Raw genomic sequence first — 576,716 nt, 5'->3', positions numbered from 1 at the left:
TGCATACAGTTGTCTATGTATTGACATAAACATGAATAGCACACACACAAAAAGGCTTTAAAAATATTTTCCAAGTATTGCCTCACATTTGAATAAATATTAAGCCACCTTACCTTCTATTGTCTCCAAAACTGTACAAACTGGAGGTGCCCTCTGTAACCTCTTATGAATTTAAAATAATAAATGAACATAAAACATTTCGAACTGTGTGTACATTTCTGATCAATATCATATATTGTATTTTAAAAGGCAATCATCTTAAATCTTACAAAGTATCAATCTGATAGTTCGATTCCTACATAACACCTATTAAATTCTCTTCTTGCATTAGTCAGTACTCTCTAGAAAAAAAAAAAAAAACCAAAATGAATAAAATGATTATTGTAAAGGGATTTATTAGATTATTTTACAATATAATCAGAGGGTTTCCTTACAGTTCACTGAGTCAAGTTTGCAACCAAGATCTATCACTAGATTTATTTATACCCAAACACATTAGAAGATGATTTATAGAAAGAAATTTAAAACTCAGTTCAGGACTGGCTTCACATATTTATTCAGCTAGCCTATCTGAAAGTCAGAGCCAATACTTTAAAATGATACACATTCTAGTTCCTGTTGGACCCATTCACACATTTTTTTTCACTGTATCTGGACAGACCTAGGTCAACAGTTATAGACAGGTAGATGACCTGAAGGTTTGTACTTGGGGGAGAGGCAAGGCAACTGGATCGATGGATTGCTGAGAATTTGGTAGTAAGACCATATTTTAAAACCTTTTTACTTAGTACTAAAAGTGTCTGTTTTAAAACCATATAATTATTAAATACTAATGGCATGAAAATGTTTAATTAAATACTCAAAACCCACAACAAGTTGCATTACCTGACACGAGTATTATCTACATAGCTTACAGCATTCCCATGAACAATGTTCACTGTGTTGCATTTAAAGACTTAGAAACATGTGCAAAATAACAAAATCTTTTGTTAACAATACTTTTGATGGTTTTATTAACTTCAAAAGCTCCCAAGGTGAAGAGGAGGAGGAAGGGACTTTTGAGGTTACTTGCAGAAGCAGGAGCCACTAGAAGTGATACCTCCAATGGAAGAGGAGCCTAAGTGGTATAATTACAAGATGCTTTTCCTTAGGATGACTCTGAAACTTGACCCTTAGCTTATAAAACATGGTCAACCTACCAAAGGGCAGCATTTAAGGTCAAAAGACTTGACCTTGAATTTCACAGATAGGATTTACCTTCACCACTGCCTTCTAATTTTCCTCTCATGTTATACTCTTGTGTCGACACCCTCAGGAAACACGGTTGTGAAATTTTCATCACAGACTTTGAAAAAGTTAAACTATTCACAGAAGACACAATATTCTTGAAGTGCTATTGTGTCAAGGGCTCATCTTTTTTTTTCCTTCTTCCTTCCTTTCTTCTTTTTTTCCTTTCTCTTTCCTCCTTTCTTTCTCATTTTTCTTTTCTATTCTTCTTATTTAATCCCCACTTCTTACCCTTCATGAAGAATGTCTGCATTCTACATTTAAGGAATAATTGACAAGGAAATTGAACATTAGCGTCACTAATTAATTTTCCAGACAAAAACAGTGAATGGAAAACAAAGATAGGATTAAAAGCCAAGATCCTTCCTTTTTCATCTCACTAGCATTCTAGAGAGCAGTAAAACTATAAACAAACTAGTTTAAGCAGCTTTTTGACATAAAATGTAAAACTATATCTGAGACCATGTCACAGACCAATATGATGAATCTAGTCCAATGAAAACATATAAAGAAAAATATTTTCTATTCCCTTGGTAAAGAACAGATTCATTCAGAACATAGTGCAGGAATGCTATTCTAAATCTGAGAAGATTAAAAAGTAGTTAGTTTTATGGCCAGAATGTTACAAACTGAATCTCATTTCTGTTTAGATCACGGTGCCTTTCTCAGACTCAGTTTCCTGCAGGCATGTCCCATATGCACAGCCAACATGGAGATCACAGGAAAATTTGGCAACAATATTGTAGTAAATTGTAAACTCAAAAGCCACTGTCTTTGAATGGTAGTCATTCTGGGCTTATTTAAATAATAACAAAATAGACAATCTCATATTAGAAATTCCTACTTGGAAATCATTTTCAAAATACTATTCAATTGAATTCACAAATGTAACAAATGGTTTTGAAATGAAAATTGATCTAAGATAGGAAGAAAGCTCTGTAATCTAGCACCAAACCCAGTTATTTTAATTCAACTTTGTAATCTCAGTTTGTTTCCCCATGACCTGGATGCTTTGTTTCGAGCTAACAGTTTTAAACAATAAATTCAAGTAGTCTATGAAGCTGAGTATCCAGATTCTGCTTCTGTCTTTTCTGATATTAGGTAATAACAGCAGTGCAGATTGCTGAGACTTTCCTCAGCTGAGACCCTGTATCATGCATTGAAACTATAGCCTTTCTTTGCTCCATGAGAAGCATAGTGACTGATTCCTTGTGATATAACCTGTCCTGGAGCCATATGCCCCAGCTGGAAGACTACAGAACAAATGGCTCTTGCAAAGGCAACTTAGAGGTTAAAATTTTGTACTAGTTTTCTTTTTCTTCTTTCTTTTCTTTCTTTCTTTTCTTTTTTTTTTTTTTTTTTGGAGAACCATTCTATTTTTATTACAAAAGTATGAGTTGTTTAGAACTACGCTCACATTTTAATGTGATGTGATTCTAGACCATTCCTACGTATGTACCATCATGTGACTGCTTTTACAGATGAAAATAAAACCAAAATTAAATTATTAGTATCATCTAAAGAAAGCTCAAAGTGTTTGCCCTTGTAGTGCTGACAGATTTATGAAGGCCATGCTGAGCTATTATTTTTCTATTATATTCTGAAAGACTATAGGAGAGAAATATTTCCTAGATGAGCAATGCAAGAACCTGGGTTTGAGGAATGGGCAGTGAGCCTTCTCTCCAAGCACTGAGCCACGGCTCTTTTCTTCCAGGAAGGGCCACTATGGGAAGATCTCCTTGGGGATTACGCTGATATAAGTTTATTTCTATAATTTTGACGTTATTAAAGTAGGATATTATTCGAAGAAGAAAAGCTGTGCTTTGTGAACATGGATAAAACGAGTGTGACCTTGGCCCTTCTCTCCACTGACATGAAGGCAGCACACAAACCTCTCCATGCTGAATGTCTCTCAAAGTCTGCAAATGCTAGGGAAAGGCTGACTGCCCTTTATAAGTTCCACGCCCTCCTCCCATTGCTCGTGGTGTGTGTGTGTGTGTGTGTGTGTGTGTGTGTGTGTGTGTGTGTGCGCGCGCGTACACATATCTGTCCATCCATCCGTCTTTCCATCTGTCTGTCTGTCTCTGGGTGTGCACGTGCACATGTGCATATGCACACATGGATATGCATGTGCATGTGGAGACCAGAATTCTGCATCTAATCTCTTCCTTAGTCACTACTTTTCTTTTTTGAGACAAGGTCTCTTACTGAAGCTAGTATAAATGGCTAAGCTGGCTAGCCAGTTAAGCTCCAAGGATCCAGTTGTTTCTGTCTCCTCAGAGCTGGGGTAACATATGCATGCCACTACACAGTACTTTTCTACATAGGTGCTGGGGATCCAATCTCAGGTACTCATAGCTTCCACAGCAAGCACTTTATGGACTGAGTTGTCTCCAAGACCCTGATTATCTGTTTCCTATATACTTTTCTTACTCACTATCTTTCTCAAAAGCCAGAAATCTCTTGATCTTGCCTCAGTTCATCACTGAAAAGTGAGAGGCATCATTAGTAGGTTAATATGAATGGCTATTCAAGCAATTTGTTTAATCGTGAAAACAAAACTTCATGATGTTTTTATTTAAATAAACAAAATTGTATTGAACAAGATACACATTGAAAATCGCAGAGCCCAGGTAAGAAAAGTCTCCTACAAAACTCATCTGAATAGAACCATGTTTTCAAAATTCCCAGGTCTTAATAGAGCCCTGTCTGCAAATCTTTTCCAGCTAAGACTTAAAGATTTTGTTTCAGATACTTTTCGAAATGAGCTTCATTCATAGCAGTTTTTTTTTTCCCTGTGAGTGAGTTAAACATTATTTATTTTTATTCTGCTTTGGCCTTCAGCTTCAGCAGAACACTGAAGATAATATATACAGGTTTCCTGCAGTGAAAAGCCTGCTCATTATTAAGTCTTCTGTTTGTGGTTCCTGGCCTTCTAGGGGTCCTACAGTGCTTCCTTCACGCTGGCCAAGGCTGGCCATCTATTCACTCCGCTTCGAATCTGAAATAGTCATAGTTTCTTCAAGACAGTCTGCCTATTTAGGTCCAGGCCTTTCTACCCCCATCTCCAGAAAACTAATCACCATGGATTCCCTTTTCTCTTTTGCTGTACTTTATTATGTGTTTCAAGGTTGAAAAAAAAAAAAAAAAAAGGATCAATGCTTTTCTTTTAAAATATGACAGAGTGATTCCTTCCTTGTAGAATAGATATCAGAGATTTTCCCAGGGCTGTTTGTGATTCTACATGAGGGTAGTTTTACCATGCCCATCTGGGCCTGATTGACTTCTTTACCCTTCATCAGAGTAATTTACTTGCCATCTTTACAGACATCTCTGCTGACATTTTAAGGCAGCCTGTTTGTTTTCTTTAAATATGATACACAAAACCAATCTCCCCTGTACTTGTATTCACCCAGAGGCTGAGACCATAATTTAAAACCTAAAAATAGAGGATTAAAAAAAAAAAAAGATCATTGGAAGATATAGAGCCTTAGTTCTGGCTTGGCCCATGAGGAGTAATGTTATCACCACCAGAGGACCTGGGTTGTACGAGCTAGAAGTCTGTATTAAATTGTCAATCAGCTGAATACTGGGACTCCTAAGTAGCCAATTCTTATCAAGTTTCTTTTTATTTCCTTATAATTATATTCCATCCATCGTTGATTCTATTTCTCTGTGTTCTCACTATTTTCTTTCTATTACATCTATTTTTCCTTACTGGTCCTTTGAGGAAATATGCATTACAAAAAATGCTTTTGAAAGTAACAAGTTCAATTTCATTTGCTTAGCAATGAGATATGAGGAAGGCACTAAAAGCCAGCTGTGGTGGGGCATGCCTGCACTCTCCTGTACCAGGAGCCAGAAGGCAGAGAATTACAAGATCAGTATCACACTGAACAACTTAGGAATACTTGTCTCAAATTTAAAAGGGCTGGAGATATAACTCAGTGGTGGAGAGTTTGCTTAGTATGCATAAGGCCTGAAGTTCAAACCCCAGTATCAAAAATAAAAGTATCTACAATATGCAAAGAAATGTGCTTAGGATGGCAGGTATAGAATATCAAGATAAAATTATTGTCCTTAAGATGTTATATTAAGAAAAATAGGAAAGCACTCACGTCAAAGAATACTATGAGACAGATTCTGGTGTTTCCTAAAGTAATCAACTTATTGACAGTGGTTTCATGGCCTCCTTCCTTATCAAACATATCCCTCACCCCAAATTCATAATGATGTGAAGAATGTAATTCAGATACCTGCTTTATTTAAAATCCTTCCAGTTTCCATTTGTTGTCAAAGGCAGCTGCAAACTGCAGTCAGCACTTTTTGTGATTTGACCTGAGTTTCTCTCACCAGTCTTGCAGGTGTCACCTCACCCTCCCTTTATTTGTGGCCACCACAGAAACATTGTCCTGTTGGCTGCTTCCTCCTTAGTGCCCAGGTGCGCATACTGTAGGAGAATGATAGACATTTTCTCTGCAGAACAATGTTGGCTTGGAAATGCTGGATTCAAAGTTCTGACCCAATATTCAGACAAACATGCCAATACGAATGTGGCTACAGCTTGAGATAGAAACTGTGGTGCACATGCTCTGGAGATGACTTAATGTCATTGCTTATTGAACAACCACAAAGAGCAAGGTTTGGATCCCCAGTACCCATGAGAAAGCAAGGCAGGCATGCTTACCACCTATAAACCCAGCATTCTACTAGAAAAACAAGCGATTCCAGGGCCACGCAGGCTTTTTAGATTCATCAGGATAAGGGAGTTCCTGGTTCAATGGCTACCTCAACAAACCAAGTGAGAAATCAAACACAACAACCTGTAGTCTACACACACACATATACACCTATACACATATGCACATTCACACACATGCAAGCATGTATATACACACAATAAGATACATATTAATATATATTTATGTGTAAATTAATAATATATTATATATTTATACATGGTAATATTAATATATTATATATTAATATTACTACAACATATTATATCATATATTTATATTAATTATATATTTAATAACATATAATATTATATGATATAATATATTATATATTAATTATATATCTTATTGTATATGCCATATTAATGTATAGTATATTAATTTAATATATGTTAAAATAAGTAGGTTTGTGATATAAATACTGGAGATGTCTGCAAATTCATGATCATGAGAATTGCCAAGAAAAAAAAACATATCAATTTAAAAAATGTTGGCACAAGAAGAAACAAGCATATTTAAGAAGACTGCATTATTAGACTTCAAAAGTACTGCAATTTTAGAATGAAGTTTGAGGATGATGAGATTTGCAGTGTTTTATACATGTTTTTGACGGAAAACATTTTTCTTGTTAGTCATCATTGTTGTAAACACTCAAGAAAGGAAAATGAGGAGTTTTTTTTAAGTGATTAGAGATAAAAAAGAAAATGTGTATAAAAACCATCTTGAAAGGATCAATTTTAAAATTATGTTGCTTTCTAATAGACAAGTAATTGTGGAAATGCAAAGAAGTTTGATTAGTGTCACTGTTTCTCAAGAAATGTAAATTGTTCAAGAAATGGAGTCAAATGTTAGAAATGAAAAGAAGGTAGGAGCCAGAGCTGGGGTACCGAATGAGATGGTGCATGGCGGGGAGCAGTCACTCTGCATGCAGGAACTCATCCAGAGCTGCCCTAAGGCTTCGTGAGGGGAAATCCCCTCTTCCAGGTACAGGAAGCAACAGCTAAGCTAGCTGTTGCTGCTGTTTCAACTCAGGGCATTTAGTGCAAGCAAACAGGGCTCCAAACAACCTGTGTGATGCTTGTGCCTCCTAGACTCATATAATTGACGGGCCATGACCCTCAGATTGAGCTTATTTATTTATTTTTGACAGCGTAATTCATTAGAGCAAGCACATTGACTACTCTACGTTCTTCAATCCCTTGCTGCAGAACAACTAAGAGAGATGGCCAATAGCATAACCTGAGCTCTGGCCACAGTCACCATCCACTCTGTCACGGCTTCCGGACGGTTTTAGGTGTGAGTTCTCTATTTCCCTTCACCCTTTTTCTTTTGAAAGCAAGCTCTCCATGAGTTTCATTTTTGGCTTATTTTCTGCCTCCATTTCTCTCCCTTCTCCCAGACCAACAAATGCCTTGTAGCAGACAGACTCATTCATCTCCACAGCCTTATCTGGGGGAGCATATGTTTCCTTTCTTTGAGGTCAGATTAACTATTCCTATATGCAACACAAAGAAAAAATATGCATTGGCAGCAGATTCTCCTGGGGCAAACCATCCTTTCTGTCCACTATGTTAAGCCAATTTAACATGCTTAAACATGCCTTTTGTCATTCACAACAAAAGCAAAAGGCAGCTGGACTCTGCTTAATAAATCATTTTCTGAGGTAGAAAAACTGCTCAGGAAATATGATGCCAAATATTTAGGCTAAAGTCTGAAGAGTTTTAGTCACAAGTTCATTCAATCTCCCCATGACTAAAACTAGTTTAACAAAGACATTTCAAAGAGCAGAAATTTCTAAATTCTAAAACAACCTCACTGTGTAGTTGAGGTGCACTTTATTTCTACAGAAGGGTTATTAAATAAATTATTTTTCTAGAGAGAAGGATGTGTAATGGTACAAATATATTTAAAAAGGATATGAACTCTAATATATGTTAGCCTCTCTCTGTCTCTCCATCCCTGTTTTTCCCTGTATCTCTCTCTGTTTCTCTGTATGTGTGTGTGTGTGGGGGGGGGGGGGCTTGATTAGGCCTTAACATAACAATTTTGACCTATTTGTGCTTCCAATTTTATTAATTCAAATTAAATGTAATAATTTCCTATGAGTAGTTACCAAACTGTACTTTGTAAAGAATTTAACATAAAAGACAGATTACCTCAGTACAAAAAAACGTGTAAAAAAAATCAACTTGGACCAACTCCAGAATGATAGCCAAACCCCTAAAAAAACCACATTGTAAAACAAAGAGGCTCTGTATCTGCTTGAAAAACATGTGTGCATACTCACACCTGCATACATAGGCACAGAAATTTGACAAACTTTCCAAATGCCAACTTCTAGTAAGATCGACTATAACTATCGCTGCCAAATATTTGAGCATGCCTAACTGTTCATATCTTCACATTAAATTTTGTTCTATTATAGAAGAATGCTGTGCTGTACACCCATTCATGCTAGGTCAAATGATATGCTTAGAAATCCATCTTCAGGTGGTGTGGGATGAATTTCCTGGCTTGTCTTTTATCTCCTCCGCCCACCCAGCTGCTATATGGCATTTAAAGCTTGGTCATGCTTCCACATTCTGAGTGAAGGGGACTCAAAGCTTTTGGACACACAGGTGCCACAGTATGCAGACTCCCCTATTGCTATGCTTTCTGATGGATGTAGGAGAGCCACAAATAATGCAGATAACACAGTCCTTTCCAATTTCTGAAAATGATATTGTTTCTTGGTCAGGTGGGTAACATTGCAAAATACCATCATCCATATGGACACTGAGAGGAAAACTGGGTTGAATGGTTTTCAGGCTTTTAGCAAGCTGTGCTTTGACAAGAACTGTCTACAGCTAGTAGAGATAAGTAATGCTTCCGTAGCTAGTAGATGCCTTACTGGGTTCTCTCCAACAGCCTTATGTATTTAAATGAGCATGTAGCCTTAAAATATTGAGGGCCTTAATTTAGCTAAATGCAGTTATAATAAGCAGAACACTTACAGGCCAGTTACTGGGCAAAGCGATAAACATTCATTACATCTTTTACATGAGAACAATGAGCTGATAGAGAACATTATTTAATACATCCTTTCTGATTGTGTTTTTATAAGCTTACTGTGAGAAAAATAGTGTAATTGTGGGGCAACCTGGGTATGAGTGAATTTTATACCATGCTGCTAACAATAGTTCTACCATCTTTGGAAGTGAATATTTATTAAACTCTAATTCTACAACAAGAAATATTCTGTCTGTTATTTCAGTGGCGGATCGGTGGTTTATCCTGTGGGGGGCAAAATGGTACCCACCAGGCAGCTCACCAAGTCTCTGCTTTTGTAAATTAATTTTTTACCATTGCTATGTGTCCCACCTGCTGTTTACAATAAAGGCAGATGTGTGACCTCCCCCCCCCAAATAAATATTCTGTCTTACTTCATTAATTTCATCAACACTTACAATAAAACCAAGGCATATTAAAGTACCAAGGCATATAAAAGTACCTTTGTCCCTACATTTCAGTCTCTTTTGGTGTGGCATGGTAGCCTGCAGGCTAAGGAAAGAGAAAACGTGGACACTGTCTTAGCCACAAAACCCTCAAAAAACCCTTGACCTACAATCTGTCCTGCCTGCAAGATGTACTGGGGCGATAGTGACACAGAACTTGTTGGGAGTGGCCAACTAATGTCTGCTTTAACTTGAGGCTCATGCTCCATGCCCAACACATGAACACGATGATGGCCATGAACACGAAACTGGATAGCTTAAGGGTAGAATCAAACATGACTAGATAGACGTGAAAGGAAGAAAGGAAGTAAAAAAAGAAAGAAAAAAGAGAGAAAGAGGAAAGAAAGAAAGAAAGAAAGAAAGAAAGAAAGAAAGAAAGAAAGGAGGGAAAAAGAGAGAGACAGAGAGACAGAGAGACAGAGAGAGAGAGTTCCCAATGATGTTCTGCTCATACATCTGTGCCTGGTACAGTCATCAGAGAAGCTTCCTCCCACATTACATGGGAGAAGATACAGAGACCCAAAGCCAGAGAGTATGCAGAAAGTAAAAGTAAATCTGGGGGAGATGGGAGGTGGGGGCAATGTATGTGGGGGAGCTGGGAAACTGATCAAAACCTATTGTGTAAGACGAGAGTGTGGGTAATTATAATAAGCAGAGATTGTAGTGTAATAAGATGTAAAGATAGGATGTGATTGCAACATTCTGGGTGTAATTGGACACTTCAGTGTATTGGCTATTAAAATATCATGGAAAACTTATGAGTAAAAGTTTTCCTGATAAAATAATGCTAGTAAGTGGTGTTCTGCGTTCTAAATGGTTCTCGACAAATATGCTGAGTATATACATCACTTTATCCATTCTTCTACCTGCTTGTGATTTTATTCTGCTAAAGAATGACTCTGCTGGGGCCTGGCAGGATAATTCACTGGTTAAGAGAACTTAGTGCTCTTACAGAGTTCAGTTTCTGGCACCCACATCATGTGGCTCACACCCACCTAAAAATCCAGGGCTTAAGTATTGGATATTATCTTCTGGGCTCTGTAGAGACCACCAAACATGCTGGGCATATGTACTCATGCGACAACACATAACAAACTAAAACCAATACGTATTTTATTTAAAAAAAAAAAAAAAAAAGAACCAATGTATCCACATGGGTAAGATGCAATTTTACCAAGTTCCTTCACATCATAGAATTTAGAATCAGATTTCCTTGCTTCATAGTTAGCAGGAGAGATGAATAATACTAATTAAAACATAACTTGTCTTAAAATGTCTTGATAATTCAAATGTAGATTTACATACAAAATTTTATTCTTAGTACTTTCATGCAAAATTTCAAATTAAAGTAATTAAGACAGTCTCAACTCCCCTTTTTATTTTTCCAAATAATTGAAGTATAATTAAAATATCACCCTCCTTCTTTTTTGTCTCTCTAAACCTTTCAATGCCCCACCTTCCTCTATTACAAACTCATGATCACTATTTCATAGTTGTTGATAGATATTAAAATTATCAATAAAATGATGCATATCTTTAAAATATAAAAAGATATATATATCTTTAGAATTATATACATACCCACATATATATCCTAAAAATGTAAACACAACCTGCTTATGTTATTATATTTATATGTTGTTATGTTTATATGTATACAATACATATAAAGGCATTTATATGTATGTGATTTCAGGCCAGACCATTTTGTATTGACTAACCAATTTCAAATATTTATTAATCAGCATAAGATTTCAAAATGTGCTTTAATTTAAAAACACCTACTTCAGTTTCTCACAGCTCCTGATGATGCTCAGGAAAGAAACTCATTCATTAGCATAAATATCTCAGAGAAAATAACCTAAAATCAATTTTATATGATACTTTAAACATTGAATTCTATTGCACTCTATACATACAAAGATGCTTTAATGTATTTAATGTAAAATGATAGGTTGTTAATTTGTACGATTAATCACTTTGTAGTAACAAAAAAAGAAAGATATAGCCACAAAGAGCAAAAGAGTAAAAGTTTACAAAATTTTATTGTTTATTCTAAACATCTTTAAAACATATTCAGGCAGATGAATGGAACTAGAGAAGGTCATTCTGAGTGAGGTAACCCAGACCTAGAAAGACAAACATGCTATGTAGTCATTTTAAGTGAATATTAGTCATAAAGTACAGGATTACTATGCTACAAACCATAGACCAAAAGAAGCTAAATAACAAGGAGGGCCCAAGTTTGGGGGGCACTTGAATCTCACTGAGAAGGCATATGGGGAGGATGGTGGGGGAAGACTGAGTGGGGAGTGGTGAGGATGAGAGCAGGAGGGTGATATGGGGAGAAAACAGAGGGAGTGAATACTGGGAGAGACAACTGGATTGGGGAGAGCAGGTATCTCTGGGACAATCTAGAAACCTAGGACAATACAAACTTGAATAACTATTAGGGTGACCATAGCTAAGACTCCTAGCAATGGGGGATATGGAGCCTGAACCGATTTCCAATGAAGGGTTTGGGATACCAACCCAGTCACCATATCTTAGACCATGATTTGTCCTGCCTACAAGATGTGCAAGGGTAAAGATAAAACAGAATTTGAGGGAATGGCCAACCAACATCTAGCCCAGCTTGAAACCTATGCTATGAGAGGAAACCCACCCCTCCCCGCATACTATTAATGACATTCTCCTCTCCTTGCAGACAGGTGCCTAGCATAACTGTCAACAGAAAGGTTTTATGCAGAAACTGATGAAAACTGAGACAGAGATCCAAAGCCAAACATTAAGTGGAACTCAGGAAAAAACTACCAAAGGGGGAGAGGAAGTATTGAAGGAGCCAGAGGGTCAAGGACACAGAAAAACAAAAACAAAAACAAAAACAAAAACACAACAACAACAAAAAACTTACAGAATCAACTAACCTGAGCCCATAGGGGTTCACAGAGCCTGAACCAATATGCATGGGATGAGGACCTAGGCCCCTTACACATTTGTATATAAGGATGGACCTACACCCACTACACAAATGTTATGATAAAAATAATTAAGAATTATAATGTAGAAAAAAGAAGACAAAGTAAAAACAAACAAACCAGAATAGGACAAAACAAACTAGCAGAAGACAAAAAGTCAAAGAAAAAGTTTAAGTAAGAGATAGATAGATAGATAGACAGACAGACAGACATATTCACACAGAGAGAAGTCTCATAAAAACACATAACCATGCATCATAATGCATATCAAAAGGACATATGATAGGGTTAAAAATCATGCCCTGAGAAAGTGAATCAACTATGAATGAATCCCTTTCTTTCTTATGATTTCAAACTCTTCCTGAGATTCAACAACACATGTGTGTCCAGGGTAAGGCGACACGCTTGTTATGCCACTGTCTGAAAATCATGCCCTTTATATTTTCATGTCATCTTGCCTCCTTCCATTTATATTTCTGCTCATGTGACACAATATTCCTGTTGAGGCACTACCCACTAGTAAGACCCAAAAAAGAGAGATAAGGTTAAATGGGCCGTAAAGTGGTGCCATAATCCAATAAAATTAGTGTCTTCATAAGAAAGGACATTAAAATATTTACTATTCAAGAGTGTGTTCAAGAGAACTTGGCCAACCTCTAGAAAAATAAGAAAGCTAATTGCTCATCCTTATGCTTCCTGATTTATTGAATCCCAGAACAATCAAATAACAATCAAAAATGTTCCCTGTCACACTGAATTAAAGAATAAATATCATTTTGACTTTTGCTGCTATATAAAGTAAGAAAATGTTTCACTTTAAACTTAATACAAACTTTCTTATAAGCCCTGTAGTATTAAATCCTGCCTAACACCAGGACTGCTTTCTTTATTATAACTAAACCATGGTGAGCATGTTCTAGTGTGTAGACTATTATCCTAGAGATTGGCAACTATTCTTTCCTACCCCTTTTTTATCATTGTTCAAATCTTGAATTACTCTTATATTACCAACACTTTACAACTTAGTAGTAAGCTGTATCTTTTGGTGGGGGAGAGGGAGGGTTTTACTGAGAATAAATCTTTTTGTCCTCACATAATAATTCATGTTTACAGCTTTCCCTCCCTCTTCTCCTCCCAGTTCCTCCTCACCTCCATTTCCACTGGATCCACCATCTTTCTCTCTCATTTGAAAACAAACAGGCAGTGAGGCCATAGCGGCTCACTCAGGAGGCAGAGGCAGGCAGATCTCTGAGTTTGAAGCCATCTCTATCTACTGAATGAAATCAAGGACAGCCAGAGCTACACAGAGAAATCATGTCTTGAAAAGAAAAGAGAAGGGAAGGGAAGGGAAGGGAAGGGAAGGGAAGGGAAGGGAAGGGAAGGGAAGGGAAGGGAAGGGAAGGGAAGGGAAGGGAAGGGAAGGGAAGGAAGGGAAGGGATACTACTCAGCTATTAAAAACAATGACTTCATGAAATTTGCGGGCAAATAGATGGAACTAGAAAATATCATCCTGAGTGAGGTAACCCAGTCATAGAAAAACACACATGATATGTACTCATTGCAAGTGGATATTAGGCAAAAAGCTCAGAATACCCACAATACAACTCACAGACCATATGAAGCTCAAGAAGGAAGACCAAAGAGTGGATGCTTTTGTCCTACATAGGAAGGGGAAAAATAATCATGAGAGGTAGAGGGAGGGAGGGACCTGGGAGGGAGAAAGGAGAGGGGAAAGGGGGGACAAGATCTAGTGTGGGAGGATAGAGGGTCCATAGCAGTGGGGTATAGGGAACTGGTGGTAGCCACTGGAAAGTCCCAGATGCCAGGGAAGCAAGAGATTCCCAAGGACCCAATAGGGATGACATTAGGAGACTATCCTTAAGAGTAGTTGGTTTCAATGGTGAGAATTTACCTTGGAGAAAAACTAATTTTCTTTTGCAGTTGGTTATCAGTTGTAGATTGTTTCTGGGTTAGAGATGGGGGCTTGTGTCTATTCCTATTTTCAAATGTAGAATGCCATTTCATGCATACCCATCCAGGCCCCTGTGCATGCTACCTCAGTCTCTTTGAGTTCATATGTACGTCTTGTTGATTTACAGGGCTTTGTTTCCTTGGTGTCTTCTATCCTGTCTGGCTGAAACCTGAGTGTTCCAAGGACTCTCACTCTGTATAATATCTGCCTGTAGGTCTTTGTATTTGTTCCATCTGCTGCAAAAGGAACCTTCTCTGATGGTGGCTGACAAGGCCACCATCTATACTCATGATCTATGAGAATAGCAGAATATAGTGGGAATCAGTTTACTGATGTTTTTCCCTTAACAGTACTATTTGTTTTTTTCCTTAGATCGCTGGGCTCTATAGTCTCAGGTTCTTGACCATACAAGCAGTGTTGAGTATGGGTTCAGTCTTGTTGAGTGGGCCTTAAGTCAAATCATATTTTGGTTGGTCACTCCCATAAGCTTTGTGCCACCATTGCACTAGCAAATATATACATATATGTGTGTGTATATATATATATATATATATATATATATATACATATATGTGTGTGTATATATATATATATACATATATGTGTGTGTTATTATATATATATATGTATGTATACATATATGTGAATATATATATAATGATAATTATGGTTTGATTTGTACGTAGATATTACTTAAATTTAGTTATCCATTTATTGTGATTCAAAGGTTTGTTGGGTATAGTAGTCTGGCTTGTAATCAGTGGTCTAGTAGAGACTATTGCATATCTGTCCAGGCCATTCTAATTTGTAAAGTCTCTGTCTAGAAGTCAGGTATAAAGCTAATTTGTACGCATATTTTGGGGGGAATACTTTATTGGGTTTTATTATCTACCACTTTTCCAACTCTCATTCCACCCTTCCAAACCCATAACACTAGGTAGGATTGAGGTGCAATATCTTCAATAGGCAACCCAGCAACCCAGCAACCCAGCAACCCAGCAACCCAGCAACCCAGCAACCCAGCAACCCAGCAACCCAGCAACCCAGCAACCCAGCAACCCAGCAACCCAGCAACCCAGCAACCCAGCAACCCAGCAACCCAGCAACCCAGCAACCCAGCAACCCAGCAACCCTGCAATCCATAAATAGTAGAAGCAGCAGCAAGGACAAGCAGGAGAGGAGGATGTAACACAGGCAGCAGCAGTCACTACTGGTCCTCTCTGGGCTCTCGAATTTATACCCTCTCAAGAGTCCCCAGAATTCCAAACATAAACTACCTGCAGCTGGCAAAAAAAAAAAAAAAAATATTATGCCCTTCCTAAAGCATAAGACAATCATAGTTAGTGGCTGTGTATAATCTGAAGCAGCCCCATGTCTCACAACTGGGACTAAAACAAAATCATATCTACGTAACATAACTGGGTTTTTAAGGAAACCAAAATTCTCACTATACTGATATGTCTGCCTTTATTTGTTACTTGGTCTTTTTTCCTTTGCAGCTTTTAATATTCTTTCTCTGCTCTGTACACTTAGTGTTTTGATTACTATGTGCTGAGGGGCTTTGTTTTATGATACAACCTATTTGGTGTTTTGTAGGTTTCTTACCTTAATAAGCATCTCCATTTTAGCTTAGAAATTGTTTCTTCTATCATTTTGTTAAATTTTTTTTGCCTTTAACCTAGGTTTCTTCTTATTCTATACCTATTATTCTTAGCATTGGTCTTTTCATAGTGTTCCAGACTTCCTGGATGTTTTCCAGATGTGTCAGGAGATTTTTAGATTTAACATTTTGTTGGGCAATTTCATGATGTCATCAATGACTGAGATTCTCTTTTCCATCCATGTCTTATATTCTTTTGGTGGGTCTTGCCTCTATGAATTCCATTCACATTCATAAATGTTTCATTTTCAGATTTTCATTAATTTAGATTTTTATTAATTCTATTTCTATTCATGTCTTGAACTGCTTTTATTCATTTCCTTCTTTTGTGTGTTTTCATAGATTTCTTTAAGAAATCTATTTATTTCCTCTTTAAGGAGCTCTGTCATATTCATTAAGGCTGTTTTAAGGTCTTTTTCTTCTTCTTCAGCAACGTTGCAGTACTCAGTACCTGTGCTGTTATGGCTGCTGGGCACTAGTAGAGACATATTGTCCTGGAGGTTATTGTGTTTTTATGCTGGTGTGTAGGTATCTGGGTTTTGGAAGACTTCTAGGTGATGACAACTGGTCTTGTCTTTTTGGGAGGTCAGTGGTCTGTGCTTTAGTTTTTGCTTTGTCTCTGGTTCTTAAAAGAAGACAGTGGTTGTGTGTTGCCTGGCAGGAAAATCTTCTGGAATCCTGATAGGTGTAGCCACTCATAGTTTAATGTAAATTGTGTTTCTGGGAATTGAAATCTGACACTTAGGAATGAGAATACATTGGGAGAGGACTATGGGGTCCACAGGAGGAATAAACAGGTGTTTAAGCCAGAGATGATTCGTCCTCTGGGAATTAACAAAAATGATGAGAGGCCACAGCACAAAGTCACTACAGAGCTGGGGATGAGACTGGGGGATTATATTTGGAGAAGCAGAGGGAGACACGAAGATCTGAAATTATCCTACCTGTTTCTCTGGTTTTGAGGGTTCCTAGGAAGGGCCTGAGTAGGACAAAGCAAAGATTGGGGAAAGGAAGATGAAGAGGGGAAGATCTGTGGGTGCAGTCTGCTGCACAGCTGGTGATGAGACTAGGAGATTGGACTTGGAGACAGGGAAGCCAAGGTGAAGATCTGCAGCTCACCCACCTGCCTTCCTGGAAGGAGTCTCCTGTGGATTCTCAGGGAGTGCCTGACTGAGTTTGGGACTACAATTGAGCAAAGAATGAGGAGGTGTTTAGGAGCAGAACTCTAGGATCCAGTGGAGATGGAGCCACAGTTGGGGTGGATGGCTGCAGGAGATATTCTGGGATGAGACTGATGGATTGGATTTGCAGGAGCAAAAGGAGGGAGATGAAGATAGGCAGTCAGATCTGCTCCCCTCCAGGCACAGTCTACAAGTTCCCAGGGAACACTTTCTAGAGTTGGGCCATCTTACAATCCCATCCAAAGGCTATTTACACACTTTCAAAAAATAAAGCTATAGTTCACAAATAACACATCAACTTGCTTAGGTTTCATCTGAAAAGTCTTAAAGGTGCCAGGCTTTTAGAGGAACAGTGAAGGATCTTGCTTGAAAACAGTTGGCATGGAAATATGCCCCCTCTCCCAGAGTTTTCTGTATGAGGGTCTATCAGTGTCAAATCTATTTGCCTCCAGTGTTTCCCACAATTGATGGAATTGAAGTCAAGGAACTTTTAACATCTCACCTCATTATGGCTCTCTCACTGTGTGGCTGATGGGTATACCTGGTCACAACTGACCAAAGGCCATTCAGATTTGTTTTGTCTTATTGCTCTTGCAGACAAAAGCTGCCTTTCTATTCAAACACCTATAAATGAAATGAAACACAGGTCCATTAAAAAAATAATAAAGAAGCCAATACAAGAATTTAAATCTAACACAAATAGAAGACAGGTAAAGTATATAAACTATAATCTGAGAAAATATTCAAATACCCCAGTGGGCATAGTGTCAAACTATGAAGTGGCGAAAAATATAAGCTAACCATATCATGTAAAGACCTAACAACAGCACATGATGAATAGGTGCTGAGGAAATACGAAGAGTCTCTAGTGACTGTACAATCTAAGTGTCATCAAGCCATAGCCTGAGAAGTACATGATGATTGTATGGTATCAAAGACAATGGCAGTCTGAATTTCTTTTTGCATCTCTAGGACTTTCAAGCTTATTCATCAGACAGACAACTTCTTGCAAAAGACTCCACAGATATGGATTAATGGCCATAGTTAAAAAGGTCATTTTCTCATAGGAGGAATAGTTACCTATAGTGAAGATCTCTCCAAATGTTCAGAAAAGTCAAACAACCCCATGTATTCATATCAGTGTTTGAGTGCTGTGTTCAGAGAACTTCAAAATTAGCATTCTACCTCAAACCCTGGCAGTATGCAATAATAATTTGATGCATTAATCACAAATGTTTATAATATAGGTACTTTATTGAAAGTGGATTTTGAAAATAGAACATAGATTACCTTAACAGAAAATGAAAAATTATTTTCAGCAAAATTATCCAGAAAGTAACAAATTCCAAATAACAAGACTTTAACATTGATTTTTCTGTGTAGTGGGGAGCAGGGGTACTAATATCATAAATTAACCAGCTTAACTTGCCATGGTCAATTAGCTTTGCATCCCAAAGGCTATTATATGAGGAAGTAGGTTTTCTCCTGAAGACTGGGGCAGTTCCACTGTAGAAACAGACAGCAAGTCTACTGGGTTTAGTTGAATAATCCAGATAATGTCATATTAAGTGACATTTTTCAGCAGGAAGTCAATTTCATTGGATGCTGGTGCTCTTTCACCAACTACCAGGCTATTTGTGGCCCCCTACCAGACCTGTTACCACTGACAGGCAACCAGAACTGTACACATCTTAGAACAGTCAAAGAGTGTAGCCTGTTTATCCCCAACTCCCAAGCTACCAGGTGAATCCCGGCCCTCTAACTACTTAAACAGGGGAGTGAAATTTAATTTCACTATTTGGAAGAACTATTGGCTTAGTGAACAGCAAGTATGATCTCAGTAGTATCAGCCATACATGATTATGACTTTTGAACAGGCTGAAAAAACAGTGGTATAATATTATCATTTGATCAGCAAATGCTATTCCATATATATATATATATATATTACCTTATCAGTATTGAATGAAAATAGATCTGATTCCTTAATTTAAGCTCAGGGTAAATATATGAACAGAGGCTTAGCATAAATTTACACCAGAAATTATTTCCCCTTCCACATCCCTGAAACTCTGACTTGTTTGAGTTTAGCCCACAGAGTCATTTTCCTACCAGAACATGAATCTCACTGGTATTTAATCCTTCGAATTGAATCACAGCTTCAGCCAATTCCAATAGGCACCATGTAACTGGAATGACCATGGCAGATACAACGCTGCTGTCTGCCAGCGCTCTGTTTCATCTTTCCTGGGCAGCTTTATTACTGTGCATATGTTTATGAACATGAATTTCCATGTCTAAAGATTCCAGTACAAAGGGAAATGATTTCTGCCTCTGAAAGAAAACTAAACCTTTAGAATGCAGTGATGCCTTTGGATGCAAAATCTGTAGCTGGGCAATTGGCATGCTAAAGAAAGAGTTCTTACCTTTGGTCAGATTGGAATCAGTTTCAAATAGACTTGTCTGAAAGAAACATGCAGACTGGTTTTCATTGGCACATTTAAACCTTGTCTTAATGCCTGCCTACTTTGTTATTCCCTGAATCAACAGGAATACTGGTATTGTTGAGGAATGGTGATAACCTTTCAGTCTGATGTCCATGTTTAAACATCAACATATTTAGACAGAAAAGACTAAGCAAACTCCGATGGCATCTTAATCTTTGGACTTAGCATAAATTCCATGTCATATTCACATGACACCATAAAGAACAACCTACACATTATGTTCACCTTTGAATTTTTTATAAAGTTGTCTGATAAGGTTAGAGCAGGTAGCAGGAATTGAGAACCAAATTCCCAAAGGATCTGAATTTCAACTACATTTGCTCATGTGCCCATCCCTGGTTTGCCAACATTCCATCAGCTCAGTCTGCCTTCCTATACAAGTCACAGTTAGCCATGCCCTGAGAGACAGTTACTGTTTTCACTTCTGTTTAGTACCAGGCTTCCTCCTCCTCTCTATCTTCTAAGGCTCAAGCAAATTTGATTCATTTACTTATTTGATCAAAGGAATTTTTAAGGTCATTTTCTGAAAAAGAATTTTAAGGTGCATCTGTGTTTGTCTGTGTATGTGTGAATGTATGCCACATAAATGCAGTGTCCTGTGGAGATCAGAAGAGGGCACCAGACTCCCTGCAGCTTGAACTGCAAATAGTTTTGAGCCAAGGGACATGAGTGCTGGGACTTAAAGTTGGGTCTTCCAGAAAATCCTCTTAACTTCTGAGCCATTGCCACCACCCATTATGGGCATTTCTTTTAAGCAGACAAATGCAGAGATTACATTGAGTTATCTACTTTTTATGGTTGTGCTCCAGTCTCATGACCACCATCTGAAGAGGGTAGCATAATGAATAGCCATGCCATTCCAAGCTCATCTGTAGTCACAGTCTTAGTAGGTTATTACAGTTGAGAGAATATAGACCAGAATTTAAGTAACTCCTTCATACTAGAGGCAAGTCTAAGTCATTTGAACCCAAGTCTAAATGACTTTAGAACTATTTTCTGTAATAATGATAATGGTAAAATGGTAAAACCACCTGCATATCTTATTGTCAATTTTGAGTGGCTGGTAGAGGCTTTCTGGAAGTCTGTCTTTTAAAGGAAATGTATGTCAAGTTAAGGGGCAAGAAAGAACAGACTACAGATGTTAATGAACAGAAGGAATCAGTTTTGTCAGGGCTGCTGTGGAACTGTCACAGGATCATTTGGTCTCTTAGGCTGGTCCTCTGATCTGAATGTATGAAAACAAAGTTTTGTAACCTTCCATGCTACCACTCAGAGTTGAACTGATGCAGGGGGCTGTAGCGCACAGCCTCGACGATAAGGAGAACGCCACACTCAGGATTCTTCTGACAGCATTTATTGAACAGCTCTCATGATGGTGAAAAGGGGAAGGACGCCGAGCTCAGAAAGCCCGCTGCTTAAATAGAGCTTTGGGAGACGTGCAGATCCCTCATTGGCTCAAATCTTTCATCCAATTGTCATACTCGGTTTTCGGGCCATGCGCAGGCGCATTCTCAAGTAAAGCTTCCGTGAAGAACCAGGAAGCAGAAGCCTGCGCTGTGTGTGTGTGTGTGTGTGTGTGTGTGTGTGTATCAATGCAAGCTCCGTCTATGTATCAGAGCAGTTCAGGGTTTTTCACACTAGATTTTGGCATAGTTCATCTTTCTAATTCCTGCAAAATCTCTTCCGCTTAATGAGATTGACTCCTGAAATATCAGTCATCTTCATTCACAACAGGCCTGAAGAGTCACACCTGCCCAACAGGACACTGTTGCACCCTGGCAGATTCCAATAATAATCTCCCCTGCACCACTTTGCACAGCCTCTAAGTTGGCCTATCAAAATAAAGTACTATATTGTATCATTATTGGTAAGCCATCTAATTGTGCAAGGAGTGCTACCATGGTTCCTAAAGCCTTGTTCTTAACAAGGAACTGGAATGGTTCTTGAGAATTGTACCACTCAAAACTAGTCTCATCCCCCCCTCTTGAAAGACCAGAGATTTTGATTGTGGGAATTTGAACAATTACTCTTAAGAATGCAGGTATCTTTCCAAGGCAGCATCCTCAGAGTATAGAAGAGCCAGATAAGATGTTGCCATCACCAAGTTTTAGAATTATACTGGGAAAGAATGCAGCCTACTCAACATCATGCCAAGGTGGGACAGTAAAATTTGTTCAGGCCATGAAGGGAGGCTTAGTGGTCCATCAACAGGCACCAGTGACTCTAAGCAATGACATAAAAAAACTGCTCCTCTATGGGAAATGAACTCTTGATAGCCTGAATTTTAAACACTTGCAACAGTTAGGGCCATTGCTATTGCTTTTTCTATGACAAATATTTTTTTGCATTAAAGTGACTTCAGGCAAAATCTACTTATGGAGCTTGCACCACTGATACACTGTGTGTGTGTGTGTGTGTGTGTGTGTGTGTGTGTGTGTGTGTGTATCAATGCAAGCTCCGTCTATGTATCAGAGCAGTTCAGGGTTTTTCACACTAGATTTTGGCATAGTTCATCTTTCTAATTCCTGCAAAATCTCTTCCGCTTAATGAGATTGAAACTAAACACATTCTTGAATGTAATTTGTTAGAATAGAAATGAACAAACAGAGAACAGCGATTATGAAGTCACAGAAATAGAACATGGGCTCGCTCATTTTTGTGGATTCATATGAGCAATTAAAGTTTTTATTTGTGCATAAAATAACAAGAAGCTATACAAGGGGAGAGATGCAGTACATCGCACTTTGGCTTGGATAATGAGGGGATGATGATTTCTCCTCTCTGACAGGCCACAAAAATACTACGAGCCTGATTCCCAGAATCTGTGGATACTTCCTAACAGAGAACAATGCACTTTATAGGTGTGATTAAATTAATGGCCTTGAGTCATCTAGAGGGCACCATGTCCTCAAAAGTATCATTAGAATTGAGAGAGGCTCAGGAGAGGGTAAAGAGGAATGACTGGACAGAGGATGTGGTCATTAGGCGTCTGGGTTTGGAGGAGTCAAGGACAGCTTCAAGAAGCAGGCAAATGGAAGAACAGGTGTTTTCCTGCCGAGGCTGTTGAAAGCGCTCAGCTCTGAGAAGCTTGGCATTAGCCCCTTAAGACTTGGTTTTTATACTTCTGCTTTCTAGAACTGTATGACAATATGTTTGTGAAGTTGGTAAGCAAGCAGAGGTCTGTCACAACAGCGGTGGGAAGCTGAGAGAGTGGCAAACTAATGTGATCGGATGACTAAAACTAAAAGCAACTTTCTTCTAGCACGTACACGGGCTGGATGCCAACCCCCATGCATATGTAGCAGATGTGCAGCTCAGTCTCCACGTAGGCCTCCCAGAAACCGGACACTGGTCTGTCCCTAAAGCTGTTGCCTGTCTGTGGAATCTGGTCCCCAACAGGGCAGGCCTGTTTGGACACAGTGGCAGAAGATGTGGGGTGGGGGAAGGGAGGAATCCCTTGAGGGTCCCACCTTCTCAGAGGAGAAGGAGAGGGGGTACAGAGAGAAGAACTCTGTGAGGGGAGTACTTGGGGGGGAGGCGGCTATAGGAATGTCAAAAAATAAAAATAATGAAGTCATTGATTAGTAAAAAGGAAAATCAATAAAATTATTGTTACTAAAATGTTTGTCACTAGGATGGCATGTTAAAAGACTAAACCATATGCTTCATTAACAGAACCAGCACTAAGTTTCAAGAACTCTTTTGGCAACAGGAAGTTGCCCTCCAGACCCTGCCCATTCCCCCTCCTCCCTCTTTCTACTCTCTCTTTATTGTCACTCCCATTATAATGCTAATTGACTGAGCTCTTTTAATTGTGCCAATATATAAACATGTTCTAATACTGTAAGAGAAAAGGTGGGAAGATAAATTACTTTACTGACACAGTCACTCTCCAGGGATGAAACCGGGCCTTATTTACCCCCAGAACTGAAGCAATCATGCCATCAAATGAAGGAAGCAACAAAGTGTGATTAACAAATTAATATAAAAGAGAACTTCAGCGTTTCGGTATTCTTGAGATTGTAATTTTATCAGTTATCTCTTCTTTTTCATTCCTCCAAACGCTTCCAAATGCCCTTTCCTGTTTTCTTTTAAATGTACGGTATTTTTTTTGTAATTAATTGGTTATATAGCTTTTACATACCTCATTTGGCTCCTTGTAAAAATTTTGAATTTTTTTATATTTTAATCGTTGTGTGGAATGTTTTGTATGCATGCATACATGTGCACCACATGTACTTCTGGTGCCTTCAGGAATTAGAAGACGGCATTGGACCACATGGAACTATAGTTACAGATGTGTGTGAGTCACCACGTGGTAATCAAACCTGGGCAGACGCCACCGGACAGGTCCACAGGAGCACCACGTGCATTAAACCACCACGCCATCTGCTCAGCATCTTCCCAGGATCCTTTCAATCCTTCATTTCAAAGCAGAATGTTCAACAATATTTTCCTAGCCGCCCTCTTCCCAAAATGATGTTATTCCCTAGGTCCTCACAGCCTGTTTGCTCTATCGCATACTTTGTGTCAGACACTGACACGAAGCAAAACTAGTTCTGTGTACCTTTTGTTTCCCTGATAAACTGTAAGTTCTTGACAGTCAGAAGTGTGTAATGCACTTGAAGTTTGAATAATTTGAATTTGTTACATAATAATTACTCTTCAACTTAAAAAAGGAATTGCCAAGTTTTCCACCTTAATTCTATAAAATAACATGTTTGCAGGTATGAAAATATTTCCCCATGCTTTTACACCTCTTCAGATAAATCACACCTTTTCTCGTTAACTTGGTTTAGGCTGTGCCACAATACAAAAAAAGAAAAAAAAAATTCCAGGAAGCTGTTACTCTGAGGCGTCAGCTTTAATATATCTTATGGTGGGACCCTTAAGATAAATGAGTTATTTTCCCTTAATATCAATTTTAAACAATTAAAATGGGTCCCTGACACAAACTCATTTCACTGCACTCCAGAACATTTTCTTACTGCTGTTAGGTCTGAATCTTCCTTACTTCTGAGCACATTAATACCTACCTTGTATTCTATAGATAGTATCTTTTATCTGGTAATCTGGTAATTTATAGACAAGCATGAGGCCCAAACCGTGGAGATCTTAATAAAAGGCTTAATATGAAACTCTTTACAATGTAAAAGTGTATCCCCATATTCTTTCCTAGGACCTAGAATAATATAAATATCAAACATACCACACGGCTCCAGCTGCATATGAAGCAGAGGATTGCATTTGGGAGGGGAGGCCCTTGGTCCTGTAGAGGCTCGATGCCCCACTGTACAGGAATGGAGGGAGTGGGTGGGTAGGTGAGGAGGCACCCTCATAGAGGCAGGGGGAGGGGGAGCAGATAGGAAGTTTGTGGAGGGGGATAAAATTTGAAATGTAAATAAATAAAATAACCAAAAAGAAATACCTTTGCTCTTTAAAATCCAGTTTTAGACAATAAGTTTGTATGATACAGTTTATACATTTCTACCATGGCTTTTGAAACTCTTTGAATACATTTTCTAAATGTTTTGCAATACATTTAGTATTGTCACATATAGAATATGTATAGAGAGAACTCATTTGAATCTTCTGACAAAAGTGCCTGTAGAGTTCAATTGGGGAAAAAAGTCTGAATTATCAAAGCAAAGAAAATTCAGCAGGAAACAACAGCCCACCTACTTTGTATGCAAGCCACACTGTGTTGGTACCAAATTCTGTTAAGATGGTATTAAAGAACTTATTTCCCTCAAGCAGTCTCTTAGATATGTAAAACCTGATATTTCATCTTGTTTGAAAATCTTATGTGAATGTAAATCAAGATGAGGTAGCAGAATGTTATTGAACACAACAGTCATCTATTTGACCTACAATGTCTCAGACAAAACTTCTTATCAAACAACATGTTTTGCAAGAAAATTAAATGGGAATCACCTTCTTTATCTGATAATTCTTGACCTGTGGATTATGTTTTGGTTTAACATTTGAAACAGAATCTCTAGGTTTTATTGTTTGGTTTAATACATATTATTTTACTATAATCGTGTTTTTATTGCTGTTTTGTTTGGTATCTAACATGTCCCCAACAGAGAGCGTGTTTCCAATTCTGCTATCCAGGTTCTGGAAATATTTAGATGTGGAGTCTTTCAGAACCAGAATCTGAAGCTGGAGAGATGACTCGGCAATTATAGGCACTTGTTGCTTTTCCACAGGACCTTAGATAGGTTCATAGCACAGACAGTGACTTGCTCAGGACCACCTGTAGCTGCAATCCCGAGCTCTCTTTTGCCCTCCACTCATACATCCATATGTACACATTATACGTACACACACACACACACACACACACAGAAAGAGAGAGAAAGAGAGAGAGAGAGAGTAAAAAGTAAAGTAAGTAAAATAAGATTTTCCAAAAAGGGAAGTGAGATTTGGCAGGCAGATGTATGTCACTGGGATTGAGCTTTTGAAGAAGACACTCAGTCCTGGTTTCTCTTTGTCCTGTCTGCCTCCATGTGAAAAAGCCTCTCCTATATGCTCCTACTGTCATGAATTCCATGACACATTTTCTACTCTAATGTGTGAACCAAAATAAACCCTTTCTTAGTTGCTTCTGTCAGATATGTAGTAACTAATGCAGCTTGAGATATGTTTTGACATCTTAGTTAGGGTTTTACTGCTGTGAACGGAAACCATGACCAAAGCAACTCTTATAAGGATGATATTTAATTGGGGCTGCTTACACGTTCAGAGAGTTTCAGTCTATTATCATTAAAGTAGGAATATGGCAGTGTCCAGGCCTATGTGGGTCTGGAGGAGCTGAGAGTTCCACATCTTGTTCCTAAGGCAGCTAAAAAAAAAAAAAAAAAAAAAAAAAAAACTGGTTTCCAGGCAGCTAAAATGCAGGTATTAGCCCACACCCACAGTGATACACCTGCTCCAACCAGGCCACACCTCCTAACAGTGCCACTCCCTGGGCCAAGCAAATACAAACCATCATAATGTTTCATTTCACATTATCTGTTTCTCTTGGACGTATTCTATATTTTCTCTCTTTTTTCTTTATTTTAGAAGTATTTCTTTATTGACACATTAAATTGTGTGTTTGTTTAGGTTCTGCTTCCATTTCATCTTTTCTTTACATTTTTAGACACATTTTATTGACAATTTGAATGACATATTTTATTTTTATTATTGTGACTTTTAATGCTCATATATGCTTATTATCTTCATCATTTTTACCTATTTTATATTGAGAACAAAGATCTTTGCAGGTTCAAATCACTGGGTTTCTGCCCTCCCTTCATGCATGGGTCTTCATATTTTTAAGCTTCTTTTCCTTGAACTCTTGTGCTTTGATATTGATATTACTCAGGATATCTTCTGTTCATTTTATAATTTCCCAAAATGTCTCTTTTTCTATTTTTTTAAGTTTTGTGAGAATTTCTCACTTAATCACTAATGTCACTATTTTATTTCTCTTGTCCATTTTCTCATTGAGTTAAGTGACAATTTTATTGAGACAGAGTACGTACATTTACCTTTTTAGTGTTCAATGGCTTATTCACAGTTGTTTGTCCACCTACACAATTGAGAGCATTTCAACTACTTAATTTAGTTTTACCAAATTAAAAACCCTCATACACATTTCTCCCTTCTAATTTCTGCCCAACTCCTTCAGTGCCAGACAATTGTTCTATCTCATCTGCCTGTTTAGATTTCATAGTATGGCACAACATGGACATATATTCATTTTGTGACCTTTTGTTCTTTGTTTTGTTCAGTTGACATCAAATCGTAAAGGTTTCTACATACTATGAATTAGAACTTAATTAATTTAATTGAATTCATGAATAATATTTCTTGTTTAGGCATTCTATATTTATCAATTTGTGAGTTTAACAATACTTGGCTGTATTTGCATACATATAAATATGGATATAAGTTTATCATAGGCAGTGCTATTATCAAATCAGTGTTGGGGGGTTGTCTGCTGATGTGTGCTTCTTTCTTGGCTATGTATCTAGGATGGAACTGTTGAGCTAAATAGAGTTTCTATGTTTCATATATTGAAATATTCTATAAGACTATTCTCTAAAAAATAAAATCTCCACCATTGTTTTATTCCAGACAGTTAAACGTAAAGAGTCTAATTTCTCTACACCCCAGCAATGCTTGTTATCATTTAAAAGGAACTTCAGTCACCATGGTTTCTCCTTGTGGATTAAATTTTCATTTCTCTAATGTCTAAAAAGTATATTAGCCATTTCTATGGTTTCTATTCAGAACTTTTATTCCTTTTTGAGTTACATTTCATTATCTAATTTTAAGAGTTCTTCATGCAGTTCTTACATACAATAAGATAAAAAGAAAACATGTTTAGTTACTATATATTAAATCAGAAATACATAAAATTATGTTAATGCATTATCATTCTTGTATCATATATACATATATATAGTACCATTATTGTAAAAAATGCAGTTTTTATTATACTATATGCTATATATACATATTTTATTACACACACACACACACACACACATTATAGTATGATTCTGTATGTCTCTAACTACAACCAACTACATTGATCGTTGGTCACTGGGGGGAAGGAACCATGGCTTCAAGGCCTCACCTGCTGGTGATTTACGATATGATTTGTGGGAAGAACCTAAGGGGGGCAAAGTCTTTGCTATTTTAACTTTCTTGGCCACCTCTGACCCAGGTCTTCTCCTCATGCCACCTTCTGAGTTCACCTTAACCCATATCAAATTCTACACTCTGAGCAGTATGGGGTTCTTTTTTGTCAGAACCTACTGTTATTCAGTTTAAAATCAATATCACCACAGCTTTTGTCTGAATTGATATTTTCCTGGAATACTTCATTTGATCTTTGACATTGTACTCTGCCCTGGATTGTTTCTCTCAGAAAAAAAAAAAACCCTCTTAGACAAAAAGCCAGGGGAGGAAAACTCTCAGCACTTATTTCCTGAGATGTTAACTTCCCGCAGTGTCCACTGGATCTCAACACTGTGTGCTCCCTGAATGTTGCCCTCTGGCTCAGTCTGCTGTGGTACCTCAGATTCTTGTGTGTGTTCACAAGGTGCAGATCAGTGCAGCTCACTTCCCTGCCCCTGTAACTGCGGCGTTCTCACCCTATGTGTGTGTCTAGCTCTCCTCTGATATCAGCTCCCAGGCTGCCTGGTGGAGGTGGTGTCCTAAGTATCATCCCTCAGTGTGGGCTCCTTACAGAATGTCTCAGGCCCTCAAATCATCACTGATATTCTCTTCTTTCTGATTTCCTTTTGTGAGCAGCCAGGCTGCTCAGGAATGAAAGACATTTTTATCTCGTGTCAGTTATTATTGAAAAAATTCACGATACTTAAAGGATTCCTATTCTGCATCACTAGGTATCTTTGATACATTCCCTAAAAGCTTAATCACATGTAAGTGATATGTAAAAATAACCTTTAAATTGTTGTTTGCAAAGATGCCACCAGGTATTGATGGCATACCCACAACTTAAAATACTTTTATCACTGTCATAAGAAAGACTTGGAGGGTGGGACAGATTTGAGAGATACGTAGTGAGAAAAAAAAATCCTTTTATCATAGATAGAAATTCTATTAGGATTTCTATTAGGATAATAATAATAATCCTATTAGGATATTAGGAACAAAGCAAACACGGCAAATAATAATAATGACACATGAGATGTTTTAGACAAAATGTTTCTCCCGAGTCTTTCAATGAGAAGTGTTGCCTATTTTGTTTATATAGTCTAGTGCTGGATTTAGACCAGGGTGGGCAGCAGGCATCATTAAAAAAGCAGTTTTTGCTTTTAATTATTTTTTTCTCCTCTGGTCCCCTTTGGAGTATTAAAACCTATAAATTATTTTGAGAAATAATAATTTTTCAATAACATAAATGAGCTTACTTTCCATTTTATTTATTCCTTCCTTTCTTATTCTTTTCCCCTCAGGATTTTTTTTCTTTATTTCTGGCAGAAATACAGAATCTAGTTATGTAGCCCAGACTGCCCAAAAATTCTCTACGTAGGCCATGATAGCCTCAACTCTCAAATTTACAATTCTGCAAAATGATGGATGCTCTACCATGCCTTTCCTAAGCTTATTCTTTTTCCATATTTTATTTATTTCTAATCATAAATGCCTCCAAAAATGAGCATATCTCAAAACTTCTTTTTCTTTCAATGGCATGTAAGGTGCCCCTCAAAGAATTCCAGCGCAACCAATATTGAGATTAAAGATAAATTGTAAGGCTTTACTTGTCCCATGTCCAAGAAGAGGCACAAATATCACTTAGAATTTCACTTTGCATTTTACTAACAGTAGTTAATAGACAAGTGTCAAGTTTGTAATTATATATTGATAAAACTAACATAGAAAACATAGCATTAAATTTTTCCATTGATTGAATGTGTAATTGGCTCTTTGTATAGCTCCTCTACAAGTTGGAATTGTATTTGTTTGTTTTTCATTTTACATCTTGAACACAGTGCCCCTCCTACTTCTTTTCCCAGTCTTACCCTTATAAGTCTCTGCAACTGCCCCTTCCTCTTCTCCTCAGAGAAGGGGAGAACCCCCTTGGGTACCACCACACCCTGGAACATCCTCTCCCTCTGAGTCCCAACCAGGCAGTCCAGGTGCCAAGGACCAGCCTGAGCTTGGAGAAGGGTTCTAAGAGAATGGGTATCTGGGAGCTGGGCAAACAAAAAACTGGAAGTCAAATTGTGGGTCCAAGATGGCGGCCTATGCTTTGCTGGAGACAGCTTTCCAGACTGCTTTCTCTCTGGTATACTTTCTCTGAAGATCTCCAGACAGCTCTCTCTCTCTCTCTCTCTCTCTCTCTCTCTCTCTCTCTCTCTCTCTCTCTCTCTCTCTCTCTGTGTGTGTGTGTGTGTGTGTGTGTGTGTGTGTGTGTGTGTGTGTGTGTGTTCTGCTCGAGACAGTTTTCCAAGCTGTTCTTTCTTGCTATTCTAAAAATTTTATCTGGATAGCTCATCTCCTGCAGATCATAAGCCCCTTCTTTTATTATACATATCAATCCAATCATTTATTTAAGGTGTCCTTTTATTATCTTATGAATCTGGGTCCAGTGGCCCCAGCCCCTTAATTCTTAAGAGTCGGAAATTACAAGTTTTCTTTTAACCTTGCAAGATCTGCCAGCCTCTGTCAAGCACAGAAGCTAAGCTGGCTGGGTGGGACCCTGTCCTGAAGTTACCATTTCTACCACACCTGGGCCTAACCTTGCTGAGTCTCAAGTTGACCTTGAATGTGGAAAGCTTCTGCTGTGCCCTAAAGATGGTGCCTACTGCCTTAGCCCTCTTGGGGTAAACAAGTCCTTATTTGGTGAGGAGGCTGGGCTTGCCAGTAGCCTGATCTCTGTGGGTGTCAGCCTATGGTGGTGCAGAACGTAGTATGGCCTGATGGGCAGTCCACTGGAGGCTACTTAAGCTGCACTCGAGGGAGACACGGGGGGCACACCCTTGATGCTGTAACTGAAAGTCATTCCTGAGTAAAACTGTCGCTGGAAGGAACTGGTGTGCAGACTTTCTTCCCTGCTGGTCAGGGTGGTCGGCGGGGTACACTTGAACTCAGGAATCTGCCTGCTTTTACATCTGCCTGCCTTTGTATCTTTCTGACAAACTGGCTCATTAATGCAGCAGCTCTGTTCCTTTAAATTAGCGATGCTCCTTATACAATTCATATTGCATCCTTATATTTTTGCATAGTTGAAAAAGTATGTATTTTCCAACTTATGCTTTTAAAGTTCTTTTCAGCAGCATAAAAGGCTGTCCTGAAGGTCCCAGTGTTTCTCATTTTGCTGAGACATTAGTCAAACCTTTGTCTCCTGGACTCATGCTGTCTCAGATTATCATGGAGTCATTAACAGGAAGAACATCTCTCAGAGGAACATGATAATATGTACATATTATATAGAAAAGCCGTATGCCTATGCCAGCCATTGACACTAGGGAGGTCCACAGCTGTTGACCCTGTCCCAGGGATGGGAAACATGTTGTGTCACTCTGTACCTACCAAAGCCATCTCAGACTTGGCACCAGGTAGGGGGTAGGAGATCTCATGGCAGAGAACAGAAACCTAGACAGTTCTCTCTCCACTTATCAGGGAACCCATGTGGAGACCAAGCTATACATTTGTTATAAATTTGTAGGGGTCCTGGGTTCAGCTCCTGCATGCTGTCTGTCCATCCACTTCCAATGACTGTTTTGTTTCCCCTTCTGCGTGAGACTATGCATCTTTCCTTGGGACCTCCTTATTACCCAGGTTTATTGGATCTGTGGATTGTAGCATGGTCATCCTGTACTTTATGGCTAATGTCCACTTATAAGTGAATCATTGCTATACATGTCTTTCTGGCTCTGGGTTACTTTACTCATTTAAGAAGATATTCTCAAGTTCCATCCATTTGCCTGCAAAAATTCATGTTTTTTTTTTCTTTCTTTCTTTTTTCTTTTTCTTTTTTTTTTCTTTCTTTTTTTTTTTGTAGCTTAATAATATTCTATTGTGTAGAAGTAGCACATTTTCTTTATCCTTCAGGTGAGTACATCTAGGTTTTTTTTTTCCAGTTTCTGGTTATTATGAATAATCTGCTATGAACACAGTTAAGCAGGTGACCCTGTGGTATAGTAAGGCATCCTTTGGGTATACACCCAGGAGTGGTACAGCTGGGTCATATTTTGGGTATACACTCAGGAGTGGTACAGCTGGGTCATCTTTTGGGTATACACCCAGGAGTGGTAGAGCTGGGTCATCCTTTGGGTATACACCCAGGAGTGGTACTTGAGGTAGTAGATCTATTCCCAGTTTTTGATAAATCACCAAATCAATTTCCAAAGTGGTTTTACAAGTTACCACGCCTATCAGCAACTGGGGAGTAATCCCCTTGCTCCACATCCTCACCAGCATGTGCTGTTTTGAGTTTTTGATCTTAGCCGTTCTGATGGCAGTAAGATGGAATCTCAGGGTCATTTTGATTTGCATTTCCCTGAGGACCAAGGACATTGAACATTTTTTTTTTTAATGTTTCTCACTCATTTGAGATTCCTCTCTTGAGAATTCTCTGTTTAGCTCTATACCCCTTTTTTAATTGAGTTATTTGGTTTTGTTATTTGGAGTCTAACTTCTTGAGTTCTTTATGTATTTTAGCAATTAAACCTTTGCAGATGTAGGGTTAGTGAAGATCTTTTTCTAGTCTGTAGGCTGCTGTTTTTTCCTATTGAAGGTGTCCTTTGCCTTATAGAAGTTTGTCAGTTTTATGAGGTCCCATTTGTCAGTTGTTGATCTTAGAGCCTGAGCCACTAGTTTAGGAAGTTGTCTCCTATACTAATGTGTTATTCCCCACTTTCTCTTCTATTAGATTTAATGCATCCAGTTTTATGTCGAGGTCTTTAATCCATTTGGATTTTGGTTTTGTGCAGGATAATAAATATGGATCTTATACACTATGAAGAAACTTAGAATAGAGCATAGAATGATTCCAACAGCAATAAGTAGTGTGGGTAGACAGAGAAGCAGGTAGCATTAGGTCAACTGGAGTAAGAAAGAATTCTCTAAAATGAGACAATGTAGATAAAACTTGAAATATAAGAAAGAAGAATCATGGTGAGAACATCTGAGAGCAAGCATTCCAGGAAGCAGAAGTGAGAACAAAAGAGCAGAAAACCAAGGAAAGCAAAGTTTTAGACACATGGACATTGATTTAGACAAATGGAGATGGAGTAATGACCTCATAGGCCTATGCTATGGCATGACCATACGTGTATGTACATTTTCTCCATGGCAATCTCTATGTTCCTGAGGCAGTAGCTCATGTACTTATTCCAGTTTCATGAGGACCTGATATAGTCATTCTTTTAACTACAGACATTTGTGGTAGACAACTGAATCTTTTAATATAAATTAATCATGACACTCAAAACCAGAAAATGGCTTTCTTTTTGACAACTTATTTTTCTGAGAAAATCCTTTAAAATTGGTATTACATTATTACATTTTTCTGCAGTAACATCTTTCACTATTGGAAGCTACCTGTGTATTTCAAAACTGAAAAACATGAAAATAAAATTGAACTAAAAAATGCACTTGAAAAAAAAAACCATTCATGAGAATCTGTTATTTATACTACTGTCCTCTTAATCTTTATTAGGTTTTGGGAAGCAGTGTTGTGCAAAAGGAAGTGATTGATTAGACTTTCACCATGTTCCTCCATCTGTGCTCATGCATGAATTGATTTTCTAGTTTTCTGCAGTCAGAAGTTGTGTGCAGTTTGAAAATGGCATGAAGGCTGACAACACAGACGCTGGGGACTAGCCATGGAGTGGATCAGTTAAAAGGTAGAATGTACCACACAAATGTGCCAGAGGCATGTATTGCAATTGTCAAGCCCTTGAAACTATATAGATGAAGAAGAAAGTCCTTTGATACATCTACTGATCAATCACACAAACATAAACACACGTACACACACACACACAGAGAGAGAGACAGAGAGAGACAGAGAGAGACAGAGAGAGACAGAGAGACACAGACAGAGAGGTTTGTTAATTTCTAGACACAAAAAGGTATTTAACACTAAGCATTTCTATATTTAAAATCTTAATGCCCTTAAAAAAATAAACACCATGAAAACCAGACTGTAGCTCAAATAGGGAGGCAGACAAAAGTGCTAATATTTCTTGTGGTACTTTAGCTCTGATTTATATTATCAAATAAAATGTCACCTTCATTGAAGTCACTTTCTCTTATCTTTTATCTAAATAAATGATTTCTAAGACACTAAACTGTTCACTAGGCAGAAACAGGTTAGGATAAAAATAGCAAATAATCATATATATAGCATATAATTTTACCATTTACTTTGTGTGTAACCATATATTTTTGGCTACTATATTGGGTTCTTTTATCTACCACCCTTCTCCACTCCAATCCTTTCCAGCCCCCAACACTAGATAGAGGAGAGAAAAGGATTAGAGGGCAAAGGGGACATAGATCTCTTTAGACTACCTCCTGCTGATTAGGGGCATTGAGGCAAGTCCAACCTTCATCTTCAGGATAACCAACCAGCAATCCAGCAATCCAACAAACAACAGAAATCCAGCAAACAGTAAAAACAAACACAACAGCAGGAACCTGCAGCAGCAGGGACCAGTAGCAGAGGGGACAGAAGCAGGGGAACAGGAGCTGCCACACCCTCTCAGGGCTCTGGCATTTATATGCTCTCTCAAGAGTCTCTAAAATTCCAAAAGTAAGAGATCTTCTGCTGGCAGAATCGTGCCCCTGTTGGAACATGGGGCAAATCCTAGTTAGCTGCTGTGGACAATCTGAAGCACCTCCATATCCCACACCTGGGACTAAAACAAAAACATATTCACATAACATAACTCTGTTTTTAAAGAAACCAAAATTGTCCCTACATTTTCCCAAGTATACTTAGCAATGGGTTAAATATGCGGAACCTAGCTTGTGAATAGGGAGGCATAATTAACCTGGCAATACTATGTGTTTATCAAAGAACCACTGTGATCCTGAAGTATACCCACTGTGTGTGAGCTCAACAGTATCCACTGTGATCCCTGATTGTACTGCCTGTGTGCGCTCACCAAGGTAATTAAGTTCCTTGTCCCAGGCTTTAAGGGTAACATGAGCATGTCAGAAAAAATACATTCATATGGAGATTTGAAGAAAGACAGCATTGGTAATATTTAAAACACATTAGACAATACATGAGAAATACAGTATAGATCTAGATTACTTATTTAATTTTATAATTTCATTCTGTAAATTACTTATTATCTACTAAGTACTAGGTATTTTAGGTATGCTCCTTAATGACTTTTTATATTAACAACGCAGCACTCACTTATGAGGATATTAGAGATGCCCTCTATTGGAAATTTAAGCTACTTTGAATTATAAAGTTAAACATATACAAGAACAATTGTTTATTATGTACTGTCTTAAAAAGGAAATAAGGTCACTCTTACGCTCGCCTCTCGAGTCCCCTTTGCCCGCGAAAAAGGACACGAGAGACAGTATTCGGGTAGTTACCACAGAACGAGGCTTTACTCTGTAACAGCAAACGTGGAAAACGCGGAAGGAAGCAGAAGGGCTGAAGACAGGAAGAGGCCTAGCTTAAATACACCCTAGAGTGACGTATTCACTTCTGATTGGCTGTTCGCTCACCACCCAATATTACGCCTCGGGATTGGCCAGTGACTTTGGCGGGTTTTCTGCCTTTGCAGCTGTGCAGTTACTTGTTTACTGCTGGGAAGACACGAGGCCAGCGCCATCTTGGAATGGCAAACGTATAACCACTGACCATGGCTTCCTAGGTCGCAAGACCTAGGCCAGAATTGATAGTAAAGAGACAAAAGTATAAATTTGTATTTCACTGTTGTTATCAAATATCTAACCAACTCTACAGATACAATCCAGTTTTACTCATTCAGTATGCATTTATTGGAAACAGGCTACAATTTGTATTAGGCAGCTTGAAGTTCTACAGTGAAATTCCTGAGACAAAAACTAATAAGAGAAAAGATTTATACAGCTATTTGGTAGCAACTGTTCACCCTTGGATATAGGAAGAAGTAGAGAATGTAACTAGAACAAGAAGTGAAGAATACAGGCTGGAATAGGAAGTGGGGAATACAGGCTGGAACAGGAAGTGGGGAATACAGGCTGGAACAGGAAGTGGAGAATGCAGGCTGAAACAGAAAGTGGGGAATATAGGCTGGAACAGAAAGTGGGGAATATAGGTTCGAACAGAAAGTGGGGAATATAGGCTGGAACAGAAAGTGGGGAATATAGGCTGGAACAGAAAGTGGAGAATGTAGGCTGAAACAGGAAGTGGAGAATGTAGGCTGGAACAGGAAGTGGGGAATATAGGCTGGAACAGGAAGTAGAGAATGCAGCTGGAATAGGAAGTAGAGAATGCAGGCTCCAACAGGAAGCAGGAAATTCAGGCTGGAATGGAAACTGAGAATCCAGACAGGAACTGCCCATAAGTAAAACCTTAAAAGAATTGCTGCTAGGACTCACCCTGTCAGCCAGGTCCTGACTCTGAAGAAGGCTCCACAGCCTTTAACATCATGGCAAAAAAAAGAGAAATTATTCAAAGTGTGAGTCTCCGGGGATTTCCAGATTTAAATCATAGCATTGATTATTACTATGTAGGTTTACAGAAATATTTTATGAGAAGTTTTAGACAAATTTCCTACCACACATTCATGTTCTTTAAAACAAAGCTATCAAGGCAATGAATGATATCTGCCTGAGATCATTCGTTTTCTTGTCAAAAGTGTCCGTGTCAGTGAAGTAGAAGGGACCAGAAAGGGCAGGGAGGAAGGGACCAGGGAGTGTGGGAGGAAGAATTCAACCAAAAGTAAGTAAGCCCTTTACTTTAGATTTTAATTAACAAACAATTTTTAAATAAAAAATCAAGTGTCTATATGAAAAAATGCAGGGGTATGCAAAACAAAAGAAGAAAAGAAGAAATATCAAGGTATGGACAGAAGGCACCATTAATGTGGCAACTTGTGAAGTCAGTTGTTACCCACCCAGTTAAGTTTGATATTTTAAAGCTTATGAGATAATACAATGCTTACTGACTTATATAAGTGAAATTCTGAATTAATGAAATGAATTGGTAGGAAAAAATACTATTGAGAATTTTATATTACTACTAAACCCCTATCATTCCCAAACCATAAAATTTGATGCATATAGAATTTGATTCTAAAATAAGACATGAATAATTTTTACTTAAATAATTCATGTCATTACATAACCCCCCAAAAAACTTTTCCAAAATCAAAATGCTACTTGACTACTGTGAGGAGTTTGGCTCTTCTCAAAGAATTCTGCAGTGTTCCAGACACTGGCTATCCCAAGGCTTTCTTTGCAGGCAGACCTCATCATGGCCTCATGGGGACTTGGCTTTCCTATACCTTGCTCAGTCCATGCACTGCAGTTTAGTGCCAGAACTCTTCAGAAACACTTGCATTTTTATCCAGGCTCCTCCAGTCAGATGCCCTTTCTCTGAAACCATTATCCAACTTGCCTTGTCATGTCTACCTTTGGGGAAAGCAGCAGGAATTCAGGATCTGTGTTCTTACTTTTAAATTATTTATAATCGATAAGAAATATCCATACACTTATAGTTACTGAAATCCATCAATTATTGGCATGGTGAAAAATTTATCTGTGCGTTCTTCCTGTTCTTGCTCTCACAGTAAGTGAACAGTGCGTGGAATATTACTTTGGATTCGGCTCACTTTCAGAATAGCAAAAAACATCACTCTGTTACCTGAATGCATAACAGCCATGGACCTCAGACATGACTTTGCAACCAAATTTACTAAACATTATCTATGGAAAGAGGCTGTTTTATTCCAGAGGCCAGCATCTGGGGATCTTGAAAAGTGTCTCCCAGCTTTTTAACTACAGCAATTTTCCATCTTCAACGTCTGTCTGTTTTCCCAATCTTTTCTTCTTGTTGGTTTGACCCTTTTTCATATATCACCCATTCTTTGACTAATTGTTTCTCCACAGGGGGCTTGGCCTTGAACTCATCACCCAGGTTTGGCCATGGTGATGGCTGCATGAAGGAAGGAAGGAAGGAAGGAAGGAAGGAAGGAAGGAAGGAAGGAAGGAAGGAAGGAAGGAAGGAAGGAAGGGAGAAAGAAAGGAAGGAAGGACTCCCTTCATAATTTGCTTGATCTGGACTTTAGGTTGGGTAGTTGGAAATATTTGTGTATTCAGATCTCGCATCTGCACTTGATCATCATTTCTTTGGAATTAATATGTGCTTGTAAGTTACTAAAACATGTGCTTATTACAAGTTTAATAAGTCATGAAGCTGGCAAATTGCCTCACGGAGAGAAGACATTATTCTTTATTCCTATCAAAAAGCCAGTATTTACAGCCTTGCCAGTATTTAGTGTTTTCTCTTTTGGAATTATTATTATCTTATTTTTTAAACATGTATTCATGTTTATCTCATCATGGTTTTGTTTCCCCAATGAAAAATTAATTGCCTTTGAAGGTATTTCCTGTCATTTGTCCTTTGTGTGATAAAATGTCTACTCTTGACTTTGACTGAGGGTCTAAGTGCAATGTTCATTCCTTTAGGTCCTCTCCTCCTGCCTCCCCCTTCCTTCTCCTCTTCTTCCTCCTCCTCCTCCTCCTCCTCCTCTTCCTCCACTTTCTCCTCTTTCTTTACCTCCCCCTCCTTTACCCCCACCTTCCTTACCCCCCTCCTCTTCTTTTCCTCTTTCTCTTTTGGTCCATTGGCAATATATAATTTGTAAATATTCCCTGTCTTCTACTGGATTGTATTTTAATGCCAAATCTAGAAACTGTTTTAAACAGCCATACATTTTCATTGTTTAATATTCTGAATTTCGGTCTGGGATCTTGCATAATTTAGGAGACTGGCAGGTGATGTGGAGGTGTTTGTGCTGTTCTTTTGATGAGTCAATGGGTAACTAACTGCCCCCATTGCCATATTTTGAAATGTCATTTCTTCTCCAATGAATTCTGCTTACACTACAGTGAAGTATTGTTGTAGGGATGACATTAATGAGAGCGGAAGAGAGGAGGGGTCACCAATGGGCTGAAGCCAGGATGGCTCCTGAAAGTTTTCTATTCCAGGTCCAGTTCATATTTACCTTTTATACTCTAAAACAAGGTGGGTAACCAAGCAACATTTTACAGAGGCTTCCTGGGCCCTCATCAGGTTGTTAGGGGCAACCACTCATTGTTTCAGCTAGCTCTCCAGGTCATTGTGTTCCAGGTAGCAAGTGAAGCCATGCTTGGCAAACAGGCAGTGCAGGCAGTGCTTTGAGTGACTCACTAATAAACGAATAAGTCAGTGACTAAGGGTTTTCTACCTTCTACTTCAGTGTTGATTATTTCCAAAGAAAACACACTACTCCCCACTACTAATCAGAGCACTGTGATACAAGATGTCAGAATTTTCCCCAAAACCAAGAAATTTTCTACCAGATATGAGTCTAGTGCTGTCCATTTTAATTCTATTGTGGTAAGTGTGAAGTAAGATCTACAGGGTTGGTATTCAGTCCCACAGAACTAATCCTCCAGTTCAGATACCAATCTCAGCTTCAGGTTGAGGCCCAGACACCTAAAATAACTGGCCATAAAACAGGGTACCACGTTTCCATAGTTGTATTCAGTTAATTTTCTAAACTGGATCACAAAACTCAGGGAAATGTTTTATTAATATTTACCAATTTATTATTAAAGATTACACCAAGGATACAAATGAACAGCCAGATTGAAGACATATAAAAGGGAGGAGGGGCAGAACTTTCCACTTTCTTTGAACAGGACCCTTCAGGTCACTCCATGTGCTTATCAAGCTGAGATTGTCCCGATTGTCTTCTTGGGGTTTCAAGGAAGTACCAATGTATGGTTACTGTTGATGACATATTTGCCATGGTGATCAACCTTAATTTCTGCCCTTCACTCATCACAGAGGTCCCAAGTTCCAGTGCTCTGTTCATATGGTTCTCATCCTGGAGCCACCTAGATGCACTTGCTGACACACGCACACGCACATGCACACGCACACGCACACGCACGCACGCGCACACACACACACACACACACACACACACACCACTGCATTAGATTATAAAGTATTCTTGCAATTCAAAACACCCCAACATATTTACAGTCATTATGCCAAAACCCATGGGAAAAGATCCAATAAATATGTATTATGTTGTTATATGATAATATAGACAAATTTTGCAGGACTATTTCTCTGTCTTTTATAACATTATGTTATTCTATTTACTTTGTCTCTATTAAATTTTAAAACGATCTTGTGATTATCTATAAATAGAGGCTTGCTGGACATTTTTGTTTATTGTCTTACTTTTGTTTCATGAAATTATATGTATGTGAGTGTGGATGCTTGAGGAAGCTTTTTCCTTCTAACATCATCTCATTCTGTAGCCAAGGCTGGCCTAGAACACAATATGTAGAGCAGGCTGGCCTTGAATTCATAAAGATCCATCTGCTTTTACACACAGCATGCTGAGATTAAAAGTGTGTGCCACCATACCTGGCTTTTCTGAGATTTTCAGTGTTTAAGTCCTGCACACAATTTGTTATCAATGATCACAGATGATGTTATGTTAATTTCAGTGCCTAATTAGAGGACATGGAGACATAGAGGTGACAAGTGACCTCTACATTCTTATGACCTTACTGATTATAAGTGATAATAATTCACTATACTTCCAGGTGTTGTAGGTTCCTTTGCATTTTTTCTCTTGATAATCATGTCATCTGACATACATTTCTTCCTTTCAGTCCTCATTGTTTTATTTTCTTATGCTAGCTAACATTTCCTATGATGTACTAACCAGAAACTTTTTTGAGAAACAGTTCCACTTCCAGTGCTCAGTGTGAGACTGAGACTCTCTGCAGGGAGCTTTGTTTGGGGGTTTTTTCTCTTCTACATTTTCATGATTATTTGAAGAAATATTTCTTCTGAAGTTTTTATCAGGACTGGGTATTGAACTTTGTCTATCAGCCCATGGAAAACTGGCAAAACCATAATGATTTTTCTACCCAATACTGGTAATTGACAGTTAGGATTGATTATTGATTTTATTTTTTCATATTGGACAATTATTGAGTTTCTGGAGTAACACTTGTCTTAGTCATAAAGTCTAATTCTTTTTATGCATTGATTGATATTTTGTGAAAATATTTTATATGAAAATTATGCATCTACTTGTGTGATAAATATATGCCTATATCTTTTCCCCTTTCTTCTTTTCTTTAAAAAATTACTGTCATTACCTAAATGAGCAATTGCCCCTTCCTTTCTAGTTTTCTGCAATATATCCATCAAATTCATTTTAAATTTTCTTTAAACTTAGGCAGAGCTCCCCAGTGAAATCATCTTTACATAGAACGTTTCCTTTGGGAGATTTAAAATATTGAATTATAGTTTCTTATTGGCTGTATGGCTATATTGCCTTAACTGTAGCAAAAATTTTTAATATGTTACAGATTAACTTTGATTTAGTGTCTTGAATTGAGTCAGATATTGTGGGAAGCCATGGCAAGGCCTTACTCTTGGCAAACACTCACCCTTGGCTCTTCTATCTACTATTCTTCTTTCTGTTTACTTTTGATGATTTACTTGCTGTATTTTCAGTTCTCAGAGCTTCAAACAGGGCCTCATAGCAATCCACCCTGGTAACCCTTCCTCCTGATCTTTAGATTTAGCCAAAATCCTGCTAGATAGATGTTTTTAGAACCCCTGGTAACAGCAAGGCTTTGTGAGAACAACAGGTATAACTTAGTTAGACCCCAGAGCTGCAGCTAGCTACCTCTACCTGCAAAGCCCCCTTTCCTTTCTTGCCCCTCCCCATATCCTGTTTTTAGAGTATATAACCAGAATGAACAATAAAATCTTTGCCAGCTTGATCCGACTTCTTGACTTGCTGTGCCTGTTTATTTTTTTCTGCATATCTCAGTCCTCTCCACAGAGTCTGGGGGTCCCACTTGATTGTTCAGATGGACTGGACAAGATATTATTTAAGTTTGTTGCTTAGTTCTCAAACATTGGGAGGTTTCCTTTAACTGCTCTCTAACTGACTTCTAATTTGATCCCATAGTGATTAGAGACATACACTTATAGTATGGTCTTTATTATATTAAGTTTGTTAATGCTTATTCTATCAGCCAGATACTCTGGTTGGCCAACATCTTCCATTCTAAGTCTGAAATATGAGTAAAAAGAAAGCCACCAAAGGCACCTATACAGGGCAGCTAATCAATCCTGAGATCACTGGTCCATTTGCCTTTTGTTAATCCAATTTCCCTTCGAGATAATAGAAGATATCAATATATACACTATTATTGTGAATTATTAGTATATCCTTTATATTATCCTGATTTGATGATCACTGAATTTGATTTGTGGAATAATCAAAATAGTACCTGTAATATTTGTATTCTGTGCAAAAATATATTTTAGAAATACTAACAAAGCTATCCCATTCTTAGCACCTCCCTGAATCCTTTATCAACTTCATCATCTCCTCTGATTTGACATAAAACATCCAGTACCACTTTACACATTTTCAACAGTGACAACTAACTAACTAATTGGTGGTGGTCCTCATCATGGTGATAGTTGATGGAAACCAGATTCAACACACATGTTTGAGTGTACTCATGGGGGTTTATAAATGTCATACAAACTAATAAAAAACTAATTGAAAAGCTTTTCATGTATCATATTACAAGAAAATATAGCTGAAAACAATAAAAGAGGCTAAGAACTTCTAAAAGTACAATAACTAGAAAAATATAAGGGAAAACATAAAATTTTATACACTTTATAGAAGCAAAATATACATTTGCTTCTATAAAGGGAGTATACTTTGTTGAAAAGAATGTTTACCTATATATAAACATAAAATAAGCAACTATTCAGAGGAGAATACCATGCTTAGGTCAACATTAAGTGACTAGACTTTATGAAACATAATTTTTAAAGGTATACTATATATTATATATTTAAATACACATACACATAGAAGTCTTTCTAGAATGGCATCAGCACTGAGCTTTTATCTCATCAATAATTAATACAGTGCAGTGATGTTTATCTGTAATCCTAGCACAGAGGCAAAAGAGATAGGAGGATGGACTTTGGAGTCATCCTCAGCTACATAGTAAGTTTCAGACTAGCCAAGACTGTAAGAGACAAACAATAATGTTAGTCAATATTGGTTATAATTCTCTACAGAAATAACTTTAAAGTACCAATAAAATATATAATTATCTATAATACAGCAATATAATTGTATATAATATTATATGTGTATGAAATTTATTGGATTGGCTTACTCAGTATTATCCAGATAGTTCAAAATTGACTGATGTCCCTCTGGCAAAGTCAAGAATTTGAGAGTGGCCTGGTCCAGTAGACTGGATGTCTCAGCAGTTTCTATCTGACACCAAAGGCTTGGTGGATTCCTGTTGAGCTGCTTGTCTTCAGCACACGTCAGAAGCCTGAGGTAGCTGGTTTAAGTATCAGTGAAGAACACAATAGCCACAGTAGCTAGATGGACTTAGTGGTAAGAGTGGTAAGATTTTATAGCAAGAATAAAATCTTGAAGTTTCCTTCTTCTGTGCTCTTTCATCTTCTTTCAGGCACCAGAAGGTGCTGCCCACAGTAGGGTGGGTCATTTGTCTTCAAATAATCTGACCAAGAATGTCCTTCACAGCAAAGCTCAGTAGCCTGGATTTTAGTTATGTCTAGATCCAGTTAGCTTGACAACAAAGAATAGCCATGACAATAATAATAATAATAATAATAATAATAATAATAATAATAATAATAATATAAGCATGCTTTCTTCAAAGATAGCCTACTACTTATTGTATCACTACACACTATACACATTGAAGTTGAAATTCAGCACATTTGATAAAGAAAGCTTTCATATCAGTGATGCAGTTAATTATTCTTTGAGACATAATGTCATTCTCAATGCTGAGAACCTCTCCTAACAAAAGCTCAGGGATACTGATATCTCTAAGCCTCATTTTCTTCATTTGCACAAAGTAAAATAATACTAATTTAGATGGAAAATTTACACGAAATATAAACACTTAACATATTTCTTAGCACATGGTAGCTGATAAATAACAAATGTTTAAGGTATTTCTTACAGTTTTCTATTTATTCTAAAAAATATATTTTATTAGTCTGACAATGGGGGAATACAAATTTGGGTTCTACTGCCATCTGACTTATAGGTTTGACACCTGTATCTTGTAACATCATTTTTAATGATAAAAGTTACACTCAAAACAACTTACTGAGTAATTAGGACCATGTACAAATTGTTTTATCCATAATTATCCAATATTTAAGATACTACAGGCTATAGGCTAATCAAAAACTATCTTTAGAAAGATGTAAAAGTCTACCTAGCATGCCCTTGTTTTATATGAGATTACTAGTGACTGAACCATGGGATTTGAAATAATCAGATTAAAATGTAATAAAGTAAATTGCTATGGAGTATTAGAGAGACTGTGACATCACAGTTTCTAAACATTCCCTACAAGTCAAAAATGCTTTATTTCTTCTCATGGGCCATGAGGGAACATTTCCACTCTTGTGGCAGCTGGGTTTCTTTCAAGCCAGTACATTTCGGACAGGATTGAGAGTTCTGTCTTTTAATGCTTCACAGCCCCAATTAGGCACAAAATTAGCCACTGTCACAGGATGGATGGTTCCTTTCACAGAAGACTTCTTATGAGGGTATTTGAATTGCAAATGTCAAAACCTCTCAAGAAAGTGCAGCCAAAATAATAAATAAGCAGACAAGTTTTCCTAAGAGCAGCAGTAATTCATTATCAAGCAATTAGCCTCATAACAAGCCCACATTTCCAGTTTAGAATATTTCATTCTGTTTTGGAAATATGACTATGGTAAAGGTTGAAGATACAGGCTAGGACTTTGATGTTAACCATTTATAAACAATTTGACTTTAACCTTAGGTGGGGGAGCCTTCTGACTACATTCTCCTCTGAAGAAAGCTGAGCATTTCTCAAGCACTATTCTATCAGATTGTCTTTAAAGTTCAGCCCTCAGCCACTAAAAAGAAATGGGATATGGAGCGTCAGGTAACTGATTTTCTCACTATCCCTTTCTTAGATTCTAATGAAGCTTTATTATGAATGGACAGACATAATGCAGAGCCCCAAGTCCTTCAAGCTGCCTCTCCTTTCGTCTTTCTATAAAATCTCATGATGTCCTGGATTAAGCTGATGATTATCCAAGGGACCAAAGGAAGACAGTCAAGAGATCAGACTCAGACTAGGAAAGGTGGATTATTTGAAACCAAGGTCTTTGCTACAAAGATTCTTTTGCCAATGCTCTTTTTAAAAATTTTTTTTCTTTTTTGAAAATGAAATGTGAAGTAGAAAATGAAAGACCTATGAAAGGCTATTTGAGAATACTGGCCCTGGAGACAGAGGGTGACTGCTCTGTGTGGATGTGACCATACCTGCCTTGAGCCTGAAACAACTGCCTGAAATCAGTCACTGGGCTGTTCTGCTCCACTTCCCTCCGAGATCACTTCCTATATTTCCAGCTCTTTTTTTCTTCCAATTCTAGAGCTTTTGATATCTCAAGAGGACTCACAAGTGCAGCATTTTGTGAACTCCTGGTAGGTTGTCAGAGGCACCCGCCTTTGAGCCCCTTCTTTTATCGAAGTACTGACTTGCCTTTGTCACTTTGCCCATTCTGCTCTACAGAATCCCATGTGAGATACTTTGCTAAAAGTTGGAATAAACTCTGTTGTTCTGCCACACTTAGCATCCTATGATATCCTACCGATCTCATGGATCTCTGGATGTTCTGAAAGAGCATGAGTCACAGGACTGTGTTTTGCTTAACTTACTAATATTTGTGAGAGTCAAGAGATAATCCTTGTCTGTGTATGTATGCGTGTACTCATGTTCAAGTGTACATAGGTATGTTTGTGTATACAGTTGAGTGTGCACATGTGTGTGGAGCCAGAGGTTAACCTCAGGTGACATTCTTCTTTCAGACAAGGTCTTGTTTAGACTAGATCGTGACAAGTTGGCCTTTCTGTGAAAGAACAATCTTCAGGGATGCACCTGTCTCTGCATCCCCAGGGCTAGACATACAAGCACACACTCCATTCATGGCATTTCACGTGGATTCTGGGGTGTGGTTTCAGGTCCTTAAACTTGGATAGCAAGCTTTACTGACCTAGCTGTGCCCCTAGCCTGAAAGGTTGATTTTAACAATCTCAAGTTGGTTTCACATTCTACTTAACCTAAACTTGATACACCATTACTTATAAAACTCTCATTATTCCACTAAATGTACTGTTTGGAAACTGCAAATTTAAAACGATGAAGCCACCTGGATTTATCAGTCTTTTATGTTCTAGATTATTCCTAGCATGTTCAAATGATGCAACTTAGTACTTGATTAAGACTTATTTCTTTCAAAGTATAACCATTCTGCAGCCTCTCCCATGCTTAATAGATCTTTGTTTCCATGCTATCATTATCCACATCTCCATACCCTCAAGGCTTAAGTCTCTAATATACTATTAAATACTGTCTTTGCAGCTTCACCATGGGGAAAAAAAAAAACTACTGAATGTCTTTTCTGTACTTCACTTTCAGAATCATCTGTCACCTTCCAATTGCTAAACCCACCTCTGCTGACCTCACTGAAGCTCTACAAGTTAAGCCTTGCAGCCCCAAGATTCACTCTCTTGTTGCTCTCCCCCTATCCTAATGGCAATTCTGCTTAATTCCCCTATCGTAGCATGTTCTTTCTTTTTTTAAGGCATAAAGTCTAGCGTTTCCTAAGATCAACCCTGGGAGCCCAGCTATGCTGATTTTTTTTCTTGGGACCTGGATGTTCTCTAATAGCAACTGATCAAGTTCTCACTCACATTCCAGAAGCAGGATTTTGAGCAGACTTTACAGACAGACTATATCTTTGGAAATGCCCTGACTTACCACCCTACCACCACCTTCTATGCCCACACTGAAATATATTCCACTTTTATTAGTCATAGACCTTATTAATGGTATCAGTATGCACCCATAATCAGGTCAGATTATAAAGTCTGGTTATGTTTAAAGGCAAGAAATAGTTAGGTATTGACCCTGGCTAAGATGAACTTTTCTCTGATATGTTAATAAAATGCTAATACGTACAAAGGAGGCTGGAAAGATTGCTCAGTGATTAAAAGCTTGTATGTACCACTCTTGATGAGGTCCTGAATCAGGATCCCAACATTTATATCAAGAATTTATATCAACGTTTATATCCTGCCTGCCTCTAATACCAGATATAGGGGTTCAGACAACCAATGCTACTCTCTTTGGGCACATGTAATCACAAACACTCACAGGCACACATTCATACATATGATTTTAAAATAAAATAATTCACTATAAAAGAAGCACACAGAAGACTACTAATGAATATAGTGCACACTCTTCTCACTTTTTAAAGAGCAGAAATCATCAAATGTTAGTGTTTTTATTTCTCCACAGAAAAGGAGATATTTTCCGGAGCATATAATAGCTAACTCTGTCTTGTAAGCTTTTCACTTATTGCCACATCAGAAATCAGGACCCATCACCTGTGGTTATTCTCTTACCCTGACCCCTACACCGTGGCATTATTAATGGTTCAGCATTTCAGCTATGGTCCTTGATCTATGCCTCTGTGAGCATTTACCTCTCCTAAGTACTATTTGCAGGCTGTTCTAGTCATAGTTCACCATAACATGATTATTCACAGAAAAAATGTGGAATTTTCACTGCTTGTTTCCTCTGACATCTATAATAAATACTAGACATGCCTGAGCACTGTCACTTCTACACTTTATATATCACTTACCTCTTGGTCTCTGGCTCCACCAACGTCTCTCCCTATGAAAGTCTCCAACCCCATGTCTAACGTATCCCAATATCATAAACTAAATAACAAAATATAAATAAAATATAAATAAAATGCTGCTTTACTCCTCAAAAATCCTTCAATGGCCTTTTGCTACCTTCAGGATAAATTCCACCTGTCATGAGACCCGCCAAGTCCAGTGGAGCTCTGAGGTTTTATTTATTTCTGCTTTCCTTTTTTCTCTGTCTCCAAGGAGTCCTAATTAGTCAAGCACATCTCAGATCTCCAAGCCTTTATACTTTCCAAACTGTGTAGAATAATTTTCACTTTCAAACATTTCTTTTCCACAATGTCTGCTAGTCTACCAAAACTCTTCTTAGGTTTCCACAGACAATGTATCTCAAACCTCATAAATTCCATTTTCAAGCACATGCAGACATCAATAACTCCTTACAACTTTCCTTTTAGCCATATTCAAGTAATCACAATCTTAAATATTTTTAACTGAAATATAATTACACCATTTCCCCTTTCCTCTATGCAGCCCCTCCCATGCACTGGCCCTTGTTACTGCTTGAAATCATCACCTCCATAATTGTTCAAACAGCTTGATGCAACCACAAAGGTCCTTTAAGTCTTATGTCAAATCAGACCAAATGAGTATGTGTCTGGAAAAGATGCATTCCAAGGTCCTCAAAATGCTTTAAAATGTGGAGAATACCAAATTGAATCTATTATTTCTTCTTAAACATACAGATCTATTATAAAATGTACTACAATAGTAATAACAATAAATAAGCAACTTCATCTTGAGTGAAATCAGAGTCAAAACAACAAATATAGTTTAAATTCTTTTATATGTGGATATTATCTGTTAAGCCTTTAATTGGCATGATATTATCTATATAACCTCAAAAGTTAGGCATAGAGCAAGGAACTAGAGAGGAAAGAAAGGAACTCTGAAAGTAGGGGAAATAGAATATATAGTTATGGAGAGGTGTGGCAGGAAAGGCTGGAACAGATTTACATGAAGGAGAGGGAAGAGAAAGGTAAGGGAGATAACATGGGTTAGGACAGCTAATGGTTAGTACCATTGGTGGAGTCATATAGACACCTATTATATAAATGAAGCTTCTTAAAATAGATGATAGATGATAGATAGATAGATAGATAGATAGATAGATAGATAGATAGATAGATGATAGATAGATAGATAGATGAAATCTAAATGGAATCAGGAATAATCAAATTACAGGGGAGACAAAACCCTAACTAGAGCTCCCTGGACCCGAAGATAAATCTACAGTGTTTTACATGGGTTATATTCAATTGAATTGTGGGCTGAAGGAGCCCCATGGAAACTCAGGCTATTGTCACTACTATTGGTAGCTCTCTACAGATTGATTGTAAGGCCTATTATTAAGACGACACCTACATATCACACTGAACACAGAGAAGTTGAGCTGTTTTTGAACTAGAGCCTTCATTCCTACTGACCTGTGCTCATAGAAGGTACTCTGCATGCTACCAAAGAAGTAATTTAAACGCCAACCCAGCTACAAACCTTTCAATCTACAATGGTGACCTGTCTTCAGGATACCTTGGTTCAATAATGGAACAAAAGTTGATGGAGTAACCAACCCACTATCTGATTAGATTTAAGATCTACTCCATGAGATGGACCCCATGCCCAATACTTTCCAAATGATCAAGAATCTGAGACTATAAAGGACAGGGACCTAGGAGAAAACCAAATACTACTGTTCTGCTAAAGGAATGTAACAATAACATCCAATTATTGTCCTAATGGCATCTGCTACACCTTTATCAGTGTCTCACTCACAGAAGCCTTCTCCTGCAGGAGAGTGGAACTAATACAGAGACCCACAACTGGATGAGCTGCAGAGAGTGAGAGATATTTGGAACATTCCGTCCTAAATGGGATGCCTTTATTAAACCTCTCCTATCAGGGATCTCTGCAAAAGAGAAGACAGAAAGATTGTAAGAGCCAGCATGAGTGGCAGAAACCAAGAAAACAGTGTCTTTCAGACACAACAGGACTGACATACAGGGACTATGGCGGCATGCACACTTGGCCTGCAAAGGTCTAAGCTAGATAAGGTGACAGCACTGAGAGAGGACGTAGACAAAATCTCCATTTCTAACCCAGTAGCTCTGTCCAGTTGACAACTACTCAACTACTCATCAATTTTTAACTAGGTATACAACTGAACTAGAAACTGAACTATTAACTGAGAACACACACTTGCATTTGTTTAGTGATGTTTATGAGGATAAAATGGGGAAGGCTAAAGAGGACGAGAGAAAAAGAGATGAAAGGAAGTTAAAACTAAAAATGTATACTCTAGCTTTTTGTTAATATGTATTTTCACTTTGTGTGTTTGAGCATTTGTCTACATGTATGTTTGTTCACCACACATGTGCCTGGTGGACACAGAGGCCAGAAAAGGATGCCAGATCATTGGGAACTAGAGGTACAGACAGTTGTGAGCACCATGTGGGTACTGAAAATGAAACCAAGATTCTCGGCCAGAGCAACAAGTATTCCTAAGGCCTGAGCCATCCCCAGCCCTGACACACTAATTTTATAAGAAGTAGTAGAAAATCTTGGAAGACAATGGACTTCGAGTTAGGACATTACTTGTGGCAAAAGGGTAAGGAAGATAAGAGTGTATTTGACAAAGTTTGTTTCTGAAGATTTTTCTTAGCCTTTCTTCTCCCAGAAATAAGTTGGGTAGTTTTCACAGATAACTGTACTTTCTGCTTTCAGTTAGGGATAAGGCCCTTCCCGTTATTACTTGGAGTAATTTTAAAACAATTAGTATATCAGAATGTTGTTAAGGTGGTGTGATCTGATCTCCAGCTAGACAGGCTGATGAATAGATGATAGATAGATAGACAGACAGACAGACAGACAGACAGACAGACAATAGATGGATAATAGACATGGTTTACACACTGGTTAAAATGCATACTATTTTAAGAGAGGATCCTTTTACCAATGTTCTCTTCCTCCTAATCCTACTCTAATTTTTTCATAACACTATTAAATTTTAAGTATATATCTTTTTCTTCATGTTCAATTACAACAGTATGGGATCTCCATGAGAGGAGGTCTTGAATATTTTCTTTTTTTCTATGTCTCTAAAATAGGTTTTATGAATAAATGCAAAGTGAATATACTGTTTTCTCCTTTACATAAAAATGCATAAAATAGGATCACATTTTTATTATATGACAGAGGGTTGGCTACCAGTTTGGAGACATTTGGAAACAAAGGTCAGCCAACCTATGAGACACACACACACAAGCTCAGCTGTTTGTTCACCAAGGAGCTTTTCCTTCATGTGGGTGCCTTGCTTAGAGACCGTTAATTCCACTGGGCATTTCCCCACCCACAAGCAAACCTTAAATATCATAATTGTTTTTATTTTATTATTTAAGGATACTTAAATGTAACCCATAGTAATAAAGCCATGGTTATTTAATTGTGCTAGGAAGGTGCTAGAAAGATGGCTTAGTTGGTAAAGTACTTCCCGTGCAAGGATTGAAGACCCAAGTTCAGATTGTCAGCACTAATAAAATGACAATGTGGCATAACACATCTGTAACCTTGTTACTGAGAAGTCGAGACAGGAGGATTCCAGAACTCGCAGGCCAGCCATCATAAACCCATGTTCTGTGAGAGACCATGTCTTATAAAGCAAGATGGAAAGAGATTAAGAATGATACCCAACACTGAACTCTGACTTCCACATGCACATGACTACATATGCGTCCTTATCCATGTGTACACCCCCACACACATTAACACATGCACACATATTAGTACATGTGCACATGCACACGTATTAACACATACATACACATTAATGTACACACATTATGTATACACACATACCACATATGCACAAACTTAAAAATTAGTGCAAAAAATGTTTACTAAACACATTGGTTTCCTTTTTTTCCTAAGTAAGTACCATGTGTGGCTCTGGACCACATTAATTTATCTTATCACAGGTCTGTGTGCTAGAATCTCAAGCCAAAATGCTGACAAGCCCACACTCTCCCAAAGTCCTCTTCACCTTCTTTTCTTGTCTCTGGTAACCACTGGACTCCCATTTCCTCCTGCTTTTAAATAGCATTGTCCCCGTGTCTGTCTATCTCTTATAAGAATAGTAGTTACATAGGATTATGGGCCGATCTTCCTCTGATGTGATGTAACTTCAACTTCACTTTAAATAACTTTTTAATTTCCAAAATCAGATCATAGTCTGAGAAACTGGAACTTGGATCTTAATTTATGGGGAAATTTCAAACCACACATTCCGACAATACACCTATGTAAGTTTTCAATCCTGAACATTATTTCTTTATTCAGTTTATTTATTCAGCCATTTTCTCTGGCATAATGTCATGTTCTGAATAGTAAAAATGAGCTAAATCTGTTTCTTGCCTATAAGGAGATATGTTAAACACAGTATGTCTACTCCGAGTAATATTCAAGGTATATGCAGACTGGGAACACAGACTCAGGTGTGATTCATTCAGCCTGCGAGATGAGGCAAAACAATATAAGACAATCTTTATGCAGTATTGTGGAAGTACGAAAGGTAGGCGAGTGGAAAGGTTAGAGAAGACATCCTAAACACAGGGCCATCCAACATACATGTATTGACTACCTGCTGTGTGATAAACATGAGGGTTAGAAGCTGGCATGCTGATGTAATCTGTGTTTGTGTCTGGGGATACAGACATTAAATGCTCCTGTGTTGATGGAATTCATCAAGGGGACCAGAAGGGTAAACTAGGTGTCATAATGAGATGTAATAGTTGTTCAGATGGTGCTGTAAAACAGGTAAAGAAAATAAATATTGAAACTTGAATATTGTGTTAAGTGGCATGAATTATTATAAAGACAGTCATGAGAGATGACTGAACATTTTTTTTCTTAAAAATAAGCTCCTGGGGAGAATGTAGTACAGGTTGAAGAGTTTCCCAGGATGCATTGTCTACCACACATCGCCATTTCCAGCCCAAGTTTTCATACAACCATACAATGTGGCCTTTGCTGGATGTTACTCACAAGCATTTTTATCAGCATCCATAAAGTAGATGGTCATGTCTAAAACAGGTAATATGCAAATAGAGGGCCAAGTCCATAGCACCTGTAAATATCAAGCTATGGAAAAATGGAAAGAGTACATATGAACTCAAAGACACTTTATTAATGTGAATTGAATGCAAAGTATTTCTATGCACTTGACATTTTTAAATCCCTCTTTTGAACTACTCGGTATATGTATACACACATTCACACACACTCACACACACACACTCACACAGGGTGGGGGGCATTGGGTACCAACTAAACCATTGACAGAAACTTTTGTTAAAACTGTTACATATGAGCACAAAACATTATAGAAGGACAAACTTCTCTTCTGCACCCTTAAGTTTCTTAAGTGGTGGTATGTACATTAAACTGAAGAAAAAAACCTGGTTTTTGTAAAAGAGGATGGATTTTAAAGTGTTATGTATATAAGAAAGTTGACTAAGGTCAGAGGCTAAGGCCAGTCTATCCTTTCACTGAGTGAAGGGAAGTAGGCAAGGGCACATAAAGAAAGATGAATGGCTTCATACAAGGTGACAGGCAAGAAAAGAGAGTGGATTTACAGGAAATCAAGTCACAATTTTGAGAGATAAATAAGCCCCTCGGACAGGAGAGGTGTGGGCAGGAGAGAGGAGGGGAGGGCAAAGGAGAGGAGAGGAGAGGAGAGGAGAGGAGAGGGGAGGGGAGGGGAGGGGAGGGGAGGGGAGGGGAGGGGAGGGGAGGGGAGGGGAGGGGAGAGGAGAGGAGAGGAGAGGAGAGGAGAGGAGAGGAGAGGAGAGGAGAGGAGAGGAGAGGAGAGGAGAGGAGAGGAGAGGAGAGAGGAGGGTGTTTCTGTGATCATCTGTGTATTTGTGTCTCTCCTCAGTCAAAGAGGGATCATGATAATTCTGTCATGAATCCTTCTGGGTGGGGGTAGTGCTTTTCTACAAAGAAAGATTTCAACAACTCAGTTTCTATCAGCTCAAAGTTTTTATATCCCAGCAGCCTGTTCGAGATGAGTTCAGCCCAGAGAACAGAAAAAAGGGGGCCTAGGGATAAAGATAAAAGCAGAGGCCCTCCATGCTTAGCATGTGACATTTCAGGGAACCATCTAACATGGTGCTCTCAGTTTGTCATCAGGTGGTCTTCATGGTTCTACAGACTTCTAAGTCCTGGCAGGTGAAAGGCTAGCAATGCCTACTTCTGCCTCAAGAAAAATATCCCAAGTTCTGTTTATCTCCATTATTTTCTGAGGAGACTTGTGGTTTAGAAAAAAAAAATCTGCAGTCATGATGACAGTATGGCTCAGTGATACCACACATGGTAATCAGGTTTAACCCACAGAACCACAAGAAGTAAGAAAAGAGAGAGGGAAGCATGGATGGAGGGAGGGAGGGAGGCAGGGAGTGCAGAAAGACTTCTACAGATGGCAAAAGTTAAGGAAATTTTATTGGGACTTTAAAATCCTGGCAAGAGAACACAGTCCTATAACTCATGGGAGGAGATAGTCCTGCCTGTGAATAGGGAGCCCTTGAAGTCCATGCTCAATGACTAACTAACCTCTGGGCATGAAGGACAAAGGAAGATAAGTGCAGGGATGGAGGGCAGTTGTGGCCTATAGGCCAGAAAGACAGGGCAACTGCACAGTTGATCATGGTGTACCCTTCTGCACCAGCCAATGGCGATTTTGACCCCAGAACCATCTGACATGCTTTCCAAGTTATATATACTAAACATATGTGGTGCAAGTTGTAATCTGCAGTGCTTTTCTATACAACTATTAAAAACTCATTTCTCTTTTATGGACCAGTGCACTCCAAGGTTCTTCACAAATGCTGCAGCCTTAGCCCCTGTTCTTTTCCACTTGTTACTTGCTTTTATATCCAGATGAGAGGTTTTAAAGGCATTCTCATTTGCTGCAAATAAAAACTGAAGTGCAAGGGGAATCCTTAGAGCAAGCTGCCTCTCCCACACTCTGTTACTTCCTCCACTGTCTGGGATTAAACGGGGCATGAACTTAACAAAAGGCTGCCTTAGAAACCAAGGGTGAGATCCCACCTTCGTAGAAGAATCTATTAAACAAAGCCAAAGCCCATGAGATTTGAAGAAAAGGAAAAACAAAGAGACATATGACCCTACTTGTGCAGGACAGAATAAAAGCATCAACAGCGACTATCAAGGGGTTCCAAACAATGATAGTGGAACAAAAATTCTGAACAACAGAGTGATTTGCATTAAAGTGTTATTGTGTACTCTGTAATTAATTAATAAATTAATAATTATTGACCAATTTGTACTCATAACATACTCTTGGCATCCAAAACACAAAATTCATCTGCATGCATATGGGTATGTATATATAGATATGCATGTCTTTTTAAGTAGAAGGGATATTGTGCATATACATCCACATTAAAGTCACATTAAGGTGACTTTAAAAGTATACACTGAAAATGTATATGTTTAATTTTATTAATTTGTGTGTGTGCATGTGTGCCTTTGGTATGTATGTGAAAGTGGGCATGAGTTGGTTCTCTCCTTCAGTAGATCCAGGAGATCAAATTCAGGCCATCAGATTTGATGGCAAATGCTCTTATGCAGAGAGCCACCTCTCCAGTCCATGTGATACTTTTCATTTGCTTATATTTTTGTGTCTTCATGGCTGAAGCAGGCTCTCAAGTATCCCAGATTGTCCTCAAATCCATTCCATAGCAGAATATTTCCTTAATCATCCTTTCCCTACTTCCCAAGTGTAAGAATTCACCATCATATCCAGTTTTGTATAATGCTGTCATTGAACCTGGGGATTCATGCATGATAGATAAAAATTCTATCAACTGAGCTATAGCCTTACTCCTACAATTCTTTCTTTCTTTCTTTCTTTCTTTCTTTCTTTCTTTCTTTCTTTCTTTCCTTCCTTCTTTTTTTCTTTCTTTTGATAATAAATATAGTATCTCAGGCAACAAAACAAAGCAGACCTGTTACAAGAATCACATGGCCAAGAGCTTAAAAACCCTTCAATGAAAAAATATAATCTTTATTTTGAGCAACTTGAGTGACCTCCCAGCCTACAGCTGCTTGGACATGTCTGTGACTGCATTTTTCAGTGTATACAGCACGTTTCTGCCTACTACCAGTAAGTCAGGGCAGCAGTGACTAAAGCTAACATTGAAATTTGCAGTGCGTGGGCATGATACCCTGTTGTCACAAGTTCTCACGGCTGCTGTTCTTGTTTGAGTCCTTTACAGAAAACAAGGTTTGGCATGAGAGCACATATATCATAAACCACTAGATTTGTGATCTGTGTTAAAAATTAAAGTGAGGTTTGTTTTCATTCATTTTGTATTTCATTCGAAATCAAACCTTTGGTTGTTATTGTGAATCTACTTCATTCTTCCTCAGTACTCTAATTTACATTTATCCAATCAAAAAATCACAGCATGAGTGGTTTTATAAAAAATGATATTTCATCCAACACCGTCCTGGCCCACATTGGTACATGGGTGCTTTTTGAATACATGTGACGGGAAAGAAGTGAGCATGCTGAAACCCTCAATAAAATTGCTCTTCCCCTTTTGTATGACCTTCTCTTTCTCCCCCTGCCTGGCCTATCCCACACTGGGGGTGATCTGTAAATTAGCAGGCCAGTGCACCAAGCTCTACCGTTAGTGGACAGCTTCGGCTGCTACAATATCTGTTAGAGGGGCTGGCTGGAATCAGTGCTGATAGGATGGATCAAAATTCAGTCCATTGTCTTGCTTTGGGTCTCTATTGAAAGTGAGGTATTTTATTCAGCAATTTTCCATCTCATGGTGACACATGGGATTCATGATGGGTGATGGACAGGTGGATGATTAAGTTGTTTACGAGATAAGAAGTACTTAGCAGAAGAGTTATGGTGCAAAGCAGCCAATAATGTCATCTACAAGACGAATGGGCAGCGCGGACAGACCTATAAGCACAGCAGGGAGCACTCTTGGCTCTCTTTCCTGTCATGGGGTATATTCCCTCTGCATTGGCAGCAGGCAGGGCAATGACTGTCACAGAATTTGTTTGGAATCTCAAAGGTAAGATCACCTTGCACACATGTCAAAAGTTGGTTAGGCTCTACTGCCAGCTCGGTGGAGTCCTTATGACAGTGACTATCTAGTGAAGCACCTGTCGCCAGACTGCATAGGAAGAAAACAAGACAGATATGAAAAAGTCCCAGGATATGGAGACATAGACTTCTTTATGTATTAACTTCAACAAAATTACTTCTTTTAAATGACAGAGCCTCCATTTTCTCTCAAGGCTTTCCATAGGAAACCAGCTGACTGGCTGTGTTCACTTGATTTCCTAACTTCAAAGTTGTTTCTGGCTTGGAGCTTGGCTACCAGAACTTAGCCATAACCAGGCAAGTGAGATGCCTGATTTGATGCAATAGTAATGTTTCCTATGAAATAAATCAGACTTAGAGATAGCTGTTTGGATTTGGAGGTGAACAGCAAAGCGTTCCAGCCAGCAACTTAAGCTTACTATGGAAGCAGCTAAGTGAGATGTCCCAAACGTGAAACCCAAACTACCCCAAAGCCTCTACCCCTAAGAATCTGGGAAGACACAAGCAGAGAGAAGGTGAAACCTGCAAGTTCCCTGTTATTTGTTCTTTGTTCAAATAGGCTTAAGTCAACTTCCATCCAGTACATATTTAACAGAGGTAAAATGAGACAGATTTTCTCCTTGTATTGCCTTAAAGTTGAGTTAATTTGTAGTCCCTCACACCTGCTAGTGTGAACGTCATTTGGTAGTGATGCATCCCCGCTTTGTTTCACTGCTTAATTTGTTATTTTGTATCTGTGTTGTGATTTTTCCAAAACTCCTCTAGAGGCCCAGGAAACAATTTGCAACTTAGATAATCAAAAAGAAAAGCAGTACCTTGTACACAGAACCGATAGTAGAGCCTCTGTGTCAGCCAAATTTGCTGCTGTCAGGATATCATGGTGCTCTTTGGCTGTTTTAGCCCAGGGCATGGACCATTTCACAGGGAGTAAACATTCATAGCAGTCTATTCAAGTACAGCTTCATTTCTACTGAAAAATGAGTAATAGAGCCAGCCCCTGGCTGGCAAGTGCTTCTCAAGTGATTCTATCAGTTCAGTTGGTAGCATTGCTGGGTACCTTCTGCTGTAGAGAAACCAAATAAGTAAGGACAGCTCTCACCTACAACTCAAGAGTACTGCGAAGCACTGCTGAGGGTCGGGGCTGGGGGAAGTTCTGGGGGATGCTAACAGGAGCTTCTCTCTTTCAGAAGACAGAATAGCCTTTCCTCATTTCCTCTTCTCCATAAAGAACTGACTGGTTTGACTAATGAGACAAGGAGGGTCTTGCATCCTTTGCAGCCTCTTTTCCAGAAGGTTAGCTGGGTCCAGGCTTTAATCCCCCTATCTTTATAAGCAGGACTCGATGGATGTGAGGCTCTAATGTTCCTAATTGTAACTTATCAGTGTGAATAGCCTACTTTTCCTATAATCCTGAACACAGTGTCCTAAAATGGCGACTGAGGCCATTAAGGTGGCAGTTCCCACAATTAAATCCTTAAGCTGTGGTAGTATTGCACGTCCAGAGCAATAAAGCATCACCATCTAAGTGAGCACTGTTTCCCCAGCTCTAAATCTGAAAAGAGGAAGAAAGAAGTTATAGCGGTTCTCACTCACGGCTCTCCCATCTTAATCTCAGGGGCACTGTTTGCACAGGAGACAAAGGGAGAGCCTGGTGCCCAAGGCCCCCAAGAGAATGGCCAAAGTGAAAGAAAATAGGAAACTGGAAATGGCAATTGTCATTAACTAAAAATAAAAAAGATGGGAGTCAGGAAAAAAAAAAAAAAAACACTCAGAAAGGAACTCTCAGGAGGGGCTTTGGGAGCATGCAAACTATAGATCAAAAGACAAAAGTCATTTTTCTCTGTGAGGTCTCAGACTAGTAAGGCCCAGGAAATTTAGGTCACCTGAATATATGTGACAGTTATGTGCACCTTATTTGTTTAAGCCACTTTTTATTTACATCATTTAATCATAAGAATCTAACTGTGAATAGACTGAATAACAAGAAGTTTACTACCCCACGCGCCGCGAACTGGCATACAAAGCCAAGAATTAATTCCCCCATGTTACATAGCTGGCAAGGAGTAAAGAGGGATTAGAAAGATATATAAGCAGGATTGAAATAATATATGTGTTCTTTGATTCCTGGACGAAGTCAGTAATATATCACTTGGAATTCCTCAGGCCTACAAACTCTCTTTCACAGAAATAGTCAGGAATGTTTCTTAAACTGGAATATGAAGTTATTTATATATAACTGGGCTCAAAAACTGGAGAAATGCTTTAGGGCTTAGTGATAGTGACGTTCAGAGAGAGAGTGGATCTGCCAACAGACATACAATCTTTGATGTGGATCTTTCCTTAGGAATCTTCAGAAGAGCTTCCATCCCTGTCATGGAGTTCACCTTGAAATATCTTGATGGGAAACCCTCACACAGAGGCCCTAAGTAAGCCCAAGTCTGACTCCTAACAGAAACTGTTAAAAAATACATATGGTTTAAGCCTCTAATTTTGTTATAATATATTTTTAGGAATAGCTCACTAAGCAATTATTAATGCATCTATTTTCCCAATAAAACAATTAGAATCCCCTTCTGGGTCAAAGGTGCAAGCATGCTCAACAATTGCCTTTCCCCCTTAACTTCCTGCCTTACATGCAGCTTAAGTGGTTAGAGTGGATCTCATAAGAAGCACTTACTTTTTGGTCTGGGGTGGCAGGCGCAGTCTTACTGTGTTCTCTCTAATCCCCAGGCAGATTTAATACTCAGTTGTCTACTGCCAGGAACTGCAAGGCCCAAATCATTTATTATGGTGTGTTTAAGAATATTTCTATATTAACAAGTTCTTTTGACATAAGCATTAATGGAGAGCATAATTCAGTCTCAAGGTACCTTCAGGAACATTTATCCCGAATTGCTCTGCCAAGGCCTGCAATCGGGTGATGAACATTTTCCTCTGACAATGCATGTAGCCCAGGACTGTTATGACAGACAAAGGAAGAGAGGGGAGCCAGGAGAAAGAGATATCAACCTCTTCAATTGTCCCTAGGCAGTTTTTCCATCTACAATGCCCTTTTTATTAATGCATATTTTATTTATCCCCTTCTTTCTTCTGCAAGTGTTAAAGAGGAGTAAGAAATTGGTTTAATCATTTTCTGAAAAATCAGCTAAATTCTAATGTTGTTTGATTACGTCCGGTTGCAAAAAAATGTCAAGTGCATTTCCATTTAGAGTGCTTGCTTAAACAGCCGTGCAAGTGGGTGACACCCCAAAACGAGCCCACACCACGGAGCAAGTTCTGCATTCTTTTCAACACACACTTGCATTAATCCACTCCCTTATTCTCGAAAGTAATGCATTTTTCCAGCACATCATCCCTTAAATGAGGGCGATCCATCATCACGGGAGATTCACCAGGGAGGCCCATTAATAAAACCAGACAGCTCCAATGGTGCTTCCTTTGGGAAGGCTTGTTCCTTGGGAAAGCAATGTTTGGTTATTTGTGCCAAAAATCCAACCCAGATGTTTCCACAAGTTCTACCTCCCCTGGTGGAACATTTCCCTGGACTGTAATGCATGGCAGGTCTCATTCCAGGCTTCATTAAGAGGCTGTTCGTCTTAAAATGATCCACTCAGCATAACCGAATGGGACTGTTCTTCCCTCTCCTAAATGCTGAGGGATTAAAAATTATTATATTAACTGTAGGAGACATCCTCTTCTCTGATCAGCCCAGCGCTATAATGTGATTAAAACCCACGCATACATTACACATATTCAAATGCCTATTTGATTAGTAACAGTACGGTTCAAATGTGGAGAGTAGTAAAATTTCAAACTTTTATCAATTGTTCTTCAAATTCTAAAAATACCCACATGTGGGGCTGGAGACAATGGTTAAGACCATTCGCTACTCTCCAGGAGGCCAAAAATTCAATTGCTAGCACTGATATCACATGGATCGTGACTGCCTGTAGCTCCTGCTCCAAGGGATCCAATAACTTCTTCTGGACTGTGGGGACTTGTACTCACACATGTACATCGCACAGACATGCACAGATATAAACACAGACACACACACATACACACACCTTGTATACATAATTAAAAATAAAAATAAATATTAAAAATATAACTGAAATTGTTACATTGACCAAGTCTGCATTATTGAGATCTATAAAAGAAACGAATATTCCGTTTTCATTATTTACTGAAAATTAGCCAAGTGGTGTTTCATTGAATGGAATTATATGATATATTTTTTCTCATAGACACCCATGTCTTTAAGTTTATTTAAGTTATTTAAGTTCACCAATGTAGACAGCACTATTTTTTGTACATACTTTAATCAATAAATCTAAGTATTGTGTTTTGGAAGCCGGCTTCCACATCATAAGTTCTCCAACAGAACATTTTGAAATCAATGAAAAGATATATTTATCTGTTTCATGCTTGTTTAAACTATAAAATGATTAAAATGATCCTATCTTATACAGTTGAACAAAATAATATTGGAAATAAAATATCAATTATAAATTTGCAAAAATTAAAGTTTGTGTTTGTCTGTGCATTTGTGATTCTGTGTGTGTGCATATGTGTGTTTGTGTGTATGTTTGAGTGTGTGTGTATAGTTGTGTGAATGTATGTGTGTGTAAGAGAGAGAGAAAGAGAGGGAGAGAAAGAGAGAGAGATAGGAAGGTATAAAGAAAGTAACTAGGACAGATCACTTCTTTTTTTTCTTGTGATTCTTGGCAAACAGTTTCAAGGTAATTCAGACAAGGAAAATCTATTGTGAAAATATGTATGAATAGATTATAGCAGTCTACTTATATGGGTGACCTATATGGCCATTATTTGAAGCAGAACACATGAGATTCTGAGTAGAAACTGTACTGGGTATTTAATTTCATCGTGTTCTGAGACATGGGAAGAGTTTTTCAAGGGTCTTAGTGTAAACCCAGATTTCAGATCATGAAGTCATGTGTGTCTATCTCACAAAAAAAAAAAAAAAAACCTGTCATGAAGGAGCTGCTGAATCCAGTCAGTTAATCATATCATCACAAAGAACTGTATTGAAAAAGTAAATTGAGTCCATGAGGGCTGAGTGTGGAAAAAGAACATGATATGAAACAAAGGAGGGGACTGGGAATAGACTAATTTATATGATTAATATTTTTCTCAAAATTTCATGAAGTTGGCTATGAATTTTATAGTGTCCCAGAGCACTAGCATTCAAATTAACTCTAGCTTTGATGGCTCCATCGCCAAAAGCCACGACTAGAGTTAAAAATGTAGAAAACTGCAGTAGAGGACATAGCATCGAAACAACTAGAAAAGTAACCAAGCTAAACCATCATAGCTACACAACAAATAAATGAATTCAGAGAACTGAGTATTTACAAAAAGGAAAGAAATAGGGGTTCACAAAACTTTTCATACTTGGGCAGCTGTTTCACTCCGTTGGAACAATGAGAAGAGTAGAAAGTAACCGATAAATTTGTTAAACTGCACTGTGGCACAAAGGGAAGGGCAGAGAGAAGCTCCTCTGAGAAACACTGGCCCTTCATCCTGAAGCCAAGTCTCAGGCTTTCCGGCCTGAATTCTCCTGATTTCTCCGAAGAGCAGGAGTAGCTAGTGGGGAGAGCTCAGCAGTGACCTAGAAAGCTGGTGAGTTCGAACAAAGGAAAAGGAGATTATCAACCTCTTGCCAGTGCTCATCTCAAGCCTTGCTAAAGAAGGGCATCTTCAGCAGGTTCTTCAAAGCATCTGAAGTGATTACTGAAAGGTGTTTAACTAAAGCTGCCTGGAAACCCAGATGGAGGTCAAATAGAGAATAATCTGATGTAGTCCTCCTCACTAAAGGATAAAAACTAAAGGGCAATTCTGTTCTGAATAATAACACTTTGGTTTCTTTCTTCTTTACCAATGCATCTCATTAAAAATGATAATAATGACTAGAGAAAGGAACAAGTAATGGACCTTCAGTAAAAGAGAAGAAAAAAATTGCATAAATATCTCTGCAGATGCAATTATCAGGCAGGAGCTTAAAATGAACCAGGAAAAACATGATTAAAGGAAAAGGCAGGCAACATCTATGAACACAGATTTTTTTAGCAGAGGGGCAAGCACTGAATAAACAAAAAGGATGAAAAATCAAAAAGTATACAACACAGAATCAGAATTCTCCTACAAAATTGACATCAGTTACAATAAAAAAAAAAAAAAAAAAAAGAGTGAACTTAAAGATCACTGTCAGAAGAGACTATCCATGGAGCAAAACAAGATGAAAGGGGCCAGAACATCTGAAATCTGTGGGTCATCATCAAAGAGTGAAATGCCTGGTTCCCTGAGATCGCGGCACAGACACTTAGAATCTGCTGCTGCTGAAAACCACTGCCCCTCGCTGGCACCTACATGGTAGCCAAATGCAACCACTCTACCTTTCTTTTGAGTGCTTATTCTACTTTGAGTCTGCTACTTTGCAAACAGGCCTGTTGATTACTCAGTAGATGCTTACTAAACACTGGTGATAGCTTGCCCATCTCTTTTTTTTTTTTTTTTTTTTTTTTCTCAAAGCTGAAGGATAAAGGTAAGAGTGCCAGAGGTGTCTGTCTGTCAGGCCTTTACAAGTCCTGCTCCAGACCTCCGAAGCTCTCTAGTGTGTTATACCTGCAGTCACCTTAGTCTCCAGGAACAGTAAATAATGAATGGCAGATGGCCCAATATCTTTTCTCTCTTTATATGCTTTCCAGTCTCTCCTCTATTTAATTAGAATGTTGGGATAGACGGCCAAGCCTAGCCTACTGATATATTTTGGAGCAAGTGATTTTTGCCCTAAAATTGCACTTAGAATATCAGAGGTTAGAAAATATATTCTTGGGGAATAGAGAAGATAGAGAGATGGCTCTACAGTTCCAAGCATTGGCTACTCTTGCAGAGGATCCAAGTTTGACTCAGAGCATCCACCTGGGATCCCACAACCACCTATAACTCCAGTTTCGGGTTATCCAATGTTCACTTCTGGCCTTTGTGGGTATCATGTATGCATGGGGAAACATAGATGTATATGCAGGCAAGACACCCATACATGTTGTTTTTTTTTAAAAAAAAGAAAAAGTGCCTTAGAAATAAAACATATACTGTACCAGAAGAATTATGGCTTCAATTTTCTCCAAAGAAATAAATCATAACAACCCATAAGCTGAGAAAGATATCAGTAAGCCACATAGCATAAGTGCAAGGAAAATGATCTAAGTCATTTCAGCATACTGAGCAAGTAAAAAGTAAATACAAAGACAAGAAAGTCATTGAAGCAACCAGAGAAAATGAGTGCATGCACAGTTATGGCTGTCGCTGGCTTCTCACCCAACACAGGAAGGGTCAAGGACACATAATGCCTTCTTTAAAGTGCTGAAGGAAAGACATGGAATAACTTTGCAGTGGAATTCTCCATCAAGTGAAAATATTCCCCAAAGACAAATGATAGAGATTTTCAGAGTAACAGAAGCTGAGAAAATTTCTCCCTAGGCTACCTGCACTGCCCGCCACACTGACATAGCCTCTAGAAAATGGTCATGTTTACACCGACTCAGAGTAAACAACCAGATGGTATAAAATTATAAGTAAATATTATATAGGTTCTTTATTTACATGGACATGTAAATTTAACTTTAAATATTTTAAAAAGAACAATGACTTATTAAAGCAATGCCTCTAGTATATGTAGAAATAAAATATGTGACATTAAGATCACATCCTATGTTGTGCTTTCCTACATTGTTAATAAAATAGGTAACTATTTATAGGCATATTGTTATCAATTAGTGATAGCCATTGTGACATATGAAGTTATGGCTAGAAAGCTGATGCAGGCGGTAAAATGGCAAACTGAGATATGAGGTGTTTACTAGACAACACTAGTGGGGTGTGTTGCAAACACATTTCAGATTAGCAGAATAAAGTATTAATGTGACAAACTCCCACAGTATTGATGAGTGTCTACAGTTAAGAAAGACTAATTGCAAAAACCACAGTGACTTCTTCAACATGTTTTATAAAAGAAATATACACAAATTTTTTTCTTTGACCCCTTGAAGAATACTTCATGGACTGACCACTTGGTATTGGCTGGTCAGGTGGTGTGCTATTCCCTGGGGAAGACTATTCTTAACTCTTCGTATTCCTTGACTGTCTGTACTTCTTTGTCTAGAGCTGAGGCCTCAGGTGCTTTCCCCTTCTTGTTAGAAGGTTTACTGGTGTGGTCCTTGTTCAGGTCCTGTTTAGTCAGCCATGACGGTGAAACTACATGGGAGAAGTTTCTCTGACATTTCCAGGAGACAACGTTTCACAGCAAACTTCCTGTTCCTCTGGCTTTTAGAGCCCGCCTCTTCAACTGTGATGTTCAAACCTTAGATGTAGCTGTGTTCTTGTATCCTGTGGAACTATTCACAACTTTGTATTTTGATGAGTTGTGGTTTTTTATAAATGTTATCCTACAAGTATACAAGTAATATTATATGAACTGAGTAGGTTGGTTTTTTGTACTCAGGAAAGTATACACATGGGCACACACACATGCACACACACTTATACACACACATGCACACACACATACACAGAAAGAGAGACAGAGAGTGAAAGAGAGAAAGAGAGAGATATTAAAATAAAATGCCATGAATTTGTGAGGGAATAGGGCAGGGGTTATGTGGGAGGAAGGGAAAGGGAGAAATGGTGTAATTACATTACAATCTCAACAAATAATTTTTAAAGATTACTTTATGAAAACTACAACATTACATATATTTTTTAAAAAGTTTTAGATTCTCATATCTGCATGAATAAAATAATATCTGATCGCAAGTGTTTTTATTATATTATCAGTAAGCAATGAGTATGTTTCATGTGTAATTTACTTTTGCATAATTTACTTTTCTACTTTATTTGGAAAATGTTTGCTCTATAAACTTCATACAATCAAAATAATTTTATTGTTTTATTTATAAAAAGCAATGCATTTTTCTAAACATGTTTCTAAAAAGATTGCTATACATGCCCTATATTAAAAACTGGAAGTTGAAGAATGACGTGAAATGAAAATAAAGTTCTTTAGTCACCCTAGAGACCAGTATATTTGACATTAGTATTATATTTAAATATCAATCTGTGTTTATTTGGATCATAATCAAATTGTGTATATTTTTTCATATTTGTAAATTGTTTACACACACACATATGTATGTATGTATGTACATGCACTTGTGACTATACTGACCTATAACCTAATTTATTCACATTATCAGCTCTACAGGGTAGCCATATTTCAGGAAGCACAGTAGGTAATAATATCTGTTATTTATAACATGTGTATGCTGGGCATTTTTCTCAGTAGTTCACAAAGACTTGATGATTTTTTTCTTTACAATAATGATTATCTTACTTCAGTCATGAGACAATGAAGACTAAAGGGTTCAGCTGGATTGTCACAGCTCATATCACATGGAGCCACAGAGGCTCTTACTCTTCTGAACCCACCTTGTAGCCTGCTCTGGGTATATATGCCTTAGTTTATCAAATTAATCTATTTATAGTCATTTGAACTTATTTTCTTTTTAATCAATGCTACAATCTGCATTCTTGGTTCCCTGGCACTTGGGAGCCTTATAGACCTAAGGAACAGTGCCTCTCTCAGGGAAAGGAAATGCAAAGCATAGTAAACAATTTACTTAAAAACACATCTTTTATGTTGAATCAAACAATGAGACATCTCTAGCCCCAAATGTATCCATATCCAAATTTCATAGTATGTACACTACGGTAATAGTCCCTCTACCTTCTAGGCCAAAACCATGGCAAATAAAGACTACAGCACTATAATTAGTCAGATTAGCTGAGTCTAGACCCCTCCCTTCTGCTGTCTGTCTTTCCACTAAAACTCTTAGCGGGGAGGAAGAGCCCTGATGGTGACTTCTGGCATCCCTGACTTCTACCTCCTTCATCCTACTATGCTTAATGTGGTCCTTCCTGAAGTTCATGGTTGCTTTCCTGTCTCAAGGAAATTTAACTAATGCATTCCTTTTCAATGGTATAAGTTTTCTGTGTGATTATTCTGTGACTCTCAATGATTAAAATACTACAGTTCCACATGAAACTGTAATGTACAGTTCCACATAAAGAAATTATCCTTGAAGACCGGAATACTTAAAAACCAAACCTGCAATCATCATTCCTCTCGTAACTAGTATTACATGCAACTTTTCATGTCAGATCTTTCTTTCTTTCTTTTTCTTTCCTAAGAGGATTTGAACCTCTTTTGCCTTTTACAGAGAGCACCAATAAATATTTGTGGTTGAATTGAGGTACTGAGATTTCAAGCTGATCAGGGCTCTCAAAAGGAGACCTCATGTTCCCTGTAAGTCTTCTATGGTTAAAACCAAGTTTCTGGGGTACATCCTCTGTGGGAACAACGCCTGCTTGGAAAGTGGGAAAAATGGATAACTAAGTCCCAAAGTGTGTTATGCTTGCCTGCTCTGCACTGTAGAGATCTTCATCAGCCAGCTGTCTCTCACAGGAGGCTTCCTGTAATGCTGGACCAAACAGGATTGCTCATAGGCTGAGCAACTTTCCTCCAGATCTTTGCAGATGACAGAAGAGGAAAGCTGGTTACAGACATTTGATAGAAACGCTCAACAAATTCAGAAAGCTTGTTGATAAATATAATTTGCCATCCAACAATAGGAAACCTTAATTATTACTAGAAATTGCATTTAAGAAGTCACATGCAGGGTAAGTAGTTCTTGGGACCCATGTGGCCAGGGATTTTCTCTTCCTGTGCAATAATTTATACACAGAACTTCTAATATGGCAACAAGGCAGATCTCCTTACTTGCTCAAAACTTAGATCAGACATTGGTTTTTCAGTATTATACAAAAAAAATTTTAATGATCCCGAGCTAGTTAGTTTTTGTCAACTTAACACAATAGAGTCACCTGGGAAGAGGCCATCTCAATTAAGTCGTAACTTCCATCAGATTGGCTTGGGGACATGTCCAAGCCACTATGGGCAGTATAAACACTAGGCAAATGGTTCTGAGTTGTATATACAAAAAATAAAGCAAGCTGATGAAGCCATTCATAAGAATCCAGTGAGCAATGTTCCCCCAACGACCTCTGCTTCCAGTCCTGGGTCTAGATTCTTGCTGTGAGTTCCTTCTCTGACTTCCCTCAGTGAAGAGCTGTTACTTGGAGGTAGATACTGAAATATACCTTTTCCTTCACGGTGTTCTATGTAGCAACATAAAGCAATAAGGAGAGATTATAATGATTTCTAGATCTAAAATGATGCCTAAAAAATTTCTATACAATGCCACTCTTTCTTGGTAATAGTTCCTAGAATATCAAATAATATATTGTTTTGTCAAACAGAAGAGAGGAACAAAGAGACCAGTGGGATGTCTCAGTGGAGAAGGGCTCTAATCAGACAGCTGGATCTGATCCCTAGGATCCCATAATAGTGAAGGAGCAAACAAATTCCTGCAAGTTGTTCCCTGGCATCCATAGTTATCCATAGCATATGTGTCCTTACACATACATGCATGTACACATACATACACATGAAAATATACGTAAAACTCAATTTTAAAAAAATAAATTCTATCTGTAAAGATGCTAGATAAACTTCAGTCTTAATGGAAGGAAAATTGTAGAGGGAGATTTTAGTTGCTTAACACATGGTTTGTAATGCAGAATATTTCTAAACATAGATCCTGGCTAAACAAGGTCCTTAAGCTGGTATTCATTCATCGAGCCATGTTAACTTCAACAGTGGTGTATTTAGCATCACGTTACAAATCCTAAAAGAGCTAAACCAACAAAAATCCACCGCATGTTAATCCTAGAAATTTCTGTGGATTAACTGAGTTCTTCCCCAGAGTTGAATGAGACCAAAATGCAACGCAAAATATAACAAGGTAGAATTAATTATTGCCTTAGCTTTAAAGTTTCCTTTCAAACCAAAAAGAAAAAGTGCTGAAAGCAACCACATGGGAGTGAGGAAACCAAGAGCAAGGGGCCACAGGCGACCTGAGACACAGCAGAGTCTACATTTACTGGTTGATTGGTTTTGTTTTGTTTGTTTAAACTTTTTTATTAAGCTATTTTATTTATTTACATTCCAAAAGTTACTCCCCTTCTGGGTCACCACTCTCAGAGTTATTCACCCCCTACCTCATCTGCTCCCCCACCTCTAAGAAGGTGCTCCCCCACCCACCCATCTACTTTCCACTTTATCCCCACCAGCATCCCTCATCCCTGGGGTATCAGGTTTTCACAGGAATAAGCTCATCTTCTCCCACTGAGGCCATTAAAGGTGGTCCTCTGCTACACTTGTGCCTGGGGCCAGGAACCAGCCCCAGGTTCCTGTTCTTTTCCTTGGCTTTTAGCTTAGTCTCTAGAAGCTCTGAGGAGGATACAGGTTAATTGACACTATTGTTCTTCCTATGGGTTGCAATCTCCTTCAGCTCATTCTGTTTTTCCTCTAACTCTTCCTATATTGGTCCCCAACCTCAATCCAATGGGTAGATGTAAGTATTCACATTTGTCTCAGTCAGTTGCTGGTAGAGCCTCTCAGAGGACAGCCATGCCAGCTCCTGTCTGCATACACAATGTGGCCTCAGTAATAGTGCCAGAGCTAAACAAAGAATTCTTAATAGAGGAATCTCAAATTCCTGAGAAGCATTTAAAGAAATGTTCAACATCCTTAATCATCAGAAAAGTCCAAATCAAAATGACCCAGAAATTCTACTTTATACCAATCAGAATTGCTAAGATCAAAACCTCAAGCTACAATACATGCTGGCAAGGATGTGGAGAAAGAGGAACACTCCTTCAATGCTGGTAGGATTGCAAACTGGTACAACCACTCTGGAAATCAATCTGGTGGTTTCTCATAAAATCGGAAATAGTTCCACTTGAAGACCCAGCTATACTACTCCTGAGAATATACCCAAAAGATGCTCTACCACACCAAGAGGACCACTTGTGCTCCACTATGTTTAACCAGAACCTGGAAACAACCCAGATGTCCCTCAGCTGAAGAATGCCTACAGAAAATGTAGTTAATTCACTGAATGGAATACTATTCATCAATTAAAAACAAGGACACAATGAATTTTGCAGGCAAATGGATGGAACTAGAACATATCATCCTGAGTTAGGTATCTAGACCCAAAAGGACATGCATGGTATATACTCACTGATAAGCCAAAATTGTTATTAGCCAAAAACTTCAGAATACCCATGATACAACTCTCAGACCTTAGGAAGCTTAACAAGAAGGAAGGCCCAAGTGTGGATACCTGAAACCCACTTAGAAATGGCACAAAAAATATCATGGGAGGCAGAGGGAGGGAGGGAACTAGGTGGGAGAGGGAAGGAAAGAGGGGGAACAGGAGGGGCAGGATCAGGTATGGGGAGAGACAGCAGGGATGCCCAGAGGGCCAGGAGAATGAACCTAAATATGCAGCAGTGAGGGTTAGGGGGCAGGGTGAACCTCTAGAAAGTCCCAGAGACCTGGGATGTGAGAGGCTCCCAGAACTCAATGGGAATGACATTAGCCAAAATGGCCAACAATGGGGAGATGGAACCTAAAGAAACCACCTCCAGTAGATAGCCAGAGCCCCCAGTTGAGGCAGGTGACCACCCACCCATTTTCAAAACTTTTAACCTAGACTTGTTCCCATCTAAAGGAAATGCATGGACAAAAAATGGAGAAGGGACAGAAAGAAAGGCCACCCAGTGACTGCCCCAACTTGGGATCCATCCCACATATGAACACCAAATCCTGACACCATGTTTGCTTTTACATCACAGGAGTCTATGCAAATTAACATATCAATACATGTTAGACTGCCAGGTGGCAAAAGTTTAAAAACTGCTATTTAAAATGAACATTACATGAACAGTGTTAATTTGATGGTTTAATCAAAGGCTTAAAAAGATACTATCTAATGTTTCTAAAATTTTTGAGAAATAAACATACCATATGATATAAGTAATCATCTGCTCAAAAAAATGAATATGCATTTAGCAGAAATAACACTTCAAATTTTGAATGATAAACTTTTTCCAGGCTGGCTGAATGCAACAGATTTCCTTACCTGTTGGTTTGAAGCATACTGGCAAGGAGTCAGATAGCTGATAATGTACAGTTTAGTTTAGCTATTATGATCTGCACATTAAATGAAGCCAATACACCAAGTTGCAGTTATTCTTGGCAACCTAGGCTGGCCATAACGTAACATCATGAGTGATGTGACTATGAGTACATGCTGTCACTCCTAGCTTAACTCAAGGAAAGAATGGTTTTTATCAGGACATAAGACAAACACATGGAGAGGTTTTATTCTAAAGCTGCCTTATCTCTTTAAACTTTCTCCAAAGAGAAACACAGCTGCTTCCAGTCCCACTGAAACATCATGACCTAAGACATTAAATGACTTACCCAGAAGTAGCAACTAAAGACAAAACATTACACTTACAGTTCAGTGTAATCTGGAACTTTCATGTATTTGGAGACATTCTTCACTGATCAGATTGTTATTAACCCTCTAAGATTTTCACAAAATCTTCTGTATTGCACACTGTAAAAAAGAGTATTTAGACAGCAACTATCTCACCCTTTAATTTTGATCTTAACTGTCCTGCAAAGGCCTGTGTATTAAAGGCTTGGTCATTAGCTTCCTTCTGGTATTACTGGAATGTGGTAAGATCTTAAAAGGTAGGGCCTACTTTGAGGCATGCCCTTGAAACCTTGAAAAGGACAGTGGGATGTAAGTCTCAGTCTCTCTCTCTCTCTCTCTCTCTCTCTCTCTCTCTCTCTCTCTCTCTCTCTCTCTCTCTCTCTCTCTCTGCTGTCATGCTGCTCTGAGGTGAGCATTTCCTTTTTGATGTGTTCCCACCATCATGTGCTTTGCTTTACCAACTAAAATCATCAGAGCTACGCAAGCAATGACAAGACCTTTAAAAAAGTCTTTCTAAAACTATTTGTCTTTGTTTTTTGTCCAAGTGCTACAAACTTGACATACCTTTCTTTGAGTTTCATACTGCAAGTGTCTTCAATACATTTAAAATTTTTATGTCTTTCCCTGTTAATTTATTTTCAGCTTAACATACAATTATTAAATATTCAATAGGAAAATTCGAAATCCTCTACCCTGTGTGCATGCAGGCAAATTAAATCTTATTGAGCTACCCATCCCATATTTTTTAAATTAAATATACATTTAAATTAAATTTCATACAGTGTGTTTTGATTATATTTACTACCCAAATCGCCCAGATCTACTCTTTTTTCTATGTATACAACTTTGTATCCTTGTCTTTTTAACCATCAAGTCCAATGTGTCTTACCCACGTATCCTTGGATGTGTGGACTTTCACAAAGCATGGCCCACTGTCTATGAAATATACTCTTAGAGAAAAAGGACACTCCCTTTTCTAGCACCTGTCAATTAATAATGGTGCCTCACTTGAGGTAGGACCTTTAAGGTATCTATCTTCTATGCTCTGAGATTTGGTGTGACTTGAGCTTTCATAAATCTTATTCATTCTGTAATAGTCTTTGTGAGTTCCCAAGTGTATGTGCCCTTTTGTGTTCTATAAAAGTCTAATATGGAACAAAATTCTTATAATATATCCATATATACACATACACAAAAACAGTTACAATGGAGTTACTGTCGGAGCCACTGTGCCTGCTTCCGTGAAAGCCTGTCTGAGTCAAGTCAAGCCAGGCTCTGCTGACAGATTTCCTGGCCTGCTGGTGCATGGAACCATAAGAGGGGATGCACTTGAAGTTCAAGGCAAAGGGCTGAATGATCAGTTAATCTTGAAGGAAGGAACAGAGAGGAATAGGGAGGCCTCCAAATAGGTACAGATATTGAATGTACCTTAGCCATTGTCTCTGCTGGCTAGTAATTTTTTTCCCACAATACTGTAAAGTATATAAAGCCTAAGAAAATTAAACTTGAGGCTGCCACAGTCCTGACTTGACAGCCCTCCCAATTTCTAACCTTTTTCTCTGAGTCTTTTCTGTTCTCCCTTAGAGGACTACTCTATTTTGTACCAGTTGGACTGGTACAAGTTACCCTGTAACATGAAAACAATGGCCCTGCTAGATACCACATGTTAAGAGATACAGAAACCCAGTGCTAGGAATGGGTAACTTTATGGGGGAGGGTCATTGGTAGGTCTCACCTACCTCCCAAACATTATAGACTATTGCCAGTGCTATTGGCCACTATGCTGGTTGGTTTTTGTCAACCTGACATAAACTTAGCTTAATTCAGAAAATATCTACATAAGATTGGCCTATAATTTAGTCTGTGGGGCACAGTCTTGATTAATTACTGATGTGAGCAAGTCTAGCCCACTGTAGGCAGTGCCCTCCTTAGGCAGGTGGTCCTGGATTGTATAAGAAAACAGGCTGAGGGATCCATGGAAAACAAGCCAGCCAGGAAGTAGCATCACTCTCTTCTGTTTCTGCCTCAGTGTTCTGCCTTGAGATGTTGCTTTGATTTCCTTCATAGTAGTCTACAGCTGTAAGGTGAAATAATCCCTTTCCTGCTCAAGTTGCTTTTGTTCATTGTCTTTATAACAATGGAGACATATCTAGGACAGAACTTGATACCAGGTTCATGAGGATATGTCATCAGAGAATTGACCTGTGGGTTTGGGGAAGGTTGGTGTGTGTTGGTAAACTTTGGGCTAAGAAAATCATTGAGTGCACAGAGCTTAATTTTACTTTTGTGAAAACAAACTAGTAATGATGAAAGCTGTTCAAACAATGGAGGCCGAGGTTGTGAACATTCAGAAGGAAGTTTCAGAGTTCTTCAAGACTCTATCAGTTTGTTAATGTGATAAAGTAATTGACGTTATGTCGTCTGGTCAACTGGGATGATGATTAGTACCAACACCATTGAGGTGAACTCTTTTGAAAGTCTTTCCTTAGGATCAGCACACATATGCAGTGGTCCAAAGGATGTCAGGGCTACATTTTATGCTCATAGTTGAAATTATTAACTTATAAGAGTTCCTCACACGGTACTAGTTTGGCAATATGATGGGTAGGTACATGGAGAGAACCCAGACTGTCATCTGGAGAATCCAGAGGAGGCCATTGGTGATGGTACAGTCTCTGTTGCAGTAGTGACCCCAGGATAGGAGTCCCAGAAATTGGGCTTGGCATGATTTGTCAGAGTCCCTGAAGAGAGGCCAGGAAGACACTGGTGAAGACGTGCCTTGTGGAGACACCATCCTATTGGAGATGCTAATACAGTGGGATGACCCCAAAGCACAGCAGGAGCTACAAATTGGACCCATCCTGACCCTAGGGTGTGTAAGTAGCATTTAGGTAACAGAGCTGAAGAAGTGAACCCATCCATTGCTTATGGAGCCTAGAGGATCTTGAACTTGTCTTGGGAATCACACACTAGGCTTCTGACATTGTTGAAGTTTGGTCTTTTATTGGATTATGAATTGTGCCTTGGATTGTCCCTCTTGGAGTAAGAAAGTATTTAAGTTAGAAAGAAAATATTTAAAGTATTTATTTAAGTAAGAAAGTATTTTACTTGTTTTACAGTTGACAGACGTTGGACTTTCAAAGAGATGTTGAATATTTTAAGCAAAATGAATTTTAAAAGACTTTTTAAAAGACTATAAACTTTTTACATTCTATTTTGTTTTATTTACTGATGCTAAATTAAATCAGAAATTTGGAATAATCAGAAAGGGAAGTTTGTGGTTAAAGAAGTAATGTGTTTGTGTATCAAGTTGACAAATGAGGTAATAGTGCTGATCGGCTTTTGTCTACTTGACACAAAACTAGACATGATTGGGAAGAAAGACTCTTAATTAATAAAATACATCTGTAAGACTGGCCTGCAGGCAAGTCCACGGGGTATTGTCTTGATTAATGATTCACGTAGAAATGCTCAGCACAGGTCTTGTGGGCACTACCTCTCCTTGGCTGGTTCTAGGTTGGATAAAAAGCTGGCTAAGCAAGCCAAGGAAAGCAAGCTGACAAGCAGTGTTCTTCCATGGTCCCTGCTTCAGTTTCTGACTCCAGATACATGCCTCAAGTCCATACCCTGACTTCCTTTCACGACGATCTACAACCTAAAGTTGAAATAAACCCTTTCTTCTTGATATTTCTTCCAGTCATGGTTTTATCACAACAATAGAAGCCTAACTAGAAAAGTTACCCTTCAAAACTTGATGGTAGTTATAAACCTGGTGCTGATCTGGAAACATCATTTCTGCTGTCTTTCTTTATTGTGCTAAAAACTGCCATACAGGCTATTAGAGGAGAAAGTAACTATCAGTCTTATGCTGTCATGAATCCTGCAAGCTACGTTCACCACTGTAGTCATGGCACAAGTTTCATAGACATAACCAACCACTTTCTGATTTATTTGAAGTACTACTGCACAAGATAAACTCCATACCTGGCACTGTTACTGAGAAAAGAACCCATGACTAGACGAGTCATAGATCTTTGGGGCAAAACTCACTACTATTGTTCTGCTTAATGGACATAGAAGTTAAATGACTCCTAATGACTTATTGGTATATTCAAAGAGTAATGCACCTCCCATTCCTTCTCAGAGAAGCTTCTGTTTCCAGAGGATGGTAATTAACACAAAGACCCACAGCTGTCCAAGGTGCATCAAATAAGAGACTGAAGAAGAGAGATCAGAATGTGTAAGAACCAGAAGCAGTGGATGAATATAAGCTACTTATTTCTGAATAATCTCTCCCCCAACTCCTCAATAATATATATTTGGCACATGACCTTCAATGTACTAACCAAATTCTCTACCAAATGGATTATCAAACTACCTTTTGTATAAATTTTTAAGTTCTATTATCCCAACACTAGGTTAGAGTATTGAAAGATGGAGAATTTTTTTTTAATCAATCTAACATCCTTTCTTTTATGTCAGTGTTTGTATATTAAAAATTGTTCTTGGTGGTGCTGGTGGGTAAAGCTACCCAGAGATCTGCCTACCATGTAGCCCACCACTGAAAGAGCCACCAGGATGTGCAAGTCTGTGGTGGAGAGATGGGAGAGCAAAGGAAGTGGAACAGTTTGAACACCAAGAAGACAGGGAATTCTGGAGATGTGAGAATGATGAGGGACAGCCTGAAATAAGTAGGTTGTGTGGCCACTTGAGGCCACAGTGAAGTCCCAGCCTGTGTTGCTACTGAGGGCCATGTCTGAGTCCATGGTTATTCAGCAACAGGGGGTTGTTTAGATGTTCATGTTACCACCAAAGACTATGTGGACATCCTTGTCTTGGCTGTTGCCTGGGAGCATATTGATGTTTAAGGATATTGATGCTCAAAGCTGGCCCTGCTCCTCACTGGCTGTAGCACTTGGGAAAGTGGGCCCTACACCTTGCCTAGGCTGCACAGTAGAGCTGACCCTGGAAGTGGTGGTAGGGTGATCAGATGATCTGGCCCAAGGACAAGAGCAAGGGTAGGAGAGCTGGCCCTGATCCTTGTCTTCCAAGTGGGTGAGCTGGATCCTAGGGTATAAGAAAGGGAGAGCTAGACCTGTCCCTTGTTATCTGTGAAATTTAGGTGAGCTACCTGGGGCAATGCTGAAGAAATGGTTGTGGTGTTGTGAATGCAAGAAGGCTGATGATCTGACCAACTCAGCTACCAACCAGGCCCAGATCTAGGATTTTGAGCTGGTCTACCCCAACACCTACCCCACTTATGAATATTAGAGACCATGAATGGAATCAGTCTTATATGTATTCAAAGATGCATGATCATCATAATACAAGGCAACAACGGAATATCCAAGAGGATCTCCAGTGAGGATCAAGTATTGACTGTATAGCAAAAGCCAGAGGCCTGAAACCAGACCAATGACTTATTTCAAGGAACATTTGCGAGCAAAGATGTGTAGACAAAAGGACATACTGTGTGACACACTGATGCCTTACAGATTCTGCAGCAAGATGTTTTGGTTGTTGCTTACTAATTTTGTTTTGTTTTTCAGTTTTTATTGGTTGGGAGGTGGCAGGAGCAGAGAGCAGATATGAAGGGCCAGAGAGATGAATGCAACTGGGGTGCATGATGGGAAGTTCACAAAGACTCAATAAAAAGTTTAATTTTTTTCTGTACATTTCTCATGTTTTGGGAGCTTTGGATAAGTACAATAGGGTGGAAAGACTACAAATTTTGTGTTCATTTTTCTCTTCTGTAATTTGCTTCCTCATTTTTTTTTTACTCAAAAACCAAAGAAATCATTGTTAGTTCATCACTGTATTTGTTGATCTAGAAAATGATGGTGAAATATATACTGCCAGGCACACAAGCAGGGGTAAAATTTAAAGATTACTAGGTATCAATTGATGTCTAAAATGAGTGTTAATAATGTCTGGAGACCATGATAAGCAAAGATGGAACTTCCAGTTCTATCATTTTTCTCCATGGTCATTTCAAGATAATGTACAAGTAGTGACTCAATGGAGAAAAATGAGAATCCAACAATCTGAAGAGATTTAAAGGTGTGCTTTGTTTAGTTTTTCTGTTTTATCTCTTATTTTCCACCAGTAAACATGAATGTTTAGATTTTATGTGAATATTTTCTTCTAAAAATAGGGCAATGCATTTGTAACAGTCATGCACAGAAAAGAAAGCAAGACTCTGGGAAAGGTAAGATACAGTGTGGCAGGATTCACATAAGAAATCATATATGTATCAGGATATTTTTCTAAGTGGTATTATGTATAATGTCAACAGCATTAGAAAATGCCTTCTATTTAATACTAAATGACTGTGCTATACTTTGTAAATTCAGAGATACTGTGATTTTCCTACATGAACTGCTTGTCTTTTTTATATATAAATTCATAGTATTTAAAAGAAATGAACAGATATGAATGATATATACACATTAGTACAGCAGACACCACACACACTCAGGACACAGGACTTATAGGAATCAAGCTAAAACTGATCTGGAGGCCTTCTCCTTAATGACTGACTTTGGTGGCATCTGAGGATGCTATGCAAGCTGCCAAGCAAGAGGAGAAGATGGTAGTTCTACCCGGTTCCAAAGCCTATGAAGCACAACCATAGCTGGACCTGCAGGATATCCACAGAAGTCGAACAGTGGACCTGCAGGATCTCCACAGAGGTGGAACAGTGGATTTGCAGGATCTCCACAGAGGTGGAACAGTGGACCTGCAGGATCTCCACAGAGGTAGAACAGTGGATTTGCAGGATCTCCACAGAGGTGGAACAGTGGACCTGCAGGATCTCCACAGAGGTAGAACAGTGGATTTGCAGGATATCCACAGAGGTGGAACAGTGAATTTGCAGGATGTCCACAGAGGTGGAACAGTGGACCTGCAGGATCTCCACAGAGGTGGAGCAATGGGACTTTTGTTTGGGAGTCACCAATAGAGGATTTCTATGCCTGGTACTGTGTACTAAAAATATACCCATAACTAGAAAGGTCAGACCCTAAAGGAGAACCCACTACTGCCATTTTCCTTATTAAAAAACAGTTAACTTTATTCTAAATACTTAATGCTTACATCCACAGGGAAGTGTAGCTCTCAAGTCTCTTCAAAAAAAGCTTCCTTTTTCAACAGAGGAAGACAATTACAGAGACCCACAACTAGTCAAACTGTAGAGAAGAATTGACCATAAAATGTTCAACCCCAAAGAATACATCTTCAATGCACTTATGGTTTAAGGAAAGTCACAAAATTGAGGGAAAATGGATTGTAGGAACCAGAGGACAAGGAGTTCAGCTGCCAGATAATGTTCTTGAACATGTAGGACATGACAGGACAACTGCATCAACAAAATATCAGCAATACAATTTCTGCAGCAAGACCTACACGATGACAACACCAGGATCCTTCCGAATGCAGGAGAAGCTCCACAATATCTCACCCCTAGATGAAGAGCTACATGCAATTAAGGACTGCTGAGAGAGAGAGAGAGAGAGAGAGAGAGAGAGAGAGAGAGAGAGAGAGAGAGAATCCATTTCCTCCAGAGCTGAGTTCCCACATAGTTTGGTAATTTTCAAACTCAGCCATGGGCATATACATACACACACACACACACACACACACACACACACACACACACACACATGAAGAAGGGGGCAGGAGGGATGCAAAAACAATGCTCATGTATGAAGTTTTCAAAAAATTCTTTTGAATACCTATCCATTGGGTTGAGATGTAGTTCAGTGTCACAAGAAATAAGTAAAGAACAACAAAATGAATGAACAAACAGTAATTCTCGAAGTTTCAATTCAACCTTATTGAGTCAATTCTCCTATATTTGCAAATGGTTATTGAATATCTACTGCCTTTCAAATTTTGATGTTGGAATAATCAACCACCATGGCTATTACCAATTAAAAAATTTTTCCACTGCCATATATGATTCAGCAGGTCTCTGAAATAATTAGCATATACATTATGTAATTCTTAAAGGAATGGTGTAGAATTTTATACAAAATCTCTTTCTCTGTATACATAACTATCCATTTTTCTGTAACAACTTATTTGTTAGAAAATTGTGCATTAAAAACAAATATGAAAAAAATGCATGGGCGATAGAACATCCAAATGTGAATTGAGTTTGCAAATGATTTTGAGATTGAAAAAAATTTCAGACAAACAAAAATCTGCCATGGAAAGTTGTTTTTAAGTAATGATAAATAAAAGAGGGGGAAGCTACAGAAGACAGTCATGATGCTATAGAAAGCCAGGATGCTACAGACAGTCATGATGCTACAGACAGCCACCCATGATTCTAGGAGGGCTCCAGGAAGGGTGGCTCTTTTTAATTGTTGTGTGTGTGTGTGTGTGTGTGTGTGTGTGTGTGTGTGTGTGTGTGTATGTGTGTGTTTGACTTATTGGAAAACCTATAGTAAATTCTTCATCTGTGATTTGACTAGTTTATTCATATGATCCACACATGGGAGATTATTTTTTATTCAAGATAGTTTGTTTATTTAATAATATTTATTGAATTCTAAGAAAAAATCCTTTAAATATCTCCCTGTATTGCTAAATCCTATTTGTTTACCATTTATCTGATGACTTCCTTGCTTTATTATGATCATCATTATTATTATTACTAAAATCGAGCATTGTTGAATGCCACAGATAATACCCAAGTCTCTGCACATGGTAAGCAAGGTTTGACCATTGAGCTACAGCTTTATCCACAGTCATCTGCTATTCGTTCTCTTCCCTTGGGTGTTGAACACCCATATCAAACTCCTTTCTTTCAAAACTAAACACCCATGACTTCTTCCCAAAGCTCGTTACCCAAGTTTCCTTAATTCCATTTCTTCAGAGGCTTAGGCCCAAATCTAGGGAGTCATTGTCATTTTCTCTTTTTTGTTTCTTTTATTCATGTAGCTAATCTCTTAGCCAATCCTTTCTGCTCTTCCATCAAAATGTGTCCCAGTGTCTAAGCAGCTCTCTCTGCTTTCTCCATTATCGCTCATCTCTCACATGAATCACAGTTTTCTGTTTCTGTCACTAGGCTCTAGGTGTTCTGTTTTCAAGAGATACAAGAGTAATCTTGTTAGAAATCTAACTCAAATGGTTCTAAACTGTTCCTTTCTGGTTTCCCATTCCATGCAGAGCAAGAGCTACAGTCTTCAAGACTCTTCTGTCACTTCTGTGCCTTCATGTCCTGTTACTTTTCAGCTGGCGCACTGTTAGTCCTTAAATAGCACACTCAAACTTCTGACTTCCAAGGCATTTATACTTTGCCTGGAATTCTTGTTCATAACCATCACTCACTGTTGCCTGAATTACTCTGAAATTGACCTCTTCTCAGTGGGACCTTCCTTGGTTCTTCTGACTAAAATCTTTCCCTCCCTCCCTCCCTCCCTCCCTCTCCCTGTCTTTTCCTCTGTCTCTCTGTCTCTTTCTGTGTCTTTGTCTTACTGTGTCTCTGTCTCACTGTATCCTCTCTCTCTCTCTCTCTCTCTCTCTCTCTCTCTCTCTCTCTCTCTCTCTCTTCCTCTTGCAACGTTTATGTAATTGAGTTACCATTCATCCCCACCCTACCACCACAGGCATCATGAGGGCAGCATCTCTGTTTCACTGCATTGCAAGTGCCAAACAGAGATGGTGCAGAGGAAGCTGACACACAATAAATATTTAGTAAATTAATACATGTACAACCCATGGAAAAATAATGGACTAGATGAAAATCTTAGCAGAATAAAATACAAGAAAGGAGGAATAAAATACAGAAAATACAAGAAGGGAGGAAAATAGCAGGGAGAGAGGGAAGTAAAAATGGAGAGTGGTTAGGAGGGAAGGAGAAAGAGAGGGAGGAAGGAAGAAAGGGAGGAAGGGAGGGAAAATGGGAGATTGTTCAAGTACATTTCTGGTTCATAGGCATTAATTTTTCCTATTAAATGGCTTGGTAAGTAGGAATAACCAATCTCTATGAACCTATTTTATTTTTCCTTTCCTTATTTGCCAGTCTTATTGCCAAAATCTCTCCAGATACCAAGCCCTTTTGGTAGTCTCTGACAAGCCTGCCACACACAAACAGCTCTGATCACAGTCTTCTTCCAGCTGATGCATGAATTAAGAATGAGGCTTTCCAGCAATAACTGACTATAAAGGTGCACATTTTGCATCCCAAATTTACATAATGATGATAGTTCTAGGAGAAAACCTAAATAAAACCAGTCCTTGGAGTCTCTTACATTGAAAGGAATTTTTACTGGGCTGAAAATAATTTTGGAGAAGATATTGTACCATCAGGATTGAGGTTATAAAATGGGAGTAAATAATTAGAAAATGAGATTGAAAAGTTCTACTTGGTTTTATATTTCATAAGATCACCAGCTAGTCCTTTTCACTACATTTTATGAAAGTCATCTGCTACACAGTGAGCTCAAGCAAACACAAATGACCTTCTATTTCCATCTCTGAGGCCCATATCACAATGATTCAGAACTGCTCCATTCAGAATATAATTCACACACAATTATGCTCCATATTTGTAAGAAATCCAGTACATAAATCTCTAAATGGAACAGTTTAACCAACTTTAAAAGAATGAGCCATTGAATGGACTCATAATGATATAATGTAGAAGCATAAAAATTGAAAGAACATAGCCACCTTGTAAATTCTCTCCATTTCATATTTATGCTCTCTCTTCTATTTATTGTATCATATATCAAATTATTCTGCTTCCTTGGAAAGCCATTTTTATAAGAATAGCACTGGAGACACAAGTCATCTAACTTTAAAGGAGAAATTTAAAGATTCCTGACCTCCTCCTGTATGCTGCAGAGAGTCCTGTATCGATGATTCTTGTGTGGGTTTGAAATGCAAAGAAGTCCTATGGACATAAGTCAAGTGGCAATATTTACATGTTCACTAAGCTGAAATTTTCTTGGGTGAACAATGACTCTGGATAAATGTGCACATTTGGAAAGCAACATAATCATAGACTTTCAACAGGCAGCTAAGAAGAGTCTGGAATAATGTGGTAGACTCCCCCACAACAAAAGTAAGAGGCTTTATATATTGAACAATTCTTCATCTTAAGTGTCCAAAGTTAGGGTGGTTAATATACATGCTGGCCTTAAAAATAATGTTGAAAACTGTTGATAAGATTGGATCATTTAAATTGTTACTAAATTGTGCCCTTCAATTTCTTTTCTATGATCAGTAAATGGGCTCACTACATTTGATAACATGGCATCTAGTGCTATTTCATAAGAAGATGTAGGTAGTACTTGGTATTACCTTGATTAAAATACATTTATCTCACAGGATTTAAAAAGTCTTCTATCCATTAAAAATAAACACTTAGAGTATGCTTTGACGAGCTATTATCAAATATTCATATTTGTCATCTTGTATATTTATGGCTTTTCTAAATTTCATCTATGAATATTCCTTTATTAGAAAAATAAAACATCATTAACTTATTACTCAGAGGAGAGCCATGATACCCATTTTTATTTATCTATAACAGCAATTCAGATGTGTAAAATATTTTTAATTTATAAGGCACTTGCATTTGCAAAATAACCATATGCCAGAAAATTCTTAAAGCCTAAGCACATCCTTGCAAGGCATAAATTTTACTGAGAGGTAAATACAGAACAGAGATTTACTAAAGCTAATGTAATGTGGTAAGGAGTAGAATTTAAAGCTGCACATATTTTTCTTACAAAAATTAATTTCAAGCTTAGCTGTCTGCTCACAGCATGGCATGTCTGGACCTATAGAACCTGGAGAGATATGAGAGTCGGAGATTGGTGGCACACTGAATGCACAGCTAGACAATTTATTTTAAACCTTCTGACTGGTATGTGGTAGGAAAGTAAGTCTAAGATACACTTGTGCAAAGGAGAAAACTGAGGATAGAAATCCAATCATCATCGTAACTAGTGAATTGTGAAATACAGAACTCAATTACAGGTCTTTGATCTATTAGATTAAATTGCTTTCCTAAAATTTACATGTTTTTTTTTTTAATAATCACAAAGGAGAAAGAAGCATAAAGAAAAAAAGTATCTAAAACATAGACAAGTGTGGAATTAGTAATTAGAGGTGATTCCTAAGGTTTACATACAATTTTTTATGATTAGTAAAATTTATTTCAGTAAATTTCATCAGTACAGGAATTATAATATTGCTCATTTACAATAAAAATAAAACATAAATCTTTTATGTAAACATTTATCTATCATAATCTTTCAAACTGCCTACTTCCATACATTTCTAATTTTCTGTACATCTACCATGAATAGAGTATACAAATAAAAATTTAAAAGGAAATATTTCTTGATTACAATAATGACTTTAGTGAAAATACTCACTGGAAGCCAGTCATGACAGGAAGAAGTTACAACTAAGTCAGGTCTTGGACAATCATACGGAAATAGAGTATTGACTCTTGAAAGTTGTGCTCTTCCACACAAACACCATACAAACAAGTGTGTGCGTGTGTGCATGAGCACAAATACACACACACACACACACACACACACACACCAATAAACAATAGTGTAAGAGGTGTAGAGATTGGTCAGCAGTTAAGACAATCTTGCTAAGAAACCATGTCCAGCTCATAATCATTAGTAACTACAGTTCCAGGGAATCAGATATCTTCCTCTGACCTCTGTAGACAACAGCCATGCACGAAATGAATCTGATACAAGATTTCGCACTAGTTATGTGTCACCTGTATATTTTGACTTATGCATATAAAAAGGACAACGGTAATGACCTAATTACTAGTCTTTTCTGTGAAAATTAAATGGGAGAATACATATATTTTGTAAGGGGGCAATAAAATTGGAAAAGTAAAGATTCATTTTTTATAGTTTTTGTTTACATTCAAGAGTTAAAAATAGAATAGCAGACAAAAGCATGTATGCTATCCCTGGTCTCTGTATTGTAACGGTGCCAAACAGATGTGATCTGTGCTACATCAAGAAAGTGTCTTTGAACTTGTGATCCTTCTGCCTCTTCCTCCTTCAGCAAATCCTATCAGTGTGCACCACCACCCAGAAACCCGGGAAAGGTGATAACATTTGAAATGTAAATTTAAAAATATCCAATAAAAAAAAAAAAGAAAACAACAAAAAAAGTAAAGGGTCCTCCAAACGTAGTAGTAGTATTATTTGACTAGCAACATCAATACCCTAGGTTCAATCCCCAGAAAAAAAAAGTTTCTTGATTATTCTAGAGTATTAGTTATTGGTTAATTAGTATAAGGTTTAAAATTTAAATTTTATAACTTTCTATTTTAAGAAATACAAAAATAACAAAATTAAAGTTTATGCTAAAACATTTCCTTATCTAAACTTGATTTGTTTGGGTTTTTTAGTAATTTATTTGACAGATATATGATATAACTTGAACATTTAAACACATTTACTTTTGTGCTTCCTTGATTTACACTTTCAGTGATGCTTGGAATATGAAATTGTGTTAAATCCTTAAATATGTAAGTCAATGGTCAGCGAATGGTACGATTTTTTTAACTACTATGGTTTTCATACGTCTCATGGACCCATTTACTTTGTATACTTTGTTCAAGTACAAAGCTAATTGTAAGGCACATGTTTGTATACACCCTGAATGTGTTTTTATCAAATAAATGGTGACATACACAATTTTTGCCTAATCAATAGTGTTTTGGTCATATTTTAGCATCTCATACATGTCGCCCTAGGTTGCAGCTGTTTGCAAAAAAAAAAAAAAAAAAAAAAAAAAAAAAAAAAAAAAATCACATCAGGTCGCTCCAAGCCAGCATTTGCTACATTTGCCTTTAAATGTTCTTTGAAAGAAACTTCCTTATCTATTCATTTTTCAAAGAATTGAGAAGCTACATCAAGTCATGTGATCTTTCTGTAGATCCCCAACAGTGGCTAGCTAGAATTTCACTGTATATATCTTAACTGCTAATGTTCATCCCTTGCCAAAATTCTCTCTGCAAAAGTGAGTAGAAAATGACTTGTCTATACTATTCAAAAAAGTTGCTCCTATGACTGCTACCCTTGTGTAAGCTGGACTGACTTTTTCTCATTAGACAATAAAAGATGTAAAAAGTGCTGTGTTGAGAATACTCACCCTCATGGCAAGTTGCTGCTTACAGCTCAGGGTGATAGCCAGATCATGTCAAAGCCTTCACTGCATACAGACACAAGAAACTATGTTCTGCAGTGGCCTGTGAATGAGTTTCCTCCCACGTGAGCCTTCCAACGAAAATGGTACCCAAACCTCCCTGGCTCTCATCCAGTGAGAATGCATCTGGGGAGCCATTCAAGCTGTTAGGACTCCTGATCTATGTAGACTGTGAGGTCATAATGGTGTGTTATTTTAACTACTAGTGTTGAGGCGATTTGGGAGGAAGTAATATAAAACCCTGGATGGGAAAATAATGCTGGTCAGAATATTCCAGAAGGAGAGGCATGAAGACCACACTTCTGTTTCCTCGAGAGAACTACTGGTGTTTCCTCAGCTGTCATAGCTACGGGTTTTGAAACAAATCCAGAAGGGAATGGAATTCAGAGACAGTCCTGCCAAGTGGACAGGACTTTTCTTCTTTCTCAAGTTCAAGTATTTTTATTCAGAAAATGAAAATCATCTCCTGAGTCATTATTATTCAGCATCAAGAATGAAATGTTTGAATAGAGATTTTGCTTACTCGTGGGGGGAAAAATAACAATATTCTTTTGTTTTTCTTGTGTGCCTTGATTTTCTTGGGTGCCCTTTATAAAAAGTCAAGGCATATCCAGGGAAAAAGGACTGCTTTTCAGAGCCATGGGAACCATGTTGCCTAGATACATAAACTATTAAATGTCAGAGAGAATCATCTGGAAAAGTGTTAGTAAATTACTATCACAAACTTTTGGCTGATATAAAGCTGTGAAGAATGTTCAGGATAAAATTAGCCAGATATAGTGACAAGCAGGGCATAGTTGCTTGACGTCTCATGTCCAGTTTCTCTTATAGTCCTAGCAGAGCACAATCCTAGCATCTTACAACATAATTACATTAGCTTATACTTGTATGGGTAAAGACTAAGTTTGTGTTTGCCCATACTAAGTATATGTATGGGTAATCCCTAGGAGTTGTTTTGCCCTCAGTTTACAAGGTTAAGACCAATGAATGTATCCTGGGACTGCTTTTACTGGTATACTAGGGGAAAATTCATCCCTTGGCTCAGTTAGAATCCCATTTATTAACAGAGCCCAGTGCCGTGGGGTTGGCTCTAGTATCTTCTTTCTCTGTAGCTGTTAGATGTAATTTTCAGCTTCTAGTTGCTGACAGCATTCTTTGGCTCATTGCCTCTTTCTCCAACTCCAAAGCCAGAAACCATGCCTTGAAGCATTCTCATATTTCAAATTTACCTTCTTCATCTCTCTCCAACTTTTCTCATCCACTGAATCTCTCTGACTCAAGACAGAGAAATTCCGCAGCTTGTCTGGGGCGATGTGACTGGACCACACATCATCAAGACAATCTCCCATTTCAAAGATGGGGGACTTCTTCACATAAGCAAAATCCTTTTGTCAGCTAATTATACTCTAGTCACAGGTTTAGGGATAAGGGAGAGGGTACCATAGGAAGTCATTGCTCCATCTATCATATGATTCTTAAATTAAGATATAAATAGCAACATAAATTATAAACAGCTATAGGAAACTAGAAAGATCTTCAAACTCTGGGAAACATCGTCCTAAAAGAGTATTGTTGTTTATATTTGATAATCTTGATTAAGAATTCATCAAACTGGCCTAAAGTAAGGAATGTAACCTTTCTGTCTATTTTTTTTCTACTTAGTACAAAACAATTGACCATTGATAAAGAATTGGCTCATTGGTTAATTCCAGAGAAAGTCAGACTAATTTCTAATTATGCAATAGTAAGTAATACATTCAAATTTAAATATTTTTTATGGAGAAAAGGAAATATAAATCCTTCCGTTTCTTTTCATGCATCTTGCAACCATGTAAGTAAAACTGGGTAGCTATAATTTTAAAAGGCTCTGATCTTTCTGGTCATTTCAAGTTTGCTCTCAGTATTTGTGACCACAGTGTCTCCACCATGATGAAATCTACACCTCAGGCACTATAAGACAAAAGAAATCTTCAATCTGCTACTTGCTATGACCCTGATGTTTTATCACAGCAACAAGAAAGTAACTAAAACAACAGGACTTCATTTTTCTTTATGAGACAATAACATTCTGTATTTCTTTTTCAATGTCATCTTTTGATACATAAAAATTTAATTTACAAATTAATATATAGATCCTTCCTTCCAGTCTGCACCAGTGTCCCGAGCAGTCCTAGTGTGCCAGCTCTGCACCCAATCCCCCAAAACCCAGAGGAGGATGAACTCCCAGGAGCTCTAACACACCCAGGAGCTTACTGATAAGGACGTAACACCCCCACCCACAAACATGAAGTAATTGGGATCTAAAGTGACCCAGGAACTCCCTCATGGCCAGAGGCTCTGGAACCTTCTGGTCTGTGCCTGTGCCCCAAGCAGTCCTAGGGCTGGCTTAGGCTCTGCACCCAATCCCCCCAAACCCAGAGGAGGCTGAACTCCCAGAAGCTCTAAAACTTACAGGAATATAGGATAATAGCATCTCAGGATTTCAGGGAGCTTGGGCATACCAGGATTTCAGGATCCCAGAAGCAGCCTAACTCCCAGGAGCTCTTATACCCAGGATCTCAGGATCACAGGATCACAGAGACAGCTGGACTCAGAGTGGTTCTGACACAACTAAGATAACAAGACAGACAGGCTCCACTGAGAGCACAAGAACATAAGCAACAGAAACAAAGGTTACTTGGCATCATCAGAACCTAGTTTTTCCACCATAGAAAGTGCTGAATACCTCCATGACACCAGAAAAGCAAGATTTTCATTTGAAGTCACTTCTCGTGCTGATGGTAGAGGACATTAAGAAGTACATAAATAACTCCATTAAAGAAATACAGGAAAACACAGGTAAACAGGTAGAAGCCCTAAAGAAGAAACACAAACATCCCTTAAAGAATTACAAGAAATCTAAAAACAGGTGAAGGAGTTGAACAAAACCATCCAGGACATAAAAATGGAAGTTGAAACAATAAGGAAATGACAAAGGAAGACTACACTGGAGATAGAAAACCTAGGAAAGAGATCAGGAGTCATAGATGCAAGCCTCAATCACCAACAGAATCCAAGAGATAGAAGAGAAAATCTCAGGTGCAGAAGATAACATAGAAAACATTGACACAACTGTCAAAGAAAATGCAAAATGCAAAAAGCTCTTAACAAAACATTCAGGAAATCCAGAAAGTGAGAAGACCAAACTAAGGATAATAGGTATAAAAGAGAGTGAAGATTCCCAATTTAAAGGGCCAGTAAATATCTTCAACAAAATTATAGAAGAAAACTTCCCTAACCTAAAGAAACAGATGCCTATGAGCATACAAGAAGCCTACAGAACTCCAAAAAGACTAGATCAGAAAAAATTCCTCCCATAATATAATAATCAAAACACCAAATGCACAAAACAAAACAAAACAAAAAATTATTAAAAGCAGTAAGGGAAAAGGGTCAAGTAACTTATAAAATCAGACCTATCAAAATTACACTAGACTTCTCACTAGAGACTAAAGTCAGAAGATCCTAAACAGATGTCATATAGGTCCTAACAAAACACAAATGCCAGCTCAGTCTACTCTACCCAGCAAAACTCTCAATTACCATAGATCGAGAAACCAAGATATTCCATGACAAAACCAACTTTACACAGTATCCTTCCACAAATCCAGCCCTACAAAAGATAATAGAGGGAAAAGTCCAATACAAGGAAGGAAAGTTTACCCTTGAAAAAGCAAGAAACTAATTTACTTCCAACAAATAAAAAAGAAAATAGCCAAATAAACATAACATCACCACTAACAACAAAAATAACAGGAAGAAACAATCACTTTTTCTTCCTATCTCTTAACATCAATGGACTCAATTTCCCAATAAAAAGACATAGACTATCAAACTAGATACATAAATAGAACCCAACATTTTGGTGAATACAGAAAATATACCTCAGTGACAAAGACAGACACTACCTCAGAATAAAAGGTTGGAAAAAAAATTTCCAAGAAACAAGCTAGAGTAGCCATTCTAATATAGAATAAAATTGACTTTCAACCAAAAGTTATCAAGAAAGATAAGAAAAAACACTTCATACTCTAGAAGAAAAAAATCAACCAAGATGTAATCACAAATCTGAACATCTATGTTCCAAATGCAAGGGCACCCACATTCATAAGAGAAACTTTACTAAAGCTCAAAGCACACATTTCACCTCACACAATGAGAGTGGAGACACCCCACTCTCACCAATGAACAGATCATGAAAACAGAAAGTAAACAGAGGCACAGTGAAACTAACAGAAGTTATGAACCAAGTAGATTTAGCAGATATCTACAGAACATTTTATCTCAAAAGAATATGCATATTGTCAGCACTTAATGGTACCTTCTCCAAAACTGACCATATAATTGGTCACAAAACAGGCCTCAACAGATGCAAAAAAAAAATTGAAATAATCCCATGCATCCTGTCAGAATACCATGGACTAAGGCTAGTCTTTAATAACAATAAAATCAGTGAAAAACCCACATGCACATGGAAACTGAAAAATGCTCTACTCAGTGATGACTTGCTCAAGAAAGAAATAAAGAAAGAAATTAAAGACATTTTAGAATTTAATGAAAATGAAAGCACATCATACCAAAACATGTGGGACATAATGCAAGCAGTGCTAAGAGGAAAACTCATAGCTCTAAGTGCCTACAAAAAGAAACTGGAGAAAGCATACACTAGCAGCTTGACAGCACACATGAAAGCTCTAGAACAAAAAGAAGCAAATACACCCAAGAAGAGCAGGCTGCAAGAAATAATCAAACTCAGGGCTGAAATTAACAAAGTAGAAACAAAAAGAAGTATACAAAGAATCCACAAAACCAGGAGATGGTTCTTTGAAAAAAATCAAGATAGATAAAGCCTTAGCCAGACTAACCAGAGGGCATAGAGAGAGTTTTCAAATTAATAAATCAGAACTGAAAAGAGAGACATACAACAGAAACTGGGGAAATTTAAAAACTTATCAGATATTACTACAAAAGCCTATAATCAATAAAACTGGAAAATCTGGATGAAATGGACAATTTCCTAGACAGATACCAGTTACCAATGTTACATCAGGAGCAAATAAACCATCTAAATAGTCCTATAACCCCTAAAAAATTAGCAGCAGTTATTAAAAGTCTCCCACCAAACAAGCCCAGGACCAGATGGTTTTAGTGCAGAATTCTATCAGACCTTTCAAGAAGACCTAATACCAATTCTCTTCAAACTCTTCCACAAAATAAAAACAGTAGGAACACTATCCAATTTGTTCTATGAAGCCACAATTATGCTCATACCTAAACCACACAAAGACCCAACAAAGAAAGAGAACTTCAGACCAGTCTCCCTTATGAATATCAATGCAAAAATGCTCAATAAAATTCTCACAAACTGAATCCAAGAACACATCAAAACAACCGTCCATCATGATCAAGTAGTCTTTATCCCAGAAATGCAGGGATGATTTAATATATGGAAATCTATCAACACAATTCACTGTATAAAAAAATTCAAAGGAATTATGATCGTCTCACTAGAAGCTGAGAAAGCATTTGACAAAATTCAACACCCCTTCATGATAAAAGTTTTGGAAAGGAATTCAAGGCTAATACCTAAACATAGTGAAAGCAGTATACAGCAAACCAGTAGCCAACATCAAACTAAATGGAGAGAAACTTGAAGCAGTCCCACTAAAACCAGGGACTAGACAAGGCTGCCCATTCTCTCCCTACCTATTCAATATAGTACTGGAAATCCTAGTCAGAGCAGTTAGAAAAAAAAAGGAGATCTAAGAGATACAAACTGGAAAGGAAGAAGTTAAAATATTACTAATTGCAGATGATATGATAGTATATTTAAGTGACCCAAAAACATCTACCAGAGAACGCCTAAACCTGATAAACAACTTCAGCAAAGTGGATGGATATAAAATTAACTCAAACAAATCAGTAGTCTTTGTATACTCAAAGGGTAAACAGGCTGAGAAAAAAATAGGGAAATGAAGCCCTTCACAATAGTTACAAATAATATAAAATATCTTGGGATGACTGTAACCAAGCAAGTGAAAATCTGTACAACAAAAACTTCAAGTCTCTAAAAAAAAAATCAAAGATGATCTCAGAAGATGGAAAGATCTCCCATGCTCTTGGATTGGCAGGATTAGTATAGTAAAAATGGCTATCTTGCCAAAAGCAATCTACAGATTCAATTTAATCTCCATCAAAATTCCAACTCAATTCTTCATAGACTTAGAAAGAGCAATTCTCAAATTCATTTGGAAATATTAAAAAAAAAAAAAACAGGACAGTGAAAACTATTCTCAACAATAAAAGAACTTCTGTGGGAATCACCATCCCTGACCTCAAGTTGTATTATAGAGCAATAGTGATAAAAAACTGCATGGTATTGGTACAGAGACGGGCAGGGAGATCAAGGGAGTAGAATTGAATTCCCAGAAATGAACTAACACACCCATGGTCACTTGATCTTTAAAAATGAGCTGAAACCATCCAGTGAAAAACAGACAGCCTTTTCAACAAATGGTGCTGGTTGAACTGGAGATCTGCATGTAGAAGAATGCACATGGATCCATTCCTATCTCCCTGTATAAAACTCAAGTACAAGAGGATCAAGGACCTCCAAATAAAACCAGATACACTGAAACTAATAGAAGGGAAAGTCGAGAAAGGTCTCAAACACATGAGCACAAGAGAAAAGTTCCTGAACAGAACAGCAATGGCTTATGCTCTAAGATCAAGAATTGACAAATTGGACCTCATAAAGCTGCATAACTTCTGTAAGGCAAAGGACACTGTCAATAGGACAAAATGGCAACCAACAGATTGGGAAAAGATCTTTACCAATTCTACATCTGATAGAGGGCTAATATCCAAAATATACAAAGAACTAAAAAAATTAGACTCCAGACAATCAAATAACCCTATTAAAAATGGATACAGAGCTCCAAAAAGAATTTTCAACTGAGGAATACTGAATGGGTAAGAAATACCTAAAGAAATGTTCAACATTTTTTGTCATTAGGAAAATGCAAATGAAATGCAAATGAAAACAACCCTGAGATTCTACCTCACACTAGTTAGAATGGCTAAGATCAAAAACACAGCTGACAGCAGATACTGGCAAGGATGTGAACAAGGAGAAACACTCCTCCATTGTTGGTGGGATTGTAGGCTGGTACAACCATTATGGAGAGCAGTCTGGGTGTTCCTCAGAAAATTGGACATAGTATTACCTGAGGATCTAGCTATACCACTCCCAAAAGATGCTCCAGCATATAATAAGGACACATGCTCCACTTTGTTCATAGCAGCCTTATTTATAATAGACAGAAGCTGGAATGTACCACATGTCCTTCAACAGAGGAATGGATATAGAAAATGTGATGCATTTACACAATGGAGTACTTCTCAGCTCTTAAAACCAATGAATTCATAAAATTCTTAGGTAAATGGATGAAACTAGAAAATAACATCCTGAGTGAGGTAACCCAATCACAAAAGAACACACATGGTATGCACTCATTGATAAGTGGATATTAGCCCCAAAGCTCACAATACCCAAGATATAACACACAGACCGCCACATAAAACCCAAGAAGAAGAAAGATCAAAGTGTAGGTGCTTTGGTTCTTCTTAGAAAGAGTAACAAAATACTCACAGGAGCAAATACAAGACAATGTGTGAAGCAGAGACTGGAGGAGGGATGGTCTAGAGACTGAACCCACTTGGGAATCCATCCCATGTACAGTCACCAAAGGCAGAAGCTGTTGTGGATATCAGAAAGTACATGCTGACAGGAGCCTGATATAACTATCTCCTGAGAGGTTCTGCCATGGCTTGACATATACAGAGACAGATGCTCACAGCTAACCATTGAAGTTATAAAGGGGTCCCCAATCAAGCAGTTAGAGAGAAGACTGAAGGTGTTGAAAGGGCTTGTGGCCCCATTGGGAGAGCAACAATACCAACCAGCCAGAGTTCCCTGGGTCTAAACAGCAAGCCTAGGAACACGCATAGAGGGACCCATGGCTCCAGTTATATATGTACTGAAGGAGGGTCTTGTTGCGCATCAGTGAGAGAAGAGGACCTTGGTTCAATGAAGGCTGGATGTTCTAATGTGGTGTAATTTGAGGGTGGGGATGTGGGAGTAGGTGGATGGATAATGACACACCTTCATAGAAGTAGGAGGAAGAGGGATGGAATAAGGTGTTTGGGGGGGGTGGTGTGGGGAAAGGGGTAACATCTGAAATGTAGATAAATAAATTATCCAATAATAATTAAAAAGCAGATAATGGAACTGGCTATTGCAGTCAAGCATTTGAGACTTTTGGTCAGAAATTTAATATTACCCATATTACTGGAAATTTTTATAATTTTCAAGGACAAGGGATTGTGGAAGGGGCACATGGAGCTTTGAAACAATATCTTCATAAAATAAAAAAGGATGAGGTATATCCTTGGACACCACAAATTTATTTAAATCATGTTCTTTTTATTTTATTTTATTTTATTTTATTTTATTTTATTTTATTTTATTTTATTTTGTTTTATTTTAAATTGGATGCCATAAAATGTATTGCTGAATGTTTATGGTATTCTACAATTAGGCATACTTATCCATAGGTGAAAGGGAAGAATCCACTTACTGGCATATGGCATGATCCTGATCAGGTATTTAATATTGGAAAGAGGGCATGTTTGTGTTTTTTTTTTTTCCTGCAGGATTCTGAAGGAGCATAGTGGCCACCAGAGTGATGGGTGAGACATGCTGATGCTTGTACTAAGAATGATGCTGACCTGTGAGCTTGCTGAGTGCCTTGACAATGGTGACTGGAAAGCTGAATTGGACATAAGTTCCCAACCCACAATTGCTTACCTATACCCCTGGTGGGACAAACTGCCTTGCCTCAAGTTTTTAGACCTTTTGGAACAGAGAATCATAAAGAGAAGTTATAATGACTCTTATATTTTTCTTAAATGTGACTAGTTATTCAGACTCAATCATTGTCTGGTCTAGAAATCAATCCAATATTGAAAATAACAGTCTTCATTTGGAAGACTGTTTCTGGACATTTTCAGAATCATATTTGAAAATTACCTGCAGTTCTTTATGATGTTACATTAGCAAGAGATAAAGTTGGGACAGGATCTGGATTTCAAACAAGTGTTAGTACATGTGTTAAAGCTCTTTTAATAGTCAATTTAAAATTAATTTTGTTTCTTCTACAGTATTTAATGTAAGTTGCATTGGTTGTACACTTTCTAATTTTGTTAGTGTATTGAAACCTGGCATGTCTGTTATGGAGGTCTATCAACCAGCTTTTGCTTTATTGCCCTGAGTATCACAGAACCTTGGTATTCTGAAAAAAGCTTGAAGGTACTGGAAGAAGTGCGTCAGGCTTTAAGCAGAAGCAAGAGGGTAGCGGGGCTGATTATTGATGGTATAACAGCTTTAATTATGTTAATGGCTAGCACCATTGTTTCTGCAATTCCTTTGACACAAGAAGACAGCTACTTTTGTTAATCATTTAGCAAAAAATGTTACTAATGTGTTGAATACATGAAAGGATTTAGATAGGCATTTGGAACAACAGATCAATGCACTTTATCCTATTCAAATTATTAGAAGAAGGTTCAGAGTCTAAGAGTAATGAGCCATCTCGAGTGTCATGCTAAATACCATTGGATTTGTGTTAGTTCCAAAATTTACAGGGGCAGTCATTATAATTAGGAAAAAGTTTAAAGTCACTTGCAGTGTATTTGGCATAATTCTAACACCTCTCTGGATGTTTTAACTTTGCATAGTGAGCTTATGAATTTAAAAAGTGCTGCTTTGCTGTGTTACAGGATGAAAGAAGAGAAACACAGCCCTAGACTCCGGGACCTTCTATTCCAGCTTCATGCTTGATTGAACTGCAACTACATCGAAGCTGTTTCTTTTAAGGACTTGCTTTCAGAACTTTTCCAGAACAGCTAGATTGCCTGTCCAGCCTTTCTGTCACAGTCATGGTGTCAGCTAAGCAATGAACTTTCTCAGCACATAGTGACTTCAAGGCAAATGATGCCAGCTAGCTCTCCTTTGACTAAGCCAATTTTCCTATTTCCCTTTGGGCCCCCAGATGGGAATTCTTTGCCCCAATTCAACTGGAAGCAGACAAAAGGAGATCATCGTCCCAGTTCCTTTGTTGGGGTGGATGGTTCTGGTTACTTTAGAAATTATACATGTGTTGTCATTTAAAGAATACTTTACAAATGTAGCTTCAGACAGGGAGGGAACAAGAGAACTTAATCTCAGGGATTTCTACCTTTCCTGTCCTCTTCTCTATCCTTCCTTCTTAGGTAAAAGGAAGGGAGGAATGAAAGGGGAAGACATAGTAATATCAGAAATAGACAAATAGGGTTAGGTTAGCAAATTTACTCTTAAGTGAAACATTACATAGGTATATCTTACATTGGTAAAAATCTTTATGATTGTTACAAGGTTGAAGTTATAATCTCTTATATTGGTATAGAATTTATTTTGTACAAATTTAGGGTTTTTACCGGTCTGAGTTCCTTATTGATATAAAACTGGTATTAATATTTTTACTCTCATATAGGCATTGTGCCTGTATAACTCATTTAGAAATACAAGGCTTAGACCCAGTCCTTTTTAAACATTTTTTTAAAACTGATTTGAGATGGTTGGCTTGTGAGTCAGGGGCCTATAGCAATTGCATGGCTCAGAGCTTACCATTAGGGTGTTTTCTAGATTTTAATTAGAAATAGTGGAAAGGAATTAACAGACAACAGTTCAGAATGCTTTACATAGATAGTTGGCTTTCAAAAACATCAGAAGTCCACAGAATTAATGTTATAAGCATTCCTGTATAAACATTCATTTTATTGGAGACCTGTCTGCTCCTGATAGCTTTCTGTCTTGGATTCTAAGAAGAAATTGAGCATCTTTGGAGTTACTCTAGTTGTGGTGAGACAGCCACTAGGCAAGAATTGCCTCTTTTTATCTACAGATGAAATAATGTGCAGAAAAAAGACACACTTGCAGAATAGTCGACTGATTATATCTTCCAAGACAGAGTAATCAGCCCTTAGTAATTCTACATCACTAAGGTCTGTCAGATGATTCTGGGCCAGAAGGCTGAAGATTTGATGCTCCAACGTTCTGTTGTATAGAAACTGTCCAGGTGTTCAGTGGTCTCTATAAATTGGCTAAGTTTTAGAAGCTATACTTAGTGCTTCCCATAATTTCAGTTAACCCAGTCATTCTGGATTTCTGACGGGGTTGAAAACCTATAGTCTCATAGCCAATCCTGGCTATTTACTTTGAGAGAAAAGATCTGAGCGGATGGTTTTTAGCTGACATTCATTCTGAAGACAGGACATAAGCCAGGTTCAGAACTAAGTCTTTTAGTTGAGTGAGATGGCAGAGGTTCCATTTAGTTAACAAAAATGATGGACTAGGTATTAGGCCTATCTTGTACTTTAACAATTACAACATGGTAATATAGTTTGTATTCAATTTATATCTGAGAGAAAAGAGTCTTTTAATTGGACAGAAAGGGGGAAGTGTTGTGGATATCCCCAGCCTTTTGTTTTCATGGTATTTCCACTCCTGGGAGGGGCTGCAGAGGAGGAGTGAATCTTATGAACCTTCTGTCCAATTGAATTTGTAAAATAAAGGCTAGAGCCAGTGATTGGGCAGTAGAAAGGGAGGTGGAGAAAAGGGCTTAGGGGAGGAGTCAGAAGAGGAAGTTGCTGAGAGAGAGGCTCCATAGGTGAGGGAGAGCCGGAGGACCCAGAAGAGCCTTTGGAGCCATTGGTGGAAGGACAAGAAGGAGGAGAAAAACGTGGCTTAGAAAACTATACGTTTTAAGGGATCTCATAGCTGGGGAATAGAGTAGTGTAATGGTAAATCTGCCCAATCTAGGCTTGCAGTTTATAATCATAAATATTGAGTTGTGTTTTTCTTGACAGGACTTGTTTGGGTTGGAGATTTACCACAACACTGCTGAGTGTTGATGCAGCAGATACTGCTGATAAAATTACCAGTGGCCTGAGGTCAGTATTTATATTTTGGTCAAGCTTTAAGAATGACATATATACCTTGATCATGCTAGCCCTTTTTGTCCTGGGAATATGTTTATTCCTGCCCATCACGTTAAAGCTTGTCTTTAACAACATCAACATGTTAGCAGCCAAAGTACATGGCTTGAAACTGAAAATGGACCCCCAGACAGAGTTATTAAACTAACAGGCTGGCAAGCCAAGGACGGGTAAGATTCTGCACAGAGCCTTACCAAGCTAAGACAGAAATGCATTGCTTTTGATAATGCATATTCCATGACAGGTAAGGAAGGCATTCTTGTCAGAATGACCTAAGACAGTCTCAGTCTTGTTTATGAAATAAAAAAGGGGGAAAGGAGGAGAGATTTTTGGGGCCGCTTGGCAAGAATCTGACATTGGCTAAGGACAAGAAAGTAGTCTTCAGGCAGGAATTTGACATTAGGCTAGAACAGAGAAGTAATTTCAGGCAAGAATCTAAATCTTAGGCTATAACAAAAAAGTAGGCTTCAGACATGAAAATGACTTTGGGCTAGGACGGAGAAGTAGGCCCAGATATTTTGGTCATCCTTAGAAACAGTGATCACAGGAGTGTTCACAGAACTTTGTTTATTGCCTTGCTTGTTATTTGACTATTTGTGTTTATTGTCTTGCTTGTTCTCTGATTATTTGCATCTATTATATTGCCATTTCCTCAACCTAGAACTGATCTTAATACTTGCATCTAATTGAAATGGAATAGAGACAAAAAGGAGGAAGGGGGGATAGGATACGGAGGTTTCTAGAGAGGGTTAATGGGGAAAGGGGATGACATCTGAAATGTATATAAATAAAAATATCCCATAAAAAAGAAAACTATACACACACACACACACACACACACACACACACGTGTATCCTCTGTTGCTTAAAATTTGGTGCCATATTTAAAAACTATTATAAAATCTAGAATCTACATTTTGCTCTCTCAAAAAAATTTCTTAAATTTAAATATTTGTTATTGCATGGTTAAAATTTTGTCTGATTTCCTCCTTATATATGATTGTATTAGCTCCTTATTACTATGATGAAATATATGAGACAAGTAAAATAGGTTAATTTTGTTGACAATTGTAAAACTTTCAGATTAAAGGTTGTGTTATTTTGGGCCTGTGGTGAGGAAGGAAAACCATGGAGGGAATGTATATGGAGTAACTTACAAACATTGTGAACTAGCAACAAAGAAATGTGAAAAAGACAAAGGTAACAGGATTTCTTCCAGAGGATGACCCTAATGTTTTAAGTAGCTATGTCCAAGTCCTATCTCCAGGAGGTTCTACCAATGCTGCTAGTAATAAGGGCTAAAAAATTGTGAGAGCATGGAATACAGCAGGATGCTCACCCAGCCAAAGGATCACCTGAAAATTCCTGAAATGTAATGAATACTAGATAATTCATTTGTGATCCATTATTGACCCCTCAACTATATTGGATATTTTATACTTACAAGTCTAATATATACTATAAAATGCCAATAAATAACTATGCCAATAAAATTACTTATAACAGGAGAGGCTCATCACATAAAATCACCCCATGTGATTAGAGGTCAAGATTTTGACCAAGTGGGTCTTACTTCTGGAAGCTAAGAGATAAGTAGGGATTAAACTCAACTCTACAGTGGCCAATATTTCAGTCAGTCATGGCCTGCAAAAGAAGCCTCAAAAAATGTCTCTGGATACTGAAGCTTGAGTAAACTGCTCTGTCAATCCCAAGTCTCTAATTTCTACAACTTTAGATTATGACATTTCAACTTATAGTCATATGAATGTATAATCACACAAGCCTTCTGTGTTCCTTCTTCAATACAGCATTTAGTAAATTGTGTATAATATTTAGTACCAATGCCTTGTGTTAGATCAGTTTTGCTCAGGTCTAGACTAATGTAACTATCGTGAGCACAGGGGCCACTTGGGCAGCCTATGGTATTTGAACGTTGGCTAAGTCTAGTTTTTTTGCCTCAGAACATTCTCACAGTGTGTGTGGGGGGGGTGGGCATTGGGGCTTATATAAATATAACCTAATCAGAAATGAAAGGACCTCACATTGATATGAAATGTGACGATCTCTCTGGGTACAATAAAATCATTGTACCTAGATGTGGGGCGGTGGGTTGTGAGAAGCAACTGGGTGCTTGGTGGAGCATGAGCTTGGAACCCTGGAACTTTATTAGATGGCAGGAGTTCAGCTCTGCTCCCAGGCCCTGGTTCTTTTCATTTAGCTTCAGCCCTCCAACAACCCCTCCCACAGAGAGGTCTATGGCCAACAGTCATGAGGAACAGGCCTCAGGCCCTAGAAAGATTTACATACTAATGAGGTACCTGAAGGTCAGAAGGTGGAGCCAATTAAACATTTTCTCCAGCCCCTCCCCTCTCTCTCCCTCCCTATTTAACTCAGGTCTGCCCTGGGTTTTAGGGGGTGCATCCAGATCCATCCACCATTCACCATAACATTAAAACCAGTAAAAACCCATGGACTTTCTCATGTCATTGGGACCTGGTACCACGCTGTGAGGAACTGTGGAGCCACAGCAGCCATGCCTAGCTACCCACAGCCTGGGGTGAGGAACCCTGTTTCTCCTGCAGCCAACTACCCACACCTGGACCTTTCCTAAACTTGCCCCTATGTTTCTTCTCTTCACTGGTTCTAATTTGTATCCCATTTCTATGATAAAACTATATAGATTTGGAATATGTTTTGTGGTTTCTATAAAGTAGAGACTATGAATTCAGAATGCATAAGGCAACTTGTCAGAACCTTAAATCTGTAGTAAATCTTGAAGGCTGGGATAGCCTGTTGGAAGATTGTGCCCATAATTCATGTTTTGCCACATCCTGGTACCTACTCAAAGACTGGATGGCAAAGAAAATAGGAAGCTACTTATGAGTCAGAATTGCCTTATTGTTCCCCCCCACACACACACACACACCAATCTAAAGCAAATGAATTTCAACCATTACAGAGATATAGTTGAAAACCATGTATCTCCAGAGAAATCTGTTAAAATAGCTAGGAAATAAAAATAATGTAAATGTCCCTCAACAGATGAATAGAAAATGATAGTGAAGAACTTAGATCCTAGTGGGATCCTACTCAGCTATAATAAAATTTCCTATTCAGGAAAATGGAAGAAGCTAAAAAACATTAAACTGAGTCTGGAAACTTATAGCCAGAAGGACAAATGCTACATGTTGTGTTATTTGTGTTTCTGGCTCATATTCTTTAGATGTGAGTGTATAACCTAGACTAAATGAAAATGAGGAAAGTAAAACGGGATTATGTTAGGTTGCATGGAGAGAGATAGGATGGTCAGGAGGAGGACAGTGGAGTGGAGTTATGAAGGGAAAATGGGGAAATGAGAGGAAACAACTAACATAAGTGTTTCTGAAAGGTGTGGAAAGGCATTATGTTGTATTCATTTATTTTACATATAATATGTAATTATATATAAGTGTATATACACATACATGGTTTAAATGAAGTTATTTCACTTGGGGTGATAAAGTTTTCCCAAAACCCATAGATGGTATAACAAAAATCCAAGTATAAACATGAAAAAAAATTTCTTTCCAATTATTGGTCAGGGAGTTCCAGAACTCTCAAAACCATATAGACTACCACCATTGCCCTGGCTATCTCCTAGATTTTTTTTATTGTATATTTCATGTATTTACATTTCAAATGTTATCTTCTTTCCCAGTTTCCCCTCCAGAACTCCCTATCCCATTCCCCTTCTCTCTCCTTCTATGATGTGTCTCCTAAAATTTCAAGGGAAGCTTCTATTGCTGAAAATATTGTACACTTCAGACATAGAACTTAGAGGACTCTAGATAGATCTGATTGGGAAACCTACCTCTCATATGAAAACCTCAGCAGTGATCATTATGTAAAAATGTTTTCAAAGAGTCAATAGTTGAATTTATTATATCGTGGAGATAACCAACAGCTAGCTAGCTGTCTTGATAGAATAAATATCTACTCAAAACGAGGGCATTTTCTCTTGGTACTGTAAACCTGTTCAACTACCTGTGGCTACAACGGTGATGAAGCTCAGAGGAGAGCCTAGCATTCACATGTTCTGAGACTCAATATAATCCTTAGCTGTATTCCAAACACTATCCTTTGCACACAGATAAGTACAGCTTGCACCCTGCATAAAATAAGTTTCATTTTGCAACAGATATAGACCATTACAGAGAGCCACAACTGATCAAACTGTGGAGAACCAATTGGCCATGAAATGATGCAGTTGATATATCTATAACACTACCCCTACATCTATGACTCAGGGAGCATCCTGAAAGAGAGGGCTTAAATATTGTTAAGAGGCAGAATACAAGGACAACTATTGTAAGACTGTATCTTCTATATATGAGATGGAAGCTGCACTCATAAAATCACAATATGTTTACCTAAAAAATAGGCCCAAACAATGACCTAAGATGACATGGTAACCTGAAAATGGAAAATCTCATATCTACATGAAAACTTGCCCCTTATCTGAAGATCTGAAAGTAATTAAAGATTGCTGAGAAGAGAATTATTTTTCCCCAGGGATGAGCACCCTAATTGGGTGTTCAATACCAAGTATTCAACCCTAAACCCTCTAAATAATGTGTGTTATACATATTATAAATATGAAATAATGTTCATTTAAAAGAGGGGCATGAATTTGAGAGGGAACAGGAAAAACAGGATCGTGGGAGGAGAGGAATGGAAAATGTGAAGTCAGTATTGATACATAAAATCCACAACAAAGAATTCTAAATGCAGCTGTGATAGAAAACACATGAGTATCTCATTAATCTCCTGCATCTAAAGCCATTTATTCTTAGAGAAGATGGAACACGAGTATGGACAGTGTGAAAAATAAGCATTTCTAGGAAAAATACTGACTTCTGACAGTTTTCAAAATAGGCTTTTCAAATCCCAGAAGGGATCATATACTCCAGAAGCAGGAGAGAGTAAAGGGAAGGGGAAAAAAGGCTAGACAAGCATGACATAGTGTCATCACAGCTGACACAAAAGGGGAGGTGGAGTGGGGCATAACCTAGGAATGTCTTTCTACAATGTGGCAGCTAACAATGCCACTTGCCATAGGATAAAAAACTAAAACTTGGTGTTCAGTTCTGTGTTAGGAGAGTTGAAGGTAACTTACAGTCACATCATTAGGCCAAAACCTGAGGTCAAGACTGACAGGGCAGCAAGGGAGAAAGACAAAGGTCGAGCTTGGCTGGGAAGAGGACTGCCTGAATGCAAAGCATGGGATGAGTGACTTCCCAAGTATGAGCTGAAGAGAAGGCCAACCAAAGAGCTGAAGGACAAAGTCAAGGCCATAAAGGCCAATAAGCAGAAGAGAGTTGTACTGAAATGAAGAGCTTACCTAAAGGATTGAGTCTCATAAATAAACTGTGCTGAGGAAGAAAAAGCCAGATTAATCTGTGTTGGAAGAATCTTCAAGGGCTCTGCAGAGTTGGTAAGGCTTGCACACATATAGACCATTACAGAGAGCCACAACTGATCAAACTGTGGAGAACCAATTGGCCATGAAATGATGCAATTGATATATCTATAACACTACCCCTACATCTATGATGAAGGTCGATGATGCTAGACAAAAAGGATGAATGGGGTCTAGGCACATAACATTGTGAAGATGAGAGGTGATCATCTATTTTCACAGGTGTTTTATAAGGTGAGGAGCCAGAGGTCTCAATGGAAAGTGAGAAGTGATATTACTCCTAGAATGTCTCTGTAATTCTACTCTTCAGCTATTAAAATTAAGGACATCATGAATTTTGCAGGCAAATAGATGGAACTAGAAAATATTATCTGAAGTCAGGTAACTCAGACCCAAGATGACATACATGGCATGTATTCACTAATTAGAAGATATTATCCAAAAAGTGGAGAATACCTAGAATACAACCCGCAGACCCTAAGAAGTTTAACAACCAGAAAGGTCCAAGTGAGCTTGTTTACATTCCACTTAGAAGGGGGAAGGGAATAATCAGGGGAGGCAAAGGGAGGGAGGGACTTGTGTTGGAGAGGGGATGGGGACGGGAGGGAAACAGGATTAGGTACAGGGATCAGAAGAGAAGCCCAGAGGGCCAAGAGAATGAATGGAGATAAACAACATTGAGGGTTGGGTGGTAAGGGAAGTGGAAGTACCCTCTAGAAAGTACCAAAGACATTAGAGGTGGGAGTCTCTAAGGACTCAATGGGGGTGACCTTATCCAAAATGCCCAAAGAGTTCACCTCCAGTAGACAGATGGGGCCACAAGCAGAGGAAGAGGCTCAAATTTTCTGACCTAGAACTGTTTCTGTCTAAAAGAACTGCAGGGACAAAAATAGAAGAAAATGTGGTTGTAGTACTATATAGAACATATATCTTGTGCTACCATGGAACATCCATGAAGACAGTCACATGACAGTCACAAAGTCACAACTATATAATGCTCTCTCCCATCCAGTGGTGAAAGTCAGTGTGTGGTGATGAACAGATTATAGATACATAGATGATTAATTAGAGATAGATAGATAGATAGATAGATAGATAGATAGATAGATAGATAGATAGATAGAATGTTGGTTGATAGGTGATAGATGATAGAGAGATAAATATATAATTGATAAGTGATAGATAATAAATATATGATACATAGATAGATGATAATACATGTATATGTAATAAATAGGTGATAGACAGATAGATGAGAGTTAGGTGATAGGTAGAGAGATGGATGATTTACCAGCCAGAAATGCATGGCTTACAGATAAATTGTATTGTATATTGATTGGTAATAGATAAATAATAGACAACTGATAGATATGTAGATGATATATAGCTAGGTATACAAACAACAAATAGATAATTGATTGAAATACATATGTATTATAGAAGATAGATGATAAATGATAGACAACTGATAGATATATAGATGACATATAGATAGATATATAGACATAGATGACATATACAAATAACAAACACATGATTGATTGAAATACATATATATTATAGAAGATAGATAATAAACATACAATAGAAAATAATTAATAGGCAGATTAGATAGATGTGTAATAGAAGATAAACAGAGATAATAGATAATTTTCTGTGTAATTTTGTTTGGCTAGGCAGTGGTACCTAATCTGTTGAATGTCAGTCAAGGTGATGTTGTGAAGATATTCTTGAACATGATTAACCTACAAATCTATCAGTTAAATCAGTAGAATAGCTTCTACAAGTTGTTTTAAATCCTTTTGTACTTATATAATAAAACATCAGATTTGATGGCTTACAAACAACAGAAATTGTTTCTCATACTTCTGGAGGTTGGGAAATCTAATTATCAAGGCATTAGCATACTCCATCAACAAACAACATCTTTTGGTAATCTTCATGGAAAGGTTAGATAGTTTTGGGGAGTCTCTTGGATAAGAATAATAGTGAGACATAGCGGCCATGACGTAATGACCTCTCACAGATCCCTTTAATGCTGTTTTATTATTAGGATTCAAAGTATAAATCTTAGGGGTCTGTGTATTTAGTCATTGTAGAAATAAAAGACTGTGTTCCCTCAGGAATTGAGGCAACCTGACTCCTTTCAAATTCTGTCCTCAAGTTTTTGACATGATCTCTTCTAGAATTTTAAGACTGTTACTGTGTTTTGTAAATTTCAGGCTTGTCATCCCACATAACTGTGAGAGTCAAGCTTTTAAAATGCATCTTGGAGAAAAGAAAGTGGGAGTGGCTACTAGCACCCACGGGGCAACAGAGCCACTTAGAGGAGCCTGGGAGACCAACAGATGCTTCAAGAGGAGATGTCCTAAAGGAGGATGAGCCTGCAGAGAGCACAGTATCTCTGGAACAGTTTCAAAATGGCAGGTCTTACGGAAAGATAAATGGTTTTATGAAATTGAGAAAATGATGACAGAGGAAGCCATGATTCTGAGCTGCTCCCTGAAACCATGTGAAAGTTCATGATCTGTGCTGCTGTTACAGGAAAGGAGGCTTCTTTTTCAGCAATATCGATGACTTCGGACTCAAAACTGAGAAAAAGAGACATTGAAGGGTTTCATGACAACCTTTCTTAAAGATGCTGACGTGGCTCTTCACAATTGAGGGTTTCCGTTAGGGGGAGGAGCAGTTAGGGGGAATGTATTCAATTATCTTTAAGAAGTTGGTTACTGGTAGTTTGACCATGCTCTAATGACTATTTGAGCAAGACAAATTGGGCTTGGCATGTGTTTGTTTGTTTGTTTGTTTGTTTGTTTGTTTGTTTTTGCTGGTGGGAGGGTCACAAGGGTGGAGGAATGGGAACTGAGCATAATTGGGGTTCACTGTATAAAATTCTCAAATAAATAATAAAAATATTATGTTGGGGAAAAGTCCTCTCAGTAAATGGGTGGGTGGGTGAATGGATGGATGGATGGATGGATAGATGGATGGACAGACAGATGGATGGATGGAGATAGAGAGATGGAAGAATGAAGGAACGGAGGAATGCAGCATGAAGACGAGTTATGCAATATAGCCAGATTGTCATGAGGTCCAAAGAATCTGGATATTTTAACGAATCAATTACCCCCACTTGCACCCTCAATATTTGCCTAGAATGAGTTAACCTTAGACAACTAGGGAGAAATTTTTTAAAAGGATGTTAAAATGAAATATTATTCCTAAGGAAGCTAATAAGACAAGTTGTGAGTTGCAAAGGTTTAGAATTCTAATAATTCTTTACCATATGGTGTTTCCTATTTTTCTTAATTGACAAGGATTACAAGGTTTATTCTCCACATACACATTTGGATAATGAAGAGAAGAAAATGGTATTTCAGAATTTGATGGATGAGTACCTGCATTTAGAAAGGCATTCTCTGCCTAGGGGCCTAATTAGATTGTAATTTCTAAAGATTCTTTGGGCTTCCTGATGAAGGCCCCACCCACCCACCATGTTTTCAAGCTTGCTTTCTTACACACCTTTGCTCTGAAATGCTGTTGCTCGCAGACCATCAGCTATCTTAACAGAGAACTAATATTTCTCTCTTATATGTGGTATTGTAGAAATCTTACTTTAGGAACTTCTTAGCTGCAAAGTGAAAGTAAATGATTACATTCCTGTTGTCTGTGATTAATGGTTACAGATGCCAAATGTGACCAAGCCTCTCATTTGGTTCACTAAGGGTTGAATTCTGAGATCTCTCCAAGAAAGATTAAGCAATTGCTTATTAGGCTGGTAGTTTTCTTGGTTGGGAATTGAGTTTTAAAAGTTCTGTGAATAATTGTGGAAATAATTTGGTAATCGTGGTGAGTGGGCCAAGCTGAGCTCTGGTTTGACAGGACAATATCTCAAGTCTCATGCGTGTCCTTCAGTGTCAGAGAATTGCTTGCGAGCAGTTGGCTTCAAAGGGCTTAGTTATTAATCTTTTGATGACAGGTCATAATTTGATTAGCTACTCTTACCTAAACATACTTATACCTCAAATCAAACTTTCCTTCCCTCCTCTGTCATTGTATGTTATTTATGTGTCCATCCCAATATCATTTTTTTAATCTCCTAAGCCCTTGCCCTTATGAATTTTTTTCCCTCTCCTTTTGGTCAAAGAACTCATAGAAGGCACAGCAATGCGTTAGCATTCTACATTTTTTACAAGAATATATCAAATGCAGAATCCTCTACCAAATATATAGAATTTCCCAGAGGCCTCAATTATATATTGCTTTTCTACTAAGCAAAATGATCTGCTGAAGCAACATTTGCCTGGTATTACTATAGGAACAGAAGCCAAGTAAGGAAATTCTTCTGTAGGTGATGGATACTGAGGGAAATCATGTAAAGTGGGCTCCAGATAGCACCCAGTCTGCTCTGTCTCTAATTGTAATCTATCTTGCTTTAAACAAAGAGAAAATCAGGAGAACTTACTTCTGGACACTTAACAGCTATGGAAACGCTCTCCAGTGGCCAGGTGAATTACACTCTGTAGAAGCAAATAGAATATACAGAAAAACTCCTGGCTGAACAACAAAGCTTCCTTTAGATGTGTCCATAAAAGACTAACAGAAGCTGGGAATACGAGCACATAGTCTCAGCTAAGCAGATGTTTATATGTGAGATTTGCTCTAGGGAAAAAGCATCTGTACACAGATAGGAACTTTTCTCACCTCAACGCCCTTGGGAAATCCTTAAGTTTACACGTAAAGTCTTCCTTACAATATGTCCTCATAGACTTAGGCAATCAGCTTGGTCTGAATCACTGTTAGTTTGTGATTCAGTTACATCCATTTCCCAGTTCCCTTTCCTTGCTACACTTTAAAGTTTCTTTTTATGATTCTTTCAAAACCACAAATGCAAGAAGAACTATGCAGTTCACACTTGTCTGTAATTTCAGAAGGATGAAGACTCCCACTTCCTAAAGGTCTTTGCTGAGTGTAGTTTGCTGCTTTTTGCTTTGGCATTTTCATATTGCTGCGTAACAACTACTCACCCTAAAGAGCCTGGAGGAAGACAACAATCATCATGTATCTTACTAGGCTGCAGGGCTCTGGGTTTGATGCTGCCAGCAGGTTTTTCTTGCATAGGTCCTGTGACACATTTAGAATCTTGGTGGTGGGGGTTGAGGGGAAGAGGGACTTCCACGAGTAGATGGAAGATTGTTGCAGGCTGTCAGAAGGCTGTGAGGTAACTCCTCCATCTGTACTCTTCTTTCTGCTACACTTGGAAGCTGTGTTCTAGACAAAAAGACTCAGGGGGCAGATAATAGAATGGACAGAAAACCCTGCACGCTGTAACAGAGCCACTTCAACATCAGCCTGCTAGGAAGGTCTATACAGAAGCCACAGAAGTAGCTAGTTCTTCCCCAAAGAGAAGAATTTGAAATTCTTTTGGAGGCATGTTTTAAAAGCACTACAGTGCAGTGATCACCTCTCAGGCCTTATCTGTTCTGCCCCTTCCTCCTCATTTCTAGGCATACTTACCTCTGCATTATCCCTGGAACACTCCAGGCATGTCTGGCTTCAGCCTTTGCACTATTGTTCCTTACAAGCCCCAGGTGAAATGCCTGTCCCCTCCAGCACACTCTATCAAGTTCTGCACATACCAGCTAAATCTAAAAAGCCCCCAAAGCTAAGCTATTTTGTATACCCCATTATTCATTTCTTAAGGAAACTTAATCTCCCTCTTCCTTTGGTTTGCTTAATGGATCAAGTCATTACTGAATGTAGAGTGAGTTGAAGGGCAATTTGTCATTGATATTTACAATAACGGCTTAAGTGTATGAAAATGTATTAGAATCATAAAAAGTTATTTTGTATGATATAATTATTAAAGAAGAGAGCATGCATTTAATTTTTAAAAATTAACAATAGATATTCATATAGGAAAATAATACTGTTTAGCTCAGGGCCAAGCAGATTATAATTTTAAAAGTCTCTAGTCTTGTATTTCTTATCATCGCAATTCCATTGAGGAAAGCATGTGACACTGCCTCACAATAGATAGAAATTGCTTCTTGCATTAACCTATCTATGCTTGAGTATTATGTTCAGAATGTGTGCAGGAAAGTGATGTGATATTTTCTCAGATATACATTTTATTTTTACTATCTTAGGAACTGACGATAAAAAAAAAAAAAACCTATTATAATGGATGAACATTTTCAGGCTTTTAACAAGGTAATTGAAAAATGCACGCTTTTCGTGAAGGAGTATAAAACGCTGGAGGGGATCATACATTGTTACAAAAATGCCCTCTGATGAATGAGGGAGGGAAAAAAGGGCATAATTATCTTATGTCATGTCTCATGTCCAATTAGCCACTAAGTGCTACATGTTCATCTCGAGTCTGTCCATTCTTCTACGCCCCAGAATTGTACCTTGAATTACACCATCGTTATTTTGTAGACCACTAAGGTAACAATTTCCTAAATGGTTTCTGAGTCTCCTGTCGTGCCCCTTTAAGTCCACTTTTGACACTGTCACTTGAGTAGTATTTCTTAGAATGAAAGTGAAGCCTACAGTGTCACACTTCCCTACTTAACACTCTTCACTGGCTCTCTAATGCCTCAAGAGAAATAAAAGTCTGAACTCCCTGTGTGACATCCAAAACCTACGAGAGAAACCCCTACTCCTTCCTCCCGGTTTCAGCCCTTCCCCCTGCAATGACCATTTAAATATCAGTCTCTGTAGAGCTGGCCTCTTCTAAGCTCTGTCCTTGCAGTTCTTTCTGACGACACACTTTTTTCTTCTACTGTGGAAGAGTACAAGTCTGGATAGTGCTTGTTCCAAGCGACATGTAAGTAATAGAGTTCCATACAACACATCAGTAGAACAAGTTAGGAAGAACTGATATATTCAAGCAGTCTCGCACAATACCCAGACAGAAGAATATCTGCTGACTTTATGCTGGAGACCTACTCCGTTGCTCAGAGTGGAAATCAGTGAATATACTGACCATTGGATTGGTTTGGGATTACTGCCAGTAAAGAAGCCCAGGTGCGCCTAAGGAAGAAGATTCCTTCCTGGGAAACTTCTGACTTGTGTTTGATTTGGTACTTGGGACTTGAAGTTTTCATTACATTACATTATTTTGTGAATGAAAACACATAAAAGAGTACAACATTGAATTATTACCCAGAAATATTTATTTTTCTTTTACTATAAGGCTGCTAGTATGAATTAATTTAGAGTGTTTTTGATTTTGGTTTGTACTTTCTTGTACTTTCAATTAGATGCAGTGACCACCAACTTCAAGTTACTTGGTAAAGTAGTGAACTCTCCTTTAGAACTGGAGGCTAGAAATGCATGGTGCTGTTTTAAACAGCATTATGATTTGTGTATGAGCTTTCAAATATGTAACATACATCTTAAATTCTTACTGAAGAACACATGTTCACTACTTAAACATATTTTCAGTGTTTCCAAAAATATTTCAAAAAATTCAGTAACATATATTGGTGTCAATATTATTTAAATAATATGACCAAATGGCAGAAATATTATTAAAAGTAAAGGAATGTAGTGTGTCCACAGCAAAAATTACGCTTTCTTCACATGTGATATGTTCCATCCCATAACTGATTTCAAGCAATGAAAATTTCTTTAGATTACAAAGGAAAGTATGCTCAGGTGAGTATTTAGTTCTAGCACGAATATATGAGATATATATATATATATATATATATATATATATATATATATATCTCATATATTCATCTGGGATCATATTAAAATATATTCCTGATTTAGTACTTTTGAAATTATTTTGAAAGAAGGCATTTGCATTTTCACTCAGTTGTAAAGTTAGGACTACTCTTGGATCACAGTTTGTGGTTTAGTCTCTTAGTACTGACATCAGAACTGCTTCCTTCTATTATGGTGTCTAGCTTTCAAATACCATACTGATCCAAAATTCCTAGTATTTGTACATAGACTGGAGCTGGTCTAGAAGACAAAAGAGTAGATCCAAAATTCGGTTGCCAATAGTTCTGTGACTTCAGCCTTACTAATTACTCTTTTCTCTGTGCCTAAGATCACACAGCTAGATGCCAACTACCTGATAAAGACTAATCCACAACAGGAACCAGGATAGGAATGTCACTACAGAACCCACACAATGTGCACAGAGAGTCAGAGCTGCAGACACTCAACTATGTTGCTTCTACTCAGATATCACTAGAAAACAAATATTTACTGTTTAAATTTGGGGAATAGTTTCTTACACACAGGGAACTCATTCAAGTTGCTTCACTTTTGTGTTTTAAAATAGTATTATTAGACACATGGGTAAGATGGCTCCATGACAACTACAGCAAAGAAAAGTTGGGAAGGCTAAGTGTTGGCAGCCTTTGGCAGGTCAGTGGGAGAATCTTGTCCAAGAGGCTTCAAAGGGAGTGAGGCCATCAGCTCCTTGGTTTTGGACTTCTAAGACATAGACTTGTGCAAGAATAATTTTGTGTATGTCTGTTAAGTTGACCATGATGGAATGTATTATGGCAGCTCTGGGATGTGATATAGGATCATCAAGACTGACTTATGCAATATAAAAATATATACACACTAGACACCTATTGAAAAGCCATAATAAGAAAGAGTTTCCACCATGGGACTATGGTATACACATTTGAACTTCACAGCTAATAATAATAAAAAAACAGGCTAGCAACCATTGAACTTGATGACTTTGAAGCACTAATTCTAATCTTAATGGCTTTAATCCATGGTGAAACTTTTAAAGTGTATTAATTTATTGTCCCATCATGACTATTTATGTGGTCTTTTAAATGTCATTTGTATCAGTTTATGTGACTACATGCATGAGCCCAATTAACTGTGTTCACATTGATATTCCTTGTGTTGTTATTTACATTAAATTATTTTGAAGTTGATACCAGATTTAAAAACAAACATTTATATATTAGGGGATTTATAATTTTCCTTAAAAAGAACAACATATGGTTTTTCTCTGGAAAACTCCTTCATGAAGAATAGTTACTTTATTTTGTTCTATTTTTTTTTAAAAAAATTGTGATAAAGTAGAAAATTATCAGGATCTGCTTCTCTAGCTTTTGAAAAAATTATTGAAAAATATTGAACAGATGCTGGATATGAATAGATTTTATAAACATCTATTTTACATATGTTTTATAAACATTTTATAGACATATAAAAGGAACTTCTGTGGATCCCACACATCACTTGTAGAAATTAACTTTGATGAAAGAGTTGTTTTGTATCTTATCAGATCAGTGCAGCAAAATGAACTTCTTTGTCCTAATGCTAAAACAACAAAGGTATGATGTTATAATTTTTACCCGGCATGGAGGAAGGTAAGCATCCCTTCTCTTTAAACAACTAGAGACTCAGCAGTCTTCAATTACTTTCAAAATAATGCTATTCTGTTTTGTACCAACACTACCCCAAACACAGAGAGCAAATGTATTCTACTGGAAATAAAGATTCTTAAATGTACTTGTATGGCCTCAGAAAGAAGCAACTGATACCAATACATCAGGACCACAGAGATCTCCATCCATGTGGCTTTGAAGAAAGGCTTACCTTACCACTGCATCAGCAAAGTTACCAAAGATGAAGATCAGACCAATTGGCAAGCTCCATTTCAAGGAAATTAAGTTTATGACTGATATCAACATCACACTCAGAGGAATTCTGAGTAGCCACAGAAAGGCTAATTGTGTTTTTGCACACTAGGTGTTTACTATAGGGAAATTCTGGGTTTAATATGACTCCTGAATATTAACTAGGCAGAGGTATATAGCAGAAGATATATGAGCTTCAATTAAGGTCACCAAAGAGTACCAAGGGATTGAAACACTGGGGGAAGAAGACAAATCAGAACTTACTCCTTAACCAGAAATAACATTTCTTAATTGACAAATCTTCATTAGCAGCAGATGGTAGGTGAGCAAGAATTTGAGAGAATAGCCACCTTTTTGACATTACCTCTAATTAAGAAGGTTTTTCTCAGCTACCAGGGCAAGTTTTGAGACCTTCCTATTTTTCCCAGGTCAATAATAATTCAGAGAGGATAATGAAGTCTGTTCCCCTCTGTCTGTCATTTACCCTAGCTGTTTCCATCTGCTCTAAGGTGAAAAGACGGACTGTGGAATGATTTGAGTCTGGACTGAACACTCAGAAGCCCACAGTGACTCATGAGTGTGACTTCATATTGGATAACTGTTAGGGGAGATCACTCCTAGATGCCACTCATACAGACCTGGAAGAAGAAAGACTGTCTCAAATAGGTTCATTATGCACAGCCCAGACGGCATAACAACAGGAGACAAGCAGATGCTTCTTTGCATCCCATGGAAAGCAGCACAATTGAGAGGTAAGCCAACCCAGACCTGTGCAGCCAGTGAAAACTTCTCAACAGCCATTAACAAACCACTTACTCACATCAGAAGATAACTCTGATAAAGATTTTATTGTATATAAGCATCTGATAAATTCCATTGCAGAATGTTCCCAATGCAACTTGATTGGCTTAAGCTTATCTTTGTATAGATATTTGTAAATTAGTTACAGTAGCAATTTTCAATAGTTGTCCTCAGAATGGCAGTTTCAGCATAATCTTGGAAGTTACTACAAATGTGCCTCTCAATGAGGAAACCCAAGGGATTAGCATCAGCAACCTGTTTTAACAGTCCTCCAGGATGGGAAGCATGCTGCCTTGGCCCCTCATATTGTTTTTGGTTTGGTGATGTGACCAGGGTGTTGCAATTCTCTCTTTGGACGTGTGATGTGAAAGCTAGCCTGCCTTAGCTTGAGCCAGTGCAGGAGCCATGACACCAAACTGGTCACCAAAACTGGCACATAAACAGCTTAATTGAACCAGCAAAGATAGCTCCAAACCACAGGTCTGAAGCTAGGCCTATGCATGTGGAGATGGTGGCAGGAGTTGGAAAGATTGTGCAAGGGTAGCAGTTACTTACCTGTCAAAGTAGCCCTTGAGCAAAGCAGGTTCAGAGGCCAAGGGTCTGGGATGCAGGGTAATGAGACAGAAGAAAGTTTAGCAGGCAAAAAAATTTAAGCAACTGAAATCTAAAAGTTATGATGATGGAATTGAGTTGATAGATAATGCCACACACCATACTAGATTCATATCTAGCTATTAAATTGGCATTATTGTTACTCTAATTTACAGCCCACGAGTCAGAGATGCTGGTAGAAAGTCACGTGGTTATTCTTTTAACCACTAAAAATATGTAGGAACCAAAGGAAAATATAAAAACTTCCCAATTTTGTGTAGAAATACTAAAGGAAGTTTTAAAAAGGCAACTACAAACCCCAAATGAAAGAAGCACACACACACATAGCTATATATGGTATATATAATAGGTGATTTATAATTGATGTATGATATATGATATTATATGTTATATGCTATATATTATATATTGGAAAATATATACTGATGTATTGTGTTGGCCCAGGGAATGGCACTATTAGGAGGTGTGGCCTTGTTGGAGTAGGTATGTCACTGTGTGCTTTGGCTTAAGATCCTCACCCTCGCTGCCTGGAAGACAGTACTCTGCTAGCAGCCTTCAGATGAAGATGCAGAACTCTTGGCTCTGCCTGACCATGTCTGTCTGGATGCTATCATGCTCCCACCTTTGAATATAATGGACTGAACCTCTGAACCTATAATCAGCCCTAAATATATGCTGTCCTTTATAAGACTTGCCTTGGTCACGGTGTATGTTCACAACAGTAAAACCCTAACTAAGATACACACACACACACACACACACACACACATACACACACACACACACACACACACACACAAATGGTCGACACATTGATTATTAAGAGATGATTTCTATGATGAAAATAAAAACCCCTGTATTGTGTTAGAAAAAAAAAATCTATGCTCCATTTTAAAATATGATTTAAAGCTACGCAAATAACTAGTTCCCCAAATTTCACCAAGGAGGCAGAAATTTTGACATATACGTTTGATCATCTCCAATCTTTAAATTGTAACAGGCAGCTCTTGTATCCTTCCTCATGCTATGAAGAGATGACAGGATAAATATATGTAGTTCAGCTTCCCTGGAGACCGTATCTGACACATTGTATATTCACATTTTTACAGAATAAAACACAGACAAACAATAAAACATATGACACTTGTTTTTAGGAATTTTATAAAAAGAACTATTGTATATATTATCATTTAGTGACCCTGTAAAGACCCATGTCAAACACTATGCTAGAGTGAAATTTTCCATAAGGTAATTCACCTCCAGACACTATTTTCACAGGAGGTAAATGAATCTTCCAGGAAACATCACTGTTGTGTTGAATAGGTCTGAAAATACTCAGTTACACTTACTTGTATTTTGTCTCTGTGTAAGTCTTTTTGGAAATGTTAGTGTGTTTTGTAAATGCTCAAAGAAATTGTAGCAGGATAAAAGTTCTTAAATTCATAGGACATTTTTGAATGATCATTGTGAGGTAGTGAGATTATAGTTAATTTGTGATTTTTGTAACAATATCTGAAGCAAGATACCTCTGTGAAGAAAAAGAACGGTTTATGTAGCTTACAGTTCTAAGAGAAAAAGAACGGTTTATGTAGCTTACAGTTCTAAGATTCAAGAGAAGCACACTAGTATCTATTTACTTCGGGAGACAGTCTCTTTGGCTACATTACCTAACAGACAGTTATTGCAGGGCCTTGTGTGTAGGCATGACAGGAAGCTGGCAAGTCTGTCTTGGGCCATGATCAGACTTTTAAACACCTATCTCATGAGTTCAAACAAAGGCCCAAGAGAAGTGCATTAATTCACTCTAAAGCCACAACCCCAGTAGTCCAATGGCTTCACACTAGTTTCTTCCTCTTAAACGTTTTCATCATACTTCAACACCATGATGCTTGTAAGCCCAGCCTATAACATGTATATAGCCTTTAAGGATATAAAACTCCCAAACCATAGAACCAGAGTTCTATGGAATAAGTGTTAAGACATATTTATATAACTAAACATTAAGATACCCCGACGTATAATTTTCTACAATTCTGCCTTATATACTAAGATGCAGAATCAACTTGTAGTTCTGGTTGTACACAGAGTTAGCACAGCATTGAAGAAAACAATTAACAACCAAGCCTGAGTGCTGTCCCTTGTTAGCTACTTATCGCCACTTGTGAGATACTCAACTTTCTGTGTCTTGGTTGGGCCTCTGTTATGAAAAATGTCATTTTCCACTAAGAATAGCCTCTTAAAGTGGTCCTAAAGATGAACATTTATAAAATGTTTACAACACTATCTGGAATAAAATAAACAGCACACGGTGTATGTTAACAAATATTTTAACCAAGTTTGGGGGCCCATATGGTTGCTTTTACTTTTACTTTTGACCTCTGCTTGTCAGGTTATATGTCTCTTTTATTAATTTCATGTATCTAAGTCATGAGTGGCTAGCATGTCTTTGGAGGATTATATAAATGATATCTTAAGGCCACACTATAAAATGAAGAAGACGGGATAAAAGTACTTGGAAAATAAATTTCTTCTGTCAGTTATTGAGAATAACTGGCAAAAGTCAGTGCTCTGTCAGTTAAAACATTAATATAGTCAATGGAATCTTCCCCAGGAAAACTTTCTTATAAAGACTCAGTTGGTAAAATATTCTATTTCTCTTAATAGGATTTTTGATGCATTAATTATTTTTTCCTCTATATGAGTAGCTTACAGTATTCTACTGGAGTTTAAACACTGGGTAGGCTAATAATGTGTGTTCTTATCCTGGCAAGGTAAGAGGCAGAAAAGTTACAGAAGAAGCTGGACTCACTCCTGTGTTTTCCATAGTCAGCTCTGCTTCTATTCCCATGACCAGCATATGGACTCTTGCTAGCATGGACCTCCATCTGGTGATGGAGGCATCATAGGAGGAAATGGAAAGAGAGGTGTTGGCTATGTGACAGGACTAGAGTTGTAAGATGATAATTGTGTCAAGATGGAGACCAGGTTTGGAACCTTCCAGTGCTAATGAAGATTTACTCACTAGAGACATTTGATCAGATCTTCTGGGTGGATGCTGAGGTTTCATTAGTTAAAGACATAAAGTAGTCTGCCTGATTAAAGAGGGGAGGAACAGTGGGGAGCACCCATAAATTACTGTGGCTCAATTAGGTGCAGACAGTTTAGTGAGTGTTTATTACTAGTACAAAGGAAGATTTTCCAATTAGATTAAAAGGTTTAGTAACAACAGTTACACTCATAGTGATTTAAGCAGAACTCTAAAATAATGCATAGTCAGAAACTTTATTGATTAAAATTGAACTGGTAAGTTATTTGTAGAGTTCATTGTTTATCTGTAGAACCCCTGATGTGAAGTAAAATTTCCCTCCCTCATGAGATCAATGGGAGCACTGAGCTAATTTCTTCCAGCTCTGAAAACTGATAAGAACATAAAGGGCAACTCGTCCAATGACGAAAATACCAACATGATTTATTCAGGTTAATCATCAAGAGAGTGGCATTACATAAATCACTGGAGATGCATGGTGTGCCACAGAAGGCCCTTCAGGCTGCTTCACTGTCACAGTGGGACCACAGTAAGATGCCTAGGACTCAATCAGAAAAGGCTTTAGCTAGCTCAGCTGCAAGCAGCTACTCTAAACACTGGAAATAGTATGAAATCAAAGGGAGGCTGCACAGATAACTTCTCTGGTGGTAACTCCTAGAATTTACAAGGTTAGTTGGGTGGGATGGACCCTGGGGCACATTCTTGGATCTCTTATATCTTAATGTCTTGAAGTCACCAAATGACACCAATAAGCTCAAAATAAGCTGGAAATTGCCTGACCTGATCGAATGCATTAGGATTCACATTTCATTGGCCACAGATTAAATATGAAAGGAAGAAAAGAAGGTCACAGATATCCTGGTGTTTTTGACATACAAGGTGCTGATATATTTGTCACAAATTAACAATATGATTACATGTACACTAATCACATTGTGGTTACATACACAGTAATCACCTTGAGAGAGTTGAGTTGCTTTTTTTTTTTCAATTTCTATGGTAAAACAACAGTAAGGATGCCTGAAAAATAAAAGACATAATCAATAGTACAATTACATAAATCTAATATATTACATAATACTATCTACCTAAAATTATCTATCATACACTCAAGTTGATGTATAATTATTCATACATAGTTTATTGAAAATTTCTATCTTGGATAAAAATGTTCCTTCCAAGAGTCAAAGGTGATGTAACAAAAATCCTACCAGGCATGAAGAACTCTGTTTTGAGTTGTATATCAGGATTGGCCAAGTAACTTCCAAAACTTCACAGGCCATGGATATTATCCTTGGTTCATGCCACAAGTGAAGGTAAGTCCTTATTGCTGAAGACATCATGCACCTTCAGACACAGGGCTAAGAGGTCCTGAAACTGATACTGAACTCAAAATGTTCTCCCCGAGAACTAGCTTTCATAGTAAAGACCCACAAAAGCTTCCAAAGGAAGGAAGCAAAAAATATTCCCACACAGGATGCCTATGAAGCAAAACAGTCTGGCTCTAAGAGTGCAGTAGTAGAGCCCATACTTTGGCAGTAACCACCAGGTCTTTAATTAGAATTAAGGCCCACAAAAAAATTGGGAAATCATGCTTGTTATTGATGCTCAGGCCTAGTGAAATCATGGATCTTGGAGGTGAACCCCAAACTGACCCTTACTAAACAGCACAATCAATAACTGTACTGTAAACATCTGTCTTTATACCCACAGAGAAGTATAATTCTCACCCCTCAAGGAAACGTCTTTTCAAAACAGATAAAGACCATTAAAGAAAAGCACTACCAGTCAGAATGGAGAGTTGTGGAGTTTAGTTTCAAATGATGCATCTGCTGTATAAACCCTGGCACCTATGGATCACTGCAGAAGAGGAGGCAGAAAGATATTAAGAATCAGAGGGAAAAGGGAAGTGTGATAGTGACTCCTAGAAATGTTAAAAGCTACATTCACAAACTCTTACCAACATGACTTCCTAACCATGAGCTGAACAAGGACCACAGCAATAGGCGTGCAAACATAGATAAGGGAAACCATAAGGACTCAACTACACAAAGAACTAGAGGGAGCTAAGTAAAGCTGAGAGTGGAAAAAATGTCTTCCCCAGAAAAGACCACGACAACTGGTTATCTAATACCAAATGGTCGGCCCTGTAAACACACTTATAAGTAACATTACACAAATTGGGCAGGTTGTATTTATGTACTTAGAAATAGTGTATATGTGTCTACATATACATATACAAACATAATTTATATGTGAAAACAACTTAAAAGGTCATGATTGTGACAATGAGCAAGTAGAATATATGAGAAGGTTAGGAAGGAGGAGAGTGAAAGAGAAAACAATATAATTATGTTATAATCTAAAAATAGAAGATATAACATTTTAAATAAAATATAGCCAAAAGATATGCACTCTTTCAAGGCCCATACTGAAGAATAACATTTATCTCCCTCATAGGATTACCAGTTATGGTTCTATTCTCTTTTATATATTTTTCTTAGTTTTGCTTTCCAAACAAATTTTGAAATAGGAATCAGCAGTTTGAAATATCCAAAAGACAGAATTATGATAACTGGCACTCTATCTGCTTTGAAAGTTAATGCCAGCTTTTATTTCCAGAGAAACTGCATAATGAATCATTTTCATATTGGCATTAGTAAGTTAAGGTCCTAGTACTGGTCTACTACTTACCCATGTACACACACACACACACACACACACACACACATACACACCACTCAGGTATTTGAAATAAGACTTCTGGTTTGAACGATGACATGGACTACTTGTCTTAGGCCTTATATATATTAATATTGGTCTAATATTGATCACTCTTATGTCTTAGTTTTCTATTCTGGATAAATGTAGATAATATATTTTTAGTGTGTTTAAATGTTAAAATGAATAATTAGGCCAGTATGCATATAAGATGTTCCCCACAATAACTGTCACACAAGAGATGCTCAAAAATGTAAAGTTTTTCTTGCATTACACTTTTGTGGTTTGTTTTGTTTGGGTTTCTCTAACTACAATGAAGAACCATCCATCACTGATGCAATGTAATCAGTGCCTTATACCGAGTGTTTCGACATTAAGCTTTGGCTGTTTTTGGGGGGGGTTCTGTGGGCTGACCTCAGGTCTTCACTCTTCATGACAAGCACTTTACAAACTGAACTCTCTCTTTCTCCAAATGTGCACACATGTATTCTCTGAAGGTCTGAGAAGACAGCTCAGTTGGAAGAGTACTCACCTAGTACACGTGAGGTATACTCCTCTCTTCCATTCCCAGCAGTGGACAGCTCGGGTTTGCTGGCACTTACCCAAGAAGGCAGAGACAGAGAATAGGAAGTTAAAGGTTATACTCAGCTACACGGTAAGGTTGAGGTCACCCTGAGGTATGTGGGACCCTGTCTCAAAAAATTTATATGTATGGTCTTGGCCACCAATGCTAGGAGGCATTCCTTGGAAAACCTCCAGCCAGGCCAGCCAGAGATTCAGGTAGGTAATCTTTCCTCTCCCTCCTCTCTAACTCCAACCCCAGTATTATCCCTTTTTTTTTTTTTTTTTGAAGCAGACCACCTGCTGTGGTCTCTTTTTCTTCTCTGCCTCTATTACCAGGTAGCACAACCAGCTTTCCTTCCTCCTGTGGATCATCTCAGTGCCACTCCACTATCCCATCTCCATTCTTTAGTGTCACCTCCCAATACTTATAAGCACAGCACCCTAGTGGCCATGTATGGCAGCATCTATTTTTCCATTAATTCATTTACATATTCTATTCACTTTACACCCCAATCACAGCCCCCTCTCTCCTCCCAGTCTCCCCTCCACACACCCATTCTCTCTGTACCCCCTCCCCTTCTCCTCTGAAAGAGGTATCAACCCAACCTGGTACATCAAGTCACTGCAAGGTTAGGAACATCATCTTCCACTGAGGCCAAACAAGGCAGCCCAGTTAGGGGAACAGGACCCACAGGCAGGCAACAGAATCAGGAACAGCCCCCCACTCCAGTTGTTCAGAGACCCACATGAAGATGAAGCTGTCCATCTGCTACATATTGAGGGGTCTAGGTCTAGCCCATATATGTTCTTTGGTTGGTGGTTCAATCTCTGGGAGCCCCAAATGGTCTAGGTTCCATTGGTCTCTTGTGGAATCCCTATCTCCTAACTAGGTTCCATTGATCTCTTGTGGAGAAGACTCCATTGGTCTTCATGTGGAATCCCTATCTCCTCCAAGTATCTCAGTCTTTCCCCCAACCCTTCCACAAGACTCCTGGGGTTCCATCTAATGTTTAGCTTAGGGTCTTTGCATCTGTTTCAGCCACCTGCTGGGTGGAGCCTTTCAGAGGACAGTTATGCTAGGCTCCTGTATCCAAATATAACAGGAGGTATCATAAATAGTGTCAGGGATTGGTTTTTACCCATGGGATGGATCTAAAGTCTGGCTAGTCATTGGTTGCTCATTCCCTCAGTCCAAACATGGGGTAGTGCGGGTCTCAATACTATTCTACTCTGAGTTTTTGACCACATGGGGATAAGAATGTGTACTTTTAGTCAGCTCTGGAGTGAAGTAAATGATGCTAACACTGAAATACTCATGAACAGGGATGTGTAAGGAGTGATAAGTTTTCTAAAATTTTATAACTTTAATATATTTTATTCACGTAGTACAACGAGCAGCCATGAGTCTCTGTATTACTACCATTTACTGAAAAGAGGCTTCTTTGTTCACCCCAAACCCATGGTCACATAGGTAGCCTTGGCCAAAGATCAGTAGTTAAAGCAAGTGACATAAATGTAGGAGTGGCAGAACTTAGAGCACAGTGTGTAAAAAAGGAGCATCTGCAAACAAGTGAGCAAGATTGGTTTCAATGCTCAAAATGCTTAAAGGAGCTTGAACAAATAGCCACATAAATTTGTAGTGGTATAGTGAGTTATTCCTTACTGATTAAATACACCTAGATCTAAGAAAATGGTTTTGTGGGCTGAATTCTTTCTTCACAACTCCCTAATGTTCTAGCCTCTAGACCTCAGAATGTCTACTAATATTAGCAAAAGGTTATTGTACAATTTGAGGATTTAGCAGGACGCTATATTGGAGTATGGTGGTCTCCTAATCCATCAAAGGGGTAGCTTTATGGACAGGGAATAAAGATGCAGATGCGGATACAGGAGCACACTTTGAGCTGTAGACGGAAGTCAGAGGGTGCAGCGGGAGTCTGGAGGTGCCACAGGCGGTCTGTTAACCACCAGAAGGAAGCCAGGAGAGTAGCAATAGCCAAGGCTATGCCTTACAACCCTCAGGGTAAACTGAACTCAGTTTTTGTCTGCAAAACTGCAAGGCTAAATGCTTCTGTTTTTTAGAACAGCTCTAGCAAGGTAGTTCAAATTAATGGTCAGCTTAGAATATAGGTTTTAAAACAAATAATGTAAAGCATCATACATAAAAATAGTTTGCATACAATGATAGTTCATAATATTGTCATTGAAGGAGTCACTGTATCAACTCAATGTACTTTCTCCGGCTGTTTTTACTTCTTCATTCAGCGTTTCTCCCTGACTCTACCTTTTCTGCCCTAACCTTGGATTCCAGGGAGATAGGGCAGGCTAATAAACATCCTACAACAGGAGAAAGATAACCCTTAAAGTCCATAGAACCCCGTGGGATGCATCACACCCCAAAATTAGAATATTTGTGTATGATGGTGAGGCTGCACCATGGAGCAGGAACAACAGTCATTTCAGGGGAATCAGATTACACCCCACATGCCCAACAGGCAATGAACACTTTTTGAGAGGCCCTGCAGCATCAGAAACAACCCGCTGCTCCTCAGGACCACACTTGCCTAGACTACCTAACTGTGCATCCATCTTGGGCCCAGCAACAATCCTTCCTCTATTTAAATCTGAAGCTCAAATCAGTACCCTGATGATAGAGTAGAGGTGACTGTAGCCTTTTATCTGTCCCTCCTCTCAGTGGCTACATTGATTAAATCTTCTTTAGTTGTCTTTCACTAATGCTCATCTCTTTAATTGACGTAACTGGGACAGGTGGCTGAGCCTCCTCTGTTGGGACTCCCTAAGCCAGGTCTCCTGCCTTAAAACTCCCGGAACATAATGAGCTGTGAAGGACAAATGCAATATTGTTCCAGATTCTAAGCTTTGAAGCCAAATTCAGTGAGAACTTTATAGAAAGCACACAGAATTTAGTTTACATTTTAAAGCAATGAGACTTAGAGATTAGTTCCTTTAGTAATTATGTAGGATAGAAAGATGGCGTTGCAGTTTTAATAGATTGAATTTTCTATGAGTTTTTAAGATATCCATGTATATTTTCAGTTATTTTAAAAATTCTGACAGGCACAGTGGGAAGGGAAATGCTATGTTCTTTCTCTCATGCCCTCTAGCACACTAGCTAAAAATGGTGCCCCAGTGGTCAGAGAGAGTTAATTCATATCCCAGATGCCTTGCTTTCTCCCTAGGAATAGATTGCTTATTGGCCTGACAAGGTCATTCTTCATTTTAACCATTACCATAACATTTTATATTGTCAAGCACTATGTGGTTTTGCAGTCCTTAAAATCCCCCAGTGAAGTAAAGGAGATGACAAACACAATTATGTCTGATTTACAGACCAGGGAACTGGGACTCAAACAAGAGACAAAGCCATCATTGGTAAGGGCCATCCCAGAAGGCAAGGCTAAGGTCTCTGTTTATCATGTGAAGTACAGGAGGAAGCCTGAGGGATACCAGCTATGCATACAGATTCTTACGGTTTGGGGGGAACTTTAGCTCCCCACCCAAGCTGATTCTTGGCAGCAGCCATCTGTCAATGACTGAAGGTACACGGAAAGCAAGGCAAGAATTTATATCCCATAAGTTAAATTTTAGCTACTCAAGATTAGAGTTGCATGAAGAAATAAAATGGAATATATGATAACTTGGAATTGGCTCTCAGAAATGATAGAACTCAGGGCATTCTTTACTATTTACATGTCCTTGACGGAAAATAGTTAAAATAGTCAAAACAAAGGTTGCTTAGGAAAAAGAATACTGAAAGGATTGAATTATCTATTATTTGGTATAATTTCATCTAAATAGTATATGAACTTGAAAATACCACAGTTTCTAATTTGTTACGAATGTGAAGTTCAGCCTGTGATTTAGCATTCCAACAAGGGCATTTTACCTTCTTGGGCAGCATATAAAATAAGCATTTGTTTAGATACTGATTGTCAAACATTGCTAGACTCTTTGTCACATTTGAAGGGAGTACATTCTGACTCCAGCCCACAGCCTAAGGTCCCATCTCTTAGAAAGTGATAAAAATGTAAAATCAAGTGTCTGAGAAAAACCCTTCAGAATAAGTCTACACTTGATTTCAACTGGAGCTTGAGCAGTGGGCTAAAGGTCAGGTGCGTGGCTAAATTTCAGACTCTAAGTTTGAATGTTGAACATTTCAAGTCTATTTTAAGCCAAACCCAAACTTGCAGACAGCCAAAGGAGATGTGATTTTATGTAATTTAGTGTTTACTTGAAATGTTCTAACTCATTTTTGCCCCGCCAATCAGAGACCTAGGGTTGCCCCGATGTTCCATTGATTCTAAAATCAATGACTGTACTCTGGTGTTTAAGAGTATGATTGCTCTTTCAAAGCAAGCTGCACAGGAGAGGTGGTCCTTTTGAATTTGATCCATTTTTACCACAATGAAGCAGAAGAGCTGAGAATCAATATGATGAGCTAATTATATGAAGTTGCTGGGGTTCTGCTGTTGTAAAGATGCACGGACTGAATTTACAGTTTGGTGGTCCTACAAGAGTGGGGATAAATGCTAGAATCCTATGGGATATGATATATACCAGGCTTTTTCCAAACAAACACACTTTAATACAAAGGAACACAGGTTAGAATTTTATTCTCTCATCCAATTTGTCTCCTTCAATACATTACAGAATTCCTGGGTTTAGTGAAATCACATAGAGTGTGAAAAGTAAAGTAACTTTCTGACAGAAGATACAATTGATACTATTCATTCTGCCACAGAATAACCAGATATGAGTCCCCGGACACCAATACTCTTCAACTTTAAGACAGAATCTTGCCTATCATAAATAGAAGTTGTTGTCTGATGGAGAAATTAAACTTCAAGGGAGTCCAAATGATTTCTTTATTGGTAGGAGATGTTTTCATTGAATATTTTTATTAAGATAAAATTTCTCTTTTTAAAAATATAAAGCGAAGTGGAATTTAGTATATTTTTAGGAAGTTTTCAGAGAAGGGGAGAGGGTAGTAGGAACAGGGGTTTATGAGGGTGAAACTGAGAGAAGAGGAGGGTGGGGGCTGCAAATGAGTTGGAAATGAAATTAATTGATCAATTAGAAATAAGAGTAGGGGGCTTCCATGTGTCTTTTTCAGAAGTATTTTAGCATTGTTAATAGCTTCCCTAATCTCTTCTCTAACTTCTTCTAACTCCTGTTCACTGATACAAACTTGCTTGTTCCATTATTCGTTTACACACTGTATTCCAGTTCATTATAACCCCCCTCTCAAATCTCTCTCTATGGGCCCTTAGTGATTTCTGGACTTCAGTGGTTATTCTAAATCAAACACACATAGCTTAAGAGTCAATGCTAATAGCCACACATGTGAGAAAATATAATAGTACTTGTCTTTCTGGGTTTGAATTATTCCACGCAGAATGGTTGTTTCCAGCTCCATCCACTGGCCTAGGAATTTTAGTTATCTTAGTATGTAAATAATATTCTACTTTTAAGCATACCACATTTTGATTGTACATTCAGAAGATGATGGACATCTAGGCATATTTCAAGTTCCTGAATATTGTAAATAGAACAGCTCTGAACACAGATGAGTAGATATGGAGTCCTTCAGATATATATACTCAAGAGTAATACAGCTAGATCATGTGTGGTTTTAGCTTTTTGAGAAACATCCACACTGGTTTGATAGTGGCTGCAAGAGTTTGCACTCCCAGAAGCACTAAGTAAGTGTTCCCCTATCTCCACATTCCACGCCATCAGTTATTGACAACAGTATGTTTGTTTAACCTTAGATGTTTGATTGGGATGGGATAAAGTCATAAAGTCATTTTAATTTGAATTTCCGTGATGACTAAGGATATTGACCATGTTTAAAATGGCTCTCAAACACTATACTTCATTGTCGGGCCATGGAAGGGTATCTTGGTTCTTCGGTGGGCATGGGCCTGGAACCCCAAGACTCCAAGAGAGAAATGGCAGGTGTTCGGCCACGCCCCCAAAACCCAGGGGCCTGACCTCCATTTAACCTTCCCTGTTCAGTCAAGTAGGACACAGGTAGAGGGTGTGACTAACAGGCTTCAGCCTTGAGAGATTTACATATAATGAGTTATCTAAAGGGGGGTAGCTTAATTAAGTTATTCCCTCCCCTCTTCCCCCTCCCTATTTAAGCCAGCTCTCCCCTGGCTTGGGGTGGGGGGACACACACCATCCAGATCCAACTACTCCACCATTAACAATAAAGCTTTGGAACCGGACTTTCTCATGTTATTGGAACCCGTAGCCCATGTGGAAGACTTCCCCCGACCCAGCAGCTGAACCAGACCCGCCTGCAGCGTGGAACGCCCAGCCTCAGCCTCAGCAGTGCGAGCTTGGTCCCACACTTCATCTTCAGAGATCTAATCATTAACTGCCATGCCCAAACCTTTGTGATTTTTAATATTATTTTTGAGATAATATACTTATATCATTCTCCACTTCCCTTTCATTCCTCCAATCCCCCGTGCACCCCAGACCGTAGCTGTCTTTCAAATAATTGTGTCTTAATTGTGTGTGTGTGTGTTTTATTCCTAAATGTATAAACACAACCTGCTGAGTCTCTATTATGTTACTCTACACTACGTTACTAGTAAGTATATAGTTTTTCTGGACTACTACTTGGAAGTAGATAACCAGTTGATATGCTCTTTCCGGAGTAAGCCCTCAGCATTCCTTAATGCCTGCAGTTCTTTGTCCAGGGTTGAGATCTAGTGATCGTTCCCCACTCTGCATTAGTGTGTTTATTGGTGCTGCACTTGTTCAGATCATCTTTATTTAGGCAACCAAGCCGTGAGACTTCACAGGTATGGCTTCTCTGACATTTCTAGTAGACACATTTTCAGATCAATTTCCCTGTTCCTCTGCTTCTTACTTTCTTTTTGCCTCTTCTTGTGCAATTATCCCAGGGCCTTAGGTTCCAGAGCTGTGTTGTAGGTGTATCATGTAGAACTGGGCTCTACAGCTCATTTTGGTAGGTTGAGGTTGCTGCATTTTGGTCTCTGTATGCTGCAAAAAGAAATTTCCTTTCTAATCAAAACCCTTCCACATTTTCCCCATCTCCCTTTCCAGTTATTCAACCCTACCATCCCCCTCTCTGCCATTCCTCCCCCATCCACTGCAGTGGTGTCTTTTTACTTCCTTATTCTCTGCAGTTATTCATATATATATATATATATATATATATATATATACACACATACATTATATATATGCATATATATACATATATATACATATATATACATATATATGTATATATATGAAGATTTGGAACTAGGTATCTCAGATTAGAGAGAACAAGTGGCCTTTGTCTTTCTGCTCTGGTTACCTCACTCAATGTGATTTTTTTTTCCTCGGCCCATTCATTTTCCTAAAAATATCATGCTTTCCTTTTTCTTTACAAATGAACAGTATTCTGTAATATACTTATCCCACAGTTTCATTCTTCTGCTGAAGGGCATTTAAGTTATTTCCACTTCCTGGCTATTGTGAATGAGTTGCCAGTGAACATTATGGAGCAAGCATCTGTGGAGGGGAATGTCAAGTCCTTTGGGTATATGCTAAGCAAGGTACAGCTGGATCGCATAGTACTTTCATTTTTATGTCTTTTGTTTTCTGTGTTTTGAGAATTCTCCACACTCATGTCCAGAGTGGCTGCATCAATTAGCGTGCATAACAACAGAGCAACAGTGAATGAAGTTTATTCTTTCTTCCAGTGCTCGCAAGCATTCGTTGGTAGTTGTTTTGTTGACCTTTGCCATTCTGATTGGAGAAGAGGAGAACTCAAAGTTCTTTTAATTTGCATTTCCCAGATGGCCTAGGAATTTGAATATTTGGTTTTGATGCTGAATATTTTTAAAAATATCTTTCAGTCGTTTGTAGTTCATCTTTTTATATATCTGTTTATTTCCATGTTTTAGTTTTAATTGAGCTGTTTTCTTTATGTTGAAATTTGAAATTTTTTTATATCCCAGATCACAGCCCTGTGTTGGATGGACTGCAGGTAGAGATCCTCTCACATGATGCAGGGTGCCTCTGGGATTGAAAGGTGTGTCCTTCGCTCTATGCAAGCTTCTTAATCCTACGAAGTTCCCTTTCCCCTTTATCCTTTGTGAGAGGTTACTCATCCACTGCATATACATTTCTTTTCATTTATATTTTAGTGCTGTACTAAAAATCCAATGCTAAATACAAGATTAGGAAGATTTTTTTCCCCTAGGATTATATAGTTTCAGTGGTTACATTTAAATCTTTTTTTTTCAATTGTGACTTAAGGTTCATATTTAATATGAAGAAATGGCCCTGTTTAATTCTTGTGTATAAGATTTTCCAAAGAATTTGTTAAAGAGACCATTTCTTCCCTTTGAAAGGTCCTGGTAGTATCATAAAAGGCAGTTGACCACAGATATATTCATTTATGTCTAATTTCTCAATTATGTTCCATTAATTTAGAAATTTTTCCTTATGTCACTACAGCACTGGTCTTGCTACTATAGCTTTGTAATAATTTTTGGAATTGAAATTGAACTGAAAAACTTTTCAAGATTATATTTTTTTAAATTCCACATAAATTTTAGATTTTTCTTGTCCATAAATCACTGAAAATTTAGATGGAATTATGCTGTCTTTCGTTGTGTTTCAGGGGAGAATTTCTATTTAAAAGATTAAATTTTAAAATTCATGAATCCAGAAAGATTGTTTACTTAGTTAGCTTTTTGATTTAACATTTTAAAGCTTATTAAATATATATTCATTACTTTTTCATTTGCTTTTATGATATTATTTTTAAATCTTATTTAAATCTTATTCTACTTCCTGTTTATTGTATGTTTTCCCCCTGAGATTCTTTTAAATAACCCAGATTTGCAGTGGTCAGATTTATAGAAAATTTGAAATATATCTGTGGTATACAAGAAAGACTATGAGCTTGGTTTGCTGGTCCCTGGTATAATTCCAACCTATTCAAGGCTAAAGCAGAAGGATCGAAAGTTCAAGGCCTTCCTGGGTTACAGAACCAGTTCAAAATTAGCTTGATAAACTTTCTACCATCTTATATCAACTGAATAATCAAAAATGTCTAGGAGTATAGTCTGTTTAGCCTGGTGGGAAGTGCTTCCCTGGCACATGCAAAATAAAAACAGAAAGCAAAAATAAAAACATGGTATAGGAAGAAAGGGAGTAGGGGAAGAAGGAAAAGAAGAAAAGACAAAAAGAAGGGATTGAAGAAGGGAGGGAGTGGGGAAATGGTAGAGTCTGGGGTATGTGTACACCCATTGTCTGGGTATCCAGCTGTAATAAGCATGACTATGATGTCACCATAGAAGGTCACACACCTTTGGTCCTATTTGTTTTGTTTTGTTTTATTTTATTTTATTTTATTTTATTTTATTTTATTGAAAATAGATGAAGCGTGCGTGGGTGGGTGGGGGAGCCCCTCAGAGAAGCAGGGGGAGGGAGGATGAGATAGGAGGTTTTCAGAGGGGAGACCAGAAAGAGGATAACATATAAAATATAAATAAATAAAATAACCAATAAAAAAAGAAAATAGATTCTCTTCTCATATAATAAATACATCCTGATTTCCCATCTTTACTCTTTCCAGTTGCTCCTCCCATTTTTTCCCATACAGATCCACTCCCATTATGCCTCTCATTATAAAGGAACAGACTTCTCAGAGATAATAATAAAGTACAATATAATAAGACAAATAACATATCTTAAGATATAATAAGATAAATAGTAAGAAAATAAGTAAGACAAAAAATATATCACACTGAAATTGACTAAACAATAAAACAGAAGAAAAGGAAAACACAAGAATCAGAGACCCACTTATTCACACAGTCAGGAAACCCATAAAAATGCTAAGCTGGAAGACGTGTGTGTGTGTGTGTGTGTGTGTGTGTGTGTGTGTATGTGTGTGTATTTTTTTTTTCAGATTACCTAGTGCAAGACCTGTGGAGGCCCTATGCTACCAAAAGAAAAATACAAAACACCAAGCCAGCCATAAGCTCTCTGATCTATCCTGCCTACAGTATATAGTAGGGCAAGGGTGGCACAAAGCTTGTGAGAGTAACTGATTAATGTCTGGTATGACTTAAGGCCTACTCCATTGAGGTCAAACCCATACCTGATATTAGATATTAGGCACGTATCACTGAAGTAAAACAAAACAAAACATAATGATAAAGTGACTCCTAATGTTACTCTGCACAAGAAGATATTACTACAAACAAAATACAAAAACAAAAAAATCCATGCTACAGAAGGATAAGAAAATATGGTCAATAACCAGAAAAGACTCATGAAAGAAAATCAAAGCTTAATGATGATGAAATAAAATGACCAAATATCACAGAAACTATCTAGCTCTGAAATAGTTTTATGATTAAAAGTGTTAGCCATGAGAACCTAATTCTCTAGTACTAAGGAAAAACAGCTCAAGGGATAAATAAATTTGCTCAGAGATGATCATAGAGAACAACTAAGTGGGTACGATGAATCATGTCCAGGTACAGGAAACAGAATGGGAAAGCAGGATTAAAATAAATACACCGTGAACTGATTCCATGTATAGCATGCTTTACCGGCATCACAATAAACCTGCAAGCTCATCTAGCTGCAACACGGATCACGCCTGAGGTCTCTCCGGCGTAAGTGTGAAGTAACTCCCTGAAAGTAAAGTAAGATCACAATTTATGCCATCGGTGCCACACGACATGGTAAATTCTGGTTAAGGCATAACCAAAATTCCCTTGAATAACAGCAAGAGGTAAGTGACTGGAAGGTAACAGGAGCCTGCTTTTTTGAAGAACATGTCATGTTAGCCCAATATATTTGAAAGTTTAAGTCAGAGTCTATAAATGTGGCAAGTTGTTTAGCACTCAGCATCTCTTGGGCAATTATCTGAAATGACGAATCTGCTCTTAGCAAGGCTAACAAGAACATACTGGGGACCTAAAAACTAAAAGTCTAAATTGGGAGATATTTTATTCACGAACAAAATAGTTCTTCATTTATAGAAGGTTTTTTTAATGACAAAATTCATCTGAGACTTAAAAGAATTTTGTGTTCTTTAAAAATATCAATTTAAAAACCATATTAAGAGAACCTTCTTGATACTCCTCCAGTTAGTAGATGCTGTCTGTCATGCAGCCCTCAGTAGCTGAGGGAAGATTTTACCAGGCAGCCTGTGCTGTCACATCCTACAAATGATTGACTCAGTGACCTGGCAAGTGTTCACATTCATTTCTAGGGTGGCTACTTCCAAAAAGTGGTCTGTTCTGGGATATGAAGGCCAGTCTGTTTAGCTCAGTAGTGTACGGGGTGTTCCATCTCATATCCAGATTGCTCTGGTATGAAACAGGGTTGCCACAGATCCATCATGTCCAGGTCACACTGGTATGAAAGGGGGATGCTATAGATCCAGACTTACTTCTTCCTTGGTTCCTTTCCACTTCTTCAACATCTGTTTCTCAATTTTGAATCCAAAGCATCCCCTCCCTCTTCTGTGTTCAAGTGCATAGCCAAAAAGAGCAGGCTACACCATTTTTAAAATTATTGTTGAGCTTGAGACCTCCTGGTCTTTTCTCCAACTCACTTGGCATGTTCACTGGTGTTAACCTTGTTCAGCTCACATTTTGGTGGTCCATTGGTGAGACATTATTGATAAAGCTCTGATGTCACTAGGAGACATAATCCCACATCAAACTTCCTCATCCTCAGGCTCATACACATTTTCTTTTACTTGTGTTGTGTTCTCTGAGCCTTAAGTGCAGGAATGCTTTGTAAATTATTCTCTGAGACTGGGTTCCATGGTATGCGTTTTGATTGATTGTGGTTTTCTATAGTGGTCTCTGTCTATTGCAAAAAGAAGTTCTCTTGATGAGGGATGAAATCTACACATCTGTGGGCACAGGACAAATGCTTACAGTTTTTTGTTAGGGACTGTGCTGGTTTAGCAAGTTAGTAGCTTTAGATTCTACTCCAATAGCCATGATTTCACTAGCATCAGATAATTAGCAAAGTTTCCAGTACCCAGCAGAGTATCCTTCTTTTTGGTTAAATCTTAAGTTCAATTAGAGAATTGTTCACTTCCAAGGTATGTGTGCCACTACTGCACCCTTCATGTCCTACTGTCTTTTATTTTTGTTCTTTTTTTTTAATTGGATATTTTCTTTATTTACATTTCAAATGCTATTTCCTCACCAGGTCTCCCCTCTGGACATCCCCTATCCCATCCTCCCTCCCCCTGCCTCTATAAGAGTGCTCATCCATCCAATCACCCACCCACCTTCTCACCCTGGCATTCCCATACACTGGGGCATCAAACCTCCACAGGATCAAGAGGTGCACCTCCCACTGATGTCCAACAAGGCTAGCCTCTGCCAAATACACGGCCAGAGCCATGGGTCCCTCCATGTATACTTTTTGGTTAGTGGTCCAGTTCCCGGGAGCACTGGGAGGTCTGACCGGTTGACACTGTTGCTCCCCGCAAGGGCTGCAAACCCCCTTGTTTCCTTCAGTCCCTTCTGCAACTTTTTCATCATAGACCCCAATGCTCAGTCCAATGGTTGGCTGCGAGCATCCACCTCTGTATTTGTCAGGCTCTGGCAGAGCCTCTCAGGAGACAGCTATATCAGGCTCCCATCAGCAAGCACTTCTAGGCATCTGCAATAGTGTTCCGGTTTGGTGACTGTATATGGGATGGATCCCCAGGTGGGGCAGTCTCTGGATGGCCTTTCCTTCAGTCTCTGCTCCACACTTTGTCTCCATATTTCCTCCTAAGATGCACTGAAGCATCCATACTTTGGTCTTCCTTCTTGAGCTTCATATGGTCTGTGAGTTGTATGTCGGGTATTCTGAGCTTTTGGGCTAATATCCACTTGTCAGTGAGTACATACCATGTGTGTTCTTTTGTGAATGGGTTCCTCACTGTCATTGATGTGCTTAGGACTGTTGTTTGCTAGCTTCCCCACCCTACATGAAACAACTACGGGTAAAGGTACAGGACACATGGACCTCCCCTGGGAAGAGCACATCTATTGGCTGTTCAGTGCCAAACCATCAGTCCTAAAAACATGCATATAAGTAACACTCTATGCACTCAATAGGTTATATTCAGGAATTAGTTTACTTTGAATAATGTCATTTACTGCTTAATACATTTTAAAATATTTCTCCTCCATGTACATATATACTTTACTGCTATTATACAAAAATTAGAAATATTAATAAAATTAAAAATAGGCACAAAGAGTGAAAACACAGAAAAAGAAAAGGAAATAAATTCTGTGATCAATTTATAGTACTAGCTCACCTGTGGTTTGTTTCTATTGTTCTTTTTGACATTAGTTTATAAAATTGCTATAATAATGCATACAGACTTTGGTTGACTATAAATCACTCACATTGCTTTCTTGTTCCCAAAAGCTTATTTTAATATCTAATAACATAAGGGCTTATTTCCCAAATCTCTGAAGGAAAGAATTTTCACTGTCACTCTCCAGGCTTCAGGTGGACGTCTGGCAATCTGAATGCTCGGCCTCAGCTCCATCACTATCTTCTTGGCTTTCGTTGTCATGCGCTAGTCTCCCTGTGCATGCTCCCATATCCAGAACTGCACTCTTTATAAGAACACAGTTACACTGAGTTTAGCCCCACTCTGATTACAAGCATTCTCCACCATATTGGCTGCTTGATGATCAATTTTTCCAACACCTTAATTGCTTACTCAAAAGAGAATGTGCTCGTGGATAGGGCTCCAGAGACTCTATTTCCTCCAAGAACTTAACTGTCAGAGTTAAGCTTCAATTTCACAAATCTCAAAGTTCATGTTATTCCTGTGGTATTTCTTTCAGACATTATCTCTTTGTGTCTCACATGAACCATGCAAACTACTTTTCACTAGATCTTTTTCAGAAAATTCAGGCAACTCTACCTATTTGAAATGCATGCTACAATATACCGCCTCCTTGAAACTGTTCTTTTAAAAATTTAAGCTTCACATTTTCTAGAAAGATTTTCATTGCCTTCTGAACTCTTTTCTTGATAACATATTCTGTGGCATGTAGAGCTGTTGAGCATCTATGATGGAGATCTACTGATGACCATGCTGAAGGGTTTATGTTCTGGCATAAAACACATATACAGGTGATTAAGCTATTTTCTTAGGAGTCCATGGCTAGGACTTGAGGTCAAAGTCTTCTCTCCAGTGCCTGGTAGTTTTGAGGCATTTTCTACAACTCATTTTAGTTCAATTTATTCAATTCAATACAAGAGTACTTATTCATTGAGGAGTTATCCTGTTTTATTGTTTGTTGTTTTAATCATTAGTGATTCATCTTAGATACATTAAGGAGGCTGTTTTGCAACAGATTGTCTTGAATTAGAATTGGAACATCTCCAAAGTACTTGAATTTTTTGAAATTACATTAATTTTCAAATACATGGGTAACTCAATTACTGTCTATGTAATTTCTGTAGCTTTTTATCAAATCTGAAAGTGTCAATGATCCTTCTGAAATAAAGCAATGACTTAAAACATTCTCTGTGACTAATTTGTTTTCCAAAATAGTATTTGTAGCAGAGCATCTACCAAGCTTTTGAGATTTAACATGTAAACTTGCAATATAGATGTGATGAGCATGGATCTGACAAGGCAGGAACCAAAGTAACACAAGAAAACAATTTTGAGTCTGATTGGGAGAAAGGGAGAATGCTGTAAACCATCAAAGAAGTGTCTGAAAACCTAATAGTAAGGAGAGTTAGAAAAATAATGTAAAGGGAAGACAAACAAACAAAAAACAAATAACAAATTCCAACCATAATCCCATCTTCCAGTGGGATCCTCCCTAATTTTGACAGGTAAAAGGCAAGTTGAACAGTTTCACCAGCCCCATTAATAGCAGCAGGCAGGAAATTTAACTGCTGGAGAATTTCATGGTCCCAAAGTGCATCCATTGTCGGGGCCTGTCTGGTAAGTTTGCTATCTGCTTTGCTACCTAGGAACCTACTTTATGTATCTTTTATCTTATAGAAGCCAAACCACTGCAGAGGTTTCTAGCATTGCCATCTAGTTTTTAGGTGCTAGCAGCTGGGCCCTGATGGAAACTGAACCATGTTCTGCTGTAGCCTCGTTCAGTATTTTGTAGTTTTAGGTCCAGCAAGTTTCTTAGGCACAAGCTTAAGTCCTACCCACTCTTCCCCCTTCTGTAGTTCCAGAGCTATAACTGCTGGTGCCAAGGGCAACCTATGATTCATTGTGAAAGTCCTGGATAAAATGTCCTTTCCATGTTTGTGCTCAGTGAACATGCATGCTGGCATTATAACATTTGGCATTACTGATATTTTTCTCAAGGGTTTGGAAATAGATGGTATTTCTACACATTGACACTTTAGTAGCTACTGGACACAACCAAATGTCATCAAATAATAATTTCATTGAAACTGGAGATGTACATGTATGGAAGCTCATCTCCATGGCAAAATTTCTGACTAACTTTATTTCCTGCTGTATTCTAGATAATGGATATACTCGAAGATACTGACAGTATTGAGGAAAATGAAGAAATAATATCACAAACTTAGACTTTTCTCTATTTCAAAGCTGAAGCACCCACTCCACTTATTTCCTATATCCCACCTAACAGCAAAACTGTTTTCCCACAAAAGCCACGACATAAAATTGGGGGGGAATGACTACTAGAACATAAGAAAAGACAACTAGCACAAGGAACCACACGTGAAAGGAATCTTGGTTTCTTTCTCTAAAGGAGAACAATAATTCTCCAGCAGTATATTTCAAATAGCAATACCCAAAAAAGGAATTCAAAATAAAGATTCTAAGGAAACTCTAGAGATGCCAAGAGAGCAGAAAGGCAATACAAATAAGTGTCAAAATTACTGTAGAATATGAATCCGAAATTCAACAAAGAGATGCACTTATTTTGAAATGTCTGAACTGTGGAGCCAAGTTTGCAATCAGTGTAATAACATTTGTTCTTGTCTTGACCAGAACAAAGAAGAACATTTCAGAACCCAACAAGTCTTTTGAGTTAATTGAGCCAGATAAAGCAAAAGAAGAAATGGAATGACGGGACTCCTTGAGATTAAAAAAATAAAAACAAAAAACAAAACCAAACCCAAGATATATGAGATGAAATACCATCAACTTAATTTTCCCATTACCATAATTTCAAAAGGTTAAGAAAACAAGAATAGAAAATTCACATGAAATGAAACCTAGAGATTTTAGAAAGGTTCAGAAATATCTATACATAAGCAACTCAGAGGAACAAAACCAAGTAGAGTTACCCCAAATGGACATTTATGTATGCTGTGCTCAAAATTATAAGAGAAGATAGAATCAAAAATATGAAGAGGCCTGTGTCAAGCCATACACAATGAAATTCCCATTAGACTTTCAGCATAGTTCTCTACAGCAATCCCACAGGTCAGCTTGAGATCCTAGCAGCCATGGCAATGGTACTCAGCAGAACCAGCCTTCAAACTTCAAGTCAAAAATACTTTTTCAAAGAAACATAAATTTAGAAGATTCATTACCACCAAATCAGAAATATTGAGTACTAGGAATCAAAGATAATAACCACCATCATCGAAGCACATGTTACTACATGTGCAGAATTGCTATAAGCTAACCCATAAAGATTTTCATAGACTTTTGCTGAAGAAAACAAATGAATATCCATCTTCCCAAACAATAGGCCACTGAAAAGGGCTTGTGACAATTTCATTACTTTTTCTTGTTTTCCTCCTTGTCCATAAAATAAACACAAAGTGAGACATAGTGAACAGTTTTTTGTGATTCTTTTCATTTTATACTTTTTGAATTTCAGGAAAACAGCGTAAGAAAATTAGCCAGGAGGGTAGCACATACACACAATAACAGCTTTGCTTTATTTTAGCATGCTTTGTGTTCAGAGCGTCACTGCATTCTCTGATTCTCCGGTGAGAGACAAGATTCTTTCTTTCTTTTTTTGTTTTTTGTTTTTGTTTCTGTTTTTCAAGACAGGGTTTCTCTGTGTAGTCCTGGCTGTCCTGGAGCTCACTCTGTAGACCAGGCTGGCCTCGAACTCAGAAATCTGCCTGCCTCTGCCTCCCAAGTGCTGGGATTAAAGGCATGCACCACTACTGCCCAGCTGAAAGACAAGATTCTAAAGTTAAAAAAAGAAAAGCTTTTATCGGATGTCATTATTTAACCCCGTATTTTGTATGAAGGCATCAAAAGTATGTGTTTCAAAGAATGCAATGGAGAATATGAATATATATATATTTATTCATATATATATATCTTCTGTAATGGAGAAATTTGGTAGAAAAAATAGAATTAAATGTGCTACAGCCGCAGACTTTCCTGTCTGTAGAGGTTAGAATGGATGCTGTGTTCTCTGAGCAGCTGATGAACGATGTCACCACAATGGAAGTACAGCTCTGAGAGAAGACGGCCAGTTTACCTTGGGTTATGTGATGCTGCCTTTGGGATGTATCTGTGAAGAGAGAAAAGTTGTTTCAATAAGTTGTGTCCAACTGAGCCAAAATATACTTTCTGATTGCTTCTTATTATCTCAAACAAGGAACCAGTGTTCAGCCAAACATTCTAACTGTGAAATGCATTTTAAAATGTGATTCTTTATTTAAAAAAAAAAAAAAACAATTGACTAAGTATCTTCAAGTAGTCACTCCTCACAAACATGGCCTTGAGGTCGTACTAATGGTCTGTTGGAGACTGGGGCTTCATAAAAATGAACGTTAGTGTGTGATTTGAACCTGCAACCATGTGGAGGCTGTATCACAAGAGTAGCGCGTCTAACAAGAGAACCCGAGAGAGAGTCAAGAAGAGGGAATTCCAGCAAATACACTCTTAATTTGTTTATGGTATAACTTAATACACTGGTTTTTAGGAGGGACAAGTGGTCTGGGAGCAGAGGTCTTTCCCAGTGCTACAGCAACAATAAGTACAGTGCAATCACTTATATAATATGCTTGCAGCGTGTACGAAGCTCTATTAGGATTCATCTGTGCAGACATGTTAGCCTTTCTCTAAGCTCTGTATCTGTGAGGTTACATATAACAAATAGTGCTTTGATACCCTGTATGGCAAGGAAGCCTTGAATTCCTAGGACTTGATACAGGGAAAGCTGGGAGTATGAGAGTCTGTCCAGGTTCTGTCCCTTTGACCATCTGATGTGACCTCCAACCAAGAGCTGATTGTTTCCTGACCTCCAACCACAGGACACTGCTCTGTTGTCTGGCTTTCTCTCCTGTTACATATACTTGGGTTGGATTGGTGTCAGCATTTGAACAATTTAGTTCACTTATCTCCTTGAGAGTTAGTACAATAGCTCAGCCGAGCAGTAACCTTCTGTCTAACTGTGCCATAATTAAGCATGTGCTCCCCCCCCCCCCAGAAATTTAATTAAAGACAGAGACTCCAAGTGGCATCATATTTACTGGAGTGCAAAGAGTGCAAAATATTCCTACATGGAAATCTGGCAGTTTTTTTTTTTTCTGAGGGTTTGCATTGACAAAGCTAAACATGTCTAAACATGGAGAAGATTCTAGGGGATCCTCTTGTTTATCTGTAATGGTGAATTTAACTAATGAGTAGAAATGCTGACTTAAAGGGAAGAGATCCTTGCAGAATACTGGGAGACAGTGAGTTTATAAGATTCTCTCACTCTCTCTCTTTTTTTTTTTTTTTTTTAGTTGTAAATGTCCAGTGAAGATACTGGGTTTCGGGAATTGTTGATACATAAAAGAGAACTCACTGAAGAATTATGATAATAAGAAATTTTAGATATGGCAATGAACAATAGACTATGTACCTGAAAAATCTTATTACTAAGAACTTTTTTTTTTGTCTAAATACACATTAAGAACAAAAGGCCACAGAGATAGCCAGAAGAACCAGGAACCTGAGGAGAAAGATAAGGAGCATCTAACTCAAGGGAAGCCTTGTGCTCCCTGTGAGGGAACCAATAGGGCAATGCTGAGGAGGTAAGAGATTACTTTGAGAGGCTCCATCCATCAGTTGACTCAAACAGACACAGACACCCACAGCCAGACAATGGATGGCGCTTGGGGACTTTTATGGAAGAATAGGAGAAGGATTGTTGGCCCTGAAGTGGGTAGGAACTCCACAGGAAGACCAACAGAGTCAATTAACCTGGAACCTTCAGGCTCTCAGAGACTTAACCACCAATCAAAGAACATTCACGGCTGGACTAAGGCCTCTCTTCACATGCACACAATGTAGCAGATGTGCAGCTTGGTCTTCATATGGGTCCCGAACAACTGGACCAGGGGCTCTCCCAAAAGCTGTTGCCTATATGTAGGCTATGTTCTAGCTGAGCTGCCTGGTCTGGCCTCAGAAGAACAGGAAGTGCTTGGTCTCATAGAGACTTGGTATGCCAGGATGGGGCGGGAATACATAGGGAGGTACCCACCTGCTCAGAGGAGAATGAGAGGGGGATGAAGGAAGGATTGTGGGAGGAGGTGACCTGTAGGGGGGCAGTGAGTGGGATGCAAGGTGAATAAGTAAAAAATTAATTAACTTTAAAAAGAGAGAGCAACCAGTCACAAGGTGGGTAAGAGTCTAAGCTCATATTCTGCTATTCTCAGGGTCCTCAGGCAGAACCTGAAGAGACGGAAGAACATGTGAGAACCCCACATTGTATCACTCTCTAATGGAAGATATTTGTCAAAATCCGTGTGCATGTGGCCAACAGACCAAAAATCTCAGCAGTGGCATGGTGTCTAACCATTGCACAAGGAGGAGGAAAGCAGACAGAAGGCAGACATGGTGAACCTTTGACTGCCCTGAGGAGACAGAGTGTTAGCACCTGAGAAGTGAGTGATGAGACTCCTGACGAGTGAGAGAGCCATGTTCTAAAGAGGCTGGTATCAGCCATGTGTACATCCCTGTACACATCTCTGAATTGGATTCAGAGATGAATTTACATCAGAATATCAACCATGTGGTAAGTTTTCATAAGTAACATTGATTTGACAAAAATCAATTAGCCATTTTGTCAGATATGGTGAAGAGACAGAAAATAGAAAGCAGACAGATCCTATATGCAGAGCCAAGTCTCAATCGGAGTAGGGGCTGCCTTTTGTGGTTTAAACATCAGAGTGAAATGCTCAACGCCAAAAAGACAAAGCTTGTACATAATTGCCTAAGGGGAGTTTTGGAATTGAAAACATAACATAATTTAAATTAAGAACACAGTATATGTACTTATCTTCAAGTTAGATGATGAAAGATGGATGAGCTACAGGAAGTTCTTAACTAAACAGAGAACAAAATATAAATAAGAGAATTACAATGTATATGACAACATGTGGGATTCATTAAACATAGGACAAAAATGCTTGTCACCAGATTATGAAGTTAGGGTGAGAAAGGACATAGAACAGCAATACTTGAAAATACAATAGGCTATAATTTTTATGACTAATTAAAAAAAACCCTACCAAATTACACCATGCAGAACATTAGTAAACATCAAAGAACACTGTGGAAGAAGCTGAAGGCAAAAAAATGTAGGAAGATTAAGTCTGTGTGTGGGCTGTTGTTTTGTTTTGTTTTGTTTTGTTTCTGATGCTCTGAAAGCAGATAAAAGACATAATCTTCAAAATAAAAACAGCTCATTAGGAGACTAGGGGACAGATACTGGCGATTTTGATATGCAGAAAGAAAATATTTTCCAGGCTAGTTTTTTTTAATTTAGCAAAAACATTTTCCAAAAATTAAAATAAAACAAGAACATTACTTTTCTATACAAAATACTTATGTGGTCATTCATCTAAAATGTGGATATTCCAATCTAGATCATTATTGGCCAATAGAATTATAGTCTTAGCCACAGATACTTTTATACTTACTGCAAGAAAGTGAAGAACTAAAACCCAGAATTTTTATTGAGCTTAAGATGTCTGAAATATTTTCTAGCGTGTAATGTAAAATACTAATTACTTGGATATCCTTAACCTTTATAAATATAAACATCATAGTTATTTATATTTGATCTCAATGATACTAATAAAGAATTTGATTTCTTTCTCTAATACTCTGTGGTGTATCAGAATTTGTAGCTTTAGATGTTTACTAACTTGATAAATAACTTGTTTGTTTAGAATCTAGTGCTGTAACAATTAATATAGAACTACTCAAGACCTGAAGTACAGTACCTTTTATAGTATAAACACTGAAATGGGGAAGAATCTTTAGATACAGCAGCATCAGTTTGTTTAAGTCCTATCCGGCACTACAAAATGAATAAGCAAAGCCTAAGCTATTATCTTAGGCATTGTGAGGAATTCAGTGGTTAGCTTCCAGCTAGTAAGCTATCTGCTAATGTTTTATAGGAGAATGTCTATTGTTTGTCTAAATGTACCTAGAGGTACAATTTATCCAGAAGATACTCATTCTGCTATATCATACAATCCCAAAATATCTGGCTCAAGCACAATATGAATGTATTATAATTTATTATAATACAATTTTTTGTATTGGAAGACTAGTTAATTAAGATTCCATAACTTAATCACATTAAGGTAACTCCTCTGTCTTGCCATGAAAAACAAAAAGAAAAACAGAGTATTAAAACCAAATTAGCAGTCTAATGTAGAAGCACGAAGCTGATTTTTCTCTATAATCTCTTACTGACTACTTAGCACCATAAACCAGGCTAATCACCTTGAGGAAAGTCAAGGATCTGACCAACACATCTATACCACAGTGAAAGTTCATGTTACATGCATGTCTCTTTATGACTCTGTTTGTCCAGCATACTTACCAGTTAGAATATTGTAATTTCTCTCTTTGAAATTTTTGTCTGGGTTTTTGTGATGGACAACCAGTATTTTCTCTATTAGGAGAGGATGAACACGGTAGAGTGACATTGTATGTTCTCTTCAGAAGAGAATGTCTTAAAAATGGACTGAGCTATGGAGAAAAAGAAACAATTTATTTTAATTATATCATCTATATGCCTTAAAGGTGTAGTTTTAGATAAATGAACAATGATCTTATTGATACAAAATAACTCACTATATCATTTATTAATATACTACAATTTGGATTACTATCTATAAATGTTCTTTAACATGTAAAAATGTGATTAGTCATGACCTTAACTAAATTGTACTTAATATTCTTGCTAGAATTTTATGTGTATATTATATATTCTGTAATTATACTATAATATATACACACTATAATTATAGGATAAATAATATATTTAAAATATGCTATATTTACAATGCATAATATATGCAATATATATATATGCATGTGTGTGTGTATAATACTATTTCAGTGTTATGAGCATGAGCTAGCAAGATATAGGCCATTTACCTTGCCTAGGCAATATATCAATGAAAACACTGAGAAGAAAAAGTTTGAAGCAACTTTCCAAGTGACTAAATACTGAAATTAATACAATGTTCATTCACCCACTATTATCTAAATGTCTTTTTGGAAACACTTGTAAAATCGGGATAGTGAAATCATACATTGGGATGGTACAATCATAAGTCATAACTCTGCTGTGGTACTTCTGTCAGTATTAAATGTAATCATATATGTGAGCAGAGCAAACCCAACACGCGGTGGTAACATAGCCCTTGCAGCACCTCCTTTCTGACTTAGACTGCCCTCCCAGCAGACACCACACAGTAGAATTTTATGGACGAGCTGGGAACCGAGAAGAGCAATTTAAGAAAACAAGTTGAGAATTCTGCATTCTAGAGCTTATAGTTTTCCAGTTGGAGCTGAATGTGATAAGACAACAGTTACAGGTTTAAACCAGCTTCAAATAGGAGGATAATTAGCAATTAGCAACGTGTCTTCCAGAAGATTGTCTCTTATTTATGAGCTTTAATGTCCTCATGTTTGAAATAGAGTCAGAGCTATTTTACTTTATATTGCTTTATATTTGATAGACAAATTAACACAGTCAGTCAATATGACGTAGCCCTTATCAGTCCCCTCCTATCTTCCATGTTTCTCCTGTATAACTATGCCAACTTGTAAGCTACTACCCTACCACTCTGTAACGGCTCTGGTTACTTATTCCAGAGCAGGTTCTCAACCTTCCTAATGTTGCAACCCTTTTATATGTTGTGGTGACTCCCAACTATAACAACTATTTTTGTTGCTCCTTCATATCTCAAATTTTGCTACTGCTACAAATTGTAATGTGCATATCTTTGTTCTCTCATGGCCTTAGGCAAACCTATGTAAGGACTGTCCAACTCCCAAAGGCGTAGAGACACAAATGTTGAGAATCTGTGTTCTAGAGGGTTCCCCCACATCTGTGGGTTAATTCTAAATAAAGTCTGTGCTGTCTTTGAGTCACATGTGTTTCTCCTCCTGCCAACCTTACACATAGGAAAACAGGATTAGAGCAGTCATATTCTAATTCTGAAACACTAGGATGCCACGGATTGGCCAAAAATCTCATATCAGAACCAGACATACTGACCTCATATCAGTGAATATTATCCCAAAAGTCTAGGAAGAGCTTTGCACAATGATGTTTAAATCTACTAAAACAAGGAAATAAAATGTTGCCTTAATTACTGTGTTAGAATGTGTGGCTCCAAACCACATGTAACATCAAAGGATCTGTGTGCACTACAGGACTTGAACTCACTAGAAAGCTGAACCAACAAAACACTAAAGCACTGCAGAACATTCGCGGAACACAGCCCACACCACCAGCCACCCAATGCTGGACAAAGGAGCAGAACAATACAGTGGGAAACAAAGAGCCTTTAGAGTTGCACTACTAGGATGCCAGAGAGAAATAGCATTAGTGATGCAGGCATGATGCAGATGCCGTGATAACCAGAGCCATCAACAATTTGACACTGAACAACTAAACTGACTTGGAAGACCACACCTAATCTTAAGTTCTAACCCACTGAGAAAACACCATATCTACAATTCTGTTCTTCCTAACTCACATGCAAGCAGGAGAAGTAGAAAGCCTGACAACCTTACTAGACACTGGAAGTCAGTCATTTTGTATTTCTATCATTTTGTGCCTGAAGGTTACATGGAATGTGACATATGCCTTTGGTGTATTTGATCTTCAGAGGAATTATGTAGAGACATTCCTGCATCAGAGAGGAGCCTAATGTCCACTTAAGAATTTATATTATGCATCATAATTTGGCTTGCAAAACCGATTGAAAATTAATGTGAACTAAGAACAATTTATAGATGTTGTTTCCTTTAAATGATGATGAATGTACTTGAGTCGTGAATTACAGTTGAGAGACAATCTACCCACTTTTAAAAGCTATGTTTCTGTCTCACATACTTAATGAAATAAATCTGAATATTTTCTAATTTTTCCATTGGTTATGGCTTTCAGTAAAGTTATAAATAATATGGTATATACTCACTATGTGCCATAAAATATATTGCCTAAATCATTTTCGTCACAAGGGGTTATTAGCACATATTTATTCATATGCTTGCTTGGATTAAAAGTATATATTTTCTTCTCTGGAAAAATGAATGCCTTTCCAAATCACAGTATGACATATTTTTTTTTAAATACGTTACTTTGTTTCTTGTGAGAAAAGAAAATGATAGGGTTGCTACTTTTTGTTGTATATATATGTTGAAAGATAAAATATTGAAACTATTAACAAATAACTTCAAAAAAGTCACAGCCTGGAAATACTAAGATCAAAACTTGTTTCAAAAAAAGGTGGTTAGAAGAATACAGTGACTAATGATTTATTCTGGATATGAAATATTAATCAAACAGTTAGAGGAATTGGAATATGATCTATATTACAGATAATAGCACAGTAACAATGTGAGAATCCCTGAGGTTTGATCACTGCTTTGTACTCGCAGGAAAGAATACCTTCCTTGCAAGGAGATAAATTTTGATGTTCTTAAAAATGTAAGATTATGATACATTATAGATCTAATAATGTCACAAAATGGTCTGTAGCAATGTAGAGCTATTCATGTGTGAGAGAGAATAAAAAAGAAACAGGGAAATTTAAAACAAAATTCATGCAAACAATTACAATATTAATCTTTTGATGTTTTTCAAAATACATTTAACAATATGAAATCTTATTTTTTTTTAATTTTACATGTCCGAGTATTCTTCAAGTATCACAGTGTGCCTGGTGCCCTCAGAGGCCAGAATAAGGAGAGTAGGATCCCCTGTAACTGGAGTTACAACTGGTTTGGGGCCATAGGTGCTGGGTGCTGGGTGCTGAACCTGGGTCCTGCTCTTCCTATGAAAGAACAAGTACTTTAAACCACTGGACCATTTCTCTAGCCTCACAACATGCAAGGTTACAGTGAAGTGTCTTCTCTGCATCTCTAGCATTCAACTACTTTTCAGCTGTGGCCTTTGTAATTTATCTTCCTCTAGAAATGGAAGTTCTGGACTGCAGTGCTGGCTCAGCAGTTAAGAGCACTGGTTGTGAAGTACAATGTCTCATTCTTTGGGTGAGCCAAGGAGTCTGTGACTTAGGGAACACTGCAGGTGATGGTGCTGAAAGGCTTAAGAGTCAGAATATCAGGGAGTCTTCTGTAAAACAGTAACTCCTACAAATAATTGTTATAAACAAGACGAAACAACAGCAAAAGCAATGGAAAACCAGAAAATAATTCAGGTTCAGGAAACCAGAACCTGAATTATTAACATGGAAGAGGAAATGTTTATAGGGCCCCACCTGTAGACAAAGATTACAGGCAAGTAAATACTGCTGGGAGAAGGGAAATTAGTCTCTCCAAGGATTGAGCCCCTTATTGGTTGTCCAATGTAGAGTGGTCAGCCCCGAAGCACTACATACACACTCAATGGAAATGGAAATACAACAGCAGGTTGTATTTACATGTTTGTGCATACACATGCAGATCCACACACATATGTATATAGAAAGTCTATCAGCTCATGAGTGGGATGGACATGGGAGGAGCTGGAGTGAAAATACATGGCGGGGGCAGGGCGGGGTTTTTATGCTCTACCTGTTAGGCACGTGCTAGTCTAGCAATGAACCACCTCCAGACCCAACAACATCTGCTTCGATGTTAGGCAATTCCAAAACATTTGAAAATGTTGAATGGAATGTTTTAAAGTATGTGCTACTGAGCTATTTCATGGCCCTTCTAAACATCAAATTAACTCTAACAATTCTACCCAATGATCTCACAGTACTAAGTGTTTTCCATTTTTGCTCTCAGTATTACTGTATAATAAGGATCTTTAATATTTCACTCTTTCAAACAACTCTAGGGTATCATAAAGTATCATGATGTGCAATATCAGGATATACCTCAGAGTCAGGAAACCAGAACCTGAATTATTCTTTACAGAGAATTTGCAGCATATTTATAGGAGGAAAGTTAATCCTGTTTCCTGTTTTGTCAACCTGTTGGGGGCCAACTTTTAGCAGAAAGCGGCTATCAGCTTTGCAGCCATCTTGAGCCATATACCCTGACATGAGATTTGGATTACAATAGCCTACAACAGCTGAGCACACTCTGATAATCTTGGTTTAGATACCTTGAGATTAAAGGTGCGTGAGATTAAAGGTGTGTGACTTAAGAGTATGACTTAGAAGTATAGAGATCAGAGTTAGAGACAAGACCTAAGGGCATGATTAAAGGTGTAACTTAGAGGCATGGCTTAGAAGTAAGACATATAAAAGGCAGAGACAGAACAGATCAGAATTCAGACTATAGAGAGAGAATCAGAGACTATAGAGAGAGAATCAGACAGGAGACACTTAGAGGAAGAGAGACTGAAGAATAAACGGGATTGAATCACACCCTGTCTGGTCTCCATTCTTTGAGTCTGCCCTCACCCTCGCTCTTGCTGAACCCCGACCCATGGACCAGAGCGGCAGCTTGGGCTTGGGATACAGTGGCCGCCCAAACATGGGTTGGCCCGGGCCTTAACATTTTGCCTGGGCTGCAACATTTATTTTGGTTGCCCCAACGTGGGGCTAGTGTGGACCCCAACATCAACCCTCACACACTACCTCATTTCTCCGCCCATCTGCAACTGTATCTCTGCATTCTGCCTCCAGACGCAGAAAGGCTTACTCTGAAAACCCCTTGGAAGATTTCATCATTGCCCACACCCAGCTTGCTCCAGCCTCCTGCGGATGTTTCTGCTTCTCACCTGCTTGCAGAGATTGCATGGCGATTGTGTCCTGTATAATTTTTAACCTATTCCAGAAGCTGTTTTTCCTCTATTGCTTTGCACAATACTGAAAACTATATATGACAATAAAACACAAGAAGTTCTTATTTTGTTTTGATTTGGTTTATATTCTGAGATCATTTGGTCACCATCAGTTTCTAGGAAAATCCTCAGCTAAGATTGCAGTGTGTGTTACTTTTCTATCTTCTCTACTCCCCATTTTTGATTGCTGCTACAGAGATTTAACTCTCACAATCTCCTCAAGTATTATTTGAATCACTATTCAGTATTATAGATAGATATAGATGATATAGATAGATATAGATGATATAGATATAGATTAAATAGATATAGATATAGATATAGATATAGATATAGATGCAGATATAGATGCAGATGCAGATGCAAACAAGCTATAAAGATGTTCAGAAAAGCACTGTTATAGAAGCAGTACTTGGGTCAAGAGTAAGAACACTGACAGTTCTCCAAAAACCCCTGTCTATGCCCAAGCTCATCCTTTCAATCTACCTCACATTTTCACTATATGGATGCACAGAGAGCATCTCTGTTTGTATCTGGCTTCATTCATTCACATTATACTTGAGATATAAATCCTTGGGGTTAAGTATTCTTCTTATTTCTTTCATGTACTCATTTTATAAACACACTAAAGTAAAGCACTTTGTAAACTGTTTCTGATGATCACTATGGATAGTTTCTAGTTTCAGCTATAAATATTAGTTCTATTGTCAATCAGTGTACATGTCTGCTAATACACACAGATACACAATTCTGTTACATACCCATAGAAGTAGCTACTAGGTCAAATGTCTGCACATTTACTTTTAAAATACTGACCAAGGAGTTTCTGCAGTTATCTGGGAATTTCATGTGTTTCACACTTTTCCCAGTGTTCTGTGCCTTCTTATTCTGTATTCTGTGCCATCTCATTCTGTATTTTAACTATGTTAGTGGAGATAAAGTGGTGTGGCAGTGCCATAAATGGGATGTCTGTGTGTCCCCAAGGTTCACATTCTACAACTTACGCCCCTGTGTGTTGGTCTAAAGTGGTTCAATAAGTACGTACTTGTTTTTAGAGGCAGCTCTCATGAGAGAGATTGGTGCTCTCATGTGACAAAGAGGCAGGTAGCATGCTTTCTGCTCCGTGAGCATACAAAATCTGGGAAGTCATATGCAAGCCTAAGAGAGATGTTACCAAAACCCAACCACACTGAAGTCTGATCGTGGAATTCCAACTTACAAAAATTTGGGAACAAATTTATTTTGTTTATAAGCCAATCACCCTATACTACTATGTTACAACATACTGAATTATCAAAAGTAATACAGTCTAAATTTATTATCTTTAGCTTTACTTTCTATATATACACATATATACATATGCATATATATACCATATATAGACATATACAGCTATATATACATGTATACACATATACATATATATAGGTATATATATACATACCCATGTACATATAGTGTTTATATATATTCACATGTATATATGTTTAAATACAGGCATATAATATATAACATATAACAGAACATATATAATATAATTATGTATAATGTATATTAATGTATGTGCCTATGATAGTTGATGCTAATTGTCAACTTGACAGAATCTAGCATCACATGTGATATAATACTCTGGACATGCCTGTGGAGTCATCATGATTACATTAATTAGGACAGGAAGACTTGCCCACTGTTTTTAGCACCATTCTCTAGTTTAGTTCCTGGACTGTATAAATGGACAAAGGAAGTGGGCACCAACATTAATTCATCACTCTTTGCTTCTTTAATGAAGATGCAGTGACCAGATGCTCCAGGCTCTGGCTGCCTTCCCTTCACAATAAACCCTCCCCCTCCCTTAAATGCTTCTGTCAGGGTATTTACCATACCAATAGGCAAAGACTCTTACAGGCCTTCTATTTCATTTTTTCAGAAGTTGTACAGAATTTACTTTTCATGTTTAGATATACAACACATCTAGAACCTTTTCTGTTTGTGACATAAAGTATCACCCCCATTTTCTCCCCACATGAAAGGTTCTTGTATACTGTATGGAAGCAACACCTGTTAATAAAAAACTGATGGCCTATTAGCAAAAGGCAGGAAGTAGAAGGAAAGAGTTCTGGGAGAGAGATTGGAACTCTGGGAAATAGTCAGATGTGGGAAGATTCTCCAGCAGGACTCTGAGAAAGTCAGACATATAAAACTGAGGAGATGTTACCAACTATACAGCAGACATAGAATAGTTTAAAGGGATTGAATAAGTTATTTATTAGTTGGCGGAAAAATGCTTAATGAAAGTCCATAAGCACTGTGTGTAAATGAGCCTCAGAGTTATTATTTAGGAATTGGGGCATAGGTGGAAAAGCCCAATGTTACCAAACACCTACTAGATGCTTATTATTTCTCAATGAGATCAACTTCCCTGGTATACTGTACCATCATTTAAGGTTAATATTTGTTAAATACACTCTTCCATTTGTTTACTCCATGTTAGTTATCACACTTTTTCTTTCTTGGTTATTTTATTTATTTACATTTCAAACGTCCATGTTCTTGGCCTCCCCTCTGCAGACTCCCCATTCTATCACCCTCCTCCTTTGCCTCTAAAAGGTGCTCTCTCGCCCATTCCTACCTCACCACTCTAGAACCCCATTCTCTGCAGCATCAAGCCTCCACAGGACCAAGAGTATTATCTCCCACTGATGTCAGGTAAGGCCATCATCTGGTACATATGTATCTGGAGCCATGGATCCCTCCATGTGTACTCTTTGGCTGGTGGTTTAGTCCCTGGGAGCTCTGGAATATCCGGTTAGTTGATACTGTTTTTCTTCCTATAGGGTTGCAATCTCCTTCAGCTCCTTAAGTCCTTCCCTTAACTCTTCCATTGGGGTCCCTGGACTTAGTCCAATGGTTGGCTATAGATATTTAAATCTGTATTAGTCAGGCTCTGGCAGAGCCTCTCAGTGAACAGCTATACCAGGCTCCTGTTAGCAAGAACTTCTTGACATCATCAGTAGTGTCAGGGTATAGTGTCTGCAGATGGGATGGATACCTAGATGAGGCCATCTCTGGATGGCCTTTTCTTCAGTCTTTGCACCAGTTTTTTGTCCTTGCATTTCCTTTAGACAGGAACAATTCTGGGATAAAAACTTTGAGATGGGTGGATGGCCCTATCATCCCTCAACTGGGGGCTGTGCTTATCTACTGGAGGTGGTCTCTACAGGTTCTGTCTTCTCTTTACACATTTTATCAAAGGTGGATATTTATAAACCTGAGCATAGGTTATAATCCCAGCCTCGCTATGCTCTTACTCAACCACTTTGACTGAAGAACTCCATATACACAAATATGTAACTAAGAAATCACACTGGCAGTTTTCACATAAACTACAAGATTTTTTTACCAGGAACTTTTACATTTATTACCAAGGAAAAGTTAAGTTCATGTCCTTAATATATTAAGCTCAACCTACAAACATACACTTCCACTTTTTTGAGTCATTCATAGTGTTGACACTAATTTTTATAATATTCAGGTCAGCGGTTAATATATTTTTATATTTTATGATTTTATGTCATTAGAATGAAAGCTTTACCTTTTATTCTCTAATTAGTTGGTAACTAAATTTTATTGTTTTTATTATGTCATTGACTCATATAATTTATTTCAATTTTTTTGTGTGAATTTTCAATTCATGGAACAGCATCAGAAAATGATCACAATTTAATTTTGCCAATTTTTATACTTGTAATTCTATTTTTATTTCATTTTTATGCCTGGATTTCTCAGTTGTTTTAACTAACATTCATCACTAACCATAAGCTTCTGAATTTTAGGATCATCATTCTTTTTAATATCTTTCATTTAACTGTGTAGATAGCCATCAAGGCTATCAATATCAGTCTAAGAGTTTGCATGCCTTTTACAATAAGCTGATGTAGCAGTCAGCTTTCCATTGCTGTGATAACACTCCTGAGAAAATACACTACAAAGGGGTTCTGGATGGGACCCTAAGACAAGCTCACGATAACTCCAAGAAGGAAAGCATTGGTGTACACCTCACTAATACTGCAGTCTCTAGCAGTTATTACGTTTCAATTGTTCAAAATTCCCAGGTAAGTATGTTTCCTATCACTTGGTTCAACCCAGGAACACAACTGCTTTTGGTCCATTTTGCTTTCTGAAGGTACTGAATTGTTTTCAACACTGCTGCCCAGGTGCCTTCCTAAGGAGAACTCCTTCAGACCTTACACCATGACTCTGCAGCCTTACTCTCAACAGAGAACTCTCAGCAGGTTTTTTGCATCAGTGATTTTTATCGGCATGTAGTAGAATATTAGTGTTGTTTTAATCTGTGTCTTAACAAATGTGGATCATGTTTATAAATACTTATTCGTTGGTCATTATGTTCAGTTCTCATCACCACGATATCATAGTAACCAAATACAAACACTCAAAATACATTATTTCTTGCATAGATGCCCAGCAGCATAAGAGGCTACATCTGTGCCCTGAGCTCTTCTCTTACACAACCACCTAATGGATTTCAGTTGGGAAAATGTTTCACAATTGTGTCAGACAATGTTCTTTCTCCTAGGGAGTTGTCCTTCATTACGGAAAGAGTTGTCTTCTTTCTGAGCTGATCTCTCAGCTTCTAAGAAGAGCTGGTAATAAAGTGCTGGAGACAAACCACACTAGGACTGCAGTCTCTAGGAATCACTGGCTTTTAGTTGCTGAAACCACTAACTAAAGCATCCCAGGCTCCAATGGCCTCGGCTCCAGGTAATGTCTGTGCCCACCAGAATTTCCATTCTAAGTTCTATAATAGTGAAGATTCACTAGTACTGACTCTGCATATCTTATGGTCTACTGAAGTGCCACGCTGTGTGCTGTCCATGCGTGTTAGCACCTATAGTTTATATATGCCCGTTTGCCCTCATAGTGGTTTGTGAGTTGTTGTTGTTGTTCTTGTTATCTCAATCTTAGTGATTAGGGATAAAACTAAACTCAAGTTAAAACATTAAAAAAGTGAGAAACAAATAATAACAAAACAATGTCAGAATGTTTTTGATTCACATCTACATTATTCTATGGTTTTAAATAATCCTTAAAATCTAATTATCATCAAATTACAAGGCAATAAAAACTGTTATGCACATCTCTGATTTAAACAGGCCTAACACGTTAAGTCTTCAAGATAAATAGCAGCCATTTCCAATCTGCAACACCAAGGCCATTGAATTCTTGTCTGGTGCTAAAACTTCTGTGAGTTTACATAGCCTTTGCCCATATATAGTTGACACATGCTAGGACTAACATCTATCAGTTTTGTTTATTAACATTTAGTTATTTCCCAATTATTGTTCTATGACTTCTTTACAGTTTTGTTGTTGTGGCTGCCTTACTTTTGTGTTTTATAGCATTGATGACAGAATGTGTGCACAATGCAAAACCTGACTACTCAATTCCTTCAAAAACATACTTTAGCACTGCTCAAAATGATGCTACACTTATATGCATCTCACTTCAATATTTACTTAATTTTACTAGCATTATTTTCATGAATTTGATTTTAAGATAGATCACTGACACAGAATTTGTAAGTTAGAGCAGTTCAGACTATGGATTTAAGCTGCTCCATTCACATTGCTTAATTCATCTTTTACGACTTACCATTAACAATTTCCAATCAAGTTCTTGCTAACTTGACTAGAACTCAGAAATAACTGGTTCATTTGAAGAATACACCTTGATTTCTGGTAACAGGGTAACTCTTCTTAACTAACTCTTGTCACACTCTACATATTAAAGTCATTCACTGCCTCATAATTTTTGCATGGGTCTGGGAACTGAGTCTTCTTTATCATCACTGGGAATAAGCAGTCCTTAAGAGCAGTTGGCTTATAGCAAGCGATCTCTGATTTGTTACTTCTGTCTATTATGATTAGTGTTAACGAGAAGTAGAGCATGTGCATAACAAAGTATGCATGTGGAGGTCACGAGACAACATTGTGGAATCATTCTCCTTTTCCGTATTTTACATTAGTTTTGAAGTGACACTCACATTGTCAAGTCTATGTGACAAGTGATTTTACCCACTAAGCTATCTAACTGGCCCTCTATGTTATTTGTTAATAATATTGGTCTATTTCTTCTAAAATGTTAAGTGTCATGATTTGTCATGCACAAGTTGTAACGTTTTAGATAGCTAAATTGACTACATTTTTCTTTTGTGAGATTCTTCCATTTGTAGTTATTAACATATATATTGTCCTGGGCTTAGTAAATTCATCCAAAATGGATATAAACACAATAAAACAGTTAGAATGGGGTTACAGAGATGGCTCAATGGTTAAGAGCACTTCCTGCTCTACCTGTAGATCAAAAATCAGCTTCTCATATCTCTATCATATGCTCACAACCACATGTAACTCCATATCCAAGGGAGCTGACACACTCTGCTACCTTCCAAGAGCACCGTCAACCCCCATTCCACACACTACCCTTTCCCTCCTCTCTCTCTCTCTCTCTCTCTCTCTCTCTCTCTCTCTCTCTCTCTCTCTCTCTCAAACATACACACACACTCACAATTAAGTAAGAAAAATAAATAAACATTAGGACAAAGCAAGTTAATTAAAATTAAAAAAGGATGAAATTAGTTAACATGAGAAAATAAGCAGGTAATCAATTTCCATGTCTTCTCAGATGGTGCATTATGCATTCAAGTAGGAGATGTGATTACCTATAAGTTCAGGAATAACTACGAAGTTCTAAAGATATCTGCAGTAGACTTTTTTGGTACCAATGCTAGTGTAGTCAAAACTCACAAATGTGTAAAAAAAAATGGTTAACATTTTAGTGACATTTTTTAAAAGTTCACAGCATTCAAACGAAATACTGTAGCTGAGAAGTGGAAAATGACTAAGTTATCTCCAGCACATAAGAAAGGTCAGGAGGAGTGCCTACCCACTGAATCCACCCATCTGCTGGGCAAGCCGTAACCAGATAGAGCTTTGACATTATTACAGGTGGAGGAGATAAGCCAGGTTCACTGATTATATTCAGAACTTAATACTAGCATTCCTCTTTGGTTTTCATGGCAACTATTAGAGATTTTTGATTTCTTAAGATGTTATAAGTATACATTTTTTTACTGAAGGTTTTAATGTTTCAAATATCAAATTCTTAATTGTAAAATCTTAATTGTACATTAGCATAATCAAAGGCTCTCATTTCACTCACATTTTAAAAATGAAAAACAAGATGTTTCAATACTAATAGCAAAGTACAAGAGAATAAGCAGATAACTTCTAAAAAGAAGTGTTTAAGTTTAAAATAAATTACATATATAATGAGTTCAAGGATTAATTTTACATTCATACAGTATTCATATTATATGAACCAAAAGTACATTAATAATAAAGTGATTTTTAAAAACTTATTAAAAGGAGACAAATTTTCTAGATGATTATGCTATAAATGGAATGCGGAGAAAATGAAAAAGCAAGCAAATAGGTTAAAAAGTTTAGACATTTGTTGACTGGACTGGGTCAGGAGATTATGTACATTCTGGTGTACTAACTTTAAATAGTTAGATTGTGAGGAAGGAACACTGCCAAAAAATACAGATGAAATGAAAGTCATCTGTAGTCTGAATAGAAATATGTCTAATAGTCATTAAGATTGCTTTGCAATTCCTTTAAAGAGGCAATTCCATAGACTGCCACAAGAATGGACTTTCTAGGAAGCAGGTTAGCTATCAGGCATCTATGCAAAGTATTATAGACCACGATCTTTCTAGTCTATTTAGAAATGCTAAATCATCTATAAAAGATCAGAATATCTGAAATGGCCATTGAGATGTCTGCATTAGTTTACAACATGTCATCTTAAAAGGGAATCCTATGGCTAAATTATAAGCAAAACCAGTCATGGATTTCACTTATAACTAATAAAGACTAAAGAAATATATTTCTATCCCAATATGAAGGTTCATAAGTCTCTGAGACATTAGATTGAGAATAAAATCTTTGTGTCAAACATTTTCTTGAATTTCACAATTCTTTAATGTCTGTGAGAATGAAAAAATGCGTATTAAATTTATGAATATTTGAGTGTGATAATGCCAAGTTATTTCTTTGGAATCCAAAAACTCATAATTAAGTAATTTTAGTTTGTTGCTTCCTTGTTAATTTGTCAGGAGTAAGAACTTTTCTCCTCTGATTCATTGAAAGGAAAAGTCCTATTTATGGACTTTCTGGATCAATTGCTATGACTGACGTCAGCAAGGATGAGTGTTCCCTGCAGGCCTCACTCTACTTTAGTGCTTCACCCCAAATGTCTATTTTGCACTCATTAAATATCTCTTTCTTGGACTTTTGATCAGGTAAGATCCTGATAATGGTTTAACAAACCAGTTTCTCTGTATATGGCTGTTAGAAACAGTCACTTTTTCATTTCCTTTCCCTCTGTCTTCTCAGCACTACAGAGGAGCTGGTGCAGTATGTAAAACACGCCAAATGTGGGGCAAGTGGACTGTGCCACTAGATGGAAGAACTGATGCCATTGGAGCTGGTGCAAAAACCCTGCGAAATCTCATAATGAAGAATGGCACAAATTGGAACCAGCTCCCTGACAGGCTCTACTTGTCCTAGAACACTTAACCATGACACCCCACCCAGATGTCCCACAACAGAAGAATGGACACAGAAAATGTGGTTAATCTATACAATGGAATACTACTCAGCTATTAAGAATGAGGACATCTTGAGTTTTGCAGGCAAATGGATGGAACTAGAAAATATCCTGAGTGAGGTAACTCAGCAGCATGGGGCTTATTATGACTGCCCTCCAAAAGGTCCAACAAGCAGCTGAAAGAGTCAGATGCAGATATTTATATCCAACCAATAGACAGAAGCTCGTGGCCCTGTGGCTGAATTGGAAAAAGCTAGAAGAAGCTGAGGAGGAGGACGACCCTGTAGAAGGACTCAACTAACCTGGACACCCTGGGATCTCTCAAACACTGAACCACCAACCAGGCAGCATACGCCAGCTGATATGAGCCCCCAATACATATAAATCAGAGGACTGCTGGTCTAGCCTAGTGAAAGAAGATGCACTTAACCTTGAAAGACTTGGGGCTCCAGGGAGTGGAGAGGTCTGGTGGGGTGTGGAGGTGTGGGGACATTGTCTTGGAGATGCGGGGGGGGGGGGGGGGGTTATGGGATGTGGAACAGTTGGAGGGTGGCCCAGGAGGGAGATAAAGTTTGGATTGTAAAAAGAGATTAAAGAATAAAAAAAAATCAAGTTGAAATAAAAAGAATTTTATTAAAGACCATTTGTTTCTTCTTCTTCTGGCTGAATATATTCATTTTATACAGACAATTTTTGGTGATATGTTCCCTTTCTTTTTTAATTTTGATTAGTGCCTTATCTCTATACAATTTTTTAAACCAACAAAATTTATCTATGCAGTTGATTTTTTCTTCTGCTCTTACCCTCATGTCTTCCATTATTATAACTAAACTAAATATGATGTAAAAAACACAAAACATTATTTTCAATGTCAAGATTTTAAATTAACATTTTAAATATTACTATGTAGATTAAGCTTAGAATTAAGTTCTACATAGCAAAACTGTCTTTTATTCTTTAAGGAAAATATACATTTCAGTTTTAAAAAACTATAATTTGAATCAAAACTGGTGTTATTATCAAATCATAATTTAGCTAAGACATACATTAAGCTGAGAACAGCCTATATAAATTTTTGTCATTTTTACATTAGACAATCTATTCTTCCTAAATTTACTTTTTCATGCTTAGTATTAAGTTCCATGAACAAGATAAGCATATTAACTCCTCACTTAAAATTTTTAAAAACATATTCTATTATCAATAAAGCAACTTACTTTTATAAAATATTATAAATTAATTATATTAAAAAGTGATATTTAAGAAAAATATTTAAAAACACAATAATACACAAAATTTCAAACTTCTACTGACTTCCAACTAAGTAGATTGACTTAAAACAGTGCATTGTACAGGTAGCAAGATGGCTTGGTGTGTCCAATTACTTGCTAAAATCTGAGTTCAATCCTAAGAACTCATCCTGGGGAAAGAGATAACAGTCTGGATAAATTGTCACCTGACATCTACCTGCTACCCTCCTGACTCATAGACACATGCACACCTGCATGTCCATGCACACACACACACACACACACACACGTAAATGCATATTTTCAAGGATAGACTACTTCAGTGTATTATGCTGTTGAACACACCTACATCAATGAATAGCTCCAATCCCTAGGTGTTTACTGTTGTTTCCCTGCAAATTTTGCCATGATGAGAGGTGAGAAAAAATTGATCATTGTGCTCCTACATGTCATGGACACTTTAGATATGTGTTAAAAATGATTTATGCACACACATACACACATATGTTGAAACTTCAGCAGACGTAGATGCCTTTATAAACTATGCATGTGCTAAGATAATAAAGGCAAAGTTATTGAATAACCTCATTTTTCTATGTTGACATTATTACTTTGAACATGAAAGTGTCATGATACTTAAAGCTATTAAAAGTATTAAAACAGTATAAAAAGGGTATTACAGGTATTAAAGGTAAGAATTCCTACATTCCTTACATGTAAGGAAGGATTTTCTATAGCTACATTTTAAAAATTATTTTATTTATTTACATTTCAGCCATTCCCCCTTTCCAGTCCCCCTCCTATAGTTCCTCATCCCATTCCTTCTACTGCTTGCCTCTGAGAGGGTGCTCTCCTCCCATCAGGCCTCACCTTCCCTGGAGCCTCAAGTCTCTTGAGGGTTAGGAGAATCTTCTCCCACTGAGGCCAGACCAGGCAGTCCTCTGCTGTATACACGCTGGGGACTCCAGACCAGCCCATGCATGCTGCCTGGTTGGTTGGTGGCTCAGTCTCTGGGAGCTCCCTGGGGGTCTAGATTAGTTAAGACTGCTTGTCTTCCTATGGGGCAGCTTCAGCTTCTTGAATCCTTCCCCCAATTCAACCATAAGGGTCCCAGACTTCAGTCCATTGGTTGGGTGTAAGTATCTGCATCTGTCTCAGTCAGCTGCTGGTAGGGCTCTCAGCTCTAAACATGCTAGTCTAGGCTCCTATCTATAAGAAATCATAGTATCAGTAATAGTGTTAGGTCTGTATTTTAAACAGGGTAACTAAAATAATTTGCAACTTTTCCTTTGCTTTTAACAACTCTAAGTTCTTCCCTAGATCAATATAGAGTTTTAACATTGAACAGAATGTCTTTTGTAACTCTAGGCAAACAAAATAGAGTTGCCTGGGGGGAAAATTATCGCACATGCCTTCCTCTAAGACACATGCCGAACTCAGGATTACACTGTAGCTTCTAGTCACAAAAGATGGTGATTTGCTTTTCAGTCAACTGTCTCCTGATGGTGTGTGTGTGTGTGTGTGTGTGTGTGTGTGTGTGTGTGTGTGCTATATGCTTTGTTTCAGAAAAGCTTTAACCTGAGAATTACCGCATACCATAGTCGACAAGTGAACCAGACTGCATAAACTGGAGAACTAAATTTGGAAAATAAAATGAACTGTTGTGAAGCCGCACTGTGCCCCCCTGCACTGCTGCAGGCGCTGGTGCAATTCCACATGTACACTCTCAAATATCCTAAACTTGGAGGAAGTTCCCGCAGAGCGCAGTGTGTCTCCCAGCAGCAACTGAATCTCGCTTCTTATCTAATAAGTGCCTGCAAATATACCTTTGGTTGTTGTTTCACTTCCCTGAGAGGTGAGGCACACTGCGGGACACCCATTTTGCTGCCAAATGTTTCTTCCGAGAAACATTTGTCTGTTGTTACATTTTAAAGCTCATGATTTTGTGACAGGAGGAAAAACAATATCCAAATCAAAACGTTAAAATGAGTTTGTGCTCCTATCAGCAATGTGTGTTTGTAAGGGTCCCGAAAATAGAAAGAAAAAAGAAAACTAAGCAAATGTTTGTGATTAATCACAATGTATTTTTAAACATGGAAGCATGCATAGCTGTTTACCCAAAAAAATAAAGTATCATTTACATATGTTGTTATATTATTAAAAATAAAAATGATAAAAAATAATCTGGGAATTTCACTTTATTCTCAAGCATGAAGAAAAATTTAAACAGGAAATAACATATGCAAGGAAATGTATATAATTCTGACTGTTTGCCAACTCAATGTACAAAAACTAGATTGCATAAAACAGCTAATAAATATACCCTATGCCATGTCTCCCTTGTCAGTCACTCCACTACAATGTGTAAGGGCCTAGAAACTTAGTCACTTTAATTCTAATATCATTAATTATGTTATGTAAACATAATATATAATATTAATAGAAGTTTTCCACGTAAACTTTCATAGAGTAGAAAAGGCAACACAACTCTGCCCTGCTGTGTTTTCCATGTTGTTTTTCAAACTTTACAAACCATGTACAGTAGAAATCTTCCAATCAATACATCAGCTATACTTCTTGGGTTAAAACCTTCACTGTAGGACAACGTAAATTGCTTGCGGCTAAGCCTGATGGTGTAAGTTGCATCTCTGGAATTCACAAAGTAGAAAGGAAATGCAGACTCTAGCAAGTGCCATTTAACATTCACACTAGTTCCATGTAGTGTGTGCCTCTCCACAGGTAAGTGAACATACTTGCACACACACATATACACATACACACACATACCCATATATCCATACATATACATGCATACACACACACCATACACACATATATATACATGCATAATGCACACACATGCATACACACACCCATATACACATACATACACATGCATATACACACATATATGCATATATACACATCCATATACATACACATGCATACACACACATATATACATATACATACACACATCCATGTTCAAACACATGCATATACACACATATATATACATATACATACACACACATCCATATACACACATATATATATATATGCATACACACACAAATGTTCAGTATGCATATTCATGTCAGCTTCTTTCTATGAAGTTAATTTGAATTACCTTACATAGAATGAAAAATAATTTCTCAGGAACTACAATTCAAGACTGCTATGTTGTTAGAAGTTTTAAAAGTAATTAACAAATCAGCAATAATACTCAATTTTCTGTATCATAAGGTTCTGCCATTTTACAGCATTCTGAAAGGGGTGTGATATAATCTATCAGGTAAGTGTGTTTGATTTCAACGCTGGGGAGGATCACATGGATTAAGAAGTTAACACTACAAATCTCTCCAATACACTCTTACTAATGTGGCTGCTCCCCTTATTCCTTTGTTTTTTATTATTTCTGTCTTCTTTTATTCATTCTACTTTGTTGGTGCCACATAAATCTGTTTCACTGACATGAGGACTAAATAAATTTCAGTGTAGAAAGACTCAGAATGAAACCCCAGTTAGTATGTGCAGACAGTCCTGCAAGAAGCTGCAACTGCACACAGCCCTTGATGAGACCTAACCAAAACCAGGGTCCAGTGACACCTTTTCTCTTTATTAAAAAGCTGAGCATGTGACCAGTACATGTGTTTGATAGAATGAAATCGACTGAGCATTAAGCTGCTCTGGGGTATCCATGATAAGTGAGCTGGACTGCCAATTAACTTAGTATCATTTCAAAGGCAAACTCCCTGAGAATCTTCAAATATAAGAGAACATACTCCAGAATCACAGTGTTCCTTAAGTAGACAAACTATTTTTTGCAGATGCGTGTCATTTCCATGTAACGATTAACCATATTTTAATAAAGCCCATGTTCCTCAGTTTTTGCATAATATTACTAAGTCTAAGGTCTAAGACCAATTCCACTCACAAGTGTCTCCCTTAGCATTTGGAAAAGTGATTTTGTTATTGATCACCTGAAATATGTGATTTGTAAGTCATGTAGTTTACCTGCTCAGAGTTAAACAAAATAAATATGTAATCACACAATTTAGAAATAATATTATATAGAAATATTTAAAACCTACAACAGGAAAATGTTTTTCTTTAATCCTTAGAGACGTCATGAGCTTAAAACTTATAATTAATTGATGCACATTCTAATGGAAACAAAAGCATACCAATGGCACAGGTTATAGCTATGTTTTTAAATATTAAGTTAAAAATAATAAATTCATGCATTTTGCAAAGATGAGATGGAGATTTGATTGAAAATCTGCTTCCCTTAATATTTAACATAACACAAAAACAATTCAAATGCCTGAGCTCTGCAGTGGATAGACTGTGAGGAAGGCCCAGTGCAAAGCTCAGGCTAGAAAAGCAGCAGTTACAGCAATAAAACTGGAGTCTGGGATAAATATGACTCTTCCATTGCCCTGAAAATGTGCCATTTGCATAAAAATAGTTAAATGGATCCTGACTTTTTCATCAATATATATATATATATATTGGTTTTTCAAGACAGGGTTTCTCTGTGTAGCCCTGGCTGTCCTGGAACTCACTCTGTAGACCAGGCTGGCCTCGAACTCAGAAATCCATCTGCCTCTGCCTCCCAAGTGCTGGGATTAAAGGCATGTGCCACTACCACCCGGCTCATCAATATTTTCTAATTTTTAGTGAAGAAAATGATAATCAGGATTTGTCCAAAAATATAAAAACTCCTATGATGCATGAAACCAATGTTTTTGGTTCACCAGGGGCTTCTAGAATAAGTGTGTCCTGAGGGGCAAGTTGTGAGCATGTGGAAATGCACACATATCACCTAGCATGGGTTACACAGACCTGCAACGTCAACCCATTGTTCCCACGTCTGCCCATTCATTTATTTCTTCACTGTTTTTCTTGAGACTTTAGTTATGTATCTCACATGATCCTAGCATGTATCTAACATGAATTAGTTATGTAGGTAACATTATTCTAGTATGTATTTAACATGATTCTAGTTACATATCTAACATGATTCTAGGAACTAAGGAAATAGCAGTAAAAAGAGACATAAATTTCAAATTTATGGAATTTAAAACAATAAAGGTATTTAAATGAACAGAAATGAATTGAACCTATGGCTTGCTGGAATGTGTTGTTTGTTATAAGAAAATAAAAAAGAGAAGGGAGAGAGTTCATGACAAAGGGTTTCAACATGTAATAGGGCAGTGAAGGAAGGCCTTGGGAGAAAGTGGCAGAACGACAAAGCCTGGAAGACATTGTATGAGCCATGTGGACAGATGCAAGTGAAGGTTCCAGCAGAAACAGCTGACAGGGAGTCAGGTATGGAGGGAGCTAGGTGGAAATTACTAGATTGTAAGATAAAAATGAATTGGACTAGAGCTTGAGGCAAAATAACATGCATCCACTTTCACTGTAACTATTTTAATTCTCCTACGGGGTCAGAAGTGAAGACATTAAGAATTTTAAAGTGAGACCAAGTTACTTATTCAGATGTTAAATTTAACATGTGATAACCATACATATGAGTGTGCACAAAGTCATATCTCAACACATGCATATATTTTATTTGGAACTCTTCTGATCATGGTTACCATAACAACAGTAAGAGAGATAGTACAGAGAGAGAAAGTACAGGACAGACAGTTATGAACCTGTATAAATTAGTCAAAAAAAAAGACACAATGGCGGCAGAATCATGGAGCCTGCACAAAGATCTTGGTATCTGGATGTATGTGGAGAGTAGAGCCAATAGGACTTGCTTACTGCAAGAGGACATGGAGGACAGGAGTCAGGTCTGTCTGCAAAGTGAAAGCCGGAAGGATCCTTTGCTGTTGAGATGCAAATGAACAGCAGAAAGCTGGTTGGAGAGAAGGAGCTCTGTTCTGAGGAGAAGCTCTCAGCAGGGCAAGCAGCAGCTTCCACAACTTCAGATGGGGTGGAATCCCAGGATCCAGTGTGGAAACAGCAGCTGACACCTGAAAGCTGCTCTCCGACTACACTTCTGCTACAGAACATGCACACAGATCCTCTCATCCACATATTTAATAAGTAAATGCAACAAAAAACTTTAACGAGGGCACTTTTTAAGGTCAGATTCAAACTTTCAAATGCCTATTATTCAATGAAGGAGAGACAGAACAGAGTACTGGACTAAGGATAAAACATGGGACCAAAACAGACAACAGCTAAAGCTCTCACCAAAGTCATAAGTAAAAGAAGTGTAAGACCGTCCACTTCTGTAAGGTACTTCAGCTTAAACAAGTTCAGAGAGAATCAGAAAAAGAAATTGAAAAAATGGTTGTTGTGTGAGGTAATATGCTGTCCTTCGTGTCAAGTACTGAAGTTTCTAGTAAGAATGGATGTCAAGTGCTGTGTTAAATGCTGCTAATAATTAGGTAAGAGAGGAATGAGGATTGGAGAGACAATCTGGTCACGTGGCAACTACTGTGGACCATGATAGAGTGTTTGCCTGCAGTGCCAAAAGAGGAATTCTCCTCGGTTCAAGTAAGAAGGAGAGAGCAAGCTATATGTGATGTATGCTTTCAGTGACTGGAGACAGGTTATGGAACAGGGGACCACCAAGCACTTTTGAAATGTGACAGATAAGAATGTGTTTGCATACTGCTGACAGACAAAATGAAAAACACATAAGGGAAGCAGAGATTTTTCCAAAAAGATGATTTCAGATGAAGCGGGACTTAATGTTATCTAGTACCAGAGAGGAAGATCGAGGAAGAGGCAGACATGTTAGGACCTTGCCAAATACACAAGCCAGTCACATGTAGACATTAGATTACTAAGCCTTTACATGAAATATTGTATATAAAATCAGCCTAAAATTGTGAAAATGTGTCAAGTATATTCAGATATGAAAAGTCAGAATCCAATCAAAGGCCCCAACAAAGCTGGTCTGGTTTTGTGAAAGGAGGGGTATAATGATAAGTTTATTTAGAATGTAATTTGGAATTATACAATAATTCCAATTATTCCAAATTATTATTCCAATAATTCCAATGGGCCTGCTAACATGGAAGGAGAAGCTCATGTAGCCTCAATACAACACAAAGAAGCACAGGCAACTGGGGAATGCTGAGACTGGGAGACAGTCTCCCCAGGAATGAGCCCCAGTTGGTCATCTGTGACCAGTGGGCAGCTCTGAGATCACATACATATGGGTGACATAGTATGAACTGTGCAGGTTGTGTACCAATGATTAAAGAAAGAGAGGCCATGGGTTTAGGAGAGAGCAAGGTAGGTGCATAGAAGCTGGAGGTGGAAGGCAGAAGAGGGAAGAGGTGACTCAGTGGGTGAAAGGTATTGTTGCCACGCTTAACAACCCAACTGGATCCCCACGTCTCACATGGTGGCTCTCACAAGCTGTTCTCTGATCTCCACCCATGTTCTGTAGCAACTGTGGGGGGACACACACACACACACGCGTACACATATACAATATAAATAGTAGGACATTTTAAATCAATATATATGTATGTATATACATGTATATACATATACAAATATTTGTACATGTATACATGTAAATACACCATAAATTAAACAAATGCAGTGAATTAATTAAGTCAAAGATAATCCAAGGACTAACACATAGTCTCAACGTCTAATATGTAGGAGAATTTGATAAAGGCCAAATTCAAACTTATTGCTTTAATTGCTGTTTCTCAAACAGTCTGGCCATCAGTTTCCCCAGTAAAAAAAAAATCAAGGTTGGGCTCTTTTAGTCCACTAAGGACAGAATAATTGTCTTATTTACTCTTTTAGTTTACATTTATTTATAGATAGAGTAATAATTTGTAAGAGGATGCTTCTTATGCAGTATTTGCTTGTTGGGGAAACAAGTGTAATAGAATGGTAAAATATTATACGCCTCTTAAACCTAATTTTCAGAATGGTTAATAACTACTTGCACTAGTGTATAAGAATAGTTTACACAGGCTCACACACCAATGCTCAAATGCTTAGAATTTCTACTACCTAAACATTCAGCCAGAAATCAGAAGTGTTATATACCAGGAAAGCAGGACTTACGAATACTGCATTTTAAAAGGGTTTTGGGTTTTTTTTTTTTTTTTTTTTTTTTTTTGGTTGGTTGGTTGGTTTGGGGTTTGTTGGGTTTTTTTTGTTTTGTTTTGTTTTGTTTTGTTTGTTTGTAATGTCTTGATCTGATATTTTTAAGTAATGCTGCTTTAAAAGCTTGAAATACCCAAGATACAACTCTCAGTCCACATGAAGCTCAAGAAGAAAGACCAAAGTGTGGGTGCTTCAGTCCTTCTTAGAAGGAGTAACAAAATACTCACAGGAGGAAATACAGAGACAAAGTGTAGAGCAGAGACTAAAGGAAAGGCCATCCAGAGACTGCCCCACCTGGGGATCCATCCCATGTACAGTCAGTCACTAAACACACACACACACTGTTGTGGATGCCAGGAGTGACAGGAGCCTGGTAAAGCTGTCCCCCGAAATGCTTGGCCAAAGCCTGACATATACAGAGGCAGTTGCAGCCAACCATTGAACTGATCACAGGGTCTCCAATGTAGGAGGAGTTAGAGGACTGAAGGAGCTGAAGAGGTTTGCGGGCCCCATGGGGAGAGCAACAATACCAACCAACCAGAGCTTCCAGGGTCTAAACAGCTAGCCTGGGAACACACATGAAGAGACCCATGGCTCCAGCCCTATATGTAGTAGAGGATGGCCTTGTCAGGCATCAGTGGGAGAGGAGGCTTGGTCCTCAGAAGGCTCAATGCCCAGTGTTGGGGAATGCAAGAATGGGGAGGCTGAAGTGGGAGGGTGGGTGGGGGCATACCCTCATAAAAACAGGAAGAGGAGGATGAGATAGGAGGCTTCTGGGGGGGAAATGGGGAATGGGGATAACAACTGAAATGTAAATAAATAAAATATCCAATTTAAAAGAAGCAAAAAAAGAAAACAACAACAAATAAGACATTTTCAGGGAGAGTGACCCTGTAGGAGGACCTCAAGAGACTGGAGGCCCCAGGGAGATTAGAGGTCTGGTTGGGTGGGGGCCAGGGAAAAGGTATGGGATATAAAACAGTCAGAGTGTGGACCTGGAAGGGAGAATAAAATCCAGAGTATAAATTTAAAAATAATTAAAAAGGAAAAATATCGATATACCAAAAAAAGACGTTTTCAGAAACACTGAAAGTCTCTTGTATATTTCTTTATGAGATGTTAATATTCATTTTAATAGAATATTTAGATGTAATTTATAATTTTTATAGTTTGTATTGTAACACAGAGATCTTCCTTTGTTTAAACATTCAGGAGTATTTTAAGATATTCCACCTGTAGTAATAATATTTGTACAATTTTGGGAATTTTGCAATACATCAATATTTTAGCACATTCACAGTTATGTATTACCCTACTATTTTTGATAGCTCTTTAAAATGTGTTTTACAGCTAACAATTGTAGTAAAGGAATATTAACTTCAAAATTGCTGTTACATATAACTGGTCTAAAACTCAACAGATTCAAGTTTCAACATCAAATTATACTTCTCCATTGAAATATACTGTAGACCTTCAGGCTTGGGAGAGCGTGCTGCAAAACCAGTAATGCTGGTAAATGAGAACAACTTAAATTATACCCATGGGAAATAAGATGAGAGAAGCTGCTCTAAGCTTTATTTAAAATTCTAAATTATATTATTCCAAATAACCAATTACACTTAATAGAAAAATGCATATATAACTTTGGTAAACTTCCTGCTTTCTAATATCTTGATGTCTGACTATTCTATTTTATGCACTTATACTGAAATTTTATGAGAAAAAAAATCCACTGCCAATATCACTTATAATATTGCAGGTTAGTAACAAAATTAGTTATATGGTATTCCCTGTGGGATGTTTTTTAAATGTAAACACATGAAAAATAAAAAATTTTGATAGTAGTTTCCAGTCCCAGGCATGGTTTTCCTCTTGTTGTGTGGGACTTAAATCTACTTAGAGACTGTTGGTTACCTTCACGATAGGTGTGCTACTACTGTGCCCTTAAAAAAGGTAAGGAAGGACACTTCATATTCATCAAGGGAAAACCTACCAAGAGAAAGTCTCAATTCTGAATATCAATGCCCCAAATGTAAGGGCACCCACATTCATAAAAGAAAGCTTACTAAAGCTCAAAACACACATTGAACCCCACACAATAATAGTGAGACTTCAGCACCTCACTCTCACCAATGGACAGGTCATTAAAACAGAAACTAAACACAGACACAGTGAAACTAATAGAGGTTATTAACCAACTGGACTTAACATATCTACAGAACATTTCACCCTAAAACAAAAGAATATACCTTCTTCTTAGCACCTCATGGTACCTTCCCCAAAGTCAACCATATAACTGACCACTTCAACTGATTCAAGAAAATTGAAGTAATTCCATACATCCTATCAGATCAACATAGCCTAAGGCTGGTATTTAATAACAGCAAAATCAACAGAAAGCCCACATACACATGGAAATTGAACAACTCTCTACTCAATGATAACTTAGGTAAGAAATTAAAGACTTCCTGGAATTTAATGAAAATGTTGACACATAATACCCAACCTTATGGAAAACAATTAAAGTGGTGTTAAGAGGAAAATTCATAGCACTAAGCACCCTGATAAAGAAACTGGAGCAATCTTCCATTAGCAACTAACAGCACACCAGAGAGCACTAGAACAAAAAGGAAGGAGAGGGCAGGAAAGAGTCAAATTCAGGGCCAAAATCAACCAAAAAGAAACAAAGAGAACAATACAAAGAATCAACAAAACCAAAAGCTTGTTCTTTGAGAGAATCAACAGGATAGATAAAACCTAGCCAAACTAACCAACGGGCCCAGAGGTAGTATCCAAATTAACAAAATCAGAAATGAAAAGGGAGACATAGCAACAGAAATGGAGGAAATTTTTAAAAAAATCAACAGATCCTACTATAAAAGTCTATACTCAACAAAACTGGAAAATCTAGATGAAATGAATGGTTTTCTAGGCAGATATCACATACCAAAGTTAAATCAAGAGCATGTAAACTATCTAAACAGGTCCATATCCCATAAGGAAATAGATGAAGTTATTAAAAACCTCCCAAGTAAAAAATAGTCCAGGGCCAGAATGATTTAGTGCAGAATTCTACCAGACCTTCAAAGAAGCCCTGATACCAATATTCCTCAAATTATTTCATAAAATAGAAACAGAAGGAACACCACCTAATTCATTCTATGGATTACTTTGATACCTAAACCACACAAGGACCCAACCAAAAAAGTGAACTTCAGACCAATCTTACTAATGGATATTGATGCAAAAATACTCAATAAAATTCTTGCAAACTGAATCCAAGAACACATCAAAACCATCATTCACCATGATCAAGTAGGCTTCATCCCAGGGATACAAGGTTGGTTCAATATATGAAAATCCATTAATGCAATCCACTATATAAACAAACTCAAAGAAAAAAATCAAATGATCATCTCCTTAGAAGCAGAAAAAGCATTTGACAAAATACAACAACCCTTCATGTTAAAAGTTTTGGAGAGATCAGGAATTCAAGGTTCATATCTAAACATAATAAAAACAATGTACAACAAACCAACAGCCAATGTCAAATTAAATAGATACTTGAAATAATCCCTCTAAAATCATAGACAAGACAAGGATGCCCACTCTTTCCATATCTATTCAATATAGTACTCCAAGTGCTAGCTAGAACAATAAGACAACAAAAAGAGATCAAGGGGATACAAATTGGCAAAGAAGAAGTAAAGGCATTACTATTTGCAGATGATATTATAGTATACATAAGCGACCTCAAAAACTCTACCAGAGAAGTTCTCCAGCTGATGTACAACTTCAGTAAAGTAGCTGGATATAAAATTAACTCAAATAAATCAGTAGCCTTTTTTTTATACAAATGTGTGCAGGCTGAGAAAGAAATTAGGAAAACAATTCCCTTCATAGTAGCCCAAATAATCAAAAATATCTTGGGGAAACTCTAACCAAAAAAAGTGAAAGATCTGTACTAAAATAACTTCAAGTCTCAAGAAAGAAAACAAAGATGATCTTAGAAAAGAGAGAGGTCTCCCATGCTCATGGATTGTATGATAGCATAGTAAAAATGGCCACTCTACCAAAAGCAATCTACAGATTCAATGGCTTCTCCATCAAAATTCCAACATAATTCTTCAAATAAATGGAAAGAACAATTTTCAAATTCATCTGGAAAGGCAAAAAACCCAGAATAGCGCAAACAATACTTAACAATAAAACAATGGCTGGAGGAATCACCATTTCTGACCTCAAGCTTTACTACAGAGCATGGGTATTGGTACAGAGACAGATGAGTTGATCAATGCAATAGATTTGAAGACCCAGAAATAAAACCATACACACACGGGCATTTGATCTTTGACAAAGAAGCCAAACATATATAATGGGAAAAAGAAAGCATCTTCAACAAATGGTGCTGGTCTATAAAAATAGAGCCATATTTGTCACCTGGCACAAGGCTCAAGTCCAAGTAGGTCAAGGACCTCAACGTATAACCTGATGCACTGAATCTAATAAAAAAGAAAGTGGGGGAAAAAAAGCCTTGAACTCATTGGCACAGGGGGAAATTTCCTCAACAGAACTCCAATGGCTCACGCTCTATGATCAATAATTGATAAATGGGACCTCATGAAACTGGAAAGCTAATGTAACACAAAAGATATAGCCAATAATACAAATAGGAAACCTACAGAATGGGAAAAAATCTTCACTATCCCCACACTGGATAGAGGGTGAATATCCAAAACATATAAAGAACTCAAGAAGCTAACCTCCAAAAAACCAAACAACTCAATCAAAAAAATGAGGTACAGAACTAAACCAAGAATTCACAACAGAGGAATTTCAAATGACAGAGAAGTACCTAAAGAAATGTTCAAAGTCCTTAGTAATCAGAGAAATGCAAATCAAAATGACCTTGAGATTCCACCTTATACCAGTCAGAATGGCTATGTTCAAAAACTCAAGTGACAGCAGATGTTGGTGAGGATGTGGAGAAAGAGGAACACTCCCTCATTGCTGGTGGGATTGCAAACTGGTACAACTACTCTGGAAACCAGTCTGGAGATTCTTCAGAAAATTGGAAATAGATTTACCTGAAGAGCAGCAATACCACTCTTGAGAATATACCCAAAAGATGTCCCACCATGTCACAGGAGCACATGTTCCACTATGTTCATAGCAGCCTTGTTTGTGATAGCCAGAAGCTAGAAACAACCCAGATGTCCCAAGACAAAAGAATGGATACAGAAAATGTGGTTCATTTATACAATGGAATACTACTCAGCTATTAAGAATGAGGACATCTTGAGTTTTGCAGGCAAATGGATGGAACTAGAAAATATCCTGAGTGAGGTAACTCAGACTTAAAAGGACATGTGAGGTATGCACTCACTAAGTGGATATTAGCCAAAAAAAAAAAAGTAAAAAAAGTACTGAACTCAAAAAGGTCAACAAGCTGAAGGGCCCAAGTGAGAATGCCTCAGTCCCACTTGGGAGAGAGAAGAAAGCAACCACAAAGGGAGAGGGAGGAACCTGGGAGAGAAAGTGGGGGAAGGGGAACATGATCTGGTACTGGGTCAGGGTAAAGGACTGAAATCCCTGAGGGCTAGCAAAAAGAATGGAAACATGTAACCTTGGGAGGTAGGAGGTTGAGGGGACCTGCCAGAATGTACCAGAGACCTGGGAGGTGAGAGAATATCAGGACTCAAAGGGAGAGACTTTAGATAAAATGCACTACATTGGGAAGGGGGAACTTCTAGAGCCTACCTCCAACAGGAAGACAGGACATCAAATGAGGAAGCGGGTTGCCATCTCACAGTCAAAAATTCTGACCCATAATTGTTACTGTCTGAAAAAACTGCAAAGTAGGAAATGGAGAGGAGCCTGAGAAAAAGAAGTTTCAGAGACAGGTCCAAAGTGGGATGCAGTTCAATGGGAGGTTCCAAGTCCTGACAATATTACTGAGGCTATGAAGAGCTCACAAAAAAGGGCATGTCATGATGGCCCTCCAAAAGACTCAACAAGCAACTGAAAGAGTCAGATGTAGATATGTGCATCCAACCAATGAACAGAAACTGCTGACCTCATGATTAAGTCAGGGAAAGGCTGGAAGAAGCTGAGGAGGAGGGTGACCCTGTAGGAGGACCAGCAGTCTCAATTAACCTGGACCCCTGAGATCTCTCAAACACTGGACCACCAACCAGGCAGCATACACCAGCTGATATGAAGCCCTCAACACATATACAGCAGAGGACTGCCGAGTCTGTGTTTAGTCAGAGAAGATGCACCTAACCCTCAAGAGAGTGGAAGCCCCAGGGAATTTAGAGGTCTGGTGGGGTGGGGTGTAGGGAGTAGGGACATCCTTGTGGAGACAGGAGGGCGGGAAGGAGGTATAGAGTATGGAACAATCAGAGGGTGGGCCGAGAAGGGAATAAAATCTGGAGGTTAAAATACATAAACAAATGAATAAATAAATAAAATTTTAAAAATAAAAAGAAAAGAACCAGAAAAAAAAAAAAGACAAAACAAAAATACAATAAAGTTCTGGGCAGCAAAGAGTCCAGATAAGATCCTAAGGCATGGACCAAACACAAACTTAGAATTCTCTACTTTCTCTTCCTGAATGTATTTTTTTTCCCATGGGAAAGGTTAAGAAGCCAACAGAGGACAGAGGCTAAGTGTTAGAGAGTCCCATCACTTTCTGCAGCATCACAAAACTAAAGGTAAGAAAACAATGATAAGCCACCATAGTGACTAGAGAAGAGAAGGCTCAGTGGCTAACATTCACGCTCCTCTTCCAAATGACCCAAGCTTGGTTCCCAGCACCCACATCAGGCGACCTATAACTACATATAATTCTAGCTCTAGGGCTCTAGCTCCATCATGACTGGTTGAAACCAGATGTAAGCAAATGAAAACAGGAAAGGCAACTGCTCTGATGTGTTTGAGTGAGCAGCACAGTAGTAGTTACATCCTGATGTGAGCACTGGGAGCAAAAAAACAAAAAAAACAAAAAAACAAAAAAAAAACTGGAAAGAAGGAAAAAAAAAAACATAAGCAAAACTTCTAAGCTGAATTCTGCACACAGGATAAAGATCCTTTCGAGAGGAAGGTGGAGCCAAAGTAATTCAAAACTGACAAAAACTGGCACTGGCCGAATAATAAACTAAAAGGAATTCTTTAGGCAGAAGGGGAAAAAAGCATAGCTTATCATACAGGTAAAAGTAACGCAAATGTAGTAAGCTGTAACTCAGTGGTTTCTACACAAAGTAATATAATACTGTACATGGGAATTGGAATGTACGACAGAACAGCTTAAATCAAACAGCATACTGATCTAAGGTCTCAGAATTATGTGGGAAGTAGTGAGAGAGAAATACATATTTGCTACTGGGGAGTGGACTCAGCTGGTAAAGTTCTATGCAAGCAGCAAGCATGAGAATCTAAGTTCATACTCCTAGTGTAGAATGGGCCTGTGTCTGCAATCTCAGTGCTGGACAGTGAGAAGCAGAGATAAGCTTGCTCCTCGGAGCTCAGGGCTCAGCTAGTCTAGCTCAAGCCTTCATGGCAGGTAAGAGACCCTGACTCAAAAATAAGGTGGAGAGTAATTCGGGAAGAGATCCAACGTTAGTTAGTATATGGCTTCTATAGGGATATGTTTAGGAGAATAAACACATGTACACTCACACACACACACACATGAACACACACACATGAACATACACACACACACACCCCACAACAATAAAAATGAGTCTGATGTCACACATGAAAAATACTGCTTTCTGTTTTTCATTTCATTCACTTAATTGGCTCAGACCTTAACACTAAGTTACAAAATTAAGTGGGATCTCTTGTCTTTTGAACAAATTTTATAATATAGCATGAAAATATTAAATACAATTTAATACTTTAAGCTGGAAATTTTAGATTAAAATAATCATCTCACAACGTCTATGTCTATGCTGCTTGGCAGGAGAGAGGCCCACAGTTCTGATGCCTTGTGGAGAATCTGCGCTGTACTGTACCCACCCTTTTGACTGTAGGGAGTTTTCATAGTTCTATAATTTTTCCATTTCCTCTAAGTCTGCATACTGCACCCCTGAACTTACTGTTATTCGATTGCTGCTTTCCTGGGCACTTTAGCCCTGTAGTGCAATCATGTAAGGAGAAAGTCAAGCATTTTATAGTAATCCCCATTGCTGGACAATATGATCCTTAGGACAACACAAGCCTGTAGGCTTACTGCAGTCTGGGTTTTGAGAACCTGGTTTGCCCTTCTCTTTACAGTTCTGAGTCCATAGACAGCTCTGTTTTCCAGGAATGTTAAGACAGTGGCAAAGTTGCAGTGTTAAGAATTCTAAGAGACAGAGAGAAGAGATACTTGCATTGAAACAGCATTTTAGACATCACAGCACCATGGCAGTATGCATGAACAGTTCTGAGGATGGAATAGCATGCACAACACCTGCACAAGATCAAGCCATCGAAAATCTTAGCATGGACTGCAGTGTCTCATGAAGTCCCACCTTTAGCTGAGCAGCTGATGGCTACATGGGGTAGAGTCACCTATGCTTCATTAGATTGGCCCTATGTCCATGTACATATAAGCAGCACTAAGTATATTCAGTGGGTAGTAAATAGAATTTTAAAATTAAATTATATTCATTTCAGAAGAAGAAGAAATAGTTGCAGAATAGAAGAGAAATTGAAGGGGAGATAAAAGGGAATGGATTTTATTAAACTACATTATATGCATGTATAAGTAATTAAAATAATTGTGTGGAACAGAGGGACAAGTATATATGGTTGCAATTGAAACTAGAAACACAGGCTTTAAGATGGCATTAGAGCTATTGTGACCTAAGTGAAGATTTGTGTGACTGTGATGGTGTGTGTGTGTGTGATGGTGTGTGTGTATGTGAAGCCATGTGGGTTAGAAGAGAAAAACTGATATAAACTCTCAATACATTCTATAGAAAAAAAGGTAAATAAATATTAATCATTATATATGATACTTGAAATGACAGAAGAACGTACAAATGATGTAAGGTGGTGAGTATACGAATGTGCAACTAGGGAAGGAAAAGCATCAAAGTTAACACTAGAAACACTTTGTATAAATATAATTTTGTTCCTGGCAACGTGATCCAGTTTGTTTGGAATATATACAACATATCATATCATTGCCTCTGCAAACACTTGGAATGTACTAAATAAGCACAAAACTAAGATTTCATCTTCTCATATTCTGTATTTCCTAGGCAGTTATACTATGTTCATTAAAATCTAGAACCATATGCCATAGTCTATTAACTTATTTATATCAGTGTTAATATTTGCATGGAAGGAATATAGGAAGCTTCCTAGACCTTGACTTGACACAATTGTAATCCTTCTTTATTCCTTACTGGCTAAGTAACCCTTTCCTTAAGAAATAATGAAAAGATTTTATTTAAATCATCAAATGCACTTTACAAGAGAAGAAAGAAAAGTATACTGCTGACTACAGGAGGCAAATGCCTTCCAAAACATTGGTCAATTAATTCTAACTCACAAGAAAACATTTTAAAGCTTATATACATCTATTAAAAAAACAGCAAAAGTTTCTATTTAAGTTTGAAAGTGAAACTAAATTTATCACTGTGAACTTTAGAAATCTAATGCATAAAAGTAAGAATTGATGTTCTCATTTTTAATTAGATGCAGAAAAGAAATCTTATAAGAAATTGTTATACTGTCTTCTCTCAAAATAAACTGTAAGGAACAGTGAGATTTCATTAACACATTGTTGAGGGAGTCAGAGAGAAGTTACAAATAGGAAAGAAAATGTGATGAAGAGTGGCTTAATGAGGACATGAGGTATAGAGTACGAGAAACTCTGAAATAGGAGTGTCAATGTTAGTTAGGAGTTACTAACAAGGTTTTTATGGCGGTGAACCTGGACTCGAAGTTGGTATGTTTACAGACATAGCAAACTAGCACACTACCATAGCTTACCACAGTTTTGTCACACTCTCACTGAATGGAAGATTTTATCCACTTTTCAGGGAGAAAGCTGTAGCTAGTATTTCAAATTAGAGAACAGTAACATAAAGATGTGTTTTGGGTACCACATGGTATTAAATTGATTACCAGAACTAATTCTGAAAATAGGAACAGTGACTCATGCATGTTATCAAGTGGCAACAAGAATAAGCAATGCAATCCAAAGATTAAGGGAGGAGTGAAAGTCTTATTGCCAGTGGAGTTGGTTGATTAATTCCTGTCAGTGTCAAAGTTGCAGTTGCTACAATACATTACACCTTGCCATTAGAGAGTAAACCCTGGAAAACCTCTTCAACAAGCCATCTCAAACATCTCAGCTGATAACGTTTCCTGAGACAGTGGGGACTATAAGGAATCAAGGAGAGAATGTGAGTTCTAAATTCTAATTACCTTGGGCTCATAAAATTTTTATATCATGTGTCCACTTCACCTGCTGCACAGCATAGAGACAAGTCTGGGGATACTGACCTAGAATCTTTAGAGTTTGTAAAGCAGATAAACACAACTCATACTTGCCTCCAAAGTCCCTACCTCCACACATCTCCACAAAGCATCATTATTCTCAAATAAGCCCAATGATAGAGCTACACAGATTATTATTACATTACAAATATACTCAAAAGTCATAACCAGAAAAGCCCTGGTCGTTAGCTTCTGTCTGCATAACACATGGAACTGGTAATTTACAACAGTTGCCTATGTCTCAAGACAGGAATGCTGTTATATAATGACGGGATAAATTAACTTCCCAATGAACTTTACCTACCTAGGTGATCACTGATGGATTCTTTCTTAAGAGCTTTTGTGTGTGTAATCTGAGAGAGTATGGTGACAAAAGGTAGTTTGCTGAAAGAAGGAGAAAGTAAGTTATTAGATGGGTAGCACAGATTTAGTATGACACGTGACTATTAGAGAAGCCACAGAAGTGTTCAGTTATCCATGAATCAAATTTACATAGCTAAGTGCGCAAAGCTAAAGCTGGGGCTGAAGGGCAGCATGAAACTGTTTGCATCATGCTTGTTTATGAACCAAAGTGCTGCTAAGAGTCCCATTACATGTGCTTACTTGACATCCTTCTGAGATTGTTCACAATCCAAATCTAAAGGGAAATCTCTCATAGTCTTTCAGAGGATGGGAGACAAATGTCTTTCTGACTTCCATTCAGAAGGTCCAATGGGGCATATCCAAGAAACAGAGATAGACCAAAGTAAATTGTCATAAGTAAAACAGAAGCCAAGACTTGATCTTCCTGTGTCTTGGACTTGCCCAAAGTAATTAGGCTCTCAAGGGAAAACCCTCCCCTCACCAGATAAATCACAGCACTGAAGCTTTTACAGTTGGTCTATACGCACGATCTGGCATACAATCAGAAGGTACTAGTCATGCAAAGAGGCAGGAAAATATGACCATCAATCAAGACAAGAACTGAGCAATAGAAACGGATGAACAAATGACCCAGACATGCAAGTTATCCAAGAAGAACGCTAAAATAACTAAGATCAATATGTTATTAAGAGTTAAGGTAAAGATTGACAAATTTGATGGAAAGAATAAAAACTTCTACAAGAAGCAGAAACCACAAATAACTCTCAAGTAGACATGTATATTTTTTTAAATTACAATATTGAAAACAAACAACTCAGTTCGACAAAGCTAAGAGTGAACTAGGCAGAAGAAAACAGAGTGAGTGAACTATGAAAATGGTCAGTAAAAACTGAAAACAGAAGCACAGGAAAAAACACAGAAAGAATACAATAGTGTGGAGGGAAGAGGTGCAGGGATGCTCTAGCCTGCAATCATAGAGTTTTTAATCAAAGATATATTTGAACCAACAATGAACCATATTTTCTGGAACTTTAAGGTATCAATCGACATATTCCAGAAGCTCACAAGATGAAAGGGGCATGAATAAAATGAATACCACAGTGGAGCAAGTCAAGAGTTCAAAGGGATCCACTCATGCAGTAACTGGGAAAGTGATGGCTAACTCATCCTCAGAAATTCGTGAGCCATTAGAAATGTACTGTGCCCTGCAAGATTTGAAGGAACCTATAAACAACAGAAATCTTTGCAGATTTTAACCAAGTGAAATGTCCTTTTGAGATTGTGAAGAAAATATTGTTATCAGCTAAAATCGGCAAGGGCTAAATAAGAAATACTACTGGTGGCGTTTCATGCTGAATGAAAAGCGATTCCAGATGGAGAGACCAATAGTGAAGAAGATGAGATTGTAGATAGCCAGCAAAAAGTACTGGCTGCTTAAAAGAGAAGTATCTCTTGTGTCTTGTAATGTGCAACATATGTGGAGGAGGATATTATCATAGCATAAAGCACAGGAGTGAAGCTAAGCTGTTTCGTGGTCTTGGTATTGAACTTGAACGTGGATTGTAAAAAGGTCAGCAATGCATTCTGAAATCCCAAGGATATGCCCTGATATGGAATACATATAAAATAAGTAAATATAGCCATTTATTATTAATGGTAAAGATGAAATAACAATCAAAGTATTCTTGATTACTCAGTAAAGAAAGATAATAAATAAAAATAACAAATGTACATGGTAGACGTGGAAATGTATCACAAAACAATAGGTTTAAACACAGATATATCAATAATCATATGAAATCTAAAAATACTAAAATATACAATGAAAATATCAGAATATCAGAAAATATGAGTATCTAAAAATATCAAATATACACTATTGATAAAAATGTGCCTTAAAATTATGAAAACACAGAATAGCAAAGAAAACAATGGAGAAAATAGTACCAAACATATGAGTTAAAGGGGAAAGCACCCTCTTCAATAGATAAGAAGTCTTATAATATAAAAAATGTCTGGTATCCAAAGTAGGATAATTTAAATGATGAATCAGTAATATTAATATTAAAATAAAGCTAGCATTAGTTATTACATACCATACATGTTCCAAAACTACAGAATAAAAATATTTATAAAAAATAGGGGAAAATGTATGCACTTGTTAATCATAGTAAAGTTTAATGTCCCTCTCAGACAGACATATAATTTGGTAGAACCTACAGATTATAAAGTAGTATCACAGAAAAATGAGATTGCCTGGAAGGCCAGCTTGGTGTAAGTAACATACATAAAACAGGTTATAAAGCAAATGTAACAATTATCTAGTATAAATACAACACTGACCAAAATGTATTACTAGAGTATCACTTATAATGAAAAGACAGTAAGAAAAATTAAATAAAAAACAAAAGTAATTGATTATATGATTATCTTTCAACATCATATAAAGAATGTTCATAGATAGATATGGTTTGACAGGTAAATTAAAGAAAATACTATTGCTGACACAGAAAGAAAGCTATTCAAAGCATGCTACCTCTTGAAGTCTGCAAGTCAGTTATTATGTGTGGAAGAGGGTTTGAGGTGTAGCTGGAGTAACAGGCAGTCACCCTGCCTGACTTGCAAAGTTTGTGGGATGTCTTCTTCAATTCTAAGATTGTATAGAAAAAAAATATCCACAAGATATCAGAGAAATATCAGACTAGTAGTTGGAATGTTTCAAACTGACAACATTTAAAAATTGGATTAGACATACATAAGCCATAGATAATGACTTCGGTAACAAGGATAAAAATAATCAGTGTGGCAGAACAAGGTAGAAAGCATGGGGAGGATGTTCCATCTCAAATGAGAGCAACAGTAGAGAAATTATAGTACTGGGTGATCTACATAAACAACTGAAACAAGAGGGATGGACAACGAACAGGATGTAAGAGGAACTGAAGCTAGTTTACACAGGGCATGTGTAAAAATCTGTATATAGAATAACTAGCAAAAATCAATAGAGTCTATACAATCATGAAAAATACTCAAAATGGATCAATGCACATTGCATTTATCAGCAGTTGAAGCAGTCATTGTGGTTGTATGAGAATGCTAGAGAGGAGACAGTGAAAAGACATTAAAGGACAGAGGACAAAAAGAATTCAGGTCCCATGTTTAAAACAGAAGTTACCTGGTCCACTAATAGATGAAGGCTCAGTGGAAGAATCCTGAACTAACATAGCCAAGACCCTGGGTTCTAGCCTCATCATTAAAAATAAATGGTTACTAAAGTAAATTTTATTTTATATATATTTTAGCATAATATAATGATTTAGAAGAGAAAACAGTAATTTTTCCTTAGACTATCATAACACTTCTATGAACCTAGAAACTCACATATACCAAGCAATTATGAGAATGACTTCAACTGGTTGTCCTCCCACTCACTGTTGAGATCATCACACAACACAGGCTCAGTCCCACAGGGTCCCCATGATCCCCAAATTAGATGCCATTTGCAAGACCAGGCTATGTTCTGTACTTCTGACTGCATGGCTATAAATCAGGGTTACCTTGACCTCTGGATATAGTCTATAAATTCATTAGAGCCACTCCTAAAACTTGGGGAAATGCTTCAGTTGAGTTTATAGTAAAGAATATGAAAAGGAGGCACAAGCATTTCCAGATGGAAGAGATGTATAGCAGAGGGGAGGGGAGGAGAGAAGAGCTTTCATTGTATTACTGGGCACGCCACTCTACATGTGTTCAACCATCCAGAAGCATATCAGAGTCCTGCTCTTCTGAGGTCTTACAAAGGCTTCCTTATGTAGCCTCAAATTGGTGGCCATTGGTAATCAATTCAAACATCAGTGACTACCCACTTACTAGAAGCTGGGGTAGAGCTGAAATGCCCAACTCTAATTTGAAATTATGTCTTAATCTTTATAATTAGTCTTTATTGCACAAGCCTTGTGGGAACGCTTACTATCTGTATTTCAACTAGTGTGTCATAGACACATCTCACTCCAGAAAGTTGTAGGTTCAAGAAATAATATGCCAAGCAACAACACAAAGTTGTACTCTCAATGTCAGTTTCACAAAGCCAATTAAAATTCCCTTCAAAAACATAATTCTAACATGCTTAGGAAGGAGATTAAAAAAATGTCCCACCATTCAAATAAAAGAGAAGCAGATTTAGAGAGATTATATTTAAAAAATCAAAATAGTTTGTCTTCCAGCAGGGCCTCCGTGAAATCAAGAGACCTACAAAATAAGCAGGCTCTTGAAGAAAATAAAAAATGTATTTGGGTCATGATCTCCCAAAAGTGAATGAGACATGACTAATATATGTTATGAGGACTTAATGTTATAAATTGAGCTGCACATCTGTTTTGTTTTGTTATAGAACACTTTCAGAGATGAAAACATTACTTAAAGGAATTTACATGTCTGTAAATCATGAGTTTAGTAAATCCATGTGGTCGTATTATTATTAATAGTTATGGATATTACTAGCAAGTCATATATCCTTCTGGCTTTTCAGATTTAGGGTCCTGTATACAGAAATGCACAACCATCTGGGACAGACCATTCATGAATTTTTAGCAAGATATAAGATTGAATTTTCACAGAAAGTCAACATCATTGTAGAGACCACATTCCAAGTAAGTGAGAAGAGACACAGACTTGCATTCATGGGTTCTCAGAAAGGAACAGTGGCAAAGAAGACTGGAAGATGAAACAACTGGAAAATAATCACCCCATAAAAAATCAACCAGTGGCTATGGAGTAGTAAATCTGTAGAGAAGTTGTGGGAGCAATTTACAACAGGAACCTAGGATGGAATGCTTTTTTGTAATGTTCAAGTAAGGGATTTTAAGGCAATGCTAAGATATGACAATCATGGGAGCCATGTTCTTTTGTTTTCTAACATCTGAGTTCTCACTTCTCAGTTCATTCCTTATGAACTTAACTTTATTAGCAAAGCACATTAGCAAATATATATTTTTCATAAACTTAGTGAAAAACAACATAATTTTTACTGGATTCTAAATTTAAAATATTGAATTAAATGTTTCTTCTAATATTATTCTTCAACTGATGTACAATATTTTTAGACTGATTAAAGACATTGCTCAAAAAGTCACTCTGTTATTAATAATTAACAAACACTGAGAAAAGGGCATGGGTGGGAGTGGAGAGTATAAATAAAATTAAGCCCACCAAGCCTTTGTTGCTCAGAATTGGCTTCACACGTGCTCTGAGAAATTCCAAAGTTCTTTAGAGTGCCCCTGATGTACCTCCTTCCATGTATTCCACAGTGCCACAAAATTAGATTAGGGAAAAGTGCCATGTTCTGAGGTCAGTTATTAACCGACGAATAAAGTATTTCTGTCTTTAGCTAAAAATACCCATTTTGTACACTAATTTTTATTTGTCTGCATCACCTTTGGTGATGAACTCGGTCACAAATTTAAGGACTAAATGGAAATTTGAAAAGCAATTTAATCAAATGGATTTTTTAAAAGAATATATACATATGCATATACATATATATATATATATATATATATAAATACATACATACATATACACACACACACACACATATATATATATATATATATATATATATATATGTATGTATGTATATGCTGTCCTTAGACACATCAGAAGAGGGCATCAGATCCCATTATAGATAGTTGTGAGCCACCATTTGGTTGCTGGGAATTGAACTCAGGACCTCTGTAAGAGCAGTCAGTGCTCTTAACTGCTGAGCCATCTCTCTAGCCCCATCTTACAGATTCTTTATCAACACAAATTTGAATGGCAATAGCAATGCTCAATGTATCATGCTACACTAATGTATGTACTGGCTCCTTGACATCTGTATACTGCTAACACTGATTGTTAAAGACTGAATTCAAGCTTATCAAGGAGAAAAACTCTGGGCATATATGGGATGGAGTTTCTAGGGTGGATCTGTCTCAGTGGGGAGATCTGCCTTAAGTGTGGGCACACCAGTCTGTGACCTGAAGACCACAGCCAAATAAGAAGCAGAAAGCTAGCTGAGCCCAACCAATCAACTGCTTACTGATTGGCGACACAGTGTTGGCAGCTGTTACAAGTTCCAGTTGCTATAATTGTTCCTCTCTTGCCAAACTGTGGCCACCATGAACTCTTCTTCCTTACATTGTTGTTGTCTGGTAATGTGTCACACATTAATAAGAGAGTAAACAATTAAAGTAAGAATTTATTTTAGGCCATCTAACGCAATGTTTCTTAAGTCCTTTATATCATTCTTGCACACTTAGAAAAGTATCTGCCTTTTTATTAATTTATGAGCTTAGGGTCAAAAGAATGCAATCTAGCTTTTTGCTTTTTTTAAAAATGGACCCGTTTTTGCTAAAACATTGAAAGAAGTCCTGGAAGCTACAGTGCCATGAGCATCAAGGAGAAGGCAGATTTATGGAGCTCTTTAGAAGGGGCTCTCTAGGTCCAAATAGAAGTAGCAGTGTCATAAGGATCTCTTACAATCATACTGAGAATGCAGCAAATTTAAACTGTGCCTCGAGTTCAACTCTACTGGGACTTTCAACATTTGAACTTAGTATAGTATTGGTTTTAACTTTTTTCAGATTTCAAACACAATAAACATGACCTCATTGTATTTATTACATTATTTAAAATAAATTTATACTTATTAAGTTGACTTTACTTTCCAAATATTTTTCTCTTCAATAATTCTGGATATTGAAAAACCATTTGTTTGAAAAGCCACATTACCGAATCCATTTCTATTAACCACAGGACAATAACTTAAAAGACTGTCCCCATGATTAAATTGGAGCTAAAATGTTAACAAGTGAATTAACTTTAATATGCAATCACCTTGTTGGTTTTCCTGTGTGAAGCTTTCTCTCCCTGCTTAGCAGAGGGAACTTCGACCATTTTGTCTTTATAGATTGCTCACTTATTCAAATAGCTATTACTCATCTACTAAAAATAAGGTGAATAACAGAGCAAGCTTTCTGAAGCTATATATCACAACGAAAGCTTTATAGCTTTAGTATTGCTTACAAATCAATTCCTTAGACCTGGACTGCCATTAGGAGCTTTTAAGGCTGCTGAGAGCTGTGTCATTCACTGCTATTTTGACACATTAATGCACTAACGGTATGTGCAGGCTGACACAACTTCTCTTACATTCTATTACAATAATTATCAGGACCCTAGGAGACACTCAAAGTTAAGCAAGGTGACAAAGAGTATGTAAATACTCAAGTATTCCTGAAGCATCCATTTTAAAATGACAGTGAATAATTAAGAAACTGTAAAAGTATCAAGATAACAACTGTCTGCTAAGAACCTCTTCTGAGGAAACAAACCATAAATAAAAGAGGCAGTCACTAGAAATAAGGGAAGGAACATCCAGGTATTTTGTGTCACTTAAAAATGGGAAATATTGTGTTTATATATATTTAAATTTTTTGACAGAGTCATGTAGTTCACATGTTAAGACTGTGAGCTACTGCCAGTCTCAGGTTAAGTTTATGCTTAAGAAGTGTATAATTTCATGAAACTGTAATTGTATTGAAATCATTTACCATTAATAGAAAGATACATATAGTTCTTCTGTGAAAGAAAATAAAGCATAAAAATAAATTAGTAAATACAGTCTACATGTAAAGTAAATTTTTACTGCCAATAGAGTACTTAATAATCTACTCTCTCTACTCTCCTTTTCCCTGCTAAATGTCCAAAACTTTTTCAAATAAATTATTATTATATTAGTTTTGTTAAGAGTAAAAATACTTTTTAATTACATATTTTCTTAACTAAAACAAGCTTCTCCCACCTGTACTTTCTCCCACTTGATTTTGGCATGAGCAAGTGATAGGATTGTCCTGTCATAGTGATTTTGGTCCCAATGTCTTCTTATGCTCTAAACACCCAAATATTGGTAGCCCTTTGGTACTATGGGAAATTCTAGAATCCAGTTGAGACATAAAACCAATCCAGTTGTTCCTGTTTAACAAAGAGAACTAAACAGTAACTCCAGCAAAGACACAAAGACCCCGAAGGACTCACTAACTCAGCCAATGAAACCTTAGACCCAAGCAGACCATTAAATAAAATAGGGCTTCTTCTACCCAAGGTAGAAGGCAGCTGGGAACTTAGAGCCATAAAAATGTAAAAGCATAGGGGAAGGAAAAAAAGGAAGAGTGGACACCAGGAGGCTCAGAAAGAACATCGAGCAGGGTAAAGGCCAGAAGAAACATAAAGTAAGGTGCCTCTTAGAGGCATTTCAATAGACTTAAATGAAGACACACATTTGGGGAGTGTCTTGAAAAATTACATTCAGACTAGGAGACAAGCACAACATAAGTTAACTCAAAAGATAACATAGTTTTCCATAACAGTATGCTTAAAACATCGGCAAGGATATTTGTATTAAAAATTAAAGATATTCAGCTTTTGAATTCTAAATCAGAAAGCTAGTGAATAAACTGTGTTTAAAGAATATCCTCACTTTTAATCAAGATTAGGATTAGATTTTATAGTAGACATAAACAAATGAAACATTCATTGTCTAGAACTGGTAAACGAGTAAATCACATTTCAAAACTATATTATAGATACACGAAGAGATAAATTCATTACATAATAGTTATTAGCAATAGAGACCTGTTACTTATTTCCTTATAGTTCATTCTCCTTGGTGTGGTAGATTGAATAAGATTGGCACCTACAGGTTCATATATTTGAATGCTTTGGGAGTGGCATTAGGAGATGTGACCTTGTTGGAGGGTGGGCTTTGAGGACAGAAGCTCAAGTCAGGCCCATTGTTTCTCTCTTCCTATCGATCCATATGTAGAACTCTTAATTCATTCCCCAGCATCATGTCTGCCTTCATACTGCCATGTTTCCCACCATGATGATAATAAACTAAACCTCTGAACTGTAAGCCAGTCCCAATGAAATGTTTTTCTTATAAGAGTTGACATAGTTATGGTGTCTCTACATCAGAAGAACTTTGATTAAGACAGTAGACCATTTGAAAATTCAAGTAGAATCTCATCTTTAACAGAAGCCTATTACCGAATTTTTTCGTAAAGAATTTACATCAAAACTATTTTTAAAGGTGATCCACCAATAATATGTAAGCTTTGAGCATCTAAAACACAGTTCTGAAATAAAAATCCAGAATGAGGTAAAAGACTCTTAATGACAATATTTTCTAGATTCTAACTTAATTTGCCATTTTAAAAAGTAATTTAAAAAATAAAGTTGCTAATCCAAATGTATCTCATTAAATATCAGTTATAGATAGATATATGTCAGCATAGGTGAACAACACAGTGAGCATCCCTTTTGCCTGTAGCACAAACATTGTTACCTTCTATCAGCCAAAGATACTACTTCCACAGACACTGACAATTTATAATAATGATGAAAGAAGAGTGGACGGTAAGGCTTGATCATTATAAACCCTCCAATAATAGCTCCAGATTGCATGGGATCTGTTAGATGTTTTGATGCTGTAACTTGAATAACTAAGAATGCTACACACAGGAAGAACTCATCAGTGTTAAGCCACATACTATCAGAATTTTAGTACAGCATTTATCATAGTTTTTCCTCTTTATTGAAAAAAAAATAAGAAAACCACTCTTTTGTTAAAACCATTATGTGTCTTTCCTTTGTGTAGAATCTGCAAAGTTTATTTTATATGTTTGGAGTCTTTCATCATTTTAAAAAGCTAAACACTTTCCCCGGGATCTTACATTTGAATGTGGTAGAAAAGGTAATTGGTTTATAGTAACCTTTGTTACAATTTACTTTTCTGACATCCAACCTGACACCCTGCCCAATGCAGAGACTGTGCATTCCTTGAGTGATCTTATTATTCCTGGGTCACATATAGGGCTGAGACACACATGTAGAAGGATGTTAGGACACAGTTATATCTACCAACATTGCATATATGAGGAATAAATAAAAATGATTATAGCTCCAAGGGGATTTCAGCCTAAGGACAGTGGCTTAACATCTCGACTGAATAGTATATAGGTCTAAACGAAGAGGTTCATAAAATAATTGTTATGAATCATCAAATACATGAAATTACAATTTTCATCTCCTGAAACATATACTCTTGCACCTTCGAAGGCATTTGTCATAGGAGAATAGCAAGGTTTCCTCGGCTGCAGTAAAGTGGCTCTTTATAGAACCTAGCTAGTCAAACAATTTAAAATGTCATGCTGCTTTTAAAGTTACACCTTTAATGTGATGCAAAGCATTTTCATCCATTATATAAATAGCACATGGCACTTGACATTTTCCTACTGTTTTATGGCCTTAGATATACAACCTGAAACTCTCGGTTCAAAAGTTGAGTCCCTGGGCTGGAACAGTAGACAGCCTTTAGGAAATTCAGTATCAAATCATCAGGATTATAATATAGGTCTTTCCTATGTGTAAGCTGAACAAATGTTTACACATTTAGACTCATGTTCACCTTGAATAAAGACAGTAAGCATGTTAATATATCCTTGGGTAGTTGTAATGATTAACTAAAACAATTATTACATAGAGACTATTAAGCACAAAAAGATACTCAATAAATATCTTATTCTGATCTTATTCTACCAGTTTCACATCCTCTTCAGATAGGGACACATAAAATATGATTTTATGATTCTCAGCATGTTGCTACTAGTAATAGATGAATCAATAGTAAAAAAAATTGTTCATTAGATTTTAGAAGCAAGTTAGAGAAAATATTTGTTATAAGTGTAATTGACTGTGTAATTATTTAATTATCAACCAGATTGTCTTATGAATGTAGAGCTCAGGAAATAACCTGACAATATTACATAAATGTTACTTACTCAATATAAGTATACTTATTATTATAAGTATTATAAATTGTGAGTATTATATAGAAAAATGAGCAACAAGAAAGAAATAAGTTTGCTGGAAAAAAAACCCACTTATTTCACCCAATATCAAATTATGGTTATTCATTTGCCACTCATTAATTTAGCAGTCATATCTTTTCCTCACTGCAATCAATGTTCAAAAAATAGTGACAAAAAAGACACTAAGCTCATAGGAGTAACCATCAGATGAGCAATGAGAGCCAGGCAGAAAGTCATAGTAATGTGTTTATGATTAAAACTACAGATAAAAAACCTGGACCTCTAACAGAGAAATCAGGCTCCGTACAGGAAAATGGAGGACTTTCTGAAAAAGGAATTTGGAAAACCATGTATCGAGCAAACTAATGTAGTTTTGTCGGTAGATGAACACAATGGATACCCACACACATGCGTGCATGAACTAGGCTGATAACTTGAGCTACAGGAAAGCAGGGATTGAGTGGGTTTGTTTTGCGATATAAAAAAATATGAAAGAAAGGAATTCAGAGAAACTTGACTACCTATAGGTAAATATGCTGTGCCTACTTCATAACTGTCATTTCTAGAGACATTGGTTTAATCAATCTCATCAGTGGAATCAGGGTTATTCCTCCTGGGGCTAGTTGTCTAAACTTGAAATCAGAAAATAAACTAAATGTCAGTTTTGTAATGTTTGTGATCTTTAGAGAAAATGTCTAAAGGTGTTTGAGGAACAAGGCCTATTTTGTGTTGGGTTCTTTCTTCTTCATTGGCTCTTTCTTAGATTCTCTTTTATTTCATTTCATGCCAACCTCCTTTATTTTCCTTCTACTGTGTGGTAGAAGCCAGAAACCCCAGCAACATTCTCATATAAGGGAGCCTATTACTACAGAACAGTAACACATCAGCCCATAAGTTTAAATGAGATGAAAATGTAGCCCTCACACTACAGCAACTTCCTATTAGTAGAATAAATGTTCTGACATTTTTCCTAACGATAGTCTTGTCTTCACCCTGGAGTTTCACTCTCAGCTTGACACAACCAATCACTGGACTTCCCATATGACATGAGACAACATGTGGAGATTTATTCTTTAAACAAAATTATTTCTGATCCTAACAGTAGTCTATGTTTATGTTCCTCTCTTTCAAATATTAAACTTCTGTACCCCAATCTGAGTGAAGTATAAATTGACGTTTGAATTACAAACCTCTCATAACATAGAACTTGCACTGTGAAAAGGAAATCACCTAAAAAACAAACTATACATTATCTGAGATCATCCCATATCCCCTAAAACCATGCCGGCATGATCTACTTTTCTCTAAGAGTGACTCTTTGAAGATATTTATAGAAAGATCAATATTTTAGACTACACCAAGCTTTTTGCTCTAATTTTGCCATGATATGGTTTGGAGAGCTCAGTCATCAATATTATATTCACCTGTGATTTGTATGAGTATTTTTAAGTTGAGTATAATTTACCTCTATTTAAAAATATTACTCTTACTGCTGTTTTATAAGAATTGTGATTGCCAGGGAATTAAACCTTGAAAACTGAGTAAACGGATCGTCACTTGCAGCTGTTTCAAGAGGGAGAATATATTATGCAAGATGGCGTTTTCAAAAGCCAACTCGTCTATGAATCCCTTATTTTCCTTGCAATACAGTGATTTTATGTCAGCTCATGCTGACTTAAAACAATGTATAAATTTGATGATCTTGATTCAGGTACATCCCACTGTGGCAAAAATAAATTATAAGCCTGATATTTGATGTGTAGTGTAGAAAACACATGAAACTTAAGTAAAACCTCTAAAGTTCTTTACAAATGCACTTTAATAAAAATTAGACCGCCCGTAGCAGGCCCCCCACTTCTCTACCTAAGGAAACAACTAAAAATATTTTCAGATGCACAACTTGGAGATGATGGGAAAGAGTCCAACATGATTGTGGCACTTCTTGAGAGCAGAGGAAGAAAGCAACTGAACCTGATAACTGCCAGTTTTCCCACTGAACAAGCATATGACCAGGCAGGTAGGGACTCTACACAGCTAGGAAATGAGACAAATGTGAAGACCTGGGTGTATGAAGATAAATAAACCTAAAAGCGTATGAATGAGTCCCTTGTGTCTCTCTAAATGCATACTGTAAGACTCCTTAAACATGAGCCACCTAGAATGAAAAACCCCAGGCCGTCATAGCCTGAACAATACCTAGTGTTCACACTGAGTTAAGGGAAGATTAAAATCAGACAAGCCCAAGGAAAAAGACTTGACTGACAACAACTAGCATGTCAGTAAATGCAGAAGAGTTACATTACATGGAGTAAAGGCTATTCTAATCTAAAAGATCCCAAACTTTCTTTAAAATAATTACACCCATCTTTCAACAAAGTAGCTGTTTGGCAGCATAAACCCAAGAATTCTTTAAAGAAAAAAGAACTATCAAAAATGATAGCCATATTGCTTAGAATCTACCCCTCTGCATGCATGCTGCAGAAACAAACACTATTGGACATGTGGATGAGTAAAAGCTTTGATGTGTACTAAAAATGATGATAAAACAGCCGATAGAAATGAACCCAAGAGACAAGGCAGTGCTTAGTGGCCCACACCATACCTTGCTTACCACTCTGAAAGCTGACTGATATTACAGCTAAAACGCTGTAATTTATACCCTGATAGCAGGACTGGGAGTCTGAATCTAGCCTGAGCTATCTATTGAGACATTGTTTCACAAAAAAAGAAAACAACAGGAATAGGCTTTTAAAAACTGCTGGGGCAGTTAAATTTTGTTCACAGGGACTTTTAAGCATCTATTATAAACATATTCAAATATTTCAAGAAAAATACATATACTGGGAAATATGAAAGTGAGGTAAAGTCAATTTTTTTTCAATAATCCATGAGCAAATTTTTCTAACTTTGGTGTTGGAAAAAAAAAAAACAGAAAGCCATAGAAAACTAGACTTATGATGCCCAACCAAGTTAAAGATTAAGATGCCATAGAAGGAAAGATCAGAACCATTGAGAACAAAGTGATAAAACATTCGATTAAAACACAGAAAATCAATAAAGTACTAAAATATGGAGAAAGCAGTACCAAATCCCTGGTACACAGTGCCCTAACCCTCATGAACTTTTGCTGTAGTATTGGATATAAAAGGACCAGGGAGCATCAGGAGTAACTATATACCAAATACACACAGCCAAGAGCAGATACGTTAAAGCAGGATACCAGCAGGCCACAGGGATTGTAACTATGTAAAGAAAATATCCCAATTTCTTCAAATTAAAGAGAGGCACATCTTACACAGCAGAAGAAAGACAAGTTAACTGTCAACTTCAGAACACTACATAGCAGAGGCAATCAGTTTTCAGTTTTGTAATGCTAGGTGGATAAAAATATGATTTATGAAAATAATTTTCAAAGTTAAAGTAAGATGTTTTCAGAAAAGTAAAAACATTTTCAGAATTCACTGCTCATAGAATGTCTAAACATAAAATAAATCAATTTATTAAACAAAAACTATAACATTATTACCAATGAGAATTGCAGTTTATACAAAGCAATGAAGGCAACATTTCAATCAGAGTTGCTTTAGGTATGAGAAAGTTGTTGTGAATGCACCAGATTCCCCTAAAGCTGCCAAACTCACTCAACAGTCAACATGATGTGGCAATTGAAGACAACAGTTTGGAAGCTTCTTATGAGAGTAAATATCTACATACACACTAGCAACCCAGTTCTAAGTATTTTCTGAAGTTCATCCAAATGTCATGTTCACACACAAAAATATAAAGGATTATATTATATTATATTATGGAATGATTCTTTTTCAAACATGATCTACTGCCTATATTGAGGATAAACAGAGAATTGCAACTCAATGATAATTTAAAGAATTTAGTAAGATTGCTCACATTATTATTTAATATGAACTTCACAAAAGGTGCAAGAATGATGGATGAATAATATAAAATGATGCTCAACACAATCAAGAGAAAACTTTAAACCCGTACAAAATGTCACTATCTACCCATTCAAACACTGCAAAAATCAAAACAAAAGAAGGTGGTAGGTAGGATATAGAACTGGAATTAGCATGTTGTTTTTAGACATATAATATAGGACAACCAAAAATAAATTTTGTAATTCCATTTTAACAAAAAATATCCATTACATGACCCAATAATTTAATTTCAAATTACTGACTAGAAAATATTTATGCACAAACAACCTGCATATAAATTGCTCAAGCTACTTCATTAAAATAATAGCAAATTATAAGAATCTTTAAAATTTATTAACAGAAATAATAGAAAAGTTTTGATATATTTACACAATGGAAGATGTAATCAGTAATAACAAAAAAAGGATTTTGCTCATATATGCAGCATCAAAAATAATTTTTTTAACAAACACTTAGAGCCTTCACACAAAGTTTCATACTACATGGTTCCTCAACATTATAGTGACTGTAAACACATAAGCACATGAGAAGTTGCCTGGGCCTAAAATCAGGCAATAGGAAAAGAATGCCCAGCACTGAGAAGGAATACTTTGCCATAAAGAAAAGTTGCATCTTCATAAAATTACTGGATAAGTGTTGATAAGTAAAAACTTATCAACCTGTGTATTGAAAATGGATTTTAAGGGTTTTGGAAAGATAACTCAGCAGTAATAAGTACATAATACTTTTGCAGAAGTCCTGGGATCCATTCCTACAATCCACTTGGCAGATCACAACCATCGTTAACATCAGTGCCTCTCGTCTCTGTGGAGAGCAGTCATGGACATGATGCATACACGTACATTTAGGCACAGACTCAAATAAAAATTAGATTTTACTGTATATAATTAACATTTAAGTGAAATTAAGAAAATGTAAAGACTACAGATAGAAAAATCTATTTGATCAATATTACCTCTATTTCAACAAGATATTCTTGGAGGCTTTGGATGTTAGTCATGTATAACAAAAAAAGTTTAAATGAAAAAAATTCTTACTAATTGTTTTATTTGTTTATATACCACATTGTGGTTTGAAACTCTAACTTGCAATTTCCTGACAGTTTACTTGATGATGCTTCAATATTCTAACAGAAAATATTCTAAATAAAATGGGCATTTTAAGTGGTACCAAGCACACATTGTCTTATTGTTATGAGTATTTAAATGCTTATCCTATCTATCAAAAATCAAACTTTGTTTCTCATCCATTGTTTAGTAGCATAAGCATTTTCTGTCAACTCTAACCCAGTATGAGCACATGCTAGCAAAACAAATCATTTTTATCACCCCTTTAGGGCACGTTCTATTTCCCTCCTGCACTGTAATGAGGATAATTAATCTATATTATATTTCAGCATGTCTTTCAAGAAGCACACATTCCACTTGCCTTTCTTAATTTAAAGAACGCACATTTTTATATTTGGCTGTGTGATGGGTAGTAAAGCAGTTAATTTCATTTTCACTACATGCTCCTTTATGGGAAGTAGAAGACAGAGGGACCAGTGATGGGCAAGAAGAGGTTTACAGGAAGTGAGGAGGGGCAGTGAGAACATCTGACAGAAGCATGGACAGGAGGTTATCAGGGTACAATGTATGACAAAAAGACAGGGTGGGAAGTAAAGTAAAAGAGGGGATTCAGAAACACAAATCAATTACACATGAAAATTCTATAACAAAAAAATACCTTGCATGCTAATTAAAATCTAAAGAAAATAAATTATTTATAACTAACTAGACTAGCATGCTGATTTTTTGGTAGAAAATATACATTTCCAATCATTTAATTGGTCATATGCACATTTTAACTTTAGAAATCTAAACTTCACTTAAACCATGTTCTTTTGAGTCGCTACAACCATTCAATATGTCCCAATTAAAATAAGTGTGTATTCCTACTGAATTTACTTGATTTGGAATCCTATTTAACAACTGCTAGATCTTTATGGTAGTTTGAATACGAATAGCCACAACAGGCTCATATGTTTGAATGCTTAGCCGCCGGCAGTTGCACTACTTGAGAAGGATGAGGAGGTATGGACTTGTTGGAGGAAGTGTGTCACTGGGGTCGACGTTGGGCCTTCAAAACCTCGAGCCAGTTCCATTGTCTCTCTCTTCCTGCTGTCTGTGGATCTGGGTATAGAACTCTGAGATATTTCTCTGGCACTATGTCTGTCTTTGAGCCCCACCAAGATAACAATGGGAGAAACCTCTGAAACTCGAAGCAAGCTGCAAGCAAATCTGTTTTTAAAAAAAAAAAACAAAAAAACAAAAAAACAAGAGTTTCTGTCTTTTCACGGCACTGACTAAGGCAACTTTCCATATTGAAATTTGCCTGTGAAACCACTGGAAAATTTCTAGATGTTTCTGAACTGGTCTGATTACATATATTATCTGTACATTTTGTTTATTCCTTATTTAAAGTTTGACGTGTACTTGAGTGAGTGATTTGCTCCTTTCACCTGTCCTTCTCGCCACTTGCATATGTGTGCCTGGATGTGCCTATAAGGCCAGTTGGATTAACTGTAGAGTCCACTGTATCAATGTCCTCTTCTTGTGCAATAACTCAACAAAATTCCCCCAAGAGAATGAGAACTAGGCCACAGACCTAGTCATTGGCTTTTTATTCCAGATTCCTACTGATCTAAAATATACAGGCTCTCACAAGAGCATATCCCTTGCTTTACTAGACTACCTCAGGCAGACGGAAACAATGAGAGTGTAACAAAGTAATCATTTATTTCTGAAACAAATCGGTGCTCTTAATACCACAGAGAAGACCCTCATAAATTGGAAATACCAGTTGGGGTATGTGAAATTGAGGTTTTGTTTTTTTCTTGGTTTTGTTTTATAGATTTGCCTTATTGATTCTGGTAATCTGACTTTTATAAAGCACAAGTACTACTGGGCAGAGATGATAAAAAAGGAGTAATACATGTGAATATATGAGTAAATTATTTCCCAAGGTAATAAATTAGACGTTATAGGGAGTAAGATAGCTACTGAGAGAAACAAGGAAACTGCTCTCTACATTCGTAAGATGGAAACAGAGACATTGAGATGTGGAACAATCTTCTGGCAAGGATGCCGGGGCCAGTCCACTGATGAATCAGAAGCAGCTGGAACTGCCATCAAGAAGTCATGTGTCTGAACAACCAAGAATGAGGACAAGAGTAGCCCAAACCGTGGTGGAAGCCATGAAGTATATAGAAGCTTGAAACAGATGTTAAGAAGGCCAAATTAGGTTCTACTGTATGGTTTACTCTTTCAGGAAAAAATATTCGTAACATGAGACACCATAGCTCTCTGCATAAATAGTAAGACAATGGCTTGATTTTGCAGATCTACTTTCCCTCATGATAGCCTACAAATAATCCCACCATGGTACCCATAAATCTGAAATATCTTCTAACATACCAGGAATTACCTGCTCATCCACAACACTACCATCTGTTCATTCATAAGCAACATTTCTCAGACACTGTTTCCCTAGAATGCACATTGAGAGCTCATGCAAATAAAATCGCTAGACATTCATTCTGATAAACAAGTCATCAGGTTTATGACTCTTCATTAACAGAAATTGATGACTCTCACAGCAGTGGTCTGGAGATTTCTTGCTATCACTTGCAGAACAGTTTTCTGAAAAAGAAATAGAATATACAAGAAATTGCCCATGGCAGGGCCATGTGAGGAAGCAATAAATAAAATAAGTTTTCTGACTTGTCATAAAAGAAAGGGAATGATTGTTTGTCATATAGAAACCATGTCAGAGGAAAGAGGGTCACATGTTTCTATAGGGTATTTTCCTACCTAAATGTTTATTTGTGCTTAAACCCTGAAAATCTAGTTTTAACATAATAATAAAACCTTAAATTTAAGGAACCTTCTGATTTCTCAAGTTGTGAATTACCAAAGCTATTGTTTTGTAGGCTCTCAGATATGTACTATTTATATCACTTATTTTATAGGCTAAGTTTATTATATGAAACTTTGCCTAGTCTTCTTAAAGGCATAAATTGTTGCTCTAAAAATTTAGCACATTTTAGTAAGACTACCTGGAGAACTTATAAAATACACAGTTGAATCGCTTCAGTGGATTCTGGTAGGTTCTAAAGATTTACTCAGTAGGTGTCTTCTTGATAAATGTGCGCAATGAGAAATACTTCATAGAGGTTGAATGAATGAAAGCTTGCCAGTATAACATGATTTATCAAAAATGAAATTTGAAAAAGGAGACAAAGGGAGGATAGCTTAAAATTAAACGTATTTGAAAAATAGCATTCTGATGATGGAACTAAACAAATTTAAAAAAATACTTGTTTGGAAATATTTTTTCATAAAAGTTTTGTGCATATAAAATTAGAATTTATAATTGCAGTTAATTCCTTTTTTAAGTCAATTCTCAGAACACAAAATCTCCATGTTAATGGATGCTAAGGAGATAACCACAAATGTGCACAGTAGAAATTCTGATCACAGTGCTGGGAAGAGATTTAGGCTTCATGGATTACATCTACAAATCGTAGAGCTCATTATGAGATTTATGTGTGGGAAGAAGGTCAGCATACGTGAGTTAGGTAATTTTAAGCAGGATAATGGGAATACCGTTGTCACCTCCAAATAATCAAAAGACATTCATGAAGGAAACAGAGCAGCCACTCGCACTGTGGCAAAACTACTGAAGATGATAGCTGTTAGATAAACTGTATAAGATAAATAGTCTGTGACACAGTTATGCAGTAAGACATCCACTCACACTAACATTACAAAACATGAAGAGAGGGCAATTTGTAAATAGCCAGAATATTATAAAAGCAGAAAATTAGCATGCCATTTTCCCAATATACAAGGGCTATAAAATATATACGCAACACCAGAATAAAAAAGACAAGTTACTAATCTCTATTTAAACCTTTTTTTTTTAAATTGGGTATCATATTTACATTTCAGATTTTATCCCCTTACCCCACTTCCCCCTCCACCTATAAACCTCCTATCCTATGCCCCCTCCTCATGCTTTATGAGGCTGTTCCCCCACCTACCCCCCACTCCCACCTCCCCACCCTCACATCCCCCCCCACTTTAATTTTAAAGTTATAACATGAAGTTAAACTTATAATGTTTTAGGAAGTAAATTCTGTCAGGCAAGGATTTTAAGTCTGGCATACAGCTTGATACCCAGAAAAATGCAGGCTGTCCAGATAGTCCAGAATCTACATCTAGAAAAAAAAATTATCTTGGAGGCACAAGAATTAAAGAGGAAATGAAATTTATAGCAGTTACTGTATAATGAACTAATTGTTTCTCATATGGCCATTTCTTTAACTGTGAACTAGAGAGAGTATCAGTAATCTAAAATGGCCTTAATACTCACATCTGACTCAGTGGTCAGAAAGGGCCTTGGGTTCCACACATCTCATAATATCCCAGTTTATTCTGCTGCTTCTGATCTTTGAACTATAATCCCAGTAAAAGTTAAGACAATTGGAATGCATCTAAATGTTTCTGTTACTGGAAAGTGATTTAACAAAACCATGATAGATTTCAATCTAAGACAGTCAAGGAGAGGCACACACATCTACATTTTTAAAAAGTTCTCTATGTAGTATAAGGTGTAATGCACTGTGGAGTGGGGGAGGAGGGGCACGGGGGGGGGGGCAGATGGAGGGTGGAGGTGGGAGTGGGGAGCAGGCACTGAAGGACAGGTTGGAAGGAGACTTGCTACCTATAAACAATAGCCTTCCTCCCACTTCCCTCCTGGGAGCTTTTACACTTTAAAATGTCCTTTATATTAACTTTCACAGGAGTTCAAATGAATAAAACTGTTAAGCAATGAGATTGCAAAATGATTTGTTCAGGGGCCTCTACCACCTGGGGATGGCCCCAAGCCATTCAAAACAGGTTAAGTGGTAGAAATTGAGTGCAAATAAGTTTCAAATTCTCAAAAAGCCAAGAGGTTAATTATTAGGGTCAGTCCAGGATCCGGAACCTTGGGCCTTTGACCCAATACTTTCCTTAATGATCTGGGAAAGTAGGTGAAGTTTTGAAATTTGCAAGAAAATTTTACTGTCATTTTCTTAGGATTAGGGAAATTGGTTGAATTCTAGAATGTCTTAGCAGTGTAAAGTAACTAAGAAATATGGAAATTTATAAAATCCATTCAAAATATGAAAGGACAAAGAACATTTAAAAATAAATTCAAAATTTTCATATAGACTGATGTGGTCTGAACTAAATGTGATTTTTCTCAGGGATAAGATTTGTATGTCTCTTTGTGCAATGGAGATATTTGTTTACTACCTATAGGCAATAAAAATGGAATGAGGTATTAAACCATATTAAAAAGAAGCCAAACTATGATACAAAGAGATATCCAATTTCTGAATCAATAATATCTCTTTATCTTAGCTATAGTAAAATAGCATTTGTCTTAGTAGTCTCATTCTTTTGAAGCTAAATGAAAACCAGAAACAAGAAGAACAATGAGAAATTGTTATACCCATAACGGAAATGATGCACCTTTAAAAAAAAAAAAATGAAGGACACACTTAGTTGAGAAAGAAGAAAATTAAAGGGTATAATAATATATAAGGTAATGAATACTAATAGCAAAGCCAATTGGGAGCTCTGATCTTCCCATAGTTCTAAAGACCATTTTCTGGTAATAGAAAAAAATATAACTCAATTATATTAGAAGATAGGTAAACATTATAGGCAAGGAGTATAATCATTATTAAGTGTCTTTCTATGAAAAGTCCATTGTAAAGGTATTATTTTATCAAGGTAAATAAAATGACAGAATAAAGTAAGCAGACACTGTTTAAAAATAATGACCTATAGCTATAACTGAGGAGGATGTGAAGAGGAGTAGGTAATATGATCATTTAGAATTAGGAAGACGATTTTTCTCTAATTCTTACACTATTTTGTAGTACAGTGAAGGAAGTAAAATGGAGAAAGGAAATGTGTCTGTTTAACCTGATATATATATATATATATATATAGAGAGAGAGAGAGAGAGGATCTAATTTCTTGGATCAATTGTTTCTATGACAAAACAAACAAATTATTTTTAAAAAGTCATTTACCAGGGACTAGAGACATCTGAGGGATTCACAACTATCTTAATTAGGGTTATATTTCTGTGAACAGACACCATAACCAAAGTAACACTCACAGGAGCAAACATGGAGACAAAGTGTGGAGCAGAGTCTGAAGGAAAGGCCATCCAGAGATTGCCCCACCTGGGGATCTATCCCATATACAGTCACCAAACACAGACACTGTTGTGTATGCCAGGAAGTACATGCTGACAGGAGCCTGATATGGCTGTCTCCTGAGAGGCTCTGCCAGAGCCTAACAAGTACAGAGGTGGATGATCGCAGCCAACCATTGGAGCACAGGGTCCCCAGTGGAGGAGTTAGAGAAAGAATTGAAGGAGCTGAAAGGGTTTGCACCTCCGTAGGAAGAACAACAATATCAACCAACCAGACCCTCCAGAGCTCCCAGGGACTAAACCACCAACTAAGGAGTAAACATGGAGGGACCCATGACTCCAGTCACATATATAACAGAGGATAGCTTTGTAGGGCATCAATGTAAGAAGAGCCCTTGGTCCTGTGAAGGTTTGATGCCCCAGTGAAGGGGAATCAGGGGAAGGGAGGCAGGAGTGAGTGGGTGGGTGGGGGAACATCCTCATAGAAGCAGGGGTAGGGGATATAAGATAGAGGGTTTGGGGAGGGGGACCAGGAAAGGGAATAACATTTGAAATGTAAATAGAGAAAATATCCAATAAAAAAATAACAACATTTAATTGGGGCTGGCTTACAGGTTCAGAGGTCAATTCATTATCATCAAGGCAGGAGCATGGCAGCATCCATGGTGCAGGAGGAGCTGAGAGTTCTTCATTTGAAGGTGGCTACTGAGAAGACTGGCTTCTGGGTAGCTTGGATGAGTCTTAAAGCTCACTCTCACAGTGACACACTTCCTCCAACAAGGCCACACCTCCTAGTAGTGCCACTCCCTGGGCCAAGCATATTCAAACCACCACAAGAACAAGCTCTCCTCTTCCAAAGGATGAGAGCTCCAGAGTTTGGCTTCTACTCATATTGGGTGTTAACTCCAGCTCTAGCGGATTTTCTATTTATATGGGAAATGTAATGAAAACTAAGTAGAGAGTAGGGATATAGCTCAGTGGTATAAGACTTGCCTAACATGAATGGTTCTGAATTTAATCCTAGCACTATAGCATAATAAAAATTAAAAATACAAATTAAATAGAAGTCATTGCATAAAACCTCAATTCATGAGAGTCTAATCTCTTTGTAATCAAGTAATGCATACTGTGTTCAAGTACCAAGTGCAGGCTGGGAACCTAGAGTTTATGACTTCATTAAGCAAGCATTTCTGGTAGTTATATCACAATGTGAGAACAGAATAACAAAAAAAGTATATGAATAAATGATGCTAGAGACCATATAGAGGCTATCCTGGCCAGAATCATGTCAGCAGGCAGGCAGTCAAGAGAGCTGGAGCAGTAACTTCAATTTCATATCTTCAGACACAACATTGAGGCAGAGAAAGCTAGCCTGGAATGATACATGCTTTTGAAACACTCACATCTAGCGATATATCCTATTGCCAAGGCCATACCTCCTAACCTTTCCCAAACAGGATCACCAACTTGGATCCAAGCATTCAAACATGAGACCATGGGGATCATTTTCATTCAAACCACCACAATTACCTCCAGGGACATTTATAAATAAAGACATTAAAGAAGCAAATAGGTGAAATAACAATTCTTGAATTGTGGGATATAAAGTAAGACTAAAAAATATAGCTAGATGTGATAAAAGACAGATGGTGGAAAGCAAAGGTCTCGGGAGGGCCTTTTCATTGGAACACCAGCTCCACTGAGCACAGCATTTTGACTTGAATCAAAGACCATGAGCATTGACAGCACTGAAGAATAAATTCCTCATTGTTTTCTTATTTCTGTCCTATTAAAATTGGAATATAGACTTGATTTTATATGAACAATGTCTCAATTTACTAAAGGAGTATGAGTTTTGTAAAGAAAATGATTTTTTAATTGAAAAAGACTATTATTTTTAAATTGAAAAATATTTCATAAATCCAGATTGTATGAAAAGAAATAAACCATAGGTACAAGTTTAAGATGTTTTGATTTATAACATCTGAGGTTTGCTATGTATAAGAACTTACAAATATTTTTACATTTACTTTCTTAGTTGCATATTCAATGAGTGTGTAGATGTGGGTATGTGGTGTATACATGTATCTATGTGCATATAATCACGTGTCCATCTATGTGAGAGACCAAAGGTCTTGCCAATGCATTCTTCCATTGCTTTCCACATTATTTCAGAACAAGTTTTTACACAAATCTAGAACCCTCTGTGTAAGCTGGTTGGCCAACAGTCCCCAAGGATCTATTTATCTCTTTCCAATTCCCACCCCCTGGTGCTATAAATACTCACTGCTGAACTAGCTTTTACATGGATGCTAGAGCTATTCACTGAGATCTGGATGCCTAAGCACCAAACATTTTAGTCTGTGAGCACCTGCTCAAGCCCATTAAAGCTTTTTTTTTTTTATTAAAATGTTCACATATTAAAATTTCCTCTTTATATCAGATTATAAAAGTATTCCAAACTTACTATTTTACTGTGATAATCTAGTCTAAATTTACTATTTTCACTAATATTTCATTAGTATTAGTATTACTACTCACCATTACTATTTTCATTGATAACCTATTATAACAATGTTGAAAGAAATGGTGAAACATTGCCATTTTCTATTATAAGATTCTGATACGCCCTGATTCAAGTGGAAACAGAAGGAATTAGGTGGACTGACAAGGTTAAAGGGATCTGTTTTAAATGGGTCATTCTTGCTGAAAGAAACTAAAAGAGAGCTTACATTAATGGAACCCAGACAACAGGATTAAAAAGGGGGGACATGTAGGGTCAACCATAAGAAACTGGATAGTTTAAAGAGAAATGTTACTAGACAAACATATTTTAACAGTTTAGGAAACATCTGACATGCATGACTGAACTTACAATATAGAATATAGAAGGAATAAAAACATTCAGAGCTATTATTATGAGGGAGTTTTATAGTAAACAAATAAGGTACAAATTCAATCACTACTATCTACCAATTTGCACCTTTGTATATTATTCACCAAAAATGAACTCTTTCTGTACAATCTAAAGTAAACCTTATTTTGTCTCATTGTTATAAGAATTAAATGACATGTTTCTTACACCTTTAATTTATTGCCACAATACTTGTTAAAACTAAATAATAGGAAGAACAACCATGTATACATTCTCAAAAATAGTTGTACATCTATGCAAATGTCAGTTATTCTGAATATCATGTTTGTCATAAGTAGCGTTTAGAATGAATGAAATAGCATTTTGAGTATAAATGACTCAGATCAAGATTTTCTCCATTAGTACACATAGAAAGGATTGAATTGATGATACTCTCAAAAGATATACCCCAAGATCTGCCAATTGATCTTGGAAAAAGGATCTTTATGGATGTAATTAAATGAAGGTCCTCGAGGTGACATGACCTTGGATTAGAACAGACTCTCAATCAAGTGATAAATGTTTGAATTATAAAGATACACCAGTAGGCTACAACAGATAGCCACAAACCCATAATCACAGAGATAGGTCTGGGTAATCATTATGTTCACAAAACAAAATGAAGAGACATAACGTAACACAAAAAAGAGAGATTCAAAGGCAAGTGGTAGTGGTGAGAGTAAGCATGGAATACGGAAGACTAATTTGAAACTGTAATAATAAATTTTGAAAACCCAATCCTCCTGCAAGTGTCACAGAGTGATTGTGAACTATTTTCTGAGGAATCAAATTCTGGACACTCAACAAAGGAAAGGCTTGCTTATAAAGCTGTGTATACAGGGAGCATAAGGGGACCCAAAATAACAGCTGATGTATTAGAGGACTCAAGTTCTACTCACAGCACCCAAGGGTCAGTTCATAACCATCCATAACTTTAGGTCCAATGGAGCTGACACTCTCTTCTGTTCTTGATGAACATCAGGCACACATATGAGGCAGCCAAACTGCCAGTGCACATAAAAAACAATAAAATGGTTTCAAAATTTAAATTAATAAATATCTCAGGGCTTCCATGATTGAGTGATACAAGGTAAATTCTGGGTAAATTCTGGATAAAATAGTTTTATGCAAACATCTCTAAGGAAGTCGAGCATATGTTCTATCCTATTTCTCAGAGTTTTTTCCTTATAATTTTTTCTTAAATTGCAGTTTCCTAATCACTTCTGATCAACAGCTGCTGTACATTTTTCCAGCTTGCATTAGAACAAAGCAAATTTTAATTCCTGCTGACTATCCCCAAGGGAGATCTGATTCTGGTCTCTGTCCTTCCTCAATGCTTTGCACTTGTGATTTTTGTTATGCAAATTACCATTTCCAAGTGAAGAATTTCTAATCTTGAACCTGGAGAAAATGAGTCTCATAATTGTTTTAAAAGTGCTTTCTTCATTTCTTTGGCAATGGTCAAACATATAAATGTAAATCGGAGAAAGCTTTCAAGTGAGTTCATAGGATTGACTGGGCCTTCATGTTTTAGGAACTTGCTTAGATGTGCTTTGACAGGAAGTTATCCCTTATTGTGTTCATTAAATGAGTTTCAGAGATGGTCTAAATCTTAGATGGTTAATTAATATTATGACATTATATTTTTATTATTTCATAACTTCATAATATGAGATGACATAAACATTGTGAGATGAAATGACATGGTGACAAATTTAACTACAAGGTTTCAAAAACCACAAATAAAACACAACAAGCATTTGCATTAGATTGGTTTGTCTCAAAGCAGCTTGGGCACTGGGTTGTCAAGGGGCATTAGTGGTGCCAAGAATGAATAGAGATTGGTTTTAAAAAGATCATCTAACCATAATCTATGTAAGATATCTCTCCTTGTTTGGTCTAAGTTTACTTACCATAAATTATGTATAATAATGGCACTTACTGCATAAGACCACAAGAAGGAACACACATGAAAAGCAATTAGCAAGCTTCTGCTGTAGGATCAGCATGTGGAGCAGATGCTCCTATGACAAACATTTGCCAGAGTGGCTACAGTGGGATGGACTAAGACACTCAGACCTTCAGTCACTTTTGTAGCCAAGTGCTATGCCCTCCCATTCCTTTCTCGCCAAATTTGGCAAGTGCTTATTGAGATCTCTAATTAATCATATTTCTCTATAGCTAGATATTATAACAAAATAGTTATAAAATTGTGGATTTGAGTTATTCGCAGAAGCAGTAAGCATATAAAACAAATGTATGTAATTATAGAACAGAGGAAATGCAAACATTCTGTTTTAATGTGAAATACTTTTTTGGTTTTTATTTCTTAAATCCATAAAAAAACACACTTTGAAGCATATATTTTTAGATACTAAAAAAGAAAGATGTGAAAGAAACAGTACAGCAAACCTGGGGACATTTGTTTCAAGTCTTCAAATGCATGCAAGCAGTTGCTTTTTCATGACAGCAACAGCTCAGATGAATTATTTTATTTAACACTACTGATTTTAGGTTCTCAAGTCTTAAAAGTTCAAGCCGGGTCTCCAGCCACATTCTAAAGCCAATCAAGCCAGACTGAGCATCTTAACATTTAATTGCTTTCCACCAGAGTAATAATAAGTACAATCACAGGGCTCTCTTCAATGGAGCTCTCTGAATAATCTACCCCATTATGGAAACAGAGCAATGGTCCCCTTTTGAGTTCTCAAGTATGTCTTCAATTTTCTCTATTATGAAAGCAGTTAATGGCTTACATTCTATTTCTATATGACAGGAATACTAACAGCAAAAGTCTGCGAGATAAATGACTAATTTGGAATTGAGTAGCTTTGTTAGAAATATTCTTAACCATGACAAAACCTGAAATGGCTTCTACTTTCTACCACACTTATATTTCAGATACTACTTATATTTCAAACTACTTCACTTTTTGTTACAAAATAACACATTGCTACACATGCTCAAGGATGGGTTTTCCCAGACTAGTGTATATGCACGGAATGCAAGCTGCCCTCTTATATCATATCAAATATTATAAAATACTTTAATGAGAAAATGATCTATTGTCTATACAAAACATTTATGAATGTTGATTCTAAACCATAACACTTGTTAGTATTTTCCAGGATCAATTTTGATATGAGAACAAAATTTCTAAGTCTCTGCTTAGAATAAAAGCGCATTATTTATGTTTTGCTGAGAAAGGAGACTGAACATCTATAAGAATCCACAGACTGAATTTTCAGTAATTGGTCTCAGATTAATTAATCTCCACAAATTTTGCATAATCTTTGGAAGATCCCTCCACTCTCTCTGTCACTCCCATCTGTCTCAGACTGTTTTTGTCTTAGTCTGAGTCAACTTGAGTACCTGACCAATGGCAGTCAGCTGTCATCAAACAAGTGCTGATCCTTTGTGCTTGGGTCACTTTTCCCTTTGAGTTATTGCCATCTTTATGTCTTTAAAATGTCATAAAAATAGCAATGGCTGGGTCCAACTGCATTAATTTCATTTTATGTTTGTTATTCAGCTCAGGAGATGTTAGTGTTTTGAAAATACAGAACAATTTGCTGCCTCTTCAGAGATAAACTTGGAGTTGAGGTTTTCAACTGTTCTCTCCATGTCTACCAGATACAAATTGTTGAATCTCCTCATTCCTTCTCAGCAATAATACAGTCATCTCATCACATCCCAACTCTGATCATATGAAAGCCAATCCTCAGGGATCCTTGGCAACGTTGGGATCTGATTGTACAAACCAAACCCTTCCCTCCTCTGTAAGAATGTGGATGCTGAGTGTCGCTTTCCTTCATGCACAAGAATTATGGTGACTGGCTGTCCCAAATATACAGAATAGCTATGACAAGTGATTTTGTGGTCACTGGAAATGCAGAAGCCTTTCTCTTCTTTATACAACAATAGAACTGGCCCATAGCTCTGTCAATGTGTTGGAAGAAAATACAGAGCTTCTTACTCTGCCATTCTTGCCACCAGTTTCCGTACCTATTCTTAAGACTTAGTCTTATATTTAAAATCTTTAATGAAGTGAATAAAAGAGAGGACGTTGTTCTGTGGTGGGTGGTCACATGTAATCAATTTGTAGAGAAAGCTAAAATTATGATAACTACAGGTAATACTTTACAACTGCAGGGCTCAAATAACTTCTCTTTTTAAGGCATGTGTCACTTTTCCTTTGAGCAGTCATAACACATTTTCTTCTTTCCTCTCCACAGTTAGCACTGGATTATACTGAGGTTCACAATACTTTATTAAAAACATGACTATAAGATTTATGAACATAGTAGGGCCAATAGATCTCTTCTGAATACGGATACTCTGAGTAGGTAATTTTGAGAAAATGCACAAACGACAGGGGCTCTGAAATATCAGTCTTTTATAAGAAAAATACCTAGCCATAAAGGAAATCCTCCTCTGCCCCCGTGACTCTATATAAAGGAGAGAACGGTTGATGAAATCTCTCTAGACTAAATCAATGGAGAAAATGTGCATCTGACTTTCTATAACACAGTTCTATGTTTCTGTCTGTGTGTCTGTCTTCTGCTAAGCCATTTCTTGAGCACTCTCTTTCAATTGCTTCAGATAAATAAGAAAGTTAAGCTGGAGGACAAGAACACTTACAGACCAATCCTAGATATGCCTTCATTTCTCCAGGAGATCTCCATGTGCACATGTGTTACTAACCCTCCATTTCTTTTTCTCTTCTCAATCCCTGTCTCATTACAGCAGAGCCCAGGCAAAAACTCATGAGGTACAGAGGAAGTAATTTCCCCCCTTAAAAGCTAGGTAAGAGATAATACAAATGCTAGGTGGGACCTACTGAATTTTAGTCTCCCTAAAGGAGGGAAATTTATATAAATTTATTTATCATGGATATATTTTTTACCCTATAAAAGCAATGTAGAAAGAATAACCATAGAACTGAGGAAGATAAAAACATCACCATTAATAACTTAATGTCATAATCTTCACCTAAAAGGTAGACAAGAAAAATTATTTATGGTTGTGTTGACCTATAAGTAGAGGAAATAAAATTTCCTGAGATTAATTACTGAGTGATAAACATTCAGCATACTCTAAGTCTTACCTAATTATTATCTGCTAAATATGTATAACATTCAGATTGAGAGCAGAATACAGTAAGTTGTCTAGAAGTGGATGGGGAGGGTAGGATTCCAGTTTTTACAGAGTCAAGGTGGCAATGTCTAATTCTGGTTCTGTGTAAGCCACTCTTTTTGCCAGTATGACAACACCAGCTACAAACATTTATCATTCACAGAGGTCTTTATCAGCCCTTAATATTAACAGAACATATAGCTGTTCCCCTCGTATTATAAAGTCTAAAAGGCTTTTTAAAAAAAAAGCCTTAAAAGAATGGATTCATTGTTATATATCTCTGAACATAGTTACCCTGAGTAGTAAAAACATTTTTATGGGGAGATTTAGTAGCATCAGAAATAAAGAGGCTATATTGCATAAATATTAAACAAAGCACTCTTCACTTACTAACAGATAAGCAAGAAGGTAGTCATTAGAATAAATGGTGAACTTACTTAGATTTACATAATAATGCATGGAATTAGCCATATTTAATGTTATTAGAGAATAGCCAATCTTTCTCATCAGAATCATCTTGATCTACTTCTGTCCTCAGAAATTTTAATTCATCTAACTTAAAATGTGTTCAACAAAAGCACTTCACAATATTAGTGCAATTTGCATCAAATGCACTAGAGAAAATTACCTAATACAATTTTCTAAACCATTTAGTATCATGAACTTGGCACTAAAAGGAGAAAATTGCATTTTATGATTTGCAGGCTGCGGGAAACATCATACACCTGAATTCACACAATCTGCATATTTTATATGGTTCTCTCAATGAAAAACCAAGGCTTTAACAAACCAGAACACTAACTTAAGTACTTTACTTTACAGAAGATAAGACACCTAGCTTAACTTGAAAAACAAATGGTTTAACTATAAAAACACCTTAATCATTTCTCTCCTGTTTTCACAATAAAATTGTCTTTCCTTACATCTACTGTCATTTTTATAATACTGGATGAATAAAAATAACAGGGACTTAAATTATGTATATAGTTATATTATTAAATTCTAATGCCTTTGAATTAAAGACTACCAAGTAAAGGCGTCAAAGAAAGATACTGATTTAGTCTAAAGTTTACATCATTCATTTCTTTTTCACATAAAGGGAGTCACAGGAACAAAGGTGAATTTTCTTTATTGGTATGTATTTCTCCTACATAACTCTTTTTCCTGCTTTATTTATATATGCCAATATTAAGTTAAATAAGCTGAATACAGTTATTCATTTAGAAAATTTAATTTATGAGCTAAGTTTCTTGATCTGTAACTTCATAGACATCCATCAAAGAACTCAAACCTTTGCCACTGTGTTCTGCAACACAGATACTTTTTTTTTTTCAAATGAGGATACCATGGTGTATACCATTTCTTTCTCCTCTTTACCATAACGTGGCACACAGCAACACTGACTACAGAAGGCTTCAATGAAGGTTTTCTTGAAATTCTTCCAGTGCTATGCTACTAAAAAACATAGAAGGCTAACATTTCATCTCAGATACCCCAAACCAGATTCATCCTGCTCAAGAAGAAAATATAAAAGATCTCTTGACCTTAGCACCAGAAAGAGAAATAAGATGGCAGAAAAGACATAGGGCACAGGGTAGACACAGATTTTTTTTTTTTTTTATGAGCAAGAGAAAGAGTTGTGGGAGCAAGCAAACAGACAAAAGTTATCCCCAGGGTTAACAATGAACGCAGGCAGCAACCATTTTGCTGGGCATACTGGAGCAAAGAAAGCTAACTCTTCAGAAATCAATATATAAAGACTTATATATTACTGTACTTAGAGTGCCCTTTGAGCAATTGTATTAGCAGAAGCTGAGACGCTTTTGTTAAACAATACCATAGAGATCGCAACATCAAAGAATAAAGGCAGAAAAATGAGACAAAAATGAGGAATATAAGTTATAGTAGAACACAGATTTTCTGAAACCACACCAACCTTTGTTGTTTTCTGTTATTTTTATTAAGTTTTTATTTACTTTACATCTGAATCACAGCTTCCCTTTTCTCTTCTCCATCCCTTCCTCTCACCTCTCCCCTTTCTCCTCAGAGAAGGGGAGACCTCCTGTGGATATCAATCAGCCTTGGCATATCAAGTTGCAATAAGACTAGACACACTTTATTTCTATTGAGACAAGACAACCCAATTAGGTGGAAGGAATCCAAAGGCAGGCAATGTAGTCAGAGCCAGGCCCTGCTCCTGCAGTGGCCCAGGCTCTAAGATTGATAAATGGGAGTTCATGAAACTGAAAAGTTTCTGTAACACAAAAGACATTGTCAATAGGACAAATCAGCAACCTACAGATTGGGAAAGAAATCTTCACCAACTCTACATCCAATAGAGGGTCAATATCCAAAATATAAAGAACTCAAGAATTAACCTTCAAAAAACCCAAATAACCCAATTTAAAAATGGGGAACAAAGCTAAAGAGAAAACTTACAACAGAAGAATCTTAAGTGGCTGAGAAACACTTAAACAAATGTTCAAAGTCCTTAGTGATCAGGGAAATGCAAATCAAAATGATCCTGAGATTACACCTCACACCAATCAGAATGGCTAAGATCAAAACCTCGGGTGACAGCAGATGCTGGCCAGGATGTGAAGAAAGAGGAACACTCCTCCATTGCTAGTGGGATTGCAAGCTAGTATAACCACTCTGGCAGTTCCTTAGAAAATTGGAAATAGTTTTACATGAAGACCCAGTTACACCACTCTTGGGCATATGCCCCATCATACCACAAGGACATGTGTCCTACTATGTTCATAGAAGCCTTATTTATAATAGCCAGAAGCTGGAAAGAACCCAGATGTCTATCAAACAAAGAATAGATACAGAGAATGCTGTTCATTTACATAATGGAATACTATTCAGCTATTAAAATGGATATAGTAAATGGATGGAACTAGAAAATATTATCCTGAGTTAGCCAAAAAGTACAGAAAGCCAAAAGTATAGACCATACACTGTAGAGCAAAACAGAAGACCATAAAAAGTGTAACAGAAAAGCCCAAGTGAGAGTGCTGCAATCCCACTTAAAAGGGGGAAGAAAAGGATCCTGGGAGGCAGAGGGTGGGGGGGAACCAGGATGGGAGAAGGCAGGGGACAGGAGAGAATCCCAGAGTGCCAGGAGAATGAATGGAAATATTCAGGCAAGGAGGAGGGAGTTAAAGGGGACCCTCTGGAAAGTACCAGATAATAGGGAGGTGAAAGACTCTCAGGATTCAATGGGGGTGACCTTAGCCAAAATGCCCAATATTAAGTACAGAGAACTTGAAGAGTCACCTCCAGTAGACAGACAGGGCCTCAAGTAGAGGGACAGAGTTACTAACCCACAGTCAATATCTGACTCAGAATTGTTCCTGTCTAAAAGAACTGCAGGGACAAGAACAGAGAAGAGGCAAAGGTGGTACAATGACTGGCCCAACTTGAGATATATTTCATGGCGGGGGGGGGGGAGGCCTAACACTATTACTGATGCTTTGATGTGCTTACAGACAGGAGCCTTGTCAGGGGCCAGCCCTGGCATGGAGGTTGAGGGGAATGATCTCATTTCTTTTTGTTGGTTCTTCTTGAGGCAGCTGAGGGGGAAGAGTGTCAGTAGTGGGATAAGACTTTGTCTTAGAGATATTTAGGGTTGCTGTATAATAAAAGTTTACTTATCTAAGTCTAAGTTACTATGCTACTGTAGCTGACCTGCCTAGTGTGATCCTCTGAGGCCAGAAACTGCAGTTTCTGTCACTTAGCACCTCAACCTAAAAACATTAAAGATTAAGTAAATAGCCTTTGTACTATCTCAGCAAGAACTGCTGGGCTCTAACTTTCACCCTGCTAGTCAGAAGTCATAGGAAGAAAAGACACTTAGAGATGCTGTTATAGGATTTATTACTAAGTTGTTAAAAGTTTACTGAGAAAGCCATCTAAGGAGAAAAGTGGAAAGATCCTAATCAGGGAAAGGAGAAAATTCTACTCTGTCTGAGGAAAGAGAAAAAATTCTATTCTATCTCTCTATTCTCTCTGCTTCTCATCTCTTTGTCCTCAGTACTTATAAATTTTTCAGATTACATGATCATATGTTACAAAGTTCATCACAAATTCACACCAAAAATCAAATCATAAATTGAAATATAAGTTTACAACCAACAATGTTTACATGCATATTCATTAGGAGTAATTATCTGGCTAAACATCCATCAACTGTCTAGCTCCTCAGGTTCACTGAAGGTTTAAAACTATAACTAAGTTATTAGTGAAGTTTTGTATAGATAAACCCAGGCAATATTTTATCTTCTGTCCTAGCACCTATAATAAATTGCTAGTTTCCTTTTTATGACCTTTGGTTAATTGTTTTACAACCTCTTGGAATGTGCTCCGAGTAGGAGAAAGTCTGGTTACTATCTAAGAGCAATTAACTGGTGACACATGGGAGACTGGCAGAGTTCTCATTGCAGTTTTCACTATAATAAAGGGACCTTATAGCAGTCCCATTATAAAAGAGCTTAATAATCATTGATATAATTTTAGAAATTATTATAGGATCATCATTAGGACTTAAGAAGTCATCTATTTGTCTATACAGCATCACTACAAGACAGTACATCTTCATGGATCTACAGAAATCTGCTCCAAAGGGGTGTGCTGTTGCTTAGTGGTTGTTATATATGTTTAATAATAATAGGAAAAGCATATTAATAGCAGGAATCTTTCCTAAATATGAGTCCCTTACAGCCTTGCTGAATAAGAGCACACCTGTCACAGACGATATAATAATCCAAGGCAGGCCTTTCCAGGATGATCACCTGCTAGTTATTAGCTTGTCCCATTATGGCTCCTAACAGAGCTTGGCATGGCTGTACTCTTTGAGGCCCTACCAGCAGCTGACTGAGAAAGAAGCAGATACTTACACCCAACCATTGAACTGAAGTTGGGGACCCCTGTGGTTAAGTTAAGGGAAGGGTTGAAGAAGCTGGGGGGGGGGGAGGCAGGGGGCGACAGCATCAGAAGACCAGCAGTCTACTAACCTGAACCCCAGGGAGCAGTCAACTAACCTGAACCCCAGGGAGCTCCCAGAGACTGAGCCACCAACCAGGTGGCAGCATACATGGGCTCATCTGAAACCCTGGCACAAATATAGGCAGAGGACTGCCTGGTCTGGCCTTAGTGGGAGAAGATGTATTTAATCCTCTAGAGACTTGAGGCCCCAGGGAAGAGGGGGGCCTGGTAAGGGGAAGGGGGAAAGCACCCTCTCAGAAGCAAGGGGGAGGAGGAATAGGATGAGGAACAGTGGGAGGGGGACCGAGAAGGGGTTCAACAGCTGGAATACAAAAAAAAAAAAAAAAAAAAAAAAGAAAGAAAGAAAGAAAGAAAGAAAGAAAGAAAGAAAGAAAAGAATCCCATATAAAGACCCAGCTGCAAAACTGTAACATACATGTAGAAGGCCTAGTTCCATTCCATGCACGCGTTCTGGTTGGCAGTTTAGTCTCTGTGAGCCGCTATGGGCCCAGGTTATTTGACTGTGTAGTTTTTCTTGTGCTGTCCTTGACCCCTCTGGCTCCTTAACTCCTTCCTCTCTCTCTTTCACAGGATTCCCCAAGCTCCACTTAATGTTAGGCTATGGGTCTCTGCATCAGTTTCTGTCAGTTGTTGTGTGAAGACTTTCTGATGACAGTTGTTAGGCACTTGTCTTCAAATATAACAGAATCTTAGTAATAGTGTCAGGGGTGGGCTCCCTCTCATGGCATGCGTCTCAAGCTGGGCCATACATTGGTTGGGTCTTCCTGTAAATTCTGCTCCATCTTTCACCCCCATATATCTTATAGACAGGACAAACTGTGGGTCTTAGGTTTTGTGACAGGGTTGGTGTCACAATACCTCCATTGGAAGTCTTTCATGTTTACAAGAGTTCAAGGTCCATATCCCAAAAGCTGGGAGTCAAGAGCTCAAGAAAATAGACATAAACAAACCAGGTAACACAATGTAAAAAATGGGGTTCAGATCTAAACAGAGAATTCTTGACAGAGTAATCTCTAATGACTGACAAGCACTTAAGAAATGTTCAACATCTCTAGTCATCTGGGGAAGGAAACCAAAACAACAGCAACAAAACTCTGAGATTTTATCTTATACTCAAGAGAATGACTAAGATATAAAAGTGGTTCCTCAGAAAACTGGGAATAGTTCTAACTCAAGACATACCTATATCACTCTTGGGCATATACATAAAAGAAGCTCTACCATCCCACAAGTCCACTTATTCAACTATGTTCATAGAAGTTTTTCTTTTTAATATTAGCCAGAAACTATAAACAACCAAGATATCCCTCAACCAAAGAACGAATAAAGAAAATATGGTACATTTATACAATGAAGTAGTACTCAGCCATTAAAAATAATACAAGCATTAAATTTACAGCCAAATGTATGGAACTAGAAATGATCATCCTGAGTGAGGTAACCAACACTCAGAAAGACAAACATAGTATATACTTACTTATAAGTGAATATTAGTCATAAAGTACAGGATAACCATCCTACAAACCAAAGACCCAAGAAAGTTAAGTAACAAGGAGAGCTCAAAGAATGATACATTTTTTATGAAAATTTTAACTTTATATCATTGCTTTATGGTTTATCTCTTAGAGTATATTCTGTTCCTCATAAATATATATATATAAAATGTTTATATACATACGCATATACATGTGTGTTTTTATATTAGACCATATATTAACACCATACAATGAAATATACAGTGTCATTCTACAGTGACACTGGTCATTGTTCATTGGTCAAGGGTAAAGGTTCAGGTATTTTTCAATTAATATGTGTGATCTATTAGTAATAAAAGTGATAATTAACATGATGATTTGGAAAATGTCATGCAAAGCTTTATGTACTTTTTACATCCTGCAGTCTGCATCCTATACTGAAGACAGTATAGGTAAACCTCCATGATATACAGCTTTCTAATGTGAGCTTAGTGGTCACCAACTATCCTTATTCAACCCCTGAATAATCCCTTCCTTGTGTGTAGATTGACTCAAATGACTACTGTAGTAAATTAAAAGATGGACTCTCACTTCGTGGCACATGTTATAAAAGTGTATGACTTCCACCTTGGTTATATTACATCCTTGCTCACGTCTAATGGTAGTTGGCTGTCCTGTGTGCTGCTTCTATATAGGAAAAAAACATATGTCAAAAATGGAGGCCAACCCTCAAGCCAGCAGGCAGAGAGAAATGGAGCTCTCAGGTCAAAATTTGGAGGAGGAAGTGAATCCTGCCAAATCGAAATAATATCCTACACAATCACACCTCAGTATGAGCACAGACTAGAAGATACCTGGATCTCAGCTGTGGGGAAGACTGTGCCAGAACACAAGGTCATGGTGCACGTGGATTCCAAAACCAAAGAAACCATTAGATAACAAATGTGGCTCGGAGACACTAAAGGCCTGAGTAACTATTTATCAATGATTGTCAAATTACACAACCTCACTTTTTAAAGTCTCACCTTACCTAGGTTTATTTTCCTCTAATTTGGGGTCACATATCACTAAAAACTAAGCAAATTCCTGAAAACATAAAATATATCCTTATGGCTATAGTTAAAAAAATATATTATTAATGTTAATGAAAAACAATATCAGAGCTCCACAAATATAGAATTTTGCTGTAATTACTACAGACTAATAGTTATATGTAATTAGTAATAAAATATGCAAATGAAACAAATTGACAAAGAATAACAAAGGATGTTACAAGTTTAATAAAAACTTAAATGTGCATTTGAAGAATATAATCAATAGTTCATTTTTATACTTTCTACAACTGTGAGAAATAAGCTTTTGGTCTTCACAAACTCTCAGATAATAAAGAAATCCACACTCACATTCATGCTCCTCTTTTGGTAGTCTACAGAGTGCCTTTCCATACTAAAGACACTAGAATGCAAGAGTAAAGGTTCCATGTAGGCTCCAGCTCTACTTCTCTATGTTTAATGAACTATGTGGGTGTTGTCCTTGGCAATGGGGACCACAGTCAGTTTGTAGAGAACACACCATCTTAGCAACAACCAGGGTTGTTTGGAGATTTCCATTGGACCTCTTGTCCAACAACTCAATTGAATGCAAATGAGCCCTGCTACTCGAGGCCTCATTTGGTGAGAAGAGGTGCCCAGTTGAGTCTCCATATCTAACATTATTAGGAAACCTCAATTTCATATGTTCTAAAATGTTTCTACTTCACTGGGTTCCATATTATCCCTCAAATGGCCTCAATTCTCGCTCTCTCCCCACATTCTCTCTTACTATCACATCTCTCCTTCACCTGCTCAAGTGATCCTACATTTCCTGTCCTCTGCCCACTGTCCACCCACAAAATCTGTCCTATTTTCCCCTCACCCGGTAATCCATGTGTGCCCCTAGACCCTTCCTCTATACCTAACATCTCTGGGCCTATGGGTTGTAGCTTGGTTATCATTTACTTACTGGCTACTCTTCCCTTATATATTTTCACATTTATCTTTCTGTGTCTTGGTTACCTCACTCAGGATGATTTTTTTTCTATTTCCATTCATTTGCCTGCAAATTTCATGATGACATGTTTTTAAGAGCTGAGTAATAATCTACTTTGTAAATATACATTTTCTTTATCCATTCTTTAGTTGAGGGACATCTAAGTTACTTCCAGTTTGTGATTATTATAAATAGAGCTGCAATAAACATGATTAAGTGTGTGTGTGTGGGGGGGGGGGAGTTGACAACTAAAATCTAGTTCCCTCATTGTTTCTTGATTGTATGTATTTCTCCCTCCCTCCCTCCCTCCCTCCTTTCCTCCCTCCCTCCCTCTCTCTTTCTCTCTCTCTCTGTCTCTCTCTGTCTCTCTCTCTCTCTGTCTGTCTGTCTGTCTCTCTCTCTCTCTCTCTCTCTCTCTCTCTCTCTCTCTCTGTATGTGTACAGTACTGAGAATTTAAGTTCTTCAAGGAAATTCTTTTTTAATTCTTAATAGAGAATAAATGTTTTCAGTTTCTAGAGAACTACGAGGTGTTTCAGAGGGCAAGAAAATCTATGAATGTAATTCTACACCATACTAGGTAAATATTTAAATGTAAAGCAATAATAATTTCAAGGTGGATTGAATCATCAAATACCTTGTTCTCAGTAATTCTTCAGATGCATTGATGGAAGTTCTAACTCATTAAGTGCAATAAAATTAAAATTAATTCAAAGAAGCATTAAAACTCATTTTCAAGTTTAGATTCTGAAAATACTTTCCTTATTATTTATATATTAATAAATATACTATAGAACCAGAAAAAAATCAAAAAATTTTGATAAAATTTTTGTTTTATTTCTTATTTGACTCATTGTACAATGACTATCAATATTTTTTATCACTTTTATCTTTACAGCTGTGGTGTACCCTGGTCATGAATGGCTATTTAAATTTTAATTAATTAAAATTAAACACAATTAAAGCTTCATTTCTTTCATTGGCCTAAGGACACATTAGTTGCTCAGTTGGGAAGCTAAATGGAATGTTTCCATTATCTCAGAATGATCTTTTGAGCACTGCTGTTCTGCAAGTGGCAGAGTAACAAGATTATAAGGCTGGGAAATTAGCATCTCTTGAGTAACATGGCTAAGGCTAGACCTTAGGTATGCCTTAGAGTCTTACATTTTAGTACTGCAGGCAATTTATGGTTGCTGGGAGGGACAGAAACAGTCTTTTCCTGTGATGATCCCTATGATAGGTTAGACTATCCCAAGAGGACTGCTCTGAAGACATAGGCATAAAACAAAAGGGTTTGGCAAATTGTATTTGTGTGTGTGTGTGTGTGTGTGTGTGTGTGTGTGTGTGTGTGTGTGTGTGTCTGTGTGTGTGTCTGTGTGTGTGTCTGTGTGTCTGTGCGTCTGTGTGTATATACAAGAGATAGAGATAGAGAGAGAGAGAGAGAGAGAGAGAGAGAGAGAGAGAGAGAGAGAGAATTATAATTAAAGAATAAGAAACCGTGAATTTGAAGAGAGATATACACAGAAGTTGGAGTAGTGATGGGAAGGGGAAAATGATGTAAATGAAATACTCGTATGTAAAATTCTCAAAAAAAATGTTAATGAATTTTAAAAGAATATTGAGTTTTCCAACGGTTTCTGGCTTTTAGTAAACAATATTGCCCATTAACAAAGATTCTGTTAATTTCTAGAGCTCCAGAAAAATTTAAGTATGTGGAATGATTTTTAAAAACTAGAAAGTTTTATTTGGCCTGAGTTGAATGCTATAAACTATGCAAAATATTCTAAAAGTACACTAAGATTAAATTAATTTATATTTTACTAATACATGTATGATAGAGACACATTAAATCAGGACACTATTTTCCAACATGGTTTGCACTGTTGCTTGCAAAGTCTAAAAATCCAGCAACTTATAAGAACACTTATAATGCAACCCTATTGTTTCCCAATTTTCATTTTGCTGTCCATCAAAAAGAAACTGATTATTATAGTATCACTCGCAAAGAGAAATGAGAAAAGATTATTATATGCCCTAAAACCATACCCTAAAAGTGGTTTAAAAGTAGCTCTAATTTCCAGAAGAAAATGAGACTGTTTTATAAAACAATAGTTAGCTCTGCTAAAGTTTCAGAGTACTGCATTTATGTTCGGCTGATCTTGTGGGAAACTTTTCACAGTACCTCACAGCAGGGTCACAAGCTCCTGACTCTGCCTATATTAACCCTAGGAAATTTACAAGTTTCTAAAATCAGAAGACAGGTGTCTTACTTAGGGTTTTACTGCTTTGAACAGACACCATGACCACGGCAACTCTTATAAGGACAACATTTAATTGGGGCTGGCTTTCAGGTTCTGAGTTTCAGTCCATTATCATCAAGGCAGGAGCACTGCAGCATCCAGGCAGGCATGGTGGAGGAGGAGCTGAGAGTTCTACATACTCTGAAAGCTGCTAGGAGAATACTCGCTTCCAGGCAGCTAGGATGAGGGTTTCAAGGCTCAGACCCACAGTGACACACCCACTCCAACAGGGCCACACCTCCTAATAGTGTTACTCCCTTGACCAAGCATATATAACCTATAACAATACATGTTTTAGTCTATATCCAGTTCATAATTATTTCTTGCTTTTATTGTTTTATTCCTTTCTGTTTTAAAACATTCAAGAAGTTCCTTTTTGCCTAAGTTCTGCAGATTTATTCATTCCTGGAATAACAACAGCATTTGTCCTCACACTTCTGTTTTGTTATGTGTATGTTTCTCTTCTGACTTCTGGTGACTGAACCAAGGGTCTTGGGTGTTGCGGGAAATGTAAAAAAGAATGGCCCAGTTCCCATGCTATGCCCAGCACTGGCAGGCCACATGGCCCCAGCAGAAGACCCTCTGGCCAGGGGCTCCTGAGACTTCTCCACCCAACTCACTAATTTGGCAGGATCTACCATGCCAGCCCCGTGCTTCAAATCCCCCACAGCCTTTGTAACACACATCAGGCAAACTTGTGCTTTGACACTGTACTTTTCTCTCTTAAATCCAGTTGAGTCACCAAGTAGGAAAACACCACACAAACTTAGTTTAGAAACAATGGTAACTCAATCTTTGGGCGCAACTAGAATCCTAATCTTGTAATCTTATTAAATCTAATTCCTCCAGTGGCGAATCCTGGTGGATCTGCCATGAAGCCGGGAGACACTAGAAGCCACATCTTGTCCTTATGCTACTACCCCCATCCAAAAGGCCTATCTCTCACCTCTTCCTCCCTTCCCCTATCCAATCCAGAATGCCCTCCTACTTGCCCAGTGATTGGCTCCTTTATTCATTAGGGGATGGTTCACAAATCACCTGAATACATGACTCACTCTTTTTCCAAGTCACACCCAGGAAAGTAGAAATTACATCAAACTACAAACAGCACCAGGCCCATCCACAACACTCAGACATGGCAGAAAAGCTCTCTCCACATCTAGGAACACTCAATAGTTCCATTTACTGTCAAATGACTATATCATTGACTTTACAAGTAACACCTTGTTACACCTTTTTCCATGTCATAGCTAATCAAAGCATTTAGAGGATATGTATATCAAAATTTAGGTTGATTCAGTTTAATAGATAGATTAAAAATGAATTTAGTGGACATATAACTTTGCAAAGTAACAAACACCAGATACAACACAAAAATCTTAAAATAATTTCATGGTATATAATAGTGACTACAAATATAAATGAAGAAATCCATCAATAAGTAGAAGATCTTATTTTGCTGTGATAATAAACAGAGAAATTAACTATTACATCTGATGTTTCTCTAGTATTAGGTAACCACACTAAATGTTTCTTTTCTCTGCCATTAATTTATGTTTTCTAAATACTCTCAGATTTTCCCTACCTCTCTGTGACAAAACACCAAAACAAGACAAAATGAAACAAACAGCCCACACTCACACAAATATGGAGTCAATTCTGTTTGGTCAACAATTTCTGGGCATGGGGCTTGCAATGGGACATAGTTGATACAATCAGCAGCACTCTAGTGTGAAAAAAAAGATGTTCCCATTTATAGCGGGTATCAAATACAAATAGCTTCATGGTTAGAAATGGGATGCTGTATCTGCTTCCCCTTGTCCTTGCTAGAATTTTGTCAGGTAGAAACCAGTGTCAGCATAGTTCATGGTGTCATAGATTCTGTGAGTTCATGAGTGTCAGTACTGCTGTGTCTGAAAAACATTGTCTCTTTGGTGACAGATGCATCATCTCTGGCTTTTTAAATCTTTCCACCTCTTTTGTTTTTTTCATGGTGTGGGTGGGGAGAATGTTTTGGCTAGACAATTGATTTCCAAACAGTTTGCATTATTAGTAGTTGTCTATAGCTTATTGTGCTATAAAATACCTGGTATAAAATCAAAACCAGAAGCTTCAATGTATGCTGTAAATAATACAGGTTTCTGGTGATGCACAAAAATTTCCCAGCAATATAATATGGTGATTTTGTATTTTGTTTTATTTTGGAATACTAACCATCTAGGATATTGCTTTATAAACGAGGCTAGCCTTGAACTTACAGGGATTCTCCTGTTCTGCCTCTGCTTCCCAAGTGTTGTAAACCCCATTTTAATTGAGTTACTTGTTACTGATGCTCAGGGTTTTAAATTTTCTTTGTAGATTCTAGATTTTAGATACTAACCTTATCATAATGTATCAATAGTAACGATTTTTTTCTATTCTGTACTGTGCTGCTTTGCTCAAATAATGGTGTCCTTTGCTGTAGACAAGCACTTTAGTTTATTAGTTGTTAGTCTTAATACCTGTGCTCTCAGTGTCCTGTTCAAGAAGTTTTTCCCTTTTCGTGAGTGCTCATTAGTTTAAGTCTATGCCTTACTCTGTCTTCTGTCAGATTTGGAATACCCAGTCTCTTTGGTATGAGAAGATATTCTGTAGCCTCCTGGAAGAGAACACTGGGCATCAGCCCAGCCATAAAACCCTTGACCTACAATCTGCCCTGCCTTTACAATGTGCTGGGGCAATGGTGGCTCAGAACTTGTGAGAGTGGCCAGTTAATGTCTGGTTTAAGGTAAGGTCCACACCATGAGAGAGAGCTCATGCCTGATACTATCTAAATGGCCAAGAATCAGAGACTAGATAGCCCAGAAACCTAGGGTAAACCCGAACATGATTGGCATAAATAAAATAAAATCAAATCAAATCAACTAGTGAAAAATTCCTGATGATATTCTGCTACACTCATAGGCTGCCTTGTCTAGTCATCATCAGAGAGGATTTCTGGAGATGGGATTCCTGGAGATGGGCTCAGAGAGACTAAAGTGTCTCTAATTCTTTGCCTGCCTTGTCCAGTCTTGACATAAGGGCTTTTGCCTTATCTTATTGTATCACATTTTGTTGTTTGGTTGCTGTTTCTTGGAGGCCTGATCCTTTTTAGGGAAATGGAGGAGGAGTGGGTCTGGGGGGGGGGTGGTGGGAAGTATATTATATACCTAGTATATACTGCTAGGTATATTCTGAGCTAGTATTTGTGGTATTTCAGAGCTTATAGAATATCTGTCCAGGCCTTCTGGCATTCAGAATTTCATTGGAAATCCCAGTGTTATTCTAAAGAGCTTACCTTTTTATATCATTTGGTCTTTTCCCCTTGTATCTTTGAAATCTTTTCTTTGGTCTGTAACATTTTAAGTTTTGATTATTGTGTGCCCTGGGTAGATTCTTTTCTACTTGGTGTTCTGTATGATTCTTGTACTTGGATAGGCATCTCTTTATTTGGATTCTAATTTTTCTGTGATTTTGTTAAGAATATTTTCTATGCCTTTGACCTGGGTTTATTATGTTTCTTCTATGCCTAATATTCATAGGGTTTTTTTTTTTTCCCATCGTGCTCTAGATCTTCCTGGATATTTTGGTCGTGAATTGTTATATCCATTTATTCTACTTTGTTGTTAAGACCTGAAATCTGCTTTCCCATATTTCCTTTTTATCTATTGGTGAGGCTACCCTCCGAAGTTTTTGTTTGACATCCTGAGTTTTTCATTTCTAGTTTTATCTGTTTGGGTTTTCTTTAGTGATTTTATTTTTTATGACTTTCTACTTTCATTTCTTAAATTACTTTTATTATTTCAATCAGCCATTTGTATCTTCACAGCCTTCTTTAAAGGATTCATTCATATACTCCTAAGATTCTCAAACATATTCATAATTGCTATTTAAATTCTCATCTCGTACCTCAGCAAAATTGCTTTTCTCAGGGCCTCCTGCAATAAGGTTGCTGGCTTTAACCTCATGGTGAGGACTTGGTATTCCCTTGTTTTTTTCCTGCTGTTGCTTTCATACTTTTCTTCTAGTCCATCACCATTGTCTTGTTCTTCCAACTCTTAAATCAGCTCTTTCAGGGACCCACAATGTCTACTCTTCACTGGAATTGAGGTATTCAAATCCGCTCTGATTCCCAAGAATAGAATATTTTTGAGGTATATAGAAGAGAAAGTATAAATAAAGCCACAGGATATAACTAATTAAAATATGGTAGTCTAGGACAATAAATTACTTAATTATTTGCATTTACTGTATTTATTAAGTGCATATCAATAGTAATGCCAAGAATTTCTCAAATATAAATTTTAAATTAACTGAATCACTACCAGGCTCTGCATTCTTTACAATGCAGCATGGAGATAAGAAGTCAGTTTTATGTGAAGTGTTATTGAAAACTGTGGGAAAGCTCTAAAAAGTGACACTATCAAGAATATACGAGTCTCCTGATGGCTTTGAAATACTGTCAAAATCTTATCAGTGAAATATCCTGAGGGATTTTTTTTTTACATAAGCATACACCTTGACAATGTTGGTGAAAATTCTATTACATTGTGATGCTACATTTTAGGACTTTATGATCTGATCTTGTCACTTAATATGCAAAAGTAGATTTGCTGATTTTTGCTGTCCTGTTTTCCTGCAAAGATACAAAGAGAATTGCTAGGATCAGATTTATCCCATGATCCTATAGAGATGACTATTTTTAGTCCATCTAGACTTATTCAGCTTGAAAATACCATGGTTATGCACACTTACAATAAAAACATGCATATATAAGTCATACATCCCTAGAAAACACACAGTGATAAAGCCAACTAAGATGCCATATAGGATATTTAAGATGGCTCAAGTATATAAAGCAGATAAAAATACTAGAAAGGTGTAAAGATACATTACAACAAGTATCATAAGCTTAAATGATGTAATATCCATTACTAACATACAAAAGAGAGAAAACATGATGTAGATTTATTCTCATGTTTTGAATAAACAAAAGATAGGACTAAAAGCAAAGAATCCAGCCAATAAGCTGGTTAAAGAATAACAATTTGGAAAAACACAGTCTAAAGAAGAAATATAGAAGATGAAATAATGAAGATGCATCTAAGGACTAAGTACTTGGCAATAAAAAAAAGGTTAATAGATTGATCTAGTAGAAGTTTTAAAGAATTTACATAAAACTGTAACATTTGTGCTTTACAAATCAATTTCTATGAATGAACTCTAAAATTTGGAATTAGACAAGAGGAAAATTATTGCCGAATAAATAACAGAAAAGATACAACTCTGAGAGCAAAGAATGAAAAGAATCTGTTCTTCAGTTTTCCAAAACTGCCATTGGTTTACTCAATAGTGAAGGGCAGATTGTATCATATGACTTCCTACAAGTCAACTCATAGATACATGCTCCATTTTTGAAACACAAAATGTCACTTATAAGGGTTTAGAGAATGTTTGTCATTATAAAGAAGGGACACACTTTTTGGATAACTGGATTCTTCCACAGATCATCACACTTGAGGATGAAAAATGATGAGAGATCAGACCGAGGGACAGGACTATGAACTATGCACCTTTCATTTCTTTCAAGTGCATTCTGTACCCCCATCTGCCATGGTTCACTGAAACCAAATTGGTTTTCTCTCCTTGTATCAATATCCAAATCATGGCTTGCTCAGAAGGCATCTGCTAACCTTCTCATTAATCCCGTGAATGTCATCAGTCAGGCTATTGGGAGCTAATCCATGTTCTCACTCATAGAATGTACACAAAGTTTCCAGAATCTTCAGGTATGTTTGAAAATATTCTCTGCTAAATGATATATACCTGCACTTTTAATTAATTCACCAAGTACACTATTCTTTGGATGAGTAATTTTAAAAAAATACTCTAGTGACTTAAAAAGATTTGTAATTCAGTAAAATATGATTCAAAAATATAAACTACAAATGGACAAATACTATAATTCTTCAAAAAATGTAATGAATTAGATGTACAAAGCAACAGCAATTGAAAAGGAAAAAAGAAAAATAACCATTCTATACTCATAAATAAAATTAGCCTTTATATAATAAAATAAAATATTTCAAAATTTCAATATCTATAAATCATTTCATTTTGTAAGTGACTGTGGCAGTTCTGGGATGTAGCTCAATTGGTAGAGTACTTCCTTTGCATGCACAAAAGCCCTGGATTTAAACTCCTGAACCACATAAAAATAGTTTTAGGGGACTGAGACATAGCTCAGAGGTTAAGCGTGCTTTAGCAGGAACCTTAGGTCTGTTCCTGGTACTTATGTCAAAGGTCCACAACCATCATCCCTCATGCTCTAGTGGTACTTGAGGTCTTTGGTCTCTTCACTTACATGCACATACCTATACATAGATGTAAAAATAGATGTAGTGATAGAAGCCTATAGTTCCACAATGTGAGTAGAAGTATCAAACGATCAAGGTCATTGTCAGCTAATGATCGAATTTAATGCTGGCCTTGAGGCTACATGACAATTTGACTCAACAACAAAATTAACAAAATTACATATAGATAGACAGACAGACAGACAGATGATACAGATAGATAATTGACAGAACTAGGTAATTGTAGATACAGATATTCTGTTTACAATTTTTATATGGACACACATATAAGTGTCTTTTTGTCCAGAGAGGCAGCTTAGTTTTATTCAGGGTAAACAGGGCTACATCATTTTGGGGAAGCAGGTACGAGATACCTGAGTAAGTATGTATCATTGCCTGAAGCTTACAATACTAGGAATGACTTATTGGCAAGAGAAGAGGCATTCAAGGAATTCCAGGTGCTTGCTGGACAGGTTCTTTATGCAGAGAAAGGAAGTTGAACCTGTAACCTCCCAATGTCTACAAGACTTCAGGAATTTCTCAGGTAGAGGATCAGCAAGAAAAGAGGAAGCCCCACTAAGAAAACAGAGTTCTCCATCTTTCACCAAGCTCAAGAGATTTGTGCAGACATGAATCCAAGTATGTTTGGAAATATTCTCTCTGCTAAATGATATATCTGCATTTTAAGTAATTCCCCAAGTATACTATTCTTTGGATGAATAATTTTAAAAGAAATACAGCAGGATCAACATATTTCTGCACCTCATTCCCTTCATGTCTGCACCCCAACGCTGCTACACTGGGCCATGAAGAATCTGTTGGCTGAACTCATTCAAACCCTACCAAGGTCACATGCATTCTCCCAAGAGATATGCCATCCATAATGCAATCCATTTTAAAGCCTCTTATATCCTTCAGAGCCTGCCCTCCCCTTTTCTTCCCTCTTAATCACTCACACCTCACATAGCCACCTAATTCTCTAAGCATCAGAAGTGTGCCTGACACATTAATATGTGTGTTTTAATGAATTATGCAATGTTTATTTGTTTTTTGCCTCTTCATAAATTCTTATGAAATTCATACTTATGTATTTTTGTTTGTTTTTCAAATATTTCTAAAATTTCTTAATTATTTTATTTACATCCCAAATATTGACCCCTCTTAGTCCCCCTTCCTAGAGTACTTTACCCATCCTACCTCTCCTTTGCCTCTGAGAAGGTGCCCAGCCCTACCCCTAGCATCCCCTATCCATGGGGCATCAAGTCTCTATAGGACTAGGCACATCCTCTCCCACTGAGGCCAGACTAGGCAGTCCTCTGCTACATACATTCCAGGACCCCTGGACCAACAGGTACATGTTCTTTGTTTGGTAGCTTAGTCTCTCTCTGGGAGTTCCCAGGGTCCAGGTTAGTTGACACTGATCATCTTCCTATGGGGTTGCCATCCCCTTCAGTTCCTTCAATCCTTTCTCTAATCCTGCCATAGGGGTCCCTGACCTCAGCCCAATGCTTGGCTGTATCTTCATCTGTCTCAGTCAGCTGCTGGTAGAGATTCTCAGCAGCCTACTTGATTCCTTTCTTTCTTAATAGGCAGAGAAAACATAAGCTTAACAACATAGTGTTGCAGTAACTTTTGGGTTTGTATTGAGAAGGGCAAGGTGATATGAGCTTTGATGTCACTCTTCACTAATACAGTTTTAAAGTAAATATGAGGAAATTCTGTCTCAGTGAAATGTCTATGTAAAATACTTCAATAAACATTGTACACATAGCTCTTGGAAATACCTAGAACCTCCATCATAAATTAAATGTGTAGTATATTTAAATTTTTAAATTTAAATTTAATGTTAATTTAAGGTTTCACAAAGAAACCTCTTCTAAAAGTATGTATCAGAAAATTCTTAGTTTTCTGACATTACAAAGATACTAGAATTTTTTGAGATCTAGAATAAAGATCTAGTCCAAGATTTCAAAATTCCACATACTTCATATTGAATAAAATATGTTGCCACTTGATATAATCCTAATAGAAAATCATTTACAATAATATTAAAATTCATAATTATACAATGTATGAACATAATATGATAAGTATGATTCTTAAACTGGAATCAGAAAGGGTATTTAAATACTAGGACACCTTCAATGTCTGTTAATTAATTCAGGCATTTATTAAGAGTGACTCAAATATTTCAGTTTCAATTTGGGTTTTTAGAAGGAGCTAAAAATGAAAATTATTTTTCCTCAACTAAATAAAAGTGAGAGAGAAAAACTCTACATAAGTTTTTCAGTCCCATCTTAAAACATTGCACCAAGAAGCATTTGAAAGGTAGTTCAAAGCCATGGCAATTTCATTGCTGTGAGTTTATATGTGTCATAAAGCTCCCTGCTATGGAATTTTTAGATCTAATTTCCATCCTCAGATAAGAACTGAAAGACAAATTACTTTTAAGCAGCAGCTTAGTTCTATTCACATTCTTCAAAATGATTTGAAATGGTCCAAAGCTTTTCAGAACACACGATGTTTACTGTATCTATTTTAAATTGTCTGCTCTTCCAATCATGGAGGCATCTGAAGTCTGACTCTCTGGTCTTCCTGTATAACCTCTGCAGCCTCACAGTATGTGTCCATGTATCCATAAAAGCAGCCATGCTATCTGGGTGCACGCTGTCTTCTAAATCACAACTATGTCATACTCCTCTATTTCCTGGGAAGTTTTGTTATTTTATTTTAGTCCTTATCAATACTCTTCTCAAATATGAATATAACCAGTGCACAGGTAGAATGGCTGCTCTACTAGGCTGTGCATATTCTGCAAATTCAGAAGGGATGCTGCTAACCAATGAACTTTATTATGCCAAAATTAAGGTAGAATATAAGTATATTTTACAAAAAGTAATGTAATACATCATAAATGCTAACATCAAGGTCTTTGATGCAGATTTCCTCTCATATTTTGTTTCAACAAGAAAACTAACTAAATGGAAAATACATTTGATCCACAGACTGCCTGTTTTATTTTCTAACATAAGACTTTTGTGAAAGATGCTATTTAAATACAATGTGCTACCATATTCTCTATAACATCCCTATTTATATAGAGTCCAAGTTAATAATGGAGGTTGTCATTATTTATGTCCTTGAAACTCTTTCTAGTATTATTATTATTGTCATTTAACTTCTGAAAGTATTTTATCTACATTTTATTATATGTTTTGTCTTTTCTATTATGTATAAAATAATGCCTATAGATGTATCACTATGATTTAGACAGATATTTTCAACAGAATTGAGGAACTGCTGCACAGACAGTAAAATTAAATTTTAAAAAGTACTATTTGGCTAAAATTAAAATCTCCTGTCCCAATCTGTATCAGTCTGCAGTTCCCTCCCTTCTGTATGACAGACTGAAGACAAAACTCATGCAAAACTACTGTCAAAACTATGATAATACTTATAGTTTCATTTTCAACATAACAGGATCTGCATTGAAATCTTCTCTTAAAGAAATTAATTTTACCCACAATTTAATATCTATTGTATTTAATGTATTGCTTATTATATTAACAGTAAAAGTAGATATGGTAGCAATTCAGAATCCATTAATTTAAAATATTTTATAGCAATATTCCCTTTCTAACTCTTTGTCTTCTCTCTTTTCCCACAGTCTCACAAAGAAGAGGCAAAAGAACAATGATGAGAGACATGACTCATGGATTCAACAATCACATGGAAAACAGAAAGACATCAGAAAGGAAGAGCAGATATTTATGGAAAAGCCATCACTGTACTGAGTGTTCTTTTCTCCTAAGAGGACAGTTAAAAGTGCATTCTTCTAAGACGTCTAGGAAGGAACTTTTTAAAAAGCACCCAGAAAGCTTAGAAGACCATTTTCTGAACTATCTAGACCCCTTTCTATAATAGTGGAGTTGTTTTCTATTGCCTGGTTTTGACTGAGTTACAAATGTGTACAATGTCCCACAACTTAAACCTGCATCAGGGAAAATGGGAAACCAGAATGAAATTCTACTGAATGACAAGGGACATCAGTAAAAGAGGATAATGACTATCCAGGGTGGCAGAAAAGAAAAGGGAGTGATGTGCTTGGGTCACAAAAACAAAAAGATAACTTCCACACTGTCTGTAATTCAATATTTATTTCCTCAGATGGAAGAATGAGATGAGAGTTGTGCCCAAATACACAGCTTGAATTGAGCCCAGAGTGTTTTTTTCTCTGCTCTAACTCTCCCTAGGCCTAGTCATGGAAGCTTCTACCTCCCTACAATCTAATCTTTCAAGCTGACTGATTCTATCTGGCCTCTCTTGGCTTCTAAGTGAATTTCTCTACTTGGTCTTATACTAACTTTTGACAATATGTTCTAATCTTTTGGCTTTTATTCTCTGGCTCATTCTGTCTTTATGTGTAACTAGTTTGTTCTCTCTGCCACCTGTTTTTGTAGAACTGTCCTGCTAAAACACCACACACACACACACACACACACACACACACACACACACACACACACACACACAGATTTTTTCTCTCCCTACACTGCTCTAATGTAGCCTCTCCTTCCTTTGCTGTTCTTGTGAGAATTGGGTGTATGCTACTTTAGAATCATTCTGTCAGATCTTTCTCTGATTCTTCACATTGTCTGCCCTTCAATCAGACATCACTTTCAAACATGGCTGCTTCCTTCTACAAACTAACCTACCTTCATTGTTGGACATTAAAAGGTATGTACTAAAGACATGTCTGTATTCCAGCCAGATTATACTGTAATCCAGAGTATGTCTGTATTCCAGCTGGATCACATTCCCCTAGAAGGTCTGTGGGTATGACTCCCTGCCAAAGGAGCCATGGTGCTGGATTACAATTCCTCTACACCTCTGCTTTTGTGTTCAAGCTAGAAAAGATATGCAGTTTAACTATTACAACAGAAACAATTATCTACCCCACAAACTTAACAGTCCAAACGTCCTTGAGGAGATCCATTGATGCAATGATCCTTCATAACTGCAGTCCTTGTCATCTTTCCTTCAGCAAAAGTCCATTTCAGCAACAAGGTTTGCCAGTCTGTCAGTCTGATGAATGATCTGTTCTTTTTCAGCCAATTGGTGGGGCTCTCCCCATGCATGGAGGTCAGCTTCTCCTCTGTTTGCACAGCTGTCTTTCTGTGTCTCTTCATTCCTTGAGTCATGCCATTCATGTGGAAACTTCTCTTATTCAGATCAGATTTTTATCAATTTTGATGAAACTCACAGTCTTTCATCATCTCTGGAAATACAAACAAAACATCTTCCCCAACATTCCCAACTCCCATTCTGGTGTTAAAACACCATTAAAGTGTATGGGTTAATTTGATTCAGTAGTTTTTGTTTTGTTTTGTTTTATTTTTCTATAATCCAGTGTCATTCAGGAGCTGTTCTCCTGCCTCACTGGCATTCGAACATTTTAAAGTTAATAAAACATTACTCAGTCTTTTTCTGGCAGTTCTTATTTCTCCTTTCTGTTTATTAAACATCTCCTGTGAGGTAAAATTAGATAGTTATGGGTCTACACATACCAAGAGCTAGCATTTTTTTAAATCTTTTAAACTAGACATTTAGGCACTCACATTCCATGCCTGCTCTAGACTCACAGTTGCCTGAAATGGGTGAGAAGCCCCACAGATTGCAGAGGATGGTCAGTGAGATAAGGTCTTTCAGCAAAACTCCAAAACCAAGGTTTAGCTCTTAAAGTCATGGATCTCTCATTTTTATCAAAGGATGAGAAAATGCAACTGTTGATTAATATACAAGATGAAAGACAAGAACAGTATCTTCATGCTGTGCTAATGAAGCATGCTACCTGTGCAAAAATCTTTTTAGTTTATCTGCTCTGTACTCTGAAATGAAAACAGAAACAGCAAGTAATCACTGTTAAAGGCTATCAAAGCTTGGGAGATTTACAAAGAACCAAAGCTCCGAAAGCCAATGTTAACACGGAGGAACCAGACATTATTGGGGTTTTTTGGCCTTTCTTTTTAAATATTTATTTATTTATATTTATATGAGTACACTGTAGCTGCCTTCAAACACACCAGAAGAGGACATTGGATCCCATTACAGATGGTTGTGAGCCACCATGTGGTTGCTGGGAATTGAACTCAGGACCTCTGGAAGAGCAGTCAGTGCTCTTAACCACTGAGCCATCTCTCCAGCCTCCAATAATTTGGCTTTAAAAACAATTGTACTAAGTAAGACATGTTCCCTTTAACAATTTTATTCCACCCCTCATGAGTAAATTTGACAAGTTGATATGTTCAATGGAAATTACCTCTTTTGTTCACAACCAAAAATATAAGAAACTGGACATCATTAAGCCCAGTTTCTCTGATTTCTTACTTGGCATACATCTTATAAATGTCACTATGTCTTATTAAAAACTCATTTAATAAAATTACTTCTAATTCCAAATATTTGTAAATAAAAATAACATTTTCTGTGCAAGTAAACAATCACCAAGAAGTTGCAGGATCAAAATAATTCTGATTATATTAAAATTTATATTTAATTAATTTTATATATAAAAATAATTAATTTGGTAGCTATTAGTCCTCTATAATTAAGTGGGCTTAATTAAGGTCATTAAATAATAGATTACCATTTTGGTTTATCAGAACTGAAAGATGATCAAAATACATGTAAAACATACATTTATGCTTTTAATATATATATATATATATATATATATATATATATTATGGATAATTTATACCTCACTATTTATGGAATAAATATATATATTATGGATGATTTATACCTCACTAAGAAAATACTGTTCAATTGAAAAAAATCTTGAACATTTTCATATTAAATGTTTAGTACTTCTGTCTGGGCCAGAGCACTGAGCAGATCTTGGGTGGCAGCTCTGCCCCCAACATCCAAGAACCCAGAGGAAACAGGGATCCCAGGCACTGGAACTCAGGCAGTATCCTAGGTAAGCAGACAGCAGGGCCTGCCCTAAACAGGGAGTAACTGGGAACCAAAAGGACCCAGGAAGTTACTCCCGGCCCAGAACACTGGTTTCTTCCGGTCTGGGCCAGAGCACTGAGCAGATCTTGGGTGGCAGCTCTGTCCCCAACCTCCAAGAACCCAGAGGAAGCAGGGATCCCAGGCGCTCTAATTTGGACAGTGTCTTAGAAACTAGTTCTCAGATCTGAGGCCTAGATCAGACCTCTGCCAGGTCTGCTGTTGTGTGGACCCCGGATTCCACCCGAGACATACTGGAAGTTCCACTCAATCCAGATCCACAGAGGAGCAAATGAACTCAGAGCTTCAGACAACGTATCCTGAAATATTCTAGAGGAGACACTGCACCCAGAAAAGCAGACACCTAGCTGGACTACTACCTTGGAGGCACCATATCCTGAGGCATCCTAGAGGTACCACTATAATCAGTGCAGCTGGAAAAGATCACAGAGACATCTGGACCCCTAGGAGATCAGACACAAGCTAGATAACTAGAAAGACAGGCTTCAGTCAGAGACAGCAAGTACAGGCAGCACTAGAGTTAACCAGATGGCAAAAGGCAAGAGCAAGAATGTAAGCAACAGAAACCAAAGTTACATGGCATCATCAGAACCCAGCTCCCCCATCAGAGCAAGCCCTGAACACCCCATCACACCAGAAAAGCAGGAATCAGAATTAAAATCACTTCTCATGATGATGATAGAGGGCTTTAAGAAAGACATAAATAACACTCTCAAAGAACTTAAGGAGAGCACTGGTAGACAGATAGAAACCCTTAAAGAGGAAACACAAAAATCCCTTAAGGAATTTCAAGAAAATGCAACCAAATGGGAAAAGGAATTAAACAGAACCATGCAGGATCTAAAAATGGAAGTAGAAACAATAAAGAAATCACAAAGGGACAATACCCTGGAGATAGAAAACCTAAAAAAAGATCAGGAGTCATAGACACAAATATCACCAACAGAATACAAGAGATGGAAGAGAGAATCTCATGTGCAGAAGATACCATGGAAAACATTGACACAACTGTCAAAGAAAATGCAAAATACAAAAAGCTACTAACCCAAAATATACAAGAAATCCAAGACACAATGAGAAGGCCAAACCTAAGGATAATAGGTATAGATGAGGGGGAAGACTCCCAACTAAAAGGACCAGTAAATATCCTCAACAAAATTATAGAGGAAAACTTCCCTAACCTAAAGAAAGAGATGTCCATAAATATACAAGAAGCTTACAGAACTCCAAATAGTTTAGACCAGAAAAGAAATACTTCCCGCCATATAATAGTCAAAACATCAAATGTACAAAACAAAGAAAAAATACTAAAAGCAGTAAGGGAAAAAGGCAAAGTAACATATAAAGGCAGACCTATAAGAATTACACCAGACTTCTCACCAGAGACCATAAAAGCCAGAAGATCCTGGACCGATATCATACAGACCCTAAGAGAACACAAATGCAAGCCCAGACTACTATACCCAGCAAAACTGTCAATCATTATTGATGAAGAAACCAAAATATTCCATGACAAATCCAAATTTACACAGTATCTCAACACAAATCCAGCACTTCAAAGAATAATTGGTGGAAAACTCCAACACAAGGAGGGAAACTACAACCTAGAAAAAGCAAGAAAGTAATCTTCCAAAAACCCCAAAAGAAGAGAGTTACACAAACATATCTCCACGGATGTTAGCCCAAAAGCTTGGATTAGCGAAGACTCAACCCACAGACCACATGAAGCTCATGAAGAAGGAAGACCAAGAGGGGATGCCTCAGTTCTACTTAGAACGAGAAATAAAAATGCTCAAGGGAGCAAATAGGGAAACAAAACATGGAACAGAAACTGAAGGAGGGGCCATCAGGAGACCTTTCCACTTGGGTATTCACCCCATGTACACCCACCTAATCTAAATACTGTTGTGGATGGCTGGAAGTGCATAATGTGAGGAACATGATATAGCTGTCTCCTTAGAGGTCAGCCAAAGACTAAAACACTCAGAGGACAATATTTACAATTAACCACTGATATGATCAGGGGTTTCCCAATGGAGAACTTAGTGAGAGGACTGAAGGAGCAGAAAGGGTTATTGACCCCAGGTGGAAAGCAACAATACCAAACAACCAGAGCCCCCCAGGGTCTAAACCACCAGCCTGGGAACACATAGGGAGGGACCCAAGACTCCAGAGGTATATGTAGGGGAGGATGGCCCTGTCAGACATAGGTGGGAGAGGAGTTTCTTGGTCCCATAAAAAAAATGAATGAAAAATGAATGAATGAACACACAGTGGGGGGGGGGATGTGAGGGCGGGGAGGGGATAGTGAGGGGGTAGGTGTGGTCACTGCCTCATAGAAGCATGAGGAGGGGGATGGGATAGGTTTCTGGGTGGTGGGAGGAAGTAGGCTAAGGGGATAAAATCTGAAACGTAAATACTACAACCAATTTTAAGAAGCGGGGAAAAAAAAAAGTCTTCAGAACCAACATCTTTAAAAAAAAATGTCAGCACCCTGGGGGTGGAAATTTTTTCTTTCTTGATACTAAAACTTGTTCTGAGAATTGTATATTGCAAAATACACAGCCTTGGTGTATCTACTCATCAAGCATACTGAGCAGACCTGCCCAAACCTCTGATGTCCTGGAATTCCATCTGGATTCAGTGAAGACACAGCATCAGAGGCTTATCAACTTACTCTCCCCCCCAACCCTCTTCTAAAATCTCAACGCCCTTAATCAGCTTGAAGAAGTTAAAGAAGAGTCAGCGCCCCTATTCCCTAAGCTTGGGGACTAATGTGGTTAATAATGGTCTGTCTTTCTAGGGACAAGTAGTGGTTTTGTTGGAACAGGGGGGATTAGCTAGGACTTACTGCATAGCCATAACCTACTGGTAGAAATCTGTATACTTATTATCAAGATGAAGTTATAAATTCTTAAATGGTACAAAATTTACTTTGATCTCAAATTTAAGGTTTTCATTGGTACGAGCCTCTTATTAATATAAAAATGAGATGAATATTGATACACTCATGGGCATTGTGCTTGTATAACACATTTAGGAATACAATGCCTAGACCCAGCCCTTTTTTAACTTTTTAAACTGATTTGGGATGGTTAACCTATGAGTTAAGGGACTATAGCAAATTCATATTTTTGAGTTTATTGTTAGGGTGCTTTCCATATTTCACTTAGAAATAGCTGAGAGGAGTTAACAGAAAACAGTCCAGGTTACCTTACATGGATAATTGGTTTTCAAAACATCAGAAGTCCATAGAACTGATGCTACAAATATTTATATATTAATGTTCATATTGATTAGAGACCTGTCTGCTCCTGACAGCTTCCTGTCATGGATTCTAAGAAGAAATTGAGCATCCTTGGAGTTACTCCAGTTGTGTGGTAACAGCCACTAGGCAAGAATTGCCTCTCTCCATCTATAGACAAATTACTGTCCAGAAAAGGACACACATGCAGAATAGTCGACTGATTATATCTGCCTAGACAGAGTAACCAGTCCTTAATAATCCTGCATCACCAAGGTCTGTCAGATGATTCTGGGCCAGAAGGCTGAAGATTTGATGCTCCAACGTTCGGTAGTATAGGGGCTTTTCAGGTGTTCAGAGGTCTCTATAAATTGGCTAAGTTTTAGAAGCTATGCTTTGTGCTTCCCACAATTATAGTTAACTCAGTCATTCTGGATTTCTGATGGGGTTGAAAACTTATAGCTATTTACCGTAAGAGAAAAGATTTGAGTGGATGGTAGTCAGCTGACATTCATCCTAAAGCCAGGTTCAGAACTAAATGTTTTAGTTAGGATAGATGACAGAGGTGCTGGTTAGTCAACAAAATGATGGACTGGGTATTAGGACTATCTTGTACCTCACTGGTACAAATTGGCATAATTATGCTCTAATTGTATTTTGAGAGAAAAGTTTCATTTTAACAGGAAGGGTGATGTGTAGGAGGAGCTAAGGTAGGAGGAGTACTGAGAGCAAGAAAAGGAGTAAGAAGAGGAGGAGAAGAAGGATAGGAGAAGCTAGGTGATGAAAGAGAGAAAGAGGGGGGAGACAGGGAGGCAGATATTCATGTATCTCCACCAGTCAAAGATAGTTGTTATATCTAGGTCGGTCAGTGGGTTACACCTCTGATTGAACAATTCCAAACTTATAACGCTTATGATTAACATTATTTTAAAAAAATGTATAAATGCAAAAAGGAAAAGGGGGCATGTGATAGGGGTTTTCTAAGGGGGGTGGGGGGAGTGGGGAAAGGGGATGGCATCTGAAGTGTAAATAAAATATCTAAAAAAAAAAAAAAATGTTTAGTACTTTAGAAGTCCTAATTTGTCCTTCCCAGTTGTCCTATGAAAAGTTACTAAATACCAAGAAAAATGACAAAGCTAGGAAAGTGATGACAGTCTGTGAGAATGTCCAGGCCTCATTGGCTTTCAACCAACTAAAGGCTAGAAAGACCCATTAAGTAGACACCTAAGAAAGAGGAATTAAATTATGTCCATCAACTCGTAATGCATATTCTTGCTTCAGAGGCATGGTAACATCCCTGAGTACAGAAAAAAATATTGTCTTAGTGAGTAGAAACAGTGTCCTAAGCAACTCAAAGAAACTTTCTATTGTCTGCCATTACTTCAACTGAGGCTACAGATTAAATCCAATAATCAACAGTACCCACAAAAGACCTATACTAGGAATAACAAATTAAACCAAATTAAACCCATAAAGACGGAACAGGAAAGGGAAGGCAGAAATAGGCATGAGAGGACTGCACACTCTCTGTGCTACAGTTCCAAGAATTGCTTTTAATAGTCTAAAATGAATCCCATCTGCAAAATCACAAGGCTGATAAGGTAGGAAAAGAGAAGGTAGAAACCCAGTCCAGTGACTAAATAGCAGAGCATTTTAGTATGAGATCTAGCAGCAAGATTCTAATGCTCTCAGGTAATACTGAGGGATACTCAATTACACTAATGCACTTGAGGACTTGCAATGCAATTGTTCCCATTCAACTGTTAGAACAAACTAACAAGTTAATTATGATACAAAACAAAAATGAGAAAGAGTGAGTCTGGGTTGTGGAGATTAAAATTTTGTTCTTTTACACTATGAAATATAACCAATTAGTAGAGATTAATTTCTGAAACCAGATGAATGAGTATTTATGAATCTATGCTGATTTTATATATGAATAAAACAATATTTTCATGTAAGATTTATTTTTAAAGTATTAGAAGTTTTACTTTCACAGAGTTATTAACTTAGAATTTTTAACAATTGTTCCAACCCATCAAATAACAGATAATGATACACTTAATAAATTTTCTCATGTAATATCATTATGAAGTGCTTTGGTTGGCTGATTAACACTGTGTGATAGGCAAAATATTTACTGCTATATGTTCATGGAGCTTGCAATGTACTGTGTAGTGAGACATAAATCCAAAAGACAAAATAAAAGGGAGGCACAAAACATGATTCAAACTAAAACCATGGGGATAAAGGACACTTCATCCTAACAAAGAGCAAAAGGTTAAAAACTAAACCAACCCTATGATTCAACTGTCCCACATTTCAGCATATGCCCATTGGACTCAACATCACACTACACAAATTCTTGCTTGGTCATGTTTATTACTGTTCTGTTAACAATCACTAGAAAATGTAGAAAACCTGGATCTCTTTCAACTGATGAGCAGAAATTGTGATACATGTAAACAGTGGAAAAGTACTAAGTTTAAAAGAAAAAATAAATTCAGAAAACTGTAGGGAGATGGATATAACGGGAAAACAAATGCTAAGTGAGGTGACACAGACCCAGAAAGACAGACTGCATCACATGTTCTCTCTAATTTGGAGATCCTAACTCCAAAACTTTACACTTTTCAAATTCCTTTCATTGCTTAACAATGATTAAAAATATTATGATAATGCACACACACAAAGTAAATTTAATTCATATATTAAGAATGATGCTAATTTGAGAAAATCAGGACTCATGAACAATTTTAAGATTGTAACAATAAAAGAGTTTGTCAAAAAACTAAAAATAAATGTACCATGTGATCCAGACACACTACTCTTGGGCATACAACCAAAGAACTCTGCATCTTACTACATCCGCTTTCATTAATGATCTATTCGCAGTCTAGGTGTTCATAAATTGATTAATAGATAACAAAAATATGGTACATTCACACAATCGGGAAAAGTAAATATTTTTCTTTCTATAACTAGGTAATTAATAAATAAAAAAACTAGAGAATTATTTAGAAATGCATGTGACTTTTATGTAACAGAAACTCATTATTGCTCACCAGTAGGTAACTGACATCAGAATTTCATAAAATGATTAAGTGCTGTTTACAAGTTATGTAGTAATGGTGAAAGCATTTGCCTTGTATTTCTCCTGCAAATAAGGTTACTCATAAAGAACATGATTCTCAATCTCCAGTGTTCCATTAGTCAATGTTGCCTTATTACAAGAAAATACCGGCCATGGCCTACTTGTGAAGTAAGACAGGTTTATTTAGCTGCAGTTTTGAAAGTTGAAAATCAAAAATCATCTTGGTTTGACCTCTGATGAGGGTGACCCATGACAGCACAGCATGGCAGTGCTTTTCGGAACAGTCTCATCTCTAACCAACCACAGCAGAGAAAGAAAGGAGGAGGGGCAGGGTCTCACAATTCCTATTGTGAACTCTCCAATTAGCTAAGGGCTGCTCAGGATAAGAGCCTATCTCTCAATATTATGATGAGAATGAAGCCATCACAGAGGACTCAGGAATATTTGCATATAAGGCATAGCATCTCTCTCTCTCTCTCTCTCTCTCTCTCTCTCTCTCTCTCTCTCTCTCTCTCTCTCTCCAGCTAGTTGATGAACATTGATATGAGCTTTATTTGGTCTTTCCTTAAAGTGATATGACATCACCTCTGTCCACATGATATTGTACAGAAACAAGTCATGTGCCCTTTTAAACTATAAAAAAAGTTAGGTTACATAGTGATGTAATGCCCAGAAGGAAATCAAACAAGTTTTAGTTATCACCTAGGGAACCCTGTCACATCATCTTTCCCAACCAATATGATAACATACATGTGAACAACAAACAACAGTATGTTGCTCACTGATGTTACTGGCTATTTCTTTTCATGATCAGGATTACTGTTTCATTTAATAATAAATGCGGGAGGAATTTTAACATGTTTATTTAATTCACAATTCTATTATTGTTAAGTGTGCATGCACTATGAGTATGTGGGTGTGCATGACAAAGCATGCATGTGGAAGTCAGAAGACAACTTTGAGGGAATCAGTCCTCCCATCTTTATATGAGCTCTGAGGATCGAAGTCAGGAAAGCAGGCTTGCATGGCAAAGTGCCTTTATGCATGATACTCTAAAATGCTTATTTTTCCCTAAACATTCCAGATAAGAAGGTTATCATATACATTTCATATCCTACATTGTCATTCATCAAAACTACAAAATGAGCATTGGTATGCTACTGTTAATTAAATTTCGGAAGTTTCTTCCACCAGTCTTTGCATGGCTGCTCCATTTCTGTTCCAGGATGTGCAGGGAGGACACTGTCCAGCAGTCTTTTTCATTAATTTCCTTTGGTCAACAGATTTCTCATTCTTTTCTTGTTTATTATAACATGAACAGTCTACCATTCGAAGACTAACAGTCAGATCTGTGTGAGTGTGGCATGTCCATGAGTGTGTGGTTTGACGTCACTGTCATCAAGATTAAACTGAGATTGTGGAATTGGGAAGGGTACCTAAAATTTGAAATTCTCTTAACACCAACACCTATAGGATGGGAGTGGGTATTAACATGGGTGGCACTAACCTTGATCATGAATATAAGGTTTTCTTCCTTTTCTATAGTTTAGGGAAAAGAATTACAACCCCCCGAAATTTTAAGTGCGTGTGTGTGTGTGAATACGCTTGTATGTGAACATGCTTATATGTGAATATGAATTATGGATGGAAGGGGAGGTGACTTATGGACTCCTTCTTAGAGGAAGAACTATCTATATAGAATATTTAAAGCTCCCCTGAGGAAAATTCATCCTTTTTTTCATTTATTCCATTATTGTATTAGTATTTATCTTATAGTGTGAATTTTAATGAAATATCAAAAAATAATCTATGCCACACATTTAGTCTCAGTCACCAGTGCAGGCCATCAAGACTTCCATCCATGGAGGGTTTCCAACACATTTTAACCTCAGCCTTATAGGACTTTCTACAGTAATTCTTTATTCTTCCTAACACAGTCCTAAAAATCAATAATTTTCCTGAGGAGTTCAGGTTTATTTTATTGAAAAATAACATCTGGAAGCCAAAGGGCTGTATCCACACCTGTCTTCATTTACAGCTACAACTGATGAAGGCTCATTGCTGATGGTTATGGTGAGAAGAATGCAGCGGTGATGATAATTCATCAGCTTGCACTGCTGGAGGTTCAGGACTAAAGCTAGCCTTCCACTCTGTTGTAGCAGAACTGTCTGGTTTTATTTTATTTCTGTTACTTTTATGTGAACTTTGTTAATCTTTGTAAGTTGTATGATTTTTCATTGACAACTTTATTCATGAATTTAACACATCCTGGGTTTTTTAAAAAAGTTTAATTTAGCTTCTCTTTCCTTTTTTTCCCCCACAGTGCATCTTCCCATGAAAAACAGGCTGGTTTTAAACTCACTATTTAGCTCAAGTTGGTCTTGAATCCATGATTCTTCTGCCTTAGCCTCTTAAATGCTAGAAATTACAAGGCAGTTATGTGATACCATACTTGGTTGTCATCTTTTAAAAATTGTATTAATTGTTTTAACAATAATACTTTGAATTGTGCCTTTCCACAGTACATCATATAGCAAATTCTATATTTTATTGACATCTCAAGTGTTTGTTCAGGAAATTTTGTAATAGTCAGTATGATAACACGGCCTGTACTATTGAATTGGCAGAAAGAGATTTAGCAGTCTTTAACAGCAAGACAAAATTAAGCCATTCAGTGCAGGCTTTAGTGGACGACGACATAAAGATGAGATCATGTGAAAAAAATCATAGAAAAATATGGAGGTTCTTTAAGAAGTCATGATGACTAAAATATACAGTTAATGTTTTGTTTCTGGAAACATTCCATGCTATTTCCTAATTCCTTTTAGTGAGATCAGGAGGAAAAAATATTACGCAATATAACCTTAATTAGTAAAGAAAAGAAATGGAATCAATACTGTCCTTACTTTTCATTTTCTCTCCCTACAGAGGTTTCGATTTTTATAGTCCTATTTTCTCAGGCAAAGTAGCAATAGAACAGTAACTATCCATAACAAATTTTGAAAAATAACATGATTTCTCACCTATCTAGAAAGAAAATCCTTTAGGGGCATGCTTACAAGTTTTTCTTTTTATTATTTGTAGCTCTTGGAGACTAGGAAATCACTTTATTCTACTACTGCCTTTGTCTTTTTCTATTTGGCATTATTGATTTGTCTCTACTCCATTTATTTCTGAGCACAGAACTGCACAAGAACTGATTGTTTAATTTGTTGTTTGTCAAAAACGTATCAGTAAGGTTTAGGGACTAGCACTTGCTAACTTAAGCTCAGCTGTGCATTACCTCTGAATTCCCCCTTGCCCTCTGCTCCATAATGTAAATAGGACAATAACACAGAGCACTTTTTAGAGACACATTTCTTAGCAAAATCTGACCAGTGTGTGCCAAGTCCTATAGGTCCTCAGAAAATTCTTATTAGAATGTAGAAAAATCAACAATAGAAATGATTTTCTTAGTAAGATTTAAAAAGGTATATAAATGTAAATACATTAATTGTAAAAAATATATTATAAATACAATTAAACAAATCTTACCAAATAGTCTAGATTATATATTTTTAATTTTACCTATTTTAATATATTAGTTTATAAACTCACTAATCAAATTATCCTATATTTATTCCCACTGAAACAAAAATTATAAAGAATCAAAAAGATTATATACACCAAGTATATATTAACTTAAATATCTGATAAGCCATATTATATATCAACTTTTTTCAGTCTCTATTGTTAAAATTTATGAAAATAAGGATACACACACACACATTGGTAGAGAGATTTTTCTACCCTACCCCTTCAGATAATTCTTCCTGGACACGCCCTCACAGACCAACCTACCCAGAAATATTTCTCCTAATGATCTAATCTGGTAGCAATTAAGATTAGCCATAAGAGAAGCTCACAGAAGATTATTACAATAGCACTTCACAGTTTATAAGAATGGTAGTTATTAGGTCTCTATTAGTATTCATTGTTGTGTGTTGTCAGCCTTGGTAACAAGTAACCTCTGAATAAAATTCCGTATTTGCCTGTAAACCAAAGTAACCCTAAGTAACTGTGAGTAATTGTATCTTCCAAAGACCATCCAATATCTGCTTTGGTAATGAGAGTTTTCTATTATTGCAACAAGAGTTCTTCCCTAGGAGCAGGGCAGAGAGCTCAGTGGTGAAGAGCACTGGCTAGTTCTCCAGAGGACACCAACTGTATTCTCAGCACACAGGACTTTGATTTCCTCTCCGGGCTTCCTTGTGGAATAAACTGTTGTCTAATTCCATTTGTGGTTAAGTAATGCTGAACAGAGAGATGGTAACCGTTAACTGGAAGAATTTTACTGTTATGACGTTATTTAACATCCACAACACAGTGCTGTCTGGTGCGAGCAGAGAAAAAAGCCCGTTTTCATATGTGTGAAATACAGCAATCACAAATGATTCATCACTAGGGCGTTTATAATCATCCATCCAAAATGGCATGTGATTACTGTAAGAATGAACAAATATTTGTTCTCATTTCCATTGTCTTCTCTTGAACACAGACACTGCTTCTCACTTGTCCTAACACTGTGTGTGTGCCCTCCACTGAGGACAGAAAGGCATTAGCTGAACAGCATCTGAAAATCCATGTGTGCAGAGAACAGTGTCATAAAGTTCCTGTCTCTGTTGATACTCAACAGTGAACAGAAGGACAAAGAGGTGAAAACTTAAGGATCAATGTGTGTATGCGCACATGTACTGTAACACACATTCACACAGAGTACATGTGTCTCTACTTTGTGTGAATGTGTGTTTGTGCACATGTACATGCTGTGTTTTTATATGTATATTTGATATCTGATATGGTTTGAACATGTCCTTCTAAAAGTCAGATATTATAGGTGTGTTGAGATTGAAGCATGACCAACTCATGCTTTGGAGTTGGTCAGCTCATGAGAATTCCTTTCTTTCTTTTTAATTGGGTATTATGTTTACATTTCAGATTTTATCCCCTTACCCCACTTTCCCCAGCCACCCAGAAACATCCTATCCCATCCCCCCTCCTCATGCTTCTATGAGGCTGTGCCCCCACCTACCCCCCCACTCCAACCTACCCACCCTCACATTTCCCCCCCACTCGGTGTTCGTCCTTCATGGGACCAAGAATCTTCTCTCCCACCTATGCCTGACAAGGCCATCCTCCCCTACAGCTGGAGTCATGGGTTCCCTCCCTATGTGCTCCCAGGCTGGTGGTTTAGACCCTGGGGAGCTCTGGTTGGTTGGTATTGTTGCTCTCCTCATGGGGTCACAAACCCTTTCTGTTCCTTCAGTCTTCTCTCTAACTTCTCCATTGGGAAACCCTTGATCAGATCAGCGGTTAGCTGTGAGCATCATCCTCTCAATGTGTCAGTCTCTGGCAGACCTCTAAGGAGACAGCTATATCAGGTTTTTGTCAGCATGCACTTCCAGCCATCCACAGCATTCCTTTCTAAATGTGGTTAACTGCTTTAAGGACCTCATACTTTGACTAGCTTGTCCTCTTTTTTCTGCTTTGTGAAGACACAAAGTCCCTTCCCTGACTTACCCAGCCCTTACTAAACAACTCAGCTGCTCTAGAACATCCTATCTTCCAGAACTGAGATAAGCACATTTCTATCCCTTATGAATTACTCAGCCTCAGACAGTCATAAACAAGATGAAAGAGAGAACATGGGTGCCCAACACACCCGATAATCTTCACACTCAACCAGAAGGCATTTTCACTTTGTTCCATTAGAAACACAGGCACTATAACCTGGACATATAATGAAGATGTCTTAACATTATCAAATTTGCCAAACTTCACAAACCAAACTTAAATTTGAGAAAATTTTCTACAGCAAATGCTGATATATATATATATATATATATATGAAAACATAACTCAGAAAGGTGTTGGGAAATTGAGGGGGAAAATGCATTGTTTATTGTAGACCATAATAGCCTGAGGTAATTTACTCCTGAGTGCTAAGGGGGAAAAAGTGTTCTTTGAAGTAGAGGGAAGTAGATGCAGATAAATGCTTTTCCAAAGAATTAATTCTGTGTTTACTACTATCATTAAAGTTGTAATGAAAATGTGGAACTCGAAAGTGTTTCTTAAGACCATCTATGGGCACATGGACTGTAGAAAAGATACGATGGTATAGTTTGTAAAGTAAACAGAGATTGTTTTCTAACCTTTGTTTACAGAGCATATAAAAAAAAAGGCAATGTAGATTGAATGAGATACATTCTAAAAGATACAGTTATCAAGTTTGTAGTACAAACACAGCTCTTAGCATAAGAATTCAGGCTCATTTATTTTGTAGATGTACACGAGTCCAGACACTCAATCATTGACTGTGAAGGTCCCTGTGCAAGCCTGTTTTGAACTCCAAACCTGGAAAACCCTGGCCACCCTTTTCCTGCCTATTTCCCAGAGTCTTCTTTGACTCAAGGAAATGGTGCGGCATGTCCTCCCAAGAGCAACCTGCTTCTGTGTGGCGTAAAAGCTGTGACTCTGCCAAGCCTCGCTCTTTCTTGGAGCATAGCCTGTATACACTTAGGATACTTAGGATTCCCTCATGGCTCCTATGTGCCAGTGAACTGTTACCAAATAAAATAGAAGGTGTCCAGGTAAATGTAAACTATAGATAAACTATCATTTTTTAAATTTATTTTTATTTTTAAGTGAGAGCGTACATTTACTAATGAGAAAAAAAGACTTAATTAAAATTCACATTTAACCAGGTCTCCTGAACTTTTATCCATGGTACATCTAAAGTATAGATATAAGAAAACCACCTGAATTACAGATTTTAGCATTGTTGTAATTAACATCAATATCCTTTGTCTCTGACATAGCATTTAAACACTTACCAGGGAAAGTTTATCTCCAAGGCAAAAAACAAAATAGTGTAGTCACTAAAATATAGCTCGAGAGGGCTTTAAAGTTGATGAGAAGCAATTCTGCCTGGCTCTCTTCCGCTGCCTACCAAGCAGGAGTATTATCTTGTTCTAAGTTTTCATGGATATTCCTAGAGAAAACTGTTGGATAGAGTATGCCATTAGTGGTTCTGAACTCTCCTAATGCTGTGACCCTTTAGTACAGTACCTCGTGGCATAGTGATGCTCAACCATAAAATTATTTTCATTGATACTTGATAATTGTGATTTTACTACTGTTATGAATTGTAATATATGTATCTGATGTGTAGGATATCTGATATGATACTCCTGTGAAAGGGTCATTTGACCCCCCCCAAAGGGTCATGACCACAGGTTGAGAACTACTGATCTAGACTAAAGACCAGATTTGTGTACTGTTCAATATTGTTATTACTGTGTAATAAAGATAATGTCTACCTTTATTACAACATTCAGATAGGTTTATTGAATTCCATGTAATATTCAAATCTTCCAAATGTGATGCCTCTCAGCTATAATCCGATTTGCACGCAGGTTCCATCTGTCCCTTTTATTCTGTCACCAAACAAAAAATGGCCCTTAAGAAAATGATATAAACACTCCTGTATCTGATATTGCTATAGATAAAACTTGGCCTCATGTCTCAAACAAAAAATAAATGTGTATTTTTTTCTTCTTTTTATTAGCACTCAAGAAATTGGATTGGGCCAATTTATTATTTGCAACTACATATTACAACCTATTTTTACCCCTTGAGAATTTTGATACTGATGTGTCAATTTCCATATTCCTAATAAATATTTTGATTCTGGACCATGTCTACAGTATCCAGGTAAAGCTTTTCTCATTAACAAGATGGCAGCCATTCCAAGAGGCTGTCTATGTTTACTGTCTCCATTACCTTCTATTGCTATGACAAAAAAACATGACCAAAGAAACTGGAGGAGAAAAAGATTTACTGGGCTGACTGGTGCAGAATTTCATTGTGGGAAGGCAAAGCAGGAGCTAAACCATTAACATGGAGATACACTATTTGCTTGCTTCTTCTTTCTGGCTCACACAACTAGCTTTCTTATACACCCTAGGAATACCTGCACAGTTATGGCAAGACCTTTCGTAGCCTGAACCCTCCTATGTCAAATAGCAATCAAGAAAATGCCCCAGGCATGGAGGCAGATGCTCACATGTCTCCACCAGTCAAAGATAGTTTATATATCTAGGTTGGGTATTGGGTTACACTTCTGATTGAGCATTACCAAACTTATAAAGCCTTTGATTAACATTTTTTTAAAAAATGTATAAAAGCAAAAAGGAAAAGGGGGCATGGGATAGGGGTTTTCTAGGGAGGGGGAATGGGGAAAGGGGATGGCATCTGAAATGTAAATAAAATAAAAAAAAAATTTAAAAAAAGAGAAAAAAGAAAATGCCCAATAGATTTGCCTACAGGTAATTAAGGTAATCAAGGTGCCTTGCATCATTTGACTCTTGCTTGTGTCAAGTTGGCAAAAGAGCAAACCAAACCAACAACAACAATAACAACAGAAATTCATCATGACATTTACTTTGGAGTCCTGATCCTTCTTATTCCCTAAGTAATGCTAAAATGACTTGTACTTCCCCATCTGAGCATACATCATATTGTAATTTCCTATTTGTACAAGTTCACTATACATAAAGGATGCTGCAGTCCAGGCTGGCATAGAACCCTTGTTTCTGCCTTGTCCTCCTGAGTCCTGGGACGTATCTGTTCTCCATACCTGGTGTTACCTAACATTTTACCCATCAGACATTAAATTCTATGGAGAGAGATATTAAAGTTGGATATGCCTGCTTTATTTATAATTTCTTATCTCTTGATGAAATATCTGACAGAGGCAATTTAAGGAGAAGTTCATTTGCTCTCGCTATTTAGAAGGACAGTTCCATCGCAGTGGCTGAAGCAACTCTGTATGTGGCAGTGGGAGACTTGTCATCACAGCTACACTTGCTTCCTACCGCAAAGGTTCCATAACACCCTCAAAACTGTGTTGCCATCTAAGGACCAGCTGTTCAAACATAAAGCTTTGGGAACATTCCACATTCAAGGCACAAAAATGAACTAGAAAAATAATTGTAGAAAATAAATTTATAATGGATATTTATTGAGAAGGAAATTGGGAAAACAACAAGAAAAAATAACTTCTTTCTGATACATTTGGCTAATTTTTAAGAGTGGAGACAGGGTATGACTATGCAGGATGGCCTCAAAGTTTCAGACCTGTTTGTTTCTTTCTCCTGGCTGTTGGGATTCAAGGTGTGTGTCACCATGCCTGACTTATGCTTATATTTTTCATATAAGAGGTTTCTGAACAGTTTATTAAGTGCAGTTCTGTGTTGGAAGATGTGATAAGTAAAAAGATTGAGCCCCATTGTTTTCTTTTGTTATTCTCCTTCCCAGAAGCCTTTTTCCAAGATGGTTCATTTAATTTGAGATTTGTAAGATACCATTTCTGTCCTTTAGTTTCTCTTAAGTACTAATTTAAGTGAAGATAAATTATCTATAGAAGAAGAGTTAACACACGGCTATGAGTACAGGAACTAGAGGGCTGAGTGAAAGTCTAACGAGTGGGTATAAGCAAAGGAACCAAGAGTTGCAGGTTCCATGGCTTCAACTGTGACCACCTAATATCCAGACGCGGTCTAACACTCCAGTGGGATAAGAAGACTACTTGGAGGTGGAACATTCAGATGATGATTATGGTTAAGCTGAGTCTTAGGCTGGGCCCAAATCCTGCAGCACTGGTGACTGTACAGTTACCCTGCCCTGTAATGGATGTGAGGAACAGCCACATGAAGCCTTACTTGAGGAAAACTACCACAAATCTCTGTCACCAGAATCCAAACTGAACTGAAGCTTAGCCTTGAGTGTCTGGACTCCAGAACTGTGACAATGTAAATGCACAGCAATGTAAACATACGTGTTTATTCCATGATGTCTGGGGTATTCTGTCATGACAGTAAGTAGATGACTCAAGCAAGCAGCTCAAGAACTTCACCTAAATTTTTTCGTGAGGAAAATAATTGTTATTGTGACAAGCAGACTCAAATATATTTTGTTATTTAAAAAAAAAAAAAAAAAAACAAGGATCAAGGATGGTTATACTTAAGGCAAAAAATACAACCAAAAATTCTGTCTCAGAGTAGAATGAGATTAACTTAGCTCACGGTTTTAGAGGTATTCACCATCATGCCAAAAGACAGTGACTAGGCCGAGTTGTGATGGTGGTAGGTGAGAAATTGAGTATGCACTTAGATTACTTGCTCCTTTTTTCTCCCAGCTAACGAAAGCAAACCACAGCAGTCTGGATGTGTCTTCCTTCCCCAGTTAGCTCTGCAGAACTGCCTTTACAAACATGCCTCAGATATGCTTAATCAATCTCCTAGGAGATTTTAAATTGGGTCAAGTTGACAGTGAAGACAAACTGTCAGAGTAACTAACTCACTGTGAAACCAGGGAGAAAAGTCTTCCCTTGCCTGAAACTTACAAGCTACTAGTGAAAATCTTTTATATACCTTTAGCTAATGTATGTTCTTACACAGTACAATTCATAGAACAATCATTCTGTACACTTGGAAAAATAATGTCATTTCTTTGTACACTTGTGAGAATGTGTGATGCTCTCTCCTACTTTATAATGTACTCAGATAATGTTCATAGCTGTTAATACTCAGAGAACTTACATAATATGCCCAGAATACAGTATAATCATGTGTGCCGATAATGCACACGACTGTTAATACTCAGAGAACAGACATAATGTGCTCAGAATATGTTACAATCATGTATGCCACTCAGAGTAATTGCACTAGGCTGTTTTCCCTTGTCAGCTTCACGGCCTGCTTTTCAATCTCCAAGGCTCACTGCTGGGATTTACTTAACTCTGTCTTATTCCCAACTAAAGAGAACTGTGCTCATCCACTCCTGGGTACATGACATCTCTTCCTATTGATCTTTGCTGCATTTTAATTTGCACTGATAATTAGTTTTGTTTCCCAACTATGACTTTTTCCAGAGCAGAGTTTCCTTCATGCATACCTGAATGCACAATATGCCTGCCAATTCCAAATGCAGTTATTTTTCCAAAACTATTTCTCCCTCTGCTCTTCCCCCTTCTCCTGCTGCTACTTGCTGTCTTTGGTTAATTTTACCTCACAAATTTTATTCCAGCAAATTTTTAAATTTAAACTATTAATATCCAGCATAATGAAGAATTTACATTTGTGAATTTTAAGGACCTATAAAGAATTACCTATTCATTTAAAACATATACAGGATTTGCCTACATGCTAGAAGTTAATATTTTCATCTCCTTGAGATTTATTACATAGTCTTTCTCAGTATAAAATTCTAAATAAAATGTATTTATTTTAGTAAACCAAATCTAGTGTTCCAAAATTGTTTTTCACTATTAATTCAATTACTGAGACTATTCTATGAGAAGAATTGTCCATTTCTGAAGTACTTATTTAACATGTGAAGATAAAATAGAATGTCAAGTACTTGGACAGGTTCTGCAATATACAGTTATATGTGAAAATTCTCCAATAGCAAGGCAGCTACATAAAACTCAATTTCCTCTTCTCTTTTTAAGCTCCATAAGAAAATGTTTAAATTTAATTTTCAATAGGAAGAGGAATTTTATTTCAAGATCCTAAGAGAAGTAGATGCAATAGAACGTGATGCATTATGATGAACTGTCTCAGATATCTGTGGAGAGGGACACTTCTCTCACCTGACAGAGGAGCTGGAGACCCAGTACAGTTGTAAGTTCTGAACAACAGACCTTACTAATAATAGAACAGGATAACTAATACCAACCCTGGAAGATGGGATGCAACATTATAAGACATTTTATTCTGAAAAGGTGTTGTTAGTGTAAGGCTATTTTTTGCTGATCATTTTCACTTACTCAGAAACAAAGCTGAGCCATCAAGTAACTTACACAACATAGCTCTGATTGTTAAGTCTACATTTTTCCAAGCATTATCAATAAATACAAATACTGCTGACACTATTTTAAATTTTATAGTAATAGAGATTTATGGATTTTGTTTTCTATTTTTCAAAAATAGTATTTTAATAGTTATTATGTATTTAGCTCATGTCAGATATCTACTCATTACTTAATAGGCATTTAGAATCTATTGATTCTAAAATACTTGATTTTTCTTAAAATCCTTAAATCCGTGCTGTCTTACAATAATATAAAGTTGTGTAAACAACAAAGAAGGATGGTGTATGCTTATAACCCCTGAACTTAGGCAGGTGAAGAAGGAAAAGAGGGAGTTTAAGGCCAGCCTAGGCCACACAGAGTGTTATAAGGTAGTTGACTGCAGAGCAAGATCTTAGGACAAAAACAAGCTAGTGTAAGATGAAATAGAGAAAAAGTTGACCAAGTGGATGCTGCACTGCTTTCCCTCTCAACAATACATCTGATGGCAAGTTATACAGTGTCACTTGTTCATAACCGAGTTGCTTCTAGAATAACTTTTTAATGAAATTTGGAATTAGGATGCCTACCAAAGAGCAGCAACCCCAATTTTCATCATCCCTTTACATTGGTTATTGGATTGGTTTTTGTTTTAGTTTTTTCCAGACAAGTTCTTATGATGCCTAGACTGGCTTTCTGTGTATAGCACAAGCTGTTCAAACACATAAAGATCCTTTTGCTTAATACTCCTGAGTAAATGTGTGTGTGTGTGTGTGTGTGTGTGTGCGCGCGCGCGCGCATGTGTATGTGTGTGTGTGTAGTCTAATATAAAAAGTCAAACACTGTAAGTAAGTTTCATAAGGTATTGCTTGAAAATGTACAAAAATAAACTTGGAGCCATGAATTTTCAATAATTAAAAAATGGTCACAAATCACTTTAAAAATGAATAGCAAGTTTAAGTGTGAATGTCATTTGATAACATCAATTACTTCTTGAAAGTTGTACATATTGTACATACCCAAGAGTACAGTATGTACATGTTATACAGATAGAAAAGCACATACCATCAGCAATAGCATTTCATTAATTCTATAAAAAATTCTACTGTCTTTGCTGTAGTAATATATTACTAGTAAATTTATAAACACTATAGATGGTTTGCTAAGCAAGTAGGAATTCCTTTAGAAACAAAACAAGAAAAAGAAGACAATACTAAGGGCTTTTTTCTTGTAAAAATAAATTGTCAGTTTTAAACATACTTATAAGAGGTAATAGTCATAAAAATGAATTAAAATCTAAGAATGCTTTAAGAAAATACAGTGAATTAAGGATAACATTGATTTTCCATTAACAACAAGTATTCTAAGGCTATTAGTAAAATAATATCTGACACAATGACAGGGCTATGGGAGCTCTAAAACACAGAGCCACAGAGCTGTCTGCAGAACGCAGGAGGAGCAACAGCATGTTGAGATGCAAGAGGAGCAGTGGGCAGAAGGAGGTTAGGACTACAGAACTAACAAGAAGCAGCAGGCAGGAACATGATCAAGATGAGAAGAAATTCTGTAAGACAAATATAATTTGCCAAAGCACAAAAGAATTGGAAAGCTCTCTGTGAAGCAAACGTGTATTATTCAATAGATAAAAATGTTCATCCTGAAGAAAATCAATCCTACCAATATTGACTGACTGTGAAACAAATTAAGGATTACCCACAGAGAAAGCATCATTATCTGTTAGGGTTATAATCCCACACAAATCCCAGCATCATGTCACTATTTAAAACAATGGGACTCAATGACCAGTTCAACAAATACAAAATGATGATACAAAGAAGCGTGCAGATCTTCATGAACTACACATTAAAGCTTACATTCACTAAAATCACAAAGCTCTAAGAACTCTATTTAATGGACTTATTACTTTATTACAATTAGTAACGCTCCCCACCCCAAATGTAGTTTAAGTTGCTGTATAAAAAGTCTGCTTCAGGGAGGGTAGGATAGTATGGAGATGGATCAGTAATACTAAAGACCATTCAAAAAAAATATAGAAGCTTCCAGATAGATAGATAGATACATACATACATACATACATACCTACATACATACATGCATACATAGATAGATAAATAGACATATATAAATAGATACATGAATTAAATGAATTCACTCACATATATATTTGTATGTATATAAATATATATGTACACACATACATAAACACACACACACATATATGTATACACACACATGTTAAAATGGGGAGACCTATGACCTATTATAGGTAGACAATGTCACTAATAGATAATAGGAGTGAACTAATAAAAAGCGCAGTGTAAGAAATGATATAAAGCAAGTATGCATAGACTCGTCTAAACAGCACAGGCTCTTTGTATTGCTCTTAGTTTTCCTCCAGAAGTTAAAAGTAAGATCCTGAAGCTGAAGATATTACGTGCTTGAGTAAAAGAACATGACAGAGACAAAGCTGGTAAGAGCCTAGAAGCTTTATACCTATTAGTTAACTTTCATAGTGCTGGACGATGCTAGAAGAGAAGAAAGATAATTATGAATCGTACTCAGCCAGGAATCCTGCAAATAACAATAATGACTGGCCTAGCAAGACATACCAACTGGAGCAATAGGTGCATACACATTATGAGAGTAACCAGACACTTTCTGGTTAGACTTAAGTCCTACTTCACAGAAAAAAAAAAAAAAACCTATATCTGGTACCTTTATTGGACTAAGAACCAAGACTATAAGTTGTATGGCATAGGACAGAATATATTACTATCTTTCTGCTAAATACACACAGAATTAAACCAATGTCTAATGACTTAGTATACCCATAGATAAATGCATCTCATAACCCTCAGCATCAAATGTCACCCTCCAGTTGTATCACCTTCCAGTTGTTGTACATGTTGATCAACACCATGATCCATAACTTGCTAAAGTGCAGAAAATAAACAACTAAATAATACACCTACAGAGAACATAGAGACCACACCTTCCCTCCCAAGGCTCAAGAATTATGCAGAGGATGGGACAGAAAGACTGTAAAAGCTGAAAGTTGTAGATAAATACAAGGAAACACCACCTTGTGAACATAGTGGGGTTGTTGCACATTTGAATTTACAGTAGTTGTGATGGTATCCAGAAAACCTATGGCAAGGCCAAACCAGACCAAATACCACATGGAGAGGAAGCTGAGCAAAAATTCCCACCCTTAGCTGTGAAGCTATTAACACATATTAGCTATGATAAGGAAGAGATGATATTCTCTAATAGTGTAGCCCCTGGTAAGTCAACCATATCCCAGTGAAAGACTATACATTTATGAGTATTTGGGCATCACATAGTGGTCTTGAAAAGTCTTTAGAATAGATAAAAAACCCAGACGGTTGTGTGTTTAGGGAAAAGAGTGAATCTATGGAGAGTTATGGGAAGGAGGGAATTGATCAAAATTTCCCAAGAACTAATAACAATTTTAAAAATTAAGAAAAACTATTTTCAAAATGTCTACTTCAACAAGATACATGAAACAATATTAATTGTTGTCTTATAACCCTCTATTTTATAAAGCACTATATGTAAGATATAATAACAAAGAAATCAATCTAATTTTTAAACAACATTAACTATTATAAAATATATTTAAGTATGTCTCTGTTGGTCTAATGTTTTATTCTTCAATTGTTTTCATTAATATAAAATAATTTTATTAACATATTACTTAAATATACATTTAAACTACAATTGTATTTATATATATATTTTAGAACATTAACATGGAATCCATATTACAAAGAAGTAAGATGCTTCAAAAACACATACTAGCTTTCTCCATAAAATTAGTGGATCGACAACAGAAATATCAGATTTATTATATGATAATAGGGATTTTAAGGGAATATTCAGCTGAAGAAACTATTCAAAATCAGAATGGCTTGCCCTTTTGTGATGAGTTCTAAGGCTCTCATATACATGCAGAGGAAAATAAGATAGAAAACAATGCAACCCGTGCAGGCATGTCAGACTGAATGGTGTATATGAGACAGTAAGTGACACACTTTTGAGACTGATCATATATTAATAATAATTATAGAGAACAATAAAAGAATCTAGGAATTCATGAGTGAATAAAAGAAAAATATCATTTAGATTATAGTCATAACTCATTTTAAATATATAAAATATCCCAAACGTGTAGCAGCACATGTATAAACGTACACGTATACAGAGTTCATCCCAAAAATACAAACTATTTCTTGATTTTTAAGGTTGATTTTGTATTTAAGTGGAGAATACTGGTCTTACTAATCCTGACCATCAAAACTAGAGGAAACGACTACAGAGACACCATTTTTGGATAATGATCTCTTTGAGGAGATATCAATAGCATTGCTAAGTATCAAATTCAGGATAAGAAATAAGTTTATAGTAATTCAAGGAACGTAAGTTGCTGGCATTTCATCATCACAGTGAGGACATATTCCTGAGCTACTGGGACACATTTACCAAGTGACCTGGATAATGCTCACAAACTACAGCAATTCTGATGTTAAAATGAATTTCTCGGGCAAATAATTAAATATACTCAGACATGTAGAGAATTCAGAATATACCCTTAAATCATTTATATCTCCTGAAAGATAAAAATTGCAAAAAAAATTAGGTTTTTACAAGATCTTCAGTTTAGATGAATTTTAAAAATTGCTCTAACTTACATTTTAAAAATAATTTTAAATTTTTAAAATGCCTTCGTGAGGAGTGTGGAAACAACCTGAAGCAAAGTTTCTGTACACCAAATGCTCCCACATACACCACAATAAGAGAGACAAGGCAGAGAATGGTCCTGGTCCAGCAGGAATCTTTTTGTTAAATTGGACTAGGTTGGGTGAGTTGCCAGACTAAGATAAATGGAGCTGGGCTGTGCCATTAACCTGTGACATTTCTGACAGTGCAGGGCTGTGTGCAGTGAGAAAGTTGACTTTTTTCTTTGCTATCTTTCAACTTATAATAGAAATAAGAAAAGGTAGGTGAAATGTTCTCATGAAAGACGGTAACAAATCAGGATGCCTACCTTGAATAATAGATGTTTTCCTGCCATAGGAAGAAATGGATTCTCTATCAGGGAACCTTAATAAGAAGTGCTATATAAATCAGTCTATTTAAAAGAGATGAACATGAAAATATTTTTATATTCACATGGATAATTAAAACCTCTTCACTGAAATTATGACTTGTTCTTTAATCTATAAGCAAAATTAATTCAGCCCACTTTTATGAAGACAAAATTATGCCATCCTTAAAATAACTATTAAGCTTTAACATACATAGCAATAATAGCATTTTATTCATTATATTTTTAAATTTATCAAATGTCACGAAAATTGTATTGTTTAGTTCTCTACTGGCATAAAGAAAGCAAAATAGTGGAGTAAAAGCTATAATTTCAAAAAATAGAGTAGCACAACATTTTTATGAAAATGATAAAAAAATCAATAGGATTGTGAGTTCTTGCTGAAGATATTATTGTTTATTTGTGAGAGAAATGCAATTGCTGATGTTATTCCTTGCTTTCCATGCAACAAAAAATTACTTCCTCACAATCCCAAATCCTTTCTCATAAATGTAATGTAAATGTGCACAAAATTTATCCTTTAAGAATTATACTATAACACATTTATTGAGCCATAACAACCGGGGTCTGTGATAACACAGATCAATATGCATCAAAAAAATTGATAGATAAGTCAGCATGCTGCAGGATAGAGAGGCAACAGAATGAAAACCTTGAGGGCCAGGCGGCCATATGTAGAAAAGGTTGTTAACACAGTACCCGTCCCTATATCTGTGATGAAACAATGGAGTCTGGAGAGCAACGTTAATATTCTATAACTGAAAATGTTAAGAGTCATCACTACAAGGGTTGAGGAATATCTCAGTTGGAAAGATGCTGTTGTGTAAGCAAGAGGATATGAGTTCAGATCTCCAGTATCCACAAAAAAAGAGAGACACAGCAGCATATGCATGCCTATAACTTGCACTGGAGAGGTATAGTTAGGTCAATACTGTGGCTTACTGGCCAGCCAGCCTCATTTAATCAGCAAGCCAGTGAAAGACCCTGTCTCAAAAAGTAAGATGGATGGCTCCCAATGAACAACTGGGAGATTGAGTTCTGGCCTCCATAAGCATGGGGACAATTTCATGCACCCACCTACAGGAACACACACACACACACACACACACACACACACACACACACACACACATGCAATATACACAGATTGACCCATGAAAACAAGCATAATCATTTACTCACATATTTTTCCATCCCAGTTTGTTAAGTATACACTATAAATCAAGAATTGGCTCAGTCATATTTAACAAATTCATAGATTTGAATGGGGGGACATATAGATGGACAGATAAGTAGAGAGGGTTATTTTCCCCAGGGTTAGAAATCATAAACCTTTACACATGTGTCAGTTATTTCAGTTTCTCTATTCATAAATTCTTAAAATAATTCAGTAATTAAATCAATATAAAGCAAGAGAAGAAATACCACTGGATGTGTAAGATACTGATATTTTTAAGTTTTGAAATTTTTTTTACATATTCTACTAAAGTTTCTTCTTGCTGATTTAATTCCCAATATAACCCAAAGGAAAAAATATGTTTCAAAAACAATTTCTCGAAAGATAATCTAATCTATAGTTTCATTATGATGTGGCAACAATAGTGGAAGATTTAGAAACTCGTGTGAAAATAAACTTTTGTATAAAATTCTCTTGTTTATAAATGAAACATATAAAAGTTTAAAAATAAAGCTGGCTCACTCTAAGGACTTTAAAAGCCTCAAAGCATCATTGTTAAACACTTTGACAGTTGGTAAAATTGTTGAATCAAACACATGTTATATTTAAAACAATGTAGCATATAAGACCATATGTTATATTTTAAAGAATAAAAACATACAAAACCATACACTACTTAACAGTACAACATATAAATATTACTAGAGTATTTTAAGGGTTTCTTAATGATACCAAATTTAGGAATATACATAGCTCATTAATTTTACATATATATGTATCAATGCATATATTTATACACCAATATATTAATATACATAATATATACTAATAATAATGGTAAAATTGTGGTAAAAAGTGAAACTATTGGCTACTTGACACTAACTTTATGTAAGGATGTCTTTGTTTACATATATGAACTCATTCAACTTTTGTAAGCACCAAGCAAGATAGGTTCAGTTTGCTACCCTGTCAATTACACAACACAAGACATATAAATATCTTGGCTAGTGAGGTCATGAGTCTTAAATGACAGCCTACTAAGGCCGCTTTTCTAAACCTGTATAATTAATAATACAGGTTTAGAAAATACTGTATAATGCATTTAAAATATTCATCCCTATACACACAGATAAGTGTAGGTCTCACTCTTCATCAAAGAAGCTTATTGTTATAGCAGACTAAGATAACTACTGAAAGCTACAACCTGTCAACACACAGAACTGACCATAGGATACCCAGCCTCAACAGATGCACCCACAACACAGCTTCTACAATTGAGACTCAGGACCATCACAGAAGAGGGGGCAGAAAGACCCCAAAGACTGTGGAGTCGGCCGTGAAACTGTGCTTCTATGCACGACAAGGAAGTTTTACCCATGAAACCCCAGCAATACCAACAGCAAATGAAGTGCCAGTGTGGATGGAGGAAATCTTACAGAGCCCCATCACTAGAGTGAGAGTTACCGAAAATTAACAACTGCAAAGGGAGTGACTTTTCGTCTTTCGCAGGAACAGGCTGCTTAATTGGTTATTATTTCTAAATTGTCCAGATTCTACTAAGTTAAAACTAATTATTATAAAAAAGTTTCAATTGTTCTATTACCTTTATCCTGGTGAAAAGGTTATTCCCATTATACTGAAAACTGTTTCCTGTTATACACAAACCCCAAACAAGCTCTGCCACAAGGTCACTCTCTGAGCCCAGGCATCATCCTGGTGGGTCTCTGCTGCTTCTGTCTCTGCTCAGTCCTTTCAAATGAATGAAAGGAGGGGGTAAAGCTCACTGGTAGGGAACATATGTAGCATGTGTGAAGCCCAGATTCGATATCTAGAACCCAAATAAATGTGTTGGTAAAGACGGAGCCAAATGGTCTAATCCTTCCTGACTATGAAACTACCTACTAGTCTCCTACCTTGATTGTCCTTTATGTAGAACTCTGCTTCCCTTACACAAATTAAACTGTGTGGATTTGAAGATTTTGAGATCTGTTTACTGTATGAAAGCTAATTCATGAACAAGTAGTATTTAAAAAAAAAAAAAAAAAAAATTCCAAGGAACAAATTGTGTTCGTACATACTTCAAGGTTATACATAGAGGAAGTCAGATTAATTATGAAAAAACAACAACAAAAACAATCTAGCACTCTCCCATCCTTTGCCTCTCTCGGTGAATTGGTTACATTATTTTTTAAAGTAACATTTTTATCTATTCTTTGAGAATTCCTCACATTATCTTTTGACCATATGCATTCCCCACCTTCCTCACTATCTTTAAAAACAAGATACAAAACAAACAAACAAAAACACCCATGAGACTACAGGTTTGTTGCCAACTACCCCGGAGTATGGGCGGGTCTCTGGTGTGTGGTCCATATAGCAAGTGCCAATCCACTGAAGAAAATGGACTACCCTTCGCACAGCAGCAACCCAGTGCAAGCAGCTCTTTAGTAGTCACAGTCCCTTCAGATGCTTGGTTGAGAATTGGAAGGGAACATCTAAAATTTGTTCTCCATTTAGTGTAACTGCTTCATTTCATTTAGGAAATCAATAATACATTATTTTAAACTTCATATTTTACATGAAACTTAAATAATACATTAAGCACAACTAAAACTGCACCCATAATAAAAACCAGAAACATAAGAGCCCACAAAGGCTCTGTATGTGCCCATACTTTGAACTTCTATTAACATTACTAATAACATTAGTAACACTGTGTTCTTACCAAAAGATTGTTATTATGCAAAAGTACATGTACAAATACACTTTAAAATGAATTTACACTTGTTCTTTAATTTAAAATAATAGTATAACTGAACAACAAATAGAACTGTAATATAAATTACCATAAAATTACTATAACTCTAATAATTATAGTTATTTGTTGATTTATGGAAAATTTAGTATAATCTTTTGAAAATATTTTTAACTGCATAATGCCTCTGACTGGATCATGATTTGATATAGAGAATCTTTTCTCATAGTTTACCGATAAAATTGATAACATCATTAGAGCAGTCAGTGGGTCTCAATAAGGAGAGAATTATATTAATATTGTTACTGTTGACTTCTTTCAGCTTTCACTAAATTAGCAGCAATGGCATTTAATTTTTTCTAGCTCAAGTCTGAGGTATAATTGCATATTTAGTACTCTATTATCAATTAAAGCATAATAAGAAATATGAATCTCTTATGTACAAAAGTAAGCTAATTCTTCTGGTCATTTAAAAGGTGAAAGAGGCTGAGAACTGAATTTCTTTGTGCTGTTCATCTTTTCAATCAGCTCTCACTGGTCCTTATTGAATGGGAAAGACTCAGGCATCCTACTATGACCTTCGGCCCTCACTTATTGACTAGCTGATTGATTGACACAAGGTGTTACCAGTTAGCCCAGGTTGTCCATGAACTTGTAATGCCCCTCCCTCAGCTTCCTGAGAAAGGAGCGTTATAAGCATGTACCACTACCCTGGGCTCTCAATTATTTTAAACATCAATATTACTAATGACCATGATTAGCTTTCATGCAGTAAATTAGCTGGAGGTGACATTTAACCAAGTGGGTTGAAAACAAGCATTTGCAATTCTAACACCTCTGGGCAATGGACTACCCTCCTGGGCTCCTTTAATCTTCTTTTTCTTCTTCCTCCTGCCTCTGTGCTGCAAAAGTTAACAGCTCATGGTCTTTTGAGGTTACCCCAGATTCCTTATATCAGTTTGCTCCCTGGCTCTCTAATCTGCCTATTTAGGGAGAAGCTGATTTTCACAGAGCCTAAAGTCTACTGGAGAATGGTTTGAGGATGATGAGGGCTGGAAAAGCCAATGATGTATGGTCACAAGTTCAAGGTAGCAGCAGGACACTAATTTGATTTGTTCCTCCAGAATGGAACAGATTATTTCCTTGTATAGTCGGATCTGCACTAGGCAGAGAGAAACAGGAGACAGTGCAATGATATAATCCGGTATCTGGCAGTCTGGCAGGGGCAAATACAGTTCAAAACAGACCCTAAAACTCAAGTGCCTCGTACAGGGAACAATCTAATGAACATGACACAACAGTAAACTCTAGTAGAGGGATAGTCCATGTTCCTTTCTGAAGGCTGATCAGGTTAGCTAGTGAGTAGTGAATAAACACAACTTGCCAGTCTTAAAGAAGAAACAGGGTCCTAAAGGATGCAACTCTAAGTGGTCACATATGTATAAGTACCATTATAGGAACAGAGTCAATTGTATTTATATATTTGGGAGTGCAAACACATAGGTAACAAAGAAAATGAGGCCATGAATTTGAGAGAGAAGAGGGGATGATGTAATTATAGCATAATTTCAAAAATAAAATATTATAAAACAAAAGTCAGCATTAAATCTAAATCGCTAAAGCGATCTCTGATACAGGTGAACAGGAAGGGTTAATTATTTTGATGTGAACTTAAAGCAAAAGTTACTTGTTGAAAGCCACAACACATTTCAAGACCATTTTAAAGCCACTTCAGTATAGAACCAAACCTCCTTGTTTCCTAGAAAGCAGCAAAGACCTTACAGCTCTCCACTGCACACTGGTACCTAGAAAGCAGCAAAGACCTTACAGCTCTCCACTGCACACTCTCCACTGCACACTGGTACCTAGGCTTGAAGCAGGATTCTGCTATAACACACAAACCCAGAAGAACTGCAGTGCCAAGATCCAAAAGGCATTTAAGCACAGCTGGGCGCACAGAAGTCCTTCAGTAGCTGAGTGAGTGATGGAGATAAAATGTGCCCAGGCAGAGCAGTCTCTCCTGCCCGCCCTCCCGGAAAGCATCAGGTACATACCATCAGCATGCAGACACCCAAACAGAACTGATGTTTGGGGTCTTGTTATTAACAATGAAATGGGAGTCTGGCATGGTGAGCCCACTCTTTGATTCAAGTACATCATAGCTCCAATCCTATCATGGTCCCTACCATATATAGTGACCGTGGACACATCACTATTGCTCTTTGAAGCTGTGAGACATAGGACATTCTCCTTATTAAAAATGATATATACTACACAAACGGTCTGGAGATTGAGGAAACTTATAGTTGTATGTGAACTAGTACCTGGAACAAAGCAAGCAGCCCCTGTTGGTTTGTGCTGTTGGCAATGTTATCAATATAATGCATTTATTGTAGCAGCATGGCCTTTTAACAAAATGTCATGATTTAATATTCAAGTTAATTTCCATTAACTTATCTTTACTTAGCTCAATGCTAGATTCCTTTCCAGCTTATGTATCCAGGGTCAGACTGCTGCACATCTCTAACTAAGGCCAGTTTGGCTAATGGTAATTCAAATATGATACATGACTCTTATCACTAAAAACATATGCTCTTTTTAAACTTCAGGTTGTATGCATGCAAACAGCACTGAGGGAAAAATAAGGTGATACCATCTTTACTAATAATAAAGATAAAGTTATCAAGCCCTTAAAATAATTCCTATTATTAAATCGTGCATACACCAGCAGCTCTCATGTGTATGCATAAATACCACAAACATATATGTGATTTCTAAGCGACAACTATCATTTTCAAAATACAAAAGAGTTGTTACTGTTTATATCTCTTTAGTTTTAGGACAAAATATTTCTAAACAGGATTATGAACAGACTATGTCAGATGAATGAGAACACGTAATCACAAATAGCCAGCACCTGAATTCTAACAGCACGTAAGTATTTTATATCCCAAACGTAAAATGTATATTTCAATCTCTCTTATCATTACATGTGTAACCAGTAAGCCAAGAAAAGTAGGAGTCAGTATAATGAAATTACACAATAAATAATTTGAAGTAAACTTTTGACAATTACACAAACTAAAAATGAGCACATTGAACCTTAAAAGCAAATACAGAAAAAACAGGCTAACATAATTCAGCTTTTTTTTTTTTTTTTTGCATTTTTAAAACATTGCAAGCTAACCTGGACCCCTGAGATCTCTCAGACACTGAGTCACCAACCAGGGAGTATACACTAGCCGGTCCGAAGCCACTGGCACAGAGGAAGACTGCCAGGTCTGGCTTCAGTGGGAGAAGATGCACCTAACCATTGAGAGACTTGGGGCCACAGGGAGTGGGAAGGGTGAAAATATCCTCTTGGAGACAGGGGAGAAAGAATGGCATGAACTATGGGAGGGGGTTTGGGAGGGTGGAAATGTCTGGACTGTAAAAAATAAAAGTAATAAAACAATAATGAAAATTGCCTGTAGCATAATATAAAACAAGCCTTAAGTTTCTTCACTAACTCCTAGATAAATCCACAGGAAATTGTCCTTGTTTTAGAAAAGACTAATATTCTATGAAAATTAATTATATCAAAAATATCTAGGTGAAATTGTAACTCTGCTCATTACTGGAACTGGAGGTGCTGACAGGTAAGGATAGCAAGTATACTCTTAAGGAATTCTCTGTGCTATCTGTGTCACTACAGGCTTGTCTCAGCCCAAGTGTGTGTATGCCTAAATGTCCTGAGATATACATCACTTATGATAAAAGTTTTATGGGGTTATGATAAATATTTCCACTTTCATATTGTAGTAAAGGAAGCAAGGCCTAGGAAAGATGTTTAAATTGTCTGGCACGCTGTCTTATTCTGCAGCTTATAAATACAAAATGGGAAAGTTGCTTTCCAGTTTAAGCTAAAGTACCCTGAGCAGAGCTTGGGCGCTAGCTCAGCACCCAGTCCCAAAACACCCAGAGGAAGCTCGACTCCTAGACTCCCTAACATGCCCATGATCATGGGTGAGGAAGACACAACCTCTGCCCCAACACCGGGAGTAATTGGGACCAGCAGGATCCAGGGACACAGGCACCCCAGGCCAGCCAGTGGCACGCTTCCTTTCATTCTGAGCCAGTACCCTGAGCAGACCTTGGGTTCTAGCTCCACCTCCCACCTCACCCCCACAACATCCAGGAGAAGAACAACTATCAAGCACTCTAACACACCCAGGTTTATAGGATCTCAGGATCTGGGTCACACCAGGATTTCAGGATACCAGAGGCAGCCTGACTCCCAGGAGCTCTGACAAACCCAGGATCTCACAATCACAGGATCCCAGGATCCCAGGATCCCAGAGACAGCTAGACTCTGAAGAGTTCTGATACAATCAGGATCACAGGAGGGACAGGCTCCAGTCAGAGACAGAGAGGGCATGTAGCACTAGAGACGACCAGATGGCAAGAAGCAAGCATAAGAACATAAACAACAGAAACAATGGTCACTTGGCATCATCAGGACCCAGTTCTCCCACCATAGCAAGTCCCACCATTACACCAGAAAAACAAGATTAGGATCTAAAATAACTTTTCATGATGATTATAGAGGACTTTAAGGAGGACATAAATAACATAAATAACTCCCTTAAAAATATAGAAGAACAAAGGTAAATGGATAGAAGCCCTTAAAGAGGAAACACAAAAAAAAATAAAGAATTAAAAAAAAAAAAAAAAACACAACCAAACAGAAAAAGGAATTGAACAAGACCATCCAAGATAAAAAATGAAAATAGAAACAATAAAGAAAACACAAAGGGAGACTACCCTGGAGATAGAAAACCTAGGAAAGAGATCAGGAGCCATAGATGCAAGCATCACCAACAGAATACAAGAGATAGAAGGGAGAATCTCAGGTGCAGAAGATAACACAGAAAACACTGATACAAAAGTCAAAGAAAATGCTAAAAGCAAGAAGATTCTAACCCAAAACATCCAGGAAATCCAAGACACAATGAGAAGACCAAACCTAGGGATAATAGGTATAGAAGAGAGCAAAGGTTCCCAACTTAAAGGGCCAGTAAATATCTTCAACAAAATTATAGAAGAAAACTTCCTTAACCTAAAGAAAGAGATGCCCCTGAACATACAAGAAGCCTACAGAACTCCAAATAGACTGGACCAGAAAAGAAATTCCCCCCATCACATAATAATCAAAACACTAAATGCTCAAAACAAAGAAAGAATATTAAAAGCAGCAAGGGGAAAAGGTCAAGTAACTTGTAAAGGCAGACCTATCGGAATTACACCAGACTTCTCAACAAAAAGTATAAAAGCCAGAAGATCCTGGGCAGATGTCAGACAGACTCAAAGAGAGCATAAATGCCATCCCAGGCTACTATACTCAGTAAAACTCTCAATTAACATAGCTGGAGAAACTAAAATATTTCAGGACAAAACAAAATGTACACAATATCTTTCCACAAATCCAGCCCTACAAAGGATAATGGATGGAAAACTCCAACACAAGATGGGAAACTACACCCTAGAAAAAGCAAGAAGGTAATCTTTTTTCAACAAACCAAAAAGAAGATAGCAACACAAACATAACTCCACCTCTAATAACAAAAATAAATAGAAGCAACAATCATTTTTTCCTTAATATCTCTTAAAATCAATGGCCTCAATTCCCCAATAAAACTACATAGACTAACAGACTGGATACATAAACAGGACCCAGAATTTTGGAAATGCACCTCAGTGACAAAGACAGACACTACCTCAGACTAAAAGGGTAGAAAAAAATTTTCCAAGCAAATAGTCCCTAGAAACAAGCTGGAGTAGCCATTCTAATATCAAATAAAATTGACTTTCAATCAAAAGTTATCAGAAAAGATAAGGAAGAACACTTCATACTTGACACAGGAAAAATCTACAAAAATGAACTCTCAATTCTGAACATCTATGCTCCAAATGCAAGGGCACCCACATTCATAAGAGAAACTTTACTAAAGCTCAAAATATGCATTGCATTTCACACAATAATAGTGGGAGATTCCAACACCCTACTCTCAGCAATGGACAGATCATGGAAACAGAAACTAAACAGAGACACAGTGAAACTAACAGAAGTTATGAACCAAATGGATTTAACAAATATGTATAGAACTTTTCATCTTAAAACAAAAGAATATACCTACTTCTCAGCACCTCAGGGTACCTCCTCCAAAGTTGACCATATAATAAGTCACAAAACAGGCTTCAACAGATACAGGAAGATAGAAAGAATTCCATATATCCTATCAGATCACCACGAAATACGGCTGGTCTTCAATAACAACAAAAACATCAAAAAACCCATATACATTTGGAAGCTGAACAACTCTCTACTCAATGATAACTTGGTTGAGGAAGAAATAAAGAAAAAAATTAAAGACTTTTTAGAATTTAACAAAAATGAAGGTACATCATACCAAAATTTATGGAATACAATGAAAGTAGTGCTAAAAGGAAAATTCATAGCTCTAAGGACCTCCAAAAAGAAACTGAAGAGAGGATACACTAGCAGCTTAAAAGCACACCTGAAAGTGCTAGAATAAAAAGAAGCAAACACACTCAAAAGGTGTAGATGTCAGTAAATAATCAAACTCAGGGGTGAAATCAACCAAGTATAAATAAAAATAATTATAAAAATCCAGGAGCTTATTCTTTGAGATAAACAACAAAATAGGTTAGATAAACCCTTAGCCAGACTAACCAGAGGACACAGAGACAAGAGACAGTAGGCAAATTAATAAAATCAGAAATGAAAAGGGAGATACAACAATGGAAACCAAGGAAATTAAAAAAAAAATCATGAGACCCTACTACAAAATTGGAAAATCTGTATGAAATAGACAATTTTCTAGACATATACCAGGTGCCAAAGTTAAATCAGGATCAAATAAACCACCTAAACAGTTCCATAAAACCTAAGGAAATAGAAGCAGTTATTACAAGTCTCCCTACAAAAAAAAAAAAAAAAAAGCAAGCCCAGGACTAGATGAGTTTAGTGCAGAATTTATCAGACATTCGTAGAAGACCTCATACAAATACTCTTCAAACTGTTCCACAAAATAGAAACAGAAGGAACACTGCCCAATTCATTCTATGAAGCCACCATTACGCTTCTACCTAAACCACACAAGACCCAATAAAGAAAGAGAACATAGGACCAATTTCCATTATGAACATCGATGCAAAAATACTCAATAAAATTCTTGCAAACCAAATCCAAAAACACATTAAAAGGATCATTCACCACATTCAAGTACTCTTCATCCCAGGGATGCAGGGATGGTTCAATATACAGAAATGTATTAATGTAATACACTACATAAACAAATTCAAAGAAAAAAAAAGCACATGATCATTTCATAAGATGCTGAGAAAGCATTTGACAAAATTCAACACCACTTCATGGTAAAAGTCTTGGAAAGATCAGGAATTCAAGGCCCATACCTAAACATAATAAAAGCAATAAACAATAAACCAGTAGCCAACATCAAACTAAATGGAGAGAAACTTGAAGCAATCCCATTAAAATCAGAACTAGACTAGGCTGCCCAGTCTAGTTCTCTCCCTATCCATTCAATATAGTACTTGAAGTTCTAGATAGAGCAATTAGACAACAAAAGGATGTCAAAGGAATACAAATTGGAAAGAAAAAAGTCAAAATATCACTATTTGCAGATGATATGATAGTATACTTAAGTGACCCCCAAAATACTATCAGAGAACTCTTTCACCTGATAAGCAACTTCACCAAAGTGGCTGGATATAAAACTAACTCAAACAAACCCGTAGCCTTCCTCTACTCAAAGGATAAAACAGGCTAAGAAAGAAATTAGGGAAATGTCTCCCTTCAAAATAGTCACAAATATTATAAAATATCTTGGAGTGAATCTAACCAAGCAATTGAAATATCTGTATGATAAGAACTTCAAGTCTCTAAAGAAAGAAATCGAAGATGATCTCAGAAGATGGAAAGATCTCCCATGCCCATGGATTGGCAGTATTAATATAGTAAAAATGTCCATCTTGCCAAAAGCAATTTACAGATTCAATGCAATCCCCATCAAAATTCCAATTCAATTCTTCATAGACTTAGAGCAATTCTCAAATTCATTTGGAATAAAAAAAAAAAAAAACAAAACAGGATAGTGAAAACAATTCTCAACAGTAAAAGAACTTCTGGGGAATCGCCATCCCTGCCCTCAGACTCTACCACAGAGCAAGAGTGATAAAAAAAAAAAAAAAACAAAAAAACAAAAACAAAAAAAAAACCAAACAACTGCATTGTATTGGTACAGAGACAGGCAAGAAAATCAATGGAATAGAGTTGAAGTCCCAGAAATGAACTCACACACCTATGGTCACTTGATCTTTGACCAAGGATCTAAAACCATCCAGTGGAAAAAAGACAACATTTTCAACAAATGGTGCTGCTTCAACTGGTGGTCAGCATGTAGATGAATGCAAATCAATCCATTACTATCTCCTTATACAAAGCTCAAGTTTAAGTGGATCAAGGACCTCCACATATAACAGATACACTAAAACTAATAAAAGAGAAAGTGGGAAAGAGCCTTGAATACATGGATGGACACAGGGGTTAATTGCCCTGAACAGAACACCAATGAGTTATACTCTGAGATAAGAATCAACAAATGGGACCTCATAATATTGAAAAGCTTCTGTAAGGCAAAGGATACTGTCAATACGTAAAACCAGGAACCAACAGATTGGGAAAAGATCTTTATCAGTGTTATATCTGATAGAGGGTTAATATCTAATATATACAAAGAACTCAAGATGTTGGAGTCCAGAGAATCAAATAACTCTATTAAAAGGGGGTTAAAGAACTAAAAAAGAATTCTCAACTGAGGAATACTAAATGGCTGAGAAGCACCTAAAGAAACATTCAACATCCTTAGTCATCAGGGAAGTGCAAATCAAAACAACCTTGAGATTCCACCTAACACCAGTCAGAAAGGCTAAGATCAAAAATTCAAGTGAAAACAGATGCTGACAAGGATGTGAAGAAAGAAGAATACTCCTCCTATGTTGGGATTGCAAGCTGTTACAACCACTCAGGAAATCAATCTGGCAGTTCCTCAGAAAATTGGACATAGTGGTATCCAGAGATACCACTACTGGGCATATACCCAAAAGATGCTCTAACATATAACAAGAACACATGCTCCACTATATTCATAGCCAGAAGCTGGAAAGATCCAAGATGTCCTTCAACAGAGGAATGGATTCAGAAAATGTGGTACATTTACACAATGGAGTACTACTCAGCTATTTAAAACAATGAATTAATGAAATTCTTAGGCAGACGGATGGAACTAGAAAATATCATCCTGAGTGAGGTAACACAATCACAAAAGAACAAACATGGTATGCTCTCATTGATAAGTGGATATTAGCCCAAATGCTTGGAATACCCAAGATACAACTCACAGACCACATTAAGCTCAAGAAGGAAGACAAAAGTGTGGGTGTTTTCGTCCTTAGAAAGGGGAACAAAATATTCATGGGATCAAATACGTAGACAAAGTGTGAAGCAGAAACTGAAGAAAAGGCCATCCATAGACTGCCCCACCTGAAGATCCATCCCATATACAGTCTCCAAACCCAGACACTATTGAGGATGCCAAGAAGTGCATGCTGACAGGAACCTGATATAGCTGTCTCCTGAGAGGTTCTACCAGAGCCTGACAAATATAGAGGCAGATGCTATCAGCCAACCATTGGACTGAGCACTGGATCCCCAATGGGTTCTCCAATCAAGGAGTTAGAGAGATGAGTAAAGGAGCTGAAGGGGTTTGCAACCCATAGGAAGAACAACAATATCAACCCACCAGACCTCCCATAGCTGCCGGGACTAAACCACCAACCAAGGAGTACACATAGAGGGACCCATGGCTCTAGCCACATATGTAGCATCAGATGGCCTTCTACAGAGGAGAGGCCCTTAGTCCTGTGAAGTCTGGCTGTCCCAGTGTAGGGGAATTCGAGAGAGGGGAAGCAGAAGTAGGTGGGTGGGTGGGGGAACACCCTCATAGAAACAAGGGAGGGGGAATGTGATAGGGGGATCTGGGGGGAGGGAAACTGGGAAAGGGGATAACATTTGAAATGTAAAGAAAGAAAATATTTAATAAAAAATAAAAAGTAAAGACAACAGGAAAATTGACGAATATAAACAATACCAAGTGTATCTATCTTTTTCTGTTGAGAGTTCATATTAGTAATTGGTCTTATCCTTTTTGCTCTGACTACCTAACCCTTTGCTCATTTTAAAAGTAAACAGTAGAGAAAATGCTTATAAGCATATTTTCTTAAAGGAAAGAAAACACTGCTAATTGACATTCATTCATAAGTTGGTACATTAGATGAATTGTATTTTGTTAACTGATACATGCAATCTTTAATGTTTTAAATTTACATTTTTTACCTAAGAATTCAGAGATGACACCCCAAGTACAGACTCTTAGTACTATATATTGGTATACAATTTGAAATAAAATTAAATGTCTATCCTAAAATGAAACAATGTGCATAAGTGAAGTATAATGAAATGCAACATAAATTTTGTCATTAAAAGTAATGGAAATATTAAGGAAAGGACTGGAGAGATGGCTCAGTTGTTACAAACACTAATGGGTCTTCCATAGCATCACTATTCAATTCACAGAACCCACATAGCAGCTTGTACCCATGAACTTTTCTACCCAGCCTCTTTGTTCCCTGAAATAATGACTCTGTGACTTAATATTTTATGAATAAATGCTTAGGCCAAAAACTTTGCTTGTTTCCTGACTAGCTTATAACTCAACAACCCATTTATTCTATTCTAAGTACTTGGTTACCTCTCCAAAGTTTCATATGACCATCTTTCTTGGACTTTAGGGCAAATCTCCTGTGCCTGACTATTTCACAGAATCCAACCCATAGGACCCACTGGAAGCCAATGGCTTCTGGGAAAGGGAGTGTCATTGTCATTTTCTTCTAAGAATATGGCCCACTGGATAGTCACACAAACATGAGTAATAGCCAACACAAATTAGACTCAGTGGTATGAATAAATGTGTGCATGTGTGTGTGTTTGTGTCTGTGTGTGTGGACATGCACATGTGTGTGAGTATAAGTGTGTGTCTGTGTGTGTATGAACATGGACGTGTGTGTGTGTGTGTGTGTGTGTGTGTGTACATTCACATGTGTGTGAGTGTGTGTATCTGTGTGTGTATGGACATGGACGTGTGTGTGTGTGTGGACATTCACATGTGTGTGAGTGTGTGTGTGTGTGTGTGTGTGTGTGTATACAATGTTGAAGGGGGCTGATGGAATTGGGTGTATATGAGAATTTTCAGGGAAAGAAGTGGGCATGAACAGTATCAAATGCATTGAATGTATTGTATGCAAGTATATTCTCAGTGAATTAAGATAATTCATAAACGGAAGGATTGGGAAGTTGGTAATGAGTAAATGCATAAAATATATCTGATACTAAAAGAATAAAACTTAATACGAAGCTTAACAGCTTCCATTTTAATGTCAATTCTAACTGTATATAAGTTCATTATATTTTATAGTCTTCGGGTTCAGCTAATTTTAGTATGTGATGTTTTAACTTATTTTCAAGTGTTTAAAGATATTCATAAAACACAATTAAAAATTAAACTAAAATAGTGAAAAATCAAAATTAATATATCAAAAGCTGTTGACTATATAATATGCATATAAATTATAAAAATAAAAATGCTATGGGATGTACTTTGTTGACCTGAACAACTACATATCATTAAATTACCAAATATCTGCAAAACAGCAATAATGTTCTCTGGTAGCCAAAGTTAGCTCTGGATGGAAAAAACAACATATTTTTTATCTTTATGCTAATTTGTATGCATCATGTGCTTTACTCAATAGAAACTATCGCGTTACTTTCACTGTAAGGAGGCAGTGAATACCAAAATAGATTTTTAAAAAAAAAAAGATATAGAAATCTAAAATCAGCTAATGGTTCACTTTTTAACTTTTTAGAAGGTATGAGCAACTGGCCTGAAAATGGACATGATATATAGATATATATAATAGATGCATCTATGTATACAACTATATATATATATATATATATATATATATATATATATATATATATATATATATCTGAAATAACTGATAGCACAACTTGATAATTTTTATGCAACCTAAACCTTTATACAAGAAAACAGAACTGGCAGCAAGACATGATAATTGTGCTATTGGTAACTGCTGTTTTCCAATGGGATACATTGATCTGAATTTTATAAGAAAAAGGAGTCTGATAAAACCTAACTTGTTCTTTCTCATTCTTTGTGGTATCTGATAAAAATACTAAACCAAAACAATTTTTCAATTCAGTTACCATTTTATTCATATTAATGTCAGTTTCCTATCTTGCTATTTTCAATAACATAAATGCAATTCCCCCAAAAGAACATAGCTCCATCATTTGTTTAGAAATGTATAAAACCTACTTTATATTTTAATAATGCCCAGGACACGTGACTAGAGATTTTACGAATGTCCTTGAAGCCACTTGAATTGTTTGTATTTCTTACTGGAGTTTTAAAACCATATTCATTAAAGAACTTCTGCTTTAGTGCAAACTAGTTCTATTAAAAAGAGCAGAAAGGCTGCTATTCTTCACTTCAGTATGGTTTTCTAATCTCTCAGGTTTTAAGAGAAATAAAACAGACATATATTGTTCATAATTCAGGAATTTTATACATGCATAGAACATGTTTTACTAGGGACCACTGCCCAATTCCCTCAGATGCTGGCAAGGCTGTGAAGAAAGAGCATTTCCTCGCAAAACAGTTATATCTGAAGATCCAGGTATATTACTACTGATCATATAGCCAAAAGATGCTCCAACATATAACAAGGGCACATGCTCCACTATGTTTATAACAGCCTTATTTATAATAGCCAGAAGCTGGAATGAACCCAGATGTCCTTCAACAGAGGAAGGGATATAGAAAATTCCCTTGTGTGATACATTTATACAATGGAGTACTACTCAGCTATTAAAAACAATGACTTCATGAGATTCACAGGCAGATGGATGGAACTAGAAAATATCATCCTGAGTTGATAACCCAGACACAAAAAAACACACATGTTATGTACTCACTCTAATCCTTTTTCTATCCGTCATTACCTCAGTTGAATGACTCTACTCAGTGCTGCCACCATGTGTGTGGGAGGAAGGCCATCTACTAGAGCATGGATAGTTCCTTAGGAAATGGCATCCTTGAGTAAAACTGACTGTCTCTTCCAATACACAACCAATTGCCCATAGCTTTGGTCCCAGGTTCTGCCCCACCTCTCAAGAGTGTCTGGACTGTGCCATACACCAGCTCAGAGTAGACAGGGCAAAGTTCAGAAGAGGTGGAATCTAAAGTCCACTTCTCCCATGGGGTACCAGATGCTGCTGTCTGCCAGGCCAGAGGGCAAAAGTGGAGTCCTGGACAAGCAGCATCCCAGTTTGGTTGGGAACCAGTGTGCGGAGAAGCCTTCTCTGAGAGTTGTTGGTGAAGCAATTCTCTGAAAAGATTGTACCTTTTTTTTTTTTTTTTTTTTTTTTTTTTTTTTTTTGCATTTCTTTATTGTGGGTGGGTTTGAAGGAATACAATTTATTCAGGGTGAACCAAGGATTAGATAGTTGTGGGGAAGAGCATGAGAATATGCAGAGAGGGAGAAGGTCATTGCCTGATGGCTAAGGCTACTGAGATGCCTCGTTTGCATGGGAAAGAACTCCAGATACTAAGTTACATTACTGACTGCCTGGGACCACCTGATTGGGAGTCACCTGGTTACATGTTCCAAAGAAGGCCCTGAAACAGGAAAGGAGTTAGCCCTACTCCTACCCATCTCAGGATGAGATTCTAATCTCAATTTTTGAGATTTCCAGGTTTTGGATATGCTCAACCTGACCTGTTTCATGCCAGTTTCTTTAGTGCATGGTCCACAAGCCTGACATATACCTACTAAGTGAAGCATAAGACTTTATGATCAGCAACCCACCCGATGCAAGAGTTATGTGGCTTCTTTCTGTACAGATCTTGTTCAAGAAGAAGCCTGTATCTAAGTCTCAGAGAGTATAGCCCTACAGTTATTTACTTTCAAATTTTAGCTTTTCCATAATTCTTTCTAATTGGACTCAAAACATTACCTCAGCCAAATTAGTTGAAAGAATTTTGATGGTACTGTTACAAAATATTTCAATTTTGTATGCTAACTATTTTGGAAAAAGACTTTCTTTGAATTCCCCTGATCTTTAAAGTGATATAGCCTCTAAAAGGTACTCAAAGTTCATGAGTATCCCTTCCCAGGAATACCCTTGATCAAGCAAGATTAAGTTGGAATAGAAGTTGACACCATATGTGGGAACTACAGTCACTTGTTACCACTGATTCCCTAATGCCTATATTAGTTAGATGTTCTGTTTTGGTTTCTTTAGTTATTTTGTTATTGATTTGGGAAAATAAAGCCTGACAGATCAAGACAGTTCCATTCAACCTGTTGGTCAGGCTTGGCTAAAGAGCTCAGTTCATGCCATGCCCAAGACACAGAACAGGGGGTGCTGGTATTAAACTGGCTATCTACTTCTTTCATCTTTTAATCCTTCAAAGTCAAAAAGTTGAGCTATGGCAGCATCTATAGTCAATGGACTTCCTTTCCTTCATGCTATTCCTCCTCGGAAGGTTCTCTCAGACATACACGGAGATGCCTTGGTCTACTAATTGTAAATCTAACCTACTTTATAAGATTAAACATCACAGGGCTCATTCATCTCTCCCCCAATCACTACTTTCACCCTAAATTTCTCTGCTCTCTTCAATCCTTGTTCTAAATTTCAACATTGTTCTCTTCATTATGAAACACTATCAAAGCTAGAACTTATAGATTTTGGAGAGATGCTTTTATTTCATACAATACTTATATACAATGTAAATAGTCTTTACATGCATGTAAACAACCTTCATTTTCTCAGGTTACTCTTTCTTAGGTGAGTACATTTCAAGGACTCAATGATCAGACTCTTACCAAGTAGAGGGCAAGTTTTCCCTCTGCCTACTTATTTTCATAGTATTCTACAAATTCTAATGTGCACCTCAAATTTATCAATAAAGTTATTTATAAATAGGTTACTGTCTAAAGTATAATTTCATGGCCAACTACCAAAACAAAGAAAGACTCCTGTATATAAAACATCAATGGGCATCTACTCTCCTGTGTACATCTGACTGTTGGAGCACAGTGACATGGTCAGTTGCAGTGTATTGTGTGAGGTGTGTTAAGACTGCTGCCTTTGCAGGAAATCTAATTTGTACAGAATGACTGAACTACACACAGAACATAGGCATGGACATTACAAGATGGAGAATTTCAAGACATGAGGTGCTATCAAGTGTCCACAGTGTATTGTATCCTTCTTGCTATTCTATGTCCGGCCTCCTAACAATAAGCTTTTCAGTACTTCAGAATGATAAGCAAATGATAAAACACAACACAGCAGTGATGTATTTCACATTCTGTGCCAGTGTTAAATATGGCATATGGCTGTAATCTCTAACACTTGAGAGTTTGTTCTTAAGGTGAAATGTATGATAGATTTCAGCCATTGCCTCCCAGTCAGTGTATGAGTCATTTATCAGTTTTACAATTCTAGCCCTGAGTGTATAAGATTGGGAAGTTGAAAGATACAAGGTAAAGCAGACTAATTTGTGTATGTGCCAATACATCTAAAGTAGGGCTATCCCTTGATGTGAAGACATGGCCTACAACACAGCTAGAACACGTGACAAGGGTAAAAAGAACATCTATAAATAGATTCCCCCCATCAGAGATAGGTCATTTCAGAGTGACTGTCCCATCTGTTTTCTTGACATCCAGCCCCTTTATAAAGCATGCTATAGCAACTGTATCTCAAAAATAGTTACAATATCTGGTTAAAGGGAGATGCCAACAAAGCCTGGATACCAGGCCTGACTGAGAATAGAAAATAGTTACTAGACTGATACTTTGTGCTGAAGGGATTATGACACGTTCACAGAAATGGATGTAGACAATTTCTCTTCATAAGAAATTAAGATAAAATTTTTATAAATACCAGAATAGGCATTGTTATATACATGTGTTTGTGCATGAGTATAATGAAAAACTATGTGTTAAATTTTAATATTATCATAGTAGTGCATATCTATTCACTGTATAGAAATACAAACTTCACTCAATCAGTTTAACACAGATAACATTTAAAAATATGTAAACCGACTGAGCAGATCCTGGGCAAGCAGCTCTGCCCCCAATCTCATAAAACCCAGAGGAAGTGGGTCTTCCAGGAGCTCAAACTCAGGCAGTATCTTAGGTAAGGAGACAGCAACACCCTCCCCAAACAGAGAGTAACTGGGACCCACTAGGACCCAGGAAGTCACTCCTGGCCCGGAGCACTGCTTCCTTCCTGTCTGTGCCTCAGCACTGAGCAGACATTGGACCCCAGATCTAACCCCAGTAGTAACACACCCCACACAGTTCTGATACAACTAAGATAATAGGAAAGACAAGCTCCAGTCAGAGACAGGGCAGGTAGCACTAAGGAGATCCAGATGGCGAAAGGCAAGTGCAAGAACATAAGCATCAGCAACCAAGGATACTTGGCATCATTAGAACCTAGTTCTCTCACACAAAAAGCCCTGAATTCCCCCATATCACTAGGAAAGCAGGATTCAGACTTAAAATCACTTCTAATGATGATGATAGAGGACTTTAAGAAGGACATAAATAACACTCTCAAAGAATTTGAAGAGAACACAGGTAAACAGGTAGAAGCCCTTAAAATGGAAACACAAAAAATCCCTTAAAGAATTACAAGAGAACACAACCAAACAGGTGAAGGAATTGAACAAAACCATCCAGGACATAAAAATGGAAGTAGAAACAATTAAGAAATCATAAAGGGAGACTACCCTGGAGATAGAAAACCTAGGAAAGATGACAGAGGTTCTGGTTAGTCAACAAAATGATGGACTGGGTATTAGGTCTATCTTGTACCTTACTGACACAAATTGGTATAGTTATGCTCTAATTATATTTTGAGAGAAAAGTTTTATTTTAACAGGAAGGGTGATACGTAGGAGGAGCTAGGGTGGGAGGAGTAAGGAGAGAAAGAGGAGGAGTAAGGAGAGGAGGAGGAGGAGCTAGGAGAGAGAGAGAGAGAGAGAGAGAGAGAGAGAGAGAGAGAGAGAGAGAGAGAGAGATATGGAGGTGGATGTTCACATGTCTCCACCCGTGAAAGGTAGTTGGTATATCTATGTTGGGTATTGGGTTATACTTCTGATTGTATGGGCATCTTGTTATTGAGCATTACCAAACTTATAAAGCCTTTGATCAACATTTTAAAAAATGAATAAAAGCAAAAAGGAGGAGGGGGGATAGGATAGGGGTTTTCTAGGGAGGGAAATGAGGAAAGGGGATGGCATCTGAAATGTAAATAAAATATCCAATAAAAAATAAATTTAAAAAAATATAAACATAATTTTTATGTCAATCACTCTTTTCTGTATTATTACCTTTTCCTTTTAAAATATAAGGTTTGTACAACATACTCAGGCTTCTATCAAACTTTGGATCTCCCCTCCCCCAGCCTCCCAAGTGCTGGAATCACAGATATGACCACCACACCTAGATTTCTCCTACTTATTTGACAAAGCAATCTATGGTGGAGGAATGTCCAGACAAAAAATTATTTAATAAATAATTTTGTTTTAATTTTTATGGTAAATATCAATAGACAAAACTCATGAAATCAATCTCGTTGAGGTCATCAGTAGCTCATATGAGTAGAAAGTGACTTTGAAAGCAATTCTGTTGTTTGACTTGCTTCTACAAAAGGCAAAGTACCTTCATATCTTTATTTAGATGTAATTAAAGGGGACCTATAATAGATTATCACCACCACAACAAAAATTTGTTAGCCAGAGATAAAGAAATTATAGTTAGATATCAGTTAGGTAGATTAAGGATGGATGGATGGATGGATGGATGGATAGATAGATAGATAGACAGTGAAACAGACAGGCAAAACAATAAAAATAAAATGGATGGAACTTGAGAACTATATGGAAGAATAGGAGGAAGATTTGTGGCCCCAAAGGGAATAGGAACTCCACAGGAAGGCCAATAGTATCAACTTACCTGGATCCTTGGGGCTCTCAGAGACTGAAGCACCAACTAAAGAACATACATAGGCTGGACCCAAGCCTCTCCACACATATGTAGCAGATAGATAGATAGATAGATAGATAGATAGATAGATAGATAGACAGATGATAGATAGATAAATAGATAGATAGACAGACATGATAGATAGATAGATAGATAGATAGATAGATAGATAGATAGATAGATAGATAGATAGATGATAGATAGATAGACAGATGATTGATAGATAGATGATAGATAGATAGATCTCCTCAACAACTGGAGATGAGGCTATCCCCAAAGCTGTTGGGCCTTGGACGAGGTAACTCCATTTAACCTGTTACCTTCAGTCACATAAGGCACAGGTAGGGGGCGTGGTTAACAAGTCTCTACCTCCAGAGATGTAAATATTAATGAATTATCAAAAGGCCAGGGGCGTAGCTAATTAAGTTATTCCCTCCCCTTTTTCCTTCCCTATAAAATGAGAGTCCCCTGGCCTTTGGCGGGGGAAGCGCGTATCAGTTGCGCCCACTCACCATGCCACGAACAATAAAAGCTTTGGAAAACTGGACTCCACGTGTCCATGGTCTCTCCGCCTGATTCCCAGCTTTTGGAACCCTGGAACCTTGCCGATGCAGCTGCCCGCCCACCGACAGCTGCGTGAATGTGGGATCCTCCGCTGGCAGCGTGGGAAGCTCTGGTGCCGGACCGCCCTGAGACTCTGTCGCTGGACTCCCTCCCTTCCCCCCACCCTCGAGATTCGTCCCCACACAAAGCTATTGTTTTTAAGTGAGATATGTTCTTCTAGGTGGGCTGCCTTTTATGCCCTCAACGAAAGAGGATGCACTTAACTTCACAGACTTGATGTGCCAGGGTTGGGGAATACCCAGGTGGGCCCTCAAAGGCTCAGAGGGGAAGGAGAGGAGGGTAAAGAAAGAATTATGGGAGGGACTGACCTAAAGTGGTAAGGGAGTGTGATGTCAAGTGGGTAAGTAAAAAGTGAATAGATAAATAGATGACAGATGATAGATAGATAGATAGATAGATAGATAGATAGATAGATGATAGATAGATAGATAGATAGATAGATAGACAGATGATAGATAAATAGATAGCTAGATAGATAGATAGACAGATGATAGATAGAGAGATGATAGATAGATAGATAGATGATAGATAGATAGATAATAGATAGACAGATGATAGATAGATAGATAGATAGATAGATAGATAGATAGATGATAGATAGATAGATAGATGATAGATAGATAGATAGATAGATAGATAGATAGATAGACAGATGATAGATAGATAGATAGATAATAGATAGACAGATAGATAGATAGATAGATAGATGGATAGATAGATAGACAGATAGAAAGAAAGATAGACAGATAGATATTATAAATGAAAAATGTTGACAATGCATTCTTCATTGTTTGACTGGATTAAGCATGCGATCGATACCTCCAGACAACTTGCAGACTACTAAAGATATAATACAGCTTAATTCAAAGTCTTCCCATTTCATTTACAAAAATATAACAGATAACTATCCAGAATTAGAGGATAATCTGCTTTATGGATATAATCTATCTGACAGAGGATGATCTCACGTGGCAATGTATTTTATACACCCTCATTTTATGTCAGCTCATGAAGCATGCTAGAAGATATGTGAACAAATGGCAAAACTTCATCTGTCTGCACAGAAAGCAGAGCCTTGACCTATTCCACATGCCTGACAGATTTCAGTGCCACTTCAATGGTATAATAATGACTATTTTGGGCTTATGAACAGTTTACCTAAAATATCTTTAGTTACATGGTAAATAATAGGTAGGGAGACAAAGAAGCCAGCTTGTTAGAGCTTGCTAGGCCTAATGGACGTGTGTTGAAAGAACTTTGATATAAGCTAGAGTGTATGCTGTTAACATGAGACTTGAACGCATCTATCATCCAAATAGCAACTCATCACAATATTCTTCCTCTCAGCCTGTGACCAGTCAGTAATTTGGACCTATTTTTCCTGAGTGAGAAGGAGTGTTGCCAAAGGAAGCTTTGTATTATAGTGATGGATATATCAAATATAGGTTTTTCTTGTTAGTTGTTGAACAACTGAGCTACAAAGAGAGCCCTGCATACATATTTTGACATGAATTATTGGATGCTTCATCACATATAATTACTAGAACAAAACAATGATTCCAACAGAATCAAGAGGATATATAACCCATGATAGAGGAGATAGTTTTTAGTTCCCAGAATGAGTGAAAAGTGGTGATTTCTTGATATATTTCTCTTTCATGAAATACATCTACTAAATAATCAAGTATTACTGGATATAAGACTATTACTATCACTATCTAATCCACATTCAAAATGAAGAAGGTCGAAATTTAGAAGATCCATTGAGCACTTACTGTAGGTTAGGGACGTATAATTAAATGCTTTATATGTGTTTGTTTGTCATATTCAGAAATCATGGAAATGGGTATTATTTTCATATTAATTTATAGATAAGAAAAAGGAATTGTTCAGGAGGTTAAACAAAATCACTGAGGTATATCATATTGACTACCAACCTGTCAATGCTGACCTAGTTAGAATCACTGAAAAAAAAGAAGCCTCTGAGTGTGTCTGTGAGACATTATTTAGGTTAAATTAATTGAGATGGTTTGAGCCTCACTAAATGTTGGCTGCATTATTCCATGGGCAGATGTCCTCGATTAAATAAAAAGTGAGCTGAGCACAGGATCTCATCCCTCTCTGCTTTCTGATTGCAGATGTGACCAGTTGCTGCTGTGATGGCTTTCCTGCCAGGATGGGCTGTACCCTCAAACCATGAGCCAAAGTAAACCCTTGCCTCCTTAGGTTGCTGTTGTCAAGTATTTCAGTCACAACAATGGGAAATATAGTCACAAAGTTAGTAGATGAAAGAGATTAAGTCAGGGAACTTTTCTTATCATCATTCACAATATATGTGCTTTAGTAATATACAATTACTATTTATTTGAATTAAGAGTTCCCAATTATATACAAGTGAAGTAAACATAGCCAAACCACAGAAAATAAGCAAAAAGAAGACAGAGCATATACTCTAAAACTTCTAAAGCCAAAATGTCACTATGGATGCATAGATCTCCTAAATGCCAAACCTGTAAAGGGATTAAGGCAGTCCAGATAAATCATGTGTAGGAGTCACCATCACAGGTGTAATTCAGTGTGTTATATAAGTCATCCTTAACAAGCAGGCCAACATTATTGCAGTTATTGAAAGGGACTTCAGTGTGGTGAGAAACCAAAGAAAACCTTACACAAACCAGCTTAGTTGTTAATGAAGCATAGACACGGACATGTTTTCTTTTCCTTGTGACCCAGTCTCTCATTAACACCTAAGTATCCATGTGGCAGGATGTCCTTAGGATTAGTAGATGGATACAATGGTCTTTATGATTTGATCAGGTTCTGTGGTGGTTTGAATATGCTTGGCCCAAGGAGTGGCACTATTTGGAGGTGTGGCCATGTTGGAGTAGGTGTGGCCTTGTTGTAGGAAGTGTGTTACTGTGGGCGTGGGCTTTAAGACCCTAGTCCTAGCTGCCTAGAAACCAATATTCTCCTAGTGGCTTTTAGAGGAAGATGTAGAACTCTTCAGCTCTTCAGCTCTTCCTGCTCCACACATGCCTGGATGCTGTGATACTTCCAACTTGGTGATAACGATCTTAACCTCTGAATCTGTAAGCCAGCCCCAATTAAATGTTGTTCTTCTAAGAGTTGCCTTGGTCATGGTGTCTGTTCACAGTAGTAAAACCCTAAGACAGGTTCCTACAATCCAGAATCACCATGTTTTCTAAGAAGAATTATATAAAACAATAGTGTTATTAATAATTTTGTTGTGATTTTTCTATTTTAGGTAAAGAACAACTGATAACTTCAACAAATTCAAAAAATTAGAAAACAAAGAATATATGCCATCAAAAATCTTTTAAAATGAAGTAAGAAAATAGTTAAAGTCTACACATTTGTACTATTCCGGGAATAAACTAAAACAATGGAGGTGAGGCCCTTGCACAGTACCAGAGCATATTTAGCAGTCACCGTATGTCAGCCATTATCATCACCATGGTGACTGTTAATATGATTTCATGCTAGAAATTTAAACCACCCTTAGACTCTTATTAATAGAGTCTTACAATTCATAGAGGACTGATATTCAAAACATGAACATTAGGTGAAAAGATAAAGAGTAGAGAAAGAAGTCAAGAGTACCTCAAAGGAGGTTTTTTGTTTGGTTGGTTTTTTTGTTTGTTTTTTGTTTGTTTGTTTCATTTTTTTCTTTGATTTTTGTTTCTTTTGTACACTTTAACCAGTACTTATTTCTTTACTATCTTATTAATATATATTCACATAATATTGAATCAATATCATTAGCTGGAATTCAGAATTTAATCCTGGAAAATATTTCTAAACATAAGGCTGCATCGAAGGGCTTTCTTCATCTTGCTATACTTGATAAGACTTGTACCTGAGTCTGACTGCTAAGATCCCACTGCCTGGTAAGAAAAATTGCAATCTTATCCCTGGTTTTTTGATAGTCTTACATTTTTTAAAAACCAGAAGTGAATGTTTATATCCTAACCAATAAACATTAAAAAATAAAAAATTTAAAAATTAAAATAAAAGATCCCAGCACATCCTTCTGTTCCCTCCTCTCCAATGACCTCATCTACTCCTGTCACTCCAGTCTCAAAGATGGCTCACAGTTGAAAATGCTCTTACTTTATATGTACCTGCAATTTTTGAATGAGAAAGAAGACTAAACACTGCATCATATAAATGGAAATAATTTTACAACACCTTAAAATGATCTACAAATAGCATCATGATTCTAATTGCATCTCACATACAGTAAAACAACATAAAGAAAATTTTGATTTTTCTTTTATTCTCTTCTTTCTTTCCCTTCCTTCCTTCATCTTTCTCTTTTGATATAATAAAACAAATGATGCTTAAAACAAGAAATCTAAACCATTTTTCAAACTATTAGTGCTTGAAAAAACTCAAGTATAAGAGAATAATATAAAACTTATTCAGAATATTAGACATATCAATTTTAATTTTATCTTTAAATATATGTATAAATACAATGTTACTTTAAAGGTTTCTAAGACTTCTGTGCCCATAGAATTATTTGAGAGTCTGAAGATGCTATATTAAAAATCTCAGAAAAATTATATTTCACATTTAGGTCCACAAACTCTTAACACTCATTGATAAATTACTGATTGATAATCCATAATAAAACTATAAGTAAACTTTTTGTATAATTTCAAATATGAGACTAAAGTATTTTGTCAGTTTTAGAGGAATTGAAATTTATATTTAGTCTTTAATGGCTGAGCCATCTAAAGATAATTCTAATAGGCTAGTCTTTATAGAAATCAACCTGTTTCAATTTAATAAGGTTTTGTGTTGTCACTTTAAAGAGTGCATTCCTATGAATGCTCTATCACTTTAAATTGTGCTGAATAGGATAATAAGTGTATCTAACTCCTAGGACTATTTTGGGAATAAACTAAAATAATAAAGGTGAGGGCCTTTGCACAGTACCTGAGCATATTTAGCAGTCACCATATGTCAGCAATTATTATCACCATGGCAACTGTTAAGACAATTTCATGCTAGAAGGATAAACCATCCTTAGACTCTTAGGAAGCACACCAAAGAAAGAAAAGTAAATCAGTAAAAGCAAAATAAATTTTAAAAGAAATTAATATAGCTACACATATGAGTAAATCAATTCAAAATCATGAATATCAAATCATTATTTCATTTGCAAACAAATTAACATTTTAAATATTTATTATACTATATATTTACTGTCTGTGTATTGTGTGCACACACATGTGTGTATGTCATGTATGTAAAAGTAGCTGCAGAAAACCAAAGAGTACATCAGATAACCTGGGACTAGCGTCAGAGGCAGTTATGAGCCTCTTGAACTGAACTTAGTTCTTCTAGAAAAGCAGTAAGTGCTTTTAGCCACTTATCTCTCTCTCCAGACCAAGACATCCTAAAATGTGTTTGTGCAATGAAAAAGACACAATTACATAATATTGTCAAATACTATATTTTGTTTTAAAACAAAGTAACTTTTTCTTCTGAAGTTTACTACTTCTCTGATAATTTCAAACCACTTTGTTTTTAACCATCACAGTGTTAAATATTTTACATACAGTATAGAATTATTCTTTACTTAGCCATTTTATGACACCTACCTGTTTTCTTTTTTCTTTACTTTTTACTGAAAATAGATTTTTTTCTCATGAAATATATCCTGATTACTTCCCTTTCCTCCTTCAAGATTCCCCCAAATCTCTGCCCATCCTGATCTACTCCCTTTCTGTCTCTTTTTAGAAATAAATAGGCTTCTAACAATGATCATAAAATATAACAAAATAAAACACAATAATAAAACAGTATCAAAGTTAGACATAACAAAGAAAGAGAAGGAAAGGCACTCAAGAGAAGATGCAAGAGTCAGAGACTCACTCTTTCGCACACTCAGAATTCTCACTAAATACATTAAACTAGAAACTATAATGTATATGCAAAAGACATGGTGCAGATCTGTGAAGGCCCTGTGCATGCTGTAATCTCTGCTAGTTCATGTGACCTTTGCTCGTGTTGATTTAGAGGACTTTGTTTTCTTGTGTCCTCTGTCTCCGATGGCTCTTATACTCACTCAAACTCATTTCTGCTGTGCTCCCTGAGCCCTAAGACGAAGACCTGTAATTTGGGGCTGAATGTTTAAAAGTTTCTTACTTTCTGCACTAGTATAGAAACACTCCTGCATGGTTGAAGCACTGGGTTCTCTCTCTAACACCATAGATACATACACACACACACACACACACACACACGCACACACACACAAATTCTTTCTAATGACAAAAATGATAATGTGCTATGGGGCAGTTTCTGGAATATTCATGGTATCTACATTGTCTTGTTTTTTTTTTTTTTTTTTTTTCATTGTTGGTCTACTGATTTCTGGAATATCTCATTGCTAGTATTTACAACAGCAGTCAAAATAAACAAAATAGGACCATAAACTAACTGTCATACATAATTATCATCAGAGATGTTCCACCCAGAAACTGATGGAAACTGATGCAGAGACCCACACTCAAACTTGGGGAATCCTGTAGAAGAAGGAGAGGAAGGACTGAAGGAGTCAGAGGAGTCAAGGACACCACAAGTAATAAATCTACAGAATTGTCGGGCCTGACATTAGGTCTAATCTCCATTCTATCTTCACCCTTCAGTCATGTACAAGATGGAGGGTGTGATAGACAGGCCTCAGGAAATTTTAAATACCTTATTATTTAAATACCTTATTATATATCAGAGATTTACATACTAATAAGGTACCTGAAAGCCAGACGGTGGAGCCAATTAAGCATTTCTCCCCAGCCCCTTCCCTTCTTCCCCTCCCCATTTAACTCAGGTCCACCCTGGGTTTTAGGGTGTGCACATCCATGCACCCTTGGGTTTTGGAAACCCAAGGACTTCCTTGTGTGTTGGAGCCATGTGGTGAGGAACCATGTGGTGAGGAACCATGGAGAGGCCTAACTTCCCGCTGGAGGAACGGAGAGCATTCCCAGCCAACTACACACAGCGTGGTGTGAGGAACCCTGCAGTTCCCCAGCCGGTTTTTTTTTTTTTTTCTTTTTTACCTACACAGAATCAAATAACTTGTATCAATAGAGGCTCATACAGACTAAACTGCCAACCAGAGAGCATGCATGGGACAGACCTAGGCCCTCTGCACATATGTAACAGTTGTACAACTTGGTCTTCATGAGGGAGCCCTAAAGCAGCTGCAGGAGCTGTTTCTAACTATGTTGCCTTTGGATCCCTTTCTGCTAACTGAGCCCAGCATAGCCTCAAAAAAAGAAAATGTGCCTAGTCTTACTGCAACTTGATATTCCAAAGCTGGTTGACATCCATGGCCTTCCCTCCTCTGAACAAAAGAAGAGGAGAATAGATGCAGGGGAGGTGAGGTGAGAGGGAGGGACTAGGAGGAGAGAAGGGAAGGGAAGCTGTGATTAGGATGTAAAGCAAATGAATAACTTAATAAAAATAAGGTTCTAAAACAGTTAAGGGAAAATAATCAAATAAGTCCATCACTGGGTGCACTTGATTTGAGTTAGACTGTCCTGAATTAATTTACCATTCCTTATGTCTCAAGGAACAAATGATACTATATTTTCAGTCTGAGTCATATACAATATGTTGGTATTAATATATGTTTGTTTGGTTTTTGTAAAACATGTGATTAAATGAACACTGTGTGGCTTACCTAGGGGGTGAAAAACAAACAGAAAAAGAAACATGTAACAAGTCACATCTTGTACATACTTACAGTATATACATACATACATACATACATACAGGCAGTAGTGTGACCATGAAGGTCATTGGATATATATATTTTTTTTTTTATGAATGAGAACTCTGTTGTCTCAAAGGACTTACTGCTAAGCAATGGCATTAAAAATTCAAATATTAGATTTGAGATTCAAACACAGCAAGGCTTCCAAAGGTCTGATCTCTTCCTGCTCTATTCTACCACTTCCAAAATCTCAACCAACAAAACCACGTTGATCATCACTGCCTCCACCTCTACCATCAACACAAACCCCACAACCACCACAGTCATCATTAGCCTGTGTCCTGGCCTCAACCTGTATTCCACGAAGTTGGTTTCCAGAGAAATCTGTGGGAATGGTTAAAGCAGTTAAGTGCATTAAGTTACAAACTCAAAAAGAAACCAACCAACCAACCAAACAAACAAACAAAACAACCAAAGAGAATCTTCCTAACTAAAAACTAATAATACATACTTGAACACAATTGCTGGGCCATTGTTACACTAAATAAAGTAGAACACCACCTGGCACTGTGTGAGCATCCTGCATTTCATACATGTCAGTTGCTAAAATGTTTCAAACAAGTATTATTAGACTGGCCAATACAGATATGGATACTCGCAGCCAACTATCAGTCTGAGCGTGGGGAACCCAATGGAGGAGTTAGGGGAAGTAATGAAGGAGCTGAAGGGGTTTGCAACCCCATAGAAAGAACAACAAAATCAACCAACCAGATCACCCTCCCCCCAGAGCTCCCAGAGACTAAACTACCAACCAAAGAGTTGGAGGGACCTGTGGCTCCAGCTGCATATGTAGCAGAGGATGGCCTTATCTGGCATCAGTGGGAGGGGAGGCCCTTGGTCCTTTGGAGGCTTGATACCCCAGTTTAGGGGAATGCTAGGGTGTTGAGGAAGGAGTGGGTAGGTAAGGGAGCACCCTCATTGAAGCAGGGATGAGGGGGATGAGATAGAGGGTTTACAGAGGGGAAACTGGGAAGGGAGATAATATTTGAAATGTAAATAAATAATATATATGACAAAATAATAATAAATAATATATATAACAAAATAATAATAATAAAAAGCAGTAAAAAATTAAGTAATTTTAGGACATTTGGAATAGAGAAACTAATTTTTTATACAAGTAAAAGGTAACGTTTTAGGGTAAAAATGAACAAAAAACAACTAATTCATTTCTGAAATTTATCTAGAAGTTTTGTGTTTGTACCTACAGCAGAGGCATGTTGGTGAGAGCCACGGTAGTGCGGTGGTATAATATTTTGACATGGCACAGAACAGAACATAGGAAAGATTTTGTAAGCCTTTCACTCTCTCCACGTATTTGCATTCTATAACTACATGCCAAATCAAGCATATCATAGGTGTGCTAGAACTGTCATGCTTCATCCAAGGACATTCCAAGAAAAGAAAATTTGCAAACTGATGCAAGTGTGTACAGCTCAGCATCCTCTCATCTCCACAAGCCCTGATTAGCCACTTGAAACTAATTCATTAATTACTTAATGAATTGTGCACATATGTTCAAAGGTATAATGGCAACACTGTTCAGTGTAGCATTTCTTAGATAAAAAATAAAAGATAGTAGCAACCTCTTTTGTCCTCAGTAGAAGAACAAAAAGTGATAATTTATTTACCAAATTGGAAAATACAGCAATTAAAATTAAAAAACAGAATCCTCGTGTTTTGGTATGGATATATTGCAAAACTGGATGGAGTCCAAGAGATGGCTATAAAGTTTGGGTGAAGCAGGAGTACATTTATGTGAAAAAAAATAAATGTATAAAATACACAGTGAATATTTAGAATCTGAATAAGGAAGAATAAGCTGGAAGCAAATAAGAAAGACACTAAAGGAGATAATCGAAAGCAAAACAGTAGTGTGCCTGAGAGAGAGAGAGAGAGAGAGAGAGAGAGAGAGAGAGAGAGAGAGACAGAGAAACAAACACAGAGAGATAGATACAGAGTTAGACAGACAGACAGACAGACAGACAGACAGACAGACATTTTCTAAGTTTAACAGTAGTTCTCTATAGGAAATGATCAAGAAATGAGGCAGGCCAGATAGTAAGTAGAATATAAAATAGCATGATGGCTAGACTACAGAATCTGAACTTTGCCATTAAAACTGGAGAGTCAGAAAAGTGAATTCATAAGAGAATAGAATGATCAAATCAATGGCTTAGAAAGATACCTGTCAGGTGGAGAGGCCAGTAATCATTTTAAAAGCTTGTTACAATAAGTAAAAAAAAAAAAAAAAAAAAAAAAAAAAAAAAAAAAATTAAGTGCCTCAGAGAGGAGAAAAGTGGCACAAATTGAAAAACAATTGTGGATGGCAAATTCCCTGGGCTTGATGGTCAGTAGAATTGAAAAGTTGGAAAAGAAGAAATAAAAATGACATCAAGATTTTAAATTAGAAATAATGGTGGAAAATGGATAGTCTTAATGGGAGATGTGGGAGGCTATTATTAAGTGATTTTTTTAAGGAACAGATCAGAATAAAAGATTTCAAAATAGGATGCTCATAAGAATTCTTAAAATTTCACCTAGATTTTACACTTTGGTTGAGTATAGGCTTTTGTAGTAGGTTGTGATGATTTTTTAAATTTCCTCAGTTTCTGTTCTATGTGTCCCTTTTCATTCCTGACTTTGTTAATTTGAACACGGTCTCTGTGCCCTCTAGTTAGATAGGCTAAGGGTTTATACATCTGGTTGATTTTCTCAAAGAACCAGCTCCTAGTTTTATTGATTCTTTGTATAGTTCTCTTTGTTTCTACTTGGTTGATTTGAGCCTTGAGTTTAATTATTTCCTGCCGTCTACTCCTCTCAGATGTATTTGCTTCTTTTTGTTCTAGATCTTTAAGTTGTGCTGTTAAGCTGCTAGTGTTGTTGTTGTTAGTGTGTGCTCTCTCCAGTTTCTTTTTTTTTTTTTTTTTTTGTAGGCACTCAGAGCTATGAGTTTTCCTCTTAGCACCGCTTTCATTGTGTCCCATAAGTTTTGACATGCAGTGCCTTAATTTTCATTAAATTCTAAAATGTCTTTAATTTCTTTCTTTATTTTGCCCCTGACCAATTTATCATTGAGTAGAGAGTTGTTCCGCTTCCATTTGTATGTGGGCTTTTTATCGTTTTGTTGTTGGTGGTGGTGGTGTTTTGTTTTGTTTTGTTTTGTTTTGTTATTGAAGACCAGACTTAGTCTGTGGTGGTCCCATAGAATTCATGGGATTATTTCAACCTTCTTGTATCTGTTGAGGCTTTTTTATTATTATTAATTTTGGAGATAGTCCAATGAGATACCATGAAGAAGGTATATTCTTTTGATTTAGGGTGAAATGTTCTGTAGATATCTGTTAAATCCATTTGGTTCTCTTAGTTTCACTGTGTCTCTGTAGTTTTTGTTTCCATGAAATTGGGGTGTTGAAGTCTCCCACTATTATTGTCTGGAGGTCTGTGAGTGTTTTGAGCTTTAGTAAAGTTTCTTTTACAAATGTGGGTCTCCTTGCATTTGGGGCACAGATGCAAGTCAGAATTGGGAGTTCATCATGGTGGATTTTTCCTTTGATGAGTGTGAAGTGTCCTTCCTTATCTTTTTTGATAACTTTTGGTTGAAAGTCAATTTTATTCAATATTAGAATGGCGACTCCAGATTGTTTCTTGGGACCATTTGCTTGTTAAAAAAAACAAAAAAACAAAAAAAAACCAAAAACGGCTCTTTACTCTGAGGTAGTAATTGTCTTTGTCACTGAAGCAAAGGAAAAGGGGGATGGAATGGGGGATTTCAGGAGAGGAAACCAGGAAGGGGGACAACATTTGAAATGTAAATAAATAAAATAACCACTAAAAAATAAATATAAAATGAAGAATTCTTAAAACTCCACAAGAGATGTGAAACTGGACATGAAACTAGGATACTGGAGGTAAGACAGGCAAAGGCAGAAACTGCAGAGTATCTACAGACCAATAATCAGACAAGGCAAAAATGAAACAAGAGGGAAGACAGGAAGGTAAACAACTGCCAGACAGAAATCTCAAGCAAAGAAAAAAACAGACAAGGAGCAAATTATCTGCATGGACTTGAAGGAACGGTTCAAATAAGTGGCCAGCTAGATGAATGTCATGCTATGGTATTTCATGACCTATGGAAAAACTAGTATACAAAAAAATTCATGTGAATATCTTAAGACTTTTGAATATCACATATATGGCGTATGCCATACATTATTGACTGGCTACAGGTGTGAACTATATGACTTATGGTGCTGCATTAAAAACACAACTAGTAGAATCAGATATGGCAGTATACTTTACAGAACAGGAAACAGAACTGGAAGACTGATATTAAGAGACTCTGACTTATATCACTATTGATCTTTTTATCTTTATTGAAATGTTTTTCTCTGAAAGCTCATCACATGCATCAACTTTCAACATGAACCCATTACAATAGTAATGGGGTAAATCATTTTAAAGGAGCTTTATGAAAGAACATCTACATGTTCAGGTGTCAAATTTAATGCATACACACTGGATCCATTCCCAAAGTGGAGAGCTCCTCATTACAAATAGTTATTCTGTGAAACACTTTTTTACTATTGTCCTATTCTGTTCTATACAACTCAAATAGAAACGGTATTGTCTTAGTTGGTTTCCTATGCTATGATGAAACACCATGACTTGTTTGGGCTCATGTGCCACTTGGGCAGGGAAGGGTGTATCTGCCTTACATATCCATCCACAATGTTCCTAGCCCTCACCCCACAATTGCTAATAAATCAAAATGCCCTACATCTAACTTGGAGTATTTTCTCAATTGGGGTTCCTTCCTTTTAAATAACTCTCACTTGTGTCAAGTTGGCATAAGCTAACCAGCACAGGTATCTAGTAAAGCAGTTTAAAGCCCCTATTCAAGAAAAACTTCTGCAAATTGTTGGTAACAGTTTTGGATTAGTAATAAAATCCCAACTTTAAGAGTCATATTAAAAAATTTTCAACAAATAGTTACGATAATGGTACAGATATTTTGCCAATTTCTTATCATGATTTTATTAATAAATTCCAAGATTAATAATACCAATAAATTAGCAATTATATACCTAAATATATGATTAAATCAAATACATTGCAGTAGCTCCTGAAAGATTCAATAAATCTTCAAGCAATTATTAAAATAGAATCAAGAATGGTGAGTCAAGATTTGGACACTTAGAGAATTTCATCAAGAACTTGGCTTAATTAAGCTACTCAAATGACTTTTGTAGTGCATTTCTTGAGAACTCTTCATCTAACACCTGCAACTGGAAAAGGCAAATGGGTAAACAGTGGGCTTTAGACTATGCAGCATTCTGTTGCAGCCGATTGAGAGCTCAAATTATACTATTTTCTCTTAGTCTGATACATTTATTCTTGACCTTGCCTGTTATTACATAAGAGATCACTGCTGAGAATTGCAGTTAACACAGCTATGAAACTTTAAAATCATCTTCCCTTTTTACAAGTGGTGTGATTCCCTGCCATTACTGAGATAGCTTGGATTGAGACGTGAGAGCAGATGTAGTGACACGCTGGACAGCCATGCAGTGGATATCGGACACAGGGTAGCTTCAAGGAAGGGAAATAAAGCTTCATAACAGGTCCCATGTCATGTCATCAATTACAGACCTGTCACACTAATGACTAAGGAAATGCAAGGAGCAGCGACAATGGGGACATTCATCTTCCTCTTCTCTGGCAACGCTGCACCTGTATCCCCCTGCACTCTGTCTTCTACTGCCTCCCGCCTACCTGACTTTTGTTCTCCATGACAGTGAATGTGAGACTGAGAATGCAGCCTATCTATCATCCTTTCTTCCTGAAAGGCACCTTGACTGCAGCTAATGGCTGTAATAAGACCAAACAATAGACACTCTACCCTCCCTCTCATGTTCAGGTCTCCTAAAAGTGAATCCAATCATGACAAAATAAAATGAAGAGACTCCATCGAAAAGGTGAATAATATTTTAGACCATCTCACAAATTTTCTCTACCAGTTCATGCCATGAACATGAACTATACTTTGGAGAAAGTTGTGAATGAAAACTAATGGAACCCATTTTCTCATGTGAACTACACAAGAAGCAATAAACAGTAAGTGTATAACATGCTTATGAGCTCCACACACAGGCTTTGTGGTTTTAGATGAAGTTATATACAATCAAGGCTTCCTCTCAGGAAAGCAGCAGTGCCTATGAACAAGCATCTACACATCTGACACTGCCCTTCTATTCCTTGAAAGATAAATTTATAAAATGTGTTCATGTAGGAAGGCAAATTTAAAAGTATAATTTTACACCATATGAAGGACAGCCATTAAATAAATAATTTTTGTTGAGCACTGTCTTATTTTCAAGACAGTCCTGTTGTTTTATAAGGCTAACTTGGAGCACATTATGTAGTCATCCAAGTTGGATTTAAATTCTGACACTCCTCCTACTTCAGACTCCTGAGTGCTATGATCAGAGGCATGAACTACTATGCCTGGCTAACAGTTATTTTTGAGTATCTATTAGGTGGCATGTGGCCTTCACATGAATTGGACTGCATAGTGCAAAATCTTTTTTTTATTACTACATGGAATTAATCTCTGTATTTCAGCATCTATATCATTTTAAGAGCCTCTTCTGATAGCTTCAACCTCTTAAGATTGTTGCTAGGAGCAACTTGACTAGTAACAAGGTATATAGAGAACTCTAAATAGCAGTTTTTAAATATTGCTATGTTCTTAAATTCTAAAGTTGGAAGAACATTTTTCCTGTAGCATTACACATAAAAACTAAGCTGGGCATGGTGTCACATGTCTGTAATCCTACCACTGTGGAGGCAGAGATAGCAGGACATAGTATTCATGACTAGCCTGAGCTGAATAGGAACCCTGCTTCAAAACAGCTAGAAGATGGATGGATAGATAGATAGATAGATAGATAGATAGATGGATAGATAGATAGGTAGATAGATAGATAGATAATACATAGATAGATGGATTGAGGTAGAGGTCTATTCTACCATAGTATTTATTAATGTTATTGCTGGCACTACATTACACATCAGACACTGAAGACTTTAATATTTTGATTTATAGGCATAAATCAATAATCACTGGGACTCTAAAACTGTTTCAATACTATTGAAAATATCTTTCTCCTTCTTGGTAAATATATTCAAATTTAAAATACCTGGATAAATATCAACCTATTGGTAATTAGTACATAGCATTTTGTATAAACTTGTTGTTGTTATTATAACTAACTCAAGGTTTGTCTTCCAAGAGCTTACAGCTTCGCATTTGTTTAAGTCTTCTTTAAACTGTCAAGTGAGGCCTCAGCCTCTGGCTTCACTTCAGGATTAAAGTGAAGAATATGAGGTTTTGCATGTTCCCATAAAGGCAGAGTCCTGTAATTACTTATGAAAATAGTGAAAATGCAAAGCATACATGACTCTTCTCTCATTTTGTAATGCACCTACATTCAGAAGTTAAATATATCTTTCAAGGATTAGTTTATTGGAGGTCCCAGGCATCAGATTTTTCAACAATATTGGAAGCATCTTTTGTGTTAAAGTATTTTCTTACAGATGCACAAGATAGCTCAGGAGGCAAGGGACAGATATCAATAACAATGAAATAAGACAAAATAAAAGATTTTTAAATTATTTTTGCCCCCCAAAATAGTTTGCCACATCTGAATCTTGTATAATTAAAAAAATATATTTTAAGGCTAATATTGTTCAAATACATAAAGCAGTTTAGGAACGAACTAAGGAAATATGGAAAGAAGAGAGAGAGAGAAGAAGAGAAAATGCACTGGATTAACAACAGTGACTCATCTGACCTCAGCACAGTCAACAACTCATCAGTGTGACCTTACCAAATGTCATAAGTGATGGCAGTAGCAGATACATTCTCAAACATTTCTATGAGCTTAGAAATTATATGTTGGACAATTAACTACATTTAAATCTCTAGCTGTATAGCCACACCCAGAACAGACAAAATTGTGCCCCTGAACGATCACTCGTATGAACATGTTAACTAGCCATCATAGTTTAAGCCCTTAGCAAGTTAGTATTGGTAGAACTGCAGATTTTAGTTTCATCAAAATTAAAGCCTTGAGGTAAAATACATTTGCCCCTAAAGCCAGTTACTGGAGCATTTCACCTGCATGAAGACTGTCTAAGCAACTCCAAACCTGGAATCACCCGCTCCAAAGCCATAAAATATTCCCTGAAGCCAGGGACTGCTCTGGCTCAGAGAAAATGTCTTAAGGAAGAGGAAAGTAGTTTGATGTATCAAACCGCTGAGTAATATGTCAGAGCTGTCCATCTTTCCCTTTAATAACCTACTACTTTCTTAGTAGATGAGGCAGAACCAATTACAGCTATTATAATAATTGAATCACGACAAACAATTGACAAATGGGTTGTAATAGCCAGACCAATTGCCCTAAGTTAAAAGTCAGATTTCACAGCTGTCCTTCATGTTCTTCAGTGTGTGCCTATGTTCTTCAAAAGGTTTGCAGTGGACTCTAGTAAATGACCTTACTGTGCCAAACCTTAACTACACTCCTTTCAGGGAGAGATGGCCAGTCCTGGTTACTCATAAGGAAAGAAAATTATTACCAAAATGCAAACTTAAGTTTTTTACAGTGAATTTGGGGTGATGTCTCTCAAAGAGAAGAAAATATCTTTTGGGTCATTCCTTCCCAGTCATGGAATTTGAGTGTTATGTCTGCACTAGGCCTCTTCAGCTACAAGAACAGCTTGGCTATGTTAGTTGGCAGAAGCCCATGATCTGGTAAATTCATAGAGGCCCCATGAGTCTTCCCTGGAGTTCTGAGCTGGCAAGCTCTTCTGTATGAGAAAGGAAGACATTTCCATATTTGATCAACTTATTTTACATGTATCTGAGACTAGTCCTAATCAGAATGGGCACTTAAGATCTGGAAATTGATTTAGTTCTCATTAAAATTATGGACATATAAATTTCTTTACAAAAATCTTGAAAAATATACATATGCGATACTTATGCCATCAGATATTGTTCTTTGAGGAAATGTTACAGAACTGCTTGTTCAAATGTTTTGTGTATTTTATGCTTTGTATATGTGAATATTATTTGCTTAAAAATTCTAAATGGAATGCTAGACACTGAAAAACAATATCTAAATAATAACAGGTAAAATTCATTTTCACTGATATAGATTTTAAAAAGTAATTTTACACTTACATTTAGAGTGATTTCAATATTCAGTTTTCTAATTGGAACCACTAAGAAATTATGATGCTCATTAAGTATATATAGCTAAAAACTGCACCCTAAAAATGGTGTCTTACTGGGAGAGGTATGCCTGCAGCCATTAGGTTATACCTTCACCAAAGACTACAAATCAAACATGTAAAGAGAGCATGGCATTTCTTGTATCTTCTTCTCCCATTCAGCTAATACCAAAGCAGTCAGCATAATCACAACTATGACAGGAATTTTTGCTTTAATACATTTATCATACAGAGAACTGTTTACTTTGAAAATCATTTATAATTCTATGATTTGTTCTTTGTTCAGTCATATTATTTGTGACTTAAACTCATCGCTAAGTTGTTGGCATTGGGATTTCAGGTTAAACTAGCCACGTGCTAACATGAATGCAGCAACTATTATAACTTTATTTCTTGGGAGAAATAAAGGCATAAGAGAAACATCAGGGCAAAAAGAAAGTAAAGAGTCCTAGAACATAAAAGTTACTGGACACTGTTCGAAATGTGGAGTTGAACACCCACTGGGACCTCTGAGGTAAGTAAGTTCCTTGATTAAACCAGTTTCCTGACCTTCATCAACTCCCAGCTTCATTTAAGAAGACCACACAGTATTAAAGCAGGATAGCAGGGTGCTATCCAGGCACAGCAAGGTGGGATGATGTTCTTCCAGCTCATTATCACTCATCATCATAACCTATAATATATTTTAATGGGATTGCTTCAAGTTTCTGTCCATTTAGTTTGATGTTGGCTACTGGTTTGCTGTATATTGTTTTACTGCATTTATGTATGAGCCTTAGATACCTGATCTTTCCAAGAGTTTTAACATGAAGGGGTATTGGATATTGTCAAAGGCTTTTTCAACATCTAATGAAATGATCATGTGGTATTTTTTTTGAGTTTGTTTATATAGTGGATTACATTGATAAATTTTCATTTATTGAACCATTTCTGCATTCCTGAGATGATGCCTACTTGATTATGGTGAATGGTGATTTGATGTGTTCCTGGATTCAGTTTGCAAGAATTTATTGAATTTATTTTTGTCACTCTTCATAAGTGAAATAGGATTGGAGTACTCTTTTCTTGTTAAGGCTTTATGTAGTTTAGATATCAGGTTAACTGTGGCCTTATAAAATAAATTAGGTTGTATTCCCCCTCTTTCTATTTTGTGGAATTGTTTGCAGATTTTTGGTATTAGCTCTTCTTAAAAAGTCTGGTAGAATTCTGCATTAAAACCATCTGGCCCTGGGCATTTTTATTTGAGATTTTCAATGACTGCTTTTATTTTAAAATAAATATGTTAATAAACAATTTTTTGCACAGATTAATACATATATTTGGGGGAAAAGTTTTGAAACCATGCTTTATCTGATATCAATATCATGTGTGGATGCATGTATGTGTGCTCTCTATTACTACTTATTTGAAATTCATCAGAAAGCTATTAAAGAAAGCCATATTTTAATTATTAAGAATTTAATTTGATTCTAGTTTAATTCATGTTACTATAGCTCTCAGCATTTTCTAATATCTAGTAACAATTGGGCTCAGAAATCTCCATTGTCTGTAATTCAGAGAAGAGACAAACAGTACTTTAACACTTGAACATACTTATGCACATACAGGTCCAGACCCATTTTATTTAAATAAAAAGTTAAACAATGGCTTGCCAATAATTTGGTCTATTTTGGTGATTCAGTGAGTTTGTATACATTGTTTTATTTTTCTATATCAATTTTGGCTTATCTAAAAAGAAGTCTCTCATAACATTTTTATATTTTATAAAAATACATTGTGACACTTTATTGACCTCTTTTGCCTGATTTCCTTACCCCACACATCTCTGTAATCCTCATCGATTCATAAAACTCCAAATGTCTTCTTATGATTAAAGCAGTCACATTTCTACCAGATTGATCTAATGTTTAAGGAACATAGTTACTGTTTTTAGTTTTAGATTTTCAGAAGCTAGATCAAGTTGAGTCAATACATATAAGGTAGAAATGAACTTGTATACCCATAAGATAAAAGTAATAATAATAAAATAATAATGGCAACTTATGGACCCTCCTACAGTCAAGTCCTATAAATAAATACCTCTTGCATCAATACTTGTGATTGTTTTTAATCTTTGTTGCAGATTAAGTTAATTAAGATTTAATGACAGTTTTCTGGTAATGCAATAAAACTAACTTTTCCATATATTTAACTTTAAATTTTTCTCTTTCATCTTTAAGCAATGAAACTCATTTTTATAATATAATTGTATCCTAACATACATAATTCCAAATATAGAAAATGGAGCAAGTTTACTTAAAGCAGAGGTCTAGAAATGTATTGAATGTCTCTTTACTTCTTGAAAGTGATGCTCCAAAATTAATACAGACTCTCAAGTTCTCTAGAAAGTTAATTTTCCACAGCTCTAATTTTAAATAACCTCAACCCACTGTACAGTCCAGTCATATGTTGATATCTAACCCCCTCCCAGAGATTAAATTTAAAAATGAGATATTTGGCAGGTGACTGGTCTTGAGACGTAACCCTTATGAATGAATGCCATAAAAAAAATAATAAAAAAAATTCTTATGAGATACCATTGAGTAAATATTTTTATTTCTAATAATTCAAAAAGAATGAAAAGGAAAGAGATAAGGAAACTTATTTAATTAAATAATAATAATAAATTGTTAAAAGCATGGAAAAAATATAAGCATGTGATCCCACAAAGCCCAAAGGATCTTAATTCCATTCAGACTACAGGTAATCTTGTAGGTACAGTATACTCAGAAGCTCTAAATCCAAGTCAGAAAGGAGGGCATCAAGTCCCAGTTAGAGAAACATCAAACAAACTAAGTAAATTCTCACCAGGCGAGGATCAGGCAGTATAACACACTTGAGGTCTTAAGGAAATGAAACAACACACTCTTCTCTTAAAGAGAATGAAACAGTGAACTTACCATTCAGATATGGATAAAGAAATCAAGAGCATAAGAAGCACATTACTAAAATAGGAACCTTACACATAAAAAAGCAAGCAAACAAAAATTACCAAAAACAAAACAACAAAACAACACCTTGAAGGAGCCCTACATTAGAAAAAAAAGAATGAAATTTAACATCATTAAAACATAGAAAGTGTAGCCATATGGTGGTGGCCAATGCCTTTAATTCTAGCACTTGGGAAGCAGAGACAGGTGAATCTGTGAGTTCAAGGCCAGCCTGGTCTACAGAGCAAGTTCCAGGACAGCTAGAGCTGTAGGAGAAACCCTGTTTCAAAAAAGAAGTGTGTGTGTGTGTGTGTGTGTGTGTGTGTGTGTGTGTGTGCGCGCGCGCGCGCGCTAAGGTGAACTAAAAAGAATAAGAGTAGAATGAGAAGTTACAGTGTACATCATTTAACCCAAAATACAAAGGAGCAAAGAACAGAGAAAGAAAGGAGAAAAGGATATGTAAAGTATCCAGGAAGTTTTTAAATTATAAGAAAAAGTACTTACCTGTCAAATAATGTAATATTGAACACTTTCAATTAAAGATTTATAAACTAGCCATAAATATAAGCTGGAAGGATCTGCTACCTGCAAAAGCATCATGTTGATAAAGAAAAGACACATGAAGGAGCAAGTGTGACACATTGCCACTAAAATGGGAACACAAAGTCAGCAGGGGTGTTTGTGTTTGTGCCACATAGAGCCTGGAGGAGCTATGGGATTCATTCAACTAAAAAAAGACTTTAAATGAAGCACAAGAAGATCCCATACCAAACACATAAATAACTAATAGCAGTGCCTTTGGCGAACTATGGAGTTGGCCTCATCCAGCTACCTTGAGAGACGTGCAACACTGGTTTCTCAAGTCAGAGCCCATGGCTCCTGGGTCAGTGTGCCTTTCAGTTCCTGAGAAACCGAGGCACCCCTTCAGGCAGCGAAGCATTCACACAACCTTTTGATTCTTCATGTTTCCTAGAGGCCAACAAACCACATAGAAGCTTGACAGGACAATTGGTCTTAATCATTAATCTTGTGTACCCTGCATAGCTTGAAAAGCATCACTGTATCCTGGCAACTACCATTATACTCTTTCTGGTGAGAGTATAAAAAATCTGATTGCTTGTAATAAACTTGTCTCGGGATCAGTCTGGCTGAGACCTCTCCATCCTCGCCTTGTTAAGATTCATTTATCATCTGCTACATCGTGTAACCTTAGCCCAGTTACTAGGTACTACAACTTACAAGTACTCATCAAATAGCCTATGAAATACACTCAAAGGTATGATAAAGACCTACTACGAGCACAATAGCCACTATTCTATACAGATTTAAGCCCTACTCTCAGAAAGTCCTGGTCTTAGAAGACCATCATTTATTATGAAGGCAAATGACATATATTAAAATATTAAATATATATAAAATATACATTTTTAAAAGTATAAAGCATCCAAATGCTTTTTATACTTACAAGAAAGTAGATATGGCAATGCTTTAGAGGACATATGTAAAATTAATACAATGTTAAATTTATAATTCTTCAATACCTTTTCTTAAAATGTCAAAATGCATCTTCCAAAGTATCTTACTCAAGTATGAGATTCTGATTAGCCAATAATATCAATAAACCAATAAGAAGAACTCAATGTACATATGCTCTGTACTTGAAATAATTCTATTTATGTCATAGATGAGAGAAAGCTTTGACAAACCTCATATGTCGTAGGGCCAGGAGAAAACTCGCCATGAAACTCTTCAAAACGCTTGGTTCCTTTAACGAATGAGATTATGGCACCAGACTTCATTAAAATAGGACTGTATGTTGCAGGTCCTAGCAGGAAAAAAAAACCATAAATTTAAAGTAGGTCTATACTTACGAGCTTTTGTTAGTTAGCTATTAATCTTAGGTTTCTGTTCATAATCTACAAAATAAGAAACATATGTTCTGTAGTTTATCTAAACGGGTAAGGACTTTGAATCATGATAAGCATAAAATAGTGTCTATTTGTTCAGTTGTTAAATGTATTATGAAAACAATTTTGAAAAGAAAACAAAACTTCTTCCTCAAGATAGAAATCATAAAAATATACTTCACCATTTATTTCTCAAATATTGAATTCCATTCAGTGAGAGGTCATGGCAGCTGCATTTAGAAGGATTAAGAAGATTCAAAGAGACAGACAAACAGGTTATGCCTGTGCTTCCAACTCCAGGGAATCTAATCTTCTGGCATCTGCCGGAACACATAGAAAGAAGAAAGAAGGAAAGAAAGAAAGAAAGAAAGAAAGAAAGAAAGAAAGAAAGAAAGAAAGAAAGAAAGAAAGAAAGAAAGGAAGGAAGGGAGGGAAAGGGAAGGAAGGAAGGAAGGAGGGAGGGAGGGAGGGAGGGAGGGAGGGAGGGAGGGAGGGAAGGAGAGAAGGAGAATCATTTTCAATGGAGAAAACAAAAAGATATACAGTATCTATGAAAATAATAATCTTACAAAAGAAATAACCCAAACAAGGGAAGCAGGAAAGGGAGACATTAAAGAGGAACACCATGAGTTTGGTAAGAATGAATTATGTATGAATATTGTAAATGTGTCTAAGTAATAGTATCAAAGCTCAGTAGAAAACTACTCTGGAGACCAAGAATCTACTTAATCACTTAGGAGAAATGGGTGAGACTAAAGGTTGAGAGACCAACAGAAGGAAAGGGGAGTGAAGAAAAAGACAGAGAGAATCTAGTGAACAGATTGTGACTATATTTGTACAGTTTTATTTATTTACGTACATCCCCCAAACTGTCCCTACTTCCAGCTCGTGCCTTACAGAGTCCCTACCCCATCTCCTATCTCTTTCTTCTCTGAGAGGGTGGAGAATCCCTAAGTATATCTCCACCTAGGCACATCAAGTCTCTGCCACATTAGGCCCATCCTCTCCCACAGAGGCAGGACAAGGTAGCCCTGTGGGGGAACTTGTACCACAGTCAGGTTACAGTTTTAAGGAGAGCCTCCACTACAGTTGTTGGAGGACCCACATGGAGATTGAGCTGCATCTGCTACATATGTGCTGTAGGCCTTATGCCAATCTGTGTATATTCTTTGGTTGTTGGCTCAGTCTCTGACAGCTCCCAAGGGTCCAGGTTGCTTGACTATGTTGGTCTTCCTATGGGACTCCCATCCCCTTCATGGCCTTCAATCCTTCTCCCAACTTTTCCATGAAAGTCTCTTACTTCCGTCCAGTGATTGGTGGTGGGTATCTGCATCTATCTTAGTCAGCTGGTGGGTAGAGCCTCTCAGAGGACAGTTATGTTAGGCTGCTGTCTACAAGAATAAAGAGTATCACTAATAATGTCAGGGATTGGTGCTTGCCAATGGGATGCATTTCAAGTTGGGCCAGTTCGTGGTTGGCCATTTCCTCAGTCTCTGCCCTATGTTGGTTCCTGAATTTCTTTTAGACAGGACAAATTTTGAGTCAAAAGTTTTGTGGGTGGGTTGGTATCCCCATCCTTCTACTGGGGGTCCTGCCTGGCTCCAGGAGGTAGCCTCTTCACACTCTATGTCACCACAGTTAAGCATCTTGGCTAAGGTCATCTGCATTGACTACTGGCAAGCCTTCCCATCCCAGGTCTCTGGAACTTCATAACTTCCTTCTCCTGGTACTCTGGGCCTCTCTCTTGTCTCTCCTCCAGAAATTCTTTTATTGTTCAGCATTATATTGGCTATCCTGGGTTTTTTGTTTCTCCATATGACATTGAGAATTGCTCTTCAAAGTCTATAAAAATTGTTTTGGAATATTGATGGGGATTGCATTGAATCTATAAATTGCTTTTGATAAGATGGCCATTTTCACTATGTTAAACCTACCAATACATGAGCATGGGAGATCATTCCATCTTCTGATATTTTCTTCCATTTCTTTCTTTAGGGACTAGAAGTTCTTCTATCACAGATCTTTTTCTTGCTTGGTTAGAGTTACACCAAGATTTTTATATTATTTGTGGCTATTGTGAAGGGTGTTATTTTTCTAATTTCTTTCTCTGCTCATTTATCATTTGTATAAAAGGAGGCTATTCATTTCTTTGAGTTAATTTTTATCAAGCTGCTTTGCTGAAGATGTTTATCAGCTGTAGGAGTTCTCTAGTAGAATTCTGAAAATACTTTATATATACTATCATATCATCAGCAAATACATACCTTGACTTCTTCTTCCTTTCTAATTATATCCCATTATTCTTCTTTTGTTGTCTTATTGCTCTAGCTAGAACTTCAAGTACTATATTGAATAGATAGGGAGAGAGTGCTGAGGCTTGTCTTGTTCCTGAAGAAGCTCAGATTGTTCAAGTTTCCATTTAATTTGATGTTGGCTATTGGCTTGCCATATATTGCTTTCATTATGTTTGGGTATGTGCCTTGCATCCCTGATCTCTCCAAGACTTTTAACATGAAAAAGTATTATTAGATTTTGTTGAAGACCTTTTCAGTATCTACTGAGATGATCATGTGATTATTTTTGTTTCAGCTTGTTTATATATTGAATTAGACTAATGAATATTCATTTATTGAGCCATCCATGCATCCCTGAGATGGCACCTACTTGAATATGGTGAATGGTGTTTTTGATGTGTTCCTGGATTCAGTTTGCAAGAATTTATTGAGTATTTTTGCATCAATGTTTATAAGCAAAATTGGTTTGGCATTCTCTTTTCTTGTTGAGCCTTTGTGTGGTTTAGATATTAGGGTAATTGTGGCCTTATAGAATAAATTAGGTAGCATTCCCCCTGTTTCTATTTTGTAGAATTCTGTGAAGAGTTTTGGTATTAGATTTTCTTAAAAAGTCAGGTAGAATTCTACACTAAAACCATCTGGCCCTGGATGTTGTTTGGGGTTATTTTTAATGACTAATGACTACTTCTGTTTATTTCCTTGGGGGTTATGAGACTGTTTAGAATAGTTTACCCAATCTCGAGTTAACTTTGGTGAGTGGTATTTGTCTAAAAAAAAAAAATAATAATCCGTTTCATTTAGATTTTCCAATTTTGTGGAGCATAGGCTTTTGAAGTAAGACCTAATGATTTTTTTTTTAATTTCCTCAGTTTCTGGTGTTATATCTCTCTTTTTATTTCTGATTTTATTAGATACTGTCTCTATGCCTTTACTTAGTTCAGCTAAGAGTTTGTCTATCTTGTTGATTTTGTCAAAGAACCAATTCTTAGTTTTGCTGATCCTTGATATTGCTCTCTTCCTTTCTAATTGACTGATTTCAGCCCTGAGTTTGACTATCTCATGTCATCTACTCCTCTTGGAGTTGTTTACTTCCTTTTGTTTTAGAGCTTCCAGGTGTGCTGTTGAATTGCTAGTACAAGATTTCTTCAATTTTTTATGAAGGCACTTACTGCTATGAACTTTCCTCTTAGCATTGCTTTCACTGTATCCCATAAGTTTGGATATGTTGTGTCTTCATTTTCACTGAGTTCTAGAAAGTCTTTAACTTTCTTTATTTCTTCCCTGGCAAAGTTACTGTGTAGAGAGCTGTTCGATTTCCATTAATATGTGGGCTTTCTGTTTCTGTTGTTGTTGAAGTCCAGCCTAAATCTAAACTGATCTGACAGAATGGATGGGATTATTTCAATCTTCTGTTATCTGTTGAGGCTGGCTGTGTGCCCAATCATATAGTCAATTTTGAAGAAGGTTCTGTGCGGTGCTAAGAAGATATATTGTTTTGTTTGGGAGGGTGAAAGATTCTATAGATATCTGTTAAATCCATTTGGTTCAGAGCATTTTTGATTCATTGTGACTCTGTTTAGTTTCTGTTTCAATGACCTATCTATTGGTGAGAGTGGGGTGTTCAAGTCTCCCATTATTATCGTGTGGGGTTCAAGTTGTGAACTGAATTTTAGTCAAGTTTCTTTTACAAATATGGGTATCCTTGCTTTTGTGGCATAAATGTTCAGAATTGAGATGTCATCTTGGTGGACTTTTCCTTTAATGAGGATGAAGTAGCCTTCATCTCTTTTGATAACTTCTGGTTGAAAGGGTTTTTTGTTTGTTTGTTTTTTGTTTTTTGTTTTTTTACTAGATATTAGAATGGCTACTCCAGCTTGTTTCTTAGGTCCATTTGTTTGGAAAAAAATTTCCAGCCCTTTACTCTGAGCTAGTGTCAATCTCTGTTTCTGAAGTATGTTTCTTGTACACAGCAGAATGATGGAACCTATTTGTGTATCCAATCTTTTATCCTGTGTCTTCTTATTGGGGAATTGAGTCCACTGATATTGGGAGATGTTAATGACCAATGATTGTTATTTCCAGTTATTTTGATGCTAGAGGTGTTACTGTGTGTGTGTTTGTTTGTGTGTGTGTGTGTGTGTGTGTGTGTGTGTGTGTCTTGTTTAGGTTTTACTATGAGATGATGAATTTCTTGTGTTTTCTTGGGTGTAGTTACTCTCCTTGTGTTGGAGTTTTCCTTCCAGTATCTTCTGTAGGGCTGAATTAGTAAAAAGATATTGTTTAAATTTAGTTTCTCCATCTATGGTGATTGAGAATTTTGCTGGGTATAGTAGCCTGGGCTGGCATTTGTGGTCTCTTAGGGTCTGCATGACATCTTTCCAGGCTCTTTTGGCATTCAGAGTCTCTGTTGAGAAGTCACGCATAATTCTGATACATTTGACTTTATTATGTTACTTGGCCCTCTTCCCTTGCAACTTTATTATTTTTTCTTTGATCTGTACATCTAGTGTTTTGATTATTACGTAGAAGGATTTTCTTTTCTGATCCAATCTATTTGGTGTTCTGTAAGCTTCTTGTACATTTATGGCCACCTCACTTTATTTAGGTTAGGGAAGTTTTCTTCTATGATTTTGTTGAAGATGTTTTCTGGCCCTATGAAATGGGAATCTTCACCCTCTTCTATTCCTATTTTTAGGGTTTGGTTTTTTCATAGTGTCCCAAATTTTCTGGATGTTTTGAGTTACGAATGTTTTAAACTTGGCATTTTCTTTGACCAATATATCAGTTTCTTCTATGATATCTTCAATACCTGAGATTATCTCTTCCGTCTCTTGTATTCTGTTGGTAATACTTTCATCTGTAGTTCCTGTTCTCTTTCCTAAGTTTTCATCTCCATGGTTGTCTCCATTTGCATTTTCTTTATTGCTTCTATTTCCATTTTTAGATCTTGGACCATTTTATTTATTTCTTCACCTGTTTGATTTTATTTTCCTGTATTCCTTTAGTGAATTTGTTTCCTATATAAGGGCTTCTACATGTTCAACTGTGTTTCTTGTATTTCTTTAAGGGAATTATTTATTCCCTCCTTAAAGGCCTCTTATTATCTTTAACAGATGAGATTTAAGGTCAGAATCTTGCTCTTCAGATATGTTAGAATATCCAGGGTTTGTTGTAGTAGGACAGCTGAGTTCTGATGGCGCCATGTTGTACTGGCTTCTGTTCTTGTACTTGCCATTCATCACCTGGTTGTTTCTGGTGTTAGTTGGTCTGGGTGTCCCAGGTTGGAGCAGGCCTCTGAGGAGGCAGATGGAGCAGTGGGGTGGGGAGTAGTTCTCTGATCAGTAACTGCAGATGTAGGTACAGACTGGAAGGAGGATGGAGCCCCAACACAGTAGGGCAGAGTCCACTGTTGCTGAGCTTTTGGGGGTCCCATCAGTTGTGAGATTGGGGTGGGATCTCAGGTTAAAGCAGACCTCCTGGGAGGCAGGCAGAGCTATGGGGTGGGGTGCAGTGCATGTATCTGTGACTGAGATTTGGGGTTATCTGCAGTAGGGGTTCAGAGCACCATACCCTACCCCACAGATTTATATAACTTAATAGTTTAAACATAGACAGGTTAATTTGCTCCATTCATAGTCCATCATTAACAATGTTCACAATGTTTGCCCCATGCCAAATCCTGTGCTCCTCTATGAGGTCAAACACTTCAAAACAATGGCCTTCACGGAAGACTTCCTGACCATGTATGTGAGGAATACTTCAGGACAGTTGTAATGACTGAAATTTCAAAAGGGAAATAAGAGATACTTCAAGAATATAAAATTATTTGAGGCTTAGAATATCATCAATGAACATATACAGTGATATAGTAAAGTAAATACAAAGACATTAATGGAACATAAATTTAATGGCTTCTGTCTCTCTAGCTAATATTCATTACAAACTATATATTTGTGAGCATGCATTCCTTATTCTTTCAAGTATAACAGCTTTTTAAAAGATTAATGCATTCACTTGAATCATTTTGATTTTTTTTTCATTGTAGTACAGGATTTCGAAATATGGAGAAGACATCCAGGCTCTAGTTCAAACACTCCATATCAACTGAATTAACAGTTATCAAAAGTTATAAACACCATTGTAGAAAGCTAACGGATAATGACCTACCAAGGACATGTATTTTAACATATCTCTTCTTACTGTAAAGTAACAGTATAAGTGACTCTGGGATAATGTAACATGTATGGAACTAGAATGTAGTAGAATAACAAATATAATTTAAGCAAAATAACTTATGACAGACTTTCATTTATAAATTTAACAATATATAGAAGATGCATGTATTGCTGCAGTAACCAGAGAAGAACTGTCATTGAAAACTGCCTGTGTAATTCCAGTTGGTTAATTGGCAATTAAAACTATACTGACCTTGATTGACAAGGGTTAATGCAACAGGTAAGGCTATTATTCAAAAGTTATTTTATTGAGACATTTTATTTCCAATTATGAAGAAACTTAGTCTGTCCTCTGCACTCACTGCTATGCTACAATAGATAAGCATGTTTGCTAATTGCTACAGGTTCTTTATATATCCTGCACATGTATGTATGCATTATGCATACATGCATGCATACAGATATACAGAAGAAATGATTCAAGTATAATTCAGGAGATTTGCTTCTTTTGTTGAAATTCCTTTGAGAAACATTAAGTAAAGAAAAATATTTCATCATTCATCTTCTTGCACTTTAGCACTTGGTCTGTTTTAAGCTACAGATTATTAAAAAGGTTTATTCCACTTAGTCTTAAAATATATTTCCAATTATGTGTACTTCTGTTCATATGATACAGGTCAAAGACTTACATCACTACACCAGCTCTGATTCACAGCTGGATTATGCAGAATCCATCTCCTATTTATATACCAAATGCCACGTTTTAATCACAGGTTTTAGAGGAGGAAAACTTCTCATCCAACACCTATGAAAAGACTGCCTGAATCCTGACTGGTACATAATAGGAAATTCCATAGCAGGTGATTCTTATAATTACATATTTTCCAGCCCTCTGCCAATTCAGTCTCTATGAAATGTCACCCAGTGCCACAGGGCAAAAACAGAAGAGAACAGAAACACTGAGTAATCTAAAATAAAATCTGTGCTCACAGCCCTTCAGTGTGACCATTTTGGTACATAAGAGTGGACTCTAAAATAACCATTTCTATATAAAGCTGGAAATCTTTGATTAAAAACATGGCTGTCTCCATACTGAGTCAAAATTTAGAAATCATGAAATCATTCTTACGAATAATAAACTCCTTGTCCTATAAAATGACAAAAACTCACTTAAAAGTAAATATTCCCTGTCTGGACACATTTTATGAATTAAAAAAAAAAACAAGATAATTGATTATTTGAGTATCATGGTTTTAAAATACCAACTACAGAGTTCATATTTTATATAACATATTTTCTAACAGTGACTTGATTATTTGATTTTACAAATGAAAAACTATCAAAGAAAAAAATGATGAGTCCACCAAGTATGCCATCAGTACTAGAGACACGATTGATTGGCTGTTTTCTACTGTATCTAAGATTCAATTTGATTCAATGGCACTTCAGATTATGAATCAGTGTCTCAGTCTATTAAACTGAACTTGAAGATAATGAAGAAAAATGCAGTCTAAATCTACATAAATTTTAAGTAAAATTCTCATGTCTGTGTTTACTATATCATTAACTTCTCTGTCCAAAATCAAACTTATGTTGCACATGTGTTCTGTACTAGCCAACTCTCCTGCCCAGCACTGTTACATATTCAAAGACAGAAGGCATAAAGATAATGATTCTTTAAATACTTCCTTAAGTATTGAATATTTACATCTTAAGGATGATATCTTCAAGTTATTACAGAGCCTCTGGAAATGCTTGTCAAAGGTCCTTAAGATTTGGAATATTATAGTACACTCCAAGCTGAATAGATTAGGGAATTAGTCTACCTAAACTATGTTCCTGTTAAAACTCTGTTCTTCACATTGATTAAGCAATAGGGCTGTCACTGCTGTGACATATACAATCATATGGATTTAGCTTCATTGACAGAAAGCTTCAGTCAGCAATGGCTGTCTATTTGTATGCCTTTACAGTATACACTCAAAATGTGCACCTATCACCCTGTCAAATAACTTTTTAAACTGCTTCTAAAATATTTTTCTTATTTTCTGGTAATATAAGTACTTTGTTTTCAAATTTCATTAGACTCAAGGATGTAAGCATTACAACACAGCATTCCAGTATGAATTATAGAAATCCGTTGGAAGGGAAAACATCTTTGATTTGAAACCCACTGTGTGACAGTCCATAAATATGCAACTCATGAATGGTTTTGATTAATAACTGAACAATGTTATCAAATTTCACAAATTTCAAGCAGTAAAATTGTCCGCAAGGTAAACAGAAGACCCAAATGACCTGAAATACAAGTAGCAATTTTCCCTCCATAAGTAAATGTTGGGTTTATATTCAACTGCTCATTTTTAAATTCATAGGCAAAATTAAATTTGCAGCCAAAAAAAATATCTAATGAAAAAAATAAAATAAGTCTCAACATGATCATAGTGTTCTGGGATTATTATCATGTCAACACTCGCTCAATTTGGACTCAGCAAAGCTTATTTTTCAATAAAGTTATCATCTCTGAGAATGTTATATATAAAATGTCAAAGTAATACTTTCCATCCTAGTGAGATATGTTATGTCAGAGATCAGGCAATTTCTATTCTTTAAAGGGAAATTCCAGCTTTAATCTTAGAATAATGGAAATATTAGATTAAGCTAATTAAACCAATTAAAACATCATACATGAGCTATGATTTAAAACAAACCCAAAAGAAAATGAGAGATTTTCCCATTGTAACCACCATTTTCTCAACTCTGTATAAAGCTAGACACAACAATGAGAGAGAAAGGGAAACTAACTGAAAGGCGATTAAGCAAATATAAAACCTTCGTTTGTTGCATAAATTAACAAAATGCATACAAAGCAAAAATAATATATAAATTGAAGAAATGATACAATAACCTTTGTGCTTTGATGTCATCTATTTTTCTTAATTCACTGAAATATGGTAGTGCATGCCTACAATCAAAAGAATCATTGAGTTTGAGTCTGGCCTGGCCTATATACAGAGGTGTAATCAAGCAAATGGTTAACTTAGGAATTTCAAGTATCTCAGTAAGCTTTGTGCTCCTTTTTGGCCAAAACCTATGTGCAGCGTTAAGTGTGAATATGAAGTTTTCTTCATGGAACAGTGCTCTGTACTTACTGTGAGCCTCTGAGCATGCTGAATTGGAATAAAGGACCATAGTCCAATGTTAGAGTAAAGAACAGAATCTACGTGTAGGTGGATCAGGCCTTTGTCTCCTTCTGGTTATTAAGAATTAAACATCCTACAAGAGGCCATGAGAGTTGGCTGGATCTGCCAAAGGTACAGCAATTCCCTTTTCTTGTCTTACTTTTCTTTCAGATGATTGCTAAAGCCAAAGTTGCCTTTAAATCTGTCAAGGGTTTGAGCTCCTTATCCTTTCTCTAATGAATGCCCAGCACATAGTGGTAGACCTGCATGCAGGAACATCTCAAACAGCCAAGCTTTCTTCCCTCTCTTCTCCATGCTCCTTCCCTGGCAACACTTCCCTGACAACAGTTTCCAGATATACTGCTCTCTTGCCCGGGGGTTTTCCTTTGAGTACTAGCAAACTGTCTGTCCTTGGGCTTCCGTTTGAGTCTTTTTAAAATTTTTTTTTCATTAATGATATCAAGAACTTCAAGATGGATACCTAAAAGGTTTTTATGTAATAATGTGTGGCCCTTCCAGAATCCCCCAAGACTCCTGGTAATACCACTTCCATGTCTTTATTTATTTGGTACAGAATGTGAATCCCTCTCTATAACCCTAGAAGGTACCACGACCATAAGAATTGCACGAATGTTCTTCCAAGGTTTCTTCTCAAATACTACAGGTTCAGGTCAACCAACACTAACAGCAGTAGAATATTTTTATATCATATTTTCTTTCACATAGTTAAAGGGTTTCTTATTGTACATCACACCTATAATCCATGGACTTATATTTTACAGACTACTTATTTAAACCTAAACTTATTTCATAGCTTGAAATATCAGGTATTGAAAATGAAGATATTCGTATTTAGCCTTATGCATTTCAACCTAGTCCTCTTAAAATGCAGCTCATGGACCACAAACATCAGAGTTACTCAAATGTAGTTTTGTGTTTGCTTTGTGGTGTTTCTAGACATCTTACTATGTCCCCAGTTCGCCTCAACCTAGAGATCCTGCTGCTTTAGTTTTAGGAATGCTTGGATTATAGGTACAAGCTATCACAAAGCTGAGCCCAAATTAATCTTAAAATGCAGGTTCTTTTGACCATCCACCCCACTAGACTAAGTTGTGTTTTAAGCAAAACAGACCAAGAAAATAGAATTTCACTGGAACCCTTTGTTTTAGACCTATGATCTATGACTTAGTTTTTTTTCTGTCTAAAATATATTTAAGTATCAAAAACTTTCCCCCTCAAATAATCAAAAGAAATGATGATACCAAGAATCTATCTTCTGAAAACCCAGGTGAGCACATAAATGCTTCTAGAAAGCTAACCCACCCATGGTACACCCTCAGTAATCTCAGGTCACACCAGAATCATGGAAGGGAGGGGCCTGGGAAAGCCCCTCTGATCTAGTCATAAGACTTTAAGGTGTTTTACTTTCTTCTTAGTAGCTGTCTAGAGCAGAAACATCTTAAATCATATTTCTAGTTCAAATGCCAAAATCATGTTCAGATTGTATTCCACATCTTACTTTGTAAGCAGTTCAAGAACAATTGATTTAAAGACAAAAGTAAGTAACAGAGACTGGTATTGTAGAATCAGAAATGGGACTTGCATTCTGCTGTGTTTTTGACAGTACTGATGTTTTGCAGTCAATCTTTGACCAATTTTGTTAACATATTTCATAATCCTTTGAGCTTTAATCCTTTTGAGAATGACTGTATTTTTCCCTCTATTATTTTACCCTGGTGTTTTCCAGGATAAGTCTTAAATCTGAAGTCAAGTTCAATCTTTCTCCTTACTTGCCATGTGACCTTGGTAAATCCTGTCAACGTGTTAACTTTTAGTTTGCTCCTTTGCAAAGGAGGGGTAAAATGGCACCCGAGAAGTTAAGCGTCCCTCAGATGCTATACGGTGAGTATGCGCACAAGTCTAAGCTGATTAATCCTTAGAACATCAGAACATCACTGAGTAGAAAGATGGAAGACATCACTTAGTGGCGACAGGAAACTGAGTTCAAAGGCTACACTGTGACCTGCCTCTTCTTGTGCCTTCACATTGCCTTCAGAGTTGTCAGCACCTCTGCAAACACCACACTTGCCAGAAGAATACCAAATGAACTAAATGGAAATGTCCGGCTCCCCCTGAACATAGTATGTTCCTAACAGGCGAATGGTTATAAGCTGGAGTAAAGCTGATAAATTCATAGATTTTGCCACTGGGTATACTTTCCATGTAACACCTATACTTTAAAAGTTCAAAGTATAAACACACCTAAAGAAAACAAAAATGTCACAGTTCTAAAACCCCTTTAAACCGCAACAGTGCCTGATACCTAGGCTGCTACTTCCAACTACTTTCTAATCCCATTCAACTGACAAGGGAGGGCGGCAGGGGGAAACGAGGGCTAAGTGCTGTTCTCCCTGATTCCAAACCCTGTGCTCCATTTGATGGGGAAGGCTGCCTCTCTGTGGTGGAATATGATCGTGTCAAGTTTTCTGGGGGACAATTTTATATCTCACTGCTTTTTAAACATCTAAAAATCTGTATAATACTCAAAAGCACAAAGATTTAAATACAGTATTTTGACCATAGTCATGTTTTTACTTCATGTTTAAAAATGTCTTTGAACCTTATGAAGCAGCCTTACTCAGCTAGGAAAGATGGAAATAGCGTTTGTACAAGTAACAGATATCTGCTGAAATAGGCTTGCTCAAATAGAATGGTCACATTAGCTGTCTCTTTTGAAAATAGAAGTCATTATTCACTTTACACTGAGTGACCTCTACTGGTCAGAAAGACACATTAATAGACATCATACCCACCAGAAAGCAGCTGGCGTCTTAATTTTGCCAACAACTGACTCATATATACCATGTCATACATGTTGCCTGCTAGTCACTTACAATAAAATCATACAAGGATTTACCATAGCTCAGATACTAAACACAAGTGCATAGATCAAGTAAATACATTTTAAAATCCTGGTTTCTTGTTCTTCCTCATGGGGACCATATTTACTTGAAAGGAAAGTATGCATAAAAGTTCATACTATATATATTACTTAGAAAAGAAACATACTCTATAACAATGTTTTGATATTGTTAACTATACAACAGCTGAAAGACACACATTTATATACTGTTAAATGAAAGCCAAACTATTTTTCTCCATCATAAACATATGCTTTGTTACTCTTCAGAAATAATGGATTTATTTAATTAAGAATAAAGACACAGAATTAACATCTATATCTCTAAAAATATAATTTTATTTTTCTTTCAGAAATAAAGGACCCTATGAGACAATAATGAGAGAGCTGCAGTAATCTTTCTCTCAGAATGCCATCACCAGTGTTACACAAACACCAGTCCAGAAACAGCAGTTATTTCCTTGTGGTTTTAACAGAGGTCAAAATGTGAAGTGTACCAATAGAAACACCAAAGAAGGTTGCCTGCAAAAGTTTTAATGAAGAATATGATTATAAATCTTGCCTGCTAATTATTATAAAATTTCCTTCCCTCCTTTATTTTTTCTCTTTTCAATGATGTCCAGGGGGTGGGAGAAACAATTTGGTTTCTGCTTCAGCTGAAATCTATTTATATGCAAATAACTTATCCATTATTACTGTGAGACTAGACTTGTGCATAAAGAGAGAAATAAATTATCACTAGAAGCCATTAATGAAATCTATTTCAAAACAACATTTTACAAGAGCCCTCACTCATGTAATATTTGTTTAAGCCTCGAGGGGAAATGGTGAAATTCTGCACATAGATGAATCCTGATACTACAGTATTTCCCATGCCAATTTGCTTTATATAATGCATTTATCCTTTGCTTAGAAATGACAAATGGAACTCCAGGACATCTCTTCATAGAACTTCATCAATGAAATCAAAGCCCGTGTGTTTATCACATAATTGCCAGACTTTGGAGTTTTCTCTGTTGCGACTGTTACTACTCTCCTGGGTTTAAAACATTAATATTCTTTTTGTATTGCAACAGTACCAATGTACAATTAGATGAGTTTAAGAAGAAACAGGAGTCTTATGAGGACAACTTAAGTTTCAGGAGAATAAGATGACAATAACTAAGAGGCCTATAATGCAACTTGATGGATCCTGTCCCTTTCCTGTTTGAATTTCTTTGTTCTTTAGTTTATAATTTCCTTTTTTTAGATGAGAGAAGTGTCCCTCTATTAAAGTTGCTGCTATATCTTTCTTCTGGCATCCTCTTAATTCTGCATAAGATGTCCAAAGTGAAAGTGAAATCTTTCATTGTGATATAAGTTCATGCTTTCTTAAGCATTTTACTTTTCACCATTTTAATTGCAACATTATTCTCTGATATTTTCTCCTAATGCTTTCTACTTTTTATCTTCCATCTTTGAACATGGTACTTTGTAAGGACCTAATCATAATTTCTTCAGTAAGAATGCCATAGTAAACACTATGACCTACTAAACAATTAGTCTTTAACCTTTTTGGATTGTGTAACATCTATACAATTAAGTGTCTTCATATGTGTGAGTATGAGTTTTTCTGCTTTGTAATCGATTTGTCTTGATTTTATATGAAAGCCATGTTTTATTAATATACATTTGTCATTTGAAATGCAGTGGATAGTCTAATTCTTCATACTGTCTTTACTTAGCTTTTTCTGTACCTTTATTTTTACATGTGTTCCAGTGTGTTCATCAATTTCTTTTTTTAAAAAACTCCAACAGAAATTATAAATCATTCCACTCACTAATTCAAGTGCTAGCTTTAGGATATGAAGCAATCCCACATAAAACTGAGAGCACTTGTTGCCTTTGCACAGGGTCCGGGTTCAGTTTTCAGTAACAACATGCTGGATCACAACCATCTGTAACTCCAGTTCCAGGTGATTCTCCTGATCTCAGGAAACAGGCACTCATACAATTTACATACTTATATGCAGACAAAACAATTGCATACATAAAATAAAAGTAAAAATAAATTGCCATAAGGTACTATAACCTTCAGATTAAAGCAACCTTATCTTTTCTTTGAAGGTTTCTCTTTCTTCTGTGTTCCTATCTGACTTTTTCAAGAAGATACAGTATAAATGAGTATCTTTATGGCAAAACAGAATTGAACAGAGACCTCATTACAAAAGGTGAACTTAAGTGATAAACTATACATTGTAGGAAAGACAGTGTCTTCAAGAAATGATGCTAGGAAACCTAGATCTTCACATGATGAAGAATAAACTGATCCATATATCCCTCACACTACATAAGATTCCATTAAAATGAGTCAAGGACTTTAATATAAGACCTGAAACTCTGAAACTGCAGGAAATAAATGGGCAAAATACTTCAAGATATCAGTATTGGAAAGGGATTGCTGTAGAGGATAACAATAGCCCAGGAAATAATAGTCCAAGAAACTAAGTGGTTTCTACACAGTAAGGAAACCACCTGAATAAAGAAGTCTGCAGAGCAGTAGGAAACATTTGCCTTCTGTTCTTGTGATTGAAGATTAGAACCTAGAATCTCTAAAGAAATTAAATGCTTGTGTCAAAAGAAGCAAACAACCCAATCACTAAACAGGCCAATGAATTAAATAGACAGCTCCCAAATTAAGAAATACAAATGGCTACTAGTATTTGAAAAAGTGTTCATCTTTAGCTACAAGAGAAACAAATTCAAACTGCTCTCTTCCCCAGTGAGAACAACTGCCATCAGAGAAACAAGGGGCTATCTGTATGAAAACATCACTTGTAATGGAAATAGCGGATAGTTTCTTCTTGAGCAAAAAATGAGTGGCCATGGCTCACTCGTTAATATTAATGATATTAGTAACCTTAATTCAGATTGCTTTAATAAACATTTCCCCATTGTGTGCATGTGTGTGTGCATGCATGAGTGTGTGTGTGTGTGTGTGTGTGTGTGTGTGTGTGTCTATGTCTATGTCTATGTATGTGTCTGTGTGTGTGTGTCTATTGGGGGTGAGGCAGTGTTGCAAGAGACTTTATTGACTACAGAATAAGGAAAACCATAAATTGAAGCATTTACCAAATGATTTTGTTTGGACACTTGTAGGCTGGTAGCAGCAAACAGGGAATCTCTGTAAACTTCAGCATAATATAAAGACATTCTTAGTTTTAGGGTCAGCATAGGTAGCACTCTGCTAAGAATATATTTTAAATGTTTTGATTATTACAATGATATAAGGTCAAATGTAGGGGTGGGCAATAAAAAGCCTTTCGAGGATCAAAAATACTCCAAAATAATTTGTCTCTGCATACAAAAGTTTAACCTCTGTAAAATGAATTTCAGTCATTTGGCCTTATAGATTTTTTTCTTATCTTTTTGTTCTTCTTAGCCATTTTTTAAATTTTTGAGATTATAATATAATTAAATTATATTCAACATTTCCTTTTCTCCCTCAAAACTGTCCCACATAACCCCTCCTCCTTGCTCTCTAGCAAATATTAGGGATGTTTTTCCTTAAGTTCTTAATAATGTATATATAATTTATATATTAAATATGTAAATATAATCTTCTCTGTACAAATACTGTTACTTGCATGTATAATTTGCAACCAATACTTCTGCACAGCTACGACCATCATGCATGGGAACACTTAGAATAGTGGCATGCATATATACCTTCAGGAAAACCAACAGTTTTCTAGTTGTGCTTCAGATCTGGTCTACACAATGAAAATCATGCTCAGGTTTAGACATCTGCCCATTCACCCAAGGCTAGTAGTAGAGCCATGGATGATCTCAGAGGAGATACTACAAGCACTGCTTTACCAAACAGCACAGTCCCTCGCTGCATTCTAAACATTTATCCCTCTACCCACATTTAAGTATAGTTCTCACCCTCATTAAGGAAATATCTCTTTGTAACAGATGGAGACCATTACAGAAAACCACAACCATTTTAAATAATGAGTTGTGAAGCCTAGCTCCATCTGATAAATCTATAAAAACACTCCTGCACCAAAGGTTCAGGGGTCACTGTAGAAGAGGGAACAGAAAGGTTCTAAGAACCAGAAGAACAGGGAGTTTCCTTTGAGTCTGTATCTCCTAGAAATTTCAGAGAAGGTGCAGCCATAAAGTCTTACTAACATGGCTGCTAAACATGACCTGGACAAAGATGAGACCAACTGACATGCTAACACAGAAGGGGGAAGCTCACAAGCCTCAACCTTAGTGAGAACAACTAAGGAATGCTGTCAGGACGGAAGAATGATCTTTTCTAGAAAAGAGCACACTAACTGCTCATCTAAAACCAAATGAAGATTTCTTTCTAAAACAGGGTCTCATGCAGCCCATGCTGGACTCACGCTCACTAGGTAGCCAAAGAAACCTTGAACTTCTGATTCTTCCATTTCCACGCAAGTGCTAGAAATAAAGGCAAGCACCACCACATCCAAGCATATTGTGGAAAACTAAACACAGGTATGGCTTTCATTTTTCTATTATTATTATTATTATTATTATTATTATTATTTACAATCCAGCCATTGCCTCCCCTTCCAGTTCTCCTTCTCACATTTCCTCATATCGTCCCTCCTCCCCCTGTTTCCAAGAGGGTTCTCCCCCACCACTTTATATTTTTTTTTTCAAACATCAGTTTAGAGATAAAAATTATATAGGAAAAGAAAAAGAACTGTATTTGTGGCTCTTCGCTTGTAAATGGGTATAGCCACTATAGAAATTGATATGGAGGTTTCTCAAGAATGTAAAAATAAAATTACCAGATTACTTGTCTGTATCATGCTTTTACATACAACCTAATGGACACTAAGTCAGCATAACATGGGGATACTTGCACATGCACATTTATTGCCTCAGCACCCAATATTCTGAAAAAATGGAACCAGCCTAGATCAAGAGACAAATGGACAAAAAATTGTGGAACTATGAATTTTATGCAGTTGCAAAAAAAATGAAATCATGATTTTATACAGCAATAGGACTAGAAATCATGTTAAATGATCCAGAACTCAGAAATGCAATTACTACATGCTTTTTTTCTCATGTACATGTGAGTCTGTGGGTGTATCCACACATGTGCACTCAAAGTGTACATGAGTGTGTGTGTGTGTGTGTGTGTGTGTGTGTGTGTGTGTGTGTGTGTGCATGTGTGTGTAAACATTGTAAGGGAAGAAAGGGTCCTAAGGCTGGATAGAGAGAAAATAGGATCTATGAAACACAAATGTAGCATAGATAGGGTTAATAGTGTGTGGGGGGTGATGGGAGAGAGGAACGAATACTAACAAATTATTTTGACACCTTTATGTAAAAATGTTTCAATGAGCTCTGTCATATACTAATTTTTAAAACCAATAAAAATGAAAAAATAATAGTGGTGTAGATTGTGGCCTTTATCAAGTTAACAATATTGTTGTAACCATGATTTTCCAATTATTGTGAATTGATAAATATATGATTAAAAGCTACCTTGTATGGGTTTTTATTGGTCTTTAAAGAGTATAGCACAAAAAATGAAAATTCTCTAAAATACACTACCACCAAAACTCTTCCTGCCAAGCCCTGATGTCTCAGTTCAGCCCTTGGGGACCAAGGCAAGCCTTGAACAACATCCCCCTGCATTGTCACAGTCACCATGCCTCACAACGGCCATTCCAGGAGAGTCCAAAGAGAAAAGAGACTATGGAGTTAGGTTGGAGGGCTATCAACTGTCCACACATTCATCTCTAACAGGGAAGCCCACGGATCAGTGTGTGCCTCTCTCTAACATTACACACAGTTGAGAGCCAGATCTGTTAACAAAAGAAGTGACCAAAAGCTCAAATTTTATCCAGGTGTGGTGTTACAAGCCTACAACCTCAGCACTGGGGAGGCTGAGATGGGGGATGGGAGGCAATGATTGGAGGTTAACCTGTGCTACACTATAATGCAACATCATCTCCAAAAACAAATGAATGCCCCAAGTTTGGAAGATGAAAGTATTTCTTAAGAAGCCTGTGGTGGTGATGATGACAGGGATTTACTTAGTGCCCTTGAGGTCCACACTTGGAAAGACTTCTAAGTGGATATGTTTTACAATCCATTCTGATACATTTTTAAGAGATAAATTTACCTTTAACTGTAGAAGAAAGGAATGTTGTGTATATGAAGCTAATAAAACATAGCAAAAAAATGTAACCAGCTAGTTTCCATTAGTTGTAGCTAAGAAAACCAAGTGACTTTTGGTTATTTGGGTTTTGTTTCCTTTTGTTTTTTTTTTTTTTTCTATAACGAATCTAACAATCATGACTTTTAAACCACAGAGAAAAAATAAAACAGCCTGTGTACGTTCAGACTCACCATTGAGGGAAATTTGCCTCTTTGTATTTGAAAGACTGGAGCAGAAATCTTCTGTTTTTCAGTAAGCTCTTTGTAGAGTTTTGTTCAATGTTGTTGTGTGTATATCATACACACATACATACACTAACTACATAGATAAGTATACATACACTACATCAAGAGATGGCTCTCATTCAATCTCCTATAATACTTCCTAAGCTTGGCAGGAAGGGTTAAAAGAAAATACACAGAGTATGAATTATCAGCTATGCTCTAACTCATCTCTGAGGCCCGTGTTTCCAAATCTATGCCCTTCAGGAAGATGCTGAGTTTTGAAAAGGTGTTATGATAAGTGAAATGCCCTGCACAGGCTTGGGTGTCTGAAAATTGGTCCCCAGACTGCAGTGCTATTTAGGGACTTGCCGAAAATTGAGAACCATGGTCAGCCTTGAAGAAATAAGCAGCTGGGCATGGTCCTGGAAGGTGATATGTGCAGCTATCTCCAGCATAAGCTTCCTCATCTGGCCAGATGTGACAAGGAGTGACACAAGTTCATGCCAACACAAACTGAACCACTCTGGCCATTAAACTGCAGCCATGAGGGTTCCCGTGGCAAATAAACCTCCCCCTCCTTTAGATTCCTTCTGTCAGACATTCTGTCACAGAGGTGTAAGAGTAACATATCCCGGTATGCACAGATGAATTTGAAATTCCAAAGCCATAAGAAAGAATGAACATGAGGCATGACGATTTATAGCCTGTTTTATATAGTATAACATTGCAAAAGTAAAATTGTATAACAAATGCATTATACAGATAACAATATCTATAGCTTTTTAACTTTACTGTTAAACAATTGTAAATAAAAGCATATTATAGTGTCACATAATAATTTACACCATATGATTTCATAAGAGTTTAATATTTATTATATTAGTAGTCATATTCTTTAATAATATTAATTTAAAATTTAAATACACTACCTAATATCTATTCTCAATTACCCAGTGAGAGTTTTGCTGTCTCAGTGAATGAATGACAGGTTTGCTGTGTGAATAAGCTAGAGTCGGTTGAGAATGACAAGATCTATTTTATCACTGATCTGACACACACACACAAAAGCTCAAACTACTTTTTCTAAGCATTAGATATCCTCTTGGGTTTCTTCTGCAGAGGGAATCATTGGGGATAATAGGAAGTTAATAGCTATCACACTTAATACCATTATCAAATAAATTTGAGGAAACTTAGAACTGTTGTTTATGTAAATTACATTACCAACTTTCTATTCTAGAATAGTTATAGTAATCCTTCAATTGTGAGTATTATTTCCAAGTTGTGATAGAAATCACCTTTGATACTGTTAGTAGTGAAACAATGTGCACAATCTCTGAGCAGGACTTTCCTTTCAATGACCATCCTAAAAATCTTCCTTACTTTCTCTTTTGTGATATCATATTGATTTGTTCCATAGCCTTATAAATATAATTCTGTTAAAACTTTATTTAACTAAAAAAAATGATATTTCCAATTCTGACTGTATCTACTCAAGCTGCTGACATAAGCTAAGGAATATTTTATATGTGAAAATATCAATTTGGAGTTATATATCATACTTGAAGAACTTGAATATACCCCTTGGTAGATCCTATACTCATCTACAGAACTAATATACAAAATACATAAGAATCACATTCAATAGCAGATGAAGAAAAACCCTAATTTAAATTGATAAAGAACCTAAGTCTGAACGATGTTTTTTCTCAAATAAATCTGTACAAACACACAATAAGTTCATAAAAATATACAGTGTTTTCAATCATTAGAAAAATTAAAAGCACAGCAAACAGAATTATGCACTTGTTGGGATGTGCATTTTCAAATAATTAATGGTGGCTAGTGTCCAGAGAGTTGTGGAGAAAAACACCTCATCTATACTGTTGGTAGGAAGGAAAGTTGGCATAGCCATTGGAGGAACTGTCAGTGATTCCTCAGTGTTTAAAATGAAACTACTCTATGACCCAGAAATTTGTCTTCTAAAAATATACCAAAAGGGGAAAAAAATCACTTCCACATAAAGATGTCTGTACATGCCTATTCATTCACATATTATTTATACTAAATTTTATATGATAATCTAGCTACTGTCCATACAGAGATAACAAGTAAATCATTATACAGGCATACACAGAGAGGGGATTATTATTTACCCTGGAAAATGGAAATCCTGACAATTGACAACAACATGACTGAATCAGTGAACTTATCAAAAAAAAATCTACCAAGAATATTATATAATCTGTGTTATTCAGTACTAGTTTAAAGCTTCTTGGTGCTATAGAGAAAACAAAATAAATAATCAAGTGCTTCCTTAAGAAAATTCCAGTGGATAGATAAACAAAATTAGATCATAAATAAGGTAACAATACAATACAGAATATAATCAGTACCATTATTTCTCAGAAGTTCCAAATAAGCTAGAAAGCTTATCTGGTTGGCAGAATTTAAAAAGGTCTCATAAGAGAGGGCCATTTAGATTGACATGCCTAAAACTGCGAATAATATTTTGCTAATTAAGTTCAAGATGCTCCCAAGTAAAAGAAATAAGTTGGAATTCTTACAAGACAAAAACATATTTTGAAAACTGAAATGTCTAATCTAATCATATGATATACCAAAGAACTTGATGTAGAGCAAATGAAGAGTGGAGAAGCCAGAGCAGGCATGGAAAATTCAGGCCATCAAGGCTCAGCTGAAGGCCTTGTATTTACATAACAACAGTGAGCCAGTAAATACAACTGAAGAAATATGAATGGCATACTCAAACCTGTGTTTTACAAGACCTTTGAACTACTTGTCTTTCCGCACATGAGAATAATAAGCAATGGCTTCTAAGATTATCATAGTCTTTCTGTTTTCAGTAATGTTTTTTATTGCTTAAATTTAACAGGTTCACACTTATTGTGGATGACATTTTGAGTACTGCGTAATAAACTATGGCAGAATAAGCCACAAGGAAATTAGTAGTGGGTCTCCTCTTGAAGCCACAGGAGGGAGCAGAGAAGAGCTTCACAATAGTACACAGAGGCATTTCTATCATATTGAGCATTCCCCCAAAGAGATACTTTTAATACTAGTTTAACTGGATGAGCTAGTTATTTATGGTACATTTCTATTACCACAGTCAGATTTAGATCAAATTATAAAGTTCAAGGAGAAGACAGCAGTAAATTCCTTTCTTTTTCTTTATCATCTAACAGTGTTAATTTAGTTACGGGATGGTTTCCCATTCTGGGTAATGCTGGGAGGTATTTCCAGAAAGCCCTCCTTATAAAATTGCCTGTCCAGTCAATCTATAAACATATTACTAGTGGTTTAGATATAATTTATGAGCTTCTACTAATGGTTCAAACATGGACCTAAGTCAGATGTTACTATGGTGAAACAAGTTTCAAAAAAAAAAAAAAACATCATTCAAAACTATAATCGTACAGAAAATGTCCCTAACTGGTCCAATCAAGTCAAACATACCAGAAAAAAGGTACTATGATCACATATAATCCTATTTCATTTTAAATAAGCCCATTAAATTCTATGTTAATTTCTGTACAAAAAGAATTTTTAAACTAAAAGTGTTTTCCTTCATTTCCCTCTTAGTCTATTGATTTCATGAGAAATCATCTCATATTAACTAATAGGGCTTTTCAGATACGTTATAATAAAATGTTATGGTCTGATATATCTAATTAAAATAAACAGTTTGCCATGTAATATCATCAGTAAAATTAATAATGCCATGACTGAAACATCAGAGAAGCTGTTGTCTGAACATGGATGGAAAAATATGCTTCGAATTTAGCAACCCCTTACCTGAGAAATGCAGCCTAGATCTTATATGCCACTTTACAGAGGACTTCATTGCCCACTGTATCTACAATAAAATCCAAGTAAGAAACTTGAAGAAAGTTCACATGATTTGATGTTCATAAAAGCATTTATCCATGTTATTTAAGTGTGTCCTAAATGTACCAAGATGGAGGTCTCCTAAATTCTCACTTACTGCTAATTGTTACTGGAAAAATAAGGAGATAGTGTTAACATCTGGATTCTAATCACCCAAATAAGACATATGAGCAGACAATGACAGTCATTAGAGCCAAGTTCTCTCTGGTACTTAAGCGCCTTTTCTCTAGCCTGGCCCTTTTCTGCACGATCCAGTAACTTTTCTGTGTGTAACACTATAACCACTGCATCAGCCATAGCTGGTTCCATACAGATGGTCACTGGAAAATTCTCAATCAGTTACGTGGCTAAGTAAAGAGTTATGAAGCCGACATTCCATGGGAGTTACAGGTCATATTGTTGCATTATCACTGGGCCTTTAATGTATTCTGTTACCTTATACACAGAAAAAAATATCAGTTTGGATCTTTAACATTCTAAAATGAAAGCTTTTGACAAGTTTTAAAATTGCACATGACTCTGTGGTGCTGACGCTCATGCCAGGCTCACGTGGTATAACGTCAATACCCTTGTCTTCCCAGGCTCACGTGGTATAACATCAATACCCTTGTCTTCCCAGACATTACACGGTGGTACTCCCTTTACAGTGTGCTTGTGTGACTATTCAGTCTCATAGTTAAACTTCTGTTGGCAAAACTATTAGCAAAAACGTAAGAAGAAAATGTTTTCTATAAAGCGAAATATGGAGAAGCAACTTTAACTGAGTACTAGAAGACAAGAAAATGCTGAAATCCTGGGTTGTGATTGGAAGGATAAAACTGTGAAACAGAAATGCAGCCCAAATATAGGCGGGTGAACGTCTTTTTATTTTGGCATGCATGTTTATGTGCATGTGGGTATGCATGTTCATGTTTGTAAACATGGAGTCTGTAGTTGACATACCCCCCCCCCCCCGCCCCATCATTCTCCTTTACGTCTTAAGGCAAAGTCTCTGGCTGAACATGGAGCTGGCTTATGCAGCTGGTTTGGACATCGAGCTTTTTGAGGGATCTTCTACCTCTGCCTCCCCAGGGCTGGGATTATAGGTAGCTGTTGTGCTTGCCCGGCTCTTGTATGGGTTCACAGGATGCAGACTCTGGTCATGCTTGCAGAGTAAACAATTTATCTATTATAATCTTTCCAATCCTAGTTAACCAAAATATAAGTATCAATCACTAGATAATGTTTCAGTTTTAGCTTTTCCTTATTATTTGCCAAACTCTAAAATATCCCACCTAGTATTTCAGAAATGAAGAATCTCAAATATCCTTCAACACACTTTCTGGTAACTGTGTCTATTCCGTGGGTTCTGTCTTATGGGTTCACTGCAAATGTGTGAAAGAAGAAAAACTTTGATGAGTAAGGAAAAGGGAAGTAGAACAGCATGAATGATCTCTCTTGATCGCAAGAGATCCTGCAGAAATAAAAACAGACACTGACACACACACACACACACACACACACACACACACCACAAATGCTCCTAAAGACTTCTCTTTAGTCACAGAGCTAAACATGGTTATGTAATCAATCCTATTAGAGAAAAGGACACAGAAAGGAATGTTTAGCTTTACATCTTCCATAGTTGAGAAAGCACAAGATAAGGTGCGTTACAGAGGCCAAGTCTGAAGTATTACTGCTAAGGAGAAAGATAAACCCTTAGTACACGTGCCTCATAGTCTTAATGTGAATGCTATTATTTTGTCATTGTTTGACTTAGTGAAAATGGAATCTTATTAAAGTACACAGCAAATGCCAGATAACAGAAAGACAAGTTAGAAAGCACAGAAAGGTTAGTACTTTAAAAGGAAATTGAATTGCTACTTGACTAACCAAAAGGGTCTGACAAGGATGATTTCACTTCTGATTTGAGGTTTCTAATTACAGAAGGTGTAGAGCAAAGAGGTAGGGATAAATGATATTTCCCAGTGACTGGATCAGGGTCAAGAGAACTCTCCTGCACCAGCCCAGAGAGTACATTCTTGAAGTTGTGGTCTCTAAGACAAAGCAGTATAAAAATAGTCACAGGTGACATGTGGATGAATGAGCATGACTGTATCCCAATAAAAGTTTCTATGTATCAACATTAAAATTTGAATTCCATGTAGGTCAGTGTATTATTATTTTGTTCTTTTTGACACATCCTAAATTTACAGGTTGTACAAATACAAGCAAGTCTGGTTTAGCAGCCTTAGCTTGACAGCCCCTTATATGAGTAAGAGTTCTCATAAATTGATATGCTTATATCCAGTTCCCTGGTACAATGAAAAGAATTCTAACTCACATTTCATGAGATTTAGAGGTCTGCCTTGCTCTCTGGGAAAGGGTCTTGCATAAAGTAGTTGTTCTCAATCAATTTCTATAAAATTCACCACAAGAAAATGTAACGTGTTGGATCAAGTCGATAGATAAAGGAGACAAAATCATCTGCATAATTACATCAGGAGAAAAGTCAGGTTTATACCTGCTATTTATTTTGCTTTACTCAAAAATGGAAGCTTCCATCCATGATAAAACAAGAGAGACAAGTATCATTTCCCTCTGTATATTACTTGCTAGACATATTAAAAAGTAAGTGTGCCCACTACATTTTCTTATTTAACATTACTGTCAGTGACTTCAACCCATCCATTATTCACCATTTTATTATGTATTTGAGTAGATAATTATCTTACGAGAAGTATCAAATGCTTAAAAGCAAGATGATGAGAACTTATGGGCTTAGCTCAGGAAACAGCTCAATCTGAATCAATGAATTTACAAATTAAATGGAATAATTTAGTGAACATTTTATTAATGTGTAGGTACTCTGAATAAAAAAAAAAAAATGTGCTTAGGATTTGTTGTGAACAGGATGACTCTACCTGGCAGTGGGTCTAAACTAGAGAGGAATTAAAATTCCTGTCCTGTGTGATTCCAGATGGGCCGCCACACTGAGAAGTACCTCAGTGTGGAAAATAAGCTGCGTGGTGTCATAAGGTGAACTTCCTTAGGAAGTAACATTTTTCAGTGTCTCACTGGTAGTCAAAGAGAATCACCAGAAAGTGCAGGAATCCCACTGTGGAAAACACTTGTACCTTGTATTTTCCTCTTGCTGTACCTCACGCGCCTGCTCATATGTAAATCTTAATCTGTAGTCTCTTCCTAAAATAACCATTGAGTGTGTGGTTACCAGTATTTAGGTGTCCTGGCACCTGTATAATGAATGAGCCTTGAGTAGTCTTCAGGTTTCTTCACACAAGTACAAATGTCCTGTGTGTACTGAGATTACAGCGACAATAAAACATCATCTTCCAAATAGACATGGTTTGTTTGTTTGCTTGCTTGTTGGCTTTTTTGTGAAATAGGTACTGCTCATTACTACAATGCAATACAGGACAGAAATTGAACTTCAAATTGAATATATTTCTACTAAGGAATTTCTGCCATAACTAATGACAGAAGAATTTGGATATAAGTATGCATCTTAAGAGCCAAAATGTCGTAACTGTGACATGGAGAGAATCTACTGACTGCCAGCTAGTGCTCAAAGCCACCTTACGAGGTTTGTTCCATGAATTTAAGTGGCTAAGAATTCCTCCTCAGGAAAGAACTAAGAGAAGAAACATAGTCCCAAAAGGGAAATCTAATTCTAACCACTGACTCAACCTTCTGGTTGCCCTAGCTTCTGCCGTACCCTTCTCTCTGCATACATCACTACCCTCCTTCTTTTAAGGCCTCAACTCAGCTTGCTAGGAATAATTTTGCAGTATTCTAGATGATCAAATTCTAATCAACAAGAAAATGCTTTGTAATTTCTAAGTACTTATTTGTAGTATATAAATAGTACACGGCAATTTCATTTTAAAAGTATTAAAATATAAATAACATAGAAAATTCTTCTTTATACAACTTCTGATTTTATTTATATTCGCTAAGATTTAATAACGTTCAATATTATGAACATTTTTAATTATATGCATTTTCAGCAGGATAATATTCCACAGAAATTTTTATATATTTTTTTCTGTAGCTAACATTTTATTATAGCACCCCTAAATAGTCGTCTAATTGTCTTGATTATTTTCCATTATGACAAAACACGTGATTCCTTCATTTCACAAAGGATAAACAGAGATCAGGAAGGTTATGAAAGTCAGTAAAAACTAGATAAAGAGGAGCTTCTCCAGCTTCCTTACATGGGATTTTTGGCCTTGGTTTATTTCGCCCTGTACAGTGCTGCTCATTTATTGGTCCTGGAATAATGAGTGTGCTGGAGCATCTCTGCACTCTGTTTAAAGCACTGGTTCCCAACCCCACAGAGGGAAATGCCCACTCTCGGCACGACTGTTCAATACCCTGTACAATGCTGTTCACACCACCTTCCAGTGCTCTAGTCCTCAGGCACTTCACACCAGCACTTGCTCAGAATGATCCTGCTATACCCTGGGAGCTAGCGGGGCTAGCTGCAGAACTAATACTCATGTGCCTCTTTCCCTTGCCAAGGTTTAATTTCCTCTTCTTTTATGTGTAGAAATGCTGAAATCTTTTAGGGCTCTGTTCAGATCTTGTATCCTTCATAAAGCCTTTTCAATCACAATAACCCCACTCTAATCTTTTTCATTCTCTGAATTCATAATACCCTTTTCAAATGAATACAAAGGTAAACTATCTCAATTATTCACTCCCATGTCAATTTCCCTGCAATGCAAAGAAATAACTGTACTGACTGCCCTCGTTTCAAAGTCATGAATGTAAATGCTGTACTTTTTCCTGTGGCTAAATAAATACCATAATCTGGCCATTTGTAAATGTACTTTCAGATGACATTAAATAAGTTTTAAATGTATTTATCATTCTGTTATGATAACTTTTTCATTAATTCAATGCATTTTCTCATAACTGTTATGATAACTTTTTCATAAGTAATAACTCTCTTTCCTCCACTTGATTCAATTCCTGGTAACTTGTATTTTCTGACTGTGCAATTGTTTATTCCAAATACCTGACGATATCTCAGGTAAGAGGGACTGCATAAAGGCTGTTCATGTGTGTCTAACTTGTTTCACTAAATATAGTGTTTTAGAAGCCCATCCATGTTGTAACATAGAACAAAATTTCCCTTCCTTTCATAGATTAGTATCATGCTACAGGAGGTAATAATTCTCTCTGTTGATCCATTCCTTTCCTGATAAACAAACGTTTGCTGCCTTTATGCTATGGACAACATTATACAAATTTTCACTCACATTTCTAGCTTCAATTCTTCTAGATTCCCAGAGTTGAAATGTTAAGATATGTGACTATTTTATATTTAAACACTATTTAAAAATCAATAAAACTTCCTCACAACTTATATACCACTCATAACCCATTAGGATTGTGCAAAAGGCCCCTTTCTCCAAACTTTTGCCTATAGTTCATACTTTGGAGACTGTAGCCATCCAAAAATGAGTGTGGTGCCATATCTCAGGATAGCTTTGATTTGCATTATCACCATTTCACTTACATATCTACCTTTCAAGTGTGTCGATCAGTCCTTTGACCCATTATTTTCCTTCATACAACATATTTTGATCATATTTTCCTCATCCAACTCCTTGCACATCCTCTTCACTTCCCTGTCCAACAATCTCATGTTCCTTTCCTCCTTTTTCCTCCCTTCTTTCAATAAACAAGCAGAAAGGTCAATAAGGCACAACATAAAAAAACAAAACAAAATGTACCCACACACAAACCATTCATTTTTTATTGTTGTACAAATAATTATTTGTATTGGACCTTCCCTGGAGTGTGCTTGATATACACAGTGATACTTCATTGGAGAATATTGATTTGCCTTTTGTCAACAGATATCAATTGCAGATAGCTTCTTAGTTAGGAGTGATGGGATTCATGTCCTCGTTCTTCTCTCACTGTGGATATCATGTTGGGCTTGAACTTGTGCCTGCTGCCACAGTCTTTGTTAAATTCGTATGTGCACCAGTCCTAACATGTCTGCAATACATTGTTTCATTAGCCTCATCTATCACTTCTGGCTCTTGTAATCTGTCTGCTTCCAATTCTGCATAGATCACTGAGTCCTGAGGGAAGGGGGTGATGAAGTCATCCCAGTTAGGGCTGAGCACTCAAGATCTCTTGCTCTCTGTACATTGTCTGATGGGAATTATTTTATTGTTATTTTCCTTTAGCAGAATACTAGTATCAGGGTCCCCTAAGCCCTATGGTCTATCTAGTCTCTGGTTATTGGCCACTTTCAGCAATGTCAAATATGGGTTTCATTTCATGGAGTGGGACTTAAAGACAATCACGAAAGTTATTGGCTGCTCCCATAACATTATTATCACTATTATACTAGTATATATTAGAAACAATTCCCAATTGTAGGTTGCAGAATTTATACTGGTAATATTGATGATACCTCACCTGGCAATCTGTAGAGTTCCTTCTAGCACCTTGAATACTAGTCAGCAGGTGTGATGCTTCTAGTTAGTCATGAACAGTTTGACTTCTCTGTTGGATGACTTAAGTAAATGTTGTCATTAGCTATAGGGCTTTACCACCAGGTTGTGGGAGGCCACAAATAGCCTTGGCAAGAGTCTGTGATGTGTCATGTGTTCATGGGACCACTTTGGCCAATGGTTCAACAGAATGTAACAAATTCTTGGCACTGGAGATTTTATTTGGTGGCTTGTCTCACCTATTATTTGGTGACTTCATTTAGATTTTTCCACAGATACATATATTTGAGGAAGCTTCCACCATAGTAGGTTTTCCATGTAATTTTTCAAGTGGCCTTAGTATTAGTTGTCCCTCCCCCATCCCCTCCTTTATCTTTCTTACTCACTCCTTACTATTTAATATTCCTATTGTGGCTTCTCCTTTATCTCTCCATAACATTGTTCTATTACTAATTCCTTGTGAGGTCCTCTCAGCCTTCCTCTTTCCTAACTGTTGTGGTCATTGGATTAAATACCATTTGTCATGCTACAATATCATGTGTCTGGCTTTGCTTAACAAGTTTTTGAAACATCACTCAGGGTAAATAGCTAATTAAGATAAATGAAGTAAATTAAGAAGAAAAAATAAGTTAACATCAAAGTTTCTGTTTATCTTCAGATTTTATAAACATGCATTATTTATGATATTTTTAATGAAAAAGAACATACTTCTAATCATGATTAATTTCACTAATCTAATAAAATGAGTAAGTGTCTATACCTATTTCTCTTATGTAAAGTGTTTTTAAATCTAACAGAAAATAACAATGGTATTTATAAGTAATTCAAGCATGCCTCAAACAAGATAATTATAACTTGAGAATCTAATACACAAAATCCTGGTGACTATCCCACCTAAATTATTGAATAACAGGAAGCAACAGTATTCATGTTGCATGTTCCAATTCTCTTCTCTGTTGAAGCCCATAGTGCTGTCCTCTATAACTGATATTCTTTACCTATTCTGACATATGCCTATTTCCCACAGATATATCCTACATTTTCTTATCCCTAGTTATATAAATTGTCAGTTACTTTAAGAAAAATAAAACATTTGCCTTCCTTTCGTTTATTTTTAATTTTATTTTAAACGTTTATAAAATATTTAGCCCCGAGAAACTAGCAGCATGCAGCTAGATTTGACTCCTACTAGATGGGCTAAAACTCTTCACGAATTGATATTTATTTACACCCCTAGGTATGCTCCACCGAGGATGGGCTCGATGTTTGTATTAGAAAATGAACCTCACTTCTACAGGTGCTCAATCAAAAGTTAAACACACAGATCCAATTGTTCAAAGGGTACACATATAAGGGAAAAAGCATGTGGCATCTGTCTCCTAGGGGCCATGCAGAGGGTGTCCTGACAAGATCCATAGATCACAGGTAATAGAAAAGGAGAAATGCAGAGGGTGGAAAGGTCTAAGCAAGTATGGGAACTGGGGGATGAGAGAACTTAAAAGGAAAGAACAAAGGGTTAACTAAAGTGAAGAAAGTATGAAAAGGCTATATACAGACCTATATGCCTCTTATTGTGCCAATTAAAAAAACATAAATTTTAAAACTAAGAGTTAAAAGTGAGATATAATATTGTTCCCAGATACCATTGTTTATTAGACAACATAAACATTAGACATATGGTATACCACTTTATGAGTTGTTGGTCAGGGAGAACACAAGCTCCCACATGATACAGGGCCCTCTATTCCAGAACTAAGTTGCAAAGACCCTGTTTCTTAACATATCATATGCCTTGGTTGCAAACCATAATGAAATCTAACTCAAACTGAGTTGGAATGTTCCTTCTGGCTAGCTTGATGTCACAGTGCTGGAAAATGCTATGAAGGCTCCCAGGCACAAGTTCTACCCAGCTATGACCTCTACAAACTACATTGCCATCCTGTCAATCAAGATGTGCCCACTGGTGCAACAATGACATGACTAGTATAAGAGTTTAGTAAGGCTTTTTATTGCTGTGATAAAACTATAACCAAAAGCAATTTGGGGAGAAAAGGCTTTATTTGAATTACACTTTCATAGTCCATCATTAAAGAAAGTTAGGGCAGGAATTCCAGGCTAGAACATGGAGGCAGGGGCTAAGGAAGAAGTCGTGAGGAAGGCCTACTTCTCATGACTTGCTCAGCTCACTTTCTTATACCAAACAGGACCACCTTCCAAGGGGTGGCATTGCCCCCAATTGGTTGGACCCTCCACTATCAACTAGTAATTTAAAAAAAAAATGCCACCTAAGACTTTCCTAAAGGCAAATTGATAGAGGTGTTTCCTCAACTGGGCTTCATCTTCTCAGATAATTCAAAAATGTATAAAGTTGACAAAAAATAATTCAAAGGTAACCAGCTGCCCTCAGGCTAGGTCTAAGACCCATTCTATACTACATATGATTGGTGCTACAATACATGACTATGAAGCCACCACCCCTATGGATAATTCACTGTATTTAGACAAATTGACATGGTTCTGAACTGCACTCTATATATTAGTATTCATACCCATAGGCAAATGCTACTCTCACCCTTCAGACAAGTTTCTCTTTGCAATAAGAAGTAGTTGTGGCTTGTGGCGCTCAAGGTGCAGAGAAAAGGTGATGAGAGATCATTCAGCACTGAACAGGGCATTCATTCCACCCCATGTAAATCTTGGGGAGCAGAAAGAATGCAATAGGCAGGAGGGAGCAGAAGAGACGTGGCCTGCTCTCTTCGGGACACAGTATAACCACTGAGAACACGCGTCCTAACTCACAGCAGCTGCAGCTGTCTGAACAAGAGCGTCCGAAGACTGGGCTTGTTAAGGCCCGTCATGGATCCAGAAGGGATTTATGGGAACGTACTCCTCCTTGATGAACGATTGACTACTGACGGATTCTGGGTGGGAACAGTATTGTTTTCTATTGTGAACCCAATGATAAGCCTTGCAGACTTCAGTCAATAGTTCCAGGCCTGTGGTGACATAGTCAGTCCTTGTTTAAAATCAGTGTGTTAGAAACAAAAAGGAATGAATATGGTAAAAATATGAGTGGAGGAGGTATTAAGCTTGTCTACAAAGATGACAGGACAGGTTACGTTGAATTTTTAAGAGATCCTCTTCTGAACACATACTAATTTAATCGTATTTTAAGAATTCATATCTTCGTTCAGTGTTTCATTTTTAATTTTTAATAAGCATGATCAAAAGTTTGACACCCAGCTAGGATTCATGTGATTCATCACTACGTCATGAACTAGCCCTTCAAACTCTGGAATTTCTCCTCAGTTTCCATGTGGCTGTTTCTATTCTGGATATATTTTCTCTTTCACATTCTCTCCTCATCCTGTCTCTTTTCTAAAATTTCCACTTTTTTAAGTGTTAAATACTCTTTATTTGATATCATACATAATCCACAGTCAATGCCTTTCAGTGGTAAAAGGCAGCATCCTTGATAGGTTTCAGATAACACCCCCATTTTGTGGAAAGTAAAACATTACTAATTAAGTCCAATCTTATCTTGGGAAAGGGAGAGCAGTGATAGCACATATACAACCAGAATTGTTGCTTTAAGAAAGAACATACCCACTTTGCCACAAGTCAGTTTTACTTAAATAAGGACTCTCAACAAAATCATTGCTAATCATTCATAATCTGAATTTTGTGTATGAATGAAATTATGATATACATTAAAAGCCATCTGTTTTATAATATATAAGGCAGTGGAATTACTCATTAGTAGCTTTTTAAGATAAGCTATTAGGTCTGTCCTTCCTCCCTTCTTAATTCCAGCAAAGATCATTTTTGTTACAGGAACATAATTTTGGGGATTCTCCAAATACTCCATCAGAGTATCCTCTCCCCAGGTGATGCCTTTGTTTTATTGGCATCTGTGTAACAGAATCCAGCATCCTGACCATGGAGAATTGGCCCAATCTTTTGCTTGCCTCCCTTTTCCATAGTGTGGCACTGGGCACATTTCTGAACAAAAATCTTCTTGCCTTTTTCAATATTTGTAATTGCTCCTGACTGGTCAACACCACAAATGTTCTGACAGGAAGATGGGCATCGTACTTTCTAAATTTTTACTTTTTATACCTACACATGTTGGTAAAAATTATTTCAAAGCCTTCTACTAATTAAGAAACATAGATGAATCAATTCCAGGATATAGTCCACCAGGTCATATTGTAATGTTTTACTAACAAATCATTAAAAAATGAAAAGTACAAAAGAGGTTTGACTTGAAATACAGATTGTGATAATTCTCTCTACATAAATAATACATAAATATTTTTCTTGAATTCTTTGTATATTTTAGATATTACTCCTCTATTGGATAAGAAATTGGTAATAATAATAATAATAATAATAATAATAATAATAATAATAATAATAAGCTTTCCTCATTCTGTAGGCTGCTGTTTTGTCCAATTGACCATGCTCCTTGCTTTATAGAAGATTTTCAGTTTCATGAAGTCCCATTTACTAATTGTTGATGTTAGTGCCTGATGTATCTGTAGGAGAAACTTAGCTGAGCAGGCCCAGCTCAATAAAAAAGATAAACAGGCTGAGAAAGAAATTAGGGAAACAAACTCCTTCACAGTAATCACAAATAATATAAAATATCTTGGTGTAACTCTATAAGAGATCTCTATGACAAGATCTTCAAATCCTTGACGAAAGCTATCAAAGACCTCAGAAGATGGAAAGAACTCTGAAATTTTTTAATGTAGGCACTTGGTGCTAGAAACTTTCCTTGTGTGTCATTGTGCTTTCATTGTGTGTCATAAATTTGGGGATGCTGTGTATTTACTTCATTAAATTATAGAAAGTCTTTTTCCTCTCTCTTAATCTCTGTCTTGAACCATTTTTCATCAATAGAGAGCTGTTAAGTTTACATGAGTTTGTAACCTTTCTATTGTTTCCTTTGTCTTTAGTGTGGTTAAATTCTTTAGGTTGGAGATTTTTTCTATAGATATGTATTTTTAGATAAATATCACTTAAATTTGGTTTTATCATAAAACCTCTCTCTCTCTCTCTCTCTCTCTCTCTCTCTCTCTCTCTTTCTCTCCTCTCTCTCCCCCTCCCTCATTCTCTCCCTCCCTCCCTCCCTCCCTCCCTCCCTCCCTCCCTCCCTCCAAAGTTTCTTTCAAGAAAGAGTAGTCTAGGCTGCCATCTGTGATCTCCTAGAGTCTGTAGCACCTTTGTCTCGGCCCTTCTGACTTCCACTGAGAAGTCAGCAGTAATTCTAATAGGTCCACCTTTATGTTACTTGGTTTTTCCCCTTTGCAGCTTTTAATATTCTTTCTTTTTTCTGTATGTTTAGTGTTTTGATTAAAATGTGGCAAGTGAAATGTCTTTTCTAGTCCCGTATACTGGGTGTTCTACATGTCTCTTATGTCTTTACAGGTATACCCTCTTTAGGGTAGGGAATTTCCTTATGTGGTTTTGTTGAATGTATTTTCTAGGCCTCCTCTATTCTTATAATTCTTACGTTTGGTATTTTATAGTGTCCCAGGTTTCCTGAATATTTTGTGTCAGTGATGTTGTACATTGAACCTAACCTTTTCTTTGACTGCGGTATCTATTTCTTCTGTTGTATTTTCGATGCCTGAGAGTCTTCCATCTCTTATAGTCTCTTGGGGAAGCTTGACTCTGGGATTCCTTATTGAAGCCTTGAAGTTTTGATTTCCAGAATTCCCTCAAGTTGTGTTTCTTTTATTTCCATTTTTGGGTCTTGACAGTTTCATTTGTTTCTTTCAACTGTTTATTTCTATTTTCATCGATTTCATTATGAGATTTATTTATTTCCTCTTTAAGGAACTCTATCATCTTCATATAGTTGGGTTTAAGGTCCTTTTCTTGACCTATTACTACATTGGAATATTCATGGCCTGCCATGATAAAATAGTTGAGCTCTATCTAGTAAAGACACATTGCCCTGAACGTTATTAATTTCATTCTTATACTGGCCTCTAAGCATCTGGGTTTGAAATGATTTTAGGTCTAGGTGCTGATTTCTGGGCTTATCTTTTTTGGGTGGATATTTTGTTCCTTGGTTTCTGTTTCCTCTCTGGAGTTTCAGAGAATGTGATCACTATGTGTGGCCTGTTTTACTGGCCTGTCTGATGGAGCCTGGGATTCAGAGCTGAGCTGGGAGAGGACTGTAGGAGAGGCTAGTCCGTGGCAGGCAACCACAGGAGACGTGGACACGAGGTAATAGATGCCTCGGCTTGTGATCTGTTGCAGTGCCAGGGATTGAGTCTGGGAGACAAAGAGACAGGAAGTCTGTGGGCAGCCTATCTGGTTTTCTGGCAGTTGTAACTTAGTCAAATTTCCATTTCAGTTAAAATATATTCCTTTTGTATCAGCAAGTAGCAGAGAAGGATGAAGTCAGCAAACTACTATAGTAGATTTTACCTGATCAATACTTTCATATGAGTCACGACCAGTGTTCGCCTAGACATTTGACAGTTCCTGGACTTTTCTCCAAGCAGTAAATCCTTGAGGTGAAGTACATCAGAAAATATGAATAAACGTACACGCTACTTACACCTGCGGCCTGTCCATGCAGTGTGTACATCCCCACCTATAATTCAAGTCTCCTCTTCACCATCTCACTCTGTCATCTTCCATCATAAGCAGCTCCTCCCCACAAATGAAGCTCGTCTACTGACTGAGTTTACTTATACCACAAACACACTGCCCACTTTATTAGGGTGAGGCGCTCTGGTTGGCAATCAGGGGAGTGCTCTGCTCTGTTAGATAGACCCTCAGAAGCTAGAACCAAGGGGAAAGATCACCCTTATGGAGCAGAGTGAGGTGACTTCTGATGTCTCCACTGGGGACTTCTTCACTACAGAAATGACAAGTTTCTATTGAATTAGGTACCAAGTTTATAACACTTTGTTGCTGCACTGCTGGCTGATTAACACATAAGAAGCACAGTGGCTGCCCAGGTTCTGAAATTAAGGACATTGGCATCTTGAAGGGGACATCATTCTGCTAACCACTCAATAGGAAAATGGGGGGAAAAATAACCGGAAGATATCTGTCCCGTAATTTAATAAGAACAAGATGAATCTTGTCTGGAAGGATAGGAAAGATTTTCTTCTACCATGAACTATCTTGAGGCTTTTATCTTCCAGGAAGTCTTCTGGGTCACTGAAATGTTGTTCACCACTGGGATTTGGTTTGGTTTGGTTTGGTTTGGTTTGGTTTGGTTTGGTTTGGTTTGGTTTGGTTTGGTTTTATTTTGAGGTGGGGCATTGTTTGGTGGTGGTTGGTTGGTTGGTGTGTTCCTACACATAACTCCTACATCTACTTGTGGTTTAGGTGTGCATAATTCAAACAGCAAACCCACGGGTGATATAGGTTACTCATGAAGGCAGAGGGAAATGAAGAGGAGAGCAAAGCTGCAAAAGCCCAACCTATGTGTGTTGGAAAAGCAAAAACAATAGTTTCTAGCTTCAATTTTTAGAGGGCTAAGGAATTTATTTCTATCCATTTTGAAAGAAATATATAATTCCAAAGTTGTTTTAACCCCACAGAAGAAAATCTGCTCACTTTCCATGTTTCTGTCCAATTTATCATTCTCCTTACTAATAGGGAGATAGGACACATTTGTCTTTTGAGATGAGGCATGCTTCCTGCTATCTGGTGAGCAGCCTTTACAGAACATTCCACTCAGACCTGAGCTGTCTGTGGCTGATAAGGGCAAAGGCAAGAGAATGTGTGTGGTGAGGGGTCAAAAAAAGCACTTTTAGGCAAGCATGGAGTTTTTCCTTCTGTCAGGAGTCTGCTACTGTATATATGTGTACATCTTTAGCAAATATGCACACTGATTTCTACATACCGCTGAAATGTATGGGGGAAAATATATGAAGAAAAACATGATTTGAGAATAGCAATGAGAAAGAAATCAAAGCTACTGACTCCATTTTATTCTAAAAGTACTTTATATTAAAGAAAAATTTTAATTTCCTTAACCATTATCATCAAATTATGAAAAGATATTACTCTTAATATCATATAACTAAAAAGTAATAATGTAATCTATTTTACACAAATAGTAGTCTACCTCTTTTCTCTGATATTCAAAGCTTACATATTAAATCTTCCTAACGTGCTTTCAATTCTCTCAATCAACAATAGATGTTATATTTTGCACAAATGCTGATACAAGAAGATAAGAGCCTCCATCTACCGTAAGTACTAATAAAATCTAGCATACAGTTTCCTATATGGTGCACTTGTTTACTATATAGGTAAAAGTAGTGAATATTTTACCTTAACCTTCGATTCTATAAAGCAAGAAAATAATCATTCACTATAAAAAAAAAAAAAAAGATTTACAACATGATTCAGACCCTATTGAAAGAATGTCGACTCAAAGTTTGCAAGTGTGTTTAAGTGCCAATTCTGTAGCATGTTCCTGTAGTTTGATTTGCTGGATCCCTTCTATATAAGAGTTAGATCATAACTAATGATAAATATAAAACACAGAAGTAGTGTGATGACATGCTCCAATTATTCCCAGGCAGTCTTGTTTATTGCCAGCATCAACATGAGCTGCTCTCAACTCAAAGCTTTTCAAAAGGGTAATAGTACATTGCCATTCAGTTAACAATGCCCCATGGAGTAGTATGGTGGGGTGGGGGACGGGGTAACATCCTCCTGGAGAAGGAGGGAGGAATTATAAGATATGGAACAGTCAGAGGGTGGACTGGGCATGGGGATAAAATCTGGACTGTAAAAAATGTAAAATAAAGTAAAAAAAGTAAATACATTTTTTAAAAAAATAGAAAAAGTGTATATTCAATAAACAACCTTTAAAGTTGCATTAATAGTTTAAAAAAAAAAAAAAAAAAAACTCGTAACCAGGCTCTAGTAGTGTTGTGGCAGGAAAGTACACTAGCACACACTGAGGTCGCCGTGCTGTGTTCCCTGTGATAGGCGTCCGACAGCTGAGGTACGAAGGTTTGGATTGCTGACTTTGCCGCTGTGGTGACTATGAGAAGCCGAGCCTTCTCATTACAAAAATAATAAAAAGAGAAACAAAAAAAGAGAGAAATGTTGTATTGATACTATGTCACCACCTATTAAGTAGCAAATCCCTTCAAGGCTAAGCTAAATATCTATTGTTAGCTTGATGTATTTTAGATTCTATAAAAAGGTAAGAAAACCTGGACATTGGGGTGCATACCTGTGACCCCATAACTTCTGAGGATTTGGTGTTCCATTTGAAGCCATCCCATACTAAATGTTGAGGCCCTGTCTCAAAGAAAGGTGTGGTAGGCAGAAAAGACTAGTCTCCCAGTAAAAGAAACAGAAAAACAAATGTTCTCAAAACAGAAATACCTATGTTCTCAAAAACACACAGATAAGAAATTAAAGTCTACTATTCATTTATATCTCCCAAAAGAGAATAAACTTGAAATTTAGCTTATGGAAGAATTGGCATAATCTATGACAAGCAATAAAGCACATGAGAGGTCCTGACCTTTGCGTCTCAGTTTCCATCCCTCTCTATACTCTACTCTTGCTCAACTATTATCAACAGTAAACATCAAAGAGAGGAAAAGATACCTTCTGAAAAAGTTGCATGTGCCTTATCCTCTTTGTTTGTAGGTACAGTTGCTTTTGCAGGGGCTTTTGCCCACCCAACAAAAGGGTTATCAGATACACTAACTCAGAAGTCCGGGGGTCAAGAGAGAAACATGGACTTGGACATAGAAATTCAGGAATGGAGCATGGATGGCAGGACTCTATCCTAAAGTCCAGTGTCAGCTTTGATTTTGAGATCATTGCTATACATGGAAAGGTGGATGTGCTGAATGCCAGCAGCGTTTGTGGTCCTGAGAATGGTGGACACTGCCATCAGATCTTATCAACTATGATGAAGCATGTGATAGGACCAAACCATGCTGTGGGTATTGCTGGTGTATAGCAGTCAAATAAATGTAAGCAACTTATTCACAAATACTCCCATTAACTATATTTAAAAATAATAAAAATCTGTGATTGGTTTTCTTGTTCTGAATTCAAGCAGTATTACTGCACGCACATGGCAGATAGTAAACTGCTCTGTGCTGTGCACATGGAGAGCAACATTTCAGCTTCACATGTGAAACCACACAAATCTGAAGGACCTAGCATACACCCTATCAGTCTTCGTAGTAGTAACTCTTCCTTACAATAAAGGAATTAAAAAGTTAGAGAATTTCGATTCCAAGATAAAACAACTTTTTAAATCAAAAGTAAATCAAATAGAACAATTTTTACATAAAATTTAGCAGGAAAATAAGAATAACTTAGGTTTTGGTTTTGGAGTTTTTTTGGTACTTGCTTTTATCAAACAAATTTAGTAACATCTCATTTTTTAATTAACATAAAACATTATAAACATCAGTTTCTATCTTTTCTATTTTATATTCAATTTTAATTTATTTGCATTATAATTTCTTACATATTTAGTAAATTGAAATGATAAATTTAATATAATTAAAACAATGAATGGAAAACTGAACATAATCATCTAAAATTTTAGAAAAAAGTATGGGTAACTAGTTTCTGGGTAACTAAAATACATTTCTGAAATTCATGAAAAAATGGTCTCAAATTTATTTGTTTGGTGATCACATGCTGGACAAGGCGATTAAAGTCAGTTGTTGACAACCTGAGATACACCTCACGGTGTTTATTCCACTTGTTCTTACGTTTGCTATTTCTTCTACCAAGCTGATGGACAGAGTGCTCGCCTGTCACCAGAGTTTCCTTCTGTGCCTACAGCAAAGGCACAGAATAGTGCAGTGACTAAATCTGGGAATATGTGAGCCAATGCCTCTTCTTCCTAACTGATGTTTTAAGGTTTTGCCATTTGTTGTAATAAAGACATTTCACTGAGTAGGAAAAAATTACTTTAATATGGTAAAGTGGATCTCTCTAACAATTAAATGTGGCAGCATTTTTAACAATAAAAAACTAGCTTCTTTTAGAGTTTCAATTTTATAATATTTATATACTTAATTAGAAATTAAAGGGAATAAATATGTAATTTTTACTTCTGTGTAGTTATCATGGCATGTATAACATGCAATTTTAAAGTATTTCTCCATAAAAGTTATATTTTGTCTAAAGCAATGACTATATAATAAACCTAAAAGTTAACCCTATCACCTAAATTTGGGGTTCAGAATTGGATTGTTGGTTCACAATTGTAAACTTCTCACTGAAGAGGCTCACGAAAAGAAATACTGAGTTCAAAACCAGTCTGGTTTTTCTGAACAGAATAGAAAACCTGTTAGATCAATGATAACATTGAGGAATTGGAGTTAAGACTATTTTGCATTCAGTTTAGTGGATACCAAACATTCTTGCTGGTTTTTCCGTCTAGACTCTAGTTGACCAACACCTGGCTATGAAGTGAAGAGAAACTTTCTATAGTGAAAGAATGAAAATATACTTAAGTGGACCAAATACCAATTCAGGCAGGCATAGTACATTGGAGAAGCCCAGGATGAGAGAGTGCATGGGCCATGAGGATTCAGTAGAGGGCACAGAGAACCCAATGCCCCCAGCAATCCCTGTGAGTCATTGAGGATGCGGGCATACCAAAAGAATGGAAGTGCTGAGTGTTGGGTCTTGCACTTGTAAAGGAAATAGGAGTCAGGAAAATGCAAAAAGCTTGAAGCACAAAGTATCCATCCTGGAAAACAATGAGAAACAACCAGAGCAGAGACAAGAAAAAATTGGATGTTTCCAATGTGAGTGAGTAGGGTTTAACTCTTGTTGAAAAGGCCACAGATGGACAGATGTCTCTCCCTTCCACAACTGGCAGGCCTTAATCAATTGGACCACACTGAGTGTCCCCACAGTGCCATCTACTGAGAAGGCTCAGAACAATACTCACTACAGAAAGTAAGGCTAAAAGGAATTGGTCCATCTCACAATCATGCATTGAGAGATGAATTTTGAGCTGAGAGACAATGAATTGATAACAACCATACATGTGTTGAGATTATTGATATCATGATAAAAGGCAAACGTGTGTGTGTGCACACAGACACACATATGGTTGATTTCTGTCCTTCAACCGAAATGTAATTACGTAATTGGTATTTGCTGTTACAAGGCTAAAAGCTGATATTTATACAGTTCATCACATTGTACAAAACAACTATTAGAAACTGTCAAATATTTGAACAGTGAACAGTCTGACAGTCCAAAGTACACTTACCAAAAATATTTTTACATAGATTAAACATGCTTTTTAACAATAAATGGATATAGAAATTTAACTAATTTTAAAAGTACTTGGATATTAGGTTATATAATATGTAAAATTTCAAAAAGATGTTTGGCACATTAACTTTATAAATTAAGTAATTCAAAGTACATAGATATAGTTTATAGCCATTTAATTTTACTGAGGTTATAGATCATTTTTTTGATAAAGGAGTAATAAAACAGAGTCTCATACTGTATCCAAGGCTGGTCAGGAACACCCTATTTAAGTAAGGCTGGCACCAAACTTTCAGCTCTCTAGCTTTATCCCTGAGGCTGAGTCAATCACAGGCATGTGTGATGACATGTAATTGCTAGGTCATGAATCTTGAAGTGCTGCTATTTGGGAATTTATCTCAAAAGCATGTGAGAATGATCCCATGCCTAGCAGAAGAGCTGTGTGTAACTGGCAGATGCTGGTAGAGGAAGAGTTGGTTGTCTTTAATGTGTGGCATCTGGTGGACTGACTGCTTCCAGGGATGGCCACACTAACTAACAAGGGCATTTAAGCCACAAACAAACAATGCTCAATTGCCTTTTAAAAAAAATAAGGATACAAATTTGAGTGAGTATGGAATTGAGGGTGGATATTGGAAGATTTGAGAGAGGAGAAGTATAATTAAATTACAATGTATGAATTCATAAAAATATTTTTAAATTAAAAAGTATATATTAAGGAAAGGCAGAATACTAACTTTGCTACCCTGATAGCAAAGGCCTGTCAATTACCTGTGATCGTGCATGCCTATCCTTCATTCAGAAAAAGAAAACTGCCAAAAAAAAATGTGTTTCTAATCTTCAAAAGATAACCAAGACCATAAACTTAAAGAAGACAAGGCATTAGAGATACAAGTGAGACTGCAGACTAGTTGTTATTTGAGAAGCCTTCCCCAATGCTATGGTTTGCAATTACTACTGGAGAAGTGACTACAGTTTGTTGCCAAGAGGTCACGCAGTGCAGCAGGTGTACTCAGATGGGGCTATACTATGCTGTGCTTGGAAACACCATGAAAGAACTCCATATAGTGTGTAGTGAAGCTGTATTGTCATCAAAATTTACACATAAAGTCAACAGATATTTATATAAATATTTCTATGCCCTCTGGGTGCTGCGTCTTTATCTCAAACTCACTTTTAATTTCCTCTCCAAAACTTTCCTACAATCTGTTTTGGAAAGCACAATACTGATTTCCATGATTGAAAGGAGGGTGTTTTCAATCGCATACTTATTTGATTTGACAAGAAAATTGCAGCTGATGCTATTTCTAACAATGACATTGAAATAGCTGTATTGTCATTGTACAAGGCAGTGCAGTATTTAAAAGCCATCTTTATAAATAAAAATGTTCGCATGATGACAGGAACTTAGGACTTGAGAGATAAAAGCACTCTGTGGTAAATGCAACCTTTAATGCAAATGCCCTTCCAATCACACTGATCCAAAAGCAACAAAGTAAAATGAAATTACTTATACCATTATTTTATCACTGAACACATTATAAAAGCAAATCAAGCTGTAACTGCCACTCACATGCCACAAAATGTAAAACTAATTAAACCATATGTTTTATACCAGGATTGGGACACTGAAAAGTTAATATGACAAGTCCATATTCCATTGGATAATTATTTAGATTTTCTGTATTTCCTAAAAGAATTAAAATAACATGTTTGTCTTGAAGGAGGAGGATTTTGAATCAGTTATAGGTCAGGAGCTGTGTCTGAAATTTTTGGGGTCGGAATAGGAACTTATCTTCACTTCTTGGGAAGCCCAATCCCAAAAGATACATCTACAATAAAACTCCTGCACGGAACCTCAGGGATCGTTGTAGAATATGTAGGGGAGGGCAGAGAGTCTAAGAACCAGAGAGAGAAACAGCAAGTTCACTGTGAGATGTTGTCAGAAGCTGCACCCAAAAGAGTCTCAACAACATGCCACATAAACACGAGACGGCGACAAATGCCCCAATAGACATGCTAACACAGATGAAAAGAAACCGTGAAATCTCGACCCTACACCCATAAGACCTCCCAACATGGCTGCTCAAATGTGAGCCGAACAAGGACACACAAAACACAAACTGGCTGGGGAAAAGCCCACGAGGCCTGAGGAAGTACAGGCGACTGAGCAAAGCTGGGAGTGCGAGAGGTGGAGAGGCGGTCTTTCCCAACCACACCCAACTACAGTAAAAACTAAGGATGCATAAACACTTCTCTGAATAAATGTCTATCCTCACTAAGGAAAACTGAAGTACAATTAGTCAGTTCTCTCTACCATATTTCAATAGATCACCTCAAACAAATAAAAAATGTAAAGTTTTGATAGAGAATATATGAGGTTATTGAAAATGATTTTTAAAAAGCATAACGATAAGTAAGCAACACCTTTGGTGAATGGCACGCCAACAAAATAAGTGACTGAGAAATAAAGTAGAGAGTAGGATACTTTTAAAACACAAAGGCATATATTTAGCTAGTATTTACAGTCACAAACTAGAGACACGCATCTGCCTCCACGGAACCCACACCCAAGCACGTTGAAGGTGAGAACACTCAGTGTCTCTACAGAATCACATAGAAAACTAGCCACAGAGCAAAATGGTTCGCAATATTTTTATTACCTATGATTAAGCAAAATCAATCTTCAAAATATTGCCACAGCTTTAATAAAGGAAGGGTTATTTAAATTGGTTTTTTAAATATTTTATTGGCTATTTTATTTATTTACATTTCAAATGTTATCCCCCCTCCCGGTTGCCCCTCTGCAAATCCTCTATCCCATGCTCCCTCCCCCTCTTCGATGAGGGTGCTCCCCAACCCACTCACCAACTCCTGCCTCCTGCCCTGGCATTCCCCTACACTGGGGCATCGAGCCTTCACAGGATCAAGGACCTCTCCTCCCATTGATGCCAGATAAGGCCATCCTCTGTTACATATTGTTAATGAGTGTAAATAGATATAATAAAGAAATAAGTATTATCATTTTAAATGATTCAAAATATCACTGATAAATTTTGATGTTTGGAATGTTTTCATTACTTATTTCAATAAAAACATAAAGATTTTCATTTTATAAATGTGTGTATGTATATAGATTAATAAATATATAAGTATACTTGTATGTAAAATTTAAGATGAATCTTATTTTCATTTAAACCTATAACATTGGTCATAATATTAGGTTTATCCCATTTTACAAATGAGAAAACTGAGTTACATGGTATTGTGCAATAACCTGATAATTGTCACATGATGCGTCAGTGGCAAAGTGACTCAGTTCTGGGAGACCGTTCCAAAGTCTATGCTCTCAGCCAGTTCCCTGGGCTTTCTCTGTGGCCATTGTTGCATCACCTTAACTGTGCTTTCCATTCTCATTATCTGAAGTTTGCTACTATTAAATCTTCTTTAACATCAGCCACGGTAAAGTGGCTATTCTCTAGAGAAAACACTAAAGAGACATCAATGGATTAGGGAAATGAGAAAAACAAAGTGCTATCTGCCAAGATCTGTCAAATGTTTGTAGGAGGTGGTATATGATAATTCTGGAGTGATGCATGGGGTTCCCATAGGAAGTGTAGCCTATAGAGGAAATGAATAATTTTGAAAGTATTAAGGTCATTAATATCCAACACATTAATATAATTAAATAGATCAATCAAGCACATGAAATCCCTGGAAAACCTCCAAGAGATAAATCCTCTTTATTATCACTTTGACAGTTTTTTTTTTTTTCAGTGTAATGGGATCTACAGAAGTAACACTGAAGCAGAACTGCACTGCACTGAGAGCCACAGGTCCTCCTGGTGTTCTATTCCTTCTAATGTTAGGAATGGTGAGAAAATTACTCTGCATATGCCACCTTCCTCACGATCCATTTTTAAACACTGAAACAAAACCAACTGCTAACTAACTACATTTAAAATTGAACTACAATGGTACATCACTGCCATTTTACTGGAGCTTGGTAATAAAGGTAAGAATAGATCTGAGACATTTCACCTGGTAATCCAAGAATAACTCTTCAAAGATGTGATAATAGTTGTTCTTGTTTAAAGGAAATTGATAAACCCTCGGCTTCTAGTTAAACTATACTAACAACAGCCACTACAGAATTCCAGGTTTTTTCTCATGGTCAACCTCGATCCAGAAAGTAGAAATAATAGTCTTCTGTATTAGCTGTAACTTAAAGACCTCATTCAGAGCCCACTGTAAAGAAAATTTACACAAAGGGAAATTTAATTATGGTCCCAAACAGACAAAATTGAGGAAAAATTATAAATCCTATCATAAGCCCTTTATACAGATTCCATTCTGTAAGAAAAGAGTGTGCTTTCCTGGACCAGCCCATGCTGCCTGACCAGATGTGGTCAGCCCCAGGGATGAAAGAAAGAATTGCAGCCTCAAAACAAACAAACAAACAAACAAAAAACCCTCTTTTTTTCCCTTCTTTTGCAAATGCTTCTGCTAGTGCTTTGCAGTCAAATGTACAGGATATATAACCATATTTCTTGTTAGACAATCAGATGTGCCTTTGGTCAACTACCTTTCATTATTTTAGAATAAATACTTCAGTTCAGAAAACTTGGTTTAAGAAAAGTAGAAATTATCTGGATGCTTACTCCTCACTATCCACATCCATCCCCACTACCAAAGGACCTTAACTAGGCACACACTATTATCTCCACGACCCCACAACCTCCCTAAAGAACATGTGACCTACCTGTCTACCTGTGCCCATTCCTGTAGACCCTCTTCAGGTAGGTAGCCCCAACTCAGGCCTCTAACCCTATTCACCACTGCTGAAGCTCCTCACATCCTTATGAGGATTCCTTCATCCCTATGCAGAAAACTTAAAATCACCAAAAATCTGTTCCACCCTTTCCTGCTACATGAACCTTGTTCTTTCTCCAGGAAGAAACCAGACTCATCCCCACAACCTGAGGACAGCCCCTCTCTAGACAGGGGTACTATACTTATATCAGCAACTCAAATCACTCCACAAATATGTGTCCTACACCTACCAGCTTATTGAAAATGCTATATTTTCTACAACTGAAATAGTGACTTCTTTGTGAAAATGGATAGCTACATGTAGAACAATAAAACTAAATCTTTATTCATGACTCTGCATTAAACTCAATTCCAAACAAAGCAAGAATTTCAACGTAAGACCTAATACTCTAATGTAGGTACCTAATACCTAAATCTAATGTAGGAAATACACTGGAACTCAATGACAAAGGAATAGATTTCTGAAGAAGACATGGATAACCCAGGCATTTGGGTCAACAACTAATAAATAGCACTTCATAAGACTAAAGTTTTTATATAGCAAAGGATTATATCACTCAAGAAAAGAGGCAGCCAACATTGCGAGGGCTAAATATTTATCAACTATATATCTGACACAAAGTTATAATTTAGGATGGATAGATGGATGGAGGGGGAAGGAGACATATATATTTCAAAAACTTAATCTCAAGAAAACAAATCACCCAATTAAAATGTGGGTTATGGAAATAGACATCTGTAAAGATGAAATACAAATGATTAAGAAACTACTTTCTCTTTGGGGTAAAGTCTTCATTCTGTTTTTGTTTTTGTTTTGTTTTGTTTTTTTCTCATATTTTGCGTCTCATTCAGTGGATCACACTGAGTCCACCCCTGTCTGCAACTTTACCTGTAAGTTTTTGTTACATCTAGGAATATTATATAATATTATATAATATTATATAATATTCCTAGATGACAAATTATGGGAATGTAGAACCCATTATTGATTTCTAGGACTCCAGAGTTGGTTTTTAAGTGAATGTGTCACCACAGGACAAGGCAAGTGTATTGTTTTTTAATTTAATTTTCTTCCTTACTTATTCTTTTTATGTCCTGCTCATTGCCCTCCTCATATTCTCTGCCTCCTAAAACCCTTCCCCCCATCCACCTCCCCTTCTCCTCTGAGCCAGTGGGAGCCTTCTGGTTATCCTCCTCTCATCTTGGCACACCAGGTCTCTACAAAGCTAGGCACCTCCTCTCCCACCGAGGCAAGACAAGGCAGCCCAGCTAGTAAAGCATATCCCACATACAGGCAACAGCTTTTGGGAAAACCCTGTTCCAGTTGTTCAGGACCCACATGAAAATCAAGCTGCACATCTGTTACATATATGTGGGGAGGCCTAGGTCCAGCCTACATATGTTTTTTGGTTGGTGGTTCAGACTCTGAAAGCCCCAAGGTTCCAGGTTAGTTGATTCTGTTGGCCTTCCTGTGGAGTTCCTATCCTCTTCTGGGTCAACAATCTTCTTCCTTTTCTTCGATAAGAGTCCCCAGGCACCAATCACTGTTTGTCTGTGAATTTCTGTATCTGTCAGCTGCTAGGTGAAACCTCTCAGGGGACAACACGCTCTAAGACAGGTGCTCTTTATGATGGTGTGCCCTGCCTGAATAAATGCCAGCACTGTGTGTATGATAGTATGCTATAATTTTGTGAGATGTTTTCTTAGGGTAAGTTGGGTGAAGGTAAATGGGTCTTCTTTGCATTATTTATTAAAATTCATCTGATTTTACAGAATAAAAGGTGAAGTACAAAATGTGTGGTTATTGAACCATCAAGGAAGAATAAAAGAGAAAAAAATTGAGTTTGAGTCATACTACTGTTAAAAGTTTGTTATTTGAAACCAAATCAATGAATTTCTTCATGCATCAACAAGCGAAAATCTATTGGTTTATCCTCAAAACAAAACAAAACAAGAAATAACTGTTCAACATCCTTAGACCTCAGAGAAATAAAAACTGAAATTTCTTTGAGATTTTTCTCTTATCCAGTTAAAGTGGCTAAGGTGAAAAAAAGTAAACGACAACAAATATTGACATGAATGTAAGAAAGAAGCACTTCTTCAGTATGGTTGGAATGCAAACCAGTGTAGATACTATGAAAGTCAGTGTGGAGGCTCCCGAAAGACCAAAAATAAATAGCCCTCTCCATCCAGCTGAGTTCCTCTTAGATAGACATGAAAGGACTCTGTATCTTACTCTAGAAAGGCTGACTTATCCATGCTCATTGCTGTTCTGTTCACTGCGGTCAAGAGACAGAAACAGACTGGATATCTACTAACTTATGAATGAACAGCCATATGCTTACACGATGGAATATTATTCAGCTATAAATAAAAATGGAGGAAAATGAATGGAGCCGTAAACAACCATTCTGAGAAAGAAAACCTCAACCCAGATAGACAAGTCATGCATGTATTTTCTCATTTATGGATGTCAACTTTGAATCTTCAGATATTTTTCCTTAATTTGAAGTATCTAGAAGGAGCAGGAAGAGCACCTTTCAAGGAAGGAGCAGTTGGATGCACTGGTATTGTGTAAAACGTGGGTAATGGATAGGCAGGGTTACAGTAAGGTGGGGAGTGAAAGAGCCAAGGAGCAAGCATAGAGCAATAACATTAGAGACCTTTCAAAAACATAAAGAAACCAACTACTGTAGAAACTTCCATGATGTGTGTGTGTATGTGTGTGTGTGTGTGTGTGTGTGTGTGTGAGAGAGAGAGAGAGAGAGAGAGAGAGAGAGAGAGAGACTGTGTGTGTAAATATGTGTAAATGTGTATGAGTATGTGTGTATATATGAGAGTATGTATATATGAGAGTATGTATATGAGTGAGTGTGTGTATGGGTGTGTGTGAGTGTGTGAGAGAGAGAAAAACAGAGTACATGAGTGAGTGAGTGTGTGAGTGTATGTGAGTGTGTGTGTATGAGTGAGTATGTGTATATGTATGAGAGTGTGTATGTATGTGAGTGTTTGTGTGTGTGTGTGTGTGTGTGTGTGTGTGTGTGTGTGTGTGTGTGTTAAAATGAAGTTTCCCTGTAAAGGGGGAGCAATGCCCCTACTAACAACTAAGTCTAACATAAAGCATAGTACAAAAGATGGGCCACTTCTTTTGGAAATGCTGACCAGTGAGTTCCCATAGACCCCAGACGTATCAGGACACTGTAATTGCTCTTGATTGCCCTCCAGATGTGACCATGAGCCTCTGAAGACACCACATACTCAAGTCTTAGAACATGGGAGAAATCATGGTGGTATGGACCTGAAAGCTTCATCCCCAACCACGCAAGGTAAATCCCGTACATGACACCATTATCTGACTCAGAACAGATGAGGAAACCCACTACTAAGATTCTACTAAAAGAACATAGTATTAAACCGAATCCTAATGACTTGACAAATCTCTCAGTCCCCATCAGGCAAGTTTCTATTTGAAGTGGATGGTTACTAATATGGTAACCCACACCTGGCCAAGGTGGAAAGAACAAAAGACTGCAGGATCTCCAATCCTATAAGGAGCATACAGAACATGCACCCATTCCCAAGGCTCAGGGATCACTGTGGATGAGGGGATAAAAATGAGTGTGGAGCCTGAGCTCATGGCTGTCTACAAGGAAACATTACCCTCTGCAAACAGCAGGGGAGCTGCACATAGTAATTTTAAACATACAGCATGTACAAAGCTGCACAATCCCAGTCTATGCCAAATCAGCATGGGCAGGGCTGTTGGGCACACACAGCCATAACACCCCTAGGCAAGGAGTTATCGGCAATGGTTAGGGTCTGAGAAGAGAGACAAGGCATTTTCTGTAAGAGCGTAACCTCTGGTAAGATGACCACTGGCTGTTGTGTGGAGGACCACAAATCCAAGAATACTTTGGCAGAAAAAGCTGGGTTTAAAGGATTTAACAAAAAGGCCGCAACACTGGATGAGTAAGAAAAGTGGAGCTCAGTCAGGAACGAGTGGGTGTGGGAGAGAAATATGATCAAAGCACATGAATAAAACTCTCTATATATCTAATTTTAAAATTCCTATTCAGAAATAAACAAATAAATACTCAATTTTTAAAAGCTGCCTATTTATTTTAGCTCATAGTGAATTAAAGTGTTCTCCACTGTTTCCCCTGTAATGTCCCCGATAGTTACCCTAAAATATTAAATTATTATTTATTAAATACTGCTTTTACAAGCTATCAGCAAAATGTGAGGCATATGTGTTCTATCTGTGGCCTACATTTTTGTTTGTGAAATTAAATTATAATTGCTTAAAATTAAACAGTAGAATAGATCTATAATTTGGATAACTTCCTATGCATCAGAAATTCCATTTTTACTAATGGACTATTTACTTCTTTTCCTGATCTAAATTTTCTCAATTTGTTATTAAATTGCCTCTTCCATATATGAACGATAATAAGTTTCACTGTTAGAAATTTAAATAATGATTTTTCTTATTTCTGTTCTAATGTTTCTAGAATGAACATTTTTTAAAAATTTAAATCATTAGAACCCAAGCCAAAATGCATTGGTAATAAAGTTTGCATCTGAATTCATTTTATCCAGTTTTAAACAAGTACACAAAGCGTAAGGAACAGAATAAGAAAAGGAGAAAGGGGAGGAAGGAAAGAAAGAAGGAGGGAGGAAGGAAGAGGGGGAAAGAAAATTGTACACGTTGAAACTGAAAACCTATGACAGACCGTGACTTTTGAATTTCTTTCCTTGTAATCCAATGATTCATGCTGTAAATCTCATAATCTTACTATATACAAACTACATTTTACTTCTAAACTTTTTGTTCTAGTTCAAATAATTGTGGACGTCTCTAACTGGCATTGATTAGAGAAAAATATAGGATGAGCTAATGGAAGATCTTTTTATGAGGTCTTGCTGATTGTTCTGTAGATATACTTATTGAAAAATACTTCCTTAGAATATAAAATACAAATGGTTCTATAGTCTTATATAGTATATATCTAATATACTATACCTGTTTAAAATGGAAGCAAAAATATTTAGCACATATACATGAAAATATAATTACATATAAAATGAGTTATGCATTATATGAAGATATATACGTGTATAAAATTTCCCTTAGAAAGGCTAAAGGCCATGAGACTAAGAATTACTGAACCCCAATTTCAGTCCTGACTCCTTGTCACAGTCTGTATAGCAATTCCTTATCCATATCCTTGTACTCCTGCACTTCTGAAAACAAGGGGAGATTACATCCTGTCTACCTGAAGGAAGCTACAGTTCTATGCAATTTAATTTAGAGATGTCAAAAGCTTTTATGTCATTTATATAAAATTCACAAGTTGTCTCTCTTTTTCTTTCACTTTGATCAAAGATGACTAAAACTGATCAAAAAATTTGTCCAATTTGTCATCGTGACAAGGCTTTCCATCAACTCTGACCCAGATGTGTATCAAATACAACTTCTGATTTAACAGCCCACCAGTTACATGTGAACCACTATAAAGTGTTCATGAATGAAATTTTTATTCTAGTTGATTCCAATTCAATCCCGATTACAGTTTTCCTTCCAGCAGTGCATGTAGCCATAGCAAAACTGTACTACGGTGTGCAAACTATTCTTATAAATACTTGCAATGATATAAATAAAGGAATATATACCACCAATGTCCTATCCATGTTTACTAAAAAGCTCTTTTCTAAAGATGAATGGTAAACATTTTTCCCTAAACTCTAATAGCTGAACTCAACTATGAAGCACAGAAAACAACTGAGACAGCTCACAATGGTATTTATAATAATTGTCTTAATAAATAGGCATAGAGAGGTAGGGAGGATAGGAAAATTGTAATTTTTAGTTATGTCATTTCTTGAAATCTGTTTCAAAAACTACTAAAGCATAAAAACAACATTATTATGAAAACAGTGTTATTTTTTAAATCATAAGTATCATTACTGAACAAAAAAGAGGACGTACATAAAAAGTATTCTATGAATTGCCTCTTCAAGCTCTGACTAAATTAATTCTAATTTAATCTTTCTATAATTTCTTCAAAAGAAAGTTCAACTACAAAAATATGCTTTAAAGAAATCTGAGATACTTCTGAGTTTTCTTATAGATAAAAAAAAATGTTTGCATGAAGGAAAAACATGGAGGCAATTGAGTTTTTCCAATTGCTTTCATTTGCCTGAATTATTAATAAAAGGGCACAGACATACTACAACCACACAAGATACATCTTTTAAGAAGAATATAACTGAGGTAAATTGTTCCAATAGATATTGTTTAATTAATGTAAATTAGGTTAATCTGGCATATATTCAAACTACTCATGAAGAAGCACACAGCATCCTGAGAAGGCAGTACTGTGAAAACAGTCACTGTCGGGTGTCATTGTTAAAATCTGGGATGCCTCAGAACACTGTGCACTGGTGAAGAGTCCACTCTGTAGAGAGGGTTTCACCTTGAAGAGGACCGCCGCAGATTACTCTTACCATCCTGAAAAGAATGGTTGTGAAGTCAGCAATGAAAGCAGGTTTCTTAAGGACTTTCTATGTCAGGTTATACTATAATTTACACTAAACTATAATTTCCATGGATTTTCAAGTACACAGCTGAATGAATGATTTTCCTCTGAGAAGTGCTTCTGTAAATGTAGCTGAAGATTCACGGGCAGGTAATAATTTAGGTTTCTAATTTTAAGTTTACAAATCTAATGTTAATAGTTTTAATATAGTTAAACATACCATGTTACACATCCTATTTAATTTACGTCATATGCAAGGTACAGATCATAACTACCAAAAACATCCTTAGATTACTTTCTATCCAAACACCTTCATCTCCACATGTGCACAACCATCAGCTTGAAGTGGATCATGTAGGTTCTTGGTTGTTCTGGATCTGCCAGATAACTTTCATTTTGACAGTATTACTTTTTCTGATATATGGGCATGGTGTGTCTATTTCCTTCTTTATTTATATGGGAGTAATACTTTCTGGGCTTCTACTATTCAAATGTCAAGAATAAAATTAGAGAATACTTAAAATTCTCTGAGTATTATACATCACCATGCAATTATAAATCATATTTTCATATTGACCTTTGACTTTTGCATTGCTAAGTATTATATTTTATGTTTCCTCCTGTGTGTGTGTACATGGGTCTGTGGCCAGATGTGAGCATGTGGAGGTTGGGGTTGGTATCAGATCCTTCTTCCATCATTCTCCATCTTATTCTCTAAGGTAGGGTCTCTTAACTGAACCCAGAGTTAGTCTTATTGGCAAACATGCCCTAAGAATCCCCTCTGTCTGCATTCTAGGCTCTAGAATTATAGAAAGGCCACTAACCCACCAACACATGCCTCCTGAAACTATCTTAATTTGCCTACTAAAATTACATCAAATAATATTCTATTTTTTTCAAACTATGTAACTATGGTCTGTATGACTGAAAAAAAAATATGGAGCCAAATTCCAGTCTTCATGCTTGCTGTTGTTGAGCAAGGGCTTTGACTATTGAGCTGTCTGTCCAACTTAAAATTCTTAAATTTCTTAAATTAGAAAATACTTAAAATTCTCTAAGCATTATACATCATAATGCAATTATAAACCATATTGTTCACTTCTGTCTTCAACATTTGCTTTGCTAATTACATATCATCTTGATTTTTAGTCTGTGACCTTCTCATTGACACATTATTTCAGTAGGGTTTTTAAATCATTTACCCTGTATTAGAGAACAAACAAGATCATATGCTGTCCAGACAAATGATTGTGTTATCCTTTACAAACTATAGTTTTTATCAAACTCGTAAACTGGAATTTCACATAAAATCATTTGTTTAAAAAAATGGAGAATTTGTCATCGTTGTATATTTCATTTGGGAGAAGTAGCATCTCATCTTTCAACACTGACTGTGGTAATAGGTTTGTGATTTCCACAGTTTCCTTCTATTACATTAAGAAAGACGATTTCTAATCCTACTTTGCTGAAAATTTTGTTTTCAGTTTTTCATTATTCTACATTACTTTAAAATTTTTCATACGTAGACATAAATAAAAGGTAGAGATATAGGTGTAGGTATAGAGATAGATATATAAAGTGTCGGATACATTCTCCCATTCCCTACCTCTGCTTTTTGGCACCATCCTTTCTAATACCTATCTTTGCTAAACTAGAAAAATCTCAATTCTTCTTTCACGTTGTATGTACAAATATGATTTATGTTTCTAAATCATAAGAACTGATCTCTCATAATGATAAGAAAGTATGCATGTATGTCTCTCTGATACTATCTTAATTTTCTTACTGTAATTACTTCAAGTAGTGTTCCAGTTTTCTTCAAACAACGTAACTAGGGTCCATGGCTGAAAAAGGTCCATCATACGTGTATGCCATATTTCCTTGTACATCCATCTGTTAATGGACACCTAGGTTGGCTCCTTAGCACATTGACGTATAACTTTCTCTGTGACTTGCTGACTTGAAGTCCTTTGAATACAAATTGAGAGTGATCCCACTGAGTTATACTATAGATCTACTTTGGGTTTTTAAGAAATCTTCATACTGACTTCCAACTCTGAATAATATGCATTCCCAAGAGCAGCAGATAAGGGTTCCCTTTTGTCCAAATACTCAGCAGCATATGTGGTTATTTTCTGAATGGCTGCCATTCTGACTGGCTGAGATTAAATCATTACGTACTTTTAATTGTCATTTCTCTGATTGCTAGTAAGAGTGAACATTTTCTATGTTTACTTGCAATTAGGTTTCATCTTCTGAAAACTGTGTTCACTCAGGAATCCATGTATTGATTGTGTCCTCTTGTTATTTAGCCTCGTGAGTTCATTGCATACTCTAGATAGTAATAGATGCATAGCTAACAAAAATTTTGCTACTAGCCTTCAACAAAAATTTGGCTACCTCTTCAGTAAACTAACTGGTTTCTTTGCTGTGCAGAATTATTTAGAATATTTTTTCTATTTTTGAGATTTATTTAAATAGTGGAGCACATGCCTCTGTGGCATAATGGGGCATCATTTGGGTATATTCCCAGGAGTGATATAGATGAACCTTCAGTTAGAGCCATTTCCAATTTTCTGAGGAACTGCCAGATTGATTTCCAGAATGATTGTATTGGTTTGCAATCCTATCAGCAATGGAGGAGTGTTCCTCTTTCTCTACATCCTCATCAGCATCTGCTGTCACTTGACTTTTCATCTTAGCCATACTGATTAGTGTAAGGTGGAAATCTCAGGGTCATTTTGATTTGCATTTCCCTATCCCTGTCTATAAGAAATGCAGGGACAAAAATGGAGCAAAGAATGAAGGAAAGGCCATCCAGAGACCACCCCGCCATGCAATCCATTTCATATACAGACACCAAACCCGGATACTATTGCTGATGACAAGATGTGCTTACAGACAGGAGCCTGGTATGGTTGTCCTCTGAGAAGCTCTGCCAGCACCTGACTAAGATATAGATACTAACACCAACAATTGAACTTAACCCCAGGGACCCCAATGGAAGAGTTAAAGAAAGAGCTGAAGGAAATGAAGGGGATTGCAACCCCATAGGAAGAAAAACAGTATCAACCAACCAGACCCTTTAGAACTCCAGGGACTGAACCACCAAGAGTGTACATGGACTGGTTCATGACTCCAGCTACATATGTAGCAGAGGACTGCCTTATCTAGCATCAGTTGGAGGGGAGGCACTTGATCCTGTGGAGGCTTCATGCCCCGGAGAGGCAGGAGTGAGTGGGTGGTGGAGGAGCACACTCTTGGAGGCAAAGGGGAGGGAATTGGGGTATGGGGTTCGAGGAGGGAGACTGGGAAAGGAGGATAGCATTTGAAAGGTAAACAAATGAAATCATTAATAAAAAATTAAAAACAAAAGGAAAAACACAAACAATCAAACAGAAAAGAATAGGCAGTAAATCCATACAAAAGAGCTGCTGGCTACCACGAATGTATTTGTGCCACTACTGCATCCCAGTGGGTTATTATGTCATGTTGGTCTTTTTATGGTTCGCAGCCTTCGTAGATGAGTAAGACAGTTCCTGCTTACTTCTGTTGGAAGTTTGCATGGCGCCTTCTGCTACCACAAAGCTACTCTTCAGGGAAGTGGCATCAGGTCAGATCAGCTCATGAGCCCTGGCTTGTTCCTTCTGATTCTTTTTTTTTTTTTTTTAAAGCAAATTAAGAATGATTGGGTGCACATACTTTTTAAATGTCTGGTAGAATTATGCCATGAATCAATCTGGCCCTGAACTTTTCTTTTTTAAGCAAGAAGGCTTTTTATCGCTATTTCAGTCTCCTTATTTGACATGTATTTGTTTAGGTTGCTTTCCATCTTAATAGAACACAGGATTTTAAAATATTATTTTTAATGTTTCACTGTTCTTTTTTTTTTTAATTTGGGTCCTTTTTTTTTTTTCTTTTCTTTTTTTCTTTTCTGGTTGCTTGGACCAAAATCTGTCAATCTCATTGATCTTCTGGAAGAACCTGTTCTTACATGCATTGGTTCTTTGTATTTTCTTTGTTTCTATTTCATTGATTTTAGCTGTTTCTTATTTCCTGCCATTGACTAAGTTTGATTTTAGTTTGTTCTTTTCCAAAATACTTTGTTATATCATTAAATCATTTATTTAAAGTCTTTCTGATTTTTAATGCATTTAGTTCCAAGAATTTTTCCCAATATTTCTTCTTTGACACATCCAGCATCCAATAGTTAAGTTATTCAATCTCCATGAGTTTTAGTATTTACTAAAAAATTATTGTCAACTTTAAGTTTTGTTGCATGTGGTCAGATAGAATACAAGGAGTTATTTAAATCTTTTTGAACTTGTAAAGATTTGGTTTTTGACCCAGTATGTGGTCTATTTTAGAAAATATTCCTTTTCCAGCTGTGCAGAATGTTTATCCATTGATGTTAAATCAGTTTCACATATCATATCAATTAAATCTGATGTTTCTCTCTTTTTTGTCAAAATGACATGTCTATTGGAGAAAGTGGGATATTGAAATCACCTACTATTAGTAGACATGCATTCATCTGTGTCTTTAATCCATTAGTATATGTTTTCTGAAATTGGGTGTACCAGGGTTTGACATATATGTAGCAATGTCTTCTCAGTTTAATGTTCCCTTGATCAAAATAAAGTGTCCCTCTTCATCTCTTGTGAATAGTTTTATATTGAGACTGTTTTGTTAGGTACTGTGATGCAAATGACTATTTGTTTCCTAGTCCCATTTGATTAGTGCTGGGAGCCAAGACTCCCTCCTGCCTGAGAGCTAATGTCAGTTAAGTAAATAGCCTGAGTTAAGGAATACTTTATTGTCCTTCTGCCAGGGAGAAAATATTAATCAGATAAGCAACTTGAGCCAAGAAATGTGTTTTTTTAGTTTAATATTTTTTATTGGATATTTTATTTATTTACAGTACGGATGTCATCCCCTTTCTCCATTTTCCCTCCCTAGAACCCCCTATCTTATACCCTGTCTTCCTTTGTGCTTTTATACCATTTGATTACATGCATGTAATAAGGTCAGTTCTAGGTTGAGGGTCTAGCAATACAATAGATGCAAATAGTCAAAGAACAAGCAATACAATAAACACAAACAGTCAAAGAAAAACCAAGTTCAGTGAACACTCCTGTGATCACTCTTTCTAAAGGCTTATCTGGATGACCAAAGTATCTGAGCCTACTTCCCTATGTAGCTCAAGGTCATTTTCATGTCTGAAGCCTACTTCCTTGTTCTATTCTAAAATTAAGAATCCTGTCTGAAATTACTTCTTTGTTTTGGCCTAATATTTAGATTTCTGCCTGAGATTACTTCTTTGTTCTAGCCTACAATTTAGACTCCTACCTGAAATGACTTCTTTGTTCTAGTCTAATGTCAGATTCCTGCTTAAAGTCTACTTCCTTGTCCTTGGCCGATGTTATATTCCTGTCAAGCAGCCCCTTTCCTTGTCCTTGGCCCATGTCAGCTTCTTGCCAAGCAGCCCCAAAAGCTCTCTATCTCTCCCCCTTTTTTATTTCATTAACAGGACTGAGCCTGTCTTAGGTCATTATGACAAGAATGCCTTCCTTACCCGTCATGGAATATGCATTATCAAAGGCAATGCACTTCTCTTAGGCTGGTAAGGCTCTGTGCAGAATCTTACCCATCCTTGGCTTGCCAGCCTGTTAATTTAATAACTTTGTCTGCGGGTCCATTTTCAGGTTTAAACCATGTACTTTGGCTGCCAACATGCTGATGTTGTTAAAGATAAGCTTTCACACGATGGGCAGGAATAAATGTATTCCCAGGACAAGAAGGGCTTGCCTGATCAAGCTATATATACTATTCATGAGGTTTGTCCAAAATGGAAATACTGAGGTCAGGCCATGGATAATTTTATCTGGATAATCTGCAGCATCAAAGGTCAACAGAACAGCATTCTTTAAATTCATAATCGCATTATGCAAAGTTAACACACCCAGAGAGGTGTTAGGATTATGTCAAATACCCTATAGGTGTCTTTAAACTTTTTTCTAATTATAGTGACAATCATTGTGAATTTCAAAGGTAACACTACTCCAATAATATTTGTCATGACACTTGGGATGGCTCCTAACTCTTGAACCCTGAACCTTCTTTGGATAATTTGAATGGGTTATAGAGCATCATTCGTTGTTCCAGATACCTATATAAATCCTTTTGTATACTCAATACATTAATAATATTTTTGCTAGATGGTTAACAAAAATAGTTTTCTTAACTCCTTGTGTCAATACTATTGTAGAAGCAGTGGTGCTAGCAATTAATGGAATTAAAGCTGTTATACCAGCAATAATCAAGCCTGCTACCCTCTTGCTTCTGCTTAAAGCCTAACTTACTTCTTCCAGCAGTTTCAAGGTTTTTTTCAGAGAATCAAGGTTTTCTAATACTCGGGGCAGTAAGACAAAAGCCAGCTGATACACCCCAGTAACAGACATGCCAGGTTTCAACACACTAACATAATTGGAAAATATAAAGTCGATGCAACTTACAATAAATGCTGTAGAAGAGACAAAACCAATTTTAGCTTGACAATTAAGAGCCTTAAAACATGCACTGACCCTTGTATGAAAACCAGATCCGGTTCCAACATTATCTCTTGCTATACTAACATCATAGCAAGCTACAGCTAGCTTCCAAATATGTTCCTGACAAAGTCCAGATCTAGCCTTCTAAAAGTAGACTGCTATTTCCCATATTGGATTGATTTCTAGACCAGTACATGATTGAGACCTAATAGCTGTGTAACTTTAAGAAGAATACAAGATACATAGTTTCTCTTTTCTATTCTCTACCCTACAAAGTCTAAAAACTTGAAGCAAGGCAGCTTGGCCCATCTGAGATATAGTCAAGCAGAGGTGGGTCAGGAACATATGTCTAATACAGCTCCTCAGTAACCCTTCTTAGGGCACTCAGCAAGCTCACAGGTCAGCATCATTTTTGTCTCAGCAACAATATGTCTCACCAATCTTTTGAAAGTTCCATGGGACACTTGCACAATACCTTTTCCTTGAGAATTATACAAAATCCCCTTAATAAATTGTTGACAAAAGTCTTGACAGCTCACCTACAATTGCCAGACCCATTATCTGGTTTTTTTATTGGATATTTTATTTATTTACCTTTCAATGTTATCTCCTCTCCCATTCCCCCCCCCAAATTACTTATCTACCCTCATCTACCCTCCTCTTATTACTATGAGGGTATGCTCCCACCATCCTCCCATTCCTGCCTCCCTGCTCTCAAATTCCCCAACACTAGGGAACCCAAACTTTCAGGCACCAAGGCCATCCACTTCCACTGATGCTAGGCAAAGCCACCCTCAACTACCTATACAGGTGGAGCCATTAGTCCCTCCCTTTGTGTTCTCAGGCTGGAGATTTTAGAATGTCTATTCCAGCTTGTTTCTTAGGACCATTTGCTTGAAAAATTGTTTTCCAGCCTTTTACTCTAAGGAAGAGTCTGTCTTTGTCATTGAGGAGGGTTTCCAGTATGCAGCAAAGTGCTGGGTCGGCTTTATGTATCCAGTCCGTTAGCCTATATCTTTTAATTAGGGAATTGAGTCCACTGATGTTGAGAGATACTAAGAAACAGTGGTTGTTACTTCCTGTTATTTTTGTTATTAGAGGTGGAATGATCTTTGTGTGGCTATCTTCTTTTGGGTTTGTTGAAAGAGGATTACTTTCTTGCTCTTTCTAGGGTATAATTGCCTTCCTTGTATTGGAGTTTTCCTGCTATTATCCTTTGTAGTGCTGGGTTTGTGGAAAAATATTGTATAAATTGGGTTTTGTCATGGAATATCTTGGTTTCTCCATCTATGGTAATTGAGAGTTTTGCTGGGTATAGTAGCCTGGACTGGCATTTGTGTTCTCCTAGGGTCTGTATAACATCTGTTCAGCATCTTCTCACTTTTATAGTATCTGGTGAGAAGTCTGGTGTAATTCTGATAGGTCTGCCTTTATATGTTACTTGGCCTTTTCCCCTTACTGCATTTAATATTCTTTCTTTGTTTTTTGTTTGTTTTTTATTTTTATTTTTTTATTTTTTATTGGATATTTTATTTACATTTCAGATGCCATCCCTTTTCTCCATGTCCCCTCCCTAGAAAACCCCTATCCCATGTCTCCTTCTCCTTTTTGCTTTTATACAATTTTTTTAAATGTTAATCAAAGGCTTTATAAGTTTGGTAATGTTCAATCAGAAGTGTAACCCAATACCCAACCTAGATATATCAACTATCTTTAACTGGTGGAGACACGTGAACATCTGCCTCCATGTCCCTCCCTCTCTTTCTCCTCTTTCTCTCTCTCATCGCCTAGCTTCTCCTCTCCTTCTTCTCCTCTTCTCCTTACTCCTTCTCTTCCTCTCGGTACTCCTCTCATCTTAGCTCCTCCTACATATCACCCTTCCTGTTAAAATAAAACTTTTCTCTCAAAATACAATTAGAGCATAATTATGCCAATTTGTACCAGTGAGATACAAGATAGTCCTAATACCCAGTCCATCATTTTGTTGGCTAACCAGAACCTCTGTCATCTCTCCTTCTTCTTTCTTTCTTGTGCATTTGGTGTTTTGATTATTATGTGATAGGAGGTATTTCTTTTCTGGTCTAGTCTATTTGGCATTCTATAGGCTTCTTGTATATTTATGAGCATCTCATTCTTTAGATAGGGAAGTTTTCTTCTATAATTTTGTTGAAGATATTTATTGGCCCTTTAAGTTGGGAATTTTCACTCTCATCTATACCTATTATCCTTAGGTTTGGTCTTATCATTGTGTCCTGGATTTCCTGAATATTTTGTGTTAAGAAAGTTTTGCATTTTGTGTTTTCTTTGACAGTTGTGTCAGTATTTTCTATGGTATCTTTTGCACCTGAGATTCTCGATTCTGTCTCTTATATTCTGTTGGTGATGTTTGCACCTATGACTCCTGGTTTCTTTCCTAGGTTTTCTATCTCTAGCATAGTCTCCCTTTGTGATTTCTTTATTGTTTCTACTTCCATTTTTAGGTCCTGGATGGTTTTGTTCAACGCCTTCACCTGTTTAGTTGTGTTCTCTTGTAATTCTTTTCATCTTTAAGGGCTTCTACCTGTTTACCTGTGTTCTCCTCAAATTCGTTGAGAGTGTTATTTATGTCCTTCTTAAAGTCCTCTATTATCATCATTAGAAGTGATTTTAAATCTGAATCTTGCTTTCCTAGTGATATGGGGAATTCAGGACTTTCTTGAGTGGGAGAACTATGTTCTAATGATGCCAAGTACCCTGGGTTGTTGATGCTTATGTTCTTGTGCTTGCCTTTCACCATCTGGATCTCCTTAGTGCTACCTGCCCTGTCTCTGACTGGAGCCTGTCCTTCCTATTATCTTGGTTGTATCAGTACTGTGGGGGTAGGTGTTACTGCTGGGGTTAGAGCTGGGGCCCAAGATCTGCTCAATGCTCAGGTGAAGACAGGAAGGAAGCAGTGCTCCAGGCCAGGAGTGAATTCTTGGTTCCTAGTGGGTCCCAGTTACTCCCTGTTTGGGGTGGGTGTTGCTATCTCCTTACCTAAGATACTGCCCAGGTTAGAGCTCCTGGGAGGCCCGCTTCCTCTGGGTTTTGTGAGATTGGGGGCAGAGCTGCTGCCTGGGATCTGGGATCTGCTCTGTGCCCGGGGCCCAGACTTGAAGGTGAGAAATGTTTTAATTGCCCTCTTCCTTGTGAGAAAATAGTTAGATAAGTAATTTGGGCTAGGAATTCTTGTGGGCTTAGGGAACTTTGCAATTGCAGGATGACTCTAGACCCTGGCTGTTAGATGACCCTCCTGCCTGCTTGCCTTTATAATAGCAGCCCAAACAATATAGTTTAAGCACTTGGTCAGACATTCAGACAGGTGCTTCTTCTTTGTGTCTCTCATCCTAGCATTCTTTTGCCCCCTTCCCTAGGGTGTCATCGAATCCCTGCAGGCCAGGGCAGATTAGTACTTTTGTGTATCCTTTAACTGAGGTAGTGCCTATCTTTAAAATTAAGATGTGTTTTTTATAGACAACAGATAGGTGGATTTCTTTCTTGACTCAAACAACTTGCTTTTTGTTTTGTTTTGTTTTTTGTTTGTTTTGTTTTTCGAGACAGGGTTTCTCCATATATCCTTGACTGTCCTGGAACTCACTCTGTAGACCAGGCCAGCATCAAACTCAGTAATCTGCCTACCTCTGCCTCCCAAGTGCTGGGATTAAAGGCGTGCGCCAGGACTGCTCCACTCAACCTGCTTTTTTAATTGTAAAAATCATGCTTATTAGTATCAAGATGCATGTTAACTGGTGTCATCCCATTGGTTTTTATGGTGATGTTTGTCTTCTCAATGGTACTGTGTATTTTAATTATCACAGTTTTATATTCCTCTCCACAGTCTCTCAGCTATACATATTCCTCTCTTCAACCCAAAATATTGCTTCCTGAATTTTCCTTAAGTTTGGTTAGTTGAACATAAAAATTTTAAGGTGTTTATATCAGAGAAAGGCTTGTTTTCTCCTATAATTATGGCAGAAAAACTTTGCTGGGTATATTAGTCTGAGCTGGTCTTTTAGGACTTGGCATGCACTGTTCTAGGTTCTTCTGACTTTCAACGTTTCCATTGAGAAATCTGCTATTATCCTGAGGGGTTCTCCTTTCTGTGTGCCTCATCCTTTTTCTCTTGTTGATTTCAATACACTTTTCTCTGTTCTGTATGCTTAGTGTTTTAATGATATGCCATGGTTGTTCTTTTGTGGTCTTGTCTAGTTGGGATCTGTTGGTGGTTTTCTTTGTGAATCTTGGTATGTATACCCTCCCTTAGTTTGGCAATGTTTTCTTCTATAAGCCAAGTGGAAAATCTGGTCTATGACATTGACTTTAGATCCTTCTCCCCCATCTATGCCTATATTTCAAAAATTTGTTTTCTTTAGTTCTGTTTTGCATGGTGTGCAAGATTTCCTGTATGTTCCTTTTCTATGTTTTTTCCACCTCCCTTGCTCATTTTCTCTAAGTTTTCTAACTGTAGATTTAAGTAATGATATTTTATATTCTTCTCTGTCATTCTTCTTGTAATGCTTGCCTCTGAGTTTCCTAGTTGAGTGAATGGGTTTTTAGACTCCATCATTGTTTATTCTTGAATGTTTATCCATGTTTCTGTCTCCTTATTGAATTTGGTTCTCAGGCCCTGGATTTTCTTCATTTTTACAAATCTTATGTTTCCTTTTTTGCTTGGACATCACTCAGGCATTTATTTTCCTTATATTATTGTTCTTTAACATTATTAAGCTGTTTCTTCTTTAAATTCCTTAAATTCTTTGGTCAAATTAATCACAGTCCTTTTAAATTCTGTGTCCTGGGGTTCATCTAAGTAATTCTCACTGGCAAACAGTTCTACAGCACTGGTAGATTGAGAGAGGAGATACTAGCTTGTCTTTCATGTTGTTTGTACTTTTGTGATTAGATCTGAGAGAGTGGACTTCTTTTGTTATTTTAATGTCTAATATGAACAGAGAAGTTTGAGACAGGGAGAGGATGTACAGGCAGGTTAGGCCTAGAACTTGAAAATAGCTTGGAAGAAAAAAATTCAGGTGACAGAGAGACTTAAATGATTCACGGGATGTGTTTTCTCATTCGAACCTGTGGTGTAGCAATAGACCTGGCTGGACAGAAAGGCTGGATGTGATGTGGAAGGGGCCTGTGGGTTGGAGAATAGGAAGGGTGTGTCTTGGTAGAAGCCTAGAGATTGACTCTACTCAGCTCAGGCAGGAGTGATCAGAATATGCTTAGGAACTGGATGTGAGACACTATCTAAATGTGACATGTTGGGGTAGTTATATGGGGATGTAGTGTCAGGCAAATTCATGGGCTAGACCCTGGAGAAGGACAGCATGCTCTATCTGACTGGAGAGATTGAATGTGATATAAGAAGATCCTGATTGAGGGTTAGACTAAACCAAGACACTGGATTTAAGACCTAGGCTAGGTTTGCAGCTTGGGAAGAATCCTTCATTAGGAAGGCTAGGTAGACTCACCAAGCTAGGCCCTGAGAATGTGAGAGTTCTAGCTTGGTGGGGAGGTTGGGTGCTGAGTGGAAGGGACTTTGTGAGTAGTGGTAGGCAGAATGGGGTGCTGGCTGAATTATAGTGGTACTTACAGTGAAGGCAGAGATCATCAGACTAGGCCAGGACACTGAGTGTTGGATCAGAGCTAATATGATTGTTTGGGAAATGTATGTGAATGTGGAAAGACACACTAACAAGCTAGACCATGGATGATGTGAGCTGGCCACTGAAGTTTTTCAGTTTTAATTTTTAACAAATTTTATTGGAATTGACCAATTATATTGATTAATGTTCATATGTTAACCAAACTTACATTTCAGAGCCCTGTGAGTATTTATTAGTAGTACATAAAAATTACTTGGACTTTATTATATTCATCCTTTAATATTTTAATGTATCTCTTTAACTTAATGAGCCTACCTAAAATTTATCAATGCCATAACGTTTCAAATAATGAGATGATTTTTCAAGGTCTATTTTTTCTCCCTTGGATTTCAAATATTTCTTCTTCTCTAATGTTAACATTTAAATTGCTGATTTATAAAATGGTATATCGAAACTGAAGTGGAAATTTCTAGTTTCATTAGAGACTCATTTATGTCATGTGATGTTTTTCTGGAAACTGCCATATGAGACGATGCTTTTGTTGAAACAGATGCATGGGAGGATGTATTGCTGAGAACAGAAACAAGGTGCTTTTCTAGAAGCTGCCTAGGAAAAGTGGTATGTGATGTTTTTCTAGAGCAGATGCTTGAGAGAACATATGATATTTAGAAAGGGTATACATATAACGAAACAGACAACAGATGACACTATGTGGCATTGGTTTGCTTTACCACACTTTGCTGGTCATTGTTGGGCATTGATGATTCTGGTCTTTACTGACAGGTCTGTGGCATTGGTTTTTGCCTTGCCTTCTTAGCTGATCAGTGCTTGTCATGACTTTGTAGAAAGAGATGCACCAAAGAACTTCTGGTGGTGTTCCAGCAGATTCTTGCTGCTTCTGCAGCCTTGGGCCAATTGCCAGAACCTTGTGGTTTCCTCCAGATCAATCTGCCATTGATGATTCGTGAACTGTGTTTGCCAGTGGATTGAGCTACCACTGCTGATTTGTGTGAGCTGAACTGCTGTTATCCTGACAATGAAGATTGGAGTAACTCCAAAAAACTATTTCCAAACAGGTCCACATCCTCATTTGCCCTATTAACCTTTCCTTTCCACTACCTCTGGTAAATGGTAGGCTAGAACAGAGGTTAAAGGATTTAAGTAACCTTATTAAACTAGAACAGAGGTTAAAGGATTTAAGTAACCTTATTAAACTAGGTTTTGAAAAATATAAGTTTATCAGGGACAGTCACCAATTTCAATGTTATGGTATAATTAGGTGCTAAACTTGATATTGTAGGTTTTTCTTACTCCATTTTATTTTCTATCAATAAGTGAAGGAAATAATGATTATCATATAAATTAACTGGATTATTAAAATGGAAAGTAGCCCCAAGTTACTTATTTGGATGATTAGATTAAACAAATTATATGCCATTTACAACTAAATTCATATTAATAAAGCCATGATTAAGAAAAAAAATCATAATTCCAATAACAATACTGCATCTAGTTCTACATTAAGAAGATAAATTATTTTAAGTCCAAAACAAATATTTTAATGCCAATCTCAGTATCCTTTTGCAATCATTTGGTATGTATTAATTACAAACATTATCAGCTTTCTTATAATTAATCCACATTAACACAATCACCACATCAAGAATGGATAAAATGATGCATCTCAGCTTTTATTAATTTTCAAGTTCTAAAAGTATAGATTATGTAAGAACTACTTATAACTAAAATTAATTTTCTATTATTTGATTTCTATTATAATATTTTTCATGTGATTAAGAATTATAATTTAGAGGGAGTTTTTTGTTTGTTTTGTTGTTGTTTAGTTTTTTGAGACAGAGGTCTTTTATTTAGCCTTGTAGCCTTGGCTGTCCTGGAACTCACTATGGAAGTCAAGCTGGCCTTGAACTCACAGAGATCCACCTGTCTCTGTCTCCCAAGTTCTGGTATTGAAGGTGGATGTCACTTCACCATGCTTTTGAGGGGTCTTTTAAATGCCATGATTCCCTAATATGTTTCTCATCTAAGTGTTCCAGATAAAAATGAATATGGGAACATTAGTCACTCTATGGCTGTCTGGACAACAGGTTCAGCATCTACTCACTGCCCTGAATGATGACTTTCTAAAGATGGTTGTTTATCTTTTTTCTTTCAAAATTTCCTTCTTTTTTCCTTCTTACCCCTAAAATTGTAAAATTTCAAGGCAATCAAAGAAGTCATTAATTAATTAATTAATTAATCTTCACTTAGGTGAAAAACACCCTAACCAATAAGAAAGATGGCATCAAATCATTAAAAAAAAAAATGTTTTTTACAAGGCTCACATGTCTTATTTTTTATTGGATATTTTATTTACATTTCAGATGCCATCCCCTTTCCCCATCCGCCCCCCCCCCTTAGAAAACCCCTATCCCATGCACCCTTTTCCTTTTTGCTTTTATACAATTTTTTTTAAATGTTAATCAAAGACTTTATAAGTTTGGTAATGCTCAATCAGAAGTGTAACCCAATACCTAACCTAGATATATCAACTATCTTTGACTGGTGGAGACACGTGAATATCTGCCTCCCTGTCTCCCCCCTCTTTCTCTCTCTCATCACCTAACTTCTCCTCTCCTTCTTCTCCTCCTCTCCTTACTCCTTCTCTTCCTCTCGGTACTCCTCTCACCTTAGCTCCTCCTACATATCACCCTTCCTGTTAAAATAAAACTTTTCTCTCAAAATACAATTAGAGCATAATTATGCCAATTTGTACCAGTGAGGTACAAGATAGTCCTAATACCCAGTCCATCATTTTGTTGGCTAACCAGAACCTCTGTCATCTCTCATAACTAAAACACTTAGTTCTGAACCTGGCTTTTTCCTCTCAAATTTAAGGTTTTCATTGGTACGAGCTTCTTATTGATATAAAAGTGAGATGAATATTGATACTCTCATAGGCATTGTACCTGTATAACACATTTAGGAATACAAGGCTTAGACCCAGTCCTTCTTTAACTTTTTTAACAGATTTGAGATGGTTAGCCTGTGAGTTAAGGGACTATAGAAAATTCATGGCTTGGAGCTTATTGTTAGGGTGTTTTCTATGTTTTATTTAGAAATAGCTGAGTGGAGTTAACAGACAACAGTCCAGATTACCTTACATGGTTAGTTGGTTTTCAAAATGTCAGAAGTCCACAGAATTGACATTACAAACATTTCTGTAGTAATGTTCATTTTTATTAGAGACCTGTCTGCTCCTGACAGCTTCCTGTCTTGGATTCTAAGAAGAAATTGAGCATCCTTGGAGATACTCCAGTTGTGCAGTGACAGCCACTAGGCAAGAATTGCCTCTTTCCATCTACAGATGAATTATTGTCCAGAAAAGGACACACTTGCAGAATAGTTGACTTATTATATCTGCCTAGACAGAGTAATCAGCCCTTAATAATTCTGCAGCACTAAGGTCTGTCAGATGATCCTGGGCCAGAAGGCTGAAGATCAGATGCTCCAATGTTTTGTAGTATAGAGAGTGTCCAGGTGTTCAGCGGTCTCTATAAATTGGCTAAGTTTTAGAAGCTATGCTTTGTGCTTCCCATAATTTTAGTTAACTGAGCCATTCTAGATTTCTGACAGGGTTGAAAACTTATAGTCTCATAGCCAATCCTGGCTAGTTACCTTGAGAGAAAAGATTTGAATGGATGGTTTTCAGCTGACATTCATTCTAAAGCTCACATGTCTTATAATAATTGATTCTGCATATATTCATTGTTTGTTGGTCCCACCAGATTGTATACTCTACATACTGGGAAGTTTCTTCTGGTTTTTCTAGAACCTCACAGACTATACCTGAAACTGTTTGCAGTGTAATTTTTTTTTGTCTGTGATGGTTATTATTAACTGTCAATGTGATAGAACTAGTTTATCCACTGGGTTAATTAAAGTGCGAAGACCCACGCTGACTACCAGGCTGATTACTGGAGTTAAGAATTAACATCCATTACACTCGGCTTCCTCACTGTGGATGTGTCCTATCCAGCTGCCTCAAGGTCCTGCCAGCAAGACTTCTTTGCTATGGTAGACTGTACCCTTGAATATGAGCCTAATAAGTCATTTCTCCTTAAATTGATTTTATTTTATCAAAGCAAAGAAGAAATAACTAAGATATTTGATTTATTTTGCATGGTAAGATTTCAGCGTTCTTCAGGAGACTCTTATTTTCAAGGCAAAAAAAAAATACTTGTTACCAATTATTTCAGTTTTGCATAATATTTAACAAATTACAACATTTTCAATGACTAAAACAGATAAGTTAACCTATAATTATTAGGGTGAGTTTGAGAGTCTCAGCTTGTGTCTCTGCCTGTTTCTCAGAAGACCAAAGCAGAAGCTTCAGGGGACTCTGTTCTTTTAGGAGGGTTCCAGAAGAATAGTCATTTCAAGACTCATATACATTTTTTATCAGATTTGAGTTCTTGAATAGGACCCAATTTAATCCTCACTGGCTGTCAGGGTCATTCTTCTCTCTATGTTTTGTTTCTGCCCACCTCTTCCTCAGGTCTGGATTCTCTGTCTCTGCCTCCCATATCTACTGTATACCTCTTGTTAACACTACTGCCTCTCTCATTTTAAGGAATATGATGTTAAATGAGACCACCTGAAAAATTCAGGTAGCTGTCCCTGTTTAATTAGGAGCAAGCTATAAGCCATTAATTCACTTTGTAAAATCCCTTTGCCAGGTAAAACCTGACATATTCAGCTTCAGATATTAAGCAATGCACGTGAGAGAGAAGGCCATTTTTTGTCCCCATAAACCAGTGGTCTGAAGAAATCAGTCACTAAACTTTTATAACATTATAAATATTATAATGTAACACCAGATCCTCAGATTTGTCCAAACTTTCCCAAGCTCTCTAGGCATCCTACAAGCATACTTTCTGGACCTCTGAAAGTAGCAAAGCAGACATCTGAAAGTGTGTTTTCATTATTTGTTACTGACACAGGTTCACTTCAATTTATATTTAATAAAACCTTATGGCTGCAGTACGGGAACTGTTCAGAAAAGGTGCAATGAGATGGAAAACTGTCTTTCTGAACTTTTTCTCACACTAAGAAAAGAAAAATCACTGTATAGTTCAAACAGATAGGGATTGTTACAACCTCTGAAAGAATGTACTCTGCAATGAATTTAATTTAATCTTTACAAAGTAACTTGAGTGGAAAACATAGTTCAGAAGGCCATGCTGAACAATGAATTTCATTTATACTAAAATAAAATGGCTAAGAGAACAACTACAATCTCTACTTCATACGCTGTACTGGTGTTTGATTTTATGTAACACCATTTTTTCTGCCAAGCAGTGAATGCAATTTTAAAGTTGTCAAAGTCAAAAACAGTTCAGAATACAAATAATCTCTGTGAAATTTACGTTATATCACAATAAGATCTCAAACTGTATCATTCCAATTTGTTCCAAATACTTGAGTCTTCTTTTTTCTTGTTGTATTCTATTTCAGGCAACAAAGATTAGGCAAACGACAACACTATGTTAACCAAGTAATAGAAGTATTGTAATAGAAGTATATGGAGATAACAGCCATATAAAAAGTTTTACTTGCAGTTAATCTCAATATAGAAGAGCCTAGTTTTCCTGCATACATACACACATATACTTTTATTGTATAAGTAAATCTATAATTTGTGATTTATTAATGAATTGGCCTGTAACATCAAATTTACAATTGAATCAATACTTCTTCTTAAAAGTAAAACAATTCCCAATATAGATTATACTTATACAGAAATAATTAGTTTGTTAATCAGGATATTCAGATAGATAGATACATAGATAGATAGATAGATAGATAGATAGATAGATAGATAGATAGAGTTATATGAATGAGAGAGAGATAGATGAACGATGATTGATAGATATTTGATAGACTGCTTGATTGATAGATAAATAACATATATTGTATAATATACCTCTATAATATAAAATTCAACTAATCTGAAGTCATTGCAGGAGGAATGAACAGCTCCTTGGTCTCTTACAGCACATGGGGGAACTGATGGGGTTACCACACATTGCAAGTATCTCCTAAATCACAGAAACAGTGCATCCAGTCAGTAACAATTTTAATGTAAAAGTTCTACAAATTAAAACCTTTATTATATGGATGGATGTTTAGTGTATATTTTACCCAATATATTTTTAATTTTTGAGTAGCTACTTATAAAAACAAAACACAAAGTACATAATAGACTGAGTGCATGAAAAACCCCTGAGAGATCGGGAATCAGCAAGATTGAAAAGAAGACCCTTAGTTAGTTGAGCACATGCAGGGAAGGAAGACAACCATGAAAGACAGACCTAAGGGGTGACTTGAACTCATTCAGTCCTTCTCCTGAGAAGAGTTCTGTGCTGAGGTGGCCACACCTCTCCAGGCACAGCAAATCCTTGCAGTTTTCTGCTTTAGCCGTTCCACCTTCTCACCTGTGTCTTGACCTAGCCAGTCCTTACTAGAGTAGATGCTCCCTTGCTGCAGAGCTCCTCAGTTCCCTCAACTTTCTCTCTTGCTCATATTCAGAAATCCCTTCCCTTGTGTGATGATCATTATTTCCCCTACCTAAAAATATTCAGTTTTTGCCTCATTTCTTTTCTGATAATTAATAAGGAACACATGCTTTAGTATATATTTTATATTTGATATTGTTTGCTGATTGATTATGTCATGTACTAGAATTTTAGTTCCATAAAAATGGAATAAGTTTATACAGTTATAGATACATATTACATACGCTCAGCAGACAATATATACTGAGTTGGATGAATAGCTAAGATCACTGCTTAACAAGGGTCTCTTACTAGGGGATTTCTAAAAGATACCTAAGATTCATTAGCAGTATTGTGTGGGTTCGGGGGTGTTTTTTCCCATTAAAGAAAAATATAAGATACTCTGGAAAATGGACCTATATAAAAATAATTAAGAAAAGAATTCATGAAAAAATAACAAATAAAAATAATCCAAATTAATTTATTTTATTTTTATTGGTTATTTTATTTATTCACATTTCAAATGTTATTCCCCTTCCTGGTTTCCCCTCCTTGAAGTTACAGAAAAGCATAGCTCAGAAGGAGCAAAGATTTTTATGCTATGTAAAATTCATCACACATGCACATAAAACCCAAAGGTATTTAGTAAAATCAGAAACCCAACTATGTGCCTACCCTGTCCCAACTAGGAAGCAAATAAAATAAGGGTGAAAATGTGGGGTGTTGAAGGGGGCTCAATGTTTTCAATAAAAGAAGAGAATGGTGGAGGGAAACAGAAAACAGACTGTTCGATCTGCTTACAAAAGTCAACTCTATCTCCCAAAGATGATAATAAAAAGATCCAAATTTCAAAGTCACATAGTAGTTTGAAATAAAAGAGGATCATATACTGAGTTCTCACCTTCTCATCAGCAAAAATGAAAAAATAAGACAGAGCAAAGAAATTTTAATACAATAAAAGGTTCTTCTTCAGAAGGCCATAATTTATAGTCAACTAATATTATTGATTCCAAAATCATTAATCAAAACTTAAATAGACACAAAAGAGTAATTATAAATTATATCACTAAAGTGGGAGTTTTGAACACTCACTCAAAGTAATTAATATATTAAACAAGATACAAAAATATAAAAAATCAATTAATAATCTTACTTTAGGTAATATCTACAGAACTTTGTGCATCATTTTAAACAAAAATGGAGTACTTGCAAATATGCTAAGCATTTAACTGTAGGTTAAATAGGAAAAATAAATAAGATAAATTTTCAAAAAGAGGATATTTTTGATACCAAAACACTATTAATTTACTAATCAGTTATGGAACGACTATTTATTTGGGGATGATAACATAAGGTTATCTCAGTTGGCCAGTTTCTTTCCTAACATGCATAGCATCAATTCCCAGCACCACAAAGAGCAGATACTTGGGAAGCTGGGGCAAGAGGATCAGAAGCTCAAGGGCATCCAGAACTATACAGCAAGCTCAAGGCCATTTTGACACACAGAACACCCTGCCTAAAAAGTATATAAATATAATGAGTTTTTAAAGACTACAACTTATAAAAAATGTTAAATATAATTTTAGAAGGAGAGATGACATAGCAAATTAGGATGTTTAGAAATGAATGCTACTGAAACACTAAACAGGGAGGAAATAGTAAAGTACGTACTTAAATAATAGCTGTTGTTATTTTAAGATAGTGAGGCTTTGAAATTGTTCTGAAACTGTTTAAATCAGAACAACATATAGTTAAAAATGTTTCCCTGTTTTAGTCTTAAAGCCAAACAGGAAGGATCAAAATCTGATAGCCAAGTTTCCTAGGGAAACACCATGAAAGGATCATAAGCTAGCCTCACATGCAATGTTTGTGTGTGGGGATGGGAAGGCGGACATGTTGGTGAAGTGCCTAAGCATGAACATGAGAATGTGAGTTTGACTCACCAGCTCTCATATTGAAATGGAGGTGTGGTCACCATGGGACGAGGTAGACCTCAAGATCTCCAGAGCTCACTGCCCAGCCATTTAGACAATGGGTACACATCTAGCCAGAAACCCTGTCAAAAATATAAGGTGAAGACCAAGCAAGGAAGGTATCAAAGATCAACCATGGGCCTCTACAGACATGTGCATCCTGGACACACATGTGTACAAATACACATGAGATGCACACACAAAAGAATGTAAAACAAACATACATATGACATTCTTTGTGAAAATATTGCTTGTGAATTCCAAAACAATAAAGTTTCTATTAAAAGTGGTTTTAAACTTTGAAAGAAGCCGGGCAGTGGTGGCGCACACTTTTAATCCCAGCACTTGAGAGGCAGAGGCAGGCAGATTTCTGAGTTCGAGGCCAGCCTGGTCTACAGAGTGAGTTCCAGGACAGCCCGGGCTACACAGAGAAACCCTGTCTCAAAAAACAAAAAACAAAAAAAATCTTTGAAAGATATTAAAAATGATAGAATAAAAAAGATTGATAAATTTGATCACATTAAATGAGGATGTTAAGGTATTCAAGACAGTATTAAGAAACTGAAAGGATTCATAGAGAAGATACTTTTATATGTGTATAAATATAGATGTAACCATAATTCAATGCCAGTGAGGTGGCTCATGGGATAAAGGTGATTGATACCAAGTCTAGTGACCTGAGGTCATACTTGGAACATACATGGTGGAAAGACAGAACTGACTCATGCAAGTTGTCCTCTCATTTCCACACACATACTATGGCACAATCATGGGTACACACACACACGCACATGCACATGCACATGCACACACACATATTAGTAGATGAATAAATAAGTAAATAAATAAATGTGTTAACTTTTAGAAACATGACATATAAAGAACAATATTAGATGAGTAATAAAAGTAATCTAATAAGTAGTCAACAGATTTGAAGAATTAGTTTACAATAAAATATTAAATTAAATAGTATACAGAAATTAAACTTTGCTACCCATAAAAAAATGCACATGACAAGCTTAAGAAAATACTTCTAAGTCAGAAAAGACAAATGAAAGTGAGTAACAATACTGTACTTTGGTAAATCTTGGAACAACTGTAAATCTCATACACTGCTGGTAGAAATGCAATCACTAGATTCATTTGGAAAAAAGTACATTAAGCAAGATCTGTTAAATGAAACATCCACAAAGATTATGATTCAGAAATTCCATTCCAAGTAGTGTAATGAAAGGAAATCTATACTTATTTGTAACATGAAACATGTATAAGAATGCTCACCATAACACTATCCAGCAAGGAAACAAAGCCAATTTCCATCTGCAGTAAAATTGATAAAGAAACTGTAATACATTATTCTACTTAGGGTGAGATAAATTCATGTTGTTTCAGGAAACAACATGAATTACAGCCTGCAAATTTCAAGTCTAAGGAAAAGAAACCAGACAAAGAATAATACAAGCTTCACTCTTCAACTTACACATAAACTGGAAAACAGCCAAAGAAAATCAGTGATGACAGAGACAAAACAGTACCTACTTTGGGGCAGTGGCAATGACAACATGAAAGTTAGGGGAGAGGCTGGAAGTAGGGGGCCATGGTGTGATGCTCCTTCATCTTGACAGTGGCTCACTGAAAGAAACTCATAGATATGTATGGTGATGATTCATATGTTTCTCTACATGTACTTTATGTAAAAACTTGTATGTGTGGTGTGTTTTGTGTGTGCGCACATGAGTACACACATGAGCACATGGGTGTGTACACACATGCACATACCTTTGGAAGTCAGAACAGAACTCTCAGTGTCTTCCTCTGTTGCTCAGGTCTTTCACAGAACTGGAAGTTTTGGCTGCCCTGGGGGTTCACAGAGGACTCTGCCCCCACTCTCTAATGCTGGAATTATAAGCCACACACAGCTTGAAACGTTTTTTTTAATTATGGATGATTTGGAGGTTATGGGTTATAATTAATAATTAATGACACCAAGGTGTCCAGTAATATAAATTATGATTTCTATTAATTGTTTTGTAGCATACTTACAATAAAATATTACATACAAAATATGATCCCCAAAGTGTTACCAATTGGTAAGATAGATAAATTGAACCTATGTTAGTATAATTTAGCTTTATGTGTGGAAAGAATACTTTTAAAATACACTTTTGATCTCAATATTTCTGCGTCTCATTACACTTCCTCTAAATGCACATCATTCTCAATAAAAACTAAACCACCATTCTATTCTCAACTTGGGGTAATGAACACTTCTAACAACATGGTGGCACTTTAAGTTATAGGTACTCTAATGTGTTCAGGTAACCAGTGCTGACTCTACAAAGTATCAACCAAAATCAATTTTTATCACTCAAAATCTATTGCAATTAGAGAGCAATGCCAAGGCACTGACACACTAATGGGTCTCAAAATATTTCAAAAAGAATAAGAATTGCAACGTGTGTTAATTGAAACGCAGCCATGATAAGGATAACAAAGTGGATGGGCTGAGCCTTCCACATGGCTCGCATACAAACTAGCATTCCAGAGAACACTGAGTTTTAATAAGCACCAGCATTGTCTGGCTACATTTTGTATTATAATTGCCACACAGTGAACCTATTTTTAAACTTTACAATGTCTTTTAATAAAACAGGAGTTGTTTGTCTGTTCCAAGTATTTTATTTTTAATTGTATTTTAGAACAGGAGTGTAGCATTTCCAAAAAGGGTCCACTCTACAAAATGGGACTTGCTTGAAAGGACAATCATATCTGACCTGATTGAAGCAATCTTGTGTATTCTACCACAACAGCAAGTTACATGAAAATGATTAGAATGGAATTAGAAGCCAGTTTTCTAATTCCTGGAGTGTTAAATTAACAAGACAAAGATGATCATCTTGCTGGAAAAGTTGCCATGATTATATATAAAACATAGAAGCATGCCAAGGGCATCATGAGCCTTGATTTCCTGTCTTTCCCTATTCCCTTAGCTATTTCTTGTGATTTAATAAATGTCCTAATATCAATAACTATGTTTCTTCTACTTAGAATTAATACTCTTTTTTTATATTTTATTTACATTTCAGATGCCATCCCCTTTCCCCATTTCCCCTCCCTAGAAAACTCCTATCCCATGCCCCCTTTTCCTTTTTTTATACATTTTTTAAAATGTTAATCAAAGGCTTTATAAGTTTGGTAATGCTCAATCAGAAGTGTAACCCAATACCCAACCTAGATATATAAACTATCTTTGACTGGTGGAGACATGTGAACATCTGCCTCCATGCCCCCCCCCTTCTCTCTCTTTCTCTCTCTCATCACCTAGCTTCACCCTTCCTGTTAAAAATAAAACTTTTCTCTCAAAATGCAATTACAGCATAATTATTCCTAATTGTACCAGTGAGGTACAAGATAGTCCTAATACCCAGTCCATCATTTTGTTGACTAACCAGAACCTCTGTCATCTCTCCTAACTAAAACACTTAGTTTTGAACCTGGCTTTTTTCTTGGCTTTAGAATGAATGTCAGCTGAAAACCATCCACTCAGATCTTTTCTAGACTGAATACTCTTATTTCCTCCAAATGCACGCATTTCTTCATTTTTTAAATTATCCAACTAGTTTAAAATGTATCATCTTCCTTTCTTTCCAACTTGTCCCTCCTTCGTTCTTATTCCCAACTCTGGTTCTACTGTTATATGAGCCAGTGAAAATCCTGATATTTGGGAGTGGTGCTGAACATGTTACTACAGTCTGATCTTTTAACCATCACCACAGAAGCTGCGATGGATGTACCAGCCAGACACACGCACAGTGTAGCGTTTGGCCAACAGCACGGACATGCTTCTTTCTTAAGAAGGGCACCAGAAAGGAACTCACTTCAAACTCTAGAATAGTCTGTGTCTTCCTTCTCTGGACTATAAATGGATGTGGAAGTGTGTCAGCTTCTTTCCTGCTTTCTGGTTGGTGTGGCAAACTTGTGTTCACAATGACCCCTTATACATTCTCACTTTTATAGTTTCTCCTACATATCTGCTTAGCTTTCTCCGTCTGCCTCTTTGTACTCTGCAAAACCATCAGTAAGGACTGAACAAACATTTAAAACTTTAATAGGGAGCTAATAATTAAAGGACATTCAATGTGGGAAAAAAGATACTTTAATTTTAGCTCTGTCAAAGAAGACTAAACCTCAGTCAGTTGTTCTCAAGCATGTACACAAATCAGGTGCACACACAGGACTTCTTAGTGCGTGCACAGTAAGAGCTCACCTGTCTTAGTAAATGAGTCAGGATAAGTTAGTAAATGTGTTGATGCTGCTACTCCAGTACCTGCATAGACAAACAAGATTCCTAATTGAAGTCAGGAGGCTACCTAAAATGGCATTCCACAGGGATGCTTCCCCACCACACCTGATTCAAGCTCCCTGTGAGAGAATACCCCTCCCACCTATTTCTACAAAAAAAAAAAAAAAAAAAAAGAAAGAAAGAAAGAAAGAAAATTACCACACCAACCAAGAAAGTAGAAACACATGCTATCTGGTCCCCAGGAGACACACCTGACAAGATCTCAGAAGCATTTCCTACTAAGAAACCCACAGGTACCACACTCTCCTAAAAGCCAAGAAAAGTAACTGAAACCAAGGAACAAAAACAACTACCCTACAAAGACCAGACCAGACCAGACATTAGTGCCTGGAATCACAATCATCCTAAAACCAGATTCTCAGACACCACTGTAAAAACAAAATCAATAATACCCAGGACAATAGGTTTCCACTAGAGCCCAGAAACCTTGCTACATACAGTGGGCCCTGTGAAATGCCATATAGCTGAAACACAAGAAAAGAACCTTAAAATGGCTTTATAAATACAATAGAGATTCTTAAAGATTATATGAATAAATCCATTAATGACGTCTATAAAAACACAAACTGTGGAAGGAAACAAAGGAAACAGTTCAAGAAATTCACTTGGCAATAGAATCAATAACGAAAACCCAAACTCAGGAAAAACTGGAAATCACAATATAAAAGAAATGGATTGCCTGGAAAAAGAAACACCCAAGATATCTGGGGCACTATGAAAAAATAAAGTCTACAAATAATTGTAGAGGGAAGAGAAGAAACCCAGGTAAAATGTGTAGAAAATATTTTCAACAAAATCATAGAAGTAGCCTAACCTAAAGAAGGCAGTACCTATCAGGGTACAAGAAGCACATAGAACACCAGATGGAAAAAAACCAGATGGAAAAGAAAGTACACATGCCACATATTAATCAAATATTAAATGTACAGAACAAAGAAAGATACTTAAAGCTGTAAGGTAAAAGGACCAAGTAACAAAGGCAGACCTATGAGAACAACATCTGACTTTTCAATGGGGCCTCTAGAAGCTAGAGAGGCCTACATAGATATGGTGCAAACTCTAAGAAACCACAAAGGCCAGTGTAGACTATGAAACCCAGAAGGACATTCAATCACAATAGGTTGAGAAACAGTATTTCGTGATAAAAACCAAATTCAAGTAGCATTTATCTATAAATCCAGCCCTACAGAAAGCACTAGACAGAATACTTCAGTCTGAAGTGGTTAACCACACCCAAGTTATCAAAAGGAATAAATAATATCAGGCCAGAAGATCAAAAAGGACCATACCACACCTACAAAATAATGGAAATTAACCAACATTGCTCATTGATATCTTTCAATATCAATAATCTCAATTCCCCAATACAGAGACCCAGACTTACAGAATACATTCTAAAACAATATTCATCCCTCTGCTCCACCCACATCCTGCAATGACAGCACAATGGCAGTGACATCAAAGAGTACGTGCTGTCCCACAGATATAGTATATTAGATTTCTCCTCACTTTAGCAAATCCCTGAGAAAATAAGTTAAAAGACAAGAAGACTTGCTTGGGCTCAAAGTTTCAGTCCACAGTCATTTGGTTCCATTTTGTTCTATGTCTATAGTGAGGCTGAAAATAATTACAGGAAGCATGTGGCAGAGCAAATTCCTCACCTCATGGTGGCCAAGAGGCCAATAGGGATGAGTGGAGGCATCTGAGTAAGACAAGTGCGTGGTGAACTACTTCCTCCAGCCTGGACCAAGCTCCCTCTGATCTATCACTTCCAAACTGTCTGTTCAAATTCTAAATCCATCGACACATTTCTTCATTAAGTAAGGCAAAAGTCTCATAATCTAGTCACACGCCAGTCCCCATCTCTACATGCAGTTTACGTGAGGGACACTATATCTAAACTGACACACTTGATTCCAGTTTAGAGAGGCAAGAGTGAAGGTGGGGAAGATCACATTAGGGAGATCAAAGACTCTGCTATCATTTACAAGAGATTTTTCCAAGTGCTTTTGGCTTTAAATATCCAGCTAACTGAAGGAAAAGAATGGAAGAGAAAATGTCACTAGTCCAATTCCTTCAACTTAAAGGTTGCATTGTTTCTATGCAATTCTATAATTAAGAATGAATCGTGATGCCCCAGCTAAACAATGACTTAAGGATGCTCTGGCTGGCATGCTTCCTAGAGACAACTCCTTGCTACTATAGGGAGGAACTGATCTGTAATAGCTGCCCTTGACATTAACAATAATTATATTACTTAAAATCAGACACTCAAACATTTTAACTTTCCTGTAGTTACCATTCTTTGCATGCATACAGGAAACACACAATTGCCTGGCAATTCCTATCACAATATAAAGACAATTTAATAGCAACCTTTCTCTGTAACACAATATTTTCATAATCTACATGATTGCAGTGGTTTTATCAAGTTCAGCAGTTTCTGCTATGATGACATCTTTATGTCCCTTGAAACTTGTTTTCCAAATGCTTACACTAGAAGGAATAGTAATAATGGGAAGTATCCATTTGTAAAGACCAACTCTAACCTAAAGAGGTTAATAAGTTTCCTGTGAACTGGTGAAAACTGCCCAAGTCAGTAAGAATTGTCTTTCTCCAGAGCAGCTGTTCTCTAGGGCAGCACCTAGAAATAAGACCTGGATATAGTTGCGATGTTGTGAGCAGTTTCCTAGCTTCTATAAGGCACAAGTCTCTGGTAGTAGTCCCTGAACAGAAGAAAAGAGGAGAAGGAGGAAAGACAAGGCCAATCTGTATTACAGTAAAAATTATTCTACTGTTTCTAGCATCTGTCCATGAAAATTATACTTTCTTTGAGGATTAGGTCCTAATCAACTGGGTCATGTAGTTTTCTCTTGGTGTCAGATCACAAAGACAAAGATTTAAAAGACAAGAAGGCTTCAATATGACTTTCTTAGCTTAAGAATGCTGAAAGCCACAAGTCTAGCAATACAGACAGCTTTGGGAAACTTAAAGTGGTCTACCAGGTGACAGCCAGTTGGCCCTAAAACTACCAAGGATGCAAATCAGTCCACAGGCTGAATAACCTCAGAAGCCAACTCTTCCTTAGAACACAGGTTCTGCCACATAAAGAACTGGAAGTATTGGCTCCCGCTGACAGAGAAGGAAAGACCATTATCTGAATACATCCTTGCATATTTACCTAATATTCTCGATATATCAGGCTCTGGAATACAAGGATAAACTGACTTATCTTCTGCCTGCAAGAAGCCCTCAGTGCCTGACACAAATCACTACTGAATAATCCTCTGTTGAATTATGAATTCTAAGTAAAGGATAATATAAAAGCCAATGTGTGCCTTACGAAAATATAGTGAGAAATGCCACAATTTGATTATTGTGCCATTACTCTATACTTAAATAAAATGTTCCAGGAAGCAATTTTATTAAAAATTATCACCACAGAAATGAGAAAGTATTTGTATGCTTTACAAAATACAAGTACTATGCAGTCAACCCAGATTAGACTTAGTAGAGGAAGGGGCAGGCAGGGTAAATGAAACTTTTAAAAGAGGTCAAGAATTGCAGAGGAAGTAATGATGAACTCTAGAGGAGATAGGAGAAAGAGTTGGAGGAGAGGAAGGGATAGAAATAAAGTAAATACAATGTGCTTATATGTGAAATTCCTACGAATAAATTAATAAATAAAATCCAAGTTCTTAAAAACAGTTTTTTTAATTTTTTTGTTGTCTTTTGCAACAGCATGCTTTTTTAGCAACCAACAGAAGTAAAAATTACTAAACAAATAATACATTCAAATTTGAAGAAATGCCGCAGTCCTTTATAGCTAAATTTGGTATAGCTAAAAATAAATCTTGAACAACCCTTTGTACATGGTTACTTTTACTTCCTCATGGGTATGGCCTCTTCTTGTGGATTTATGTTCAATGTTCCATGGTTTGTTATTCAGAATCATTACATGAGATCCTTTTATTCTCTCTTGGATATTTGAAGCCAGGTTATTAACAGATTTAAGACTAATCTTTAATGTCTTCCTTTAATTAACAGAAATGTTATTATAAGTTATAGGTATCTGTTCCATGCATATTTCTAAAAGTGGATTCAAAAGTAATTTTAGTTCAGTATGTCTAACATACTGAACTAAACAATTATTCTCTATAATGAACTTGAATAAATAATTTGAGTAAGTCTGACTATTGTGATTTCTAGATCACTGAAACATTTGTTGGTTTGATTTTGACACCTTAAAATTCTAAATGAAAAATACACACAATAAATACAAGTCTAGTCTATATTGGTCCTCTTGTACTGTATTGTCTACAACCATCTGAAAAACACAAAAGTCTAGGTGTTTAGTCTTAAGCCCCATTTTCCTTATGATAAATACAATCTCCTGGGATTGCTTACAATCTCAAGGATTTAATAATATCAATATTTAATCATCCCCTTTTTTATATTCAACCAGACAACTCCCTGAGCTTTTGTATGAGCTTCATATATACAAAAATTATTTCAAAGTCAATTAGACCTGAAGAGATGTCTCAACAGTTAAGAGTACATAGTGTTCTTACATAAGACCTGAGTTCCACTAATAGAACCCTTATTGTGCAGCCTATAACTCCTAGCAAAACTAGGTCCAGGGGGATCCAACACATACACCCATACCCAAACACAGACAGAGATACAATTAAAATAAATCTTCTTTTAAAGCCATAGACTCTCGCATTTAATACATGTTTCCCGCTGTTATACAGTCTTTTTTGCATCTATTCTACATAATTTTCCTACTTCCCTACCCCTCTGAACTGTAACACAGAGCTCTCTCCCACTAGCTCACTAGCTCCCACTCAAACTCGTGGACTCATGTTATTTAATTGCTATTATTATATGTATGTATACACACCATGCACTGCGACATAGGACTTAGCAGATTCTGTTCTCTTCCTTGGAGACTTTCTCTTCTGTCCATTAGTAGCTTTTTAACCTTCATAGCTATTCTAGTTGAAGCATACATACATATCTTACGTTTAAAAGCTAACATACAAATATAGAAGAGAACAAACAGTGCTTGTCTTGAGAGGGTTCAGGTAACCTCACCCAAGATGGTTGTTTCTAGCTCCATTTGTTTGTTTAACAGGTCAATAGTATTCTGTTATATAAATGTACCACGTCTCCATCATCCATTCATCTAGTCTGCTTCCAATTTCTGGCTATTACGATAGAGCAGCATTGTAACCATAGATGAGCAAATATCTCTTTAGTAGAATGTAGAATACTTTATGTCCAAGAGTGTCATAGCTGGATTTTTTCTTTTTATGTCTTAAGTTATTTTTTAGTTTTGTACTCAACTGATACATCAACTTAAAGAAAACTGCAAACATATCAATATCATAACACTAAATTTACATTTCTCTTTTACAGTAGAATTGAATTTTTTTCTTACATATTCACTTTACATCCTGTTCACTGCCCCCTCCTGTCCACCCCCTCACAAACCTTCTGCACATTTCCCCCTCCCCTTCTCCTCTGGGGGTGGTAGGGGCCCCTTATCATCCCCCAACCCTGGCATGCCAAGTCTGTGAGGCTAAGCACAGAGGTGGCTCTGTTAAAGGCTAGATTCACAACCCAAAATAGCTGGATCTTATGACAGATCTATTTTCAGATTTCAAAGTACACTGCACACTTGTTAGTAGTGTGCCAGTTCACATTTCCACCAGCAATGAACATACCCTATTGGGGAAGGAAAGCATTCATCAGTCTCACCCACCTACAAATGCAGCAAGCTACAACTGTGACACTGAGTGATGTACCCACTAGTGTGATAGTAGCACAAATTTCACAGGAGTGCCAAACACTTTTCAATTTGATTTAAGGCATAATCCATAAGATGGAACTCATACCTAATAGTGTTAATGAAGCAATACACCTGAGACCGGTCTATATGCCCTAGAGAAAGCATACTGCTATTATTCTGCTAAGTAAACATAACAATATATAAGTCTTCTAATGTCATATTGCTACACCCATCAGTCAATCCTCATCAGAAAAGCTTCTTCTGCCAGTAGACAAAGATTAACATGGAGACAGATAACTGGACAATGTGCAGAGTGAGTGATTTTGAAGCACTCGGATAATATGGAATATCTATCATAGTTTCCTCAAGACTTGGGGACCTATCCTGAAGAAGTGTCTTGGGGGCCGACTTTTAGCAGAAAGCGGCTATCAGCTTTGCAGCTATCTTGAGCCATATACCCTGACATGAGACTTGGATTACAATAGCCTACAACAGCTAAGCACACTCCGATAATCTTGATTTAGATACCTTGAGATTAAAGGTACGTGAGATTAAAGGTGTGTGAGATTAAAGGTGTGTGACTTAAGAGTATGACATAGAAGTATAGAGATCAGAGTTAGAGACAAGACCTAAGGGCATGATTAAAGGTGTAACTTAGAGGCGTGGCTTAGAAGTGAGACATATAAAAGGCAGAGACAGAACAGATCAGAATCAGACTGAGATCAGAGAACCAGACACATCAGACATTAGGTAGAAGACACTTGGCTCCAGACAGAATCAGACACAACAGACAGAGGAGACAGAGAAGAAGACACTTAGAGGAAGAGAGACTGAAGAATAAACGGGATTGAATCACACCCTGTCTGGTCTCCATTCTTCGAGTCTGCCCTCACCCTCGCTCTTGCTGAATCCTGACCAGCAGACTGGAGCTGCAGCTTGGGCCGGAATACAGTGGCCACCCAAACGTGGGTCGGCCTGGGGCCTCAACATTTTGCCTGGGCTGCGACGTTTTTTGGCCGCCCCAACAGTGTGTGTGTGTGGCTAGTGTGGACCCCAACAGAAGTGGAAAAATTGTAAGAGCCAGAGGTGGTAGATGACTCCAGGAAAATGGCATGTACCAGACACAACAGGACTGATACACAAATGAATGCATGGGGACTGTGACAACATGCACAAGTCCTCCACAGGCTCAAGTAAGATAAAATCCCAGTGTGAAGAAGGGAAAATGAACACAAATACAACCTAACTGAAAAGCTGCTTTCAATCAATAGATTCTGGGAGAAGGACAATCATTTTTTTTTCAGTTTATTGACACTGAATTTATCAACCACACTCCAGGAAAGGCCTTATTCTCAGGAGTAGTTTGCCAACACAAAACAGATTCCATGTTACTCTGTGTGTATTTTTTGGTTGGTTAGTTGGTTGGTTGGTTGGATGGATGGATGGATGGATGGATGGATGGATGGATGGTTGATTCATTGGTTTGGTTTGCTTTTAGTTTTTTGGTTTTTTAAGAAAAATAATATGAAGATGGGTGGATTGAAAGTGGGAACAATCTTGGAGTTGGAAGAGGGGAAAGAATATGATCAAAATATATTCCCAGAAAACATTTTAAATACATATTTTAAAAACAGTAATCTGCATAAAATTAATATGTGGATAATTTTAACTATAATATATTCTTAGTAAAAATCATTCTCAACTTGTGTATAATTAAGAAGCATTTAAAATATGTTTTAGAGTATCTAAAAAAACAAACATAACTTGAGATGGAAAAGGCAATGAAATTAGTTCATATTTTATAATAAAATAAACTTATTCCAAAAGTCAATCTTATCGTTTTTTCTCTAGTCAGAATTACCATGCATTCAAATAGCTCAGAAGCATTCCTGGAAGCTATAGAGAGAAAACAACACTCCGTGCTTATAGCAATCTGTTAACAGCACTCAATGTGAGGGAAGAGCCACATTTGGACAAGCTTTATGGTACTTTGGGAAGTAGAATATTACAAGTCACTGAGAAAATAGAAGAAATAATTAGTTTTCACACTACAGTGATTTTTATATCAAAGGTATTACTTATGTTTATTAAAAGAGTAAAAAAACAGCCAGCTTCATAGAATATGTTCAATTAACTTCTAGGATAAATTATATTTGTTTCTTAAAATAATTTCCTTTGGGAATCCGATGCAGAAATGACAATGTTATCTTCCTGAGAAATGATCTATGCTTGCACAGTAAAGTCAGTCAGTACCTGATTGGTTTAAGCAATGAATATTATCTTACATGCATTGCGCTACTCTGATAATCACTCAGTCAAACAGTGGGTCTCTACAAATAAATATACCTTCAAGTTTCAAGGTTTTTCATCATTCAAAAATTTGAGAATAAAACTGGCCAAGGAATCTTTATTCTCCCTCCTCTTGTCCAATTCAAATCCCCCAGTCTTATCTCTGTCTGTGTAACAAACCACCTGCATGCACAGGTCTCTTCCTATTTCCCCCATCCCCAGGGGATCACTCTCTTGCTACAGTCTTCCTCCATCACCCCATTCCTTTCTCTCTGCCACTAATTCCCAAAGGTACTTCCTGGAAAGCCACTAACCACATTCACCAAGGAATATGGTAGGCCATATTCATCCTCCTTCCTGTCCTCCAATTCCCATCCTGTCTTGAGCAGAAGTCTGCTACAGCGAGGGGGTCTAGCAGATCCTGGTGGCACACCCTCCTGTGAGCCCTCTTGGCTTCTCCCCTGTTAGACCATTCCCATTTCTACCTGTCATCTCTCGATACATAAAACAAGACTTACCTGGGACCCACAGTGGTCAGAGTGGAAACATCTCGAGCCTTTCCCTACTAGGCAACCCACAGTCTCCCCACTCTCTTAAGAACCAGAGAAATCAACAGGAACTAAAATATGAACCACCCAACAGTGACAAAACCAGATATCTGCACCTAAAATTCCAGTCATCAAAGACCCAAAATCCTAGACACCAGCCTAAAACCACAATCAATTACAGCTAGGGCAATACGTCTCCACTGTATCCCAGCAACCCTACTACAGTCAGCCCTGATAAATGTAGTCTAACTGAAACTCAAGACAAGGACTTCAAAAGTCCTTGTAAATGTCTTTAAAAAGGATAAGAAAAATCTATTAATGAAATCTAAGAAAATGCAAACAGTGGAAGGAAATGAGTAAAACAGTTCAAGACATAAAAGTGGAAATAGAATCAATAAAGAAAACCCAAACTGACCAAAAACTGAAAACTAAAATTTTGTTACATGTATAACAGTGTATATTAAGTGAATGTTAGCTGCTTAGTCAATAACAAAGCTACAATTCATATAACTGAAGAGGTTAGGCATGAAGGTCTGAGGAGGGATGGATAATCTGAGGAAGGTAAAAATAGAATAGATAGATGATAGGGGTACTGAAAAGAGAGTCTCTGTGGGTAAGGACACTTGCCATCAAACCTGATGTCTTAGTTTCATTGCTGTGAACAGACATCATGACCATGACAACTCTCATAAAGGAAAACATTTGACTGGGGCTAGCTTACAGTTTCAGAGTTTCAGTCCATGGCAGGACTGAATGGCAAGAAGCATGCCAGCATTCAAGTAGACATGGTGCTGAAGGAGCCAAGAGTTCTCCATCTTGATCCAAAGACAGCCAGAAGACTGTCTTCCACATTGGGCAGAGCCTGAGCATAGGAGACTTCAAAGCCCACCTACACGGTGACACACTTTCTCCAACAAGGTCACACTTCCTCCAACAAGGCCACAGCTCCATAGTGCCATTCCCAATGGTCAAGCATATTCAAATACCAGATTCCACACCCTGCCGCCCACAGGCTTGCTCAAACACATGAGTTTCTGGGGCCATACCTAGCCATGGGATGATGGAAAATACATTTAGTCTAACTTCAAAAGATCCCATAGTCTATAACACTCTTCACAATATTAAATGTTCAAAGTTCAAAGCCTCTTCTGATATTCATGTAATCTTTTAACTGTAGTCCCCTATAAAATCAAAACTAAAAAGTAGGTCACATACTTCTAACATCACAGTATGTGCATTGCCATTCCAAAACATAATAAGGATACAATGAACCAAAGCAAGACCAAAAACAACTGGGCAAACTCCAAACTCTACATCTCCATGTCTGATGTCCAATTCCTTTCAGCATTGTTGACTGCAACACAATTCTTTCTCTTGGACTAGTTCCACCCCTGTTAACAGTTTTTCTTCTCAGGTATCCCTATGCTCTGGCATCTCTAACATTGTGAGGTCTCCTGGGCAACTTCAATTTTATAGCTTCTTGTTCCAGTGTCTGGTATCCACACATGATCTTCTGGGCTCCTCCAAAGTACTTTGGTCACATCTCCAGCTCTGCCCTCTGTAGCACTCGAGGCTCAGGCCAACTCCACTCTACTGCTGCTGCTATTCTTGATCATCTCATGATACTGGCATCTCCAATATGCTGAGGACTTCTGCTGCAACTAGGCTTTCCTTCACGGTGCCAAACCTCAACTTCTTTGCATGACCCCTTTAGTCCTGGGCTGGCAACTACAACTGAGGTTGCACCAATGGCCTTTCAGGGCCTCTCACAATGCCGAGCCTCAACTGCTTTCCATGATACCTTCTTGTCTTCAAACCAGTACCACCTGGGTGATTCTTACCAATTAGCAAGTCCAGCTGTAGCACAAGGTACATCCTTGGCTATCTCTGGAACACAGCTTCTTTGTGCTCTCAGAAAACAATTTCCAGAAAATTTCACTTCATTGATGCTGGTTTCTACTTAATCACCACTAAATGTCTAGCTCCAGCTAACTAGCATTAATTGTACAAGTAACCCCTTCTATTCTTGTCTCTAAAGCTAGTGCCACATGGTCAAAGCTACTGAGTTCTGCAGCTTCCTGGGGCTGAAACTATGTTTCCCCGAACACTTTTCCTAATTACATCAGCCCAGCTCTCTGTTTTCCAATTCCTCCATTGCCTAAGCTTGGCTGTCCTAGACCTTGCTTTATAGACTGACCTTGAATCAGAGATCTACATGCCTCTATCTTCTGAATGCTGGGACTGAAGTTGTGTACCACCATGCCTGGACAAGATCTTTAAGTTCTGGATTGTGGTATCTTCCAGATATAGTCAAGTTGACAAACAAGAATATCCATCACAATCCATCGCTTGTCAATTTGACACATAATCATATCTCCTTATTTCCAAATGAAAGCAATAACCAAGTCATAATAGTGCTTAGGTACAACTGTCTCTTGTTCAAATGCAAACAAGCATACAATAAGCTTAGCCAGGTGGAATCTTGCCCTGAGGTCACCACTCCATTAATCTGTTTATCTCCTTGAACACTGGATTCAGCTCCATTCTACTTCCTGCTGCCCCTTTAATACTTGAATCATACATTTTATATTTAACCTTTCACTTCTTGATTCTTTTCATCATAATGTTCTTCATAAGAGTGACCTTCAGCAACCACCCAACAGAATTTATACCAGGCTGTTTTGAGATTTCCTTTACTAATGCAATTAATCTAAATCTCTTCATCTTAGCCTCAGGCAGACTCTTTGGACAAGGGCAAAAAGCAGTCACATTCTTCACCAAAATACCATAAAAAAGTCTCTGTGCCACATACTAACATTCTCCTCTGAAACCTCTTGAGCCAGACTCCCATGGTTCAAATCTCCCTCAACACCAATATCTTGCATATTCCTACTAAGATTGCCCAGTAAGTCACACTGAAAGCATTTCACTACTTTCCAAATCCAAAGTTCCAAAACCCATAGTCCTCCAAACAATATCATGATTAGGTCTATCAGAGCAATACCACAGTCCCTGGTACCAACTTCTAAGTGCTTTTACCTGTTGAACCATCTTGCTGACTTGAGCGACTATTTTTAAGTTGATGAAGAAAAAGAAAAACAAACTTTCTAACAAGCCTTAGGTAGTCAGTAACTCAAAGCTTATTTTCTCATAACATGATGTGACAGGACTCGTTTCCACTCTAAAGCCCTGGTCCTCTTTCTGTCTTTGACCTTCCCCCACAGCCTTTACAATATGTGCCTGTCTGCCTGCCTCATCCTTTCCTGGCTGTCATCTATTTCTCCATATGTCTTGTTCACTCAGTAGGTATACATTGTACCTGAAACTGAGAGCTGAGGAACAAGGGTTCTTGTCTTCTGTTTGCTGCTGTACTGATGCCTAACACACACCCACACATAAGAGACTCTTAGAATGCAAATGTGAACAAATGAATTAAATCTATCTTTTTTATGAGATTTCCCAGTCTTATAAAATATATAGCATTTCTACATATTTGTAGAACTCTACTCAAGTTGATATTCAAATGAACTGAAGCTGGCATTTCATTTAGGAAATTTAACATTTTAACTTCCATTTGATAACTGTCATCAGCAATTCTGAAATTACGAGCATCTCATCTGGGTAAGTTTAGAAATAGAATTCTGGGTCAGACATCATACATATTTGAAACATTCTTTCTACCTGCCCTTTAGGAATGCAGATAGCAAGTTACACACCCACCTCTGAGCAGGAGTCTCTAACTTTCCACTCTCAACAGTCTCTTAACCATCTATTTTCCCTTTAAAATTCTAAGCTTTCTCTCCAGTCAATGTTCCAAAGCAGGTCAATATAAGAGGTAAAGTAATATTTAAGTACTTTTCCACTTAGCAATTTCACATTACCTGAGCTGAATCAATCACAAAATCATTTACATACCTATGAATTAAAACTTGGAGTAATAAAAGGAGATTGCTTTATAATGTGATACACCTCATTTAATAATTTCTTCATTAAGTGATTCTAATGTGTTTTTATTGGTTACACAACATTTAATGGAATTCAGTATACTGATTGCAAATATACTCTTTCCCTGTTTAATTTGGACTAACAAGAATGAGTTTTATCTTTCTTAACTATATGCACTCTGAGAAAAGGCTTCCTTTGTAATTAAGACAAAACCCTTCCATATCTGTTAAAATTCTAAAGCCATCTAAAGTAAATACATGGCAATAAAATGCTGAGTCAAGATACATATTTTATAAATCTGTGAATCTTATAATTATTCATATGTTTATCAACTTCTTTATTTTTATCTATACACATAAAAAGCCAAGAAATTAATTTTAAGTTGTAATTTTAAGAGTTAAAAGATAATAATATATTTTCTTTAATTCTATAAAGTAAAACCCTCAAAATAATATCATAACAAATAACAAACATGTATAACATACTCTAAAACTCAAATAGTCTTACACTTTCATTTTTATTTATAGCATAGTACTATAAAATAATTTGATATATAATGAGTTTTAGATTTAACATGAAAAAGTCCTTTCTAGAGATATTAATGTAAAACAAGAGTCTAGGGAGGTGACTCTGCAGTTAAGAGCATTTTATGCTCTTGAAGAGGACCTCGGTTCAAGTCCCAGCACCCACATCCACTGGCTCACAACTGCATGTAACTCCAGCCCCAGGGAATCTGATGCCATTCTCTGGCCTCTAGAGGTACCAGTGGACAGACTTATATGGAGGCACTTATTCATATATATAACATAAGAATAAATATTTTTAAATTAATAAAGAAAACTACCAATGGCTAAATAGCAAGCAGAGTAAACTTTTTTGCTACTTTATTTCTAACAAGTGGGTGATATGAAAGGACACCATTCATAAGACAAACACCAACGCATACAAACTGAACTAGTCTCACTGAACTTCACTGTAAAATAGTCATTCTTTCTTGAAAGGGATCACATACATTTGTGTCTGGAAAAATTTAAAACTATTAACTGCAAGCAGAAATGTGGTGTTCACAACAGAAAACTCATGATCATGATGATATATCATGATGATAAAGATAGAGATGTGGGGAGCCAACAGAAGGTGGCTATCATCCTTGCAGCCATCTTGAGCCATATACCCTGACAAGAGACTTGATTACAACAGCCTACAACAGCTGAGCACACTCTGATAACATCTTGTTTTAGATTCCCAGGATCTTCCCTTGGGTGTGTGAGATGTAAAGGTGTGATTTAGAGATAAGACCTAAGGGTGTGACTTAAAGGTATGACTTAGAAGTGTGGCTTAGAAGTGAGACATATAAAAGGCGAGAGGCAGACAGAAGAAATTATTAAGTATTAGGCACTTGGAGTAGACACTTGAGACAGGCAACTAGAATTAGACACTTGTACTTGGATGAGACTCGAGACTAGAACTTGGAAATTGGAGGAACTAGGGACTAGGAACTCAAGACTTGGGACTTGGACTAGGAAGAGAGACTGAAGAATAAACAGGATTGAATCACACTCTGTCTGGTCTCCATTCTTTGAGTCCATCCTCACTCTCTCTCTCTTGCTGAACCTCAACCCGTGGACCAGAGCAGCCTGGGGCAGTGCAGGCTCTAACAATTTAGACCCCAAGGTTTTTGGCAGTGAGGGTTCCAACACTGACAGAGCAGTCTGCAACATTTTGGCCCCCAAATGTGGGCTAGTGCAGTCCACAACATTTTTGGCGCCCAATGTCTATCAGCTCGGGCCACAACAGAGAGAGAGAGAGACAGAGAGAGAGAGAGAGAGAGAGAGAGAGAGAGAGAGAGAGAGAGAATAGATACACACACATATCAAACGAAACAAAGAATCTTTTGTCATTCTAATCAATTTGGAAGCACCACCACTCCCAGCTAAGATTTTAAATTTGATTTAGACCTGAAAGTTGACAATGTAAGGGTGGTATGATAGCTCAGTAAGGAAGGAAAAAAGGAAGGAAGGAAGGAAGGAAGGAAGGAAGGAAGGAAGGGAGGGAGGGAGGGAGGGAAGAAGGATGGACAGATGGACAGAAGGAAGGAAAAAGTAAGGAAGAAAAAAGGAAAGAAGGAAGGACAGACAGATGAATGAAAGGAAGGAAGGACAAATGGACAGAAGGAAGGGAGAGCAAGAGAGAAAGAACACTTATATTTCAACTTAAAGTATGTCTGAGTCATTCTGTCACTTATTTGACAGTTTGTCGTCTTCTCTTTTAGTTTCTCACTAAAAACTCTAGAAAAAGATTCTTAAGGTTGCTTCACCATTTTCCTTCATGTTATCCAAAAATCCAGTACAAATTGCTTACATGTTGACAAAACATTTGCTGCTGTTCCTGTTGTCTGCCTGGCCTTGAAATATATATGTGTGTGTGTGTGTGTGTGTGTGTGTGTGTATGTGTGTGTGTGTGTGTGTGTGTGTGTGTGTGTGTGTGTGTGTGTGTGGTGTGTGTGTGTGTGTGTGTGTGTGTGTATGTGTATATATATATATATATATATATATATATATATATATATATATATTAAACTGACAAAGCTGACCACTGGAACTGTTCTCTTGCTATTTGAAAATATTCAAAAACATTTGCTGCTGTTCCTGTTGTCTGCCTGGCCTTGAGATTATATATATATATATATATATATATATATATATATATATATATATATATATATATATATATGTATCCTATCCAGTAAACTGACAAAGCTGACCACTGGGACTGTTCTTTTGCTATTGGAAAATATTCAAGTAGCTTATGTAACTGGGGTATGTTTCTTCTACTATACTGATTTCTCTAAATGAGGGGAAAGTACTTTTCTCCTTTAATAACTTTTAATGTGTTAAGAGTTCTGAGTTTTTCCCAAATAGAATACCAGATGAATATATTATCTTAGGTAGAACCGATAAAATGTCTTTGGAATAATTAGGAAAACGTAACACCTTGGAAAAATTTTACATTTGGAAATCAAAAGTCTTCCACTTTTCTCTATTCCCTGTATTTATCTTTGGAGGGTGAGCCTATGCACTTGTATGACTATCACTGTGAATATGCTAAGATCATCTATTCATATGGAGCATGTGAATTCCCAAAGCCTCAAAGAGCAGTGAGCCTTACCTGGCCCGTCAGCAATTTTTCCCAGGCACCGAGGAGCTGCACTCAGGAAAGAGGAATGCCTTTTGTTAGCCACCGAACTACGAGGTGGCATGTACTTATGTTTAACTTGGGTCATTTCATATGATTTCTGAACATCATAGCGGCCAGGAGCTGGAAGACTCTAGAAAAAATGTAAAGGATAACCATAAACGTACTGTATATAAAAGATATCCAGGTACAAATTGGATAAATTCCACATGCAGAAAAGCTGGGTCCTCAGGTAATGCTATGTCCAATTTTCTGAGGAACCACCAGACTGATTTCCAGAGTGGTTGCAACATCTTGCAATTCCACCTTCACATAAAACCAGGTACAGTGAAACTAATAGAAGAGAAGGTGGAGAAGAACTTTGAGTACTTAGGCACAGGGGAAAAGTTCCTGAACAGAACACCAAGGGCTTATGCTCTAAGATCAAGAACTGACAAATGGGACCTCATAAAATTGCAAAGCTTCTGTAAGTCAAAGAACATAGTCAATAGGACAAAATGGCAACCAACAGATTGGGAAAAGATCTTTACCAATCCCACATCTGATAGAGGGCTAATATCCAATATATACAAAGAAATCAAGAAATTAGAATCCAGACAACCAAATAACCCTATTAAAAATGGGGTACAGAGCTAAACAATACTATCTTTAGAGTACAATTATAATTCATTATCTAAAATTAAGGTAAACAGAATCAAGAAATGTAAGGTTAGAATATTTTCAAGAGTAGGACTCATGACATTGGTCAGATGCTCATCTACAAATTTAATGATGAATACTGAATTCTATACAGGGATCCAAACAATTTGTATTTTCATCAGCTGCAAAGCTGTCCCTGCCTCACTGCTCTGGCTTACTCTACACAATGAGGCTGATTCTTTCATTTTTAATAGGCTCCAATTAAGTTGGAAAGACCCTGCTCCCATCACTTAATGTTTTAAATGGTATGCAGCTACATTTGCATTTTAATCAACATGAACCACATATTAATTATAAGAATAATTCTAAACTAAAATACAAATGTCATGTACTAGGTGCATAATTAATGCCTTGAAATATTATCTAATTATCTCAATGAAAACTTTAGAAAGAATTCTGCACAAATTATTTTGCATGCTGTATTCTTTTGAAATCTAGTCACTTACCTTATACATGAGAAACCAAAACATTTTGGGGCTGGAGGGATGGCTCAGTGATTAAGAGCAATTGAAGCTCTGCCAGAGGGCCCAAGTTCAAGCCCTGGGACCTGCACAATGCCTTCTAACCATCTGCAACTCCAGTTTGAGGGGATTTGAAACTGACTTTTGGCCTTTCAAGGCAGTAGGCATGCATGTGGTACACAGATCTACGTAAAAGCAAACACCCATACACATAAAGACTAATGATGAATCACTTAAACGGTCTACATTTTAATGACTTAGTGAGATATAACAAAGTGTTTGGTTGAGTGTGGGGTTTAAGTGTCAGTTGCTTCCTGTGTGACACTACAATAACCACTCAGTTTTTGTGATCCTCCATCTATTTCATGAAGTGAAAGCTAATTATTTATATCATGAGATTAGTACAAGTATAAAATAGGTCTAAAAGGTAAAAAAAAATTAAAAGAAAACTGGTACTTGACTATGAAAGTATGTGGATGTAATCTTATTATTCTAGAAAAACTAATTTCAATGCAAGTTAAAACACAAAGCTAACCAGTCAGGGTTCAGACTACTAGGGAATTTTTTTTTTGTGTGTTTTTTTTCCATAGAAGAAAAAATTAAGTTATACTGCCCTGAAAACTTCCTCCCTGCTTGCTTATTAATCTTACTTACCTCATCCTATTTATGTTTAATTTGTATTGTGTCTGAACAAGATTTGTTAAGTACTATCCCAAGATGATGATGACTATAACTAACATGGAACTCTGTGTAATCATAAGAACGGAAGTTATTCTAATACTTTGTGTCCTGAATAAGCACCGTGGTGAGGAAAAAAGTGCAATATAAATAATGCATCCCCCTTGTGGTCTTTTATACTGCACAGGAGACAGGGCAGGAACATGAAGAATAGACAGAATGGACACTCCTCGGGTCTTTCATTTTTGTCCTGTCTCCAGTGTCTTGGTGTCACTAATAGTGTTGTGATATAATATCCTGACCCAAAAACACGAATACAGAGAGAGAGAGAGAGAGAGAGAGAGAGAGAGAGAGAGAGAGAGAGATCCTTAAGGAGAAATAGTTTATTCAGAGTACAGTTCCAGATAACTGTTATTGCTGGAAACCACTGTGGGAACCTGAGGCAACTAGTCACATCCAGTCAAGAAGAGACAGAATAAATGAATGCAAGGTTGGCAGTGCTCAGCTCACTCCCCACTTTTTATTCAGTCCAGGGTCCAGCCCAGGACACAGTGACAACCACAAGAAGGGTGTGTCTTCCTGCTTCTACTAACCCAGTTAAGAAATTGTCACAGACACACAATAGGCAATACTAGTCGAGACAATTCTTTATTGAGATATTGAGATTTCCTTCCCAAGTGATGCTAGTTATGTCAAATTGAAAAAACTCACCACCATAACCAGTATTTGGACCCTGTTCATATATAAATATAAATATATACATACACACATATATATACATACACATGTGCAGTAAAATCTTCCCAACCTAAAAGCTAAAAATAGCTGATTCCCATTTTTCTGATCTCATTTTCTTTTAAAACTAGGACATGAATTTAGGTCATAGGCTTAAAGGATGGCTTTTCAAAGAAACAGAGAACATTAGCATTTCATTCCAGTGAGGAGACCAGCAGAACTAGTGGGTGCTCATCCCAGGAACAACAAACAGAAGCAGAAATGAGAAATCCAAGAGGTCTGATGAAATGAAGCATAAATGCAAAGCAAGGACAAATCAGAGCTGCCTGACTTCCTCATCCAGAAGTCAAGGACCCTACGCAACACTCATCCACTTGATGTCTGTAGAATTCTTAGCACAGCATGCTAAGGTTAGTGACACATCTACCATCACTGTCACAGTCTTCAGTTGGATGACCCTGGATGAAACCCTCAATGATATCCCCACACATATCAGAAAAGAGATGCTGGCAGGACATTGATAGGGAAACCTTCTAATACATTAATTCCCAGCCCCACCCCCAAAAAAGGATAACTCAGAGGAGGTAAGTTGGTAAGCAACATCACAGGAGGTTAAAGTCACTGGCTTCAACCACCTTGCAGGAGAGTGAGTCCACCTGTTGGTATTAAATTCAAATCACTTCATAAACTTTTCATTCAATATTCTCCAGTGGAAAGCCTATGGAAAATTCCTCATATTCAGAACCGTAAAATTTGCTCACTTTACAACCTCAGGTGCCACTTCCTGCCACATCCAAAATCAGAATGTTCTAATTCCAGTGTCTGCTGGACTTTGACATATGAAATTCCGTCTGTCCTGTCCTCAGTGTCTGAAGGTGTACGTGGGCTCTAATTTTCCAACACTGTCATTACCAACACTGACTTAACTATGAAAACTCTCAGCCCAGCTAACAAATTCAATGAGCATCTGATCCATGAGTTATTGTTCATGCTGTAACAAATCAGAAACAAAAACTGGACCTGATTTTTAGCAACAGAGTGATATATATATATATATATATATATATATATATATATATATATATATTAACTAATTAGGTAGGGTGCAGTTTAAAAGTTGGAATCTTATAGGCCATTTTGTAGTGCTATATTTCAAGAGAAAACAGGAAATATCACAAGAACAAATGTCAGTCAGAGTGATTATAATATATATTATATATATTAATATATTATATATTATATATTATATATTATATATTATGTATTATGTATTATGTATTATGTATTATGTATTATGTATTATGTATTATATATTATATATTATATATTATATATTATATATTATATATTATATATTATATATTATATATTATATATTAATACATATTAATATATTATAATATATAATATATTATATTATATATTATATTATATTATAATATAATATATGTTATAATATATATTAATATGTATTATATATATTATTATATAATATATAATATATATTAATATATATTATATATTATTATATGATATATTATTATATATAATATATATTATATTATTTATATATATAATATATAAATAATATATATAATTATATATATTATATATAATATATATAATATATATAATATATTATATATAATCACTCTGACTGACATTTGTTCTATATATATATAAATAATATATATATTATATATATATAATCACTCTGACTGACATTTGTTCTTGTGATATTTCCTGTTTTCTCTTGAAATATAGCACTACAAAATGGCCTATAAGATTCCAACTTTTAAACTGCACCCTACCTAATTAGTTAAGCACAATAAATGCACCTTGACTTGTGAGTTTATTTCCTGATGTAGTTATGTCAATATTCACTTTACCTATGTGTGCAGCTGCACATCTGCAAATAAAATTAGATTGTTCTGGTAAATTTAACCTTTGAAAAATACTGACAGAGACTATTTATTTCTGAATTGCTTTTCATCTGAACACTTGTGTATCAACTTTTAAAACTGGTAACATTTTAATCCTTGTTTAAGGTTATGGGAGAGCTGCAAAGACAAGGAGATTTTATGCACCAAACTCAAGAAGAGAAGGAGTACTTCTGAGCCAGCCAAGATTTCAGGTTGTTTGCTTCTCTGTAGGCATTTACTAGGTCTCAGCAAAGGCCAAAGTGGCTTTGTCAAGGATTAATCTAAGGAAAAGTGGAATTAACAGAGCTTTCCAAGGTCACATAGACAAGAATACAAGAATAAAACCAGGGAAGCTAAAACCACAGCTGATGCTTAAGGTGGAGCATATGAAAATCCACAAGAGAAAAAAAAAAGACTGAGGTCTGAAAAGCAGAGAATATTTCTCCTACAGCTAAGTGGTTCTCAGGATCCACATTATAGCAAAAGTCAAATAGACACTTTGAAGCTGGCTAGTTTTGTGTCAACTTAACATTATCTAGTCATTTAGAAAAAGGGACTCTCTGTTGAGAAAATGCCTCCATAAGACTGGTGTATAGGCAACTCTGTAGTGAATTTTTTAATTAGTGATTGATGTGGGAGTGTCCACTGTGATTCATGCTACCCTTTGGATAGTGGTCCTGGGTACTGAAGGAAGGCAGACTGAACGAGCTGAAAGAGCAAGCAAGCAAGCAGCAGTCATCGATGCCCTCTGCTTCAGTTCCTACCTCCTGGTTCTTGCCTTGAGTTCCTGCCCTGACTTTTAATGGACGACAAGCTGTAAGATGAAACAAACCCTTCCCTCTCCAGGTTGATTTTGGCCGTGTTCTTTCACTACCATGGAAACTTTTATTAAGACAGATGCTAACCTCTTCCTACTGTGGGATCCCGAGCACTTGCTTAGGAGTTCTGGTGGTTTGAATAGGAATGGCCCCATAAACTCATACTTTCAAATACTTGGTCATTAGGGAAGTGTGTCGCTGGGGTTTGTTGGTGTTTCAAATGCTCAAACCAGTGTCTCTCTGCCTTTTCTGTTTCTGGTGATAGTTCTTGTACATATCATGTTTTATCTTTAAATGTTACTCACTATGATGTACACTAAAACTGACTTTATGCTGTTGTACAATGTGTAATTTATTCCAGCTGCCCTTTCATGGCTAAGAGATTTATTAAAATAGTTCGAGATTTCAGGCTAAGATTTCAGCCTAAGTGTCCCAAATACATAATTATAAAAGGCAATTAAAAAAAAAAACTCTGACAAAAGTTTGTCATATTGTGAAGTGACTTAAAAAGACTTCCAGCTTTTAACGAAAGCTCTCAATCAAAATCTTTAGTCAAATATATACAGTGAAAACTGTGTAGGTCATAAATATCCTGAAGTGCGTTTGAATATGCAAAAGGCTTTGATTAAAGCAATTTACCAGTACACTTATCCACATTGCTTAATTGAGGCTTTATACAGAAGACATTCAGATGATAATCAGATCATCTTTGTTAAACACATTACAGATTGTAATTAAGAACATGTTGTCCTTGCTTTCTTTCAGCATGTCTAATATTCATCACGGTAAACACACATCTGTGGAGATGTATGAATTTGAAAACAGTATATCTTACTTTAGACGATGAAAACATTTAAAGACAGAAATGCAATTGTATTGTTAATGATAAACAATAGGCAAAAAACAAAACCCTGGCTTCATTTTGCATGTTCTTTTGGTGCAGGAGATAATAGGTTATATAACTATTCTGTTTTATTAAAGAAACTAGAACTGTGTGCTATCACATGACATATAAGCCTGAGGGGAAAGGGGAAACAAAAAGTGCCCCAGACAGAAGAAATGATGTGATAAAAACCATTGATTCACCCCTCCCCCAACCTCCACCCCTCACCCCCATTCTTTGAGCCCTCTGGAACAAGCCAAGCTGCTCTGTGCAGCTGCAGCTGGCTATACCAGAGGGACCTCCATTCTCTTGCCACCTTTCCTCCAGTCTTCATTGGAGCTGAGGCTCCTGAAATATACAGGCATGTGGGTCCTAGTATACAGACCTGCATGTCCTAAACCATACAGCCCAACGATAACTGTGCAAGACTTGAAAGTGGAAACAGAAGCAATAAAGAAAACACAAATTGAGGGAATCTTTGAGATGGAAAACCTAGAGAGGAGAACAGGAACAACAGATGCCAGCATCATCAACAGAATACAGGAGACTGAAGAGAAAATCTCAGGTGTAGAAGACACAAGAAAAGAAATTCATAAATCAGTCAAAGAAAATGTTAAATCTAAAAAGATTCCTGACATAAAACATCCAGGAAATCTGGGATACCATGAAAAGACCTAACCTAAGAATAATAGGAATAGAAGAAGCTGAAGAGTACCAGCTATGAGGCCCAGAAAATATTCTCACCAAAATCATAGAAGAAAACTTTTCCAACCTAAAGAAAAACATACCTATAAACACACAAGAAGCTCATACAACACCAATTAGACTGAATTGGCAAAGAAAATATTCCTACCACACAATCAAAACACAAAATCTACAGAACAAGAAAAGACTAACATGGCAAGGGGAAAAGACCAGGTAATATAAAAAAGGCAGGCTTATCAGAATTACACCTGACTTCTTAACAGAGACTCCTTATTTATGACAGCCAGGAGCTGAAAACAACCCAGATATCCCTCAACAGAAGAATGGATACAGAAAATGTGTTAGATTTACACAATGAAGTACTACTCAGCTATTAAAAACAATGACTTTACGAAATTTTCAGGCAAATGGATGGAACTAGAAAATATCATCCTAAGTGAGGTAACTCAAGATACAACCCCCCCCCCACACACACACGGTATGTACTCACTATTAGTGGCTATTAGGCCAAAAGCTCTGAATACCCATAATACAACCCACAAAACATATGAGGTTTAAGAAGAAAGAAGGCCAGCATGTAGATGCTTCAAATATACATAGAAGAGGGAAGAAAATAATCACAGGAGAAGGAGGGAGAGATCTGGGAGAGAGGGAGGAGGGGGAGGGGAAAAGTGGGGCAGAATCAGGTATAGGAAGGGACAGGAGAGAAGTACAGAGGGTCAGGAAACTGAATAGAAATATGTAGCAGTGGGAAATGGGAAACTGGGGTTAGTAACTAGAAAGTCCCAGATGCTAGGGAAACAAAAGTCTCCCAGGACCCAACAGGGATGACATTAGCCAAAATACCAAAAAAGGGGGGGATAGAACCTGTAGAGACCACCTCCAATAGATAGGCATGGCCCCCAGTTGAAGTATAGGGCCACCTACGCATCTCAAAGTTTTTAACCCAGAATTGTTTCTGTCTAAATAAAATGCAGGGACAAAAAACAGAGCAGAGACTGAAGGAAAAACCATCCAGAGTCCACCCCACATAGGAATCCATCCCATATACAGACACCAAACCCTGACACTATTGTTGATGCCAAGAAGCTCTTGCTGACAGGAGCCTGGTATGGCTGTCCACTGAGACGTTCTGCCAGCACCTGACTAAAACAGATGCAGATACTCACAGCCAATCATTGGACAGAGCCCAAGGACCCCAATGGAAAAGACAGGGTAAGGACTGCAGGAGGTGAAGGGGATTGCAACCTCATAGGAAGAACAATATCAACTAGACCACCCAGAGTTCCCAGGGACTAAACTACCAATCAAAGGGTATACATGGAGGAATCCATGGTTCCAGCTGCATATGCAGCAGAAGATGGCCTTATCTGGCATCAATGGGAGGGGAGGCCCTTGGTTGTGTGGAGCTTAATGTCCCAGCATAGGTGGATCCTAGAGCAGTGGGGTGGGAGTAGGTGAGTAGGTGAAGGAGCACCCTCATAGACACAAAGAGGAAGGGGGATGAGATGAGGGGTTTGTAAGGGGAAATTGGGAAGTGGGATATCATTTGATATGTAAACAAATAAAATGATTAATAAAATATAGAGATACTAAAACCTAAAAAAAAGCTTATCTTCATAGCTTTTAGAGTTACAATATCTTGGAACCTCTAAAAAACAACAGGTGCCAACATAGACTACTGTACTCAGCAATACTCTCAATCACCACTGATGGAGAAAACAAGGTGTTTTAAGACAAATCCAAATTCAAACAATATCTATCTGTAATCCAGCCCTATAGGAAATACTTGAAGGAAAACTCCAACTCAAGGAGAAAAACTACATCCAAGAAAACATAGGAAATAAGTAATTCCAACAAAATTTATATCAAAAAAGGAACACACACACACATACAAACACCACCAACATCAAAATAACAATAATTAACAATCTCGAGTCATTATTATCTCTCAATATCAAGGGACTCAATTCCCCAATAAAAAGATACAGGTTAACAGAATAGATAAAAAACAGAATCCTTCATTCTACTGCATACAAGAAACACACCTCACACACACACACACACAAAAGCCATTACCTCAGAGTAAAGGGATGAAAAAATGTTTTCCAAGCAAATGGACCCAAGAAGCAAGCTGGAGTAGCCATTCTAATATCTAATAAAGTAGACTTTCAACCAAAATTAATCAAAAACTGCATCATATTGGTACAGAAACATATATGTTGATCAATGAGATTGAATCAAAGACCCAGAAATAAACTCATATACCTATGCACACATGATTTTGATGGAGAAGTAAAAACCACAAAATGGAAAAAAGAATCTTTAACAAATGGTGCTGGTATAACTGGATGTCTACATGCAAATGAATGAAGATAAATCCATATTTATCACCTGCACAGAACTCAAGTCCAAGTGGTTGAAGGACCTCAACATAAAACCAGATACACTAAATCTCATAGAAGAGAAAGTGGGAAATACCCTTGAACATATTGGTACAATAGACAATTTCCTGAAGAGAACGTCAATGGCTCAGGTTTTAAGATCAACAGTTGATAAATGGGACCACGTGAAACTGCAAAGCTTCTGTAAGGCAAAGGATAGGATAGCATACATGTCCAGAAAGGATCTTCACAAACCCTACATCTGACAGAGGGCTAATATCCATAATCTACAAAGAACTCATGAAGTTAGATACCAACAACCCCAATAACCCAATTAAATAATGGGGTACAGAGCTAAACAGAATTTCAACAGATGAAACTCGAATGATCAATGACTGAGAAGCACTTTAAAAAGTGCAAAGTCCTTAGTCATCAGGGAAGTGCAAATCAAAACAACTCTGAGGTTCTATCTTGCACCCATCAGAATGGCTAAGATAAAATACTCAAGAGATACCACATGTTGGAAAGGATATGAAACAAGGGGAACACTTCTTCATTGCTGGTGGGAGTAAACTTATACAACCACTGTGGAAATCAATTTAGCAGTTTCTCGGGAAACTGGGAATAGGTCTACCTCAAGACTCTGCTTCTGGGCCAAGATACCATTCTTGGACATATACCCAAAAGATGCTCCAACATCACTCAAAGACACTTGCTCAAATTTGTTCATAGCAGCTTTATTCATAATAGCCAGGAATTGGAAACAACCTAGATGTTCCTCAATTAAAGAATGGACTTTTAAAAATGAGGTACTTCTACACAATAGAATACTATTCAGCTATTAAAAACAAAGACATTATAAATTTTGCAGGCAAATGGATAGAACTTGAGACTCATCCTGAGTGAAATACCCAGTACCAAAAGGACATGCATGGTATGTATTCACGTGTAAGTAGATATTAGCCACAAAACATAAGTACCATGTGACACTCCACAGACCCAAAGAAGCTAAACAAGAAGGGGGTTACAAGTAAGAAAGGTTGAATCTCATATAGAAGTGGGAATAAAGTAGTCAAAAGATGCAGATGGAGGGAGGGAACTGGAGGTAGACGAGATAAGGAGGGAAATGGAGGTGAGGGGTTCAGGATCAGGTGAAGGGAACAGAGGAGAGATGGCCAGATGGCCATGAAAATGAATGGAAATCTGCAACTGATGGGAGTGAAGAGGTGGCAGGGGGCATCTCTGGGACTAGACAGAGACCTGGGATAAGGGAAGTGCCCAAGGATCAGTGGGGTGATATTAGCTGTGACTCACAACACTGGGGATATGGAATCTGAAGAGGCCACCTCCTGTACCCAGGCAGGAACCCTAGTGGAATGATAGACACATCAACCTACCCACAAAACTTTCAACCAAAAATTTATCTTGTCCATAAGAAATGCAGGCATGGGGGACAAAGCAAAGACTGAGGAAATGGCCAATCAATAACCCTCCCAAAATGAGACTCATCGTATGGGCAAGCACCAATCCCTGACACTATTAATGATACTCTGTTATGCTTGCAGACATGTTGTCCTCTGAGAGGCTCCACCCAGCAGCTGACTCAGACAGATACAGACACCCACAGCCAAACAGTGGATATAGCTTAGGGAGTCTTAAGGAAGAATATAAGAAAGGATTGAGGGCCCAGAAGAACAGAAACTCCACAGGAAGACTAACACAGTCAACTAACCCGGACCCTTGGGGCCCTCAGAGTCTGAACCACCAACCAAAAAACATACACAGGCTGGATCTAGGCTTCGCTCATGTGTAGCAGATGTACAGCTTGGTCTTCATGTGGATCCTGAACGACTGGAGTGGGGGCTATCCCAAAATCTGTTGCCTGTATGTCGGATATGTTCTACTAGCTGGGATGCCTTTTCTGGCCTCGAAGTGCCAGGGTGGGTACTTCCTCTCCCAATGAGGCCCCCACCCTCTAAGAGAAGGAGGGGGGAAGGATTGTGAAAGGGGTGACCAGAAAGGAGACAGCAGGATGTAAAGTGAATAAGGAAAATAATTAAATTGAAAAACAAACAAACAAAAACAAAAAACATTGATTCCACTTCGTTTCTCCAGCATGGCATTTCAGCTTTCCAACTGTCCAATAAACTACTCTTCCTCATCTGTTTGTAGTAGTGATTTCTTCTTTGGCCAGACCTAACATTACAAAGTTGACCTTTCACTCCTTGTCTTTCTCCCATATAAAATCATTTAGATGATAATCCTTATGTCTTTTACCTAATACCATCCTTTTAACCCAAGAAGATCCTGATAGAGGTAAAGCACTACTTCACAACTATAATCACTAAATATTTCTTGAATGATCAGCATGATTAAAGAAAAATGTTTATGTATAAAACATGAAAGGAATATTTAAATAAGCAAATGGGTGGCTCGGCAGGCACTTGCAAGTTATCTTCTAATCTTTATACATGTGTCATGGCATACATACCCATATACATGCACAATAAATTCATAGATAAATAGATACATACATACATATATACATACATACATACATTCATACATACATACATAGGATAGATACATACATACACACATACATAGGATAGATAGATGATAGATAGATAGATAGATAGATAGATAGATAGATAGATAGATAGATAGATAATGGATAGATAGACACATAAATAAATAAGATTTATAAAACTTTTTGTATTTTAAACATGAAGCCAACCTTCTAGAAATTCCTATGATCCTCTACTCTTTATAGGAAAATGTTTCAGAAAACCTTTCCTTAAAATCTTTTCTCCTGCTTGTTTAAAAACAGATTTGCATAAAACTTCAACTCAAGTGGAATCTCTCATGAAGCATGTTGAACATCCTAGCTCTTTAGCTGAAAATTACTGTTATTTATTGTTTATACAAATGTATATACATAAAAATATATTAAACAAATATATTTATTTTATTATTTATTATTTTACTTGTCAGAATAAGAACAATGAAAAGATAAGTTTCTGAATACAATACAAAGTTTTCTCAAAAAAATCTTCCAACTATGCTACAAACACAGAGAAATCATTGTTCTCTTTCCTGAATCTCCAAGTAGGACCTCCAGCATCAGAGGCTCTAACGGCACTCAGCATCTTGGCTTTTCCAAGTTTCCCACGTTCAGATTGTGATCCTCGTACTCAGAATCTCAAGATACTGTCCACAGCTCTTTTCACAACAGTCTCAGGTTCGAAAGGAAGAAGGGAAATGTCAAAAGCAAGGAAGATATTTTACTATATCTTCAGGAACTGACAAGAAATTCAAACTTTTCTGGAGGTCCCATCTAGAAAAGTTTGCTTTCTTTGTTTAAAAACATACCAAGTAAGTACCATCTGCTGCAGGGGAATGAGTGGAATAGTTGTTTACCTTGGTTCCTTGTTCTCACAGACACAGTAGGGAGTTTCCATAGCTAGAAGGAAAAGAACGAATGTGGGCTAATGACCTACAGCTATCAGAAGAGTTCTATGCCTTTAGGGTTATTAGAACAGCAGAACTCAACTTGCTTTTGGTCCTGATCAGGATATTGAGCATCTTGGCAAAACTTTTCCCATAAGGCTGACCGACTTTATTCTCAGTTCTGTGTGTGCCTGGAGGGGCTGGAGACGGTATTTGTATGCACATGTGTGTGGAGGCCAGAGGGAGATGGTATCTGTATGCACATGTGTGTGGAGGCCAGAGGTCTATGTCATCCTTCACACTGACTTTTGAGACAAGCCCTTTGCTGAGCACGGTGCTCAGCCATTTGATGAGACTGGCTGGCAATTCCTAGCAAGCCTCAGGGATTCTACTAAGCACTGAGATTACAAGGGCCCACCTATTCTACGTGGTTTCTAGGATCCCAAACTTAGTAACCATACTTGTACAATGTGCACTCTCCCAACTGAGTCAGTCCCAGAGACCCTATTCTCTCGTTCTTGCTTATCATTTAGATCTTACCTGTCATATGCTCTCAGAAATCACAGATCTTACATTTTTGCTTGGAATAAATAACAAATTTTGATCCTTTTGTTTAATAAAACCCATCACATATATTCATAAAATATACACATAAGGATATACACATGAAACATACATGTAGAGATAAACACATAGGAGTAGGTACATAGATATACACATAGAAATGTACATGTAGGTCTATGTACATGGGGTATATATAGAGAGATATATACATTGGGGATATATAGTCTTTATTGGGAAAGTATCCACTTATCTTATCACTATATCTTCAAAGAAGATCATTGTCCCTGTAAATACTAATCAATAAATTTTAACCAGTAAGTAAACACATGTTAATGAATGAGTCTATAGCAACATGGCACTCATATTTAACCTTGTTCCTTAGTCCCCTATGATAGCAGACCACTAATTCGTGAAAGCAGTTTACACACACACACACGCACACACACACACACACACACACACACAGTGTACAAATGCCTTGCCTGTAAGCAATCTCATATTGAATGTGTGTTCACCTGCTGTTCTCCCTAACAAGGTTCCTGTTTTCAGCACAGGTTAATACAATGTTGACTTCAGCAGCTAAGGACAAGAATGGAGAGATCCAACCAGGCTTCCCTCAGAGAGTAACTCCAAAGAGACATTACACTGAGTCTCTAGGTAGTAAATTCTGATTAACAGTTGATGTGAGATCCATTTTCTCTTTGATCTCATAGAGTAGATTTTTATTTTTGATTACTGCATTTTCATAACTGCCTTTAACATTGGTTTTATAGAAAAGAATGACCATATACAGTCTTCGTCCTCAAATACACTAATCTTACTGAACAAAAACTGAAAGCAGATACCACTAACTAGAGAAAAAGTTTTCTTTTACCTCAGAAGTTGCTTCTTTTATAACATGTAGTGTGATAGGAAGAAAATGACTATAAAAGAGACATAATTATCTCAGAATTGGTTGGACAGATTCAGACATTATAATCATCCTGCTAAATTTAGATGTAAATTTTGAGTGTGATTTGTGAGGAATGTACAGATTTAAATATACAAGGTTAGTATTCATTAACTCTGTGGAAAATATTTACAAGTAAGATGTCAGAAATTCATTTTATTCAAACTTTTTAGAACCCATATGAACCCTACTTTTGTGTACAAATGTCCAGGATGGCAAGAGCTACTTTTATATGAAATACTACAGAACTCTAAATCAAAAATCCCTAGATTATATTAACAACCTGATTTTCAGAATTAGGACAGTTCTGGAAACCTCACCTGTCTGTGACTACCATGCTAGTCATGAAGTACACAAGAGCTGCTTCTCTGTCTTCAGTGAGATACTCTATGGAAGCATACACTTTGGAAGCTGCCTGAACCATGGTAACAATGATCCACACTGGGTTTTACAAGTTTTAAATAAATCACAATCCTATTAAATACTTCAAAAATAATTTTGGTGACATCTAAACAGAGGAGAGATGATGGCAAGAAAGAATAACCATGCTGGAGGAGAAGAGAGAGAGAGTTGAGAAGGATGTTGGGACCACAGATAATGTATATTGTCTGCACACAGAGAGATAGGAAACTATTATGTTAACAGTCTCTGATAAATAACAGTTTTTCAAATTATTGGCTGACATATGTTGTACATCCTTTTTAAAAAATGTATTTATTTATTATTTATATGAGTACACTGTAGCTGTCTTCAGAAACACCAGAAGAGGGCATAAGATCCCATTATAGATGGTCATAAGCCACCATGTGGTTGCTGGAATTGAACTCAGGACCTTTGGAAGAGCAGTCAGTGTTCTTAACCACTGAGCCATCTCTCCAGCCACCATAGATTGCACATCTCAATAGGAAAGGATAAATTATACTTTTGAACCCCTGTGTCCATAAAACTATCTTTAGAAATGAAATGCAATTTCAATACTCCATCTTCTTTGAGAAATAAGCAGTGTTTATACAGAACACTATACAACTCCATAAAGGTGACATAGAATTAGTATCAAATTTAACGGTACATTTCTCATCAAATTTAATAGTACATTCCCCAGTGACACAACTGTTTGTTTAAAATACAGGTACCAGCTAAGTTGGACTAAACCTAGAAACTCCAGAAAAGACTATACTATTGTGATGGCTATTCTTGTTTTCAACTTGACTATAACTGAAATGAACTACAATTCAGAAATGGAGGGGACAGCTGTAGTCTGGATCATGAGGTAGGAAGACAAGGTACCTTTGACCCATATCTTGAAGCTAGAAGACACAAGGTTTCGTCCAGATCTTGAGATGGAATAAAACACCCTTTTAATCTAGATCTAGAAGACGGATTTATACACAACTTTAATTGAGATCTTGAGGCACACCTTTAATCTGTACCATAACCTTATGCTAGACGCTTATATAGGGACAACAGAAGAAGGAATGGTCTGTTCATTCTTTACTTGCTTGCCTTCACTTTGCCAGCACATCCATTTCTTTGCTGTCATTGGATCCTATTTCTTTGAGAATCCAGATTAAACAAAAGACCAGCTGAGGCACCCAGACTACTAGATCTTGGCCTTTCCATTCATAGCTGGCCATTGTTGAATTGGTTATAATTCAGCCTGTATGTCATTCCAACAAATTTCACACACACACACACACACACACACACACACACACACACACACACCTACCTGACATATTCATTACATTGTAAACTTTCATGCTTGGAGCCACATGTCTGAAGTCCTGTTTCCTGTGTTAGAGCTAGGGCCTGCTCTCTATTCCTAGAAGCTGTGCGTGCCTTTCCATGCAGCTTCTCCATCTTCTGGGCAAGCAGCTAGGCATGGAGCCTTTTACTTCTCACTACTCTGATTTCTCCCACCTGGAGAAAATATCTGTTACTAATGACTTAGGGAATTAACTGGGCCCATCAGGATATCAGGAATAAGCTCTCTCTTTTATCATCAATTGGGGCATTTACAGATGAGCAAGATCAAATGGTCAGCAGACTGTATTTATATACTCCTCTCTCTCTCTCTCTCTCTCTCTCTCTCTCTCTCTCTCTCTCTCTCTGTGTGTGTGTGTGTGTGTGTGTGTGTGTGTGTGTGTGTGTGTGTGTGTGTAAAACAATAATAAAGAAAAACAGATCATAGCAATAGCCACAAATTGAAGCAGAGAAAGAGCTGGGGGAGGAAGGGGAGAAATTATGTAAATCACATGAGACTCTTTTAAAATTAAAATAAATAATTTTAAAAGCTCAATCGTGCCATGTTGTAATTTAACCAGGACAATGGTGTTCCATCACAGTCACAGATGCAGAAGTTAGGATCAGCACTGTCAGGAAACAGTTAGATACTTGTGACAAGTGAGAATACTGTTCACAAGATGAGAGGCATCACGTTGTTAATAGTCCATATATCTTTCAGGAAGGTTCATGCCGAATAACTGAGACAAACCATTTAACGTGCCACTTAAAATGGGTTTATAAATGTTAAGATAGTATATTATGCTTTAAATACCTGAATGAAATATGCATTAGAAGTCTGTTGTCACATAAAGTTATATTGCCAAACTCTTTCGATTATGAACAAGATGAAATTTGAGAGTATAAAAATATTGTAGGTGGCAATGAGGTACTGGGGAGAAATGTAGAAGATGTACAACCCTGTCTCCATTTTCTTGAGTACAGATGCAGTGGCGGCAGATGGAGCTGGCCCTGTATTCTGGGGAAATGTGATTATAAAATCCACAGAAGGGATACACAAGGACATTATTTTGGATTCTGGAATGGTTGAGTTGGTGGGACGGCTCAGGAGATAAAGGTGCCTGCTATACATGCCTGACAACATCAGTTCAGTCCTCCAAACCCACATGCAGGTAGAAGGAGTGCACACATGATAATAAGAGGGTTTCTGTTTTTTACATACAAATATGTTAATAAATCTGCAGATGCAGCATGAAAATGACAACAGGCTCTCCTAACAGAGTTGTTGTACTTGGCCATGGAGAAGAGGGACAAAATCATACAGACATTTAACTGTGTAGCCTTTTAGTTTTTCATATTTAATTAATCACTATATTTTAAGTGGAAGAATGTTTTAACCTTTTTTACACATCCCAATTGCTGCCTCCCCTAGACTCCCCCATACAGAATCCATTGTTCCCCTATCCTCCCTCTCCTTCTCCTCTGAGAGGGTGCCCCACCCCCCGGGTACCCTCCCACCCTGGCATGTCAAATCTCTCCAGGGCTAGGCACATCCTCTCCAAAAGACCAGGCAAGGCAGCACTGTTGGGGACAGATTCCCAGACAAGCGACAACTTTAGAGATAGCCCCTGCTTCAGCTACTGGGGGGCCCACATGGAGACAGAGCTGCACCCCTGCTATAGATACACTAGAAGCCTCAGTCTAGTGTATGTTCTTTGACTGGTGGCTCAATCTCTGAGTGCTCCAAGGGGTCCAGGTTAGTTGACTCTGTTGGTCTTCCTGTGGAGTTCCTGTCTGGTTAAAGGCCTTCAATCCTTCCCCCAACTCTTCCATAAGAGTCCCTGACCTCCTTCTAATGTTTGGCTGTCGGTATCTGTATGTTTCAGTCAGTTGCTGAGTGAAGCCTCTCAGAGGACAGTTATGTTAGGCTCCTGTTTGCAAGCATAACAGAGTATCAATAACAGTGTCAGGGATTGGTGCTTGCCCATGGCATGGGTCTCAAATTTGGCCAGTTATTGGTTGGCTATTCCCTCAGTCTCTGCTCCATCTTTGTCCCTGCATTTCTTTTGGGTCAAAAGTTTTGTGGGTGGGTTGGTGTCCTTTCCAGCTAACATCACCTGAATTGATACCTGGAAGCCTCCCCCATCCCAGATCTCTGGCACGTCCTAGAGATAACCCCATACCACCATTCACTGCAGCTGAAGATTTCCATTTATTCTTCTGGTCCTCTGGCCCTCCTGTCTCTCCCCACACTTGATCCTAATCCCCCATTCCCTTCCCCATTCCCTCTCCAACCCAATTCCCCCCCTCTCAGTGTCTCCTATGAAACTGAAATGTTGGTCAATGGAATTGAATTGAAGACCCATGAATTGAAGACCCAGAAATAAACCCACACACTTATGGACACTTATTTTTGTTTAACAAAGAAGCTGGAACCATACAGTGGCAAAAAAGAAAGCATCTTCAACAAATAGTGCTGGTCTAACTGGATGTCTCCATGCAGAAGAATGCAAACAGATCCATATGTATTACCCTGCACAAAACTCAAGTCCAAGTGGATCAAAGACCTCAACATAAAACCAGATATGCTAATTCTCAAAGAAGAGAAAGTGAAAAATAGCCTCAAACGCATTGGCACAGGGGAAATTTTCTGGAATAGAACACCAATTGCCCAGGCTCTTAGATCAACAATTGACAAATGGGACCTCAAAAAACTGAAAAAGCCTCTATAAGGCAAAAGACACTGTCAATAGGACAAAATGTAGCTTACAGATTGACCAAAGATCTTCACAAACCCTATATCTGTCAGAGGCCTAATATCCAAAATATACAAAGAACTCAAGCTAGACTCCAAAAAACTAAATAATCCAAGTTTAAAATGGGGTACAGAGCTAAAAAGAGAATTCTTAATAAAGAAATCTCAAATGGCCGAGAAGCTCTTAAGAATTGTTCAACATCTTTAGTCATCAAGAAAACACAAATCAAAACTATCCTGAAATTCCACCTTACATAAATCAGGATGGCTAAAATCAAAAACTCAAGGGACAGCCCATGCTGGGGAGGATGTAGAGAATTGGGAAAACTCCTCCATTGCTGTTGGGAGTGCAAACTTATACAACTGCTCTGGAAATCAATCTTGTGGTGAAGCAGAAACTTCTGGTTTCTTCGAAAAGTCAGTTATGTCAAATCATGTTTTGTTGGGCACACAGGTGAAAGGATGTTTTATAAAGCAGACATGTGAAAGAACATGTGCTGTTTAGAAGAAATATAAACCTGAAGCCACAGACATTGGGAGCAGGAGCTCTGGTCTGTTTTGCTCTGCCTCACTATTATCCGCTGACAGCACACACATATTGGTCCACTTTACATTGCTTTGGTGAGCTTCAGTGGTGGTGACTTGATAGAGAGAAACCTGCTAAAGAACTTCTCTTGAGGGTCCTGTGGCTTCTTGCTACTTCCTCAGACCCAGGCTGGTTGGTAAGCCTCACAGTCTCTTCTGGATTGAACTGTCCTTTCCGATTCCTGTGTGGTGTCTACTGAGAAGTCTCGTCCGCCGCTGCTGATTCATGAGTGGTCATTGCTGAGTAGACTGGACTGCCAGTTTATTCAGCTCTTCCTGTTGGTGTTTTGCTAGTAGTTTGTAATGCTGATATCCTAACAATGAATATTGGACTCACCCACAAAGAACTACTTCTAAACAGGTCTATTTCCCCATGTACTAACTTTTTTCCCATCATCTCTGGTGGGTGTTGGGCTAGAGGAGAAGTTGAATCCTTATTAAAGCAGGTTTAGAAAAAAATATGTCTACATGGTAGTTTCCCAGAGAATTGGAAACAGTTCTATCCAAAGACCTAGCTATACTACTACTGTACATATACCCAAAAGATGCTCCCCCATAAAACAAGGACACTTGCTCCGCTATGTTCATGGCAGCTTTATTTTAAATAGTCAGAAACTGGAAACAACCCAGATGTCCCTCAACTGAAGAATGGTGGCAGAAATGAAGTTAATTTACATAGTGGGATACTATTCAGCTATAAAAAAACAAATACATCATGCTATGTACTTACTGATAAGTGGATCTTAGCCATAAAGTACATGATACCCAGGATACACCCCCCACAAACCCAAAGAAGCTAAATAAAAGTGTTTCTTAATTTAGATTCTGAGATTATTTCCCTCAAACAAAAACATAAAATAGTTATTTTTATAAGAGTATGGTTTTATTTATTTATTTATTTATTTAAAATACATTTCAGATTTTATCCCCTCACCCCATTCCCCCCACCACCCAGGAACCCCCTATCCTGTTCCCGCTCCTGCCACCACAGAAGTGTGTCCCCACCTATCCCCCACTTCCCCCTCCCAACCCTCGAATTCCTAGGAGTATGTTTTTAAGTTAATGCTTTACGTTAATATGTTCTTATTAAAGACAATTAGTTGTTCTCAGATATTACCCATGCCTTCTATGTCTAATATATATGAGATTACTGAAGTGCATTGTTCAGTAGTTCTCCAGGTCTGTTAGAGTATACTCCCTATTTTTGAATGTCTGTGTTTTCAACGCAGCACTGTGTGGGCATTATCCCATTGTCTGTGGGCTTGTGTTTGGTACTGAAAATTATGCTGTTAAAGATAGTTACTCTTTGGTGCCTATGACAGAGACTGTGGATTTTCTCATTTGCATGGTTTTCAACCTCCTTCTGCTCTGTCTTGCCGTATTTTAGAAGCTGTAAAGCCGAAAACTATTTTTCATGAAAACTGTCACTGCTAGTGATCCAAGGATGATTTGTTTTTGTTATTCAAATACAGTTGTGGAAGTCTGGATATGGAACCGAATTATGTAAAACAGGAGGCTGGACATGAGGAATTCCTTACTGAAGAAAATGTATTCAAGGCAGTGTGAGTCAAAATGACAGCTTAGGCAAAAGAAAACAACTCGGGCGTGCAGCTTGCTCATCACACAGGAGCAGAGGGGTTCTTGGGCCAGTAGCTTTCAGGTGCAACTTTCCATCCCAAAGTAAATCCTAAGTGCACATGAGTGGCACAGTTCCTGTGGCAGCCAGGTAGCGAAGTTTCACTTTGTGTGTATTGCCAAACAGCAGACTACTTGTTTATTGATCTAGTTAATGTTGCCACAAGTGACTAACTGACACTAAAAATCACTTCCATTTAAATTGTGTAATTTTCCCCCTAAAACTATGCATAGCCTGTCCCTGCTGCTTTTGTTGAATAATCTACGTTTCCTTTGGGATATTAATATTTCACTTTCATGCATTTCAACATATTTTTTGCTTATCTTCCTTAGAATTTGTTTCAGCTTTTTGAATCTGAGATTTTATATCTTTCACTTGTATTGGAGGGAAAAAAATCTCAGCCATGACCTCCCTATTTTCTTCCCCAGATTCTCTGAGTTAAGAGCTTGTGGAGCTCCTTTTGAATGTAGCCTTGCGATTCTGTCTTTTCTCCTAATGTTTCTACTGCATTTACAACTGGTTATCTCCTTGGTACAGCTTCAGAAATTTCTCAAGTCTCTTCCAGTACATTACTCACTTTATCAGTTTAGTTATTAGCAAAACATGACACCTGAAAGTTTTTAGCACTTTCCCTGACACATAAGAGATTGCACTCGAGGGCTAAGACAGTAGCTCAACTAAGCACCAAATGCCCAAGACCTTCCTGTTTTCCCACAGCCAAGTTAAAATGCGGTTCACTCTTACAATGGCTATCTGATAACAAAATGAGTACCCCACTTCCTTCCTGATTGTTTTTCAGGAACATAAAGCCTAAATTAATTAAAAGAAAACTTTTTTTATTTATTTAACAGTTACAGACAGAGAAGATGGCTTAGCTGGTAAAATGCGTACTGCCCATACATGAGTACCTAAGTTCAGGTCACCGGCACCTATGTAAAACCATGGTCTTAGGGTATCTATCTGTAACTCTAGCACTGGGTTGGGATCAGGGCAGGGGAAACAAGCAGAACCACAAAACTCATTGGTCAGCCAGATTAGCTAAATTTATGTGATCCAAGTTTGATGAGAAACTATGTCTCAAGAAATGAAGCAGACGGTGAACAAGGAAGATACAGAAACCGTAAGCCAACACATGCACACACGCATGCACACACACAAAAATTTATGCATGCCTCCTCCCACACACAAAAGCTCTTAAGTGAAATAAGGAAGACAACAAGGGATATGAAAGAAAAATTCAATAAACAAAAATGCTTTAAAATTTCATTTGAAATTTTGGAAATGAAAGTTCAACAAGTCGAAATTAAAGTTCAATTGAAAGCCTCATACACCTGAAATACAAGGCAGATTATCAGGGCTTGAAGAAAAGGGACACAAATTAAAACATTCAGATAAGAATAACAAAAAAAAGGAAGTGTAGACAAAACATACAAGACCAGTGAATCATCATTAAAAGGCCAGTATGTATAAATGACAACTAGAGGACAATAATGAGGGAGGAGCTACAGGCACAGAAAATATCACAATAAGAAAATAGGAAAAAGATAAGTCCCACATGCAGACATGGACATATATGAGGCCTTTAGAATGACAAACATCTTAGAAGGAAATTTCCCATATTGTATTATAGTTAAAATTTTGCACATTTAAAAAAGAATATTGAAAGTGCTAAGACAAGAATTCCAAGTAAGATGTAAAAGAAAATCCATCAGAATAGCAACTTCCTTAGCAAAAATTCTGAGAATCAGGAAGGCATGAAACTATAACTTCCAATCCCTAAGAGATCAAATAAATGTAAGCCTATATTACTTGCTATGCTGAAAGGTGATAATTTGTAATTGAAGAATATATGAGGCCTTCCATGAAACACAGAAACTATGGAAAGCCATATCCACAAGCCAGCACTGTAGAAGAACTTAAAGGAATCCTACACACACGAGAGAAAGAGAAACACAACCATGAGAATGCATATGTGAAAAATGCAGAAAGAAAGAATCATTCATCATAAAAACATTAAAATGACAGAAATTATTATATCATTCTCAAAAATACTTCTGAATGATAATGGTGTCAGTTTTTTAATTAAAAACAAAAAAAAAAGCAGATTAGTGTTAAATAAACAACAAGCAAACAAAAGAAAAACCCAATCATCTTCTACCTTCAGGAAATGCATCTCACTGGCAAAGGGAAAATCTAACAGCGAAAGATTAGAACAACAGAGACCAGATGAGTTGTGGACACATTAGCCTGTAGCATATGCTAAACAAATAGGGTAGGGGATCATGAGGAAAAGACACTTGAAAATGAAACCTAACAGCAAGCCTGAGTACCTGTGCTCTTATCTGTCAAACCCAACTTCAAAGCAAAATTGTGCAGAGACAAAAAAAGTCACTTCATATTAATAAAGGGACAATCATGAATAAGATATAAGAACAATAAATATGCATAAGATATGATAAAAGTGTGTGTGTGTGTGTGTGTGTGTGTGTGTGTGTAATGGTTGTTCATTTTTAACTAACTGTAAAGGTACATATAAACTATAACACACTCAGCTTGATTTTGAGATCTACTCATATTCTTATTCAAATTTATATGTACAGAGTGAATGTGTGCCCAGAATCCATAGACCTAAGTCCCAATCCACAGCATGAAAGTAGTTACAAGTGGTGCATCTAGAAGGTAGCTAGATTGCAAGGTAATGCTCTCAAAATAACCCTTATAGAAAGAGGTGTTGGGGGCCAACTTTTAGCAGAAAGCGGCTATCAGCTTTGCAGCCATCTTGAGCCATATACCCTGACATGACTTGAATTACAATAGCCTACAACAGCTGAGAACACTCCGATAATCTTGGTTTAGATACCTTGAGATTAAAGGTGCGTGAGATTAAAAGTGTGTGAGATTAAAGGTGTGTGAGATTAAAGGTGTGTGACTTAAGAGTGTGATTTAGCAGTATAGAGATCAGAGTTAGAGACAAGACCTAAGGGCATGATTAAAGGTGTAACTTAGAGGCGTGGCTTACAATCAGACTATAGAAGACAGAACCAGACATCAGACCAGAGAGAGAGACTCATACACATCAGACATTAGGTAGAATCTGCCCTCACCCTCGCTCTTGCTGAAACCCAACCTGCAGACCGGAGCAGCAGCTTGGGCCGGGATACAGTGGCCACCCAAACGTGGGTCGGCCCGGGCCTCAACATTTTGCTCAGGCCGAGACATTTTTTGGCCACCCCAACGTGGGACTAGTGTGGTCCCCAACATTATTTTGGCGCCTAACGTGGGGCTAGTGTGGACACCAACAAAGAGGCCTAGCCAAGACAATTTCTCTCCATCATGAGAACACTCAGCAGAGCGAGCCCTTCCCCTTCCTGATCTCTAGAACTATTGAGAGATACCATCTTGTTGTTAAGCCCACCTGATTCCAGCCTGACACACCTAAGCATGGCCTCGCTAATTTCCATTGTTCAGTGGTACTTTAGCAGATGGTTGTATGAGTCTTCTCATTTCACAGTGAACATTTGGATTCTTTCCAGCTTGGGATTACTAATGATGGTTAGGATTATAACAATGCTGTTATAAATATTCACATGCACTTTATATTTTTCTGTGTAGATATTTGTTTTACTATCTCTTTTAAAATTTCCTTGGACTAAACATTTAGGTGTAATTTTAATAATTTCACTTTTTGAAACAAAATTATTTTCCAAAGTTGTACTTTTTTATTTTTAATACATTAATTTATACAATACATGGGTCTTTTATATATTTATCTCTAATGGCCAGTGATTTCTAAAATGGGAATGAGGAAAAAAAAGTAATGACTTTTAACATAAAAAGAAAGAAAACATTGAGAAATTATCATGGATCTTACAGTATAAAGTTTATGGTGGATATACATGGAAAATAGTTATTATGTATATTGTATAATAAATATTATAATCCATATGACTGTTTTAAAGATATTAATTTGATATTGTCTGAAGTTCATCCACAAAAAAGCACAGCTCTCTTGTGTCTTGCACGCCATCAGTAATTGACTACAGCAAAGCCTTAATATTATTGCCTCAAGTTTCAAATTTAGATAGGCTAATATAAAATATAAATGAACTGAAGTTATTTAATATGTAAGATATTAACCTTTTGCAAGGGAAAATGTTCTATTGCCACGATTGGGTTCTAACATGTAATATTCTATGTAATACAGCCATTGCCAAGTATAGCATTCAGATAACATCCTGTCTTCTTTCTTTCACATCATGATTTTGTAAATATACAAGAAAATGTTATTAAAGCTTCTGAGATACAGTGCAGTAAACTAGAAGAAAGAAATAATCTTATGTGCAATGGAAATTAGTAATTTATATCAAAAGTTAACATCATTAAAAAATTTAGCTGATATATATCTATTTCACTACAGCAAACATCAAAATAATTATGATTCTGTGAATGTAATGTAATCTCAAGTGAATGATAACAAAAAAATCTGTCTTCCAACTAGCACATTAGTGAGACTTGCCTAATTAAATCAAGTGAATTCCAGTAGAAGAACATCCCCCTAAGTACATTATAAGCCTCGTATGAAGAAACAGATGTAATCAGGTACTTACAATGCACATTAGGAAATTGCTGGAAAATGGTTAATATGTGAATTATTTTTGGCATGTAGCAAATCAAAGGTCTAAGAAAGATTTTAAACTCCAGTGTAAATGCATAATGTGCAAATTCAGGTTTTAAAAAATCTATTCTGCTAATGCTTCTTTTATAATTAAGCAATGGTGTCTTAAAATCATTTTTATAGAATTTTATATGGGACCATAAAATGCATAAATTAATTTTCTAAGTATAAATGCCATATTAAGGGGTAATTAGAAAGGCCTGAGAGACATTAGCATTAGCATACATGCTGCTTCCTTGGTTTTCTGGTGTTTAGGGAATTGTTTTACTTTTCCGGAACATCTTTTTAATACTACTAATAAAATGTACTTAAAAGTTGAAAATATCCTACTATCTTTAAATCTGTTTTTGCTCATACCTTTTTCTTTTCTTTTTTATTTATTTTTTGAGAATTCATATATATGTATATATGTATATATTACATATATTATATATGTATTACTTTTATTTTTCTACAGTCCAGTCATTACCTGCCTCCCAGGCCACCTCCCCACAGTGCCTCATCCCATTCCTCCTCCCCCATGTCTTTAAGAGGATGCCCCCCCCCTCCAGCCAGGCTTTCCCACTCCCTGGGCCCTCAAGTCTCTTGAGGATTAGGCACATCTTCATATGTGTCAGGGGCGGGCGTCAGACCAGCTCTCCTGGTTGGTGGCTCAGTCTCTGAGAATCCCATGCTGTATTTATATCATTCTCCTGTTTCCTCTCTCCAACTCATCTGTTATCTCTCTCACTCTTTTTCAAATACGTGACTTCTTATTCTTTAATTATAATTGCTACATACACATTTTTATGTTTATAAATATAATATGCTGAGACTATTTAGTACTGTTTATGTGTAACCAAGGCTCACCCCTTGGTATTGGCTAAACATACATGGGGGCTTGTTCCTGGAGAAGACTGATTTTCTCTTCCCCTTTTCAGCAACCATTAATTGCTATGAGAACTCAATGACTTTTGCAGCCTAAAGTTCAGAGTCTTTCACAGTCATCCCACAAAACAGTTCGTCTTTCTTTATGGCTGAAAATAATTCCAGTATGTGTATAAACAACACTATCTTTATTCCTCTGCTGTTGAACACATAGATTGGATCCATAAAAGAACTCTTAAGAATGGGATTGTAATAAACATTCATATGCAATTGTCTCTGAGATATGTTGACTTGGAGTCTTCGCAGTAAATACTCAGGAGTGGTAGAGCTAGTTCATATGGAAAGTTTATTTGTGTGTGTGTGTATTTGAGTCAAAGTATGTTACTAAGTCAGGATAACCCTACACTCAAAGGCCTCCTGTCTCAACCTTCTGAATGTTGGGATTACAGATGTACCATCATCCTGAGATTGAAAATCAGTAAACTTGGGAAGGTAAAACTTTGTGGGAGTATGGAGTGCTAAAGGAGGGAAGTGATGTATAGATATGATCATAATGTTATATATACATCTAACTCTTAAGCAGTAAGTAAGAAATATTCAAAAAGTGGCAAACATATAGAGAACAATTGATGGAGTTGCCCAGCCCCAATTTACACATCTACCACACAACTCTGATACCTAAGGCTTAGGGAACATCATAAAACATCATAGAAAATAGCACAGAAGTACTGTAAGAGCCAGAAGACCAAGACAAGACATCTGCTGCAAGATAGAAGTGTCTACTATATATGTCTGGACCAAGGAATCTCAACGATATGGGTACCTAACCAAGATCTAAGCACTGATGTTTCAACATGACACGCCAATGGGAATGGCAGATGGGAATGTTAAGACTAATTCTGACAACAGTGGTCCACATCATGACTCATGCAAAAGAAGGAGCAAAGATTCCATCTGTAAACGAGATGAGAATTGATCAAAAATTACAGGAAAGTCTGGGATACATACACAGTGAAAAAGTATAGTTTTTCTTGATGTTCCTTACAACTCCAAAATGTTATTTGATTAGTTATTATTCCCTTGAATTTTCCTTAATTAAACTTTGCAAAAGCATCTTGGATTATCATAACATTCTTGAAATATATAAATCAACTCATAAGGAGGTAAGTGAAAAATAAATTATTCACAGATTTAAAACAATCTTATGATCATAAATAAAATGGCCTAAATGATATTGGAAATGGAATAAAAGAAATAATATTTTTGCTCATTTAGCATGAAGAAGTAACACTCTGGCATGTGGTTTCAAAAGATGGCATTCTCAGAGAAAATTCTCTCCCTATGTGTACTTTATGACTCTACATTTTAAAGTCCCCACAGGCTGCTATTTTCATTTCTCTGATCTGAGTCATGACTATCCGACAGAAAGCTGGCCGGGGTGGAATCCCAAGAGTCCTCCAACAGAAGAGCCAGTTCTCTTCTCTATTGCTTAGTCAGACTTATTCCAATGTCAAAACCAACTTTCAGCATCTACCTTGGATGTAGACAGCTAGAGTATCACTCTGCACTACAAATAAAAGCTGAATGATCTGTGTGATGGCCACCTCTCTTGGATCCATCAGAGACAGCTAAGATTCAGATCAACAAATTATATAGTGTAATATAAAGAAGGAGCGGGGTCTCAAGAACAGGGTATTATAAGCACTAGGCAGTCTGAGGTGGAACAACAGTAAGACTGAGAAACTACACATATGCAGTGTGAAAAGGCTTTAGTGAGTTGCTTAAGGCTCAGTGTTGACTCAGACACAAAGACTAGGAGATGGTGCCAGGGACCCACTGACAGCCCTGTGCTCTGTGACCTCACATAGAGTCTTAGGGGCCAGAGAACAGAACTGCAGAGACCGTATGTCATGGTGCAGACTGAAGAGAACATTTGCTGCCACTGTAAAAAAAGCCAAATGCTTCATTCCAAACACTGTCTACATGTACTAGAGAGCACAATAAACATGTCGCTGCCAGCAAACAAACGCTATAGCTGACAGAAAAATACAGCAGGGAGGAAAGGCTTTTGGAAAAGGATCAGAAAAACCGTAAGATTGTTCCAGAAGCTCAAAATGACGGTAAAAGTTAGACCCAGCTACTCAGAAACCTAAAACTTATGCTGAATCAATCTTACAGAAGTAAAGCATCCATCCTATGGCCTCACATTGCTAACAAAATATGTCACAAATAACATGAGATAGAGCCTAAAACTAAGGATAGAACATAAATACCAAAGAAACTCTGACAACCAACATCCACACCGACACTAGAAATGATGAGGGAGAGTGGTGTCAGTGATGCACAGAGATGAAACATAGCAACAAGAAAACACCAGTCCAACCCAACTCCTGAAAAACAGTCCCAGCCCACTACCTGAAGCCATATCAGGTAAACAATAAGTCACTGGAGACAGAAATCTTATCCACGTCACTTTTTTAATCTGCTACGTATCACATATGAAATCACACTAAAATCAAAGATGGTACAAAGAGGTAATAGGGTCAGAAGGCAATGTTTTACAAATGGGTCAAATAGTTGTTAAAAGATTAGGATACATATGGAAAAACAAGAGTTTGGTCTGCTTTTCCTGTATCAACTCTCTGGTCATGTGATTCCTTTGACCACATTATGGCAGAGCAAGGAGGTCCTCGCCTCCTGATCTTGACCAGCCTAGATTACAGAATTATGACAAGTAAACTTCTACTTTTGATAAATTACCGGGCCTCTGCTTTTCTGTCACAGCAGCGTTAAGTAGAGTACAGTAGGAGCCCAGGGCTAGAAGCTGAATGTTCTATAACAGACTGAAACATAGAAGTGGCTTTCACACTGCACAACAGGCACTAGAAGTAAAGGCTAGGACAGGTCTAGACAGCTACAGACAATTTATTAAAAAGAGAACCGAAACTATAAGAGGAGTGTACACTTCCTCCAAAATTATTAAGTGTCATGACTGGGAAGATGGTACAGAATTGCACTGTGTGGGCCCCTTGCTGAGGTCTCCGTGGGAATAAATAGCAAGGAAATGAAAGCAGAATAAACTCCACTTCTCTCACAAGGAACACAGTGAGATTGAACCTGTGTCCTGGGACTTTATGAAATAAAGAATGAAAGAGGCATAAAGCAGACTATCCAGTGAAATAAGCATCTCAACTGCAAAGCAGCCATGTTCTTGTGAGGCCACCCAGCTGTACAGAGATGAAAGTACTATTTAAATGTAAATGTATAATCAAAGGGGAAGCAGAGTTTAAAGAGATGGAAAATATCAGGACTGCCCATATAGAATTAAACAAAATAATGTTAGAAGAAACCAAGCCTGTCTGTACCTTAGGTTTGTGTTTCTAGCCTTAAGAATTGTAGGCTGGGCTACCTCACTCAGGATGATATTTCTCAAACAAACAAAAAGTAAAATGTTATATCACTGTTTCATTCAGTAAAGTTAGAGTTTGCATCATCATCTTTTTTTCATGACTTGCTGCCTTTTGAGACTTCTCAACCAACCTTATGTTTGTAAATGCAGTCAATGTCAAATAATCTCTGTATACATTAGAGAATGTTGGAAATTTGAGGGACCATTTTATAATACAGGTTAAGCTGATTTTCTATAGAATACTTTATTAACTAAAATTTTTAATAAATTTATCTATTTGTGTATGTGTCTGTGTTTGTGTGTGTGTGTGTGTGTGTGTGTGTGTCCACATGTCAGAGGACACGTCACAGAAAATTCATTCTTTGCATCCATGATGTGGGTCCATGAAATTGACCTCGAGTTGTGAGGCACAGTAGAAGATATCTACTGAAATATCGGGCTTGCTCTATTATATCTTCTGAATTATGAAAAATGCTATCTTCTGAGTACTATGCAGCTGATGCAATCATGATTTCTAACAGCATCAGCTGCTTCTAATGGTTCTTCACAAAACTGGGCATGGCAATTATAGATCTGGGAGAGGCTCATGTAGGTCTACCTTACTACTGAACTATTGGCTACTAATAGATTCTGGAGAAAAGGCAAGCAATGTATTCAGTTGTGTGTGCATTCTGCCTTGCCACTGGGTTGTGTGACTTGCTTCTTAGGCAGAATAAACAAACATAGCCCAATATGGGGGGGTCCCAGCCTGGGTGAGAGACGAGGCAGACTGAGGTCCAGGAGGTAGGAGTTCCTAAATTCCTGGGTGTCTGTCTAGTCACAGCTGGAAACCACGGGGGCAAGGGGAGAGAGAGAGAGAGAGAGAGAGAGAGAGAGAGAGAGAGAGAGAGAGAGAAAACATGAAATTGAGTGAGGAGCAAGATAAGGAGGATCTAGGAGGAGTTGAGAGAGAGGGAAAAACATCATCAAAGTACATTGTATAGAAATTTCTATAAAACATACGTCCATAAATCTTTTTTAAATTGTAGGACACTTAAGTTTGTTGTGAGTGACTCTCGTGAGTGTTTTGTTAGTGTTCAGGCATATTTCAGCACATCTGTAACCCTCACTCCGGGAAAACAGGCAGCAAGAGAGGGTGATCATGAGTATCCTCAGTGGCTGAAGAGTTCAAGGCCGACCTGGACTACACATGGCTTTGTTTTAAAAAAAAAAAAAATTTTAAACATTTACTAACATAATTTGTTATATGAAATTAATCTAGTATCCACAATTGATCAGATAAAAGGAAAATTTACTACATAAGAGGGACAATATGAGCTCAAAAAAAAAAACTTTTTAAAAATGTTTTAGAGTCTAACTTATATACTAGTTCCATGAGTAACTTCATAATAAACTGCACTGGTGCCCAACTATAAACCTTGGCACCATTAACCATTAATCATTAGTAGCATGAAGTCTTGGTGTGAGTCAACAATGATAAATAAATGCATTTTGAATTCTGTTTGGAATGCCTTGGTTATAGTCACTTGTTTGGAGAATGTAGGATACCAGTTGGGATGTTTTTGATTTATGAGTGAAAGGTCTCCAGATCAATCAATGACTTTCAAAGTTACTGCAACTGTTTTTAGCTGATGCAGATTGTATCAAAAGAAAAAATCCTGTTGTGTCAAATGCAGTCCTTCCTTAGCTTACACAAAAACATGTACACCCACTGACGTGGAGCCAGCACTTTTACCTTGGCAAGCTCCTTATAACTGCTGAAACCTTGGCCTAGATCAAATGTGCTGTTGGGGGCCGACTTTTAGCAGAAAGCAGCTATCAGCTTTGCAGCCATCTTGAGCCATATACCCTGACATGAGACTTGAATTACAATAGCCTACAACAGCTGAGAACACTCCGATAATCTTGGTTTAGATACCTTGAGATTAAAGGTGTGTGAGATTAAAGGTGTGTAATTTAAGAGTATGATTTAGAAGTATAGAGATCAGAGTTAGAGACAAGACCTAAGGGCATGATTAAAGGTGTAACTTAGAGGCGTGGCTTAGAAGTAAGACATATAAAATGCAGAGGCAGACAGTAGGATTGAGACATTAGGGAGACTATAGAAGACAGAACCAGACATCAGACTAGAGAGAGAGATTCATACACATTCAGACATTAGGGAGACACAGCAGAGAGAAAACATTAGGGAGATTATAGAGGGAGAATCAGACAGGAGACACTTAGAGGAAGAGAGACTGAAGAATAAACGGGATTGAATCACACCCTGTCTGGTCTCCATTCTTTGAGTCTGCCCTCACCCTCGCTCTTGCTGAACTCTGACCCGCAGACCAGAGCAGCAGCTTGGGCCGGGATACAGTGGCCGCCCAAACGTGGGTCGGCCCGGGCCTCAACATTTTGCCTGGGCTGCAACATTTATTTTGGCCGCTCCAACTTGGGGCTAGTGCGGTCCCCAACATTATTTTGGCGCCCAACGTGGGGCTAGTGTGGACCCCAACATTATTTTGGCGCCTGAACAGGGACTCAAGCTTGGGCCTCAACAATGTACCTCTTGAATTCAGAATTGTTTGACACAGGATTTCTTTTGAGTTTTGTGGCATAACCTTGAGAGAGTCTGGCATCAGACTCAGAACAATGCAGGGCATGAGATAGGCTCAGGAGTTTAGTATGAACGAAAGCGGCATAACCTGCAATGCTGTGTATTGGTGGCTGCCACTTCCTAAGGAAACACTCAGAACCAAATTTTTACTCATTTTATACTGACACACTGAAGTAATAATATCAACAAAACTTCAAAACTCATAAGATCAAAAGAGACATGCTTACTTATGCAGACACATACATGTAAGCATATATGTGTATGTTTACACATGGAAGATATTAGTGACCTAGTTTTAAAAAATTATATTTATTTTATAATTTAGAATTTCAGAGGTTAAATGTTCAATTGATTTATAGGCATTCAGGCTAAAATGTGTGTAGCTGTTTAAGAATGGCATGACCAAGCTCAAGTTATCCTTTAACAGTCAGAGTATAGAAAACATTAAAACAGAAATATAAACAATGAACTATGGTAGAGAAACGTGCAAAATTTATTCAATGGCAGTGAGTAGTAAAGGTAAGTCATATCTGACACAAAAATTAATTAATTAATTAGTTAATTTACTGAAAATATATTATCTAATGAATAAAAGAAATGGAACCACAGGAGAAACAGGGAGTCATCCTAGACGTTGCATTCCTGTACCAAATCCATAGACTACTGCTTACAGAACAGTAACTGCAATACCCTGTTGACAGTCATGACACACCATCTTATCAGCCTCAGGACAACCATTCCCTTCCCTTCTGTGTCCTATCTGCAATAATTTTTCCATTTCGTACATTAAAAACTCATTTCCAAAGCTGTCTACAATTCCCAGTATTCTAAGTGGAAAAGGGATACTGGCATGGTTTTTGAAAAAATGAACAAACAAATTAATAATTTATTGTCTCTGTCAAGTAATTAGCAGACTTAAGTGTGGATACAAATAATAGTAAGTAGCCCTTTTACTTCAGCACTTTCTTCTACATGTCACTTGAACTATATACACAAATGTGACCATGCTCTGTCCTCACAAGTTGATGCATTAAGATAGCACAAAGTATGATGTTACTTATGTAGTTACAAAGCATGCTTACATATAGGGGACCTGGAACAAATACACAGATGCAGCTAACAAAACAACACTAAAGACTGAGTTTTTCTTTGGGTATTTTGAGCTATATAGCATTCATTTAGATATGTAGGATGCTTAACTTTTCTTTAAAAATTATGATTCAAAAGATATTAATTCATAGGTCCTGTAACATAAGAGAGCACCCTACATGAAGCAAGATGAAAAACATAATACAAAGGGTTAGATTACAAGGTATATAAACTCACTCAAACACCTCAAAATAATTGGGTTTTTGAGGAGGTTTTTTGTTTTTCTTTTGTTATTATTGTTTGTTTTTTGTTGTTTTGGTTTTGTTTACACTCTGGTGGCAAGTAAAGAAACATTCTAGTTAGTCATATCAGCAGTTGGGAAGATAAAAAAAGATGGCTGCTAGTGTTCAGCTACTTTCCTAGAAGTTTGCTTTTTATTTAATTTGGTACGTTAGCCTAAGCAATGGTACCTCCTCTAATTAGAGTGGGTGTCTCTCCTCCTTAGCCAAATCTCTCTAAAAATTAAAAACACACACACATACACACCAGAGATATATATCTAGGTGACTGAAAATCCAACCAACAAACACTTATTATCCTCTACCATAATCTGTATGTAATAAACTATAGAGGTATAATCATGGAGTAAAGGACCAATAGGCATAAGTCTGAGCTCAAGCTTAGCCATTTGTTACATATAAAATGTGAGCAAATAACTTCACATTACTGAGCCTCTTTTTGATTTTAAAAGAATAAAGAACTTCCTAAAATAACGAGATAAACAGAAATAAATATGAAAACATAAATGATGTCAATATAAAATCATTCATGTTTGGGAAATCCCAAATTTACCCTTCTAAACTGATGCCCTCTGCTTAGCTTCTACTTAGAGAAAGTATACTCTAGTACACCTTGTTGTATGGTATTCCAAGGACTATATCACATAACCAGGACATCATTTAAAGACATAGGAAGTTCTTCTGAGAATAAGAACACAAGGGTGAAGAACCACAACACATTATCAGTGAAGATACCAAAAGCATCGAAATGTCTTTTACTGAGACAACAATTCAGATTGGAATATCTGATGTTGAAAATACAGACTTCCTTTAACAGAAATTAGTAAAATTACTGATGTTTCCATCACAAACTCACACTAAAGATACTCAAACTATAATGACATATTTTCAGTCTTTCTCCCAATAAACTAGAATTTTTTAAAAGAGCATGAAATTCTTGACAATATGACCTATCAACATTAAATCAAAATGAAATACACCAATCATCCCAGTGAAATGGAAAATGTCATCAAAACTCTGCCAACTACAAAACTCCATGGCCTAATGAATTCAACATAGAAGTCTATCCAGCTTCCAATGAGAGGTAACCCAAATACTCTTCAAACAGTTGTGAAAAGTAGAAACTGACAAAGCATATGCAAAATCTTTGTATGAAGCCAAAAATTACTAATATCAAACCCAAAAACTCCAACAAAAAAGAGAAAATTATAGAGCAATATGTTTTGTGAGCACATATGCAATACTTCTCAAATAATTGTTCACTGAATTCAAGAGCACATTAAAATATTAAACACCATGATCAAGTTGACATCATCACAAAAATTCAAGGACGGTTCAACATACATAAATCGATTAAATACAATCTATCACGTAACAAGCTAAAGTATAGAAATCACATTGTCTCAAAATCACAGAAAATATATGAAACAACATCCAATATGATTTCATGATCAAACTCCTAGAAAGACTAGAAATACAAGGCACACACCTCAACATAAGAAAGTGCATTTACAGGGAGCCCACAATAAACATCATTGGAAAGAGAAACACAGAAGTACTTCCCTAACATCAGGGACAAGAGGAGAATGTCCACATTCTCCATCTATATACAACATACTACTTGATATCTTAGCTACAGTGATAAGGCAACTGCAAGAAAGAAATGGAATAAAAATAGGAAAGGGAAATTGTGACGCGCCGAGCTCCCGACCAGCGGGAAGAAAGACACGCACAACAGTTCCTTCCAACAGCAATTTACTCAGGCCTTGAAAGAAATGGGTGAGCCCCGGGGAGATCTGATGGCTCCCTCCTCCTCCTAGGGTGAGCCTTATATCCCTGAAATGACGTCCCAGCACGCCACATCACGCCACTGCAAGCCATAGGCTCGGGCCTAGCAATGTCAGGTCAGGCGATTGCTAAGTCCTCCCATCTCTCCGCCCAGCCAGGAGTTGTACAGCTCAGCCAGGAGTTGTACAGCTCTGGCGCGCATCCGACAGGCGCCATCTTTAGGGCGTGCAGCAGTGTCGGTGTGGCTCTCCACAGGAAATGACAAAGTATACTCATTTGCAGACAATATGATTTTACATAATAAAAGTCCACAAAGAAACTTCTAAAGCTGAAAAACATTTTCAACAAAGTAGCAGGACACAAAAATAACACATAAAAATCAAACAAATAACTAACATACTGGGAAGTAAAACATAAAAACAATATCTTTCACCCATATACAATGGAGTCAAAGAAAAAAATATATTATGGAACAACTCTAACCAAGGAATTAAAAGACTTGTAAAAACAAAAACAAAACAAAACAAAAACTTTGACATTGAGAAAGAAATTGAAAAAGACGTTAGAAGATGGAATGATTTCCAATGCTTGTGGATTTCTAAGGTTAATGGTGTAAAAATGGCCATCTTACCCAAAGCAATCTATAAATTCAATGTAATGTCCATGAAAATTACAAAATAATTCTTTACAAAAAAAAATCCTACTTCATATGGAAACACAAAAATCCCAGACTAACTAAAGCAATCCTGAACACTAAAGAGCCTGCTGGAGACAACGACATCCTGTATTTCTAGAGGTACAGAACCATAGTAATAAAAACAGCATGATTGTGGCATAAAAATAAATGTGTTGATCAGTAACAGTGAATTGAAGACCCAAACAGAAGTCCACACACCTATGGACACCTGATTTTTCACAAAAAAGCCAAACATGCATAGTGGAGAAAAGTCAGCATCTTCAACAGATGCTGCTGTTCAAACTTGATACCTGCATGTAAAAGAATGCACATACATCAATACTTATCAGCCTGCACAAAATTCAACTCCAAATAGATTAAGGACTTCAGCATAATATCAAATATTCTGAATCTAACAGAAGAAAAAGTAAGTCATGTGCCTGAACTCATTGGAACAGGAAAAGACTTTCTGAACAGGACCATAATAGCACAGGAAGTAAAATAAACAATTAATAAATGGGACCTCTTTAAGTTAAAAAGCTTCTATACAGCAAAAGACATCATAATTAATGGAAAGAGGCCACTTACAGAATAAAGAATCCATACCAATTATACATTTTAGCAAGGGTTAGTATCTAGAATGGATAAAGAACTCAAAAAACTAAATATCAAAAATAAATGAATAAACTGATTAAAATATGGGGTCTGGAACTAAACAGTTCCTAAACGGTAAAACACAAATAACTGAGAAATACTTTGAAAACTGTTCAACATCCTGAGCTCTCTGAGAAATGGAAATTGAAACTACTTTAAGATTTCATCGCATCCAATCAGAATGGTCAAGATTAATACAAACAAATTACAATAGACATTGCTGAGGATGTGAGTAAAGGAGCATTTTTTCATTGCTAGGGGGGTGCAAATTGGCACTGCAAGTATAGAAATCAGTGTGGTGGTTCCTCAAAAAGCTAAAACTCAATCTACCACAAAGTTCAGCTACACCACTCTTGGGCAGATATCCAAAGGAGTCCTCATCTTACTGTAGAAATGATAATTAATCCATGTTTGTTGCTGCTCTATTCATAATTGCCAGCAAGTGAAAACAGCTTAGATGTCCACCAACTGATGAAAGGGTAATGAAGATAAACTACATTTGTGCAGTAGAATATTATTCAGATGCTAAGAAAAATGAAATCTACAAGTAAATGGATAGAGCTAGAAAAAAAACTCATCCTAAGAGTGAAGTAACCCAGATCCAGAAAGGCAAGCAATGTATGTTTTCTCTTTTTTTGGAGGGGGTGAGAGTAGGGGGTCAAAACAGGGTCTTATTATGTAGCACTGGTTGCCCTAAAACTCACTATATAGACCAGGCTGGCCTTGAATGTACAGAGATCTGCCTGCCTCTACCTCTCAAGTGCTGAGATTAAAGACATGTACCACTATGCCCAGCTGCATGTTTTCTTATATATAAATGTTTGCTTTATGTTTTAGATATGTGTGTCTCATTTAGATTATCCAGAGAAGTTTGCTAGCTAGTAAGAGATAGTTGGGGGGAGGGTGTATTGAATACAGTGTTATAAAGGGATAAAAGGGAAATTAGAGCAGGAAGATTAAAGGGGCACAGGTGAGAAGCAGAACAGAGGAAGGATTATGGAGGAGGATAAATAACACCTGGAGGCTTTCCAAAAACACATAAGAAAACCTACAACTGTAATAGATTTCTAAAATATACACATACATAAAGGAATTTTAATAAATTCACCATTTAATGTGAAAGACAATGCCCCAACTAGACACCCTGTACTACAAAGTAAAACCCTCAGTATTAGGAATCAGTTAAACAATTTTTGTTGTTAGACAAAGGGGTCTTATAGCCCCCAAACCTAGTAGGCATTCCCAAGGTTATTATTTACTCTTCATATCAAAACCCTAATACTAAAGACAACATATAATTAGGGCAGAGAACATGGAAAAATATAGCTGGTACTCAACTCGAAGTTTCACTCTTACTGGCTATTGTCCATAGTTCTAGAAGGCATCATAAACACTACCAGGGGAAACAGTAATCACCATTCTCAACTATAAAACCTATGAACTATTACAACCTCCCTGCAAGGTATGCCTTTTATTGTGATGGGCCATGAATGTCAGGGAAATAACCAATCACATTTGATTGGGCTTAAGGACTGATCTATGAGATGGAACATGATACTGTTACTGAGCTCAGGAACTTGAGACTATGTAAGACCTGGGCCCAGAAGAAAACCTACTACTGTTATTCTGCTAAATGAGCACAGTAATAACAGGAATCCTGATGACATATTCCTACACCCTTAAAACAGTGAATCACTCAACCCTTGCCAAAGAAGCTTCTCCTAGCAGTAGATGGTAATTAATACAAAAACCCACAACTGGACAATGAACAGATAGTTAGAGATGCTGAAACCCCTAGGCCCTGAATGGGATGTTTTGAACACACCTGTCAACTCAAGGCTCAGGGGTCTATGTAGAAAATGAAGCGGAAAGATCATAAGAGACATGGGTAGTGAGTGATTTTTAGGAAAACAATACTGTTCAGACATAACAAGACAGTTGAACATATGCACTCACAGTTCTGCAGAAACTCAAGACAGTTAAAAACCTCAGCGTGAAGCAGAAGTAGACAAAAGTCCCACCCTTGTACAAGAAGCTATTTAGCAATGATAGCTTCTAGGGGTTAAAACTACATGGGGTTTTGTAGCTTTTGTTTTGTTCTTAACAGAGAAAAAGTATGAAGTTGGATTAGTAGGAAGTAGGGAGGATCTGGGAGGAATTAGAGAACAGGGAAGAAGATGAAAAAAATAAAGTATGAAATTTTCAAGGAATAAGGGGCAAAAGAGAAAAGATGGGAAAACAAACAGTTCTGATATAGCACTAAGAAACTCAAAGCCTGCAGATAATCTCCCAACAGCAGAGAGAAATGCAAAGCATGACACCATCTGGCAGGAAGACATTTGCAGGAGTCCTTGCTGAGATGTCATCTTCTAATTGCCTCATCTGCATTTGAATCATGACAAAGAAAATGAAAAAGATAATCTCTGTGGGGTGAAAAAGTAAACTTGTCACTGAAGGCAGAGTTTACCAAGTCTTTCAAAGCCAGTAACTTTAGGACAACAAGCATTTTATATCCAACTGAAATGATCACAGAGATGGTGCCTAGGTTGTGGCAATTTGAATGAGAATGGCACCCAAAGGCTCATATATTTGCATTTTCAGTCCCCAGTTGATAAAGTCCTTATGAAAGATTAGAAATATTGGGAGGTGTGGCCTTACTGGAGGAAGTGTGTCACTGAGGTTTCAAAAACCCATGCAAGGACCAGTCTCCTCTCCCCATCTGTCTGCCTCTACCCTTTATCCAGGCCCTCACTCCCATCTCCCCCCCACCCCCAAAAAAACCTCCTTATACCAGATTTGTTGCATGGCATGATTTCTCAGGGAAATGCTTTGGTATGGTCCCACCAGGTACTACCCCCACCCATGCTGCATCATATTTCACAGCACTCTCTTCACAGAAATAGAATACTAACTAAAACAGCATTCAAAGGTAGCATCAGTAGTCATCCTCAATTGATTTCTGCCTTTTTTAAGACAGTATTTTACTGAACCCGGAACTCAATGATCATCTAAACTAGTTGGCAAGCAGGCGAGCAAGCCTTGAAGCTCTGTTCTGTAGCACTGGGATTATGAGAGAGAATTCCGGCATCTAGTTTCTAATGTGTATATTAAAGATCAAATTCAGGTCTTCACAATAAGCACTGTATCTACTGAGCCATCTCCTTTGCCACTGTAATCATATTAACATTATATAAACTGATGGAGATGTTTTTTAAGCCAGGATTAAGAAGCACTGGACTATCACACTGGTCTATAATTTTAAATCTACTGCTATTCCTAGGGAGACATAAGCAAATACCTACTCACCACAGAAAGGGAACCAATGTGGATACCACCAAAGTCCAACTTTAGAAACCACTGAAAATCAAATGAGTTCTATTGGGGTTACTTACAGGAACAGATATAACTCAAAACGATTGCATCATCAAAGTTCACCCCAGCATGAGTGAAAGCTCACTGAAACAGAAAATATAACAGCTTAATAGGTTGGAGAGTATCCTTTCCAGAGAGCTAAGCTGGTCTTTGCTTCTTGCAGGCAGCTCAGCTTATCCTAAGAGTGTCTTGCAACAGTTTTTACTACTTATGTATGCTCGTGGAGGGAGGGGCTTAGTAAATTTGGTCTATTTCAGGTATTTCCTGAAGTCATTGAGTTGTTAGCTTCCTGAGCTCATACATCCCTTAAAATATCTATTGTTTCACCTCCCCTTTAACACCCTGTGACCTAACTAGCTTCTTTCCTAGATGGAAGGTTTTAATATCAAAGAAAGTGTTATATAAACACCATCAAATAAAGAAATATGGCTGATATAATGACCCAATAATACAATTCTAAAGAGAAATCTGTACCTTAATTACAAAACTTGTAATGGGTTCATCATTGAATCTTTAAAAAATGATAGATAGATAGATAGATAGATAGATAGATAGATCAATAGATAGATAGATAGATAGATAGATAGATAGATAGATAGATAGATTAATTGATTGATAGACAAACTTCTAAAAGCAAAATAAACTTGCATTGGTATTTATATTCTGGAGAGATGAAGACATAGCATGTATTTCATAATACTACTAAAATCAAGCTTCATTTCTATAAGAAATTTGTATAAATTGAGCTTCAAGAAAAATCTAATTCATTCTCATAAAATCAGGAATGGAGGAAGAAGTATAATAAATGGTTCTTTGGAGAGTAAGCAACTGACTTTATGTCCTTTATCTCAGTCAATCAGTGTGTACACTGAAGATCCATTCCCTTAAATGCTGGCATCAGATGTACCTTAAGTTTTAAATTTTTTGAGTTCCGGGAGATTGGAATATGTGTGTGCACAAGGATATATTGTAAATAGAACCTAAATCCGACAATAAATTTAGTTTTTATTTTTTATATAATTTGTACACATAGCCTGAAAGTAACTTTATACAAATATTAACATACCTGTATTTTGATTGTAACCCAATGCATGACATCAGAAATAGAATTTTCCACTTGTGACAATGTATTGGCACTCAAAAGTCGTGTACTTTTGAAATGTTTCAGATTTAAAGTTTCACAATAGGATGCTTAACTAAAAATTAGCTTAAAAGTTTACTGTGTTCAAAAATGTCTTCTACCTAAGTATATGACCAAGCTCTGTTAGATAGTAAGTTTCTGTGATTTTTCTGGAATTATGCAAATGAAGAGTGTATAAGATCTAAACTTTGGAGCCTCCACTTAGAATGCTTTATATTTATTGTAACAAATAGAAATGCAAGGGAAAGTGTCATAAGTGCAGCTAGACACTGACTGCAGCTAGGGGAGTAATGGAAATATAAATATGTCTTGGTTAGAAAAGCCCCTTTTCCCTGGAAGGGTAATATCAGAACAGTTCAGGATGGTGACACACAAAACCTGTAACTCCAGAACTGAGAAAGGTACAGTAGGAGAATGGACAGCAATGAATTTGAGGTTAGCCTGGGATACATAGCAAGTGAGTTTGAGGCTAGCCTGGGATACATAGCAAGCACAAGGACATTCAGTGCTACAAAGAAAGATTTTTCACTCAAAAGAATAAAGAAAATAAATAAAAGTAGAAGTAAATTCTCAACTGTGATTATATAATTTCAAGTTTGGCAAATCCCCACAGGTCATTAACACGTGAATGTTATAGAGTAAATAATATATGCATCCATTTGAGCTAAGGACTTCCTCCTGTTACTAAATATAATGAATATAAGGCAGAATCAATGAGCTTCAAATATAAAACTTCATAGTGCATACATAAAACTCAAAATATTTCATGCAATTCGATGCTAAATTTGAAATCTAAGTTGGAATATTTTAAATTTAATAAGCAAGTTTAAATGAGTAAGTTGAAGAAAAAAATTAACACTTACAATAATAACATTTTTAGGTAACTTCCTGATTTTGAGTGTTTATTTTAATCTGAAATAACAAAATTATAATTGCAAATTCTGCGAATATTCAAGTTTGAATCAGAGCTGTACCTTTAGAACAAGGTACTAAATATAAAATTTCTAAAATATGTAATAAGTATGAAATATAGACCTGCATGCTAGATAATCAAGCCTTTGCAATGATTCATCTGAACTGGATATGCATAAGAAAAAGCTCCCCACAAAGCTGTTTCCAGAGTAACTTCTGCCTGAGACAAAGTTGTCCTAAATTACATTCTCACCATATATTACTGACATTCTATGGAAGTGAACACAATGAAAGCCCAATAGGAAATGCTGGTTTAGTGACCAAGTCTCAGTTTCTCAGAAAACTGGTAGTAAAAGCTAATAAAAGTAAACAAAAACAAACTGCAAAATATAAAATTCTAATAATTACTAAGGGAATCAAACCCTTGAAAATAGCCTTTTAGCAAAGATAATCTTCAGTCTTTTACAGAGTAATGAAAAGGACTCTCCAGGGATAGAAGGTGGAGACACTACCTTTTCCAAAGCCAATATAACTTCGACTTCAAAACCTGTAAGATAACTATAAACTAATATTAAAACATAAAATAATTACAAAAAAAGTACATTTGTCTTCCCTGTCCATGCTCCTATGCCCAGATGCTGCTCTTTTGACTTACACAGTTACTTGTTGACATTCTACTTTAGACATAATTGCTAACAGGAAGACTTTCACAGCAAGAGGAAGAAATTATAGCAATGGGTTTGTATCAATACAATAAAAAGAACAATTTTACATTTTCTGGGTCACACCTACCCAGGCACTACAACATAAATAAAAATATCTTTTTTATGAAGAAGTTAGAATAAAGGAGCACATGGCCACAGACATGTGTATCAAGCAACTAAAACTATACATGCCAGGACCACCTTAAGGTCATGCCTATGCCAGCAGCCCTCCACTATACACTAGCCCCTGAAGATAAGATCCAGCCATGCCTCCAGTTCAAGTGTAGCTTGACAAACAACAACAACCTTTCAAAATTCACAATCTGTAAGAAATGTAGTGACTCATATGAAACCAGTACACACTTAAACCAAAAGGGCAGAGAAATAATTAAGAAAAGAAATAGAAGTTCCACCAAAGGAAGAAACCATGAACAAGGGAAGAATGATAGACCAGAAATTAAATGAAGCAGATTAGAGAAGCAGAAAATAAAAGAAGGGGCTGGAGAGACGGCTCAGAGGTTAAGAGCACTGACTGCTCTTCCAGAGGTCCTGAGTTCAATTCCCAGCAACCATATGGTGGCTCACAACCATCTGTAATGGATTCAGTGCCCTCTTCTGGTGTGTCTGAAGAGAGTAACAGTGTACTCATATAAATAAAATAAATTAAAAAAGAAAAGAAAGCAAAAGAAGGGGTAATGGTGGTATTTGGCTTGAAGTCACCAGCTCTGGAAGACAAAAGGTTTTGCTTAAGTGCTACAGTATGAAGAAAGAGCATAATCACAGGACCTCATTAGCTGGATCAATACATGCTTCATAGGTGCTAGAGGAAAAAAAAGCATTAAAACAGAGCAAAAGGTTAAAACAAATGTTTCCAAACTAAAGTTAAGTGTGGGTCTCTGGGGGTAAAAAAAAAAAAAAAAAAAAAAAAAAAAAAAAAAAAAAAAAAAGTACTGAACAGAACAAGCAATAAAGAATCTTCCTGAGACATAAGAAAATCCAATTCCCAAAAGTAAAAACAAAGAGAGAATTTGAGTCATGTTTCGAAAGACCCTCTCTTGAATGAACGTCTCTGCAAGACTGGGGTAGGATGATACTTAAGGAGGGCTCCCCTTCTCTGAAAAGGGGAGGGAATAATGGGAGAGAGACTTGTAAGAGCGGGACTGGGAAGAGAGGAGGGAAGGGAGCTATGATCTGGATATAAAGTGAATTAAAAATAGAAAAAAAGAAAACCCTCACCGATTGACAATCTCCCTGATTTCAACTTCCTAGTTTTTAGAACTGCAAGAAATAAATTTTTGTTCTTTATAAATTACCCACCTCAGATATTGTGCTACATATAATAGCAAAAAAATGGACTCATTTAGAATTTAAGTCATAATTGGTAATCATAAATTCAAAAGCTTGAAGTTTAGTTTTCAAATGACAAAATATTTAGTGTCTGTGATTAATTTGCCCAGAAATAAGAGGAAATGGTCACATGGGACCTTGTCTCCTCATCTTGGGGAGAGCTGGGAGTGCTCCTGTCTTATAAAGGCTATCATAGTTCATGATAGTCAAAGGTGTTTGCAATAGTGATGGAAGTTCATGCTCATGGCAAAGTTTGAGCAGCCAAAGGTGAGAGTAAGCCAGACTCTGAAGTGCTGTCTCTTAACCTTAGAATTTCAGACCTAACAGATCCTGTATCTGCTCTGCTACATGGTTCCTTGTTAAATGTGTCCCACCCAGGGAAGGAGTTGGTGAGCATGCGCATAGGGCCCACGGAGGGGCTTCCAATCTCCCCTTCACAAGGAAGCAGCAGCTCTTCCCCAGAGCTGCAATGAGCCAGCATCTTCCTTCCACTCTGTGCTTTTCTTGTGCTATTTGCACACAAACTTTTTGGTTTCTTTTCACCTATAGCATTTTATATGTCTACCAACCTCATTTTAACTATATGAATCAATTAATTTCTACATTTAGTCTCTGAGTCCTTAAGCTAATAGCATTTGTTTCTTCGTCATTAGAGGTGATTTTGAAAAGATAAATGAATTCCTAATGCTCAAATACACTGAGATAAAGTTAATTTCTCATGAATAAGCTCATCTAGAATAAGAAAATTACACTTTTTAAAGTCAACTTCTAAATGTCATGTTTCATTAATCAGGCATTCTTATAAAGAGATTTTAATGGTATTAATACCATCTTATACCAATAAAGAGGCTGCAGATATGGTTATTCTGGCATCAATGACATTAAATGAGAAAGAACAAGGACTTACCTATTCATCTGGAAATCATTTTGAACATACTGTCCTTTTAACTCCCACATAGACTACAAAACACGACTGGTTAGCATAAGATGTGGGAACCAGCCTGGGATGGATGCCACAAATAAAGTATAATTTAAGTCTCAGATGTTATGTAGAATAAATAACATGTTAGTGTTCATTTTGAACTAGTATAACACCTTCAAAATGAGGACAGTTTTTATTCTCAAAACACATAAAAGAGCAAAAAATTATCAAAGAATAAAAGCATAATAATTTCTTCATAAATTTATTATTGATGTTTGAGAGTTATGTAGTCTAAACAAAAGTAATTTAAAACTTTTGGTTATAACACTAGTCTAAAGTTAGGTTACTCTATTCTGTTTGCTATATTAATTATTGACGGGTGTCCAACAGGAAAAAGGAATTTAGAACAAGGCTTGTCATCATACCTTTCAGACTAATTGTCTTCAGTGTTAACTCTAAGTCTTGATAGATATGGCAACTACATGGCTATTGGCTATTGGAAACTACATTAAGAACTAATGAAGTTAGAAAATTAAATAAAAATATTATAGAGACTTTAAAATGGAAGTACAGGACATGTGATTGGTTCCCTTCTCCTTATGTCAGAAATAGAGTGCCTTAACCCCTTACTTATCCTAGCCGTCGTGCAGTGATAGATTCTCCACCACTTCTTACACTTCTTAGAGTACAATAAGGTTACCAGACAACCATTCAATCTGAAAAGCAACCTAAAAAAGATGTCAAATAAATAAATATGTATATATGCATGTATACATAGGTATGTTTGTATACAGTGTTGTAATATAAGCATTCTGGTATAAGACAGAAGGAATCAAGAATGTGAGGGCAGTGAATATAGGCTTTAGAATAACTAAAATTATATAGGTCATCTCCACTGAAATCCACCTCTACTGCCTTTATAGTGTTCCCAGACTCTTATGATGTAGGTCACAGGCTGAGATAATTTTTATTTTGAGCTACAAGACACTCTTACCAGCTGACCTGGCACCAGAGGTCTAAAGGGCTCAGAGCTTCCCAAGCTTAAGTAAGTAATTCTATCCTATTCCTTTTGTTCCTCAATACCTAGAAAAGATGGCAGTCTCCTGATTGCTGTCTCCATGAAGTGCTGGTGTTCTTGCCTTTTCAATTATCTATTGTCCATAAATGCTTATATTACACTATCCCAAAAATGTAGATTTTTTGTCATTTTAGTGTCCCTGACTGCTGCAGTGCTTGCTGCTAAAAATGTAACACTATAGCATTTCTCAGTAGCAGGAAAGACAGTTATTATTTCCACACCTTCTAAACTGTCAGGTAGAAATCTGAAGCATTTATTTTTCATCATCTTGGCAATATTACACCAGAGCCTCTGATGAGCTATCACTGTTTCCAATGCCTGTCTTCCCAGGGCTCACTCACATTTTTGAAAAATAAAACAGGTCTTACTCTTGAATCTCACATTCTCTATTCTCTATACTTCTCTGTTTTTCATTGTGGGGGAGGCATCCTGCAATTTCCTACTGTAAATAATGCCTTGCTACTCTGTCACAACAATGATAAAAGCACATCTCAGATATCCTTCTGCTCCCATGAGCCACCTCCATTGAATGTGAGTGTAAAGCAGTTTTCCAACAAACCCATAGAGATGAGCATGTCTGATGAACCAACAAGTGTAAGCCCATAATAAACAGTATTGCTGTGTTCAATGAAGGTTTCGAGTTAGTTTACTGTTCCTTAATAATGAAACCAAAACCTTCAACTTTTATCTGATCTCAGATTTAAGAATACGTTAAGGTGAGCTTTCAGAACGTAGGAAACTCAGACAATTCTCTGACACACAGCCTCAGTAAATCTTGCCCGTACATACACACAAACAATGTCTCCGAGTGAGCTGCAAGAATGTGGCAAGCTTGAAACTGAACATATTCTCTTTCCATTCCCTTAACACTGTGACATGGTGCCCAGACTGAATGGAAGTGTGAAATAAGTGGTGCCATATTTCAGAATGTTCCTGTTTAATATTTTGGGTGCTAAGAGGAAAGCATAGCCCATTTGTGCAACACTGCTACGTGCACATCCGGCAGAGATGAGTTTCTCAAAGTCCTCTGACCTCCATTGTCTGTCATTGGGCTCACCCTTCAGTCCCAAGGAGCCTTGCAGGACCCCAAGAGCCTCTTGCTTCCCCATGGAGGGCTGTGGGGCTCTCAGACTAACCAGCTTGGAACCCTGTCACACCAATTCCTTCCCAGTTGGGTCTGCCTGGGGCACAGCCAAGTTAGTTGAATTAGTTCCCTGACCTCTATTGTCTGGAACTAGGCTCACTCTGGGGTCAAGAGGAGTCTTGCAGTACCCCAAAAGCATCCTGCTTCCCTGTGGATGACTCGTGGTCTCAAAAAACTACCAGACTGGAACAATGCCCCACGAATCTCTTACCAGTGGGTCTGCCGAAGGTACAATCAGCAGAGTCAGGTACCCTGACTAAGATTATCTGGCCCCAATTCTGCCTGCCTTCCTGAGAAGTCCTGCTGCCATTAGGATCGTCCATCCAACATCAGGGAAAATCAGATAGCTAAAGGACAGCATTAGAACATAAGCAACAAAAGTCAGGGCAATCTGATATTACCAGAGCCCAGCTATCCGACTACAGCAAGCCCTGGATATCCTAATGAAACTGAAGCATAAGAGGATGATCTTGAATCCAACTTTATATACATGATAGAGGCCTTAAAGATGAAATGGATAAATCTCTTGAAGAAATGAAGGAAAATACTTTCAAACAGAGGCATTAAAAAGGGGACACAAATAAATATAAAGAAATACAGGAAAATATAATCAAACAGGTAAAGGATATGAATAAAACTGTCCAAGACCTGAAAAGGGAAATAGAAGCAATAAAGAAACCATAAACCGAGGCTATCCTGGAGATGGAAAACATAGGGAAAAGAATAGAAACTACAGACATAAGCATCACTAATTGAATATAAGAAATGGAAAAGAGAATCTCAAGCATAGAAGATATGATAGAAAAAATAAATACATCTGTCAAAGAATGCAAATTCTAACATTACACAAAACGTCCAGCAAATATTGGCCACTATGAAAAGACCAAATCTAAGAAAAATAGAAATAAAAGAAGAAGATTTACGGCTCAAATGTCCAAAACATCTTCAAATCATAGAAAATAATTTTTCAAACCTAAAGAAAGAGATGCTTATATATGTACAATAAGCTTACAGAGCACTAAACAGATTGGACCAGAAAAGAAAGTCTTCCTACCACATAATAATCAAAACACTAAGATTGACCTTCTTCTCAGCACCTCATGGAAACTTCTCCAGAACTGACCTTATAAGAGATCACAAAGAAAGCCTCAAAAGATACAAAATTGAAATAACACCTTGCATCTTATCAGACAACCATGGATTAAAGCTGGAATTCAACAACAGAAACAACAGAGAGCCTACATGGAACAAAACAACTCTCTGCTAAATGACAACTGGATCAGGGAAGAAATTAAGAAAGAAACTAAAGACTTTATAGGATTTAATGAAAATTAGGGCATAACATACCCAAATTTATGTGACACAATGAAAGCAGTGCTAAGAGGAAAGATCATAGTACTAAGTGCCTTTATAAAAAATTAGAGAGAGCTGTCACTTGGTCCTTTTAGCTGGGGAAGACACCTAGCTGGTCTGCTCCTGTGAAGACACCATATCTTCAGTCATCCTAGAGGAACCACTGCACTCAGACAGAGCAGCACACACCATATCCTGAGCCATGCTAGAGGAACTACTGCACTCAGAGCAGCAGACACCATATGCTGAGCCACCCTAGAGGAACCACTGCACTCAGAACAGAGAAAGAACCACTGCACTCAGAGCAGCAGGATTTCAGGATCCCAGAGGCAGCCTGAGTCCCAGCAGTTCTTCCACCCAGGAGCTCAGGATCACAGGATCACAGGATCACAGAGACATCTGGACTTTGAGGAGTTCTGACACACGAAAGATAATTAAAAACATAGGCTCCAGTCAGAGACAGTGAGTGCAGGTAGCTCTAGAGTTAACCAGATAGCAAAAGGCAAGCACAAGAACATGAGCAACATAAACCAAAGTTACTTGGCATCATCAGAACCCAGTTCTCTCACCATAGCAAGCCCTGGACAACCCATCACGCTAGAAAACAGGGATTCAGAATTAAAATCACTTCACATGATGATGATAGAGGACTTTAAGAAGGACATAAATAACTCCCTTAAAGAAAGAAGTACAGGAGAACACAGGTAAACAGGTAGAAACCCTTAAAGAGAAAACACAAAAATCCCTTAAAGAATTGCAAAAAAAAAAAAAAAAAAACCGCAACCAAACAGGTGAAGGAATTAAACAAAACCATCCAGGATCTAAAAATGGAAGTAGAAACAATAAAGAAATCTCAAAGGGAGACTACCCTGGAGATTAAAAACCTAGGAAAGAGATCAGGAGTCATAGATGCAAGCATCACCAACAGGATACAAGAGATAGAAGAGAGAATCTCATGTGCAGAAGATACCATGGAAAACATTGACACAACTCTCAAAGAAAATGCAAAAGGCAAAAAGCTCCCAACCCAAAATATCCAGGAAATCCAGAACACAATTAGAAGGCCAAACCTAAGGATAATAGGTATAGATGAGGGTGAAGATCCCCAACTTAAAGAGCCAGTAATATCTTCAACAAAATTATAGGGGAAAACTTCCCTAACCTAAAAAAAGAGATGTCCATGAATATACAAGAAGCCTACAGAACCCCAAATAGACTAGACCAAAAAAGAAATACCTCCAGTCACATAATAATCAAAACATCAAATGTACAAAACAGAGAAAAAATACTAAAAGTAGTAAGGGAAAAAGGTGAAGTAACATATAAAGACAGACCAATTAAAATTACACCAGACTTCTCACCAGAGACAATAAAAGCCAGAAGATCCTGGACTGATATCATACAGACCCTAAGAGAACACAAATGCCATCCTAGACTACTATACACAGCAAAACTCTCAATCACTATTGATGGAGAAACCAAGATATTCCATGACAAAACCAAATTTACACAATATCTTCCCACAAATCTAGCACTTCAAAGGATAACTGATGGAAAACTCCAACACAGGGAGGGAAACTACAACCTAGAAAAAGTAAGAAAGTAATCTTCCAACAACCCCAAGAGGAGATAGCTGCAAAAAACATAATTCTACCTCTAATAACAAAAATAACAGAAACCAACAATCATTTTTCCTTAATATCTCTTAACATCAATGGACTCAATTATCCAATAAAAAGATGTAGCCTATCAGACTGGATACATAAACAGGACCCAGAATTTTACTGCATACAGGAAACGCACCTCAGTGACAAAGACAAACACTACCTCAGAGTATAAGGATGAAAAACAATTTTCCAAGCAAATGGTCCCACAAACCAAGCTGGAGTAGCCATTCTAATATCAAATAAAATCAACTTTCAACCAAAAGTAATCAAAAAAAAGATAAGGAAGGACACTTCATACTTATCAAAGGAAAAATCTACCAAGATGAACTCTCAATTCTGAAAATCTATGCCCCAAATGCAAGAACACCCACATACATTTAAAAAAAACAACCACTTTACTAAAGCTCAAAGCATACATCCCATCTCACACAATAATAGTGGGGGATTTCAACACCCCACTCTCAGCAATAGACAAATCATGGAAACAAAACCTAAACACAGACACAATGAAATTAACAGAAGTTATGAACCAAATGGATTTAACTGGTATCTATAGAACATTTCATCCTAAAACAAGAGAATATACCTTTTTCTCAGCACCTCATGATACCTTCTCCAAAATAGACCATAAAATTGGTCACAAAACAGGCCTCAACAGATACAAAAAGATTGAAATAATCCCTTGAATCCTATCAGACCACCATGGTTTAAGGCTGCTCTTCAATAATGACAAAAACAATGGAAAGCCCACATACACATGGAAACTGAACAACGCTCTACTCAATGATGACTTGGTCAAGGAAGAAATAAAAAAAGAAATTAAAGACGTTTTAGAATTTAATGAAAATGAGAACACATCATACCAAAACTTGTGGGACTCCATGAAGGCAGTGCTAAGAGGAAACCTCATAGCTCTAAGTGCCTACAAAAAGAAACTGGAGAGAGCATACACTAACACCTTGACAGCACACCTGAAAGTTTTAGAACAAACAGAAACAAATATACCCAAAAGGAGTAGGCAGCAGGAAATAATCAAATTCAGGGCTGAAATCAACCAAGTAGAAACAGAAAGAACTATACAAAATATCAACAAAACCAGGAGCTGGTTCTTTGAGAAAATCAATAAGATAGACAAACCCTTAGACAGACTAACCAGAGGGCACAGAGACAGTATCCAAATTAATAAACTCAGAACTAAAAAGGGAGACATAACAACAGAAACTGAGGAAATCCAAAAAAAAAAAAAAAAAAATCATCAGATCCTACTGCAAAAGCTTACATTCAACAAAACTGTAAAATCTGGATAAAATAGACAATTTTCTAGATAGATACCAGGTACCAAAGTTAAATCAAGGGCAGATAAACCATCTAAATAGTCCCATAACCCCACAGGAAATAGCAGGAAATAGCAGCAGTCATTAATAGTCTCAAAAAAAAAAAAAAAAAAAAGTACCAATTCTCTACAAACTATTCCACAAAATAGAAACAGAAGGAACCCTACCCAACTCGTTCTATGAAGCTACAATCACACTCCTACCTAAACCACACAAAGACCAAACAAAAAAGAAAACTTCAGACCAATCTCCCATATGAATATCAATACAAAAATACTCAATAAAATTCTGGCAAACCAAAACCAAAAACACATCAAAACAATCATCCATGATGATCAAGTAGGCTTTATCCCAGGAATGCAGGGATGGTTCAATATTCGGAAATCCATCAACGTAATCCACTATATAAACAAACTCAAAGAAAAAAACCACATGATCATCTCACTAGGTGCTGAGAAAGCATTGGACAAAATTCAACGTCCCTTTATGGTAAAAGACTTGGAAAGATCAGGAATTCAAGGCCCATACCTAAACATAGTAAAAGCAATATACAGCAAGCCAGTAGCCAACATCAAACTAAATGGACAGAAACTTGAAGCAATCCCACTAAGATCAGGGACTAGACAAAGCTGCCCATTCCCAGCCTACCTATTCAATATAGTACTGGAAGTCCTAGCCAGAGCAATTAGACAACAAAAGGAAGTCAAAAGGATACAATAGGAAAGAAAGAAGTCAAAATTTCACTATTTGCAAATTATATGATAGTATACTTAGGTGACCCTAAAACTTCCACCAGAGAACTCCTAAACCTGATAAACAACTTCAGCAAAGCAGCTGGATATAAAATCAACTCAAACAAATCAATAGCCTTCCTCTACTCAAAGGACAAACAGGCTGAGAACAAAATTAGGGAAATGACACCCTTCACAATAGTCACAAATAATATAAAATACCTTGGTGTGAATCTAACCAAGCAAGTGAAAGATCTGTATGACAAGAACTTCAAGTCTCTGAAGAAAAAAATAGTAGAAGATCTCAGAAGATGGAAAGATCTCCCATGCTTGTGGATTGGCCGGATTAATTTAGTAAAAATGGCCATCTTGCCAAAAGCAATCTACAGATTCAATGAAAATCCCAACAAAATTCCAAATCAATTCTTCATAGAGATAGAAAGAGCACTGGGATATCCATCCCTTGTGCAGTCACCAAAGGTAGATGCTGATGTGGATGTCATGAAGTGCATGCTGACAGGAGCCTGATATAGCTGTCTCCTTAGAGGTCTGCCAGAGCCTGAAATATACAGAGGCTCACAGCTAACCATTGATCTGATCATGGGTTTCCCAATGGAGGAGTGAGAGAGAAGACTGAAGGAGCTGAAAGGGTTTGTGACCCCATGAGGAGAGCAACAAAATCAACCATCCAGAGCTCCCAGGGTCTAAACCACCAGCCTGGGAGCACATAAGGAGAGACCCATGGCTCCAGCTGTATATGTAGGGGAGGATGATAGTGTCAGGCATAGGTGGGTGAAGAAGTCCTTGGTCCAGTGAAGGCTGGACACCCCAGTGTGGGGGAAATCGTGGATGGGAGGTGGGAGTGGGAGGGTTTATGGGGGCATATTCTCACAGAAGCAGGAGGAGGAGGAATGGGATAGGGGGTTCCTTTGTGGGGGGTGGGAAATGGTGAAAGGGGATTACATCTGAAATGTAAATAAAATATCATATATATATGATATATATATGTATATATATATAATATATCATATATTATATCATATATATATCATATATATATATATCATATATATATATACATTAGAGAGAAAATAGTCAAAAGAAAAAAAAGATAGGTTGTTGGGTGGATTAAAGACCCAGAAATAAACCTACCTACAGACATTTAATTTTTGACAAAAACAAAACAAAACAATACAATGGAAAAGGGAGAACTTCTTGAACAGATGATGCTGGTCTAATTGGATGTCAGCATGTAGAAGACTACAAATAGATCGATGTTTATCACCCTGCACTAAACTCAAGACCAAGAGGATCAAAGATGTAAATATAAAGACAGATATAGTAAATCTAATGGAACAGAAAGTAAAGAATAGCCTTGAACTCCTTGGAGACAATTCCTGAACAATGTCCATAGCTCAAGCACTAAGATCAACAGTTAATAAATGGGACCTCATGAAACTGAAAAGTTTCTATATATCAAAAGACATTGTCAATAGGACAAAACTACAGCCTACAGATTGGGAAAAGATCTTCACCAATGCTACATCTGACAGAGAGCTAATATCCAAAATATACAAAGAATTCAAGAAATTAGACACCAGCAACCCAAATATCACAATTAAAAAATGGGGCACAGAGATAAATTGAGAATTCTCATTAGTAGAATCTCTAATGGCTGAAAAACACTTAAATAAATGTTCAATGTCCTTAATCATCAGGAAAATAAATGCAAATCAGATGACCCTGAGATTCCACCTTACACCCTCAGTATGGCTAAGATAAAAAACCTCAAGAGATACCACTTGCTGGTAAGGATGTAGAGAAAGGGGAATACTCCTCCATTGCTGCTAGGAGTGCAAACTTGTACAACCTCTCTGGAAATCAATTTGATGGTTTCTCAGAAAATTAGGAATAGCTCTACCTCAAGACCCAACTATACCACTCCTGGGCATATACCCAAAAAATGCTCCATGATCCCACAAGGACAGTTCCTCAGCTACATTCATAGCCGGTTTATTTGTAATAGCCAGAAACTGGAAACAACCCAGATACCCTTCAACTGAAGAATGGATAAAGAAAATGTGATGTGTTTACACATGGAATACTACTCAGCTATTAAAAACAAGGATATCATGAATTTTTCAGGCAAATGGTTGGAACCAGAAAATATTATCCTGAGTGAGGTAACCCAGACTCAAAAGAGCATGCATGGTATTACTCATTTATAAGTGGATATTAGCCATAAAATACAGGATAACTGTGCTATAATCCACAGACCCAAAGAATCCAAATAACAAGGAGGTCCCAAGGGAGGATGCTTGAATCTATCTCTGAGGGGAAATAAAATAGGTATCAGAGGTAGAAGTGATATTGGGATGTAAAGTGAATAAATAAAATGTTTTATAAAAATCAAGAAGAAAGCATAGGCATGGTATTGACTTAGTTCTGAACAAAAAGCCTACCATTTACAATTTTTATAGTTAAGTTACTTTCACTATGAATAACAGAAAAAGAATCCACTTAATTCTTACTACAATATGATCTCTGAGGAAACAGATTTACAAAGTTGCCTAAACTCGTGTGTGTACAAGGAACACCTGGATTAAGAAAATGTTATTCTTAATCCATAATTTTGTTCTCAAAACTTTCTGACATACAAGTACATTTATTATGGATAAATATGCATATATATGATTAATTCATTTCATCGTATGTTCCTATCATCCAAGATGAGAAACATTTAAGTCTAAAGAGATTAAGCAGGTATTGAAAATATTAATGCCTGATTCTGTGACTGTGTAGTAAACTTGGTGTGCAGGAAACTTAAATTGGAAGAAACCATTGCTCTTGAAGCTTTGTAACCTTTTGCATCATTGTGTATATCAAACAAAACACTATACAGGATGTATTCATCTCCACTATTGTTTTTCTGTAAGTAGTAACTTGGTTGAAAATAAAACTCTAAGAATATTTCAATAAATATATTAATGTTTGCATAACTACTTGGAAAGATAAATATGCAAACTGTCGTTGGTGTTTACACTCCTGAGCTTGAACATAGTCACAGATGGTATTCAGAATATCTAATACTCAAAGTGACACAAATTAATATACAAAAGAAAAGTATTTTCACTATTTCTTTACATTGTTTTTATATTTCAAGTGTTTATCAAGTGATTAAACCAGCAAGATTCCTCAGCGGGTGTCTTAGTTAGGGTTATCACTGCTGTGATCAAACACCATGACCAAAAGCAAGTCATGGAATAATTAAGAAAATGCCCTACAGGCTGGCCTACAGCCAGCTCCTATGGAAGCATTTTCTCAATCCAAGTTCCCTCTGACTATCAAGTTTACATAACTCTAGCCGGCATGAGTCACCTGTTGTCCACTTGTCACACAAGTGCACTGCTGTTAAACCACAATCTTTCCTTTCTTGTACATCCCCAGAATTACATATTAATAAAGGCTTCACAGTATAAAAAAATTAAAAATTAGTTTACAAACTTAAAAGGTCCCTCAGCTTTATAAATTCAAACACCTTAAAAGTTGTCTCTTTAGACCCACAACCAAACAGTAGATGGAGCATGAGAGGAAGATTTAAGGGCCCTGAAAGAGATAGGAACTCCACAGGAAGACCAACAGAGTCAACTAACCTGGACCCTTGGGGCTTTCAGAGACGGAACCACCAACATACACAAGGTGGACATAGGCCTCCCTGAACATGTGTAGCAGATGTGCAACTTGGTCTTCATGAGAGTCCAGCTCCAGTTGGAGCAAAGGCTATCCCAAAAGCTGCTGCCTGTCAGAGGGATATGTTCTTCTAGCTGGGCTGCCTTGTCTGGCCTCAGTGGGAGAGGATACATCTAGTCCTGCAGGGACTTGATGTGTCAAGGTGTGGGGATATCCATGGGGGCCTCCACCCTCTCAAAGGACAAGAAGAGGGTGAGGGGAAAGGATTGTTGGAGGGGGTGACTAGGAGGAAGGGGCAGTGAGAGGGATGTAAACAGAATAAATAAAAATAAAATGAAAATTAGTTTTTAAGAAGTCTCTAAATTATCCAGTCTCTTAAAATCCAAATTCTCTGTAAAACCACAAAATCTCTTTTTAAAAAAAAAAAAAAAGTTTAAAGTCTCTTAACTGTGATCTCCTATAAAATCAAAAATAAACTAAATACGTTCTTACCTCAAAACAGAAGAACCAGGACATAGTCACAATCTGAACAAACCAAAACTAGGTTTCAACAGTGTGATAAGCCCCAATATCTGAGATTCACTCATGGTCTTCTGGGCTCCTCCCTGAGGCCTGGGTCACTTCTCCAGCTTTGCCCTCTGCAGAAACACAACTTATCTACTAGGCTTCAGCTGACTCTACTGCGGCTGCTGCTCTCAGTGGTAGTCACATGGTGCTGGCATCTGCAAAATGCTGGGGTCTTCTGCAACTGGGCTGAACCATAACCTCTCCTGGGCTGTCTGCATATTGCCAAGTCTCTGCACTACTCCTTTAATCCTAGGCTTTCAACTGCTACTGAGCCAGTACCTTCACCAATGACCCTTCTTGGCCCCTCACAGTGCCAAGCCTCAGCTGCTCTCCATGACCCCTTCATGGACCACCTGGGTGACTCTTAACACTAACAAGTTTGGCTGCACTTCTCTTGGGTGACTGTTGCTTGTGTCTAGTTGACATAAATGTAGTCACCACAGTGAGTAAAGATGTTTGCTGCCAAGCCTAAAAATTGAAATTCAATCCCCAGAAACCTCATGTTGGAAGAAAAAAAGCCTGCTGCAAATGGTCTCTGACCTTCACAGGTGTACCATGACAGCCCTGCCCATATAAACATATCCATAAATAAAGAATATGGAATAAAATGTAAAGACTTTTAGGTGCAGTAATTTTTTTCATAAAGTAACTATAATGAATTCCAAGGGTTTTCATTTAAAAAAAAAAAAAAAACTATGAATTTTGTAAGTTCGATACCAACAATTCCCAAATGGTGGACCTTTCTGGGCTATAAATTGACCTAAGAAAGTATGTTGGACTCTTCCAGTGACTCCCCTGCTGAAGTCACACTCTCCACCTATGTTACAGCCTCTCAACAACTAGAGTAAAGTTAACTTCAGCAATATGGCTGGTGCTAGACTTCTGTCCATTTCTACTAAGCAGCAAGTGAGAATCCGGTGTCGCAGCAACCCTGAGATGCCCACACTAAGACAGCTCTTCTTGAACAGTGTAGAAATCACACCACTGCTGTATTAATTTTGGTGAAAACTAGTTTCCAGCCATAGGAGAATCACATCACAGCCGTCTTTGTCAACTGTCTCTGTTTCCATTTAGGTTCGCTCCTAAACTTCAAATTCTCCCTTGGTTTCTCTCAGTTAAAAGATGACCAGAATTATGATATTCAAATGAGTTAGTATCATCTGAAATAATGTAGAGCATAAATTAAGTACTAAGTAAGTATTAGCTCATGTTTATACTAATAAACTCAATTTCATTAATGTCTGTAGAAGATGAGTATTTCATGTTTTGAAATTCATCTTATTTAATAAATGAAATATGACACATTCCCAAGGGCAGTCCTTCTATCATAGGATGAAAACCAACAGACTCAAGATGAGAAATTGCCCTTTAAATCCTTGAATGGGTAGGAAATGCAGAAATGTGGCCCCTTTCCTCCTGAAACTGCATTCAGCCTTAATGTATTAATGAATTTTCTTTGAGATTTTCCATCAAGGGTGTCTAAGATTTAACTTTATCCCAAGGAGGCTTCTGAGCCTATCAGCTTAAACTTGAAGCTCCTGTCATGGGGCAGGTGCCTGGGGTGAAGGCTGACACTCCTCCCCCACCCCGCTCTGCCTGCTGTTTCTCATCCTCCTGACTTTAGCCTTTAGTCACTCTGCTTCCATTTCAGCTCTTGAAAGATTTCAGGAATATCGGTCTGTTCCTATTTTATACAGAATTTTTGTTTACAAAGAAAGAGTCAACTGAGACTCAGTGTATCGTAATACTATTCTAAATGTATATTCAACCTCTTGAGTACAATTTCTACATCTATTTTAAAATTTATTCACTTCATAAATAAAATTCAAGTCACACATAGAGTCTAAGCTGACTAATAACATACGCCTCCTTTCTCTTCCCCCGGCTCCTTTCTAACAAATAGCTCCTTTTAGCGGTAATTGGGTCTTTGAGGGGTTTTGTTTGTTTAGTCTCTGCACTAATCGTTACGTGTAATACCTAACAGTGGTTGGTCCACTTCTTACATCCATCAACTGCACTGAGAAATTTCTTACATACGCTGCTTCTCATCCACTTGATTTTGTTATTTTTAGTAGTAGTGCTTAGGTTCCTAATGTCTGAATTCTCTTTTTAATTCTAATTTGGTCCTCTGATGTGTAATAGGCTGGTTTAGTTACTGTTCTGTATATAACAAGTAATGGAACTAAACACAAAGAGCAGTAAGTGGAATGCATCCTCAAGCCCCTGCCTCCAGTGCATAACTCATGCGCCAGCTAAGATGTAGTCTTGGATTGTTTTTTAACTTTAACTTTTATGCAGGGTGTGTCCACGTCACCCTTCTTTGGTTTCCTTTGACTTCTTTTATTAATTTTTATTAGATCAGCTTCATCCATGGGCATATAAAGGTCCTAAACATACTGGGCCCTAGCATGCTAGAAAAGTATATTCTTCATTCACTTCATCGAAATTTTGAGTACAGGGAGAATTCGATAGCCAAGATTATTCCCTCCCACACATTAGCCTCTCCTATCTTCTCTGGGTTCTAAGTGTTACTGACGCAGTGGGGCATCCCCGATCTCAGTTGTTACCCATTTCATTGTGATAGCCCAGGTACTTTCCATCCTACTACAAGCCTTCAGTCTTTTATGCCCGTCTGGGAATGAGTGAGAATGTGGAAGGAGCACAGGCCCTGGCAGCCAAGCGCCAGGCATTTTGTGTACTCCTCATATTAAAAACTCATAGCTTTACTAACCTTGGGATAATTATACATTTTCTACAACAAATTTTCTTGTCATCTCTTGTATTCTGCTTTTGGTAATACCTAATAACTAACTTTTATCCATAGTCAACTAATGCTTGTTTCTTATTTCAATGAGACTTTATAAAAAGTGTATACATATTAACTGTCCTTTTTTAAATTCAAAATGTAGGCAATTTTTCTATGTTCATCTTAAAATACTTGAAAACTTAAAATATCCTATCACCTGCTTTGTGTGTATGTGTGTGTGTCATCTGTGTGTGTTATCTGTGTGTGTGTGAGTGTGTGTGTGTGTGTGTGTGTGTATGTGTGTGTGTGTGTGTGTGTGTGGAGAGAGAGAGAAAGAAAATAAATTCTAATTATTTTTATTTTGAAGTGAAAATGCGAATGAATTCTAATGTTTCAGACATACAAGAGGTTATTTCAAGTCTGCTTTGAAAGTAGTAATTTGTACCTTTTATTGTATATACATTTATTTCATGCTATTGTACTTAATAGAAGGAATTTAGAACAGTGTTTTGTTGACAAAAGTAATTTCCTTTACAATTATATTTTACTAATAAGTGCTTGACACCTAAAAGGACAACACGGAGTGACTAGAGAGGAGACTAACTTCAGTTTCCCAGAACCAACAGGATGAAAAGAGGGAACCAATTCCCACTAATTGTTCTCTGACCTATGCACACATACACACAATAAATAAATAAATGAATGAATAAATAAATAAATAAATAAATGTAAAACATACATACAAACTAAACTGGTTGTATTTATGTATTTAGAAATATATGTGCTTATCCTTAGGTATATATTCACATAACAACAATTAATTTAAAAAGAGGCCATCTATTTAAAACAAAACAATCTGGGACATAGGGGAGAGTTTGGAAGGAGGAAAGGGAAGTGAAAAATGATGTAATTACATAAAAATCTCAAAATAAAAGAAATTTTAAAAAATTAAAGACCATACTAAAAAGAAGTTCCCATCTACAAAGAACAATAACAACATCCATTTGTGTAGGGTGGTGTGGAGTGGCGCCCCTCTCTCTCTCCTGAGAGCTCAGCCGCAGCATCTTTCTCTACTGCAGTAAAGCAGACATGTGTGCTCCTGCAGGGAGGGCCTTAGAGACATCAGGTGCTGGTCCCACTGCTTGCAATATTATGGCAGACATAATACTAAAGCCATTCTAAACAGAGTCCTTGTCTTAGGGTTTTACTGTAGACTGAAAAATTATAAAGGCCATTTTATGAAATATGTGTAGATTTCTTTGCCCTTAGACCTGGGCAGAAAAATACAGGTCCTAGAACGTGGAACTGAAAATAAGATTTCAGGCCCCCCAGGACACTTGCTGGATGAATTACATTCCTCAAGCCTCAGGCAGTAGGCCCACCTATGGGTGGGAGAGGCCCAAGGCAGGAAGACACATTCCTGACCACAGATAAAGATGCTGCCACCTAGGTGGGGCTATAGCCAGAAGAAGTGAAGATAGTTAATCTGAAATAGTTGGTAAATGACAGGGTGGGACACAATGACATGGTAAACCATTCAGGGTGGGTTTCTCTGGAATGTTTCACTATTCTTATGTTATATATCCTTGGCAACTCCTCACCCCCTCCCCACCCCCCTGGTTTGTGGTTTTCCTCTTTAAAAGACCCCTTAACCCATCACTGGGGGACAAACCTTGCTCTTCAGAGAGAGAGTTTGTGGTTTGACCACCGGCCAATTTCCCTAATAAAGCCTCTGCTGATTGCATCCAGGTATGGTTTCTTGTGATCTTTTGGTGGTCATGATCTCCTGAGACTTGAGGAAGGGTCTCCTGAGTATGGGGGTCTTCATTACTACTGTGAACAGACACCATGACCAAGCCAACTCTTATAAGGACAACATTTAATTGGGGTTGTCTTACACATTCAGAGGTTCAGTCCATTATCATCAAGGCCGGAGCACAACAGCATCCAGACAGGCATGGTACAGGAGGAGCTGAGAGTATAAGACTCTTGGGGAGCCTTAGCTTACCCGAGACCCCCTGAGTGAACCATGCGGAGACATAAATCGATTCAAAAAGCAAGAGAAATTTTAATGCTCCAATGCATTGGGGCCGTCCTACACTGAAGGTGGAGTGGCAACCCCAGGCAGCCCATTTGGTCAGTTTTTATGCAGTTTAAGGTTGGACTAGAGAAAAGTGACTAGGCACAATATGATTGGCAGAACAGTGTGACTTTTAAACTGATTGTTCTTTGGGGAATGAGGGGCAAGGGTTAATCCTGTAAGTGGCAAGGGTTGGTCCATCCTGAGGAATGTGTCTACATGCTCTGGGCCTTCCCCACCCACAAGTGGGTTCCCTTCCATGTAGTCTGAGGAATGTTGATCAGCCTCTCCCTTTCTCTGAATGTTAACCCAGTAAGTGTCCTTTGACTAAGGAATGTTAATTAGCCTCTGCCATGGAGGGGAGGGGACAAGTGTTCCAAAGTTCCTTAAGAGTTCTACATCTTCATCTGAAGGCTGCTAGCAGAATACTCACTTCCAGGCAGCTAAGATGAGAGTCTTAAAGCCCAAGCCCACAGTGACACACCTACTCCAACAGGGCAACATCTTCTAATAGTGCCACTCCCTGGGCCAAGCGCAGACAAACCATCACAATCCTCACTTCAGTCCCAGATTACTTTTGACATGACATGTTTCACTGTGTGACAATTAGGCACTGATGATAAGCTCAACCCTAAAATTCTCCAAGATGAAGAAATGAGCAAACTAACCTAACACATTTCCTAAACAACTACAGAAAAATCAACCACAGTTTCAGAAGCCACTTGAATTCAGTGGTTCTCAACCTGTGGGTCATGACCCCTTTGGAGTCACATATCAGCTATCCTTATCGGCATATTTTACATTTACATTATAATTTATAACAGTTGCAATATTACAGTTATGAAGTAGCAAAAGTAATTTTATGACTGTTGGTCACCACAACATGAGGAATTATATTAAAGGGTCACAGCATTAGAAAGGTTGAGAACCATTGTGCTGATGTAGAGTGAAAAATTATAAATACCATTTTATAAAATATATACAGGCTTTTTCTTTACCCCTAGACCTGAGCAAAAGAATGCAGGTTCCAGAAAGCGGAATTGAATGTAAGATTTCAGGTCTTCACTGCCCCAGGATACATTCCGGGAGGAGGACATTATCCCTGAGTCAGAGGAACATTCCTCAAGCCTCAGGAAAGTGAGCCCACCTGTGGGTGGGGAAGGCCCAAAGCAGGAAGACACATTCCTGACCACAAAAAGATGCAAGTCATCTAGGTGGGGCTGGGAAGCTAGTAATCATGATGACAGGACAAGTGACAGGACACCAACTGAGAAATAGTTGAGCTAGTGACAGGGCAAGACCACATTTTGAGAATACAGAGTGTTTTCCACATGACCCTGATTCACTTTGGTTGCGTTCCTCTGGAATTCTCTGCTATTTTTATTGTTATATTTCCTTGGCAACCTTTCACCCCCTCCTCACTCTCCAGGTTTGTGGTTTCCCCCTTCAAAAACCATTCTCAGACTGACTGGCTTTGTCAATTCAACTCCTGTGTGAGTGAACTGAATTGACCTTGGCTAGCCAACTCTCCCTAATAAACCTCTGCTGACTGCATCCAGAAACGGTGTCTTGCAAGTTTTGAGTGGCTGTGATTTCCCAAGACTTGAATAAGGGTCTCCCGAGTTTGGGGGTCTTCACTACTACTCTCAACTGTATCTTTAAACAGTATCTTTTGAGTTGCAGACCGCTCCTACCTCTCTCTTACCCTTCTCCAGCTCCTTCTGCTTACTCCCAAATTTAAGACCTTTTCTCTAATTATTATTTTACATATCTATTAACATGTATAAATATGTACATACGTATATATATAACCTACTGATTTGGTTAGTTTGCTTGTATACAAATGTGAGCAGAGACAACCACTTGGGATCAGACAATTTTTGTGGGAGTTTATCCCTTGGCAGTGATTCCTGTCACTTTTCATTTAGAAGTGGGACAATGTCTTGAACCCATAATTACAAAGAAATTTCATATGTTAATTTTGATCCTATCTCATATATCCAATAATGCCCTGAAAGATCATTTCTAAATATTATTCACCAAATTCCTATGGATTCCTAAAAATTTACAAGTATAGTAATTATTATTGTTCTTGTTTCTTCCTTAAGAAGTAACAAGCAAGTAGTTCATCCTGTTCATGAACTGGTTATTTTGCCACGTAAAAAATTATAAAGTAATTCTGCTTTTTCTGACTTAACAGGGTTTGATTTCAGCAGGGTTTTGCTTGGGATGGTTGTCTATGTTTTGAATGCTGGTTGATGATCCTATTTTACCAATTTGTCATTAACAATATATTTTAAAGATGATCTGGTTTCTACGGTATTTGAATGATGCCTTATTCACATACTTTGTAACCACTGTCTTACTTTGGACTACAGTAAAATACTCTAAGCTAGAGGAATGTATTTCTCCTGTTCTCAGGCTGGAAAGGACAAGATCAAGGCACAGACAGATTCCCCAGCTGGCATGGGCTTGCTTCCCCACAACTGGCAGCAGCTTCTCTTGGGTATAATATCCTGGAAGGGTCAAGGAGCTCCTGTCCTTCTGACATCATTATTTCCCAGAAAGTCTCATTTGATGCTGTCATTTTGGGGACTCAGATGTCAGCATATAAATTCATTCACACACACATTCAGACCATGGCAACATTATCAATCGATCTAACTTCTTTAACTATTTTACTTTGAGAACTTTTTAATAAATTCAATTTGAATAAAACAGTCAACTTCATTTCTAAGTTGTATTTGCTTTACTTTCATTTACCCAGTTTTATAGGTAGTATGAGCTACCTATAAAATTGGTCATTGTTGGAAAAATTCAATTGGACATAATTTTTAAAACTGGCTAATAGAACTAAAGAATCACTGATGAGTTTAAGATTTCAAAATGTAATTAAAGGGAAGTAAAGGTGGAAATTCATTATGAGAAAACTGAGCTGAATCTAAAGTACACTTTCTATTTCAAATTCAATACATTAAGTTCAGCTTTCACGTATGTCCTGGTAATAATGTTCTCTGACTCTACAAGTTTCATGAAACATGGTCTCTTTTTTTTTCTTTTTTTTTATTGGATATTTTCTGTATTTACATTTAAAATGTTATCCCCTTTCCCACCCCCCCCCAAACCCCCTATCCCATTCTCACTCACCTTGCTTCTATAAGGGTGTTCCCCCACCCACTCCTGCCTCCCCACCCTCACATTCCCCTACACTGGAGCATCGAGCCTTCACAGAACCAAAGGCCTCTCCTCCCACTGATGCTGGACAAGGCCATCCTCTGCTACATATGCGGTTGGAGCCATGGGTCTCTCCATGTGTACTCTTTGGTTAGTGATTTAATCCCTGTGAGCTCTGAAGGATCTGGTTAGTTGATATTGTTGTTCTTCCTACAGGGGGGCAAACCCCTTCAGCTTTTTCAGGTCTCTTATAGCAATGTGTCCTTTTGCTAAATGTGTAAGTATTAAGCTAGTCAAAGACATTAGAGCAGTTTACTGAGGTCCCTATCTAAGGCTGTGGTATAATTCTTATATTACATAGTCTGCTCTATTTCTAAAAGTACAAGTAAGCTTGATTATAGGAGTCTTCTTACCATTCTCCGTACTGGTTTAGTTCTCTCTGCTCTTGACAAGAAAGCAGCATATTTGTTCAAGTTAGGTAATTCATCATGAAATCTTCTAACCTGTGAATTCCAAAAAAGCACAATGAAACCAAGAGGAAAAAAGTATATATATATATATATATATCTTATTTTATCAATGTAAGTAGCACTAGAAACAATCAACTTGCAAGGAAGATTGGCAATATTGCTCCATCTTACTGACTGACAAACATCCAAAATTAAAAATTTTTTACAGAGGATATAGAAGTAAAAAACTTAAATCCAATGAGTCATACAATGGAAACAGTAGATTCTAAAGCCTCTAGTTAAGTATAACAGATCTGCACACATTAGTTAAATAGAGAAGGGAGGTCACTATGAGACTTGTGCCTCCTATGAATGTCAGAAGCTATCTATACCCATCATGGCGCACCAACATTTGCTGCCTAAATAGGAACTGAACAACAGCAACAACAGGAGACATGTTAGTGTACACAGCAGAGAGCACAGGAGGCCTCACCCACACACTAAGAACTACAAGTAACTAAGGAATGTGGAAAGCCAGAGAAATAGTAGTTTCCAGGAAAAAGTACATTCATTGGTTATCCAGTCACATCTGATCAGCCCTGAAAAAACATATATGAATAACATTAAACAGACCAAGGAGGTTGTACTTACATATTTAGGAAAATATGCATATTCACATATGCATGAAAAACAATTATTGAAAAATGAGGCCATTAATTTGAAAGAGAGCAAGTAGTGGTGTATAAGAGAGTTTGAAAAGAGTAAAAATGAATGGTTAAAATAGGTAATTATACTATAATTTTTAAAAAGAAGTACATTAGGATGAATTTTAGCTATACTCAAATGTCATATTTAAAAATCAATTACTGTTCATTGTTATGAGTAACTATTATTTTATCACACATTGTAATCTCAGTAATATTTCTCCCTCTTGTAGAACTACTTAAAGTAATTCTACTAGATTCTAGTACTACTTACATTGATAAAATAATGTGTTAAATTGTAATCTCAATAATATAAAATTATAATTTATGTGTTCAATTATATAGCATTATTTGTTAGCACTTTATTAGTAGTACATAAAGCATATTAGCTGAAACTTTAACTTAATTTTGTGCAATTCTGAACTAATATGTTTCCTAAGCAAAATGATCAATACTCTTTTAATGTGATATCCCCTCACATGCACTGAAGATGCAAATTAATAGATTAGAAGAGGCAGGCAATCTACAATTTTAATTTACAATTAATTATTCCCTGTGAAGTACTATTTCTAATTTAATCTAATGTATTCATCTTATTCATTTAAACTGTATAAATAGTTGCAACATTCTATGTTTATACAAAAGGGATAAAGGCTTATATTCTCATCTTTATAGACATCACTGCTTTTATTTCAGAACTTCATATTTTTATTAGGTATTTCAGAATTGACACATAGTGAGTAATGACCTGATACATCAATTTTTTACTCATTTTATGGTTAACATTAATTTACTAAAAATCCAAATCTCTTACACATTCTTTCTGTAAAACTGTCTGTTCCTTTAGCCAAAATGCTGGTGTTAGTTCTAGAAATAAACCCAGTTTGAGTCAAGATGACAAAAAAAAAAAAACCCTAACTAAGCATTACAATAATAAAATAGTTAAAAAATAAAAACAAACTGAAAAACTGGAAACAAAGGAAACATACTTCATCACAGTAGACTGTATGTGACAGACTTGAACCTAGCATTAAAATATTTCCACTTATATCAAGGGAATGTCAGAAGTGTCTATTTCCAATGAATATGTTACACTCAGTGAAATTAAAGCACTAAGAGCTTCCCAACAACAACAACGACAACAACAACAACAAAAAACCTATAGTCCAAATGCACTACTAAATTCTTCCAGAGCCATAGAGAAGAATCAACAATAGACTCTTTAAAGAGTACATAACTGCTCTTGCAGAAGACCAAAGCACTAATTTTAATTTTAAATGGAGTAAGTAAGAGGGGGCACAGAGAGAGGGGGGAGCAGAGAAAGAGATAAATAAAACAAAACTTTTTTGAAAGAAATCAAACATCAATGAGTGCCGGTGAGGATGCAAGCAAAAGTAAGGAACCCGTAAAAACTATCGTTGGGAGTAACACCTAACACGGCCACTATGAAAATCACAGAGAAAGAGTATAAATACTCTTTAAAATAACTAAAAATGCAATTTCCATCTAATCCACCTGTTGAGAGAGGAAAAGCCATGATAAGACTATATTGTATGCATAGAATTTGTCAATAAAAAAAGAAATACTAAAAATAATTCAATAGCTTCATTTGGAAAAAAAAATAAAAATAGCAGACTCTCTTAACAGAATTTATGCACCCAGACATGGAGAGGAGGAAGAGGTGCAACAGGTTAGAGCATGACAAACAGTACATGTCTACTTGGATCCCAGGAGCAGGAAAGGATACGGCATAAGACATATATAAAGAAACCACAGACAAGAATTATCTCAGATGGACGACACACAGCAAGCAAAGATGTAAGAGCTCTGCAAATTTCAGACAGATGTACCGAAGAGAAAGCAACACTTAGTCATACCACAGATACAAGTGAGAGACACACAAGCATCCACTCGGTTCACAGAAAAACTCATATGTACAACAACCCACTTCTCACTGGAAGCCACACAGTGGCATCATTAAAGGACTGAAAATAACTAGCAACCTAAAATTTTACATCCAAAAGAAATATTCAAAATCTATACAATATAGACCTTTTCAGACAAACCAAGCCTACCATAACTCAGCAGCAGCAGCAGCAGCAGACACAGACAGGAAGAAGCACAAGGTGCCTATCTTTCAGGAAGGCATTGAAAATTCCAGACCGTAGTCTGAATATGCAGAAAGAAGTGAATTACCTGGTAATGGTATATCAGTGAATTCAGGTGACGCAAAGCAATAATATTCAAACAGTTTAACATATACAAACTTAGAATGTAACAATATATCAAAATGGCATTAGGGTTATCAGAGACATGCTAGGACTGATTCTTTTTATTGGCTGGCAATGATCAGAGGATGCCATGGGGACTCTGAAGGGAAAACACAATGCCTAACTAAAACTAATGAACTAATGGTGCATTTTACACCAAGCACAGCAAAACGTTCTAAAAAGTACTAAAATTAACAACAGGTCCCTCAAAAGCACTAAGATAGGCTTGATGTACTATTTTTATAATTGGAATTAAAATGGGGTTATATCAAACTGAATCTTTATCAAAGAAGAAATACGTGAAAAGACATGTGAGAAAAAAAGGTTGAAATAAAGTTTACAAATCTAAAAAGCATTTGCCAATCAAAAGACTAAAAACTCCTAGAGCAGACACTGGTGTACTAACTTTGTTCATTTCACAACTCTTTAATAAACTGCTGAATTTAATGGAAATAAGTTGACAACGACCAGATAGCTATTGTGACAACCTTCAGATACCCTGTGTGTGTGTGTGGGGGGGGGGGGGGAGGAGAGAGCTTAGAGAAGAAAAAAATAAAATAAAAATGTCTATAAATTATACCCTGCTCCACGTTGGCAAGTATGGTTAGTTTTAGTCACTAACAGAAGAGTCGAGGCTCCTGAGCTGCAGACAAAGGTCTTTACCCATCCTGACGTAGCATGTGTCAGTAGACTGTGGCAATCCTCCTCGCTCAGAGGGGACCACAGAGACCAGAGAGGTGGGGCCATTGGATAATGGAAAACAACGGCTTTCTTGTGGAAGAAAGCATGTGTATAAGAGACCTAAGTCTTTTATGATGGACAGATACCATGAGCTCTGCTGAAGGCAAAGATATAATAGCTTTAAAAGTTGTTTGCTATAAAATCATATTGAAAAAAGAACTGTGAAAATATGTACAAAAGCGATGCAATATTTACATAGAAAACAAATGCTGAGGGTATTTGCTTAGAAAACAAATCTGAAGAAAATAAGCTTCAAAAAATTAGAAAGCTTAAAATATAATGTTTAATCACATGTTTTATGTACAATAAAATGCAAAAATTAATTTGGAGCATTGAATTAAACACTTACATAATCCCTGCCTCTAAATCCTTAAGCATAATATATTCTGGTTTGTCCCTCTGTTAGTGCTGATGCTTTGTCTTAATCATACTGCACATAGTAAATACTTGCAAAATCTGATTCCAGCTTAATTGCTTCAAGCTGTGACCAGAGCATCAAGATTATTAAATGTCCTTAGACATTGCACTGACAGCCAGCTTAGGAAACCATTTCTGCAACACAGTCAGCCATTTCACATTGTAATACTCTGAATTTGGGACATGATGTTTTAAAGTCAGTTATAAAAAAATGGGATGTGAGGTTTCACTTGTTTCTAGGTTATTTATGCCTTCCATTTTCCAAGCATCATCAATAAACATAAGTCCTGAGTGATGAAAAGAAAGAATGTCACTTGTGGCCAAGGAGATGGCTCAGCAGGGAAACGCATCAGCTGGCACAAGGCTGAGGCTCAAATTCATCTCAAGAACCTACATGGTAAAAGTAGAAAGCTGATCCCTGGAAGTTATGCTCTGGCCCTCACAGAAGATATCCCATGGCATGTGAACACACACACACACACACACACACACACTCACTCTGTTTAAAATGCCATTATATAACCCAGTACCATTTCCAGTGACTTTATACTAAAAAAAAAAAAAAACCTCATAAATTATATTATATATAACTATATTATATAATTATATTATACAATCTGTGATACTATATAATTACATATTATATATTATAAAATTATATTTCATAAGCCTGTCCTAAGCCAAAACCTAATTAATAAACTAATTCCTCCACTGAATCAAAATCGCAAGCTCCCATTCTCCTCTCCTGGCCCCTACTGCTTGCCTTACCACAAAGAACATTCTCCTCATTAGAAAACTTACCATTTTCAAACTGGCCATCTGGTTAATTCTTCCCAAACCTCAACTATTCTGTACGAAATATCTCCATTCCTTTGTCTGAAGCTATGAGCCTCCACCTTCCTGACTACTTTTTCTTGAACATAGCTTTAGTGCAGACGTTTTTCAAACAGGATGTTTGTGATCTCTAGAACTTCAGTTTGTAAGGGTTTTTTTTTTTTTTTTGCTTCTGTAATTCATCTGCTGAGTGTGATCAGTCTTCTACTTTTCATAACACGTAGAATAGAGTAATAAGAATAGCTTAACATACTTACCTAACAATTCTATTACTACATAATAAATAAAATAAAATAAAATGAAAAAATGAATGTCTTGCTAATAACCAATCACCTGATAATCACTAGGCCCAGGACCACTGAAAGCTTTTTTCTGAGCTGTGAACAAAGTTCGAGGCACAGAAGAACCAAATCCAGTTTTCGTTTGTTTCGTCAAGTATGGTTTTTTAACCTGGGCTTTTGCAATGTTGCTTGAGATATTATAAAAGCCAGGACCTAAAATTAAAAAGAACATTACACATATGAATAAGCATACTTTTAAGAACTTTTTTGAACTCAGTTACATTAAGTAAACTTTTTAGAAGGTCCACATATTTCTAGCTATATGGTATAGACGCTCTTTAAAATTTATCAGTGGCTTTCAAAGATAATGAGCAAATATGAGTGAGTGTCCGAAGCATGCAGAGAAAGCAGTGGCAACATTCTAAATGATTCAGCTTACATGAAAGTTTAGAAAATTTACAAAACGCAGGCTCAGGAGTTGCCTGGGGACAGGGATGGGCGGTGGACATGAATGCCAGGGTGCAAGTGAGAAACTGTAATCATGTGCACGACCAATGGTGTGTACCGATGAGATTGTTCCAGAACTTGGTAATAATGGTAGCTGCCAGTGTACAAGAGAGCTGACAGTGTGAAGCCATACTGAGCTGTAGTGACCACTCCAAGAAATCTCTGACAAAAGAAATCTCAATGTGCTGAGAACAGCAGAAGCTACTTTCTTCCCCAGTGACAATATCCTGGACACACATGACATCTAAGCAAAGCTACCAAAAGAAATTATTCTTTCCATAGTAATTTTCCACAGCCTAAGTTATTATCTAAACTTCCGCCTCTTGCTGTTACTAAGGCTTCCTAAACCCCTCCCTCATGAGACATGCTCCAATCTTTCCTAGTGTCCTAGTTTGGTTTCTGTTGCAGTGATTAAAACACTAGCCAAAGGTAACCAGGACATACATACAGTCAGATTGAAACAAATGGAAACAGTTCAGGCCTTTACAATGTTCTGAGATGTGAAGGAGGCAGCTCCTCCTCTCCTGCCCTGCTCCTCACAACATCTACAAGCTTGCCTTGTAAACTTAGACTGGCTCCTTCCACACATCCCACTGTTCTTGGTGGTCACCCCACACTCCTGGCATCTCCAATATGCTGAGGTCTGCATTGCAACAGAGGCTGCCTCTCCAGGGTGCCCTTCAGGGACTCAAACCCAGCTTGAAGGTGCCAAGCCTCACCTCTCTCTACAACACCTTCAATCCTAAAGTCTCCATTACAGCTGAGGCTATACCTGTGTCACTGGTACCCTGGTTTCTCTGCTAGAATTCTAACGTTCCTAAATGGCATCAAGCTGCATCTACCGTCTAAGATTCCTTCATGTAGGCTATTTTTACCCACCACCAAGTTCAGAAAGCAGCCTGAAATGCAGCCTTGACCCACCCTAACCCCAAACCACATTGTTTGTGTGCTTACCCTGAGAAAATACTGCTCAGAATATATCACCTCAATGATGCTGGTATCTCATTAACCACAATTGATTCTTCAGCCAATTCTAACCAGCACCAATTGTCTCAGTAAAGCAAGCATTGCACTACCAGAGATTCTTAATCTAAAATTTTATACAAACAGTCCTAATAGAATCTTTGCTTCTTTCTGGAACGTCACAAGCCAGGCTCCCAGCCTCCACACCTCTCTCAACATTATTGTCTTCTAAGCTTCCATAACAGCCCATTAACTTCTGAGTGTTCAACAGCTTCTTCTAGCTGAAAGTTCTGAAAGCTCCCAAAGACCACAGTCACGTGGGTCAATCAGAGATACACCCCCAAGACTTTAGTGCTAGTTTTCTGTTCTAGTTCAGTCTCTCTTGCTGTGATAAAGTGATAAAGCATTGAACAACTGCACCTAGAGGGAAGAGAGGGTTTATCTGAATTACAGATTAACAGCATTAAGAAAAGCCAAGCAGAAACTTAAGAGGGCGACCTGGGGTCAGGAACTGAAGCAGAGGCTGTGGAAGAACACTGCTTAGTGGCTTGCCTCCCCTGGCTTGCTCAGCTGTATTTCATGTGAAGTCCAAGACCACATACCCAGGAATGAATCTACCCACAATGGGTTTATCCCACCTATATCAAATAGCAATCAGGAGAAACGTCCCACAGACATGCCCACTGGCTAATCTGTTAAAGTCAATTCCGAAGTTAAGATGCCTCTCCTCAGCTAAGACTAAGGTTGTGTTAACAATAAAACTAACCAAGAGAGCTATGATCTGTGCTACCTTGATATCAATCCTAAGTGCTGTCTTGTTTAATATAGTACTCTTTAAATGACAGCTAACTGATACGTTTATCAAGATCGTGGACTGTATACTTTAAATTATTTTTATTATAGGCAAACTAAATGTCAAAAGAGAATACATGGATAAATCACAAAGCCAAACAATGATAGAAAGTTGATATAAAATGTATTTAACATGAAAAAATCACCTATCATCTAATGTTCCACTCAGTGCACTTACTCCTTTTCACTCCTTCCTTACAGCAACAAATGTAACTCGGTCTTTCCTCTAGGGGTGGTCTGAATGAATGGAGTTTCACATACTTTTCACTCCAAATAATATAAACAGCTTTCTATGATGTTGGAATGATTTGTTTGTTAAGATAGTCAGATATTTGCAATAATATATTCAAGTGTCCTCTCTATAGTTCTGTTTTTCTTCAAGAGGAATCTGTTTGGGTAAGTTCATATCTATTAGTGAAATGGGACATATTTGAATAAGACACATATTTCAGTTATGTGTATTCTATTCAACTGGCTCTGTTACTTAATCTGACTACAACTTTACTATATACTAATTTGATTGCTTACCAGATAGTCAGTACTCACACTTTTTTTTACTTTAAATAATATCATCAAACATAGAACTTCAATGAATTAAATTCTCTCATGCATCCACCCTGTTAAAGATAGTAAGTTTACATAGAGTAAAAGATTAACAACAGACCTGGTAGCTCCTGTGCCTTGGAATCCTCTGTGAATCGGGCAGCTCTTTGACCAAATGGTGAAAGCAGTCCTGATTGTTTCTTTGGGCAACTGAAAGCAGTCCGTATCTCATTGTATGTGCCAACAGCTGGGGTACAGGATTTGATAGGTTCGAATCTCTGGGAAAGTATGCCATTAATAATCGCAAGTAAGATTCCATACTTCATGAGTCAGAAGCTGCCTTCTGAGTGATGCAGCATCTAAAGGATATTGTTTTAATGTGGCAAAGACCACACAAATGAATTAAGAACTTTTGGTCATTGAAACAAAGTTTTACATAGACTTTGGGAAAGTCACTGATATACTAATAGAGTTATGTATGGTGTGCCACATTTCCCTTAGGGAAAAATGTGGAGAAGAATCTCTAGTTCTGGATGGCAGTATATGGACAGTTTTAACTTTTAAATGGTCTTCACTTAAAGAACTATGTGATCAAATATGGTTTATGTTATATCTCTGTGTATGTGTTCCCATATTTGAGGGCGCTCGTGTGTGTGGTGTGGTGTGTGTGTGTGTGTGTGTGTGTGTGTGTGTGTGTGTGTGTGTGTAAAAATGTCTACATGTTCATGGTTGAGCAGAGGTCAAGTCAAAAGTCTTCCTCAATTGCTTCTCCATCTGAGTTTTTGAGACAGGGTCCTTCATGAACCTGCAGCTCACTTGTTGGCTAGACTGGCTGACCAAGAAGCCCCAGAGATCCTCCTGTGTTTACTGTCTGATACTGATGTAGTCAAACACCATGGTTGCCTGAAGCATTTTTTCCTTTAACCTTTACACTGTAGCATAAGGAGTCATTGCTCATTTGTTTCTGTTTTATTATAGTTTTAGAAGGTTTCTCATTAATTACTTTATTTATTCACTTTACATCCCAATATCTGCCTCCCTCCTCTAAGTCCTCCCTTTTCACAGCTCCTCCCTCCACCACCCCCCACCGCCCTCATCTCCATCTCCTCTGAGAAGGGGTAGGACTCCCGAATATTATCCTACCATGGCACATCAAGTCTCTGCAGGACAAGGCAAATACTCTCACACTGAGGACAACCCAATAAGACAGTCCAGTTAGAGGAACAGGATCCACAGGAAGGCAGCAGAAACAGGGCCAGCCCCTGCTCCAGTTGTTGGAAGACCAAGCTCAACATTTACTATATATGTGAGGAGCCTAGGTCCACCCCGTGCTTGCTCTTTGGTTGGTAGCTCAGTCTCTGGGAGACCCTAAGGGTCCATGTTAGTTGACTCTATTAGTCTTCCTTTGGAGTTCCTATCCTGTTCAATGAGTTCAAGGCTAGTCTCCACTTTTTATTCTATTAGATTTAATGTATCTGGTTTTACACTGAGGTCTTTGATTCTCTTAGACTTCAGTTTTGTTCAGGTAAAAAAATATGGATCTATTTGTATTCATCTACATGCCGACTGCCAGTTAGGCCCACACCATTTGTTGCAGATGCTCTCCCTTTTTCATTATATAGTTTTGGCTTCTTTGTCAAAAATCAAATGTCTGTAGGTGAGTGGGTTTATTTCTGGGTCTTCAATTCTATTCCATTGATCAACCTGTTTGTCTCTGTACCAATACCATGCAGTTGTTATTACTATTCATCTGTATTACAGCATGAAGTCAGAGATGATGATACCTCCAAAAGTTCTTTTATTGTCCAATATTGTTTTAGCTATCCCAGGTTTTTTTTGTTGTTGTTGTTTTTCTATATGAAGGTGAGAATTGTTCTTTCAAATTCTATAAAAATTGTGTGTTGATTGAAATTGCATTAAATCTATACACTTCCTTTGGCAAGATGGCCATATTCATTATGTTAATCCTGCATATCCATGAGCGTGGGAGATCTTCCTATCTTGTGATATCTTCTTCAATGTTTTTCTTCAAAGATTTGAAGTTCTTACCATACAGATCTTTCACTTGCTTAGAGTCACACCAAGATATTTTATATTATTTGAGGCTATTGTGATAGATATTGTTTCCCTAACCTCTTTCTCAGCCCATTTATTACTTGCGTAAAGGCATGATATTGATTTCTTGGAGTTAATTTAGTATCCAGCCATTTTGCTAAAGGTGTTTTATCACCTTTAGGAGTTATCTGATAGAATTGTTGAGGTTACTGATGTACACTATCATATTATCTATGAACAGTGATACTTTGACTCCTACTTTCCAATTTGTATTCCCTTGATCTCCTTTAGTCATCTTATTGCTCTAGCTAGGACTTCAAGTACTATACTTGAAGAGATAGGGAGAGGATGAACACATTGATTTTGGTGGAATTACTTTAAGTTTCTCTGTGTTTAATTTGATGTTTGCTATTGGCTTGCTGTACATTATCTTTATTGTGTTTAGGTATGGACCTTGTGTCCCTGATCTCTCTGAGACATTTAACATGAAGAGATTTTGGATTTTGTCAAAGGCTTTCTCAGCATCTAAGGAGATGATGGTGTGGCTTTTTTCTTTAAGTTTGTTTATATGGTGGATTGTGTTGATAGATTTTCTTATATTGAACCAGTCCTGCACCACTGGGATAAAGCCTATCTTATTGTGGTAGATGATGTCTTTGATGTGTTTGTGGATTTGGTTTGCAAGTTTTTATTGAGTATTTTTGTATCAATGTTAACAAGGGAAATTGGTCTGAAATTCTCTTTCTTTGTTGAAGCTTTGTGTGGTTTATATATTAGGGTGACTGTGGCCTCATAGAATGTTTGACAATGTTTCTTCTATTTCTATTTTGTAGAATACTTTGAGGAGTATTACTATTAACATTTTCTTTGAAAGTCTAGTAGAATTCTGCTCTAAAACCATTTGGCCCCCATTTTTTGTTGCTGTTTTTGGTTGTTCTTGTTGTTGATGTTGTTGTTGTTGTTGCTGGAAGACTTTTAATGATGGTTTCTATTTCCTTGGGGTTATATGACTATTCCGATAGTTTACCTGATTTATTTAACTTTGGTAAGTGGCTTTTGTCTAGAAAATCATCATTCATTTATTTAGATTTTTTGCAATTTTGTAATGTACAGACTTTTGAAGTAAGACCTAATGATTCTCTGATTTTGCTCAGTGTCTACTGTTCTGTCTTTCTTTTCATTTCTGATTTTTGTTAATTTGGGCACTGTCTCTCTACATTTTAGTTAGTTTGGCTAAGGGCATATCTATCTTGTTGATTTTCTCAAAGTGCTGTTCTCTTTGTTTCTAATTGATTGATTTCAGCCCTTAGTTTGATTATTTCTTGACATCTACTCCTCTAAAGCTGTCAGGTGTACTTTTAAATCCTTAGTATGAGAACTCTCCAATTTTTTATGAAGGCATTTAGTGCTATGAACTCTTCTGTTAGCATTGCTTTCATTGTGTCCCATAAATTTGGTTATGTTATGATCTTATTTTCATTGAATTCTATGAAGTCTTTAATTTCTTTCTCTCTTCCCTGACCCAGTGATCATTGAGTAGAGTTGTTCAGGCTCCATGAGTATGTAGGCTTTCTGTTTTTTATGTTGTTGAAGTCCAGCTTTAACCCATGCTTGTCTGATAAAATACAAGGAATTATTTAAATCTTCTTGTATATGTTGAGGTTTCCTTTGTGACTAAATATATTGTCAACTTTGGAGAAGGTTCCATGAGGTGCTAAGAAGAAGGTATAATCTTTTATGTTTGGATGAAATATTCTGTACATATCATGTCCATGTGATTTATAAACTCTGTTATCTCTGTTTATTTTCTCTCTGAATGACCTGTCAACTGTTGAGATTGGGGTATTAAAATCTTTCACTATTAATGTATGGATTTGATGTGTGATTTAAGATTTAGTAATGTTTCTTTTATGAATGTGCATGCTCTTGCATTTGGGGCATACATGTTCAGAATTGAGAGGCCATTTTGTTGACCATATTGCATTTTATGAGTACACAGTATCCTTCCCCATCTCTTTTGATTACTTTTGGCTGAAAGTCTATTTTATTAAGTATTAGAATGGCTATTCCTGCTGTTTTCTTCAGTCTGTTTTCTTGGAAGACCTTTTTCCAGCACTTTACTCTGAGGTAATGTCTAACTTTGTTGCTGAGGTGTGTTTCTTCTATGCAACAGAACAATGGATCCTGTTTATGAATCCACTCTGCTAACTTGAGTCTTTTTATTGTGGAAATGAGTCCATTGGTGTTGAGAGATATTAATGACCAATGATTGTTAGTACCTGTTATTTGATAATAGTGTTGATACTGTGGGGGTGGGGGGGGATATTGAGTTTCTTCTTTTGGTTTTGCTTATGTGGAATTATATATTTATTTTGTGTGTTTTCTTGGGTGTAGTTACTCTCTTTATGCTAGAGATTTCCTTCTATCCTCTGTCAGGCTGAATTAGTAGAAAGATATTAAGTTTAGTTTTGTCATGGAATATCTTGTTTTGTCAGTCTATGGTGATTGAAACTTGCTGGGTATAGTAGTCAGGGCTGAGACTTGTGGTTTTTTTAGAAACTATAAAACATCTGCCCAGGACCTCTGGTATTTAAAGTCTCTGTTGAGAAATTTCACATAATTCTAATAAGTCTGTCTTTATAAGTAACTTTGCATTTACCCCTTGTGGCTTTTAATATTCTTTCTTTGTTTTGGACATTTAGTGTTTGATTTTTATGTGGTGGGAGGATTTTCCTTTTTTCAATCCACTCTATTTTGTGTTCTGTATGATTCTTATACACTCACAGAAACATTCATCACTGCCTCCACATTATTTTCATCTATTCCTATGTGATCCACTGTGGTGTGTGGGGAGTTCACAATGTATACCATTTTCTTATATCCATAATGTGAATTCACCTACAGGCTGGCTAATGTCACACTACCAGCATAATATCAACTAACTTGCAGAAGTCCTGGAAACCACCATTGTCTCATGAAAGTTTATATGAACCCACTGAAGCCCATTCCAACTCTTTGCCATCCTTTCCAGACAGCCAAAAACATTGCTTTCTGGTTTACCCTCTATGTGTATGTACAAAATCAAGCAATTATGTGTATATTTCCTTAACTCTTCTTTCTTATACAAAATTGCAGTGTATCAAATATGCTTTCTGCATCTTGGGAAAACAAGTAAATATCAAGGCCAACTACCCTGACCTCTAAAAGACCAGGAAAAAGAAAAATTGACTCCTGGGTGTGTCAATTTTTACAATCCCATGGATAGTTATAAAGTGTATCCAGAATTTGGAACTATGGTTACAATGAAATTCTTGTGTTTTGTAAAGTAATATATCAAAAGATGAGAAGACTCATTGCATTTTGATAAAATACTGGTCCATTACTGAAATATATCTAAAATTTCCCAGAAACATATCTGCATTTACTCATAAAGCAGAAATTGTTTCTACTAAGTCTACTTTCTTAATTGGATTGTTTCTTTTTCTATCATTATAATTCATATATCTTTTCAAATTAAACTAAACAAACTACCTCTCGAGGTAATCAGGTTGGGTTTTAACCCCTCTGTGTCTTCAGCCATTATTCTTTCTTCTACTATCATCCCTTTAAACATAATTATTCTTTTCCATGTATAAAATATAATTTAAATGATTGTTGCCAAATGACATAAAATTAGCTCTATATACTAGATGAATGTAAGTAACAAAAACCTCAAAAGTGCCAATTATAACTTGTATATTTAACAATCAAAGTCATACACACACACACTGTCCTTTATGCATACTCTTGTGCAGCACCTTAGGTACTATCAAGTAGCACACACACACACACACACACACACACACACACACTATCAATCAAGGAGCTCGAGACTAAAATATAATATTTACTTTTGAGTCTCCCTAGTCCCTCAATGCATCTAACTCATTAAAATATAATCTCAATTATATCATAAAATATATATTTAATCTGTCTACTTGTCTCCAAGGAGGAGATCTTAAATATATTGAAAGCAAAGTAGTTGACTATAATAACTTTCCCAAGTTAAATAAAATAATAAAAGCTGCACAGAGTGCAAGCAGATAATTTTCACAACTACTTTGTCTGCAGGCTGCTGCATTATAAATGTTTGCTAGTCTCTTGATTCTCTTTCTATAGCAATATCCTAAAGAGATTTGAGTTTACTTGGATTGCTCCTTGAATGGCCTGAAATGGTTGCTTTGGAACAGATACTCTGACTGCAACATCCCTAGTGAGGATCCCAGGGGCAGCTGCATGTGTGCCCCTATGGCAGTTATGAGAGAATACTGTCATACCATTCTCCACATAGTACATATTTCTACATGGACCAAACTTTACTCCATACATGCACTAGCAAATTACACTTTAGGGTTCAAAATAAATTAAGTATTTCTTATCATTCAAACTGAATGTTCACAACTGCAAATTTGATTAATAGAAAATATTTAATAGGTGTTTCCAATTAAAATATTCATCTGTGTATTTCTGTTAATATTCAATCTTATTTCACAAAACAGTGCTCACAATTTTGCAATTTCTCCTTAATATACCAATTTCTAATTTTCTGAATGTCATTTTGTATTTTATAATCTCCTTAAACATCTTTAGATTTATTATTGGATTCACACCATGCCTGATACACTATGTATATGATAATGTATGTACATCATTACCTCTGTTTCTGAATAGAAAATGAAAGATGAAACATTCACAAGTGCTGACATGGCTTTTATCGTGTCAAATTCACTTTTAATGTTGTACTTTCCAGGTCCTGGTATACCCTAAGTTACAGAAAAAAAGAAATACATTAAGAAAGGATTCTCTTTCTACAACACCTAATTAAAAGACTGGATAATTCTTATAGGTTATTACCAAATTATGTCATTAAGAGAAAAGCAGGGAAGAAAATTTCCTACAAAGAAACAAGGAAAGGAAAGAAAGAAAGAAAGAAAGAAAGAAAGAAAGAAAGAAAGAAAAGAGAAAAGAAAAGATAAAAATGATGTCCTGGTCAAAGTATCATTTGGACCTGAAATCACACTTCCTGAAGCTCTGCTGCCCTCTGCTGATGAAGTGAAAAAAAATATTCCTACCTTTTCTCATGGGTAACTATTAAAAGAAAAAAATAAAAATGTTTTCGACTATTCTTTCATTTCAGCGTATAAATGTAGCCCTTCCTCTTTAAATGTATCTTGTTTAGAGTACAGAGCAGTGGTAACGTTCCTGTTTATCAAGTGTACAAGGTCCAGCACGTAGCCACAGCAGCAAGAAAAACTTCACTGTCTTCTCCAACGTTCAATAATCAGTAGCAAAACAAATAGACTACAGGAAATACTTTATTTTAAACACAAATGCTTGATGTAAAAAACTAAACTTTTACTTGAATACTTTTCAATAAATAAAAATTAATTTTATTAATCATAGGACTGTGTTCCTTATTTATTATTATTATTATTATTATTATTATTATTATTATTATTATTATTATTATTTATTGTGGCATAAGAGAAGATAGATAGATGATAGATAGATAGATAGATAGATAGATAGATAGATAGATAGATGAGCAAACACCTCCCAGATAAGCTTCTAACTTGTGAAGGGAATTTTTAAAAAGCTTAGAGCATGGTGTAGTGGTATACACCTTTAATCCCAGCACTCTGGAAGTAGAGGCTGGTAAAACTCTAAGTTCAGTGCTAGCCTGACCTAAAGAGAGAGTTTCAGGATAGCCAAGCTTAGAAAGTGACAGAAAAAAATGAAAATAGAAAGCTGGTGAAGATATAGTTGAGTGAGGGAGCTATGTCTCAGCCTAACACAGAGCAAAACTAGACAGCTTCCACCACATAATTCTGGCTTTAGCGTTAAGGATGAAAGAAAGGGACTATGGAATCTGCCTCCATGACTCGGGAAAGCTGCTGAGGCCAGGCATGTGCCAGAGGTATCCCTGCATGGAGTGGAATAAAGGGCAGGGTCCCACCCAGCTAAGCTTCCAACTTGTGGAAGGGAATTAAAGTAAAGCTTATAGGCTTCCATTGCCTCTGGCTCTTAGAGTAAGCACTCACTCCACAAACACAGTTCCATAATGATCCCTGAGCCTTGCGAGGAAGGAGAACGATATACATGTACCATTTAGGGCTGAACATTCTGTATTCTCTTCTCTACACCTTACCAGTTGTGTGTCTCCATAGTGTAAAGGAGCATAAACATTGTTTAAAAGTCTAAAGTTCAAAGTCTCTTCTGAGACTCATGGCAATGTCTTAATTTATCCCTTTATCCCTTATAAAATCCAAATAGAAAAGCAGTTCATATACGTCCAACATACAGTGGCACAGAATATACATTACTGTTCCAAAGGGAGGAAAGGAGTGCCATGGGGAAACACTGGACCAAAGCAAGATGGGAAACCAGCACAGCCAACTCCAAATTCTGTGTCTTCATGTCTAATGTCGCCAACTCCTTTCAGCTTTGTTGACAACAACACACTTCTATCTCTTGGGCTGGTTCTACCTCCTGTTAACAGCTTTTCTAAGCAGGCATCCCCTGGCTCTAGGTTCTCCAGCACTTTGGTGTCTCGAAGGCAATCCTTCACAGCTTCACACAATGACCTCTCAGCCACCATGCACTTCCTTCATTACCCACTCCGTTACCCACTCCAACAAGGCCGCAGCAGCTAATAGTGCTACTCACTGTAAGGGATGAGGCCATTTTCATTCAATCTCCCACATGACTCCTGCACTTGTTTGGTTAGAGTCACCCCCAAGATATTTTATTTCTTTCTGGCTAAGACTCATTCTCCTTGTGCGGGTCTGGCCACCGGGAATTTGACCACGCTCCAGTAAGTATGTGGACCAAATGAAATGAACCTGTTGGGGTTTTGGTGGAGGGGTTGGAAGGTAAGCGGTAGAGGGATCACAGAGGAAGGGGGCAGCAGGCATGGAAAGACTTGGAGATGAGAGAGATGGGGATACAGAGATTTCCAAACAATCAATAAAAAATAATAAAATAGTAGTAATAATCAGTGGTCTCAAATAGAATACAAACAAGCAGATTGATTCAATGGCACTGGAGAGGAAAGTCAGGAGCCGAAGTTTGAATGATCCAACAAAATGGATACAATAATTGGCAATACTGATAAAAAAAAAAATCTAAGCAACGGGGGGAAGTTTTCAGCAAGAAAATTGACATTTTTGGAAAAAGTATGAAGAGTAAATTAAAATTTTAATAAACAACAGAAACAAAAAACAACATAGATACTACCAAAGATGCAATCAAGCAAAAGTAAGAATAAACAAGGATGGAAATAAAAGCCAATTAAATACTACAGTCATGTATCAATAAAGGACAAAATGGACCCAGCAAAGCTAGGACTCCTGAATACCATGAAAGAGGGAACCTTAGCCATGCTAGATGACTCCTGCCTGTAACCCCAGAAGATAAGAGAAAGAGGCAGGAGAAGGATCATGAGTCTGATCTGCTATACACAAAGTGAGTTCCAGGCAAGCCATGTAATAAGCCCTATCGCAAAATCATTAATAAATAACTATTACTATTATCATTATCATTATTATTATTACTAGCATTATATTGCCCTGTCTTCTTTATTGGATATTTTATTTACATTTCAGATGCCATTCCCTTTCCCCACTCCCCCCTCCCCTAGAAAACCTCTATCCTATGCCCCCTTATCCTTTTTGCTTTCATACACTTTTTAAAAATGTTAATCAAAGGCTTTATAAGTTTGGTAATGCTCAATCAAAAGTGTATCCCAATACCCAACCTAGATATATCAACTATCTTTGACTGGTGGAGACACATGAACATCTGCCTCCATGTGCCCCCCTCTCTTTCTCTCTCTCTCTCTCTCTCTCTCTCTCTCTCTCTCTCTCTCTCTAGCTATCTCTATCTCTATCTCTATCTCTATCTCCATCTCTTTCTCTCTCTTATCACCTAGCTTCTCCTCTCCTTCTTCTCCTCCTCTCCCGACTCCTTCTCTTCCTCTCAGTACTGCTCCCACCTTAGCTCCTCCTACCTATCACCCTTCCTGTTAAAATAAAACTTTTCTCTCAAAATACAATTAGAGCATAATTATGCCAATTTGTACCAGTGAGGTACAAGATAGTTCTAATACCCAGTCCATCATTTTGTTGACTAAGCAGAACCTCTGTCATCTCTCATAACTAAAACACTTAGTTCTGAACCTGGCTTTTTCCTTGGCTTTAGAATGAATGTCAGCTGAAAACCATCCACTCAAATCTTTTCTCTCAAGGTAAATAGCCAGGATTGGCTATGAGACTATAAGTTTTCAACCCCATCAGAAATGCAGAATGGCTGAGTTAACTAAAATTATGGGAAGCACAAAGCATAGCTTCTAAAACTTAGCCAATTTATAGAGACCACTGAACACCTGGACACTTCCTCTACTACAAAACGTTGGAGCATCTGATCTTCAGCCTTCTGTATTGCCCTGTCTTTAATGCTGCTGTTATTTGTATTCTTTGTCTACAATAAGCCAGAGACTTCACCAGTGTTGTTTGGCTTGAGTAACTGAGCCCTGTTTTCTATTGCTATTGCAATCATGAATACTAATAGATGTTGTTTTAAGGTACTACACTGAGACCATCTGTGTATCTGTTTCATTTCACAGATAAGAAAACAACAATGTAAATAAACTATTTTCAAAGCTCCACAATGTTTAAGTAGTTGGGAGTGATATACTGCAATCAACAACTTCTCTTATCCAGATAGAAATGTTTGTGTGAAACATCCTGGCCAAGAAACATAAGCAAGGGTCAGAGAAATGAGAAGCAGGGCAAGGTTCAGAGAAGGATCAGTTCAATTCTGAATGTTAGTTTCATAGTTCCTATATGATGTCAAAATGGGGATGCCATATATGCATTAATTTCTACAGGGTTGGAGTTCAATGGGGAATCGGTGCTGTAAACACACAGTGAAAGTAATAAGAATAAACAGTAGTAATACCTGAAACCATAAAACTGCATGTGTTTTCCGGCAAAAGTGCCCACATAAAAAAGATACAATGGCTAAAATGCCATTTCCTGTTTATGTGATTCCTGGTATTATGTTTACAGTAGAGGAAAACAGCCCCTTCACTTGAAATGAAATTTGTTTTTGATATATGTCCCAGATATAATTAACACTCGGAGTTCATCCCCATGATGGATTGAACAGAGAACATGTAACTTGGATTTGGATCACAGAGAGCATTTGTCAATTAAATTTGTTTGCATAATTACAATGTAAACTTTGATTCATTACAAAAAAGCATAATGTATATTTTGATTCTCATCTCAAAAAGCAAAGATTCTCTGGGGTTCTTTAACTATTCAGATTTAAACAGAATGAAATCAAATAAAAATGGTAAGGCAAACTCTAAAGCAATTTGAAAAGTATCATTATATTAATCAACAATAGCACTATAATTGCCATTGGGCCTCAAATGGCATATTTCGGCTGTACATCATCCAGGTGAGAATATTAAATTAGAGACAGAAAGTGCTTTGTAGGCTAAATCATATACTCGTTACCCATCCATATGTTTAGTAACCACAATAGAAAACAAAGTAACTCTCTGGTATAAATTTAGGCAAGCAAATCAAAAGAGGAAAAATGAAAATGTAAGTTACTGAGCGTGGCCATATATTACTCCTCTAGAGAAGAAAGTTGTAATATACAGTACCATACAGAAAACAGGATGAAACTCAGTAATACTCATGAAAAGCTATTTAGATTCAATAATACAGTTGCTGAATAACAATTCATGTCAACACTGGTATTCATAGCTCAGCTGATACAAGACTGTATTACAGAAGTCTGAATCCATACTTTCAACCACAAACTTATCTGCCTTTTCACCAAGGAAAAAATAAACAAATAATTTTTAAAGTTTTCTTGCAATAACTACAACCTATTTATAAAGTATCTAGTAACAATCAAGGTTCATAGTGCCTATTTTAGCAAATTGGTTACCATGTAAATGTTTGGAGATTATCAGATATTAATATGCAATGTAATGTAAAGTTCCACATACAGTCACTTAATTTCTTTTGCTTTTAACAAACCTAAATTCCCCTTTCAAAATGAAAATGTTATCATTAATTGAATAATACACAGAGAGTTGAATCATCCAAATAAATAAATATTAAGGATTGTAAATCTTAAATGAATTGAAGGAGCAATATATGGTTAGTTGGTTCTCACAAAATACTCACAAAAGTACCATCCAATGCCTGCTTGGACCAGGCAGGCAAAGACGTGTTGAATGGAAATTGGCTCAAATGCAAAGCATTCTCCCTTGTACCCAGGAGCAACATATAATCAAATCTAACTTATTGTTGTAAGAGTTGGTTTGGGGTGTTTGGTTTGTGTTTTCTTATTTTAAGCAGAAAATCTAGATTTGTGTCTGAAATCTCACAAGCTACAAGTGTTGGTAACTAACCCAATTTTAGCAACTTTAAATATGCCATAAAATACAAGTTTACCTTAAATTCATCCCATAGGCCACTAGGTTCCACATTCTTTTTCTTTAATGTCTTAGTCTATTCCAAATATCCTTCCATGTGGATTCTTTTACACACTTGTAAACATTGTAAAATTGAAATTTAAAGATATTTGAGAAGTGATATGGTGTGTCTATGCTTCACCATAGTGGTTTCCATAGTGAAACTATGATGCTCACCCTAATGGTCAGTGAAATCCGGTACCTTCACAGACACTGAAAGCAGGGAAAGTAGTATCATAATTGTTTAGCTGGATGACCGTGCCATGAAAAGACAATTGATATGCATCCAATGTTACCTGATCCTATAAAGAGCCTGTGCTTGTCTTCATGATTCTTGTTATAATACAGAGCACTTATTCCTATTCACAGACTAGTGAGCATGACAGATAAGAATCTCTCATGCATTATCCCCATATGAAGTATAGAGAAGGAGGAGATGGCAATCATAATAAGGAAGTTATATAAAAGTGAACTTAGCTAGCCCACAGGTAGATGTCATGAACAGGTACATTCACATTTGTAGATCAAGTCAAGTAGTAAAAATACCAAACAAAATAAGAATATTCGCTGATCCTGTGTGGTAGAATATGAATAAGAATTTGTAAGGTCAAGATAATTGGGTAAGTCATGATTTACTAAGCTACTTTAATCACCTATGATTGTTTAAACAAGTGTTTGCTTTGGTATGAGTGTGTCCAGAAAGTCCATGTGGAGGGATGTTAATTCATCAATGTATCTATCTTTATGGGCAGAGGAGCAGGCAATGTTTAGGTCATGAGGAGGAACCTTCAGGAATGGACCTTTAATAGGTTAGCTGTCGTGAGGGTTTGGCCCCCCTTTCTCTCTTCTACTTGTGGCCACTTGTCTTGTACTTTGTTTCTATGAACTAAAAAGGTACAAGGCCTTTACTAGATGTGGCTTCCTAGTCTTGAGCTTACTAATATCTAGAAGTATACACCAAAATAAATCTCCCTTCTTTAGAAATTATCTGGTCCTAAGAATTCTTTTATAGCAAAAGATAATAGAAGGAGATGGAATTTGAAACTTAGAATGAAAGCAAGAGCCCTTGCTTATAGCTTCAATAATAGTATTTCTTTGCATCTTATACCTGCAGCCTCCTAGATAAGTAGTCAGTACCCGTTGACATCACCAGTTTGGGGAAGTTTTCAGGGTTACTCTTAAGGTTCTTGAAAATTAAAATCAGGTGTACATTTTGAGAATCAGTAACAAAGTAGTTATATTTCAATATGAAGAATAATAGTGTTTGCAGTCTTTCACTGTGTAACTATAGGCACCTCAAATGATGGATAGCATAATTTAAGTTGTATTCGAAATTGCTTCCTTGTGCTAGCTCCTATGTGAAATTTGATAATTTAAATTCATAACCATAGATCTCTGTAAATTACACCAAAAGTTTAGTGGCTGTCAAGTATATCTATTCATATTAAGCACAAATGGCCCAGAAATTATGGAGAGATGGCTCAATGAAGACTACTGTCAGCTCTCCAGTAGATAATAAATTGTAATATTTTATGGCAAAATTTGGAAGGTTGGAAGTTTCTACTGGGAAGACAACAGTTGACTGCATGTCTATTCCACTATTAAGTAGTCCTAGAAATTATTTCTTCATGCTCTGCTACAACATATGGAGGTGGTTTACATAATACCTAAATAACACATCATCAGTTTCTTTCTCCAAAGATGGGAAGAGACCTTGAGCTGGAAAAACACTCAAATCTCAGATGCAAGTTACTTCTACTTACATTTGATTGTTTTCAAATCATCAGAAAGAGTTTTAGCATTAAAGAGCATATTGTGGTCTGGTGGTGATGAATCCAAACCGCAGAGAATACAAAATATTCCATATAAAAAGGCAATATGAAATCATGACAGTCTATAGTAATATTAGATTCATATTTCATTTTTTGGTATTTTGTGATAAGATTTCACTATGTATCCATGGCTGGCTTGGAGCCTACTACATAGACCAGGCTAGCCTTGAACTCAGAGATCCACCTGCCTTGGAACCCCCAGTAATGGGATTAGAGATGTGTGCCACTGCACCCAACCATATATTTCAGTTTAATAACTCATATAACCACCTGTCGCCTCATCAACATGTTTTTAGTACAATGGAAAATTATTATATCAATTGCACATTTCTTCATTAGCCACACTTTATAAGTGTTAGTCATGTCCATACTTTGACTTTATTTGAAACCCAAGATAAAATCATAAGGAATAAAGGTTTGAATGAGGCTATTATTTCTTTTGAGAATGTAACACTTGAATTCAATCTACTGTCATCACACTCATTGTGCATTATCTTCTCCTACCCTCCCCCACTCCTGCTGACCTTTTTTTCCAACTACTCTCTATCCTAAGCTCATGTCTTTGTGTGTGTGTGAATGTGTGTATATGTGTATATGTGTGTGCACACACATGCATGCCAACAAGTGGCCACAGCTGCTGTGAGTTCATATATTGTGATTGACTAGATTCACTAAAGTCTATATTACAGTAAGTCTGTATTATAATCAACACATTTAAACCTTTATACACTTAACGCATAATGTGATGTTTTGATAAATATATATATCATGAAATGATTAAAACTATGAAACTAAGGAGCACCATACCACATACTATAATTTTTATGTATAGGTAAAAATATTTAAGCTACACTCTTAACAACTTTAATGTATTCTTTGGTATTATTAACCACTGGTTGACTATAAGAAAGATCTCTTAGATATATTGCTCCTGACAAACTAAAATATATGTCCTTTCACTGACGTCTAGATCCAGCCACAAAAGGTGACCATCATTCTACTGTTTCTATGTGACAAAGCCTGCAAATCCACTATGAGTGAGACTTATTGCACTTATCAACATTTTCCAGATTCTTCCATGTTGTTCCACACAATAGCAATATGTCTATATTTATCCTTCAATGAGCGTTTAGTCTACCTATATATTATAGATATTGTGACTAACATTGCCGTGAACAGGGGAATGCAAACATATCTCTAATGTGTTCTTTATTTTATTTTTAAAAATTCACAGAATTGAGATTTTGGATCATTTGGTAGAAATGTCTTAAGCTTTGTGAGTAATTTTACTATAACAACTGTATTAGCATTAGCCTATTAACAGTACTGGAAAGACATCTCAGCAACACCACCTATTCTTTGAAAACGTTTTGATAATACCAGCTTTAATGGCAGTGAGGTGGTATCTCACTGTGGTTTTAATTTGCATATCCTTGGTGATCATGCCATCTACAAACAATTCATCTCCCTTCTGAGTCAGGGCAGTTTTATTTTTATTGCTTAGTAGCTACAGCTAACCCTTTTAGTGACTGTATTGAGTAATACTATATTGAGTTGAAACCCTTCCCTTGTTCCTCATTTTAGCGGGAAAAATGTCAGCATTTTCCACTATTAACTTTATTATTACCAATGAACCTTCAATATATGGTCTTTATTGCTTTGTAGATTCCTTCCATACTTGTTAAGATTATTTAATAATAAATAAATATTGAATTTTGTAAAATTGTGGTTTCTTCATTTTGAGGTGATTTTTAATCTTGCATTTTGATCACATAGATCACAATTTCTCAAAATATGGCACATAAGGCTATAGCTTATGAGATGCAGCTGAATTCAGCACAAAAGTATTTTCTTGAGAATTTTTGCATCTATGTCCACCAGAAGCATTGATCTGAAATATTCTTTCCTCTTCAGGAAGGCAATGATGGTCTTATAGAGTAAATTGGAAACGATTCCTTTCCTTCTAAATTTTTCTATAAGAGCTTTAAAATGGCAGGCACTTTAATTCTTTAAAGGTTTTTTAAATGTTCAATAAACCTCATCTATAAAATCACCAGGTTCCTGATTTTTTATTCTGTAATTTAAGATTTATTACTTCTAATTCTGTGCACATGTCTCCAATCATGTACATGGAGGTTCCTCCCAGAAGCCATAGGTATCAGATCCCCTGAAGCTGGATTTATGGGCAATTGTGAGCTGTCAGACTGATGTGGGTTCTAGAAACTAAACTTGGGTCCGCTGCAAGAGCAATGCATGATCTTAATCACTGAGTAATTGCTCCTATGTGCACTTAACTGCTAAACCATCTCCCCAGCTCCATTTTTGAGGGTTATTTTTTCATTGCTGATCCATATGTCTTAAGCATTATGGAATGTCCAATTTTTTATTCCTTCACAATCCAACTTGAAAGATTATCTCAGAAGTTACACATTTTTTATCAGTTATCCAACTAATTGGTGCATTATGTGTAGACATTGTAAATGTGTGAAGTGTGTCCCTCACAACATCCTGTGTATGAAGATGCAGTCTCCCGCTGATGTTGATCTTCGGGAGGTGCCCCTGGGGGTGTGCCTACCTAGGAGTAATGGGGGAGCTACAAGAACTTTTCACCTGACACTCATCTTCTCAGAAGAGTTCATGTGCTCTATTATCTTCCAGATACATGCTAGTCAAGTGAATGGCATAGACAACACAGCAGAAAATGCCAGACTTTGGGTGTGCAGTTAAACCATTTCCAGGAAGAAACAGGAGCTAGATATGTGTGCCTGTTTGTTTCATACCGGACAGTGAGGTGAACAACTAGATGTGATCACATACTATTTAAACAAACCTCTTTGTAATACTTACTTCTGAGAGATTCACAAAAATTGTATAGCATTCACAGATCTTATCTTCTTTGCGATCTAGACCTCACTACTTAAATGTTCATGTGGACATACTACTCTCTCCAGGCATTTGAGCTCCTCCCCCCAAAATGAACTAGGTGAGGAGAGAAGGAATGAGAAGTACCATACACCATTTATGATATCAAAAAGTCATGTTACCTGCTCCAACATCTCCTAAACACAGGCTAGTTAGAAGTATGCCTCCTAAATGCCAGCCAGTTAGAAGCACATCTCCTAAATGCCAGCCAGTTAGAAGCACAGCCCTTAAGCAGCAGCTTTGGAAAAGGGATCAAATGAAGCCCTTCTAGGGAGAACTAGGTGCAGTTTCTGCCTGGTGCTTTTATGCAGCTCAGGGGATCCTGCAGGACGTACTTGTTCTCCTGTTTAAACCCACTTATTTGTTCTGTGTGACCCTCAACAAGGCAGAATGCAGAACCTGGTCTGCTCTCAGAGATTCATGGATTAGAATTCAGATTCTTAGGAGATGGCTGTAAAACCTGGTACACTGGGATGCAGACAAATTTCTTCCAAGAAGATGCTAAAAGCATGGTTTTAATACTGAAGTCAAATGAAGAAAGAAGAAACTTCTCATCATTTAAAAAACTCACAGGCTGCCTTCTGTATTTTAACCATGCAGATGTTGGTTACATTGCTCTAAACTTTTCTGCATCACAATCTTTTTAAACTTTCCTCTGAGATTGTAAAAAGTAAAATGACATCCAAGACAAGCCTGAGCTCAGTGCTAAAGAGATATGTGATCCAAAAATGCATCTGATAAATAAATCACAGTGAGAAAGAAGCTCATAGAGATCGTGCAATCCTTGCAATGGTAGTTCTTAATTCAATGTTGAATCAGTCACTGGAAGAACTCTACAACTACACAAAAGAGTCCATCTACCAACGCTGCTGACCCAGAAGCCAGGACAAACAGACATTTTAAAAGAAAAGTAGGATTCTAATGCACAACCCATGTAAAAAACAACTGCACTGGCAGGTGCAAACAGGCCAGCGGGCACCTCTATGGTGACCAAGGGTGATAGAGATGTGGAAACAATGCAAGAACAGAGGGGTGCTTGCACTGTGGAGAGGGGCAGAACTGGAGATGTAATGCCAGTGACAGGTGTGAGAGGGCGCTGGGGTCAAAGGTGGAACAAGTCAGGCCAATGCCCAGTGTTGTCAGTGGGGTTGAGTGTAGCATCCTGGAGCTTATATAGATGCCAACACCAACCCTGCCCCACTTCCCCACTCCCACCCCTGTAGATGCCCTGACTCTGGGCAAGATGGTCAGGGCCATGTTTGGGTCACTGGCCCTGATGCAGCCAGTTGCAAGGTAGATGTCCATGTAATGTGGGTTACTACCTATCACCATGAGGATGTTTGTGATCTGTGTGTCAGCCTGAGGCCATGTTGATGTCCATGAGATGTGCCTTCACTGCCACCTGAGGCCATGGTAATATCTTAGCCTGTCCTGCTGCCCAGGGTGATGTATTGGTCCATGGTCCTACATTAGCCAGTGTCTATGCTATTAACCACTAAAGACCATGCAAATATCTATGTTCTATGCTGCAACCTGAAGCCATCTCAATGGCTGTAGGCTGTAGGCTGTGCTGCCACGAGGGGCCACGTTGAAGTCTAAAGGCCTTGTCTGGATCTATGTTCCTACTGCAGCCAGAGGCCATGTTCATGGTCTGTACTGTTGTCAGAGGCTATGTCTGAACCCAGGTTCCAGCTGACTATGGACAGCAAAGAAGCTCCTCTAGCAGTGATATCAGTGACTGTAGATGCACAACTGAGAAAGAGGAACATGAAAGAATTCTGTGCTAACTCCTAGCCCTAACCAACACCCCCTCAAAATACAAAGGAAGCCATCAGAGAACTCTAAAATTGTGATAAGGATGCTGATGTGATAAGCCACAATTGATGGCCTCTGTCAGAGGTACAGGTGGAGTAGGACTCAATTTTCCTTAAGGGAGTGAGCCACTGAGAAGTCAATCATTTTTCACTAAGTATATGGACAACACAAATTGGACTTTTTTATTAATTGGCTGGGAGTCCAGTGGACAAGGAAAGGGGTAGAAAGACATTGAGAGACTGGGAAGCAAATGTGATATAAAAAGTGAAAAAAAAAAAAAAACACTGCACTGGACAAAGTAAAAAGACTGTCTGGTCAATGTTCTATTGCATTTGGAGAGTGGGGCTATTTGAAAAGATTAGGAAGTGTCAGCCTGTGTGCTGCCATGCTTCTTAACATGCTAATAATACTCTAATTATAGACTAAACCTCTGAATTATAAGCAAGCCCCAATCAAGCATTTTCTTTTATAAGAGTTGCCATGAATATGGTGTCTCTTCACAGCAATAGAGCACTGACTCAGACTGAAGTTGGTACCAGGAAGCTGGGAATTTCTGTGACAGGCCTGACCATGTGGCTTATCAGCAGAATGTTGACTTTGGGATTTTATATTTGGAAAACAGTTGAATACTTTAAGCAGGGTATAATGGGCAATACCAGTAGAAACATAGAAGACAGTGGTACGGAAAGCAATGTAGATTATGAGAACCCAGCTCAAGAAGTTTCAGAGAATATTAAGTGGCCTAGAGACCATTCTTGTGAGATTTTACCAAAGAATATGGCTGCTTTTTGCCTTTTTCCTAAAAATCTGCCTGGGGCTGAATTGAAGACTAAGATTAATGGCATTGGCAGAGGAAATTTCAAGACAGCACAGTATTAACTCTGTCGTTTGGTTATTAGTATGCAGATCTATAATTAAAAGGAACAAGCTAGGCTGAAGAAACAAAATGCAAACTGTACAATTGTGAGGGAAAAGGAGAACCAGGAAGTATAATGGAGCTAAGTCTTGTGCTCAAAGATATAAGTTTAAAGAACAGCCTGACGCTAAATAAAATAGAGGGACTGGTGATCCCAGAACACGCCCCACCCAGTTAAGCTTCCAACTTGTGAAAAGATATTAAATAAAAGCTGAAGCAATGACGGAGAACATCAAAAACAGAAAGATGATGACAATATATTTGAACAGCCCCAGTAATCTGCAGACCCTGGCAGCTTAGGGCACATGGTTCTGGCTTTAGGTTAAAGGATATAAGAAAGGTGTTGTAAAATCTCCCTCTAGGCTAAGAAGAAGCCTTTGATTCCTTGCATGTATCAGGAGTGCCCCTACATGGAACCCTAGGGAGGTTATTGTGTGAGGTTGTGAAGGTGAAGCCTGGATTGCACTGGAGACACCAAAGTGTTGGAGATGCCAGAGCCATGGGATACCTGCTGAGGAAAGCTACTAGCATAACGTATAATCAGTCCAAGAGGAAGAAGTGTGCTGCAGTCAATAAAACTGAAAGGAGTTGAAGATCTTAAGACTTCTTTGACATCAGACATGGAGATGCAGGTGGTTTTTGGCCCAGTATTTCTACACTATGGTCCGTTTTCTCCCTCTGGAATGTTGTGCTGTTGTATGTTGGAAATATTCAATCTGCTTTTTCATTTTGATTTTATAGGGGATTACAATTAAAAGATTGCCATGAGTCTCAGAGGAGATTTTGAACTTTGGGCTTTTAAACAGCCCTTTTGGAGGAAGTGTGTCTCAGGGAAGTGGGCTTTGAAAAACAAATACTATTAAAGAATGCTATGCAAAAATGTATTGTTTTGAAAAGCAGTAACAAATGAAAAGAATCAAGTATTTAGATTGCCTTATCTATATGAACCATTGCACAATTCCTACAGTAACCAAATGGTAACATATCTTTCAACTAACAGAAAGTATAAAATCATACAACATAACCATTTCAGACCTCATAAATAACTAGATCAAGATTGCAACCACGAACGACCACCACCAACACTAAAAGTGAGAGCCAACACCATGTGACTTCTAAAGTCAGCAGACAGTACTTTTGTACAATAAATAGCCATGCTGGAAGGATTGAACATTAATTTGAATATGTCACTAAGCCTAGCAACCTATAGAACATGCAAAAACAAAAGAATATATTCTATCAATGAGGAGGATTCATCAAAGCCTAATAATGGGAAATTCAATAAAAGAACAGAGGCTGGAGAGGTGGCTCAGTGGTTAAATATACTTGCTCCTTTTCCAGAGGATCCTAGTTCAAAGGACCCATGTCAGGCAGCTTACAATAGCCTGTAACTACAAGTCACAATAACCTGTGTCTTTCCAATAAATATAAGATAGAAAAAGATGTATAGGAAGCTTTATAATAAAATAAATGTATCAAACAATTATATGGTTCTGATTTTAATTCTGGTTAAAACATCTTTTTAATTGAAGAAATTTTAAAACATTGAGGAAATGCTACAAGATCTAAGTAAGGAGCAAAAACAAGGATTCTCTAAATAGGGCTCAAGTAGCTCAGGAAATAACAAGAATTGACAAATGGGATTCTATTACATTAAGCAACTTCTTTACAGCAAAGGACAGTTCACTAAGTGAGGGTAGAGCCAGTACACTGGAGGAAAGCTTTGTCAGATCGCTGTCTCATACCTGACAGGGAATTAATAGACAAAGTAAAGAACTCAAAAAAGTAAACAACAAGATCAAACAATCCAGTTGATAGATGGGTAAATGAACTAAACAGATAGCTACCAAGAGTAAAATGCAAATGGCCAATAAATACATGAAAAAAAGGTCCAATATCTTTATCAGGGAAATGCACATGCAACTACATTGAGATTCAATCTTACTCCAGTAAGAATGACTATCAAGGGAACAGATGCAGAGTCCCACAGCCAAACAGTACACGGAGATGGGTGAGTCCTGCAGAGGAGGGAGAGAAAGGACCAGAGGAACCAGATGGGTCAAGGACACCATGAGAGCACAGCCCACAGAACCAAGAGGACTCACGGGGGTTCACAGAGGTCAGGGAGTTAGTTTGTAAGGGTCTTCTACATGTTATGACTAAATAAGTTGTATTCTTGTGAGATTCCCAACAATGGAGCAGAGTCTGTCTCTGACTCTTGCCTACTTATGAGACCTTTTTTTATGCTTCTGGGTTGCCTTGTGCAACCTTGAGATGTAGGTCTGTAGCTCACATGTGGACATGGGTCCTGTTGAGCTGAGTTGTGAATTCCATTTGTCTGCCACCCCAGGCAGCTGGAACCGTGGCTCAGGGAGCAGAAGTGCGGGAATTTGACTGAGTTTACTCCACGCAGTGCGCTGGTGGGCAGATGCTGGGCTATGAGAAGCCGTGTGGCTCTGCCCAGGTGTGGAGAAGTCTCAGCCTGAAGTCTTGTGGGAGCAGAACTCCTGGGTTGGGGGTCTCCAGGCCAAAGCGGCTGACCAGGAGACCAGTGGTCTCTGTTGGTGACTCGCTTGGCTGGGTCAAGGCTGGCTCAGCTAGCTTGCTTGAGTTGGCAGGCCTCCATGGCGGAACGCAGAGAGGTCCTCCATGGGAGATTAGACAGCAGCTCAGTAGTCAAAGGCCCTCTCTACGGTTCTCCATGGCAGGTCCCAAAGACATGAGGAAGTCCATGGTTCCAAAATGTTTATTGTCATGGTGGAAAGTGGATGTAGCTGTACCCTGTATCCTCAGGGTGGGCCTGAGGTTAAATAGTGTTTGTAAGGAGAAGGGTCTGGGAAGGAATGTTTAATTGGCTATGCCCTCTGGCCTTTAGGTATCTCATTAATATGGAGATCTCTTGAGGCTCTGTGGCCTATAGTCACGCCCTCTACCTGTGGAGAGGCTGGTAGGGGTATTGCCTGACATGATTGAAAGGTGCTGATCAATGGAGGTCTTTGGCGAGTGTCAGGAGCCTGGAGTCTGGGAGTGTGGTGAAATGCATGCTGTCCCTTGCAAGGATACCTGTTGGGTCTCCGGCCATCTCTAGCCAGTGCTCAACCAGAAACCATGCTATCCTTTCACAGTCTTCTGCCCCACAATGAGATGGTATGTGTTTGGTCTTATTGTAGCTGGCTATGCCATGCTTGGTTAATTCCCTAGGAGGCCTGTTCTTCTCTGAGGGGAGGGAGCATTGGGGGTGTAGAGAGGTAGTGGGGAGACTGCAAAGGGAGGGAGGGGTAACTGCAATCAATGTATAATATATGACAGAAGAAGAATAAAATTAAAAAAAAAAAAAAGAATGGCTACCAAGAAAACAAAAACAGAAAATACTAGAATTCCATATGATTCAGCTATCTCACTCTTTGGTACATATTTAAAGAATTCAAATTCAGCATAAAACAGAGATACTATGGCATCCATGTTTATTAGGGGTACTACAGTAGCCAACATTAAAATCATCCTACATGCCCACCGAAAGGTGACTGGATAAAGAAAGTGTGGTACCTTTCTTCTTTACAGGGAAAAAGCATTAAAAAAAAAAAAAACACACATTCTGTTGATACAAAAAAAATAATAATAATGTTAATGGAGATCATCACATTAAGAAAAGAAGCCAGGTGCAGAAAGACAAATATACTCTTCTCTTGTATACAGAATCCAGGTTTTTGCAAAACACATAAAATTATAGTTTGGACTATCTAGAAATAAAATGCATGGGCTATTGAATAGAAGAGAGGAATAGGATACAGGAATATTATCAGAGTATATTATATGATTGTAATTCCACAATAAAACCCATTCTTGGCCAGATGGTGGTGCCACATACCTTTAATCCCAACACTCCAAAGGCAGAGGCAGGAGGAGCTCTGTGAATTTGAGGCCAGGCTGATCTACAAAGCAAGTTCAGGATAGGCAGGGCTACGTAGAGAAACTATGTGGCTTCCACCAAGATAATACAAGTGTAACTTGGGCATGTTAGAGATTATCTTGCACAGGCAGAAAAGATAAGAAAACTTAACTATCGAGCCATGTCTCCAATTCAAGGAATATTCTTATGACTACAAACTCCTTACTGTGAGTAAATTTGATGATATATACATCCATGCCTCAATCTGAATATTTGTAGTATAGTAAGGCAGTGTGCTACAGTTTGTGGCATACAGTCACACAAATGTACATATATACACACAAATAAAAGTGATTATTTTAAAAATAATAACCTGTGTTTTCTCAATAAATATAATATAGAAAAAGATGTAGAGGAAAATGTACAATAAAAGATACATATAAACCAATTGCAATGTATACTTCTGGTTTTAATTCTGGTTGAAACAAATTTTGTGAGCAAATGAGCAGAATTTAATGGAACATTAATTTTACTTCATTATATTTAATAAATTATGTTGTGACTTGAAGGGACCTCAAGCATCTGATGCCTCATTGTCTTTGGCTTTTCAAAAATGATATAAATTTTAATATTTATCAGAAGTTTGGTTCATATACAAATATGTATAATATATATTATATATATATATATATATTATACTTAAGTATATAATCTAACCTAAATGTGCAAATTGCTTTAGTGGCCAAGAATCTTCCAAAATTACATGTTTGATGGAAAGTTTTTAAGCGAGTCATATTCTCAGGAAAGGCAACCCCAGTAGGAAATAAAGTATGAATTAATGCAGAAGTTATTTGTCAAAATCTAGAGAGACATGCACTTTAATATTTATTCCATTTGGAAAAAGAGATCATGTCACATTCCCTTATCCATATCTAACAAGAAAAAATATATCTTCATCTGTAGGCACATGGATAAAAGCCAGCAGAAATGGCCTTTCTACCAGAATAACTATTAATGTTGCTATTCATGAATCTAGAAGATGCAATATCCATAAATCATTCTCACTATTAAGGGTATTGCATGCACTCAAATTACCTAATTTATTCTCTTCACCTGTAGGTATACAAGTGACCACTTTATTTATTCACAACTTTATTATTTCTGACAATCAATATCAGTTACAGTTCTTTTTATTAACCATACAATGTGTATTCATAAATGTGAAGAAATCCAATTCCCTTTTAAGAGGTTAGCATTTATGGATGCCAGAAGACTCGGCATTCAAATGTGCCCTCATCAATCGTAAAAGCACATTGAGGAAATGTTTTCTTCTCACCTATTTCTGTAGGAATCTAAGCAATCCATCTGGTTTGTTAAGAGTCAATCATTCTCCTCAGATGAAAGCAATTATGTAATGAGAAACTGAGACTATGTGTTTGATTATTAGAAAGAAACAAGTGAATATTTTTCAGGAAGCAATTCTGGGTCTGAATTTTCAAAGTCTGAAACTCTATAAATAAAAGCTATAAAAAATACTTGATCCTGACCCAGGACAGTAGAGCTAGGTAGGTACTATAAGTACCACACCTCAGTTTGAAAGACACCTTTAGTTCAATGAGCCAATAAAAGATATTTGGTCATTTAAATAGTAAGTACAAGAGTTTATTTTTCTAATAATATTCTCTATTATTACATATCAAGATTACATTGCCTTGGCTAAGTTTTTGGAACAGAAAAAAATGGTAGCATCAAAATGTAAAATATGTGTAGCATTTCATTTTTATACCTTTAAAATAGCCACACTTGGGTTATTCCATTGGTTTTATGAAAATATTAACTATAAAGTTTAAAGGTACAAGAAAGCAAGCTAACACACTGAGAAAGATTCTCAGCAATAATCACTTCTTTGTCTAGATGTTCAAGTCTTGTTAATAGTATGCTCCACTGATAGTTATAAACACAAGGCTTTGGGGTTTTAAATTCACAGATTTTTTCTATCATCCAGAATTCCATCAACCATTTATCATTGAATTAACAAGGCAAAGCAACTTTCTGTTTTCATTTATTTCACAAAAGTTATGCCACTTGGGGTGGTAATGATCTGTACACCATAGACTACTTAAGAAAAACTCCAATGTGAAGCTTGGAAAACTACCAAGGAATAAAAGCAAATCACAGCAATGCCAGTATGGAAATATATCCCAAAAAGTGCAATAGTGGCACTTCTATCTTAAAGTAACCAACCATATCTAATTGGAGTTAAGGCCCACTCCACTTAAGGAAGAAATCATACACGCTACTATACAAGCCTAGCAAACTAGCCATGAGTAAGGTCATAGATATTAGATAGAACTAACTATAGCCACCTTCTTAAACTAGTATAATTCCTAACTGTATTCTAAATACCTACCCTTATATCCACAGGTAGCTTTCACCCCTCATCAAATAAGCTTCAGACCATTACAAAATACTACAAATGGTCAAAATGTATTTCTACAACGGATCTTAGGCTACTCACACCAATTAACACATCTACAACACAACACCTACACCTTAGGGGATGTTGGGGAACATCAAAGGAAAGAGTGGAAAGAAAAATTGTAAGAGCCAGAGGACTCAGGATGTCTCCTGTGAGATTGTTACAGGAACTCTAAACCCAGGAAACCTCAACAATATGGCTGCCTAAACAAGATTTGAACAATGACAATACAAATAGCTATGCTGAGATAGAAGGAAGAAATCTCATGTGGCCATATTCCTCGATGAAGTGCTATGGACAATTAAAGTCTTCTTAGAAAAGGAGAGTAACTCTTCCAGAGATGAGCCTCCTCTTACTTGGTTATCCAATACCAAGTATTTCAGCCCTGAAAATAAATACATATAAGCAACAATAAACATACTCAGCAGTTTATAATTACATATTTCTGTGTGTGTATATGTATAACAATAATAATTTTTAAAGAGGCCATAAATTTGAGAAGGGTGCATTGGGAGAGATTGGGCAGAAAAAGGGAGGGGAAAAGTGTGTGTGTGTGTGTGTGTGTGTTGTTGTTGTTGTTGTTGCTTTGTTTTGTTGTTTTTCAAGATAGAGTTTCCCAGTGTAACCTTCAATGAACTTACAAATGTGGACTTACAGATCTGCCTGCCTCTGTCTCTAAAGTACTGGAATTAAAGGTGTATGCCATCCATACACAGCTTTATGTCTTAATTTTTAAATTCCAAATAAAAAATTAGTAATATAATAGTTTCTATAATATGGCTTGAAAATATATTACAAAACAACATAGAATTATGGGCTGGAAAAATAGCTCAGTTAGTAACCTTGCTTCATATAAGCATGGGAACCTAAATTTGATTCCCAGAACCCACATAAAAATACAGTATGGTTGAAAACACTCCTAATCCCAGCCAATGGAGGCATAAACAGGTAGATCTCTCAAGATTGTTGGCCAGCTAGTTTGGCCAAATCAGTGAGACCCAGTCGCATTAAAAGACCCTATCTCATGCTGGTACAATAATGGCACACAAGTTGTATGAGTAACTGTCTGCTTGGATTTAAAACCTACTCCAGGAAATGGAACTTATCCCTGACACTGCTCAGGCAGCCAGGAACCTAAAACTTGATAAACTATGGACCCAGGGAAAAACCAGGTACTACTATTCTGCTAAAGAAACACCCCTAGTGATATTCTGCTGTACTCATAGATCAATATGTTGCTTAGACATCATCAGAGAAGGTTCCTCTTGCCACAGTCAACAGAGACACACAGCTAGACAATGTGTGACTCTAGATGCCCAGGTAGAGAACTGAGAGAACACTCAGTCAGTCCTAAATGGAACGTTTCCATGAAACCCTTCCCTCAGGTCTCAAGGAATCTGCAGAAGAGGAATTGGAAAGATTATAAAAGCCAGAGTGGATAGAGGATGCCAAGAAAATAGGACCTTCTCAATACAGCAGGACTGATACAAATATGAACTCTCAGAGACTATAGCGGCAAATACAGAGCTTCACAGGTCTGTACCAGATGGGGTCCCAGTGCTACAAGGAGAAGTGGATACAAACTCTGTCCCTATCCCAGAAGCCATCTCCAATTGATAAGTACTTGCAAATGATGAATTAGTTTTCTCCAATGAACTACTAACAGGGTATACAAAACAAACTCAAAAGACAGGCCCTGTGCCAAATAGATGGTCAACAAAATGAACTCAATAATATTTTTGGAAGGTTTTGATGCCTTATACTGCTTTATCTGGGAGTTTGGTGATGTTGTTTGGTTGGTTGGTTGGTTGGCTGGCTGGCTGGCTGGCTGGCTGGTTGGTTGGTTTGCCTTGCGGATCTTTTGCTTATATATTATGGTTAGTGATTTTGTGTTTTTATGTATGTGTCTATAGGTCTGTATCTGCTTCTTATGCTTTTTTTTGCTCTTATTTTTCTGTTTATTTTGTCTTGTTCTGATTTGTTTGTTTTCTAATTCATAAAAGAAAGAAAAAAGGTTTGTTTTGGGGGATGTGGGGATGATATGAAGGGAGTTAGAGAATGAGAAATTATAAAAAGAATATAAGCCTGATCTACAGAGTGTGTTCCAGGACAGCCAGAGCTATACAGAGAAACCCTGTCTCAAAAAAATAAAATAAAATAAAAAGAATATATAAGGTGTGTAGAGGAATTTTAATCCAGCAACATAGCTGCTCTGGCAAGGTATCACATCCAAAGACCTTCTATGTCTGTGTGATTCAGCTGGATTAACACTCCTTTAATCCCTCTGGCTGGGATACAGACACACCCTCAGTACACACCTTGAATTCTAAACAATGCAGGTAAGGTTAGTTTGTTGGAGGAAGCACCCATGTTTGAAAGTGATATCTAATTGAGGGTCAGGCAAAGTGATAAATCAGAGAAAAAAATTGACAGAATGAATCAGAGATAGGATATGCCCAGTTCTCACCAGAACAGCAGAGGAAAAAGGTAACATGGAATTAACCTAGCAATGAATGACCAAATAATAAAAATAAATACAATGGACTATTACTTAGCCACAAAAAATGAAATCCTGTTATTTGCAATACTATATATGAACCAGAGGATTATGTAAAGCGAAATGACAAGCAGAAACACTGTGTGGCCTGACTCAGCTGTAAAGAAAGTTGATACAAAAAGATTTCATTACCAGAGGTATTTGAGGAGTGAGGGTCAAGAAAATGTTGGTCAAGGATACATGTTCCAGTTGTATATGTGTTCACGAACTCTTTGACAAAACATGGCGATGACAGTAAATAATGACATGTTACAGTCCTATAAAATACTGAGTATATATTGCTGTCAATACCAAAATGGTAACTATAAATTAGTATCGCATTTGTTAATTATCCAGAGTCAACCATTCTACAACATATGTACACTTTAAGACATGATTTCAGGTGCCAGTTTACATGTTCATTTAAATGCATAAATAATAAACTAGAAAAAAAGAAGAGGTTTATAAAGTGATAAATATGAAATTCTCTAGAGATGTGGAATGTTGAGACTGGACTGTAATTGTTGACATTTAAAGCCATTAAGGATATTTCAAAGTTTGCTTTCCCTACAACTGCCTTTTCAAACTACCCCATCTTCAGGTTCCCTGCTGACAGTACAATATTAGAGGGCATGTGATATATGACTTGCAAATGCCAGAAAAATCTGTAAAGGTCGCCATACTTCTAAAAGATGCAGTGAGAAGAGCCATGCTCATTCTGTTAGAACTTCACTGTGTATTTAACTTCTAAACTAAAACATAGCCAGCAAATGCTGGATCTGGATATATATCAAACACATAGCTTTATAATATAGCGGACCCTGCTATAACGTGTACAGAAAAAACTCTGGCGTCAGAATTGAAACCGCAACCTACCACTATGATGCTTTCTCACTTCAAAACCCGTAATTACTATTTTCAATGTTTGTTTCAGTGACCCCTGGAAGCCCCTGATACTCTTTCAGGGGACCTTCAAGATAAAACTTAGTTTCATAATAACATTTGATTGTTTTTTCACCTATTTTCTCATCCTCTTAACTATTCTACAGTATTGTCATTTTTCAGTTTCAACTTATAAGACCATGTACAAAAATTAATTAAAGTTATTTGAAGTCATCAACAGTAAAAACCATGTAAAGTGTTTCAAGAAAGAGTTTGAGAATTGTTGCCCCACAAGCTAAAAGGCATGTTAACAGAGAAAAGTATAAATAAATGTTACTATGTATATTAGAAATATTTTGTAAATGTAACACATATAAAATTACCAAGTTAATTATCAAATTTAATTGATAGACCCTACAGGTCCAAGAATACCCATAAAATATAATGCAAGTAAAGGCAAAAGGCCAAGTTCACCAACATGAAAGTTTCTACTCACAGGAGCAAAGATGCTTATAGTATGAATGTGGTCTCTGTCACTTTAAGCTATTTAAGTGAGTACAATATTGACCTAAAGATGTATTGTGCAGATGTCCCACAAAAAGAGTTCTATTCCTTTACTGTCTTGATACTTAGACATCTTGAAACTGAACATAAGGACACTTTTCCCGATTCAAAAAAAAAAAACAAATTCAATCTCAAGACACAGAACCTGAATATATTCTCAAATATGAGCCTTAAAATCTTTCACTTCCCGTCCCAACTGTAATGCAAATTGACAATTACAAGAAAAATAAATTCTAATGAATTAAATTCCTAGGTAAAAATCCCTTCATTTAATATTATAACAGAAATTATACCCTTTTGATGTTGTTACTACTACAACTTGAAAATCCTCAGAGTATATTTCTCTTGGAAAACTTCATGAAGAGAAAATAAATACACAGCTAGTTTTATTTAGGGAAAAAATGGTTTCTAGAATTGTCAAGTGTTTCAGTTCTCCAGGACACTAGCTTGCAAGTTTCAAAACAAATCATGCTAGATTTGCTGTCCTGTTCACAAAATGATGTGAAGAGTAACCACTTCCTAAGATAACCATTTCATAAGGTATTTTCACGAAGTCAGAGTTCTGAGTACATGCAGGTGTCTGTGGCCCTGGGAAATGAACAGGAGCTTCTATGTAGAGTTAAAGAGTAGCAAGCAACATCCCAAGGACAAGTGCACACATCAGAGTCTGCTCATACCCAAAGGGTTATGGTGGACATGATACTTGTGTTCTTGCAAAATGCTTGCTATCACTCACAGAATGTCCTTTAAAGATATAATTATCACTAGATTTGCATATTTTAATATTACAAACATGATTCTCCATTTCTTTACATCGCATCACTGTATGTAAAGACATCAAGCTTGCAGTATCTTAAATGTGGTGTCTTAGCACCTTCTTATAAAGCATAATCCTCTCGGAAGTCCTGTAGATTAATGGAAGAGAATGCTGAAATGTATGGTATCTTGAAACAGATGTGCCATCAAAGGTAATCATGCTATTTAGATTTGACCTGTATTAAGTCAATACCATTAAACTAAGATAATCTGAATAAAAATTTACAACTAGCCTACACTTAATTTATAATTTAAGTATAACCTAGCCTTTTCAATGTATATTTTTACTAGACATTGAAATAGTTTCCATTTTCTCTAAAATAATATTTGGTATAAGTTCTTTGCAAACATAAATCTATATAAGAATGTTTACAAAAATATCTTAACATTCACCATATCTTAAAGTGTTTTTCCCACATCAAAACAGGTAAACGTGGATGTGAATGGGTGAAATGACTTTGTATGTCCTCTAGGTTGGCCCATAGGGCAGCAGTGGCAATAATGACCATCTGTTCACTCCTGGCAGCAAGCAAACTTCTAATGAAGACAGATGTGGGTCACCCTGGGCACACAGGCAGCAGAGCGCTAATGACCCACCTAGCGGTCACTGCCTACCTCTCCTGACTGATTGATCACCTAAAAGGTTCAGTCTGAAAAGCAAAGATGACTATTGCAGGTGCTCATTAGTCTTACCAAGACACCGCTCTCATTTCCCTTACATACATCATCTCTACTACATGTCTATAAAGTCTTAAATATACTACTACTGTATACTAGATCCATTCTTCTAAAATGACCTTGACATCTACTTAATTCCTCCTACATTTCTTGACTGACTCATGAGCTATCAACTCCATATTATGATACAGCAACATATATTTGTAAACCATAAGAGGTAATATTTTCCATCATAAAACTATTTGTGGATAGTTACATATAATTTGATTATCAACATAAATCTTTCCAAATGCTACTTTGAAAGTATTATTGAATATCTCTAGCTTCTTTAAAATGATTTCACTCTATTAAAAAATTTACACTTATTGAAAACAATTTATAAAATACATATATATTTGATGAAATAAAAAGATTATCATTTTACCTTGTAAAACAGATGAGAATTCAAGAATCTAGTTGCTTTTAAAATAAAGTTTTTATCATATTATACCTAAGCTGTTAAAAAATAACATTGAAATTGTTCTTTTAAAATGATGATCTAAGACATCAAATATAAACTACAGTAAAAACATTTACAACATTTTTAAATGTGCATTTCATGTATAAATAAATTTATGAGAAATAGCCTTCAATGAATAATAATTTTAATCAATCTTGAAGGTACAACAATAGTTTATAGACTACATTTTTACAAATTTTACTTTCTATACAGATATTTAAGGCAACTGCTGTTGCTTCCATCACTATGGTAATTTACTCTTAAATTGGATGAGTAAGCAACCAAGCTTGAACTTTACTGAAATTATCTCACAACCCATGACAGTCACAATTAATGTGAACACAGAATAAACACAGATAGATAGATAGATAGATAGATAGATAGATAGATAGATAGATAGATTGATAAATGATAGACAGAGACAGGGAGACAGAGGATTTTTAGTATTTTAAAGCTTAGGCCTTTCATCTAGGGCAGTCTCTCAGCTGATCTAACCCGACTAATCCTGGCATTACATCCCACCACATGGCTGCCAGCTCTACCTCTTTGCTCAGCTTTGGTCCATCTATTCATTCACCCCTGTGTCTGATGGTTCCATCTCCCAGTTCTGATTTTTTTTTTCTCCCAGAGTCCTTCTCTCAGCCTGGAAGACCCACCCTTTACTTCCAGCATCAGATTTTTATTACAACCAATCAGATACTATTCTAGATTGACTTAGGCAGGTGAGGAAGAAGAAATATTTACAAAATAGATACCCAGTTAATGGGCCATAGGAATGGCAATACCAGAATCCTGCCATCACTTGGCTCTCTGCCAGTACAGAATTAACAATTGAATATGTAGAGACATCTTCACACAATGTACCCCAACAATCAATATGATATATATGTATATGTGTGTTTGTGTACATATACCTGGGTATACATGGTATCCCAATAACTATAAATATCCAATAATTGTTTTTTAAGTTTTATTCATTTTTATGTTATGAGTGTTCTGCCAGCATATGAATATATCCATTACATGCATTCCTAATGCCCAAAGACCTGAAGAAACTGCAACATGGAAATACCTGTGACCCTCCATGTGGGGGTTCTGAAAAGCAAACCTAGATTGTCTGTAAGAGCATCAAGTGTTCTAAACCAGTGAGCCACTTCTCTAGTCCCACTCTTTAATTACTTTAATAGCTAGGATTAGTAAATCTACTTTACCAAAAAAAAAAAAAAGCTAAATGCAAATTTTAAAGGAAGAAAATAGGACTGCTTAAAGCTTATCAAACTCAAAATGTTTTTCTTGTAATAGCATCAAAATTAATTGTGAAGTGAATGGGTTTATTTACATGTTTATTTATTTACATATTTATTTACATGTCTACATGGCTGATGTAGACATCCAAATAATATTAGAACATCACCATGAGAAAAAAAAGCAGGCATAGATTTCTTTCAAACAGCAATAATTAATATCACTATAATATCTTTATTTTGATCTTTGGAGAATTTCATACTTGAATATGCTGTGTTTATATCATTTCTACCCATCCCTATCCCCTTTCCATCTCTACCATCACTCCATCTCCAATTCATTACCTCTTCCGTAATTATTAGTTTCATATTTCTATAAACACACACACACACAAAGCCTACTTACTCTAGTTAGTGTTGCCTAAAAGATCATGTGTTTATGAATGAACACTTAGGAGTGGAAAACCTATTAGAAGGCTTATCCATAGATAAAGTCAATCCTCTCTTCCTCAACAACTAACTGAAGGAGCTCTTTTCTTTTTTTAATTGGTTATTTTATTTATTTACATTTCAAATATTATCCCCCTTTCTGGTTTCGTGTATTCCATACCCCCTACCTTCCTGCTTCTATGAGTGAGTTACCTCATTCATGAACCCACTCCTGCCTCAATGCCCTAGAATTTCCCTATGCTGGAGCATTGAGCCTTCACAGGACCAAGGGCTTCTCCTCCAACTGATTCCAGATAAGGCCATCCTCTGCTACATATTCAGCTGGAACCATGGGTCCCTCCATGTATACTTTTTTGTTGGTGATTTAGTCCCTGGGAGCTCTGGGGAGTCTGGTTCGTTAATATTGTTGTTTTCCTATGGGGTTGCAAACCCCTTCAGCTACTTCAGTCCTTCAAACTTCTCCATTTGGGTCCCCATGCTCAGTCCAATGGTTGACTGCGAGCATCCATATCTGTATTGGTCAGGCTCTGGCAGAGCCTCTCAGGGGACAGCCATACCAGGCTCTTGTCAGCAAGTGCTTCTTGGCATCAGCAACAGTGTCTGGGTTCGGTGTCTGCACATGGGATGGAGACCTAGGTGGGGCAGTCTCAGGATGGCCTTTCCTTCAGTCTCTGCTCCATTCTTTGTCCCTGCATTTCCTTTAGACAGGAACAATTCAGATTGGCTAAGATCAAAAACCCAGGTCACAGCAGATGCTGGCGAGGATGTGGAGAAAAAGGAACATTCCTCCATTGCTGGTGGGATTGGAAGCTGGTACAACCACTCTGGAAATTAGTCTGGTGGTTCCTCAGAAAATTGGACATGATACTACCTGAGGACCCAGCTATACCACTCCTGGGTATATACCCAAAAAATGCTCCAACATATAACAAGGACATATGCTCCACTATGTTCATAGTCCCTTATTTATAATAGCCAGAAGCTGAAAAGAATTCAGATGTCCTTCAACAAAGGAATGGATACAGAAAATGTGGTACATTTACACAATGGAATACTACTCAGCTATTAAAAACAATGACTACCAAAACTCTCAGGCAAATGGATGGAACTAGAAAATATCATCCTGAGTGAGGTAAGCCAATCACAAAAGAACACACATGGCATGCACTCACTGATAAGCGGATATTAGCCAAAAAGCTCAGAATACCCAAGATACAATCCACAGACCATATGAAGCTCAAGAAGGAAGACCAAAGTGTGAATGTTTCAGATCTACTTAGAAAGAACTAATACAGGAGGTGGAGGGTTGGAGGGACCTGGTAAAGAAAAGGAAGAGGAGGGAAAAGGGGGGCAGGATTGGGTATGGGAAGAGACTGGGGAAAAGAACAGAGGTCAGGAAATTGAAGAGGTGTGTAGCAGTGGGAGATGGGGAACTGGGTGTAGGAAGTCCTAGATGCCAGGAGAGCAAAGGCTCTCAGGGCCCAATGGGGATGATATTAGCTGAAATACCCAACAAGGGGATAGAGAACCTGTAGAGACCATATCCAGAGGTTAGGCAAGGCCCCTGGTTGAAGGATGGGGCCACCCACGCATCTGAAGTAGCTATTTACCTTGAGCAAAATTGATAAGGGAACTAAAATTAACAACTACTATATGCTTAGATGAATACAAGACAAATTGCCACCTCTTCCATGTAACTTTTAAACATTTATTTTAATGAACATGAGAAATAAGATGTTACACCAGGAAAGAGCCTAAGTTTTGGCCACCTAGTGAAATTTTACTCAGATTTTTAAAAAATATTTTAATTATTGAAAATTTCATACATGAACTGTACTGTTTTTACATCAGTCTCCCCTCCATCTTTTCCCTCCAACTCCTCCCATGTGCCCACACTTGTTCTCAATTTATGACCTCTTACTCTTTAATTATTTTATACGCACAAATACACACACACATTTATAAATACAACCTGCAAGTTCATTTAGTGCTGCTAATATGTACATGTGTTTAGGAATGACTGCTTGGGATTGATCACCTACCAAGGGGCTCATCCCTCTCTCTGAGTCATGAATTGCCTGTAGCTCTTCGTCTAAGGGGCTTTATGAGACTTCCCCTGTCTACACTGGCATGTCCATTGCTGATGTCATTTCTCGGACCTTGGTTAGGCAACCATATTCTTTAGATTTCATGGTACACTTTCTCTGTTATATATAGAAGATATAATCACTGAACAGATGGCAAGTTCATAAAACAAACACTACTAAACCTAAAATTACATATTAGAACCGAGACCATGGTCGTGAGTGACTTTAATATCTGACTCTCAAGATCAGATAAGTCATCCAGATAAAAACAAAATAGCCAAATGCTTGGGTTAAATTACACCATAACAAAACATTCCACCCAAATATTAAGAATATACTTTCTCCTCAACAGCCCATGTAACTTTCTCCTAAAGTAACCACTATAGAAGATGAAGTGAAAGGATTATAAGACCCAGAGGTTGGAGAAGATCAGGGCCAAACAGCATCCCCAAGACATGACAATACCCTCATGAATTCACAATAACCATGGTTGCCAGCCTTAAACCTATACAAGATCAAGCTAGTCAATAGTCTAAAATGGAGGGGAAAGAGGGCTTACAAGCCCCTATCTTGATTGAAGAGCTATTAATAACTGATTGTTTCTTAAGGAATAAGAATCAGTATCCTTTAAGAATGTGGTCCCCTGGTGGGTCAACTACACTCCAGTGAATGGCTTCAAAATTGGAGTATAGGGGCAACTTAAATCAGGGCTTTATTTTGTTTTGTTTTGTTTTTTAGAGAGAGGGTACAAGAAGTTTAGAAGGAATGAAGAGGTGGGGATCAATCTAGAAAGAGCTAGAAAGAAAAGTTGGAGGTAAGTGTGATAAAAAATATACTGTAGGAAATTCATAACAAATGAATAAAAATATTATATTAAAATATAGTATGTAAATCTTTGCCAACCACTTCCTTGGCACAATACAGCCTTTAGTATCACCATTCACTGTGTTCAAGAGTTTCCCATGTGCAACAAATAACAGGGATGTACAATAGGAAATTTATGAGATAATATTTTGCCACACATCTTATAATTACTGTAAAGGGAAGAGAATACAAGAACAAATCAAAACTGGAAATAAGAAAGAACTGTAAGTTAAAACAGTTTTCCTAAATGTGAACTAAAAGTTAAGACAGAAATACTTTTTTATGCTCCTATTTGATATAAAATGACCTGACAACCAACATGAAGAAATCATGCTTTTTACACAGTAGCTATCACTCAAGTCCTTACCGTGTGCTAGGCACTGTGGGAAATACTAAAGGCACCACACTGAACAGTGCATGATCCAAATTCAGGAATATGATCAAAGGAAAGACCTACAAATGTTAATATTCAAAAAAACAAAATCCATTCCATTGCTATTGACTACAGTTCGTCATGTTATTCTACCTATTTCACCAGGTATTTTTTTAAATCATTTTAGACCATAGTGACTTCAACAGCATAGTAAGTAATGTGATAATGCAGGCGATCTTATTTTAACCTTAAAATCATCGAATATAAACTTTTCTCCTTTAAGAAAATATAACATTATAAAAAGAGGATTTTTAATGCAATAGTAACTTTTCTAAACATCATCTTGAGGACTAGGTTTGAGGTGAAATGAGAATTAGCCTATCATGATGGTACATTGGATTCTGTCTTCAATTCAGTCAGAGAAATAATTTTGACCATAATTTATTTGTATTTCAATGACAAAATATTATGTATATGTATAAATAAGTTCTATTGATAAATAAAACTTTAACAGAAACCAAAAGCTTTATCCACCCTTTTTCTGAATATACTATTTTTTCTGAATATATAGAATAATATAAAATTACTTAATATATCCATTAGAATCTACTAGGTAACATGAATACATTTTATCTGTTTTTTATTATAATTGTTATTTTATTAAAACAAATGCATTATTGTTTGTGGTTATATATCTTTTTCTAACATTATTTTATGTCTTACCTTGTGTAAATGTTCCATGGTTGGTTAACATCTAAGCCAAGGGAATCTTGGGGAGGAAAAACTCTTATTGCAATAGTTGCTAGCCTTTTTAATGGCGAGTCAGCTATTCTTACTCTAGATGTAACTTTTTTAAGTTTCCACATTACAGTCTTTACCTCTTAAGTTAAAGCATACAGAAAAAATAAAAGTTTTATTTGCCTACAATTTTGAAATGGGAAATTTTTTTCAATATATATTTAAAAGTGGAATGTGCATCTAAATGAGTTTTATGTGAATATATACACAATTTGGGACCTAAATAAAAGGTGAGAATCTTGCTTTTACAATTAAGAACACATGGAGTGCTATGCTTAGTTTATTTTTAAAAAAAAGAAAGAAAGAAAGAACAAAATTCACAAATTAAGAAGCTCTTAAGACATCAAAAGAGCGTAAGTAAATTTGACACTGCAGGACTTTCAAAGATCCCTTGGTCGTAGCCGTACTAGAGAAAGGGGGATATGTAAGAAAGCACGGGTAAGGGACGAGACGGGTGTGGAAGGAACAACACTGGAGTTGTTCCGTATCACTATTCCTAACAATGCTAGTGTTGTTATTTCTATTATTATTCCTAAGGGAAAACTCAGGTCAATTTAAAGACATTTGAAGAGAAGAATTGTCTAATACTGGAGTTTTAAAAAGCAGAAACACTGAATTTCATATGTCAAAGTGTCCAAGCAGAGACAGTGACCACTGCGCTGTACAGTGAACACATACTGTACCTACTTCTACAATGTCCATTGAGTGATGCAGCCATCAAGCACAGTAGACATATACAGAACATAGATGAAATACCCCTTTCAACTTACCTTTTTTTCCTCTTGCAATATTATCTCTTCATATAGTCGTGGGACATATGTACAGTAATAATGTTCTTGATCTTTCTTGATGTTAATATTTTCATAATGTAGTTTCCTTTTCCTTTCAAAAATCCAGACAGAATTTGAGAGTTTTCAATTTTAAATACACAAATATTTTTATAAGCAACAATAATTTTTATAGCAACAGCTTCTGCTTTAGATTGATTTGATAAGATCAACAGGTTGGGTCAATATATTCAAATTCTTATGAAAATACATGTCATGTTGTTGGTTTTATTTTTTTAAGATGGAGTACTGGGACTGCCAACATGGTGCAGTGGGTCGATTGCACTTGATATCAAGCTGATAACCTGAGTTTATTCCCTAGAACTCACATCATAGAGGAAAAGGATCCCCACAAGTTTTCCTCTGACCTCAGCATGGATGTGCACACATATGCACACGCACACACATATACAGACGCACACACAAGGAAAGAAGTTAAAATTCAGAACTGTTATAAAATTGTTCTAATGATTACTCCAAAGGGAAAATGGGCCATGATACTTATAGCATAAACTGATATCATCAAAGATAATTTTTTTTAAAGTTTTTTGATATTCTACCTACATATGTCTTTAAAATCCAAAAATCCCCTGGTATTTTAATTTCTGCTTAAAATAAGAAAAATAGCCTTTTATGTTTATATCATAAAGCAGTAAGGCAAAGGGCATAACGATCACTAACAATCAAGAGTGAGTGCATTTTCATTGCTATTAGACAGTTTAAAGAAAAAGTAAAACAGTAGTGAACAGTCCCAAGTGCTAAAGCAGACAGACTGCCAGGAATCGCACCTATTAGCTTTATGATCTAGTATAAAAACCACCCAGCTTCTCTTAGCTATTCTTCATCTGTACTTGGATACATTAGTAATTAGTTTTCTAGAACACAATGAAAAGAGAAAAAAACAGATGTAGGGCATTTAGTGCCATTCATGTAAACCCACTATAACTTATAGCATTAATCATTACTAGAATTATATTTAGATATACCACACTTGCTGGTTTTCCTTTTTATTGAGCAGAACTGCAAAGACATCCAATATTCAACATTTTAAAAACTATACTACACAAAGATTAAAATAACATGGGCAACAGAAAACCAGAACTTTGGGTTATGTAACAGTTGCTGCTCGTTCCAGTGTTCTGTGCTATGCTTCAGTGTGCTTTCACCATTCTGGATCACTTTTACACTAATTCCCATTTGTACAGAATTTTACAAATAAGCTTGGTCTTCATAACTTCAAATAAGTTTGCAGCCATGAAATAAATGTACATTTATGATTCTAGAATTGTTATGTGATACTTACATCCACTTCTTTCCCAAACAGTATAAATATATCCCCCCATTCAGAATGTCCAACCCTTCCTTTGTTACATGTGAAATCTCTCAGAAGAATTCTAACTCACAAACACCCAAAGCAGGAGGAAATATAAACTAGAAAATGTCTACTGCAGGATGAGAAGACAACTCCAAATAAAATATTGTGCGATGCAGGCGACCTAGAGCAGAGAGCAAGAGCAGCTGCAGGGCTGAAGCAGCCTTAACACAATGCAGGACTGCGCCTGCAGCTCAGTGTGAAAAGGGGGAAAAGACGAGGTGAGCTGGGGATAAAACAAGGCTTTACAAATAGCACAGAGATGGGGAGATGCTGGAAGTGAGTCAACATTAGAAGAAATGAAATGGATGAGAACTGGCAAGCCAGTCCAGAATGGGCAGTGCTCACAGTCCTGCCTGCTCTTCTTGCTAGTTAAGCTGAAGCAAGTAGGAAGCACAGCAAACCAGCAAACTGGAAGAAGGGAGTTTATATATACTAGGTATAAGTTCTTCAAAATTAAAAATAGCAACCTCTTTTTTACTCTGTTACTAAGTTCAATGCTAGCACATGTGTCCAGTGGCCATGAGGACAGCCCTGGGGGGAAAAATGAACCACAAAACAAAATCAACGTTATTACTCGGGAAAGGGGCCGGTAGTGATGAAGGGGCATTGGCAGAGGTAAGACCGAGGTGAGAAGTTTTGGCTAAGAATGATCAGAATATACCATACACGTGTTCAAAATTGTCAAGTAACAAAATTAATAAATAGCTTTCAGAACAGATGAACATAAAATATTTACTCTTTTGAATGCTCAACAAGAAAAGAACATGCCAAAAGGAGGAAGATGAAGGTCTGACAAGTCTATAGTGCTTATCCTGTTAGGAAGAAAGGTAAGTACAGACTAACACAATTAAAAACTAATAGTAAGATACAAAGGTATACCTTTCAAGATTAGGGGAGTAAAGCAATAAGAACAATAACCTAGGTATAAGTTCTTCAAAATTAAAAATGCCAAGCTATTTCTTACTCTGTTACTAAGTTCAATGCTAGCACACAGAAAGGATTCAGAATTTATTCCGTGAATGAGCTACAGTCAGGAGTCTGAGCTTCCAACCCTGACTACTGCTGCCATCAGGTGCGTGTGTGCCTGGTACAGAAAGAATCACTGGACACTTCCCTAAAGGAAGAGAACTAATGCTGTGAGAAAGGAGCCAGCAGAGAAGCTAGTGTCCACTCAACCAGGAAGAGCAAACCATGCTTCAAGGCTGGTACAAGCATTTGCCACAGGACCAGAGTGGACAGAGAACTCACATTCTCTCTGAACTGACCTGAACGTTCTGCTCTAACTTCCATGGGATGAGGGGAGGCTCATACATACACAATTCATTAAAACAACAAAAGAGTCTAAGCTAACCCTATAGAGCATTAGCAGATGTACCCTGCAGCTCTCCCCTGGGTCAGAGTCAAGTAGCCTTGTTGTGCTGAGTCTAACCACAGCCCCTAATTTATGTTCCTAACTGGTCCATGTTCTTTGTCATGTGTGCTGTTGAACTAAATCACAAGATGTGAAACTTCCTACCACCCCCTGGAAGGGTTTAAAGGTCGGGTATTTTCTTTGTTCTAGTGGTTTCTCTGAAGACCCTTCTGGATACCCTGTACAAGCCCATCTATGGCAGCTATCTCTCCTTAACTCTGACAGTAAGCTACCCCTTCTAATGAACCTCTTTCAGGTTTTAAAAGAAAGCATCTCTTTGTCTTGAATGCCCTGTTAACAATGGATTTAACATAATGTACTATGATCTTCCAAATGCTTTCTCATCACAGGCCTGATCTCAGCCTCATACCCCTTACTCCTAACAAAGCTAATTCCAGGTGATAATTATGTGTTAGCTCTTTTTCCAAACCAATGATTACCATTCTTATAACTAAAAATGTTATGGATGTCTCACTAACTCTGAATGTCTTCGTACATAGTTATCTACTCAGAAGAATGGAGACATAAGCCAAGGTAAGATATAAATTCTGACCCACCACATTTAAGATATTCTAGAATCTTTCATCTATTTTTTAATTAACCATAGCATATCTTAGTGATTATGTACATGGGTTCTGTACTCAAACAGATCTCAGTAAAAGTCTAGTTCTGGCATTTAAAAGGTCACATGAGCCTTGTGGCTGGGGTAGACACCTAACTGTTTGCTCCTGTGAAGACACCATATGCTGAGACATCTTAGAGAAGCCACTACACTCAGAGCAGCAGACACCTAGCTGGTCTGCTAACATGGAGACACCATATCCTGAGACATCCTAGAGGAGCCACTGTACTCAGAACAGCTGGAGCTCAGGATCACAGGATCACAGAGACATCTGGACCCTGAGGAGTTTTGACACAAGCAAGATAACTAGAAAGACAGGCTCCAGTCAGAGACAGTGAGTGCAGGTAGTAATAGAGTTAACCAGATGGAGAAAGGCAAGCCCAAGAGCATAAGCAACAGAAACCAAAGTTATTTGGCATCATCAGAATCCAGTTCTCACACCATAGCAAGGCCTGGACACCACATCACATCGGAAAAGAGGAATTCAGAATTAAAATCACTTCTCATGATGATGATAGAGGACTTTAAGAAGGACATAAATAACTCCCTTAAAGAAGTACAGGAGAACACAAGTAAACAGGTAGAAGCCCTTAAAGAGGAAACACAAAAATCCCTTAAAGAATTGCAAGAAAACACAACCAAACTGGTGAAGGAATTAAACAAAACCATCCAGGATCTAAAAAGGGAAGTAGAAACAATAAAGAAATCTCAAAGGGAGACTACCCTGGAGATAAAAAACCTAGGAAAGAGATCAGAAGTTATAGACACAAGCATCAAACAGAATACAAGAGATAGAAGAGAGAATCTCATGTGCAGAAGATACCATAGAAAACATTGACACAACTGTCAAAGAAAATGCAAAAACCTTCTAATCCAAAACATCCAGAAAATCCAGGACACAATGAGAAGGCCAAACCTAAAGATAATAGGTATAGATGAGGGTGAAGACTCCCAAGTTAAAGGGCCAGTAAATATCTTCAACAAAATTATAGACGAAAACTTCTCTAACCTAAAGAGATGTCCATGAATATACAAGAAGCCTACAAAACTCCAAATAGACTAGACCAGAAAAGAAATACCTCCCATCATATAATAATCAAAACATCAAATGTACAAAACAAAGAAAAAATACTAAAAGTAGTAAGGGAAAATGTAAAGTAACATATAAAGACAGACCTATTAAAATGACACCAGACTTCTCACCAGAGACAATAAAGCCAGAAGATCCTGGACTGATATCATACAGACACTAAGATAACACAAATGCCATCCTAGACTACTATACCCAGCAAAACTCTCAATCACTATTGATGGAGAAATCAAGATATTCCATGACAAAACCAAATTTACACAATATCTCCCCACAAATCCAGCACTTCAAAGGATAATTGATGGAAAACTCCAACACAAGGAGGGAAACTACAACCTAGAAAAAGTAAGAAAGTAATCTTCCAATAACCCCAAAAGAAGATAGTTACACAAACATAATTCCACCTCTAATAACAAAAATAACAGGAACCAACAGTCATTTTTCCTTAATATCTCTTAATATCAATGGACTCAATTCTCCAATAAAAAGATGTAGACTATCAGACTGGATACATAAACAGAAAATGCACCTCAGTGAAAAAGACGAACACTACCTCACAGTAAAAGGATGAAAAACAATCTTCCAAGAAAATGGTCCCAAGAAACAAGCTGTAGTAGCCATTCTAATATCAAATAAAATTGACTTTCATCCAGAAGTAACCAAAAAAGATAACGAAGGACATTTCACACTAATCAAAAAAAAAAAAAAAAAAATCTACCAAGATGAACTCTCAATTCTGAACATCTATGCCCCAAATGCAAGGGCACCCACATACATAAAAGAAACTTTACTAAAGCTCAAAGCACACATTGCACCTCACACAATAAGAGTGGGGGATTTCAACACCCCACTCTCAGCAATAAACAGATCATGGAAACAGAAAATAAATGGAGACACAATGAAACTAAGAGAAGTTATGAACCAAGTGGACTTAACTGATATCTATAGAACATTTCATCCTAAAACAAAAAAATATATCTTTTTCTCGGCACCTCATGATACCTTCTCAAAAATAGACCATATAATTGGTCACAAAACAGGCCTCAAAAGATACAAAAAGATTGAAATAATCCCTTGCATTCTATCAGATCACCATGGACTAAGGCTGGTCTTTAATAATGACAAAAAACAATGGAAAGCCCACATACATGTTGAAACAGAACAATGCTCTACTCAATGATGACTTGGTCAACAAAGAAATAAAGAAATTAAAGACTTTTTAGAATTTAATGAAAATGAGGACACATCATACCAAAACTTGTGGGACTCCCTGAAAGCAGTACTAAGAGGAAAACTCATAGCTCTAAGTGCCCACAAAAAGAAAAAGGAAAGAGCATACATTAACAACTTGACAGCACACCTTAAAGCATTAGAACAAAAAGAAGCTAATATAACCAAGAGGAGTAGACGGCAGGAAATAATAAAACTCAGGGCTAAAATTAATTAAGTGGAAACAGAAAGAACTATACAAAATATCAACAAAACCAGGAGCTGGTTTTTTGAGAAAATCAACAAGATAGATAAACCCTTAGCCAGACTAACCAAAGGACACAGAGACAGTACTTAAATTAATAAAATCAGAACTAAAAAGGGAGACATAACAACAGAAACTGAGGAAATTCAAAAGATCATCAGATCCTATTACAAAGGCCCATACTCAACAAAATTGGATAATCTGGATGAAATGGACAATTTTCTAGACAGGTACCAAGTATCAAAATTAAATCAGGAACCAGATAAACCATCTAAACAGTCCCATAACCCCTAAAGAAATAGAAGCAGTCATTAAAAGTCTCCCCACCAAAAAATGTCCGAGACCAGACGGTTTTAGTGCAGAATTTTATCAGACCTTCAAGGAAGACCTAATACCAATTCTCTTCAAACTATTCCACAGAATAGAAACAGAAGGAACACTACCCAATTCATTCTATGAAACTACAATTATGCTCATACCTAAACCTCACAAAGACCCAACAAAAAAAAGAGAAACTCGGGTCAATCTCTCTTATGAATATTGATGTAAAAATACTCAATAAAATTCTTGCAAACCGAATCCAAGAACACATCAAAACAATCATCCATCATGGTCAAGTAGGCTTTATCCCAGGAATGCAGGGATGGTTCAATATTTGGAAATCCATCAATGTAATCCACTACATAAATAAACTCAAAGAAAAAAACCACATGATCATTCCACTAGGTGCTGAGAAGGCATTGGACAAAATTCAACATCCCTTCATGGTAAAAGTCTTGGAAAGATCAGGAATTCAAGGCCCATATCTAAACATAGTAAAAGTGATATACAGCAAGCCAGTAGCCAACATCACACTAAATGGAGAGAAACTTGAAGCAATCCCACTAAGATCAGGGACTAGGCAAGGCTGCCCACTCTCACCTTACCTATTCAATATAGTACTGGAAGTCCTAGCTAGAGCAATTAGACAACAAAAGGAAGTCAAAGGGATACAGATAGGAAAGGAAGAAGTCAAAATTTCACTATTTGCAGATGATATGATAGTATACTTAAGTGACCCTAAAACTTCCACCAGAGAACTCCTAAACCTGATAAACAACTTTAGCAACGTGGCTGGATATAAAATCAACTCAAACAAATCAGTAGCCTTTCTCTACTCAAAGGATAAACAGGCTGAAAAAGAAATTAGGGAAATGACATCCTTCACAATAGTCACAAATAATATAAAATGTCTTGGAGTGAATCTAACCAAGCAAGTGAAAGATCTGTATGACAAGAACTTCAAGTCTCTGAAGAAAGAAATTGAAGAAGATCTCAGAAGATGGAAAGATCTCCCATGCTCCTGGATTGGCAGGATTAATTTAGTAAAAAATAGCCATCTTGCCAAAAGCAATCCACAGATTCAATGCAATCCCCATCAAAATTCCAAATCAATTCTTCATAGAGAGAGAAAGAGCAATTTGCAAATTCATTTGGAATAACAAAAAACCCCGGGATAGAGAGATTTATCTCAACAATAAAAGAACTTCTGGGGGAATCACCATCCCGGACCTCAAGCTGTACTACAGAGCAATAGTGATAAAAACTGCATGGTATTGGTACAGAGATAGGTAGGAAGATCAATAGAATAGAACTGAAGAACCAGAAATGAACCCACACACCTATTGTCACTTGATCTTTGACAAAGGAGCTAAAACCATCCAGAGGAAAAAAGGGCAGCATTTTCAACAAATGGTATTGCTTCAACTGGTGGTCAGCATGTAGAAGAATGCAAATCAATCCATTCTTATCCCCTTGTACAAAGCTCAAATCCAAGTGGATAAAGGACCTTCAAATAAAACCAGATGCACTAAATCTAATAGAAGAGACGTTGGAGAAGACCCTCGAATACCTAGGCACAGGGGGAAAGTTCCTGAACAGAACACCAATGGCTTATGCTCTAAGATCAAGAATTGACAAATGGCACCTCATAAAATTGCAAAGCTTCTGTAAAGCAAAGGACACTGTCAATAAAACAAACCAGCAACCAACAGATTGGGGAAAGATCATTACCAATCCTATATCCAATAGAGGGCTAATATCCAATATATACAAAGAACTCAAGAAATTAGACACCAGACAACAAAATAACCCTATTAAAAAATGGGATACAGAATTAAACAAGGAATTCTTAACTGAGGAAACTAGAATGGCCAAGAAGCACCTTAAGAAATGCTCAACATCCTTAGTCCAGGGAAATGCAAATCAAAACAACACTGAGATACCACCTCACACCAGTCAGAATGGCTAAGATCAAAAACTCAGGTGATAGTAGATGCTGACGAGGATGTGAAGAAAGAGGAACACTCCTCCATTGTTGGTGGAATGGCAAGCTGGTGCAGCTACTCTGGAAATCAGTCTAGCAGTTCCTCAGAAAATTGGACATAGCATTACCTGAGGACCCAGCTATTACCACTCCTGGGCATATACCCAGAAGATGCTCCAACATATAACAAGAACATATGCTCCACTATGTTCAGAGCAGCCTTATTTATAATAGCCAGAAGCTGGAAAGAACCCAGATGTCCTTCAACAGAGGAATGGATACAGAAAATATGATACATTTACACAATGGAGTATTACTCAGCTATTAAAAATAATGAATTTGAGAAATTCTTAGGTAAATGGATGGAACTAGAAAATATCATCCTGAGTGAGGTAACCCAATCACAAAAGGACACACATGGTATTTACTCACTGATAAGTAGAAATTAGCCCAAAAGTTTGAAATAGCCAAGATTCAACTCACAGACCACATGAAGCTCATGAAGAAGGAAGACCAAGTGTGGATGTCTTGGTACTACTTAGAAGGAATAACAAAATACTCAAGGGAGCAAATATGGAGACAAAGTGTGCAACAGAAACTGAAGGAGGAGCTGTCTGGAAACTGTTCCACCTGGGTATCCATCCCATGTGCAGTCACCAAAGGTAGATGTTGATGTGGATGTCAGAAGTGCATGCTGACAAGATCCTGATATAGCTATCCCCTTAGAGGTCTGCCAGAGTCTGACATATTCAGAGGCAGAGCTCACAGCTAACCATTGATCTGATCAAGGGGTTCCTAGTGGAGGAGTTAGAAGATTGAAGGAGCTGAAATGGTTTGTGGCCCCATGAGGAGAGCAACAATACCAATCAACCAGAGCTCCTCAGGGTCTAAACCACCAGCCTGGGAGCACATAGAGAGGGACCCATGGCTCCAGCTGTATATGTAGGGGAGGATGGCCTTCTTGGGCATAAGTGGGAGAAGAGATCCTTGGTCCCATGAAGGCTGAACACCGAGTTGGGGGGGGTGGAATTTGAGGGTGGGCAGGTGGGAATGGGGGGGTAGGTGGAGGCATATCCTCATAGAAACAGGAGGAGGGGGAATGGTATAGGGGGTTTCTGGGTTGCAGGGGGGAAAGGGGTAATGGGATAAAATATAAATATAACATCCAATTTTTAAAAAGTCACATGATCTTAAACATGTTATCTTCTCTGATTCTTGAAATTTTCACTAATAAGATAGGTAAATAATAGTCATTACAAAAAGACTTGTGAAGACTAAATGAAGTAATATAGATACAGCAAGAAACAGAGTCTGACTCACAAGAAGCATTAAGTTTCTTATGGATTATTCCAAAATATAATACTTGTTGGAGTTTTTCATACTAACTTTCCTTTCTTAACAGGATAGCCTTGTCTGAACTAGTGCAATACTCTATTAATGATTCTTAAGAAGCCTTAAGAAGCCACCCACTCTGTCCAAGGTTTCACTAGGCAATCCTGATGGACCTGAGGACCAATATGCAGACCAGGCTGGTTTTGAATTTGCAGCAATCCTTCTGCCTCCCAAGTGCAGGAAATATAGTGTGTACTACCATCCCCAGTTGGGGTTTGTCTTTACTTACTCGATGATATCATACTGTCCAGGACCAGGACCTGAATATTTGACCAATTCTTGTCTTCCTGTAGTATTGCCAAAATTTACACCTTTATATTTTAAAGCTGCTTTAGGATAATCCTAAAAAGAAAGAAGAATAAGAAAAAAGGACATGAGGCAAATTGGAAAACATTACATTTGACTGAGGCCTAAATATAGGAAGCCTCAGTCAATAAAGTTGCACCAGTAAAATCAGGGAGGGCTCTTTAAGCTGGATTCTTCCCACCCTTCTCCCACATCAGCCAGGATTCTCAGAGAATTGCCTTTAAAGTTTGTCTATACTGAACCAGTGGGAGGAGTTTCCTCTTGGTACTGTACTAGTCGTGTAGTAATTTAATGCCTCTAGGGCAACAAAGAGCAGCTCCACCTAGAAACAGATCCAAAGGAAATCCCTACCCCTGCTTTGGGATGAGGTGTTTAATTCTAATTGGGCATATTAATTAGGTGAGCTACTGAGGGCTTTGAATAGCTGGACTTCAATATTTTGATAGCTGGAGCTTAGTAGTCAGCCACAGGAAGAGGAAGAGACCAAATAAAGGAACAGACCTTTGTGGCTAGATTTAGGAATGTAATCCAATGGTTTTTAGCAGCATAGAGGGAATGGAGGAGAAGGGCAAAGCCTGCCAGAGCCATATTTGCCATGCCCAGGCTGGCTAGAGTCCCTTCAGAGAAGATCATTCTTTTAATACTAAAGAAATTATTTATGTCAGGAAAAAAGTCAACCAATGTTTTCCTCTAACAATGATAAGAATGTCAAACTTTAGCATGAACCACAAAGAGTTAAAGCATTGGTTTCATCAGCAACTAAACAGGAAGAAAATATAAGACAGTATATAATAACAGTGGATTCCCCCTTCCAAACATTCTCTTCTCTTATGATACATTTCTCTTTATAAAATCATTTTTTAAGAGTCCTGGAGAGATAGCTCAGTGGATGGGTGCAGTTGCTGCTCCTGCAGAAGACCTGGAATCACTTCCCACAGAGCAGCTCATGACCATCTATCTGTAACTTCAGTCCCTGGGGTTCCAATGCCCTCTTCTGGCTTCTGTGAGCACTGCACTCATGAGGTGAACATACATACAAGCAGGCAAAACACTCAATATTGAAGAGCCCAGAGTAATTCCATGCATTGGTCTGCTGCCCCCCATCTTTCTGCATGTCCTCAAGCCCTGTTTGATTCCGGTGCTGTAGAACCACCTGGCCTATGTGAGTCTCTTCCTTAGGATAGCCTTGAGCCTACACCAACATCCTGCTACCCGCCATACCCTGGTATGGAGAACTAACCCTCAATATACAAATTCCTTGTTTATTATCCCCTGAACATCTGCTCATGGGTTTATGCTTCCAAAAGGGACTTTCAAAGTCATTATATCAGCTCTGAACCTGACTGTGACCAAAACCAGTTAGAAGCACTTCCTCTCCCCTCCCCCCTTCGCAGTGAATTAAGTTGCTTTTGGTTTATTTCTGAGTTCCATGGTCCTTTCTTCATTATTTGTGTGCCCCGTGAACCCCAACAAATATATAGAACAGCAATTTTTATTTAAGATATTTATAAAGAAATCCTATAGAAAACAAATCACTGAAGATTTTTTTAGCAAACCTGTTTTAACTGAGGTTAGAAGACAAACTCTAGACTACTTATTGCTAGCTCATCAGAAAAGCTAGCTTTGTAGGACATGCAGGGGTGTGTTATATGTATATGGTGTTTTGCCTGCACGCATGTCTGTATACCATATCTGAGGAGCCAGAAAGAACACTTGATCTCCTCGAGCTAGAACTAGAGTTGCAGATGATTGTGAGCTGTTATGTTGTTACTGGGAATTAAACATGAGTCCCCTCGAAGAACAACCAGTGCTCTTAACCACTGATCCACTGCTCCAGTCCCTAAAATTTTTAAATACTCTTTAATCACTGTAACGTAAGTTTAACTACATAAAGCAGTATATCAAGTATTCTAGGTAACCTTCTATTTAAACACAATGTAATAAATTCTCATTCTCATTACAAACAACATTAGTGCAACAATAAGTGTTAGTACCATAAAGCACAATTTCAGTTCAAACTCCATCTATTGCGCTTCACGCAGACTCCAAGAATTGCATAAAATAGACACAGGCCAGACATTTTAAGAGATTTACGCAACAGACACTCACTGCATGTGAAAAGACCTGCAGCTGAATTCTGGTAACATTTCAGAAAGACAGAAGCTGGAGATGATGGCGTGTGACTGGTAATGAATAGTTGGTAATTTCCAGTGAGAGAGGCAACATTCAAAAGCTTTGGGATGCTGTAACAAAGTCCAGAAAGAAGTCGATGCATCTGGACACAAGAGCTGAGTGTGGGAAAAAGTAATCACCAGCTGTGGTGTGGCAGTTTCCTCTGAGATTAAAACCTTTCATCTTGGAGACACAGTTTAGACACAGTATGTTAAAGGGGATAAAACAGCAGGAAGAAACTTGTAAAACCACAGGAGGTGAAGAGGCAAGAAAACCACAGGATGCTCTAACATCCCATTCTGCAGGGAAACTCATTAAACTCAAGAAGTAAACAACTCAATAGCTTGGGGAAGTGACAGAAACCTAACAGACTCACTGGGTCCCTCCTCCCTCAGGTGAGCATCAGCAGAAAAGGATGGCTAAAAAACACTCTCAGATTGGCTGTGCTGCCTAGAAAAGACAGGGTGAAACAAACCACTTAAAGAAACAGGGGTGTAGGGCTGACTGGAGGTGCTCAGATACCAGCAGAGCCATCCTGAAGAGGTTGTCAACTGAGCTGCCTGAGACACTCTCCAAGCTGGTAATTGCCTTCAGGCTTGCGATGCACTCAAGGGTTTCCAGGTGAGCTGTCTGTCAACCATGTGGAGCTGAGCTTTTGGTGCTGCAACTGTCTTTAAACAGTGGTTTTACTCCTGTGAGTAACCCTATTGGTCCACCATGTTAGACTTTAGTGGTATCGAAAAGATTCAATTAAGTTTGAGGATGTTTCCCATTTAAAGGGGCAAACCACTTGAAAGGCCAACATGAAAACCAACTCTGGGAATCAGCTGATCATGATGACCCAGTGACCAAGAAAATCTTACAAATCAAAGCAATAGCAATGCCAAGTACTATTTTCTGTTGACTGGATCTGTATTCTTTGGTGTATTCATGCCTATATCTTGCAGCAGGAAAAAAAAATCTTGTTTTATTATCAAGGTGGAACTGCTCTGAAAGCCTACTCCCTGAGGACTAGCTCTCATAGTATCGGAATGTGCTATGCAAGCAGCCAATGAAAAAATGTCCCATGAGCTCTAATGCCTAAGACAAAACCACAGCAATGGCCAGCCCAGAAAGGTATCTCCAATAGTGCAACAGTGCACTTTTGTCTTGGGAGTGACCAACATCCATCTAATGGGCCTTAAGGCCCAATCAATAGGAGAGAATTAATCCATGCCTGGTACTGTACCTAGCCCACTAACTACCCTTGGCTGAAGAAGTCACAGACATTAGAAGAGGCCTTTCTAGTGCCATTTTCCAAGACCATCATCATCATCATCATCATCATCATCATCACTAACTATATTACAAATGCTTTCCCTTATGCACATAAAGAAGTATAGCTCTTACCCCTTATCTAAATGTTGTTTTGCAGCAAATGAGAAGAATACAGACATCCTCACCTGTACAAGCAGAGAATAAATGATTGTGGAGAGTATGGCCCCAACAGATACATTTATAACACACCCCTATAGTTAAGGCTCAAGGAAAGTCCAGGAGGATGGGGTAGAAAGATGTTAAGAGTCAGGAATCAGAATCCCTGCTACCAAACAGTGCCTTCTAGACATGACAAGGAAATCTGAACAATATAGCTACCCACACAAGATCTGCGTGGTGACAACACAAGCTGACATGCTGCTGTGAACAAGGGAAGTTCACAAGGTCCCACCTCTAGATGAAGAGCTGCAGGCAGACAAAGCCTGCTGGGGGTTGGGGGAGCTGTTTTCTCCAGGGACAAGCTTCCTGATAGCTATCCAATCTCTAGCCATCTAAATAGCTTAGTCCTGAGCAACACTAAATGGATTCAGAAGGAAGGGTGTGTGTGTGTGTGTGTGTGTGTGTGTGTGTGTGTGTGTTAACAACAAAGAACATGGCATGAATTTGAGAGGGAAATTAGTAAAACAGATATGAGAGAAATTAGAAGAGGGAGAGAAATTAGAATAAAAAAAGAACGTCTTTCTAACATTGACAAAAAAATGTTCAAACTTGGTGGGGCACACCTTTAATCCCAGCATTCAGGAGCCAGAGGTAAGTGAATCTTTATGAGTTAAACACCAACTAAGACTACATGAAGAGTTCCAGGCCAGCCAGGACAACATACTAAGACCCTTTCTTAAAATAAGGAAGCATTGATTTAAAAAAAAAAAAAAAAAAAAATCAGTGTTATCTTAGAGTCCCTTCTAATAAAGCGTAATACCAAAAAAAAAAAAAAAAAAAAAAAAAAAAAAAAAAAAAAAAAAAAAAAGTATTGGTATTGTTCTAGCTGTGATATAGATCACAGTGGTCAGCAGAGCCCCAAATCCTTTGGCAGGGCTACAGAGCCTGCTGGAGCAGCAACTGTAGTCAGTGCAAACAGACTCATACAGGAAGCACATAAGGGAGCCCCAAAGACTTCAAGAAACACCTGGGAAAGGGAATTTGACAGAAGGCTTGGGGTTGTCTACCAAGATACAGTCAGACATAACACCCATGGCAGAAGGACAAACAGTACTGTCTACTGTTGTTCATTTTTCTTCCTTCCATGGTAAAGCTTAGAAAATGTGACATTGCTGGGTCGGTGGTGGTGCACGCCTTTAATCCCAGCATTTGGGAGGCAGAGGCAGGCAGATTTCTAAGTTCGAGGCCAGCCTGGTCTACAGAGGGAGTTCCAGGATAGCCAGGACTACACAGAGAAACCCTGTCTTGAAAAAAAACAAAAAACAAAACAAAAAAAAAAAACAAAAAAAACAAAAAGAAAGAAAGAAAGAAAGAAAGAAAGAAAGAAAGAAAGAAAGAAAATGTGACATTATATAAATAAAAGTGATTTGTCCATTTCTTCTGGAATGTTTTTAGTTGTGCATGGTCTCAATGTGGTCCTCCTCACTGGGCATTCAGCCTTGACACCATGAGGGATGAGTAGAGCAGTCCCATAAGACATACATCAAAGGAAGATAGATGGTTATTGTTGTCATTACAAGGAGGGGCTCCAATTGATATACGACGATGACTCTCAGCCCCTTATCAGGTCTTTGAAGAAAAAGTCTATGAATAAAATGTGAAAGAGCTGTCTACCAAGCTGTGATACTGGGTGTGGGGAGGAAGGATGTGCATGGGTGTGGCGGTGTGTATCTCCTTTCTGTAGGTCTCCTAAGTATATCAAAAGAGAAAATAAGAAAAGTTAACATAAAAGGAAATAAGAAAAAGTATCTAAAGGCTTTAAAATGAGATCACTTGAATTACTTTCCAAATTCTTAAAAATGACTTACTGGTAGCTGTATTTTCACAAACTAATGTCTACTTTTTAACTGAACATTGGAGTTTTTATTTGAAAGTACATTAATCCGAGCCTATTGAGGGAGATGTTTCAAGACCTTTTGTGAATAATGGCAAACTCCATACATGTGAGGGTAACTTTCACCTAGAGGACATAACTTAATGGTATCTCTTCTTAGCATCAACTCTTGTTGGTTATTAAAAAGGGGTTACTTAAATACAAGCATCCAATACTATGACAGTTGTTCTGATAGCTAACATGGCTCCTGAAAAAGCTAGATTTAGATACGCTGGACATATGATGATCTGCATCCAAGGCAAGGTGGAAGACAAACTGTAAAATACAAGGACAGTTCTGATGGTAGAAAAATCAACATTTCCCACTTATGATGGATTTTGTTTTTAATTAAAAGTAAGGCAGAATTTCACAATCACATAGACATGTCCTAAAAATAATCCAACCATACAGCCATGTTAATTATCTTAGATATTTTATGTATTGCACATAGTAATGTATCTATTACATTTACTCTAGCCTATGGATTTGTGAAAATAAAGCTTTTACATCATATTCTTGAACCTTAATAAAAACATAAGGCACGTGTAGTAGCTCACACCTTCAACCCTGGCACATGAGATGCAAAGATAGGCAGTCTCTATGAGTATGAATCTGATCTACCCCATTAAGTAACAAGCCAACCAAGGCTATACAGTAACACCCAGTCTCAAATTTTTATGGTTCAATTCAAAATCCTTTTTATATGCATGAACACATATGGATGTGAATAAACACAGATACATACAAAATTGAAGACATTAGTAAAATCATTTTACTGTAAGGACAATAAATGGCACTTTATTTAAACCATATGAACTCACAATTACTTGGCTTCCTAACTTTTAGAGTACTCGGATAAGAGTTCTACCTCAGTTTTAATTTCACAGGCTTAAGAAACAGAAAACAAAAGATGAATTGATGCACATTTAATTCTCAATCACGTGAGCTTTTATGTTAAGAATTGTTTCCAATGCCAACTTCAAGGTCACTGTCACTATGGGACGTTATTAACAAATAAAATATGACTTAATTGAAGCTGTAACACTTTAAGTGAACGCTGTAATAAAACCTGAAAAAGAATTACTAACCGCCATTCTGACTGACAATTAAATGAATGGAGGGGGACTGTGCAACCTTTACCCTTCATCCTTTCATCATTAAATATGGAAATTGACTTGGGAAGAATTAGAAGTGTCGAGGTGCATCAGTTTAAGCACTAATGGGCTGTTCTGCAGCAGCTCACAGGTCAGCATCATGATTTCAGTTCCAACCTCCTTGTCAAATCACAGTCTAGAAAGACATCTCTAGCTGTTGTTAGAAAAGATAGAGACTGTATTTGATCTTTCAAAAGGTTATTCTAAATAAGTTATATTCAGAATTTCTCTGCAGATGAACTTAGCTGAAATCCATCATTTATTGGCTAGTGTTATAAAACAATTCTATATTTAAGCTTTACGATATACCTTCAGTAGACATGACTACTTCTTCAGCAAACAGACTCTGACCTGCTGTGTAAATAATACTATAGCAATGCTCAGTCAGGGCGCATCCACACTTTTGATTAATCTTTGCGGCACTGTTTCTTTCTGCCTTTTGGAGATAATATCATGCTTGAAATCAGTGTCAAGATGGGAATATAATAAAGCATTAGCATAATAATATAATAGATAGGTGATTATTATGGATTTTTCTAATGAATGAGTCATGTCTCATCTTCTTGGATGAGAACAGCCTGGTGACACCAGTGAGGTACAAAGTACCTGCCTCTACTCCTTTTCCCAGAGGTCCTCTCTCAGCCCACATATCTCACCTTCCTTTTTCTGCCTAGCTACTGGACATCAGATCTTCATGAAGCCAAGCAGCAAATGGGCCAGGTGTATTTTTACAAAATACTGATGCAGGTGATGAGCCATAAGAACAGCAATACCAAAATAAAGCCAGTACTCAGATTTTTTGCTATGATCAGTCAAAGCTATAAACTTTGTTTTTAGATCTGCTTTAGGTATACCCCAAAGCTGTAAGCTATGTTCTGGTAAGTTGTGTTTTTACTTTAGTTTGACTCTAGAAACTTTTCTCTCTGCCTGTTTTCTTGGTGACCCACTAGTTATTCAAAAGCATACTGTGGAAAGGTGCTACAGGTTACCACATTCGTGAGGTCACAGCTCACCTGGAAACAAACTTGCCTTCAGAAATGAATTAGTATTTCACTAGTAGCAACATAGACATAAGACCTGAAGTCCAAAATGAAGCCTATAGTCCCTTTTGCCTCTTGCTAGAATAGCACTTCAAGACCTACAGGCAAAACCTTAAATATTCTCAAGATTATGCCTGACAGTGGTGGCTAATGCATTTAATCATAGCATTCAGGAGATGGAAACAAATGGATCTCTGAGTTCAAGGCCAGCCAGGTCTATAAAGTGAGTTCCAAGATAGCCAGGGCTACACAAAGAAACCCTGTCTAATAATAATAATAATGATAATAATAATGATAATAATAATAATAATAATCTCAAGATTATTTTTCTTTGTGATGCTCAGTTATTAATTCTAAATCAACTAATACTTTCATTATATCACAGGGTTAGGATAAGTAAAGATATTGGGGTAATGCAGTCCAGCTTCCTTGTTATGAGGCAGTCCAAATTCAAAAAATAAAAGGCTAGAAAGGCTATGCTGGTTCTTTAGGTATATTTAGGTAAATATACACAAGCGCAAACTCAAATTTTGTGGCAGTAAGCCATAGCTACTCATTTCTAACTCTGATCTGAGACACCCTAGAAATAGTGATACTATCAAATCTCTACCTGGAGAAAATTGGGTCTTACAAGGAAATGGGTATTGCCTCCCTAGGGTGGGGAATGGCAAGCAAGATGATATGACATGTCAAAAGGGTACAAGTAGCAGCTTACAGGGACTTCAAAAATAAAATCTGGAATAAGATGAGCTTTAAGATATTATATTACTTAATATAAAATATTAATACTTGTAGGGAGCTGACAGAAGGTGGCTATCATCCTTGCAGACATCTTGAGCCATATACCCTGACAAGAGACTTGATTACATCAGCCTACAACAGCTGAGCACACTCTGATAACATCTTGCTTTAGATACCTAGGATCTTCCCTTGGGTGTGTGAGACTTAAAGGTGTGATTTATAGCTGAGGCTTAAGGGCATGACTTAGAGATCAGATTTAGAGACAAGCCCTAAGGGCATGACTTAAAAGCGTGACTTAGAGGTGTGGCTTAGAAGTGAGACATATAAAAGGCGAGAGGCAGACAGAAGAGTTGAGTACAACTTGGGGTAGGAATTAGGCATTGAGGAAGAAGACACTTGGACTAGAGAACTCGGAAGAATTATTAGGCATTAGGCACTTAGCACTTGGAAGAAGTAACTTGAAACTTGGAGGCACTAGGGACTAGGAACTAGGGACTAGGAACTCAAGACTTGGGACTTGGAGAAGAGAAACTGAAGAATAAACAGGATTGAATCATACTCTGCCTTGTCTCCATTCCGCTCATCCATCCTCACTCTCTCTCTTGCTGAACCCCAACCCACAGACCAGAGCAGCTTGGGGCAGTACAGGCTCTAACAACTTAGCCCCCAAGGCTTTGGCAGTACGGGTTCCAACACTGACAGAACGGTCCAAGACATTTTGGCCCCCAAACGTGGAATAGTGCAGTTCTCAACATTTCTGGCCCCCAAGTGTGGGGCAGCTCAGGCCGCAACATTTTTGGCCCCCAACGTGGGCCAGAGTGGTCCACGACAAATACTTATAGGAATAATATAATATTTTAAGAAACACAGAAATGCATGAATCTAACATAAATACAGAGATGAGAATGCAGCTACAATTCTCTTTTAAAAAAATTTTTAAAGCGCCAAAAGATAAAAGCAATAGGCATCATGAAGATGATGAAGTCAGAAAACCAACATTTGATAAATATAACACTAAAACATTCAAGTATCATTAGTAGGTGACAAAACCAGCAGCTGAAGAAAGAGCTCTCAGGTGAGAGTCTGACAAGGACTAGAGCAACTGCTTAGTTTTAAAGCACCTCTCCAAAAATTCAAATTTATAGGTAATAAAATTAGAAGGTAGCACCATTACTTTGCTGGCAGAAGCCATCTGGGTAAGGCTAAAGGCATAGTTGTGACATTTCTGAAGATGGCCCACCATTTCTCATGGCCCAGCATGGGTGAGCTCTAAGAATGCATGGTCTTTAGAGCCTTCATCCCAGGACTGAGTCTCACTGCTGATGTGCCTTTTCTGTCACTGTGACATAGCCTGATGATCCCTAGGCATCAGCCCACTCTATTGGGCAGACTTTCTTCAGATCTGCATGAAGATGTAGTCTCATGTAGTAATGCTGTGTAGATAAATTGATGATTTTATAATTTCTAATAATGATTTTATAGAATTCCTAAATTTATACAGGTAATTTCAAGCCCTCTGTAGAATAAAATAAATAAAGCTAAAATGGAGCTCTGTAAGCCTTTGTATATGGGCTATGGGCTAATTACACTAGAAAAAGAAAATAAGCTTGGGACAAATTTTCAATCAAGAAGAACACTCCTTCTAGGTTAGATGTGAGACCATTATCTAGTAACTGAAGGTCATAGTTGGGAATAGGCAATTTATTGTAAGTGCAAAAAAATAAAATATTATTTAATAAAATATTATAAAATAAAAATAATAAAAAATAAAATATTCACTAGTTTATCTATGCAAACATTCAAAATAATAAGACACAAGGCAGATGATTTGTCTCTTGACAAAACTGCTAACTTGTAACATAAAAATTATTGCTTTAAACTTATAATAAACTTATGGGTTAATGGATAATGAATGTTTCATCAGATGGAAAGAAAGACATGTAAACAACTTTTCTGTTATTTCTTAAATTGATTTATGACATAAATTATTGCCCTAAACTTACTACGAACTTACTAGGATGTAAACATATTTAGAAAATGATGTAAACAATTATCCTGTTGTAATGGTTCTACCTGATAGTCATATGAGGTAATTTTTTGAGAGACCATATAAATACTGAGAAAGGCAATAAAAGTTGTTAGAGCTTTGCTCCATCCACCAAATGTATGTACGTGATAAACAGACATGTTAAATGTCTCTTTATGTTATCCACTGAGACCGCCTGCCAAACCTGTAGCATGTGTTATATTGAGAGGACGGCTACATTAGTGCCATTCTTATTACTGCACCATGTTTGACAACAGTTCTATAAAACAGCAGTTTTATAAATTACAATATTTTTTAAATTGTTAACAATTCAAAGTATCTAATTCCTCCCAAACTCACCAGTATGCAGATGTCCACAAACCAGGTGGTTTTTTAATGTAATTGATTCTAAATACAAAGGCATATATAAATGAATAGTGTATTGGGAACAAAAGCAGTGAATTCCTGAGAAGACTCTCTGCCTATGTCGTCTCTTTGGGCTATCCTTAAACCTAACCTTCATTTCTAGCATTTTCCTCACTGTGATTTCTTCTAATTCTGGATCTAATAAAAGTATAAAAATACAGTAGTGACAGAGTACTATGAAGTTCTGCCTTTGAATTGAGTAATTCCATATTTTTGTATATGTTATATGTTTTTATAAATAAATCATATACTTTAACTGGATGAATGGAACTCTGACAACATACTTTTAAAAGTTAAGATCTCCATGAATGAACCTGACAGGCTATGTTTGTTATTTCAAACAGAGAAGCCCCTTTTATTTTTTCACACTAATTTGTAGAATAATTGATAATTCTCAAGTCAAATTCTTTTATAAATAAAAGGCCCATGATCCTCAGAAAGCAGGGGAGAGTCTGCATGTTCCATCTGTATACTATGGTAGAAACATCTAGTAATTGCCACCGCTTCTTCCTCCTGGATGCAGAGTCAGATTACACCCCCAGCCTTCTAGGTAGGGAAGAAGACTGGCATTGTGGCTGAGCTCTAGTTTCCAAGCCTAGAGTTTTTCATTCATTTCCTCTGTTCTCTTCTGCCAGCTAGATAGCAGGCATACATACATGAGAGAAAGTTCTTCAGTATGCAGCCAATGAAAATCAGTGTTCTAACTGTTACTTATAGTTACTGATGTAGTCATGACACATATACAACAATAAGCAGCAGTCTTCTTCCAGCTGCCGTCATCAAATGTGTCATACTTACAAACTGAGGATTGTAGTACGCTGGACCTATTGTGTTGTCACTAGGAGGTGGGGTGCGTCTCATAATAGTGTCATCGTCATTGAGATGATACCCATGCGACTTTCCAGAAGAGGGAATTGAAGGAATATCAATGTTTCTGGAAATTGCAGGTGTTCTAGAAGTTTTCTTAAAGCATAAAATGTTTGTAAGGAAGACATTTTATGTTATTCAAAAACAAGAAGAAAGAGAAGAACAAAATGTTTTAATTTACTAAAGGCAATCATTAAATATTGACTTAATAAACACATAATTTAACCCAAAAAAAAGGTCTTATAAAACTAAGCTGAAGGAGTATATTTAAGTTTTAGCACATCTTGCAGACTAAGATATAGATACTATTAAGGCCACTATAAGAACTAAGGATTCACTCTTAACTTGGTCAGCCATTTATCTTGCTTAGTAAAGCAAAAAATACAGATTTTAAAAATAAATAAGTAAAATAAGTCAATAAAACAAGGCATTCCTGCAGCAACATCAGACACTATGAGAGTGTGTACTGTACAGAACAATCTTCAGTTCTTCCCTTTAGTCCATTCAGTAACATTTCCAGCCTTCATTCCCCGAAACTCTGTATATTACCTGTGACTTGTATACAAGTGCTAACTGCACAGACTAAGGAGCAGAAAATGTCTGCGATAATGCTAAAATAAATGGAAATGTATCAAACTCATTTATAAATATGGCATGTGCTAGATGTAAGTGCAGTAATAAGATGCATGCCTTAATTCTGAAAGAGCTGTGGCAAAACTGACAGTATTAAGTCTGAAGCATTGATGAGCCTTTTTCTAAATGTTTTACTTCTGTGGAAAAAAATATTTTATAATTTAAATAAAAACAGGAAGTAGTAGCATGTATTAGACAAAATAAATATATATCAAACAAAACACTGACATTTAAAGGATTTAGTTGTGTAGAAAAATAGTGTGGGATTATATTTGTCCCAGCATTTTCCAGACAAATAAATGCAACAGTGAATACACACGTGACCGTACACAGCTGTGCTATTAAAAAGCTGCCATAGCTAGGAGCATCATTCTCAGCTGATACATGGATTAAGTAGCTTGAGTGGCACTTATGAAAATAGTTACAAAATTACAACAATACATTGAACAGCTTTCCTTCTGTTCAGTACTTTCAAAAAGGACACATGGAAGGTTTGCAAAGCCTGGCCTTCCATCCTCCGGCTTCCACCCATGTGGCTCCCCCTTAGATCCTGCCTAAGCATGCCATGCCAGTGCACACTGCAGTGTAGTTACTTAGGGGGGTTTCTACAACTGCAATGCATTTGACCAGCATGTGGATTCTTCTTTAAGACCAAGGCTATCATTTCTCCTGTCCCCTCCAACGACTTTTATTTTGGGGTCCTGATGAATGTGTCATTATGGTTCTAACATAGTATTTCATCAACTATATTGTCCTACATTTTGCTCCCTGTTGAAATTGTGACTCTTGGGGAAAGGTGATTTGCCTTCTATGTATAAAAAATGTCTAACACTGAGTTAACTGACACACGTGGTCTTTCAACAATGTTTGACAATGAGTAAATGAACATTTATTTTGTCCCTACACATGAAATATATCTGATATCTAAATACATGACATAAAACTCAACCTTTCCTTTTTACTAACAAAATTCAACTAAGACCTTAATCCTAAAATATAAAATGCTCTTTTTGCAGATAACTGTTTAAAATAGGCTTAATTTGAGCTATGTGAAATACTTGAGATAGAAAATATAATCAGTCTAAAAAAAACTGTGTTTTGCCAGGCACATGCCTTTAATCCCACATAGGCAGAGGCAGGGGCAGGCAGATCTCTGTGAGTTCAAAGCCAGCCTGCTTTATAGAGCAAGTTCCAGAACAGTGGGGCTACACAAAACCTTGTCTCAAAAACTCAAAAAACAAAGAACAAGAACAACATAAATATATATATATATATATTTATAATATATATATTTATTTATATATGTAATAAATAAATATATATAACATATATAATATTTATATATGTAAACATATATAATATATATTATAATAAATATATATTAAATAAAACATGACCAAATCCATATTAATTAATGTTATAGGGCTTTGATGTAAAAATAACCACACTCCATAACTAGAATGCATATTCCAATCCTACACTTCAAGGACCATCTCCAAATCAGCCTCCTCCATGAACCCTCTAGGTCTTCTGTAATGCAGCAGTCCTTTAAATCCCTAAAGCATCTCGATTCATGATCATTCATCAACCACTTTACAAATTTTGTCTTTAAACAGCAACTACCTCTGTCTCCCACAGAAACTGTTGGCTTTCTTTTATCAGGCACCATGTTTTGTTCTGTGTGGTTCTAGAGCTGGAACTCAGGACCTCACACAGGCTCAGCAAATGCTCACCAACACCAGGCTGCACCTGCAGCCCAGGAAGCATGCTGATGTCACTATTAACAGGTATTTACCTACAATCACTAAAAGTCAGTGCACAGATCAGCAGGTTTTTAGATCTTCCTGCTTCCTACTCACTGCTTACACTGTGGTTACAGAATAATCAAGAAGGCAGGAACTCACGGATATGCTCAATGGTTAGGCATTTATCAAGCACACACAAGGCCCTGGGACCATAAAATAAATAAGAATAAAAATGAAGGATGATGTTTCTATAGTTAAAAACTAAAGTTTGTAAATGTATTTAATATTTATCTAATTATAAAATAACTACAATGTGAATAGTAAGAATATACCAAGCTCTGTAGTAAGGCTTTTTTAACAGTTTCAACATCAAACACACTACTTAGGATTTCTTTTTTAACTGAAAGAACTGTTATCAGAAGCTGCTTAGAAAGTGACATACTGAAAATGTTCTTTAACTTATAGTACCTGTCTGATTCTGATACATAATGTCCGATAAGGCCAATCATAGCTTGCAGGTCCTGGATTATCCGAAATAAGTTTCTTAAATCGCTTCTCTCGGTTTTGCAGACTACGGCCTCCTTTTACTTTATACTAAATTGAAGGTAAAAATTACTTAGTAATTCAAGAAGTACTTCATGATTCCTATTTTATAAATATAAAATATTATCAACAAAGAGTTTTAAAATGGAATCTGAGAAAATTAAGACCCTTGACTGAAAACAAGTTCTTCTAAGAAGATACTGAAATAATAATTTTAATTATCAGTTTTGACTCTACACTCAGACCAAAATTTACTGTAGTTTAGAGCATTCTAAGGGAGTACAAAAAAGGAATCAAAGTCAGGATCTTCCAGACCTCCCAAGTAGAGTGAAACAGACTGTGTTACAACATCATTAGAAAAATGGATACTTACAAACTGAATTTTCAGACCATCTTAGTAAGAAGTCTGGCCTTCTGTGCTGGCTAGTTTTATATGAAGTTGACAGAAGCTATGGTCACTGAAAAGAAAGAACCTTACCTGAAAAATGGCTGTGGGCAAACCTGCTGGGCATTCTCTTAATTAGTGATTGATGGGGGAGGGCCTAGCCCATTCGTGGGAGGGGAACATCTCTGGGCTGGTGATCCCGTCTGTATTCTATACGAAAGCAGGATGAGCAAGCCACAAGGAGCAGCCAGGAGGCAGTGCTCCTCAATGAGCTCAGCATCACCTCTTGCTTCCAAGTTCCTGTCCTTCCAAGATGAACAGGGATGCATAAATGTACATCAAATAACCCCTTTCTTCCCTAAGTTGCTTTGGGTCATGGTGTTTGGTCACAGCAACAGTAACCTTAAGACACACATTAGCACCAAGATAGTGGGATGATTGCTGTGGCAGATATGGTCATATTGTTTTGGGGAGGATTGTGGAAGGACTTTGTAACTTTAGACTACAAAATCCACTGCATGTTCAAAGCTTGGTGAGCTGCCCTGCCTGAATTTGGATAGATAGTGTTGAGAGAAATGCAGATGACGGAGTCCTGGTTTGTGAAGCATCAGCAGGAAGTTTGAGAGTCCCTTAAAAATTCTGTTAGGGCCATTTGTCATTTTGAATTGAGAATCTGTGGTTCTTGTCAGCTAAGGCTGTAGAATCAGCTGTTATTAACAAGAGACCAGCACCACTAAAGTAAGCCTCTTGCTTTACTATGAGAACTGGTGTTGGTTAGCTAGAGCTGAGAAATTAGTGCTAAGAGACCAGCAACATTGAGGTGAACTCAGAGTCAACACACAGAAGCTGTGTTCTAGGATGACCAAAGTTGTACCTCTTGCTGGCAGTCAAACTTGGTCATGTGTAAGTCTCCCAAGTGGTACTGGATTTGAAGTCATAAGAGTCGTGACAGCAGCTGAGGCTTGACACTCTGAGAAGCCAGAGAATCCACTGGTGAAGGTACAGTCTCACTATCAACTAAAGCCCCAGCATCAAAAGGGTCATGCAGAGAGTTGAGGCTAGGCACCTTGAAGAGATCCCAGGATACAGTATTGGTAAAAGTGCAGCTGGTTTGCAGCAGAAAACTCCAACATTTCAGAGATGTTGGAATCATGGGATGAACACCAAGGACAGCCACAGCCATAGTGTAAAGCTAGCATCACTCTCTGAGACACACTATGTAGGCTGTAGAGGGTGGAACCAGAGAAGTAACTCAGGCCCTTAGGAGGAGTCCAAAATACTGTCAGTGAATTCCAGAAGTCTGCCACTAAGATGTACACTGCTGGACTTTGGTTTTGCTTTATTCATATTGTGACTGTGATTGTTCTTACCTCTTAGAATAAAAATTATTTAACTGACTCTCATTTTACAGGAGACCACAGTTGAGAGACTTTGAACTTTTAAAGACAGTTGAGGTTTTACAGAGACTTTGGGGTTTTCTCTCTCTCTCTCTCTCTCTCTCTCTCTCTCTCTCTCTCTCTCTCTCTCTCTCTTTTCTTTTGAGACAGGGTTTCTCTGTATAGCTCTGGCTGTCCTGGAACTCACTCTGTAGACCAGGCTGGCCTCGACCACAGAAATCCACCTGCCTCTGCCTCCCACCTTCCAAGTGTTGGGACTAAAGGCGTGCGCCACCACTGCCCGGCAGAGACTTTGGATTTTTAAAGAGAATAATTTTAAAATGTTTGAATTTGTAAAGACCGTGAAACTTAGGAAGTTTACAAAACATCTTATGTTGTGATGTTGATATTAATACATGATCGTGGGAGAGAAAAGAAAAGATTATGGCTTAAAAGCGATGTGCTTGTGTGTCAAGTTGACAAGGAGTCAGTTGTGCTGCCTAGTTTTATGTTAACTTGTCAAAAGCTTCAGTCAACTGAGAAGAGGGAAATGCAGTTGAGCAAAGGCCTCATATGACCTGGCTGTAGGCATCCTGTTGGGCATTTTCTTAATTAGGGATTGATGTGGAAGGGCCCAGTCCATTTTGTGTGTATGTTGGGAGGAGCACACCCCTAAGTGGTGTCAAAACAAGCCAGGCAACAGCATCCTCCAGGCATCTGCTCCTAAGTCCTGATTCCAGCCCTGACTTCCATCAATGATGAACAGTGATGTGTAAATTTAAGCCAAATAAACCCTCTTCTCCCCAAGTTGTTTTGGGTCATGGTGTTTTATCACATCTATAATAATCCTGCCTGAATCACCTTCCAAGCGTTCTCATTTTTTTATAATGCACATGTTGATCATTTACAGAGAACTTTATACAGGCTCTCGGATAACTTAGCTTTCTGCTCATCTTAGTCTTAAGAACTGTTTATTCATGAAGCACACTAGAAGGAATCTTCCATAGCTCATCACACTACAAACATGGATTCTCCAGAACCAGAAAATTACCAACAGACTAATTGTGAGTTTGTTCCAATAAAAAAATCCCAAAAGTTAGTTTAAAAAACTGTATTCATTTAATGAAAATACTTCAGTATCTTCAGAATATACATATTTCTAATCATGAACAGGGTCATTTTATTTTTGTCACAGACCTATGAGGTTATGCAAAAACAGAAAACAAATGAGACATGGAAGCATCATGACTTTAAAATACAGCAAAAAAAAAAAAAAGAAAGAAAGAAAGAAAGAAAGAAAGAAAGAAAAAGAAAAGAAACCTCATTCCACTGCTGCCTACATACTACATATTGTGAGCATTTGTACAATTTTGTGACATCAAAATTCATTCAAGAGTCCCATTCTGCTATCCTCTGGACCACTGAAGCATACAACCATGTTTTATATCATATAGCAGATATAGAATAATGTCTTAGTTAGGGTTTTATTACTGTAAACAAACACCATAACCAAGGCAACTCATAAGGACAACATTGGGGCTGGCTTACAGGTTCAGAGATTCAGTTCATTATCATCAAGGCAGGAACATGGCAGCATCCAGGCAACGTGGTGCAGGAGGAGCTGAGAGTTCTACATCTTTATCTGCAGGCCTCTAAGAAAAGACTGACTTCCATGCAGCTAGGATGAGGGTTTTAAACCCACACCAACAGTGACACACCTACTCCAACAAGGTCACACATCCTAATAGTGCCACTTCCTGACCCATGCATATATAAACTGTCACAAATAATGAAAAGTACACACACAATCAACAGTAAGTGCATTTAGATTATATTATTGAATTATGAAAACACAAATTTAAAAGAGAAAGATATGGAGGAAGGAAATAAAATACAGGAAGTAGCACTTTATTATTTATTATTGAAACAAGAAATATGCATTTTTGTCTGATTTTTACTGGTGTTTTAGCCTAAGATTAGTCTTGAACTCACAATTACTAGGGTAATAAATTTGTGCCACAGTGTAGCCTAAGTTAGCTTTGAATTTTCAATGCTGGAGTTATAAATGTGTGCCACTGCATCTGGTTAAGAAAACATGATTGTCATTAACTCAGTGAATCATAACGTTATACACACACCTGTGCTTGTGATACGTTGTAGTCTGCTGGGCCTGGAACAGCTTTTCCAGGGTCAGAGGAGACAACATAAGGACTTCTTTTGGAAGTCAAAGAAAGAAACGGTGCATAGCAACCTATAAAAAATTTTTAAAAAAAATCATTCCACTGACATATAACATTAGATCAGAGAGATTTCTGAGAAAATATTCTCAGAACATATATAATCATTTAGTACCCTCAAGATTACAACTATATTTATTTTCAGAATTAGTATCTATTCACACAAGTTATTACATTTCTAAAATTCTCATGTAAGATGACAATTTTTATTGTCTATTAAAAATAGGAGTGAACTTACTAAACAACAACAAAAATGTAATTCTCTTTTCTCTCTCTCTCTCTCTCTCTCTCTCTCTCTCTCTCTCTCTCTGTGTGTGTGTGTGTGTTTGTGTATGTGTGTGTGTGTATGAATTTGTTGTCTGTATGTGCACATATGTGTGTCTACATGTGCTGACTTGTACATAAGTGTATGGAAGCCAAAGGTCAACATCAGGTGCCTTCTCGATGCCTTTCCAGCGACTTACTCTTTGAGCTGGCCTCTCACTGATCCTGGAACTTTTCAAATGGTAACTAGACTAGCTTGCCAGTGTATCCCCTATTCTACTCCCTGGCCCAGGCCTACCCTGCACTGGGATTACAGAATCACCCAGCTGTGGTTGACTGTAGGTGGGTAATGGGATACTAACTCAGATGCTGACTGATGCCTATGCAACAAGATCCATAGCCACTGAGCTGCTTCTCCAACCTTTTTCACCTTCTAATCATATGTGACAGTTATAATTAGCTGACAAAACACTTAATCTACCAAAGGCCACCAATTTGTGATTTTAAATAGCAAGTATTTTATATAGAGAGAATATAGGTGATATAAATCAGGTATGTAAATACAGTTATAGACATTGCTAAAGATGTATCTCAGTGACAGAGCACCTACCTAGGATGCACCAAAGGGGGGAGGAAGGAGGGGGAGAGAGAGAGACAGAGAGAGACAGAGAACTCAGATAGAGAGATTTAAACCAGATTGACAAGTTATTGATGATGCTTTGGCGCAAGATGGTGCTCAGTAAATATTTCTTGATTGCCTAATTCTAAACAAAAGTTTACAAATCCATGATATAAACTTCATTGGAACAAGGAAATCTGGAACTACACAAATTTGGATAGCAGATTTGGGTAGCCTACTAAATTCACTTTAAGACGGTAAAAAGGGGACATCATAATATATCCATTCTTCATATTATTTGCTGTTAGAGTATATAACAAATATGTGGTTTTAAACTCTGTATATAAAAGAAATGGGCAATGAAAAAGAAATCTAGTGTTCATAAAATCATTGAAATTTTTCAAAATTAATCACACAGAATCTTCTGTTACAGAGCTCAAGTACACGTGGAGTTATGAATACAAGAAAAAACACAAGAAAATGAAAACAATTATAATGACAATTTCCACATAGAAAGGTCCTCTTCTGTTTTATTTGTAACTGTGTACTAATGTTTATGTTTCTCAGAATTTCCCACTGGTCTGGTTTTCCCCAAACATTGGTTCTCAAGTGCTAAAACTAGAGTAATTCCATACAACCAGGATGATTGACCTTATTACATATTCTGCTTTTGGAGTACAGTGTGTGAAGGTGTGTCTCTGTATATCCAATTGTTAATTTTGTACTGGCAGAGAGTTAAATACTGGCAGGATCTTGGTATTGTTATTTCTATAGGCCATCATCTGTCTCATATTGTGTAAATATTTGTTCTTCCTTTCTGGCAGATGGATGAATAGACCAGAGCAGAGCAGAGTGGTAGGACTGGCCACATGATGGAGTGTAATGGCAAGATTATTGGGGTTAGAGTAGCTAGGAGATTTCTCCAGCTGAAAGAACTAAGCTTTAAAATATTCTTTAAAACTTCTGTGTTGTTACTTATATTACTGGCAGGTATAAGATAGTCTGGCAATATTCTTTACAGCGAACAATAAAGAGAATAACTGGTTTTCTATATTATGCATTTTGTTAATCATTCAAAATACTGAATATTTTGTATACTGTATTATGTATTCTATAAGCTTGCATGAGAAAGAAAGTACAGTAATCAGACAAAAATCTGATTTCAAATGATAGAGTAATTAAGTAAAGACAATTGTCGTACTATCTATGCTGCCAATGTCTAAGGTCCAAAAACAAATATAGAAGAGGGCTCTAGAGAATTCACATTAGTAGAGTTTGGTGTGGGTGGGTATATAAATAAACTGACATATGAAGTGTCACCTTATAACGATAAATCAAACTGACAGAAAAGAGAAATTAAGAGCATGGGCGAAGAAAAGATTTAAAAGGGGTGAGTTCAGTTTGGGATATATTGAGTTTGATGTGCCAACAGCAAAAGATAAATCAAACTGGCACAAAGCAATAAAAGTCCATTCTACAAAAGAAGGTGTCTAGTGTGTGATGAAAAGACAAGTTATGCAGCCACAATGACAGCCACAAAGCAAAGGGCATTCTTCACATATAAAACAACAAAGTCATTGAAACAGGTGTTCATCTGCAGGGACACCAGTCTACACAGCAATCACATATACATTAATTATCTAAACCCATGTCCCAGATGCACTCCCTGATATGTGCATTCCCTGTATTCTGACTAGCTAGTACAATAAAATCTTTCTTGTCAGCATACATATATAGGTGCATCTATAGGACCACTGATAATCTTCCACCCTGTTCTGGTGGAAGATAAAACTTCTCCTTCAAAGAAGAAATTTACAAAGGAAATATTTAGGTAATGCTATTGTCCAGCTTAGTTGACTGATACATACATATTCCACATAGACACATAACATAGAGCTAATGTTGGGTGCTCTTCATTTTGCAAATACATTTAAAAAGTAATGAAATACTCCTGATGCCATACCAGGATAGACACATATTTTTAAAAGAACATGCTTTTTCATGTGGTAAGATGGTAGGTAGCTGCTTTTACACTAGGCTACCTGTCCTTAGGGAAACTTCTGTTGTGAGGAGATATGCTTCCTTCTCAGATTAGTTGTAAGAAAGCAAGACAGAGCTCTTTTATTCCAGTGGAATTTGAATATCCATTCTCTTTCCCACTCATGAAAACACAGCTACTCAGTCCCGATCCAATCAGATTGCAAACCTTAGATTATTCCTGATCAAATGACCTAAAACCAAGGCTATCAATTAGTCTATTAAATAGGAAAATGTGGAGCTAGTCTACTGAAGGTCTGGCTACGTAAGATAAAGAGGAAAAGGAGACTACTAGGTTGAGACTATCCTAATGCTACAAAATCTGTTCCTCTTGTGAAGCCTGCTGTAAAAATTAAGTTATACAAGGTCCCACCATCTTTCCTTCCCACATCAGACTCTTAACATATACCTGATCCTTTATTGAAATGGATGGACACCTCTGCACAGTCCAGCGAATTACCTATTATAAAGATGCATGAAATAGCATGCTGCTTTTAAATTATCTCGTCAAGAAATCTAGCAGAGAAATGCACAGAAACACCTGTTCCATCAATTATAAACATGTTGTTATGAATAGCACACACACACACACACACACACACACACACACACCTCCTCAAAGTTCCCAAGCACAGAATTTTTAAATTTGCTTCAAAGGTGAACAAAGTGTAATCCTTTAAGTTAATATACGGGGCTGACTTTATCCTACATATTACCCTTCATTAACAAGAGCCATAGGGTTTTGGAGAAGGGGTTGGTGTGTGTGTGTCTGTGTGTGTGTGTGTGTGTGTGTGTGTGTGTGTGTGTGTGTACGTACATGTGGAAGACAGATGACAACTTGTAAGAGTCAGTTATTAAGCTCAAGTCATCAAGTTTAGCAGTAGTTTAGCAGTAGGTCCCTTTGCCCATTGAGCCATCTCACCCACCCCATAGAAACTTTTAATGTGTTCCATTAGTTTATACTTTACTACAAGGTATTTTTCACTAAGAACATTGTTTTATTGGGTTGAAAACTAAGAATAAATATCATGATTCCTGCTCTCAAATAGTTTACATTTTAGTGGAGCTTTCGTGTGTGTGTTATAGAGTCAAAGTGCTACCAAAAAAGTTACTGTAGCCAGAAGGGGGAAAAAATAAGAATAGTCAGAAAATTTTATTTCACTTGAATATCAAGAATAAATAGGAACAAGCCAGGTGGAGGAAGAACGTAGAACATATTGGGCACATGTATTAGCAGATACAAAAGCACATAAGTGACAATGAATGATCTTAATATTATCAAGTTAGAATGGCTGAACTGTAAGTCAAGTGTAGGAGCATGCACGGGCATTTGGAAAGATCAGATTAAATGGAACACAAGACCAGGGATGAGAACAGAAAGAAATCTACTGCCATTGAAGAGTTCAGATTTTCAACTCTGCTATTACAAAAATATATTTTTGTTTTTCAAATAATGTATGTTTTTTTTTAAAACAAACTACTAAACACGAAATGACAGACAAATTAAGACACTGAGATAGAAACAACATGCTTCTGATTTAATTGAGAAAAAGTAATTAGGACTTGCATTAAGTTGGGTAGTTATGAAGAGGAGAAGAATTTCTGAGAGACTGTGAACATATAACCAATGGTCTTAAAGGCCAAGAGAAATGGTCAGGCAAAAAAACAGTGAGCTAGAGTCCTAAAGCTTAGACCAGCCATGCAGGGATGTCCATAAAAGTGACTGACAACGATGCAGACTTTAAGCCAGTAGAAAACTTAGAGACATAAACCATTTTTATCTCTGTAAAGAATTTCATTTGGGAGTGACTGCATATAAATTGTAATTGAAGTTACAGATATGGATAAGAAAGTACAATGAGCAAAGCAACAGGAAAAGATGTAAAGTTTGGTATCTTTTAAATTTAGCTATGCACGATTAATAGGAAATAAAAAATATGACTCCTTGCTTCAGCATCGAATCATGTGTCAGGTAATGAACAGCAGGAAAAATAAATCAGAAAGCAACAAAGAAAAGTGGTCAGCTGTACCAAAGTAAAGGACAAAAAAAGCGTCATAGGTGTGTCCATTGTAGGTGGTCACAGGTCAACACTAAGATGCTGAGTAATAAATGCTTATACCAGCTCAACAGTAGTTGGCATAGGTACCAAAAATGCTGTGGACAGATGCTGAAAAGATGTAAAATTTGAGATTCGAAACACAGACAGAATTTTACCAATGTCCAGAGAAACTTCAACTAACCATAACCAAACAGGGATGTAAACAGAGTACTTATTCCTGGAACTTTAGGGGGGTTGGGGGATGCGGGGTATTTTATATATTCTGAAAATGCAGGTTTACAAAAGACCCACTATAATTTGGGTGGTATTAAACTCAAAAAAAAAAAAAATTTCAGAACTTTAAAGGCAAAGAGCAAATTTCAAATATTTATTAAAAGTTGGACCTAATTCACAAACCAAAAAAAAAAAAAAATGAGAATAGCAAATGGCTACTTAAATTATCAGTCCCTAGGTCACCTCTGAAGATTATAACTTCACAGAATATAGAGTAAGTATAAAGCCAGGGATGGTCAGATAATCTTGCTCTTACAGGGACAAATGAGGGGTGGAGGTGGGGGGGTGGAACCTATCTGTAAGCGATAATATAAAACAGAAATATAAAAAATTACATCATAGTAAATAAATCTGATTAAAGTGTGTGCAGAAGCAAGTACACAGAGTTGTATTTCATACAGTCAACAGAGCCAAGGAATCAAAGTCCTTAGTTCTAGTATTATCTCTGCCTGTGACATGTTTTGTTACATTTCTGGAAAGTGGTCCTATCCTGACTTTGTGTTTAACTCGTAAGGGCAGGCTGAAGGCGGGCCGTCAGTCACAGGAAGCTGGCCATCAGCATCTTACCTGTGGCCCCCTGCTTAGGAAAAGGTACCTGGTAGGTCCCAGGACCCACGTGCTCCTCGGTGCTGCCGCGGTTGGCCAAGTCGTGCCAACGGGGAGCACGGTCATACATAGTGATGAGGGGCGGGGCTCACGGGGCCGGAAAAACTAGACAGGCGCTCGCAGGGGGCCTGCGTCGCCCCTACACGCGGAGCTAGTGTGCGAGCTGCATGCTGACAGGCTCAATGGCGTCAGCTTTTCCCCGGGTCCTCTATCACAGAGGTAAAGTGAAGAGGACAGCGACCAGAGTCGCCGCCTGCCAGCGTTCAACTCAGCACTCACGCGCCGCTCCTGAAAAGAGGCTTAGCCAGCAGAGCTTCCGGCTCTGGCTCCGCCCACTCCTCTCCTCCCGGAAGCCTTGGAAGGGCGGAGGCGGGAAGAACTCTAGTCCTTCGGTGCATTTCCGGCCCTGGCCCCGGAGCATTTCCGGCCGAGCGGTCAGTGCCCGCAGCGGTCTTGTGGAGTTTCCTGGTCTTCTCTGCGCTGGCCAGGGCGGTGCTGCACCTCAGCTGCGCCTCAGCTCACCTGCTTCCTCTCCCAGACCACCTTCGCTGCGCAGAAAAGCCCTAGAGACCGTTAGAAGGAGGCGAAATAATTTGACTTTGATTTGCTCTCCCTATAAATCAGGGTGACTGAAAAGACCCAGAAGGGGGAAAAAAAAAAAAAAATAGGAAAACTCAGGAGCCAGAAACAGGGTTTGGCATCAGCAAGGTCACCCTTCACTCCTGTCACATAGGCATCCTCTGAATTCTGACCCGCAGGTAATCAAAATTTCTAAAGGAAACCTGGGAGCGCAGCGGGTTGAGGGGGTGACAAGAAATGGGAAGAACGAAAGGGAAAGCTTGCCTGTTGAAAAAACGTCAAGTGCAAGGGCTGAAAGGTGCTTCTGGTGTTGGCTGCCGATAAATGGCAGCATTGTCTACAAAGTGAGGTGAAGCATTGAAAAAGCCAAAGCACGCTCATGGAGCCACTTAATCTTCTGCAACAGGAGCTAGAAAGTATCAGGATCCATCTCTATATTCGTTTAATTGTTTTTCCAAGAACTCTACACAGCTTCTAAGCATCCTTAAAGACTTAGGCCAGTGGTTCTCAACCTTCCAACTCCACAACCCTTTAATACAGTTCCTCAAGTTGCGGTGGGCCCATTCCATAAAATTATTTTCATCATTTTATGAAATTGGGAATCATAATGTAAGTATTTTTGGAGATAGAAGTTTGCCAAAGGGGTTGTGACCCACAGGTAGAGAACCGCTGGCTTAAGCAATCTTTCCACTGCTCTGCCTTACCCACAAAAGAGCTCCAATGCCTCAGTGTGTCCCCAGTACAAACTTAGACATATTTAAATTCTGCAATGCTTAGTTTGCTACGTATTTCTGGATTAATTGTACCATCTCTGTTAGAATACTCTAAAAGTCTGTAGTTCCTAAGAATCCTTTTACATCTTCTTTCTTCTGCTAAACAGCTAGCTGAATCATTACTTACTTTTCAAGTAAGTAATGTATAGTAAGTAATTACTCTCCTAAGTTAACCTGGATACAAATAAAACAAAAGTCCCTGTCCCTGAGTGGGGCATGAATAGCCCAAGAAGTGGCAAGCAAGTATTACAGCACTTGAGAACCTTCTTTGTAATGAACTGTAAAACTTTCTTGTTTACTTTAGTGCTTCCTACATTCTTATAAAACTCATAATAAGTAGCTGGGAAGTGGTGACACACACCTTTTAGTTTTAGCACCCAGAAGGCAGAAGCAGGCATATCTCTGTGAGTTCCAGGCCCTCCTGGTCTATAGAATAAATTCCAGGACAACTAGGACTACACAGAGTAGCCCTGCCTCAAAAACGTAAATATAACTGTTCTCTCAGTGTTATCTTAGCCTCATTTATCTGGCAAGATCCCATTCAGAAGACCTAGAATGAATTTGTAATGACGTACTAGGAAGAGTCACAGATAAAAGGAGGGAAAATTGTGTTAGTCAATATGATGTTTCCTTTAACAACCTGTTGGACATTCCTTATACATCATTTGCTCTTGATGATACAAACCAATATATCAATTCAGACAGCATGCTCCTGCCAGAGTATAACATCCACAGCCTGGTTGTGCCACAGCACCACAGCCTGGTTGTGCCACAGCAGTAGGGTAGCTTGCCATTTGTCCAGAAACGGAAGAAAATACATAGGCAGTGAGACATAGGATTTATTGAAATCTACCAACAGGGCTGCTCTCAGGGGAGAGAGTGACTATACTAACAGTGTACAGAAGAATGAGCACAGAGCACTGCTGTGCAGCTGAGTGTCCCCTCTCCATCAGCAGTAATGTTCAGCTGCACCAAGAGCATCTCACAGTGCTTTTTATTGCACCTGATTAACACAGGGAAAGGGGCTTTGTAAATCAGACCACATAAGCAGTGATTTCATTGGCTTCCTAGATTGTTTTGTCCTTGCATGACCAGCATGCCAAGGAATTACTGAATGATCCTATAGATGACAAGTTTTCTCCAAAGATAACCTAGTTGACCACTTTTCCCAAGATACATGAGAGGGAATAATTTACTCTCTGGAAAGCCCTTATCTAAAGGTTCTGATCTCAGCCTGTTTTCTTTGTCACCTTGCTCGGAGTTTTGGGAAAAGAATGGGTCATTTCAGAGACATGGTAGTTAAATGTTCTTCTGAGATGATTCACAAGTCCCATGGTTTCTGTAAACAATGGGGTATAGTCATATCCTTCTCTGGCTATTTTCTGTCTTTAATGACATAAATTACCTCTTCCTTGAGTAGATTTGGGGTTAAATTAGCAATAAAAGTGGTAGCATGTTATGTCTGCCTTCTGTATGGCTTAAGTTTTTGACCACTAAGCCGAACCAAATTTAGATAAATTCTTCATGAGAGGGTGGGAAAAGCACTATCTCAAACTCATTCACAAACCTGGAGAAGGGACTCTGTGCCTGAAACACCAGCTTGGTTTCCTTGCCTGTCCAGAAGAATATTCTGGGTGAACATTGTTTTCTTCAGGACTTCACAGGGATGAGCAGATGATCAACAGCAGAACTTCTAGACCCTTAATAATTTTATCATGCCTGATCTCCAAGAATGCTGCACTCTTTATTTTTAGCATGGAAATGTGTTTTCTTGGGGCTGGTCTTCACTGTATATTTCCAGAAAAAAGTTTCTTCTTGTGGTTCAATAACCAGAGTACTATACAGCATTTGAAGGATTAGAAAATAACTTTTAAGTAAGAAAAGTAAATATTTTTAAAAGTCTCTCATGATATTTCTTGAACAGTCCTCATTGTGTATGCTACTTAAAATGTCAATTATAATTATTCATAAGCATAAAATAAATAATTTGGTCCAGCCTTTCACAGTGCCTAGTGTTTAATGCTAATTAGCAATACTCTTGTTGACCATTTCTGTGGGGAGCCAACAGAAGGCGGCTATCATCCTTGCAGCCATTTCGAGCCATATACCTGGACAAGAGACTTGTTTACAACAGCCTACAACAGCTGAGCACACTCTGATAACATCTTGTTTTAGATACCCAGGATTTTCCCTTGGGTGTATGAGACTTAAAAGTGTGAGACTTAAAGGCGTGACTTAAAGGTGTGATTTAGAGACAAGACTTAAAGGCATGACTTAGAAGTGAGACATATAAAGGGCGAGAAGCAGACAGAAGAAAGGACTTGAGACTTAGGAACTTGGAAAAAGTAACTTGGAACTGGGAAAGAGACTAGCAACGTAGAACTAGGAGAAGGACTTGAGACTTATTATAGCTGGAACTTAAATTAGGACTTGAGGCTTATTACAACAGGAACAGGAATTAGGGCTTGAAACTTGGTGCTAGGAACTAGGGACTTGGAACTAGGGACTTGGAGAGAAGAAGAGAAACTGAAGAATAAACGGGATTGAATCACACTCTGTCTGATCTCCATTCTTTGAGTCCATCCTCACTCTCCCTTTTGCTGAACACTGATCCACAGACCAGAGCAGCTTGGGGCAGTGCGGGCTCTAACAACTTAGCCCCCAAGCTTTTGGCAGTGCAGGCTCTAACAATTTTGGCCTCTAATCGTGGGGCAGAGTGGTCCATGACATTTTGGCACTCATCGAGAGGCAGCAAGAACAAGAGACCCAGTGAGGGATGTTATTGGAAGAAGGATCTGCCAAAAATTCAGAAGTGAAACAAAAGTGATCAATCTGCCGCATCGAGAAAGGTAAGTCATGTTATTGAAAATGGGGCAAGAAATAAGTCGGCCTGAACTCAACTCTGTTTTTGTTTTGTTGTTTGCTGCTCATGTGTGTTAACTGTCTGCTTTTGTTTCATTGTTTGAATGCTGTCTTTCATGTTCAAACTAAAAAGAAACGTATTTAGAAACGAAATTAGAATCTAAAATACAACCAAAGGTTGATGATGATTTGTCAAAGCCAGATTGTGCTGACCTAGTTGAAGAGGCAGCCAAACAGTACAACTTTGAATGGCCCTCTTTCTGAAGACTCCCCTCCCTATGCGCCTCCACCTCCAAGTGCTCCCCCAATGGAGATGGTGGTTATAGATCCCAGAAAGGAGTTACATGGAAAAATATCTTTTCTTAAACAACTAATAGATTTAGAAAAAGAGTATCAGGACTTAATTAATCAGCTACAAAAAGGCAGGAAAAAGGTCTCAAGAGGTCAAGGAAAAATCCCCCGGCTCCTTGCATTCCTCAACCTGGAGTCCAAAGGCAGTCACTATCACCTAGCTTTAGTTTAGCCACAGATCAGCCAGAGGAGGAAAAGGCTGAGGCTTTCCCTGTATCAGAGACCAGAGATGATCAAGGGGTTGCTTGGAGACATCACACAGCGTTTAATTTTCAAATTATTAAAGAATTAAAAAAATGCAGTATCACAATACAGTGCCACTGCTCCCTTTACTCTTGCAATTTTAGAGTCTTACGTAGAGGAGTGGCTGACTCATGGTGATTAGAATATATTAGTGAGAGCGGTTCTTAGCGGTGGTAACTATCTTATTTGGAAATCAGAGTGTCATGAGAATTGTAAAGAAACAGCTAGGAGAGACATTCAGGCAGGCAATGGTTGGTCCTTTGATGCCTTAGCAGGAGAAGGGCAATTTGCTTCTAGTGATAACCAGATGCAATATGACCCAGGCTTATTCACTCAAATTCAAAATGCAGTCATGAAGGCTTGGCCTAAACTCCCAGCAAAAGGGGACCCTGGTGGGTCCTTAACAGCAGTCAGACAAGGACCTGATGAACAATTTTCTGATTTTGTTCATCAATTAATGACAACAGCAGGGAGGATTTTTGGTAATGCAGAGGCAGGAGTAGATTATGTGAAACAACTTGCATATGAAAATGCCAATTCTGCCTGCCAAGCAGCCATTAGACCTTACAAGAAAAAGACAGACCTTACGGGGTATATCAGACTCTGTTCTGACATAGGGCCCTCCTACCAACAGGGCTTAGCTATGGCAGCTGCCATGCAAGGACAATCAGTAAGAGATTTTTTGGCTAGTAGAAACCAAAAGGCCTGTTTTAAATGTGGCAAGCCTAGACACTTTGCAAGAGATTGCAGTGTAGAAAATGAGTTAACCCAGAGACAGCCCAGAAAACAGCCTGGGCTCTGCCCACTTTGCAAACATGGAGGCATTGGGCTAGTGAATGTAGGCCCAAAAGAGATGCACAAGGAAACAGCCTTTCCCATAATCAGGGAAATGGGAACAGGGGCCAGCTCCAGACCCCAAACCAACACAAGCCAAAACAGGCTTATGGAGCAATCAGTTTCTTACCAGCAAACACCAGTCCCTTTCAGAACTTAGTCTAGCAACACCAGGAAGTGCAGGACTAGACCTCAGTTCTGCCACCCACACAGTATTAACCCCAGAAATGAGACCTCAGGCCTTACCCCCTGGAGCATTTGGACCACTCTATCCAAATGTGTTTGGCCTGATAGTGGGAAGAAGCAGTACTACTATGCAGAGACTACAAATTTTTCCTGGAGTAATAAACAATGATTATCAAGGTGAGATTAAGGTAATGGCACAGGCAATTCAGAATATAGTCACCATTCCTACAGGAAGAAGGATAGCTCAACTATTGTTACTTCTACATTACCATGGTGTTAGTAAAAGCTGTTTGGACTAAAATGTATCTGACCTTAAAATTTATGTTCCTTCCATTTCTACCTATTAGGTCCTTTCAGAATAAACTTTTTAATGAAGCTTTATGCAGGTGTGGTTTCCTGCACTTTTAATCCCAGGCTTCAGGAAAACAGTGGTGGTGTTGTGGGTTGCCCTGGTACTGTTTGTATTCTGACATTAATTCTGCTTCCTCAAGGTGGGCTGCCTCAATGAGAAGTGGATCATGATCACTTAAGTACTCAGGTGATTTCATGTGAACATTTTCCCCATTTTAACTGCTCAGATAAAGGCTAGAGCCTATGATTGGGCAGTGGAAGGGAAGGTGGGGCTGCAGGTTTTAAGGGAAAAAAGAGGAAAGGAGGGAGAAGACAGAGGAGGTAGAAGGAAGATGGAGCAGAATCACATGGCCCACAGAAGCCACAGGTAGCAAGGGATCTCATAGCTGAGGAATACAGTAGTGTAGTGGTAGATCTGCCCAATCTAGGTGTGCAACTTATAAATAATGTAACTGAGCTGTGTGTTTTGGCATAGGCTTATTGGGGTTGGAGAGTTACTGCAACAAGGTGGACCTCTGTGGGTTCCAGTCCAAGCAGGGCTGCATAGTGAGACCCTTCTCAGTAAAACAAAAAGAGAGCATCTGAGATGGTTCCACAATTAAAACTACTGGCTGCTCTTAAGAATTGCAGGACCTGCCGGGCGGTGGTGGCACATGCCTTTAATCCCAGCACTTGGGAGGCAGATACAGGCGGATTTCTGAGTTTGAGGCCAGCCTAGTCTACAGAGTGAGTTCCAGGACAGCCAGGACATAGAGAAACCCTGTCTCAAAAAACCAAAAACAAAAACAAAAACCAAAAAACAAAGACAAAAAAAAATTGAAGGACCTACATGGAGGCTCACAGCCACCTAGAACTCCAGTTCTAAGGGACCAGTGCTCTCTTCTAAGCCTCTGTGAGCAACAAGCATGCATGTAGTATACAGACGAAAATGTGCAGGCAAAACACTTACAGCCATAAAATTAAAGGTACTTTTTAAAAATGTATAAAACAAAAGCAGAATTTTTTTAATAACAAATTTCATGAAATCAATGTAATTGTTTATCAACTATGCAGTGCAACTATATAGAGAAGAAATATACAGGTTAATTATTCTTTATAGAATTTTGATTAATTAAAAAGTATGGTATACTAAGTGTCAAATGAAAACAGAGAATTCTGCCTTAAATAGTAACTGAATAATCTATAAAGTGATATACCAAAATTATTTTGAAAATAATTTCATTTGTTGTTGTTGATTTGTTTCATTTTGCTTTTTGAGACTTGATCTTGAAGTATAGCTAAGGCCAGCCTCAATTTCAAATTTCACCTTCTGCCTCCCCACTACAGTGATTAGATATATGCTACCACACCCAGTTTAAAGCTAAATTCCTTAACTCCTTGTGACTTTAGTTTTTCATTCTTTTGCCTATTTTGTAAAAAGGAATGAAACATTTTACATTTATCAAAGAGAGCTAAATAAAGCCTGTCAGTGTTGCTGGAGGTCACACTGTGTTTCCAAGATTGCAAAATATGTTTTACATATTTTGTTTAATATAACATTTTATTATTCTACATTTTATGAAATACATTTGGAAATTATTTGTCTTTTTATTTTCACTGTTCTTACCAAGCAGTATGTGAGCACTTGGCAGGAAGAACTCATTTCTGCTACACCACTGTAGAAAATTGTGTGAACTTCTCCACTCCATACTGAAGCTTATGGGCTAGTATGCTATATATACTGAGTGGTGGAGATGGATTTAAAACCGGTCTGAGTCTGAAGCCTGGTTTCATGGGCATTAACAGGTACATGGTCCACACATGCTCTACTCTCACAGCAAATCATGCCTTCCCCAGTTGGTGTTTTTTGTTGTTTTAGTTTGGTTTGGTTTGGTTTGGTTTTTCTTCATGTTTGATTATTCCTCTTTAAGAAATGACTGGAGATAGTTTTTTGGGGATGGAATGGAGGCTTCACTATAGCAGAGTAGCATGATGCTCTGTCAGTGCTCTCCGTACCGTGACGGTGCCTTCCATTCTTAACATCTTTTCACGGACCAAGAATGATCTGCTGTAGGCCCAAGTGCTATTGGCAGCAGGCAGGAAGAACAAAGGCACAGTTTTCTTCCTCTCAAGAAGACTTTCTCTGTCTTTTTTTTTTCTTCTTTACCCCCTTTTCCTTCTTCTTCCATTATATTTTATTCTCTCACACAACTCATGTATATATTGAGATACATGCATACCCAGGTGTTTGTTTAATGCCTAATGTGGGAAGCCGCATAACGCCATTACAAGATGGCACTGACCGCAACCCGAGGCAGAGTAAACAATCAATGTGCGCATGTGCAAAAAGGGCTAGCGCACCAAGTCACTGCCTATCCAGGCATGCAATTGGGAGACTGTGAGCAGAACCAATCCCGTGTAGCCACGCCATTCCTAGGCCTATATAAGCAGCACCATTTTCCGGGCTCGGGGTCTTTCGCTTCAGCTATCAAGATTCTTCAATAAACGTGTGCAGAAGAATCTTGTTGTATCGTCTTCCTTGCTGGCGAGTCGGGTGTCCACAAGTGGTGCAGAAACCCGGAAAATAAACATCAGCAGGCACAGGCGAGGCCCCCCTGTCAAAGGGAGGATTCAGAACTGCTTCACCGGAGAGAGAGTAACAGGTAAGTTTCTGAGAGGTATGCTTCCTTTTGGGGTGGACCCGCTGTTCGTAGCTATTGCCCTTCCGTTTATTGTCCTTTTTGCCTTGGTCGTGTGTTATTGTCTTAATTGTCATAGGCCTGGACATGAGTGTATCTGCTGGGCGTAAGACCGGCAGTCCCCTTAAATCGCAGATAGAAAAGAGCAGCATGGGTGTGGGACAATCAATCCCACTGATATGAGCCTTACAGGCCTTGCTGAAAGAACGTGGCCTGAAAGTGTCCAAAGACAATTTAAAATCGTTTCTTAGAGAAGTTGATAGAATCGCCCCTTGGTTTGCCCCAACTGGATTGCTTATGCTCCCTAGTTGGGAAAAATTGGGGCGAGATATACAAAGAGAGGCCGAGGAAGGGAAGTTGAGGCCAGGCATGTGACCGTTATGGAAGCTAGTTAGGGCATGTATACAAGATAAAAAATGCAAAGGGGTGGTGAAGGAGGGACAGCGGTTGTTACAGGAACATCAGGAAAGCATGTCAGAAACAGAGAAAGGTAAAAGAACAGGAGTGCGCAGAAAAAGAAGAACAGAAAAAGAAAAGGAGAAACAAAGGGATAAAGGACAAAGTGAAACCAAAAAGGAGGATAGGTCAGGTTCCGAGTCCATCTATCCTCCGTTAGCTGAGCTTGAATTACTAGAACTCTCGAGCTCAGAAGACTCGGATCTCTCTCCAGAGGAGGACGACTTAGAAGAAGCTGCTTCAGCCTATGAGTTGGGGCGCTATGGCCCATGGGGGTGGTGCCAAGTGCTCCACCTCTACCCTATTCAAGGAAGACAGGAAATGATGCAGGATGTGGACACTCCTTTTGCACTCCAGCAGTGCGGAGAAAGTTGAGTCAGATGTTCCCAGTGTTTGAAGATCCGAACACTCAGAGAAGGTTTCATGAGCCTGTTGGGCATAAGCAAGATGTTCCCAGTGTTTGAAGATCCAAACACTCAGAGAAGGTTTCATGAGCCTGTTGGGCATACGCAAGTGAAAGACTTGGCCGAGTCCATAAGGGCCTATGGAGTTAATGCATCTTTCACACAATCCCAGGTAGAGAGATTTACTTACAATATTATGACCCCTGCATATTGGATGAATACAGTCAAGGCATGTTTAACTATGGGACAATATCTAGATTGGAAATCTATATGGCATGACCTTAGTGCTAATCAAGCACGTGCTAACGCAGCTGGGGGACAACCAGCATGGAACTTTGATATGCTTACGGGACAGGAACAGTGGGTCAGCATCAGACAGCATATCCCATACAAGTGTATGTGCAGATTAATAATTTGGCTATAAAAGCCTGGAAGAGCCTTCCAAATAAGGAAGAGGTCTCAGGAAACTTAACAAAGATTATTCAGGGTATGAATGAGCCATTCTCTGACTTTGTAGCTAGAATGATGGAAGCGGCTGGACGGATATTTGGTGACTCTGACACCGCCATACCGCTGGTGGAACAGTTGGTCTATAAGCAATGCACCAAAGAATGTAGAAATGCAATAACACCTTGGAAAGGGAAGGGATTGCAGGCTTGGATGAAGGCATGTAGAGAGATTGGTGGGCCTTTATCCAATTCAGGCCTGGCTCCTGCCGTATTATCAGCACAGAATTCTAGGGACCTCACTTATTATAATTGTGGACAGAGAGGGCATTTACAGAGGCAGTGTCCAAAAGGTAGAAAGAATAGATCTGAAAAGAGAGTACCAGGAATTTGCCCGCGGTGTGGTAAAGGCAGACACTGGGCAAATGAATGTAGATTGGTCAAAGATATTAAAGGGCGACCAATTTCTCAAGGTACACCACAACAGCCAAAAAACGGGACAAGGGGCCCGCATCCCCAGGGCCTGCAAATGTATGGGGAACTGTAGACACCAATTTCCATGAGGCCACCCACGAACCGAGGAGAACCACTCCGGGTTCAGCTGGATTGGACATCTGTGCCACCTCCAAAGTAGTCCTGACACCTCAAATGGGGTGTCAGCCCATCCCCTCAGATTTTAAAGGTCCTTTGCCAAGAGATACAGTGGGTCTGCTTTTAGGCCGATCCTCTTCTGCTTTAAAAGGATTAGTGATACACCCTGGAGTCATAGACTCTGATTATGAGGGAGAGGTTAAAATCATGTGTTCTGCACCCCGGGGCATTGTCTCTATCTCTCCTGGGGATCGCATTGCCCAATTGCTAGTTCTTCCTAGCTTGCATAACATGTTCCCTAGTAAACAAGATTCCTGAGGAAATAAAGGATTAGGATCCTCGGGAACAACCTTTTCATATGTCTCTCTTGATATGGGAGATCATCCTACCTTACAGCTGAATATAGAAGGTAAATTATTCCAGGGCATCCTGGACACAGGAGAGGATAAAAGCATTGTGTCTAGTTCCTGGTGGCCTGCATCCTGGCCTGTTAACCAATCATCACATAGCCTACAAGGGCTGGGATATGAGGCCACTCCAACAATAAGTGCTAAATCACTAAAATGGACAGATACAGAGGGTAGGACGGGATCATTTCAACCATATGTGCTCCTGTTACCTGTAAATCTATGAGGGAGAGATGTGTTGAGAGCCATGAATTTTATATTAACAAATGATTATTCCAGCCAAAGTCAAATTATGATGAAAGAGATGGGTTATATACCTGGTCTAGGGCTTGGAAAGAAGTTACAAGGAAGGGTCTTACTGATTGAGACAAAAGAGAAACAAGATAGAAAAGGGCTAGCATGCCAAGTCACTGCCTATCCCAGGCATGCAATTGGGAGACTGTGAGCAGAACCAATCCCGTGTAGCCACACCATTCCTAGGCCTATATAAGCAGCACCATTTTCCGGGCTCGGGGTCTTTCGCTTCAGCTATCAAGACTTTCCAATAAATGTGTGCAGAAGAATCCTGTTGTGGCGTCTTTCTTGCTGGCGAGTCGGGCGTCCACACCTAATATAAGTGTCCCACAACCACTTCATACAGACTATGCCAAGACTTACATCTTAAATTCTTTTTCCTCTCTAGGAAGCCTAATTCCCCCCTTCCCCCGCCCCCTTTCTTCCTATTTCTGTTCTAGAGAACAAACCTCATCCCATAGATAAGGCTGTGAAACTCTTACATGACTTCTCTTCCCACGTGCAAACAACTGCCAAGTTCTGTTACTTCCACCTCTGCTGTGATCTTGCTGAAATCCACCTCCTCACCCCATTCTCACTGTCATTTCGTTGATGCTCTGAGCCCCGTTGGTTTTTTTCTAGTATCTCAAACGGAATGTCTCCCTCCAGACTCTCTGCCACAGCTTATCCCCACAGTGCAGCTAGGTTAACCTTACCAAGTACAGTTAGCTGAACATCACTCCCCTGCTTGGAAATTTCCTGTGGCTTACCTTGAATAAAAGTACCTTTGGCTGTTTAAACAACCCCATTTACCTTTGTCTTCCTGTATTCCACTGTTCTCCACCCACACACGTTACACGTTGGTCACGGATCTCTGCAGTTGTTTAAAGATTGGAAATGCCCTCCTACTACTGTTCAGCTATTAATGTGAAGTTCTATAAAGCATCGTTTTCTATTCCCATAATGCTTAACATATACACTTTAAAGAGTATGTTTTAACGCTTACTGAATTCATGTTTAGAAGCAAAAAAAATACAGAGTGGAATAAAAACAAAACAATACTACTTTTGATACCAGCTTAGTATATATTAAATTTGATAAGAAGTATCTATGACTTTGAAATATGATAGACCATGCACATATTACTATTTTTCCCCAGAAAAGAATGAACCACAATTATTCTTTTGTTTTGGTTTGATTTTGTTGGTTGGTTAGTTGATTGGTTGGTTGGTTTGTTTTTTCTAAGACAGGGTTTTGACATATATATGACATTTGCAAAGAGAGGAAGATGTGGTCAAAATATATAGAGTTTAGAATACAGAATGAAATTACTGAAAGAGACAGATAACAACTAGCAAAATAAGAAGCAGTGCTACAGGATACCTGATCACACTGAACCCTCGATATTGTGTTATTTATTGAAGAAGAAAAAAAAAAACCCTGTTTCTACTTGTGGTGTAACTCAGAACTTAGCACACACCTTTTATCCCTCTGGCTGGAATACTGACATGCCCTTAGTACACATCTTTAATCCAAAACAAAGAAGGTAAAGTTAGTTTGTAGAAGGAAGCACCCAAGTTTGAAAGTGATGTCTAATTGGGTGGCAGACTCAGTGATGAATCAAAGATTTGACAGAATAGGATATGCCTAACTCTGAGGAGAAGAGAGGACAAAGAGAAGCTATTTAAGGAGCGGTGATGAGACGGGGAGGAAATAAAGAAGAGAAGGAGGCAGTTTTACCAGGACAGTTGTACAGAGGCAGGTTGCAGAGAAAAAACAAGCTAAATAGAACAAGCCAACAAATGAGAGGGAGCCAAAAGATTAGAACAGATTGCTAGAGTTAGCTTGAGGTCAAGCAGAGCAATTCTGCAGAGGCCAAAAGAGAAGCCAGATTAAATCAGTCATCTTGGAGAAGAGATTGACCCAGAAGAGCTAAGTTGACCAGCCAGTCAGAGATCAGAAAGAGCAAGAAAGGGTGAACTTATTGAGCAGTAAGTCTCAGAAGCTGAAATTATTCTAGGCCTAGATAAGATTGTACAGAGGCTAGAAGCTGCCAAAACTAGGCCTGGGTTAGCAGACAGACGCAGTAAGCCTACAAGACAGCAATTTCATCTGAGGAAATAAACATTACTTTTACAAAACAGATTTGGGAAGTTTTAAGGGCAACACAATAAATTTTAAAGCTAAAAGTGAATCTCCAGCTGCACAACTGTGTAGATTAACAGAAGAAATAGTTAGCTATAGCTGAGATTCAAGTTAGCCTGAAAGAACTGGGAGTGAGTATGTCAACATGTAAACAGAGAAATATAAAAATACTAAATTGGAAAGGAAGAAATCATAAACTTAAAAGATAAGTCCAAAATAACTAATATCCAACTAATAGACATTTGAAACACAGAAAAGGTCATGAAGAAAGAAGTGACACCAAGATCCACAAGGTTTTTGATCTCTACATGCATGTCATAGCACATATGAATACATACATACATACACACACACACACACATATATATATATATATAACAAAATGTAATTTAAATTTTTAATGCTATAGCACAAAATAATATACATACATGCACAAGTACATAAGCATAAGTTTTATTTCTGTTCGTCCAAAACATTCAAATTAAAGATTTAGCATTCCAGTTAATAATCTTAACTCCCATGAGATATTGTTGAGGAAAAAGATTCAAAAATACATGGTACCACTTTTCAAATTAAGATATCTAAAAACATCTATAAATACCAAATGTATGCATAAGCATGTGGAGAATCTGGATGGGTGTATGGGTGTATGCTAGGCTATTAGTTTAAATTTGCTAAAATGGGGAAGTTTATGTGTAGAGGAGAAGAATCTGTGTGTATATATATGTGTGTGTGTATATACATATATATGTCACATTTTTACATTATTTGTAAACTAAGGGAGATGTTTATGAGTTATTCAATAAATTTTAATGTGTAAAATTTTGCTGGAAAGGATACAAATGGGGAAAGAGAGCCACTGGAGCTGTGAAATGGCATCACTATCTTGTTGGATATAAATATTGTGAAGCAAGGACACAGCCAGAGGTAGGTAAGGTGGGGTTCCATGAGGAGCAGCCACAGTCAGGAGAGCTGGGGTTCCATGAGGAGCAGCCACAGTCAGGAGAGCTGGGGTTCCATGAGAAGCAGCCAGAGTCAAGAGAGGTGGGGTTCCATGAGGAGCAACCAGAGTCAAGAGAGGTGTAATTGAGTGAGGAGCAGCCAGAGTCAAGAGAGGTGGGATTTGGTGAGAAGCAGTAATGTTGTACGTACAGACACGTGGTCTGCAGTGCTGGGGGAAATCGTAACATCTCACCAGAGTTATGAGACCTGAGTGAAAAACTCAAAGCCAAGTGAAGTCAGCACAAATTGGAGGCACAGCCATTTGTGCCACAAAAGGAAAGATGTGGCAAGGCAGATGGAGAGGTTTTACCATGAAACTTAGGATCACGGGGCATACCTAAGTTATGAAGAAATTAGCTAAGTGAATTTCCAGAAGTACCTTGGAAAATGCAGTATTTCTCTTACTAACTTTGGCTAAAATCAATATTTGTCGTACATAAGTCATCTCTTGGGAGAAATAGCAGCTCCTGGCCTTCTAGTGCCCCATGGAAACTGGGTTGGAAATCAAAGCAAATGTGACCACTTCATCACTGGCTTCCTAAGGACTGGGCCTTTGTGGGATGTGAGCTCCGATTCAGTTCACTGGGAGTTTGTGTTGAACAGCTTGCATGTAAGGAAGGCACTACAAAGGCACTGGTATTATATGACATTAGCAAATGCAATGGGTTGGTAAAAGACCGTGATAGTTGTTTCTAGAAGTGTGAAAGGGGTGGCATCGCATGCCACTTTCCTCCTAAAGAAATAAAGACTAAACAAAGCATCTTTAAAAAGGGTTATGCATAGATTTTAAAAATTATAAATTGGCAAATTTGACACTTACTGAAATTCAGTATATTAAATGGACACTTTGGGTATTAAGTTCAAATCTCATGTGGCCCAACTTATAAATTTTGAACCAAATTTAGTCTACTCATTGTATTTTTACAAACTATTCTCTTGCATAATGGTCCCACAGGAACTTATTATAGCTTCAGAAGATAGGCAATGGTTGGCATTCTATCTCAGCACTGTACTGTTTTTACTAAATATAAGAACCTATTTATTTCTGTTACATAGGTACAGCATATTCAATCAGTTTATGATTCTCATTGATTTAATAAGTCATCCAATTATAATCTATTTTTTTTAAGTCAAGTTAGACAGTGTTAGGAAGAAAATCTTTGTTGAATCTTGAACATGTTGTGCAAGTAAGCCATTCTCAAACATGTGTGTGTGTATACATATGTATATATATGTATATATATGTATATATATGTATATATATGTATATATATATATGTATATATATATATATGGTATTGCTTACATGAAGCATGAATACTATTCAAGTCCTTGGAAACAGAAAAGTGTAAGGATGGTATCCAGGGTTCAGAGAGGGTAAACCTGAGAATTATTTAAGGCTTAAGACATTTCAGTGTGTAAGGAGAAAACCTTCTGGAGATCACTGTACAAGAATTTGAACATACTGAACATGCTGAGCCATACGCTTAAAGTGTCTGTCATGTAATTAACTTCACTGCAAGAGAAATAACTACCGTATGTTGTATACATGATTTGTGAACCCCCACAGCTGTAATATGAAGAACATGTTAATAACATATCTTTTTTAACCTGGGTATAGAAAAATTCAACTGAATTCCAAGAGTAATGTGTGTCTGTTGATTAGCTACTATCAAAAACCTTAAAAGAATGCAAAATATTTCATAAACCCATAGACATTCTTGGTACAAGTTCTAAAGGCATAAGCAATTCAATGTTAAGAAACTAATAAAAGCCATAGAATGTCATATGATGACTATTTAAGTGTAAATTAAACCCAAATAGGTCTAATAATGAGCACAAATGGTGTTCATATGCCTGATGCATAGAACTGGGTAGCTACACATTTTTTTTTTATTTTACAAAGCTAATTCTTTTAAAACAATTTAACATTTTACAAGAATTGTGATACTCTTGTGCAGCTGGGTTGCTTGTTTGTTTGTTCTGCTTTTTGTTTTTGTTTTTTAGGTACCCAAATTTACCTAGTTTAGCTTCAACTTATAAGGTTTTTCTTTTTGTTTGTTAGTTTCTTTGGGTTTGGATGGAGGGCTGTGGATTAAGACAGTGTCTCTTTGTAGATCTGGCTGGCCTGGAATTTACAAACTCAGAGATGCACCTGTCTCTGGAGTTCCAGGATTAAAGGCATGAGCCACCACACCTGGCTGCTTATGTTTTCTTCTTTAAACATGAAAACAAGGTTTTCAAAAATAAACAAGTCCAAATTTAAACAAAGCCAAGCCTAGACAAAGGGTCAAAGCTTTATGCCAATCAATTTTAGCTGCTAGAAAAATAAAAGTTTCCCCTCCCCCGGTTTCTCCTAATGTAACCAAGTAACAACTTTTCTCCTCCTATAAAACACAAACAAAACTGATTGCAGTAGCCTCAGGAAATGGCCTGTGGTGGTCATGTGGTAGCCTAGTCAAGGTAAGGAAGTCAAAGACCTTAATCTCCCAGCTTTCTTCTTCCCTGTCCACCATCAACCACAAAGAATCTCATTACCTAGTGATCTTCAACGCACAATCTTTTTATTACTTTACATGAATACAATCCACAGAATAGGTCACGCTCAATAAAGTGCATCTTAGAAATACCTGGAATGTATATGCTAATTCTAAGGGACTAGAACATACTCTTGCAGAAATATCTTCTAATTCTGTTTTTATTTTCGTGTTTGTAATTTTCTTTCTTAGTTTTATAAACTTTATCATAAAAAACTTGCAAATAAAAACATCACCCAACAAAGCTTATCATACCCTAAATTTATACTATACACCAGACAAATAAATTTCTAGATTTGTTGTAAACATTTACTATTCTACAAACTAAAACACTCTTTAAAACCCACAAGGATTTTTTTTTTTTTTAGTAAAGATCACTAGATGGCACAATTTCACCAATTTAGGCTAATAAATTTTAACTCTATTATTAAGTTTATATAAAATACTTAGATTTTATAATTCCATCTAAGCAATTGAGATTTATATACAATTTTGCAAGCTATCAAAGATACATAAAGACCCTGTCTCACAAAGAACAACAACAACAAAAACGTTCTAAAGCAACATTCGCATTCTTTGTGGCCAATGTGATTTCCACACTGGCTTACTATGACCAGGCTAAGAAGGTACAGAAAGTGAAGATGCCATCCACCAACTGCATCTTCAGAAACTTGCAAACTCTCAGATCTGGGTGAGCCTTTATGAACAAGGAAATGTGTGGATGGTCAAACCATTGGTTCTGATGAGTGCATTAACCTCAGTTAAATGATGCAGGAGAGATTCAATCAAAACAAAGTCAAGAAAACTGCACTAGATCATGCTAAGAAGACTGTATTTCTCCACTATAAAGAGTTTCCTATCAGAATTAATTAAAGGATTGAGAAGTTGAGAACGCACTACAGAAAATATGGTTCTTTTTTTCTATGGCCTGTGTGCTTATCAGGTAACAGTACATACCATCATATTGTTTTTAACACAATTTTTAAAAGTGTAGGGGCTGAAGAGATGGTTCAGTGGTTAAATGCACTTGCTATTGCAAAGAACCCAGGTTCCATTCCCAGCACTCATATGGCAGATCACAACAATCCATAATTCCATTTGCCCCTCTTCTCATCTCTCTCTAGCACCATGCATGCACATGGAATATAATAAAGTATGCAGCCAAGACACTCATACACGTACAAGTAAGATAGCTCTATAAATAAAATAAATAAAAATAATGAGGTAAGTTTTAAATGTTTTAAAGTAATTGACAATGTATTTCAAATAATCCATGTTTGATATGCTTATTCTTAAATATAAAAGTGGCAATTCTAAAACCAGATGGATAATTGAAATAATAAAAAAACAGACATTTCTTTGTAAGACATGAGTTTATTAACTATTAATTTGTATAAAATATACATTTTAATAATATTGACATATCATAAAGACTATAATGTAATGATGTGGAATAGTGACATCACTGGTAAATGCTTAAAACGAGGTGTTAGGAGTAAGAGCCTAGAAGTCTGAATTATTTTTGCCTTACTGCTTAGATAGTTACACCCAAATGTGACCTAAATTTTCTCATATTTAAAAATTAAAAAGAAATCATGCATAGATAACAGAGAATGATAGAGGTTGACCAAATTTCATATCCATTTGACCTTTAATTTGTTGCAAGTATCATGTTTGTAGGAAAAGTCCCAGATCTGTCTAATGTGTTCACCATCACTTCATTTCTTGGAAGTATTTATAGTCCAGAAAGTTTAACCGCTCTTGGGCTTCACTTTGGCACACAAAGCAGTATCAACCAAATAAGGATGAGGTCTACCTCACCTGGACCGCATTCTGCCCTGTCTCCAGCTCCTGACGTGATCTTTCTAATGACTGGTGAGCACTGTCAGCTGGGGCAGACACACTACAAGGTCCTTGCTGATAAAGTTCTTAGAGGCCAAGTTTCACCGTAGATATATAGTCTTGCCTCGTGAAAAGTTCTGTTCTGAGGAAAGTCCTTACCTAGCACAAAGGATACAGACTCTGAAAGGTCACCTATGAAGAGGGGAATGGGATCAATTACAGTGTTATGAGCTAGAATCTTCAAGCCACACTAGACATTAATAAAAACGTCAGAATAACCTTACATCCCAGCCCACTAAACAAAGCACGCTGGTAGACAGAGGGGAAGAGAAGGAATGGAAGACTCTACAGAAGAACTCTACAGCAGGGTTAGAGACCTCTCACAGTTGCTGGCTCCATGGGTGGCTGCTCAGTTGCTGTGCTAAGTGGACAGGTTCCTTATAGCAGGTTGTTCCCAAACCCCTAAGATAGCTTCTAACAGCTGCACCACAGTTCTCTCTGAACCTGCCAGAATTCTTTTAATTCTTACATAAAGACCTGTGATGTAAGAGCAGTTGTAATGCTGCTCTGATCTATCAACTCAACAAGGTAACCAGTTTTCTTTTTAAGATCCTTTACCCCAGAAGCCTGGAGAAACAGGGCTCTTCACTCAAATGCAGGTTTAACATTAAAGTCTTTTTTTTTTTTTATCTCTTACAAAATAATGCTTAACCAATATCCTAGACAACATGTACAATGTATCATGGAGAATAAGAAAGAACATAGAGTACTCTTCAGAAGATGGCATTCTTTAAAGGAAGCATTATCATGTAGGCATATAATGAACAGTGTGTCTTACTTCCTAGTGTTTCCATTTCATCTCCAAAGACTAGCTGAGCAAATTACAGTAATTCATCTCCCTTACCAGGGATGACTTGTTCAGCAGAAGGCAGCTGCAGCTGTGTTAGGCCTGCCTAAAACACCCATTTACCCACCACCCCAAAGATGCTCATTCTAATCCCCCAAAGCTATGAATGCAATGGCTGGTATCAGTTATAAGGCACTGTTAGCCTTAAAGTAGAAAAGCAGGCTGAGACTAATCCCATCACACAAGGCCTGAAGAGTAAAGGACTCTAGCTAAGGTAAGACACTTGAAGAAGAAGGATTCAAAGCAAGCAATATAGGCACCACCACCACCAGCAGCAGTGGCCTTCAGTAACTCACAGTTGACAGTAATGAATCAGGGACATCAGTCTACACAGGGAAGGGGGAGGGGGTAGAGGAAGATGAGGGGGGTCAGGGTGAGGAGGTAGGGAGTGGGAAGTTATCAACACTTGGTTTGAAATAGAAATTGGGTTCTTTCTCAGTCTCCCAGATTGAAATCCAAGCCAGCCCAGCCCACACTTTGACTTAAGCCTTGTGAGAGGAAATAGATAAATTATGCCAAACTTGTAGTAAATAGGCCAAACTTGTCATCTCCTCTGAAGTAGGAGAGACAACCAAGACTAAATGCAGGGGAGCCTTTATACAGTCATGCTCAGGCCTGAGGTACATAACAAGTGATTATAAAAGCAGTTAGTAATTTAGTTAGCCATCAGTCAGTTCTTGGAACATACCATGAAACATTTTACAGTGAGCCAGTTCTCAGCACATACCATGAAACAGTGGAAACAATTTATGATGTATAAATCACAAGATTATAGAGGAAGAACAAATCAAAAAAAACAAGTTGACCTTTAGCTTTGGACATGATTAGAAAAAAATACCATAGGGGACAATATAGAAATAAATCAAATTCTAATGTTATATTTAACTAGGAAAAGGAAGAAAAAGAAAATGGAATTAGGTAGCCCTTAACACTATTAACTGCTTATTTTGAAACTGGTTGTTCTGTGACTAAAAAGATGTCAACTTAACAGTAGCTAATTATGAAGCAGTTGTTATATTTCAAAAGAATCAGTCCTCTTATATGCCCACCTATCTATCTCTGCCTTTTTATTTCTTCTGTTTGGGTGTCTTTGAAATAGCATCTTGCTATGTAGCCCAGGCTGGTTTTGGCAGTCCTGCCCCTGTGAGAATTATAGGCATGGATCATCTCACTCAGCTTTATATTGGTTTTCTAAGGATGCTGTCACCAAGTACCATGAACTGGATGTCTTAAGCAGCAGAAATATTTGGTTTCACCGTTCTAATTGTCCATAATAAAGGTAATAGCAGATGAGCTCTTTCTGAGGTTTGAGGGAAGGATCTGGGCTGCCTTTCTCCTGCCTTGTGGAATGACACCTCTTCTCTAAATTTCTTCACATTATCTTCCTTCCCTGTGTGTCTCTTTCTAAGTTTTCTCTTCTTATAATTAATTCACTCATAAGATAGAGACCATCCTTGTGACCTTATTTAAAAATTTACCTCTGTCATGACCTCTCATCAAACTATCACTAGTTTGTACTGGCCGTTAGGAGTTCAACATCTGAACAAATTTGGAGAGGATACAATTTTATACATAATACTAAGACATATTCTCTGCCATCATGGGAGGTTTCAACTTAAAATGTGAGATAAAAAATTATTCTATTTCTTAAACTTAATAAATATAGAAGAGTTACTTTTGTATTAATGATAATGTTAGCATGCATAATTCATCTATTGTATTTTCATGTTTGGTATAGTACCAAATTAATGTTTTTAAAATTCACTTGAATTAAACTATTATTCACTTTGCCACAGGGAATTTATTTTAATATAAACATATCTAGCTATAGTTGTACATTAGATTTCTCAGTATTTAAGAAAATGATTTTCAGTTGGCCAGGGAAGCAGGTATCCTAACTGCTGATGTTAATCTCATCTCCTCAAAATCCAATCTCCCCCTAGCTCTGTAGCAGATCTCCTGCACCACCCTACCCCACCCCTGTAGTCCCAATATGTCACACATATCTTCTACTCCAACCTTCATATCCCACCCCGACCCCCTCCCCTCACCCCAAACAGCAGGCACTCCCTGGAAATGCTGGGAAACAGGTGGACTAAATGCATATCTTTTCCTCAGCTCCTCCAAATCCAATTTCCCAGTCTTACCCCACCCTTTGGCAGTCTATTAGCTATGGCGCCACTCTTCTCTGAACCCATCTTCAATGGAACTTCTCCTTCAACCTTCTCCCCACTTATCCTGTTATCCCAGGCCCAACTCCAACAGGCATTCCCTGGGAACTCACCAGTCAATCCTGACAGAGTTGCAAATAGGCCCTCAAAGCAGGCAAGCTTCAGATCTTCATTCTCCCTCCTCTTCTACAAATCCAGCCCCTCATTCTCATTCCCAGTTCTGTAGCAGACTACTTGCTCTGGTCTGGAGAGAGTAGGGAAACAGGCACATATCTCAACACAATAAAGGCAGTTTACAGAAAGCCCAAAGTTAATATCAACTTAAATGAAAAGAAACTCAAACCAATTACACTAAAAATAAGGAACAAGACAAGGTTTTTCACTCTCCATACCTGTTCAGTATAGTACTTGAAATCTTAACTAGAGCAATTAGACAACTGGAAGAGACCAAGGGGATACAAATTGAAAAGGAGAAGTCAACATACCTTTATTTGTAGATGATATGTTAGTATACATAAGGCCTATTCTGGTGTTAGTTTTGTTTCATCATACTTTTATTATATCATTTTATAATCCCTTAAAAGCCTGTTTACTTTTTAATGATAGTCAGAAAGTGGAAAGATCTGACAGGAAGAAAGCAAGGGAGAAAATGGGAGGAGTAGAGGGAGGAGAAAATATAATCTGGATATGTTTTGTAAGAAAAACTATTTTCAATAGGAGGAAAAAGAAAATTATTTTTCTCCTTTGAAACTATTAATACCTAGTTGAATTGAAAAAATCAAAGATTATATAAATGAAATCTCTGTGATAATGTGCAGAATTTCTACTTAGTATCAGTACACAGTAAATGTCACTTTTATTTCTCCAGACAAAGGAATGAGATGAGACCCATACCTAAGCTGTGTGAAGGAATGGCTTGGTCAGAGTCCAGAATGTTTCCTTCTCTTTTCTAACTATCCCTCAGCCTAGGCCTGGAAGCTTCTAGCCTCTATACAATCTAATCTTCCAAACTGACTGATTCAATCTAGCTTCTCTCTGCTTCTGACTGAATTGCTTTGCTTGACTTCATACTAATTTTGCAATATATTCTAATCTTCTAGCTCCTTCTCATCATTTGGCTTGTTCTGTCTTCACCTGTGTCTAACCAGTCTTTGTAAACTGTCCCAGTAAAACTGTCATACATGTGCCATACCACTATCACCTTTTTTCTCCCTACACTGGTCTTAAGTAGCCGACTTTTCCTGTGCTGTTCTGAGAGTTGGGCATATCCTCTGCCTTGTTCTGTCAAATCTTTCTCTGATTCATCACTTTGTCTGCCCTTTAGTTAGACTTTCAAACATGGCTGCTTCCCTCTACAAACTAACTGTACCTTCATTGTTAAAGATTAAAGGTATGTACAAAGGGTGTGTCTATATTCCAGCCAGATTATACTATAATCTATAGCATGTCTGCATTTCAACTGATTACATAGACCTAAAAGTTCTTTGGATATGATCTCTTGACAGAGCAGCCATATTGCTAGATTAAAATTCTTCCACCATGCACATAATTGGAAATCTAAAGCTCATTTAACAAAAGCAATGCTTTGTTTTTATACATGAAACCTTAAAATGTTGTCAAATGTTTTGGAATTTTAAAATTTTATAGACAGTTCTATAAATCAGAATATAAAAAGCAATCCATTTTCTAGTACACATTTAGAGGTGACCATCAAGACATATATTAAAGTCATGTTAGTGATCTCTCAAAATGAGTGAGTAGATGTTCTTACAGACAAAACCACATCAAGATTAAGGTTTTTCAGGTAGATCTGTAGGAGCCTGTGGAAAAAAATAATAAAATTAGGTAGGCATGTGGGCATACGGGATTAGAGTTAAAATAACTCAGCTAAGAAATGTAAGGATGGAGTGTTGAGAAGTGCTTCTATAGTGGTAGAAGTAGAGGAGAGATGAGTAGAAAGGGGATTTTAGAAGGCCCAGTGCCATTGAAGAATTTAATGCACTGTTTTATCCCAGGAAAGATCATTTCAGTCTGGAGAGGGTAGGATTGGCAGAAGCCAAACTATAGAGGCTTGAACAGTAGGAGGGATACTTCATCTTCTGAGACAGGAGGGAGGAAGTTAGGATAAGTGCAGATGTTTTCACAAAGGAGATTTGCAAATGTAGGGACAGGGGAATAATACAACAGCAGGGTGCCTAAACTCAGGAGACTTGATTACAAGGAAGAACAAAGCTGAAGAGATTTTTCTAAAACACAGTATTACAGAATCTGAATAGCTGTTGTGTCCAGGAAACTGGCAGATACACAGACCTCAAAAGCAGCTGTAAGTAAAACAGCAATTTATACAATTGTCAGTGCAAAATGCCCTAGTTTGTGATCTTGTTACTCCCACAGATTCAAGGAGAAAGACCACTGACCCAATTCATAATGGCCAAATTAAAGAAAGTTTTTTGTTTTTGTTTGTTTTGTTGTTGTTGTTGTTTTTGCTTGTGTACTCACGTTGTCTCTCCCTAAGGCAAGGTTCAAGAGATCAGCATTGGACAGGGGGGAGGGTTTTTGTAGTTCAAGAGTAGAGGGTTCCAAATGGTGTATTTGGCAGACAAGTAGGCAGGGTCATTGTGATGATCTGTATAAGCTTGGCTCAGGGAGTGGCACTATTAGGAGGTGTGACCTTTTTGGAGTAGGTGTGTCACTGTGGGCATGGGCATTAAGACCCTTCACCCTAGTTGCCTGGAAGTCAGTATTCTGCTAGCAGCCTTCTGATAAAGATATAGAACTCTCAGCTCCTCCTGCACCATGCCTATCTGGATGCTGCTGTGTTCCTGCCTTGATGATAGTGAACTGAACCTCTGAACCTGTAAGCCAGCCCTAATTAAATGTTGTCCTTGTAAGAGTTGCCTTGGTCATGGTGTATGTTCACAGCAGTAAAACCCTTAGTAAGACAGTCACAGAATATAAGCATAACAAGTTAGTCACAAAAATCTCAGGTATGGAGGTGAAAGAAAATTTTGAAATAGGCCCAAACTAATAAAATAACAGGGCCCTGTGATTCCTTTTCCTAACCTAAATAGTTAAAAATGCCTGTCAGCAGGTTTGGGCCCAGTTAATTAGTTACAGAAAATATAGAATTATAAGACAAGGACAAAGGCCTGTAAAGCCTTCCAGAAACTGACTGACCATGAAAGATAAAAAGTAGACAAGGACATCCTTAGAAGAACAGAGATATGTCCAAATGAGTAATGGGCCATCTGGTGTTCCTCCAAACCCTTTTCCCCTCCCCTTGAGGTCTTCTCAAGGTCCAAGAAACTGCAATTTAAGTTTAACTAGATACTATGCTAACTTAGACCGATACAGTCTGCTGGTGTAAAACAACCAATCATGTGTACCCATGTAAAAATCTCCCAATTCTCCCACCCCTTTGCTATAAAAGTCCTAATTCTTAGAGCCTCGAGGTCAGTCTCTCTATCCCCTATGTGAGATATGGAGATATGGAATGGCCCAGAGCTCTGATATTACACTGCCTCATGTGTTTACATCAAGCTGATCTCTCGTGAGTTTTTTTGGGTGGGCACTGTCCTGAGACTTGAGTGAGAATCCCCCTCTGAGTTTTTTCAGAGGGAAGGGGATAGAGGGGCATGGTTGCAAAGTGGTCATAACAAGGCAGTCTTAACAAGGTGGTCAAAAAAACATGGTCATAACTATATGATAATAACCTTTTGAAATAAAGGCATGGTTGCATTTCCTGGAACAGGCAGTACAGAACTATTCGTACTTAAGGTTGTAGGTGGGACATAGCTCAATCCTTATGAAACAACAACAATGAATCTATTTTTTTTTAAACTATAAGATGGCTTTTAAGTCTAAAATTGAGGCAGGCTGATTTATCAATCTCATAAATGTTTAAATGTTGTATGTATGTATGTATGTATGTATGTATGTATTGTTTTGCTCTGTTTTGGGATGTTAATGGCAATGGTAGTACTGGTGATTCAGGTATTATTGTTTTGTTTTGATTTTGTTGTGTTTGCTCATGTTTGTTTGTTTTGAGATGGGGTGTTAAGTCATAACACTGATATTTTTTAAAGTATGGCCATAGTGTTTTGTATTATGTTTCTCATTTTAGACTTACCTGATATTCTTCATGATCTAATACAGATCATGCAGTTGAGGCAGAAATGATGTGTAAAGTGTTCTTGTATTATTAGTGTCCCTAATTGGGAGTGCCTGATATCTAATTGCTTTAATTCTGGTGATAAGCCTTTATCGTTCAATGAAAGTAATGTCTGTCAGGTTTCTTCTTAGTAAAGTTACCCTGTTCTTTATCAGTAGAATAGTTTTGTCTCCTAGCTGATTAAACCAATGACTGCTAATAGGGATGTCGCAAATTCTCAATAGTCACAGACTTTCTTGACTTACATCTCACCTGCTTCTGACAGTCAGCTGAGCTGAGTTCTTCAGGAATGCTGCAGACTAAAACTGAGAATTATGGTGGGGACTAAAGGAAGCAAACATTTCAAACCTGAAAGAACCTACTGCTATTATATACTATAGGATATTAATGAGAAGAAGCTGTAAAAAGCAAGCTGTGCCCTACTTTCCATTCCTCTATAATGTGAAAAGCCCTTTTCTTTTTTCAGGCTGTGCCTTGCCCTGTAGACGCCATCGTACAAGATACAAGTGACTTCATTTTCAGTAAAAATGCAAAAGCAGGATGACTTTGCACCCTACTGTGCATGTCACCAACACCATCTGTACCACCCATGAGATGCAGACCAATAAATAGCCTATTCCTAAAGGAGAAAAGATCTTTACCAATCCCACATCTGATAGAGGGCTAATATTTAATATAGACAAAGAACTCAAGAAATTAGACTCCAGACAACCAAATAACCCTATTAAAATAGGGTACAGAGCTAAACAAAGAATTCTCAACTGAGCAAACTCGAATGGCTGAGAAGCACCTGAAAAAAATGTTCAGCATCCTTAGTCATCAGGGAAATGCAAATCAAAACAAACCTGAGATTCCACCTCACGTCAGTCAGAATGGCTAAGATCAAAAACTCAGGTGATAGTAGATGCTGGCAAGGATGTGGAGAAAGAGGAACACTCCTCCATTGTTGATGGGATTGCAAGATGGTGCAACCACTCTGGAAATCAGTCTGGTGTTTCCTCAGATAATTGGACATAGCATTACCTGAGGACCCAGCTATACCACTCCTGGGCATATACCCAGAAGATGCTCCAACATATAACAAGGACATATGCTCCACTATGTTCATAGCAGCCTTATTTATAATAGCCAGAAGCTAGAAAGAACCCAGATGTCCTTCAACAGAGGAATGGATAAGAAAATGTGGTACATTTACACAATGGAGTATTACTCAGCTATTAAAAATAATGAATTTGAAAAATTCTTAGGTAAATGGATGGAACTAGAAAATATCATCCTGAGTGAGGTAACCCAATCACAAAGAACTTACTGATAATTGAATATTAGCCCAGAAGCTTGAAATAGCCAAGATTCAACTCACAGACCACATGAAGCTCATGAAGAAGGAAGACCAAGTGTGGTGCCTTGGTCCTACTTAAAAGGAGTAATAAAATATTCAAGGGAGATAATATGGAGGCAAAGGATGGAACAGAAACTGAAGGAGTGGCCATCTGAAAACCATTCCACCTGGGTATCCATTCCATGTACAGTCACAAAAGGTAGATGCTGATGTGGATGTCAGAAGTGCATGCTGACAAGAGCCTGATATAACTCTCTCCTTAGAGGTCTGCCAGAGTCTGACATGTACAAAGGCATATGCTCACAGCTAACCATTGAACTGATCAAGGGGTTCCCAATAGAGGAGTTAGAGAGCAGGAGCTGAAAGGGTTTGTGGCCCCATGAGGAGAGCAACAATACCAACTAACCAGAGCTCCCAGGATCTAAACCACCAGCCTGGGAGCACTGAGGGAGGGACCCATAGCTTCAGCTGTATATGTAGGGGAGGATGGCCTTGTTGGGCATAGGTGGGAGAGGAGATCCTTGGTCCCATGAAGGCTGGACACCAAATGGGGGGGAATTTGAGGGTGGGGAGGTGGGAGTGGGGGGGATAGGTGGGGGTACATCCTCATAGAAACAGGAGGATGGGGAATGGTATAGGGGGTTCCAGGGTTGCAGGGGGTGGGGGGAATGGGGTAAGTGGATAACATCTGAAATGTAAATAAAATATTCAATTAAAAATATTGATTTTGTACCCTGCAAAAAAAACCAACTCATAAATGAAAAATTAATATTTGCTAAACTCATAAATTAATATTTGGGACTATCTAGTTCCTAGAAGAAACTTGTAACTTTTGTACCTTTAATCCCAGCATTTTGGAGTCAAAGGCAGGCAGATTTGAGTTCAAGGCCAGCCTGATCTAGAAGTGAGCTCTAAGATAGCCAGGGCTACACACAGAAACCCTGTCTTCAGAAATTAAAAAACAAAAAGAAGATAATATTAAAGTTAATCAAGATTGCTGAAAATGTGGGACTTAAAAGTTATGTGACCAAGATCTGATTCTAGATGCTTCCAAAATGTTACAGGGGAGGTCCACTTTCTGCATCACTTTCAAGTGAGCAGGTATTTGGAAGCAATGAAAGAAAAGAAATTGCTAAGGTCAAAATGATTTGTAATTTGATTAAAAGAGGTTATGTGTACATCTTTCAAATTTAAATTTGGGTTATAAAAATCTTTGGTCCATGGAAAGAAATTGTTCATACCACTTCAGTGATAATGAAATAGCAGCTATTACAGCTTCTGAAAATCCCACAGCTTCAAAGAAGTAGGCACTTGAGAGAGAGAGAGAGAGAGAGAGAGAGAGAGAGAGAGAGAGAGAGAGAGAAATCCATTTGCAGAGATTTCCAAATGTTATGCAAGTTATCAGGCACAGCAACTGCACAAGCACAATGACTCAAGATTTAAGAAATTAAAATAAGATATGTGTTAAAGTGATGGAATTGTGGGTATTTTAACTTTTTTAAAAAGTCCTTTATTACTGTTATCTTTGCTTATTATGCAATAAACAAACACCAGGAAGAAAAATATTGTAGTGGATTTAATAGCCTTTAAAAAGAAATACAAAACCTTAAGACTGATTTAATCTGAGAGAATTCTGTCTATTTCTTAGCTTTTTTACAAAAAAAAAAAAAAAAAAAAAAAAAAAAAAACAACTCTGATACACAAGTCCTTTGGTCCATGTTGAATCAGTAAATTCTGTCTCCCAGGCAGGCTTGTGTAAATCAGAACTGAAGGTCAATGCAATGTTAATGCATTACATTAGAGTAAAATAGGATTGCTTTGCATTTCAATTAGATCTATTTGGCTTTGCAATGTTTAAATGCTCTTATTGCCAGTATTGGTTACTCTCAGCAGTTTGAATTTTTAAGGGCTTGAGATTTAAGCACTAAAAGACATCTATGAAAAAAAAGAAATCAATTCAAAAAATTTAAACAAGGGGCTAAGCATAGAGTTTATTGTAAAGTAGGACCTTCCATGTACACCATTTTGCCCCCAGCACTATAAAAATAAAATAAAATGTTAATGATTAAACAAAAAGAATTAGCCAAATAATTTCCCCTTTGTTAGTAATAAAACACATTAAGTCCTAAATAAAGAAATAACATTGCGCATTTCTATCAAATTAGCAGGTTTTAAAAACAATACTTAATACTAACAAGAGTGAAGAGAAATATCCCCTATTCAAGTCCACGTTCTCATAGAGTGTTCTCTGCACATGCCTGATTCATGTCCTCCAGCCTAGAAAACCTCACCTTATTTATTTTGTTTGCCTGAGCTCAGTCATGTATTTCCTAACTCCTGTCTCCTTACTTAATTCCGAGATATATTTCTGAAATATAATTTTGCCACATTACTGCTTTTATTTTTCAGACTCTTGGTTTCCAAGGTAGAACAGTTAATATCTGAAGAGAAATAGCTAACTGCATGTTTGCAGCTCAATTTTGTCATGGTTAGTACAGACAATACATTCTCAAGACAACCAAGATTTGTTTCCCTGACAGCCACAGGAAGCCAAATTAGAATTACAGTATTGCTTAATAAGCTCAGAATTAGAATAGGAACATTAGTTATACAATTCGCATGGTTAATGGCCTCAGGCTGAGGCTGGGAGCTCCTACCTTCCCAGACCATTTTTATCAGACTGAACATTCCTGGCCTGACAATGCCTTGATGAATATTAGCAACCTTTCATTTAGGCTTTCCATTTTCTCCACTCCAAATAGAACCCACTTTCTCATTTATATAATCTCTCTAAATGAAGTATATTGTGGCTGCTAAGAGTTTTTCTTATTGAACAGCACACTCCAGACCAGCCTCATGAGATGGCACACAGGATAGGCTGACTGGAATTCCGGGTGCTCAGAAATGCTTCGGGTCTGCACTTCTATGTCACCCCCAAGTTTATTTTCACAAAGTCAACAATGAGCAAAGAGCCAAGTTTCACCTCTCCACAAAGCACCACTTGATGCTCTGAGAATAACCTATAACCTAGGTGGGCACAGCTCCTGTGGTGTTTGTTTGTTTGGGTAGTTAATTTGGATTTAGGGCTCTTGTTTTGTTTTATTTTAAGCCATTTAGAGTAGATTTCTCAGAAGGCCATCTGAATTTTATTAATATTTTGATCTTGGTCAAAAATATATCACTGGGAGGTCTCTTAAAAACGTTTAAGTTGGGTCTGGGGAGATGGCTCAGTGGTTAAGAGCATTTGTTTTGGCTTCTTTCCTTTCACTTATAATCCTATAAAATTCCTGTCTAAACTCATTCTACCATTGTCCATGAATTTCCTCCTTTGGGTTTGTGAGACAAGGGAACTAGACATGGGTAGCTGGCTTGGGTAAAGCCCCAATAAAGATTAAGAGTTGTCCACCTTTGTCTTGGTGCTCATAGCTTGCATACCTGAGGCAGTGTGTTGGTTACTTTTCTACTGATTGATAAAACACCATGATCAAGGCAACTTATAGAAAGCAGAGTTTATTTGGGCTTAAGGTACCTGAGGGCTAAGAGTCTGTCGTGGTAGGGAAGTATAGAAGCACACAGAAGGCATAGCGGCTGAGACCCACATTCTCATTGTTTACCTTAAAAGCATAAGGAAGAGTGAGCAAATTAGGAATAGCATGACTTTTTAACCTCTTGTCTTAGTTAGGGTTCCCATTGCTGTGAAGAGACACCATGACCAAGGCAACTCTTAAAAAGGACAACAGTTCATTGGAGCTGGCTTACAGTTTCAGAGGTTCAGTTTATTATCATCATGGTAGAAAGAATGGCCTCATCCAGGAAGACTTGGTGCTGAAGGAGGAGCTGAGAGTGCTACATGTTGACCCTAAGACAACCAGGAAAAGACTGCCTTCCACAGGCAGCCAGGAGGAGGGTCTCTTCTACACTGGGTATGGCTTGAGCATAGGACCTCAAAGCCGACCCTTACAGTGACACATTCCCTTTAACAGGGCTACACCTCCTAATCATACCACTTCCTATGGGCCAAGCATATTCATACCACCACAGCTCTGAAATTCCACCTCCACTGTCATACTTAACTCCAACATGGCCATATATCATAAACCTCCTGTACTGGCTGGTTTTGTGTCAACTTGACACAAGCTGGAGTTATCACAGAGAAAGGAGCTTCAGTGGAGAAAATGCCTCCATGAGATCCAGCTGTAAGGGATTTTCTCAATTAATAATCATGGGAGGAGGGCCCCTTATGGGTGGTACCATCCCTGGGCTGGTAGTCTTGGGTTTTATAAGAAAGCTAGCTGAGCAAGCCAGGGGAAGCAAGCCAGTAAGTAACATCCCTGTATGGCCTCTGCATCAGCTCCTGCTTCCTGACCTGCTTGAGTTCCAGTCCTGACTTCCTTTGGTGATGAACAGCAATGTGGAAGTGTAAGCTGAACAAACCATTCCCTCCCCAACTTGCTTCTTGGTCATGATGTTCGTGCAGGAATAGAAACCCTGACTAAGACACCTCCCCCAAACAATGCTACCAACTGAATAAGCTTTCAGATACATGAGTATATGGGGGACATTCTCATTCAAGTCACCACAGATGAAAAACCCACCATGGATCTCATGGACCCCACTTTTCCCATATCACGAGGCATCTCCATCCTTCCTATTACTCTTTCTATTAATCTGCCACTATAAAACCCTAGACTCCTCTCTGTTCTTTGAGGTGCCTGACATTCCTCATTAACAAATGTTTTACTTACTCCAATTTACACAAATAAAATCAACTCAACTGTCCAGTATATTTTGTCTTTAACACACCAGATCTCTCTCTCTCTCTCTCTCTCTCTCTCTCTCTCTCTCTCTCTCTCTCTCTCTCACACACACACACACACACACACACACACAAATTTGACCAAGTTTTGATGAGGATTATATAGTTAATATATAGTTAACACACACATTGACTTTGAATAGTACTCAATATCTATTATGTACTCAATGGTGAAATTATCTGTAAAATCTATGATAATCTATATTTTATATTCTAGAATAAGTCAACCACATAGAGAACAAAGAAAATTATATTAAGTAGTGTCTTGGTTAGATTTTTTTTCCCAAGCCAGTGTCATCTGGGAAGAGGGAACTTCAACTGAGAAAATGCCTCTATTATATTAGCCCATAGGGAAGTCTTTGGGACATTTTCGTGGCTAATTATTAGTGTGGAAGGGAGCATCTCACTGTGGGTGAAACCATACTTAGGCAGGTGGTCCTGGGTTGAGTAAGAAAGCACACTAAGCAAACCATAGGGAGTGAGGCAGTAGCAGCACTCCTCCATGATCTATGCTTCAGTTCCTGCCTCCAGGTTCCCACTCTGAATTCCTGCCTTGACTTCCCCTGATGATAGCCTATAACCTGCAAGCCAAATAAGCCCTTTCAGCCTCAAGTTGCTTTTGTTCATAGTGTTTTATCACAGCAATAGGAAAAAAAAAAAAGCTTATATAACTTAGAACTCATTAGATTAAAATCTGGGAAAGTACAGATCTAAACAATTTTGAAAAATATCCTTCCAAATGTGTGGTTTCCTGCACTGGACCAGTACAACATTGACTGTCACTGTCCCATGATGGATTAGGGAGGAACTTATGAGTCCCACCCCTCCATGAGGAGCTATAGGCAGTTAATAGTTGCAGGGCAGGGGGTGGAAGTAGGGTTGGAGGATTGGTGAGAGTGTAGAGTTATACTCTTCGGTGCCTTGGCCTCAATGGTAAATTGCTTTTGCTTAAGCACAAGTAAGTAAGGACATACCCATGTCCATATAGATGATCATAGAAAAAAAGCAACTTACAGGGAAAAGGGGGGAAGGGTGGGAGCAAAATGGAGCAAGAGAGACATAAGGACAACTACAACCAAAGTTCTTTATATGTGTATATGCAATTAAAAATGTTGGCTATAGCAAATTGAATTGTAAGAAGAATTAGAAATTACATTAGTTGTGGGTCAAGAATTATGATTGGCTTTGGCAAAGGTTAAGTTGTCTTATAGAAAAGAGAACAGATATGGTCTCAGTCTTTGGGTATCATGGGAGGTAGTGTTCTGTTGTACATCTAGATCAGTGGTTCTCAATCTGTGGGTCACAAACTCTTTGAGGTTGAATATTGGATATCCTTCATATCAGATATTTACATCAAGATTCATAACAGTAGCAAAATTATAGTTACGAAGTAGCAACTAATAATTTTTTGGTTAAGGGTTTCCATAATATGAGGAACTGAATTAAAGGGCTGCAGCATTAAGAGGGTTGAGGACCACCAATCTTGGTAGTCAGGAGAGTTCAGTCTGAAGGCTGCTCCATCTTCAGGGCATGTGTGTCTGTAGCCCCATTCAAAGTCCAGCTCTGTATCTGAGATCAGACCGACAAAGGCCTCCTGACCCCATTTTAAACTGGCCTAACCACTACTACTCCATTATATTTCCTTGATACCTGTATTGTCTGTGTATCGTATACATAATGTCTATAGTATATAACATATCTCTACTATAATTAAGGTAATAATTATTTTAATGAACATTAACTCCTAAACAGAAAAGATAATGCAGGGAAATATACTCATCTATTTGACTCATTTGTGGTGCTGCAATCTGACCTAAATTAGCCATAGGAAGAGAAACATGAGAAAATTGGTGGTACATGGTCAAAGAAGGTAAAAGAAGGTTCCACTCCTTGGAACCAGATTTCTAAGTTCCCAGTGCTACTGCCCACCACACAGCCAGAGCCTTCCCTTCCAGTGTAGCCTTTGAATTTTATCTTCTCAGTCTCAGTCCCTTCTTCCTCACCATAGTATCCTAATCCACCCAATAGAAACGTCTTCCTTCTGCACTATCTGAGCCTACAGCAGCGCACTGTTCTGTACACTTCCCTAGGCCACAACATAGCTGATGGCTCACCAACCCAGACTCCCCTAAACCTGCCCTGCACATATGACATACGCCCAACCCTGGCTCTTCCCTAGGGGTTTTCTGCCTCTTTGCAAACCCAAGATGATGCCAGAGAAAAACTAAGCCCAAATCCACTATAACTCTCACTCCTTGACTGAAATCTGACTCCGAGCCTTTCTGTAGATAACATAGTCGTTGTGTGTTTATGTACATATGATTTCATGTGTGTGCACATGCACACATGGACACCAGAAGTCAGTGCTAGGTGTCTTCTTCTAAATTGCTCTCTATTCTTTCTTTTGTTAGGCTAGGTTTCTGACTGAATTGGGGGAATCACTAATTTAGTTGGCTGGTTTGTTGTCACCCCCCACCTCTCCCGGTGCTAACTCTTCTGCCCATCTGCAGGATGCTCTGGGGTTGGTGGTGCATTCTGCCATCATTCTGCCATGCCTGGCTTGTTCTTTTCTCTTTCTTTTTAATAAGTTTTTTTCATACAATACATTTTCATCATATTATTCCTTCCTCAAGTCCTACTCGATTCTCACTACCTACCTTCCTACCCAACTTCCTTCTCTCTGTCTCTCTCTCTCTCTGTCTCTCTCTCTCTCTGTCTCTCTCTCCCTTTCTCCCTCTCTCCCTCTTTATCCCTCTCTCTCCCCCTCTCCCTCTCTCCCTTTCTCCCTCTTTCCTCTCTCCCTCTTCTCTCCCTCTTCTCTCCCTCTTCTCTCTGTCTTCTCTCCCTCTTTCTCCCTCTTTCTCCCTCTCTCCCTCTCTCCCTCTTTATCCCTCTCTCTCCCCCTCTCCCTCTCTCCCTTTCTCTCTCTCTTCCTCTCTCCCTTTCTCCCTCTTTCCTCCCTCTTTCCTCTCTCCCTCTTCTCTCCGTCTTCTCTCCCTCTTCTCTCCCTCTTTCTCCCTCTTTCTCCCTCTCTCCCTCGCTCCCTCTTTATCCCTCTCTCTCCCCCCTCTCCCTCTCTCCCTCTCTCTCCCTCTCTCCCTCTCTCCCTCTCTTCCTCTCTCCCTCTCTCCCTCTTTATCCCTCTCTCCCTCTTTATCCCTCTCTCCCTCTCTCTCCCTCTCTCTCCCTCTCTTCCTCTCTCCCTCTCTCCCTCTCTCCCTCTTCTCTCCCTCTTCTCTCCCTCTCTCCCTCTTCTCTCCCTCTCTCCCTCTTCTCTCCCTTTTCTCTCCCTCTTCTCTCCCTCTCTCCCTCCTCTCTCCCTCTCTCCCTCTCCCT

General features: G+C 37.3%; 1 protein-coding gene across 1 annotated transcript; it reads right to left on the bottom strand.

Annotated features, from left to right (window-relative positions):
- Positions 1-134,728: 134,728 nt before the first annotated feature.
- Stpg2 (sperm tail PG-rich repeat containing 2) lies at positions 134,729-541,327 on the bottom strand. The gene is made up of 14 exons (XM_076933306.1): positions 540,978-541,327; positions 535,059-535,171; positions 531,085-531,210; positions 528,170-528,334; positions 516,387-516,499; positions 506,432-506,543; positions 474,175-474,282; positions 467,547-467,703; positions 464,613-464,773; positions 459,278-459,367; positions 393,853-394,012; positions 299,825-299,943; positions 143,071-143,219; positions 134,729-141,560 (listed from the first exon to the last, which is right to left on the bottom strand). Exons 1-14 carry the CDS (start codon positions 541,084-541,086, stop codon positions 141,557-141,559), a joined length of 1,686 nt encoding a protein of 561 aa, XP_076789421.1. The 5' UTR covers positions 541,087-541,327; the 3' UTR covers positions 134,729-141,556.
- Between the last annotated feature and the right edge of the window lie 35,389 nt (positions 541,328-576,716).

Source organism: Arvicanthis niloticus, chromosome 4 (genome assembly GCF_011762505.2).
Source record: "Arvicanthis niloticus isolate mArvNil1 chromosome 4, mArvNil1.pat.X, whole genome shotgun sequence".
Classification (NCBI taxonomy): Eukaryota; Metazoa; Chordata; class Mammalia; order Rodentia; family Muridae; genus Arvicanthis; species Arvicanthis niloticus.
The sequence above is the reverse complement of the archived record's forward strand: the minus strand, read 5'-3'. Positions and strand labels throughout refer to the sequence as shown.

Coding starts and splice junctions, on each gene's coding strand:
- Stpg2 (XM_076933306.1), bottom strand. CDS start 541,086: ATGTATGACCGTGCTCCCCGTTGGCACGACTTGGCCAACCGCGGCAGC. Junction 531,211..535,058: donor ACAACGTATCACAAGCACAG/GTGTGTGTATAA, acceptor CCTTCAATTTAG/TATAAAGTAAAAGGAGGCCG. Junction 528,335..531,084: donor TATGTATCAGAATCAGACAG/GTACTATAAGTT, acceptor TTATGCTTTAAG/AAAACTTCTAGAACACCTGC.